This window comes from Anthonomus grandis, chromosome 2 (assembly GCF_022605725.1).
Source record: "Anthonomus grandis grandis chromosome 2, icAntGran1.3, whole genome shotgun sequence".
NCBI lineage: Eukaryota > Metazoa > Arthropoda > Insecta > Coleoptera > Curculionidae > Anthonomus > Anthonomus grandis.
The window spans coordinates 17,778,572-18,316,946 of NC_065547.1; the positions used below are offsets into that span (position 1 = coordinate 17,778,572).

General features: G+C 32.7%; 7 protein-coding genes and 7 long non-coding RNA genes across 20 annotated transcripts; 7 read left to right on the plus strand and 7 right to left on the minus strand.

Annotated features, from left to right (window-relative positions):
- The first annotated feature begins 13,288 nt into the window (after positions 1 to 13,288).
- Positions 13,289 to 89,195, plus strand: LOC126733559 (1-phosphatidylinositol 4,5-bisphosphate phosphodiesterase gamma-1). Of its 3 annotated transcripts, none has more exons than XM_050436897.1 (21): positions 13,289 to 13,494; positions 14,746 to 14,958; positions 15,150 to 15,305; positions 15,360 to 15,498; positions 15,556 to 15,718; positions 15,774 to 15,937; positions 15,989 to 16,138; positions 16,192 to 16,471; positions 19,757 to 19,932; positions 19,988 to 20,122; positions 20,177 to 20,328; positions 20,379 to 20,562; positions 52,753 to 52,956; positions 53,010 to 53,187; positions 75,872 to 76,153; positions 81,129 to 81,281; positions 81,331 to 81,588; positions 86,446 to 86,642; positions 86,733 to 86,825; positions 88,245 to 88,479; positions 88,539 to 89,195. In XM_050436897.1, exons 2-21 carry the CDS (start codon positions 14,754 to 14,756, stop codon positions 88,656 to 88,658), a joined length of 3,624 nt encoding a protein of 1,207 aa, XP_050292854.1. In that variant the 5' UTR covers positions 13,289 to 13,494; positions 14,746 to 14,753; the 3' UTR covers positions 88,659 to 89,195. The 3 variants fall into 3 exon arrangements, with proteins under 3 accessions (XP_050292854.1, XP_050292853.1, XP_050292852.1); XM_050436896.1 differs by lacking the exon at positions 13,289 to 13,494 and adding an exon at positions 14,135 to 14,226; XM_050436895.1 differs by lacking the exon at positions 13,289 to 13,494 and adding an exon at positions 14,555 to 14,689.
- LOC126733564 (uncharacterized) lies at positions 18,139 to 45,015 on the minus strand. The gene is made up of 2 exons (XR_007659761.1): positions 44,607 to 45,015; positions 18,139 to 18,413 (listed from the first exon to the last, which is right to left on the minus strand). It is a non-coding gene; the product is annotated as an uncharacterized LOC126733564 (long non-coding RNA).
- On the plus strand, positions 48,445 to 50,468 carry LOC126733565 (uncharacterized). The gene is made up of 3 exons (XR_007659762.1): positions 48,445 to 49,110; positions 49,183 to 49,284; positions 49,486 to 50,468. It is a non-coding gene; the product is annotated as an uncharacterized LOC126733565 (long non-coding RNA).
- On the minus strand, positions 53,182 to 64,447 carry LOC126733562 (uncharacterized). Of its 2 annotated transcripts, none has more exons than XM_050436902.1 (7): positions 64,305 to 64,447; positions 63,041 to 63,366; positions 62,874 to 62,986; positions 62,506 to 62,769; positions 62,268 to 62,443; positions 61,971 to 62,063; positions 53,182 to 55,727 (listed from the first exon to the last, which is right to left on the minus strand). In XM_050436902.1, the coding sequence occupies exons 1-7, from the start codon at positions 64,329 to 64,331 to the stop codon at positions 55,461 to 55,463; spliced, it is 1,266 nt and encodes a 421-aa protein (XP_050292859.1). In that variant the 5' UTR covers positions 64,332 to 64,447; the 3' UTR covers positions 53,182 to 55,460. The 2 variants fall into 2 exon arrangements, with proteins under 2 accessions (XP_050292859.1, XP_050292858.1); XM_050436901.1 differs by having other exon boundaries at positions 62,841 to 62,986.
- Positions 89,196 to 93,423: 4,228 nt separating the features above from the next.
- LOC126750199 (uncharacterized) lies at positions 93,424 to 98,928 on the plus strand. The gene is made up of 3 exons (XR_007665636.1): positions 93,424 to 93,564; positions 98,043 to 98,227; positions 98,740 to 98,928. It is a non-coding gene; the product is annotated as an uncharacterized LOC126750199 (long non-coding RNA).
- Positions 98,929 to 101,345: 2,417 nt separating this feature from the next.
- On the plus strand, positions 101,346 to 102,867 carry LOC126750240 (probable deoxyhypusine synthase). The gene is made up of 5 exons (XM_050459787.1): positions 101,346 to 101,513; positions 101,588 to 101,939; positions 102,011 to 102,422; positions 102,472 to 102,575; positions 102,625 to 102,867. The coding sequence occupies exons 2-5, from the start codon at positions 101,598 to 101,600 to the stop codon at positions 102,835 to 102,837; spliced, it is 1,071 nt and encodes a 356-aa protein (XP_050315744.1). The 5' UTR covers positions 101,346 to 101,513; positions 101,588 to 101,597; the 3' UTR covers positions 102,838 to 102,867.
- A 6,899-nt stretch (positions 102,868 to 109,766) lies between these two features.
- LOC126750237 (protein zer-1 homolog) lies at positions 109,767 to 120,678 on the minus strand. Of its 2 annotated transcripts, XM_050459785.1 has the most exons (10): positions 120,490 to 120,678; positions 119,359 to 120,390; positions 118,530 to 118,732; positions 118,303 to 118,477; positions 117,832 to 117,993; positions 117,617 to 117,778; positions 117,371 to 117,557; positions 116,889 to 116,970; positions 116,702 to 116,835; positions 109,767 to 110,461 (listed from the first exon to the last, which is right to left on the minus strand). In XM_050459785.1, exons 2-10 carry the CDS (start codon positions 120,388 to 120,390, stop codon positions 110,295 to 110,297), a joined length of 2,304 nt encoding a protein of 767 aa, XP_050315742.1. In that variant the 5' UTR covers positions 120,490 to 120,678; the 3' UTR covers positions 109,767 to 110,294. The 2 variants fall into 2 exon arrangements, with proteins under 2 accessions (XP_050315742.1, XP_050315743.1); XM_050459786.1 differs by lacking the exons at positions 118,303 to 118,477; positions 118,530 to 118,732 and having other exon boundaries at positions 120,490 to 120,677.
- A 43,133-nt stretch (positions 120,679 to 163,811) lies between these two features.
- Positions 163,812 to 165,160, minus strand: LOC126750439 (uncharacterized). The gene is made up of 3 exons (XR_007665726.1): positions 164,476 to 165,160; positions 164,275 to 164,417; positions 163,812 to 164,020 (listed from the first exon to the last, which is right to left on the minus strand). It is a non-coding gene; the product is annotated as an uncharacterized LOC126750439 (long non-coding RNA).
- Positions 165,161 to 186,674: 21,514 nt separating this feature from the next.
- On the plus strand, positions 186,675 to 342,596 carry LOC126750594 (beta-ureidopropionase). Of its 2 annotated transcripts, none has more exons than XM_050460243.1 (10): positions 186,675 to 186,870; positions 220,052 to 220,198; positions 240,771 to 240,900; positions 257,305 to 257,434; positions 309,105 to 309,199; positions 309,255 to 309,461; positions 328,509 to 328,619; positions 334,040 to 334,246; positions 339,603 to 339,689; positions 342,336 to 342,596. In XM_050460243.1, exons 2-10 carry the CDS (start codon positions 220,092 to 220,094, stop codon positions 342,423 to 342,425), a joined length of 1,164 nt encoding a protein of 387 aa, XP_050316200.1. In that variant the 5' UTR covers positions 186,675 to 186,870; positions 220,052 to 220,091; the 3' UTR covers positions 342,426 to 342,596. The 2 variants fall into 2 exon arrangements, with proteins under 2 accessions (XP_050316200.1, XP_050316201.1); XM_050460244.1 differs by lacking the exon at positions 186,675 to 186,870 and adding an exon at positions 195,694 to 195,807.
- On the plus strand, positions 257,457 to 260,339 carry LOC126750596 (uncharacterized). The gene is made up of 3 exons (XR_007665766.1): positions 257,457 to 259,371; positions 259,495 to 260,078; positions 260,186 to 260,339. It is a non-coding gene; the product is annotated as an uncharacterized LOC126750596 (long non-coding RNA).
- On the minus strand, positions 325,003 to 332,875 carry LOC126750597 (uncharacterized). Its single transcript, XR_007665767.1, has 3 exons — positions 331,780 to 332,875; positions 325,842 to 325,948; positions 325,003 to 325,779 (listed from the first exon to the last, which is right to left on the minus strand). It is a non-coding gene; the product is annotated as an uncharacterized LOC126750597 (long non-coding RNA).
- On the minus strand, positions 342,586 to 461,795 carry LOC126750593 (WD repeat-containing protein 18). 2 transcript variants are annotated; one of them, XM_050460242.1, is made up of 7 exons: positions 461,613 to 461,795; positions 461,390 to 461,548; positions 454,037 to 454,183; positions 386,099 to 386,328; positions 361,140 to 361,347; positions 354,463 to 354,589; positions 342,586 to 343,283 (listed from the first exon to the last, which is right to left on the minus strand). In XM_050460242.1, exons 4-7 carry the CDS (start codon positions 386,323 to 386,325, stop codon positions 342,604 to 342,606), a joined length of 1,242 nt encoding a protein of 413 aa, XP_050316199.1. In that variant the 5' UTR covers positions 386,326 to 386,328; positions 454,037 to 454,183; positions 461,390 to 461,548; positions 461,613 to 461,795; the 3' UTR covers positions 342,586 to 342,603. The 2 variants fall into 2 exon arrangements, with proteins under 2 accessions (XP_050316199.1, XP_050316197.1); XM_050460240.1 differs by lacking the exon at positions 461,390 to 461,548.
- LOC126750595 (uncharacterized) lies at positions 414,112 to 418,415 on the minus strand. Its single transcript, XM_050460245.1, has 2 exons — positions 418,042 to 418,415; positions 414,112 to 416,528 (listed from the first exon to the last, which is right to left on the minus strand). The coding sequence occupies exons 1-2, from the start codon at positions 418,184 to 418,186 to the stop codon at positions 415,648 to 415,650; spliced, it is 1,026 nt and encodes a 341-aa protein (XP_050316202.1). The 5' UTR covers positions 418,187 to 418,415; the 3' UTR covers positions 414,112 to 415,647.
- LOC126750598 (uncharacterized) lies at positions 459,440 to 461,217 on the plus strand. Its single transcript, XR_007665768.1, has 2 exons — positions 459,440 to 460,785; positions 460,837 to 461,217. It is a non-coding gene; the product is annotated as an uncharacterized LOC126750598 (long non-coding RNA).
- Positions 461,796 to 538,375: the final 76,580 nt, after the last annotated feature.

The following is a 538,375-nucleotide window of genomic DNA, read 5'->3' on the forward strand; positions in this document are numbered from 1 at the left end:
GTATGTTTGTTATTTCTATTAAAACAAAATGAGTTGTCCCGACTTCAAAATTGTTTTTTTTTTAGGTTAGTTAGGTTGTTTTTAATTAGTTGCAAAATAGAGCTATGCCCATAATATTAGGTATACCAAAATTAACCTCAATAAAAGACATGTTACAGTTGTCATGTTAGAGTATTAAAATTAGTCATGCTCCACAGTATCTGTAAAGTCACATTCTCTACCGAAATACATAATCATGACACGAGTTATGTGACGAGCCACTCTGTATAACCATAGAAACCACTAGCTACTGACCCTGCATTTTATTACAACAAAACTGTCTCATTGTTTATTATCGGGTTAGTCAATTGAAGTCGCTAAGACAATTAGCATGTAATTTTGTATTAATTAATTTTCAAATAAAATAATATTTTTTTTGGTTGTTAAGTTAGTTAAATCACGCCATCGAGAAATAATTTTGAAATACCAATAGTCGCTCAAGAACGTTCTCAATATTTATTATTTTTTAATAGTCTAACCAAATGAAAGTATTTACTGATAGTATAGTATTTATTAGTACTTATTTCTGAGCAATTTTTCATGTCGGTTTGTCTAATTTCTGTCTTGTATTTTTGTTTATATAATATACATATTATGTTTGTGGTAATTGTATAGTATAGTGTATATGAGGCGTTGCCGATAGTAAGGGCGAACTCAACAAAAGCAAATTTCGAGAAAATTGCGTTTAAAAAAAATTACAAAAGGCGAATTCAATAAAAAGTGGGCAACATTATAATTTTGTACTTTTTTCTTTTTTAATTCAATTACATAACTTTTTTATTTTTAATTAATTTTTTTCACACATTTAGTGTTACTCACAGAAATAAAATTTAAAAATTTAGGTATGGTTAAACAAAACTCTTAACGCCACATTCACTAAAAGGGTTTGAGTTTAAATTTAATTTATTGAATTGAAACACTTTTATTGAATATAAACGTGATTTTTTTAAAATGAAATTGAACTTTTTATTCTTACAAAATTTAAGTAACTTAGGTATTTATTGAAACAAATCACAAAACAGTGGAAACCTAGAGTAAAACTAACATAAGAAAAAACTAGAAGAAAGAAAGAAATAATAAGTAAAATTTAGTTGTATTCTATTTGGTCATCATCCTCAATGTCTGGATTTTCTGTATTTTTATCCGTGGCTGCGTCTTGTGTGTCTATGATTTTTGTAAAGTACCGACTCCAAGGTACATACGGCAATAAATCGAGAATATCCTTTATTTTTGGGGATGGTATTTTAATGGCGGTAAGTACAGTCTCGTCAATGCTTCATTGGCCAAATTAAAAGAATTAGGATTATAATTTTGTCCCTTGCCTTTTTGTAGTTTGACTGCAGTTTTAACTTCCAAATTATAACCAGAATGAATATAGAAACCTTGTTTGAACCTTGCTTTGTAAATTCAAAGATATTTCCATCTTTAAACTTAGCACAAAGCATCTGCACTTTAGTTATTTTCTTTTGAAGATTGGAAAAATTTAAAATCATATTCTGCGTAAGTTGAACAACGGTAAACCGATTCTTTCGGCGGCATCCTTCAATCATTAACTTGATCCATGGTATATACAGTGCTATTTCTTATTTCCAGCTCAATGTTCCCAAAATCCCTATCACAAGGAAGGTAGGAGTGCCCAGGTATCATGAAGTAGTGCTTAATTTCTGTGAACCGGTCTTTGTGTATAAAGTATAGATTTGACAAAACAAGATACAAATTTTTGTTTTGTCCAGAACAGTTATCACTGAACATAAAAACCTTCTTAAAGTTAACATCAACTTTAGACAAATAATCATACAAGCAGCTGGCAATCTCACATGATCCACGCGTTCATGTACTTTCATCCCAAAGATACATCGTTGAAGAACCGGTTTTGACATTGTGGATGCATATAGGTCCATAGTTTACTTTTGTAGAACTGAATCCCAGTAGTTAGTTTTGGGGTCGGCAAGGCTTGCTGTAGATCAAAAGCTATAACCAGAAGTGAGTCATCTGCATTACTCCTAAAATTCTTCAGAAGAGACTGTGCAGTTTTTGCACGAGTCAGATGTATCTGCTTCTCTTGTTTAAGATTCTCCATTTGAGTTGCACTTTCCGAATCGTTGACTTCGGGTGTTTTTTAGTTTTATGTCTATTTTATCGCAATAATTACAAGTGTCGCTTTTTGGAGGCTCAAAACCAATATTAAACTGCCTATTAAATGTATCGCGATAATAGTGCTCATTTACCGGGATGTAACCAGGGTAATTTTCGGTAAGCCATTCGCTGTAGAGAGAATAGAGCTTTTTAACCCTTTGCGGTCGTTGTCACGTCTGACATGACACCAGGCGTAGTCGTTCACGTTTACACAAAACTTTGCTTTGAGATCGTTTGTCATGCCCTACATGACAAGGCAAAAAGCCGATTCTACTCGTTGTCATGTCTCTCATGACACATTTTCAAAGTCGATTTACTCGTTATTCATTTATACCATGACAAAACCGATAACAAATTTGAATTCCGCGGGAAATTTTATTTAGGAATACACATGCTTTTTTTATGCAAGTCGTGACTTATTTGGCAACCTTGCGATTTTTTTGTTGAGTGCCGGTCGCGACAAATACACGTGCATTCTTATTTAGTCTTATTTGAGTATTTGAGAGAGTTAGGTATGCAGATTTTGTTTGTGTTTTTTTAATATTTTGTAAGATTCGGATGTTTGTTTATAGTTATAATTATGGCGAAAAGAGCATTAACGGACACGGAGTTAGAGGAACTATTATACGTAGACGAGGAGGAGTTTGACTTGGATCAGTTTAGTTCAGAGAGTGACGAATGGGAGGATATAGATCAAAATCTCAGTGAAAATGATTCTGACGAAGAGTCTGAGGAACGTGTTTATAATTTAAATTTATGGAGGCCATGGACAGCAAATGAACCAAGATTTAAAATATTCCATTTCTTAGAAGATGTTGGATACCATCCACCACGAAATAACCGGCCAGTGTCCGAACTAGATTTTTTTCAGTTATTTTTTACGGACGAACTTATACAAGCAATTGTGGATGAAACAAATAGGTATGTAATTAATTGTATTATATTTCAAGCAAAAGAAAAATGTGTAAATATATTTTTAGATATGCTGCAGAAAAAATTTTAATAAACACGCCGCTCACAAAAAGGTCAGTTTGGAAGTCTTGGAAACCAGTCACATTAGAAGAATTTATGGCATTTTTGGGCGTTTTACTTAATATGGCCTTAAATCCAAAGACCGAACTATCTGACTATTTTTCTAATAACTGGATCGACCATCAACCCTTTTTTAAAGATATTTTTTCGAGGGACAGATTCATGCAAATTTTTTGGAATCTTCACGTTTCTCCACCCGAAGAAGAGCAGATGGGAGTGAAGAGTCGTAGCGCCGAAGTGAAAAATGTGTTATGGTATCTGGAAACACAATTCAAGAAGTTTTATACTCCAGATAAGAATATTTCTGTAGACGAAAGTACTATTGGTTTTAAAGGCAAAGTATCCTTTAAAGTTTATAATAAAGCCAAACCTACAAAATGGGGAATAAAAGTATATGTGCTTGCAGATTCAAAAAATGGTTACATATTTACGATGGAGCCATATTTGGGAACTCAAACAACCCAGGGATTGATACGCCCAGATTTACCAGCAACCGCCCGCATAGTAGTTCATTTGGTGCAAAAACTTCTTAATTCTGGAACTGGTTCGGGAGGTTACCATATATTTATAGATAGATATTATTCAAGCCCTTTGTTAGCACGCGAGTTACATAAAATAAACATACATGTAACGGGTACTGTAATGGCTAATCGACAAGGAATTCCGACAGAATTAACTACCGCATATACAAGAAAATTTAAAAAAGGCGAGATATCTTCCAGGCATGACAATTCTATATCAGTACTGGCATGGAAAGATAAAAGAGTTGTTCTTATGTTATCTAGTGTATATGACAACTCAGTACAAAATATAACCAGGCGAACGAAGACCGCTGAAGGGCGTTGGATTGAAGAAGTCATAGAAAAACCTACAGTTATATAAGAGTATAACAAATTTATGGGAGGGGTTGACGTTGCTGATCATTATGCAGCAAGCTACCAATTTTTGCGAAAAACAAGTAAATGGTGGCGAAAAGTATTTTTCTGGTTATTAGATGGGTCGATAAATAATGCCTTTATATTACAAAAAATAGCAACAAATAATAAGCAACTTCGATCGAGGAATTTCAGGAAAAAATTAGTTATTCAATTAGTTGGAAACTACAGAAATACATCCAGACGTCGATCAGCTTATGGTGCCGAGGATATTTCTCGTCTAAATAATAGGTTCCATGCCATTTATGCAAGAAAAAATAATTCCGATTGCAAAGTTTGCAGTGATCGATCAAAAAAAGGTGGCCGAAAAACTACTACCTATTATTGCAAAACATGTCAAGACCACCCTGCTTTGCATCCCGGGGAGTGCTTTGAGAAATATCACACCGAGGAAAATTACAGATAAATACGTGTTCTTTTTTGTTTTTTTTTTAGAATAAATATCATGCTTTCCTATAAACTATAAAATGCGTTTTATTTTTAACTTTCTTGATAAAAAAAAATGTTCTAAAAGTATATTAAAAAGCTCTCCGATAAAAAAAGAAATTTGCTGCCATTTATTACATGATATATTACAAATATTTACTAAAACTTTATTTTTTTATTTTACTCAATATATCTTTTATACTTTCGCTAAATTTTAATATTGTAAGGCAATTAGAATAACAAATAACAATAAATAAACCTATCAAGTCCCATAAAATATATTCGTTGCAAATTAGCCTCCGAGCTGTACGGAGAATCGGCGGTAATTACCGAACGAGCGGGATGGTTGTCATGGTATAGATGACAACGATCTGTGCTCTTATCTGAAAGTTGCACTGCCGTCCGCAAAGGGTTAATGTTCAGTCCAACTGGTAAGTATTTTCGATGAGGACTTTTAGCGCGACTATAATGACTTGTGACAGTAGGTAGTGACATGTAGTGACATACACAGTAATGCGTTCCTTTACTTTAGAAAGATCTTCATTTTCTATTTTCTTCGCTGGTTCACTCTTGCCTCTTTGATCCGTGGTAACAGTGCCAGTCCGGTTGGTTTTCTCAAGTACAATTCGAACCCGCTGTTATAAAAAGCAATACGACAAACTGCATGGGCACCGTCTATAGATTACAATGTTGTAATCTATAGACGGTGGCATGGGTAACGTGATTAACAGTCACATTATACTGAATGCGTCTCAATATACGGCTAGGACGCCCCTTTACGTAGGACCTTTTTACGTCATTGCATTTTAACAACTTTGACAGGTAACTATTCTGTATATCCTAGTTTCCAATTTGCCAAAAGAACTCGAAAATATTGGATATCTGATCTGCGCCTATTTTCTCAAAACATCCACATTTACAAGGAAGTCCAATCTTGCGGGCAACAACTTCCCTTTTGGTATTTCTTGAAACGTAGAAATTCTCCGAATTTCGCTTCACTTTACACACTTTTTTCTGCGAATCATTCTCCCTAGCAGGTCTCTTTCGCGAATAACCCGGCACAACACTATTTTCGGAATGTTCTGCTATTAATTCACTGCCAGATTCCATCATAATTTTCTATAAGAAAATGAAAATGAACGAATCATAAACGTAAGCACAGTAAAATAAGCATGAACTTGACACGCGGCAAGCCTCAACCACAATAAATAATAAACAATATTCAGTAAGTATATTTGTGTTCTGTGGTAAACAGTACCACGGTGCCGGTCGATTGCTCCGCGCGAGATTGTTGAGTTCGCCCTTACTACCCGCTCGGCTATCGCTGGATTGAAACTCATTTATTTGATAGTGGGTTTATTTTGAAGGCGAAACAAGGGCGAATTCAAGATTTCGACCTTTCTATGAAGTAGAAAACGTAATTTAAAATGGTATGACGCAAAAAAAAATTTTTGACCCAATGTTGAGTTCGCCCTTACTATCGCAACTCCTCTTATGTGAAAAATGTTTTAACAAGTATAATTATATAGATATTTTGTATTAAGATTATTTATTATATTTTGATTAATGTAATATGGTACTTATTAACTAAGCTCATCATAACATAACTTGTATTAGTTTTTTTTTGACTAAATAATCGATTGAAACAAAACAAGACCTACATAACCTAAACCTCAGAAAAGAAATTTAAATCATATAATAATGATTTGAATTTCTTCTGCATCGAACGACTGGAATTTAAAGTTCTCTTTTTTTTTTGACTGTAGAATTATTAAATACTAATCTTAATCTGTTACCCTTAATAAACAATAACTCTGTTTCAACCTTTAGAACGAAATATAAATATTTGTTGTTTGCCAGTGATCAGTAATAAATACTAAATTTAAGTAGAAATGTATTTTCTTATAGTACAGACTTTTTAAAATTGGGGTGTTATTATTATTATTATTATTATTATAGATTTTTGCCTTGCGGCAATCACACTCCCGTTTTACGGGGAACATTCACTTCTCGCAGATATCTAAGATATCAAAAGGATTAAGCTCTGAGGGGACCCTTTCCAGGTTGTCGGGCCCTGGATGGTGTTCGGTCTTCTGTACCCATGAACTTTCTGACGACTCGTGCTGTCCCCAGTAGCACCGCTTTTTGCATGTTTTTGTAGTGGTGCCACCACTTAGTCCCAGTTGTTTGAGGTTCTCTACAAGGGTTTTTGGTATAAGTCCAGTTGATGAGATTCTTATCGGAATTGTTTGAACATGCTCCATCTCCCATTGCCGTCTGATTTGCCCTTCAAGATCTCGATATTTGATGATCTCTTCGTTGTATTTTCCTTAGAGGTTATTGTTATTAGGTATAGCAACGTCAATCAGCGTGGTTCTCGTTAGTCGCTTATCCACCAGGATAAGATCTGGTCTATTGTTGACAGTTCGGTCCCAGTACAATTTATACTCGCCATTTTCAAGAACTGGCTCTGGAGTATAATTGTAATATGGAACTTTGTCCGTCCTCAAGAGGTTCAGTTTAACTGCAAGTTCTTGGTGCAGTATTTTTCCCACGCAGTCATGACGTGCCTTATACTCAGTTTGGGCAAACGTTTGACATCCTCCCGTTATGTGTTGGATGGATTCTGTCATTATTATTATTATTATTATTATTGTTTACAGCCAGTTAAGGCTCGCACTCCCTCTAAGGGGGGGGGGGATCATTTACTTATCCCAGATACCTGCGATATCAAAAGGATTAAGCTCTGTGGTCTGTGGGGGCCTTTTCGGTGTCCTTAAGTGACCTGAAATGTAGAGTTATCCCCTAGAAATTTTCGGGTGCTGCGAGCAGTTGCCAGTAGTACTGCCTTTTGCATGTGCTTATATAGATGTTCGCCTGTTCCTAGTTGTTTAAGGTATTCCAGTAGACTTTTCGGTATTACACCCGTTGTCGATATAACAATTGGGATGGTCTGAACATTATCCATTCTCCATTGCCTTCCGATTTGAATTTCTAGATCTCTGTATTTGGCGATTTTCTCAGTGTGTTTCTCTTGCAGATTATTGTTGTTCGGTATGGCTACGTCAATTAGAGTTGTTTTCCTGGAAATTTTATCTATTAAAATAAGATCTGGTCTATTATGCCTTACATGTTGATCGGTAAGTACACTGCGGTCCCAATATAACTTATATCGGTCATTTTCCACTACGGGTTCTGGAGTATATTTATAATACGGAACCTTCTCTGCTGTAATAAGTTCCAACTTCATTGCCAACTCTTGATGTAAAATTTTCCCAACTGAGTCGTGCCGTTCTTTGTATTCTGTCGCTGCAAAGGCCTGACATCCTCCTATTATGTGCTGGATTGTCTCTGATGTTTGGCATCCATACCGGCATTTGTCGTTTTGTACGGACGGATCTCTGACGATGTGCTTGAGATAATTTCTTGTTGGTATAACCTGATCTTGGATGGCGAGTAGAAAGCCCTCGGTTTCTGGAAACATCTTGCCTGATACCAACCAATAGTTCGACGAAGCAGTGTCGACATAATTTTGGCTGATCTCATTAGGATGCCGCCCATGAAGGGGCTTCTCCATCCAGATGCGGAGTTTTTCCTGGTCCGTATGATGGTAGCTGCACGCTTCCTCGCTCTTAAGTTGTAGAGGAGTGGAATCGTCTATTTGATTTATTGCGCGATGCAGCGTGGAATTTTCTCCTTGCCTGTAAAAATAGGATCTTAAGTTAGTGATTTGTTTTTCAAGTTGTTTACCCAGATCTATTAATCCTCTTCCTCCAAGGTGGCGGGGAAGCATTGTTCTTTCAGTGGCACTTCGAGGGTGGTGGTTGTGCATTTTAGTAAGTAGGGTCCTCACTTTTCTTTGTAGCCTTTCTATGTCTGTCCTACTCCAATTAATTACCCCAAAAGAATAACTAAGAGCTGAACATGCGTAGGAGTTAAGTGCCTTAAACATATTTTTGCTGTTGAGATTGGTTCTCAAAACTTGTCTTACCCTTTTCACAAACTCGTTAGTCAGTTCGCATTTCATTGTTTGTTGTTCAATCGTTTGTGATTGTTTCATCCCCAAGTATTTGTAAATTTCGTGTTCGCCCATGGCCTCGATGGTCTGGACATTCTGCATCTGATATTCTCCTGGCTGAATTTTTCCTCGGATTATATTGAGAGTACGGCATTTATCTAGTCCAAATTGCATGCCGATGTCATTGGAGAACTCTTCTACTATATGCAGCATTTGGTTTAGTTGGTTCCTAGTTGCAGCCATTATTTTTAAATCATCCATATACAGTAAGTGATTTAACTTTGCAATCTCGGTGTTATTATCTCGGATGCTAAACCCATAGTTGGTAGAGTTAAGACGGTTCGAAAGAGGATTCATAGCAAGGCAGAACCATAATGGGCTCAGTGAGTCCCCTTGGAAGATTCCTGTTCGAATTGGAATGTTGTTTGTACTTACTGTGCTTTTACCCTGTACTTCGAGCTGGATCGTTGTTCTCCAACTTGTCATAGCGCTCTCTAGAAAAGACAAAGTATTACCATCAACTTTATACACTTTTAATATGTTTATAAGCCATTCGTGTGGTACTGAGTCGAAGGCTTTCTTATAGTCGACGTAGGCAGTAAAAATATTTCTCTTGTTGTGATATGCCTGGTTGTTGATGACAGAGTCGATAATAAGTTGTTCTTTACAGCCCATAGACCCTTTAGCGCATCCTTTTTGTTGTGCGGATATGATGTTGTTTTTCTCACAGTGTTGATAAATGCGCTGTGTTAAACATGAAGTGATAATTTTATACAAAGTAGGTAGGCACGTTACCGGTCGGTACTTAGACGGATCTTGTGTGTTGTTCTGGTCTTTAGGCAGTAGATAGGTTACTCCTTGCGTTAGGAACGCTGGCATTTCCTGTGGGTTAAGAATAACGTGGTTAATTAATTCTGAGAGTTAAGGATGCACACTCCATAGTTTCTTTAGCCAAAAGTTATGAACTCCATCTGGGCCAGGTGATTTCCAATTATGCAGTTTTTGGATAATCTGGTTGACTTCCTCGATAGTGAATGGTCGATGTTCCATCTGGTTATATTTATTACTATTTTGTTTCTCTTCAGTAACCCAGCTTGCGTTGATATTGCATGTTGTTTGAGTTGCAAGTTGTTTGGCCCAAAAATCTTGAATTTGTTCTTTCGTGGGGTATTGCTTATCTGGGTGATCTGATTTTGAATTTAGCTCTCTATAAAATTGTTTTTCGGCCTTTTCAAAACGAAGATTGTCACGTTTTCGGTTATTACTCGTCTTGTATCTTCGTAGGCGCCCTGAAAATAAGGAAAGTTTCTGTTTTAGAGTATCCAGGCATTGTTGAGCTGTATTATTTTCTGGTTCATGCAGAGTGTGGATGTTGTTTCTCTGCAAAATGTCATCAACTTTCTGTTTTAGTCTATTTGTTCGTGTACCCCTCAGATATTCTGTTAGTTGGCCGATATCTTTTCGAAACCTCTGAATTTTTCGTTGAAGTCTGGTCTCCCATGGCGGTATCGGGAGCTCGGTTTTTGCAGAGTCATTGTGGATCCTTATCTTAATCTTCATGGTTTTAGCAACGGCAGTTGCTGCGCTATAAACTAAAAGGTGAAGAGATTGCATGTTATTAATATTTAAAAGATAAGGTGGAAGAATTTTGGTGTTTAAAAGTTCCATAATTTGACCTAGTTTTTTTGAAGAGTTTACTTTTGGAAGTTTGGGTCTTATCAGTGGGTTGGTTCCCTCAAATTCTAGCATCGCACGTGCCATTTCTGCAGATAGTTCGTGATATAGCTCAGAATTGTCCTCTTGGGTGTTTTCGGTAGTGTTAAGTTCCTGTGTGTTATTTAATACGTTTTCTATTACAGGTTGCTCCTCAGCTGGTTCATTGTTAGCGGGGTCTTGTTCGTTATTAGTTTGCGCTTGTATTTCTTCTTTAATGGTATTGAGTCTTGTCTCTGGAATTAGGTGATTACGCATTATTACCCGATACTGGTCTGCTACTCTCTGTTCGGTAACTTGGAGATGTGGATAGATTTTCCTAAATTCGGCATGTAAAGGTTGTCTGTAGCCGATCATTTCTCGTCCCAGGTTGGTCACTTTATAAAAGCTGCGCATGACGGTTTCATTTATCGCAGATGTCCATTTCATGCGCTGTCTTTGTAGTCCCGCCTGGGTGAGCGCTGGCTGAATTTCCTGCGCAGCACCTTCAGCGAGGGGGGCTCGTGATGGTGTTGGGCCCTCCTGGTCGTTTTGTTGTTGAAGAGGAGGAGGTGTAGTTTCTTGAATGACAGGTTGCCGCCTCCTTAACTCCCTGCCACCGACGGTCCGCATACTGTCATGTCCAGCGCCGGCTCCAGACATGCCCTGGCGATCCCCAGGCAGCGACCTTTCTCCGAGGCATCTTCCGCTTCGTGTCTCCATTTCCATGGGTGTACCACCATTTAACCCTGGTGGTCCAGGTTGTTCTTTTAGTCGCCTTTTACGACAGGCAGAACGTACCAGGAGGCTATTCTACCCCGGCCCCCCACGGGGAAATTACTTATTATTATTATTATTATTATTATTATTATTATTATTATTATTATTATTATTATTATTATTATTATTATTATTATTATTATTATTATTATTATTATTATTATTATTATTATTATTATTATTATTATTATTATTATTATTATTATTATTATTATTATTAAAATTAAGTCTTCGAAAATGTGGTTTTTAATATTTTTTTTTCAAAACTACACAAAGTTGATAATATAGAAATTGAACGTAATTACCCAAAGTCGTTTGGATATTAAACATTTCGGAAAGATTTAAAGATTTCGGAAGTGGCACTACATTAACTTTCTATTTAAGAGCAAAATATGACTTTTCGATATAAAGGTTTCGGATGTGTGTAAACGGTCTCAGTGTTATTGGACAGGAGGGCAGGTAAATAATATTAAATTTATATTAAGTGTCTAGTATTTATATTATTTTATTCTTCATTATACTGCTTATGCTAGAAATAATTTTAATTACAAGATCTTCCATCACATTACGATGTTTTTCAGTGCAATCTTTGGAATTTAGTATTTGAATAGGTTTTCTTGATCGTATAGCCGATGTTGTAAAATTACGTTATTCCAGTCCGCCTGAGTTCTGGTTTGTCTATATTTATGTAGAGCATTGTTACGAAGCTTCTGCGTATATTGTCTGTAATCTACTGTTAATATGGTTTTTTTTGCCGAAAAAAAGTTTTAAGATATAACTAGTAAACAAATTCATCTTACTGTCAATATCCATCTTACTAAACATTACATCATATGTATTCCATGATATTTATATACTTCACCGTTGATTGAATATTTTGATCAAATCTTCAATCAACGGTATCACTACTAATCAATATCATGCATAAATGTCAATTTAATAATCGATACCTGAAGACATATCTACAGGCATCCCTACTATGAAGCGATTTTCAATGTATGTGCATGTTGCATGCATTTCAATGTAAGCTAGCATCCGATCGACATCCAGAAACCAAATCGAGAACGCAGCATATGTCGGTTGCTAGCGACCAATTTATAGTCCGCGCTCCCTGTTATTTAATCTATAAATGCCCGTATCTCCTGAAATTCCCAAGGGATTTTAATAATTTTTTGTCCAGATATTAACAATGAATACCTAAATCGACTTACGATGGTCTCAAACCCCTACAACCCAAGGTTTTGTTGTAAAAATTAATTAAAAAGTCAAAAGTTAAATCAATCAAACTCCCAAAATTCCCAAAGGATTTCGATAAAACTTTTTTCTATAAAAGATAATAAATATCTAAACTGATTTCAGATGGTTGCAAATCTCTACAAACGAAAGTTTTTTGGTAAAAAATTATTGAATATGTAGAAAAATATAAACGACTATAACTTCCAAAACTCCCAAAGTATTCGAATGAAACTTTTTTACGCAATTAATAATAAATATCGAAGTCGATCCTAAGTCGATTCATAAAAGAGTTTTATTCGAATCCTTTGGGAGTTTTGGAAGTTACAGCTTTTAATTTTTTTTGTACATCTATCATTTCAATAATTTTTTATCAAAAAACTTTCATTTGTAGAGGTTTGCAACCATCTAAAATTAGTTTAGATATTTATTATCTTTTATAGAAAAAAGTTTTATCGAAATCCTTTGAGAATTTTGGGAGTTAGAGCCTTTTTCATTCCTTTAACATTTGACTTTTTAATTAATTTTCACAACACTTAGGTTGTAGAGGTTTGAGACCATCGTACGTCGATTTAGGTATTCATTGTTAATATCTGGACAAAAAATTATTAAAATCCCTTGGGAATTTTAGGAGATACGGGGGCATTTATAGATTAAATAACAGGGAGCGCGGACTATAAATTGGTCGCTGGCAACCGACATATGCTGCGTTCTCGATTTGGTTGCTGGATAGGATTGGACGCTAGCTTCACACACATCGATTTTCAAGAGTCCCATGATGGCGAAGATTATGTCAAAGATTTTTCTACATAAAGATTCAAATAATTTTTATAATTATGATGTTAATTATTAAGGAGTACACTCAATGGATATTCCATTCTATTAATCTTTTCACAACCGATGAAAATTAAAAAATTCTCAAGAATTTACTTTCAAAATTGGCGCCTTGTGACGAGTTCCCACGCATGACAGCGTCTCTGCCAATTTGTCACAAACTGTCAAAATTTATACAAAAAAAAAACATTTTTGTTTTTGTTGTAAAATATTTATTTTTTTTTAATCATATTGACTGAAAACTATATTAAAGCAACAAATAATTTCCTTCCTAAGATGCCATACAAAAGCACCATGTATATTGTATATTGCACAGTTCATAAATAATTAATTTTTTTTGGTGCTTGGAATTCCTAAATCTCAAATAAGGTAAGGTGTTGAATGAACAAATAGCAGATAGCTACATCCTGTTTCTTTTGGTTTCAATAATATTCCTTATTTCGTCATTGATCTATTTTTTATAGGTGTAATAATGTACCATAGAAAGGTTATATTTCTAGTAAAGAGAAAAAACTTTCCAATTTGCTTTCCGGTTATGAACATGTTTTTGTTTCTTGTGCCCCAGAAAATCATGTCATAAACCAAAGCTTTACTATGTTTAAACCATAACTATGAGCATATGGCATGATGCCAAATTAATTATTCTATTAAATACCTATGCTATTACACTTACACTCAGTTGAGTTTGATAACACTTTACTCTAAGTATATGTAATGTTGAACACTTTAAAGAAATCATAATATGGAGTGTCACTTCAGACTAAAAAGGTCCAAACCCAAACTCACTTGTCATAAAAAGCACTAATAGCTGGACTACACAACAAAATGTGAATAATATTCACACACTTATATATATAAGCCAAATCATAAATATTTTCACCTAATATGGAATAATAGCTAAGGAATTTATTTTTTAATATTTGTGAACCAAAAATGAAAGATTTTAAGGTATTTGCAAATATTTGTTATCTCAATAGTATCCTCCAACAAGGCTCAGAAATTGTAAATTCAGTACTTCTCTTATGTGTATGTGTGTGTGTGTTTGTTGTTTAAGTAAGAGGGAAATTGTTATTATGATGGAGCCAGATTATTTGATTCCAAGTATGTCACAATGTTGATAATTGAATTATGTCCAATTGACGGTGACTAGGCTTTTATGAATTAAAATATAGCAGCTGAATTAAGAGGGTATTAAAATATGGCACAGTCACCACTCACTTCTTATCTTAATCATCCACAATTAACTTGCCAAACATTTGTTATATCAGGATCTAAATATTATTAAAACCAGATGTTGCATATTCATGAAACTCCCAAAAACTGTCACACTACAAGAGCCAAAAATGTTATATTAGCAAACTTATAAAAGATAACTTTGTTTGTTAATATCCAGATAGATAGGTTAATTCCAGGCTTTATCCTGTAAATTGTGGGAAAAGCAATATGTACTAATAAACATTTGATTATTGAGGGCATAACATGTCTCTTAAAAGTAAAATTTCTAGGCAATGGTCTTCTTATAAAGTCAATACACATAATTTAAGACCAAATAATTGTCATCATGGTACTAGAATACATTATATTTTTTCTCATTATTTTAAACATATGCCTCTTTTATAGCTTACGGAATGTTCCAACAACTACAATTAAGTAATGGCACAGGGTATATTCCTGAAATGGAGCAGATCATTAGCCTACTAGAAAGGGGAACTTTGGTTACTAAATTTTCATGGAGAAAGAAGCCAGAAAGTAAGACTTTAGCAATAAGAAGGGAAACTAGGCAACTTATTTGGACTAGGCCTACTACCAGCACATGTAAACCCAATTATGAAGGTAGGTTGATTTACTTTAATTGTGATCTCGAATAGAAATAATAAGTACAACTACACCATTGTGGAGATTTAAAAATATAAAAGCTATTTAATGATCTTTCTTTAATGAAGGCCACAAATCTACAAAAATAATGCCTAGCTACAAAAAATTTAGCAAATCATTATTTTTTATTGATTTGACTTTACTTTCAGGAACCATAGATCTAGCTGAGATCAAAGAGGTCCGCCTTGGAAAAAACTCCAAAGATTTTGAAAAGTGGCCAGACGAAGCAAAACTAAAAGAATCTAAAAAATGTTTTGTGGTTTTTTATGGATCTGAATTTAAATTAAGAGTCTTAAGTATAACAGGTAGCAACCCTACTCTACATCCCTATAACATTGGTTATACATTATTGATTTTAGCTTTGTCAGAAGAAGAGAGAAGACTGTGGGTCAAAGGACTTAATCATTTAGTCAAAGATGCTTTGACCTCTCCCTATTCTTTGCAGGTGCAAAGCTGGTTAAGAAGGGAGTTTTACGAGATGGAAGGAAGTAGAGAAACGTTAGTCAAACGACTCGTTGCCTCATTTTATTTGGAAATAAATTAATTTTGTTTTAGGGTGAACTTAAAAGACTTAAAGTCCTTCCTACCTAGGGTAAACTATAAGATTCCTACAAGTAAACTTAGGGAAGTATTTAATATTGTCGATACGAGCCGACGGGGTGAGATTGGCTTTGACGACTTTACCGTTCTGTATCAGAAGTTAATATTTGACGAAGATGTACATGTGTGATATTTTAATGTTTGTCCTTAAATTAATATTTGGATATTTTTAGAACATATCTGATATTTTTGATAAAATCAAAGAATATTCAAGCTCGAAACAAGTGAACTTTCAAGAGTTTCAAAAGTTTTTAAAAGAACAACAGGGAGATTCAATAGCATTCAATAAGGAAGCATTGAGAAATTTTATCTGTGATTTTTTAAAAGACCCTCAAAGGTGTGGTTTTTACACAACACAAGAATATTTCATGTTTTTATTGTATTTTAGGGAAGTGCAAGAGCCTTACTTGATGATACCAGAATTCTTGGATTTTTTATTCTCCAAACAAAACGACTTGTGGGACCCCAAAAAAGATTCGGTTTATCAAGATATGACCCGTCCGTTAAGCCATTATTGGATCGCATCTTCTCATAATACGTAATAAAGAACTATAATAAGATTTTATTCCATTAAACCTTAAAATCTTGTAGATATCTCACTGGAGATCAATTTTCTTCTGAATCTTCTGTTGAAGCATACGCGCGATGCCTTCGCATGGGCTGTAGGTGCATAGAATTAGATTGCTGGGACGGTCCGGATTGCACACCGTATATCTTCCACGGGCACACTTTAACTACAAAAATTAAGTTTATTGATGCTATCAGAGCCATTAAGGAGCATGCATTTATTACTTCGGAATATCCGGTGATTTTATCTATTGAGGATAACTGCTCATTGCCGCAGCAGAGGAAAATGGCTAATAATTTACAAGTAAGGAGTATCAAAGCTTTAATTTGTGTAAAAATATTTTGAATCCATATTTTGACCATTTAACTGTATTTTTTTTTAAGCAAAGGAAATATTTATTTATTTATTGAATTATTTAGTTGCAAATATCGAACTTTTTATCATTTTAAAAATACATGCCATCAGAGAAGAGTACACCCTGTTTTCTATATGTTCCCAAAGGAGAAACATACAATAAAATAAAAAAAAGATACTCAAATTATTCAAAACAAGACCATTAAAAAAGTTAAAGAAGAAACATATATACACTAATATTAATGTCTAATAAACCAAAATATAATAAGTAAGCAAAATAAAAATAATTAATATATTCTCAAATTAATTCATTTTTATACCAACACACATTATGACATCCCTCCTAACAACACAAAAAATATATAAGTCCAAGATTTGCACTGGTAAAAAAATCACTTGTATATGAAAGCAGAAATTTCTTAAAGATTTTTTAATACTTACTTCTTTCTATCTTACTATTTCATAAGTAATCTAATATAGCTTATTATAATATGGGAGAATTCACTTAAAAATTTGACTTCATTCTAATTTTATAGCGATATTTGTCTGTTAATGTAAGATTATATGTCATATCAATGTTTGTATTTTTTAATTCCTTATGTTTTGGTTATTATTTTAAATTATTTTATTCAATTTTTGTGATTTTGTTTAATGGTTTCTGTTTACTTGTATATCAGTCTTGCTTTGTGAACATTTTTAATTTTTTGATTAATCTGGAATAAGCGGTGTTTAGTTCACCGACGAAATATATAAGAAAGGGGGTGCTAGGTGACATCATCTTGAACATACTTGACCCTCTATAGTGTTATACCAAGTATTACGGTTTTTGAGATATCATCGTTTTTCTGATTTTTGATGTTTCATCGAGTTTGGTGATGGATCCATAAAAGTTATAATAAAACTTTTGTTAATTATTTTATCTAATTAATTATTTTTTTATTATAAACCTAAATGTGTATTTCATAGATATAAAACACGTACTGGGATCTACATGTGATAAAAAAAATTGTGAAACAATAGGATGTAGAAAATGAGTTTTCAAAATATCTAACTTGGAGTCTATAGACGAATAACTTGGAAGTGTGTAAATGAGATATTCGTTCGAAATAACTTCTGTTATCTTTATTCTTTTTATTGTTATATCAAATTCCAATAGAAAATGCTGTTTTTTTTTTATTGACCGCAGTTTAGAGATGTGGTTCAGTTTTTAAAATTTTATTTTTGTTGTTGTTGTTGCTCCTTAGTAGCTTTACGGTGACCCGTAACGGACTATAATATTATATATATATTATAACTCCTCTTTTATGATTTTTACACTTGTAAAAGAAACAAATTATTAAATATTACATTTTTAAACATGATTTTAATATGCATAATATTATTTTTTTTTGCGGAAAAAATAAAGGAAAAAGCATTTGTATGTATTGTAGTAAGAAATTAGTGTTTAAAGATCTTACCGATGATTACTTAGCACCGAGTAGTTCTAAACCAACAAAAAAATACTCAGGAAAATACGGAAAGAGAAATACAAATTGTATATATGAATGTAGGTTAATTAAAAAACGCGAATGTTCTCTAACAAAAAGTACATATGACGAATTAACAAAATGCACAGGCAAAAATTATTTTTATATATTTACAATGCTCGAAATGAGAACCACCGTTTCTAATATCACGCCGACATCTTCGTCCCTCTGTAGGGGATACGCCTAGAATCAGTTCCGCCTTCATTATTTCTGCTGCTGCGTTAATTTTTTGGATAAGGTGTTCTCGAGTTAGGATTTCTTCATTGTATACCAGTTCTTTCATTCTTCGCTAAACATGGTAGTCAAGGGGGGTCAACTCGGGAGATCTAGCTGGCCACAATACCGGTCCATTTTGGTCGATCCATCTATTACGAAAATTATTGTTAAGAAAATTTCTTACAGTTATCCGATAATGGGCGGGACATCCATCGTTTTGGAATATGACTTGATCTCTTATATATTATCCAAAATATCAGGTAAGTTATTTCTCAAAAAATCTAGATAATTTTTATCATTTAAATTGTCTGGCAAAAAATACGGACCGATTAATACTCTGCCTATACATTGTTGGAATTGAATTTTTGTTGAAATGAAACTTGTTTCTTCATATGAGGATTTTCGTCTGTCCAAATAGCGCAAAACCGAAGCAGCCATTATATCAAAATATTTAACAACAATATCACAAAATAAGCGGTATGAAATACTAAAGTTTAAACGAAACAACTATTAATAACTAATCAAATTCTAAAAGGTAAGTTTTTCCGTCGCGGGGCAATGGCAAAACTTACCGGTAAAACAAACCTACTAAGGAGCAATAACAAAAAAAAAATTAAATACTGACCACATTTTTCAACCGATCTGAGCAAAAGAAAATCAGCATTTTACATTTTTTTATCATATATAGAATTCAGTACGGGTTTTATATCATTGAAACACACATTCAAATTACGAAAAAAAAATTAATCGGTTAAAATAATTAACAAAAATTTTATTATATAACTTTTATAAATCTATCACCAAATTCGGTAAAATTCGGAAAAACGATGATATCTCGAAAACTGTAAAACTTGGTATAACACTATATAGGGTTGAATATGTTCAAAATGATCTCACCTTTCTGCACCCAAAAACTAACATACATCAAAAACGGAAAACGGGCATATAAATCTTTCTAAGTAAAACTTTTTTTTCCTAATAATATTTCTAATATTTATAGGAATTAAATTATACAATTTAGGAGCTAAGCAAGTAATAAAATGTAAATTTAAATCACATCTGGAACGCTCAAATTGTTAGGAAGGCTGCTTATGCTATATAATTATGTGATACAATATTTGATTTAATTTGCTCATTCCCATATACAAAACTATACACTGCTACAATGTACAAAATTTTAATATTATTAATTTCCAGAAAATAAAGTTGCTCTGAAGGATAGTCTTGGATTTTTGAGAATTATCCCTAGAATGTGGGTCAGTACTATATATAATTAGCTTAGATGGAACCATATGCATCTTTGTTGTTTATTTAGAAGGTTTTGTTTTTTGTTTTTATTTTATTCTGATATTGAGTTGAAAATAAATTTTCGAGTTGAATTTTTGGAATACGTGTAAAGATCCTAAAATTTATTCTAGAAAAAATCTTTGATACGTCAAAAAAACGTCACTTACTGGTTTATTTTACTCTATTAATTCCTATTTTTTTTCAGGATGTTTTTGGGGATATGCTTCTAACCAAACCCTTTGACAAAAACGAGACGGTGTTACCATCTCCGTTCAATCTCAGACACAAAATCATTCTAAAGCACAAAAAACTCCCTGAAGGGCAAGAGGTGGTGCCTTCTAATATGATAAGAATGGATTCGACTGAAAATATGGATCTAAGGCAGGCAATTACATTTCAATGAGAGGTTTTTATTAATTAGGGTTTTTTTTAACAGGAATGCAGTGAAAAGTGGTGAGATGTTCATAGAAGACCCAGTGGATAAGGAGTGGATGCCACATTTTTTCGTTTTAAATCATAATATGCTGTTTTATACCAGTCATTACAAACTGGATGGGGATAACTCTGAAAAGTAAAGTCTTATTATTTTTATTTGGATTTTTTTTTTCAAATCCATTGCCCTTAGGGAAGACGAAGACGATGATAACAACAGCTTTACTGGTCCTAATAAAAACATCCCAAACGAGGAGTTGCATTTCAGTGAAAAATGGTTTCATGGTCGTTTGGCTAAAGGAAGGGAAGAAGCTGAGCAGTTGTTGAAGACTTACTCATATCTGGGTAAGTTTTTATCATATTTTCATACACTTTTTTTTCTAAAATTCTTGTAGGAGATGGAACATTCTTAGTAAGAGCCAGCGTGACATTCGTGGGAGAATATTCATTATCATTTTGGAGAAATGGTCAAGTGAACCACTGCAGAATCAGATCAAAGCAGGACAAACAACAAACTAAATACTACCTTATTGAGGGAAAATATTACGACAGCTTGTATAGTCTTATCACCCATTACAGGTAATGTGGCTAAATATATAATTAAAATTCTTTTCGAAATATTTAAAATTCACTATCATTAATACGTCTTACATCGTTAAAACCTTGTATTTTATATTTCTTCTTATAGCGCTCATTCAGTATTACCTCAAGCAAGATCCTGAAATGATATTTCAATTAACTAATATAAGTAAATAATGCTTATTTGCAAATTGCATAAAAAATAATTAATAAAAAATTAAATTAATATGCACATTATAGAACTATTTAAATGTATAAAAACAATTATAACAAAATAATACTATATATATTTAATAATAGAATATTAACAGTAATTAAAAATGTATGGAGAAATAGTAACACATCCTAAAGAATTTGCTTAAGCTAAGTATTAGAAGTATTGGAACCCGAGGAACTGCACCTAAATTATTTATTTCGAAAATGGTTGCTCCTAGCGACGTTAATAAGGTATAAATTTTTTATGTAATATTAAAAAAGGAAATTATTTTGTTACTTTTCAAACCAATATACGGAGCTGCAAAAAAGTTAGGGGATTTAAAAAAGTAAAAACTAACGCAACGAGCGCCCGCTACCGAAAACGCGAAAACTGTATACGAAATTTTATTTTTCTTTTTAAAAGACTTATGTTCTAAATTTCATGTCAGTATGTCATTTGGTTCAGGACCTATGAATAAAAAATGATAAATCAAATAATACTTTGACACCCTGTATTTCAGTTATTATTAAAATTAGGATAAGGCAAGTTGACCTCAATCACATTATTTTCACGTAAGGAACCTACTGTTGTTCTATGTCCCGTTACTTTCTGGACACCCGGTATAGAACAAAAAATATTTAATAAACTACCACACGAATTAAAATATACCACAACAAAAGATAATGCAAATATCTGAATTGCATAAAGGATATAATAAAAAAATTATTAAAAAAAAATATTGGATACTTTTTCTATTTAGGATTATATGTTTCATTAAAGAAAACTTGGAACTGCAGTCAAATGTTTAACTTTGTGGATCTTATCCTTGCTCCAGTAAACAATCTGCATATTTATTTATACGAAATAAACTATTATCTATTATTATATTATTAATATTAGTACATTGTACATGTAAAAATAAATAAATGAATATAATTAAATACAAAACAACAGAACAAGAGAATAAACCTTAAAAGGGAAACTATGATAAAATATAGGGTTAAATTTCTGCCAAGAAAATTGATCTATATTGGCAACCTTTTAATACACATTAACTTTAAATGCTTTGATCTGTTAAATTTTTATCAGTTCTAGATATGTTTTTTGAATTTAGAATTGATACTATTAAAATATATTGTTGTAAAACTTAGATAGGTTTTAACGTTATACAATATTTTAGTTTAGGAATCCAAATAATCAGGTATTTTTAAGATAGAGATCATTCTCCATATATTAGGTTTTAAGTTAAAATCTTTAATTATATTTAACAACTCCCTTTTTAAAGGGATTTTGTCGGGAACAGGAATGTTCTTAATTTTTATTTTGTATATTTTGTCTTAGTATTTGATACTTTATTTAAAATTCTTGAATGGCAAGATGAGTTTCTAAGAATGTTTGGTAAGAGCTGATTAGAGAACCCTTTTTCATCATAACTTCATGGTAATCAGCCGAAAATTGAGAAATATATTTCAAATTCAAAGTATGCTTTATTGTTCTAAACATTTGTTGTTGTGCACAAAGCTGTATAAAATCAAATTAAAATGAAATAAAATAAAATGCTGGTAAAATCTAAAGTAAAAATCTAAAAAAAAACAATCAAACTTATACCAATAGGAACTAAATAAAAAAGAACTTAAAAAATATAATTATAACATTCTTTAATATCATAATAGGGTCTTACAATAAGCAATTTCCTGACTTCTTTTTTAAATCTATGAACCTGAACAATCTGTCTTATGCTGATGGCAAATGGTTAAAAAGTTGACGACTATTATACGCAACAGTCATGCACCAGGGCCAATCTGAGAATGGCAATGGCACCCTATGTGTCTACCTTGTGGAGCAAAAAGACAAATCCTGACTCAAACTGATGCCATATTTTTTGTGTATTAAAGAAACTGTTTCAAGTATAAAGAGACAGGGCAATGTTAAAATTTTGTCCACAACAAAAAGACTCTTACATGAATCTGTAACTTTGGCTTTATTCATGTACCTAATTGACCTTTTTTGCAACACAAATAATGTGTGCATCAAATGTTTAGAACAAGAAGCCCAGAAACATGCCATCGATTCAATTAATGCAAAATATGCCTGTTTAGTCGTACTTTTATCTCATTGGGGATTATCCTAATTGCAAAGCAGTTTGATGCAAGTTTTTTACCCAGTTGTTCAATATGTTGTTGAAATTTTAGTTTATTATCTATTTGAATGCCTAAGAATTTTATATCTGATGTAGAGCTTAACAATTGGCTTTCTAAGTAAACTGGTCCCAAGTCACATTTAAATGAGATAATATTGGTTTTTGAGACATTAAAACAAAGCTTATTTGAGTCGCACCAAGTTTTAATTAGAGGCAAGTCATTATTAACAATTTTTGCCAGCATATGCTCATCCATATCACTCCACAGGACAGTAGCATCATCCGCGAATAAAGTAAACATCCCCGAAATCTTTAGGCTTCTAAAATCGTTAACATAAAATAAAAATAAAATTGGGCCAAGAACCAAACATCAAAACACACAGACTGAGTTCTATCACTCAAATATGAACGGAACCATTCCACTGCCTTACCCCTGAAACCATAGGTATCAAATATTCTGCGACTAACACAATCGAATGCTTTCGTTAAGTCACAGAACAGTGCCGCTGCAACCTGTTGGCCATTTAATTTCAGATTAGGCCTTTCTAAAAAATTAAAAGTTGCATCACTTAAAATGTGTATCTTAACTACCTTTTCTATTATCTTTGAAAGAGTAGGCAGAAGTGCCACTGGTCTGCAGTTCGAGGAATTTGCATTATCCCCACTCTTGAATAATGGAAATATATTAGCAATCTTTAAACTATGGGGAAAACACTTGTGGCAAAATAAATATTTATAGCCTCTGTCAGCGCTAGAGACCCCTTACCCCTAACCTCATTAACAATCCGCCAGGTCTCTTTCTGCCTGTCAAAAGAAGTTCGAACCCTGCTACATTAATACTGCTGCTTAGCTGCTTTTAGAATTCTACAATAGATAGATCTATAAATATTAAAGTATTTGACAAAAAAGCTATTATGCATATTGAATTTTCCTATATGGTAAAGAGATCTTAAATTCATTCCAGAAACACCTATTTCCCTAGTTATCCAGGAAGGTTTTGCTTTTTGTTTAAGAAATTTTACAGGAAACGATATATTAAAAATACTACTCAAAATGGCATGAAAAGTTTTCAAGGGGTCACTCGAGTTTATAGTGTAGTTCCAATTTGCTGAGGCAAGAATCTACCATAATTATTTTTTGTAAACAATCTGCCATACCGCTTAACTTTCTCTCGCCCTTTTTTGTTTATTTTAAAACTACAGCACACGGTTTCATGATCCGATAAACCACTACTAGTTACTCTACAAATAGTTTCTTCTTGGTTATAATTTGAAATCACATCATCTATTAAAGTTGACGAGTGCGATGTTATGAATGTAAATTTAACTACATGAAGATGGGTTACATCTTAAAGTAAGAATTATTTAGATTGTGTAAAGCGAAATATTATTTAAATCTGTAGTGACGAAAGAGTCCAAATTAAAATCGCCACAAATAATTACATTAGATTTAGGAGGAATAGAAGAAAGAGCGGCCTCAAGTTTTAATAAGAAGTCAAGTACATTACTATAAGGAAAACGATATATAAATAGAACATAACACATACATATTTAAACTGCAGCTACACACTGCACACAATTAAAAAATGCGCTCTTCTTTGAGGTTAGCAAAACAAATGAACGACGCTAAACACCTATTTAAAATAATAAGTCTCATGAATTCAAATATATACACCTCTATAGCCTGATAAGCGACAAAATACATCTAAAACAATATAATTTACTAAGACGTAACTATTCATGTGGCTTTAAGCAGTGTTCACATATTAAAACCATTGTTGAATTATTTAATCTTTCCTCAAATCTTTTACTCAAATCATCGAATTTACCTCTACTAGACTGCATATTTAATAATGTTAAGGTAAAACTGTTATTGATATGTCTGACACTAAAAAAATTTGAAGCTTGAGTTGAGAGTTCGGATGAGAGAGACATATCTGTTAGATTAATTGTATCAGTATTTTCAGTTTCGTGTTTGTGACCCAATATACCCACTTCAATATTGCGGAGGGTTGTTGAATCCATTTCAGTGTCCTGAGGATGACTTAATATAAGTCGAAACGTCGACATTTAGGTAAACAGGTTTCTGTTTTATTTCTGAACCCACCCAACAACACTCCGCAATATTGTATCAGTATTGTCTTCTGATTGTTCGTTTGGTGCAAAAAAGTAACAAATTCTTTTCCGGTTATTATAGATACAAAAATTAAACTCTAATTCTTAAAATCGTTTGCTAATGAAAATAATTTGTTTTGGATAAGATCTGTTATTACTATACAGAGTTTATAGTACGTTTATTCTTTTGAACCTACTAAATAAAAAAAATATTTACCAGGGGCTTCAGAATCAGGGGAGTATTTGGTAAATTTGGGCCCATTTCTTTAAGACCTTAATTTCTGCCCGTTTGGGTATTAGATTATGATGTTCCTATGCTTTTTACATAAAAAAGGTGCTCTTAGTAAAAGTCGGTAAATGATAAATATCACCGTTTTTGTGAAAATTGACGAAAAGCAAGTTATGAGATACAAAAATGAATTATCTATTATTATTAATAAACAATAAAAAAAAAAATCTGGCGTAAATATAAAATAAATGTTTAAAAAAAGTTAAGGTAGCCACTTTATTAAATTGGTACTCAAATTAATTAACTGTCACTTTAATTACCTTGAGGCATAAAATGTTTAAATGATTTTAAGTGTACTAAAAAACCAACAAATTAACAATTTTAGAAACGTAAACAAATTTTATTAAAAATTGGTATTACAAAAATAAACTTAAAATATTAATTGCTCAAAATGCCGGCCGCCACGATCGATACATTTATTGTATCTACGCACCATATTAAGGTTGACGTGGTTAAAAATATCAGGCGTGGTTTGGATTACTTCAGCAGCTGCGGAAATTCTGGCCACCAGGTCTTCTTCTGACTCGACTGGAGTTTCATATACGAGACTTTTCATATGCCCCCAAAGAAAAAAATCTAAGGGTAAATCTGGTGAGCGCGCTGGCCAGGTGACAGGGCCTCCGCGGCCAATCCAGCGCCTTCCAAAATTTTCATTTATAAACTCGCGGACAATAAGTGGAAAATGAGCTGGCGCTCCATCGTGTTGTAGCCATAAGTTCTGTCGTATATTTAGGGGAGATCATCTAATAGTTCTGGCAGTACATTTCTTAAAAAAATTAAATAAATATTTCCCGTTAAACGAGGAGGTAACATAATTGGACCAATTAAGCGTTCTCCAACAATGCCGGCCCACAAATGACCGAAAACTTATGTTGATAGCTGCTAAAATGAATACCATGGGTATTCATCATCCACCAAGGGTTTTCCTCACTTCACACATAAGCCTCGTCAGTAAAAAGGACATATTTTGGAAATTGAGGTTCTTCTGTACACCGGTCAAGAAACCACTGGCAAAAATTCACGCGGGGCCTAAAATCATTGGGTCCTAATGATTCCACCTTTTGCAGGTGGTAGGGCCGAAGATGCTGTTCATTAACAACGTTCCATACCCTAACATGATTTACATGCATCGCATCAGCAACTGCTCGCGTATTTACTGATGGGTTATCTTCAAATCGCTGAAGCACTTCTTTCTCAAAATCCGGGATTCGGATGTTCCTTTGCACGCCATTATCTTGGCGTTTTATTTTAACAGAGCCAGTCTCCCTGAGCCGTTGATTGACCCTTTCAAAAAGTGTGTGAGCTGGGATTCGCCTTTCGGGAAACCACTCTTCATATAGTCCAGAAGCAGCTCTACCATTACATCGAGCTTCCCCATAAATTAAAAGCATATCGGCGTATTCAGCAAAAGTGTAATCCATTACTTAACCGTAATAAACAGGGAATTAATATCATGTATAAAAAAACTGACAGTGACAAATTTAAAAAATACTGACAGTGGCAATGAATTAGCATTTTATTATTATTAAAATAATTAATTCAAGATACAGCATCTTAGTTTGGTTTTAGTCAAACTTCCACAAAAACGGTGATATTTACCGACTTTTACTAAGAGCACCTTTTTTTATGTAAAAAGTATAGGAACATCATAATCTAATGTCCAAACCATGTTGGGGCAGAAATTAAAGTCTTAAAGAAATGGCTCCAAATTTACCAAATACTCTCCTGATTCTGAAGCCCCTGGTAAATATTTTTTTTATTTAGTAGGTTCAAAAGAATAAATGTACTAACAATAATTTACCTCCCAAAATTGGTTGCGGTAGCTAAAGTAGTTCCAGAGTTATAAAAAAAAACTAGTTTTTAAAGGTTATTTTCAAAGAGCTCTAGCTCCCTGAGGAAGCTTTTCCGGACCCATATTTATATGAACTTTTGTTTTTCTTTTGACGTTTTCTATCTGCCATAGAAGTTTGTAACATGATCAACGGAACACCCTGTATATGTTACTCACCTTTAGATTGACTTTTATGTTTTATAGGGTAAGTTTTTAGCTGAAAACTTTTAAATGTATTTTTTTTAAATCTAAAAATGTCTATTGTAGATTTGATAAAGATCAAGAATATGAAGACCGAACGTTATTAAAATTATATGTTAAAGCAAGATAAATTTTATGTTTTAACAATTACCAATACCCAAGAAAATAATTGATTTCAAAAATACATAAGCAGCATACATAACCCAAAAACAATCCAACCCTATATATCCAACCAAAGAAAATGGTAAAATTGGATTATTTTTGGGTTAATATTCTGGTTTGATAAATAGCATCATATTTCTTAAATTGCCCGGGCATTGGGCATTATGAATAATCGCCATGTAATTACATTGTTCATATTATACGAGCCCCGTCCCACTTCAGTTGGCCCAATTGAAAATTCTTAATAATTTCTGTTTAAACCCCCAAAAAAAAAGACAAATTTTATAGTGTTATATAGTTTTAAACAAATAATAAGCTTTACTTACTCTATAAACACAACAAAATGGGAAAGTAAACTCATTTATATTGAACATATATTTATTTTTTAAAACAGTCGCAATTCTTTGAGGCATGGGGTTTATTAAGTTCTGATACTACCCCTGATTAAAACTATCCCAAATTTCTTGCTAGTGGATTTCGGACTTAATGAATAGAACCCTTGTATATGCCTAAAGAGTTAAAATAAAATAAAAAATAGAAACAAGAAATTTATTTCTACTATTTAAAATATGATTCAAAAATTTCAAAATCAATCAACCAAAATCTAATTTTAAAAATAACACATAATGTTTATATGAGATACTTTTTGGTATTGTAATATTGTGGAATAAAGATTCGATAAAAGAATAATAAATTCATTTTTTACTAAGCGGGCCAACTGAAATAAGACGGGGCTCGTATATATTTTTAGCAGAAAATTTTACATAACGAAATAATCATAAATAAATGGTAGTAAAAGTATTTACATATAAAGATTATTTAAACAATCTTTATCATAATTTTTTATTTTATTTGTTTAAACATTGACTGAAGAGGCAAGATTTAATTTTCAATCATTGATTAGATACGATACGTATTTTGCTATGCGGCTTCTTAGAAGTTTGTTTTTCTCTCGTTTGCTGGTATTTTTCAGTTTCCCATTTAAAAAAACTAAAAGAATTTTCAAAAAACTAAGAGAATTGTTTTTTCTCTTCCTAGTATTAGTACATCCCCGATAAGCACACTCGTTAATTTTGCTTGAATTTGACATAATTCAAAACAATAATAATACAAAATAATACGCCAAACATGCAAAAACTCCCTTAGACGATGCTGGCGAGCTCCGCTAAACAATAATGAGACACAAACGGCAAAAAGATTTCCTCGCGCGTTTGAGCGTGGCGCCATCTACCCGCCGCGCGCTTTTTGGGTCACGTTTTTGCCCGTAAATATGCGTATCTTCTCGCCTCTTCAATCAACGGCATAACGTACTACTATACGCATGACGATACTATTAATACATACATCATTTATACTAGTAGATAAACGGTTGGTTTGATAATTCCACGAATTGTGCTTTGAATGCGCCATGCTAAAGAGCCAAACGAGTTATTATACTTCATGCCAGCAGTACAGAATGATTTGTTAAAAATGCGTTAATTTTGTTTGCTAAATCTTTTAAATGTAAAAGGTAAACAAACACTTAGATTGTTATAACAATACCTCCCAAAATTGGTTGCGGTAGCTAAAGTAGTTCCAGAGCTATTAAAAAAAAACTAGTTTTTAAAGGTTATTTTCAAAGAGCTCTACCTCCCTGAGGAAGCTTTTCCGGACCCATGTTTATATGAACTTTTGTTTTTCTTTTGAAGTTTTCTATCTGCCATAGAAGTTTGTAACATGATGAACGGAACACCCTGTATATGTTTTTAAGGTTAATTTTTTTTCAAGGTATTTTTTTTAAATTTATAAGCCGTAGGCCCAACAGCTTAAAACACTTTACCATATAACTCGACTCATCCATTATCCCAAAGATGCTGGTCATACACTTTTATAAAAGGTAAAAAACACGAAATCTACAGCATCACAAATAGTTTACCATAACTTTACCATGTGTATATTTTTGCACCTTGTATAAAAAATAACAGCCTCTGGTTCTGCCGAAATGTAGGCAAACTCTATAATATACTATACTTTTAAAACTAAGCAAAATTATATTACTTATATTACTTATTAGATTTTATACTTAAAAATTAGAAAAAAAACAAAATATGAAACTAAACCTTTCAATATTTTCTCCCAAATTTATACTATGGAATATGCGAATATGTCCTCAAACAGAAATAGCGCAATGCGAAAACTCCCATTTCTCTGCGATATTATGCCTGATAATTTTTAATACCAAGGCTGCCAAGCGAGTTTCATCATTCCTACGTATGGGGGCGCCACCTCTTAGCTTCTAAATTGCTAGATAAAGCAAAGAACGACTGGCTGCCGCGGTCACGAAATTTTATACAGTATTTGCGCATCTTTTCCCTTTTCAATCAACGGTTATGCGTATCAAACCACGTTTCTTCTAAATATGTTATATGTTTATCACGATATAACTTATAGGCGCGTTTAGACCTGATCACGCACGCCCTGATCCATTGTGAAGGCTCAGGTGGAAACGGTCTATGCGCGCACGCTCACCACGTGGCTGCTCGCGAATAAGTAGCACGCGATGTGCCTACTTATTGTCTCCGGGATGTGCTCAAAGGAATTCATTGGCTTGCGCACTGCTCAGTTTGTACGGGAATGCGGGGCAATGTTATTCGTGCGCGAGCGTTAATAAATTTATAATTATGAAGTGGAATAACGAGATTTCCTTATTACTTATACAAGAATTAGAGAAACTGCCGGTGTTATGGAATGTTCAACATCCAGGATAAAGACAAAAAAAATGAAGCCTAGCAACAACTGATAAACAATTTAAATATGGAAAATTTGGATATATTTTGTTAAATATCATTGCTTTCTCCCTCCTTAACTGACCGCTCTGGTTGTGATTACAGTCCCTGTGTGCCTGTGGCAATAATAGCCAAACTGATACTCCATATTTGGGGAATCCTGGCAATAAATGGTGTTGCCATTTCAAATTTGTCAAAGGGAAAAAGGTTGAGTCATTTAATTGTGAACTGTTACGATGGTAAAAACTTGTGCCGCACCATGAGAAAAAGGCGATTTAAGCCGATCTTTTCACAAGTAAATACCGATATTGTCATAACATCATATCAAGGGACAACCGTCGTCATACGTAGAATAATAAAAAAACTTACGAGGGTGGATCAAATATTAACCGACCTTTTTTCGTTTAATTTATTGCAAAAAGTTGTCAACAAAAAAGAAATGACATTATTTTTCTACATAGTCTTCTCCCTTTCGAATACATTTTTCCCGGCCCGAACCAGTAGAAATCACAGGGAGAGAGGTCCGGACTGTAGGGAGGGTGTTCCAAAGTAGTCCATCCCAATTTGAGTATCAATCAATCAATGCTTTATTGTCAAGAAATTGTTACAATTTGTAGACAGAGCTGTAAAACAAAAAAGACACAAAAATGCAAACAAAACACAATTAAAAAAAAGAAAAACAAAACAAAATTTAAAAAAAATATAAATAAATAAATAGAATAGATTATCTACAATATATACAGATTAATACAATTTAGGAATTGTAAGTAGTCAAAAATATTATTATAAAATATACAATTTAATGTATACAATGTCAAAAAAAAAGATCATTAAAAAATCTCTCTACGTTAAAAAAAATGTAAAAAATGTTTAAAAAAGTAAAAAATTATAAAAAATCCTAAAATAGCTACAAAAAGCAGTATACCTAAACATGTACAGATAGTAAAAATACATAATCTGCTAGTGCGAAATTTCAAATCAATGATTACAAAAAAAAATCGTTAACTGTGTAAAAAGCTCTCTCCAGTAAGAATGCTTTTAATGCTTTACGAAATGCAAAAAAAGATGTGATGGATTTAATTTCCAATGGCAGATGATTGTGCATTTTTTTTGCATTATATAATATGGAACTTTTGACCAACTCTGAATGTGGGGTAGGCAGGTATAGATCATGTTCCGTGTATCTAAGTAGATAACTATGGGAAGGCCTATCAGATGCTGAACCGTGTTTGCGTATTAGACAAAGGGACTCAAATATGAATTGTTCCAAATTGTGTTTTTTCCTTTGAAGGACCAGTCTGCAGCAGCGTTATAATAAACCTCGGGCAAATGACACAGTTTGTATTTTCATACATTTATTAAAAATACCCAAATAAAACACTACTACAAACACATTTTAAATGAACTGTAATAAATTTAATTCTGGTTCAAACAAAGACAAATTATAGATTGCTAGAAGCATTCGAAAAGAACCGGCCGTTATTATATAAATTACGCGTATGTAAAGGTGAATTTGTAAATTTGTATCATCACAGTTCGCAGGGATGTTAACCCGTTGAAAACCGCGCACTCTTTTCGACCCAGAAAACTCTACTACTTAAAACCTTAAAAACATAAAAATAAAAAATCTCTTCTCCTTAAAGGAAGTTTTTCAGAAACCTTCAAACCGGCCGCTTTCTCGGATTTTCTTTGGCGGTGCGCTATAGTACGCTTCACTTCTAAAATCTTGGGTTTTTAAATTAATATTCATATAATATAGTTCGATTCACTCATTACCTAACATCCTCCCCCCTTGAGGTAACATCCTCAACAAGTCTCAGATGGGAATGGACAAAGTTTAGTAATAGGCCTTACCAAAACACTGTTTTCGGTACGCATTTTAACTACTCGCACCTTACCATCTTTTCCGGGAAATATTTCTAAGACGCGAGCTAAAAGCCACTTTAAAGGAGGAACACCATCATCCTTTAACAGAACAATGTCATTCACTTTCAAATTCTCCTTAGCCGTGAACCATTTACTGCGGTTTTGAAGAGTGTTAAGGTATTCAACTGACCAACGCTTCCAAAAATATTGCCTGACCTTAGCGCACCTTTCATAAAAATTAAGTCGATTTTCCTGAATATTTAAAACATCTTTCTCCGGAAAACTGTTCATAGGTTCTCCGATAAGAAAGTGTGCCGGAGTCAAACACGAAAAGTCTGTAGCATCAGTCGAAATTGGACACAGTGGTCTGGAATTCAAAATTGACTCGATCTGTGCCAGGACGGTTGAAAGTTCTTCATACGTAAAGCAAGAATTCTTAATTGCCTTGTATAGCAGTGATTTTGTGCATTTAATTCCGGCTTCCCAAAGCCCTCCCCAATGTGGACTGTTTGGTGGAATGAAACGCCACTCAATCTCTTTTGTTGACAAAAAATCAATAATTACATTCTTATTGGAATTTGATTTAAAAAATTTATATACATCTTTAAGGAGATTGTTGGTTCCCTGAAAATTTGTAGCATTATCGCTGAAGATAATAGCAGGATTACCTCGACGTGCTATGAATCGTTTTAAAGTTAGCAAAAATGCCTCAGTTGATAAGCTAGTTACCAGTTCAATATGCATTGCCTTTGTGACCATGCAAATGAAAAGAGCTATATAAGCTTTTGATTTGGAAGAATTTCGAAGTCTGGATTGTTTTATTAATATCGGTCCACCGAAATCAACCCCAACTTTAAAAAATGGTCTCGCAACTGTAGTTCTGTCCGCCGGTATAGCACCCATAATCTGATTTGATGAACTAGCCCTAAATCGAAAACAAGTTGCACAAGCTTTCAAAACAGATTTTACTTGACTTAAACCATGAACTGGCCAAAATCTTGTTCTTAAATTGGCCAAAACCGTATGTGCTCCTGCATGATATAACTTTAGATGTTCCAACCTAATTAAAAGCTTAGTAACATAATGTCTTTCTGGGAGTATTATCGGAAATTTCTGATCATATGGAATATAAGAGTTTGCAAGGCGTCCATTGATCCTTAAGATTCCGTGCTTATCTAAAAAAGGATTTAACCTCTTAAGATGACTGCTTTTAAAAACCGATTGATAATTTGCATTCCCTGAATTTGCATTAACCGTTTGTTGTTTAAGATGCTCAATTTCTGAAAGAAAACATTCTTCCTGAACCAATTTAACAATTTTAAAAAGTGAATTTCTCAGCTCATTAACGGTGAGAGGTCCTCGAAGTTTAGAATTTTTTGGATTTGAATTATTTATGAAACGAATACAGAATGCAAATGACCTCTGTAACCGCGAAAAACTAGCATATCTTGTCCAATCTAGAAGAATATTTTTACTTTGAAGTTTAGTATTGACTAAAGTGACCTTTTTCTGTTCGGGTGGACTTTCCATTGTAGTATCAAATTCGAAAGTTGAAAAATCAAAACTAGGATTTTCCAAAAACTTTGACCCATGCCACCATAGATTATTTGATATGAGGTCTTTGGAAGAGGAACCGCGTGATATAATGTCAGCTGGGTTCAACTCTGACTTTACGTAGTTCCATTGAAACCCATGAGTAAGTTCTTGAATTTCGGAAACTCGGTTGGCTATGAACGTGTTCCAACGCGAGGGAGATGAGTTAAGCCAACAAATAACAATTTTTGAATCTGTCCAAAGCAAAACTCTTTTTATTTTAATCGAAAAAATTCTCATAAGTTTATGAACTAATTTGGACAAGAGCAGAGCTCCACAAAGTTCCAAACGTGGCAAAGATATTGTTTTGATTGGTGCCACACGTGATTTTGAACAGACCAGGTTAGAAGAAATGTGTCCATCTGCATGCAATCCCTTGATATATATACATGCACCATATGCAACCATAGATGCGTCGGAAAAACCATGAAGCTCAACCTCTGTTACTAAATTGGAAGAAAATAAGTATCTTGGAATTTTTAAATTCATTAAATTTGTAAGACCATCAAAAAGTAAATCCCATTTTTCCCTTAAGTCAGGTGGCAACGTTTCGTCCCAGTCTAACTTTCGCATCCAAATTTCTTGCATTAATAATTTACCAATGACAATGACTGGACCTATGAGACCCAGTGGGTCAAACATTTGTGAAATTTTCGAAAGAACCAGCCTTTTAGTGACTTGCTTTAGTTGATCATGCTGTGGAATTGATATTTTAAATATATCGCTACGTGGCTGCCAAACTAAACCCAAAACCTTATTTGACAAGGTTTCATCCTGAATTTGAACGCCATTTGAATTAGAACAAAAAGAATTTAATAAGGAAGTTTCGTTTGAGCACCATTTGTGAAGTACAAAACCTGCCGAACCTAACATTTCAGTTAATTGCCTAATTAACTCAACTAATTGGTCTCTATTATTTGCAGTCCCTAAAATGTCGTCCACGTAACATTGTTTTAAAATTGCTTCAGAAGCTAAAGGATATCTTTGAGCTTCATCCTGTGCTAAGTGCTTCAAACAACGAGTAGCAAGAAATGGCGCTGAATTCGTACCATAAGTAATAGTTTGAAGTTGCAAACATCTTAAATTCTCCTCAGGAGAGTCGCGCCAAATAATGTTTTGTAAGAAAAGTTGATCCGGATTAATTTGAATCATCCGATACATTTTTTGAATATCAGCTGTAACAACAAACAAAAATGAGCGAAATCTGATCAGAATATCGAATAGATCTGGTTGAACTTGTGGGCCCTTTAACATAATGCTATTAAGTGAAATTCCACTAGAAGTTTGTGCAGAAGCGTCGAATACCACGCGCAACTTGGTGGTTAAGCTAGCTTCCCTAATTATGCAGTGATGAGGAAGAAAAACCCTAAAGTCCCTGTTTGGATTTTTACAATCGAAATCTACATACTTTGCATGACCCAAATTGACATACTCGTCAATAAAATCTTTATATTGTTTGAATAAGTTCGAATCTTTGTGTAGTCTTCTTTCCAAATAAGTAAAACGTTTGGTTGCCATTGCAAACGAATCTCCCAATTTTTTGTAATCATCAACACTGGCAAAAGGTAAATCTACCTGAAATTGCCCATTTTGTAAACGCTGTACGGTCTTAGAAAATATCTGTTCACAATGTTTATCCTCGTAAGACAAAACCTTTTTTCCAGAAACTTCTTCTAACTGCCAAAACCTTAAAATACTTTCATCAAGCTCCCGAATTGAATGACAGACCGTTAATTCATTTATGTCATCAGAATATTTTCCACTGGAAACTTGTGGGCGCATTGCCACAAACCAACCAACCTAACCTGGAATTTTGTAGAACGGGCAAATCTTGACCCAATTTAATTATCCCAGAAAGAATGATGTCGAAATATAAGTCTGCTCCAATAAGCATGTCAATATTTGAAGTTTTAAAATAGCTGGGATCTGCTAACTTGATGTGATCTGGTATCTTAATTTTAGTAGTGTCTAGCAAAACATGTGGTAAAGGAGATGTGATTTTTTCTAAAACCGAAAATGTCCCTTCTATGTGAAAACTCCTGTCAAACTTCGACTGAAGTTTAAGATTAACTATTTTATTAACATGAGAAAAAGTATGTCCTATACCCCCAATTTTTATAGAATTAGTGAAAAATGGCACCTTTAATTTTGTAAGAATTTCCCCTGTTATAAAGCTTACTTGCGAACCTGAGTCTAATAAGGCTCGCACTGTGATTTCTTTTTTATCTTTTGTAACCAATGTGACCTTGGCTGTAGCTAATAAAACCTGTAATGTAGATAATTTACCCTGTGAAACTAAAACTGTCCGATTTGATGCCTCATCAGGCTCTGGAGTTTGATGTGTCCTTGCCTCATTACTTGAGGACCCTGTGTGTTCATTTTGTTGCTGTGAATAGCCTTGACCCCTTAAATTATTTTTCTCAGTATGTAAAAGTGTATGGTGTTTTTTGTTACAAATGTTGCACCCTCGAGACATGCATTCAGCAACAGAATGCTTTGACCCCAAGCAATTATAGCATAATTTATTGCTTTGAATAAAGTCCCTTTTTTTGTCAAGATTAATATTCTTAAATTTGAAACACCAATGTATTTTATGAGTTCCCTTACAAAATGAACATAACCCATTATTGTTAGTACCCTTGTCTTGAACCCCCAAAAGAGAACTTTTTGTTTTATTTTTAAAAGTCGAATTAAACACTGAAGATGTTGAGTTTCTAGGTAATTCTGGACCTGTGATATTTTCTAAAGCTGTGCAACGTTTTTCCAGAAATTCTAATAAATTCTCAAGTGTTGGCAACACTGTACCATCTTTTTCCAGCTCATAAGCCTTATGAGTCTGGAAATCTAATTTTTGTGACAAAATATAAACCAATAAAATATCCCATGTGTCAACTGGAACCTCCAGTGCCCGTAGTGAGTTTATGTGTTGCCTAACCGTGGTTAAAAATGTTCTTATTTGAAACCCATTACCCTTATTAACTGAGTTAATGTCTAGAATCCCTTTTATGTGTGTGTTTATGATGATTAAGTTATTATCATAACGTTTTTTGAGCAAATCTAAGGCAATTGTATAATTTGCTTCCGTAAGTGGCAAGTCTTTGACAATATTTAAGGCTTCATTGGAGAGACTACCTTTTAAATATAAAAATTTTTGTATATTTGTCAATAAAGAGCTGTTATCTATCATAGCTGTGAACAAATCGATAAATGTTTTCCAATCTTCATATTTTCCGGAAAAGGAAGGTGGGTTAATATTTGGCAATTTTATTTTACCGAGGGGATCATCTGAGGAAAATTGAGAAGCATTTTGTTCAACCCTAGAATTTTGTAAATTATGCGTACTTCGTTTTTCTATAGCCGATTTTATTTTAGCCCAAGTTTTAAAATATTGATTTTCCACCCCAATACGATCATTTTCTTCATTTAAATCATTACTTTCAATTTCATCTTGAACGGTGCAGTAGTTTTCGAAAGCTGTCTGTAACCTAACTTCCCTAACCGAAAACTCATTTATTTCTATAGACATGTTGTTTTCATTTTCATTAACAAAATTTTCTATCCTAGTGATAGACCCTTTCTTAGTAGTTCTTTTTCTTTTAAGCTCATCCATGTTAATTAGTAAAATTAATTAATTAAAATTAATCCAAAAAAAAATTACACTTTAAAATAATTACCTAGTTAATTAACAGTAACAGTACCTTAACTATGTAATATACTTAGCACAAAAATAATAGTGATAAAATCAAATTTTAATTACTACATTAAATTCAAAACCTTTGCATTAAATGTACCTCTTGCCCCAACTTAAAGAAATTAATTAAAAATGCCAAGTTACAATCTTACTACAAATATGCCAATCAGCACCAAACTGTAATATGTAATTGTATGAGAAATTATGTCTACTTTATGAATGTTTTCATAAAAAGTCCCTATTTAAACACCTTGTTTAATTATAAAACTTGAAATAATAAGTCCCTATATTAATTAAATCGATCTGACCTTCTCTTCCTGGTAGTCCCAATGGTATGCCCTGTTTGTCTGATGTACCTTGTGCGGTACGGCCTTGCGTCTCCCGTAAATCGTATCCCTGCGTATTGTGAGTACTCCTCCTAACAGCTTGGTTCCCTAGTGGATGTAGTGCGATGGAAATTCTGTAGAATTTAGTTCCAAATTTCCAGTAAAAACGTCAGCGCCTAGACGTCTGTGCTTCTTGTCCGTGACCCAGTAATCCAGCAACCCGTAACTGCCTCTTCTTACCAAAAGATGCGGCTCGAAATGGACCATAAATTATGTTCCAAATTGTGTTTTTTCCTTTGAAGGACCAGTCTGCAGCAGCGTTATAATAAACCTCGGGCAAATGACACAGTTTGTATTTTCATACATTTATTAAAAATACCCAAATAAAACACTACTACAAACACATTTTAAATGAACTGTAATAAATTTAATTCTGGTTCAAACAAAGACAAATTATAGATTGCTAGAAGCATTCGAAAAGAACCGGCCGTTATTATATAAATTACGCGTATGTAAAGGTGAATTTGTAAATTTGTATCATCACAGTTCGCAGGGATGTTAACCCGTTGAAAACCGCGCACTCTTTTCGACCCAGAAAACTCTACTACTTAAAACCTTAAAAACATAAAAATAAAAAATCTCTTCTCCTTAAAGGAAGTTTTTCAGAAACCTTCAAACCGGCCGCTTTCTCGGATTTTCTTTGGCGGTGCGCTATAGTACGCTTCACTTCTAAAATCTTGGGTTTTTAAATTAATATTCATATAATATAGTTCGATTCACTCATTACCTAACATGAATAAAGATGAAAAAGTTAATATTTGAAATTTTTTGAAGAAATGCTGGCAATGACTTCTGTATTTAAGTCTCAGTGTATAACGTAAAGCTCTCTTTTGTAGTCTAAAAATACGGTCAAATTGAGTTGCACTACATGTACCCCAGAATGGAAGGGCGTATCGAAGGTGCGATTCAAAAAGGGCAAAATAAACTGTTCTAGAAGTAGACAGGCTAAGCTCCTTAGAAATTGATCTTAACGCAAAACAAGCGGAACTTAATTTTCTTGATAAAAAGTCAATATGTGTGTTCCATTTTAACGAGTTGTCAACAGTTAGCCCTAAAAACTTTACAGAATCAACTTCGTCAATTGTTGCATTACCAAGTACAAAAGATTGCAAGGTATTTTTATAGGACAACATTTTAGTTTTGGAAATGTTGAGACAAAGGAGATTAGAGTCGCACCATGATTTGATAGTAGTTAAGTCACTTGATACGGTTCTATGAAGCTTAGAAATATCCGGATCACTCCAGGTAAAACTAGTATCATCAGCAAATAGACAGAGTTTACCGTTAATATTTAGATTAGCAATGTCATTGATGAAGATAAGAAACAAAATAGGGCCAAGTACGGAACCTTGAGGCACTCCACTTTGTATTGGCTTGCAAGAAGACATAGTCGAATCAATTCTCACAGCTTGACTTCTGTTACTGAGATACGACTTAAACCATTCAAAAGGCGCTCCTCTGAACCCGTAATATTGCAACTTTTTTAATAAGATGTCATGATTAACACAATCAAAGGCTTTAGAAAAATCACAGAAAATTGAAGTCTTTTTTTAACCAATCTTTCAATAATTTTTGAAAGTGTGGGAAGAAGAGCAATAGGGCGATAGTTGGAAGACTGATCTTTGTCTCCTCCTTTATGTAGTGGAATTATTATCGCCAACTTAAGGCAGTTAGGAAAAACACCTTTTTGAAAAGACTGATTAATTAGAGTAATAAGATGACATAATGTACATTCGGGCAGATTTGAAAACATTTTGAGAGTAATTCCATCAATTCCAGAAGAGCCTTTGTTTTTGATTTCCCTAATTGAACTGCAAAGCTCTGGTAACACTACGGGCGTAAAGAAGAAGCTGTGGAAATTCTCATTTGCAATGGGAAGATATGAAAGTGGATCATGGGAAGGAGTTATGGTACTCAATAAATTATTTGCCACATTTACAAAATAATCATTAAGGTTTTCAGATGAAGTGGAGATAGTATTCGACAAAGAAGGCTTATTTCTCAAAGCATTAACAATCGACCATGTTTCCTTAGCCACATTTTTAGATTTAGCCAGTCTCCTATTATAGTAAATATCCTTAGCGGCTTTTAAAGTTCTCTGATAAATCTTTTTGTAAAGTCTTACGTACTCATGAAAAAAAGCGCTGTCTGAAAATTTCTTAAGATGAGATAATAAGCGCATGTTCTTAGCAGATGTACGCAAGCCTTGGGTAGACCAGGGGTTATGTTGCTTCTTTTTAAGAGGTCTCAAAGGAAAGGACTTGTGAGAAAGACTAGATAGCGTTTTTACAAATCTAGAGAATTCTGAATCAACGTCGTCAGAGAGAATATTCCAGTCAGTTGATTGACAAAGGTGCCTAAAATGTAAAAAAATTTTATCCGAGAAAATACGGCCTAATTTGCGTGGAACATTTTTACTTTTAGATTTAGTTATGGAAAACTTTGTTAACATTGCTTCATGGTCTGAGAAACCTGGGCTTAAGACAGTACAATCGACGAAATCTGGCTCAAAGGAAGATACGACATAATCTATTGTACTAGAGCTGGTTTTAGTTATTCTAGTAGGTGATTTAATGTGCATGATTAAGCCAAAAGAGTCGAAAATGGACTGGAGAGATTCTTGAGCAGCACACACACTGGAAAAATCAATGTTTAGGTCGCCACATAAAATGAGTATGCTTTTTAATGGCAGAGACTCAAGCAAGCTTAGTAATTTTTGGAAAAAAACATTTACGTCAGCATCAGGTGTTCTGTAAATACAAACAACGTAAAGATCAAAATTATTATTGTAGACAATGGAAAACTCAAATATTTTTTCGGAAACTAAATTATCGAACCTGGTTACCATTGAAAAGTCGTTGCTAGTAGATAATATCACAGTACCTCCATGAGTTAGATTTGTTCTATCAAATCTGGCAACTGTAGTGTAATTATCCACCACCACAGGCTCACCAACATGCAACCAATGTTCAGTTATGGCAACGATTTCTGGAAAATGAAGCTCTTCCAGTAAAAGAAATAAATCATTAGTTTTATGTCTTAAGGACTGAATATTTAGAGAGAAAATACTAAGCTTGCCATTGTCCAGTATTTTAGAGGGTGCTTGATCCTCTGTTCGCGTCAAGTCATTTAAAAATTTTTATTCCTGGCGGGAGATCCACCAGAATAATAATTGCTATGACTCTCTCTGATTTTTTGAAGGCGTAGCAGCTTTTCTGATCAGAAGAAGGACCTGAAGGCTGACAGATCTGCTTCAACTTCAGTTGGACCAATACCATAGGCATCATGGTAGCGAAAGTAGAGCCTCCGCAAAGAGTCCACGTCACCAGGAAGTCCCTCTGATGCAAGTGCCAATCGGATGCTGGTGTTGGTATGTCCTTCAAAACACACACTGGAGGGTTGATCATGCAGATAGGCAAGGAATAGCCTAAGAGGTTTTAAGATGGAAGGGTCTCTCAGTCTGGCCAATAAATAGCGACCATCAGTCGCATCTGAGTCTCTTGATAACCGCACTATTGGTGGAGTCAACAGGTCCATATTATTTGCTGTTTTATTCGCCACTGAATTATTATCGATGACAAAATCAACCTCTAGTAATTCTGTTGCAAGGGACTTAGAGGCAGCAATGGCCTCCCTATCAGAACTAATTTTCAAAGATTGAACCTCTCTGGATATTGTAGCAGATGTTGATGAAACTGAGCGATATGGCAGGTTATGGCTGTCTGGAGAGTGAGGCTTAGACTTAGACTCGGAAGGCTTAGATTTGGGCGAGGTGGTACTATTTATTTGGACTGGCGCTTTAGAGGTTTCCAAACATGAATTTATGAGAGTGCCCGGTGGCCACATTCTAATATCCTTCAGCCGCTTTAATTGATTTAAGTTCTGCACACCAATTTTGAAGTCGGAATGTGCAGTGTCCTTGGTTTTTAGCATTGGGAAACATCGGATAAAGTCCGTTGTTCCCAGTTTTTCTTTGATAAAGTGTGCAAGCTGATTTCCGGTATACGGAAGTGGGATATTTGATACAACCACGTAATGCCATTCATCTTTGTTCATTGTGTTGTCCTTCGGTGACGTCGGAACCTCCGGGTCTGGTTTTTCTGTATGATCAGTCTGGCAGGCTATCCTCCTTTTAGTTACAGGTTGGTAACTTTTAACATTATATTTTTCCTTAGCTAATTGTTCTATGGTGCGAGCCATTTGTTTAACATCTTTCCTCAGATTCACTACTTCACTTTTTAACTCTTCATTGGAAGAATCATGGACCTGTACCTTTACCGTCTCACCATGGTTGTCCATAAGAATTGATGACAGGTTGAAAATTTCCTGTTTCATATCTCTGATTGAATGGAAAAGAGATTCTTGTCCATTTTCAGAGACAGTATGGAGGCGATGAATGTCATCAATTTTGTCATAGAGATTCTTCCATTTGGAGTCGTGAGAACTTAAAATCTCGTACATCTCTGAAAACACTGGAAGAAGGTCGTTATTCTTCTTTAGACAGGTTCCCAGAGCATTGACATTTTCTAGAGATATCTGAGAGTTTTGCAGCTGCGAAACTTTATCATGAAGATATTTTAATGTTGGTGAATCACAAACACTGCAGAAAAATCTAATGTTGTTGTATTTCTGCTGATGAAGGACCTTGTCCAGACCTGTGCAGCCCATACAGAAATTACGGCGGCATTCCCCACTGCAACGAAGTTTGTATTTCTCTTTATCCGAGACGATTTTTTGGCAGGAATCGCACTTGAATTCAGCCATTATTCTCAAGTGGACGGTAGATGTTTATACAGGAAAAACTCAAAAATAATTCAACAGACAGAGTTACACAGGAACTAAATAGTTAGCGGGAAATGTTTTTTAACTAGAAAGCACGCACAGCAATTAATGTTCAATATTAAAAGTTCAATAAATATCGAAAAAGTCAATGGTAGCTATACAAGGTCACGTTAAGTTACACCGGAAAAGTTTATACTAGCGGAACGTAAACAGTAGAATAGGAACTAGAATTTATCAGGAAGCGTATGTATATCGGAAAACACACCGTTGTAATTTTTAAACAAAAAAGTTTTTTAAAACACGCGGTCAAATCAAAACAAAACAAACATTCAATACTAACAGAGCCAACGAACGAAAACACGACCGTCTCGTACGACTGCTGCAAGTAGAATGAATATAATAGTATTTTTTGTTGTGTTATTTTGGCAGTGTGTCGTCTGGCGTTATCTTGGAGTAGGAGCACGTTTTTTACACTGCAACCACGTCTCTTTGATCGGAGAGACTGTCGCACTTTTTCAAGAAGGTCAGAATAGTAGGCTGCATTAATCTTTTTCCGATCGTGAAGGAAGTCGATATGGAGGATTCCTCTATAATCCCAAAAGACGGTCGCCCTTACCTTACCAGCCGAAGGTTGCGTTTTTGCTTTTACGGGACAAGGTTCATTTGTTCTTCGCCACTCCATACTCGCTCTTTTTGACTCTGGAGTGTAGTGATGGCACCAGGTTTCATCGACAGTCACTATGCATTGCAAAAAATCATCTTCATTTTTGTATCGAGCCAAAATACGCACACATACTTTACACATTGGGGTCGATAATTTTTCTGTTCCGCAGTAAACAACCTTGGAACCCACTTAGCACACATTTTTCGAAAACCCAAGGAATTTTTAATAATTGACTGGACGCTTCCATAGCTGATTCCAAGATTTTGACAGATTTCCTGCACTGTAGTTTATTTTGAAAAACAGCGGCTACGTTTACACTTGTGATGCTTGTCATGGGTGGGAACTGTTTTCAACGTTGACAAGGCCTTCCCGAAATTTTTTGTGCCACACTTTCACTTGAGTTTTTGAGAGAGTCGATTCCCCAAACTGTCTAATCCAAATCTATTCCAAAATTCGATGGGCCCGACATATTCTTTCGCAAGAAATTTGATAATAATGCGTTGCGCAACACGCGGATAGATAGATGAGAAGTAACAACCGTCGGTATTGCAGAAAAGTTCCTTAGGCTTCACACTCCACAAGATGGCATTTCAATCAATGACATACATAAATTACAGTGACATCCACCCTTATAATAAGAAATCTATAATATTTATAAAATATTTCCATAAAAATGCCTTTTATTAGATAAGTACCTTTACTCTAATGAAGTACGTTAAAAAAACTAGTAAAGAGTTGACAAACCGTAATATTGTTTATAATTTGAAGCATAATCTATTAATAATAAATATTTATCATGTAAATATTGTTTGACGACGTTCCTGGTAAAGATTTCTTGTGTCAGTGGAATCAACAATGCGATTGAGCGGCGTTGCGATGTTGTTGCCTTTTTCTCTAATATACATGATCTACATTTATTTCACTTTGAATGTTGACTTCTTTATAGAGTATCTTATAATATTTTATGAAAAAAATTGCTTCTTTTTAATTTAAGAGGAATAATATTATTTTGCGCCAGTCAAAATAAGAGAAAAAATGTTATATTATTAACTGTGTTTTTTTTTGCCATTTCTACTTAAGCATTTGGCATGAATGCATAAGAGATGTTGCAAGCAAACAAACTGCCCATAGTTCCACGGCAATGCTAATTCTTGCCGTTCAATGTTCTAAGCTCTTGCAATACTACCCAAATTGACGCTTATATAAATACGGACAATACCTACTTGCAGCTGTTTGGTGGCAACTAAGTTTATTTTGTTAACTGCTATTTTCATAACTGTGATTAAAATATATTTATTTGTTTTTATGTAACCTAATAAAAATTAAATTTGACAACGATGACAACAAATTTTAATGTTTCTTACCTTTATATATTTTCGTTCACGTAGTACTTCTACTATGGCTAACTTTAGGAACAATATAAGTTATGAAAGATTTAGAGACTTTAAACAGGTACTGGATACTGCTGTATGAATCTCCAGTTGCCAAAATGTTATTTCCTTGAGAGTTTGACAATACATTGAACGCCGTCATGTGACATATTAAAGCCGCGTATACACCTTAGATCATAATTATTAACTGACGAACTTTATTGAACGTGATGCCTTTAACGCCGTAAAAATGTCTGCGGAATACTACGTATCCGAGATTCGACATGTAAAACATACGTTGGTTATTTCCTTTCATGACGTGAAAAAGCCCATAAGTATAAAGCCCGTTGGGTATACGCCTCATCGGTATATGCCTAGAATCCCCGATATTCTGCTAAGTTTCCAGACATATTTACTTTTATTTTTTGAAAAATTGTCCGAAATAGACGGAATTCTCAATGACAATTTTTCTTCACGCAATAATATCTAAATCTAAGCATTTTATATTTTTTTATGAGAGCAAAAATGCCTCCCTAGCCTTTCATTAAAATTCTACATATTTCATTTAAAAATGGTTGTCTTAAATTTTTGAGAAATTAGTATACGATTTAGCATGACCCTATGTATGTGCATAACATACTAATTTGTCAATTTCAGGGCACAGCGTCTAATTTTTAACGATTTTTTGATCTTGTTTGTTAATCATTGTGTGATTGTGTTTTTTTGTAATAATTATTGGGAAACTATACATTTTGGTATAATGACAAACAATTAATTTGTATTGTGTGTGGTGCAGTGCAGTCTAGTGCCAGAAAACTACTTTCTTTGTTTAAAGGCAAGTTCATGTTACAATCTCACTTTTAAAATGACATTTTAATTTTATGATTTATTATTTGTCGTTCGACCCAATCTATACGTTGATGCACAAAAAATTAAAAAAGTTGTGTTATGTTTTCTTTTACATCAGTTAAAAGTCAAAAAAAGATAAAAAATAACTAAAAAAAACTGGTGAATGCGGCGGGTATTTCTATCTCCCAGCGCAGTCACCAATTCATTTATTTAACTTTGTTTAAAAAGATAAATACGAAGCGAGCTACGACAGTTCTTTAAAATGTCGTTTTCTTATGAAAATTTATTTATTTACACATTACAAGGCAAAAAAAGATTGAAACTGAAAAAATGGAGAATGCGCCGGGCATATCTATCTCCCATTCACCAATTTATTTACTTAGCTTTGTTTAAAAAAAAAAAATTTTTTACCTTTTAATCATACACCTAAATAATAAACGAAATGCAAAAAGAAAACTAATTATTGAAATAACGAAAAAGAAAATAAGGGATTGCTTAGAATGTACAAGAAGAAGTAGCTAAAGCGCTTGGAATTAGTTTAAGAATGGTGCAAAAGGTTGTATATGAGAACAAGAACAATCTTATTTCCAAGCAGGAAACAAAGTGTAAAAGGAAGAAGCCGAAGACTGAAGATTTAAGTGAATGTGTAAAAATGAATAACAAATTTGACTAAAAAAAGAAACTAATTATAACTATCATTATCACTAACAGAGTCGGAAAACTCTTCGTCATTTTCCGAATCTTCTTCAAATGGAGCAATGATCAATGGTTCAACTTGGATATCGAGTACTTTTTCTCTCTTCCACCAGGTTCTAATAATGTTTTCTGTGTGATCCACTGATTTCCGCCAATACTCCTTTGTGATGTGATTCAATGCCTCATTCCAAACTGCTTCAACCTGGTCAGATCTAAGCCCAGCACCCACATGCTTCTCATAATAAGATTTTGACCCTGCCCATATAAGCTCAATGGCATTAAACTGACAATGGTATGGTGACAATCTTAAAACTTCATGGCCATATTCACGTACTATTTCGTCAACAGCATATATTTTTGGTCTTTTCAGCGATTTTGCAATTGAAAGAAGTTCGGATTTTTGCATATATGACAAGGGATTCTGATTTTCTTTTACTAACCATTTATAAATGTCGCTTTTTCTCCAACTTCCATTTGGTTGTTTATTCAAAATTCTTGAATGATACGACGCATTGTCTAATACTATTAAGGAAGGTTCTTGTAAGTTCGGTATTAACTGTTCCTTTAACCATTTTTCAAACATTTCGCAATTCATATTGTCATGATAATCCATATTTTAAGACTTAGAAGAAAAAATTAAACTTGCACCTGGAACGAATCCCGTTGAAGGCCAGGCATGTAAAATAATAAATCGTTTTCCCTGACCACATCCTTTTTTTCTTTTCACGCTTTTCACAGATTCATCTTGCCAAGATTTTATTCCACTCCCGTTTGAAAATATCCAAGTTTCATCTAAGAATACCACTTTCCATAACTTTGATTTTTCATTTTGTGTATATTGTCTTAAAAATCCTATTCGTTGGCTCACAATATTTGGTAGTTCACACAAATATCTTCTATTGCAGTCTTTTTTATAGCGAAGCTTTTAATTAATTTTGATAAAGCAGAAAGTCCAATTTCCAAAGTGCCGCGTTGCTTTAAAACATCCCTCAGAAATGGCAGCGTTATATTTGTTTTTAGCCTATATAGTTCATAAATCTTATACCTTACTTCCATTTTTACACATTCACTTAAATCTTCAGTCTTCGGCTTCTTCCTTTTACACTTTTTTTCCTTCTTGGGAATAAGATTGTTCTTGTGTTCATATACAACCTTTTGCACCATTCTTTAACTAATTCCAAGCGCTTTAGCTACTTCTTCTTGTACATTCTTAGGCAACCCTTTATTTTCTTTTTCGTTCTCGAAGTAATTAATAACATTAAGTACCATTTTTTTGGCTTGAGGATTTAGAAATCCACAAAAAGGCTTTTTCTTTTCCATAATTTGAAATTTAAATTATCTTGTGACAAATAATATCATCCGTCAATCGAAACGAGACAGGCATGTTTGTTATGAAAGTAATTGTTTTAGAACCACTGACATTTATCATTTTATCTTCATTTGATACATAAACGCTGCATATATCTGTTTCGTTTATCTGACGCGTTGTAGTTAAAAAACGTTGTTGTGCAAATTGAAATGAAACGTAACTACAAAAGTTTGTCGTTGATAATCCGATACACGCGCACGATAAGAGCGATTTTGACTATATCCTAGTATCCCTCTAGGTATTGTTTGTATACTAGGTATCATAGGTATTCTTTTGATAATTTTTGGTTCTATCAACCTCAGAATTAACTCAAAATCGGCTTTGGTCATTCTATTAAATTTTTTTTAATTGATCATAACCATTTTTGGATGCCAAATGATTTAATACAATATTATTTATTCTATGACGAAAAAGTTTTGTTTGCCACCAACGACGGCGTTTACGTTTGTTTTTTCTACTGTTTTTTGAATTAACCTTTACATCACAATGCGGCCGCTACTGTTTCTTGGTCTTCCATTCTTGTCAACTCATCTTCCCGTGTATCCGCGAACAACTGGATCAGCCTATGTGTAACGAGCGTGTGTTTATATTTAAATAATTTTGGCAAGCACGCTCTAATGCTGTGAGCGGTTGTGCGCGGAGGCTCAGTGCGTACGTGCTCAGGTCTAAACGCGCCCTAATACTGCGCCACTGTTTTAAAATAATCTAAATATTAAAATATTAAAGGCATTTCTTTTATTGACGCGGCATTGGCATTGATCTGCTATTATTGAGGACCGATGCCGTTACACACCTGCATCGGGCGATTGCAAAGAGAGTTTTTCAAATCAGCCGCGGCATAGTCTCAAACTTTACAGAATAGAATACAAGTTGGGTCACTCCGGTCGGCCGTCACACCGCACTTCAAAATGCAAAATTCACCCCGCAGTTCCCCCTCTGCCCGGTGCTCCAGGTCTGGTGCACATTTATTTATCGATGTATACCGAGTGCGCCAAACTTATTTCAGTTTTACTCACGTTTCGGTGTATAGGGTGGAGTTAAAAGAAATAGTTGTTGATTTTATTGATTGTGTGGAGAATAAAATGTCTAATCGAAATATGTATTTGTTCAGTGGATAGTTGTGAAAGTCGAATGACAGATCAGATATCGTTTTTTAGGTGACCTAAAGATGAAGGAAGGTATGTACCAAATATAAGTTCTATTAAATAAGTTTTAATTATGAAAATGGAGTTTTATTATCTTTATATTACTTTAACTCAACCTTCTATTTAATCCTTTACAAGGGATTAATATTAGTAAATGAATATTGCAAATATAATAATTGTTTATTTAACCACTCAACTAACATTTAAAATAACTCGTATAAAAAAAAAATAATAAAAAATTATAAGCCAATGTGCCAAGCTTGGAAAAGTGCCCTAGGATTTATAGGATCCCATAGATACGCGGATAATACTCTAACGCAATGTTATAACCGTATTAGAATTTGTAGTTTGCATTTTAATGATGACAGTTTTACAAATTCCTCGAAAACCCGAATTCATTCGTATGCTATCCCATCGATTGGAGGACCTACCCAAACAGGTATGTTTTTTTTTTTATAAATTCAAACCGAATCAAATTATTTTTTATTGATTTTAAATTAAAATAATATAGGACATATTGTAAACGATGCACATTTTCCTAAAGCCAGTGTTGATGCCATTGTTCAGACAGAATCCTTCGAAGTAAATGAGCCAAAGCAGCCGTTACTAAAAGGTAAGATATTTATTTAAATCAAAATACCTATAATATACTAATACGTATAAATAGTCGTTATGTTTTTGTAACATACCAAAATAAAAATATTGCGTCTTAAAAATCCATCGTAGATTTGATTATAAACAGCATAAATTAGTTAAGTTTTCATATAAATTGAATACATAATATTGAATATATAATCTAAATTAGCAAAATTAGTTGCAGGAACCCAAACGTCAGTAAAACTTTCAGCAGATACGCCAAGAAAAGTTTTACTTAAGGAGCCAGTAAAAACACTAGAAAAAACTATTACTACCCACACTTGCAAAAGAAGCCTTGAAACAGAAGTTACCATGGATGAAATTTTTGGAATCAAATTTTTCTGAAGAAACATGTTCTTGCTGAATAAGGACTCAAAAGGACATAGGTATACTAATGAATTTTAACAGTTTGCTCTAAGTGTGTTTTTTCTGGGTCCAAAAGCTTACAAAAAAATGTCCACAGTTTATCCTCTACCATCAAAATCTACATTAAACCGTTTTACGCAACAATGGGTAAATAATCCAGGTTTTAACGATTTTTTTTTTTAAAGTAAATGAATGTAGAGTAAAATTGTTGCAGGAAAAATAAAGAGACTATATTTTATGCATGGACGAAATATCTTTAAAATCTCACCTTTTTTATGATATTTCTAAAGTTGCAAGCATTGAAGTGCATTAACGATAATGGCAAAGGGAATTGCTAGCAATTGGAAACAACCCATTGCCTATTTTTTTATAATACATCTGCACCTGTTAATCATTTAAAAGATATTTTATCAGAAACTGTCCGAAGGATACGCAAAACCGGTTTAAATACTTTTGGGGTTGTATCAGATCAGGGTACTAATTTTCAAAAACTAGCTAAAAGTTCTTTAAAAGTGACAATAGATAATCCCACATTGTTTGTTGACGATGAAAATTTAAAACTAGTTTATTTATTTGATGTTCCCAACGTACTCAAGTCGACAAGAAATAATTTGTTTCAACACATTCTTTGTTTAAATGAAGGATAAACAAGTAAAAAATATTTAGAAATGATGTATAATATTGACAAAAAGAAGCAGTTCAAAATGGCCCATAAATTAACAAACGACCACATTTATCCTAATAAATTTCAAAAAATGAAAGTAAAGTTAGCTTCGCAAGTATTTAGTCGCTCTGTAGCGGTAGCTATACATACTTATTTTGAATTTAACGCCTTGCCAAAAGAAGCGACAATTTTATATTTAAAATGAATAATCTATTATTTTGATTTATTAAACTCCAACAACTTACAAGATTTTCAAGCTTTCATGGGGACTGAAAAACAAAAAACGTTATTGCAAGATATGGAAACCCTTTTTAAAAATTTAAAAGTAAGAAGTTTTGAAGGAAAAAATATGACAAATAGGACAACATTTATTTCTGGGTGGCGGCTTACAATAAGATCAATTTTAATTCTTTGGGAAATGTTACAAAAAAAAAGGTTATAGATATTTATTTACACGTAATCTCAATCAAGATTGCCTCGAGCACTTCTTTGGTGAAATTAGAAATTGTTATGGAAATTCAAAGAATCCTAAAATCTCCTTTAAAAAATCCTTTAAAACCCTTTAAAAAGGTTTTTGCCTTAGGATATTTAGATAATGTCGAAACAGCTAATTGTATAGATGGCGCTAAAGCCTTATTAAATTTAAATCCCAATTTTATTAAGAGATGCAATAATATATGCAATTATTCTCCCACTAAATATATTCCTCTTTGAGTTTTTACCAACGATTATGTAAATTTAAAAAGCGTAGAAGGAAATGCTTTAGTATATGTAGCTGGATATTTATTTAAAAAATGTCTCTCACGTCACTCTTGTGATATATGCAATAATTTTGCAACTGAGTCAAATGCCCTGTTTAATAAAGAGTTATTTTATTGTAAATTAAAAGCATATAAAAATAATACCTTATTTGGTGGTCTAACCATACCTCCAAGAGACATTATTGAGTACATAATAAAATTAGAAAGTATTTTTATCGCTGAATTTAATAAATGATCAGCGCTAAAAGCAATTGGCTATACTCTTAAAAAACTATTTTCTAACATTACCTTTAAGCATCCCTTTAATGAATTTTCCATTGACTATTTTTTTAAGTTTATACATAAGGGTGCGTATTTATTATACATTAAAATTTATAAATGCCGATATTAAAAAAGAAAAATCTAAAAAAAAAGGCAAAGATGTTTATGTAGGCAAGCTTAACATATTAAAACATTTGTAAATACTCGTAGTACTTATTTAAGTTAATGTGTTTTGTATTTAGGTTAAAAAATATGTTTAGAATGGAGTTATTATATAAATAATATAGTCAGCCTCTCCGTCCATTTATAATGTACCTACTTATTTTAATAAAACTTTAACCAGTCTTTGTAATTATTATCTCTGTTTCATTTACAATAATAACCTATATACCTAATTTTATATCCTACAATCCCAAATATGTTCATGACCAAATAGGTACAAACACGTAACAAATTGATGCAAATAGGTACTCGTGTATTGGTATTAGGAGCCTATGGAATTTCCAGCGTTCTAGTTCCCTACACCTAGGTAAACACTATCAATGGCCAAGTTTTGGCTTTTATTGCCCCGGTCTCCACACTCGTTTTATAGCAGCTCACACCTGCAGAAGCGGCGCGTCTTTGTACGATGATTTTCAAAGAGCTGGCGCCGAGTGGCCCAACTTGTATTCTATTCTGTAAACTTTGATAGTAAGCTGCAATTATACTGCGATCTTGAGGTATTTCTGGGAAGTTCTGAAAAGTAGGTACTAAAACTTTCTTTCTTTCTTTTCGCCGGCACGCTTTCATCGTTTTTATCATTATTCAAGTAAGAATAAAACGAATATACTTATTTAAATTTTTCATAGAACCATTTTTATGTATTATAAAAGCTAAGTACATATTAAATATTGAAGTAAATAGTTTTCGATATTTCAGTTTTTATAAATTGTTATGTTAAAATAACCGACATTCCTGGTTTTGGCAGGTCATTATACAGATTTGATCAGAAGTCTATTCGAACTTAAATCAACATAAAGATTTGTCACTTCTTTTTACAAAATTCCAAACCAATGGTGGAAAATTATATCCCCAAGAATAAAAAAATTCAGTAAAGTTGTCGCAATATCACAGCTATGTCGTCGCATTATAGAGATGGATAATTTCCGGAAATCTTAAATATAATATTTAATTTATCTGAAAAAGAAAGATGAAGTCTTCAGCCAAACATTTACAAAAATTACAAGATCCTAGGAGGGGCATAGGTAGGGCATCACCTAATCCTTAAATAATATGGAAAAAGTATTCTATAAAAGTATGTAGAAATAACTGACAATTTTAACCTATGCACATGGACACCTATTTATTATCATCAACATAAAAAGAAATTGTCTTTTATCAAAATCCTTTTCAGGACATCCCCACTAGTCACAACCGAGTTCTCAATAACCCTGCGAGAACCAGTACCGCAACCGAACCTTCACGAAAACGAAGAGTGGTACCATAAACACACCACCAAACAGCAAGCCGAAGACGTGCTTAAAAAAATTAAAACGGATGGCGCCTTTTTAGTCAGGCCGAGCGAAAATGATGCTAATTGTTACACTATTAGCTTTAGGTAAATGAAAAGAGGTTTGGGCATACGGGAAATTAATGAAATGCAATTTTAAGGGCCGACAGAAAAATTAAACATTGCCGCATAAAACTGGAGGGCCGACTTTATACCATTGGAAGTGTTGAGTTCGAAAGTCTTGTCGAGCTGATCAACTATTACGAGGGCCACGCGCTGTACAAAAGAGTGAAATTGAGCCACCCCGTAACAGAAGAAACTATACGCTTAATGATTATGGTAAGTGATAAAACAAATTTTTATTGTAAACTTATAAATAATTTGTTTCTTTTGATATTATACAAAGAATTGCACCAATCCAGCCCGAGGTTTATACACATTAATCTTGACTTACACAACTACGGTTTAAATTCATATATAAAGGTTTTTTATAAATAATTTACAATGGGTCTTATATAGCTAAGTTCTAAATTAACTTATATTTAAATAATTCATCAGTCTTAAATATGAGGTAGATTGGTTAGAGATCAATCTTTATGGTACAGTATGTTCAAAGTTGCTGTTGCATGTGTCTTGGAAACTATTAGATTTAGAAAAATGCTTAAGTAACAATAGAATGGATAGATTAAAAAATCCTGTAATTTATTGTTTCCTGTAATTCGTTTTTTTTTAATATTTACGATATAAATAAATAAATACATCAAATTATAAGAAAATTAGTCCAAATCCCCGGAAAAAATTGACAAATTACTCCAAACCTCTAGAAGACATAAAAACTGACCTCGGAAGCTAGAAAAAAGTATCCAAGAGCTCTAAAAATAATTCAAATCCCTTGTCTAATTTAAAAACTTAAAATCCCAAATTCTGGAAAGGCATTTAAAAATTACCTCAAGTGCCTTGAAAACATAAATGGCCGTAAAAGCATGATAAAATTATGTGAAATACTCCGAATATAATAATTTTTAATCTCTAATATAATCATTTTAAAGATATCATTTTTAATGTATACCTCCTGGTGTACACTAAAAATGACGCATTCGTGGCATTTGGAAACGATCCTAAATACATGGAGTACAAAAAATTACCCCAAAAGCTTTATCAAAATACTAGTATATATACCCGGTGGTGCGTCGCCGAGCGGAACATAAGAAAACCCATGTAAATTTTAAGGGGGTCAATTGGTTTCCCTGTACATTTTATAGAAGAAATGTAAGATAACTTATATTACTTAAGAAGAGACCGATCTAGCAAACCCTCGTGCAAAGTTTCAAAAAATTTTAATAAGCGAATCTTGAATTATTCAATTAAATGTAATTGCAAAATTACCAAATTCCATCTACCATCCACCAGCAAACAATTTGTTATAAGGCTTTGTCAAATCTGACGTACAGCCGAATACAAGAAATGTTTTTTTTTCGTTTTATCAATCTCACAACCATTCAAAGACACGTTAACATTACTTTTTTATCTAAACTTTTATTTAATATAACGATGAAGTTATATTAAATATTTATATCTATTTTTTCGTCGATTGAATAATTCATACTTGTTTTCAAATATCGACTCTCACTGATTTATTGACCCTTTTCCTCACGTCAGTGACAATATTTATTTTACTGGTGCCCGTTTGGTTTTACCTGAACCGAAAATTTGCTAATTTTGCAATTACATTTAATTGAATAATTCAAGATTCGCTTATTAAAATTTTTTGAAACTTTGCACAAGGGTTTGCCAGATTGGTCTCTTCAAAAGGTTATCTTACATTTTTTCTATAAAATGTACAGGGAAGCCAATAATTGACCCCCTTAAAATTTACATGGGCTATGTTCCGCTCGGCGACGCACCGTATAATATATAGATTTTGTGTATAAAAAGTTGCCCAAAGTTTTTTTGCAAATTTGAAAAAAAAATTATTAAGGAAAAATTGCCATCATCAGACTCTAAAATATATTACAAACAGTTCAAAAACATATACGAACATATTTTTTTTCCTTGACAGGTGACATAAAAAATACAGAAAAAATTGTAAAATTGTAAAATACTTACTGAGTTACTTAACACATACACAAATTCTAAACAATAATAAACAATGTAAAATTGTTATACATTTAGAGTCTGATGATGGCAAGAACACTTTCCGAAATGCATCACTCCTGAAATTAGAGGATTAGCATTTTATTTGTGAAGAAAAGACTTCCCCTACTAACTTGTCAATATTGGAAAAAATTGATGAAGAAAAAAATTGGTGGTTTCCAAAATATCTCAAAAATTAAAAGAGATAATATTACATACTACATAGCCTCGAATTGCAAATAGATTTTTTAAACCGTTATTCCATCTCTTTACATGAGTTTCCAAAATCATATTACGTGAATCACCCATTTTTGATACCGCCTCTATACATTACATGCTACTAATACTAATGGAAATTCCAATACTGGTTTTTTCATGGAAACCATATACAATTAATATCGATTTAAAAATTGCTCAAAATATGAACCACTTTCTCTAGATAGCTATATCATATTTTCCATAAAATTAAAATTGAGTTTTCACAATCTACCATCAACATCCCTATTCATCTGCATGTTTCTCATATAATTCAGATAGTCCGGGTCATAAGGGCTTGCATACGGCCCTAAGCCGTAGCCCGCCCCGGTGTACCCCAGGGAGAATCTGGGGATGTGTTCAATTTTCGGTGGTGTTATTTCTTGTCTGGAAGGTAATTGCTGCCTGTATGACGTGTCTGGGGCATTTTGAGGAGCTCGGCTGGCGTCTATTGGGCCATAGCGAACTGGAACAATTATTTTTACTAGGGGCTATAACGAAAAAGAGAACAGAAATTAGTCAGTTTATAATGCCAGTCGTTGCATTTCTTCTGAAAGGTTTGCATGGGACTAAAAAACACTAGAAACTAAAAAAGAAAATTTTGGAAGCCTGACTTTTTTTACAAAACTATTCTACATAATTTACACTTGAAACTTTCGTCTTGAAACTTTGTATGAATGTTGTACAGTTCAAATTATTAGAATTATTGAATGATTTACAGGAATTTTTTTTTGGTTCTTGAAATTTTCTGACATTTTTAAATAAATTTATTTATTTAAGCACACAAAGGTATACCAAAGCTAAATAGTTCAGGTATTTTAATTTGAATTCAACTCATCCAATTGATTGATTACTACCAGATTAAAAAAAAGGATTCATAATGCTTACAACCAAAATCCAGGAAAAGGGGATAATGTAAACGGTGTCTGGGAAGAATGGAATATTGCAATTCTCTCGACCACCCTGTATATTTTTTTTTGAAAAAAGATATTAGACCTGTTGATAATTTTTTCTGAAAAAAATTTGTATATGGGGTAGCTAAAAAATTACTTATAACAACTAACTTTATTTCTTCAAATAGAACACCCTATTTTTTAAATTTCGATTCTACGTAAAATTCTAGACACATGTTATGTATAATTTCTTATACCTAAAATGAACCGCTTTTGGCGTATTAACTGTCGAAAAGTGATCAATTTGCACATTTATCATTCTATAAAATTGAAGATTTGTATAAAGCAACGGAGGAAGAATACCTTAAAAAGGAAAAGTGTCAACGTCTTTATCAACGAGTATTACCACAATAAAACGATTATTACTTAAACTCCGACTATTACTTCGTAATAAAAAATTATTTATTTAACGGAGCTGCAAGGAACTGATATTCTAATAATGGCTGGTTATAATGATATGAAAAGGAATCAGTGAGAGGTTTGCAGACTATTTAACGTAAAATATCTAAATATGAACATAACGCAATCAAAGGTAAGCAAAATTCCGAAAAAATGTCGAGAACATACCAATGTAAAAAATGTAAGGAAAGCTGGAAAAAAAAGACCATTCTTTCTGAAGAAGTTAAGTTAAATTAGCACTTCAAGAACATTCTTGTACGTCTTTACGTAATTTGACAAGAGATTAAAATTTTAATAAAAATTCCATATATATATTTAAACATATATATATATATATATATATATATATATATATATATATATATATATATATATATATATAGACGTAAAGACGTACAAGAATGTTACGTACAATATATATATATGTATGTATATATTTATATATACAGGGTGATTGACGGTTGATGGTACCTTAGACGTTTACGGAGAACGGAAAATATTTTTTTTTTGAAAATTTGGAAACATGGGTTTTAGCTGATGATCTAACGATTAAAAATATTTTTAGCGATGCAGCGTTGCCGCTTATACCAAAAAGTAGTAGCAACTTTGTTATTTTAAATGGAATACCCTGTATATTTTTTTATTTTCCGGTCCGCTATCACTTTATGATTGGTTTTGTATAAGGTATTCCTATACCTATCTTTAGTGGTTTTCGAGAAATTAATTATTTTCTTTATTTTTTGACGAAAACATAGATCCAAATAAATTTGTATTACTACGGCACTGGAACGCGCAGAACCTTGAAATTATAAACGTAATTTATGGAAGTATTGTACATTATTTTTCACTATGAAAATTTGTTCTACGTTATACAGGGTTGCTCAAAATTAGTGATTTTACCGCTAGATACAAAAATGGTAAAAAGTGCATTTTTTAAAATGGAACACCCTGTATATTATAACATATTCTAAAAGAAAATCCCTGTCTAAAGAGGTATTATGTTCCTATATCGTAGTAGTTCGGTTTCGGAAATAAAAGCAATTTTCTGTAAAAATCGGAATATTTTGACATATTTGCTTTAGTTGGCCATGAAAGGTCATGATGAAACAATGCTATGCTATTGATGTTTGACAGTGACATTTAGTTGATTAATAGTAAATACGCTTGGGTGTTTTTTTATAATAGTGACCTAAAAATTCATCAAAATGGAAAGAAATAGTTATTCAAATGAAGTTTGTATGAAGTATGTAATGTTCTTGCTACAATGTGACAAAATTGTAGCAAGAACATGCAGAAAGTTCAAAGAAATGTACCCGAATTAACAAAAAATGGATAAAACAATATTTGTGTGGATACAAAATAACTTTATACAATTTGGTTCACAACTTAAAAATGATACAAGTTTGCCCAAGCCTGTAACTTCTGATGAGGACAACATCGTGAATGTTTTAGCCTACTTTCACGCATATTCACAAGCTTCTATCCGAAGTGCAGCAGATGATTTTATGCCCAACTTATTATTCTGTGCAAAGAATTTTGAACGACAATAATATGCATCCCTTTAAATATTCAAAAGTTCATCAGCTGAAACCGTATGATTACCAACGTCGCATTCAATATTGTGAGATACTTCTGACACGAACTCAAGAGGATCCAAACTTTCTAAAAAAAATAATATGGACAGACGAAGCAAAGTTTTATAGAGAAGGTATTTTTAATAGAAGAAATCAACATTTTTGGGCTAATCAAAATCCACACGCGGTTATAAGGAAATGGGGTTTCAAGAATGTATATGTATGTATATATATATATATATATATATATATATATATATATATATATATATATATATATATATATATATTATATATATATATTTATTTTGTATATATTTAGATATTTTAAAAAAGAGCGTTATTAATCTTTTAAAGTTTCCTATGTACAAGAACTTCTTTAAATGATCCCGCCTGAATCGCCTGGGATTCTGTGAAAATATGATGACCCAATGTGACTAAATTTCAAATTTTTTAGACAATATAATATTAACAGATAGAGCTACATTTTTATTAGGCGGGCAAGTTCAAGAATCATCGTCACCATTCGTCACTGGATCTCCAGTGACAGTTCGCGACTCTGTCTCGGATTTTGTCAAGTAGTAAATGGTGGTCACTTCAAACATTTGCTGTAAATATGTATTTTTTTATTAAAGTTGGTTCACGAACGAATCTTCAAACCCTAAATAATCTTATAGAAAAATCTATTGAATACAATAAACCACTTGTCCTGATCTTCGTGGACTGCGAAAACCCATTTAAAGAAGTATCACATGTTAAAGTCACTTTGCGACTCCAGAATAGACCATCGATATACCTTAGCAATAGATTCTACATAAAAATACTACAGCTAACGTAAACCTGCAGGAACAATTAAAAATTAATAGGGGAGTTCGGCAGGAACGCTATACAGTCAAAACTATTTACGAACCTGCTTGAGTATGTGTTTTAACATAAACGATGAAAGCCTAAAGCTCGGCCATTCTATGAACATACAACTATAACAGGTAGACTCTCAGAACAGTTTCCAATAAGATTGGACTAAAAATTAATGTGGCCAAAACCCAACAAATGACTAACTTTCTACTCGGTAAAAAAAGTATACATACATCCAAGTAGACAAAACTATCTCATACAAATATATTGGCCACGAAATCCATATAAACAACTATATAGATAGAACTTGCAAGTTCAAGAACAAGTTCAAGAGCTAATAGAACTTGCAAATTGCTTAGACAAACAGAATTAACTTGCACTTGGGAACTTAAGGCACAAATTAAAGTCAGATTTACCGATTTGTCTCAAGAGAAAGTAATAATAGAAAGATATCATCCATTTTTTCTCCAAGCGACAAAACAAACAACAAAAGAAAAGTACGAAGTAAAAGTAAAAAATTCCAAGTCACGGTCTTATTAAACATATATATCATTATTAAACGCCACAGTTGTTTCGCTGCTATAGGAGCATCATCAGGTCTAGAAATAAATTAATAATTTACAAAAAGTTACTCTTACAAAATATTATAAAAAAACTTTTTACCTAGACCAACATCTACACAGATCCTATTATAACTAACAACAAATCAAAAGCTAGATTAGGTTAACAATATCCACCGTAAATAAAAATAAACATGTCAAAAACCAAAAAGTAAAAAACGTAAAATGTCACAAATGGGGAACGATCCAGCATCCTTAAGATTCACTGGCGCGCGTTTAACCTATAGTTTGCAAACGCCGATTTAGGTGAAATACGGGGATACTGACCTGATCGAAATAAAATTTTGAGCAAAACACGGAGAGCGTTTAATAATTATACAGGGTGTCCCAAAAGTAATGGGACATAGAACAACAGTAGATTTCTTACGTCAAAATAATGTGATTGAGGTCAACTTCCCTTATCGTAACTTTAATAGTAAAAAATATTATTTGATTTTTCAATTGTCAGATTCAATTGACAGACTGACATGAAATTTAAAATATACGAGTCTTTTAAAAAGAAAAATGAAATTTCGTATACAGTTTTTTTGTTTTCGGCAGAGGGCGCTCGTTGCGTTAGTTTTTACTTTTTTAGCACCCCTAACTTTTTTCAGCTCCGTATATCGTTTAAAAAGTATCAACATAAATTCCTTTTTTAATTCACAAAAAATGTATACCTTATTAAAGTCGCTAGGAGCAACCATTTTCGACATAATCACTATTTTTCAAAAAAATGTTTAAAATAATATTTATTTACTACTTTATTTAAATCGCACCTTTGGCAGTTGGCGTTGGAGACAAGTGCTGTATTATTTATGCAAACTTTTTGAATGTCAAACTTTTAAAACGAGTAAAAAAGTTTTCCTCTTAAGTTTAATCATTTTAAGTAATGCATAGGCACAATTTGGGGATGCGTGATATTCTTTGTTTTTACGCGCAAGTAAATTTTAATGGACGGCACGGCACGCAAGACTATCAGGAAATATTTCCAGATAGACAATAACCAAACCATCAATTATTCTGAAGAATTTATAGCCGACTAGGAGAAACTGGATCATTTCGGCCAAAAATGGCTTTTCGGCCTGTTTTGGGCCGCCCAAAAATATTCCCCAAGAACGGGAAGAAGAAATTTTAGTCCGCTTAGCAGAAAATCCCGGGTTAAGTACTAGGCGAATGGGCGTAAACAAATCATGTGTTGGTAAAGTACTTCAAAAAGAAGGTCTCTATCCATACCACTTTATACCAGTTCAGTGTTTGATCCCACCAGATTTGCCAGCCAGAATGCAGTTTTGTCGTCAATTTAAAAAATATGCAAAACGCAGATCCAATGCTTATTAGCAGAGTGTTATTCACAGACGAGGCTACATTTACTAGACGTGGCGTTAATTTAACTATAATAATTTAACTATAGAAATGCTCATATGTGGGATACTGAAAATCCCCATTCAATTGTCAGTCGTTATTTCCAGCATATATTTAAAACATTTGGTGTGGTATTATTGGAAACCATATAATAGGCCTATAAATCTTAAGTATTAATTTTATTTTATTTAGTATAACATTGCTAAAAATCTAGTAAATTTAAGTCATTCACATATTATGAAAACCTAAGAGTGCGATTATTTCGAAAATGGTTGGTCCTAGCGACTTTAATAAGGTATACATTTTTTATGTAATATTAAAAAAGGAATTCATTTTGTGACTTTTCAAACCAATATACGGAGCTGCAAAAAGGTTAGGGGATTTAAAAAAGCAAAAACTAACACAACGAGCGCCCTCTGCCGAAAACACGAAAACTGTATACGAATTTTTATTTTTTTTTTAAAAGACTATTTCATGTTAGTATGTCATTTTGTTCAGGACCTATGAGAAAAAAACGATAAATCAAATAATACTTTGACACCCTGTATTTCAGTTACTATTAAAGTTAGGATGAGGCAAATTAACCTCAATTACATTATTTTGACGTAAGAAATCTACTGTTATTCTATGTCCCATTACTTTCAGGACACCCTGTACGTATGTTTATTGAGACCGTGATTTTGAGTTTTTTCTTGTGTTTTGCTGAAGAGAAAGGTTTTCAGCCAATGTATTCTGCCTATCGTGCTGAGATTTTGACATTAACAAAAAAAGTAACGAAAATCAAAGTAGCACAGCGTGCAGTGCAAAGGCCAATGCTGGGACTGACCCTAAGAGATTACATCACAAGCGCTGTCATACTACGTCTGGTTCTTCTTTACGTAGAAGAACCAGACTGACTGACGCAGTAAAAAGAATAGCAATATAGTAATGAATAATAAATAAAAAGAATAGCAATAGGCCTAAAAAATGTTATTTTTAAAAATAAAACTTACTTCAGGGGTCGTTGTGATAGGCGTAGAAGTTTGGACTTTAGGCCTGAAAGTTGTTGAGATAGTTGTGGAGGGTTGAGATGTGGAACTTTCAGTCTGAAAAAAAAATAAATAAATAATAAAAGACAATTAAATGACGTTTACAGGAGCAGCATATTGTCAGAATATTCATAGACTGTCCAGTAATAGTTTATGAAGCAGTAAATAAAATAATGATGCACATTTTTTACAAAAAAAAAACAAACGTCCACAAACAATACTGCAAGAATTCGCATTAAAATATTTCTCTGTATAACTTACCGTTGTGGTTTCTTCCTTTTCCGGTATACCACCACCAAATAAACCAAAAGGATCAAACCAACTTGACCTTTTAGTGGTAGTGGTTGTAGTGTGCACCCCAGAGGGCGTTCTTTCGCTTATCTCCTCAGCCATCGGATTATATTCGAATTGAGGAGGGGACGATATCGGTGGTAATTCTAATAATAAATAATAAAGATATTTAATTGCAAATAATTTTATGCAAAACCGTTTTATTTACCAGCAAAGTCCACAGCTGTAGTAGGTAAACTCCTATACCAATTATAAATCACTCGTCCATCTGTTAATATGGTTTTTTGCAAAATGACCGGTTCGAACTTGGTGTATCTAATATTTATTTTTTTGGTTGGTAGTTCGGTTGTGTTTGGAGTTGTCGTGGATGTTATTATTTTATGTGTGCTGCTTTGCACTGCTGAAATTGCCACCCTGGGGTAAGCTTGTGTGCCAGTGGGCTTAGAAAGTGCTTTGGTGGTTGTTTCTTGCACTATAATAGGAAAAAAATTATAAAAATAGCTGTATGGGCTCTATGTTGATGTATTACTGACAACAAATTACCTGATGAAGCTGTAATAAAAAATCCTCCCTTACCCCTTGGTATAAAGGTACGATTAATCTCTGGCAGCTTTATCGGGGTTGTGATGTTTAAAGCTTCATCTTTTGCTGGCTTTTCTTCACTAGGTTCACCAAGATTCTCATACAATCTGCGATAAAATCATTGATACTCAAAAAATTCTAAAAAAAGGTATTGAGTTTACTTTGCCAAAAATTGACACTTAGCCCTAAGTTCCTCCAAAGTGGGAAATCCCGAATCCTCCACAGTAACCTGTATAGATTTCTCCTTTTTTGGTTTTTTATCCTTTTGTCTGCTTTTTTCAAGTTGTTCAAAATCGGCCGCGATAATTTCCCTTATGGTTTGCAATTGTTGTTTTGCCAACGTTTTTGTTTCATAGTCGGTTTTCCGGAGGTCGATTCTTTGTGGATTGGTGTATATCGGTGAGGGTAAGTCGATCGTGAAGTTTTGCTGTCTCACTGAGTCGAGGGAAATCGAGTTGGTTGGGCTGCATAACGATACTAATAGGGTCTGTAAGAACATACAGGATAGACTAAATGGTCATCATTTGAATTAGAGGGGTGGTTTTGTGATTAAGCCCCATATGGTAATCAAATATTTGTGGCTGTTTAATATTAAAGTAACCCATGTTTAAAAAATGTTCCCCCCCTTCAACGAAGAAAGCCAATACCGTTTTTGATTATAAAACTAATAAGTCCTCATTGGCTAAATTGTATTTTATTAGAGACCTTAGAATTACAATGGAACATTTACTCTCTTTTATTGAATACATTTACAAAATGGTATCCTACGTTGGTCGGATTTATGAAACGTCTCATTTTATCAATTCATATATTTTATTATCTGTGAGACGAATTTGTTTACAGCCTAATAGACTAATTCTGAAGTATAATTCTGCCTCTAATATTTACAAAAGTCAGAACGCCCAAAGAAATTTCTTACCCTACATTGCTTCTAAGTTCAATATTACACCATTAGATAGATTTCCACTAAAATTAAAATATATTTCAACGTTTTCTGGCTTTATTTCTCATTCTCTTATCAGTTTTCTGGAAAAATTACTGCTATCTAATTTTTGATTAAAATTTACCGTACTACGTTTTGCCTTCTGATTACCACCATCAGACTTAATCTTTCTTAGAGGCGTCCTATCTATTAGATTTATTAGTATCGTTGGAAATTTTTTTACGTATTGCTTATCAATTAAACATTTCATGTATTAACATTGTTGGTTCCCGGATTTTAGAATCTAAGAATAACATATTCAAGATTTAAAATTACCACCGTACCTGCACACGACATCCCAACGTTGTCAATAATTAAAAAATTTAAAATTAAAAAACTTCATTCTTAAAAGAACTCAAATTATTAATAAGGGTCTCAATAACCCTAAATCAGCAAAAGCCTTTTAAACCGGTCCCTTTAAAATTAAAAAAAAATATACTTACGATAACCCAAATGGCTTTTACCCACATACCGCTCTCTCGGGTTACACCTGTAATAACACACTGAACGTCGAACCACGAGCCCTTCGAAGTAGAAAACCTGTACCCTGCAACGCGTTTCAATCTATTCTATTATTTCAGAGGGCATTGCCTTTTTACCTTTTTGCTTTCGACCGTGTCCGCGTATATATACAATATCATCTACCTGTGCACCCGGAGCTGTTTGACTTTGTTTGAGCCGAGTTAGATGTGGTGCTCCTCCCATAAAAATCACGGCTCGGAACCCCCTTCTTCTACTAATTTTTTTCCTCTCTAACGTCGGGAGTTTTTTAACCCTTTGGATGGAATGCATCGGTGCATCGCGCGCTTTTCTGGGCGTACGTTCCCATTAAGTGGCCGGAATTTAAGTTTTAAGTGCTATTTTTAACAGTAGTTCAGCCTTATATAATCTTTATATGGATATAATCTTTTTATCGTTTTTTCTTACAAGTTTTGCGGTAAAACTATCGCACCACTAGCCAAAAAATGCTAAGAATTTTAAAATATATTTCAGGCTATTCATAAGATTTTGACTATGTATTGACTATGAAATGTATTGTCATTATTCATGGTTTTTTAAAAACAAATAAAAATAAATTAAAAAAATAAATTTTTACAGTATATAGTAATTTTTTTTCATTTTCCATCTTACATGTCATCTAAAATTAATGATACGTTGCCTCGCCTTTTAGCGACTAACATGCTTTTTTTTCTGAACGACGCAATATTATATTATAACATGTAAACTGTTAACTGGTTATCGAAGAAAATGACCTTCAAATGACCTTAAAAATGAGGTTTAACGTCAAATCCAAGGTCACCGTTGGGTTCCTCGTTAAGACTTACCTAGGGTATGACCTTTATTTGTTTTCTTTTACCAGTGAACTCGCGAGATTTTTAAGAAGTCATTATTTGACCTCTATTTGACCTCTCGGGATTACTTCAACCTCATACCTCAATACATACCCGTAAAATTTTCCGCTCTTTCAGAATCCGGTGTCAAAAATAGGGGGTTCCCATTTAAAAAAATCGCTTTGATCTTCAAATAACCTTGAAGGTCAAGCACAAGGTCAAGTTTAAGGTCACCATCAGATGCACCGATTGATTCCCCAAAACTTTTGTATTAAAAGATTTTTTCTAGCGCCCATATTTCCCAAGATTTTTGGGTGTGTCCATACTTTTGGGACACCCTGTATGCATATATATGCAGTATAATTTAAAGTTAACATTTGGTGTGCTATTATTGGAAACCATATATAATAGGTCCCCTTGAACTACCACCTAATTTGAACGGAGACTCGTACTTAAATTTCTTACGAAATGAACTTGGAGGTCTTTTAGAAGATATACCATTAAATGTTAGGCAGAACAGGTATTTTATGCAAAATAGGGCGCCAGCGCATTTTTCTCGACAGGTACGCAATTACCTTAATGAACAATATCCCGAACGTTGGATTGGCCGTGGAGAACCTTTGTTTTGGCTTGCGCGTAGTCCAGACTTAAACCCCATAAACTTCCCCTGTATTTGGGGATGTTTGAAATCAATTGTTTATGATAGTCCTATAAATAATTTAAATGAACTATAATAATAACTAAAATATAATATATAATTATAAATGTAAAAAATAAAAACTATAATATAATATATAATTTTTAATGTAAAAATTGTTCCGTAAATATGTTAAAAAATTATGAGGATCTTCTTTTTAAAATACGGCAGCATGTGTTTAACGTATTTTAAAACGCATTGAAGTTAATGAAGGGGATTTTGAACAGTTGTTATAGTAGCGTTATTTGTATGTTTCTTTGTTTATTATTGTTTTTGGCATATTTTTTTAAAAATAAAATATAAAAAAATAAATTTCTTTTACTTTGGTTATGATATGAAAATTAACAAAAAAGTCGTAATATTTTATTTTATTCAGTAACTATTCTGATTTTACATAAATATCAATAATCTTAGGTATTAATTTTATTTTATTTAGCATTGCTAAAAATCTAGTAAATTTAAGTCATTCATATATTATAAGAACCTAAAAGTGCGATTGATTCGAAAATGATTGCTATTAGCGAATTTAATAAGGTATACATTTTTTATGTAAAATTAAAAAAGGAATTTATTTTGATACTTTTCAAACCAATTAATAATTTAAAAAATTAAAAACTAACGTAACGAGCGCCCTCTACCGAAAACAGGAAAACTGTTTTATTTTTCTTTTTAAAAGACTCGTATGTTCTAAATTTAATGACAGTATGTTATTAAGTTCAAGACCTATGAGAAAAAATGATAAATCAAATAATACTTTGACACTCTGTATTTCAGTTACTATTAAAGTTAGGATAAGGCAAGTTGACCAATCACATTATTTTGACGTAAGGAATCTACTGTTGTTCTATGTTTCATTACTTTTAGGACACCCTGTATATGTCAATAACTGATACTAGAAATATAGTTTAAGGCTTAAGAATTAGAGTGTTGTTGCTTGATTGGGACATTTAATTAGTGTTTTCATATTTAATCTAATTTTTGTGTAATAATATTTTATTGAGTAAGCATAACAACAGGTTTTCAGTGTCACATCTAAAGTTGATAGATTATGTAGTCTAGTATTATGTTTTTAATATACAGCATTTCAGTTATGTTGCGTTTAAATAAGAATTTTGGTTAGTCGAGAATTTGTATGTTATTAAAGTCAAAAAAAAATGATCCAGTTCCCCTTAGAACATTAAAAGACTAGAATTAGTAAACAATAATACTATAATAAAAGTTTTAAAAAATAAGTTTGTTTAAGTTCCAGCGGGTTGTGTTGTTTACAAACATATTCACCGATTCTCTGTTGTTAAGTTTATATACATTTTCAAAAAAAGGGAAATTATTAGTTATATGTATATCAACACATATAATAATGTGAATTTAACTTATTGGTGTTAGATTTTGGATTAGAAGTAAAAATAGGTATATCTTATTTTAAGCGCAAAAATAACATCTTCCAAGCAAAAAAAAAATTATTAACATTATTATTTCCGAAATCGATTCTAAAAAAATTGAAATGTTAACACCGCAAGCAAAAGCTGCTGTCAGCTTCTTGTGTCATCTCGTCAAACGGCTTTGTGTTTACATTCGGCATTTGTGAATTTCTGTGTTTTTTCTTTAGTTTTTGGTTAACAAAGGAAGCATTTTAGTGTTTTTGTGAACTGTTACGATGGTAAAAACTTGTACCCCACCATGAAAAAAAGGCCATTCAAGCCGATCTTTTCACAAGCAAATATGATACTGTCATAACATGATATCAAGGGAGAAACGTCATTATAAACGTAGAATAATAAAAACTTATTAAGAAATCCATAATAATTATAAAATATTATTTATTTACTTAAAAGTAATTTTTATTAAATAGGTGCCTTTACTCTAATGGAGTACGTTAAAAAAACGCATAAAGAGTTCATAAACGGTAATATTGTTTATAATTTAAAGCATAATCTATTATAAATAAATATTTATCATGGAAATATTTTTTACGACGTCACTGGTAAAGATTTCTTGTGTCGGTGGAGTCAGCAATGCGATCGAGCAGCATTGCGATGTTGTTGCCTTTTTCTCACATATACGTAATCTGCATTCATTGTACTTTGAATATTCTTATTGACTTCTTTATAAGGTATTTTATCATATGTTATTAAAGAAAATGCTTCGTACTTTATTAAAAAGGAACAGTAGTATTGTTTTGTGCCTGTCAAAATAAGTGCCTAATTTTTATGATGTTAAAGAGTTTTTTTTTCATTTCTACATAAGCATTTGGCATCATTGCATCAGAGATGTTGCGAGCAAACAAACAGCACATAGTTCCATGGCAATGCTAATTCTAGCCTTACAATGTTATATGCAGTTCCCTAACATGTTCAAGTGGTGCTGTAGGGTGAATCACATTTTTTTTAGGTTATCTCTTTTGCATTGTTGAATACGTTCTTCGAGATATTTACCTACACAATTCTTGCCACACTTTTTACAAGGAATTGTGTATATTACACCTGACGGCAAGTGTAATGAAGTTTTACTTTTCTTTTTGCAAATCAACTTGCAGTTCTCTTCTATAGTGTTAATGTTAGGAAATGCGATTTTTATTTGCTCGTAGTTGATAGGATCTGCTAACAGTTCCCAGTTGTAGAGACCTGAAGATGAATTAAATATAATTCGAAACGTTCGCTAAAAACCGATAGTTTTCTCCTGCAATTGGCAAATTTTTCACGCGAAATTTTTTTTACTTTTTAAATGTCCGAAAGTTTTTATAATTAATTTATAATTAATTTAATTTTTAATCGACATTATAGGCATCAAATTACGCAACTTTGATACAATTTAAATGAATTTGTATCTGTTTCTAATGGTCACCCTCGAGTTTGAGACACGCTATGCATGTGGCTCATTATGGAAAGTAGATAGGGTCAACAAGATTTTAGTGTCTTGTTTCTTCAACTTCTTAATAAAACTTCATTTAATTTACTATATAACATATTGTAGAAGACATTGCCAAAACTTTAACGAGTCCTCAACTCGACTGGTCAAAAATGTGATATTGGAAATTCAGGGTGTGAAGTATTAATATTCTTAAATACCTCTAAAACCAAAATATTTTGATTTTTTTTACTGTTAAATAGTAAACCACACTCACTTCTATTTCTTGTTCCTTCATTTACATAATTTAACACTTTTCGATGGGATTCAAAAACATCTTATTGCATTTGGGACCACCCGTAAACAAACAATTAAACCCATCGGTATTTAAAATAACACCCTGAACCGGTTCTAACCCGCGTCTAACTATTTTTAACTCCACATACGCGATTCGATAAGGTGTAATCAAAATTTTTCCCATAAAAGCCTTTTAGGTCACTAGCCCCCCTGAGGAATGTAAATTGTATACTACGTGCTGTAATGGCTTAAGCATTAATCTCCTTTGGATCGACCTAAAAGGCCTTTATGATGGTATTATTATTATGTATTTGATTATTGCTTTCGAGACACTTTACATTATTGAAATTCTTTTATTAGTATGTATGTAAGAATTCATCTGATAAAAAAAACAATAATGTAATAAATACTACTACTTTACTTTATTGATACAAAAGAACAATAACCGATAATAGGTGTAGAATGTATCAAAATAAAATAAAATAAAATAAAGATTATAAACTAAATTAAAATTAGCATAAAACTTAGATTGCTTACACAGTATTTTAGTAATAAAATTTTCTAAAATAAAACTTACACTAATCTTAAATACAATACAATTAAAAAAAGCACATACACCCACACGACACAAGGGCAATTGAGGAACCAAGTATAATATCAATGTGGGTATTTATGCATTCAAGTAAAATTTAAATAAAAAGTAGTGTTATGTTATCTATCAGCTCAGACTCGGAAAAGTTGTATCATTAAGGAATTCATCAACTGAATAGTAGCATTTTTCAATTAGAGTTAATTTTAAAAATGTTTTACATTTTTTGCTTTTGAGTGCTCTTATCTCAATAGGTATTTTATTGAAAATTTTTATAAGATTATATTGAACATTTTTCTGAATAAAGCTAAAGCTACATTTTACATTTTTTAAATTGTCTTTATGCCTTGTTTTTCGGGGATGCTCCCTATTTGTTTCTGAAAAGAGGTCTGGATTATCTTTAACAAACAACGCTGCTTCCAAAATGTAAGTGCATATGAGTGTTAAGATTTTATTTTGTTTAAATTTTTCCCTGCAAGTCTCTATCACTTTTAGGCCATTTATATTTCTGATACAGCGTTTCTGAAGAAGAAAGATCCTAGCTTCCTCCGAGCTGTCACCCCAGAATATGACTCCATATAGACGAGAGTGTACATAAGCATGGTATGCTATTGTTGATGTTTCTATACTTACATGCAAGGGAATTATTTTTAATGCTCAGCAGTAAGAGGCTAATTTTGTCTGCAAGAAAGTCAATGTGATGTGTCCAATCCAACCTATGGTCTAACCTGATCCCTAGAAAAGTTACATAATCCAGAGTTTCAATTTGTTTGAGATCTACTTTATAGGTAGTTGAATAAGTCTTTTTTTATAGTTGAATTTAATAAATTGGGATTTATCCAAATTAAGCAGTAGGTTATTATTATTAAACCAATTTTCAAGTAGTGATAAGGTGATGAACGTTTTTTGGGATATATTTTCTTCATTCTCAGTGGACAAAGTAACATTCACATCATCTGCAAACTAAACAGCGTCGCTCACAACCTCTGGTAACTCATTGGTGTACATAATATAAAGTAGGGGATCAAGTATGGAGCCCTGTGGTACTTCCCGACATACGCCCTCCACCCCCGACCCATAGCCTGAATCAGCAATATACTGACTACGCCCAGTCAAGTAAAAGCGAAGCAGTTGCAGAGCAACCCTACGCACTCCACACCTCTCCAATTTTTCCTGCAGAAGGCTGTGATCGACACTGTCAAATGCCTTTTATAGGTCAAGCATCATAGCAACTGTTACCCGACATTTATTCAGTGAATTTAATCTCTTATATAAAGCCTGATATATCGCTCAAATTCTTGATTTTTTTACTAAATCCATTTTGAAAATCTGAGATCAAGTTTTCTGTTTCAAAGAAATGTAGTAATCGCTCATATATAACTTTTTCAATAACTTTACTAAAATTGTTTAACAAAGCAATGGGTCTGTAGTTTTTTATTTCTTTTTCATCCCCTTTCTTGTAAATTGGTATTATTTTTGTAATTTTAAGATCAGTTGGAAAAGTCCCGGTTTCTATGCTGAGATTCACTAAAAAGCTGAATGGATGTGCAATTTCTGCGGCAACTGATTTTATTAAATGCACAGGAATCTCGTCTCTTTCAGCTGATTTTTTACTTTTTAGGTCATTTATTGAAATTATTTCATTTGGACATGTTGGGTGAAAAAATAAGGACTTTTGTGAATTTTTTATGTTTTAAAGCCTCGTCCCGATTTATTTGAAGGTCTAGACAACTTGTTATGTAATGATTGTTTATTTCATCTAAGATCTCTAAATTACTTTTACTTTTACCACTCTTAATATTTTCAATAACAGACATTTTGTTTTTTGCTACCTGCCCTGTGCATTTTTTTACAAAATCATGAACCGGAAATGAACCGGAAACGATCAGGGAAAGGAAGCACCGAATCAGAAAATGAATGGGCTTTCCGAATCTGTGCATATCAATTGGGGAAATTGTGTATTGCGGCCAGGAAAATTCGGCAAACATTTTGACGTCTTCGAAAAATGCCGTTTTTTTGACAAGTCAGTGGTTTTATACCGGGGTGAGACGAAATGAAATTTGCCCTATTATTTTATTAAAATTATTTGAATATATACACGGGTCAGTCGTAATGATCTATTTAATTTAAAATAAAAATTTAGATATTTTGTGAGTTTTTACTATTTAGTTTATTATTAATATATGTTAATAATTCTTAAAGATTGCTTTTGGGTTATAAATAAAATTTTTTTGAAATTATTGATTTTTAAGGTTAGTCTAGTATCATAACTTTTTTGGTATTGGTGCGATTTGGTTGAAATTTGGTACCTAGTACCTATTTCGGATAAGATTAATAAATTTTTACAGATATTTGACATGACTATGTTTTAAGGTCACGTGACTACCTTAACTTTCTTCCTATTTGTCCGATTTGATTGAAATTTGGTATTTGGGGTTTATTTAGGATGCAATTATTAATTTTTGACAGATATTTGACATTTGACTTCCGGGTCACGTGACTATTGTAACTTTTTTGCTATGAGTCCAATTGGGTTCAAATTTGGTATTTGGGCTTTATTTAGGATGCAATTATTAATTTTTGACAGATATTTGACATTTGACTTCCGGGTCACGTGACTATTGTAACTTTTTGGCTATGAGTCCGATTGGGTTCAAATTTGGTATTTATGCTTTATTTAGGACACAATTCATAAATTTTGACAGATAATTGACAAATTATATTTTAAAGTCACGTGACTTTCATAATTCTTTTGCTATTGATCCGATTGGGTTGAAATTTAGTATTTGGGCTTTATTTAGGATGCAAGTAATAAATTTTGCCAGAAATTTGACATATTGAATTTTAAAGTCACGTGACTTCCATAACTTTTTTGCTATTGATCCGATTGGGTTCAAATTTGGAATTTAGAGTTTTATTAGGATGTCATTATTGAGTTTTTACAAATTTTTAAAATATTGCGTTTTTAAGTCACGTGACTATCAAAATTTCTTTCCTATTCGCCCGATTTGATTGAAATTTCCTATTAGATTATATGTATATATTTATAGATAATATTTTGTATTACCCTATTGCTTTTATCTTAATTAGTTAAATTGTTTCTTAGATTTGCCTTTGAAAAAAAAATTAAAAAATCATCGGTTCGGTATGCTTTAAAGGGAACTTATCTTCTTTCATAATATTGTAGCATTATTATAGATTTTGAAAAATTTTGTCATAAAGCTTTTGTATTACTTTTTGAATGGTCTTTAGCCAGAAAAAAGAAATTTTGAATTTGGAGCATGTTTTGAAAAAAATTTCATTTTTGGCCGGATTTTGTTCGAAAATCGATAAATGCAAATAAATAGGTTTTCTGTTCATTTTAGAGTCAAATCGATAATAACTTTTTTAAAAGGTATCCTGGAGTAGTACAAGATAGAAAAATAAAAAATTGAAATTTTTTAATAGGGCTCTTGATAATTCGATATTTATGATTAATAGTTTTTTACAATTTTCTCCGATTCTGTGATAGCTAGAAACAATTCGTTTTAACATTCGAATACCTCATAATATACCCGAAAACTTTTGTTTAAGACAAAAAGTTTTCAGAGTTATAGTTTATTTAAAAAAAAATAAAAACCATTTTTTTGAAATTTTTCATGGCTATACCCCTTTCGATTTTGGAGCAAAAAAAAATTCTTTTTTTCTTGGGTTTTTTTTAATGGATATTGCCAACTTAGGGCTTACATTATAATTTGTCGGTTATCATTTTAAGAAAAAAAATGCTACCGTGGGAAAAAACGAGTTTTCTTTTATTTTTTTTCACATTTTTACTAATATCTCGACTTCTATAGCTTCGATTCAATTCGTTGATGTTTTCTATTATTACTTATTCTCCTCCTGTTAATTCTTTTTATATTTAATTACAATTGCTTTTCGAAATAAAACTGAAAAATTAAAGAAATCGACGTAAAAACCCGGTTGTGTTATCCCTATACATAATCTCTTAAGGGACCTAATTTTTTCCTCTATATTATGGCACTCCTATAAATCGTGGAAAATTTTGTCATTAAGCTTTTTTGTTAGTATTTGAATGGTTTTCAACTAGAAAAAAGAAATTTTGAAATCGGAGCATATTTTGAAAAAATGCTCATTTTGAGCCCGGATTTTGCTTCAAAATCGAAAAATGCAAAGAAATAGGTTTTCCGTTTATTTTAGAGTCAAATCGATAAGAACCTTTTTGAAAGGTATCCTGAAGTAGTACAAGATAGAAAAATAAAAAATTGAAATTTTTCCATAGAGCTCTTGATATTTCGATATTTATGTTTAATAGTTTTTTACAATTTTCTCCGATTCTGTGATAGCTATAATCAATTCGTTTTAACAGTCGAATACCTCGTAATATTCCCTAGAACTTTTGTTTAAGACAAAAAGTTGTCAGAGTTATAGTTTAGTTAGAAAAAAATAAAAACCATTTTTTCACAATTTTTCATGGCTATACACCCCTTTCGATTTTGAAGCAAAAAAAAAATTTAACAAATTATGGTTCTTTGAAGCATGATACCCCAACCACTGGTCATCTCTTTCCTTGGCATATAAACGTTGGTACACTTGATAATTTTTGTTTTTTTTTAAGAATTCCTTTATAGCCATTCACAGACAAGACCTAAAGGTTCCAAACTGGTCCCCACGGACCAAAAGTATAGGAGCGAAGCGACTATACTTGTTTTCCCTCGCCTCTGAGGGGGCAGATCGGAGACTTGTAGAATCTGTCCCTCGTGATCAGATAGGGCTGTTGATTTTACTTCGCCTAAAAATGAATTATTAAAATTTATGTAAATATGATCCAAAAGTGTGGCACTGTTGTTTGTTATTCTAGTGGGCTATATAGATCTAGAACATTTCTTTCACTATTTGTTTTCATGCCTACTATCAAATAAATATATTTCATGTAAAATACAGAATCATGTAGGTAAGTCAAGTGTTGATCGTGTAAAATGTATTAAAAAAAACGTCCAAGTGCTGAAACCAAATGATGATTAATTCAAACTCTTTCAAGCCTTTCCGTTAAGACATTAAAAATTATGTAATTTCTGGAAAATTGACTCCAAAAGCGTAAAATACAAATTATTTAAAATTCATCTATTACCTGTAATAAAATGGAAAAATTACTTCAAATGATTACATGAAATAATATCTTCAATTCCTAGAAGATATGTCAAATGACTTTAAATTACTGTATTAGTTCACATTTCATGTCAGAGTCTGGAATATTGTATACTTTTATGCCACTGCACAATATTTATAGATTCGCCAGAGAAGATTCTGTGTGAGATAACATTTAGAATGTGTAAAACATCATTTTTTCGCTGACATGACCCAAACTAATTAGCTGTATAGACTGATTCGCAGGTTTTAGAAGTCATATCAAGTAAATGATTTTTTATATATAGAATATCATTTTTATATAGATAGAAGTATAAAAATGTGGTGCAGGTAATCGCTCTTGGTAACAAACGTGTTGGTGCTTGACCTTCACTCTTAAAGCCCTTGTCGGGTTTCCGCCAGTGCAGAAGACGTAATACTTATATGACGGAATATTTTGTTGTACATCCATTTGGTTTATTAGTACCAAGATCTTTTTTTTTTTATTTTCCACTTGGAATTTGTGCTAAGAAGAACATTCCTTGTCTTTACCGGGAAGGTTTCATTTAAGGGACTGAAAAAGGACAACGAATAATCAAGAACAAGGTGCTTGATGTACTTGATAAGCATTTTGTATCGAGTAAACTGGGAGAAATTATTACTTTTTTTTTCAATGCAGTTGAACTGTCCATCTTCCAGGAATAAAAAAAGTTTATTTCTTGAAATCCTTAATTTAAAAGCGTTCTGATAAGATATTAGGTAATATAATTAAAAAACAACCTACGGTGCTTCCATAGTTAATATTAAAGTATAGAATTGATTGTGGGCACCGCGTTTAGTGTCAATTAAATGCTGACACCATTCATGTATTGAAGTAAGTCAATGGAATATCTCAACTATTAGGTGTCAAAAAATGAATAAACGTGTATTTTTATTCTACTTGCCAAAACCACATTCAAATTTATAGCAATAAAAACTTAATAACTCTTAAATTTTTATTTAGTCTTACAGAAAGATACTCCAAAACTACCATAAAAGTGTCAAAATGATCTGTCGGAGATCTGTGTAAATAACGATTATATAAGTAACTATATTACCAAACACTTATAATTTAAATCATGTTTTCAGGAACAAGATGAATCGCCCCCATACAACCACACTACCCCATCATACATGGATCCTTCATCAGTATTCGTCCCAAAGATCACAGTGAAAGCCAAGTACGACTATAGAGCGCAAAGATCTGATGAATTATCTTTCTGTTGTCATGCAATTATCACCAACGTTACCAAACCATCAGACAGTCCCGATTGGTGGCGCGGTGATTATGGTGGGGCAATACAAAGATACTTTCCAGCTGCTTATGTGGAAGAAATCGAACGGACCAGCCCTAGTCAGGATGATTCTGGAGTAAGTAATGTCAAATTTAGTTCTTTAAGAGCGCCCTCCACCACGTTATCAAATCAGATTTGGAGTTGCGTCGTATTTCCGCATCGGATTCCGTGTTTGCTCGCAGTCGCAACGGTGTCGCAGTTTCCACCGTCCCACCCATTAGATCAACATCTGACGACGCCAGTTGACTAACATCCCCATTGGATGTTAATCAACTGGTCTCATTTATTCGTGTTAAGTTTTATAAACTTAAAAAAAAATCATTGTTTTCAACAGAAAACTCAATAAACACAATTTGAAATTATTTTATTAAATAAATATAAGTATTTATATGAAGTTTTATATTTTAAAAATGTTGAAGATTTTTGTTGTGTGGTTAAGGATACTAAAAGTGTCTCTAGTAGTTTTAATTTTTTTTCCTAAAAAAGTAAATAATATTGGTGTTTTAGGAGAATGGTTGGCCCCTATCTTTTTCAAATAAAAAAGTGAAATTCGGTTTAATAGGTATTTGTTATATTCAAATTGGGATTGAGTGATATATTCAACTGTGTATCTAACTTGTTTAGGATCACTTTCGGTTTGACCGTAAATTACCCTAGCTTTCTTATTTTAAATAGGTGCTTCAAATTTTTAAATATAAAAATATATACGATGCTAAAAAAGCATTTTTTTAGCTTTTAATCCTTAAAATTTATTAAAATATGTTAATTTTTCTTTTATGATGTTTGTGTTTATATTTCGTAAAGGGTTTCTTATTTTCAGTCCTCTGGTAAATCTAGGCGCTATAATCTTTAGTAGCAGGCATTTAAAATAAAATTCAGTAAGGAATGGTTCCATGTTATTCTCCCAAAATACGTCGTCTCTTTGAATCTAAAACATAAAATTGTTATTGAAATTTAAACATATATAAACATCCTAGCGATGACCAAACAATAAAGTAACAATTCTTCCTTCTTATTATATGCAGTTGTCCTTGTATTTGGTAGTAATAACTATGCGATATTTTTAGTTTTAATTTTCCATTAACAAGTGTGATAAATATAATTTTGTTTTGCTTAATTGCATCTTCTATTATGAGTTTTGTAGCTGTTGATGGACATTTTATTTCTATAATTCCTTCTTCTTTAATTAGCCCATCTGGACTTGCTGCCAAATATAGTAAATAGGAGTCTGCATAAAGCCCACATTTTGAAACTGTTGTGGCATACAATTTTGCAAATTACTTTATTTCAAATGGTTCCTCCCTTGTCATCCGGTTTTTTTCTCTAGCTGAGCAATTTGCTCAATATTTTTGAAAATTTATTGTAAAAATGTTTCCTTGCGAATTTCGAACTGCTCAGATAATAAATCAGGTTCAATTGAGGCCCCAGGACCATAATCTTTATTATCAAGAAGACTTTTTTTTGTATATTTTCTATTGAAATAGCCTTTTTGGTTTTACTCTCCTTTTTTTAATCATTTCAGCATATTTTTTCGTAAAGCTTCTTGAGATTTTTTTCTCTTCAGAAAGAATTGTTGAAATTGCTAAATGGTAATCTCCTCAGCTTAAATTAAATGAAATTGATGCAGTTTCTCAGCTGGCTTAGTCCGACCTACGATTTATTAGGCTTGATGTATTATGTATTAACCTATTAAAACATACTAGTAGGTCATCGAGTAAGCCAGAATCTTTCAAGGCTGAAATATAATTATATTCTTTGTCTCTCCTAGAGCATTTAAAATAGTCTAGTAGTTCACATTACATCTCCAAAAACGTCGTAGAATCACATTTTTACGTCTTTGGTTAAATTATTGATTTCGTCTTTGCTGAAAAATTGAAAATGTGGTTCCTTGTTTCACTCTATATCTAACTGCCATTGTAATGCAAATTCGTAATCATTTTATGTTGGATAATATTATTTTTCTTAGCGTAAGCCGAACTGGAGAATTAGTCGATGAGCTTCTTGTTTTACCTAAAAAAAATAAAAAAATAATTTTAGAGGGAAACAAAGAAATTATAATTTTTTATTTTATAAAGTCATCCTCAGGACGTTTTAATTAAAACGTCCTTTATTTTTTGAATATAAAAAATCTCATTGTATTGTCCTGAAGATTTTGAAACTGACTTTATGAAAGTCGAAAAGTCGACATCGAAATCATAAGAGCTTTGGTTTTATTTGGATCTCTTTCCAACAAATCACGCTAAAATAATTTATATTGGATCGCAAAACATTCGAAAAAAAAAAGTTTATATCTTGATGTGCAATGCGTAAATGAGATACCAGTAGAGCAAATTTTATTACCCACCTAAAATAAAAAATAAAAATTCTATAGGTATTTAGCCTAAAACTTAATTTGCCAAAGAGTTGATTTGGGTAACAGATAAGAATTACATTATTCTTTTTACATGATACAATAAAATTTTTAAGACTTGCATATAACACAAAATTTGCTACAAACATTTTTCAGCGATTTCTGCATTCAACTTTTTGAACTAATGTTACTCCATAGGGCCGTGTTTCTAGTAGCTTTTTGTAAACACTGCTGTCTCCATCACCAACTAATCTTAATCTTTAATCTTAATATATTAGGCCATACATTTCAATGCTCGTTTTAAAGCTTCCGCCAATTATTTCACTCTCCATGCTACTAGATGTGGCGTCCCAATTTGTGAATCATTTATGACCTGGATCTGGCAAAAGGTTTTTTGCAATTGCTCAAAACAAGCTTTCCGGTTCTTCCACGAACGACTGAACCAACTTATTTTTGGATATATCTCAGACAAAAAGAATTTGTAGAAAAGTTATATTCTGCTTTTTATATTTACTATATATAATACGTACCACACCAGATGCGCATCATAGTTTACATTGTAAGAGCGTTTGATCCAAGCACCATCAACGACAACAGTAATAAATAGCAGTTGAGTATTAGGGTCGATAGTTTTTCTCTCCCAAGCCATTTCTTGAATTACGTCTGCTACTATCTCATGATACTTTTGGTATGTCTTATTCGACATAAAGGGTATATTTAAAAGTGACATGCATTCTTCTGCAGCAGAATATCCAAGGCCTGTAGATATTGTTCCTAGTACAAGACTTTTGTTTATACCCACGGCCATCATCTTCATTTAATAAATTGAAAGTATTTAATTTCATTGCACATGTTACACTTTAATTTTAATGAAGTTTTAAGGTCTTGTTTCTCCAACTACATCCATATTTGAAAAAATGCATCCAAATGGACCATGTTTGCAGATTTTTTAAATTTCATTAAATGGGAATTCTATGTCAACTAGGCGTCGTCCAAGTGAAACTTTGCTCTCAGGACTACAAATAAATCCAATAAAAATATTAAACGAATAAAATTACAGTAAAATATGCCATATGTTACATAAAAATAATGTAATAATAAAACTTTCCTATTAATGCTCTCGCTTCGGATCCAATTATTATTTTCGCGAGCACTAGATCCTGCTAAAGGAGTTGTCTATACGGGCCTCTCATAAGTTTTTTTCTCTGAGTATATAGACAATCGTAATGAAATGATGTGTAATATTTCGATCGAAAACGATCCAAGGTGTAACAGAAAAGGTCCGTACATGAAAGAAATACTACATTGGCAATTTTAGATCTTGTATCCTATTGCAGACTTATTTAACAACTTGCAGTATGCAGGTACCATATTCTATGATTAGAGGTAAAGCCTTTAATTGTGGGACGCACACAGAGTATCGTTTTATACATGCAATTTTTAAATAAAATTATTTTACTTCTGTAAAATAGGACACAAGGTTTACTCAATTCAAGTAAAGGACAATCTTCGCGTGCGGCGTGAATGAATTATATACGTTCAATTTGGGGAGAAGTCTAGGTAGTAGAAGGGGAAGTACGCAATCGTTTTGTTTTTGTGGTAAGATCTGGTCATTGCAAGATTTTCACACCCAAGATGTTGGCCAGACCGGTATAGTTTTTTTTGTCCACAAATCACTATCCTATTTTAGATATTTAATTTTAGTTACATCTCTTAGAGCATTCGCTGGGAACGAAAGGTACGAAATTTAGCGGGATGGATAAAAAGCATCGTATTTTTTGTTTTTTCTGGATACGATTTTAATATTTATTTTTTAATCAGAACAGGCAACAAAAGGTTATAAATAATTTAATTATTTAAATGCAAATATCTCAAAACGTATTGGCAGTATCAAAAAAATGTGTTATTAAAACTGCTGCCCGTAAAATGCGCAACAAAAAAGGTCATTTGGGTTACTTGGTCACAGCTATGTACCAAAACGAAAGACCGACGTTTATTAAATCTTAGCGAATAAATTTTTACAGCGATGCAAAGTTACCACAAATATAAGCAGATATGCCGCTATTCTAAATTTTTTTAATCTCATATGCAAGTAGTAATTTATTTATTATAATAAGATTAAGATGAAATGAAATGAATAATTATGACTATGTTTTACTAAGCTGAATTAATTAAAATAATAAAAATAGAATTATATCACATAAAAACATTACAGTCGTACACTATAGACATCGCCACTACGCAGTTATTTGTTATTTATTATTGCACTCAAGCGCTTGAATTTTGAAATCCCTTGCGAATTTTGGTAAATACCTGCAACATTTTTTAAAAATAAATTTATTCGCTACGACCAATAACTCTTTTCGCCATATTTGCATTTAAACAATTTAATTATTTACAACATTTGTTGCCTGTTCTGATTTTAAAATAAAATCCAAATAATGTTCAGCATTGCAAAAAACATAAAATAAGTGACTTTAACCATTTTGTGCAATTTTGTATAGGCAAGGAGGAAAAAGGTACAAGGTTTATAAAAGTCCTTTGCTATAGGCATGTGTTTAGTTGTTGAAATATTTAAAGGCATGAAAAGGGCATTTTGAACGTTTGTTTTGTTGAGGTTTTATTGTTAAGACAGTAATAACAATGATTTCCTCAATTTAACCGTCTCTAAGCTAAACTTAATAAATTTCTCCAATTGCAGTCTGATTCAGTTATCCAGGGATCTCTAGACATGAAAGGAGCAGTGGTCGAACTGATAAATAGACCGGAAAGACCTGGTCTCGAATGGCTAATCAGAATCGCCCCGTCTACCGCCCTAGTGCCGTTTGATTGTGCCGTGCAATCTAGAGATTATGTAAGTTAGAAACTCCCTAAAAGTTACGGATATTAAACAGTTTATTCAGGCATTAGAATGGGTTTCGGCTATTAGAGAAGTAACACAAAAAGCGACTCAGCAAGAGATCCAGCATAGGGAAATGGAAAGGACTTATAGGATCGCCAAAGAGCTTTCGAATATCATCATTTATTGCCGTTCGATTTCTTTTAACATGGAGAGGGCCAAGTATGGTTTTGTATTTTATGAGATGTCAAGTTTTCCGGAGACTAAGGCAGAGAGATTGCTCTGTCAGTTAGAGAGACCATTTTTCTTAAAATATCATCAGGTAAGATATCATAAGTTAATAGAAGTGGTCGAAATCGATAAAAAATTAAATAACCCGTTTCCAATCCAAATAATCCGATCCAAAATCCGATCCCGAATCCAAATAAAAGGTCGTCCAAATGTTTTCCCTCGCGTTCACGACACACCTTCAATCTAACATTCTAATTTCTCATGACGGATTGGGAGGTGGTAGGCTCCGTGATGGCTTCCATTTCGTGGCGAATATTTGGTTCAACTGCGCCAGAAAAGTTGGTTAATTAATGTCGACTTTAGATTTGAGGTAACCCGCCACAGGAAAAAGTCCATAGGATTGAAAATCAGGACTGCCGGCCAATTTATGTCACCTCTTCTCAAAATTAATTTGCTTGGAAAAATTTGCGGCAGAAAGGCATTAGACGCATTTGACGTTACGCTCTCCTGGAACCATGTTCATTGGTTATAGGCAGGAACATTCTGTAGTTCAGGCATCAAAAACTCATCCAACATCCCTGTAGAACACTCTGAATTCCTGTGAGGGCACATCCCCTTTCAACTTCAAAAAAGTATGAACAGAAGAAAATAGAATTCCTCGGGATGTTTTGCTTATTTACGTACCCATTACGATGAAAATGAGCTTAATCCGAGAATAAGGTTTTGGTAAACGTTTGTAAGCGCTCAATTGCTTCGTTTACGAATTCTAGCATCTGATTGGCATCCTGGGGTTTTAATTCTTGCACCAATTGAATTTTATAGCGGTGCAGAATTAGGTCTTTGTGCAAACTAACTAATTACAAGTAACTATTTTTTAGTAAAGACTTGAATATAATAGACTTGATGTTATAAAGCAATTTCAGCAGTTTTTTAGTCGCAGCACCTCGGAGACACATACCCTACGTTAAAATTTTCTATATTAATAAAATTACATAATTCTTTTTTAAACTCCATCCTAATTTATAGAATTTTTATAATGGTTTTCTCATTTTACTGACAATCACAAGCATTACACTCTATACAGTTGGCATTGTGTATTTTCATATTATTTAGAGAAGTGTTTGGCATCTAGCTTTGTTCATAGAGAAACATAAATTTTTTATATTTGTTGGATATATCAATATTTAGGAAAAGTAAACTGCAATCAAGCAAATCGTTAAGAACGCTCAATCAATTAAAAATCATTTTTTTTGCCTTCCTGTCAGTGTTTGGAATAATAATTTCTAAGATCTATTGCATTTCTCACGTTGCAATTATGGCACTGATTTACTTGTGTTATTGTTATGTTTTATTTCAATCAATCAATCAATCAATCATATGCTTTATTGTCAAAAAATTACAAAATTTTGTAGACAAAGCTAATAACAAAAAACATATAAAAACAAAACAAAACACACAAAATAAAAATAAAATATATAAACAAAATAAATACATGCAAAACTGTACTAAAACAATGTACCTGGTCAATATACATCATGATGTATAAAATGTCAATAAAAATAAACACAATAGTCAATAACAGTAAATTAATTAAATACAAAATGAAAGTGCAATTCATTTACTAAAGAAAAAAAAACTAATATATTCTCTATTTTAAGACATAAAAAGAGCCAGTGTGTGTGTGATACCCAAAAAGGTATCCTAGAAAAAAATCCTCCACTACGTACTAGGCTTTTTCCAGAAAGTATGCCTTCAAAGCATTATGAAATCGAGGAAAAGAAGTAATTGATTTTAATTTCCAAAGGCAAATGATTATGCATCTTTTTGGCTCTGTATAGAATAGAGCTTTTTACTAACTCGGACCAAGGGGTTTGCAGATAAAGATCATGGCACTGCGTTGCGAAGTGAATAATTGTGAGACGGCCTACTTGGCATTTCTGACTTATGTTTGCGTACTAAGCAAATAGATTCCAATATGAATAAAGAGGGAAGAGTAAGTATCTTGTATTTTTTAAAGATTTCTTGACAGTGAGCTCTGCTATTAAGTCCAAGCAGATACCGAACTGCTCTCTTTGGAGTTTAAAGATGCGCTCAAATTGAGTCACACCGCATGTGCCCCAGAATGGAAGGGTGTAACGTAGATATGACTCAAAAAGGGCATAATAAACTGTTCTTGATGTTTGAAAACTTAATTCCCTGGAAACTGATCCTAAGGAAAAACATGCTGAACTTAATTTTTTATATAAGGCATCAATATGCAAGTCCCATTTTAGGGAGTAGTCAACATTAAGTCCCAAGAACTTCCAAGAACACAGATTCAACAACGTCCAAACTGGTGTTGTTAAGTACAAAGGGTTGAATAGTAGTTTTATATGATAAGACTTTAGTTGTTGAGACATTTAGGTACAGAAGATTAGAATCGCACCACGATTTAATGGTAATTAAGTCATTAGAAATAGTAGCATTTAGTGCCCTAGCATCCGGATTGCTCCATGTAAAGCTAGTATCGTCAGCAAAAAGACAGATTTTGCCACTGATTTTAAGATTGGCCATGTCATTTACAAAAATCATAAACAAAATAGGGCCCAGGACTGAACCTTGAGGTACCCCACATTCTATTGGTTTGCAAGAAGACTTCGTCGTATCAACCTTTAGAAGCTGATTTCTGTAACTGAGATACGATTTAAACCACTCGTTCAATTTGTCAATTAAGATAATATGGTTTACACAATCAAAAGCCTTGGAGAAATCCCAAAAAATTGTTGCTGTTGAATGATTATTATTTATACTGGTGTAAACACTATTAAAGAGAGAAAACATAGCATCATTTGTGCACTTGATACTCAAGAATCCAAATTGGTGAGGAGTAAGAATTTTATAATTAAACAGAAACGATAAGAGCCTTGTTTTAACCAATCGTTCAATGATCTTTGATAAAGTGGGAAGGAATGCGATTGGGCGATAGTTTGAAGCTTGCTGTTTATCTCCTCCCTTATGCAAAGGAATAATTATTGCAGTCTTAAGGCAGGTAGGAAAGACACCATTTTGGAATGACTTGTTAATTAAGTTTGTTAGATGGATTAGGGTGCAATTTGGCAGATTGGAAAACATTTTGAGAGTGAGCCCATCTGTACCAGATGATGATTTGTTTTTTATTTCATTAATTGTAGTTTGAAGCTCTGTTGATACAATGGGGGTAAAAAAGAAGCTGTGTAAATTTTCATTTCGAAGACATGAACGAGGATCGTGAGAAGGTGTTATGGTAGCCATTAGATTTTTAGCTACATTAACAAAGTAGTGATTAAGGCCCTCAGGTGAAGTAGGGATAGTGCTAGATGAAGAAGTGTTATTTCTTAATTAATTTACAATAGACCATGTTTCTTTGGCAACATTACTTGATTCGATCATCCTTTTATTATAATAAATATCTTTTGCAGCTTTTATAGTCTTATGGTATATTTTTCTATAAAGCTTGACATAGTAGAAAAAAATACGCTGTCTGTAAATTTTTTCAGGTGTGATAATGAGCCCGACGACTTTATAAAACTAGAAAATTCACTATCTATATCGTCAGAAAGAAAATCCCAATCAGCCGTTTGGCATAAGTTCTTGAATTGTAAGAAATTATTTTTGCCAAAAACACGGCCTAATTTACGTAACGCGTTTTTGCCTTTAGAATTTATGGAAAATTTAGTTAGTGCAGCTTCATGATCAGAAAATCCGGAATTAAAAACCGTACAATCTACGAGTTCAGGAGCAAAAGATGACACGACATAGTCGATGGTACTAGAACTATTTCTAGTTATTCTGGTAGGAAAGTTAATATGCATTACTATACCCATTGAGACGAAAATAGAGTGAAGAGATTCTTGAGCAGCACACACACTGGAAAAATCAATATTAAGGTCGCCACACAAAATTAATTTACCTTTTAAGGGCAAGGATTCTAGCAAGCTTAGTAGTTTTTGAAGGAAGTCAGCGTCAGGTGCTCTATATACACAAATAATAGAGAGGTTGTATGTATTATGGTAAACTATGGAAAATTCAAATACTTTTTCTGATAAAAAGTTATCAAGCTTAGTTACCGGTGAAAAATCGTTGTTTATAGACATAATCATAGTGCCCCCATGAGATAAATTAGTTCTGTTTTTCAGTAAATGGTTTTTTTTTATATCGGGTATGAAAATTTAGTTTGTTCATAAATTCTTAGTTTTTTGATGGTCCAAATCTGTGTTCGCTGTTACACTGTTAGAAATCTGAGTTCATTCTTAGAGTATAGTAGTTTATATGATATAATATTTGTATGGCCTCGTTTTGTCTTCTTTGTAATTTGTTTAATCTGTTTTTGGGCGGTTCTCCAGCAGCGAATAAAATAACTTAAATGAACAAACTCCAATTTAACTCATTGCGAATAATCCTAATAAAAGGAGTGTAGCTGGAAGTCGGCTTTTCAAACGATCATTTGCTCGAAAGATTCCAGTTACAAGAAACAAGGAATTTAGCAGATCTACAATTTTTACGTTAATTAATGAATCTTGCAGTCCTCAAGCCTTTTATCTTGTAAGACCTATAACCAACATCACCAAATTTTCGTCTTGATGTAGAGATTCTATTACGTACAACTCTATATAGGATCAGTGTGATATATTACAACTGTGGATTGGCCGATATTAAAAGAATTCGCTTAGTTTAGATATTTTTGCTTTCTTTTGTTCTTTTCAGCATTTAATAATTTGTTAGTCAATTTAAATTGTAATTCGATCTAAGCTATTCCCATTTTTAAAATATGAATTTTTTCACTCAATTGGAGTTTCTCTGTTGAGTAACGTAAATAAATAAATAAATAATGTATATACATATATAATATTACATAGGTTTGATGAGACTACGCATTGCCTAACATCTTACTTACCTTTATTTAACCACCCAAACTTCTCATGTTTTTCAGGTCCAATTTTCAAGAGTGTATCCAAATGGTCTTCGGATCGATTCCTCCAACTACAACCCCATAAATATGTGGAATTGCGGCTCTCAAATGGTGGCATTAAACTACCAAACAGGTGACAAACCGATGCAGTTAAATCAAGCTAAATTTAGGGACAACGGTGGTTGTGGATATTTGTTAAAGCCCGAATTTATGTGCTGGTAAGATTATTGTCTCTCCAGCAATGTTAGTTAAATGATATATTTAAATACAAATTATATTATTTATTTATATTATATTATTATTTGTAGGCCGAATTTTGATCCTTTTGACAAAGCTACTTTAACTGGCGTAGACCCGGTTACGGTTGAACTTAGGATTATTGCTGGACGTCATCTCTGCAGGTATTTATGGCTTAATATAAGTTTCGTATATGATCTTTAATTTTTAAATTAGTAAACATGTGCTATTGAAATTAAGTCAAGAATTTTCTACGATGATGGGATAAAAAAAACTGTATATTCTTCTAGTACCCATGACTTTTTTTTTGCTTTTAACCCAGATTCCCGACCCTAAGCTAAGATCAAAGGCTAAGTTATTATTACTTAAGATTTAACAGCTCAGGAGAAGATCGACAACATGTCAGCAGTTTTCTTAGCACTTCAAATTTTGTATTGGAGTTTCTGGTGAGGGTAATTTAAAAAGTTGGGAGTTTCTCTTCATGTCTAAAAATCTCCATGATTATTCCTATTTATAAACAGGGATATCATGAAGATTATAGCAGGTCAAACTTGGGTTTAAAACTTAGGCAGTTTATCACCTATTGATGATTTGCACTCCACCATAAATGATGCCTAGTATTTGCAGCTGTTTTCTCACACCTGTCAAAAGCATCAATATGGTGTTAAGAACTTATGGACTGCTTTTCCTAGAAATGTTCTCTAGGTATGTAATTGCTCGTTTTTCTCCAGAAGGCTGCTCTTAGACATATAGTACTCCTGACCGCAAAACAGCTAGATGAGTTTTTCACCAATATGAATCATGCGTCTCTTTACCATTTCATATATGAAAGATTGTTGTTCAAAGTTAGAATCGCATATATTTTTTCGTGCTGAAAATCCTTTAACATTATTGGATTAAGGTAACTTGTGTCCTCTGCCTGCTATAATATAGTGGCAAACTTGCCTTGAATTCAAAGGTTGGCAAAATAGTTTATGTAGGATAGTACAGAAAACAGAAAAACTTCATTCTTTAATGATTGCCAAAATGTGTGACCAAAATCAAAAACTTTTGCCACTTCTAAAAAGGTTGCTAGTGCCTCCAGGTACTTTTTTACTGTTTTTTTTTCTAAATAGAAATGGTTCATGTCAAATAGTCTGTTAGATTAGAAATTTGGAATAATTTAATTTTGTTGTTACTTTGGTCATTCATTTTTCATATGTTGAGCAACAAAAATATCGAGCAATAATTATTTCACACTGAAGTCAGGTCAAAGGTCACTGAAGCAACCCATATTTATAAAAAAGGCACCACTTTTGCTCTTTTGAATACCTTAAAAAAATTTGGACTCGATTTATTAAAGTTAATAACAGTTTAGTTACATATGTCATAATTTTTGTGTTAACGTCATTTTGATCTTTACTATTTTTTATTAGCCAAAGAGCTTAAGAGATATCAGTACCATCTTTACTGTATTGAAACTAAAGAATATTTTCCAATATGTTTTTTAAGTTAAGCAAAGTAAATATCAATAGTGAACGATTCCCTGTAATAAGTAACTTAATTTTATTTCATTGTTGCAAATAAAATAAACTCTAATTTAGGTCAAAAAAAGGCATAGCCAGTCCCTTTGTCGAGGTCGAAATAATCGGCGCCCCTTTCGATTCTGGAATAAAGCACACCACAAAACGAATAATGGATAACGGTTTCAGTCCAAAATGGACGGATGAAATATGCGAGTTTACCGTGTTTAATCCTAATTTTGCCCTTATTAGATTCATTGTTCAGAACGAGGACGTGTTTGGAGAGCCCAACTTTATCGGGCAAGCTACATATCCGGTAATTTAGTCCCTTTTGGTGTTTTAAAACGAAAATTAAATAATTTTGTTTTTTTTTAGCTTACTTGCATAAGAAAAGGTTATCGGAGTGTGTGGCTAAAAAACGCTTATAGCGAGGACTTAGAGCTAGCCTCCTTACTGGTACATATTAGTTTTAAAACAGAAACAACCCCTAGGTAATCAATACGGAATAAGAAACGGATGACAATATTTTAAATTTGGTCAATTGGAACTTTAACATATCAGTTCTATCTTGATCTAGTGATTGAAAAAATGATATTTTTGTAGCATTTACTTTGATTTTCAATTTGTTAGGAACAAAAGACAAGGAACCGGTTTATGTGCGCAAAGATAATAATATTTTCAAAAATTTTATATATTTTTTAAAGTGGTTTAAAATGGATATAAGATCTACTTAAGGGTTTCAAATCATAACATAGTTTTATATATAAATTGTTTGATGTTCTATAAAGATATATTTATTGTTGATGTATGTAATGTTGCTCTACTAGGACAGTAAATTTTATGCAATAAGTGAAACCCATTTGACATGGGGCAATAGAATGAGTCTCATAATAAATTTAAATGTCCTGTCATGTTGCACCCTCTATTGCCCTATGTACAAAGATCTTAATTAAGAGAACAGTGTTTTATGAGATTTATTGTCTTTTATTAATATTTTTTGTATTATTGTAAGTAAATAAGATGCAAAGAAAATATGTTTTTTTTTTCTTTATTTATATCAAAGCATTTTCTTGACATGTTTATAGTGTGTTACACTAGAATTGATAGTTAGAAATCAAAAACGTTTTTTTATCATGTTTAAAAATGTATAATTAATTTTATTGTATCTTTATTTATTTATATTCTTTTAAATTATTAAAAGAGTATTTTCTTTAAAAATTAAGAAAATATTTACAGTTAAATTACACCCTGATATATTCTCTAATTTAAAGATTAAATCAGTTTGCGAGTCTAACGATTTACCTCAGAAACATATCCAAATTGATTGATAATTTTGAAGTTTCAAGCATTTAAGTGATACATAATTCTCCATTCCAACTAAAAGTGTGTGAACTATACCCAGAACGGATTTCCACCAAGGTGTATAGTTCATAAAATAGAAAAACTGCAGAAATTATAAATAACATTAACAAAAGAAAAAAATACCGATTATATAATATTAATTTTATTACAATCGGACAAGTGATATAAAAATCTTCCAAAAGCAAACATGTATATTGTTACCAGATCTTATAATTTTTTTTCTTCAGTAGGAAGCGTTAATTCAGTAACTCCTAAAGTACATATGCTATTATTAACTAGAAAATTACTCTTCTTTATCCACGCACGTTTGTTCCCTAAAGGTAAACACACAAAGAAAGCAGGTCATCCAGCGCCTACTTTCGGCGCTCAATACCGGTGCCGGTTTTCCAGCTAGTATGTACATAAAGAAAGCTGGTTATCTGCCAGTATAAAGCAGACTTTGTAAAGGCAAGATGTCCAGTTCATCCTCTGATGAAGAATTGTTGCTTCTGGAAAATATTTTTTTACGAATGCGAAGACCAAGGCAAGGAATACATCCGTTAAATAAAGAACGTGTAGTTCGCTGACAATTCATGAAGAACGATTTTTTATTACACGAGAATGACATTAAGTATATTTAATTATATTTTGGAAAAAACTGAGCAACGCCTAACAAAAACATGATTCAACTGGCACAAACAGCCGATTCTTCCCGAAGAAGGACTTGTGATTACTATTGGTTGAGTAAAATATTCATTCTTATTAAAATACCATTTATTAAACCAACGCATAATTGTAACAAAACTTTCTTAAAAAAGTATAAACAATCATTGAAGACATTCTATCTATCTAAAGGTTAAGAAAATGGTGTTGAAAAATTCGTATTTTGTGCAAAAGGCTGCGTAGCTTGTGGAGTGTACGTGGATGAGGAAGAATATGAACTTCCAGCATACGGAGAAACTTGAGGTGTACAGAATATGATCCATGTGTTTATGTATATTCTTCAACAAGTTGTTGCACACGCCCTCTCAATTACAGAACTTTGTTTTCTGGAATTTGACATAGATAAGGAAGAAAACCAAAAAAAAAGTGTGATCATCATCCTTCTCCACCACTTGTGATTGCTTAGTCTTTTCATGTAAATATTGTGATTTTTGTTTTCAATTATTATGATTTGTTGATTCCAAGTTTTTAAAATTTTCCCTGACTGTTTTCTTTCCATCGTTATCGATTTCGGTCTCATTATTTTCGTTTATTTTTGGAATAGTATCATTTTCATTTGGCTCTCTAAATTATCATCTGCAACTTCGTCAATACTGTCATTTGTCTGACTATTTTCGTTTTCGACTTGTGTAGACTTTCTGCAGTTTGTGTATTGCAATTTCCAGTAGAAATTCTGGATTTAACTATGTCTTTCAAAAAGATAAGCGAATTAAAAAATGGCCATTTTGACGTGTAACAGGCTGGATCTCCCGATCGAGTTTTTGGAATTTTTCCTAACTCTACTGCAAACTGGTCCCGCAAATATTTCCATTTTTCTCGTAAGGCATTTTTTGAAAAAACAGTTTGCTTTAATTTTTTGTTAAAGGAGATTAAAGTTTATTATTTATTTCACATATTCAGCAACAGGCTGTTCATATAAGTCTAAGCTTTTTTTTCGAATGGGAGACTCAACTGTAGGAAGTATTACAGCTGAAACTGTAGTGGTAATATGGCATGAGTTGCAGCCCGAACATATGCCTATTTCAACAAAGGAAATTTTTAAAATGATCGCTGAAAACTTTTGTGGGTCTATGTTTTTTAACTGTAAAATATTTTCCTGTTGTACTTCAAGCGATTGCAGATGCCAATTACAAACTGATTGCTATAGACGTAGGTGCTTATGGAAAACAAAGTTACGGCGGAACTTTCCAGTCCTCAGATTTTTATAAATTATTAACCACAAAAGAAATATAAACAAAATACCACAAAATACCCGAACCTTCTAATCTTCCAGGCACAAATACGAAGATAACATTATTAAAAGAATTTGTATTATTTATAATACCATTCTTGATAGAGAAAATTTTCAAAGACACCTAACTGATGTAGACATTGAGCCGTAAAAGAAATCGTAAAAATCAAAGTGCCGGGAGACGGATTATTACTATATTTGTTTAATAAATTATACATATAAGTAAAATTGTAGTTTTCCTGAAAATATATACTATTATTATTAATGGAAACTTACCATTTATTTCCATTTCAGCTACTATTTTATTCCACAAACTTTAGCTGTTTATTCCACAGTGCAGGCCTTGTAAAAATAACAGAGATCAGACTTTCTACGTCCATTATCACAATTTATTTAAAAAAATAATATGCACTGAAAACGCACGCTCGCCTCGGCTCCGAAAACAAGCGACCAAGAATTAAAAATTCCTTCCGGTAAAAAAATCGGCGTCGATTGACGCTTGCAACAAGTTCCGACCGGCTTTGTCTAGGTGCCGGAACATTTAAAAGCGCACTTAATTATTGGCGTTTATAAGAGACTGCCAGTAAGCAGGACACCTGCTTTCTTAGTCTGTGTACCTTAATATTGGCAGAGCATTATATACCTTATTGCTCCCAAATAATGCACATGACTTTGGCAGATGCAGTGCTTGGGGTTCTGTGGCATTACATTGCTCTGTGCTGTACTTCTTGTGTTCCCATGCTTTATATGATTCTTATAGTTCTGTATTTTTAAACTACATCTTTTTATCGCCTGTACATGAAGTTGTATTGGTTACACATTAACAGTTCACTTTACTGATACACCAAACCTGATGGATATCGTTTATTTTTAAAGAGCATGATCCATTTTTATGCTATCTGCATTTTTCTGAGGACTGTTGATCCTGCACCGCCCAAGTTATGATCCCATAACTCAAATGACTCCCCCAAGGTAAAATATATCATTTTTAAGTTTCAGTGTTATGTACCTTTGAAAATCAGGTGAAGATCTAGAAGAGAAGGAAAAGGCTACATAATTTGTTTTATTTAATGCTACTTCAGCTTTACTGTTTACAATATGCCAGCCCATTATATTCATTGCTAAGTCATCTGCATGAGAAAAAATCATTACAAACTGCATAACAATGTCATTAGGTATTCCTCTATCTCCCATATTTGACAGTCAAGTAGGAGCATACCAATAACTTTTTTCCTTTATCCAGATCCTTCAGAATTATCTCCATTTTGATGGAAAACTCACAGCACACCACTCTTTGGAGCATTTTCAGTGTTGTGAGTTTTTCCTGAAAGCATATTGATTTTTATGCAGGTTATTTTCTTCAAGACATTTCAATAACTTGTCGCCATAATATTTTCAATAATTTTGCTTATGGTGCTTGTTAGAGCAATTTAATGTTAATTGCAAACTAAAATAATAGGCGAAGAGTCCTGTTTACTTCACAATCTTTATTTAAAAAATCCCGAGGGCCGACGCGTTTCGGTTGTTAAACCATTGTCAAGGGAAAACTATGTAAGTAAAAATATAAAAGGGTGTTATTAAACTAATAAATTAATTAGAAACATAGTAAAACTTACATGATATTATTACAAAATGTCCATAAAAAGGTTAAAAACAATGGCACACACATAAAATTACAATACATTAATCTAAAAACATCTCATCACATCCTATATTGACAAACAATAACTTTAGAACATTGATAGGCCTTTCAATGTTCTAAGACAATAACGGATTTTGGTTTTTAAAAGTTCCATATGGGTACTACATTATACAGAGATATTTAATACGTATAGAGACATCTAGGATTAAACGCGACTAACAGAACATTTTCAAAAACGATAAATTTACAGGAATGAGGTAAACTACTTAAATAAATTTACAATCTTGGCCGCTTCTCGGAAGTGGGCGTTAATAGGTTCGTTCAGACAATTAACTTGTGTATTTAATTCTAGTTTTGCTATTTCTAGATTTTCTAATAGATTTTTTAAAGATTGTGAAATAAACAGGACTCTTCGCCTATTATTTTACTTTGAATAAGGGTACTTCACCCTGGAGAAATCTATGGTAATTATTTGTCAAATTCTTTTTTTGTGTATAGGGCATATTTTTTATTTTTAAGTAAATTAAAGAAAACTTCCATGCTAAAAACAAAACTTACTATGTGCAGAAGTGGAAGCAGCAATTTGTTTTTCTATTGTTCGATTATATTTGAGCAGTTGCAGTTTTCCCTTTTACACCATTCTTTACTATTTTTACTGTCGACTTTTTATCTGTTTGCTCAGCTCCAAGTAGGCTTACCAAGAAAGAATGTATTCGGTTACTCTCTTCATTTTAATATACTTTCATAGAAATAAAAACCAGGTATACCAAATCTAATTTTACATTTAAAAATTCCATAAAAACTAAAAATTGATCAAAATACTCCCAATGTTTACAAGCATTAACCTTAATAATATAAGGAATCAAAAATTTATTCAACTAAATTTTTTCAACAATTTAATAAAATAACAAACACAGTCTTTAAATAGAACTTTAAATATAATTGTGCTATCAATACATGCTACCATCTTTTGTTCTTAACTTGAGGTCCTTCTTCATCCATACATTTCATCTTGCTCCCTACATCCTTTTGTATCCCCAACATAATATGCAAATCTGCTGGTCTCCTGAAATACTCATCTATCAATAAGAAGTGCCTACCACTCTCCTTGTCTTTATATAAGATGTCAACAAATGGCACCCAATTCTGCATCTGTTCTTCTGTAGGTGGCAGAAGATCACCTGGCTTTAGTTCTAAGGTTTTTATTTGCTTTGGTAACATGCCATAGTAATATACCAGGTATTTCTGCTTGTGAGGATGGAAATAGATACGAGCAGGTGCTCGTGATATTACAAAATGTAACATAGAATACATAAATGCGAAGGCAGTCATTATATACAATGTATTATCATATTTTCCAGCATTCATTAAAACATTTTCAAGACCTCCTTCTCCATCATCATCCTCCTCCTCGTCATCAGTTGCATTTTTCTCATATATACTTAATGGTTTTTTATGCTTACCTTCATCAATATCAAAACTGTTCCATATAAGCAACCCAGAAATGATAACTATTCCGTAAAATGACAGGTGCTGATATGCTGAAAAGTAGTTATCAGTGCCACTGCGGTAAATTAACTCATATTGTGCAGGTGGATTGTCAGCAAGTATTATTTCCTTTTTAGTACGTTTCCTAAAGATCCAAAAGTAATTCCTGTTTAAAGGAAGATTTAGTTGAGCTCTATTTATGCTGCAGAAGGTATTTTGTATTTTTGTTAATGTATGAAACTGCGGTATGTGTGGCATGGTTATTGTTAATATCTTAGAGCGTATTTGAGGTACATTTTGCCTTAATAAACTGTATAACATTTTTTTAGAGTAGAAACTAATAATTTAAATAGAACTTATTTGTGTTTTGAATGTAGATTTTAGGTTAGAGTAACACCGAAGGGTGAAAATCTGACAGTTCTCGCGCAAAACGGAAATGTGTGTGAAGTTAGCGTCCGATCGATGTTCAGCGACCATAATCGAGGACGCAGCATATGTCGGTTGCCAGCGACCAATTAGTCCGCGCTCCGTTATTTAATCAATATAATGCTCGTATCTCCTGAAAATCTCAAGGGATTTTAATAATTTCTTGTCCAGGTATTAACAATGAATAACTAAATCGGCTTGCAGTAGTCTCAAACCACTACAGACTAAGGTTTTGTTGTGATTCAACAAAACCTCAAAATTCTCAAAGGATTTAAATAAAACTTTTTTCTATAAAAGATAATAAATATCTAAGCTGATTTTAGATGGTTGCAAACCTCTAATTGTTAGATGTACAAAAACATAAACGGCTATAACTTCAGAGAGTCCCAAAGGATTTGAATGAAAGTTTTTAATGTAATTAATAATAAATGTCTTCACCGATTTTAGATGGTTGCAAACCTCTACAAACGAAAGTTTTTCGATAAAAAATTATTGAATTGTTTAGTGGGTAGTGGCTTCACCGAGCCCCACACTGTTCTGGAGGGCTTTGTGCGTCCCAGTTCATGCATTCCCCGTCCTGTAATAAAACAAAATTTAAAAAAAGTGCACCAAAGAGCGCAAAGAATTGTATTGTTGGGCAGTTCAGTGGGTAGAAATTTCTGCAGGGCCGCCGCAAGGGTGAGCGGCGCCCGCGTGTGGGACGTTGCTTTGGCGCCCTATCAATACCGCCTCGAGACATAGTAGGTATTTTGATATTTTGCTTTTATAAATTTTACATTTATTTTCTAGTTAATAAACTATTAAATAATAACAAAAAACCATCCGTCACTTAAAGCTAGAACTTTTATTAGGTTAAATGTTAAATATAGTTGTTTTTCTTGATTTAAACGGCAGCAAATTCTTTTATAACTTCATCAAAATCGATTTTGTCAACCATCTATAGCAAATATCGCTAGCCGAGATAGTCTCTCGTGATGCACAGTTGATCGAAGAATTTTTAATTTTGAAAATGACCTCTCCCCTCTTAACTTTACCAATATCAGAAGCCGCAGATATTGGTAAAGTTAAGAGTATTCTTAAGGAAATTGTAATATTTGGCAGAGATAGATTGTGTTCAAATATATATTGTAGTATATCCAGAGGATTTGAAGAATGAGGAATTGAAAATAACTTTAAAGTTTTAATCTCATTAAACAAAACATCTGCCTTAATATCAGGCTCCATCTTTACCGCATCAGTAAGCTTCTGTCGTAGAGCTTGGCAATTGTTTAGGAGATCATGGTCATCATCACATAATGTAAAAATATTAAAAAATTAACTAAAAAAACCAAACATTGTCATAATTAGAGATCATATCAAATCTACTATTTAGAGAACTTATAACTATAGAACTTGATCAATTATTCTCAAAAAGAATTTACTTCAAACGCGGTTTTGGGATTTTGAGGTGCTTCATCCCGATGTTCATAATCAAAAAACTTTGGTTTATATTTTCGTTTAGTAGTATTGATTGCGTTAAAATATTGCTCGATCTCAATATCAGGGGCTAATCTTGCCGCTTGAGCAATTATTGCCTCAAAGAAATTATCATTTCTATAATTTTTGAAATGATTAAACGACTAAATTCTTTAAATAATCTTGACATACTTTCATCTCAACTGTTACACTTTGCATCATTTTGCTTACAATCTTAATCTGAAATAAAACATCATATCAATTAATTACACTACAAATAAATTTAAATATTTAGATATTTATTTATATTTATTATTTTAAGTATCGTTATCCGCTATTTCTAGAAGACTCCCACAAATTTTAATTAAACTAAATTTTAATGACTTTATAGCATCTACCCTACTTGACCATCTAGTATCACTTAGGGGTCTTAGATTTAATGCATTTTTTTAATAATATCCCATTTTTTGTGGAGGAAGAGAAAAAAACGTAAAAAACGAGTTCTTTTACTATATTAAAAAAGTTTACTGTTTCATTTGATACTTTAGCAGCATCATTTACTGCTAAATATAAGCTATGTGCAGCGCATGGTACAAAAAAAGCTTTAGGATTAACGTCCAGTATACGTTTTTGTAAGCCAATATGCTTTCCACGCATATTGGCACCGTTATCATACCCTTGACCTCTCATGTCTTTAATATCTAAATTTAAATTTTGTAAAATGTCAACTACAAAATTAAATAGTCCCTTTTCTGTAGAATCGAATATTGAGCTTATAGTTAAAAAAACTCTCTTGTATCTGAACTTTTTTAAAATCTTGATTTAACACCACAACGCAAAACAAGGCTTATTTGTTCTGTGTGACTTGTATCTGGGGTACAGTCCATAATTATTGAACATTTGGAATTGCGTATTTAATCATATTTAAAATATTATTTTTTACTTTAGAAGACCTAATTCTACAATTTCGTTTTGAATTTGATAGCCTAAATGATGAGTTTTTTTAAAGAATTTTCCTGGTAGTTCTGCAATCTATACTAAGATGTTCTCTCATCACAGGGTCAAATGAGAAAATCATCTCGACAGCCTTCAGAAAACTTCCGTTATCAGTTTGAAAAAGTACTTTAGAAGAACCCTGAAATGCTAGACATTGTCGGGACAAAAATTTTACGACTGCAAGAATTCTTTTCAGAACATCATGCCAATATTTAGAATATAATTATAATATATTTTGACATTTTTTTTTTTTTGGTTTCTAAAACCCGTAAATGATGATCGTTTACAGTAATAGATAATTTTAACATTTTTTTCCAACTCATCCATGTATTCATATGAACATTATAGACTATTGATGTTTCATGTCTTTTTATAGCCGACGATAAGTGCGTTGCCAATCAGAAAAACCATTTGAATCAGAAAAAGTATTGATAGTTTTACCGAAAACCTTACAACAAAAGCAAAATATAGAGTTTTTTGAAACTGAATATACGCCAAATTCTCCCTGTTGTTTCACTATTCTTCAGTTTTCTGACAAAGTACTTACTTGAGAATTTTCTTTTGTCCTGATTTGTAGGAAATTGATAATTCCGCCCTATCAAAGGAGGTCCTCGCTCAACCAACCTTCTGACTTCCTCGTTGTTAATAGTTCTAGACCACATACCAGGATCCTCTGATAGAAGAATGGTACTTGTCATCTCAGGGCCCATTTCAGTCAAGGCTTCCGTTTCATCTTCACTTGTAGCCTCTGTTGTTAAGTTGGTAAGTTCGACCGATTCTACATTTTGACTGAGAGTGGATGTACTCGTACTTGGGTTAAGTGCAGGAACAGGTGAAGCAGCGACCGCTTGAGATGGTTGCAAGTTTCTACAAACGAAAGTTTTTTAATTTAAAAATTATTGCGTTAGATGTTATAAACGGCTAAAACTGCCAAAAGATATTGATATAACATATCCTCAAGAGTTGCATACCTAGCTCTTTATATTTTTTCATATATTTAACATCTAACAATTCAATAATTTTTTACCAAAAAACTTTTGTTTGTAGAGGTTTGCAACCATCTCAAATGCGCTTAGATATTTATTATAAATATATATTATAAAAGATTAAATCAAATTCTTTGGGACCCTTTTTCATTTCTTTGACATTCGACTTTTTAAGTTATTTTCACAAAAAACCTTTAGTTTGTAGAGATTTATAACCACTACAAATCGATTTTTATTGATTATTAATATCAGGACCAAAAAAATATTAAAATTCCTTGGGAATTTCAGGAGATACGGGCATTACATCGATTAAATAACAGAGGACGCGGACTATAATAGGTTGCTGGCAAACGACATATGCTGCGTTCTAGATTTTTGGTCGCTGGATATCGATCGGGCGCTAGCTTCACAGATATGAAAAAATATCTAGAACAACAACACAAGGTGACAACGTCGGATACGTGCATGATAAAGATACTTATGATATATATGATATATGATACTTATATATGATAAAGATGCTTAACTACGGAAGTTAAGCTGTTTTGTAGTTAAGCTGAGGTAGAGGTATTGTATGTTGTCAAGTTGCTTTTTTTTCACTAACTTGTTTGTCAGGAATATGTTTTATTCTGAAAAATTTGTTGATTACTCTGAATGTATATATGATTAGTCAGCAAATAAATGAAACTTTTGAAGAATACATTTTTTACCTGTTACAAAATATAACACATTAAAAAATATGTAGGTAGTGGATTAAGAAAATTATACAGATCGTGTTTTCGTTCATTACATATAGGAAACCGCATAGAGGCGAAATTTTGCAACGTCGCTGTGTACGAGTGCCTGCGACAGAGCACCGCCCCGGCCGGCCCGAGGACGGGATTAGTAAACATCTAACTTTCGTGGGAGCTGCGTCGTTTGGCGACAAAATGTCCCAAAATATTACGCGAAAATCCAGGCATTTTTAAAATATTTATTCTAATGCGGGTTTTACAGACATGACAATGTGTGAAACCCGCATAGAATTGTAATCTTAAAATGTTTAATATGCTGTGTTTTGCATAATGAAAATTAAAGCGTTATTCTAATAAAAAATAAAATATCAACTCTGATAAAAATATAATAAAAAATCAGAAATAAAACTCTAATAAACAAACTTAACAACACATAATTTTTTTAAATAAAAGGCTCAAATAAACCGCCTTCTTTCGCTAAACAAAAACTTAACCTATCGTAAAAGCTATTTCGCACCTCCAAAAGTGTTTCAGGTAAAATGGAATTGGCACCTTCGACAACTTTATTTCGCAACTCCTCTAAATTTGTTGGCCTACTAAATTCATGCTTGTAAATGGTCTGCTTAAGGTAACCACACTCTTCAAAAGTCATTCGGAGACAAATCTGAAAATCTAGGAGGCCATTTAATATCGCCAGTCCCACTAATAAGGCGGTTAGGAAAACTATTTGTTAAAAATTCTTTTACCCTAGCCGCGTTATGAGCAGGACAGCCATCTTGCTGAAAATAAACCGATCCCAGGTCTACATCAGGTAGGATTTGAATGGCAGGAAGAACTTGGTTTTGAAGCAACTCAAGGTACTTTTGGGCGTTTAAATACCTGCCCAAACATTTAATTTCTGAGGATACTGGGTCCGAAACTGAAAACTTCTGTGCTCGTTTTCCTGAGACCAATAACGAATAATGGAAGGATTGTGATTGCCCTGTAATGGAAAAGAAGATTCATCAGAAAACAAAATATTTTTTAAAAAATATTCGTTTTCATTTACCTTTTCCATCATGATTTCACAAAATTCTATTCTTCGCCACTGGTCTTCAGGAAATATTTCCTGAGTTTTTGAATACTTGAAACATTTTCCTCTCCAACACTTCTAGTGGACCGTGTCGAATCAAGTTCTAAGGTACTGCAAACCATTTCTTCCCGCCGTTCTATATCCTGGACAACTTCAACAGGTGGTTCTTGACCTTTTGTGTGGCATTTTTTACAATCTTGAAGACAAAAAGATGTCTCAAAATTTGTAACCACATTTAAAACCGTTTTTGCACAAGAAATCGGTCTATTCTCAAATGTCACTGAAAACAAATCTCTACATTGTACTGCCGAATTGCCTCCATAAAACCATTTAATTAGTTGAACTCTTTCGGAAGGGGTATAAACAGCCATAGTGAAAAAAACACAAAAATAACGCTCAAAAATTATTAATGCAACGTGCAGTAACACAGCAAAGTGAGGTCTGCTGACTCCCGGTTTAAAAAATAAAAACGAAAAATTCCGCCGCCTGCAAGCCGCAACCAAGCGGTGTTGCCATTATTTTGGGTAATACGTAGCTCACGATAACACGATCTGTATATTGAATGAAAAATTGGAAACTCGATTCAACATCATTGTCCGAGAGATGGTGAACTCAAACAACCTCGCCTATAGTTCGCAGCTGGCTTATTCTAGGGATTCAATGTTCTAAGGTTTTCACGTTTATAGACAAGCTTCGCGATTTACGAATACTGCATATTATTCGAATTTGGTTGAAAAAATGCAATTCTTTAATTACATGTTTTTTTAAATATTAACAAAAATTTAAAATAAGCGCTTAATTGTTAATAAACGATTTTATTTAAAAACTTTCGTTTGTAGAGATTTGCAACCATCTAAAATCGATATAGATATTTATTGTTAATTAACTTTTGATTTTTAATTAATTTTCACAACAAAACCTTAGTTTTTAGAGGTCTAAGACCAGCGTAAGTCGATTTGGGTATTTCTAATTGTTAAAATCTTTTGGGAGTTTCAGGAGATACGGGTATTATATTGATTAAATAACAAGGAGCGCGGACTATAAATTGGTTGGTGGCAAGCGACATATGCTGCGTTCTCGATTTTGTTTGCTTTGGTTGCTCGATCGGACGCTAGCTTCTCAGACATTAAAATATATGACTGACATATTATAAAAAAACCGCAGCTCTAACCTCAAAAAAAGAAAAACAGAAGTCCTCTTGGGGATCATTTCAATTGGTTGCTGATTTTTCACTTTCAAATAATTAATTAAAATAGGTAAGTACCTCTTAAAAATGACAATTACTTTTACCATTTCTTCATGTTAATTTCAATTTGATTCAAAATGTTAGGCGCCATACAATGAGTTCTCCAGAAGAAGTAGTTCTAGTAAAAACCAAAGATTCCTCACTCTTAAAAGAAAAAGTTTGTGGATACAACTGGTCCCAGGGTCTTGACTATGATAAAATTCTCCAAAGTTATTTGCACACTGGTTTTCAAGCCACCAATTTTGGTTTAGGTGTTGAGGAAATTAATAAGATGTTGGAGTGTAGGAAGTTGCCAATACCTGCAGACAAGTATATAGACAAGGAGGATGAGCATATCACTGTGAGGAGTAACTGTACTATATTCCTGGGGTATACTTCTAACTTGGTGTCAAGTGGATTGAGGGAAACTATTAAGTTTTTAGTACAACATAGTTTGGTAAGGATTAAATATACATCCCTAGGGACTTTTAAGGTAATTTTACTTACTTTTCTTACTGATTGTTTAAGGTAGATTGCTTAGTTACCACAGCAGGAGGCATAGAAGAAGACTTTATAAAATGCATGTGCCCAACTTACCTAGGTGACTTCACCCTAGCAGGTAAATCCCTTAGAGAAAAGGGCATAAATCGGATAGGAAACTTACTGGTTCCCAATGACAATTATTGCTCATTTGAAAACTGGATTATACCAATTTTTGATCAGATGCTTAAGGAGCAAAAAGAAGAAAAGGTATTGTGGACACCCAGTAGACTAATTGATAGGCTTGGGCAAGAGATCAACCATGAAGATAGTATTTATTATTGGGCTTATAAAAATAAGATTCCTGTATTCTGTCCTGGGTTAACAGATGGAAGTATTGGAGATATGATGTTTTTGCATTCTTTTAAGAATCCTGGCCTAGTAGTGGACATTATCCAAGGTACAGTAGCAAATTTAATTAAAAATTTTTGTAAACAGCTTAATTTCAGACCTTAGAAGAATAAACCTTATGGCTATGAAGGCTGTGAACAGTGGAGTGATTATTTTAGGAGGAGGATTAATCAAACACCATATTTGTAATGCCAATTTAATGGTAAATATGTTTATCAAGTTTAGCATTTTTTTGATACACTCAATTGTAGAGAAATGGGGCAGATTTTGCAGTTTATCTAAACACAGCTTCAGAATTTGATGGAAGTGACTCTGGAGCAAGACCGGATGAAGCAGTTTCATGGGGAAAGATAAAGAAGGAGGCCAAACCTGTTAAAATTTATGCAGAGGCTACACTGGTGTTCCCGTTATTGGTTGCCCAGACATTTGCTAAGGAGGTTTTCAATAGTTGTAGAAACACTTGATTTTAAATATAATATTTTTGGCATGTGTAAGTTATTTATTATTAATTTATTATTAAGTTATTTATATACAAATTTCATTTTTAATCAGTGGTGGCTCCCAATTTATAATTAATTTACTAATTATTTTGGTTGTCACACTCACAACAGTAATTTTAAGTGCTTCCTGTAAATGCCTGAAAGAAGTAAATGGTGACTGTCTGAGAAAAAAAACGTCTCCAAATACCAGGAACAGACATTTGGAATATGAGTTGAAATGTCTGGAAAATTGGAGAAATTATTGTAAATATAGACAATATTTACACAATATCTGTGTCAGGATAATATGCATAACACATCAAAAATACAAATATGCTTCAAATAGCAGGAGGTAACTTCAAATGGCATACTATAACTTTAAAGCAGAAAATCACAAATTTTAATAAGTGTTTATGGTCAATACTTTATAGTATGGAGAATTATTTTTGTTGGGATTGTGATCAGTGAAATTAATATATAATTGATTATTGCAAGGAATGAATAAAGTAACTTTAATATATCATTGCACCTGGTATCTTTGCGCGTTAGTAAAAAAAGATGGCCTATGCGCTATGCAGCAGTATCTCTCTTGTTTTGTTCATTGAAAGTACCACCATCTTTTCGGGTACCGCAAAAACCTTAATTCTACAAACTCAAAATTAGTGTAAACAGAGGCGCCTCAAATTCATGAGAACTATAAAGTGCACGAAGATCCAGCAACTAGATCCTCACAGGTAAGTCGTTAAGGCCCCTTTGTTTCGCTGCTCAATGGTGAACAATTTCTCTTTTTATACAGTCCACAGTTTTATCTCATTTATTAGCTAGGCATGCTGACCTACATGTTAGTTAAATGTATTATGCATTTCAGCTGTGTAAACAGCTATCATCAGATACAGAACATCACAAAAAACATATACGTTCAACAAATAAAACTCAAAAAACCACCCGTTTTTGGGAATAAAACAACAATAAATAAAAGAATTTAAAAAAATAAATAAATGTTTATTGTAAACATATTTAAAATAATAAGTATTCCAACAGTACTACTCTAGTGAAATTTGAGTCCTCGCAACTTTTTTTTAAAAATTTAGTGAGTGCCCAAATGGAATAAGAGATAAATACAAATTAGCATTGGTTCCAAAAGTGCTGGACAATCAATTAAATGAAGTAACGCATCTAATTCTGAGTTTTGACCAGCAAATCTGAAATTGCCAAATGTTAAAAATTGGTTCTGAACCTGTTTAATAGTATCAATATAGATTTTATACACAACTAAACTTACCTGGAATCACCCAGCAATGAAAAAGTACATGTGTTTACCAACGAGAATTATTAGCGACTTAAATAATTGTTGTCCTTGCAGTCCTGATTTTTACTGGCTCACTTGCAAGTCATATTGAGTTTTTAATTTCTTTATTTTCACACATTTAAATAACAAAGCTGTTATCAGTCCAAGGGGAAAGAATTATTGCTCTGGCAGAACAAGGCATGGCACAAAGCAGATCGCAAAAATGGTGGGAGTTTCACAAGGGGTTGTCTCAAAAAGCTATTCAAGGTTTCTGGAACCGGCACACCAAAGAATAACTACGGCCTATTCTTTAGTATTCGTGGAAGAGTCATTACAGAAGGATCTCGTTGCAGGTTAACTAACAAGAAGAAATCGTACAACTTTCGCAAGCTACAGGTATTGGTGTTTTTGTTTTCAGATAAAACCAGACTCGGTCTACGATCTGATGACCATCGAATTCGCATTTTAAGAAATGGAGGGAGACAAGCTAGACTCCAGGCTACCATACATATCCCGAAATACAAAGGAGGTACTGAAACATTACACTACCTCCCTGGGGTGAACTGTGAAATTCGTGAAAGAACTTCTTTAATTACATTTGACAAACACTGACTTGTAGTCAAGCTCTGGAGGGCTGGTTTTTCGATTTTTATGCGACTTATGGGGAAATATCAAAAGACCTGATAACACAGGACAAATTATAACATGCAGTTTTAGAGAGAGGACTTGGTTTGGAAAAACAGCACTTTACTCGTCAATAATTTTTTCAAATTAAACTGTATTCTTCTCAGAATTACCTAGTGATTCCATATAAGTTTGGTTGTGTGTATACAGGGTATTTACTAAACCTGCGGCAAAAATTTAAAATTATTCCTTGGACTATTCTAAGGATATTTTGTCCTTTAATTATTTTTGATAGGACGCTTTGTTTTGAAGATACGAGGCGAAAAAGAATTTTAACAATAACAATTATTTATTACCAAAAATTATATGTAATGTTTCTTAATCTATAAGAACTGTGCAAAATGAGTACCTCCCGCTCGTACGCAGGAATCCATCATCATCGACTCCCGAACTGTTTCAAAATCACCAGGATCGTTTCTGATTACGCATCTAAGTTAGATTTGTTATGAGTGCGACACCTTGTGTCGCTCCACTGCGACTCTAGGTCTATTGTTGCTCACTCCTAGGTTCGATAATTTGACTGGGAGAAGCATTCTTAATGTCTTCCGTCTAGGTAAGGCATTGCGGAAGATGATCTAGTGCCGGACATCTGCATAGGATATGCTGCAGTCTCATCTTTCTCCATCCGGAAAGCCTTCGCATTGTTGTGTCCTGGTAATCCCTCTAGAAGTACTTTGCTTTGTTGTGCACCAGGTTTGAGATTGTGCATTTTGCCGCATTGTAGGCAATGCCTAATGCTGGTACTGGACCTATTAGGTTTGATTCTGCTCGTTTTTTGGCAAGCTTGTCAGCCACCTCATTTCCTGCAAGCCCAGCATGTCGCGGAATCCATGTTAGGGTAATTTTGTTCCCGTCCGCAAGCAGTATGAACTCGTTTTTGCAGCTCCATATTGCTCTAGATGTGCAGTTAGGGGATTTTAGCGCATTTAGAGCCGCCTGACTGTCACTGTAGATTTTGAGGGCTCTCTATAAAGTTGCATTTGGTTGAGCATTCTTGCTTGATTTCAATGGCATGTACTTTCGCTTGAAAAATTGATTTGCAAGGCAGTTAGATCTTTCTGTCCTTAGGCTAGTGCACTATATTCCAGCTCGTACACTGTAAAATTGGTTTTGGAGCCGTCTGAATATACTCGGATGTCCGCTTTCTCTAGTTTCATCCGTTTCGGATCCCAGTCCCTAGGTCTGGTATGTTGACCGAGTATGAACTTTTGTTTAATGCTTTTCTTGGAATTAGGTCTGATGGCATACCAAGTGTGCACCTCTTCTAAACCAGTTCAGTTGATTTTATCCAGACTTTGTTTGCCGAGATGCCATTTAAGATTGATGAATTTTATTTGTGGGCAGGATTCCAAACCAGGTAAAAATATTTTATTTAGATCACAAGATTTACAAGATCCCATTTTTCGTTTAATATTTCTGTGATAAGATCCATCGGAATGTTTGTAAATAATAAAACCACAACACACGTCAAGGGAGATTAAAATCTGATCATTAGGTAACTGAAAACCGTTAATAGCATTTATATAAACTCATACATATACTCTTATACTCAGTAAATAGAGTATTACTCATTATATAGAGCATTGCTCAGTGTCTATATGTGAGATGTTAAACTGACTGTGTTGTAAGTTATATTTCTTGTCCTTTTATTTGCAATTTAATTAGCATATAAAGTAGGTAATTCTTCATTCGCCGTTTCATCATTTTGTTGTGTTTAATTCTTTTATATATTAACATACTTTTTTACTCTCTTGTAGTTTCTCCTGAAGAAGTCACTAAAATATAGGACGAAATATTGAGAATAAACAAATGAGTTTTTTGTCACAGACCGCTAACTCAGATTTTAGATGCACTTTGTCATCGGAATGTATAATCTTCCACTGATATAATGTTAAAATGCGCTGCACTATATACAAAATCTATACTAGAGAATCCGATATGGTATGAATAATGAATGTCTGTACAATAGGATTAAAATGTATAAACGCTTTGTTACTGGTTCTGTTTTTTAGTACAGTTTACGTACAGTAAATTTAGCTGATCATGATTCTTTATAGTTTTACCACAGTATATATAGTAAGTTCCTCTGTGAGGTCGATTTATATCCGACCCAGTCAGTAGTCAGTTACCTGTTATTTGGCTTGGGTTCTTTAGGTCCGCCCCCATTGGGCGCTAAACGAGGTGGTTGCTTTAGAGGGAAGCTGTTATAGCCCTGTGCGCCTCCACCCCTTTTGGGATTCGTTTTGCCCGGTGTGTTTGCCCTTTGCTAAAGGCAATTGCTGCTGCCTCAGGACATTCTTTTTTGGGTTGGAGCTAACCGTTTCTGTGGACGACTGTCCAAACGTTTGAGCTGCGGCCATGATGGACGTCTTATTGCCCAGGTCTTCAACTCTTCGCTCTTAGGACGCTTTACTCCTCGGACGAAACCGCACCTGACCGAAGGCAAAGAACGGTCTAAAGTCGCCTGACTTCAGCATCTCCATAGATGTGTCGTCGACAGCACCATTAGTCGACAGTAGTACGACCCATTCGCGAGTATCCAGACCTCAGTTCATCCGCCTCAGACGCGTTAGTACATCACCCGGACTTAGGCGGTGATCTTCGCCGTCGCCTGGAAGGTATGCCACGCAGTCATGAGGTCGTGAAAGGTCTGCCCCTCTCATGAACCTGAGCCTAGCTCCCTCCCAAGGTTGAAGTCTCTGCAGCCTCTTCAAGCCATTTGGCAGTTTCGTCGTCCGCACACGTGAGTTGTAGCCACCCGGGTTTGTGTGAGCACCCGTATATTCTCACTAGTGGGCCACCCTTAGGCAGTTACATCTAGCACTTATCATATTTCTCAAATATTCTACGTCTTCCACTGAAGTAGTAGAAACTAATGACTTTAGGAAATGGGAACACCTAAAGTCTGGGAACACCAGGGGGTTTAAGTCAAGCGATCGAGCAGGCTACGTGAGATCCACCTCGACCAATCCAGCGATCTCCATATGTTACTGTTAAAAACTGTCGAGCCAAAAATGCTAAAATGCGCTGGTGCATCTGGAAGCCATGTTCAAGCACCTCTTGTAGATTTTTTTCTGCAAACATGGTTATTATGAAAATTCCTTATTGTATTTCTTGAGATACTGGCTTTATCGGTAAAAAGAGTAAGAGTCAGTAGTCGAGGGATTTGAACCAATGTATGTACAATCCATTGACAGAATGCAATATGTGGAAGAAAATCTGTAGAGAGAAGTGCCTGAACGCGTTGTATGTGGTATGAGTACAACCAATTGTCTCTAAGAATCTTCCCAATTGTCCCGTTACTTACATTTAAAGTATTTGCAATTTTTCTCATAGAGGTACCTGGATATTCTTCTACCATGGCACATTTTCTTCTAGCCTTCCTGGTCCTCCAATTCGCTTCAATGATCCTGTTTCACAAAGTCGTTGTTGTATGTTTTGGAAGGTTTTTCTATTAGGCACATTACGAGTAGGAAATCGTTCACAGTACAACCGACTAGCTACTAATGCAATCCGCCAATCCATAAATGTAATTCATGTCAGCCATCTCGGCGTCCGTATAGCCATTTATGAGACGATTTCACTAACAAGACTTTAAAACACAGAAAATAGACGTCTACATTTTTCTAAAATTTTGACACCGATTAAACTAAGTTTTTTTCGGCTACGTTAATAGGAATGTTTTTAAAAGATACCAATGGAATTGGTAGATTTTGTTATTACTTGGTAGGACCAGTGTAGTATGCATTGGTATTCTATGATTGAAATGGACGGACAGTATTGGATGATTGAAATTTCTTTTCGCCCCGTTTCTTCGAAACAAAGCGTCCTATCAAATATCATAAAAGGACAAAATATCCATAGAATAGTCCAAGGAATAATCCCTAATTTTTTAGGGATTATTCCTTGGACCTTCCTAACATGCGGCAAAAATTCCTCTAAATTTTTGTCGCATGTTTAGTAAACACCCCGTATAAAAAGGGGATGAGAGTATAGATATGTATTCTGTTGGCATCCTACCAATAGGCATAAGAGAATCTTTTAAAGAAAAAAGCGCTAAACAATGAGTTAATGCCAAAACAAATTCCAGCATTTGCATTCCTTTACAAGTGAATAAATTATAATTATTTCGGTAATGCACATCAATCTTTCACTAAATTTAACATTTGTGATTCACCATTGATTTAATAATATTAACTGCCCTGATTTCTACAGAAACTAATGTTACGGATATTTGTGGTACCTACCTACCTGGATACAGTTATTATCTGTATGTTATGATTAGACCTATCAGATTAATATTAATAAAAGTATTAGTTTAGCTGTAATTGTAAAATTAATTAATATTTTATAGATTTTATACATGTACATACATTTAAAACATTCTGTAGATAATATTTCCGGTTCTATAAGTTCGATTATTTATGTTTAGTCTGGGAATGTTAAATCAAGGCAAAGTAAATAGCACTTGAATCGTAAAGAATGCAAACCGAGCTTTGGAATCAGGCCATGATTGTTTAGGTTATTAAAAAAGACCCTGCATTTTTTGACCACGAAATGTAGGAAGAGCAGAATAAATCGAACGTGAAGTAAAGCACAGTTTTTATTGAATTGGTGGTAATACTATGTATCTAATCTTCACTTGTGTAAACTATGTTATAAAGTATTAACACCTATAAACGACTTTGTCTTTGTCCAAAAACTAATAATAATTCGCATTAATCTCTATAAGAATAGACACATCAGTTAGGTGTAGTAGCAACGTAGCAACGTAGCAACAAAAGTAGCAACATTTAATAGCATTGGGAGTTAAAGAATTTATACTTTACCAATTGCAAAAATCCACGTTTTATGGAGCTGTAAAGCAACTACTCGGAATGCATATTTTTTTATAACTTCATGTCATTGTTTGATCAATGGTATATAAGTAAAATAAAACACATTTCTAAATATATACTATTTATTAAGTAGCGTAGGTAAAAATAGTGCTAACAATATATAAAAGCCGGTTTACTACCGTATGTGCAGAACAAAAAAACGTTGAACCTGAACTAAAGATTCAGCAAACAGAGGATTCATTTATTATTTTAACTTAAATATGTACAATAAAAATTAACTATCCTGTTTTCATAAAACAGTCCGAAACAGAATTGCTTTACTAAAGAGAAAGCATGCACTGAGCTTATTTTATTTTTTAACATGACTGGTAACAGGTTATGATAGCAAAAACACAATTGCTTCTTATTTTTTTCGATATATTTCACCAGTAAATAAAATTCTATTTTGTACTGAGCTTGATGTTCAGTTAATAAAGCTTAGTTAGAACCGAGATTTTCGTATAAGAAGAACGGGAAATCTTCTGGCTGTGCTTACTTAATATATCACACAATAAAATAAAGCCTTATAACTCAGTTCGCTTTGATGAGTATTCTCAATAAATTAACCAAACACGAATAAAATAATTCAATAATTATCCGTCTAGCTCCTGTCGCCACTCGTGGTTCTTGTATTTCCAACAGTTTTCTATAACTAAGGCGGCCAGCTGTTTTATATCAGCTGGTGGATCAGGGTGATTTAATACCTCTTGAAGAAGTTCTAAACCTCCTTCCCTTTCTAATAAATTGCAATACTTATCAGCTGAAAGGTATAAAACGAAATATTAAAAGCTTGTTAAAATGGAAATTAATAGCAGAACAATATTAAACAATAAAAAATTAAAATGATGCCTGTTTTGTCCAGTCATAAGATTCCTAGAAGGTGCTAGAGTTTATATTAAAGCAATTAGTTGGTAACTGTTAAAAACCGACACCCAAAGGATAACCGATCTTTTGCCACGACCGATTTTTACTGTTTAAAAACTCCATTGAACTAACCCAAAAACTAGAATCACTGCTTATCAATAACGAACTTATTAGTATCTTTTGATGTACCTAATTTGTTGACGATAATATAAACATCGAAAAGCGCAACTGCATTCTGACAATTCAAAAATTTTGCTTATCTCAAGATTTTTTCGTGTTTAATAATATTTTTTACTCACAAAAAACAGGGTTGGCAATGGGGAAACCTTTATCGCCTCTTTTGGCAGACCTCTTAATGGATCGGTTAAAAGACTATAATCCCCCACAGTAAAAGTGGTTCCCTTACGTGGATGACTGTCTTGCAATAATTAATACTAAAAACACTAGCCTCTACAATATTTTGGATTCTCTTAATAATTTATATCCCCTTATTAAATTCACTATTGAAATAGAACAAAAAAGTATTAATTTCCTTGATTAAAATGTTTTAAGAACAAAAAATAGATTAACACTCACAATTTTTCGAAAACCTACACCAACAGACCACATAATTCCTGCTAATTCTAATCACCCTGGACGTCATAATGGCAGCACTTAATTGTTATATAAGCAAAGTGCTAAAAACACCCTTAAGCCCCACAGACTTCGAAGATGAAATTAATATCATTAAAAAAATAGCTATTAACAATGCTTATAATGTTGAAACGATTAAAAAATTAACAAGTAAGCACAAAAACAATTTACTTAGTGCTTACCCCTAAATTAAAAATACACAACCAAAAAAAAACTCTGAAGACTTATCTGTCACTGTCGTATCTTAGCCCTCTTTCACAACGGGTTTCCAAAATATTAAGTAACAATGCCCCCAACATAAAAATTTCGTTCAAATCAGTCAATACTTGTCAACTTATTAATTATAATAATAAATAAAAAATCCTTCATACTAATAGAAGTGGGGTATATAAGCTAAATTGTCAAGACTGTGCTGCCACTTACATCGGTAAAACCACTAGAAAACTCAAGACAAGAATTAAAGAACACATTTCTAAATCCAATAAATCAGCCTTCTTAAACTTATTCACTCATTCATTTAAACTTTATCGCGTACAATCGTAATAACCCCATATACACACATTATCTTTAACTTTATTACTAATTTTCCTTCTTTTCGCTCTACCTACATTCTGGTCGTAACTGTTTTCTATCTTCTCTATGATAATACAGGTTTTTCATTCATTGTTTTCTAATTCAACTATGTAATTTTACTGAGTTTATTTTTACCTGACTGACTCACTACACCCTAAGCATTTGATTATAGTATAGTATTAATAACAATATAATAACATTTTTAGTTTCTATTTCCCTTCATTGCATAACCAATATTTGTTAATAAAATTCATGTCCACGCCGAACATCGACCTGTTTGTTTATTTTGAACACGGGATTAACAGACACTTTTTTTGCTTTAATACCGTCCATCAGGTAGAGGTTTACTTCGTTTAGTTTATTAACCTAATTAGTAAATAAATTTAAATAAAGTAATTAACCTAATAATTAATGTAACCTAATTAGTTTTATAAAATATTTTCTGGTGGTACTAGTTTGTTTCATTTATTATGCTAATTGCATCGCGCATCAGCGCCGTATAAGCTGCTGTTTTTTGGCAAATGTAAAATAAACTAATATTGGCCATAGAGCTTTTTATTGGCACAATGAAACAATTGTGTTCTTCTCTGTTTGGGGAAGAAGCCAGGCAGCAGATCTCCCTTAACTAATATAAGTAATAATGGCAATCTATAATAATTCAATGGTATTTGTTGAAAAAGCTGTAAAAAGAGAAAATACATATACACAAACACATTTATACAATTCTATTCAATGTAACACAAAACATACGTTAAATTGGATTCAATTTCAGAAATTAACATTTCTCGCCATTCCAAAATAAACCTCGGCTGCTACCGTAAGTGCACAACAATTTGCTGATATTTTTCGACATAACTGTGTTATATGACTTTAAATTTTAGTTTATTGTCAATAAATAAACCTAAAAATTTATTTTTGTCCAAGTTGATTTTAACGATATCTCTTTGACTGTGGTATTTAGAAATACTGCTATTGGATCAGGCCAAAAAATTTCTGCATCATCCACAAGCTGAATAAATTTTCCGAAGATTCTAAGATTGACCATGTCATTAATGAGGAGTAAAATTGTTTTTTGTTTTATTTATTTTTCATTGTTTTTGTGTATATTATTGATCATTAAAGTGCCAACTGGCGGTTTTGAACCCTGAGGGTACATAGATCGTTTTAACACTATAGTTGGTTACTCCATTTTTGGTGTTGACGAAATATTTATCTAAAATAAAATTCTAATCTCAAAATGTCTGGCACATGTGGTGGATGTACTCAAAAGTGTGTCTTTAAGGAGCCTAAGAATGCTGGGGAAATTTTTGCTTATCCCTGTGACTTCTGCAATAAGATTATGTGTAAGGGATCTATCTAATGTTAGTTCAACCGAAATTCGTCCTTTGATTATGTAGACCAGAGCAATTCCCTAAACCCTACATATGCAAGGAGTGTATTTCTTAAATAAGAAAAGCCATTCAATTAAGTGATCATGTTAGTGCTTCTAAGGAAGCTTAAAGTGAGATTAAAAGTGGTAATAGTCAGAAGCTCGATGAATTTGATAAACAAATTAGAGAACTGAACGAAGAAGTCAAGAGCATATGAACCAGCTTTTTATCCTCACTTGACATCATTAAGCAATACTTAAGTATAATTAAGAACAGTGCTTCAGGCAAAGGTAGCAGAGTGCAAGTGAACGTTATTGATAGCACAAACAGTGTACACATACTTAATAGTGGATTTTTTCCAAAATTTTGGAAATCATGTTTCATTTTTAGTGTTTAAGAGCCTAGTCTGTGATTTTCTGCCAACCAGTCTAAGAGGCTAATTTATCGACCAACTGTTTGTATTTCTTCCGAGCAAAGTTCAACTAAACTAAAATTACTCAATTCCTATTAAAATATCATTGGAAGAAGGTTGCCATGTACAGACCCTTTATACGGACTTGATCAAATAAACCATGTAATCTTATACTTGATTAGATTACATGGTTTATAGCAGTCATCAAATGTATGTACCTCACATATCCTTCATTATCACAAAGTCTCGTCAAATCTTACGTTTTATTAAGCGTTGTACAAGAGATTTCCTTAATGTAATATACATCAAATTATTGTTCTGCTGTCTGGAGCGCCCATACATTGATTATTAATCATGTGGTTGGAGCCTCCATTACAATATTCATATTCAAGCTATTAAAAGAGTGCACCATAAGTTTCTACGATATATTTCGTTTAAGAAACGAACGGGCTGTAGATGATATTAATTATCGCCAGGTAGAAGAATCTCTTAATATGAAAACATGATCTGGATTGTTTTATAATTTATTACACTCTTGAGTTTTAGTCCTGAGTGGAGGATTAATATTAATGTACCATTTCGACGTACAAGACCTAACCATTTGTTTTACGCTCCTACCCACCGAACTAACTTGCTGTCTGTAATATGTTACTGGTATATTGAGATTATTGTTTTGTTCATGATATGTAAGATGTCTAGTCCTGTGTTATATGGACATTTTTCTTTTTGTTTTATAAATACCTATTAAAGTATTGTTTCTTTAGCTAAGCAAATATGTAGTTGATAGTTAGGTCTATTTGAATTAATAAATTCTTAGATTTATAAAAAAATTATAATTGGCTTGACCCATGGATAAATAAATAGATAAGAAATCGGGCGAGATCTCTAACTCGATAGAAAGAAAATTTCTTTTTTCTTTCTATTATAGAAAAAAATGTCTAAACCCTACTCTACATCTCAACTGGTTCGGATCGGGTAGAGTTCGTGTTGCTATCGGCAGCCTTCGGAATAAAAAATATAGAAAGAGGTTTTATGGTTTTGCTATTGCTTTCGTCTCTTTTTAGTTCATTGAAAAAAGATATATTTATGTTTCTTGAAGGGAGGGGACGTTTTTGTAGCAGATTTGAAAATCAACAAATTCTCTTAGTTATTTTTTTCAAATTTAATTTGATCATTAAGTTTGTAAGGCATATAGTTTATCATCCACGCTTATGTACCCCCGAAATTGGGAAATTCTCAATGATTCCACTGAAGGGAATAAAATGGGTTGGGTTGGGTTTTATTACTCTATACAATTTTTTTTTTAAATACCCTATATATACCGGGTGGTGCGTCGCCGAGCGGAACATAGGAAATCCCATGTAAATTTTAAGTGGGTCAATTATTGGCTTCCCTGTACATTTTATAGAAAAAATGTAAGACTTTTTGAAGAGACCAATCTGGCAAACCCTCGTGCAAAGTTTCAAAAAATGTTAATACGCGAATCTTGAATTATTCAATTAAATGTAATTATTATTATGTAATTGTGGTATAATCGTCTTCTTTCTATTCTTAATTTAATCGTTTGTTCTTCGTCTTCCATTTCTAAGGCAAAATCTAAGAACTTATAATAATATTTATTATTAAAATATATTATATTTTCAGATTGCAAGGGATTCGTGACGCACATTGCAGGCAGAGAGGATAGGCAGCATTCCAACAGGCCTGCATGGCTAAACAGGGGGACCATCTGGTACACAGATAGGTCCAGAATGAATAATAGGTCTGGATCAGGGTTTTGTAGTGGGATCCTACATATCAGTAGGGCATACTCGCTGGGGTAGCACGCCACTGTCTTCCAGGCCGAGGTATTCGCTGTATTAACATGCGGACAGAAAATCCTAAGCCGCGGACACCGCAATACAGTCGTATCAATATGTTCGGACAGTAGAGCTGCCATTTAGGATATCACGGCCGTAAAGATAAGCACCAAGCTCGTACTAGAGTGCATAAAAGTCCTGGAGAAACTGGTGCAGGTTGGCTGCAGGGTTCAGCTTGTTTGGATACCTGGCCACGCAGGCCATGCGCTTTGTTGGGCCCTCTGCCTGTTTCACCAAAAATCTACTACGCCTAAAGAGGCGTGAAATTCGGCTAGTAACAGGTCTTTTAACCGGACACTGACACTTAAGAAGCCATCTCCATACCTGGCAGGAGAATGAAACCATTTTCCAAGTTCAAATACTTGGGTCACACCTTTAGTGCACCGAGCGACTCGTCCTTCAGACCAGAGAGCCTTATCGGTTTTTCTACGGCCATTGGGCTCTGGTAACCCTCGGTGGGACATGACGGGTCCATCAGAAGACCTATCATAACTGCTTCTGGCAGCCCCTTGTTAGACAAATTTCAATTTCAATAATAATATTTGAAAATAAATTTAATAGAAAATAATAAATTTATAGAAATTTAAATTAAAAATAAGAAAATATATTACGTTATAATAAATACACACTGGGAAAGGGATAAGGTAAAATTATCAGAATCCATCATCAAATTTGCCTTGATAACCTTTGTATGAAAATCCAGACAAGAAATCTTTTCCCTTCGTAAAACGTTGACATCGGATGAAAACAGAAACAATAACGAAGCATACTTAACTTAAAAGATGGATAATCTCGAATGACATTTCCGTAATTGACATTGTTGGCTGTGAAAAATCCCATTGTCCATAAAACTAGGCTAATGTTTGTAGATTAGGTAGTATAAGAATGTATAAAGCCGAACGATGCCAAATGACATATAAAGGTAGGATATTGAAAAAAAAGAAACGAGCTCAGAGATCAATAGATTAAACGTCAGCTCCTGGGCATTTAAAAAATCTATTATACCTCATGCAAATTATAGTATCTGAAACTTATTGAACTTAAATTAATTTAAATATAACGAAAGGTATCGTTAAAGATTTAAGTTCATATTTCTTTTAAACACCGTATATTTTCTTCTTCTTTTCAATATTTGAACATATGATAGAGTATTTTTCTAAATTATTTATTACTATTGACTAAGTGACGTAATACCCAACAATCTAAGTAACTAACTATATCTTTTTTCTTGTCTATTTCTATGTCTATCGAGTTAGAGAGTTCCGCTGCAGGAATATTTCAATACTTACGATACACTCTGGTAAGGTTCGCCACAGCCCACACAGCCCATCGTTGACACTCCGGGGTATGATATACTTTCACAAGATGCAATATAGGTTCTACTGACCTGTAATTTATATTTCTTGTAGCATTTAAGTTCCAACTAAAAAAAACATTGTTAGAAGTTTGATATTTATGTGTTATTTTTGCTTTTACCTCTCGATAGCCTTTGTCATTCTATTTAAAACGCTTTGCCGAGACGGTTCCTCTACGTTCCAAGCATCTGGACCATCTGAAGCTAAAAAGATAAAAGCAAATGATTTGATTTAAGTAAATTTGTCTTTCAAGCGGTTCGACCCTACATAAATCATTTTTTATTTTTTAGCAGCATACAGAATTTGGTATAAGTAGTTACAAGATAAATCTAGATTGAAATGCACATTTAGTTTTTGGTTTCTTCCAGTTTTACTTGAAATTACCATAAAGAAGTTATAGCGGACGAACTACTAGCTTGCAACATCCGGTTTATTATTACCAATATTATAGCTAATATGTATTACTAATTTGTCCTATTACAATATTAATCAGAAATATAGAATCTTAATATTATACTGGTCTTTCTCTAGAAATATTACATTCTATCAATGTGACGTATTACTGGCAAAGTGCTTAGAAATTTACCTAAAAGCAAGTCTTACCGATATGGGAAATCACACCAGCGGCATTATAACTGACTTCTATACCATCCCGGTTAGATTCCAGCAAATCCGAAAACACCGAGAGATATTTGGGAATAATAAGGTAACGCCGCAACTCTTTTACTTCAGCCACGTTACCCAACAGTCCCATCATGTTACGCAGCAAATCATCTTTATCAGGAAAGCTCTAAATAGAATTATTTATATATATATATTATATGCAGATCTAATTATGGTACATATTACTCTCAAGCAGGACAAAAAATACTCCATTCCGCTATTCTCTAAAAATTTCCGACAATTTGACGGGGTTTCGTCTGTAACGTTCCACATGGTCGACCAAGCAACTTCTAAAACGTCATCGCAATATCCATGCTCGAGTCTTTCTGATATTAACCAAATCATTTTCTAAAATATTGTTAGGCTTTGGTTCAGAAAATTGCAAAAATTATTCAACTTACATTTATTGCACCCAATTCTCCCAACCTAACCTTCTGCTGTCCATCTACTTGACAGGCCAACGAATTCAGTAAATATATTCCAATTCTTTGAACAAAACTTTCAGACCCGATTCCATGTACTGAGTAAAGCAATACATCCACAAGTCGTTCGTATTCAAAGAGCTAAAAAGTTAATCGCAAAATATTCTATTGATTTATATAAAATTTTATTAATTTTTTCAGTTGTGATTGTGACCAGACTGGAAATTACTAGTGGTTATAGACGTTTTGGTTAAAAAATTAAGAAAAACGACCATTTCTAGTCAACGTTTTAAATTTCAATTAATTCACACCCGGGCTCTGTAAAAATAAAAAGGTACGGCCTACATACAATTCAAATGTTATATCCATATTTAGAACATTGGCAAAAAATAATTGTTTTTTTTAGCCAAAATACCCACAACTTCAACATCTGTAATAATATTTATTTACCACATCCACAGGTATCTTAAACTGGCATAGAGTAAGACAACCATTACGCATCATGGTGTCATCATTCCTATGCACACTCATACCATTTAAAAGTGTTGAAATTATTTGCCGTTTTACATGTATTGCATCATGTAGTTCTCTATCAGTACCTTTGACAATATAAAATAAAGTAGCACTGAAATAGGACAATTTAAAGTTAAAAAAATTGATAGAATTAAGTCTGGTACCTTCCGGTAATCTGGATTTGTCTTTCGTGCTGATGCTTAGTCATTGCTTCTAACAGCACATTCAGTGCTTGGCCTACAAACTGACAACTGCCAAACCTGAATAAGTGAAATAGTTCATTGAGGACTTTTTGTAGGACTTCAGTTCTATCCATGTATGCCATTGCAGATATTAGGACTTGTTCCTCGTTGCCATTACCAGCAATCTGATAATGTAAAAGAATAGTCATTTAACCTACTTGTAATCTATGAGTGGTGTTACAGGAGAAAAGGACTTAAAATTGAAGTTATATAAAGGTTATGAAAAGCTATATTGCAAATTAAAAATCCAAACAGTTCCAACTTTTAAAATGGGTGTCATCTTGGGAAAAAGTGACATTTAAAATGTATCATAAGTCTATTCAAATTTTATTCCAAAATGCCATTTATTTACCACTTTGTAAGTTAGAACTGTAATTTTAACAGTCAACAATTACTAGGGAGAGCGCCTTTCTATAGGATGATCATTTTTCTGCAGAAGCTGTACAGATTTTGGGAATGTGGAAGGAAATCATTGTTCTAAGTATTTTGATAATATAGGAATATACAATTAATTTTGGTTATAATTGGAATCTACATTTTAATTGAACATATATTAAGAATATACCTCTACATCTGATACATAATCTAAAATAAATAAACCTTAATTTTAAAAATAATATCAATAAATGGATGATAAAAATCAAACCTCTCAAATCAATTTTTTTGTAATTTAAGGTTCACTCTTTATAAAAAAAAGTTAAAATTTAACAAAAAGTCTAAGGAAACAATACAAATCATCAGTCAAACTTACCAGCTTAGCAGGAATATCATGTCTCAAACATGCATCATGTAATGTTTCATATAACCCCAAAAAATTCAATGGGTTATTCACCCTAGAAATCAGTCCGGGTATATCACACTTCAAAGCCTTATCTGTCTCTGCGACTCCAGTTCCAGCTAAATTTGTCCCAGAAATATCCAAAGAGACCAAATGTGACAAACTATTCACCAGACAAGTCATAGTAGCTGTTGGCTCAGGAAATTTTTGGTTTTCCTCTTTAGTTTGAGATATATCTAGGTGCGTTAGGTTTTCAAGCCTACAAATGGCAGGCACCATTGAATGTATCCTACTAACATTAAATAATATTAAGCTGCGTAAGTTGACTAGATGTTCTGCACAGCTAAAGTTGCTGCCAAATGTGCCACAATTGCTCAGGTCTAAGTGAGTAAGATTTATCATTGGTTGCAGCAATACTTTAAAGAAATCACTAGTCATACTTCTGCAACTTTTTAATGTAAATCGGCGTAGGTTTGGTGTATTAAGAATATAACTCCTCTGCCAGTATTCCATAGATTCAAAAAGAGTAAAAGGGAAAAAATTTACATCTTCTCCTATTGACAAGGAGATCAAACTTGAGCCGTAATTGTTAAAATGTTTGATGGCATTGTGTGTCAACTTATTATTCTGTATCAGTTCTAGCTCTAACAAATGATGACTTAACAGAACTTCTAAGTCATGATCAAATATATTGCTATTCTTTATACATACTCTTTTTAATCTGGTGTTTTTTGTATCTTTAAATATATTAATAAAATTGGAATCTATATTGCATAAACTGTGTGAATGAACAGCTAGAAGTTTTTCACATATTTCTACAGGAAGGCAGATTCCATCTTTAAGCTTTAAATAACCTGAATAGCCACAGTATTGGCTAATTGAGTCTAGGTTGTTGTTGATAAATTTGAAACAGAGGTCAAGAAGTTTGGTGGGTCCAGAGGAGCAAAAACAACATGTTTCTATTGGTATTTTTGTTGAATGATGACATCTGGTTGGTTGGAGCATCTAAAAAAAATAATACTTAGGTCTTCATTAAATCATCTATAGCTTATATGGAATGTAATAATAAAGACTAGTGACTAAACTATTTAGAGAGGGGCTCACCTCTAAAGGATTAGACTGGTTGGTGCTGCAGTTGACATGACAATCACAAGCCTCACTTTTCTACAGTAAATCGGACTTTTTTTATAGGAAAATAAGGCGAATTTTTCGTTTGGCACACAAACGTTTTCCAGATGTTTTCAGGAAAATTATTGTTATGAAAAATCGAGAATCGGTGACAGTGACATCTGCTTCGGGTGACAAATTGTGACAGACATCAGCTGATTGCAGTAAAATTAAGCTTAAGCTACATTAACGTAACGGAATAAATTCAGATTTGGTCGGTCTTTTAGTAATTGTCAAAATAAATGAATAACATAACCTTAAAGCCATATTTTAGCGAGTAAGCGAATAATAAGGGTAATGTAATATATAAGGGGTTTAACTAGAATTGTTTTCAGTACTTTCTGTGTTTAGTGGATCTGAGTTAAGCCTGAATCCACATAGAAACGTAATTACGGATCTGTTGGGACCACGTGATCGCTATCAGCCAATAAGAGACCCGAAAGGTTTCACGTACCTACGTAAAGGTTAACACGGATAGAAGTTGGTTAATTCGAACTTCAGTCCTATTTTTGGTCCGTTGTACTATTCATTCTTTATTTTTATTTTTGAGTTTTAATTTTTTTTTTACTAATTGTTATTTTGTACCATTCTTTTTAGAATGTCGAGTTTGGGTTCAACCCCGGGTTCTACATATTTTAAATGTGACTATTGTGGCTTTTTAATTAATAGTCACTGTCAAAATTATTTGCAACACCAAGGTTTCCCAGTATATATGGAGGAGAATCAGGGTTTTACCTTCGAGCTTTGTGCCAATGAGGACGATATTTTAACTTTAGTGGCCAAAAACACAGCAAATTAGATGACGAAATGTTGGCTTCATTCATTATTTATGCCAGAAAACCTCTATGGGATCCGAGAAGTCCTTTACAATCAAGGCATAAAATCAGGTTGAAGCAATTGTGGGAGGTCAAAACACCAAAAACTCGAGTAAAAATATAACGTCATTTTACGGATACTCTTGTCATTAGTGGATGGGATAAAAGTTACGGATAGGCTTAAAAGCCTCACGTATCCGTAATTACGTACCAATGTGGATTTAGGCTAAGACGACCTCTATTAATAACCTATGAATACTAAGAATTTTCGCAGATGCAGAATTTAGCGTGCAGTATTTTTCTTTGGCGATAACGGTAATTTTATTGGTGCTTGTTTTCAGTTAGTTTAAATGAAACACAAGAATTATAGTATAAGGTATCATCGACGTTTATTTAACTTTTTTTAATTAAAAAGCTTCATTTGCATTTGCTTAGCATTCTGAAAGTAAATAGGACTATTGTTTAATAGAGGTTTTAAATTTTTCCCTTTTAAAATATTATTTAATTATTTTCTGTTATTAATAGTACTTCAGGTTTAACGCTTCTGTTGGGTTCCGTCATCCTAGTTTTTAAATAACCACCTTGTTTGAACTATATAGACACCTTGACATTCAGAACATGGGATTTTGTAAACAACGCCACTTTTTAGTTCTTTGGGTGTTGACGTTTTTTGTTTACTGTATAGTTGTTTTACTGTATTTGTGGTGGAATATAATATTCAACAATAATTATTTTTTTAACTTGCTTAAATAAACAGTCTATAAAAATATTAACATGTCCGTTCGAGCTCGCATTAAAAATCAGCTTGACCAAGTCGTAAATAATGATGAATCTGTTGTTAAAGTATAATGTTTTTCTTGCTGGAAAATAGAAATGATCTGTGTCAGCTATTCGAATATTCCCAGGAACATTTTATTGTAACGTTCATTCATTTGTTGCTATAGCATATGGATATTGCAACGGAAATGGCAGAGCAGCAGTGGTTAAATACCGCTACCGGCGCGGCATCCAAATCCAAAGTTATCTGATAAACGATAGCAACAGAATCATTTCTAAATGCTTCTCTATTATATCCATCAGCAGCTGCCACATATGTGTTACAAACACACGTTACAAAAAAACAAAATAAAATAAATAAACGAAAGAATCATTATTATAAGCATATTGGTGCGTGGGCATATTAAGGAAAAAACTACATATGATTAATATTAATTCGTTATCAATACAAATAGGCAAATACTTTTTTTTAACTATTAAGCATGTGACAAATAGGTACATATTTTAATGCTACTATGAGGTTACTCACTATGGTGCTAAATCATGCGCAGAACACGATGGGAGAACAAACAGGCTACAGAGTGGAAGTTAGCGCGGGGGTTACTGGAACCCCCGTAGCCTCGCAATCAGAATTTACGAAGCGACAGTATCATTGACGTATGAACCGGAATGGACCGAGGACATAAGTGACGCCACGAAGGATATAGGAAATCTCAGATGCAGCAAGTTACAAACGAACAAATGCTTTACAATAAATAGCATAAATGGATTAAATAAAGCATTCTTTAAAGAATTAATTCTACTTAAAGAACACTGGAGCATAGGACCATTGAGAAACAATGATCAGTCTAAGAAGACAAAAAGGTCTTTAGACTTTATAAGATTGGGATTATCTTGCTGTTGAGGAGTGGAAATTTTGCAGAAATTAAATATGGTCGAATACTCAAATTATGAGATCAGGAAAACGCTGGACATAATATCACAAGGACTGTCCGATGAGCGATGAAACTCCAAGCACTTTCAGGACTATGAGAAACTTGCAGCAATATTTGCGGACACGGAGCGAAGGATAAAGAGAACGAAGAAAAAAAGGGATAGAAGAAAATGGGTTTACTAAACAATTGGAAAACAAGGTGGCGGATATGACAAACGAACAAGAATTACTAATAACGACGTAATACGTAATAACGATAATGACGAACCTCTACAATGGGTATCTAAACCTAAAAAGAATGGTATTATTAGTAAGGGTTAACAAGCTATCCTTAATTTATGTAGACACCATAAAATAGCAGCGGAAATTGAAAACCCACAAGTTCTAAAATAGGATCTTAAGTATTTCCAGTCAAACCGCAAATTCAGTACAAGGACAAATGACAAGATGAAATGCCCATAGGCAATTGTTCCTTCACAAAATCAAGTTTATATGTTAACGTAAAAATTCCAATAATCAAGAAAAACAGAAATAGGCAACTACTAGAAGTAACCACCCTTCGCTTGGCACAACCTGACATACAATATACGTCATCAGCCTCTATGCATTTCACTGTCCAGAAATAAGGAATATTTAAGACAGGCCTACATGAATGCAAGCCATACCTGAATAAATTACGGTATCTACCAAGATTCTCAGCCGACAACCTACAAAGAACCTGAATGCGCAAAAATCCTATCTCAAGAAGCAGCAGTAAAAGAACTAAGGCGAATATTGCCCAATGGAATGCCACTCAGTCATATCAATGACAATATCCGAAATTAAAGAAGAAACTTACGTCATAATTCACGCAAAAAAAAAATACACTGTGACAAAAACGATCCTCAGAAATTGGACACAACATTAGCGCATCAAGGCTCTATCAGAATTCCCATGCTCAGAAAATGCTACTACCAGTGCAATCGCAACCCACACACCTGCAACCTGGTCAAATCTAAATTCATATATCCTCAACCCCAACAGTATCAGTACCCCCACCACTTTACAAAAATGTCTCCGAATGTCTAAATACAAAATGGACTGAGCATACCACACCTTAACCCAACTTCCAGCGATACAATTTAAAAAAATATTTTACAATCTGTGGAAAAACCTATCCAACTATAGTCACTTATGGCGACACACATAGCTTTCACGGAGATTCATTCTTCGTAATTTCGAATATAACCCTCTCAGTCTTAGTAGCATATCTACTAATCAAACAAAATATACTAGTAGTTATAACAGCTATTCCCCAAATACGTGGAGAAAGGGACGACCATTAAAAAAAACCCTTAACAAATTTTAATCACGATATTCTCTATGTAATAATTTGCACTTTATTTATACTTTTCCTACTATTCTTATTTATATATATTACATACATAATGCTCAGATATCTTAAAAACAAACCAAAAATTCATCCAAAACAAAAAGCCCTATATCCGATAAAAACGTAAAAACATTTGATCAAGAAGTATTTAACCCAATCCCTGACCTAGACAATGATCCCGAAACGAGTGTTGAACCGAACAACACGTCAAGTAAACTCGGGTAACGTCTTATCACTGTCCCCTGGTGAAGAAATAGATGCTAGTATAGAATGCATCGAAATAAAATGAATGTTTATAGTTGATTAAATAGCTGAATTTTACCATTATATTTACTTTTTATTCTATACTATTTCATTTTTGCAGTAAGACGTGACAACGCTTCAAAATTTCGCCCGCAGTCTTTTCGTAGACACAGATCCGATGGTCAAACTATAATTATGCGTTTCCTCTAATTGTTAACTATACGAAGAATGATGTTGTTGTTGTTTGTCTTGATTTTTCTTGTACATTGCCATCTTTTTCCCAAATGAAATCCTTGCTATCAATGGGTAGGATAACTAATGTAATTGTTTGTATTAAATGCGATTTGAATAAGTGCTCAAAAAGCAGATATTACAATACAATTCATTTTATGAATTCTTTCATCTGTAACCGTAACTTTTCTGTGAGAATATTTACTGATGTCAGACAAAATTTTAGGTACCGTCACTCTGCCAAATCTATGTGCAAACTTTTATCTTTATATGTTAAAAATACTTTTCTGTCATCCAAATTAGTATTAGCATCTTTAGGTATTAGCAATAGTGGGATAATCAGCGATACACCCTAGATCGAAGGTAGGTCTTCGGTTACGCCTCAACTAGACCAATCTATAGACACCCTTGCTATTGGATCTTCTTTTTTAATAGAAACTCCCACCATAATCAAGTTGCCCTAGCATTTCTTAATGTTCAATCTGTGCGTTCAAAAGTTAGCGAATTGGAACTATTTTTAGAATCGGTTAACTTTCCTAGTGTGTTAATTCTTGTTGAACACTGGTTGGGGTCTGACGAGCCTATTGATATCCCTGGTTATGTACTAATTTCCAAATTTTTACGCAAGCAATATACACATGGTGGTACTCTTATTATGTTAGAGAAAGCTTTTTTAACTAAATTTGTGTTTATTACTATTGACAGATTTGATCATCTATTGATTGAAAAGGTGTGCGAGTTTTCTATTGTATTTAGCAGTAAGTTAAATTTGTATATTTTAGGATTGTATCGATCTTCATGTGGTAATTTAGATTTGTTTTTAGAAAAGTTGGAGATCCTCTTAAGTGAAATTTCGGTTAATGCGATGTTGATTCTGACTGGCGATCTTAATGTAAATTTTTTAGACAAATCTAATGGATCAAATCGAATGCTTTTTAATCTGTTAAACTCATTTAATTACGACAATCAATGCCAGTTTGTCTGACCATGAGGCAATAGTGGGATTAGTAAAGCTTAATAGTGCAGCTAATGAGAATAAGTTTGGACGCAATAGACTTTATACTAGAGTTAATTTCCGCAAATTCTCTTTGCTTTGCAATATGTCAAGTTGGAATAATGTATTGACTACTCTTAACCCACTGTATAGCTTTTATCAAATAGTATTAAACAATTTTAACACTGCTTTTCCTGTTGTCAATATTAAAAAACGAAATAGAAAACCTTGGTATACTAAGAGTTTACGAGTATCTGGGAAAAATATGCGCTCCCTTTTTTACATTAGGAAACACGCTATGAACAATGCAACATTTTTAAATTATTATAACAGATACCGCAAGATTTACAGAAACTCAATCAAAATGGCTAAGTGGACCTACTTTAGCTAAGGGGCAAAAAAAATGTCTTGGTTATTCCAAGTACCTTACATTCCAATGTCCTCAATTCCTTCTACTGTGATATTGCTAGTAACCTTGCAGCCAATCTCTCACAAAAAATAGATCCCAGGAGCTATCTCAGCAATGTGGTAGTAGCCGAATCTTTCTTCTTTGGCCCCACAAGTGTAGAAGTGAAGAGCTTAAACAGTTAATGGTTAATATTAAGAATAAGAGTTCATCAGGTTGGGATGGGCTTTCTCTTAAAATATTTTCTCCTTTACCTCTTGTTGCTTTGCAAGTCTTGGCCGAGTCAATTAACTTTTATCATTTATGTCTGGAGTTTTCCCAGAGTGCTTAACAAGAGCAATGATTGTTCCTCTTTACAAGGGTGGAGATCGCGACTGTCCTTCTAACTTTAGACCTATAGCGTTATTGCCTACTTTAGCCAAGATAGTGGAACGGCTCGTTAAGGTGAGGATGGTTTCATTTTTAAATAGGTTTGGCCTATTGAGTCTTCAGCAGTTTGGCTTTCATGAGTCTGTGAGCACAAATGATGCTATCTTTAGCTTTCTAGACCACCTGTACAACCGACTGAATGTTGATGAAGTTGCAGCAGCGGTATTCTGTGACTTGTCCAAGGCATTTACTGCGTGAGTCACAGAGTTCTGCTGATGAAACTGGAGCTCTATGGTTTCAGAGGAACTGCCCTTGAGTGGTTTCGTTCCTTCTTTATCAAATCGTGTCCAGGCTGTCAAATTTAATGGTGGTATCTCTAAGCAACCTAATATAGATGTGGATGTTCCGCAAGGATCAGTACTTGGTCCTTTACTTTTTCTCATTTATGTGAACGATCTGTCACAACTGCAGGTAACTGGCAAATTTACATTGTTTGCTGATGATACCACCATCCTCTGGCACGACTCTGATGTTTCTCAAATGGAGGCGAATATACGTGCAGATAAAAAAGACTGTTAAAAATAAAAGACTGGTGTGATGCAAATTTTTTGACATTTAATGTTTCCAAAACAAATATCCTTAATTTTAAATGTAATACAAATGATATATGTTTTAATAATGAAGCCATCACCATGCCACCTTTCAGTAAGTTTTTGGGTCTTTCCATAGACAAGTTCCTTAAATTTGAAGACCATATTGTGAATGTATGTAGAAAAGCCTCATCAGGCTGCTACGCCCTAAGGGTTATTGCCACCAGTGTTAATTTCTCCATCGCCAGATCTGCATACTTCGCGATTATCGAGTCGCACCTTCGATATGGAATTTGCTTTTGGGGTTCATGTTCAAATTCACTTTTTAGTTCAGTGTTTGTACTCCAGAAAAGGGCCATTAGATATCTATGTGGGGCCAAGCCTCGTGTCATGTCGCCCGCTTTTTGTAAGTCATAATATTTTAACTCCACTTAGGAAGCCACTATAATACGCGACAAAATTATTTGTTGAGGCTACCCATTCCTCATTTTGAACTTATCCGTAGCTCTATCATATATGGAGGTAGAAAGCTGTTTAATAAACTTCCACTAGAAATAAGACAACTTAAGACTGAAAAAAGCCTACGTACAAGGACGAAATTATTCTTGCTAGTAAAGCGTACTATAGTTTAGGTGAATTTTTTAATGATTAGCATTTAAGTATTTTTCAAAGTTTTATATAATTTAATTTTATTTTAAATTAGTTTCTCGTTATATTGACATAAAGCATTTTTGAGTTTTGAGTTTGAGTTAAGTCAGTTATATTAGCTGGTTGCAATACTCTTACTGGTCCAGTTTTTTTTTTAAATTTATTTCGTCAAAGATAATATCACGTGCAGTTATAAACTTTTCCATTTCAACATTCCATATTTTATACCCATTTGGTTCATAGCCTACTAATATCCCTTTAAATGGTTTATCGTCAAATTTATGTTTTCTGACTTTATTGTGAGCAGAGCTTTTTCTGTAATTGTGCGATTCATCCTTTCAGTTACTCCATTTTGTTGGGGGTATAAGGAATAGTTAAATGGAAAAAGTGATATCCGTTTATGCCAAAGTTGATAATGTGAGGTATTAATCAAATTAATATATTTTAAATTAGGTATTTTAAAATCGATTCTGGGTCGATCGATTAACACAGACTAACTGGGACGAATACGTTTAATCAGCCATGTTAACATATAACACACACATTCATAAATCTACTAATTTTACTCCCTTTGAATTAGTGTTTGGTCACAAAGCAAATATTTCAAAATCACTCAGTGAATCCCCTGAATTTCGTTATTCTTATAATGATTATTATTCTAAATTTAAATTTAAACTGAACAAATCCCATAAAATTGCCAGAGAAAGTCTTATAAAATCTAAAGGAAAATCTAAACAGTATTATGACCATAATGTTAGGGAAGTTCAATTGAAAATCGATGACTTAGTTTATGTTCATAATAAGAATATTAAATCCGGTCTTGGCAAAAAACTTAAATCTATTCTTAGTCTATTTTAAAGGCCCTTATAAAATTATAAAAATAAATTCCAACAATGCCGTAGAACTTTAAATAAAAACAAACAAAAGGACAACTTATCACACCAACTTAATGAAACTTATTGTTTCAAGCGACTATGACCGTCATAAATTCACCACTCTTGTATTCACCACCTCTATTAATCCTTATAATTATTACTTCCATACTTTTCACTTCCTCCGACCAAATCTATAAAAACACCCCACTTAAAAATACAGCAGGTATATTTTACCACAATTTGGGTTATGCCAAAATTCATACGGAAGATTTCTCTTTACTATTATTTATACAAATATCCTTTTTCAATAAAAGATTAAAATTCATTCGGGCCGCCAACGAAAACACTCTACTCTTATGTTCTAAGCTACCTGAATCGAGTTCTTGTTAAGAACCATTAAATATTATCAGAGGTCAAATACCCTTATTAGAGTCAAAATTCGACACTATCGTAAATCTTGTGGGACACAATACTGCAAGTTAAAGAACTTTTACTTGCAGTAAACATAAAAGAATTTTTAATGTAGTATCCTATGCATTTAATTGGCTATTCGGGACCCTCGACGCTGATGATGCTAAATACTATTACAAATCAATCAAAAGCTTAGTTCAACAAAATCACGATATTCAATCCTTGATGAGACAACAAATTCATATTATCTCCAATGCTATTCACGCAATGCAAACTCCAATGCAAACTTTAACGTTATGCAATTTAACAATTTTATTTCAAAAACTAAAAATAAAGTTCAAAAATTAGAATTAAATTCAATTATTATAAAACATGTCAATCTTATCACAAATTATTTTAGGATTAAACAAAGAAGGTGATCTTCAAATATCTTCTATTTTATTTGCAAAACAAAAGATCATTTATCCAACGCCAAGTAATTTACGAAACGAAGTGCTAAAAGTTCAATTAAGTAACAAAATAGAACTTCCAATTCCTCTTTTGACATTAGTAATACATATAAATATTGTTCAATCTGCGACTTAATAGTTATTTATAATCATTAATTGCTTATCTATGCTATCAAAATTCCTTTTGCTCAGGAAGAGTTTTATAATTTATTTAACTTAATTCCTTTGCCTTATACAAGTCCTTATACAAATACTAGTATCTATTCATCGATCATCGATCCCACCTATCCTTTCCTACTACTCAGTGCCACTAGATCACATTATGATCGATTGAAGGATCTATCAACTTGCTCTTAAAGGTGATGAGGCTCCGATGAGGATTATCTGTGTTCACAAACAACTTGACTACTGAGAGGCCAGTCTGCGAAACAATTCTTCGCACAGGGTTACCTGAATCCATTCCAGATGATTGTCTAACTCGCACCATCACAGCAGATATGGAAATGTGGCATTCTATTTCTCCCAATATTTGGTTGTATGCAATTTCCCAGAAAACCAGCGCATCAATTAGTTACAGTAAACGAAATACTCATATCGTTCATGTGCAATTACAAGGAATTGGTACCTTTCCAATGCTTTCGGGATGCACATGTTTCACTTTCTCTACTGTGCTGTAGGCTACCTCGAACCGAACATCAAACTACACGAACTTCTCACTACCAGTAGACATCACCACGGACGATTGTTGTTAATATCATCGAGAATTCCTCAAGACCAAAGCCTCTAAGATCGAACTTATGAAGTTTTCTGACAACAACCTAGACGAGCTTCGCCATGCAAAGCATTAATTGGAACAATTCGACGAAATTCTACAAGAGAACATGAATCAATCTTACTTCAAAAGAAATATATCGTGGTTCTCCGCAACAACTGCAGTTATCATAATTACAGCACTCATAATCCTAAGCTTGTGCTGCTGTTGCAACTGCTCTTGCTTACCAATCATTGGCCCATTCTTCCTGAAATATCCCAACTACTGCGGACATCCGAATGTCCAATCATAACGAACGCTTCGAACTCAGTGATCGACAAGTGTCGCAACCACGACTACGACACCTCGAAGAACAGGACGAGAACAACAGCGCTTTAGCTCCCCTGTCGAAATTTAAAGAAAATTTACCGCCATCATATTCACTGACATATTCACGCGCTCCTTGCTTAAGGAAATCGATTAGTGAAAATCGTTTTCAAATATAGACATTATTTTGATAATTACTTATTGTCTATTATATTATATATATATTCACTTAATTAGCATTTACATATTCTAAATTTAAGCACTAGTTATGTTTAGTCTAGGTTCTAAGACCACTTGATTGCCTTTCTTTATTGTTTAAGTTAACTCTAATCTCTCGACGTCTCATGTTTATATTAATACTTTCTTATTTAGAGGTCCCACAAGTGGCCCTTTGATAAGGGTGTTAACTTACACGCTTTTAACTAAATATGAAACATGCGAGAATTAAAAGATTTAGTAATGAGTGTTTACTTTAGGATAAACCTAACGTGTGGGAAAGGACCACACTTTTTCAATACGTTCTTTAATTTTTAGTAGTTTAAATAGGGCTTGCGACCTTTTAATTAGTTTAGTTAATTCTTAGACGTGGAAGTGATCGAATCTCTGTGTTTTGTAACTTAATCCATTATTAAAGTAGTAATAAAAGAACTTCGGTGTGTTAATTGTCTTTTGCTGTGTCCTCTTCACCATTCCTGACAATTCGTGCAGGGAAGCACGTAGAAAATACATCCCTGGTATCAATAACCAAAGAGCACACAACGATTTATGAAAATGGAATACATAGCTTGCATTACCGTTGTAGCTGACGATGTTAGGTCGGAAAGCTCATATGTGAATTATGACGAGGGCAAAAACACTTTTTACACTTTTTACAGACTTTTTAGGAAAATTATAGTTGTAATTTGTTAAAAAACATATATTTTCCAATTATACTTTCAGTGGTATTTTTTTAAAATCATCAAATTTTTTGAATTTAGTAAGAAAACGAAGCAATTCCAAAAATTTACCAGTTTCACCAATGTTGAGAAAGTTATTGGCTGTTAATGCACACAGAATGCGTATAGCAAGACCAAAAACAGAGACCAAACCAGTTATTTTGTAATAGGAGAGATTGATAGGAACTATTGCATCAATTGGAATATTATGCAAACTAAGAAAAAATACTTCTTGCTTCAACATAATTAAAAAACTTATTATACTCCATTTTTTTTTTGGAAATAATTCCATCAAAGGATTCTGAGTGTGTTGATTCTTGATTGCGCTCCCGGCCACATCGGAAGTGGTATTCAATTGTTTGACATATCAAAATATAAGCATAAATCGTCACCAAATTTTCAAATTCAAATATATTTCTTGTCTAGCAGGAAACTAATCCTAATCACTAAGGCAAAATATGAAAATATAAGTAATAACAATGCATATGTAATGAAAAATAATAATAATCTATATACAGATATGCCCAAAATAATGGCAACACCGCTTGGTTGCGGCTTGCAGGCGGCGGAATTTTTCGTTTTTATTTTTTGAACCGGGAGTCAGCAGACCTCACTTTGCTGTGTTTGTGCACGTTGCATTAATAATTTTTGAGCGTTATTTTCGTGTTTTTTTCACTATGGCTGTTTATACCCCTTCCGAAAGAGTTCAACTAATTAAATGGTTTTATGGAGGCAATTCGGCAGTACAATGTAGAGATTTGTTTTCAGTGACATTTGAGAATAGACCGATTTCTTGTGCAAAAATGGTTTTAAATGTGGTTACAAATTTTGAGACATCTTTTTGTCTTCAAGATTTTAAAAAATGCCACACAAAACGTCAAGAACCACCTGTTGAAGTGGTCCAGGATATAGAACGGCGGGAAGAAATGGTTTGCAGTACCTTAGAACTTGATTCGACACGGTCCACTAGAAGTGTTGGACAGGAACTGGGAATGAGCAATAAAACTGTTGCTCCTATCTGGAAAAAATATGGATAAAAATGTTTCAAGTATTCAAAAACTCAGAAAATATTTGCTGAAGACCAGTGGCGAAGAATGGAATTTTGTGAAACGATGATGGAAAAGGCAAATGAAAACGAATATTTTTTAAAAAATATTTTGTTTTCTGATGAATCTTCTTTTCCATTACATGGCAAACACAATCCTTCCATTGCTCGTTATTGGTCAGGAAAACGAGCACAGAAGTTTTCAGTTTCGTACCCAGTATCCTCAGAAAATGAATGTTTGGGTAGATATTTTGGGCGACAATGTTATAGGGCCATTTTTTATTGATAAAACTTTAAACGCCCAAAAGTACCTTGAGTTGCTGCAAAATCAAGTTCTTCCTGCCATTCAAATCCTACCTGATGTAGACCTAGGATCGGTTTATTTTCAGCAAGAAGGCTGAAAATAAACCATTTTACCTGAAACTCTTTTGGAGGTGTGAAATAGCTTTTACGATAGGTTAAGTTTTTGTTTAGCGAAAGAAGGTTTATTTGAGCTTTTTATTTAAAAAATGATATATTGTTAAGTTTGTTTATTAGAGTTTTATTTCTGATTTTTTATTATATTTTTATCAGAGTTGATATTTTATTTTTTATTAGAATAACGCTTTCATTTACATTATGCAAAACACAGCATATTAAATATTTTAAGATTACAAATCTATGCGGGTTTTGCACATTGTCATGTCTGTAAAACTCGCATTAGAATAAATATGCGACGACAAGAAGAGGAAGAAGAAAAAGCGACCCACACCACAAAAATAGACACATTTTCTAAAGATCTCGAGCTCAAAGACAGGTTCATCGAAAGATTACGTCGTAATAGTGCCAATTATGACAGTCTAGTCACAGAGGCAGAAAATAAATTTGCTTCCGATTTGGAAAAACAAAGCCAAAGAACTATAACACTTCAGGATGAAATTAAAAAACTCCGATCTGAAGAGCTAACTCTAGAGAGAAACTATACAAAAGTATAAGGACTTGGAAACTGATCTAAATCAGCGCCTACAAGATCTTACAAGTACTAGCAAGAACATGATATCAACGATCCGTACACTAGAACTGGAAAATGCGGCGCAGCGTATGGAAGTTGAGAGTCTAAAATATGAGGCTACCCGAGTTCAATCCTGTCCTACATCCGCAGAAAATGTACCCAAACCCAGCAATACCTTTACCAATACCAAAGCAGAACGACGCTATCCCAGGAAGAACAAAATTTTGGTCATTGGATCGGATGTTAGAGGATATCTGTCACTCTTTAAAAAATCAATTGGTAGCAAGTATGATCTAAACTGCCAAAACACATCTAATTTGCTGACTAAAGACTTGCTTTAAGAGACTCTCCAATTCTCCGAACGGTTTACTAAATCGGACTTCGTTTTTGTGTTTCATGGTTCACTTGAATATTCGTAAAAGACTTAGAAACATGGATAATACAAACGTAGTTTTAATAGGACCTTCTCTGTTTAAAAATAGGCCCATACTTAATTCATTTATAACGTCACAACATCGCAAAATCTCAAAATGCATTGAATCCTTAAATGGAACTACGCTTGTACCCATGGTTGGCGATTACATAAATAAGGAGCGCATGGTACATTATCTCATTGATTTCTGTCAATTAAATAATATTAAATTGAATTTTCACCAAGACTGTCAACATCTCAGTCCAATGTAACATTTGGGAATAGTAAACTCTCTACTGTTGACATACAAGCTAGCAACAATCATGTAAATATAAAACACATTCAATCTAATGTTTTACCTAGCCAACTAACTCTAATGTTGTTAAATATTCAATCTCTGCGACATAACGTTGCTGCAACAGATCGTTGTTGTGCTCAATTTTGTTGCATCTGCGGCTCTCATCACATTCTCAATTTGAAGTGCAATTCCGTTTCGGACTTGTTCCTTTTCCAGTTGAAAAAAAGCCGATATATTTAAAATCATCAGTTGCGATTGTTCATTATACCTATTATATCTTTTTTTAGGCATTATCTAACACTTTTCGAAATAACTTTCAAGAACAAGTTGACAAACCAATATTTTTGATTGACAGTGACGGATATTTCACATAACCCAGTATATAAAAGATAAATAATCATCAGACACCAATTTTTTTCAAAAGTTTGTTGTCGCCGCTGTTTGGAATATGCTAACTGATTTAACAACGATAAACAAAAATGACGTCATTACAAATGGGTATAATTTCGACTTTAGTTCTTACAGGAGACTTTAATATCAACTTTAATGATAAAAATTCTGTCTTTAGTCTGCGCCTCGATCATCTAATGGGGGCATTTTATATACATATGCATGTAAAAGATTCTACTCGTATAACACAGTCAACAAGCTCCACTATTGACTATATTTGTTCTAATTTTCCATATGACTCCGTGGAGTGTACAGTCGCAAATTCTGCTTTATCAGACCATGAGTTTAAACTATGTAAAATAGCAAATATACAAAAGGAATGTAGTGTATCTGCACAGCGATATGATCGAATTTTTGGTATTAATAACTTTAATAAGTTTCGTCAACTTTCAGCTCTTGAGTCCTGGAATTCTATTTTCGATTTATCTTCCTTTCACACAAAAATTGTTAAGCTCTTTGATGCTTCCTTCCCAATGATTAAAATCAAACCGAAATCCAAACCTATAAAATCTTGGTTCACGAGGGGTTTGAAAGTATCTTCAAGAAATCTGAGATCTCTTCACACAATAAGAAAGTTCACTGACTCTCCAGTTTTTCATAACTATTTTAATTCTTACCGAGCCTTGTATCGTCGTCTGATAAGAATCTCTAAGCAAACTTACTACTCCAACCGTTTAAGTGTTTCATCTAACAAATATAAGGAGAGTTGGAAAGTTATTGATGATATTCGTCACGATTGTGGTAAACAGTCAAGACAATGCCCTGGAGTCTCTCCCAATGATTTTAACAATTTTTTTTCTAATATTGTTCTATAACTTCAGCAAAATTTGAACCCTTCAGAGGATCCTCTTTCCTTTATGCCAGCCATTCATGTTCCAATTTCCTTCTTCTTTATACCTACAAACCTAAATGAACTCAAGGATATTCTATATACTGAAAATAATAAAAATTCAACTGGAGAAGACAACCTTTCAGCTAAGATTTTTCTCAACCTTCCAGAAACGGCGCTAAAGGCACTGGTTAACGCAATTAATCTTTCTTGGAGCAAGGGGATATTTCCATCTTGCCTAAAATCAGCTAAAGTTAACCCGATTCACAAGGGTGGAGCTTTTGATAATCCTATAATCGATAATCCTTCCAACTTTTGTCCCATCTCTCTCTTGTCTACGCTATCAAAGGTAATCGAAAAACTGGTTAAAAATCGAATAATGTCCTTTTTAAAGTCCAGAAACATCCTCACCAGACTTCAATTTGGCTTCCGTGAAAATACCAGTACCAATGATGATATGTTTAATTTTTTTCATGAGCTTTACTCCCAGATAAATGATGGTGAAGTTTCGGCGGCTTTTTGTAATTTGTCGAAGGCTTTCGATTGTGTCTGCCATAGGATTCTGCTGCGGAAGCTTCATCATTATGGATTTCGGGGAGTTTCATCTTCTTGGTTTGCTTCCTATCTGCAAGATCGGCAACAATGAGTGCTTGTAGGATCTAAGTAGATTACCATCCTATCACCTTGGGAGTTCTTCAGGGTTCAGTTTTGGGACCTATACTTTTTCTCCTATACATAAATGATCTTACCAATCTTAATGTACGGAAGAAATTTACTCTATTTGCCGATAATACCACCCTTCTCTGGCACAGCCCAGATACAGATACTCTGCGAACTACATTAGCAACTGATCTTCAGGCAGTAAATCTCTGGTTTGAATCAAACTTGCTGTCACTAAATCCTCATAAAACCAAATTATTGTGTTTTAAGTGTGTTCTAGACCACGTGCCTTTTTCTAATTCAGTAGTTCAGCATTTTGGTAATACAAAATTTTTGGTTATATTCATTGACAGAGAACTCTGATTTGAAGAGCATATTCTCGGTACTTGCAAAAAGGCGTCTGCAGGTTGTTTTGCAGTCAGAGTGGCTACCCTGGAGCTTGGCATGGAGTTTGGAAGATCTGTATATTTTTCATTAATTGAATCCCACCTTAGGTATGCCATTTGCTTCTGGGGTAATGCAGCTGCCTACCTTCTAAAAATGCTGCTTGTTTTATAGAAGCGTGCTGTACGTTACATCTGTGGGGCTAAACCAAGAGATTCCTGTCACCCATTATTTGTTAGGCTGGGCATACACACTGTCTTCTCCCTCTACATTCAGGAAGTGGCCTGCTTACTTTTTGCAAATCGCTTTAAATTTATAACCCCAAATCCAAGATACTTAACGCGTCAAGTGAACGATCTAAATCTTCAAATCCCCTCCTCCACATTAACTAAAAAATCTATTTTCTACGAGAGAATCAAAATTTTCAATCGTTTACCAGGTGGAATCAGGGAGACAATTGACACTTTTAAACGTAAATAGAAAATACTTTTGGCCGAAAAATTTTACTATTCACTGGATGAATACTACGTCGACACATTCTAATTTTCCCTAAGTGTAAGTTTACAGTATTTGAATTTTATTTGATTTATTGGTATGGTTAGAATTCTTTGCTGTCTTATACTTGAGGGTATAATTATGGAATTTAATTTACTTTTTATGTATTTTTTTTCTGCTTTTCTTACGATTGTATTGTTTTCTGATGTATGTTTTAGAACTCGAGTGTGTATGGGGTGTGGTGGTTAAGTTTAGTGGTAGTAATTTAAGGTAGCTTTGTTTAGAACAATTTTTCTTTGTTAATAACAATAAAGCATGTTTTTTTTTTAAATGCCTGGATTTTCGCGTAACATTTTCGGACATTTTGTCGCCAAACGACGCAGCTCCCACGAAAGTCAGAGGTTTACTAAGATAGATCATAGATAAACAGTTTATAGGGGTTAATAGAATGGAAACTACCATATAAACGAACGTGCCAACAAAATTAAGACGAGACTAGCGGCATCTCTCGAGAGTGAAAAAAATAAAAGCATATGAACGCGTGTGAACAGTAGAAACCTCCTTAAAATTAAAGCTTCAACTGTTTAACTACTATTTCAATTTTTCGATACTAGATGGCGCACGACACCCATATTGGCGGGATTTTTAAAAGATTGATATCTTTTACACAAATTATATTACATTACATAAATAAAACGAAAATTATATTTTCCCGAATACATACTTTATTGCTTAAAAAATACAACATAATATTTATACATAAATATAGATATCAACAAGTAAATGGTAGTAGAGAGCGCTCAGATTTTCGTTCATGATAAAGCCATTTTAATTTTTTTGGAAAACATTTCTATAAAAAATAATAATTATGTTCCTAGCAAGTAAAATACATGTAATATTATGTATGAACAAAATTTTGCAAAATTAGATACTGCAAGCAACTAAAATTTTTTTAAAAGCAAAAATCAAAACCATATATTATAATATGTATAGTTGCCTCCATCGATATTTTATTTTGGTCACCTGTTAAAAAACTTGTAAAACAATGCGAATTATCTACTATAAAATTGTTTGACAAGTGAAAAACTGGTTTTTTGGGGTTGGGGAGGTGGTCTGGGCTCTAATCGGCTTAAGGCTGAACGGTCCCTAGCACACCTCTTGGGTAGTTTGTTGGACCTGCACGGAGACCTTTTTGTTTTTCTCCTTGGCTAGCACCTCCATAGTCATCAAACTACCAAGACTACAGGATACTCCCGTCAATGATCGGGAGTATGCAGGCCTAGCCTGCATCCTACACGCGGTAACCCTGTTGAAACTAAATCCTGTAGATCTAGACTGGACGTCGATAAACTCCCCGGCAATAACACTTGGGATTGTTGAACTAGAGTCACACCTTTCTTCCGCTATTCTTGGGTGTGCCTCTGCTTTCTCTTCTTTCTGCTTACTATCTGCCGCCCTCGGCCTGCTGTTCTTCTTTCTTAGTGTTCGTCTTTTTTTTTTTTTATTTTTTTTTTCCTGCGTGTCTTCTTCTCTACTTTAGCACAATCCAAGGTGTGTAGGCAACGTGCCGAGGGATGAATGGCCGTGGGGCAAAACACGGTCGTAGACGTTCCCTCTGGAATACCGGGCGACCTTCCAGAGTATCCAGCCTTACCCAGGTAAACGGCTCTGCCTGGGTGGACCGCTATTCCGTTATACTCGTGGGACCAACATGGACCATCAAAAAACCAAAAAAACTCTCTCTCCCCTTCGTTCCCCCTCCACTATGGCGGGCTCTGATACATCAGAGCCCACCTTTCCTTCAGCTCCTGTTGCGGGCCCTTCCTCTGATGGGCCCACACATTCTCCCACCCCCGAGGGCTCTGTCTCAGCAGGGAACCCGGTAATCCCCGACGTCAACATTGACGATCTAGCTGGAGCTCTCAACAGGGCACAGCTGAAAAGAAAGAACCTCTGCGGTTCTGAGAAAAGAAGGAGAAGGAAGGCTAGGGCTGCAGAAGAGGCCAAAGGCTCCCTGGGCTCGGCTTCCGCGGCGGCCCTGGCACCCACTCCCTCAGAGGCTTGCAAGCCTGGGGCTTCCACTAAAGAGGGACCAGGCACCAAAAGGCTCAGGACACCCGGGCCTACGCCTACCGAGCGCGCTGTCGGGGCTAAGAGACCGCGGACCGCTGAGTCCCGGCCTCAAGTCAGCTATGCGCGATCGGTCGGCAGCGCCAAGCTGCAGCTGGCAGTGTGCCGTACGGGACAACCCGAGGTCGGTTTCACTGGCGAACAGCTGCTACAATTCGTGGACTCGGTGACTGAGGCCATACTGCGGACTTCGTCCAGCAGTGAGGCACAGTCACTGCAATTCCATCCACCGCGGCTGATCAGGAACTACATTCTGTTAACGGCCGTGAACCAGGAAAGTCTGGAGTGGCTCCGTCGGGCACTCCCAAGTCTTTCCCCTTGGGAGGGGGTCACGCTGACAACAGTGGATCCCTCCACGCTTCGCTTACGCCAGGCCATCTTAAGGATCCCGGGTATTAGACATAGGTCTGACAAGGACACCTTGAGGCTTCTGGAGCTTCAAAATCCTGGCCTCCCGTGCTCCCAGTGGAGAGTGTGGGAGCGCAAGGAAGAGGCTAAGAACCTCAGGCTGGTGGTGGGGGTGGATGAGGGATCGGCCAAAACGATAAGGGAGAGACAGGGCTTGCTATTTTATAGCATCACCAGGGCCTCTATCTCCCTTATCGAGAGCAGGAAAGCGGCTGATGACACCAGGGTGGCTACTTCCACAGTGGCCCCTGGGCCCTCGGCCGCCGACTTAGAAAAGGCCACTACTGCTGACGCCGCAGCTTCCGAGGGGCCAGGGCTATCCGTAGACGATGGCCCTTCCAGCTCCAAGGACTAAGCGTACTGGCAGTCACCTATCCCCATACCATACAGCATGCCTTTAACATTTCTGCAGGCGAATCTACAGCATGGAAGAGCGTCCACCGCTGTTCTGTGCAAAAGGCTCACTGAGCTCCATATCGACGTCGCCTTGTTACAGGAGCCCTGGACTTACCAGGGCTCTGTTAAAGGCCTGGGTTTAACTGGCGGCACAATACATAAACTTGTACCTTGTGAGAATCCCCGCGCAATCATCCTTACTAGGAATGTGCGGTACTTTCTCCTCTCAGGTCTCTGTACAAGGGACCTAGTAGCCGTCAAACTGTCAATGGACACGGGGAAGGATCTGGTAGTCTGTTCTGCCTACTTTCCCATCGAAATTGAATCACCCCCCCGGCCGTCACTGCGGTGGTCAAATACTGTGAAGACTTGGGTCTCCCGCTTCTCATGGGCTGCGATTCGAATTCACATCACGGCCTTTGGGGATGCGGAGATGAGAACCCAAGGGGCTGCTCCCTGGTTGACTTCCTGTGCTCAAATGGCCTAGAACTACTCAACCGAGGCAGTGTCCCAACTTTCTACTGCAATAGGGGTCAATCAATTATTGACCTTACTATCTGTTCACCTAGTACTGTGAACCTTCTCAGCTCATGGATAGTGTCCCTTGAGGCCACAATGTCGGACCACAGGCACCTTCTTTTTGAAATAAAGAAGCAGGCTCGATACGATACCCCAGCCTACAGAAACCCAAGGTGCACTGACTGGGACCACTTTCGAGAGGAACTAGTCGGACATGCCGGCAAGGTACACACTTCCGGCCGACACAGAGATCGGGACTCTCAACCTGACTCGTGCGATAGTCGCGGCATTCGAGGGCAGCTGTCCCCTCAGACGGAGACCCGCCAATGCCAAGAATGCCTGGTGGAACAAGAACACGGAAAAGCACCGTGACAATACGCGTCGGCTCCTTCGCAGGCCTGAGCGCACTAAGCTTGCCAGTGACTGGGATGCGTTCCACGCAGCTCAAAGGCAATACAAAAAGACACTCAGGGACTCCAAAAGACAGTGCTGGAGGCGGTTCTGCGATGATGTTGAAAACACACCATCCGCAGCACGACTGTGCAAAGTACTGTCCAAGGAACCTGGAACTAAATTGGGGTCGCTGTCACTTCCAGATGGTGGCTTTACTACCAATGAGCGGGAGTCACTGGAGGTCATGCTGCGCACTCACTTCCCAGACTCCAACTCAACTCGCGATCCTCCTAGCTGTTCTCGGGCTCCAATTCGCTTAGAGTTCGAGACTGCTAGAAGAATAATTACCTACGAGAGGGTGAAATGGGCAATCAAGACATTCCCCCCCTTCAAATCTCCGGGCATGGATGGATTATATCCATGCCTTTTGCAAAACGGGTTAGAAATACTAACCCCATACATAGTCAGACTATTCAGGTCGTCCCTTGCTCAGGGCTACGTCCCAAAGTCATGGCGTCAAGTGAAAGTCGTCTTCATTCCGAAACCCGGAAAAAGCGATTTTACAGATCCCAAATCGTACCGACCTATCAGCCTTACCAGCTTTATGCTGAAGGCGATGGAGAAGCTGATTGATCAATACCTTAAGGAAAGCATCCTGGTCAACAAACCACTACATGTGCACCAATACGCCTATCAGGCGGGCAAATCCACGGATCTGGCCCTACACCACCTCGTTAGGAAGGTGGAGGGCGCTCTGGGTAGTGGCAAGGCCTGTCTGGGTGCGTTTTTAGACATTGAAGGGGCGTTCGACAACACCCCTTTTGCATTAATCTGCCAAGCACTCGAGAGCCGCGGCTCAGAACCCTGTTTGGTTAGCTGGATAGAGGCCATGCTCTCGAAATGTCATGTATCTGCCCAGCTCAACCACGAGATTGTCGAAACGTTGGCGGCGAGTATTGTCCCCTACCTTGTGGTGCCTTGTGGTCGACAGCCTGATAAATCTTTTAAACAATGCTGGCCTATACACAAAGGCCTACGCTGATGATCTGGTAATCCTTTGCCCAGGGAAAGACGCCGTCTCAATGCGGGGCCCTATGATGAGAGCCCTGCGTATGGTGGACACATGGTGCCTCTCGGGAGGTCTCAGGATTAACCCCAAAAAAGCAGAGCTCCTACTATTCACAAGGAGACGTAACTCTGGCACGCCCCCTGTTATATCTCTAGGTGGCGTGCAGCTGCATTACTCCAGGACAGTTCGATTTCTGGGAATCAAGTTGGATCCCAAACTCTCCTGGCACGATCATGCAGACACCAGAATGAAGAAGGCCACCTGCGCGCTATGGGCCTGCAGGCGGGCTTTCGGCAATACCTGGGGTCTGTCTCCTAAGATCCTCCACTGGATCTACTCTACATTGTGAGACCTCTTCTCACATACGGGGCTATCGTTTGGTGGCCATGTACTGAGAAAGCGAAAATTCGCGCACAACTGGACAGAGTCCAACGTCTTGCATGTCTCAGCATAACGGGTTCCATGCGGACGGCGCCAACTAGAGCGCTTGAGACTCTGCTGAGCCTTCCGCCTCTGGACCTCGTTGTGCAATTCGAGGCAATGAGGACTGCGTACAGGCTATACGTCCTCGGCGAACTACGTGCTGGTGAGACCGGTCACGCAAAAATTTGGTCACGGGCCATACAGGAATGTCCTCTCCTTCTGATGGGCAGTGACTGCATGGCTCCAGTGACTGTGGACTGCGAGGGATTCGTGACGCATATTGCAGGCAGAGAGGAGTGGCAGCATTCCAACAGACCTGCATTGCTAAACAGGGAGACCATCTGGTACACAGATGGCTCCAGAATGAATAACAGAGCTGGATCAGGGCTTATTGGTGGGATCCCACATACCAGTAGGGCATACTCGCTGGGGGAGCACGCCACAGTCTTCCAGGCCGAAGTATTCGCTGTATTAAAATGCGGACAGAAAATCCTAAGCTGCGGACACCGCAATACAGTCGTATCAATATGCTCGGACAGCAGAGCTGCCATTAAGGCTATCACGGCCGCAAAGGTAAGCTCCAAGCTTGTACTAGAGTGCATAAAAGTCCTGAAAAAACTGGTACAGGTTGGATGCAGGGTCTAGCTCGTCTGGATACCTGGCCATGCAGGCCATGCAGGTAATGAACAAGCGGACTCTCTTGCCAGACTGGGATCCGCGAATGTGCCGATGGGGCCGGAACCCATAGTTGGTATCGCCAAATGCGTTGCGGTCGCATCAATGAAGGGTCTGCTGGATAAGTGGACCCACCGAAGATAGACTGAGTCCCCTGGTATGAGACAGGCCAAAGCGCACATAGGTGGGCCCTCTGCCTTTCTCACCAAAAATCTACTACGCCTAAAAAGACGCGAAATTCGGCTAGTGACAGGTCTTTTAACCGGTCACTGGCACTTAAGAAGCCATCTCCATACTATCGGTATTGCGGACAACCCGGAATGCCGATGGTGCTGTGAGGAGGATGAAACCGTTGACCATGTAGTCGGGGAGTGCCCAGCACTCACGCGCGCCAGGTTCAAATACTTGGGTAACACTTTCAGTGTACCGAGCGACTTTAAGTCCTTCAGACCAGAGAGCCTTATAGGTTTCTTTAAGGCCGTTGGGCTCTGGTAACCCCCGGTGGAGCATGACGGGTCCATCAGGACTGCACAATATGCACAACTGCCTTGGCAACCCACTGTTTCGTCAATTCAATTCAATTCAACTGGTTTTTTGACAGGTGACCAAAATAAAATATCGATGGCGGCAACTATACATATTAGTTTTTAGATTAGGCAAAACCAGAGAAGTCTACATGGATTGATAGAGATAAAAAAACTAGTACATACTTACAAAATAGACAAGTTACAAATAAAACAGATATTATGTACATAAATATACAGGGTGTCTCGGAAAATGTGGCAAATCTCTCGAATTCAGGTAAAAAAAAACCAAAAAAAAATTTGAACTTTCCTATAAAAAAAATTCCCATAGGCCCTCCCTACGAAGATGGGGCCTAAGTTTTTTTAAATTCCCTTTAGAAAAGCCAGAAATACTCGCTGAGTGGATAAATAATTGTGGAAACCAGGAAATATATGTTATGGATGAGGTTTTACTAAAAAATAAACTTATTTGTGGAAAACATTTTAATAAAGACTACATTTATATAAGTGGCGGATCAACGATGCTGCATAAGGAGGCTATTCCCAAATTTTGGAAAGGTAAGTAATCTTTAATAAGAGGATATTTTAACATTCAATTATTTTCTGTGTGACGCTAACTTTCTTATTTTATATGAGACACTTGGTATGGTAGTACGTATTTCAATAGAAAATCATATTCACAAAAAAATGATACCCCATTTGCTACTTTTTTGTATTATCATAGAATTTTTTTTTTCTAATTTTAAATAGGGGAATGAGATAAAGTCTTAATTTTCAATTAAGTAATTACGCAAAAATAGATCTGTTATGAGTTACTTATTTTATTGGGTATTACGTCACTTATAGCAAAAATCAATTTAGAATATACCACACGCTCAAAAATTGAAAACAAGAAGAAAATAGACTTATTCACGTATTTAAAAGAAGTATGAACGTAAATCTTTAATGATATCTTTCGTTATACTTAATTTAATTTAAGTTCAATAAGTTATAAATACAATAATTTATTTAAGGTATAATAGATTTTTTTTATATACCTAGGAGCTGAGGTTTATTCTATTAATCTCTGAGTTCGTTTTTTTTTAATATCCTACCTAACTTTGTTATGAATATTAGAATTAAAAACGATAAAAACAACGAGAAGACCTACTTTTTAAATAAAAATACCTAATTTGAACCAACGTTTCGGTAGTTATATCTACTACCGTTATCAAGGTAAATAAAGTTAAATTAAATTGAATTAAAGGTATGAACAAAATTTTCTTTAAATTTCTTGTTAATACTTCCTTTACAACTCCTCCCTTTAAATACTTTTAATAATTACTTTAAATACTTTTTTATATAATTTCACGGTTGATTAAAAGCTTGACAAACTGTTTTGAAAGATAACAAAAAGTTTAAAGGTTATTTACTTCTTTTAAAATAAAAGGGATGTGGTCTTAATGTAATTTAATGATAGAAAATATATGAATATCATATATTTTAAATTATTAATTAATTTTGAGAATGTTCTGCCTCTCTTTTTAACAAAGGAATACATGTATTATTAAAATCAACCGAACAAGTAGCTAAGCATTTATCTTTATTTAACATTATAAATGCACTTTCCTATAGTTTACGTAATTTTGAAATTGGTTCCTTCGCTAAAATTGAGGAAGCATTCCAGTTTAATCTATGGCATGTTGCGTAATTTTGGATTTTTGAAAATCATTGTTTTTTAATCGAATAATTCAAATAAAACCGTTTTAAAGTTTGGCAAGCTGTTCTAATGTAATGTTTTTGGATATTTCGCAAAAATTTATTAATTTTATAGTCTTTAAGTAATAACTAGTCAGAATTCACCAAGAAAATGTTGATAAATTATTACTGTTATTTCAACACGCAAAATTTAATCATTGTGACGTGTTTATGTTTGCCGTGAGTAGTATTGAGTGTTTTCAATTAACATCTTTTAAATATTTTAATATTGAAGGTTACAGCACATACTATAATGGAGAGGATTTAATAGTAATGATTCGCTGATAATGTTTTTTGATGACAAATTGCAAAATAATATAGAAATCTTTACAGAGGATATAGATATTGACTTGAAAGACGTAAATAGCAGTACAGTAAATGAATATCTCAGTCCCATGTCAATTTGTGGTTTTCTGCTTTATATTAAACTAACAACTAGATATGACTCAGACTCCTGCTTACATCCATTTTTTATCAACACCAGCACAACAACCAAACAAATAAATTGCTATATATTATTTGTGTCATAGATCATTATCCAATTATGGTTGGAATTTAATTAAAAAATTAATGACTTGGAATTATTAACATTAAACTTCACAAACTATGACTGAAGGTTACAGAAATTCAGGACTCCAAAGACGCTACCATTATTTTTGTTAAAAAACTTCAAAAATTATAAAGGCATCTGAGAGAATAGAAGTATTTAAAAACACTAAAAAGAAAGTGAAGGAATGGATAACAAGAGGACTGATTGCCTCAATTAAACACGTACAGGGATAGACTGCACAAGAACTTACAAAAACATTACGATCATGAATTACAAACACTTACAAAGCTTATAGAAATCATTTAAGTAAACTAATAAATATAACAAAGTATACATTTTACAAAAACAAAATAGAAATAGAAACAAGAATGATATGAAAAAAGTACATAAAATCATAAATAAGATAACCGGTGGAGCCAAGGACAAAAAAGCAATACATTGGTTATTAAGGATGAACAAGACCAACTTTTTAACGACCCTCTGGGGATGTCAAACATTTGCAACAAATACTTTGTGGATATCTATACAGAACTAAAGCAAGAAGTGAAAGTGCCCGTTGAAACTTATTTATTCTCAAAAAAGCAATACACTAAAGTAAATAACAGCTTAGGTTCCCCAGAAATAAACTCCTGGACAAAATTATCGAACCACTTGATTTTTAGAGATTTTTTTAAATAAAGATAAAAAAAATGAATAATAAGCATTGTTAACTTATTAACAAAAAAAAATTATATTCTATTTAACAAAACGAAATGTAAGTAAGTTAATTCAATACAAGGAAAAAAAATCGATTTTCACTAACTTCAATTTTGATGCAAAAATAAAACAATAGACCCATATGAATTCTTAATATCGTGTATTGCCACCTCTAGCTGCATGACTGTGACTCAATGACCGCTTGAAGTCTTCGCGGCATTCCTCGTATCAAATTTTGAAAACTTTCCTGCGGAATGTTTTCCCACTCCTCACAAGCAGCATGTTCCATGATAGAACATAAACATAGTTTTTCTGTAGTTTTGCTTTTTGTATGAGAAAAGATATATATAATTGTTTTAACTGATATTTATTTTTATTTAAATTTTCTTGACAAAATATTCAGTGGTGCGATAATTTTGTACAGGAATTTATATAAAATCGGCGTTCCTTAAGGGAATATAATGGGACCTATTCTTTTCATTGCTTATATAAATTCATTCCTTGAACTTATTCTAACTTCTTGCAGTATTTGCAGTTTATAGAAATATAACCTATGAAATTTAAGTACCTTTCTGATTTATTCATGCCAGCATATTTGAATATATTATATATTATATATTAGATATTTGATTCCTTTTTCCAATTTTGAATATTTAATTAAATAATATTAAAAAAAGTGGTTTCCTTGATAAACAGAGAAGAATTTTCTAAAATGTGTTCTAAAAAATTTTTTAAGAGCTTCGAGATGATGCATCTTTGATTTGACTATGTATCTTTCTATTTAAGATTTTAGGGCTGTATCTCAGTCTGTCCAAAGGGGTCACCCTGTATACATTTTCCATTATAATAGTTGGTTTTTCTTATGGGCGCCGTATTGGAATTTTAAACAGCTCTTTATTTTAAAACTTTAAACAGCGTTAGAGAGATAGGTATATAATATTATAGGGGTGACCCTAAATCCTTATTCGAAATACAAGATACTAAGATAACTACTCATTAAAAAGGTAATTAAAAGGGCTATTCAAAACTGCAAATGGTCAATATAGCGCCGAAAAAGAAAAACAAAGTTGATGAGGCCCTTTAAAGACAGAACGTCGTATTTTAAATTTATCGTATAGGCAAGAAAAAGTGGTCACAATAATTTAATAAAATACTTTTATTATATATTTTTTAATAATAAAAAATTAAAATGATTTTCCCAAATTTCAGTTTTTTGCAAAATTTAGGAAGTATTTGGATTTTATTATAAAAGGAAACTATATTGCTCAACTTTCCTCTAATTATACCACCTCTATTGACGTCCTGTATAACCGTGATGCGGGGTCTTTAAACAAAATGTTTGTTTTTTTTGTTGTTATAAGGAGCGTTAGCGACTTATTATGCACGCCACGTCCGGCCCTAATTTGGGTGTTTTTTAGGAAATAAAAATTCATATCTTTGGCTGTATGGCTACCGAAACGATGAAATTTGGCATGTGGCCTCTCAATACATTGAGAATGATGGATCCGTAAACAATTTTTTTTTCGGTACCCACAAACGGAGCAGTACCGAGTTGAAGTCAAAAATTCGTAAAAAAATGGGTAAAATTCGAGTTTCCGACGAGATCTCAATTTTAAAGCATTCAATCGAGCTGAAATTTTCAGGATATACGGGTTCTTGGGGGTTACGTGTCTGTATACTTTTTGGGCCAGATCCATATACAGGGTAATTTTTTATAAGCGATCAAAGTTGAGTAAAAAAAAAATTCAAAATGGTCCAGAGGCTAAAAGAAAATTTTTATAAAAAAAGTTTTTCGGCGAAAAGACTAAGTTTTATGAAAGAAATAACATATTCAGAGGTTTTTTTTCAAAAAAATTTTTTTAACGAGTTCTGACATTTTTAGTTTTTTTGAATTTACTGCCAAACGGAACTTATTTCCGAAAAAAAAAAATTTTCAAAAAATAGCTTCATCTTTTATCTTTCAAATGCCATATAACCGAAATTTTTGTGGACCATACAGGGCGAGCAATAAAAATTTTTTTCCATGAAGGTCCAAAAACTTGACAAAAAAAAATCACATTTTATTTAATAACTTTTTAAGGGTGGCACTTGGAGATTTCAAACTTTCAACATTTATAATACTTTTTAAGAGCTTTTTTCTGATATACTCTACAGTCATCTACGTAGAGTAGTTTTTGCTCTACACCTTTTTTTAACTTTGACGCTTAATACTGGCATACCTATGCAACGTACGAAGACCAATTTTGCCTTCAGACACGCGGAATTTATCTGGCTATAATAAACTATATACCGTTTTGTTTCAAATAACACAATTTTCCAAAAAAATGCAATTTTCTAAAAAAAGTGCCAAAAATCGGTCAGTGGAATGCTGAACACCCCCGGTGCGGGGCTATCAGGGTACAATAAGTAAGTGGTCTAGCACCCAACAAGCCCGTCACCCAGGCAATGAAACCTGCGCTTTTCGACCGTTTCCGTTCGAAAATAAGACCCTTTTTATAATCGAAATTTGACTACTAAAACCACCTGGAATCGGTCCAGAATTGATGTTAAACTGTTCCTAAGGATTTATACTACTTTTCCATGTACAAATCATAAGGTAAAAACCTTTTTTTATACCCTAAAACATCGTCTGAAAATGGTCGATTTTGACGTCTACGGGCGATTTTAATACCGACTTTTACCGCAGTTTTGATGACATCAGTGACATGACGTCAACGTGGATGTAACGGCTCGGACTTGCTTCTTATTTTTATTGATAAAATGCTTAAATTAGCTCAGAATTTCCCGAAATCGGTATGGAATAATTCTAGAGACTCTGGAGAATCCGATTATGTGCATATCTTTTACCAAGTCGCCTTCCTTTAGCTGTGATCATTCGACAAAGTTGTAAAGTTTTAGAATTTACCGTGTTTTCATGCGACGGAAGAACTCATACATGGCATTTTGGGTGCGGGAGTGAAAGTTTAATTACTATTTATTTATTTTAACACAAAATCTAACTCTGGACTGTGGATCATTGTTATTATTTGAATTGTGAAGAAAACGCAAGCGTTAAAGGTAGGCCTTAATGTAATATGAGCTTCAATGACAACCTAACATCTACATGTATTATGTAAATAAATAACAAGACCAAAAAGCTTGAACTTATTAGTTAGAATAAGGTCCAAAATGTGAAAGATTGGCAAATTTCCGCTTAACTAAACGCTGTAAATGTTATATTACACCTTGCATATAAGCATATAATCAGTTTTCACCCAAGAGGTGTGTAACCTTAAAAGAGTAAGGAAATTCAACTACAGTTATGTGTCCCTAGTCAAATATGAATAACAAATAGATATCTGTATGGTCTAACAATTAGCGTCCATGCAAGGGTATCTTAATGGTTTTGCTCATGACTGGCAGCAGGCCACTTAGTTTGAATGCTCAGGTCAGCGAGATGGCAGGCTTTAAATATCTAAGAGGTTAACCGAAGTAGTTAATAGCATCCAGTTGTGGTACTAATGATGGATAGGAATGCAGATTCTGGCAGCAAGATGTTTCAAGTATTGAATTGATGATAAGCTGGAAGATGGGGGTGAAAAGAAGCAGAAAAAGCCAGTCTAAAACTGGAGAGACTTTTTATGTTATTGTTGTTGTTTAATATTCAATATTATTTAGGTACCTACCATAGATAGTTTCCTTACAGAGAAGTATTTATATATTATATAGTTTGGTACTTATTAAACAACATATTAGCGATTACTCCATAAAGAAAAATGTACATAATCATTTTACGAAAAATAGAGAACTTATTATATATACAGATTTTCACAGGATACACAAGGTTAAGTGTTGGGTTTCCTTCTATGCTCCCAAACTCTATAATGCTCTCCCTGCTACCATTAAACTGTTACCTACCAATTTTTTTACTGCAATATAAATTTACTATAAAACAATATCTATTAAAAAAATGTTTTTTCTCAATATGAGAATTTCTAAATGATGATTTTCATATATGTAATAATATAAAACTTTTAGGCTTTAAATCCTTTGATTATTAATAATATTAAGAAGTGTAAAGATTTTCTCTGTGACATATGTGAGCAACTTTGTGTATATGGCATTAACAAATTATGTTTATGTTTAAATTAGGTGTAAGAACAGCTGTTTTTGTTAAATCTCTCTTTTCTATCACATAAAGTGATATGTAAGTGTAATATAAGTTCATGAAATAAAGATGATTTTACTTAATTATTTAACTGTGTTCACCATTTATTTTTCTTACCTAAAAGATTGAAATAATATAGCGGGTTGGGTTGGGTTAGAAGGGCAGTTAAAAAAACTTATAAACTTACTGGTTTTTCATGTAAAATTACAGCTATGTGGTGTTAGAGTCTGGTAATGATGAGTGAACTCATCGAAACACATAAACTTGGAATATTTAAGAGAATTGGGTAAGTATTCATGTTCTTTTTCTACTGGAAAATAAAATTGTAAAATAGCTAATGTAACAAAAATATTATAATTGATTTAACATATTTATTTGACCGAGAGCATTATGAGAAACTAAAAGATAATTGTAAGTTTGCTTCAAGGGTTAGTCCTTGGATTTTTGTTGTCCTCCCTTTCCTCTAGCATACCAATTTGACAACCAGATATGTTTGCTGTTCTGCAAGACATTGTAACTTATTAATGACCTAAGTACATATCTTGAAAGACTTTCTAAATAAATTAAAAACTTTGATTTAACAAGATGTATTATAATTAAGCAAAAGAATAAACCAGTTCTTAAGTTCAGTATGTAAGGATATTCAGGTATAAATACTGTCTATGAAATATTTCAGATTAAGTGTATGTACAAATTTAAACTGCTCGCCACTTATAAACAGTAGCTCTTAGAAAACTGTGTCAATAATATCTGCTTTATATGAGAGTAAAGATTGTTTGCCTAAAAAGTGTAAATTTTAATTGTATGTTTTGAAATGTAAACTATTTATTATAGACATCTTGATGAAAATTAAAGATATGTATAAAATGGATAATAACTGTATGCTAATGACTGGAAAGTAATATAGAGCAAATTTGGTTTATGCCTTAAGGAATGGAATCTTGAATAAAACTCAACCTTTATTATAGATCATTTTTCTCTTTAATTATTAAAAGTAAATAACTGTATGACAAAAGTTGATAAAACAATAAACAGGTTATGGAATATAAACATAAAATAAGTTTTATTTTCTACCCAAAAATTGGGTTTTTAGGTCCAATTGAAAGATTCTTGTGCCTTTTTGCCTATTCAAGATTTGAAACAAATAAAGTATATATAATTACATATGTATATTTCATTCAAATAACAATAAGTATATAAATTATAAATGCATCCAACTTCTGGTGAAAAAATCCAGTATTAAGTAAAACTTCATTGAAATATTGCTCCGTTCCACAACAAAAAAGTTGATTGTCTACAGTTTGTGTCACAGTTCAGTTGTTATATTCCTGTTTACTTCTAATTTTTATTTCCTTCCTCATATGATTGCACCTACTCCATCAAACACATTTCTGGGGAATCCTAACATACTTCATGTAACTTATTTATTTCTGGTTGTGTAGTCTAATCAACAGTAAAGACTTCCTGGTTTCCCAATTTCATCAATATGGTAGAATCTCAATGATTTCTTGATGGATGTCCATAAGTACATGGTCTGAGCCCCATCAAACACATTTCATGATCTCTGCGGAATCCTAACATACTTCAATTAGCTTATTTATTCCTGGTTGTGTGGTATACTAATCAGCAGTTAAAACATGCAATTCCTCCTAGTTTACAACTAATGGGTCCCACAGCCGTTGAATTGTTGACCAGGATGAAAACAAATCATAGGATGTAATCATTCTAGGTACATAAAAGGCCACACAGGCAAAATATATATAAACTTGAATAAAGTTATGAAATTTTTATCAGTTTTATTTAGCAGTCATTTTGTTTTTCATACATATTTCCACACTATAAGCTGAATCTATATATTTATAAAAACAAGAACTGATAAAATACATATAGGTATGCTTTGTATGTTTATGAAGACAAAATCGAGAACGTAGCATATGTTGGTTGTCATGTTGGTTGTCAGCTACCCATTTTTATAGTCCACGCCCCCTGTTATTTAATCGATGTAAGGTCCGTATCTCCTAAAATCCCCAAGGTAATCATTTTTTGTCCAGATATTAACTATGAATACCTAAATCGACTTATGGTGGTCTCAAACCTCTACAAACTAAGGTTTCATTGTGAAATTAATTAAAAAGTCAAATTTTAAAGAAATGAAAAGGCTCTAACTCCCAAAATTCCCAAAGGATTTGAATAAAACTTTTTTTCTATAATAGATAATAAATATCTAAACCGAGTTTAGATAGTTGCAAATCTCTACAAGCTTTTTGGTAAAAAATTATTGAACTGTAAGATGTACAAAAATATAAACGGCTATGACTGTTAATACTCCCAAAGGATTCCAATGAAACTTTTTTATGTACTTAACAATAAATATTTAAATGGATTTTTCTTAAATCGACAAACGGTGTCGACTTTTTTGCTATTGATCCGATTGGTATAAAATTTGGTATTTCGAGCTTATTTAGGATGAAATGAATAAATTTTGACCAATATTTGACATTTAAGGGCCAAGTCATGTGACACCGTAACTCTTTTGCTATTGCTTTGATTGGGTTGAAATTTGGTATTTGGAGTTTATTTGGGATGCAATTAATATACGTTGACTGATATTTGACATATAACACATTATATTGACATACAACGCGACTATATAACACATTATGGTTCTTTGAAGCATGATACCCCAACAACTGGTCCTTTCTTTCCTTGGCATATAAACGTTGGACCCCCGACTGACCAGACTTAAGTACACCGGATAATTTGTGTTTTTTTTAATAATTCCTTTATGGCTCTTCATAGACAAGACCTTAAGGTTCCAAACTGGTCCCCACGGACCAGTTGTTGATTATGTTGATACATATAGTCAAGTGTAAGATGACATAACGTACGTACCTGGAAAAAATAAATGTGTTGAGCAACCAATTTCCTAATTATGTTATATTATTTATTATTTAGATATATTGATTATTAAAAGATTTAAACATTTATAACTAGTTATATAGGAGCGTCAGCGACTATATTATGCACGCCACCTAGAGCTCGCGCGACCGTGTTTTTTGGGATATAAAAATTCATAACTTTGGCTGTATGGCTAGTGAAACGATGAAATTTGGCATGTGGCCTCTCAATACATTGAGAATGATGGATCCGTAAACAGTTTTTTTTTTCGGTACCCACAAAGAGAGCGGTACCGAGTTGAAGTCAAAAATTCGTAAAAAAATGGGTACAAATCGAGTTGCTCACGTGATCTCAAGTTTAAAGCGTTCAATCGAGCTGAAATTTATAGGATATAGGGGTTCTTGGGGGTTACGGGTCTGTATACTTTTTGGACCAGATCCGTATACAGGGTGATTTACTATAAGCGATCAAAGTTGAGTAAAAAAAAAATTCAAAATGGTCCAGAGGCTAAAAGATAATTTTTATAAAAAAAGTTTTTCGGCGAAAAGACTTAGTTTTATGAGAGAAATAACATATTTAGAGCTTTTTTTTCAAAAAAATTTTTTTAACGAGTTCTGGCATTTTTAGTTTTTTTGAATTTACTACCAAACGGAACTTATTTTCGAAAAAAAAAAAATTTCAAAAAATAGGTTCATCTTTTATCTTTCAAATGCCATATAAACAAAATTTTTGTGAACCATACAGGGCGAGCAATAATAAATTTTCTCCATGAAGGTCCGAAAAATTGACAAAAAAAAATCACATTTTATTTAATAACTTTTTAAGGGTGGCACTTGGAAATTTCAAACTTTCAACATTTATAATACTTTTTAAGGGCTTTTTTCTTATGTAATCTACAGTCATCTACGTAGAGTAGTTTTTCCTCTACACGTTTTTTTAACTTTGACGGTTAATACTGGCATAACTATGTAACGTACGAAGACCATTTTTGCCTTCAGACACGCGGAATTTATCTGGCTATAATCCACTAAATACCGTTTTGTTTCAAATATCACCATTTTTTAAGAAAATGCAATTTTCCATAAAAAGTCCAAAAAATCGGTCAGCTGAATATTGGTACCCCCCCGGTACGGGCTTTCAAGGTACAATAATTCGGGTGGTCTAGCACCCAACAAGCCCGTCTCCCAGGCAATGAAACCTGCGCTGTTCGCCCGTGTCCGCTTAAAATAAGACCCTTTTTATAATCGAAATTTAACTACTAAAACCGATTGGAATCGGTCCAGAATTGATGTTAAACTGTTCCTAAGGCTTTATACTATTTTTCCATGTTCAAATCATAAGGTAAAAACTTTTTTTTATACCCTAAAACATCGTCTGAAAATGGTCGATTTTGACGTCTACGGGCGATTTTAATGCCGACTTTTACCGCAGTTTTGATGACATCAGTGACATGACGTCAACGTGAATGAATCGGCTCGGTCTTGCTTCTTATTTTCATTGATTAAATACTTAAATTAGCTCAGAATTTCCCCAAATCGGTATGGAATAATTCTAGAGACTCTGGAGAATCCGATTATGTGCATATCTTTTCCCAAGTCGCCTTCCTTTAGCTGTGATCATTCGACAAAGTTGTAAAGTTTTAGAATTTACCGTGTTTTCATGGGACGGAAGGACTCATACATGGCATTTTGGGTGCGGGAGTGTTGGTTTAATGTGGACTATTTATTTATTTTAACACAAAATCTAACTGTGGACTGTGGATCATTGTTATTATTTGAATTGTGAAGAAAACGCAAGCGTTAAAGGTAGGCCTTAATGTAATATGAGCTTCAATGACAACCTAACCTCTACATGTATTATGTAAATAAATAACAAGACCAAAAGGAGAAAATATTGAACTTATAAGTTGGAATAAGGTCCAAAATGTTTAAGATTGGCAAATTTCCGATTAACTAAACGCTGTAAATGTTATATTACACCTTGCATATAAGCATATAATCAGTTTTCACACAAAAGGTGTGTAACCTTAAAAGAGTAAGGAAATTCAACTACAGTTATGTGTCCCTAGTAAAATATGAATAACAAATAGATATCTGTATGGTCTAACAATTAGCGTCCATGCAAGGGTATCTTAATGGTTTTGCTCATGACTGGCAGCAGGCCACTTAGTCTGAATGCTCAGGTCAGCGAGATGCCAGGCTTTAAAACATCTAAGAGGATAATCGAAGCAGTAGATAGCATCCAGTTGTGGCACTATCGCAGGGGAGGAATGCAGATTCTGGCAGCTAGATGTTTCAAGTGTTGAGTTGATGATAAGGTGGAAGATGGTAGTGAAAAGAAGCAGAAAAAGCCAGTCCAAAACTGGAGAGACTTTTTTTTATCTTATTGTTGTTGTTCTATATTCTATATTATTTAGATACCAAAGATAGTTTCCTTACAGAGAAGTATTTATATATCATATAGTTTAGTACATATTAAACATCATATTAGTGATTACTCCACACACAAAATTGTACAATTTTCATTTTACGAGAAATAGAGAACATATATATACAAATTTTTATAGGATACACAAGGTTAAGTGTTGGGTTTCCTTCTTTGCTCCCAAACTCTATAATGCTCTCCCTGCTACCATTAAACTGTTACCTACCAAGTTTTTTACTGCAATATAAATTTACTATAAAACAATATCTATTGAAAAAATGTTTTTTCTCAATACAAGAATTTCTAAATGATGATTTCTCATATATGTAATTATAATCTAAAACTTTTAGGCTTTAAATTCTTTGATTAATAATAATATTAAGAAGTGTAAAGATTTTCTCTGCGACATATGTGAGCACCTTTGTGTATATGGCATTAACAATTTATGTTTATGTTTAAATTAGGTGTAAGAACAGCTGTTTTTGTTAAATCTCTCTTTTCTATCACATAAAGTGATATGTAAGTGTAACATAAGTTCATGAAATAAAGATGATTTTACTTAATTATTTAACTGTGTTCATTATTTATTTTTCCTACCTAAAAGATTGAAATAATATAGCGGGTTGGGTTGGGTTAGAAGGGCAGAAACACTTACAAACTTACTGGGTTTTCATGTAAACATTACAGCTGTGTGGTGTTAGAGTCTGATAATGATGAGTGAACTCATCGAAACACATAAACTTGGAATATTTAAGAGAATTGGGTAAGTATTCATGTTCTTTTTCTACTGAAAAGTAAAATTGTAAAATAGCTAATCTAACAAAAATATTATAAATGATTTAACATATTTATTTGACCGAGAGCATTATGAGAAATTAAAAGATAATTGTAAGTGTGCTTCAAGGGTTAGTCCTTGGATTTTTTGTCTTCCCTTTCAGCTAGCATACCAACTTGACAACCAGATATGTTTGCTGTTCTGTAAGACATTGTAACTTATTAATGACCTAAGTACATATCTTAAAAGACTTTCTAAATAAATTAAAAACATTGATTTAACAAGATGTATTAAAATTAAGCAAAAGAATAAACCAGTTCTTAAGTTAAGTATGTAAAAATATTCAGGTATAAATACTGTCTATGAAATATTTTTGATTAACTGTATGTACAAATTTAAACTGCTCGCCACATATAAACAGTAGCTCTTAGAAAACTGTTCTAATAATATCTGCTTTATATGAGAGTAAAGATTGTTTGCCTAAAAAGTGTAAATTTTAATTGTATGTTTTGAAATGTAAACTATTTATTATAGACATTTTGATGAAAATTAAAGATATGTATAAAATGGATAATAACTGTATGCTAATGACTGCAAAGTAATATAGAGCAAATTTGGTTTATGCCTTAAGGTATGGAATCTTGAATGAAACTCAACCTTTATTATAGATAATTTTTCTCTTTAATTATTAAAAGTAAATAACTGTATAACAAAACTTGATAAAACAATAAACAGGTTATGGAATATAAACATGAAATAAGTTTTATTTTCTACCCAACAATAGGGTTTTTAGCTCCAATTGAAAGATTCTTGTGCCTTTTTGCCTATTCAAGATTTGAAACAAATAAAGTATATATAATTACATATGTATATTTCATTCAAATAACATTAAGTATATAAATTATAAATGCATCCAACTTCTGGTGAAAAAATCCAGTATTAAGTGAAACTTCATTGAAATGTTGCTCCGTTCCACAACAAAAAAGTTGATTGTCTACTGTTTGTGTCACAGTTCAGTTGTTATATTCCTGTTTACTTCTAATTTTTATTTCCTTCCTCATATGATTGCACCTACTCCATCAAACACATTTCATGATCTCTGGGGAATCCTAACATACTTCATGTAACTTATTTATTTCTGGTTGTGTAGTCTAATAAACAGTAAAGACAGGCAGTTCTTCCTGGTTTCCCGATCTCATCAATATGGTAGAATCTCAATGATTTCTTGATGGATGTCCTTAAGTACATGGTCTGAGCCCCATCAAACACATTTCATGATATCTGCGGAATCCTAACATACTTCAATTAGCTTATTTATTCCTGGTTGTGTGGTATACTAATCAGCAGTTAAAACATGCAATTCCTCCTGGTTTACAACTAATGGGTCCCACAGCCCTTGAATTGTTGACCAGGATGAAAACAAATCATACTGTGTAATCATTCTAGGTACACAAAAGTTCACACAGGCAAAATATATGTAAACTTGAATGAAGTTATGAGATTTTTACCAGTCTTATTTAGCAAAGTTATGGTTTTTTTCATACTTATTTCCACAATACAAGCTGAATATACATATTTATATAAAACTTCTAAAATACATATAGGTTTGCATCTTCATTCTTCATACACATAAGCTACGTCCGATCGTGTTTAGCGACCGAAATCCAGAACGCAGCATATGCCGGTTGTCAACAACAACATTATAGTCCGCGCTCCATGTTATTTAATCAAAATAATGCCTGTTTCACACGCCTTTACTCAAGCTGCGTATCGGATGCGTTTTGGTAGATCCGTTTACGCTTTGAAAGGTTACGCTTGAGACGTTCTATTTTGATTTTGCTTTATTTACAAATGAGAATATTTTATTTATGTGATTGATTTATTGTTTAAAATATGTATAGACGCCGTTAATAATTATATAAATGCATTATTAGACTTTTCCCCCTATATTGTAGTTTTTTACTTATATAAATTTAATCAATTAATAAATTTCAAAACAACTTTCTCTGTCGGTGCCGAAGAAGTGGATACAATGTTTAAATAATTAGTGGTGTCATTAGCTTTATTTAAGTCAGAATTTGGTGACACTTCAAAGCTAGAAGAAAGATACTGTAGGTATATCTTGATGGGTAGATTAAAATAATCTTTAAACAATTCATATGCGCAAGGTGATATAATATATAATATAAAAGTCATTATTATAGTTGATGGGTAATAACGTTTTTGCTTTAAAATAAGTAAAGTTATTTGATCTATTAAAAGTATTACTCGATTACAAATGTTACTATCTTTTTCATCCTCCAAGTTGTGTGAAATCTGAATTTTGGTGAATGATAAAACTTTTCTAGAGATGAAGATTATGGTTTTTTAAGCTCACAATAATCAGAAGATATATAATTATACCTAGTTAATAGATTTTTGAGTGGAGACCCACCTACTTAATTTTAATTCGAAAGGTAAAATCCATTTTAGATCATTTTGGAACAACTCCATTTTTTTTAAAAAGACTTTAACATATAGGTCGCTATCTATTGATATTTGATTAATAATATTTTTACGAGCATCATTCAAGGTTAAAGTATAGAAATATAGTTTTGTATCTCCAAAAATGTTTACATTACACAGGTCAGATATTAGAATTTTGTGGGAATAATTACTCATAAGATCTTAAAAATTTCTTATGAAATTAAGTTGCCCAAAGGCTTCATTGGCAAGTTCATTACTTTTTTGTTCACTATTTCTTTCGTCTGGACTTTCTCTAGGAAGAGGCACTGTTTTTGTTAAATATGCAGGTAAATTTGGAAAAATTTGAGGCACTGCAGAGCAAACTAATTTTGCTTTAACTCTAATCTTAGTGAGTGTGCCATCAGGTAAAAGATAATCATCTTTACGGATAATATCATTCCGGTCAAGATACTTGGGACAAACCACAGAATATTGAGTAGGAGCCCAATTATCTCTAGGTATGGCTTTTAAACATTTAATTTTAAGTTGTTCATCTTTGGGGAAGCCAAAAACAGAAATACTTGCCGCCCCTGCTTTTAAACTACTTTTGTAATTAGATTTACATCCAGGAACAGAGCAGGGACTTGGCATGTTCAAAGGATTCGAATGAAATTTTTTTATGTATTTAACAACTTTTGTGCTATTGATCCGATTGGGATGAAATTTGGTATTTAGAGTTTATTTAGGATGCAAATAATAAATTTTGACAGATAATTGAAATTTGAGGTTCAGGTCACGTGACACCGTAACTCTTTTGCTATTGATCCGATTGCGTTGAAATTTGCTATTTAGAGTTTATTAAGGATGCAATTAATATACGTTGACAGATATTTGACATATAATAACACATTATATTGACACACAACGCGACTATATAACACATTATGGTTCTTTGAAGCATGATACCCCAACAACTGGTCCTCTCTTTCCTTGGCATAGAAACGTTGGCACTTTCGACTGACCAGACTTAAGTACACCTGACAATTTGTGATTTTTTTAAAGAAATCCTCTAAGGCCATCACTGACAGGACCTAAAGGTTCCAAACTGGTCCCCACGGACCAAAAGTATAGGAGCGAAGCGACTATACTTGTTACTAGGTATCTTTTTATAGTTTTAAGTATAGTTGTAACAAATGGTAATTGAGAAGTGTCGCTTAAAACTTAAGATGTGGCCTATTTTCTATTTCTATTAACATCCTCACTCAAAACCCCTTACTTTACAGATCTGACTACGCTGAACAATTTTTCAGATATTGAATCACATGACAAAATGGGTTACTTTTTACAAAAAATTATTGATCAAGTTATATTACCATAGGTATTAAGTCTTTTGAATTATTTCAATTAATCTTTATAATATTTACGTGAAACCTGCTTATATCTTAAAATTTGTTCCACATATTTTTTAAATATTAGTTTTTTGTTAATTAAGTGCAACAGGCTTTTTATTTAAAAACTTGATCCTCTTGAACACAAAATGGAGAAAACATGTTTGTTGTTGAAACTATAACTTGTATTAAACTTTGTTGGTAATTTTGTAAAAATAGCTTTTTATATATATTTTTGTATTAATTTTTGTCTCAAAAACTTATTTAAGTAAGTAATAATTTTTTTATAAAACTTAACTTAGAAATTTCAATGTCTTCACCCTTAAGTAGATCACTCATCACTTGACCCACCTAAATGACACTACTGTGTTGTATGTTAAAAAAAAATAATAAAAACATAGTTGGCGGCATCATCCCATGTCTTAAAGAAATATCCAACACGGCCGCGTAACCGGAGATTCCAGCGTCGCTGAAAACCTGTCTCAAAGAAGCCAAAAGCCAAGTCTACGCAGCTAAAATAAATCGTTCCTAGATTTGACGCTTCGCGGCAGCACCACACGGTGCACGAAACTGAACGGCAATTCGATAGCATACCTTAAAATACAAATATGCCCAGCCAATCAGAGAAATTGAGAGTGGAGCAGCACTGCTGATCCTTTCGTGAAAGTTCGTACGTCAAATTTCGTTGCCGATTAGCTACGGAAATTGAAAATCAAGGCATTGGTTTTGTTTAACTTAACCTATATTGCAGATTTTATTTGCTTTGCTTGCTTCCTAATAATTGATTTAATTATCAACAATTATATCAACTTTACGACTATTTGAGTGAAAATTCATAGTGTATAGTGTTGAGTGTTTACACCATTATCTATACAATCCATATCTGTGCTGGTTTTGGGCTCAAAAACAAACAATTTAGCGTTTGAGTTTCATTACCTTTCAATAAACTTGCCAGTGTTTCTTAGTGCATAATTTCCTTCCACTTAAACCAATATTTGCACTTATCTGTTGTCTGTTATAGACAATTATGGCCTCACTAAAACCGATTCCAAGCGATCTATCGGTTTTAACCGCGGTTAAGCCCTTGGTTCACCTTGAACAGTCCCTAGTCCCTTTATAACATATAACCAATCGTGTCCGCTTGGACGTGTTTGGTAATACCCCAGACGCCAATAATATTATATGTATTTAGTTCTTAAACATAAATATGAAAAAAGAAAATTTATTAGCCATAATAAATTTTGTGTCATTTTTAAAAAGGAAATAATTTGTTGTTTGTTTTTATTTTTTCCCGCACTTATTTCAATATCTTTGAGATTTGACGTTTAGAAAACAGCTCCGGACGTGGGTAATTACTGTTCCAAATTGATGACGTATAAAGGGCTAATTCTAATTGGTCACGTCACGTATCTCAAGCGGTTATACTGTCTAGTCTGTGTTTGGTTAATACCACTTAGGAACGAACGGTAATTACCGATAGTCCGCTTGGAATCGGTTTAAGGTAAGATACATATAATTTTTTTAGTTCTAATTTGAATAATTATTTATTTTGCAGTCAACAAAATGCAATCTGTGAAGTTTGTGATAAGGAATTTTCAAGCACATCTACCAGAAACAGGCATTGGAAAAAGTTTTACCCTGAATTTGTTGGGAAGGAACAAATAAAACACATTATATGTCCAATGTGTACTAATGATATCCAGACATTTTCATATTTTAACTGTTTAAACAAACATTTGCTTGATATTCACCATATAACTGTCAAAGAATCAATTTTAAATTTTAGGAATTTTGAAGAATTCACACCTTGGAGGGCACAAGATAATAGGGAAGTAGATTATGCTTGTCAGACCCGAAACAAGTTTAAGAATGGGGAAGAACACATATTTTACAATTGCAACAGGAGTGATATCAGAGGTTGTACAAAGTCTTAGTTATCATTATCAAACATACATAAGTATGTTTTGTTGTGTTTACTTTTAGGATCTTAGAACATTGAAAGGCTAGAAGTAGCATGCCGTGGAACTATGGACAGGTTTGTTTGCTTGTAACATCTCTGATGCAATGATGCCAAATGCTTATAGATAAATGGCAAAAATCACTTTATAATATCATAAAAATTTTCAGTTGTTTCCGAAGGCTCCAAACAATACTACTGCTCCCCTTTAATAAAATATCAAGCATTTTTTTAAAATAAATTTGATAAAATACTCTATATCGAAGTCAATATTAACTTTAATAAATGAAAATAAAGTACGAAAAAATGAGAAAACGGTAATGGCATCGCAACGTCGCTCGATCGCATTGTTGATGCCACTGATACAAGCACTCTCTACCAGTGACGTCGTCAACAAATATTTACCTGATAAATTTTTATTAATTAGTAAGTAATATTACCATTTATGAGCTATTTATGTGTTTTTTTAACGGACTTCGTTAGAGGAAGGTCCTAATAAAAGGCACCATTTTTGTCAAAGCATTTTTATGGAAATTAAATATTTTATTAATATAATATTATAGATTTCTTAATAAATCATGTTTTAAGACACAAATTATTAACATTTTGCAAAATTTTATTGTTATTATTATATGGGACAAAACTCAGTTTTACATCACTTACTTTATATCACATAATATATACTTCTATGGTGCTGACTTTTTCAAAGACAGTATTGATTCAGCGGAAAGAGTTAAAACTACAAGGATGGTAAAATTGTGAAGGAGTTGCAAGTTTTTTATAGGTTATAAGATTTTTATTATGAGTATTTAGCCTGTACAATGGTTTTGAGACATTTAACAGTGACCTATATAATACCCAATACCAAATATTATATCATATTAATTTATACTAAAAAACAAAGCTTACCTAAGAATAAAGACTATGTACAATAGATTAGATTAGTTTATTAGTAGTAATATACAAACAAGTACTTTTACAAGTCAAATAAAATATGTAGTATGTTGGGCTTTTTCGAAAATCATGTTATTATTTCTTAAGTATTTTAATAATGACTTGAGACATTTAATTTAATTTTTTTGGGGCAAATTTGTTTTTTGCAATCTTCGAATTTTAATTTTTTGTTCTTTATTTTTTTCCATAATTTTGTAACAAGTGATTTAGTTTTTGAAACGGTGGAATCATTAGTGCTTAGGTCCTCAGGATATCATTTTGATTTTACCCTAGAATAATATACATAAAAATATAGTACTACCAAAATTAAAAAGAAAAAATTAGAAAAATGTATTATAATAATCCAATTGATCAATAAAATGTATGTTATTATAAAGAATCTTTGTAATATCAGACATTTGATTAATTGCATTTAATTAAACAAATATAACACAATAAAATACTATATCACTTTTAAATAAGATATATAGAATAGGATGATACATGGCATAAAACTAGTAGTCTATTTTGAGTGTATTTTTACCTTTTCCTTGGCAGAGTCAGGGAATGTGTAGCAGTTAACAAAAACGGCTTGGATGAGAAATAGTAATTATTGACCTAGACCCCACAGTTACTGTAGAACTATTAATCTCAGATGCAGTTATTGTTGATGATGAATGATCAGATCTGTAATTATACAAAATTTGGTGTATCAAGAATATAAATCTATTTTAATTATCCATACTTGTCTATATTAGCTTCACTGTTTGTACTATATACCATTTTGGAAGCTAAAGAAGTTTTTGCACTCTTCAGGAAAGCTACCCCTGCAGCTTTGAAGGGTAAATCACTTGGTAAATTAACTGAATTATCGGCTGCTGTGTTTTTAACCAGTGCATCAGAAATCCTAGTAAAAAAATAGTTTTACATACATACCTAATTTAATAAGTATTAGGTATAAATAAAGCTTATATGAGTAACACTAATCCTTTTTGTGACGATTTTTTTATACTAGAAAAATATATTTAAAAAAAAATTACATTTGAGGTAGAGCTGATTTTGTTAATAAAGTCTGGCTACTGATAATATTATCTTCCTTATATAAGAAATCACTTCTAAGGATGTGATCTGAACAAACAAATATGTTCTGTTTAATTGTGTTGATTTCCATTAATGAAATCCATTGTTCCCTTTGGGCATATATTAGGCAATCTATGATAAGTATTTGATATTTAATCAAAAAGCAAAAAAAATTACAGTAATGAATTAATATGTGGTGCCAATTACTATATATATTATTGTAAGTTGCAATGTGGTAAAACAAAAAAAAAAATTATCGACCAAATTTTAGGGAAAGACAAAATTAACTTTATACGTAGATATCAATATCTAAATAAATTTCAAAATTCTTTAAAGGCAATAAAAAATTAGTAATTTCATCTATCTACCTAATGTCTATATTAAAAAAACATAACTATACATAGATAGGTACATGGGTATTAGGTATGCCTTATTTCTGCCAAAACAACAAAAAAAAACATAAAATCCTGTAATAAAACCAGGGACAAAATTCTAGTTTTATATTTTTTATAGCCTATTGATAGATTAATATGTTCAAAAAAATATTTAGATTTAAAAATATAAATATTTTGGTATTTTACGCACACTTTCACATTCAAGTTTTTATTAGGTTTATCTATAAGATCCCCTATTCTACGTTTATGATGATGGTTACCCCATGATGTGATGTTATGAAAGTATCGGTACTTACTTGTGAAAAGATCGGCTTAAATCACCTTTTTATCATGAAGCGGCACAAACGACACAAGTTTTTCCCATCCTAGCAATTTAAAAAAAACACTAAAATGTGGCCTTTTTCCTTTTGAAACCGAAAATTAAAGAAAATACACGAATCCCGAAAATAAACAAAAAGCCGTTTGACAGATGACACTACGCGTATGGCTCAGGCGCTTAAGCTCCGGTGTTGTCGCTCCAAATTTCTTAGAAGCAGTTTTAGGGATAAGAAAGTTAATAATTTTGTTTTTTTTTTTGCTTAAGGATATTATATTTATTCTTAAAATAGGTTAATTGTAGTATTTATACTTTTTATTATAAATTTTCCTATAAAATACAACACAAATAAGTTAAATTAACGTTATAATGGTTGTTAAAATATAGCTAAAAATTTCCTCCGTTGGAAATTTGCGTCGACTTGGCAACAGAGAATCGGCAAATATGTTTGTAAACAAAACACCCCTCTTGCCCCTGTGCACATGTTGGACTCAAACAAAGTTGTTGTTTACTAATTCTAGCCTTTCAATGTTCTAAGTTTAGGATTTAATAGCGCATGCAAAGTGTGAAGTCTGGGGGAAGCATTCGCATTTAAGGAACATGTCAACAAGACCAAACTCAAATAGCTATCAGCATAAAATTCTAATAGAAGCCCATAACAAAGCCGAAAAAATGAATGGTAAGGTAGAATTTGGAAAATTTAAAGTACAAAGTGTTTCGGTAAGTGGTAAGTTCTATGTTGTGTTTTGTCATGAACTATGTGAAGAGCAATGTCGCACTGGATACTGTAACATCTGTAAAATATGTTTTCATAAATACAGATGTGAGTGTCCACAAAATTCTGCCTAAACAGTACTTTGTAAACATATACATGCTGTAGCCATTTTTGAGCAGAGGAGGGAGTTTGTTGTAGGTTCCCCAACTGTGAGTGAAGAGGAAGAGGATAATGTTTTGTTTGTTGATCAAGCCACAACTAGCCAAATCAATTATCAGGAGGATGTAAACCATTTTATTCAGGAGAGTTTAAAAATGAAAGTCAATAGTTCTGCAATGGACTTCGAGAAAATCGAGAAGTAGTTTGAGTAAAATATAAGTTACATTTTTATTACATCGTTTATACTTATTTTAAGATTGCATTGCAAGAAATTTGTAGCTATGGTAGAAGTTTAGATAAAAATGCATTTGCCAGATTTATGGCTGTAATCAACAAATTTAAAAATAAAGATGTGGAGGAAGAAAATTCTCAGGGCATTGAAAAGAAAAGAAAAATTGAAAAACAAATGTACTATCCAAATAAAAAATAAGCTAGATTTCTTTGTGTATTTAATGGCTAAATAATATTTGAATTATAGCTATTTTTTTATGTTTATATTATAGCTGTGAAGTTAACAAAAATAGGATGTGATATTTTGTGTTATAATCAGTATAATATTACTAAGTATATTTTTTGTAAGGTTTTGGTGCAGGTTTCAAATTGTAAATACAAATTTTATGTAAGAGGTCATATACATAACTAGGTATAGTTTTTGTAAGGCTTAATTTGGTGTAGGTTTCAAATTGTAAAAACAAATTTTAAGACGTCATAGGTGTTGGTTTCTGTATAACTATTTTTATATCTTTTATTTTAAGACTAAAATGTTAGCTTATTTTGTATGTTAATATGCAACTAATCATTTTCTATTACATTTTGTTTGCTATGTTTTTAATATTTTTTAGGGTGCAGAAAAGCTAATTGGATTAATTTGAAATTGACATGGAACGAGGGGAAGATCCTCTGTGAGTATATATTTATTAATTAAAATGTATACAGAGCAGTAATTTTTTCCATGTTACTATTGTATGGAAGTTTGAATGGTTTGGGCTGTATATACATGACCAGCAGAGATGACAAATAAGCTAAAGAAGTGCGAGTCTACATACTATATACCAGATTAATACATTTAGCCTCTTTGCATTTAATTTTGAGGTTGTTGATATTAAAAATACCATAAATTATTATATTTAAATAACAAATAAATTTATAGATTTTTTATTATTTGAAATAAACAAAGTTAAAATATAATTTCTACGTTTTTTTTGTTTTCTGTTCTTATACTTTGACTTTTTAGTCATATTTACCCTTTATCCAGCTTTTCCAACCATATATATACTTTATATCAACCACAAAAGTATAATGTATAGAATATGTATAGTGGTAGTGGACAATTTAAAATAATATTATACTTTCAAATAACTATTGACAATTATTATATTACTGAGGTGCATATTAGAATTATGACACAGAGGTATGTAAAAATGCGAACTTTAAAATGTTCACCATATATTGTTAAAAAATTTAATTGCCTTTTATTTTCTAATTTTTTTATTTATCCACTCATCCACCTATTAACCAATTAATTTATAAGCGCTACACAACAATTCAATTTCGTATCACCCCATTTTTAATATTTAACTAACAATATTAATTAAATAATTCAAACATTGCGCTTACACGTACCGCTATACCAAATGATTAACAAATTTCGTCATTAAAAGAGATAATTTGCTATAAAAACCAAATTTGACAAGTATTTATAAAATATTTTTAAAATAATAATTGATCACACGCTGTAAATATTAAAAAAATCAATAATCCATTTACTAATAATAGCTAAAATATCTTTTTATTAAATGTTTTTAATGCATATTGCACTTTTCTTCATCTAAAATATATACGCATCATAAAAACCTAATTAAATATAAATATGAATAGAAAAACTCTACATACGTTAAAAATTTTCTATTTTGAATTTGGCGGTTCGCATACCACGCCCTCGCGGATGCCGAAGCGCTCTCATTGGCTAGGCATATTTGTATTTTAACGTATGCTCAATTCGATAGTCGACCGGGTACACACTCGGATTAAAAAGTGCACCAGCAACATTTCAGCGTGCGATGGATGAAATCTTAAAAAAACTACGTAAAATATGCATGGTTTATATTGATGATCTAATAATTTTTAGCACAAGCCTGCAAGAACATATTCAAAATCTAAAACTTGTATTTGCCAAATTGCGAGAAGCGGGATTAAAAATTCAACTAGACAAAAGTGAATTTTTAAGAAAAAAAGTCGATTTCTTAGGACACGTAGTAACACCCGAAGGCATTAAACCAAACCCAAAAAAAATCGAAGCTATTCAGAAATTTCCTATCCCTAAAACTCAAAAACAAATAAAATCTTTCCTAGGAATTTTAGGCTACTATAGGAAATTTATTAAAAATTTTGCCAAACTAACCAAACCCATGACTCATTGCTTAAAGAAAAACGAAAGGGTAATTCACACTAAAGAGTTCATAAATTGCTTCCAAACCTGTAACAACATATTAACCTCCGAACCTGTTTTAGCTTACCCCAATTTTAAAAAACCCTTTGAACTTATTGCAGATGCGTCTAATTATGCTATAGGTGCTATTTTATCACAAGATGGACATCCTGTAAGCTATGCATCACGAACGCTAAACCCTGCGGAAATTAATTACTCCACAATTGAAAAAGAGTTACTCGCAGTAGTTTGGGGATCCAAATACTTACAAATGCAGACCTTATTTATTTGGCAACTAATTTACGGTCATAACAGACCACAAATCGCTACAATGGATATTTTCTTTAAAAGAACCAAATAGTCGCTTAGTACGATGGCGCCTTAAACTTAAGGAATATGATTATTTCATTAAGTATAAAAAGGGCAAATCAAAAACTGCGGCAGATTTTCTCTCTAGAAACCCCGTTGACCTAAATGCTATAGAGGCAGCCTCAATCGATAATAATCCAGGCGATATTGACGAAATTATCGATGAACTTTTACAACACTCAAAAAACTTCCAGACCTAGATCCAGAAACTTTAGACGAAATTCTAGGAAGGCAGAAACCAAAAATAAAAATAATATCTGATTTTACTATTCCAAAAAGACCCATTCCAAAATCATCAACTCCACTGGAAGAATAAAAGAATTCAGATGATCTCGAAACTGTGCACACATCATTAGAAAACCCTATTTTTAATTTACCAATCTCAGAAAGGACACTCAATACCTATAAAAAACAAATAGTCATTACTGTAGGAGATATATCGAGCTTAACTTGTAAAGTAGAACAAATCTTTCAAAATGCTCGATATTATGTAACATTCCCAAAAATAGAACCTGTAGGAGACATTGTTAAATTCTTGAAAAATTACATAAATCCCAAAAACCTTTATGCCTTGTTTTTCAGAAATGAAGAATTTAGCAAACTTTTCACAGTAACCCTACAAAATTACTTTGTTAACACAGCCTATAAATTTGTACAATGTTCAACAAGGTTACAAGACATTGAAACGTCAGAAGAACAACAAATGAAACTCACTCTATATCACACCACAAAAACATGTCATCGAGGCATAACCGAAATGAAAAAAGCATTATGCCATAGATTTTATTGGCCTAGTATGATTATGGATATAGAAAGATACGTTAAAATGCCTCTGTAATAATATGCTCGTGTAATATTTGCCAAAAGAATAAATATGACAGAGATCCCCCTGTAATCAAATTTAATTTAACACCGAGTGCAACAAAACCGTTTGAGCAAATTCACATTGACACCTTCAAAATAGATAATCATAGTTTTCTTACTATCATCGACGCTTTTTCTCGCTATGCACAAGCTTACCATTTAAGTAGTGTTACAGGAACAGCTGTAATTGAAAACCTTTTATCATTTGTTACACATCTGTCATACGTAATTTGAAGTGGCAAGCCATCTTCAAATTACGTGTGACAGAGGAACAGAATTTAAAAATAAAGACCTTGAAGATTTCTGTTCTCTTTATAAAATCCAACTCCATTACACCACAGGGAAAAACAGCAACTCAAATTCACCTGTGGAACGCTTTCATTCCTATTTAATAGAACATTATCGTTGCCTTAAGGATTCAAATAAATTTACCCCAGAACAACTGGTAAAAAGAGCCTTACTAGGAATAACTCCATACATAGCGTTACAAAGTTCACTCCATTCGAGATTATTAAAGGTCATATAAATAATACTAATCCTTTTGACCTTAATGATCACATAATAATTTCTGATTACATACAGAATCACAAAGAAAACTGCAATAAACTTTATGCAAGAATTTCTGATTCAAATCAAGAAATAAAAGAAAATATTATAAACAAACGAAATGACAAGAAATGACCCTCCTGAACATCATATTAATGAACCAGCGTACATTAAAACCAAATTTCGTAGTAAAGCACTACCCAAATTAGTAAAAACAAATGTAAATGATCAAACACCTATAAAATTATTAACTACAAGAGGTGTTTACCATAAAGGGTCTGCAAGAAAACCAAAATCTAAACATGTTGTTCCTTTGCAGGAACATGATGACCTTAATAAAGACAATATTGACGTTGGGCCTTCTACTTCAGCTAATCAGCAGTGAAGATATCCAACTAACAACCATTAAGAATCCTATACTTCCTATTGAATTAGGACATGCACGAATTATATATAATAAACACGTATTTTTACACTATGTAGATTTAGATATTATACACGTACAATTAGAAAAACTAATTAGCTCCTTCAATATTTTAAGTTTTAACATATTACATAAAAACGATACTAACATACATATCTTATCTTATCAAGGTCTAACAGAAAGTCTACTTTCTAGAACCGAATATTTAATAGATATAATTAGGAATAAAATAAACAATCTTATTCCTCATAAAAGAGCTAAAAGACGTCTTTTTAATATTGTAGGCAGCGCAGAAAAATGGTTATTCGGGACATTAGATTCTGAAGACGGAAAAAGATTTGATAAAGCTATCACAGCTTTACAACAAAATCAGAAAAACATTATTCAACATCTAAATGTTTAAATCTCATTATCAAAACATCTTATCGAACACTTCAACAAATCTCTTTCTATAATCGAACAAAACCAAATAAAACTTCAAAAAGGAATTGAATTTGTCTGGAAAATTTTAAAAGACTCTTTAAAAGATGCGCATGACTACCTTATGATCGAAGGATTGCTTTCCCAAATCAATTTGGATTGTCAAAGCCTAATTAATTTTCTTGACAACCTAGAAGATGCCATCCTTTTTGCTAAGTTGAACTCTTTACATAACTCCATTATTTCTGTATCCGAGTTAAATGAAACATTAAGCTACCTGAGAGCGAATTATGATCAAGACACTGTACCAAACTTTAAAAATATTCTTTCATTCTACCAATTTATTGGAACACAAGTTTTATTCTCAAAGGATAGGACAATATTTTCAATTCAAATTGAAAAATTCGAAATTGAAGGAATATTCTACTGTAAAGAAGTCTTTAACGAAGAAGATAGTTTAGTATCTACACCTGAAACAACCTCTAGTTGAGCAAATAACTAGAACTGAATCTTGGTGATTCCCGAACAAGAGGTCCAAGCCTTTACAAAATGTGACTCAGACAAGTACCTATCAATTAACGCACCAACTCTCATTACAATTCCACACCCTTGTGAAGTCTCTATTGGAACCAGAAGGTCTATCAACGATATTCGTATAAACCAAGGAAAACCGTTAATTCTCCCAGAACTTCACCTTGACATTACCGCCCTACCGATGAAATACTCAGTAATCAATATCAACACCGTAGATTTCAAGAAAGTCTACCACCTAAAAGATTTCGCCAGTCACCCCAATCCAGGAAATCCATGAAGAATCTTCACCAACCTATATGATAATAAGCATTATAGTTACATGTCTTGTCATCATACTTTTAATATTGCTCTACAGAAGCCAATTGTTTTCCTATGCCAGAACACGATGCCAGAAGAAGAAGAAGCTACCTTCTGAAGCCATCCAGTCCAAAGCTGAGCTCCAAGACACCAAGCAAACTCATTCCATTATGTTTGCTTCTTAAGGAGGGAGGAGTTACATAGTCACATAGTACCTATCCAGCAGCGGCCCATCTTTATGCCAGCCTAGCTCTTTTTAGTTTATAAATATAAGTTAATCCTAGTATTTAATCATTCTTATTGTACCTAAGCTACTGTACTCTGTATCGTACTTTAATATACAGGGTGGCCATTTGAAAACGAAACAGAGCCTATTTTGGGTCCCTCAGAACATTTGCGCAAAAATCCTCGGACCCGTCAATTTTTGATTCAAGGAGGAAACATTTTTTTGCTAGTTTCGCCCCCCTGAGGGCAAAGCCCTAGCGGGGGTGACAAGGGCCCCCAAAATTTTAAATGGAACGGGGGGGGTCGAGTGATACCTTATTTTGAAGGTATTTTTATGTGGATTATAACCCTAAAGTTTTAAATCGTTACTATTTGCCTAGTCGATACAGGGGCTAATAAAAGTTACAAAAAAATGTTAAAAAGTATAATTTTAAATAAAGGGCTTAAAGATAAAATCAATCAAGTAAGTGTTCAAAATGTTGGCCTTCGACTTCCATACAATAATACAGGTTTTGTTCAAACCTTTTCCGTACATTTTGCAAAGTTTCTGGGGTGATTTGACGACATTCATCAATTATTCTTTGTCGCAAATGGTCTAGCGATGTTGGCTGACTAGCATATATTTTAGTTTTTAAATGGCCCCATAAAAAAATCTAACGGGCTTAAGTCCGGGGAACGAGGAGGCCATTCAAAAGCTCCTCTTCTTCCAATCCGTTGTCCTGGAAACGTTTGGTCCAAATATTGACGAACCCTTGCAGCATAGTGGGGTGGCGCCCCATCATGCTGAAATACTAGACGATTTTGCAAGTACTCGTTGTTATTTTCTACTATCTCCACTAATGCCGGATCAATTGTATTTTCTAATAACTCCAGGTACATCTCTCCTATTAAATTGCCAGGTAAAAAAAAGGGGCCTACGATATGTTTACCAAAAATGCCAGCCCAAATATTTAATTTTTCAGGATGTTGTGTATGCACCTCACGAAATATTCTGGGATTTGAATCAGCCCAATAGCGACAGTTGTGATGATTCACAGTACCGTTTAGGAAAAAAGAGCATTCGCCAGAAAAACATATATTAAATGGAAAGTGCGGATCATCAGCGGCTTGTTCAGATATAGTTTCACAAAATTGTACTCGCCTATCAAAATCGTCTTCGTTTAGTTCTTGTACGAGATGCATTTTGTACGGATGAAACTTGTTGTTTTTTAATATCTTCTGAATGCTGCTTCTCTTAATACCAGACACGGTTGATAACTTCCTTGTGCTCAGTGTAGGATCTTGCATAATATGGGCTAAAATAGCTACTTCTGAAGCTTCATTCACCACTGGATTATCCATTTCGCGCTTTTTATTAGCCACAGACCCAGTTTCCCTAAATTTTTGAACCAATTCCAAAATGTACTTGCGATGGACCTGTCGATTAGGGTGTTGTAGTGTGTTAAAGAGCTGGGCAGTTCAATTAGCATTTTCATTGTTCGCAAAGAAAAGAGAAATTATTTCAACTCTTTCAGCAAGTGAATAAACCATTTTCACACTTAATGTTGTAACTAACTAACTTTAAAGAGCTATTTGTTTGACACACTATGATCTGACAGCAGTAATTGACAACCACTATTAAACTTCAAAATGTTGCTATAATAACAGTCTCAACAATAACCTTGTTGTAACCAACAGTTCCCTTGCAGAACTGGCATAGATACCTACGGGTATTAAAAAAAAAACAACAGAAAGTACAATTCACAATGTAGGAGAACAAAATTTTTTGTATTTATTTAACTGCTAAATTTACAAGCATTTTTTTTCATAAAAAATTTTGACATGTTTTTGTTCAACTTTTATTAGCCCCTGTATCGACTAGGGAAATAGTAACGATTTAAAACTTTAGGGTTATAATCCACATAAAAATACCTTCAAAATAAGGTATCACTCGACCCCCCGTTCCATTTAAAATTTTGGGGGCCCTTGTCACCCACGCTAGGGCTTTGCCCTCAGGGGGGCGAAACTAGCAAAAAAATGGTTCCCCCTTGAATCAAAAATTGACGGGTCCGAGGATTTTTTAGCAAATGTTCTGAGGGACTCAAAATAGGCTCTGTTTCGTTTTCAAATGGCCACCCTGTATATATTGTTTTAAAAACAATCTTTCGCCACACAAATCTATAATTTGCATGACTCACGTTTTTTTCCAATATTTAATTTTTTTCATTTACGTTGTAAACACATTATGATATTGATGATCAATAAAAAAAATATTTGGATTATAATATTTTTTATGATTGCAAGGTACACCTTTCATCCTGAGGCCACGTTCACTAAATAAAAGGCGGCACACGGAAGGAAGCTTCTCATCTCTTTCTTTGAAGAATTTTTTGGTTTGTTTATTACAAGTCGCAGGGCCAGACTCAAAATAGCAGGGATTGATTTGAGACAGGATTGCTTTACGCATGGACAATTCTATGTAGCCTGTTCTAGAACAAGTTTACCAAAAAACTTAATTCTGGCACAAGAAGGCAAAACGAAAAATATTGTTTACAAAGAAGTTGTTCAGTAGAACTTTTCTTTTATTTTCAAATTTCACGCGAGCAACGCCGCAGGCATTCAGCTAGTCATATAATAAAGTCGATAGTATAAAAACATAACTAATAGGTAATCATAAAATATGTACGAAAAAAAGTACAAGAGATAACTAAATACTAACAATATTATTTGACAATAATTTTTTTAAATGACGAGAAGACATGTGAAAGAGATCAACATCCAGATTCAAGTGAACAAAGTTAAACGAAAAGCCGTGCCCTGTATAAAGGATCTTTCTTTGCTAAATTTGTACTATATTTTTTTAAGTAAAAATATTTGTTTTGCTTGCTTGTATTGAGTGTAGAGCTGCTGCCAATTCCGGGCAGTTAATATAATCATTACATAATTTGAAAAGAAAAAGCAAACCAACACAAATCGCTTTCTGATGAAGAGAAAGCATATTAAATCTATCTGCTGAGTAACGCGTTTAAAGCGATATATTTCAGAAATTTACGTTAAACAGATTTCTGATAATGTGAATAATATAGTTTGGATATCAGAGTGGAGCCGCATGAAGTAATCGCGATTTTATTAGGGAATTAAACAAGATGATTCTACTTGATATATTAGTTAAGTCTGAGGGAGTTCTTATAATAAAATCAAGAGATTTTTAAAGATGAATTAATGATGTTATCTATATTATTGCAAAAATGAAGCCTGTTATGCAATCTAAATAGTGACACCCAGATCACGAACATAATCACAGTGAAAAAGAATTGTATCATTTAATTTATAGTCGAAGCTAATTTCATTGTTCAGCAAAGAAATTAATATCTTTTTACACTTTTCAATATTAAGAGGAAGTCTATTAATGTTGCACCAGTTTTAGATTAAATTAAGATCGTTTTGGAGAAGCAAACAGTCTGTCAAATAGTTACAATGCGAAATAGCTTTAGATCGTCAGCAAATGGACTGCTATATGCTTTATAAACATATGACCTCAACCCATTATACTCTACAAACTGGTGTCTACCTACCAAATAGGAAGCATAAAATTGTACAAAATTAGAATGAAAACCAAGCCTGTTAAGTTTCTGAGCAAGAAGTCCGTGGTCCATCTTATTAAAGGCTTTAGCGAAATTCGCGTAAATGACGTCTAGTTAAAATTTGTTATTTATAGCCTCATATACAGTCTAAATAAATGAAGTTAAGTTAAATACTGTTGAACTGGACCGAAAAAAACCATTTTAAACTATCTATCTTTTTTGACCGAGATATCGCTTGGCTAGTAAGATCGTTGATACTCCGCGATATAATTCCTAATTTCGGTTTTTAGCGGATGGTCAAAAATGTGTAAAGCCCATTTTATAATATTTAATGCCAAACTTATTTTTAGCAGTATAAATAGAGTTTTTTATGCATTTACTCCATTTTGTGCTACGTAGTAATGTATATTTATATCTTTTCTATATCTATATCATAGCAAATGCCTACGCAGCCAAATAAATTCTTACATAAAATTATCGAATTAAGTGTTTTTAAATTTTTATTAATTAATTAATAGATATATAATAGAAAACATTTTGTTCAAAACTTGTGAAAACTACATTGTCACTTTAAAATTGTTGCTGTCCAAAAAGAATAACCTGAAAAAAGCCTATTTATATTAGCTGATAAGCTACGCCACTGTCTTTTGCTAGCACAATACGCTCGAGTTAATCTTTACGTCGGCAGGCCCCAGAACGGTCGGAAGGAGAACATCAGGAAATGTGTAAACGCGGGTCGCTCCCCTTTAGAGCGCTCCCCTTATGAGCCCAGACTCGAGCCAGTTCCACCAACCTGCAGGACCAAGATCCCTCCGATCGTTATAAGGGAAAAAACAAAATTCGAGGAAGTCGCCGCCGCCCTGAAGTCAAAAGGAGTACAACATGGCCATGTTGTTAATACTCACGACGGAATACAAATCCACCCTCAGACCATCACGGACTACAGAGTTACCCAGGATTATCGGGCCTCACAAAAGTGCCGTTCCACTCCTTCTCCCTGCCAGAGGAGAGAAGACAAGCACTGGTCAGCGGCACGGTACTTCAACAGGAACAGGCAGTCCACACCTCTGGTCCTGGTGCAGCTCCCGAGAGAAGAAAAGTCCATCTTCTCGCTCACGGAGCTGCGCGGCGTAAAGATAAGGGTAGAAGCCCAAAGAAACAAGTCCAGGAGAATACAGTGCCACAGGTGACAGTTCCATGGACACGCCCAGGCCAGGTGCATGGCGGCACACAAGTGCGTTAAGAGTGGCCAACTTCACGCCACCACCGAGTGCACCAAGCCACGCGACCAGCCGGCCACATGTGCCAACTGTGGAGCCCTCACACTGCCAACTACTTGGGATGCCCCCGAAATCCGAAGCAGATCCTGAAGGCAAAAGTCGCCAGACGGGATCGCCTGTTTACCTGGGGCGCCCAGGAAAACAGACAACAGCCGCCTCGCCGCACCACCCACACCACCGTAACAAGCCGCAGTGCCGTTCCCCCTCCACTAGATGCAAACCCGAACGCCATGCTACAAGCGTTCTTCGCCTCAATGCAGCAGCAGTTTCAAATGCTGCTGCAGAGCATACACCCCGCGGGAGCCTGAGAAAACCTACCACATTATACGCAAAGGCCACCTGCACTTTGCATAAAGTAGCCATTTCCTTAATTTTAAGAAATACTCTAGTTAGACAAATAGGCATGAATCTTTTAGATTAACCTGTACAAATATTAAATAAATGTCAGTTTCATAGTAAGGAAGGAAGCTTCTTACCTCTCTTTGAAGAATTTTTTGGTTTGTATATTACAAGTCGCAGGGCCAGACTGATAGATATCAGGGATTGATTTGAGACAGGATTGCTTTACGCATGGTTACGACAATTCTATGTAGTCTGTTCTAGAACAAGTTTACCAGAAAACTTAATAATTCTGGCACAAGAAGGCAAAACAAAAAATGTTGTTTACAAAGAAGTTCTTCAGTAGAACTTATTTTTTATTTTTAAATTCCACGCGAGCAACGCCGCGGGCATTCAGCTAGTCGTGATATATAGGGGAAAACCTATACATATAATTCTCTATAGTATATTTTGTATGTCATTGTAGTATATTGATACTAGTCAGTTATCAGTTCAGTGAAGTAAAGTCCGAATATTGCCGCGAGATTTAAATAGTTGTAAATAGATACAGTAAAAATAAATATCTCTAGTAGTCGTGAGTGATCGTCTTTACATAGTAAAGTGTGCAAATAAATTAGTTGACCATTTTTGATCGTTTTAAATTACACCTAACGAACGGGAAAACGCTACATTAGTATCAGGAATGGGGTGTGAATTGGACGTTAGTCATCTGGACATTGGTAAAAATAAATAATAGTGGACTAAACTAAATCGGACTCAAATGTGCGAAATGCCAAAGTTTTTGGATTTAAAAGTTACTGAGCTGAAAGGGAGCAGGGGAAAATAAATTTATTATATTTATTTATTTAAATATATTATTTCAAAAAACACGAACCAAATAGAAGGATACCTCTTACTAAACTCACAAAACAGTTTTAGCATTAATCAAAACTCTTTAATTTACTCTGACATGCTCACGATGTTAGGATCTTCGGGAAAAGATTAAAACTGTTTTAATCTTCGAAGATAAACCTGAAAATTAGATTATAGAAAAATTATAAAAAAGTAAAATATATAAAAAAGGGAAATTATATATGAATGCTAACGCATTATCACGTATCGAAATTCATATCAAAGAAACCCTCTAAAAAACTTCTAGAGTTAGGTCATGAAACACAAAAATACAGACAATAAAAACCTTGACATAGATGCGTTCATCTTTGCCCAACCAGGCAATTACATATACATATATACAGTTATACCTCCAGATGACGCAACCATGCTCATAAACGCGAGTAATATCTAATAACTAATATTTAACGCTGACATAGCAATAAGAGTATATATAAGTAACCGTAACCCATTAAACCGTAACATTAATATAGTTTTGCTGTTCATATTAATTGTTCCATAGATTTAAGTACGTTTTTGTAACAATAAAGTTTTTTTAAAGGAACTTCGCCAGCTGTGTTCTTATTTCGCGCTGCGAACAGGATAGTGTGATTCTGCTCTTTATCGATCTTTCGTTGTGCAGAAGTGGTTTTTAAATCTTCTTAGTACACTATCTGAATCTAAGGACCTTCGTGATCGATCGGAACCTCCGTTAAAATCTAGTAAGAGTCCTATTCAAAGAGTAAGAAGAAGCAAAAAGTCAGTGACAGTACGTTTAGTAATCGTGAGTGATCCTGTGGTAGTGGTGCCAGTGAGTGAATCGAGCGATCCTGTAGTACATCTACCACCAGCACATACGGCCACACCAAAGAAAACGACGTCATTTGCCGCCCTTCTTCCTCTAGCAGTTGGCGTTCCAGAAAACTATCCAGCGATTCCAGCTTTCCAGCCACACTCTATAGGAAGCCCTTTGTTCGTGAGCTGTTCTTCAGTTTAGCCTCTATGGATTCATCCTTGTCTATACTGTAAGTAGATTGCTGAATTGCCTTTTAATGTCCAGTCCCTCTAACCGTTTACAACAAATTTTGTTAAGGAATAGAGCCTTTTTAGGATTAAATTCAACTCCTAATTTAAATCTTAGCGAAAGTCTTCAGATTCACAAGAATAATTAGCAGACCTTTTAAAAAATTTAAGTTTAGATTCAGAAAATAATTCTTTAGGAGATAAGACAATTAGACCTGTAATTTATTCAGACATGGAAAAATTAAGATTTCATTCCTCACTTTTACCAGCTTTTTCGGGAGAACAAACTCACTTAGAGAGTTTTATTATCTCCATAAACGAATTTTTTTCTCTATACGATAACGATAATGATGATCAGAAAAAACTTGTCTTAGCGGCAATAAAGTCTAAGTTTACTGATAGAGCAAGAGATTTTTTACTCTCTAGGCCCGACTTAACATCTTGGCCCTTAATTAAGGATTCATTAAGACTAAAATTCTTCAACTTACCAAATCTTAATGCAACAACTCCAATATATTAAAATTTATAGGAACGAAAGGATATTACAATTTGTTGATAGGCTCAAAACTTTTGTACAAAGAATAATAGCAAAAATTAAATGTCAAGTAGATAATAATAGTGCAAAATTAACCCTGCTAAGCCAAATTGAAAAAACATCCGTATTAATTTTAACTGCTAATTCACCACACACCCTCAAAACTTTGCTTATGTTACAGCAGCCCAACACACTTGATGATACCTATACCCATGTACTCAATTACAATATGATTGAATCTCAAGTAAATTTCACTAATACCAATTCAACTTTGCGTCGCAATTTTAACCAATTTGCAACACATCCAAACCCTAATAATCAAGTTTTACAAAACAATAGATCTATTAATCAGCCTCAACAATTGAATCCACATTTAAGACCAATGTTATTCCCATCAGACCATAAATTCCCTAGCCAACCCGTCCCAATACAATCTAGACCCGTTCAGAGACATTATCCCACTAATGCCCAAGTCTTTGGAAAACCAAAGAATGTATTTGCTCCCACACACAAACCTGCCTCAGATCCCCAAACCCCAATGTCGATCTCTATAGCAGGACCATCCAGAATGTCCTATCAAAGGCAACCTCAACCTCAATGGCGATAACGATACCATTAACCTGGAAAATGGTATTGCTATTTTACAATCCTTAAACATAAAAGACCACATCATCCCTGGTCGAAGTTAAAAATGGATTCTGTAGAATTCCCAACCCAGCCCCTAAAAACAATAGATCTATTAATCAGCCTCAACAATTGAATCCACATTTAAGACCAATGTTATTCCCATCAGACCATAAATTCCCTAGCCAACCCGTCCCAATACAATCTAGACCCGTTCAGAGACATTATCCCACTAATGCCTAAGTCTTTGGAAAACCAAAGAATGTATTTGCTCCCACACACAAACCTGCCTCAGATCCCCAAACCCCAATGTCGATCTCTATAGCAGGACCATCCAGAATGTCCTATCAAAGGCAACCTCAACCTCAATGGCGATAACGATACCATTAACCTGGAAAATGGTATTGCTATTTTACAATCCTTAAACATAAAAGACCACATCATCCCTGGTCGAAGTTAAAAATGGATTCTGTAGAATTCCCAACCCAGCCCCTAAAACCCAAATAAACTTTCATCAAAGAATATAAGTCGTACCTGAAGACCACTTCGATTTAGTCGATCCCTCTAGTACAAATTCAAAAAGTATTGACCCCGAAAAAATGCTAAGATTCGATCTTTTAACCCTCACTTGAAAAATCCAAAATCATTCCCCTTTGTCATGAATTTAAACAGATAATGTATTACGAAAATTGTGACCTCTCATTTACCAGTCAAACGAAACACTGTATCCGAACAAAAACTGAAAGACCCATCTATGTCAAATCTTTCAGACATCCTCCTGCTATGAACTCCGAAATTCAGTCGCAAATCCAAAAACTATTAGATAATAAAATAATCCGACCGTCCATCTCTCCTTATTCAGCCCCCGTCTGGAGAGTGCCAAAGAAGCCAGATGCCTCTGGAAAAAAGAGATTCCGACTTGTTATTGATTATCGTCGTCTAAATGATGACACCCTAGAAGAAATTTGGCCTCTTCCTAGAATTGAAGAAATCTTGGACAATTTAGGAAAATGCACTTATTTTACAACATTAGATCTTGTTCAAAGGTTCCATCAGATCGAAATTGACCCAAAATCCATCGAAAAAACAGCTTTCACTGTAAATAACGGACACTATGAATATTTACGTATGCCGTTTGGCCTTAAAAACGCTCCAGCGACATTCCAACGCATGATGGACGAAATTTTTCGAGAATACTTGTACAAGTTTTGTTTTATTTACATGGACGATATAGTTAACTTTTCAACATCCTTGTCAGAACATATCGACCACATAAGAAAATTTTGTTTAAAATTAAAAGAAGTAAACCTTAAAGTCCAACCCAATAAGTAAGAATTTTTATGCAAAGAAGTAGCATTTCTTGGCCACATTATAACTCCTGAAGGAATAAGACCTAACCCTTCAAAAATTGACGCCATCCAGCGTTATCCCATACCGCAAAACCAAAAGGAAATCAAAGCATTCCTTGGACTCGTTGGATATTACCGGCGATTTATCAAAATTTTTTCTAAAATAACGTTCCCTCTTACAAAATGCCTGCGTAAAGGTTCCACAGTTAATCCTACCAATAACGAATACAAATACGCATTTCAGAAATGCAAAGAACTCATCTCCAACTCCCCAATTTTACAGTTTCCCGATTTTAGTAAACCCTTCAAGCTCACAACAGATGCCTCCTCTAACATCGCTATTGGCAGTGTACTCTCTCAAAACGACCACCCTATAGGTTATTACTCTCGTACCCTCAATTCAGCTGAGAGAAATTATTCCACAATTGAGAAAGAGTTACTGGCAATTGTAGATTCTACAAAGCATTTTCGCCCTGACCTCTATGGTCAACACTTTCTTATAGAGACTGATCACAACCCTTTAGTGTGGCTGTCAAAAATCAAAGAACTAAACTCTCGTTTAATCCGTTGGCGACTAAAACTTGAGGAATTCAATTTTGATATCAAATATAAACAAGGAAAAGAAAATCATGTTGCTGACGCTCTTTCAAGGATCGAGCTCAATACCCAAGAAACTAATGAAACCCGAGATACCGAATCAACTGCCCCTAATGCTGATATATCAGTTGCAAACCTCTCTGGCTTCGACCTTGCTGATTTTGTGCTTAATGAACGATGCAATGAATCAACAAATAATAATAATGTAGATCAACCCAACCCTGACCCTCTCAATCCCGCAGAACTTGATTTAAGTGATGATAATTCTGACATTACGGTTCACTCTAATAATGACACAACAGGAAAGCATATCCTAATTTCAGAGCTACCCTTTAACTATGCAAGTAATCGAGTTGTCATTGATTATGGAAACGAATACGTACGTATATACAAAACCATTTAAGAAAAACCACCATTTCATCAGAATCCCCAAAATAAATCCTGAAACATACATTTTAAAAATAATCAAGGAAATAATCAGACCAGACATGTCGTTTACCATATACATCCCCAATCAATAATTAAAAGTGGAATTTCAAAAACTTTTTCAAAAACTTTTGTTTTCGAATATCTATTTAAACGACGTCATCGACGTAAACCGACAAAAAGATATTATTTGCAACTATCACCGAAGCAACCACAATGGAATAACTGAAACCTACAACCACATTAAACAAAAATATTACTGGCCCAAACTAAAAGACTCCATAACATACATTATTAATAACTGCGAAATATGCCTGCAAAATAAGTACGAAAGGCATCCTTATAAAATCGCTTATGAAGGCCCCTTATTAGCTGAAAGGCCATTTAAAACTATACATATGGATATCTTTAAATTCTCAAATAGCCTTTTTCTAACCATTATTGACTCCTTTTCAAAATACGCTCAAGCATATTTCATCTCGGACAAAAACTCACCTCAAGCTTTAATGACTTCCGCTGTACTAATCTATAACCAAAGCATACATTCTACCACCGGCCACTCTCCATTCTCCATCTTATATGGCCCTTATCTTAACGAGCCCAACCTTGACAATGATCTTACAATATCCGAACAATACGACGAAAAAAGGAAACAAGAACTCGCTCCCTTTCATGATGCAGTATACAAAAAGGCGTATCAAAAACAAACCAAAAATACTCAGCGTTTAAACAAAAGCGTAGAACAAATCCCCCAACTAACTTTAAATCAAACCGTATACAAGAAAACCACCCATAGAAATAGGATAAATCCTCAATTCATACCTACAAAAGTCACAAAAATAACTGGTAACAAAATAACAGCTATTTCAAAGAAAAAACCAACAACGACGCATATCCGAAAGACCATAGAATAAGAAAAAATCCGATTACTTTCCAGCCTCCTGATCCTGACCCTTCGGAGCCAGATCAACCCTTGCCAGGCGCTTCAAACCCAAAAACTCCCTAACAACGGATATTACCTAGAAGATGTCTCACCCGCTCTAGTTGTAAGCTATTATCATACAACATACGTCCCTTTTAACATAAGTAATATTAAGTCGACCCTGTATCAATTATCTAAAAGCCGACGTAGCACATATTCTTTGATTAATGAGCATAGTAATATATCACATTCCCAACTGTTTTATATATCAAAAGCTTTACAAGACACCTATGATACCTTTGCAAAGTTAAATTTGTATAAAAACAACTCAATACCTAAAAATCGTAATAAACGCAGTTTAATGAACTTCCTGGGAAGTGGCATCAAATTCATAACTGGTAATCTAGACAATAATGACCTGGAGACTATTTCGCAAAATTTGCACATTTTAGAACAACATTAAATTAACACTATACAGAAAATCAATGACCTTAGTTCTCTTGCAGGAAACAGTAAACAATTTCGAGAAAAATTTTTTAATTATTAATGAAAACGCAGAAAAATTTAAAACCGAAATACAAAATCTTTATGGCGAAATTAATTTGCTATTATTACTGCAAAGACAATATACACAGATTGTAAGTGTTAAGGAGTTCTTAGAAAAATTATTACGAATAATTTCTTTTGCTCATCTAGGGACTCTAGATCTCAAAATATTGAGTTTTAAAGAAGTTGAAGAAATTTTGCAATATCTTGAAAAACACTATCCCGAAAATGCTCTATGGCCTCTAAAACACTTATCCGAATTAACACTAGTATGTAAGACTGGCCTTCTAGTTTTAAGCGATTTGGCAATTCTAGCAATCAAAATACCTGTTTTTGAACAAAAACTATGTGATTTAAAATATGTATAACCTATACCAAATAATAAAACAAAAATACTTGTTAGTCCTAGTAAATATTACTGTACTAAATTGTGGTATAGCCGATGCTTAGAAATCAGTTCCAATTGGATGTGCTCTGATCCCATTGCTAATAGCTTCACCACCAACAAACTGTCGTTACGCTAAAGCACAAAACAACTACCAAATACACACAGTGACTCATAACAAATCCTTACTTTTCTGTACAAAATCCCCAGAAATTGTATACGAGAATTATTTTCACTTCCAAAAAGTAACCCTAAAGGACTGTGCTCTAATTGTCAGCCAATGTGATGTTATCATAAATCAACAAAAATACTCCTTATCCTCAAATAATATTTCTTTTACTATCCCCAAAATTGAAAAACTCCAACCGATAAATCTGTCCCTCAACTTGCAAATTAGACATATGGAAAATCCTAGAAAAATCCAGGAAGACCTCATGGAAACTTGGCAACTCCAGACGTTTAATATCCTATGTAATACCACCCACACTGTATTCGTAATTACTTGTATTATATTTGTATGCATCTTAGGTTTAGTAATTTACTTTTGGCAAAAGCAAAAACACCTTAAGGCCATTCCAACAAAGGTTCTAGAAAAAATGATCAACGAGGACGTTGAATGTTCTAAGGGTGGAGGAGTAATATCTAATAACTAATATTTAACGCTGACATAGCAATAAGAGTATATATAAGTAACCGTAACCCATTAAACAGTAACATTAATATAGTGTAAAAGCCTAGTTGCTGTTAATAATAATTGTTGCATAGATTTAAGTACGTATTTGTAACAATAAAGTTTTTTTAAAAGGAACTTCGCCCAGCTGTGTTCTTATTTCGCGGATCAACATAGGGCATTCCCGTTATAGACACCGCTAATCATATTCTCAGTTTACATTTTCCAGCTAAACCAATTGTTAAAACTTTATTTAACAAAAAAATTGCAATAATTGTATAAATATAGAAAATTTAAAAAAAAAATTTAAAATTCATGAAAGAATTAAATGATTCTAAAACAATATCGTTTATATTTTTTAAACCCTGATATCTTTGAACCCTTCAGTGAAATACATTTTAGATTTACCTAACAAAAAAGATTTCATAAGAATAGCACGAAAGTAAGACCAATTATTGTGGTCTAGGACTAGGATCCCAATTTTATGAATAATTTGAAGAAACAGGATAAATGAAAATGAGGGAGTCATGTATATTTTTATACCATGAAAATATTTAAATCAGTTCGGGTTCCCAATTGTCCCTCTCTCCCCAATACATAATACTTGTGTTGTTTTTATGATCTGCTATGAATTTTATATTTGTTAAAATTGCAGAGTCTAATCACCAGTGAACCATTCATATATATATATTTTTAATATAGAATATACATGAATATTTTACAATCTATAATTTACCTATTCATATATTTTTTGACTGTTTGATAATGTGTTGATGTTTTTAAGTATCCTGTATTAATCATCAAAAAATAATTACCAACATTATTAACTAGCTTCCAGATACTTTAACCAATTTAATCACAACTATACTACTTAAAAAAATAAATAAGTAGAGTTTACAAAAATCTATTTTTCGAGAAAATGAAATTTCTAAACAATAAGCTACTAAAAAACATGACTTCGTTTTCTTGTCGCGCAGCTTATGTATAACCTAAATTCAGATTATGGCTATTTTTAGATGTAGATTAAATATTTGCTTCATTTCAGTTCGAAACATATTTATAAAGCGAGGTGACGTATTTTTCATATTTATTCAGTAAATCTAACAGCTTAACATTCATATAGATGATTTATTGAAAAGAAACTAGTTCGTCATTATTGCCATCTGTGTTAATAAAGTTTGGTCTGCAAAGTATTCCTGTTTCTCCAGATATTCCTTTATAGTGCTTTTAAAAGTCATAGTAAGTATTTAAAGTCTTTTTCGAATATGATGCATAAAAACTTACTAGAATGAATGCTTTCTACAATTAAAATTATCAAAATACTAATCTATAAAAATGATTCCGCTTAAATTATGTAGTGGGACAGACTATTTAGAACAAAAATTTTATAATTTATAGATAAAATGGTAACTACTTGTGGTACAAAATGGTACAACCTTAGAAAAATGGAATGATTTCATGAAAACCTAAGAGAATAAAAAGATATAAAGCTATACAAAAATAATATACAATTATGTCAGTGTCTACAAAATTATTATATTTTCACTAAGGTTTGTATGGCTATGTATAAAACCATTTTAATGTAGAAAAAGACTTATTAAAATAATTTAATAAAGTAATGTAGCCAAAAGCTGTTCAAATAATTCAAAATTAATTGGATCTTTAATTTCATTTAATTGTCCTCTTTGTTCTTAAAATACTCTAGAACACTTCATTATTACTTAATCATTCATTTTAATTATATGTGTTCAACTAGCGGAAGTTATAGTTACTGCTGCTTTTTCAGTTATATACAGAAATTTAATTAATTAATACTTAAATAAATGGAACAAAGTGTAATCCAAGATATTGATTACTATTTGTCTGATTGAGTGCTACTTTTTTAATCGTCGCTTCAAATTATAAGATTTGACTTTTTAAAATCTATTTATTCAAAGAAACATGATTAATTGAAACTTTGCATAATTTTGATTAAGGATACTAGTAATTAATAAAATAATTAAAACCAACTTTTATTGAAGAGCCAAGAGGGTTAGAAATACTGCGTTTTTTTTATTAATTTCGTCGATCTAAGATGAAGGTCTTAGTGCCCATCTGGTGACATACGCACAAACCTTTGAACTGAGAGCGGCCTAAATCTCTAACCTAACATTTAGGCGCCATAATTCCATTCAACGAATTTTTGCCGAAGTCTGCTATACTTAAAAATAAATAGGCATTTTGCGTCAGTCCCATATTTATAGAAAAAAACTGTAATCGTCCCTGGAAAACAAAATGTGGTTCGTATTTTAGGGCTTGAAAATCATAAGGTAAGTTAAAAATACATTGAAATATGTATTTAAATCAGTATTTTACCAAAATTTTATGAGTCAAACTATGTAATTAGCTTAAAGTAGATACCGTATATACCCCAAGTAATGTAATGACAAAGGCATGTAGAAAACTTGCTTATATAACCTTTATATGGGCTTTTACTTTTTATGAGGGATTGTATTTCTTTTAAGTATAAATTTATGACTATTTTTTTGTCATTAATTTTACCACTTTAAATTAAACTTTACCTTGAACTTATAATGTTCTATGATAGAAAAAAAAAATCTGGTTTTAAAATACACTTTTTTAATAAGGCTATAAATAAAGCACCTGTACATTATTAATTCCTCATAAATTATTTGTCAGTAGGTATCTTCTGGATATAAATTCTACTATTTACAGTTTTATGTTTACTATTTATAGTTTCTTACAAATCTTCGTCCCTTTTTGTTACTAGTACAACTGGAACTGTCCAAGGACTCTGATATTCTTGTATAACTCCTTGTGTCCTCATGTCTTGTAACATTGAGGAAACTTCACCTTGTTTAGCTATCGGAATTCTTTAACGTGCTTATTTTATCATAGCATTATTTATTAGTCTCTATTATGTTCAATTAGTATATCTTCTTCAGTAAGACCTTATCCACCCAGAAGAAATCTACTATTTTTATTCGAATGGCAAACTCAATCAAAACAGTTCATCCAACTTTTTTTTTCCCAAACTTTTTTCTCCCACTCAAAGAAGTGACGTTATCGAGGCATCTTTACTTTAGAAAGCAATTTTTACAAATATATATTCGGCGAAAATAAAAAACATGGAAACTTCTTAATTGTCGAGTTTTTAAGGATTTTGAGAATTTTGAAAGGTCAGTTGAACTTATTCGCTACTTTATCTGCGATTTGAGACTCTTTAATGTTTACTGTATTACCTTGAAATACAGGGTGGGGGAAATTTCTCGGATTCCGGTAGGAAATAAAAAAAATAATATGGACTTTCAAGGAACTTTCCTATAAAAAAATTTCCTCAAATCAAAATACTTAAAGACGCGCTGGAAATCGGTTTTTCTTGAATAACTTTTGAAGTAGGTACATAGGATAATTTAATAAACATTTAACGTGACCAACACTACTAAGGACCTCTTAAAATGGAGTCCTTATAACACATTTATCTCGAATGGGTAACTAAAATGCTTTGGTCATCCTCCACTAAATTTATGTAAAAATTATTAATCCTACATGTTTCGGACATATAACATGTCCATCATCAGGGATACAAATTGAGGGTTTTCGTCAATACATATAAAAGCTATAGTGCCTCTGGCAAGGTAAAAAGCTTATTGTTCTCAGTTCTTGTTTACATTTATGTGATTGTTATCTTACAACAATTATCGTACTATTGTAATCATGTGATTTTAATGTTTGTGTAGATCCAGTTTTAGTCCCTTTCTCATGCATCTTAATATGCCATTTTTATTCATTGTTAGTTGTTTTAACCTTTTGACCTTGCCAGAGGCAAAAACCCTCAATTTGTATCCCTGATGGTAGACATATGTCCGAAACATGTAGGATTAATAATTTGTAAATAAATTTAGTGAAGGGTGACCGAAGCAATTTAGTTACCCATTGACATATTAACTCCACTGCAAGTATGGACTACTTCTTCAATTCCACATTTATCTTGTTTATTTTTACCAGAAGCCGACTAGGTTGTACATTATGCTTACATTTTTATCACCCTGTATGATAAAGATCCTGAAATAATAAATATGGATAGCTTGAACATTAAACCAAAGAAAAGGTACTACTCTCGTTCATTATCGATAAAATGAACCGTTTTGGAGAAAACAAAATTATCCCTGTTTTATTTTAATTAAAAAGAACCAGGATGTGTTCCTTTTTTCAGCGATGCGACAGTTATTCAAACAACAGAGAAGTTCCATTTTAAGTTGTTTAATCTTAAAAAGTACATGTTTTTAAAAATGCAGTGTGGTTCTTAGAAAGGAACCTTAACGAAATTGTTTTGAAAAAATGTAAACCTATATTTTTCCCGAAACGAAAAAACAATCTGAAAAAAGAATGTAATAAATAAAGAACTTGGACCCCGTGACGTCTGATACACTCGCGGGTACGGCGAATCGTGAACTGCTGTACTCGCCACAACAACCCTGGATTCTTCCTTATCACATCACAATGAAACCTTGTTCTCTGTAAACGCTCCTTACGAGTATCGACAGGAATTGAATACATCAAGGTTTTGAGGTGACCCTATAGGTAAAAAGCCAATTGCGTTAGTTCGGGCGACCGAGGAGGCCAAGCAACGTATCCTCCTCTACCTATGCAACGGTTTGGAAAAACGTTATTCAGGTAGTTCCTTACAGCAACGCTGAAATGAGTTGAAAGCGGCAAATGCTCTATTAAATCCAGAAGATTGTTCTAAAGAAACTCCAAATAAAGTTCTTCATGCAATCGTGGCGGTAATGCGAATGGCCCAATCAAAAATTGCCAATGATTCGTGCTCAGATATTAATTGATTTGAACTGATGTTAATAATGAGAAGCAACAGCGGCATGAGGATTTTCATCAGCCCATACAGGCAAGTTATGTAAATTCACAATATCATTTTATGTAAACCCTTTATCGGTAAAGAGAATAATGCTAATGAAGTTTTGATTAAGGTAAAATGAAAATCCTTCATTCTCCCTCCACTTATTTATTAAACATTTACTTAGCTTAAAATTCCCTACATGTTTCGGACACAGTGGTGTTCAGCATCAGGGGGTAACAGGCACACGCCCCAGGGTTTGATTATATATCAAAAACCCTCTATTTATTACTATTGTTTTCAATTTTAATTTTTTATTTTTATTTGTTTACATTCTGTCGTTGACAAGTTTTGATTAGTTTGCTGCTGATCTATTAGGCGGTTTGCAAAGTGTATTCTACGAGGAAAATCTTCAGGAGTTAGTTCATGCACTTTTTGTTGATTATATTTTCCTGGCTAATTTCCAAGTAATCGTTAAAGGGTACAGCATCCAAAATATTAATCTCCAGTTCTACCATACGTACTATTCTTCTCTGACCAGCATTAGTACTTTTTTCCCAAAACTTCCTAAAATTATAATAAAGTCAAGAATATCACGTTAATAAGTGGAATCGCCTACCAGTTTCCCATAGACATTGGTCAATTCCTTAAAATGTCTTGATTTGGAATAGTGCAATTAGAAAATCTTTCTTCATACGAGCAAGTTCACGAAGAAATCCAAAAATCAATAAATTATTATCGAAATAAAGGTAAATGTATTAACAACGTGAAAGATAACAAGTTTTGAAAGATAGGTATTTTATTTGTTTATTGTGTAATATAGAAACCTTTGCAAGAATGGTGCGTTTAGAAAAACAAAAATGCCGATAAAAAGATGCAAAAATATTTTCGTTTACATTCTTTTTCAGGTTGTTTTTTTTTAAACATGTACTTTGCATTTTTAAATGAATTAAAAAAAAATGAAAAAGAGTGCCTTTTCTTTAGTTTAAAGTTCAAGCTATGCATATTTATCATTTCAGAGTCTTTATCATATAGGGTGTTCAAAATGTAAGCTTAATGTACAGGATTTAGAGGAGTTTAGTTTTAAATTATGATCATCAGAGAATTTTTTAAAATTATTTAAGTCTTTGTTAAATTTGTCAATATTTTCATTTACATAATCTAAAGGAAATGAAGTGTACATTTGAGAATCATCAGCAAATTGTTGAATTTTCGAGTTCTCAATAGAATTGCTCATATCTGCAACATATATGGAAAATAACAGAGAACTCAAAATTAAGCCTTGAGGCACACCTGTGGCAATTGGTACAAATTCAGATCGAACGCTATGAAAGTCTCTCACAATTTCCACAAAAAAGGATCTATCTATTAAGTATTGTCCGAAAACTTTTATAGAATTTTCAGAAAGTCCTTAGTAATGAAGTTTGGCTAATAGCATATTAGCTAATCGTATCGAATGCTTTGCTGAAAACGAGAAATCTCAGGCAACTTATAAGTTTCTCATCTTCTCTGTGACGAACATAATTTAAAAGATGAACTAAATAAGTATAGGCGCTGTAACTAGATCGGAATCCTGATTGACACGGTGGGATAAAATTTGACGTATTTAGGAAGTCGTACAATTGCATATTAATATGTTTTTCAAGAAGCTTAGAAACAACCGAAAGAATACTGATCGGTCTTAGATCCTTTACTTCTTTAGGATTCGTATTTTTAGCTAGCGGTTTTACCATTGTTTTTTTTTCCATGAAAATGGAAAATAACTTTCTAAAATACAGAAATTTATTATATTTGACAAGGGTGGAATGCAGTATGCTGTATGGCAAGCAAAGTTTAATATCCCTTACTGATATACCATCATCGCCAATTGCCCCAGTGGATATAGTATTCAGAATATATAACAGGGAATTCTCGTCTATATATAAGCGTAAAATTCAGTTTGATATTAACATTGGGAAGGACATTTGAACGATAGAAAAAGATTTTGTCATCTGACGCAGAGTTCTAAGTTAGCCAAGGCTTTGTTTTTTAAATATTTTTTGTGTGCCTTATCCCTTAAGCGCATTAAAAGTTTTATGTTATCAGTTATCCAAGGCATAATATTTTTTTCTTTAACTAATTTTTGTTAAAGTGGATATTAAAATTAGATATTTTTATTAAAAATTTCTAATTTTAATTACAAAATTAGATATTTTTATTATATATAAAATCCAACTCCCCCTCCAATGCCAACTCTATCCTCTCTCATGAAATTATAGCCCGGTATATAATAAACTATCACAATGTGAAAACAACCAAGTTTCCGAAAGGCCTAGAATATCAAATGCATAAGAAATACATAATTTTTAAATTCATCAAGGCCTGTATTTATGGACCTTACGTTCAAATGAGCAGCAACAAAATTATTTATCCCGATAAAATTATCATCAACCAGGGTGCTACGTGTGTCGTCATAACGCAAACAGTCGCGTTCATCCATCAGGAAGGAATCCCCATTAGCATCCCCCCGCACATCGCCACACACCCCAAAATCCACCACAGCGACTTATCCATCAACAATATGTATTATATAAAAATAGTAATAATGCACATCGATATCACAAGTAATAAAATATGTAGAATTAACAGAGAACGCATTATGCCCGTCACACTGCATCTGATTATAAACTTACTGGGTGCTTCAATTACATATAAAATATAAATTTTATTTTATGGTTCTTATTTTATCTTAAGTTCGAAAATGTCTTTCATAAGGTTTTTGTCAAATTCACGGCCATAATCTGCATGGATCCTTAGGGGAGGGTGCTATAATGTTGAAAGAATAGTAGAAGAGTGTTGATGACCCTTTTGGTGGTTTTGTCTGCTATAGGTATATATATGCCTGCGTGAATTTAGTGAATTTGTATTTCTCTTTTGTTGGACATCTAGTTTCGTTCATATTACGGCGTACATTTTATTAAGATAAACTTGAATTGGCCCAATTTTGGAGAGTCATAAGGTAGAATGAAACACCAAGAAATATTTTTTCGTAAATTTGAGCAGTCTTAAAAATAGTTCATTTTAATTCTATAAAGAGCGTTCAAAACTGCGAACGCTGTTTTAATTAACTTTTCTGGGTCAACTCGTCTTGATTGTCGTTTAATTGTTTCCAAGGTAAAAACTGACTAAACAATTAAAACTGAATAAAATGTCATGAAGCCCGTCCATTTTAAAGCCCGATGGAACAATTTCGAAATAGGTAACTAAAAGTATTTCGGTCATCCTCAACTAAATTTATTAAAAAAAATATTAAACCAATTTAACATATTTCGGACATATAACGTGTCCATCATCAGGGATAATATAAAAGAACCAAGGAAACTTATAAGGTGTAGATTAAAACTAATTTTTAAGTTGTTAAATTAAAAAATGTATTAAGACTACTTACACAAATTAAGACGTTCTGTCAATACATCTTATAGTTCTAGTGCCTCAGACACGGTTAAAACGACTAAAAATTAATAAAAATGACATCTACAATAATGATAAAATGCTTAATTAATTAACAAATAATTGTACTTTGAAGGCATAAAACTTATATTAAGATACATGAGAATGGGACAAAACATGGATTTACAAAAACTTTAGACTACATAATTAAGACAATATCAATAATAAAAAATAATACAACTATTATTTTGTAAATAAGAACAGAGAACAAAAGAACAATATAAACTTTCAAACGATAGGGTGCGCCTTACTCAAAGTATGGTACCTTTAATTTGCAAAAATAGATTTTAATATGTTGGCTACAGGTGGCGGTACTGGAACTGATACTTATAAATAAATTATAAATGTTTTAAGTCTTTAATATGAAAGAATGAAAAGGCATTATAAATTAGCAATAAAATTCAATTAATAAAAAAAGTGTGTCGATGAATGATTTATTTGATCATTGAGACATGTAATACCCTTATTCTGTATCGCTCTATTTACCTCTAAAATGTCTAGTAAATCTAGTTTATTACTTTTATGGCAGAAATGTAAATATTTGGTGTCTAAAAGAGAATCGATGTTATCGTTATTAAGATGTATATATCTATATATTTGGTAATCATGACAACGCGGACTGTAACTACTAAAGCCAACACCAACTGCCACAGTCAACTAAATTGAACGGATAATCTCAAGTATCATAATTTAAAACTAAATTTTTTAACATATTTAGAATAGGGTTCATCGGGTTTAACATAAATAATTACTAGCTTAATAAGCTTAAGCTTCTAGTTAATTAAATTTTAAATCACGAGAAAACGAATAAACATTTAAAAGTATTTAAGTTTTTAGCAATGAAAAAACTCAGATCCGCACTAAGGAAAAATTCCTGATGATGGTTATTAATACATTGAAACGTTGGAAAATATTTGAATGAGATACGTCATTTTAAAGGGAATAAAAAATGCTTTCAAAATAAGTTATAAAAAATGCAGGTCCGTATTAAAAAAAGTTAGAATAAGCTGCAAAATTGGCAACTTTTTTCGTATTCAAACGCCCTCGTATCTCCTATAGTTTCGGAAATAGCAATAGTCATACATAGCAAATAGGACACCCCGTACCTATAGTTAAAAACCTAAAATTTCTTTTGATTTGTTGTCGCCTAACGTTAAATCTACAAATTTTATGGTGCAATAAAAAGGTACTCCCCATATTAACCCTTTTTAAATATTCTTTTAAAGGGCAAATTTTATTTTTTTTGTTCGTTCGTTCTTGGTGGTGTCCACATACTGGTGGACCATGGTCTAAGCTTTTAGACTATTCAAATTAATTTCTGTGCCAGCCTCTAGCGTCATCACTTCAGTGGTGGCTTCTTTTTCTTTTCTAACCCTTCTTACGAAATGTGTACTGAGTAAGACTTAGATTCATTGTGTGGATATGGTAGTCCGCTCCACCTGGGATGGTCGAATCCGACATTATCCGGTCATAAGCTAACTACCGGCTACGGGTGTGAAGCGGTCTGGGAGGAAAGTAAAGTATAAAAAATAACCACACGTTGACTGAATAAAAAGTGACGCGAATGTTCTGAGATTTTTATCAACTGTTATAGTCAAATAGAAATACTAAGCTTTAAAACTAAAATTATATATTTTTTTATTATAAATACCAAAATAAATCTGTTTTTTACACGGAATACGTCTACGTGAAACTTTTACTTGATCGCATTGTAACATTATTTTACGACTTAATTATAAATTGACGGATATATTGACAATGTCTAGTGATTAAAGTTAGTTGATTGCAATCAGAATAGAATTTCCTGCTAGAAGCTTTTCAATCAGAGCAAGGTAGGTTTCTATATATCTGTTTTGGATAATTAAGCAATTAACGACGTGACTATTTTTAGATTTTTTCATATGTTTAGGATGCTTATCGTAAGTCGATCATATTACAACAAAAAATATTTGGATGAATAATTTTTTAACAGCAAAAAAAGAAAAACTGGCATCATGTTCAAAACATTACCATGCGAATAGTGAATATGTGAATTTTTTATTTTATTTTTTATTAGAAAATTTTTTTATTATCTGACAGTGTCGTCATACTACAAAGGGAAAGATAAATTTTGGTTCTTACTTACAATTTCTTTTACGTGAATTTTCTGTTATTTAAAGTTGGTATGACTAATTTTAAAAATATAGAAATAAATACTCGATTTTTAATACTCACTAATCTTTTATCTTTAATTGTTATATATATTTTTTAAATTAAAAAAAGTAACGATCCCACATATTGTATGCAAAATGTACATATTTAAGGTTTGTCACGTATTCAACCCAATGTTGCTTAATGCATGTTAAAATAGAGTCATTATGTCAATATGTTTATATTAGTAATCCGAACAATATAGGAAAATCACAAGAAATTCTAAGGGAATTTATCATTATTAGGCTTTATTAAAAACTGCCGATGTTTACTTATACTTTACAGAGGTTTTGTCAAGGATGGCAACCCTGCCAAATATCCTTATCAAAAATTTACATGTTGGAGAGTTTTGGCATTGCAATCCTTTGAAAATGATCTCATTTAGTGAAAACCTTTTTTAATTTTTAACTATGAAATATTCATTCAAATTTTATTTTAAAATGTTCTATAGAAAAAAAAAATTAAAAAATCGTTTGGTCTTAAATTGCTCAAGTATCTAGGTTTTGGGCAAATTATAGGTAAATATTGTAAATTATTAAATAAAAATATTATGGAGGTTTTTGGAATTTTGACGCGTCTATCATTACAGTTTTTTACATTTTTTTAATAGTTGTTAAGCTTTGTTCAGCCATGCTCTATTTGATTTTTCGCTTTGTTGGTTACATCTTTTGTAAGACCACTTGTAAGTAGTTTTAGTTTAGTTTTAATATACCCATATTCAATTAACTTAGAAAAAAGTATAAACAATTTATGGTTCACAAAAACCATTTATAGTTTGGGTTCTTTGTGTTTTTTTATAATAGAAAAATGAACTAAGCATGACAAATTAATAATATTACGTATACAACTAGAAAAGTAATACTAATTATGGGAACTAATATTAACTTATAAATGCTTTTTTTTGCGATACAATTGTCCGGTTATTCGCCTGGTTGCATCACATAACTCATTTTTTAACGGGTAAATCACTTCTTTTGCCCACATCGCGTTGTGCCTATCCAGGCTTTATAGATCTCCAGATTTAACTCCGCTCAATTACTTTTTACAGAAATACTTAAAAAGTAAAGGATATGTCACTAAACCAGCGGGTATAAAGATTTAAAGGTAGCACCGTAGGCAAAGCCCTCACGATGCAATCGTGTGGTCTCGGGTTCGAACCGGCATGGGCATGGTTGTTTGTGTTTCTCTTATAAAAACAAAACATTGTGGTTCGGAACCCACGTTGAACTGTAGGTCCATAAACAACAATATTGGGCGGCCGTCGAAATACGACCAGAGAAAAACAAACCACCGAGAAGCGACAAAACCCGCATTTACCGCTGATTTTCTGGGGGCCAATTTTGGTGCCCTTGAGCGGGCTTAAATGACTGGCGCTACATATTAAGTAACGGAGAAAAATCGTTTTGGCAATTTAATAGTTCCGTACACGGAGAGAAATACGACAATTAATAGATTAAAAATTTTATTGGGAATTTGAAATCAAAACTATTACATTATTTTACTGTTGGTATAGTTAAGTTATAAGTATACCTAAACTATACCGGGTGACACAGGAAAAAGGGAACATGCAACAACTTTTTTATTTTTCAAGATAAACAAATGTATGAAAAAATAAACTGGGTGTCCCATTTATAATAAGAAAGTTCGTGTCATTTCCGGTTCAACCGGAAGTGATCAAAAACAATTGAATACGTCAAAATATGCTTTTATAACCATTCTATTGACATACCAAATTTCATTTGTTTATCTTGAAAAATAAAAAAGTTATTGCGTGTTCCCTTTTTCCTGTGTCATCCGGTATAGTGCCAACTATAAAAATTACCATTTAGGATAAATAATGGAAAATAAAAAATCTTCTAAACAAACTTTTATTTTTTGAGAAAATAATATTGGCCCATTGTATAATGAAACACAAAAATACATTGGCAATAATTAAATTAAACCTAGGTACATTTATACATTCCGCAAAATTTTTAGTTTTCGAACATTTTTATCTTTATTTGTTTTTAAGACCCTATTATTATATTTAATGGTGTAAAATATTTTCAACCTCATAAATAATTTTAAGATAAAGGTTTTTGGAAAATGTGCACAAGGGTGTTCCACCTATAGTTTTCCACCTCCTGTCTTTGAATGACATCCACGAAAAGCACAGGTATAAGGCATATTATAAAAGTTTTTAATAAAATAAAGAGCACAATGACAACACACACAAAAAATAAAGACAGAGAAAAATTTAGGCAACACTTGACTAGACTCAACTAGGCGTCGAATATTACCAGACTAACCGACGGCTGGCAGGGGACCGGCAATAAGACAGGTATACCAAATAAGCTCGCCCATGCGCAAGAAAAATCGGTCCCGGCTTTGTCCCTTCTCGGTGGTTTGTTTTTCTCTGATACGACGCGAGTCCATTCATTGTATTTGAGGAAGAAGAATAAGGTTTAAAAGAACAAATACGCCAGGGAATTAGAAATATTAGTCCAGATGTCATTGACAACGATCAAAAAGAATTTTTAAATTGCCTTGGTTATTGTCAGGTTGTTAACGGTGCTCAATTCGAACATTCAATTTAGTTAGGTATTTTTTTAATTTTACATTTTATCATAATTTTTTGTTAAAAATTGCTTATGTAACGACTATTTATTTTTTTACCATATTCTTTGTAAAAAATTCGTTCTTTCTGATTCTGGATTAAAAAATGGTGGTTTCCATTTAAAAAAACATATTGATGAAGTCATATCTTTTTTTGAGTCACCCTGTATACTTAATTTCTACCTAGCAAAACCCTAAACCCAATATTAACTAATTAAAAATTTAATATATATGTATATATAGATATATATATATATATATATATATATATATATATATATATATGTATACATATATAGAGTGATTTTAAAATTTTAATAAATATAACCAATTAATGGATTTTTAAAATGTTTTAAGAAATAATACCTCTCTATTTTTTGCACGTCTATGCTTTATAAAGAAGTTGCCGCTTATTCATTGTGATTTAGTTTTTTTGCTGTTCGAATTCATTTTAAATAGACTATACCCATATATACCCATATACCCTATATGTATATATATAGATAGATATAGGGTGGTCCAGTTACGTCATTGATTACGTCATTAAACGAGTTTCATTATAAAATTTTTCTCAGAAATGTTTAATAACTTTTAAACTAATAGCTCAATTTTAATTAAATTTCGCATGCAGGTTACTGCAGTGAATTATCAATTACTGATTAAGCCAATTTAAAAAAAAATTGCCAGTGGCGTGAACGGAGGAGTTTGTCCTTTTTTGCCTCAAATCTGCGAGGTGATAAGATATTTTTTTATAAGAAGTTAGCTGTTAGATTCCCTATTTTTGGAAAAAAAAGTTACTCTTTAATAATTATGATTTAAAGCACTGTTTTTAAAAGATCTTAATTTAATTGTTTCTTTTTCATGGTTCTAAATCCATTCGTTCGTGGATTCAGGTAGAAAATAAAAAAATTATGTGATATATAATTAATTCCCATAAAAAAAATTGGCCCTCCCTGGTATAATTTTATAAAAATATTACGTTATCAATACTACTAAACGAACATATTTTTGCATCTTTTTATCGGCATTTTTTGTTTTGTTTTTTTGTTGCAAACCTTTCTATAGTATACTCAGTAAACAAATACCCATCTTTCAACAATTGCCATCTTCCACGTTGTTAATACATTGATCCTTTATTTATTGAGCATGCAGACATGCATGTATGGTCTTGAGGCTGGCAATGTATTAGAAGCAAAAATTTTGTATGAAGAAATATTTCCTAATCGCACTATTCCAAAACAAAAGACATACTGTAGCTGATACTTCTTTATTGAGTACTCGAAAATTAACCGCTCAGCTTAACACACCAAAAACAATAATACATAAAGTACTTCAAGAACAGCTGTTATAATAGTTATAGTATAGTAGTAGTTGTTATTAAAGCTGTTAAGAACAGCTATATCATCTACAAAAAAACGTGCATGAACTGACTCCTGAAAAATTTTCCTTGCAGAATACAGTTCCAGCTATTAGATCAGCAGAGAACTAATCCAAAAACATTAGCATTATTCCTAAAATGTTTACAAAAAAATGTGTATTCAAATAACTCGCATGTGGGGCTGATGAAAATCCTAATTCCGCTGTTGTTTCTTATCATCATCAGTTCCAATCAAGTAATATCTGGGCAGGAATCATTGGCAATTTTTTTATTGGGTTATTCGTACCACCGCCACGATTGAATGGAGAACTTTATTTGGAGTTGCCAAAAAATGCCTTCAATACAATCTTCTGGATTTAATAGAGCATTTGCCACTTGCGATCTGCCGAAATAAATAATTTCATTTCTGCGAATAACCTACTTATGAAGTTTTTATTTAATTGTTTTGAATTAATTGCTTTTTTATTTATTTCATTCTTTTTTCAAATTATTTTTTCTTTTCAAGAAAAACATAGGTTTATGTTTTTTTAAACAATTTTGTTAAGATGCGCGTCTGCTGCATTTTTAGAACAAGAACCACACTGCATTTTTAAAAATATGTACTTTTGGTGCTAAAAATTTAAGCATTATAATGTACAACTTAGTCCATCCTGGTAAAATAAACAAGGTAAATGTGTTTTAAGGACTCCGCTTTAAGAGGTCCTTAGTAGTGTCGATCAAGTAAAATTTGTATTAAATTATATTAAGTACTTGGGTTATTCAAGAAAAAACGATTTCCAGCGGCGTCTTTAATGGGCTGTATCTTCAGAGGAAGGGCCTATAGGAATTTTTTTATACGAATGTTCCATATTTTTTTAAATTTTCTACTTGAATCCGAGAGTTTTCCCATATTTCCTGGGACAGCCTGCATACTTTCAGACTAATCAACATATTTTTAGGAATAAAAAAGGATTCTTACCAAAAAAGATGAAAAAAGCAGTTTGGCAACGTAGAATACCTCATATGTTTACCGCACAGTATCCAATTTTGCCACTTGTGTTTTTTTTCTAAATATTTTTGCAAGTGAAGTTAGCGTCCGATCGATATCCAGCAACCAAAATCGAGAACGCAACATATTATGTCGTTTACAATCAGCTTTTTATAGCCCGCACCCGCTGTTATTCAATCGATATAATGTCCTTATCTCCTATAATTCTCCAGGAATTTTAATAATTATTTATCCACATATTAACGATGAATTACTTAATCGATGTATGGTGATGTATACAAACATCTACAAAATAAGGCTTTTTTGTAAAAATTTGTTAAAAAATCAAATGATAAATAAAATAAATTAAAAAAGGCTTTAATTCCCAAAGGTTGCGAATAAATTAACTTTTAAGGAAAAGTTTCATAAAATACATTATTTTTGCGTTGTTTACTGGTTTGAATAAGCGAGAAATTTGCCAGATTATAACAATATACTTAATTGCACATTTTTATTAATATTTAAAAAAAAAAAATGAAGGAAAAAATCTTAATTTTGGAATTCAACCAATCCAACTGCACAAATACATATGTCCTCCTTTATAATATTCTAGCCTATAAATATGACACCCAACTCGCCTGTGAAGGGAACGATTTGAATTTCCCTTTTCCCTCCTACTGAGTTTTCCCATCGTTTCCACTCCCATAAGAGCCAATAGAACACTGAACGCCGATCGACTGTTGCGCCCTCTGAATGTGAGGAGTAATATTAAGGGGAAATGAAATTGGGTTGTGTCGAATAGCGGGTAATTTAAAATTTAATTATGGTGCCAAATTTGAATTTGGCTCTACTATACCGTGAGCTTAAAATTAGTGGAGAATATGTGGTTCTTTCGGAACTACTTCTTGGGCAGATCGAGAAAGTGTTAAATCGGGTATCTTTTGCCATTTTTTCTATTTGCATCTATTTGCGGACTATAACTTCTGAAATACCCATACATGGGCCTTAGAAATTAAACAAGAAATATTCACAAAATGTATTACTATATTATAAGAAGAGATTATAGCAAAAAATTAACTCGCTTGTTAAAACATTTAATAAAATATAAAAATTCTTCCAAATTCCATAATTTATAAACTTATATCTTACTTTAATTAGGAACTTTGTTGTATAAAGAACAAACTTTGTAAATTATGGTTTATTGAGGGTGTTAGACAAGGATATAGGTAATTGTATAAAAGTCAATACAAATTTAATAAAATCACCAAGAAATTACTGCATACTCAATTCACCAATAATGTTCTTTAGTAAATATTATAGTTTTATTTATTTATTTATCCAGAGAGAACTGTACTCTTGATTTCCTCCAACTTTATTTATCAACAAAGTAGCAAAAAATACATCTTGAGTGACTTTAAATATAAGAGATTATAGAAAAAAAAATCACAATTTTAACAGTTGTTTGCTTGTTAAAATATCAAATAACATATAAAACTCTTCCAAATTCCATAATATATAAACTTACAACTTAATTTAATGAGAAACTTTATTGTGTGAAGAGCAAAGTTTGCAAAATAGAATTTATACAGGGTGTCACAAAAGATTATAGACAATGCATAAGGGCAATACATTTTTTATAAAAGCACCAAGGAATTACCCCCTACTCAATTCACTAGTAGTGTTCCTAGTAAATTTTATAAATTAAATAACTACCAACAAATTAGTAATGAAAGAGACATAAATAAAAAAGTTACTATGTTAAAAGGAAAATTTTTAGGAATTTTTCTATTTGCCTTTGAAAATTTTAGACAGCAAGGTTTGTATAGGATTTAAAATGGCTCATGCATTGAAACTGATGAAATTGCTTTTCTCTCAGGTTTGGTATCGCATTTTGAATAAGTTTTGACATTGCAGCTGTCAAAAAGTCCTTTTGGAATCCAATATCTAGAAATAGAAAGCATATTTTGAGGTATTAATTTTAGCACCATTCAAAAAAAAATTAATCTTATCTTATTTTGCCTTATTATCCATCTAGGATTCTATGGTATTACTGAGTGCAGTTTTTAACTTTCAATCCACCCGCATATTTTGTTGTTGGCTGCTGCTCTATGTGATCAAAAGTGGTCAGTTCTTTATAATCCTGATCTGAAAAAAATATTTTTAAATTGAATGTCCTATACATCTTCGACTCTAAGAAATAAAAATATATTATTTTATTGATTTCAAATATATTATACAAAATATCATTTGGTCGCATAATAGTGGTGTTAAAGTTAATTATATATTTTTTACTATGATAGAGCTAAACTATTAATTAAAAAGTTAGTTTATGTTAGGTTAAGTATGTTGTGAGTGGGACCCTTGTGTCCCTCCACTGCGACCCTAGGTCTATTGTGGCTCATTCCTAGGTGTTTATACTTCCCCAATCCCCAAAGTCCGCCCTCTTTATGAGTTCGATAATTTTACTAGGAGAGAGAAGCATTCTTAATGTCTTCCGTCTTAGGTAAGGCATTGCCTGTCTGATTCTCTCTAGTGCCGGACATGAATAAAATTGATTCGGTCCTATTCATGTGGTGACGCAGTCTGCAGGGGACGGTATACATTCCCATTAGGGCTTTTAGGTGCTTTCCTGAATTGAGTTGAGTTCCCTTATGGTATCTTCCTTTACCTTACATCCGGTATGAAAGCCTTTGCATGCTTCTGTCCTGGTAATCCCTCTCAGTAGCGTTTTGCTTTATTGTGCACCAGGTTTGAGATTCTTTTTTGCTGTATTGTAGGCAATGCCTAATGTTGATTCTGGACTTGTCAGGTTGGATTTTGGTCTTTTTTTGGCTAGCTTGCCAGCCGCCTCGTTTCTTCACGTAAGCCCAGCATGTCCCGGCATCCATGTTAGGGTAATTTTGTTCCCTTCCCCAAGCAGTATGAGCCCGTTTTTGCTCCATATTGCTCTACATGTGCAGATAGGGGATTCTAGCGCTTTTAGAGCCGCCAGAAGTAGTACTTCCAAGGCGGCTGTCGGAGTAGATCTGATCGCCCCCATAATTAGCAAGCAGGCCTTTTAAGGTTGTTAATTTTGTTTTGGTCAGTTGTTGTGTTGCTTTGCTGCTCCACACCACAGAGCCGTGGGATATCCTAGGTCTGATTACCTTTGATTAAGTTAGTTTAACCCAAGTAGCTTACCATTAAATTAAGCTTAACCTAACACCTTTGGTGGGTTGGTGTCACTTGTTATGAAGACAATTTTAACTTACCTGTCTATGTCCTCGGATAATGTTGATACACGTATGTTATATGCAAAAAATAATATTTCTTCAGTAATAATGTCTATTTAAATTACAAGTGATAAAACACAACTGTATGATTTTATCTACACAAAAATATATTAAGCATCTGGAAAATAAAAATACAAGATATCAGTTATTTTAATACAATATACTTAATTACCCCCCTCCCTCTTATCTTTTGAATGCGCTTCTATAAAAATTTCAAATTTGCAGAACTTGAAAAATAAAATTAAATAGAAAGAGGGGCCATGCAATACATCATTTGAGAGCTCCCACTGAATGCTTTATGGTCCTAAAATATTAAGATATTATTTCTACCCATAGCAAAATGGCAGTCTTTCAAAATCTTATTTTTCGCATCTTAACATCTTAATTACACCTGTTCTAATGTAATTTGTTTATATAGTTTGTATATTTTGTCAATGTGAATGTCACATTATTATCATAAAAGTTACTGTCTACACAAAACCTATTTGGTTTACCAATACCTTTAAAAGCGAATAATACTGATAGAAGAGAATATTTTTGCTATTTCGTTCAGGTCCCCTTACTGAAAAAATTGAATTTTTTTCATTTACAGTGGGAATCTTAATGTACATGAGACGAAAAGAATGTTTAATGTTAAACATTTTGAAAAATCCAGTAGAACCACTGATCTTTGAGATTATTGAAGACAATCCTCATGAATTTGAGTTGGAAACAGCTTTAATACTTACCCTAATCGGTGGATTGGTAGTCGAGGGCCTACCTAGTGGCCAGCCAGGTCGCCCGATCTTACACCTCTGGACTTTTTTTATATGGCTACTTGAAATAAAAAGTCTACGTCACCCAGCCACTTTCCAAAATGTTCGTGAAGAGTTCTCCAATAGATTATTTTACTATCTTGAAGCTAATGGTGTACATTTTCAACATCTTTTAAAGTGAAATAGTTACATTTCTGTGTTACCTAAAGTTTATTTATTTTAAATGAAAATAAAAATGCCATGGGCAGAAGTAATGACTTAATATTCTAGAACCATAAAGCATTCAGTTGGAGCTTTCAAATGATGTATCGCATGACCCTCCTTTCTATTTATTTTTATATTTCAAAATGGCGTCCCGCCACCATTTTAAAGTTTTGCAAAATGAGCTAGGGAGCAAAAAGTAGAATTTAGGTTGCTAATGATGTGTGCCAAATTTCAAATTTTTAGGGACAATTAGGAGTCCTAAAAACTAGAAAATTAACTTTAAAAAAAAAACAACTATAAATAAAAAACAAAAATCCAAGAGTCATATATAAATAGTCAGCATTATAAAGTTTAAATAACAATATTCTATAAGAATATAAATATACCGGATACGTTTGTCTTTTTTACCGACACATATGGTATAGACATATCTTTTTGCCTAGTTGTTATCTGAAAAAGTGAGAAATTTAATGTAATAATAAAGTTTTTTTTAATGTAATAATACAAATTTTTAAATACCACTGCTTGAAAAACTGGTATATGTACTTATGCAGGGTGTTATAAAAGAAATTTTTAAAACAATACAAAAAGTCTATAAAAAAGGTTCATAAAGGGATAGCGTTATTAGAAAATTAAAGTAAAATGGCTTTTAGACTCAACATATTAGACTAAAATACTTTACTTTAGTAATCATTATCAGATAATAATATTTATATAATTCCATAAACATAGTAATATTTAAAAAATTAGGATTCAGTATTAAGCATGAAAATAGACTTTAAACGATATTATTTAAAAATGTATATAGAAAAAAAAGATAAAAGTGGAAATTAACCTGATTATAATTTTAACTTTAACACCCTAAATAATAAGATATAAATTTCCCTGGATTTTTTATGGAATTTCATAATTCCATAATTACTGAAGATATAGAACATTAGATGATGCTACAAATAACAAGCCTAATCAAAAAACAATATGTTAATTGAAACCGTCAACATTTTTTATATTGTAATATGTTGTATATTTTGGTCACCTGATTTAAAGTCTCCATGGGCTCAACTCCCGAAAACCCATGGCTTCTAAGATAAGCCCTGAAAATCTTTATCAAGCCAGAAGCTGCGAAATCCACTGACCCCAAACCTATCAAACACATACAAACAACGCTTGCAAATTCAGAAGCAGGCTAATTAACTGACCTAACTTTGGGAACATAAATATTTTAATTCCACACTGCAAGTGAGCTTAATCACCTACACTTTGTTAGAGTATTCTATGGGATTACGTCATAATGCTGCCACCAGCAAATTCCATTTGTTTCCATCAAGTGTCGTTGATGACATAATCCCACAGGATATTCAAACAAAGTGCATGCCTTAGCATGATGCCTAAACCTCCTTTATTTCAAAACGACCCACCTAAACCATAAAAATACAGATATCCAAGTCGTTTTTCTTTAAAAATTAAACAAAAAAAAATCGGGAAACTCAAAAGTCCAAATGACAAATAACTTGTCGGAATCAAAAACAAAGCAAAGTCTGAAAACCATATAGGTTAACGAAAATAAATATTCACGAGCAAATAACTAAAAATATTAATTGTAATAAATATCAAAAAATCATATTGCTGACTCCTGGTTTAAGTTAAAGAAATAATTCATTTTATCTTCAAGATATAAGATTAGTAACGTAAAGGCAAGCGTTCTTTAAATCTACAGCATCATAAAGTTATACATAATTTATATTGTATATTAGGTCATATTCAGTATGTCCAAGAAGTCTGGAAAAATACCCTTTACAGATAAATGACCTGGTTGAAAAACGCTCAAACTCATCAAGAAGACTGGTCAGCTATCAACTTTATTATTTTAAATAGAATACTCCATTTTTGGATTCATTTCATGATACATTTCATGTATAACACCCTATACTAATCATGAACTGTTCTCGAAATATTAACAATTGAAAATCAAAATTTTTAGAAACTTACCCAGGCTCCAAAATCTAAATGATTTAACTTGAAGAAATACGGGTTGCCCTTTCCTATCTTAGTTTTTCATAAGCTATCGTTTAACAATAACTTTAGATTTAATTGAAGCCTAAATTAGAAAAAAACAAATTCCTAGTTTGAAATTGTCAAGCAAATACTGCCCTTTTTAATGAAGGTATTGGAATAGAAACTTTGGTACAAAGCAAAACCATTTATTTAAATGTTCAAAATACTTTCCTTGTACTGCCTGATAATACGGAAGATTGAAAAAACATTTGTCAATAGCATTTAGAATAATTTCTTGTGTAATTTGGCCAGCTGTATTTGGTTTGCTTTGCTCTATTTTCAAATGGCCCTAGAGTCAATTCCGTGAATTTCAAATATTGAATAATAATAATAATAATAATAATAATAATACACTGTATACAAAAAAAAAACAAAAGTCCATGCAATAAAAGGCAATTTCAGCTTCCGTTCTTTATACAAAGAAAGGGCTGTTGAGCTTTGAATTGACAAGATTCTATAAATAATGGTATATACATTGGCACTGCTGATCAAATATTGGTACAAGAAAAGGCTATAGAATATTTTATACTACTTTACGGAAGGAGCTAACTTCCGTATAAAATTTTAAACACTAGATACTATTAATATAAATTAATACATTTAGTAAGGACTAAAATTATAAAGAAAATAATAATCATAAATCTAAACTACTTCTCAGGGACCAGAGAGAAGGTTTTGTTTCATATAGTATTTAAAACACCATGCAGATCCAGTAAAATTATGTATTTTAAGTTTGTTTATGGTTGATGCGATCAAATATGAATAGGACTTCTTAAAAAGTTTTTTTTATGATTTGGCACTGCTAAAATATATATGGTCGTAGATTATGAACATCCGTCCGAAATCTAATCATATTATACAAGTAGGGCGGACTTTTAAATTTTATTATTTTACAAAATAGACACAAAAAATGCAAAAGGCGTCTTTTAACCATGCTGAGCCACTCCAATTATTTTAGCTTATAGGGGGCAGGTTGTCTTCGCCTTAATCCATATATAAGACGTAAGCAATATGTTTGCATTTTTTTAATACATCCAAAAAAAGGTTCATAGACCAAATCTGCAAAATTAAAATTTAATAGTATTAGAGATTCACATAATAAGGCTTTAGTCTGAAAAGTCAGTGAATGACGGTGTGCATAAATTAATTTTAGTTTTGAAAATGCTTTTTCTAAGCAGATACTCACATGTTCCTTAAATTTAAGTCAGTTATCTAAGATGAGCCTTAGGTTCCTCGCAGAATTCTTAAAAGATATACCTATAATCATCTCCTGACTTAATGCTCAGTCTATTTATGAGAATTGTGCGATAATTTGCAGGATAAAATAATATAGCCACGCATTTGCTAGCATTTATTTTAAGTTAATGATCATTTGACATAGTTAATAATTTGTTTAAATCATAATTGATATCAGCATTTGCATTAATAGAGTTACTAATCGGAAAAGACTTGTATATTTGCGTGTCATCAGCGTATAGGTGATACTGATAGTATTGCAGGGATTTTACGATATTTGAGCTAAAAATAACAACTGTTAACAAACAAAAATTGAACTATAAAACAAAGGTCCCAATATTAAACTCTGAGGAACGCCTACCGTTACCCGCTCTAAATCAGAAAATATATCTTCTACCCTTTGAAACCTATCAGTGAAATATGAGGAAACAAGATTATAAGCGGTTTCCTCAAAACCAACATATTTTAAAATCGCGAGTAGCAACATGTGATTTATCATATCGAACGCTTTAGTATAATCTAATAGAACTAAGGGAGTTGCTTGGTTTTGATCATGAGCACTGACTATATCATCTATTATGTCACAAAGAGTATTGCAGCTAAATCCCAATCTAAAACCAGATTGTTTCTCTGGAAGAATTTTATTTTGTTTAAACATAACTTTTTTTGATATTCCATTATTTTTTCTAATACTTTTGAGAGAACAGGCAAAATTGAAATGGATCGAAAATGGCTAAATTCAGTCGGATTAGCTACCTTGGGTAAAGAAAGCACATTTGAAAGCTTCCAAGTCTTGGGAAAATATGATTTGCTCAATCAGCAGTTCATGATATGGGTCACGAATGGAATAATAAAAGCACAGCAAAATAAAATTAATGTTATATTCGGATCATCCATTCCAAAAGCTTTTGATTTAATTTTTAGTATTATATTAGAAATCTGCTCTTATATAACATTGTTAAACGAAAGTTGATCATAAGTTAGTTTATTGTTAAGATAAAACTGAATTGTTTCTTGTTTTGGTATAGACGCATTCTTAGAGAGTTGAGTGAAATAATCATTAAGTTCGTTTGGTTTTTTTAAGTTATCAGGTATTTGATTAGTTTTGAAACTTAGCATATTTAATTTTTTTAACTCATTCCATTGTTCTTTAGCATTAGTATTTTAAAACTTTTTCAAAAAATTAGAAAAAAAAACTTAGTTATATCTAAGTTAGTAGTTAGATTTCTTAATTGGTTATAATAATTTCAATGCTCAGCTTGTTTAGTACGTCTATATCGATTTAGTGCCTGGTTTCGAAGTTTATTCATTAGTTTGACAATGTCAGTCATCCAAAAACTATAGTTTTTGTTATTTGATTGACCTATTTGATTGACCCTCAGGGGCGCATAAATATTAAAAATGTCATGAATAGATTTTGTAATGAAGTTTACTTTATCGTCTATATTATCTGTCGCATAGATATGATTCCAATTTATAAGTTCAAGATTTCTTTAAAAATTAATAAAATTTATTTTATTTAAAGGTCTATATTTAAAGCGCTTAGGAATCGAGATATCGCCATTAAAATCAAAGTTTGCATAAATCAACATATGATCGGAGATACCGATGTCTTCCGTGCCAAAATCTTGTAAATGGGGTAAGGTACTACACATTAAGTCAATCAAAGAAGAACTGGTTTGAATTATTCTTGTAGGTGTATCTACAACCTGCCTCAGAATAAAAACATTAAGAACATTCATCAAATTTTTTGTTGCGGTGTTCCATAATCTGAAAAATGTATATTAAAATCTCCAAAACTTAAAATATTACTATATTTGAGATCAAATTCCCGTAGAATGTCCTCAAATTTGATCAGAAATTCGTCGATATTTGTACGAGGTGGCCTATAGATATTTCCAATAATAATATTTTGATACTCATTTTGACACTCAGTAATATACTATATCTTAAATTTGATGTTATATAAATCCCTACCCCGCCGCTATGTCCAACCCTATCTTGCCTAATAAAATCATAGCTATCAATCCTTAAATCAGCATCTAGTATATTTGTTGTCAATCACCTCTCCAATATTCCAACAATGCCATAATTTTTTTGCAAGATATGGTTTTGAAATATATCTAAATTGTGCATTATTGATCCTACATTAATATGTGCCACTCTTAACATTTTTGCTTTAAATTTATGCCAATAGAAATCCCAAAAAACCAAAATATCGAAGCCTTAGCCTTAACCTATTATCATACCTTAATACTTATTATAATAATAAAAATAATAACAAAAACAGAGAAAAATGATGATATTGGTAATACACTATACTAACTAAATCACACACAAAAAAAACAATGGAATTCCCCTATTGTGTAATTACAGTAAAAATAATAATTTTTAATTCAACCTAATCTTGATTGTTTTGATCAGATTAAGTAGGTATTTGTTATTTTTTTGTAAAAGAAAAAAAAATGTTTAGAAATAGAATGCTATCATATTAAATTAATTAATCACTATAAAAATATTTATTTATAAGACTCACTGGCTTAGTTTATTAAGATCCATTTGATTATAGATGTTATGCACTCTATCACCCACTTTGACATAAGGTTAAGATGAGACATAAGGTAAGACAAGATTTCGTAAGATGTTTCTTTGATACTATCCGTCGATTTAAGGTTTTTTTGAATTTTTATCACGGCGGAGCTTTATCGGTTTTAAATTTGATGAGTACTGCCGGCGGTGAATTTTTGGTTGTTTGCTTTGATGGAATTCTGTGGCATTTTAGAATGTCCGCGCTGGTAACATCCTGTATTTTTAGCTTTTCCTTGAACGACTTGAACATTTTTGGCTTTAAATCTTCTTTTGTTTCTTTTAAGATACCAAATATTCTCAGGTTGAGACTTCAGGATTCCTATTCCGAACTGTCAAGGGTAGTGTGTAACTGAAAATTAGCCTGTTTTAAGTCCTTTTCTTGGTTTGGTTTGGTCCTTTAGCTTGCTTATGCGTTTCTGCTGTTCCTTGAGTTTAGCAGAAAAATTTTTGTCAAGGATATTTGATACCCTTTCGGCTATTGAGTTGAGAATCTGATCCCTGAATATGTTTTTAATTTTCTTGATGTCAGACTCAGAGAGCACCATTTTGTCTTAAAGTGCACCTTCACCAGTTCACAAGGACACCAAACAATTTTATCAAAATATTTGGAAATTAGGTCACTTATGCGTTGTACTTTACAAAAAACAGGTAATACACTGCGTCAAGTTTAACACATATTCATTTTCTTTTAATAATTAGGCTATTAATTAAGAGAAAATTTAGTAAATTACTGCAGCTAACATATGTTATTTTTACACAAGCAGCGCCATTTCGATTTTATGTCACAAAGCATAAACACAATTCTTCATCCAAAAACACAATGTTTAATAACTTTGATCTTGTTATAGTATTCCCATGATTGCTTCACAAAATTCCGTCCTGTCAAAATCATCTTCCAAAGCTGAAAGTTGATTCTGCATCAAGTAAAGGTGGCATTTTCTCAGCGTACCTTTGATTCTCAAGGAATGGAACTATATCACGATAGCGATGGTCAACTATGAAAATGTCTCCTTCTTGAAACCATTCATTAATATCTCAATAAAATTTTAGCAGAAGAATTTTGACGCAACTTTAATAAAAATATAAATAGATATTTTTGTTATATTGAGGTAAAAATCTCCTTCTAAAACAGGATTGCAATGACTGTATAAATCATCAAACTATACTTTTGTTAAAGTAGTAAGATATTTAAAATTGACTGGGTCGAGCGACATTTTTTGATATTTTCCAGCCATGTCTCTTAACTTGGTAAAGATTCTACTAATTTCTAACCCACTCAGGACCAAAGACCTGTTAAGAAAGCGCAACTCGTCGTAAGTAACATTGGGAAGAAACCCTATATCATTTAAATGATGTAAACATGCACGAGACGAATCAGGAATAAAAATATTTGTGTTTATATATGTATACCTGTACTATTGCATCTATATTACATTCCCACGTCTATTTACTATATTACGTTCCCACGTCCGGATCCACGTGGGAACAATATGTTAACATTCGAGCATTAACAACAGCTTAACAGTCATAAACCAAGGTTAATAATTGTTCCCAAAACCCACCCCACCACGCCGCTGTCGGGGGGTTAAACTTCCAAACGATACGTTGCACAATAAAATATAAAATATACACGTGAAATCGAGTCCCAATCAAGAGCCGATAAAGCGTTTTCCGCACCAACGAAATTACTCCCGTTGTCGCTATAAATCTTTTTAGGTCTACCGCGCCGAGCTACAAAACGACGAAACACTTGCAAAAACCCCGCGGTTGAAAGCGACGTGCATAACTCCAAATGAAACGCGTGGTACACCGCACATGTGAAAAGACACAATCACGCTTTTTGTCTAGTTCTTAGGAATAACGGGCCAGCAAAGTCCACGCCGGTGATCTCAAATGGAACTGCCAAACGCACTCGATACAAAGGTGACGGTGGTGATTGAACAACCAAGGGTTTTCCCTGCTGTGGTTTGCACACTACACATCTGGATATCACACTTCGAATACTACGTCTTCCTCCCAAAATCCAATATTTTTCTCGTAAGAGACTCAGTAGACCTTGAGTTCTAACATGGCAAGACTTCGTATGCTCGAACCAAATCAAACTCTGTACTAAAGGATGCTTGGCAGGCAAAATAACGGGAAATCGGAAATATTCAGTATCTTCCCTTTTAGACACTCTTGATTTCAATATAAGCACTCCTTCTTCATCATAAAATGGTTGAAGATTTCTAATATTTTTATCATCTCGGCAGCCGTAAATTCTTCAGCACTTAACTCACTACTTTTCTTATACTCTGAATGCGTGATGTTATAACAAAACCGGAGAATTCAACCAAGCATCCGTATTGTCTTGTGATAATTCGAAAAGTAGGATAAATTCCATTCACACTGGATATTTAAATCTGCAAGGGCCAATACCAGCTGTTTTCGTCGCTCCTGTAAAATCTCCTCTTCACTGTATTTTGGGCTTTCCAAAGGCCATTGGTCTGGTTCCTAATAGAGCCACGTAGGACCCTCCCACCATTTAGCTTTAAATAATTGCTTTGGAAAACAACCCCAGGAAGGCCTATCTGCGGGATTACAAGCCTCTGGTATATGTCTCCAATGTTTCGCAATGGTTAGCATTCGAATCTCCACAACCCTATTCCAGACGAATGTTCCCCATTGATCCTTTCTTTGTATCCACGATATAACCGTAGATAAATCGCTTCAAAAATAACAATTCGCGGTAGTATTGAGATTTTCTCTGACATTCTTAAAAAGCCTTGCACCTATTACTGCTGCCTAAACCTCGAGCCTTGGTATCGCCATTATCTTTAGTGGTGATACCCTAGCTTTACTTGCTAATAGAAAAGCATTGACTTTGTGGAGCACAATACTCTCAAATATATTGCACATGCATAGGAATCCTTGCTAGCTTCACAAAAGGTATGTATGCTGACATCTTGTATATTGCTCCCACCAGTCAAAGTCTTCCCAAGTCAGTTGCTTTACCCACAGTTTCTGCAATAATAATTTGGGAAGCAATACTGCTGCTGACGTAAATCCTATGGGATCAAACACTTTCTGAGTTAACGATAGAATTTCTCTCTTAGTGACCACTAAATTGTCAACATCAATTTCCAAAAAACCTGGATTAAGAGTTAGAACATCTTGGTAGGGATGCCAAATTAAACCAAGTACAGGGCAGGGAACAGATTCTTTTTCCAAATTCCCAATTCTCATATGCTCCCACCCTCTCAATTCGAATTGTCCTTCTGCCATGATTGCCACCGACTCCACACAGGAATACAGGAACACCACAGGAACCTTAAAAAATCACGATCATTTTCATGCACGCTGATTTGCAGGAAAGCTTAGGAAGCTTTTTTTCGGATGTCCGCTATAACTTCTAGTTTATATTCGCGAAATCTTAAAAGCAGCGACAGTATCAACTCCACAAGATTCAAACCCTTTTCTAGACAATCGTTAAGTGACGGTTTGTTCTTCTTAATGACCTTTATGAACCTGCACTGCCGGGTTAATCCTTTCGATAATTTTCTCTGCTTCCCATTCTTTAAGCACTTGGTCACACTGTTGAAAAAGTCCATCTCGTCTCAGTTTGGTAATATTGGACTTCAACCTCTTTTGAGCCAGACAGTAATTAGACGGGAGGGGAGGGTATCCATCAACCCACGGTAATCTAACCTCATATCGCCCTTCATCATTGATGCGAACTGTTTCAATAAATAGCTCCTTGGCTGCCATCGCTATTTCTTCTTTAGTTCTCTCCTTTGTTGGCTCCTCCAGAGAGTATACAGTTCACAAAATTGTTCTATAGAGGCATTCTTCACAAAGAGATTTATAGTTGTCATAGCAGCACCTATATTTCTCTTTCCATTAGTTACAACTTTTCCTATGAAAGTCCATCCCAACCTAGTCTCAATCGCCATCAGACCACAAGACAAAGACTTTTGGTTTCCCATATACAAAACACCAGCTACATCTGCTCCTTACAATAACTCTATAGGCCCGGCATCTTGGAAATCGGAAAGTTGAAAAACCTAGGTCTGCCAATTCATCTGACCATTAACCACTAAATATTGGAGGTATATTACTACATATAATAGGCTGATCCAGAGCCTCCATGGAAAACACAAAGTTTTCACCCCTTAACGTAATATCATAACCTGCCTCTCTACCTCCAAAGAAACAATAAATCACCTTTTCAGAGCGCTTGGATTTATATTCGAGCTGAGCAGCTTTCAAAATAACTCCTTAACTCCTCTGGGAACCACTAGCCACTAACACGCTCACTGACTTGTACCCATTTAAACCTTTTAGTTGAACTCGAAGGGTTTGAAAATACGTAGGTGTTAGTGTAATTCGCCAACGTCTGATCACGTACAACAGTTCTCTCTTCTCGAACGTCACTGCTTTAACCACCATTATAGCATTTTTTCCGGTTTGGAAGCGATTTGATTGACTCACAGACTAGGACACATCAAAACAAGGTGGGATTTTTCACAAAAAACACAATTGAAACGCCCTCTACACCTTCGAGATTGATGACCCACTTTCAAGCAATGGAAGCAAGCTTTCTTACTGGACAAAATATTTCTCTTTTCCTCTAGTGACATTTTATTTGCTTTGAAGCAAGAGGCACTTTCATGAGATCCGCCATAAAAAATACTACTGGCAGCATCGCAATTTACAAGACCCGGGGCAGTGGAAACTATGTCACATCTAACAGACTTTCTTTTCTTAAAATTATCGTAATAAGAACACAATCTGACACCTGACATACGTTCCGTCAAACCAAAACCGTCTGCGGCCACCTTACTACTGAGGAATTTCATTAGACCTTTTAACCTCAACTCTAACACAGAACCACCAGGATCATCAGGGATATCGCTTGGAACACTGGTTACTGAATTCTAAAATTTTGTTGCCCTAAAATGCGACGTTGTCTTGTTAATAATATTTAAAAGAAAATTTCCAGAAAATCAATGTTATCTCAACTATCTCTGTATCTAGTAACTCGTTTTGATAGAATATTCTTTTATTTTTAATTTGATACCAATAATTTTGCCATTTTTTCCAAATTTGTTCTTAAAGAAAAAAATACATATTTTTTCATATGCATTACAACGTTTAATTTTACTTGTGAATTATGAGAGCATACTGGAAGTATGCTGGAAGTAGAGTACAAAAAACAAACTAGAACAGAAACAGTTTTAAATGAAGAAATCAAATTGGAATTTACCAAGTCGATTGTAGAAAATCCGAAAATTAGAGTAAGACAAACACGGACTTACAAATACAGAAATCGTCCGAAGGAAAATACCAAGAGGAAAATAAATATCATTTCCATCGAGTTCAATTACATCAAGGATTCACCAAAAACATTAACTACATTAATTAAAAATGCTAGAAATAAGTTCTATCACAAAAATTACTCAAAATGTCTACCGTTTGCTTCAAACACAAATCAGCCGTACGTGCGAAAGATTTTCTAACTACACGAAGCGTGGAAGACGTAATATGGCTAAAAAACTCTTGTGTATGCTTCACCATATCATCCCTAGTAGATTTTTTACACTTCCCCACAAGAAGATATCCAGAAGCGTTAATTCCATACAGTGTGACCTATCCAAGTTTAATAAATATGTATACAAAATGTAATTTTAATAACTCACCTAGTCTTCCAATTGATCTATTACCAATTTGGTGTATGATATATTCCCTGAAATTTGCACTGAAGTGAACTGGTGCACCATTCAGCTGAAGCCACATCTAATGCCCTACAAAGTCGGGGAGCGCTGAAAACCCTCTCTTAAGAAATTTAGAAAAACTTCTCCTGTTACACGATTTTCAAAAAAGTATGGACTAATAAAAAAATCATGTACTTGCATCCTAAACATTGATGCTTCATCTGTGTTGAAAATTATTGATAAAAAAAAAACGATGGGGCTTTTCTGTGTCATAAAAATGAATGTTATGTCGGTTAATAAAATCATTTCTGGGAAACGCAAATTCATCATTTAAAGATACAAATTTTTAAAAAATCTCGTTTTCTGCTGCTTAATTTTGTACCTAATAAAAATTTATTCTTTTTTCAGAATTATTTTTGGCAAGTTCTTGATGTAACTGCGAAATTATACTTGTTTTTCTTGGGACATTTTTTCACGGACGATTTTGATATTTCTAAGTTCTCACTTAATTGTAATTTAAGAACTAATTTCCAGTGTTACAACGACCGATATGGTGATTACCAATTGGTTTTCTTCATTTAAAACTGTTTTCGTTCTAGTTTGCTTTTTGTACTACGTTTCCAGTACGCTCGAATCGTTCTTTTAATTTCTTCAACACTCATCATCAGGATGTCGGTTATTACGAATTTCTTCCTAATAAACCCTTGAAGCCAAAAAATAGTTCCTAAGGCGATAACGTAAATGATATTTACTAATCCGTCATAGTCCGTCGTAAGTGTCATAATGCCTATGAAAAATATGTGTCACTTTTCCTTTAACAACAAATTTTGAGAAAACGGTTAGAGATAAAGGCAAACTTGTTTGTATCAAATTGAAGAATAAAGAATACTCTATCAAATCGCGTTACTAGATACAGGGTGTTCTATTTAAAAAAGTAGTAAAAATATGATTGTAATTGAAAATGTCTATGATCAAATGTAAATGATCGTAAAATTTAACTGAAAATTTCATTATTTGAGTAACAATTTTGATCACACTGTATAAAAATTTTTTCTTTACAATTTCGAAAGGTGAAATTAACTTAGCCTAGGACTCTCTATATAGATTTTTGAAAAAGATAAAAAACTTCGGTGGTAAATATTAATATTTAAGTGAAACATTGATTTTTATTAAAAATTCTTTAAATTCTTTATAACTAGCCAACGTCGTATTTTAGGATAAAATTGCTTTAGGATTAAAGAGAGAGTCAAATGGGATGGGACTCTTGGGGAGTTTTAAACATCAGCTCCTAGGTATATAGAAAAATCATTACAGATTTGAGTTCATATTTCTTTTAAATACGTAATATAATCTTTTAATTCAGCTTGTTCCAGAACATCTGTTGTACTCTTGGAATCAAGAAAATGAGAGCTAGTGCATTACACCCGCAGTAAGATGGCATATCTAGACCTAATGAATAGGACCGGTATTTGGCCAAAGAAGTCTTCAGCCGCCAAAGCCGCCATTCTTTATTTGTTTAAAAGAAGTTATCACAAAGGTCATCCTATCAGGACGTTTCAGATGCTTTGTGCTCTCTAAAGGAGGCGTTACTTGCTGAGTATCTAAGAACCTTAGCAAATCCTAAACCTGCATGCGGATATCGATATGCACTATCTTGGGAATCATTTCGTAAGGAAATGAACTTAGGGAGGGAGCAGTATTGTAAAACGATAGGTAACGATATTGTAAAAACGAGAAACCAGCAGAAAAGTTTGCACTTTTGGCGTGAGATTTAAATAGTTGTAAATAGATGCAGTAAAAATAAATATTTCCCGTAGTCGTGCGAGTTATGTGAACATCTTCCATGGTCACTTCCAGCGAACCCATGGAACTGCCGATGTCAGCATTGTCCCACGACCATGAATATCTAAGTTTATGAATATATGTACTTTTGTGTTTTACCTCATTCTTACTTGTTCTGTCAATAGTTTAATATAAATCCGTATCTGTAATTTTTCTTGAATAAAATTTGTTTTTAAAAAGAAGTTGTGCCGATCCCTTTATCTAACTTGCGTAATAGCGTTTTCATGGTTTAAGTGTGTACATAAATTAGTTGACTATTTCCGATTGTTTTAATTTATACCTAATGAACGGGAAATGCTTCAGTATATAAATCTAGGCACTAAAATAGGAGTATATTGCAATAACACTAATGCACGTTAAAGTAATAAACATTGAAAATTTTGTAATCTACTTCTTTAAGCTTTAGATGACATACATTCAAATTCAAAAAGCATTTATTTGCCAACAACCTAGACACAATAATAAAAATTTGATAAGTAATTTTCTGACAAAAAGTACACTTCTCGATTGTAAAAAAACTGCATACATACTGCACCAGTAATAAAATGGTGCATATGCGAAGATGCCCTGCGAATAATGTAAAAGTAAATATAAATAACAAATACTAATAATATACAATACCTACTTACAATACCAAAAAAAAATAAATTATACACAGAGGTTTATAAAGATTGTCAAAGTCTTAATGCTAGTTATCTAATGGAACTAAAACTGCAGTAACGAGAGTAATGAGAGGCGGGAGGCAACAAAAAAAGTAACAAAAAGGACAGCGGGCGCATATTCATGAAGATAGCAAAGCTGATTCAAATTAGAAACTTGTTGCATGTTAAAACAAAGAAAAAAATGCAATACCCGATCATATATTAGAGACTATAAAACACATCTTTGCTAATTAACATTTAAAAATAATGATACTATGTGTGTTGCTCCAATAATCGTTTTAGTTTAACATGTTTTAAAAAAAGCCTCCGGAACACAAGAAATGCAAAAGATGAAGTCCGATGCTGGGGTAAAAGAAAATGTTCTATGATCCTTGTGTTATGAATATGCCTAGAGGTAGTGAAACTGCTTCTTAAATAACTTAGTCTCCATGTTTGATAATTCTATAAATAAAATTATACATGTGTTTTCTTCTTTATACATAACTTTTTTTTGGTTTTAGTATTTTTAATGTCAAATTTGGCCAATAATTGTTTATTAGCAAATATTTTTATAACTTTTCACCATCCTAAAACAAATTACAAGAAAGTTTTTTTGAAAGAACTAGTTGAAATGTTATTTTTAATGTTATTTCTTTTAGGTATAGAACATAATCTTAAAAAAAAAACACAAAAACAATAATGTCAGGAGTCAATGAATTTGAAAGCATCGAATATATTTTGGAAAAAGGATTGAGTAACGAAGATTATGAAAAAGTTAGGCAAGTTTTATATGGACGACCAGTTATGTAAGTATTACATTATATTATATATATTTTATATATTATTATATATTCAGAAATGTATTCCATAAAGAACCTGTCATCTGCTTTCTGTGATATAAAACAAAAGTTGTTCTTTTTCTTAACTGCCATTTTGGATGGATTTTCTGAATAATTATTATTAAAAATAATATAACAATATTTATCACTGTATTGTGGTTACCCACATTTCTTTAATTCATTCCATTTGTCTTTGATCTCTGGACAATCGCCACCTTGATACTTAGCCTGTCTAGTATCTTATATACTTAACCTATCGATACTTGCCTATCCTGCCATATGCTTACATCTGCGGTAACAACGAATGTGCACGCACAACAAAATAAATCCTCTTAAGGATCTGTCACGCAAAGTAAAATATTGGCCGACACCAACCCACAGTCCTCAAGTGGTAACCCGATATTTATTGAAAGCTAGGCTAGTTATTAATTTCGGTACTTAAGATGGGTTTCATGGAATCGTATTGATGTGCTGATGAAAGACTTTTAGTGTTATGATTTTGTTTGGAAACAGGCTGAGAAAATATATTGAGTTTTTAGTTTTAATAGACGAGTCTTAAGAAGCACATCCGTGTATTATTGAGTCATCCTGATAGATCTATCCAGTAGAAATTTTCTTAATTTTTCTTAGTATTACAAAAAAAATCCACAATTATCCAAGGACACGGAGTGAGGAAGAACTCGCCTTATCCTCGTAAGGCTCCGAGTTCAAACCTCAGCCTCGGTATGGTGCTCTGCCCACCTTTTTTTTTAGTACTTCAAAAAAATAAACATCTATAGTAAATACAGAGAGAAAAGGGAAGGTCTTATTATACAGAGTGTCCCGAAATTACATCGCAATATTTTACCAGCCGCATCTTTGTCTAAAATATCAAAAGAGTCAAAAAAGTTTTAATGTTACAGCGTGTTTAAACGCCTGGTCGTTATTTTTCGAAATGTTCTTGTTACTAACTGATTTTATAAAATTTTATGCTAAAATGTATACAGGGTGGATTAAAATGGGTTGTCAGCAAGGTTAAAATGTCTAAACTTTTTTCTAGCTACTTTCTAATAATTTTGGTAATAAAATTTTCTCTTACTTCGATAGGAGCGACCGTTTTTGAAATAATCAGACACAAATGTTTTGCAACCTACACTCATAAAGTATTTTTGATCACGTTTAATAAAATTAAAATGTATGTTACAAATCATCAGGTATACAACATAAGACTATTATACAAATACTTTTTTAGTTTTAATTAAAAACTGTTTTCTTTGTTTAAAATTTTATTTCTTTCAAAATTGTTAATAATGTGTAAATATTTGAGAAAAATTAACATAATGAACTTATTAGCTAAGAAAAAAACTGAAACAAATGATAGCAAATGTTCGAAGTGGTTGCCATTTTGTTGAAGACATATTCTTACCCTACGCCTTATTGCGCGAGTAGCCCTTATTTACAGGACCACCTCGACCAATCCAACTATTCAGCAAAATGGATATCCATCCACTGACGAACATTACATCCAAAATGAGCAGATGCTTCGTCGTGCTGAAATATTAAGTTCTGTCGTATGTTAAGAGGAACGTCTTTCAAAAGCTGCCCAAGACTATGTTTGAGCATTTTTAAATAGTTTTCAGAGGTAAGACGGTTGGGTAACTCTATCGGGCCAATAAGTTGGTCCTCGATTAATTCCGCCCACAAATTTATTGAAAACCTGCTCTGAAAGTTGGTACGTCGTATCCCTCTTGGATTATCATGTGCCCAAACATGCATATTAAAATAACATAAAATGGACTAAGTTTGGCTTGTTAAGAGCGAAGCTCTTATATGTGCTCGTGAAGAATTGACAGATTTTAGGACTCGCGTCACCTAAACGTTAATAACTTTGCTTCTATGGCGAATTTTTTTTTCTGGTTTTCACCGTTTTATGTGGGAAGGTTAAGGCTACGTGATAATGTAAATATTTTTGGGCCACGCCGCCCAAAGGGGCGGGCGTGGCAAAAAAAACCGCTTTTTTTCGCGAAAACAGTCGGTGCAGCAACTTGTGGAAAACTAACTGAGCCGAATTTTCTGAAACTCATTGACGTCAAAGGCCTTTATGCAAAGCAACTTCCAAAGGGCGCTTTTTAAGATAAACTCTTTAGAAGTCGGATTTTTCTGTGAATGAATTTTGAACTTTTTGCGCGGTACCTCGCGGACTTAAACGGTTGTGTGGCCTAAACGGTAATGTTCCCGACAATGCGAACAAAACAACCCTTTTTTACATAAATGTAGCTTTCTTTTTTATTAAAACTATTTTTTTCCAAAAGAAACTCCTTCCGAGATAAACGAGCTCAAACTTAAAATTTTTTTTTTCAAAAAAAAAAAAAGTGAATTTTTTGAGTAATAATTTTTTTTCTATTCCTAAAAAATTTTTTTAATTTTTTTTATTAACACTGTTTGAAAGCTTAATCCTTTAGGATTAAATAGAGGTATTATTCATGAGGCTACGTATTATACAGGGTGAGCTGTGTTATCAAATATAAACCCCTTTTTGAGCCTTTTTTTGACCGTTTTTTTCTACTTTTCTTAATAACTCTTTATTGGCAGCACGTAGAGACTTCAAACTTTCAGCGTTTTAGGAACTTTTTAAATCCTATTTTTTGACGTACTCTACAACCTTCTACGTAGAGTAGTTTTTGCTCTACACCTTTTTTTAACTTTGACGCTTTATACCGGCATACCTGTGATACTTACGACAACCATTTTTTTTTCTGAAATTACCGGACACTATCTGGCTATAATCCACTAAAAACCGTTTTTCTTTAAATGTTTCCGTTTTTCCGCAACGCGCTATTATTTAAGAAAAACCCCCAAAAAAAAGCCGTTCCAATCAACCAGTCATACCCTGGAGACACAGGGATCCAGCTCATGGTACAATAAAGTTGGCGGTCCAGCACCCAATGTAAAAGCATTAGGACGACGTCACTATCGAGCACATGGCCAGATGACGTAATCGCGGGGTTTTCGGTATCGCGGCGGCAAATTCGGCCCATTTGCGTTACGAGTTAGAGTAGGAAAAGCGGTTTTAGAGAAGGATGGAGGATGTCTGGCAACAATTATAAACGCGTCGTGTTCGTCTCGTGACGTCATGAGTTATTTTATTAATGAATTATTAATGTTATGGGGACACTTTTGAACGGTTTTTTGATAAATTACTATTACTAGGATAAATAAAATGAATATAAATATTAATAAATATATATTTGAAATATACAGGGTGGCCAGATAAAAATGCAAAGTGCTGTATTTTGAAAACTATTTGTCTGAGAGACTTGCGGTAAAAAATTTTATGACTAAAGTGGCCAAAAGAATACCGTGGAAAATATTTTTAGATTTCCAAGATGGTCGCCAGGGGGCGTAACCGCCATCTTAAACTTTTTAAGTGATTTTTTACTGAAATCTACTCAGTAAATGTTACGAAAAAATATATGCTTTTTAAAGCTCAGCTTTACGCGAGTAATTTTTGTTTAACACTTGTGACGTATCTATTAAAATAAAGTGGTGGGGGGTAATTCAATGTTTTTTTAAATAAACAGCTGTAACTCCTAAACGACTGAACGGATTTTAACAAACTTGGTCTCGTTGGAAAAAACATTTATTGTTCCATCAAATTCGTCTTATCTATGATATGTGTAGTTAATGCCGCTAGAGCGCGTTTTTTGATCTAATAACAGAAAATTGCAAAATTTTCTAAAAATTAAATGCAATAATATGACCTTTTTTTGATAAAAATGTAGTAAAATGATAGCTAAATAGGCCAGTGAAAATCGTATCTCGATATCTTATTCATAGCCTGAAATATCGAAAAAAAGAATATTTAATTATCATATAATTTTAATAAGACGATATTACACCGATATTTATTGTTATGTATTTGTCTTTTTTCAAGGTTCAATGATAAAATGTCTTAATTTAATAATTTTTAAATAATTAAAATATTCTTTGTTCAAAAAGTTTATAAAAAAACGCGTATGGGCATAATAGCAAAAATTACCGATCCGACTGTCTCCCATCAAACTTAATGCATTGTTGGAGCCCCTTATGCGTGGACATTACAGCAGCTTCAATTTCTGCTCTGCTTCAGGCTGTGAATGGCTTCTTGTATTCGTATTTTCATATCGTCTCTAGTTGTTGGTTGAATTTGGTAAACAATATCTTTCAACCGATCCCATAGGTAGAAGTCCAAACAGGTGAGGTCTGGGAATCGGGGTGGCCAAGGAAATAGACTTCCTCGCCCAATCCACCTCTGTTGAGATCTTAAATCTACATGTTCTCGCACATTTCTTGAGAAATGTGCTGGGCAACCGTCTAGTTGCAAAAACATATTTCATCGTAATTGCAGGGGTATATATTCTAATAAAAGAGGCAATTGGTTCACCAGAAAATCAAGAACCATTTAATTACGGCACCATTTAATGGTTGATCAAAGAAATAGAGACCTATAATGGTTTTGCCCGGAATGCCACACCACACATTGAGACTCCAATGGCCTTGATGTTGGACCTCCCACAACCAGTGAGGATTGTTGTCACAGCAATAATGCATATTATGCAAATTACAACATCCAATGACAATAATTTAACCCTCGGTCAAAGTCTCCATGATTCAATGTAAAACCATATGATATGGGCGCAGTCTAAAAATTTGAAAGAAACACATTGCGAAATATGTAAAGTAGTATTTTTTGTGACATAAAAATTTACCCGTGATACTTTAAAATGTTTAGAATAGTAGTACGTGATATACCCAACGCGCGAGACATTGCTCTCGTACTAGACTTTGTCTAGCTAAGGAAAGGTACAGCACGTGTTGTTCGGCTCGGTTGCGCAGTAAATTTGTTTATTTTTTTCCAAAGGTCAGGAAATGAATTTTTATGAATATACATATTTATTATATAAGAGTGTCCAAAAAGGCAAACACAATTTGAAATCCCTGATTGTTATACCATCCTCTCCACTTACCTGACTTTTAATTTATGTGGCGAAACTAGGCTCATCTAATAGGTAGATTAAAAGTCAGGGGTGGGGTTACAGTCTCATGCTGATTATGTGTGTTAAAACTTGAAAAACTCTTTTATATTTTTAAAAACAATATTTTTACTTTAACTTATATTTATTAAAAAATTAAACGGACAGAGTAACGTGCTTAAATTTATTATAATACTACTGTGCTTTTTATTGGAAAACATCCTATTTATATTTAAAATTGATTGCTTAATTGGCATATCTCACGGTAAATTCCATATTTCCAAATATGCTGAGTAAGTTCCGGCGGTCGGTGCTATTGCGACACCGTGGGATCGTGACCTGTTACATAAGGTCAATATAATCGCATATAACAACTCCCTCTTTTACTAAAAAGTTAATACCGTATATTAAGTTTTTCTTAAAATTAAATTATAAAATAAAGTCTAACTAACACTAGGTAAATACAAAATAAAAATAATAAAATAATAAGATTGATATTCTTAATATTAAAATGGAGTCTCTTCATTGCCTTCTTCGTCATCTTCGGGATGGATCGATGGTCTTCTTTTTGCTAAGATTCGACTTAGCTTTAGTCTGGTAGATACTTTGGATGCGGCCTCGACGGTGATGGGAAATCATCATCTGTTGGACCCATGGAAATGCTAGGTAACAGTCTCCTGCGTCGACGACACTTTATCAGGACATAAAGACCAATTAGGACTGAAATTAGAGTCATTAAAGAAATTATGAACCAAGATTGATGTTTCTCGATAAATGGTTTTCTCATCATTTTCTCTAATTCTTCTGAATACTGGTCTAGTTGATTCTGCGCTATGTTAAGGTCTTCTATGTCTAGGTTATATTTAGGTTATATTCTATATTTAGCTTTATCAGTTTCAGATCTGGAATCTTTATTTTCTCGGGAATGTTTTGACAGCATTTGTAAGGAACCATGACTTTGTGATTTTAGTAGGTAATATTTTGATCTCGATCTATGATCCGTTTTGCTTGGATTCTTTTGACTCCTACGAAACCATTACAGTAAGGTTGGAGTTTTAGGAGCGAGTTAATTTGGATTATAATCGTCTTTACTTCTTTTCCTTTCCACACTTTATCGTTATTGGTAACGGATTGGAAACTGTGATTAGCCAAAAATTTAGATCAATTTCTTTGACGTTATATCCTTGTGCCAAAAGTAGAGACACTTGACAGGTTTTTGGGAGGTGACTTGGTCCTTTGAGCAGCTGCGCTTCACAAATGGCTTCGCTATCTATTGGATAAGGCAGAACATCGGAACAGATTTTTTGATGGATGGCTAGTGGTTTGCAGTTTTTCATATTTGACAACGAGATGTAGAGCATCGAATCATCGTTCTGCGCGATATATTTTTGGTGTGTTGGTATTACGTGGTGAAGTTCTGTTCGATTATCAAAAATGGGGGTGGTATAAAGATGATATAAAGTGTAAGTTTCTGGTTCAACCAGAGGTATTTTTAGGATAAAAACTATTCGTGTGTCAGTTTGATAGGCTTCAAGACCTATTATGTTGATATACTGGGCAACAGAGGATGAGTAAGTAGGTAAAGGAAGATTATTTTTTCTTAATGTTTGTGAAATTTCTTGCAATGCATTGATTAAGTCTTTGGGTGTGATAATAGAGCTATGCAGCATTTTTAATCTCGCGAAAGCTATGGCGTTTAAGAGATCATTAAGTGAATTTTCTAAAAGGAATAACTTTCCATTAGTGACTCACAAATATCTAAAACTTTAACTTGAGCTTCGTAAAATGAAAAAGTATTGCTAATATTAAATATTGACGTATGGATTTCCTCGAGATCTCTATTAAATGTTTGTTCGTCTATTTGCAATATTTGTATTGTCGTATTAAAATATTTTATGACCGATGTAGTGACAGAGATTTGGTTTTTTAGTAAATTTTCTAGTTGATGTTCATCTTCAGTAACTTTATTTATGCAATTATTAAAATATTGGCGTCCAGATTTCCCATTATGGATTTCCCAACGGTGCCAAGGCCGTTGGCAAGTCCTCGTTTTTCCCTAAAAGCGTATTTTTTTGTACCCACAAAGATTTCTCTCTGCTTAATATTTACTGAATCAGAAATTTACTGAAAAGAAAAAAGAAGACTAACATGTGTTTGTATTTCCGCTCGAAATGCGATTAATCTGGGTTCTTGGACGTAAATGAATGAATCTTGCAATTCATTTAAAATCTTATCGTTATTTACAATGCATTGCTTAATTTCACTTAAGTCTTTGTACACTAGAAGTGTCCATTTTTCGTTAGATATTTTGATAGAACCTTCTTCGTGGAAAAATATCGTTTACGTTATGGTAAATTGGGCCAAGATAATCGACAGGAAGATGGATAGTCTGGAAAGAAGAAAGCCTTATTCAAAATAGGGTTTAAGTCTACCGAAGTTAACTTTAGAAATTTGTTTAGTACGGGGATTTAATAACATAGCGGAATTTCGGAAAACCTCGGTTATCTCAAACGGGCCAATAAATTTGTTTTCAGATTTACCTTTGATCTGAGATTCCCTAATATATACTCTTTCACCGACATTATACTCTTTGCTTGTTGTAGGAGCGGTTTGATCAAATCTAACTTTAGCTATTTCTTTTTGATGATTAGTTTTGGCATGTGCGATTTTATAATAATATTCCATTCGACTATTGAAATCTCCGACGTATTTTGAAATTAATTTTTCTTGGTTATATAGAGTTTCAGAGGGTCTACTTGAAGTATGACCAAAGATAAGTTCGTAAGGTGTAAAACCGTGCGTTTTATTTTTTGTGTTATTATAGCATATTACCGCCTAGGGTAGTACATTAAACGGATGTTCTGTAGGATTTTCAGCTGCATTTGCTCGAATCATTTCTGCTAATGTAGCATGAAATCGTTCCAAAGAACCATTAGATTGTGGTATATCGTACAGTTCACACAGGTCTTTTACCAAGTTGATGTCAAATTCACGTCCATAGTCACAATGTATGCGAAGTGGAGTTCCGTAGTGCTGGAAAAATACAAGTAGGGTATTCACGATGGTGGAGGCCTTTTTGTCGCTTATAGGGTAAGATTGCGTAAACTTAGTCAGTTCATCTCGAATCGTAAGTGCATGATGTCGCGTGGGGTGTTCGAAAATATCGATGTTGATACGCTCGAAAGGAGTTTTTGGGGTTTCTGTAATTACTAAGGGGCTACTAAGATTTTTCCTTTAAATTTTGACTTTCTGACAGATTTCACAACATTTGATTAGTTTTTCGACATCTTTAATTAGGTTGGGCCAGTTATACTTTTCTTTAATACGCCGTACCGTTTCGTTTATTCCTCGATGTAGATTACTTTTACCTACATGGTACTGGTCTAGAATTATTGGAATTTCATCTTCGGTTGGCGTTTTCACAATATTTTGGTAGATTTTAAGTTTTATTTCCTTGTCTGCAAAAATAAATGAAAACATCTCGAGAATTGGAAGATCGATGTTATTTTCTACACAATATTTTTTCGAGGTGTCGAATTCGTCCTGTCCTTAAAAGAGGCTATAGAAAAGGTGAGGTGCTACTCTTCCAGGATCGAACGGTAACAGTATGATTAGATAATTGCAATCTTTTACTGATTTACTGGGGACAATATTTATTTTGGTGTCGCTAAATTCGATGTCTTCTCCTAGTATGTCGTCTATGATTTGGTGGTGTATTTCTTCAAGTTTATTGTGCCTAAAGAATGTCACAATTTGTTTATGAGATTTATCCAAAAGTTGGGAGTTAGATATCTCAATTTTTGAATAGTCTATTAATGATTTTATTCCATACATAGTTGCAAATTTATTGTATTCGGTTGTCAAGACGTCATCGTCTATATCTAAGTTTTCAGGAGTAGGTGGGCTTTCGGGTTTGTCTTCGATTTCCGTCCACTCATTTGAAGCATAAATCGGAATTTTAGATTGAAAGTTAGCGCATTGTTGAACATGATTAATTTTTATTCTTGATAGCGCATCAGCGTTTTTGTTAATTTTCCCGGGTTTGTGTTCAATCTTATAATTGTACTCTTCCAGTTTGAGTCACCATCTGGCTAACCTGCTACCGGGATCTTTTATGGAGAATAACCATGTTAGGGGCCGATGATCGGTAATTAATACAAACTTTCTTCCAAACAAGTAGGGACGAAAATGTTTGACGGCCCATACAATCGCGAGTAATTCTCTCTCATATATGCATAAGAAATAAATTCAGATTATTATACATAAATGTGTTATAAATTTTACTTTAACAAAAGAAAATCTTGCAGAGGTTGCATAGTTTTGCATTCCTTATTAAAAGGATCGTCACTGTTTTGGGTATTATTGGCTTTGTTTTCTTGCTCACGTAGGATTTTTTATTTGAGTTCCTCTTTTTCAAATGTAATCTCGTTAGTTTAAGCTGCTCTAGTATAGTACTAAGCGCTGGAGCTCGGTTGTTGATAAACTTACAGTTTCTTCTGTTTCGGCTGCTAACAATTTTTGTTTTTTAGTTTTGTGGTCACTGGACACAGAAGAAATATATTTAGCATATTCTTTGCGTAAAAGGTGTATGGGAGGTAAAACACTTTTATTACCTGAATCTAGCCCAACTGTTACTCCTCCTGGTATTTTACTGTACACAGGATTTTCTTCAGCATTTAAAATTTCTAGAAAATCTTTTTCCCATTGCAGTAGCTTAATTGGTTTATTTCCTGTTGCTGACAAGTCAGTTTTCTTCTTTACAGAGCTTTTCATATTGTTAAGAAGTTTTTTCAACTTATCTATAGTTACGTTTTTTCCTGCATATTTAACAAACTCCTCCCTCATGCTAGTCCAGGCGTTCTCTTTTGCCGAAACCATTTTTGGTACCATGTACTTATTTAAAACAATTTTATTGTTTTCTTACTGTAGAATTCTGACCAACTAAGCTCGGTTATCAGAAACAAGCTTCGGTTCCTTTATGCTTTCTTCATCACTGGAAGACATCCTTGTTAAATATCTTGACTTTTTTTAATTATGTCCGATTTAAAAATAACTAATGCAAACAAACGTTTACCTAAATAGAACGTAAAGAGGTCTATATAACACGTGGTTTACAAAGTAAATAATCGTAGTAAATAATCGTAAATAAGACGATTCAAATATGTGAATAAGGATAAACAAGCTTGGACTCGCAAGTATTACTTCAATATTAACAAGTAAACCTTTTTGAGACATGAATTAAAATTCGATACTACGAATTTATGTTTTTAAAAAAACTGTTATTTCGTTAATAACTATAATACGAGTAAAATAATAATAATACATATATAATATGGTATGTTTAAAACAATGGCTTAGCTCTGACTGAATTCGTAAACTAAAAGCAAAAGCATAAAAAGTAAATGAAATTGCTTATACAGCTAAAAATAAACTTAACAATAATAATGATTTTATAGAGTGAAAGGGGTATGTAACTTCTCCCTCTTCAGATTCAACTACACGGTCTGGCGGGGTAGTTGAATGACGTCATCTTCGGGTAAGTGTCCTGCTGGGGTGCCTTCTGTATCAGGAAGGGCAGCTTTCGTCCTCAGCTTCAGCTTCTTGTACGCAAAGCAGCTAATGGCAGCTACTAGTGTCAGGTATATAAGGATTGTCCAAATACTGGGGTAGCGGACTGCGTCATGGAAGGACAACAGCTTCGGTTGGTTATGGAGAATCTGGCTACGCAGTTTGTTTAGGTCATCTAGTTTGATGTCATCAATGTGTGCGCTAAGGTTAAGTGTGGGTAAAATTGGTGCGTTTACATTAAAGTCAGGAAACAATATGGGTTGATAATTATTCCTATCGATTGATGGGTGAAGATTATAACTTCTTGATCAAGTGCGATTTGGCAGTTAATTGGTACTTCAAAGATTAAGGAGCCTTGAAGTTTGATGAATTCCTCTTGGTCGTAACATTCTAGATGGAGGGTTTCCTCGTTAGGAAGGGCTGCAGCATATTTATTAGAGAAGTCTAGTTGGTTAAATATTGGTTTGGAGACTTTAACTTCAACTGGTTGGCAGGTTGATTGACCTTGGTTTTCCAACGGCTGTACTGCACAGGGGCTGGTTGGTGATATCTCTTGTAGGTTTGTTTTGTCGCAGAAAAAGAATTTCTCTTTAATCTCTTGACATTCGATTGCCCGATATGAGAAATGCAACTCATTTTTTAGCAAAAATTTATTTTTTGGTATTATAACCTTAAACATGCTCTGTTTATAAACTGGTAAAGAGTAAAGGTGAAAATAATTAAAATCTTTTTGATTAGTTATTGGAATTCGAAGAAGAAATGTAATTTTATTATTTAGGACAAAACTATCTAGTTTAATTATTTGTTTATATAATAAGGTATTTTCTAATGAGACTTCTAAAGGCATATGCTTTACACCAAGTAACTTTTGAATTCGTTTTAATTCACTAAATAAATCTTCAGTCTTAATTATACTAGGAAGTAAAATTCTTAATTTCGAAAATGTTACAGCATTTTCGATATCCTGGAAATTGAATTTTCTTTTTGAATATTTAAACCTAGCGTTTTCTGATTCTCTTGTAAATCTTTTATTAATTTTTCATAACGTTCTCCATCGGAGGCGTCTAAATTACCCGTGATACTTTTAAATATTGAACCTATACCATTGATAAGTCCTCGCGCGATTCTGTGTGGGTGTGGTACTATTCCTTTTAGTTTCATTTCGACTTGGTCTTGTATTATCGTTAATATTTTCAAATAGTCAGCTGTTTCTGATTTATGTCCCGTGTTATTATTTAGGGTATTTGTTACGTTGGCTACCTTTCTTTGGAGTTTGTTGACTCCTGTTATTAAGGGGTTAAGTTCATAGTAATGTATAATAGTATTCGTGTATTCTTCAATTTTTGCTTGACCTAATTTAAGTGGTAATAGTCCAGGGTTATCTGTTATTTTTTCAAACTTGATTTGTTCTCCAAGTGTGTATGTTACTTGTAGAAATCTGAAATGGGATGAAAAAAGGACAAAATTAGTCGAAACTATATTTTGTTTTTAAAGGTCGTTTTAAATTAGATAAATGGATTTTCTCTTGGTTTTCTAATTTAGCGGTTTTTCTTTCTAAATTAATGTAGATTATTTTTGAGGGTTTGCCAAATTTAGCGCTGGTTTTTTGCCTAGTATGTTTTTTAGGATAAACCATTTGGTCTTCTACAAATATTTGGGGATCGTCTTTATTTACATTAACTTTTGCAGCAAGTTTTTCTTTTGTATTTATTAGTTGTTCATTAATATGAGAATACAACAGTTTACTTTTTTCTTTATGACTGGATACATAGTCGCTGAGAATTAATTGATCTAATTTGATGTCAAATACATCGTCAGATGTAATATGGCCATTTATTTTGTCTATATGTTTGAATTTGGTCACAGAATGGATAGTGTGATTGTAAGCTAAAATAGCATAGATCATTTTTTGATTTATCGGTGTGTCTTTAAATGTTTGATTATTAAGAAGTCTAATATGTTCGGATAAGGTGGAATGTAAGCGTTCAATTACACCATTGGATTCAGGGTGATGTGGTGAACAAAAATGAACTTTAATTTTGTGTAACGTTAATAGTTCTATTACAACAGTGTTTTTAAATTCTGTTCTGTTATCTACAATAATCTGTTTTGGAACTTCGTGGTGTGAAAAGTAACTTAACATATTGTTTACAATTTCTATCGCAGTTAGGGAATCCAGAGGATATGCTTGTGCATATTTTGAAAAACTATCTATAATTGTAAGAAATTTTGTTTGTTCTAGAGTGTACGTATCGAGGTGGATTATTTCGAAAGGTCTTGTTGCTGTAGGGGTAATATTCATGGGAATTTTAACGGAGTTTCTTTCGTATTTACTACGCGCACAAATTTCGCAATCGTTTATATACGTCTGAACAGAGCTTCTAAGTTCAGGCCAGTAATATTTGTCTCTAAGTTTTTTAGTTGTTTCTTCAATTCCTCGGTGATTACTCTTACTTTCATGATAATTTTGTATTAGTTCTTTTATATCGTTTTTATTAGTTACATCTATGAGTTTAATAAGACAACGTTTAAATTTTATTGAAGGCCATCTAAAATGAGTTCGAGTGACTTCACAAAAGGGTTCGTATATATTTGGATCAACAAAATTCAAATGGTATTGTTTATCGGGTACGATATGTTCTTTCATAAAATTTAATATATCTTGTTCGAAATTGTCATTTGATATTTGAACAGTAATTCTGCGTTTTTTATTAAATAAGATCTTAATAATAGGTTTTGCAGGGGAATGTAGAATATTCTGTATAAAGATCTGATTTGAACCGTAATTTACTGCGGTTTCAGAAATAGGTATGCCTACAATGGGATCTTGTTCGGCGTTTGTGTGGATTGTTGCGTCATCAGGGGGTATGTCTGGTTCATCGTCTGCTTGGGCGATAACAGAAATTCTATCTAGGTCAGGGTTTTCGTCATTGTTTTGGCTGGTGTTTTCGGACAGTTCTTGACCTAGTTCAAGCGATTTATTAAAAGCGTCTATGTATGTTTTTAAGTTTTCGAGGCCTGGTGTTACCTTTGTGTGAATTTCTATACGTGATAAGGCGTCAGCGTTGGTATTAAGTTTACCTTTTTTGTATATGATCGTATAATCATATTCCTTAAGTTTTATACGCCATCGAAGTAATTTTGAAGAAGGATCTTTAAGGGAAAAAAGCCACTGAAGAGGTTTGTGGTCAGTTATGATGTTAAATTTTCGACCAAAGAGATAGGGGCGGAAATATTTGGTTGCCCAGACAAGACATAAACATTCTTTTTCAATCGTCGAGTAATTCTGTTCTGAGTCATTAAGGGTGCGTGATGCATAAGCTATAGGGAGGTCTTACAGGTGTCAAAACAATTTTTAAATTCATCATTATGTTCGATTTTTGCGCCTTTCTTCAGACATTTAGTTAAAGGTTTCGTTAATTTAGCAAAATTATTTATGAATTTGCGGTAGTAACCTAAAAGTCCTAAAAATCCTTTAATTTGTTTTGTTGTTTTAGGAATGGGAAAATTTTTAATAGCCATGATTTTGTCAGGATTGGATTTGACTCCTTCGGGTGTTACTACATGTTTTAAGAATGCAACTTCGCGTCTCAAAAATGCACTTTTATCGAGTTGGATTTTAAAGTTTGATTTTCTTAGCCTTTTAAAAACGTTTCTTAAACCTGCCATATGTTCTTGAAGGGATGTTGAAAATATTATTATGTCATCTAAGTATACAAGACATTTTTCGTTTTGAATTCCGCGTAAAATTGAATCCATGACCCGTTGAAAAGTAGCGGGGGCGTTCTATAAGCCAAAGGGCATACGCAAAAATTCAAAATGCCCGTTTTCCGTATTAAACGCTGTTTTTTCGATATCGGATTTATTCATTTCAATTTGATGAAAACCAGATGCCAAGTCTAGGGTACTAAAATATTGGCATTTACCTAACTTGTCTAGTAAATCAGTGATATTAGGTAGTGGATATTTATCATTGATTGTTTTTTCGTTTAATTTCCTAAAGTCGACTAATACGCGCCATTTTTGTTTATTAGAAGCGTCCAATTTTTTTGGTACAACCCAAATGGGGGCGGACCAGGGTGAATTAGATGGTCTGATAATTTTTTGGTCTAACATTTTCTTTATTTGGGATTCAACCTCTTTTTTGTGAATGAAAGGGTATCGATATGATTTTGTATATACCGGAATTTCATCATTAGTCTTAATGTTATGTTTAATTTCGCTTGTAAAAGTGAGGGGTGTGCCTTCTTTATAGAAGATATCTGAAAATTCTTTACAAAGATTTAGGATACTTTTTCTTTCTTCTGAATTAAGATGGTCAATTCTAAGTTTTGAAAGGTCTAAATTTGATTGTTTTGGGGAATCATCAAAATTATTAAAATTAATTGTTTCAAGGAATTTTCTATAGAACTGCTCTATTTCTATTGGTTCGTTATATCATTACAAAAATCTAAAGTTATGGGATTGCAAGTATTATTTAAAATAGTTGTTATTGCTAACCCGTTTTTTGCTATTGGTAGACATTCAGGTATTTCGCAATTGTGAAATTTTTGGTGAGGAATAATTATTTCGCCATTTTTTTATTGTTGTTTTTATTTTAATTACTTGTTCTGATCTAGGTTTGATAGTGATACAGTTGACTTCTGGTTTAGTCTGATGGTAATGTAGTTTTACTCTTGCATAGGGGGTAACTAAATAACCGTGTTTAAAATCTAAGTTTGCTTGTAAATCTTTTAAGTTATCTAATCCTAAAAGTCCATTAAAAGTATTATGAAATTTAAATAAATAAAATTTAAGACTTTCTTTTTGGGGTAACTTAAATATTCTAAAAGCTGGTCAAATATTCTAGAAGCTGGGTCAATAAAAGATTTTGTAGATCCTGAGTCAATTAGGATTTTGATATTTTGTTCGGGGAAAACATGTAAGGTAGTTCGCTGATATTATTAGCAGTATTTATAGATAGAATTAGGGGTTTTTTGGTCAAAGTTGGGTATCTTCTGGGGCTAATTCTTGAAAATTTTGCTCTTCATCTTCGTAAGGAGCATTTTGTACGGTATAGTCACTTTCTGGGGGTTGATTCTCGAAGTAACCTTGTTCATCATAAGAAGTATATGGATATTCGTCTTCAGTAGAGTCAAGTTCAGTATTATAAACTTCTTCCGTAATGGGTTTAGGGCGGTTTTTGTTATTATTTTGGAAATAATTTCTCTGATTGGAAGTAGAAGGCTGATTTGTGTTATTTGTACAAATCGACATGGGGGTTGCTTTCGGCAATTGTCTGTTAGGGTTTGGTCAAAAAACATTATGTTGTTTGCCAATGACTTCAGAATTTGTCCTTAAACGGAGTGGTCTATAATTAGAGTTTTGTCTAATATTGACAGGGCCAGTTGGAAATGACCTGGTTTGATTATTGAAATGTGGTGGCGTTTGATAGTGCCTAGGGGTCATTTGTTGTTGGGGGTTTGTTCTATTGTTATTATTATTAAAGTTGTTACTGTTATGGGGTTGTGAGTTTCTAATAGAATTATTTACATAGTTATTTTGAAAATATTTTGTATTATTTTCTTGAAGCACAAACTGTATGGCTTCGTCTAAGTCTGTTGGTCTCATACATCTAATAGTGTTACCTAAGGGATCTCTTACTTCGGAGATCAAGGTGGTTAATGCTAATTTTTTATACATTTCTCTTTTAATAGGGGCTGTTTGAACAGGTTCTTGTGCATCTACGTAACTACATAATAAATTTAATATTTCTAAAACTCTATCATAGTAACTTTGTGGTGATTCATTGCCTTGTTGGCGTAGCATTACTAAATCTCTATTTAAACAAGTTTCATCGCGTCTGTCCGCAAAGTTTCTATATAAAGTATTTTTTTAGTTCATCCCAGGTGGAGACATTTTGTACATTAACAACTAGTTTTGCATTTCCTGATAATTTACCTATCAAGCTGTTTAATATGTATATATTTTGAAAATTTTCAACGTTGGTAGCATCTTAAAAATTATCAATAATCGATTTACAGATAGCAAGATATCGATTAAGCTCAGATGGGTTACCATCGAATTGTGGTACACAGTTTAAATATTCTGTTTTGAATTGTGCCATTTTATTTTCTAAAAATTGATTTTCTTATATATCTAAACCTCTAAAAATTAAACTTTGAGTATTTTTTATTTTTTTAAGATTTTCCTTAATTTGGAAATATCTAAGTTAAGTTCTAGATTATCTTGATTTTTTATTAATTTATTATCATTTAACACTTCACTAATTTGAGTAGAAGCGGAGCCAGAGCAAGCTGAAGGTTCGATTTTTAAATTCTTTAAATAGGAACTTAAATCCTCAATAGACATTTATTATCAATAAAAATTATTAATGGTTGCACTTACATAAATAAGGCGGCAACTGCCATTCTATGAGAAGAAAAGACTGGGTGGCGATGATGTCCAATTCCAAGTCCTAACCCTCGCGAAACTGGTCAATGTGGTACCAATCTCCAATCAATGCGTGGATGCCCAGGATGCACGATGCACTTTACCGGAATTATCACACACTTAACTTTTGGTCTTTAGCGAGAAGTCCAATTTTCGTTCGGAAAGCTCTCGACCGATGTTCGATTGCCAATTAATCGTAAACGAACAATCAATATACGATATATTGATTTTTGACAATCCTACCGACTGCGCCAATTAAAATTCGATACTACGAATTAATGTTTTTAAAAAAACTTTTATTTCGTTAATAACTATAATGCGAGTAAAATAATAATAATACATATTATATAAAATGGTATGTTTAAAACAATGGCTTAGCTCTGACTGAATTCGTAAACTAAAAGCGAAAGCATAAAAAGTAAATGAAATTGCTTATACAGCTAAAAATAGACTTAACAATAATAATGATTTTATAGAGTGAAAGGGGTATGTAACTCATGCCTTACTTTTTATTCACTCATTGACAAGCATTTGCTTCAACTTTCAAGGCAACACTTTTCTGATAAGTAAATGCTTATAAGCGCTTACTTGATTTTATTCACCTCACCCAATATAACCCGCTTACTACCTGCCCTACAAAACACGAAGAAAGATGTGCCCAAACAACAGTTTCAAAATAAAATAAAACGGAACGGGACGGAGCGATATCAATAGCAATCGATTCGATAAAGATCTTAATACGCGAGCTTGGAAGGGGCCGGTCAACTGCCAACAGGTGGCTCTTACCTAACCCGATTCACACTGTCAACACCAAGACAAAGTTTAACGTAAATATTAAAAATTTAAACGGTATTCAAATACGGAAAAAGTACTGGTATTTCGCTCGAAAGGTATGGTACGACCTTACTGCGACGAATGTGTCGGCTTGGTGGACCTGGAGCCTTTTTATACCCATGGCAGGAATTTGGATGGCGACGACTCACGAACATCCTCGGAATAAATCGTTGGATAAAAATGCGATTAGGAAAACTTAATGGAAATAGAGTTTTCCGTCATGAAAACGGTACGGATTTGTAGCCCATGACCTTATATTGTAAACAAACTTAGTTTTAGCACTCAAAACCGGGTATTACTAGGTAAAAACAGCGGGACAAAAGTTGGTCACATGTGTAGTGTACAAGAAAACCAGCTTTTTAGGAAAACCGCGGGTAATCGAATCATGATTTATATTATATTTGCCGAACAAGGCATGACCCTTCATTTAACAGGGCTTTCCGAGGTAGGTAAATCTTGAATCTTGCATAATGGAACATGTAAACATCACAACAGCATGACAGGAAACAAGTTAAAAATTATTGAAATTCATGGAAATAACTGGAAAACTGAAAGCATATTGATGAAAAACCTCTCAGTTTCAGGCATTTGTGGTTCTTTACTGTCCTAAGAACAACAAGGACTGAAAACAATGAAGGCAGGGACTTCAACATAGTCAACGGAGAATATTATATCATATTTTTAAGAAAATATTTGGACTTAATGAACTGTTTATTGCCATACAGTTTTCCTGGTAAATTGCTTCAACTTACATCAATATTTTTGGCGAAGTTAGATGGAAAATTGTCATTTAAAATAATATGTGACTCTATAAGGCAACCGTTGGACCTACTAAGTTGAAGTTGATAAAATGTCTTTTATTACCACCCATTTTTGTTTATTAATAGTTTATAGATCAACCGTTTCCCATTTGACATATCAAAGTGAGGTTAGCTGGAGGTGAGGAGGTGATTGACAGAACTTTGTCAAATATAAAATTAAATGCTCCCCTGTTCATCAAAATTGGCGGCAAGTTATTAAGGGTGGTTCGTTTTAAAATGAAAGCACTCTGTATCAATTAAGGCTTAATATGATATACAGATTGGCGAATGCATCACTACACATATAACGTTCCTAACAGGCGAGATATTGCAACGCCGCTGCCGCGACAGTACGCTGGTGTTCGAGGTTCGAGCCCGATTATTTTAAATTTTATTTTAGTCAGCCGACGTAAATTTTGCGGCAAAATTTTGGGAAATTAAAGCGTTATTCCTATTCAAATAAAATATAAACTCTTGAATGTAAACATTATAAAAAAATAGGAAATATTAAAACTATAATAATAAACCTAAATAATGCTTTAAAAAAGGCTTAAAAAGACCTCCTTTCGCTAAAATAAAGGTAGGTAGCCTATCGTAAAAGCTGTTTCTTACTTCCAAAAGAGTTTGAGGTAAACTGGAATTTGCAGATTCAACAGTTTTGTTTCTCAACTTCTTTGAATTCGTTGGCCTACTATTATGATGTTTATTACTAGTCTCCTTATGATAACCCCACCAATAAAAGTCATTTGGTGACAAATCAGGAGATCTTGTAGGTCATTTAATATTGCCAGTCCCACTAATAAGGGGGTTTGAAAAAGTATTTGTTAAATTTTTTTTTTACTCTTACCACATTATGAGCAGGACAGCCATGTTGTTGAAAATAAATTGATCTCAGTTCTATATCAGGAAAGAGTTGAACGGAACTTAAGGTGTTTTTCGGCATTCAAAGTACCATCGATGAAAATGGCCCAATAATATGACCGCCCAAAACAACAGCTTTTTACTTTTGAGGGTATTGAGTACGGAACTGAAAACTTCTGTGCTCGTTTCCCTGAGACCAGTAACGAATAACGGAAGGATTATGTTTAGTGAAAAGAGGATGCTCCTGAAACAAAATATTTTTTAAGAAATTTTCATTATCATTAGCCTTTTCCATCATGGTTTCGCAAAATACTATTCTTTGCCACTGGTCTTCAGGAAACATCTTCTCAGTTTTGGAATATTCAAGATATTTGTATCCATGTTTTTTCCAAATACTCGTTACAGTTTTATGGTGCATACCCAGCTCCTCTCCATCATTTCTGATCGTGTTGATTCCAAAACTAAAGCACTACAAACCATTTCTTCCCGCCGTTTTATCTCCTAGACTCTTTTAATAGGTGGTTCATGAGCTTTGATATGACAATTTCTATATTCATGCAGGCAAAAAAAGTCTCAAAATTTGACACGACATTTAAAATAGTTTTAGCATATGAAATCGGTCTATTTTTAAAATTTACTGAGAATAAATCTCTGCATTGTACTGCCGAATTGCTTCCATAAAACTATTTAATCAATTGAACTTTTTCAGAAGGCTAAGAAATAGCTATAATGATAAATATTTAAAAAAATTAAAATAGCGCTTTAAAACTCAACAGCTGTTCCTTCTTGAAACCTGCATTTCAGCCATGCGGTCACTTAACTCTTGCATATCAATATTAGCTCTTTAGAGGATTTTCTCGCCTTTATTAGTTCCCCAAGTCATTCCACTTCACTTAATGGCAAAAAGAAATAAAATTGAATTTTTAAAAATTTGGTATTTTTTTGAATAAGCTCAAAAATTCTCAACTTTGCTTACTCTCCTCTTATAGAATCAAAGATCCCCATGTTGAGGGTCGAATTTGAAATACCCTGTATATATTTTTTTTCTTTTAGCCCATTGGAAATATCATCATGTACTCAACATATTGCTGATAGCCAAGGCTTTGAAATAAAGGCATACCGAATACCATGCCCGGAAGAGCAATTACGAAGTCCGAGATTAATTAGAGTTGCAGCATTCCAGGTAAGGAATTGTTTTCTTAATACAAATTAATTCGAACATGAAAATGTTCATCCTCAAGGCTTCAGATTTCTATAGATAGAGTTCTATATTCAGGTTCTATAGACATTAGCTAGGATCTAGACTTAAATAACCTCTTCGATTCCATTTAAAGTTATTAAAATGTAATTAAAGAGGCAAAAAACTTAGAGTATTTAAATTTAAAGAAATTAATACCAACTTATGGTACATTAAGTGGTGAAATTTATCATATAGTCAGTCTAACTCATAGTATAGTGCCGAAAAAAAACTGGGACAGCAAAATCTACCAAATCTCTTGGTCTATTAGAATAATATATTTTAATATTGTCAAAGTTAATTTAATTTTGTGACAGCCGCATCAACAAAATCGCAACAAAAAGCGATAATATAAATTCGTCTGATGGATGGAGTTTTTATAAGAAGAATCGCAGAAGAATTGGGCTTTAGTAAAAATACCATTTTCTTAGCTAAGGCAAAAATTGCAGAATATGGAATTATTGTAAGAAATCCAGGTTCTGGTCGACCAAAAATTTTAAACGACATTCAAGATAGAGACTTAGTTGGCTTTCTAAGAAACAATCCGTTTGAAATAGCAATAAAGGTGAGAGAAGACATGCATTTGAAAACGTTTGAGGTAAAATGGCAAAATATATGTGTAAAGATAACTTGGGCCTAGAAATCAGAATTTATTACGCTTAAAGATAGATGAAGCGTGGGACCAAATAACTGAAGAATATACCAGAAACTTAATTTTAAGTATGCCACGACGTTTGCAAGCTGTAATTGATAACGACGGTGCGCTTACTAAGTATTAATAATTTTTTTATTCTACATTATCAAAAAAAGATATTATTAATATTATTAAGTCATATGAGAAGATATTATAAGTTAGTTTTGATTTATTTATAAATTGTGTCCCAAATAAAAATAAATATCGAAAAATAAAAATGTTTTGTATCAATATTATTATTTAAATATGTAATTACTACCTGAATGCTCGCGTGGTATTTGAAAATAATAGAAAAGTTCTACTGAAGAACTTCTTTGCAAACAACATTTTTCGTTTTGCCTTCTTCTAATATGTAAAAATATCTAAAATATATAAATATATTTTCAACGTTAAAAAAGTTAAAAGTTTAAAAAGAAAGAATTTTCGTAGAAGAAGTGTTCACCTCTTCAGGGTGACGAAATTTTCGAGAATCTGTTGTTTTCATTAAAATAAAATTAAATTGAAGTGTTTTACAGTTTTTTTCCGAAAAGCAATTAATTTAAAGATAAAAAGATGTTAAAACCTTAAAGGGTGGTTTTAACCCCTTAAAAAAAAAAACAAAAATTGGAAATTAAGTAAAAAAAAAATAAAAATTACGTGTTTCACCGGTTTTTTAAAAAGTACATAGTTTCGAAGCTATGATACATAAGGGGTGGCTTCAACCCCTTCCCGATGGAATTTCAAAAAATCCCTTTTTAGTGGACGCCTAGATGACCATAGGAATATTGTCCCCAAATTTCATATTTGCAGGTTTTACCGTTTGGGCTGTACGTTGATTATCAGTCAGGACAAGTCTTTTTATATATAATATTAATACTCCAAAAATTCATAATGCGTAAATATGCATACCATACCCAAGGAATGCGACTTACTATAATAGACCAGGAGACAATTCCCTACTTAAATTTTAAGATCCCATTTTTTTTTCGGCACGATATTACATATCACATCTAACTTATTATACGCGAATTATGTACACAAGCTGGCGAACTTCCTTTTAAAAAACTTTTATTATTTACTAAAATATACAGACGATATTTTTATATTAAAATCTTAAAATTACTTGAACGATTAGACGAACAGCAACTGGCGTAATGTGACCTGTAATTATTTCATATATCTATTTACACTATTAATATGATTCTTCGGCGTTATTTTTATGGTTTGTGGATATCACTCCTTCACTCTTAGAGTTTTTAACGTCCTCGTTAATGAACTTTTGTAAAAGTTTTACAGGAATTGTTTATCTAACCTATTTTTTGATACAAATAAATGCCTAAAACTAAAATACAAAATGTTAAAAATAAAACAATAATTATTATATACAATTTGCTTGATTTTGAAAAGTTGCTTAATTTCTATATCTTCAAAGCTTATATCTTCTAATAAATCTTCTTGAATTTTCTTAGGGTTCGTAAGATGTCAAAGTTGTATATTTATGGATAAGTTGGTATTAGGGACAGTTTTAATTTCTGGCAAAGCTATGGAAATATTGTTAATTGACAGAGAAAATGTATCATGGTTTATACGTCACATTGACTTTCAATAAAATGACATTAAGTTAAAGTGACCTTTTCGAATTGATAACAGTTTTCGTAAATTGTTTCTGTTTTTTTTTGTTTCAATTTTCGTAAATTGTAAATTGTAATTTTTTAAAATTTACTAGGTATAATTAGGATTTTAGATTCATTATTAGGATTTGATACACAAACTTAAGGCTACATTTATGTTCATTAAAGATAGGTTCCTTAACTACCAGAATTGCCATTTCTTCTAAAATTAAAAATCCTGATTTACAAATTAAACTTAATTCAGATATATGATTAAGGGACCATAGAGATTTTTTAGGATAGTACATTCTTAAATAGTCCCAGATTTAAATAATGTTTTTTAAGGTAAGTATTTCCAAATCTCGTGTTTCTAAATTTGCAAATGAGATCATACGAAGTAATTTTTTTAGGTAGTCATTTAAATTAGAAAGCTGTTTAAACTTATTTTGTAATAATAGAATAAATAATATATCGTTTTCTAAATTATAAAATTTAGTACGAATGCGATTGGAGTTTTCATTAGCAACCTTTACATTTTCCTGGAATTGTCTCATAATATTTTTTGCAAATGAACTGAGTTCATTAATCTTGTCCATGGATTTTATTTCATTTTGCATAGGTGTCATATGTCTTATTAAGTAGTTTTACTAGGTCATTAACTTATGTTTAAAACAAAGATTTATTACGATGATCTAAGAGATTACTTTACTTATTTTTGTAAAATTAAATGGGATATAGGTGGAGTGGTAATGACTTAGTACTAGGGATGGAGAGATTTCTTTCAAGTTATATCCATTGTTAGGTAGTTTTTGAACTTAAAGTGCTAGGCATGGGCTCTTCAGGATCAGGAGGATCAGAAGGCTGCAAAGAAATCGGTTTTTGTCTCATTCTTTTTATTTTTCTAATAAGAGTTGTGGTAGGTTTTTTCTTTGGCATGTCTGTTATTTTATTTTTGTTAATGTCTGTTACTTTTATGGAAATGTAGGTCGGGTTAATTTTATTTCTAAATTAGGTTTTCTGTAAACTGTTGCGTTCTCTGGAATGTTAAGAGGAGTTTCTGTGTTTCTGTTTTGTTTTTGTGTGTTATGTTATTGCTTTTGGAAAGTTTGATTCTTGGTATGTTCATGGAGTGGTAGAACTTTGCTTTTTCGTTTTGTGATATTGTGATGTTATTTATTATTCATATTATTATATTATTTATTATTCATGGTAAGTTCATTAAAGTAGTGGTGGAATGAATGCTTTGATTGTAAATTAATGTTGCAGATATCATCAGATTTTGGAGACTCTCGTCAGGATTTTCGACTTTTAAAGTTCTTAAGTTTTATAATAATGTTGAGTGCAATCATTCTACGGGACTTGGGACTGAGGAAGAGTTGCCGAGAGTTGTGTAATCTATATAGAAAAGCTGACAGAATTCTTTAAAGAGGCGGTTTTGAAATTCTCTACCTTGGTCAGCAACTATTCGTTTTGGAACATTATTATGATGTGCAAAATAATGTCTCAATTTATTTAAAATGGTGATGGCATTTTTGTCAGCTATGTAATATGCTTGGGCATATTTTGAAAATATTTTGACTGTTAAAAATTGGCAGTTTGAAAATTGAAATATGTCAATGTGTAAAGTTTTGAAAACTTTGAAAAACTTTTTTTGAAACTAGTTTAGAGGAGGCATTGCGTTGACATGCGTTGAAATTCGAATTTTAGTTCTTCATCTCCAGTGTTCCTGTCGATTTGTCTTATTTATTTTAATAAAGTGGTGGTTTTTTCTGAAGGGTCTTGAAGAATGAGTATACTTAAAATCATCACCATAGCTAATGATGACTCTGTTTGATGCATAGTTGACCGGTAGTTCTGAAATGCGTAGTAACTTTCCAAGAGTATCATTACTCGAGTGAACTGTTACATCGATATCGTTGTCGTTTATATCATTTTGGTCATTGTTTGAGTTAAAAAATTGATTTTCAGCTGGAAATTGGGTTGAAGGTAGACTATATCTTTATTAGACTATATCTAGATTAGCTATTGTGTTATCAACATTTGGGGCGATGGATTCTTGGTCATCTTTTTCATGGACATTAATCTCAATGCGAGAAAAAGCATCAGCTACAAATTTTTTTCCCTTTCTTGTATTTAATCTCTAAGTTAAATTCTTCTAATTTTAACCTCCATCGAATTAGTCAAGAATTGAGTTTTTTGATCTTAGAGAGCCAAACTAAAGGGTTGTGATGAGTGTGTGATCAGCAGTCAACAATGGCAAGAAGATTTTTCTATAGTAGAATAATTTGTTTCGGCCGAGTTAAGGGTTCTTGAGTAATATGCTTGGGTGATCGTTTTGTGATAATACACTTTCCAGCGCGATGTTGGAAGCATCGGTGGTTAGTTTAAATGGTTTTTTGAAGTCGGGATATTGTAAAATTGGAGAATTTGTGATAAGTTCTTTGCATTTTTAAAGGCATCAATGTATTCGTAATTACCTATAAATTTTTCGCTACTTTTTCTTAAATACCTAGTTATAAGAAAAATAATTCTTGAAAAAATTCTTATAAATCGGCGGTAGTAGCCAATAATAGGATCTAGAAAGGCTTTAATCTTTTTTTGAGTTTTTGGCATGGGGTAACGTTGGATGGCTTTGATTTTTAATGGATTTGGTTTGATGCCGTCTGATATTATGACATGGCCTAGAAATGATACTTCTTTGCAAAGGAATTCGGACATATTTGATTGAATTCTTAGGTTTACTTCTTTAAGCATTTTAAAAATTAATCTAATGTGATCTATATGTTTTCTTTGGCACAATCCAAACAGGGGGGAATAGAGAGCGATAGATGGCCTAATAATTTTATTGCCTATTAATTTTTGAATTTGGGATTTAATTTCAAGATTCATGGCGGTGGGTGTCAATAGGATTTTGCGTAGATAGGCCTATTATTATTGTTGCGTATCATGTGTTTGGTTTGACTCCTGAAAATTAAGTCACAGTCTTCGTGGTACATGATATCTCTAAATTCTTGACAAAGAGGAAAAATTTGTGATTTTTCTAGTGAAGATAGATGAAAGATAGGTAAAATTGCTATACCGTTTTCATAATTTACTGCAATTATTAGATAATTTTTACAGCTGTTCTCAATTGGTTTTTCTAGTCGTTTATTGAAAGCAAGAAAAAAAGGTTATGGTCTTATAATCTATAAGAGCATTTAAAATTTTAAGATCTTTTAATCCAATCAGAGCATCAAAACAGTTCATATAAGATATCTTCTTCAAAAAATTGTGCAATATTTGGGTTGATAATAGAGTCGGAGGCTCCGGAATCTATAAGTATCGTTGGGTCTATTTCAGGGAAGTAAATATATGATAATTCTATTTGCTGAGCTATATTATTTAGGTCAATTGTTATTCGTCCGCTGATATCCGAAAATTTTCTTCTTCAGAATAGCGATGGTTTGTTCAGTAATATTTTCAGGATGTGCTGGTTGTTAATACTCCTCTGTATAGTCTACTGAGGATGTATTTTCGTTAGTATAAGGACAGTTCTTATGTTGATATTCTGGAGGTGCATATATTAGATAAGGGTAGGTTTTTACATTTGTTAATTCTTAAGATATAAAGTTAGGAGGACCAGAAGGTCTAAAGAACTTTTGATTGTAAGGAGGATTTTGGCAAACTCTCGAAGGGCCAGCAGTGGATATAGTACACATTAGTGTTGGTCGTTCTAATATAGGTTTGTTAATGTCGAGGGGCGAAAACATTTATGGTCGCTTGAGAATTTTAAGGGGTTATTAAACTGTAAGGAGGTAGAGGGCCTGGTTTCTACCGGCATGGCATGATTATTTTAATTAAGGAGATTGGTCAGGAAATCTCATTGGTGGAATTCTTGGGTTAAGGTTCTTCACCATTGTTTGTAGTGGGTGACATAAATTATTAGAAGATTGTTTAAAATAGGATAAAGAATGGTTAGAATTCGTAAAATTAATTTGCGACTCTACTATATTATAATTCAATACATATTTTAAGGCCTCATCTAAAGGTAGGTCTTTGTAATATGAGCTGAGCATTGTTTGTAACGTTTGAGGTGAATTTGCAGTCAATATTAATACAGATGTGTTTTGAACTTAATCATTTAAAATTAATCTTCAATTTAAATCTGACACTTCGCATTGAATTTTAGCGGAGATTCTTTAAACAGAAGTTTTAAATCTTTCTACAAAATCTTATATATTTTTATTTTTATAAATTTTGAGATATTGAGAGTAATTGTTGTAAGAGAACATGATATGTTTTAGGGTCTCCAAATTTTCGTCTTAAAGCTTCTTTTAGATCTTGCTAACGTTGTAAATCTCGCCGAGTTAATAAAAAGTTGCCTGCTTCATCTACTGATTTACTTTTTACAGCTCCTAATACTACTTTATTTTGATCGTTATTTTCATTTTCATAAAGGCTATAAAATTCATCTATTGACATGATAAAGCTTTCTAAGTGATTTTGTATACCTGAGAAAGTTGGTAAAAGAGATATATGGAAACGAATGTCTTCCATATCTGATAGTGTTTCTTCTTGTGGTGAGTTTGAACTTAAAGCTTGATTTGCAAAAAGATTTTTTTAATACTTGATGAACTATGTGAATCAGTCAGCTAAGTGTTTGATCTTCACTTTCTTTAATAGTAGTTAATCCTAAAGAAAACCTATATTTCCTTAAAGCAGCAGTAGATGATTTCGTGGATTTAGGCATAAAATAGTAATATATAAAAGTAGAAAAAATATGGAAATTCAGTAGTTAGTTACAATACAATCAACGTATCCATAAAGCTTGTAGTGTACTGGTCTCTGGATTTGCCTCAGGAATGGTCGGCTTAAAGGTCTAGGTTTTAAGGAACTGGTAACGGAGAACGCCTCGACAGCTCGGTCGATGGTCTTAATCCTAAAGTCACTGGCCGTACGTCAGGATTTTTGGCTGTACCAATTTTTTCTGCCGACTCTGGAGATTTTCCAGAACTTTTTCACTGACACTCTACGAAGTTTGTATAGGTCGGATATAGGGCATTATCCTTTATTGCAGATTTAAAAATTATTTCTATTCAATGATATATATTATAGGGTAGAATTGCCCTATCCTGTTCGCAACGCCAATTATGTATACAAGCCGGCGAACTTAAAACTTTTATTATTTACTAAAAGATACACACGATATTCTTATATTAAAATCTTAAAATTAATTGAACGATTAGCCGAACAGCAACTAGCTTTGACACTGGTACGTTATCTGTAATTATTTCATATATCTATTTATACTATTAATATGATTATTCGGCGTTATTCTTATGGCTTGTGTATATCACTCGCGTATAACTATTTTAATTTTCATCACTCTTATTTTAATTTTAAAGTTAGAAGGTTAAATTTCGGATAATTAAGATAATTAAAAATTAGTTATGCAGGAAAATTTTAATATCCGAAGTATTAACAGACAAAAAATACCTAATTTTAAACTGATATAGCGAGAATACAAAGAATAGCATACCTACTGCGGATGCTATACAAATAATAAATAATTATTATATTGTTGCGAACGCGTCGTCGCAAATTATAATCTTAAACCAGCAGGGTTTAAAAATGTTGATTTAAAAAAGTTTTACCTAAAATAAAGTAAAAAACTATTATAATTCGTTACGACTCCACACTCGTATTGATGATTAAATTTTAATTGGATAAAACCTCTAGAAAAAAAATGCATATTCTACAAATTGATGCTGCGATGTGCTGCAATACGGATTGGTTTGTAGACATGGCTCCTCTTTTAAGTTTCTCCAATGTTCTCTTTAATAATATTCTGTAGGGCTTTAAAATATCCAAAATATTCCTGTTTTTCGCGACAAACAAATAAAAACTATAATGAATATTATTAGGAAATAATATACAGGGTATTCCGAAACTATTGTGCCAAAATGTAATGGTGGGCAGTTCTCCCCAAAACAAACGTTTCTTACTTCTTAGCGCATTAAGGTCTGCGCAGTGGTATCCAACCTCGGACATGGGGAAACGTGATTGTACCGGAAACCGTATTAGTAAATGACAAAAACACAAGGAAAATTTGGGAGAGAAAAAAATACGTGTTATATTTTAAAAGATGTTCAAAATTCTTACCAATCGCTTGAATTCGACTAAGAGCTGCCTTTTATAGAAGAGATCTTCCTAACTTCAAACAGTATGTAGGAGGTTGATGCAGGAAAAAAGATGTTTTACGCCCAAAGAAATAATTTGGATTGTTGAGGGATATTAGAAAGTTATTAGTTAACTCCTCAGAGTTATTAGAATTAACACTTTTAAGGTTAGTCACCTTTCTCAGAATGCAATTAAATCAAGAAGAGGTGTATAGTGTTCATAGTTAGAACAAAAGAAACCACTGGTCTTTTCGGAATATTGGTCTTGTAAATTTTACAAATACCATACAGGAGTGGAGTTGTAGGATTTATTAGATATAATGCGCGGAAAGTCCAGAAACATCTATCGTTCATCGTGCATCACAGCTGCATATTTCAAAGACCCACTACCCGTTCAATTCTCACAAACGATCTTCATTTCTTTATGCTTATAAGATTCAATTGAACCAAGATTAAAAACCATTGAACCATGCTGCACACCGTACACTTTCTTCTTGGATTTTGCAAAAACAAGAAATTAATGTTGATTTTTCGAAAAACATTTTATTTAGTGATAAAGCAGTATTTCCCATTCTAATAACAAAAAACAAAAGTTGCTCAGAGCAACCGTTTTTGGGATAATCTTTAATTCTGAATGCGGCCTAAATAAAAAATGTATGTTATTTAGAATGCAAATGTATGTTATTTAGAATGCATTTTTTTCTAGGAAAATTCAGTTTATCGAGGAATAAATAAATCAAAAACACATCCAGAGCTAAGTAGTACTAATCGAAACTGGGTTAGTTTCGATATAAAAAAAAATAAGAAAGCACCACAGTCACGGTTTCAATAATGCAGGATTATTGAAACCGTGACTTTTGGATACACGTAATTTTTCAATATCTTTCAGCAGGCTTTGATAGAAATAAAATCATGTAGGGGCCGCGTTATGGTGATATCAAATATTATTTCTGTCAAACTTATGTGCTGGATTTTGCTTAAAAAACTTCTAAGCAAAAATTTCGTCTGAAAATCGATAATGCCACGATACGACGTTTTTTCTAACCTAGAAATGCAGGACATGTTATGCGTATGTGCCTAGAAAATTTTAACGCATAAAGAACACCAAATTAGATATAGAGGGGGACGTTTAATTATGCATTTTCTGAAGTTCTGTCAATCACTTCCTCACCTCCAGCTAACCTCACTTTAATATGTCAAATGGGAACCCCCATCGTGTGATACATCATAGTAAGCAGCGTAAAATTCTCTATTCAACGGTACCAAAAAAAAATTAAATCGATAAATGTGTAAGCAAATAGTTAGCGAAAATCTCTAGAAATAATTAATATTTTATTTACGCCAAACTTTGGTATTTTAAATGAATACTTTTAGTGTGGTACCTACATCATTTTAAAATTCTTACATTTTTTATAATAGATCATCAAAACAAAAAAAAATACAAGCAATTTAGAAGTTAAAATGTGTGGTAACAAATAGTACATTTAGTTCAAGCAAATTATTTATTTTTTTAAGTAGAATGTGTACCGTTATTTGCGAGAAAAAAGTATCTTCAAATTTTTTGCAAAAATCTTTGCAGTTTTATAACTTTGTATGTGTATTTATTTCACTTGTATTTTTTGCGAAACCTACCTAATAGGTACAAGAAAACACTGCAATACCTTACATTTTTAAGGGGTTTAAAAAGCAGGCGATTTATTATTGCTAAAACTGTCAGTTTGACGCGTGCAATTTTTTAATTTTATTTAAAACAGTGAGTTAATAAAATGGTGTATACGCTAGCCGAAAGAATAGAAATAATTTTCCTTTATGGAGCTCAAGATCGGTGTGCTCGCAGAACCGCGAGAGCATTTAATGAAAGGTATCAAGATAAAAACGTGAGCCATAAATACGTATTAGAATTGATACGAAAATTTGAAGAGACGGGATCGATTTGCAATAAGAAAAAATATGAAAATAGAGCTGTCGATGAAGCATGCCAAGTTGAAGTACTAGGACAATTTGCTATGGATCCAACTTTGTCTATACCAAACGCCGCAAAACTAACAAATATTTCCACTGGTTCCGTACATAAAGTTTAAAAAAAAAAGTTCTTTCCTTATAAAACTGGCGAAATTTATTTAAACCTTTTAGAAAATGCAATATACCCTTCCATCATCCAATCTATGAAAAATCAAGTAGATCAACATGGTGCTATATTATTGAATGAAAATAATATACATTTTCAGCAGGATGGAGCTCCCGCGCACTACACTTTGGTAGTTCGAGAGTGGCTTGATGAAAATGTTCGAGAAAAGTGGATTGGCAGACGTGGTGCAATCGAATGGCCTGCGCGGTCTCCGGACCTAACCCCACTAGACTTTTTTCTTTGGGGCTACTTAAAAAGCAAAGTTTATAAAACCCAACCTGAGAGTATTGAGAATTTAAAAAATAGAATATTTCAAGAATGCAGAGAAATTAGCGGGCAGACCCTTGCCAATGTTCGATAGGAGTTTGAAAATAGGCTTTTTTATTGTCTTGCTAATAACGGCGCGCATTTTGAACATTTAATAAAATAAATTTGTTAAACTAATTAAATTTGTTTTTCTACCCTACCGATTTACACTTTAATTGCTTCTTGGTCAATCAATTTTATTTTTTTTTACAACCATTGATAGCATAATGAATGCCCTTTAAAATAATGTATCACACCATGGGGTAGCCATTAGACATACCAAAGTTTGGCGTAAATAAAATATTCATTATTTCTAGACATTTTCGCTAACTATTTGCTTACACATTTACCGATTTAATTTTTTTTGGTACCGTTGAATAGAGAATTTTACGCTCCTTACTATGATGTATCACACGATGGGGGTTCCCATTTGACATATTAAAGTGAGTTTAGCTGGAGGTGTGGAGGTGATTGACAGAACATCAGTAAATGCATAATTAAACGTCCCCCTGTATAACTAATTTGACGTGTTTTTTTTTTTTAAGATTTAGGCATTTAAAAAAATTTATACGGGATTTACATATCTAGTTTTTAAATTCAATTACTACACCTCAAACATTTGATGAAATGATCTCGATATCATAAATAGACGCATACGATATATCTTTTCATACACTTATATATTTTATAGTGTAATAATGGAATATCATACACAAGGAAATCTAGAAAAAGAACGAAATGCATTAACGTGTATCAACCACTACCATTATACCATATAAGATATAAAAGCTAAGAATATAAATTTGCTCAAAAATAAAGATAGCTTTAAAAAACAAAATTTATTTTAGAAAAATGCAGTGGTGTACTTTTTTTTACCACCTGATAAAATCTATGCGAATTAAAAAAAAATCTACATTGTTAGTAAAGATTAAAAAAAACTTATTCAACGATTAAAATAAAGGTTTTTGTACTGGTTTTCTATAACTACGAATTCAACTTTTTGTTCATAGGATATTTATTGAAAGTATATTTGCTAAGAAGCTCATTTTACTAAATGCATTTTGTAAACGTCATACTTAACTACATTTTAAATATATAAAATATACCATAGTTAAACGTTTAACTTTTATGAAATAATGATTGTATATGATTGCTGTGTAATAAATTTTCTTGCTAAACGTAATAAACATAAACCTCATATTAAATTCTTTCATCACGCGGACATTTTATTTGATATTCATCGATGAAGTTCAACCAAAAAATATACACCTGGTGCAAACCAAAATTAAATGTTTATTTAACTATCGTGTGTTGCTTGGGATGTTTCCAAATAAAAGGTATCCTAATTTTAAAACTTTTAAAAAGCTGTAGGACTTGGAGAAAGCGGTTCTTTTCATCCTTCACCAATCTCTGGACTATCCCTTAAAGAAAAAACTGCATCCTTGCCATTTCCCTCCTGTTTAAAATTTACAGATCGAACTTTTGAAACATCTTCCATTTACAGAGCATTTACGGAGACACATAATTTTCATGCAGGATGGTGCCCCTATTCAGTTTTCCAGACCTTTCAGAGAATATCTCGATCAAGTTTATCCTAACCGCTGGATCGGTGATCAGAGCCAAATGCCCTAGCCGGCTCAAAGCCCTGATTTTAACCCCCTCGACTTTGCCCTATGGGGGATACATGAAATCAGAATGCAGCAGAATTATTTCGAGACAACATATTGTTTAATATTAAGTAGTCTTTCGATAAACGGATAGCTAAGTGTATAGAAGTTAACGGAGAGCACCTTCAGCATTTGTTGTAAGATAAAAAAACATAAATTTCACGACGAACATAAATTTCATACGACTATGACATCTTATTTCTATACTATTCAACTTACTATTGAAACTACTACTTGAACAAAATCAAAAATTGAAGCATTCCAAATTCAATTATCTCAAAAACGGTTACTCTGAACCACTCGACAAAGGTATACCTTTCTTAAGTAATATTGATTGGAATTTTAAGATTTTTATAAAAAATCCATATACACTAAGGCCCGCAGTATAACAAAAGTTGTATACATTTTTATCGCCGATAGTGCCTTATAGGATTTACACAGAAATTCCAATTTCTCGACACCAAAAACCCTATATGACCAAATTTTGTGCCGATGTTTCTTGTTGTATGAATTGTTAAGATAAATTTAAAACTTTAATAACATCCTGTATCTCGGTTATTATCAATTTTCGGACTAGACAAATTTAGTCAAATCGTATCAAAGAATATGAATGTCTTCATTATGGGACACTCTGTATTTATTGATGTTAAATATTATATTTTAATAATCCTTATAATTAACTATGAATCCGCAAATAATGAACACATGAATAAAATAAATCAAATCAATGAATCGAATCGAACAAGTTTTTAAATGTATACCAGGAAATCATGGGAGTGGCAGCTAAAAAAAGAATAATTACCACCACAGAATTCCGGACCTCTCCAAAAGCCTCAGGCCTGGGGGAATTCCTCATCCTTCGTCCCTTCTCGGTGGGCTTGCAAATAGCTACATATAGTGTGATATATCATTTTAAAGGGCATACAATATACCACCCAACGGCGTATACAAAATGTAAATTTAATAGACTTTTAAACAGTAAGGTTTTAAAAAGGTTTTTAAAAATAAACAATTTAATTATTTCACAGAAATTATTTTATTAAGTCGCAATGTGCACCATTATTCGCGAGACAATAATAAAGCCTGTTTTGAAATTTTTCACGAACATTGGCAAGTGTTTGTCCAATTAAATTAAATATTTAAACGTATTAAAAATGCTAGTTAGTGCAGTGTTAGTTTTATAAGTTACTGCAAAATACTGGTAAAATAAATAAGTCAAATATACTGCATAAAAATGTTGGGAAGAATTTCAAAATAGCATTAGTTATTTTTTCGCAAATAATAAATGCATATTTAAAAAAAATATATTTGGATCCATCTATCTGTTTATTACTATACAGGGTGTCCCGTTGATCATGTTACAAAGTTCTAGGGCAGATAGAAAACGTCAAAAGAAAAACAAAAGTTCATATAAACATGGGTCCGGAAAAGCTTCCTCAGGGAGCTAGAGCTCTTTGAAAATAACCTTTAAAAACTAGTTTTTTTTTAATAGCTCCGGAACTACTTTAGCTACCGCAACCAATTTTGGGAGTTGTAAATTATTGTTAGTACGTTTATTCTTTTGAACCTACTAAATAAAAAAAAAAAATTACCAGGGGCTTCACAATCAGGGAGGTATTTGGTAAATTTAGGCCCATTTCTTAAAGACTTTCTGCCCGTTTGGGCATTAGATTATGATGTTCCTATGCTTTTTACATAAAAAGGGTGCTCTTAGTAAAAGTCGGTAAATATCACCGTTTTTGTGGAAATTGACTAAAACCAAACTAAGATACAGCACCTGATTAATTATTTTAATAATAATAATAATTCTAATTCATTGCCACTATCGGTATTTTTTAAATTTATCACTGTCAGTATTTTTTACATGATATTAATTCCCTTTTTATTACGGTTAAGTAATGGAAGATTACACTTTTGCTGAATACGCCGATATCCTTTTAATTTATGGGGAAATTCGATGTAAAGGTAGAGCTGCTTCTCGACTATATGAAGAGCGGTTTTCCAAAAGGCGAATCTCAGCTCACACACTTTCTGAAAAAGTCAATCAACGGCTCAGGGAGACTGGCTCCGTTAAAATAAAACGCCAAGATAATGGCGCGCAAAGGAACATCCGAATTCCGGATTTTAAGGAAGAAGTGCTTCAGAGATTTGAAGATCCATCAGTAAGTACTCGAGCAGTAGCTAATGCGATGCATGTAAATCATGTTAGGGTATGGAACGTTGTTAATGAACAGCTTCTTCGGCCCTACCACCTGCAAAAGGTGCAATCATTAGGACCCAATGATTTTATGTCCCGCGTGAATTTTTGCCAGTGGTTTCTTGACCGGTGAACAGAAGAACCTCAATTTCCAAAATATGTCCTTTTTACTGACGAGGCTTTATTTACAAAAGAAGGCATTTTTAATTCTAAGAATAATCATGTGTGGAGTGAGGAAAACCCTTATGGTATTCATTTTAGGAGCTATCAACATAAGTTTTCGGTCAATATGTGGGCCGGCATTGTTGGAGAACGCTTAATTGGTCCAATTATGTTGCCTCCTCGTTTAACGGGAAATATTTATTTAAATTTTTTAAGAAATGTACTGCCAGAACTATTAGATGATCTGCCCTTAAATATACGACAGAACTTATGGTATAACACGATGGAACGCCAGCTCATTTTTCACTTATTGTCTGCGAGTTTATAAATGAAAATTTTGGAAGGCGCTGAATTGGCCGCGGAGGCCCTGTCACCTGGCCAGCGCGCTCTCCAGATTTGACACCCTTAGATTTTTTTCTTTGGGGGCATATGAAAAGTCTCGTATATGAAACTCCAGTCGAGTCAGAAGAAGACCTGGTGGCCAGAATTTCCGCAGCTGCTGAAGTAATCCAAACCACGCCTGATATTTTCAAGCACGTCAACCTTAATATGGTGCGTAGATACAATAAATGTATCGATCTTAGCGGTCGGCATTTTGAGCAATTAATATTTTAAGTTTATTTTTGTAATACCAATCTTTAACAAAATTTGTTTACGTTTCTAAAATTGTTAATTTGTTGGTTATTATACTTAAAATCATTTAAGCATTTTATGCCTCAAGGTAATTAAAGTGACAGTTAATTAATTTGAGTACCAATTTAATAATGTGGCTACCTTAACTTTTTTTAAAAATTTATTTTTTATTTACTCCAGATTTTTTTTAAATTCTTTATTAATAATAATAGGTAATTCAACTGATGATGCCCCTGGTAAATTTTTTTTTATTTAGTAGGTTCAAAAGAATAAACGTACTAACAATAATTTACCTCCTAAAATTGGTTGCGGTAGCTAAAGTAGTTCCGGAGCTATTAAAAAAAAAACTAGTTTTTAAAGGTTATTTTCAAAGAGCCCTAGCTCTCTGAGGAAGCTTTTCCGGACCCATGTTTATATGAACTTTTGTTTTTCTTTTGACGTTTTCGATCTGCCCTAGAAGTTTGTAGCATGATCAACGGAACACCCTGTATACCATGTTTGGTAGCCATTTGAAATACAAAAGTTTGAGGTCGTTAAAATATTATATAACATGTTTATATTTTGATCCAACAATAAGTCAATAATAAATTAAGGTACATTTTAATTTAAAAAAGAAATAATTGCCGAAAAAAAACTTTCTTTATTTATTATTAGATTAAGTACCATTTAAAAAACTTACATTTCTCTTTTTAATAAATACGACCCTCTTTTATTTATCACATGATTCCAATTTTCGGATCAAATCGAATATTTGCTATTAACTATTTTTGTATTTTGTTGCAATTTTTTGTAAGTAATATAGTATTATTTGTTTAGAACCAAATTCCTTTGCCAACAACCACGAAAATTCAAGAAATGAAAGATGCAATGTTTAAAATGGCGAAAGAGGTGATAAAAGCAGCTGCTCAGATGGATGCTAAAATTTTTTGTTTTCAAGAAGCATGGAGTAAGTTATACTTTTCCTGGTAATAGAAATACAATGCATAAATAAAAAATATATTTTTATACAATTAATATATTTTCATATAATAAGTAATCGCATAAAAATAAAGCAATTCTTAAAATTTTAACTAAAAGCCTATCGCTTCTCTGGTGTTTATCGAGAAGAACGCCAACAATAATAATCAAAGTGACCTTTTCTTTAATTCTGCAAGCAGTTTTCCAAAACGAGTTTTTGCACCCTTGAGAAAAAGGAAACTGAACTATACTCTATTTCAGAAGTGTATAGAGCAATAAACTGGGGAATTCCGTTCTGTATGACAGTTCGTCAGATGACGAAGAGGACTACAATCTATTATAATTTAAAATTGTTATACACTGTTCAAAAAGTGCCAGATCCAAAAGTGACATTTTCAACTGTTTTACTCTACATATTATGTTCAATAAATTTGTGAAAAAAATATATTATTCCATTTAAACAAAAGTAACTTTCTAAAATAAAATAGCATTTAAGTACATTAAATATAAGGTAAAAAACAAGTCCCAGTTGCACGCCTTTGGCGAACCGTTTTCAATGTTTATCAGTGGGTAACAATGGGCAAAACTCATAAATTGACCCAAAACCGGGTGGCACTACCTGCAATCAACGAAAAGAAAGAATTTTACATTGAAACTAATACCCAACTAAGGTAGTGGCATAAAATATTGGTGGATCACCAGGTACCACTTTTGCATACCTAATGAGGTTTTATTGCTCTACACACTTCTGAAATAGAGTAATATAATTAAATTTCATATTATGGCACTAAATTTAAGTTATAAATATACAAAATGATTGGCGACCCACTGTAGCCTGTGTCCCATTTTGGACGAGATTTCACGGTATCTCTGTAATTTTTTAAGATATACCTTTGCGGTTTTCGCAACCCCGCAAACCACAAGCAGAAATATTTTAACTACTTTTGTTACTGAAATACAGGGCAAAAACGAAAATGTTCACTTTTCGAGATATTTTTCAGGCCCTGTATAAGATAGAAAAAAAATGAGAACTGCTTAATAATAGATATTTTGATATAAAAGTCGGTGGCGTATTTAAAAATTTTTTAGGGTACTGTTTTTAAGATTGGGCGCAAACTTGGTATTTTTTAAATGGAACACCCTATACAGGTGATTGATGGTTGATGGTACCTTAGACGTTTACGGAGAACGGAAAATGGATTTTTTTTGAAAATTTGGCATCATTTTTAAAATACGTCGGCTTTTATAAATGACATATATAGTATAGTCTGGCAAGTCGATCTGAAACAGCGGCAGGAATGTGGGCCAAAATATTCGACGTTGCCACCTCAAAACGTAATTGTGCGAGACTTACTTTCTAATAATATGCAATATAAGATTTTTTACAATCACAAGATATAGAGGGTAAAATGTTAAGAATTATAATCTAAATAGTTATTTCATTTTGGCTTTAATACGCAATTGATTTACCATTAAATATGGTACAATTAAATGTTTGTCCAAAAAATGGATCATGTTTAGTAAATCTGGCAACATTACGTTCCACCTTTACATTCCTACATCTACTTCTTGTATAATAGGGGTCAGCCATTATGAACCTGAACGCTTGTGATTGGTTTCCCTCGCCGCACGTGTTTTTGTTATGAATTATTTCGACAGTTCATTGGACAGCGTCTTTGTCACCTGTTTACAATCCTTTCTGCCGTTTCAAAACATTGATTACTATTGAAGGGTGGACAGTGGCGTACGTTTTATCGTTGATTTTTGGATTCCGTTTATTTTAATTATTATTCTAATATTTAATTTTTTAGTTTGTTTTATTATTGTCTACATATATACGAATAATAACATTTATTATAATGAATAAATTCACTGAGGGTAAGGTCCTTCATAGCAAACGAGGAAAGTGATAGCAAACGTTTACAGGTAAGTTATAATAATTTATTTAAAAAAAAGTGAAATACATTGTGCCTTTAAAAAAAACAGTAGTTTATATTATATTTTATTGCTTTTTGTATACCAACTATGCATTCAAAATGTTGTTATTAGGATTTGCGATGAAGAAGCTGCAACTAGTTCGATGAAATTGCCTCTTAAGCGTAAGTTTGATCGCGTTTCCCTTTATACCGGAGTCTCCGTATCATCCGTGAGAAAAATTCACAAGGAAGATGAAGAAAGGCGACAAAATAACCCTGATGAAATGTTAGCCAGTCCAGGGAAAAAACGGCCACGGAAAACTGTCGTCGAAAAAGATGACAGTTTTCATTTTCAAATAGTTAGGCATTGTATCACCAGATTTTACCTGGAATATAAAGTGGTTCCGACAACTAGAAAGTTGTTAAGAAAATTCAAAGAAGAGGCAAAATTTTCCTATTCCAGGGAAACGCTTCGGCTTTTATTAAAGTCAAATGGCTTTTTTTGGCGTAAGTGTCAAAATAAGAGGAAAATCTTAATGGAGAGGCCCACTATTCTTTCCTGGAGATACAAATATCTTCGCGAAATACGAAAATATCGTGAAGAAGGCCGAAACATTATTTACTTGGACGAAACTTGGGTGGATAACGATTTGACGTTGAAGAAATGTTGGCAGAGCGATACGGTTACTGGTGTTTTAAAAAATATTAGTTCAACGGGTAAGCATACAATACAAAATAGTGTATATAAGTTACAGTCATATATTTTTTCACGGGCAAGGACCCGTTAAATTTGAGAAATATATATATTTTAAATGATATTTTAGGTCGGCTAATAATTGTTCATGCAGGTTCCGACAAGGGTTTTGTGGACAATGCCTGTTTAAAATTTAAAGCCGGAAGGTGATTAACATGGCCAAATGAATAGGGTTTTAAAATTTTACTAGATTGCTCAAGGAAAAACTTCTCCCAAATATACCTGCCAATCGGTATAGGTAATAGTGGTAATATCGGTAATAGTGTTAGACAATGCTCCTTATCATTCGGTGCAGGAGGATAAAACCCCAACAAAATCCTCTTTAAAAAGAGATATAATCGCCTGGTTAACTAAGAAAGGTAACTATAACAACTTAATTAAGCCTTTTGAACTGATACATTTTAAATTTTAAATATATAAATGTACCTACATAATATGTACCGGGTGTACAACTAAGAGAGGTCGCCGGCCATATCTGAGTAACTACTCATCGCACAGCGTACGGAAAAAAATATTTTTAAAAGCGGCAAAGAGAAATTGCTGGAAATTATTTACAAGTTCGTACCGTGACCGCTAGGGGGCGTAATACAACATTGAAATAGAAAAAATTGGTTTTATTGAAAATATTCAAAGTAAATCCTAAAAAAGAATACTGCCATTTAAAAGTATTATAAATTCTAAACATTTTTTATTTTAAACTTTTTTTCTAATCTGTCAAATAATAGGTGGGGGAGGGGTTGAATATTTATATCTAAAATTCTTAATAACTTTGGATTGGCCCAACGAATTTTAACGAGCTTACTTTTGTTTTTGAAGGTGGTAGACAATGGTACAGTGAAAACATCTTGTGGAACTTGCATTGTCTTATTTATTTATTGTAACACGACGTTTCGGTTGGTAAGTATCTCCAACCGTTATCAAGTGTAAACTGACTTTTGACGTGGTCAGTTTACATTTAATAACGGTTGGAGATACTTACCAACCGAAACGTCGTGTTACATTAAATAAATAAGACAATGCAAGTTCGACAAAATGTTTTTGAGCTTACTTTTGTTTTAAAGGATAATTATTAGGCTTTTATGTGGTATAATTACTTAGCCGTTTTAGTTGTTTTGTTGAGCGCTAGAGAGCGGTTTGTTTTAATTTGTACTTTTTCAGCGACTTTCTGGCAAATATTAAATACAACAATGTAATTTTTTTCATTTAGGCTAAAAGAGCATGAAAAAACATAGAAACTGGTGCAAACCGCAACTCGATATCTCATTTTATTCCGAAATTACAAATTAAAATGTTTTTGAACCATGAAATCTGTCGCCGCCCTGGCATTATTGCGTCACATAGTCAATAGTAAGCTTTGGAAACAAATGAATTTGATAAATATATTCGGGGCCATGATAAAACGTTTATGGTCGATGTCAAATGTAACGTCGAAGACAGATTTTGAAATCATTTAAGTTTTTAAAAATGTACTAAACGTAGCTAGCAGTGTATTTTGAGTTAATGAAAAATGCACGCATGCCCGTATGTATGCCCAAAGATATCCTGACAGAAAACACTATAATCATAGAGTCTTTACCGGTTTAGCTACCAGGCTAAGAAATACTGAAATTATTCGCGGCAATATTCATCGAAGACGAAGGCGAGGGCGCATAGAGGCAAACGTTATAAATATTTTGGCATATATTGAAATAAACCCTCACATAAGCATCCGAAATATTTCTAGGGAATTGGGAGTGTCCCTCGACACAGTAGAAAATATTCTGAAAGAGCACAGGTACCTATTTTTATTTGTAGCAACACTAATAAGCATCCTATTATCTTATATTTATTGTTTTTTACTTAAACTTTATCCATATCACGTGGTTCTGCACCAGGCGCTTCTCGAAAAAGACTTTGATAACAGACTCAATTTCTGTTATTGGCTGTTGAACATGGTTAGAGAAGATACCCGATTTATCTCGAAGATATTATGGACGGACGAGGCATCATTTAGCAGTGATGGTGGTGTAAACCTGCATATTTTGCATTATTGGGCAGAACAAAATTCCTGTTGGATTCGCGAGACTTAACACCAAGGCAGATGGACTGTAAATGTGTGGTGCGGAATTATTGGCGGAAAAATTATTGGTCCTTTCTTTTTCAATCAAACACTTTCTGGAAATGTATATTTAATTTATTTGCAAAATGATCTCCCGGTTACTGGAAGATGTTGATTTGGAAACAAGAGGGCAAATAATTTTCCAACATGATGGTTGCCCTTCACATTTTGCAGTTCAAGTTCGTCAATACTTAACTAGACAGTATCGTTTGTGGATAGGAAAAGGAAGTATTTTTCCTTGGCCTGCTCGATCCCCAGATCTGACTGTTCTAGATTTTTATCTGTGGGGAAGGATTAAAGATGTAGTTTTTGTCACCCCACCCAAAACACACAACGACATGCAGGACCAAATACGCAATGCAATAAATTCCTTACCCACAGCATAAATCCAGACAGCGGTTCTGTCAACGACGCAACGACTTCGATTGTAATCATTGTGTATTAAAAATGAAGGAAAACAGTTTGAGCATCTAAGACACCATTAAAAATATAAAACAATTTATTTATTACAAAAATTTGAGTTCTGGAGTTTTATTTTTATTGTTCAAAAACAGTTTAATTAATAATTTCGGAATAAAATAAGATATCGAGTTGCGGTTTGCGTCAGTTTTTATGTTTTTTCATGCTCTTTTAGGTTAAGTAAAAAAAATTTTATGGTTGTATTTAATATTTGCCAGAAAATCGCTGAAAAAGTCGAAAATAACACAAACCGCCCTCTAGCGCTCAATAAAACAACTAAGTCGGCTAAGTAATTATACCATATAAAAGCTTGATAATTATTCTTGAAAACAAAAGTAAGCTCGTTAAAATTTGTTAGGCCAATCAAAAGTTATCAACAATTTTAGATATAAATATTCAACCCTTTCCCCACCTATTATTTGACAAATTAAAACAAAATTTTGAAATAAAAAATGTTTAGAATTTATCATGCTTTAAAATGGCATCATTCTTCTCTAGGATTCACTTTGAATATTTTCAATAAAACCAATTTTTTCTATTTCAATGTTATATTACGCCCCCTAGCGGTCATCGTACGAACTTATAAATAATTTCTAACGATTTCTCTTTGCCGCTTTTATAAGAAATATTTTTTTCCTCTGCTGTGGGATGACTAGTTACTGAGATATGGCCGGCGACCTCTCTTAGTTGTACACCCGGTACATACACGGTGAGCTAATGAAAACTTTCCACCCCAGTTTCTTCAGATATTTTCTTTTAAAAAAAATTTTTGATGATCGTTTTTTGACTTCAGGCGAACAAATTTATTTGGTATTTTCAATCCCTTAACTCTAACCCCCATGCGGGGATGACTATCAACTCCAAAATCTTAAATAGGAAGGGGTGTCGAGTGATACCCTTACCATTTAAGATTTTGGAGTTAATAGTAACCCCTGCGTGGGGTTAAAGTTAAGGGGTTAAAAATACCAAATAAATTTGTCCTTTGCAGCCTAATATCGATTTTTTTTTTAAGAAAATGGCTGAAAAAAATGGGGTGGAAGGTTTATCCTGTATATTATTATGTATTACATATACTATATGTTACACGATGCAAGTGCCAGAAAATTTGATCTTTTCGATTTGGTTTTACGCCACAAACCACCTGGTGACCAAAAAAATTATATAGTATTATAAGGTCCCATGGGCATACTCCATTAAAAACACCACCTTATTTATGCGAGTTAAACCCAATTGAATTAGCTTGGGCAAGACTCAAATTTTTAATAAGAAGTCGGAATACTACTGGCAATTTTAACATTACAACCTTAAAGGAGGTTACTGAGGATGCTATATCCTCGATTTCCGAAAATGATTGGCAGAAATTTTGCCAGCACGTCAGAACTGTGGAGGAAAAATTTCGGGAAACTGACCAAATCATGGAAGAAATCGAGCCCCTTGTCATCACAATAGGAAATGAGGTAGTAACACTAATGGCAGTAGTAGTGAAGACGATAGTGAATACGAGGCTGAAGGTAAAGAAGGCTCGCTTATTTCACCAGTGAAAATAAAAACATGTTTAAGTGTGTGAGACTTAAAAAAAACATTAATATAAATAACAGTAAACGAAAAATTAGGTAAGTTATTTACCTTATATTTTTCTCAAATTACCTTACTTTTTCGGAAATTCCAAAAAGAGTGAAAATTTCGCATAAAAAAACATAAAAATTCCCGTTCCTAGTTTAACCGAACTTTTATCATTGCCAAAACGCTTACGCTGTTCGTTTTTTATAATCTATACCAGGTGGCTCATTTTAGTCGACGTTTGACTTTTGTTTTGTTTTTTTTAATGACCTTTAAAATACACGTACTATTGCAGTGACGCAGCTCCCTGTGACCTTAGCAACTTTTGTTTAAACTTTGTTTTCAAAATTCGGCTTCGCAACAGAGATATTTGCGTGCGACCCTGTATACAGGGTGTTCCACAATCAACGTCACAGGCTATAACTTTTTTATTTTTAGGTATATGTTTTTTTAAATATATTTTTAATAGCTATAGGATCACTACTCAAAATTTCTTAAAAAAACTACCCCCGACAAATTCATTTTTGGCGGATGTATTTGTTGGGGGTAGTTTTTTTAAGTAATTTTGGGTAGTGGTCCTATAGCTATTAATTTTTTTTTTTAATTTTTATAGTTAAAAATAAAAAAGTTATTAATAAAAAGTTAAAAATGTAAAAGTTATGCCTGTGACGTTGATTATGGGACACCCTGTATACCAAAAAAAAAGAACGTATTTCTAAAACCATAAAACATACAAATGAATAATTAATTAGGAAAATTTATTTTGATAAATTTTAAAATTATTTTCCTTAAATCGAATTTAAATAGCTTCACATAATACCACACGCCACTGTCCATTTCATGAATGAAGTCGGCCATGTTGTCTCCACTACTGCATTCCCCTTACCTCAGGCCGAAGTGTTTCAGATCCGTCTGCCACACTGTAAGTATCTTTAGATACAGTATTATCATTCTTAAAAAAATCTTAATTTTTCACCCCCAGCAACGGCGTTGTTTTATCCTCCAATTGTCGAACATACCCAATTTCGTTTCTTCTTTTATCATGGTAAAAAAAAATCTAGTTTTTTAAAATACGTCAGCTTTTTCAAACGACATATATAGTAAGTATCTATAGACATAGTTTTATCATTCTCAAAAAAATCTTAATTGTTCACCCCTAGCAACGGTGTTTTCTTACCCTCCAATTGTCGAACATACCCAATATGGCCTGTTCTTTTATTATAGTAAAATAATTCTAGTTTTTTTTAATACGTCGTTTTTTTTTTAAATTCATATATAGTAAGTATTTATAGATATTGTATTATCATTCCTCAGAAAATCAAAAATTTTCACCCCTAGCAACGGTGTTTTTTACCTTCCAATTGTCGAATATACCGAATTTGGTCCCTTGTTTTATCATAGTAAAATAACTTTAGCTTTAATTTTATGATCGAACGGGAAAAGAGCGTTTTTAAAAAACAACACGTTTACAAATTATCACGACTTTAATTTCTACATGTACAGAGTCAAGAGAAGAATAAAGCTTACTGAAATGGGTTACAATAGTATTTATAATCTTAAAATAAATGCGCTTGCATATATTCTGGATGATCATGGGTTTCCACGGGAACTCGTGTGTGGGCGTAGTTCTCATAATGGTAATGTCTAAGGGTGTCTGCATATAACTCCTCCGCCCTTTAGAAAAGAATTCTGGGGTTGATGGCTGGTGGATTCTTTTGGTGATTGAATTTTTCTTTCTTCACTTGGGTTTTCCTGGTCTGGTTTCCTTTTCTTCTGGGTGTTTTGCTTTTTAGGCATCTGTTTCTGTTTACAATTTAGTTTATTCCTATAAAATTTTATGAAGAGGAATATAATTAAAAGTAAAATTAATATATACATAGTGATTATCCAGCCATTAACGTCTGTATACATATACGAATTAATAGAGTTAATTTTTTGTTTTTGATTTTCAATTGCACTTTTTACTATGCTTAGTTCGTTTAAATTAACGTTATCTAGTTTTATAGGCTTAAAATTAATTACATTATTAGAAGTAGAATAATTAGGATTAAGATTAAGCTTAGGTAATAAAATGTTTTTGAAATTAGTGTTCATTGTAACAAAGTTGCGCAAAATATTGTTCTTAATATGAACTTCACAATCGGGAGTTAGTTCCAGAAGGTAGGTTCTTCTGAGGAGGATGTTTTCGATATTGTTACTGCATCTTTGAACAGCTACCGTGTGATTAGGGAATATAACAATCCATTTGTTGTCTTCCAACTTCTGGAATTTTTCTTTTCCTATATGCGCTGAGACTGGTTGGCAATTGGACAGCTTTTGTGAAAACTTTAGGAGTTGAATTTCACATGGAGCATCGTCGTCCGATTCCATGGGACTGGTTTCGAAGCAAAGGAATTCCTCCGGAATGATTCCTTTACAAGATTTCTCAAAAATACATGATTTTGCTCATTTAATATTAAATATCTGGAAACTGGTATTATCATATTAAAAGAGTTATTACTCATTATGGGTAAAGGGTAAAGATGAAAATAGTTATATTTAGTTTTTTCAACTAGTGGTATATCAATAATAAATATAATTTGATTTCCCTTGCTATAGCTCTTAATTTCTAATATTTTTTAGAAAAGTAAAAGATTTTCAGCTTGTGGAACAAAAGGCAATTTACTTTGTGTTAAATATTTTGGAATTTGGCTAATTTCTTTCAAGAGCTCATTTGATTCTATCATAGAGTTGTGAAAGATATTTATTTTGGCAAAAGTGATGGCTATCTCTATCTTTTCAAAGATATCATATACCGATTGAAACTGTGCAATTATTTGGGAAAGTAAACTTTCTAAAAATAGATAATTATAGCTGTGTAAATTTAGAATTTCTTTAATCGTATCATTATTAAATTCTGATCCATTGTCGCTTATTAGTTTTTCTGGTATACCGCAATAAGAGAAATATTTAATTAGTGCGTTAGATATACTAATAGCATTTTTGCCGGGTATCTGAATTGCTTGCGCGAATTTTGAAAATGCGTCTACTAAAGTCAAATAGATTTTATCGTCATAATAAAATACAGCAAATATCACAAGCATTAATATAGTCGGTTACAGTGTTCTTAATTCCTATCCAATAATAATTACGTTTTAGATATTCTAGTGTTTCGTTTATACCTCTATGGTTTACTTTTCCTTCGTGGTGGTTTTTCGTTAATAAAATTTGTTCTTCTTTATCAGTTATAGTATTAAGTAATTTAGTACATCTTAAGAGTTTTGGGCCATTTTCTGCAAAATGATTTAAATAAACTTCATTAAATTTTTTATATAGATCATCTGTGTGAAAATAGATACAATATGTTTTGTTTAGGATAGTATAGTCCCTTAAAAACTCGATTAAATGTTAAATGTATTAAATGTTCGTTATTAGTTTGAGGAATATGAATTGTTAGAATTTTATGGTGTTCGTAGTTGTCTTGGTTGATTTTTAATTTAGGATAAATATGGGGAAAAACTAATATTTGATTAGTTTTGTTATTGATCATCTCATCGAGTATTTTTATTCCGTTATTGGTAGTTTCATTAATCGAAGAATGTTGCGTTTGTGAGTCGGTTTGGTCTAGTTCATTATTTATTATTTGAGTATCCGGTGGTCTTATTTGTATATCAGATAGAATTTTTATTTGTTTATTTTTCGGGATTTGATGACTAGATGAGGGTTCGTTTCTGTTCGCATTTATATTTGTTGTGTCTGGTAATTCATAAAGTGTAAAACTTTCTGCTACTCGTCGCAGGTATTCTAAGGTATCTAATTGGTCTTCGAAATTTCCTGGGTTGTTAATCATTGATTCATTTTCTATTGCATTAATTTGTATCCTAGAAAGAGCGTCGGCATTTTTGTTTAGATTGCCTTTTTTGTACATGATATCGTAATCAAATTCTTCTAATTTTAATCTCCAGCGTATTAATTTTGAATTTGGTTCTTTTAGTTTGGCTATCCATGCTAATGGTCGATGGTCGGTATATATTGTAAACTTTCTTCCGATTAAATACGGCCTAAAGTATTTACAATCCCAAACTATCGCTAATAACTCTTTTTCAATCGTGCTATATTTTGTCTCGCTTTCATTTAGAGTTCTTGAGGCGTAAGCTATGGGTTTATCTGAGCCCACGGTTCCTTGCGATAAGATGGCGCCAATAGCGAAGTTAGATGCGTCTGTTGTCAATATAAATTTTTTCGTAAAATCAGGGTATTCCAGTATAGGTGCGTTAATTAACAAATTTTTACATATATTAAAGGCAGAAATAAAATCTTGGTCGTGTATTACTTTGGATTCTTTCTTTAAGCAACGCGTTAAAGGTTTTGTTACACGTACGAAATCCTTGATGAATTTGCGATAATAGCCGACTAATCCTAGAAAGCTTTTTATGTCTTTTTGTGTTTTGGGTAAAGGGATTTTTTTTATTGCTTCTATTTTATCGGGATTCGGTTTAACTCCGTCTCTAGTAATAACATGTCCAAGGTAGTTAACTTCTTTTCGCAAGAATTCCGATTTATCAAGTTGAACCTTGAAGTTGGCATTTCTTAGTCTAGTGAAAATTCGTCTTAATCTATCTAGATGTTCTTGTAGAGAAGTGCTAGAGATGACAATGTCGTCCACGTAGACTAGGCATTCTTCGTTTTGTAGTCCTCGCAATATATTGTCCATTACCCGTTGAAACGTAGCGGGTGCATTTTTAAGCCAAACGGCATTCTTTTGAATTCGTAGTGTCCTCTTTCAGTGGAGAAAGCCGTTTTTTGTATATCCTTAGGGTTTATTTCTATTTGGTGAAATCCGTTAGCTAAATCTAAGGTCGAAAAATACTGACTTTTTCCTAATTTATTGAGTATCTCCGTGATGTTTGGTGTTTTGATGTTTGGTTTGGTTCTAAGGGATATTTGTCGTCTACCGTTCTTTCGTTTAGTTTTCTGTAGTCAATAACCAGTCTCCATTTTTGTTTTCCGGATGAGTCCATCTTTTTAGGTACGATCCAAATTGGACTTGACCATGGAGAAGCTGAGTCTTGAATTATACCTTGTTCGAGCATTTTTTGTACTTGGTTTCTGACTTCAGATTTATGAACTTCGGGGTATCTATACGTTTTGGTAAAAATTGGTGTTTCGTTTGTTAAGTTTATCTTATGTTGTACTTTGTTTGTAAAGGTTAAAGGAATCTGTTCACAATAAAAGATATCTCGAAATTCCTAACATAAGTTTCTAATTGCTTGTTTTTCTTCTTGATTACAGTGATCGACACGAATGTTTTTTAGGTTATTTTTTAATAAATTATCCTGGATAATGTATGACTTATTATCATGTATTTGTTCACTATTATCTAGGTTTTCTATTAAATTTAATTCATTGAGATTTAATAATTCTATATTAAAAGGTTTTAAAATGTTAATTGTTTTGGAAATTTCGTCACTATTAGTAATTACTGTTGTTATGAAGTAATTGTCAATTCGCACAATTGCTTCAGGTGTTTCAAGTTTGTCGTCGAATTTAATGTAATCAAAAATCGCTATGCCTTTTTCCTTATTGACAGGTAATTTAACAATTTGTTTTGTTCTACCGGGTATTTTGATTGAATATTTATTTGGACTTATATTTTCTTGGATATCAGATGTAAATTGGGTATTTTCTAGATCATAGACGATAGATATTTTAGCAAATGGTGTTTTAATTTGTTTGTTATTAATATCTAGGATTGCTTTTAGTTGACTAAGCAAATCAACACCTATTAGACCATCATATTTATTACTAAAATCGAAAATATAAAATTTATGATTTTCTTTAAAAAGTTTAAAAGCTGGAATGGAAATTACTTTGTCATGATAGGAAATCATGTGTGCAGTTTGGATTTGAAAGTCTTCATTAAAAATAAATTTCTTAAAATATTTATGTGCAATTTCTGTTGAGATTAAACTTTTGGTACTTCCTGTGTCTATTAAAAATTTGGCATTTATTTCAGGTATAATTATATATGGTAAGTCTGCCGATGTGTTATTTAAAAGTATTACGTCGCTTCCTTGTTGGTTGGGTCTATAGTAAAATTTGCTGAATCGTTGTCGTCGTTTTGAGAATGTTGATGCAGATGCGGATGCATATTTTCATTTTGTGTGGGTTGGTTAAAATTGCTTGCAATAGTATCATTTGATGATTCAGTATTATTTACATTGTTGTTGGGTTGATTATAATATGGTTCATATTGATAAGGTTCTTCGTAATTTCCTATATAGTTATTATAATCATAATCGAATTCATAATCATAATCGTATTCGTTGGAAATTTCCGTGTACCTCAATTGATTGGGTTTTTGTCTGGAATGGCCAGACGAAATGTCCATTGGTTCATGTAATTGTTGGACGTTGTTTTGATTCTGGTTATTATTGAATCTATTTGGATTGTAAGCTTGATTAGAGCTGGGTCTATTAAAATAATTGGGTCTTTGCATAGAATTATATTGAGGAACGTTGTTTCTCGAAAAGAAAGGGGATTGTCCAAAAACTGGTCTTTGAGCAAAATTATTCGATTCTGGAAGTGGTTGGGTTTAAAACTATTTTGTGAAAAATTATTTTGTGGTTGATTTATTCTGGGAATGACGTTATGGTTATTTGGGAAATTAGGGGATCTTGCGTTTCCATTATGTGAAAAGGGTATGATTCTTGGGGTCGGTCTAAAGTTATGGGTATTAAGTGTATTACTTCTTTGTTGACTATAAAGGAAGTTTTCTTCTTCAATTACAAGAGACATTGCTTTTTCTAAATTTTCGGGGTTCCTAATTCTAATATTATTTTGTAGAGTTCCGGTTAGACCTCTAATAAAAGTTTTTAAAGCTAGTTCGTCATAGTTTTTTGTTCTTAATTCTTTATCTGCTGTTGTTAGATTTAAAGTATTTAGTTTAGAAAATATTAAAGATCGTGCATCTTGACAACGCATACCAAAATTATACGGGGTTTCGCCCTTATTTGGAGATAATGTGATTAGATCCTGAACTAAACAATCAAGATTTCTTTGATCACCAAAACTTAATTCTAATGCGCTTTTTATATTTTCCCATGTTTCCGATTCATTTACTCTGGAACCAATCAAAGTTAGAGCTCTGCCAGTTAACTTTCCAATAATTGCCCTACTTATAAAATTGTTATGAATGTCACCACCTTCTTTATAGAAATTATTAATTAAACTTGTACAATTATTGATAAAAACAGCCAAAGTATGTGGATTTCCATCAAAATTAGGAATAGTATCCACATATAGTTTCAAAAGGGAATAGTTTACGTTAGTGTTATTGTTATTTCCACTAGTACTGGCATTTGTAATTTGTTCCATACTAGCTTGATTTGTTGCCATATTTCTTAAATTAAACGCGGGTTTAGTTTTATTCCTTAAATTTGGTAATTTATATTTTTTGATTAATTCCTGTAATGAGACGTCAGAATCGTCAGTATCGGACATTAAGGTGATTCGTTCAAGAAAATGAAAATTTATATTAGAACAAAAATTCCTAAATCCTAGCTAATTCAAAAATTAAACATTTCACTTGTCAAACGAGCAAAATAATGTATATCAAAACAAATTATTCTTTTAAAAATTACTTACAGTAAAATGAAGATTCGTATCATTCTTTTGGATTCTTGCTTAACCTAGTGCCAATAGGAGTGAAGCGATGCTGTCTTCTGTATCCCTGGTCTTCCTAATCTATGCGTCCAATAGGAAAGAAGCGATTTCGTCTTCTAATCCCTGGTCCTCTTAGCTATGCTGGCTTCCGCGATGTTTGTCTTCCACCAACGCTGATAACTGCAAGTGCGTTCTCTACTCTTCCCACAGCGATGCGTGTTCGATTTGCCAAATTAACCGTAGAAACGGAAACTATTCGCGATTTTTGTCGAAGCGTTTTAGCAAATCCTACCGACTGCGCCAATTTTATGATCGAACGGGAAAAGATCGTTTTTAAAAAACAACACGTTTTCAAGTTATCACGACTTTAATTTCTACATGTACAGAGTCAAGAGAAGAATAAAGCTTACTGAAATGGGTTACAATAGTATTTATAATCTTAAAATAAATGCGCTTGCATATATTCTGTATGATCATGGGTTTCCACGGGAACTCGTGTGTGGGCGTAGTTCTCATAATGGTAATGTCTAAGGGTGTCTGCATATAACTCTTTTTAAAATACATCGGCTTTTTAAAATGGAATATATAATAAGTAAGTATAGATATTGAGTTATGATCCCTAAAATATCGACTATAACAGCGGTGTAATTTAAATATTAAACGATATATCGATTTTAAAATAATGCTTAAAATGTTATTAAATAAATAGGTTTAAATCACATGGCATTTTAAAAAAGTAATAATTAAATGTATGTGTGAAATAATTCATAGCCTACTATTAAAAAAAAACAAACCTAAATATGGATTTTTATAATTTTTGAAGCTAACATTTAATTAAGATTAGGTTGTGATATATCAATGTATTCAGAAAATTGCAATAATTTGACTTTAAAATATACAGGGTATCCCGTTTAAAAAATACCAAGTTTGTGCTGAATCTGTGCTCAATCTCAAAAACAGTGCTCTAAAGATTTTTTTTAAATACGCCACTAACATAAGCAGTTTTAATTTTTTTTCTAACTTATACAGGGCCTGTATAAGTTAGAAAAAAAATTAAAAAATTTTCATTTTGGCCCTGTATTTTAGGAACAAAAGTAGTTGGAATATTTTTGTTTGTGGCTTTAAAATTTTTAGAAAAAAGTGATACGGAGTCGCGAAAACCGCAAAGCTATATCTTAAAAAATGACAGAGATACCTTGCAATCTCATCCAAAATGGGACACAATGCACAGGGTGTCCCATTTTGGGTACTTTTGCGGGATAGCTCCGTTATTTTTAGAGATAGAGAGTTGCGCTTTTCGCGACACTGTGCTACTTTTTCGTCAAACTAAAGATCCTGTTAACAAAATTTTCACAGCCCTCTTATTTTTTAAGATACAGGGCATTTTTGAAATTTTGGACCCCCGTCGTATCTCCGTTATCTGTAAAGTTTTTGTAAAAGTAAAAATTCATTCTTATAGATTTTTTTCCGTAGAATCCAGTGGTGTAGATATATATTTTTTTGATCAATAGTTTCTGAGTTATAACCCAAACTTATGTTTTTTTTAATGGAACACCCTGTATATTTATAGTTCATAATATTGACCTATTTTTACCTTTTTAAAAATGTATAACAGTATGGACTTATTTTTAAAAATACGCAAAAAAATTACAATTTTCTAAATTTAAATGAGCAAATTCATAATTTAATGGGAGGCCATGGCTAATTATAACAAGAAACAAAAACATGACAAATAAATTGTTTTTTATTAAATTAACATGTTTCTTTAAATTAATTGGTAACATTGATTTATGTTTTACTATTATCAAGCTTAAGTTGAATTAATATTAGTATCTTATATAATAAATAAATAATTTTATGGGGGTATATACAAGATCAAGTGTATAAAAGACAATGCAATAATCTCATAGAACTTCAAGATGCAATTCATTTTGTATAGACGTATCATGGACGCACATCATCTCTTGTAAAAATGTTGTTTTGTTATATAGTTGTCTTCTTATAGTGTTTATTGAATTTATATATTTGTTTTTTATGTTCCTTTATTACAAAAAAATTAAAATGATGCAATTCCTCATTCGTCGTTATTAATTTATTCATGGCCTACTATTAAATTATGCATTTAATTTAGATAATTCTTAGTTATTTGCGTTTTTTTGAAAATAAGTCCATACTGTTACATATTTTTGGAAAGGTAAAAAAAAGACCAATTTTATGAACTATAAATATATAGAGTGTTCCATTTAAAAAAACATAAGTTTGGGTTAAAACTCAAAAACTATTAATGAAAAAAATAGATATCTATACCACTAGAATGAGTTTTTACTTGAAAAAACTGTAAAAATAACGGAGATACAACGGGGGTCCCAAAATGCAAAAATTTCAAAAACGCCCTGTATCTTAAAAAATAAAAGGTCTATGAAAATTTCGTTAACAGCATCTTTAGTTTTACGAAAAAGTAGCACAGTGTCGCAAAAACCGCAAGTCTCTATCTCTAAAAATAACGGAGCTATCCCGCAAAAGTACCCAAAATGGGATAGAAATCATACAGAAAAGACAGTCTTTTGAATTTATTAGTATTAGAGATGCTTTTGATTTGTTTTATAATTCAAGCGTTAAATATTTATATTATTAGGTGTAACTTTAATCCACAAATCTCTAAAGATACCTGTGTACCATCTAAATATTTTTTTGTACATAACCTTTGGTGTGCGACTTAGCACAGTGGCATATTTTTCTTTAGAAATGTATGCAGTTACTAAAAAAAAGTCTCAATATATTAAAATGATTTTAAATATAATCCGGACTTTAAATTTCAAAAAAATAAATACTTAATTATTGGTTTATTTCTACATTATACTATTTTCTTTTTTATTAACGGTTCTTTTAGTAAAGGATAAAATAGTTAATATATTTTAATGTTATCGCTAGTATCGCTTTTATACAGGGTGTTAATTTAAAAACTTTCAATACTACGATAATGAACAAGAGTACCTCTTCTTTAGTTTAAGATCCAATCTATCCATATTTATTATTTTAGAGTCTTTATCATACAGGGTGCTAAAAGTATAAACATTATACTATACAACCTAGTCAGCCCCTGGTAAAATAAACAATTAAATGTGTTTTAAAAACTCCCCTTTAAGGTTTTCCACATTTCCCAAAACACCATGTATCGAGGGTCAAAGTAAGTTATAAATATTATTTTATTAGTAATTAGATGCTCAAAATGCATTTCCATGCATTTAGTTTATTTAGTTGGGCTAAACAAAAGAATAATCTATTTTCAAACTCCATCTTATTGAAAATGTAATAAATCTTCGTTTAGGTTACTACCCTCATGAGTATCCAACTAATTTTCTATTTCTTCAACAATTCAAAGGTTAAATGGCTGCTTTCAACATTTCCAAGTCGGCTTCGCCATTAAGGTTACCAATAATAAATAGATGTCCGACAATAGTATAACCAAATATTCCCACTCACACATTGTTTTTTTCTGAATACTCGATACTGTCATTGTTTTTCTCTGGATACTAATGAAGAATTTGCATATTGCATCATGACTTAATTAAAGTACCTAACATATAGATTCATGACAAATTCCTGCTATCGCTGAAGCTTGGTGTAGACAATGTAGGGATTCATAGTATTCACATGCTAATACTTCTCCTTGTGCCTCTTTATCACTTCGCAATACGGTCCCTATAATCTAATATCTATAATAGCACCAATTAATCTTGGTATGTTTTTTATTTTCCGGATAAGACTTTTTCATTGTATAAAGAGCAAAATGCTTAAAAAATTCGATTAGGTTCGCTCTATTATGAAAAACCAAACCGCCTTCAATCTTCTTCTTCTTGTACATATTTCACTCACAAACTCACAAGTATTAGGCATGTTTATTGCTTCAAAATTGGACTAATTAAAGAAAATTTTTAAAAAAGTAAAAAAAAAACACTTTTCACAAACCACGAACATTGATAAAATGAAGTAACTAGGAATGGATATACAATGTATCGATGCTATTTGGATATACAATGTATCGATGCTTATTCCCGTGTATTGAATAAAAGATGGAAATGATTTATGAAGAAAGTTTTGAATAATACAAATTTAAGTATCGGATACATATTATGTATTAAAATGGTTTCAAATGCTCAGGGTGTTATTATAACTCTGTATCGGTACTTACTATAGTCCACCCTGAAATTGCGTTTCTCTATCATCACCCCCTTACCCCCCAGAATCCCCATGTCAATTTTTTTTAAATACGAATAGGTGTCGATTGATACCTTGAAGGTAATGTTATTACTAGATAGCCCTATTTTTTTTATCAATTTTTTCTCAAGAAATATGAATAAACGTGGGTAAAAAAATAAACATTATTTTAAATGAAGAAATTATAAGTATATTCTACTATTACATATTTTATTAAATGTTGAAAATGATCTCCAACATCAATGATGTTGACCTTCATACAAAAATACAATTGTTGTTCAAAACGTCTGCGCACATTAGCGAACATTTCTGGCGTTACTAACTAACATTCGTTAACAATTCTTTTTGGAAAATCGTCAAGGGAGTCAGACTGTGGTAAAGATTCGTTTTTAGATGACCCCATAAAAAAATCCAAAGGGGTACGATCGGGAGACCTAGTGGCTAATTTACGGTACCTCTCCGGCCAATCCGTCGTCCAGGAAAAACGTCGTTCAAAAAATTACGAATGGCAGCAGCATAATACGTTGGTGCCTATCTTGATGCCCCATCTTGATGACCCATCAGTTCATATTCTGGAAGGTTATCCTAGGATACCAACCCAGTTTTTGAGGTCGCTGAGTATGTGTTTCTCGAAATAAATGAGAATTAGTGTCGTTTCAGTATCACACAGACAGTTAAGTCTATTGACTTCACCCTGTAAATAAAAAAGAGCATTTGTCAGCGAAACAGATATTTTATAGAAAATTTTTCTCACGATTAAACCTATCACTAAAGTACTCAGAATATTGTACACGATGATCAAAATCATCGACATTTAGCTCATCTACTAGATTTTGTAAGCATGAGATTTGTGTAATTTTAAAATTTTGTGAATGGTACTTTTAGACACGCCAGATGCGATTGTAATTTTTCGAAAAGATGCAATCTCTAATCCCAATTATTTCTTATAGCATATTGTTATCAATACTATCAATATCACCAGGACTAGATTAAAAAAATACTTCGTGCTACGGTTGCTATTGCTCACTTCAACAAAAAACAAATAGCCAAATACCAGACCAAAATAAAAATAGCCAAACCAACAAAAGCGTTAAATTAAAATTTAAAAAAAATTAAAAGCGTTAAGCAGTAAATAACTGCATATTTGTGTCGGCCACATTTATTTATATTTCTTCAGAACAAATGTATTTAATAAAAAACTAAAAATAGGGCTATGCAATGAATAAAATTACCTTTAGTTCAAGGTGTCACTCGACCACCATTTTAATTTTAAAAAGTTGACATGGGGTTTTGGGGAGTAAGGAGATAACCTTAGAACATTGAAAGGCTAGAAGTAGCATGCCGTGGAACTATGGATAGGTTTGTTTGCTTGTAACATCTCTGATGCAATGATGCCAAATGCTTATAGATAAATGGCAAAAATCACTTTATAATATCATAAAAATTTTCAGTTGTTTCCGAAGGCTCAAAACAATACTACTGCTCCCCTTTAATAAAATATTAAGCATTTTTTTAAAATAAATTTGATAAAATACTCTATATCGAAGTCAATATTAACTTTAATAAATGAAAATAAAGTACGAAAAAATGAGAAAACGGTAATGGCATCGCAACGTCGCTCGATCGCATTGTTGATGCCACTGATACAAGCACTCTCTACCAGTGACGTCATCAACAAATATTTACCTGATAAATTTTTATTAATTAGTATAAGTAATATTACCATTTATGAGCTATTTATGTGTTTTTTTAACGGACTTCGTTAGAGGAAGGTCCTAATAAAAGGCACCATTTTTATCAAAGCATTTTTATGGAAATTAAATATTTTATTAATATAATATTATAGATTTCTTAATAAATCATGTTTTAAGACACAAATTATTAACATTTTGCAAAATTTTATTGTTATTATTATATGGGACAAAACTCAGTTTTACATCACTTACTTTATATCACATAATATATACTTCTATGGTGCTGACTTTTTCAAAGGGACAGTATTGATTCAGCGGAAAGAGTTAAAACTACAAGGATGTTAAAATTGTGAAGGAGTTGCAGGTTTTTTATAGGTTATAAGATTTTTATTATGAGTATTTAGCCTGTACAATGGTTTTGAGACATTTAACAGTGACCTATATAATACCCAATACCAAATATTATATCATATTAATTTATACTAAAAAACAAAGCTTACCTAAGAATAAAGACTATGTACAATAGATTAGATTAGTTTATTAGTAGTAATATACAAACAAGTACTTTTACAAGTCAAATAAAATATGTAGTATGTTGAGCTTTTTCGAAAATCATGTTATTATTTTTTAAGTATTTTAATAATAACTTGAGACATTTAATTTAATTTTTTTGAGGCAAATTTGTTTATTGCAATCTTCGAATTTTAATTTTTTGTTCTTTATTTTTTTTCCATAATTTTGTAACAAATTATTTAGTTTTTGAAACAGTGGAATCATCAGTGCTTAGGTCCTCAGGATATCATTTTGATTTTACCCTAGAATAATATACATAAAAATATAGTACTACCAAAATTAAAAAGAAAAAATTAGAAAAATGTATTATAATAACCCAATTGATCAATAAAATGTATGTTATTATAAAGAATCTTTGTAATATCAGACATTTGATTAATTGCATTTAATTAAACAAATATAACACAATAAAATACTATATCACTTTTAAATAAGATATATAGAATAGGATGATACATGGCATAAAACTAGTAGTCTATTTTGAGTGTATTTTTACCTTTTCCTTGGCAGAGTCAGGGAATGTGTAGCAGTTAACAAAAACGGCTTGGATGAGAAATAGTAATTGTTGACCTAGACCCCACGGTTACTGTAGAACTATTAATCTCAGATGCAGTTATTGTTGATGATGAATGATCAGATCTGTAATTATACAAAATTTGGTGTATCAAGAATATAAATCTATTTTAATTATCCATACTTGTCTATATTAGCTTCACTGTTTGTACTATATACCATTTTGGAAGCTAAAGAAGTTTTTGCACTCTTCAGGAAAGCTACCCCTGCAGCTTTGAAGGGTAAATCACTTGGTAAATTAATTGAATTATCGGCTGCTGTGTTTTTAACCAGTGCATCAGAAATCCTAGTAAAAAAATAGTTTTACATACATACCTAATTTAATAAGTATTAGGTATAAATAAAGCTTATATGAGTAACACTAATCCTTTTTGTGACGATTTTTTTATACTAGAAAAATATATTTAAAATAAAATTACATTTGAGGTAGAGCTGATTTTGTTAATAAAGTCTGGCTACTGATAATATTATCTTCCTTCTATAAGAAATCACTTTTAAGGATGTGATCTAAACAAACAAATATGTTCTGTTTAATTGTGTTGATTTCCATTAATGAAATCCATTGTTCCCTTTGGGCATATATTAGGCAATCTATGATAAGTATTTGATATTTAATCAAAAAGCAAAAAAAATTACAGTAATGAATTAATATGTGGTGCCAATTACTATATATGTTAAATCAAAGCCAAAAAGTTTATAAAAACACCCGTTTTATTACTTTTAATAATAACAACTCAAAAAGAACGACTTAAACTTAGCCCACCCCATTCGAAGACTGCCTTCCGTCGTAGCTTCCTCGTAGTAGGTTGCGCGCCTCGTGTGCGCGCAATTGTATTTGCACACCACTCGGTCATTTGATAATCCTGACATAGCAGAATTATAATGGCATTTAACACGGCCATTCTGATCTCGAGGCGTCCTCGCATCGTTTTCTGAAATTAGAAAACCACAAACAGAACCTTTGTAATTCTCTATTTTTTTTAAATAATTTTATGTGCAAAAATTTCAATTTTCATACCTAATTTTAATAATGGGATTGCCATTATTATTACTTTTTTTTTTTTCTATAATGGGTTTGCCATTATACTTTACTTTTTTTTTTTTTTCTAATTATTTGTTACTTTCCATAATGGGATTGCCATTTTTTTTTTTTCTATTAATGGGGTTGCCACTATTAATCCTCTTTTTTTTTAGATAGGATTGCTATTATCAGTTAAAAGAAGTATTTGCATACTCTCATTATTTATAAAAATCACACACATTTTTTTTTTTTTTTTTTTTTTTTTTTTTTTTTTATTATTATTATCTATTAATGGGATTGCCATTAATAATACATCACTTTTTTTTTTTTTTTATCATAATGGGATTGCCATTATTAGTTTATTAAAGTATTGTAGATATTCTAACATACTTTACTACTATATATTGGGAATGCCAGGCATTTATAAAATTATTTTTACAATTAATGGGATCGCCATTATTAATTTATTAAAGTATTTTAGACATTCCAAAGTACTTTAATTAAAAATCACAGGTACCACTATTCATTGCTAAATGTGCGCACCACATTTGAATAGTATGACTACTCAAATACTTTATCAAAACATTTGTTTATGTAAAGTTACAATAAAATCAAGTTTACTCACTTTATTTACGTTGTTGAAGGCCATGGTCGTAGTTGTTCATGAGCGGCAACAGTCGTTCGCCGTCCTTGCTTATGCAGCACATATCTGTCATTAGGTAGTATAGTACGAACAGTATATGGCCCTCTATATTTCGGTTTCAGCTTTCCTCCGCCTGCCAGCTGAGAATCTTCCACAGCCACAAGATCCCCAATTGCAAACAATTTCGGCTTATAACGCAAGGCGTTAAAGTGCTGCGCTCGCTGTTTGGCGCTATTTTCCAGACGTACTTGAGCTTCGGCCACGGCCTTGTCGGGATCAACAAAATTCTCAGTCGACGGTGCGTCTGATAAAAACTGCTGCGTAGCCAATAGTCTCGGATTTATTCCGAAGTGTAGCACTTTAGGCGAATGACCGGTGATTAAATGAACAGTGGAATTTAAGTTATCTTCTATAGCAGAAATTACGGTGGTCCATGTTTTTTCTTTTTCGGCTGTAAGGGTCGCTCTCATTAGATTAGTTATTGTCCTCATGACACGCTCGACTTGACCATTGCCACGAGGAACACCTGTAGCAATGTGATGTAATTCAACATTTTGCTCACTCAGGAAATTTCGAAACGTGATCGAAGTGAATGCAGCTGCTCTGTCAGCGATTATTCGTTTTGGCGTACCAAGTTCATTGAAAATAGACATTAATGCACAGATGGAATTTTCTGAGTTTTTCTTTGGAATCGGCATTAAACGGCACAGCTTTGAAAATGCATCAATTACTACTAAAATTTGCGTACACCCATTTGATTTAATCAATGGACCGGCATGATCAATGTGCCATGTGTGTAAAATATCATCAGGTTTATTGCCATGTTGCCACAGTCCTGCCCTACGACCAGTATGAGATTTCCCTAGCACACAAGCCCTACAATTTTTGATGTATTTCTTCAAACATTGGCCCATTTTGGGCCAAAATAAATCTTCTCGCATCTTAGAAATGCATTTATTCCACCCTATATGTGACGATTCGTCGTGGTATAGACGCATTGTTAGAAGTCTTGCAGCAACGGGTACATAACACTTTGGAGCCTTTGTGTTAGTTACAACAAGATTATTTATGACAGTATAATAAGTATTAATATTCGGGTCATCATATATTTGGGAACAGAAAGCATCATTTAACTGAAATTGTCGTAAAGTGCTTACCTCTGATATTTTACTGGCCTTAAGGGTCTTTAATGCACACACTTTTAGGGTAGTTTCGTCGTCTATGGGATTCCGACTTAAATAATCCACGTGTCCCATTTTCTTTCCAGGGCGATATTCTAGTGAAAAATCGTAGTCTTGAAGTTTGACCCACCAACGTGCAACACGAGGATGTAAGTCTTTCTTTAAAGCGGTAGCACGAACTGCATTACAGTCAGTGTATATTGTAAAATGTACACCATACAAATACACTCTAAAGTGTTCAACAGCTTCAACAATCGCGAGCGTTTCTAGGTCATACGAATGATACCGGGCCTCGTAATCAGTCGTACGGCGACTAAAGTAAGCTACAGGGCGAACAACACCATTTTCGCTCTGCAAAAGAGCAGCTCCAAGTCCCACGGCACTAGCATCGGTATGCAACTCGCAATTTAAACTAGGATTATAAATTCGTAAAATAGGCGAACTGGTCAGTTTGTTTATTATGAATTGTCTTGCATTTTCACACTCAGGGGACCATATAAACACACTATTTTTCTTTAACAAAGCCGTTAAAGGAGCAGCTAGCTCTGCAAATCCTTTAATAAATCGGCGAAAGTAACTAGCAAGTCCTAGAAATTGTCGTACACTTTTAACGTCTGTTGGAATAGGCGCTTCAGTTAAAGCATTTATTTTACGTGAACTAGGACGCACTGATCCTGCACTTAAAATAACACCGAGATATTCAGTTTCTTTGGCAAAAAATTTACACTTTTCATAGTTTAAGGCAAACCCACAACTCGACAAAGCATTAAGTACCTCCTCCAGATTTTGTAATCCTTCCTCAATACTAGTTGATGGAACCAGTACGTCATCAATATACACAAAGGCCTTAGTTCCCTTTAAATTACCCAGGGCCTTGTCGATGGCGCGTTGGTATATTGCCGGTGCGTTAACATACCCAAAAGGCATTCGATTAAATTCGTAGTGTCCATCTGGTGTAATGAAAGCCATAATGTGCCGTAATTTTTCTTCAATTTGCATTTGATAAAAGCCAGCTTTCATATCCAGTGTAGTAAAAAATTTTGCATCGCAAAGAGAATTTATTTGGTCTTGAACATGGGGCAGCGGATACCTTTCTTTAACTACCTTTTTATTGATGTCACGTACATCCACGCACATTCTAACTTCACCATTCTTTTTTGACACTAGAACTATAGGGCTTGCATATTCTGATCGGCTTTCTCGAATTATATTGGCACTTAAAAGTTCATCATTTTTTTAACTTGCAATCGCTCTTGGTAAGCTAATCTTCTTGGACGGTATGCAACTAAACTATTGTCCTTTAAATTAATTGTCATTTCACCTGTAGTAATATGATCAGGTGTTTTATTGCCGTAAAACAGTAAAAGACTCTCGATCTGCAGCTTTAATTTTTCTTCCAAATCAGGCTGATTAATTCGAATACTGTTTACATTTCTTATACACATTATTTTAGACTCCCTAGGTAAAATACAATGTGATAATTCAAGCCCGTAAGCACTTTTCTCAATTTGTAAACACGGTCGACTCATAACGTCCCATCCAATAATAAGGTCAATGCCGTCTGGAATAACACTATCCGGCACGATTGCATACGTAATCTCTAAAGTCAAATTCGGTAAAACGGTTATTAGGTTACAAACACCGTCAGCATAAACAGTTTGGGCCCCAAACCCCGAAAACCCTCGAACTGTACCGTCTTTTTTAATTATCGCGTTTATTGTTTTTACCACTGAATGTTTTATTATCGATTCGTCGGCACCACTATCAATAAGATAAGAAAAAGAAGACACACTGTTTTTGCATAATAATGTCGCCATTGGTGTTGTATTCAGATGGCGTCATTTTTTAAGCAAAAAGGTTTTCTTAGGTTTTCCATTTTTATACCAGCAATTTATTTCGCTATGGCCAATTTTCTTGCAATGACTGCACGTTGGGATTTTAGATGAACCAGCCATATCATGCTGAATTTGCATTGACGATTCTTCTTTATTATTGCAAGCATCTTGATGGTGTCCCTGACGTCCACATTTAAAACAGGATCCTTTAAGTGCCCTGTTAAACTTTTCAGGCTTTTCCTCTATACGGAATTTTTTTCTGGGCAAATTTTCAGCTTCAAAGGACCGTTTGGTAGTCCGGCGTGCGTCGAAGTCACTAAAGATTGTCATGACTTCTCGGTCAGATTGCGGTAGCTGAATATGCAGCGCAGCACGTGCTTCTGCGTGGTCCAACCCATATTCAACCATACTCAAAATTGTGTTCCACGGTAACTGTTCATAAAATCTGCTTATACTTCGAATTTTCTTGTTTCCGTAATCACACAATGAATCACAATCACGGCTTCTTAGTGTAGCAGCTTTAAATGCCCGAACGCCAGGTGACTCTTTGTCTGGGAAAGCAGTGATGAGATCAGCGCAAAAATTTTCCCATGTTCGGCGAATGGGTCTCCAGTCGCAACAGTATCGATTACCACGATTTTTTAATGCTTCGCTGGCTTTTGCGATCATTAGATTATCGCTCACATTCAGCTCGTCCTTCAGCTTCGTAGCATCCTCTAACCACTTATGAACGCCATAGGCGCTATTATCCGGATCGTAGCTGGTCAATTTAAATGTCGTGTAGCCGGGTACTACGGCAGACGCCTGCGCATTCAATCCATCTGCTACGAAGTTGGGCGTTGACGATGATGGTGCCGATGACATCATTGCCAGTTTCGTTTGTTTCGCTAACTCGGCAATTTGTTGTTGTTGGGCGGCAATTAAATTTAATAATGTTTGTTGCCACTGCACTTCAGGAAGCTTATCAGTTGGTCCAATACTGCTTTGTGATGCAACATCTTGGTCTGAACCTTCCTCATTCTCCTGCGGAAGATTGATGGCTTGGGAATTTTCTTCCGACATGTTGGTTACACTTTACCGCGAATTGTTTTGTAAATTTAGTCTTAACTCTCACTAAAACTCCGCACTAACTGCACAAGGATCTAATCCCACTTCTGATGTTAAATCAAAGCCAAAAAGTTTATAAAAACACCCGTTTTATTACTTTTAATAATAACAACTCAAAAAGAACGACTTAAACTTATCCGACCCGATTCGAAGACTGCCTTCCGTCGTAGCTTCCTCGTAGTAGGTTGCGCGCCTCGTGTGCGCGCAATTGTATTTGCACACCACTCGGTCATTTGATAATCCTGACATAGCAGAATTATAATGGCATTTAACATATATATTATTGTAAGTTGCAATGTGGTAAAACAAAAAAAAAATTATCGACCAAATTTTAGGGAAAGACAAAATTAACTTTATACATAGATATCAATATCTAAATACATTTCAAAATTCTTTAAAGGCAATAAAAAATTAGTAATTTCATCTATCTACCTAATGTCTATATTAAAAAAACATAACTATACATAGATAGGTACATGGGTATTAGGTATGCCTTCTTTCTGCCAAAACAACAAAAAAAAACATAAAATCCTGTAATAAAACCAGGGACAAAATTCTAGTTTTATATTTTTTATAGCCTATTGATAGATTAATATGTTCAAAAAAATATTTAGATTTAAAAATATAAATATTTTGGTATTTTACGCACACTTTCACATTCAAGTTTTTATTAGGTTTATCTATAAGATCCCCTATTCTACGTTTATGATGATGGTTACCTCATGATGTGATGTTATGAAAGTATCGGTACTTACTTGTGAAAAGATCGGCTTGAATCACCTTTTTATCATGATGCGGCACAAACGACACAAGTTTTTCCTATCCTAGCAATTTAAAAAAAAACACTAAAATGTGGCCTTTTTCCTTTTGAAACCGAAAATTAAAGAAAATACACGAATCCCGAAAATAAACAAAAAGCCGTTTGACAGATGACACTACGCGTATGGCTCAGGCGCTTAAGCTCCGGTGTTGTCGCTTCAAATTTTTTAGAAGCAGTTTTAGGGATAAGAAAGTTAATAATTTTGTTTTTTTTTTGCTTAAGGATATTATATTTATTCTTAAAATAGGTTAATTGTAGTATTTATACTTTTTATTATAAATTTTCCTATAAAATACAACACAAATAAGTTAAATTAACGTTATAATGGTTGGTAAAATATAGCTAAAAATTTCCTCCGTTGGAAATTTGCGTCGACTTGACAACAGAGAATCGGCAAATATGTTTGTAAACAAAACACCCCTCTTGCCCCTGTGCACATGTTGGACTCAAACAAAGTTGTTGTTTACTAATTCTAGCCTTTCAATGTTCTAAATTCTTCTACAATGTTCTCCCTCAATATTAAATTTGACGCGTTCGGCCGGTTATTTTTCAAGATTTTCACGGTAGACTGTTTTGTCTCGGACACTTTGTTTTTTTTTTTAACAATTAAACGAGCTTGAGTTAAAAATACCAATTATACCAGGTATTGTATCGAAGCAGAAAATAACAACTATAAATTGCAACGTATCTACGTATTCAAACGCACATAAACCATTCACACCTAAAATAAATATTATAGGACAATAAATAATATAGAGGTAGTTTTAAATAAATCCTAGCCGTTTTTTATGTTCCCTCGCGAGCTCCGTTGTACCGCCGATTAACGAAACGCTGCATCATGATGTTTTCATTTTGGTCGTTAATTGCTCGTTTTGTTTAGATGAAATGTAATTTCGATAGAGGACACTCGATCCAGCTTACACTTTTTTCACCCCCACGCACTTTTTAATACGTATGTACATAAATTCTCTCACAAGTCGCCCTATTTATTTGTTATTTTGTTAAAGCTCTTTAATTAATAATATAGTGGATGAATTAAACTGTTTTAAAGTATCTTTCGTGTTTTGTTTTGATGCCGATTGAAATTAGTCAGCTGGTCCTTCATAGCCTAAAAAAAGTGAATTGGTGAGATTTTGCTGTAATCTGTAAATCCCAGACATGGTATGGATTATGGATCCACTGCTGCCCAAGAAAATAAGTTTGTTCCAATTATTTATGCACGTAAGCTCTAAACTTGTCGAGAGACGGTATATTTTTCTAAGGAACTGTTGATTTGCATTTGTTTCGCTGGCTAATTTTGCACTAGTGCGGTCAAATTATACTTTTTCGTATTGTTATTTTGTTTGCTTCTTAAAACATTGAATACACTCGAATAAACATTGGCTGCTTTGGATTGAGCGCAACATCTACAAAGGGGGCAGAGGGGATATTTTGTTGACAAACATGCTTAGTATTCCATGTTGCTAGCGATTTATCAAGTTTAACATAAGAAAATAAAGTGATATAATAAATTATTATAATTAGCAGAAACTGAGTTGCATTCTTTATTATAAAGCAAAAGAAAGAGTGAAACTCGTTTAATAACCAAAAATATTTTGTACTATATTTAAACTAATCATCAAATTTCCACACACAGCGGCAACGCTGTAGATTTTGCCCAAAAATATTCTCGCGATAAGGGTATTTGGCAACTGCGCTCGTTGTTTACTTTTGGATGGTGCACCTTTACAGTACTAGTATTAAATGGATGTTTTGAGTGGTTTCAGTGCATTTTTTTAATTAATATTAAGACTAAAAAACTACTTTTTTGCTGAAAAATGCTAAAGAAGTCTGAAGTTGCTCACATATATCGGAAAAAAGGAAATTCAAATGGTTTCTTTCACAGGCGAGTTAGGTGTCAATGGTGTCATCCTTCTAGATGTAATACAGGGTGTCCATTTATAAACTGACACATTTTAACTGCTTATAAGTCGAGAACGAAAAATGACAACAAGGTGCGGTTTTCACAGAACTTTATGAATATTTTTAAAGTTTTTTCTGACAGTGTTGCCGAGTTTTAAAATTTACCTGAAATAAGAGGAAAAAAATTGATGATTTTCAAAGGCCGATTTCTCAAGAATTTTAAATGTAACACCCTGTACTTTTTAATTTCACATGAAAGCCTGTTAAATCCCCTTTCCGAAAATGTATAAATTGTCTAAATTGTCAATTTTAGTAAATGACACCTTTTTGAAAATTTTCCTTGAATACATATTCGGTGATTGATGAACATTTTCTGATAATTGCCTATGTATCGCTTTAGCATGATCATAATTAAATTATTTGCGCTATTGCCATGTCTATAAAAAGTATTTATTCTATTATTAAATGACAACTATTTACAACAATTTTAACAACAAACAATTGAAGAAATTAATTTTAATTTATAACTAATAAATTAGCTGTTGAATATGACCCCCATTTTGATCGGAATACAAATGTAGACGGAGAAATAAGTTGTCGAAGGCGTTTTGTAGCATTCGCGGTGTAATTTGGTTGAAAACGTTTATTATGTTGTTGCGCAGTTCATCCAAATTTCTTGGGGCAACGTCTATGACATATTTCTATATACAAAAATCTGGAATGGTTAGATCGGGAGAATAAGGTGCCCACTCGATTGAACCTGCTCGCGCTATCCATCTGTTTCCAAAAGTAATATCTAAGGAATCCCTTGCGACCCTGGAGAAGTGTGGTCTTGCTGGAAGTAGACCGTGTCTAAAATTCCATCTTGCTGAAGTTGAGGATAAAAAAATGTTTCCAACATATCGGTGTAATTGTTTCCATTCACTGTTGATTCTTGAAAAAAAAAAATGGTCCATAAATTTTAGATTTCGATATTGCACACCAAACGTTCAGCTTAGGAGAATCTCTTTCAAATTCGTTATACACTCGAGGATTTTCATCTCCCCAAATTCGGCAGTTATGCTTATTTACTCGACCACTGATGTGAAATGTTGCCTCATCAGACATTAAGTTGGTATCCGGCTCATTTCTAAAAAGATCTAGTAGTGTTTCGCACATTAAATATCTTTTTTCAAGGGCGCGATTTTCTATTTTTTGGAAAGTTTGAATTCTGTAGGGTTTTAACTTAATTATTTTTAAAATTTTATGTACTTTACTTTTTGGTTATTGTTTAAGGACAACACTTCTTTTACCAGTAAAATATCATCCAACAGATTATCTTGTGCATATAGGTTTGTTCTAACTTTTCTTTTAACTGTTCCCTCCTGGGAAAATTGGCGTTCAATAAATAATAACACGCAACGTGCTTTTTCCCGGGTGGTAAACATATTAAAACCTTTCAATCTTAAAAAAATGCAAAAATACATATAGAAATCAAATTATTGTGACTGCCTAACGAATGACGTTAAAAAGATTTGACAGTAGTTGAAACCTACAAAACAAATTGTGCAACTCACAGCCTCCTTAACAAGCTATAATTGTTATTGTTGTAACTTGATACCGAGAATGTTATTTAATAGGTATTTATTGTAGGAAAATTTTCAAAAAGGTGTCATTTACTAAAATTGGCTCTGTAAAAAAAATAATGAATTTAAGACAATTTATACATTTTCGAAAAGGGGATTTAGCAGGCTTTCATATGAAATTAAAAAGTACAGGGTGATACATTTAAAACTTTTGAGAAATCGGCCTTTGAAAATCATTAATTTTTTTCCTCCTATTTCAGGTAAATTTTGAAACTCGGCAACACTGTCAAAAAAAACTTTTAAAATATTGATGAAGTTCTGTGAAAACCGCACGTTGTTGTCATTTTCCGTTTTCGACTTATAAGCAGTTAAAATGTGTCAGTTTATAAATGGACACCCTGTATTATAACAGACAGGAGTTACATAACATTTTAACGGAGAACATTTCAAAATACGACTGCCAATTTAAAATGTAACTATCAAATGGAGGTATATCAATTTCAGGTAAATTCAAATTTGAGTGAAAATTATTACTACTGACAGTATTAATAAGCAGGGGGATAAATCATTTTCTTTGGAGATTTAGATATAAATAAAAAAATTTCTAATTATTTTAATACAATTGTAATACTTATGTTCTAATTATTCACGTTTTTCTTCATCTTTTCCTTTTAAATCCTGAATTTTATCTTGGGCGTCTTATTAAAGTACAATTTAAGTCACTTCACAGGTTTGAAGATCGGGTACAACCTCTTGTTCGAACGTGATTTAGTTTCTTATTATCCAGTAAAATTGATTCAAGTAATCGTACCTTTCGCAGATTTACGGTCTTTTTGAAGTTCAAAACCAGTCATTGTGGTTTTTAATTCTAAAGCAAACCTTAGAACATTGAGTTCCTTCACCATCTCTCGGACAATAATATCAAATCAAAATTTTCTTAATCCACTACTTATTTTTTTAATGTGTTGTATTTGGAACAGGTAAAAAATTTACTCTTTAAAAGTTTCTTTTATTTGCTGACTAATAATATATACTTTGAGAGTCATCAACAAATTTTTCAGAATAAAAAAAGATTCCTGACAAAAAAGTTAATGAAAAAAAAGCAACTTGGAAACGTAGAATACCTCTATCTTTACAATACACGTATTCGCCGTTGTCACTTTGTGTTGTTTTTCTAGATGTTTTTTCATATCTGTCAAGCTTGCGCCCGGTCGATATTCAGCAATCAAAAATCTAGAACGCATATGTTGTTTATTAGAAACCTATTTATAGTCCGCGCCCGCTACTATTTAATCGATATATCAATTAAACCCTAGAATCCCCAGAAATTCACAAGGAATTTTAATATTTTTTTGTCCAGATATTAACAATCAGTAACTATAGTGGTTATAAACCTCAACAAGCCAACGTTTTTTTCTGAAAATTACTTAAAAACTCGAATGTTAAAAAAATAAAAGGATTTGAATTAATCTTTTTTGTATAATAAACATCCAAACGCAATTGAGATTGTTGCAAACCTCTACAAACGAACGTTTCTGGTTTAGAAGGTTTGGTTTTGGTTAGGAACGTTTGCTTTAGAATTAAAAACCACAATGACTGATTTTGTACTTCAAAATGACCGTAAATCCGCGAAAGATACGATTACTTGAATCAATTTTACTGGATAATAAGAAACTAAATCACGTTCGAACAAGAGGTTGTACCCGATCTTCAAGCCCGTGAAGTGACTTTTAAATTGTACTTTAATAAGTATTGTAACACGCAAGATGAAATTCAGGAATTAAAAGGAAAAGATAAAGGAAAATGTGAATAATTAGAAAATAAGTATTACAATTATATTAAAATAATTAGAAATGTTTTCATTTATATCTAAATCTCTGAAAATTTGAATTTACCCTTTATTTTAATTTACACTTGTTATTAACAACCCAATCTCACTAATGTTAAACGCTTATGTATATTACTAGTTTTCTATGTAGTTTAATTGATATAATGCCCATAAGTAAATTAACATCCCCCATGTTGAGAGAATTTGTTGTTACGATCAAGAGAATTTTAGAATGTTTAAAATTATTTTATATCTCTACACAAGAAATTTTTGACTATTTGCTAAATTATCTTTTTGAAAGAAATATAGATTTTAACATAAAACGAGCCTTTGAATAAGAAAGAAATTATAACACGTTGCCAAATTTACAAAAACTTTTAAATTTTCTTGAAAAAAAGGTGTATGATAGAAAATATGTGGTGCTGGCATATACCGGGTGGTGCGTCGCCGAGCGGAACATAGGAAATCCCATGTAAATTTTAAGGCGGTCAATTATTGGCTTCCCTGTACATTTTACAGAAAAAATGTAAGATAACTTTTTGAAAAGACCAATCCGGCAAACCCTCGTGCAAAGTTTCAAAAAATTTTAATAAGCGAATCTTGAATTATTCAATTAAATGTTGATATGGTTTTTGGTTTTACCTGAACCGAAAATTTGGTAATTTTGCAATTACATTTAATTGAATAATTCAAGATTCGCTTATTAAAATTTTTTGCACAAGAGTTTGCCGCATTGGTCTCTTCAAAAAGTTATCTTACATTTTTTCTATAAAATGTACTGGAAAGCCAATAATTGACCCCCTTAAAATTTACATGGGTTTTCTTATGTTCCGCTCGGCGACGCACCTCCCGGTATATCCGCACAATTTATGAGGACTCTGCATCTTGTTTCCTCAAAGTCCAAGGTAACTCCCATAAAAACATAAACAATTCCAAGACTCGAACTGTGTGCTATGTTGCTCTTAGCAAAACTCGCTTCCGTTTCCGAGTCCGCTTCCGAAATGTTGACATTTTTAAAGAAAAAATATCCTTTGAGTCAGTAAACCTTTGGTCAGATTCAGAAATTGCCCTTGCTTGGTGTAATAAAGAGCCAAGTATATGGTCTGTGTTCGTCTTAAATAGAGTTGCCCAAATACAGAATTTGACTTCGAATTTTAATTGGAGACACATAAAATCAAGTGAAAACGCCGCTGACATCGGTCCACATTTCTTACACGATTCAGGTGTGATTTTGGATACTAATACTATGAAAAACCCTAAAATCCCCCTCAGGGGGATCCAAATTAAAATTTTGGATCCCCCTGAGGAAAGAGCTTGTTCTAAAGAACTCCGTTGTGTAGTCACGGAGACTAAAAGTATTTGTCAGTATTGGAATGATATATTCCAGAAGTTCTCAAGCATCACCCGAATAAAGCGAACTTTAGATTATATTCTGAGATTTTTACGTAATATAAAAATTGGTAAAAATATGAAAGAAAAATTTAAAGGCTCTATATCCCTAAGCAAATTACAAAAAGCTCAAAACTTAATCTTTACAAATTTGCAAATTTAGTATGTTTCTAAAGAAATCTCAGAGCTTGAACGTTTTTAAATTCAACCCACAGATTATTCGCTTTTGATAGACGTAAGGGAATCTGGCATGCCTTGGAAGGATCATATTGCTGTCTAAATTTTTCAAAACGCGTTAAGTTCGCCTTAATTATACCCCTTTTTTTTCTTAATTCAGCCAAAGTACTCATTTTTGTTTAATAACCTTTCTTAAACCTTTTAATTTTTATTTAATCTACCTTATAATCTTGACCCAAAGTATTTCTTTATTAAAAATACAATTAAATTTAACCCTTGTAACCCAGGTGAAAGGTTGTTCGATTTTAGTGACCTTAGAAATTTTGTTATATAAAATACCTTACCTGAAAAATAACAGATCCTTGATCTAATCCATGATTTATCCAGGTAACCTTTAACAATTAAGTTCTATAGTACCGCCCTTATAACCCATTTCTATATTTTGCACATTATTTAAACATGAAACACTGTTATGCCTACCTAACCCTTATAAAATGCCTATCGCAAAATATAAAAATGAAAATTTAAAATAAAACTAACCTGCTCGATCCTTTACCCTACCTCTCACCATTTTTCTGTTTTGAAAATGTGTGATGTAAACTTAACAACAGAGAATCGGTAAATATGTTTGTAAACAGAATACCCCCTTAGCCCTGAACACATGTTGAACTTAAACAAAGTTGTACTTTACCAATTCTAATCTTTCAATATTCTAAGCCAAAAACATACTAAAGGCACAATGAATGACCTAGGAGATCCTAAGTTTTGTTTGACGCCACATCTTATTAACTTATGAAGAAGCACAAGTTTTCTAATTTTATTTTCCTCTCTATTTGGTCTCAGATTTTAAGTAAATCATAGTTGTTTGAAGGTATTAAAAATGTTAAAAGAATAAGGCAGCAGAAACATTTGTTGATTTTTTTACCTTTTTAAAATTTATTTCTGAAATTGGGTTAGACTCATAAAAATTAATTAAACTATATTTAATATCTTTTAGTTTTAGGACCTAATCTTCTCAAACCAAAAGGTCATCATGACGCTTTAGTAACTGCAAATTTAGCATTCCAAGCTCCCCTATTATTAGTACGAAATCTGAAGTTTTCCGAATTATCAAAAGATGCCCCGCATATGTTGTTTATATTAATCTATAAAATATCTATTATAAGTCATGACTCTCTGAAATATCGTAGGTGCTTTCTTGAGAGAAAATGGCTTTCTAATTCATTATCGGTGTTAAAAGAGTGTTGGGGTGTCTCTATCTCTTGGGATAATCCATTTCTATTTAATGAAAGCCGGACGCTACGTCTAACGTCGTGAATTACTGAAATGTACTCATATTGTTGATTGAATGAGTCTGTGATATTTTACAATGAAAACTTATTGTTTACTGTTGGTTGGAATCGTTGAACTCAATTAATTTTGACCAATAACGATTTTTAACGCGTGCATGTGCCAATTATTTATTTGGCGTTTCTCCTTCATATGAAGGACCTGTCTCAACCGATAACCATCAAAAGAAACGATTTTATGAGTTATAGAATAGCATATGTAAAAACTGGCCGGCTTAATCTGCAGTAAATAATACCTATAAGTAAGTCGTTATTGACGCCATACGGTTTATAATATTTAATTTTTCTTTGTGTATGAATACACAATGGTTCTTAACATTTAAACTAAACTAAATAAAAATTTAAACTAGAGCATAACATTTTGAAACCATTTTATTTGGTTCTTCGAGTCGGATAACGCGAATAGTCCTGAAATTTACAGTCTTATTTTTTTTAAGATCATAGGTATATTTCAAATATTTAATTTTAACATTTATCTAAAGTTCATAGCAAAACACTTTTATTTCGGGTTTTTTTTCCTACAAAAAACATTTGTTTACCTTTTTTGTATTTGCACCACTACTATTTGGCTATTTTCAAAAATGTTACATTTCTGAAGCCAACCTTTTTTGAATATAGGTATAGATTTTTGTGGCCCCATTAATATGTGGAAAACTCCAAAGCCTAAAATTTTTAAAGCATACTTATTCTTCTTATTCATTTGTGAGATTATAAATGTATCTAATTTAGAATGACGGTAGAATTTTTTTATTAAAGCTTTTAGCTTCATGGCCGTTTCGCGCCGTGCCAATTTTTAAACTTATTAACCCCCCCCCCCCTCCAACCCAGATGTGTTCGAGGCGTAGGTATTTTCCGTCATTATCAGGTTTTTTAGGAGGCGGTCTTAAAGGGGTCATATTTACCTCCCGTCTCACCACCACCTCTAAAATCCAGATAACTGTCGACCAATACATACATCTATTGGCATATATATAAACAACATCAAAAACAAGAAAACATAGAAAATACTCAGGGCAATAAAAAAATAAAAATTGGCACATCCCGCCCAACTTTTTCTTTGAACATCGATGCCTAAGCTAATTTTAAATATATTTGTGGACACTAAATGTTATATTAAAAATGTGTGTGTTATATTAAAAATGTTATATTAATAATGTGTCCAAATACCACAGATCTTCGTTATAACCATATTACATTTTTGATCTTTAGCTTATTTTTGAATTTGAATCCATCCAATTCTTAATATTTATAATTTTTTAAATTACTTAAAACATTTTTCTATCAAATTTGCAAATTCTTAGCACAATTGATTGATGGTACAATTAAAGACCATTCCATTATCTCCATAATTTGTATATAATATACAACAAAAACAATTGTGTTACGTCTGGATTATTGAGAATGCTATTATCGGTTCATTTACTGTTAGAATGTAAATATTTAAAAAAAAAAACAAAGTTATCCCAAACTTTTTTGAGAAGATATCCTGCATAGCAGGATGTTGAACATTTTTCTAGTGTGCTTTTTTTAGGTTTTTAAAATTTTAATGGTTGCGATAATTTAATATCAAAATTTTGCAATTCATTATTTAAATTGGAATCTAATTCTATACTATCCATGTTAGGCATATCTTTATCTGTAGTAGCGACATTTGAGAGTAATATGGTATTATCTGTATCCTCTTGGAAATTTAAAGCTGTGACGGTTTTAAAAGTCCAGGTATTGTTTGAACACGAAATGCAAACCGAAAACGACTTTTTATAATTCAAAAAACGTTTTATAATAATCCTGATTTAGGTACTTTGTCAAAATAAATACGTGTTATTATCTTTCTCAAATGAAGCAAATATAGCATTTATGGTCTGAATTATGCCATTAAAAGACGGTGATCGAGATTTTTTTTCACCATTTTACCACTAACAAGTTATTTCAATATTTAAAGCATTTATTATTACTGTCCTTGTCACATACGGTAAGTATAGGATTAAGGCGAATTCAATGAAATACTCTAAATTATGGTTTATTCAATGTTTAAGCTGGCTCTCTTTGATTGATCCATGTAAAAAAAAGATATTGGTAATTTCTAGCTTTTGTATAGTCCGCGTGCTGAAAATACTAAAGTATAAGTTGTTATTTTTGAGGTTTTACCGAATCCAGAATGATTGTATAATATATTTTATTATATTCAACGAGTTCTTTGATGCTCATTTTATCAAAAAAAGATATGAGACGTTGGTTTAGACAGAGCTGAATGGGCTTGGATAATATCGGTATTATTAATATGGGTCGATGATTTCCTGGATCATCCATATTACCCTTTTTAAATGTAGCAACAACTTTACTTATTTTAAGCTTTTGTGGAAATGTACCAGATGAAAAACATTTGTTTATTATTAGAGATAGTAGTAGGGCCAAACCATTTGCAAGTTGTTTCAATATTTTATTGCTCAAACCAAAGATGTCTTGAGCAGAACTATCACTTAAACTTTTTAAAAGATCAATGAACTCTATTTCGGTAACAGGTGAGAGAAATACTGTTGAATTGTTATGTACATATTTTGCTGTAAATTGTACAGGGTCATTAGATTTTTGCAGTGTGTTTGTAATTGAGTCAGCTATATTCACAAAGAATTTGTTAAACTCATCGGGAGTTACATTACATTTCGAATTACTAGGATCATTATTTTTTGTTTCTTTAATAATGTTCCAGGTGGTTTTAGATTTGTTATATCTATTTCTATTTTGTTTGTATAATACGAGTGTCTCGCTTCTTTTATTTTAGTTTTATATTCCTTTATACGAATTTTTAGCCATTCTGAGAGATCTAGAGTACTGTTATGTTCATTTAAGGTAGAAAAGAAGTTTAAGTTATCTCTCAATCTCTTCAGTTCAATATTAAACCATTTTTTTTCTTTATTTGTGGTGAGAATTGTTTTAGTTTTTTTGGGAATATAAAAGTCTATAATAGACATTAGAACATTGAGAAATATTTCAAAAGAATTGTCAACGTTACAATTATAATTATGTTGGTACTTATAATATAATTATAAGTTCTGATACACATATTATATCAACATTCTTGTTTTCAATCTGGATTTCCAACTCATCCAATTTTTTTGTCAAACTTCGGATGTTAAGAGACATCATTTTGAGATTGGAAGTCGGGTGTATGCGGGCAACTCCCTCTAATTCAGATTCTGGTTCAGATTTTTCTGTCCATCTAAAAAAATCCGTCCAAGTGAGAAGTTAAACCATTGCATTTGCAACATTCTTTGGCCAGAAGGAATTACTGTAAATGGTATCCTTTAGTTCTGGAGTCACTCCTACCATAAACTTTTTTTTGTCTGATTGGTTTTGTTTCGGGATACACTGTTTAACGTAGACATCAGTGCAATTGCTATGCTTGGTAACGTAATTTTTTATGTCCATTTCGGTGATAGTTTCATTAATTTTTGATAAGAAGACCCATATCCTTCTATTTTGTTGGGCAGACGTGGAACCAAATTGTCTTCATGATCTTCTCGACTTCCAATTTAAAGGTTTTTTTTCTTAAAGGATCGACGTTCTTGTCTTCCTTGGTGTTGTTCCAAGCTTCGCCTCTTTGATAGGGATTCTGTTTGAGAGTTTTGAATGTGTTGCTTACGAGATTTTTTGGCCTTTTGCAAGCACCCATGCATCACCACCGCCAGGCTCGAAACCTGGAGTATCATCGTGCGGATTTTCAGAAGATTGTAATGAAGAGGCGGCATTGGACAGTCTGGGGACCATACTCGAGCTACCGCTATCTTCACGTTGTTCAATGACTGATAACATTGAAGACAGTGACACTTCAGTTTGTTTTTGTCTATTTTGTTTTCCCGCCAATTTACTAGGATCTTGGGGCCCTGCTTGCGACTGAGGCAGAGGTCCCGTTCAGAGTTTTTTACTTCCTTAGGCACTTCCTGCTCTGTATTTTTGCAGAGTCTGTATTTTTTGGATCAGCAAAAGATTATTCTGCTGCAAAATAGTGTTTTTGCTTGACGATTCATCAAGCAGTTAACAACTTCTGTATTGAGTTTTTTCTCCATAATTTTTAAGTTTTCTTTTAATATTTCAATTTTCTGCTCACCTTGTTGGACCAGAGCTTCCAGATTACTTATTTTGAGTTCCTGACTTGCCGATTCTTTTGTGGGTTTTGAGGTTAGGTCTTGCACACAACAAATCATCCTTGAATCATCAAGAGGTGTTAATTTGGGAAAATCTCTTGATAGGCACGATTTGTGATAAGTTTTCCCACAAACTATACATATTGTGTAGGCACAAACTCGCGTTTTACAGCACTCAAACGTATTTTTTGCCGGAGCATTGTTTGTTGTTTCTTCGTTTGGCGGCGCCATCTTGCCATCTTATTATTTTTATTAATAAAACATTCTTACTACCTACCCTACAAAATACGAACGAAGATAGTGTCCAGGCACCAGTTAATTATCGAGGCTGTTGCTTGCCCCATAAAACACGAAGAAAGATGTGCCGAAACAACAGTTTCAAAATAAAATAAAACGGAACGATATTAATAGCAACGGATACGATAAAGTCGAAATTATACCCATTTGTAGTTACGTCATCCAGGTGAGAAAAAACGTATGGCGTAGATATTTTTGCCAATCAATATTAGGTTAGAAACTTTACCATCGTCTTCAGAAATTAATAGTCTGCTATGTATTTTTATACGTTCAGAAATTAACAAATGATTTATTTTAGCAGCATATTATTATATTTTTATATTCGTGTGTATACTTTCATTCCCAAAAAATTTAATAAAAAAATTTTTACAATTAATCATAAATAATGGGATATAAAAAACAAGTCCGAAAAATGGAATTGCACCTCAAATTGAGAATGTGATAGAGCGAGCCGCAGATGCAACAAAATTGAGCACAACGATCGCAAATATAAATAGAATAGGATAAAATCAGATCAGGATTACGCTGCTCATATATTTTCCAAGCAAAAGACCGCAAAAACCAAATCTACAACATATTTGAAAAGTAAAATTCGGCACGAGCAGTAGACGTAACAAAACTGAGCTTACAAAAATTGTGAATAATGGTATAAAATTATTTTAACTCACTGGGAAAAATTTAAACACTGACAATTTAATTTACTTGTTCATGAAAAAAAGGCTGCTTGAAGGAATATGTTAACACATTAAAATGAAAATACCATTCCAAACAATAAAACATACAAACATTACCAAGATCAAAAAAAACATTACCAAGTTAATGAAATTGCAACGATATGATTGAATACTTAAACGACGATCATAAAATAAAATTTGCTAGAACAAAAAAAGCTTAATCAATCTCGTCAGTGTTGTCAGAGTCAGAACTGAAATCCACAAGTGGCAGAATGTCATAGGCATCACACACTTGTATTGCCTCCCAAGCCTTTTCAATTAGCTTTTCTGTATGAAAAACATATTTTTGCCAATGATCTATAGAAATTTCGTTTATTACCCTTTCCCATGTAGTCAGAACTTCTGAAGGTGACCCCTTAAAATTGGAATTATATTGATCATATTTTCGTTTACATTCCGACCATACCATTTCAATTGCATTAAACTGGCAATAATATGGTGGCAGTCGCAAAATTTTGTGTCCTAAAGGTTTAACATATTTATCAAGGAAGTACTTTTTTTCACTAGGGCAATTTCTGCGTGCAATACTCCATATTTTATCTTTCATGACTTTTCCTGGAAAGCCAATATTCTTTTTCTTCAACCATTCGGTCAGTCTCTGCTTTGTTCAAGATTTTCTCGGGATTTCTTCTAATAAACCAGAATGGTAACTTGCATTGTCCATGATTATAAATGACTTTGGGGGAAGATTTGGAACCAGCTGAGTTTTAAACCAGTTTTCGAAGTTTTCCTGTTCATATTGTCATAATAATCTCCCGTCTTTAATCCACTCTTGAATATTAAATTTGCACCCTTGATGAAGCCATCTTTGTTTCCGGCGTGGACCACGATATAACGATGACCTTAAAAATAAAAGATAATTCAATTCTCTTCTTTTAGAAATCACTCTTCCAGAACATAAATTTAATATAATTAATAAGTAATGTTCGATGCACATACGAGTAGTGTATGAAGTTAAATTCCCTCATATTGTCTTAGAGAGAAATTATATGAAACAGATGAAATTATGAAGTTAGAGGGCCTTTACAAGGGCAATAGTTTTTATTCAAAAAAAATCTAAAAAAAATAACCAGATAATTTTTACCTTCACTGTTTTTCCTTGAATCCGTGTGCTTGGTGTCATCTTGCCAGCTACTACGAAATGATCCCTTGCTAAAAATCCACGTCTCGTCAATGAAAACTGGAGTAAAACCTTTCGGACCTACATTTCTATTTTTGATATACTCCCTTAAAAAAGGGTCCGTTAAAGTTAGAGTCCGTTAAAGAGTTCGAACATTTTATTGATAAAAAAGTGAGGATGAAGTAAAAAAATGCAAAATTTTAAAAATTATAAAGGATTTTCTACTTACGTACTTCTTTAGGTGATAAACACAAATTTCCACACGCAAATCAGGAATATCAAATATGTAAATACGGATTTATTCATAAATAAAAAAAACTGTCAAAATGCCACATATTTATTGGGAGTGGCTACTGTACTAGTACGATTATCGTAATTTTCTGTCCTGTCTCATAGGTAAGTATTTGTTTATTAATTATTTATATAATCATAAAATATGGGGATATATCACACGGGGCGGTAGCCCCGTGTGCGCATACAAGGTGGGCGCACATGTGGCGGCAGCCCCGTGTGCTCACATGGGACTGTGTGGTTGGCGCACATGTGGAGTTGGGATTGCAAAAAGGGATTGGATGGAACCTTGGGTTGGCGCTAAATAGTGGGTTAGGTAGTAGAAAATGGGAATTATATATGCCTTATTCCTATTCCTAATGCTTATAATGAATTTAAAGATATTTATTGTTTTGACTATAAGTTAATGTACATTAAACCTCATCGTTATTATTTACCTATTAATAATTAAATATCTTAAATTATGTTTTTTTTTCAAAATGTATATTTTTTATTATATATAAAATTACATAAAATATCTAATAATTTAAATAAATAATACCTATTTTTTAACACCTGATAAATGCGTTTTGTTCATGTAATGTAAAATCTAACTATATTATGCCTTTATTATCTAAAATTGAGTCCACAGCCAACCCATCCAACTAAAAAGTGTTCCAGGCAAAACCAAAAAATACTACTGGGGACGTAGTGAAGCCACTGCCATTTTTGTCAATAAGGTTGTTGTTTTATTTTTCTTGTGTGTAAATTACAAAATATGTAATTAAAAGGGGTACAAAGCGATAAAAAATTATATAAATTTAAAATAATAACACCCAAAAAGTTCCAAAATTGCCCCAATATATATATTTTTTAACTATAGCAAAATCAAGAGCTAAAAAACCTTGTGCAAGTTGGCAATAATTACGTATTTAACGTATGTAGAAAAACCTTTATAATTTCCAAAATTTTGTATTTTTTTCAGTCGTCCTCACTTTTTTTATCAATATTTTGACCACACTCAATATTCTATGTAAAAATTTTCAAAAAAAATTCGGGTTTTAGACGTCTCTTTAACTTTACCGGACCCACATATTTTTTTCTGTCGTATATAGAATAAATTGTGTCCCGAATTCTATGTTTCAAATATGTTGTAATTTTGGTTTTTGCTGTCTTTTGCTTGGAAGATATACAGGCTGCGTAATCCTGATCTGATTTTATCCCATTCTTCTTTATATTTGCTATCGTTGTTGTGCTCAATTTTGTTGCATCTGCGGCTCGCTGTGTCACATTCTCAATTTGAAGTGCAATTCCGTTTCGGACTTCCTTTTCCAGTTGAAAAAAAGCCAATATATTTAAAATCATCAGCTGCGATTGTTCATTATACCTATTATATCTTTTTTTAGGCATTATCTAACGCTTTTCGAAATAACTTTCAAGAACAAGTTGACAATATTTTTGATTGACAGTGACGGATATTTTACATAACCTAGTATATAAAAGATGAATAATCATCAGACACCAATTTTTTTCAAAAGTTTGTTGTCGCCGCTGTTTGTAATATGCTAAACAAAGATAAACAAAAATGACGTCATTACAAATGGGTATAATTTCGACTTTAGCAATCTTAATACGCGAGCTTGGAAGCGGCCAGTCAACTGTCAACAGGTGGCTCTTACCTAACCCAATTCACATTGTCAATGTTAAGACAAAGTTTAACATAAAAATAAAAATATGTATTTTAGTTTAACAACAAATATTGAAACTTTAAGATTCGTGCTGTAAAAACCGAGGTGGAAGCAGCATAGTTAGCAGACCGATAACGAGTTTTTTGCAAGCGGCGAGTTGTACACTAACATTTCAGAACCTGTACCCTGGTAAGATCTATCTGGTTTTTTTTCTTCTCTTTCTATTGCAGAATTAAACTAAAGCCAATAAAAAGAAGAAAAATCTCCCGATGGGTATACAAGGGGAAGGGGGAGGGGCTAATACCCTCCCGACAAACTTAATTTAACTCGAAATGAACTCGAAGATATACTCTGTATTCCAACTCAAGGTCAAATAGGTGAAACTAGTTCCTATGGCTTAAAAGCAACAATTTCCTAGAATTGTAAGCGCAAACACCAAATAAAAAAACCAAAAGCAGGTATCTAAGACACTATAATTTCTTATATAATTAACATTAAATCTGAAAATTTAAATGAAAATATAGGTAAATGGTCACATTTAACCATAGCTAGAGAAATATGTAACCTCAACTTGGCAGGTATTAATGAAATAAAGATAAAAGGTAGAAGTAGATTTGCAAAGGGATGATCAGAAACATAGACACTATTCTAGATACAGAAACACTAAAAAATAACAAAAGATCCCCCTTCGATACTTTTGATGTTGTAAGACTTGATGATGACATAGAAAACCCTAACCCCAGTGATATAACAAAAAAATACACATACACTCCAACAAATTATTAACAATATGGATAACAACAAATTATTATCCATATTAATCACATTTAAGGGAAGCCACCTACCCAAATATATTACAATATTCAAAAGTAAATATGAAGTCACACCATACATACCTACACCCACAAAATGTTATAATTGCCTCCGAAATGGCCACACTAAAACACAATGCAAAAGCAAACAAAAATGCCAAAAATGTCCTGAAACACTAGATGAAGAACACAACAAAAATACAAATAAATGCACCAAAAAGTGCTATTTCTGTAAAACAGACTACTACCCTACATAAAGAACATGCCCCGAACATCTACGCCAATAGGAAATAAAAAGACAAATGGTCTTTCAAAACATCTCATACTATGAAGCCTGCTAACAATGCCCACAGACAAAGAATACTGGAAACAACAATAGAAGAGAAAATTTTATACTACACTCACAAACAGTTCCACAACTAAATAACACAGCCAACGAAGAAATTATAATACCAATTACACAAAGAGAAGTAATCACAAAACAAAGGGAAAAGACCATACTCTCACGTATTAGATAACCCTAAAAAAAAGAAACATTTCTACGGAATACAATAAGGCAACACATAACAACATATTACTTTATCCAAATGGATGCCCAAACATTCTACAACTGGTAACAAAAAAGATCACAACACAGATAGACTAACTACATCAATATCACAATGCAGCCCAACTTAACAAAACGCAACATAATCCATCCTAACCGGAAGATATATTAAACAAAACCAGCCTACTGATGCAATAGAAACCCTAAATAACCTATCTAAAATAGAAACTGAATTATTACCAAAAAAAATCAACAATCTAGAAGTCAAGTCACAATCCTGTCATCAATGCCGAGGCAATGGAGACAGATGAGGAGTCAATATTCTAACAAAATAAAAATCACTATTACAGAGTAAAAACAAAGAGCAAAGAATTACAAAAAAAAAATGGCTAGCTTAACTATACTCCAATGAAATATACACTAAGCCATGGCCAACCGAACAAATCTTGTAATACTGATAAAAGACAATAACCCAGATGTAATGTTAATTAATGAAACATGACTTAAAGTAGAAAATAAATACCATATAAAAAACTGCAAAACAATTAGAAAAGATAGAAACGAGGGCTATGGGGGGATAGCCATCCTTATAAAGAAAAACATAAAATATACAGAAATAGATTTGGACAGTAATCCAGAAGAAAAAATTGAAGATCTAAATATACTAACTGCATATATTCCTAAGCAAATAACAAACAACCACCTACATAACATAAAAGACCAACTTCAGAGTCAATGATAACACATGTACAAGACCACACAATAATAATGGGGGACTTTAATGCCCACCACACACTATGGGGAAGCCAAAGAATTAACAGTAACGGTAAACAATTGGAATCTTTTTTACTAGAAAACCAACATTGTATACTTAATACCAACTCATCCACAAGAATCAAACCATACAGTCCTCTCGATTTGACCATGACCAGTAATGACATAGCCTTAGACTCTGAATGGAATCTACTCCAAGATTGTGGCTTCAGCGACCACTTCCCAACAATAGTAGAAATAAAAAACACAAATAGAATAAATTTAAATGAATACCGGGTTAACACAATACCCAAAAGAATCTTTCATAAAGTGGACTGGAACCTATCCCATGACATAATTTTAAATGAAAATGTCATCTTAGACAAGAACAACCCATATGAAGGAATACAACAAAGATTACACAAGGCTAAAGAAAGAGCAATACCATGAACACAAGGTACCAATAACCCCAAAACAAGAAACCCGTGGTGGGACTCAGAATGCACAGGGAGGATAAGGAAAGAAACGAAGCTGTAAAAAAATATCTAAATAACATATCACTAATAATCTATTAAACTTAAAAAAACAATTGCTAAAACACAAAGATTCTTAAGAAAAAAATAATTTTTTTGACTTCTGTGAATCCTTGAACAGAAACTCATGTTGATGTTTGGAAAAAAGTTAAAAAATTCTCGGGAAAATATAACAACGAAGGATCGGCGAATCCTACAAATGAAATAAGGAAAGAAATAATCTACAAAACGGCAAGCATAAATATAGAACCAACATTTCAAATAGATAAATGTACAAAATTTAAACCTTTCACCGTCTATGAACTGAACACAGCCATAAAAAAAAACAAAAAAACTCAGCTGTTGGCCTAGATGAAGTTTCATAAATATAAAAATGATAAAAAAATTACCACAAAGAACCAAATAAGAAATTTTAACATTATTCAACAATATCCTAACCGAGAAAACTCCAATACTGGAAAAGCTCAAAGATTATCTCATAATAATTATATGTAAGCCTGGACAAGACCCAAAAATTGCCAACAGTTACCGGCCAATAGTCCTCTCATCCTGTATATTAAAAATAATAAATAATGGAAATCAAGATTAAACAAAGAATTGAATGGCAGATGAAAAATTAAAAAAAATTACACATCTCCAAATAGGCTTCAGGAAAAGAATGGGAATAGAAGACAATATAGCATTCATAACATCACATATAAACCTAGCATTTACGCAGAACATAGTTATCACAGCTATGTATCTGGATATAAAAGCTTTCAACTCCAAAGATATACACAAACTTTACAACAAGATGATACAATTCAATATACTTATAGATTTATGTAACGCCACTTATAAAATACTGATAGACAGAAAATTATTCATAAGAGATCGGGTCAATAAATTAACAATTCTAAAATAACTACAAGGGGTCTCCTCTAAGCACTATATTGTTTAATATTTACCTGTCGGAACTATACACCATACTTCCAGGTGAAATCAAACTAATGGGATATGCAGACGACTTAGCAATTGCCGTTAAAGGAAAATCACCAACACAGAAAAATGTGAAGCAGTTATGTTTAGCAGGGGAAAGAGGGAAGACATTAGGGACACAAAATTTTTATCAGAAATCATCTAAATAAAAACCCACCCACTCGTTCCCATATTAAAATCAAAACTATTGGCGAAGAAAAGACATCTCATATCTGGTCACAGCGTTAAACTATTTTCTACCATATTCAAAGAAGATTCACAAATACGACACATTACCCTGCTTTACGATAGACATGGAATCACAAATTGAACCTATACTAGTAGTACAGCTAAACGGACTTACAGATATGACCTTATACGGTAAACAAACTTAATTTCAGCTCTCAAAACCGGGTAACTCTAGGTGAAAGCAGGGGGACAAATGTTGGTCACATGTATATAGGAAAACTGCGGGAAACTGAACCATAATTTATATTAATTTTTGCAACACAAGGCATGTCCCTTTATATTTAACAGGGCTGCCAAAAGTAGGTAAACCGTCTTGCTTAATAGGTTCTGTAAACATTGTAACAGCATGAACGGAAAATTCATGAAAATAATTGGAAAACCCGAAGCATGGTGATGAAAAACCTCTCAGTTTTTGGCATTTGTGGTTCTTTACTATCCTAAGAACCACCATGGCTAAAAACAATAAACCCCAGGGACTAAAACATTGTCAACGGAGAACTAGGTGTAGCCTATAAGAAATCAAACCTTTTCATGGTACTATCAGGCTAAAAACCTCTTTAAGTTGGTCTCTCTTTATGTATGTTTACCATTACAAGCCCCTCATGACTCAGGTAAAGCTTAAAATGCACCCTTTTGTTATGTAAATTATAAATTTAGAGGTTAAATGTTAATGGGGTGAAACCATCTAAGTTTTCTTATAAAATACTGCCTGGGATAATCCTTATTATTATAAAATAAAGAGAAAATTGTAATACACATTGTAACCTCGTTACAATGTAAAAAATTTTCTCTGATACCAGTAAATATGGCAGGATCAAGGAATTAATATTTTTGAGATGCTCATTAGCAATAACTCCTGAAGCTCTTAATTAAAACAATTTTTTCCTCTCAAATATTTAGTTAAGGCAATATTAGACTCCTCGACATCTCGAAAGGAGGCAAAACAATTTTACAGAAAGCACAGAGAAAAAGTTCGATTGGTAAAATGTAGTATTTTTTTAGCTTTTCTTAGTTCTTTTTCGCTGTTACAGAATTTAGGAAAATACTACGTCTTAACTTTTAAACAGTTTTGTGTACTTTCTGAAAAAATTATAGCTTCTTGCTATGAGGTACTGCCTCTAACCCATCGACATTCCGCGCGGGGCTGCAACACCTGTCTTAAGTGCATTTATTCCATGATCTATTTAAAAAAAATTTTAATAGCGATATTTCGTATATTTTAAATTTAAAATATTAAATGTTGTGAGTCTTTTTATACAGGTTTGTTTTTAAATAACGGCAGAGAAAAAGTCATAAGCCATTGTGAAAATTTCAAATATTTATTTTCAACCTAAGAATATTCCATTTTTTTTAATATAGTTTAGCTTTTATGATTTCTTTTATCTTTGCCTTTCATTATACAGTGCTTTCATTTCAAAACAATCCACCCTTAATAACTTTCTTACAAAAAAAAAAAAAAAAAAAAACGTCAAATTAGATATACAGGGGGACGTTTAATTATGCATTTACTGAAGTTCTGTCAATCACCTTCTCACCTTCAGCTAACCTCACTTTAATATGTCAAATGGGAACCCCCATCGTGTGATACATCATAGTAAGGAGCGTAAAATTCTCTATTCAACGGTACCAAAAAAAATGAAATCGGTAAATGTGTAAGCAAATAGTTAGCGAAAATGTCTAGAAATAATGAATATTTTATTTTATTTTTTTTTCAAGAAAGTTATTAAGGGTGGATCGTTTTGAAATGAAAGGACTGTATAGTATTCTTTATAACCCAATAGTTCATTAAAAGAAATTTTATAATCCCTAATAATAATTCAAAAATTAGGTTTTTTAAGGAAAGATTATCACTAATTAATTCAATAGAAAATTTTATGTTAATTGTAAAACCCCAAATCAGTCAAACTCGACGTTTTACATTTGATTAATCTGCCAATTAAATTAAAAATAGCCCCTGTTAAGTAAGAAATAAAATCCTCTATCCCCTAATTTTCCTGCTAAATGTCCTTATCATATTGCACTTTTTTATAATTTTTTAAAATTTTGCATTAAACAACTTGCACTCCTGTCTCTTATGTTAATGTGTTCCTCATAAAAACTGTTAAAAAACATTACATAGTTATAACAACAAACAAAAATCAAACAAATCCATTAATCCGGCAAATAGGCGCATTTCGTTTCGGCTGGGACCCAGCTTGATCAAGCCAGGTCCCAATCGGGGGGTCGAATTATTTGCATTACATAGGCTTTCTAAGTGTTAGTATAATTTTCTTCGATTGGGTGAAATTCCCTGGCATTAAATGTGGGTGAGTATGGTTTGTCCCCTCTATATTTAATTTTTGATTTCTGTTTTTTAAAAGTAAGATTTTTTTTTTATTAAGAGAAAGAATGTTCATACACTTAGTGTTTTTTGCCGTTAACTTTGGTACTTTACTTGAATATAATTTAATAATTTGGAGCTCAAGCAGTACCGGAATCTGCACCCTTACTTTTGAACGAAATTTAATCTTATATAAAACTATACAGTGCTTTCATTTTAAAACGAACTAGCCTTAATAATTTCTTCTTTAAATAAAAAAAACGTCGTCGTCGAAAATACGTCAATTTAGATATACAAGAGGGTATTTAGTTTTATTTTTAAAGTTTTGTCAATCATCTCCAGCTAACCCCAATTTGATTTCTCAAATGGGAACCCCCATCATGTGACACATCATTGGAAGTAATATTTAAATGTCTATTCGACAGTGCCAAAAAAATTAAATGCCGTACCACTACCACCCAACGGTGTATAAAAAGTATAAGTTCCTTTTTTCCCTGCGGTCTTTATATCCGGATAAATCTATTCTTTTGCTATTTAACTCTTCGTGCTAGCTTTCATTCTTTGAAGTTATACCGATTCGGGTTAAGGTTGTATCATACAGGTAAGCTATACTTCCTTACTGTAGAGTGTAGATGCTGTATTTTTTCTCTAAAACCCGAGTTAATAGAGCTGATTACATAAATTGGTTGTTTGTTCCTGTTAGTGATCCCTTTTTTTTCATGGAATACTTCGATCTAGCATTCTCTTAGATCCTTGTTGTTGGGCATAAGTAGGGAAATATCCAAACTACTTGCTACTGCTTTTTTTTATTTTCGTTTATTAGATTAAGCAAAATTAATATAATTTGCCATCATTAGGAATATCAGAAAATCATTTTTTTTTATATTAATCTACCTTGATATTGGTAACAAAATATTCTCCTTTTCAGTAATGCCATTTGCATTTTGTACGAGGGAAAAGTATCCTTGGTGTGAATACGCTGAATCTGCCCATGACGGCAGTATAACCAAATTTCTTCAACAAGTATGTAACTAAACATAATCTCTCTTCCTAATGAAAACATATTAATTTATTTTAGCTAGCCAAAAAATATAATATGGTTATTATATCCCCGATTTTGGAAAGAGATGAAAGACATTCAGATACTATTTGGAACACAGCTGTTGTCATCGATAACCATGGTGATTACTTAGGGAAGCATAGAAAAAATCACATACCGAGAGTTGGAGATTTTAATGAGTCTACATATTATTTCGAGGGAAATACTGGACATCCTGTATTTGAGGTAACAAAAATTGTTATGTATTTTTCTATCCATCAATAAAACTACGACATATTACTTACAAAATCTATTTAAATAGGGTGATCATTAAAATCCTGGTTACCTTAAAAATTGATATATTGAGGCAAAGTTGCGTATATTGTTACCCATACTAACTATTAATTTTATTTAAAATATAAATTTAAAAAGGATTTTTAATAAAAAAAATCTTTATTATTCTAAACGCAAAAGTAAGAAGTCAAAAAAGGATCAATTTAGGCCTAGAATGGCTGCAAGTATGGAGTAAGAATGCCACATTGCTTTTACTATTTATATATAAATGAAAATAAATAATAAATAAAATAGTCTGAAGTTTTTTTCATACAGAGTGTCTAATATAACTAACCAATTTACTCATAAAATATGCAATAACTCGATTTTTTTAAATGAAACACACTGTATTTTTCTTTACCATGAAGTTGGTATGTCCTATACACCGCTTTTTCGAGATATTTTACATTCTTTAAAAAACGATACCAATAAAAGCGCATAACTATGTATTTAAAAAAATCTATCAAGATTGCTTAGAAATCTTTGTTTGTATTGTTGACAGACTATCGGCAAAAATACTGATCTGACATTTAAATAGTTGCATTTGGTTTATTGTTTTTTTTTTTTGAACATCGTTAATAAAAAAATTTCGCATTAGAGCTGAAATAAGTTTTAAAGTTTAAATTATTGTATTACTTGCAAATCTTGTTACTTGCACCTATCGTTTTGGTTGGGCATATATCGTTTTATTTGGACATTGTTGCACTTTTCGGCTTAAAACTATATGAGAAGTGTAGAAATTAATAAATATATTAATTTTTTAATTAAATATTGGAATATTTCAAGGCAATTTAAAATATAATAATAGACTTCACACCATATTTTAAAGTAGTTTTACGCACCCAGCAAACCTTTTTCTGTAAGTTGGTACAAACAATAATTTAAAAAAAAATTATATTCGCAAAAAAAACGATACATCCTAAACCTTTCCATGTGCATTTTTAACCAAATTTAATTAATTTTATATCTTTTAATACGTCAAATAAATTCAAAATAGTCCAAAAAAAATAAAAATAAAAATAGAATAAACACCGTTTAAAACAACTGGGCGCTTGAGCGACTTCAAAGTAGAGCTGGTGACGTGTAGACCTGAAATAATAAAAGTAACCTGAGCACACTTATTTCCTTAATTTTAATTAATAAAAAAAAGTTAAGCAAAACTCATTAATTTGAAAAAAATTAATTAATATGTTTTAAACTTGCTCACTGATTTTACTTTTACGATAACCATTTAATTCATGTTCAGCAATATTTAACCACTTTACTTAAATATCCCAAAATTCATTATTGACCAATTTTTTACTTTTATCCGAATGTTAAATGTCCCAGTAATGACAACGTGCTGATATTGAATGATATACGATCGTTCAATATGCCAAAACGTGGGCAATACAATACTCACAAACCGTAGCCAAAATCAAAAACATCATAAAACATGAGATTGATACAGCAATCTCCGATCTAGACCACTTGACGATAACACACTTTGTACTAAGGGGTGCAATGGAAAAAGGCGAGGGTCCTCTCCAGATATAAAGCATTGTTAAATACAACCAGCTGTGCAATGACCCTAGACCAGCTCAGTATCTTAACAATAAACAATCGTCACAATACAAGCAAGACAAGCAACAATCGGTCATTAAAATATTTCATTAATCACATTTTAATTAAAAAGGTAAAATATCGGTATAATCAATAAGATAGAAATAAGCATATGTAAAATTTGGGTATTTTAAAATTAAACTTACGTGAGTATTCAGAATGCAATTCATTCAGCGAGCTCCACCATGTATACAGCAAGAGATTGAGAGTACCATGAAACAAAAATGTTTACGATTTATTGTACTGACCCATCTAATAAAGATTAAGTTTACTCACCGGGGCACCTCGGTCCCCTTGATTCAGTCATGCCAACAACCATCAATATAGTTACTTTATGTTACTTATAATTTACATATATATCTTCTTTCTTCGACGACTAGCTAGTGTCCCCTAAAATAGTTAAGGCTACCTCAGACGCTCCACTGCCGCTAAGCAGTAAGCATCTCAACACTCGGAAACTAAGATAACATATACCGAGATCTTAGAATCCAAATGTGTCAATCGAGAAGACAAGTGAGGGCCCTCTATAACTCGAAGGAACTGCGCGCTCAGAGGGCATCCCATGCTATCCCATTTGCTACACAATCGACCACAACCTGGTAATACCTCACTAAACAGCGACAAACTATATCCATATATACGTATACCATAAAATATATGTATACCATAAAACTCTAGCCATGGATTTATACAACAACAATATAAAATATTACTCACATGTCGACATGATTAACCTGTGCACAAAACAATCACAACCATTCTAATATCCACCTAGTGGACAAACACCACCACACCTGGTCAACTATGACCACTCTATACATGGCTTTTTATAAGCCGAAGTGCTAGCACTCACTGCCTCTTTTACTTTTCTGGACCCCTTTCAATCTCTGCTTATTATTTATGTTTAGGGTATAGATTTTCAAGGATGTAAGATAATTCTCGGGCGATTGAGACACTTTTAAACGAATACAGGGTGTTTATAAAATATACGTTTATTAAATATATTAAATTACTTTAGGATATTTTACACATATTCTGTGAGAACACTTACTCTTTCTTGAAGTAAAACACTACACCAAACCAACACAGCTTATTTCACGTTACAACACCCTTTATTGTTTTTATTAAATAACTTCAGTCTTTAGTGACCAAAACTCATATGAATTTTATAAACCAGATATTTATCTCAGACTCTTTTATCGAACCCATAAAAATAATTATCGAGGGGAAACGCTAAGTGTAAACCGTACTTGGTTACTTACGGTACCGCTGAGCTAGTTTTAGTTTTGTAAATAGATCCAATAACCAGACCAATAAATGTCGTCTTAATGACTAAGCAAGATATTTCAACTCCTTAGAAAATACGGTCAGAAAAAACAGTCTTACACAAGGTCAAATAATATCAATTGAAATATAAACAATTTCTTAAACAGAAATAATTATTTTTGTGAATATAAAGCATTTTACTAGTATGTATTTGATTCCATTTTTTTAAAATTTGATATAGGACTAATATAGTTATTCAAGGGTTCCCTATTGGCAATGGGGTTATAACAAACCCATCTAAAGTTTATTTCGTCACAATGGTTAAACCATAAAGTGCCACAGTAAAAATTACTAGGTATTATTAAGAATTTGGGTAGAACAAAAACACAAATTATAATAACTATTCTTTTATTTTTATTACTTAAGCAGCGAATGAAGCAAAAGTCGAAAAAGGAATGAATATTAAATATATCCCTTTTAATACAGACTAATACGGACCTAATGAATCGGTCTTTGTATTAGTAAAAACACTACGTCAGTTATTATACAAACGCATTTATATTACATTGCTTTCTGTTTTCATAAAGAAAGATGACGATGTGGATATTGGCTTAAACTAAATATAAACATCATAAACCTCTCCAATAATAGAAATATATTGAGTCATATTTGTTGACTATTAAATACATCTATTTCAATACACCCTCTCAAAAATGAATCAATTATATTTAAATAAAAATGTATAAGTTATAACCTAATTAAGTAATAACGTTCAAAGAATAGTCATATCTGGGGAAAATAATTTATATGGTCCAACATTCGTTGCTAGGATTTGGAAAAACCCCAAAAAGAAAAACCAAATCAAACCATTTAATTCCACTTAAAAGTATACTATCTTATTTATTCGATAGTTTTTGTAGCCTCAAATTGAATAGGACTTCGTGGAACTTTGGAGCTGGAAGTTGCTTCGTAAAAATGTCAGCCAACTGTTGACCTGTGGGAACATATTTTATTAATATGGTTTTATTTTGTACCTGCTCTCTAGTAAAATGATATTTAATATCTATATGCTTAGATCGTTTAAAATCAACAGGATTATTAGCAACCGAAATACAACCATTATTATCTTCAAATAAAATTATTGGCTTAAAAATATTTATTTCAATACTTGTTAATAAGGACTTAATCCAGAGAGCTTCTCGAACCCCTTCAAAAATTGACATATATTCTGCCTCCATCGAAGATGTAGCGACAGAATTTTGTTTTCTTGTGTTCCATGAAATTACACAAGTTTCAAATAATTTAAACAAAAATCCTGTCGTACTTTTTCGATCTATTTCATTACTACCCCAATCAGCATCTACATAGCCAATTAAAATGTCGGTATATTTATTTCTGGTATAAATTAGTTTAAAATCATAAGTACCCTTTATATATCTTAAAACCCTTTTTAGGCATTGCCATAACTCTTTATTATTTTTGTTTTGATAACGACTTAATAGATTAACGGCTGTACACAAATCTGGTCGAGTACAAAGAGCAACATACATTAAAGAACCTATTAAATTTCGGCATGGGGCATCATAACGTTCATCGGCATTTAATGCTAAATAATTTAATTTAGACGGCAGAGGTGTTTTTACGGGTTTGCAATCACTCATATTAAAATTATTAAGCACATTTTTTAAATAATTACTTTGATCTAAAGAAATTTGATTTTGATTTCTTTCAATTCTGATTCCTAAAAAATAATTTAAATCATTCATATCAACCATTTTAAATTTATTTTTTAAATAAGTTTTAAAACTCAACATTGTGTTAATATTACCAGTAGCTATTGCTAAATCATCTACATATAGAATTACATAAACATTTTCGGTGATATGGCCTTTATTTAAGAAATATAAACAGTGGTCAATGCTTGAATTTTGAAAATTGTGCTGTTTTAAAATTTTATCAAAATGCTCATACCAGCATCTTGCTGATTGCTTTAACCCATATAATGATTTATTTAATTTACATACATAGCCGTCTTTTGCATTAACACCTTCGGGAATTTTCATATATATTTCCTCTTTTAATATACTATTTAAATATGCCGTTTTAACATCCATTTGATGAATGTGCAAATTAAATTGGTTGGCAATTGCTAAAAATATTCTGAAAGTCGATATTCGGGCAACTGGGGCAAAAATTTCATTATAATCTAGGAGATATTGTTGGCTAAAACCTCTGGCTACTAATCGAGCTTTATACTTGGGTAAACTACCCTGTATATTGTTTTTAACAGTAAACACCCATTTACAGTCTACAATATTTTTATTTATTGGTTTAGGTACTAAAGACCAGGTGTCATTAATTAGCAAAGACTCGATTTCCTCATTAATAGCCTTTTCCCATTCATTTTTATCAGCTCGTTTATTTATATCTTGAAAACAAGAAGGGACTTTTAAGTGGGGTGTTTGTACACTCATAAAAGTACCAATTTCATTTTCGTTATATGAAATTTTAGGAAGATTTATGAGTCTTTCGCTCCGTCTGGGTTCCGTAACGGGTGTCCCAGATTTTTGGTCGGTATTTTGTTTACATAACTGATTTTTATCCTCGGTTTTATTGACAGCTTTATTATTAACTGTTTTAATTTCCGATTGTAAAGGGAAAACAATCGGTACCGGGTTTTTATCAGTTTTAGATATTTTAATACCTTCGGAGCTTTGTGTGTGAAACCTTTCATCAAGTTCAATTTGAGGTCTTGATGTGTTAAAAGTGGTTTCATCAAATATAACGTCCCGAGCTGTAATGAATTTATTATTTTGGGAATTAAAAATTTTATAACCATTCGGTTCATAGCCAACAAATATGCCCTTGACAGATTTTTGCTCGAATTTTGTTTTTCGAGATTTATTATGTACAAAAGCAGTAGAGCCAAAAACTTTTAAGTGATCTACTTTGGGCTTTTTATTATGCCATAATTCGTAAGGTGTTTCCTTTTTAAGTAGTGCATTTGTCGGGGTTAAATTTAAAATATATGTGGCACTTAAAATAGCTTCACCCCAAAAACGTGTATTTAAATTTGCACCATGTATCATGGCTCTAGCTTTTTCTGTAAGAGTTCTGTTCATTCTCTCCGCAACAGAATTTTGTTGAGGAGTATATGGAACGGTTAAATGAAAAGAAATACCTTTATCTTTACAAAATGATTTCATTTCGTTAGAGAGATACTCACGCCCATTATCACAATATAGAAATGCTACTTTTAAAGAAAAATGGGCCTCACTTTTTAGTACAAAATCTCGAAAAACATTATATGTTTCTGATTTATAGACTAATAAATATGTTACCGTATAGTGAGTAAATTCATCAATAAATGTTATAAAATAATTTTTATTGTCTATTGTAGGTGGAGAAATAGGTCCACAAATGTCTGAGTGAATAATATATAGTGGTCTTAGAATATGAGATTTATCTTTACTTTTAGCAAAAGGCAAACATGCTTGCTTTCCATAAATGCAAGCTTCACATAAACCAGTACTGGGATATACATTATTTAATTTTTCATAATATTTCTGCCTTTTTAGTTCTAAAAATTTATTCTTACTTATATGACCTAAGCGCTTATGCCACAATATATAATTATCATATGGCGCTTTGGTTTCATGCACATTTATTTGATTTGCAATATTTTGAATCAGACTTTTATTTATTTTAAAAATTATTGGTATTAAATTATTAATCACCTTACCAGTTATAATGGTTTTACTTTCATGGCTTATCATCACTTCTCCATTTGATGTAAAAAGTACATCCATATCTGCCTCTTGCATGCGTCTTACCGAGAGTAGGTTGTATGGAACTTCGGGAGTGAATAACACATTTTCCAACTTTCCATGGACACCCAAGTTGGTAATAATATTGATTTCTCCTCTTTGATAAGCCTTTACAGCAGTATTGTTTTTCGCAACTGATATGTCCACTGGTTTTGTTAATTCCGTAGAATGGGTAAAATATTGGTGCCGATTTATAATATGATCGGTGGCTCCAGAATCCAGAAGAAACTTAATAGTATTATTGCTTTGATGGTTAGCAGGTTTTGGCAAATTGCTACTAGACATCATAAATGCAAAACTTGATTCATCCTGATTGGTTTGAATCGTATGTAATGTCCTGGATTCCTGTTCTCGTTTGTAGTAGAAACAGTTTGATTTAAGGTGATTTGTCCTACCACAATAGTCGCACCTTGTAAAAGTATATCTCTTCTTCGGGTAGCTGTTACTATTGTTATTATACTTTGATTTTGTTTTAAAATTCCGTTTATTGACAAATTTATTTTTGCCTTTAAAAGAGTGGAATTTTTGGTTCTTAAACGGCCTTGCTATTTTTGGATCTGTTACCTGGACATGCAAAACTTTGCTAGTCGTGTCTCCACTTTCCTGCTGCAATTTTGTTTCCTGATCCAATAAACGTGTTTTTACAAAACCTAAATTGATGGTGTCTTCCGACAAAGTTTCAATCGCAGTCACTATCCCATCATATGAAGGCGGCAGAGTTAAGAGTAAGTGGGCTACTCTACTCATTTCGCTTAATACAGCTCCTGCGGATGTTAATTCAATAATCATTTCATCAAACTTGATGAAATGTTCGATTAAAGGTGTATCTTGCTTGAATTTAAAACTTAGCAATTTCTTTTGAACAGCAAGCTGGGTGGCCAAACTTTTTCTTTCATAAATGGTGTCCAGCTTTTGTAAAATTGCACGAGCAGTGTCCTCCTTGGTAATCATGCCCACCATTACATCGCTTAAGTATTCAATAATACAACCCTTAGCAATTAATTCCAATTGTTGCCAGTTGACAGGTAAGTCAATAGGTGGATTTTCTTGTAACACTTGTGATGCACCCTCTTCGGCAATAAGAGCTTTTATGCGGAACTTCCATATTGAATAATTAGTTCCATTAAACGAAGTAATATTACGTCGCACCTTTTTATTGTTTTCCATTGTCACTATTTTTTTTTTTTTTTTTTTTTTTTTTGTAAAAACACTACGTCAGTTATTATACAAACGCATTTATATTACATTGCTTTCTGTTTTCATAAAGAAAGATGACGATGTGGATATTGGCTTAAACTAAATATAAACATCATAAACCTCTCCAATAATAGAAATATATTGAGTCATATTTGTTGACTATTAAATACATCTATTTCAATAGGTATAATTAGGATTTTAGATTCCTTATTAGGTACTGGATACACAAACTTAAGGCTACATTTATGTTCAATAAAAATAGGTACCTTAACTACTGGAATTGCCGATTCTTCTAAAATTAAAAAATCCTGATTAACAAATTAAACTTAATTCAGATATATGATAAGGGACCTTTAAAGGGCTTTTTACGGATAGTGCATTTTTAAATAGTATCAGATTTGTATAATGTTTTTTAAGGTAAATATTTCCCAAATCTAGCATTTGTAAATGAGGTCATACGAAGTAATTTCTCTAGGTAGGCATTAAAATTAGAAAGCTGTTTAAACTTATTTTGTAATAATAGAATAAATTTTATATCGTTTTCTAAGTTATAAAATTCAGTACGAATGCGATTGTAGTTTTCATTTACAATCTTTACATGTTCTTCGAATTGTCTCATAATATTTCCTGCCAATGAACTGAGTTCGTTAATTTTGTGCATGGATTTTATTTCATTATTTTTAAGAATTTATAAATTATAGATAATGTTGTTAAGTTGGTTGTCCTCTAGATTTCCGGTGATAAATTTGATACCTGTTCCGATGTAATTTTCTAAGCCACGCGTTTTGCGGCAAAAAATTGTTGACATTATCAGGTTCGTAATGGCTAATTTTTCATAGGTGTCATATGTCTTATTAAGTAGTTTTATTAGGTCATTAACTTGTGTTTGAAACAGAGATTCATCGCGATGATCTAAGAGGTTACTTGAGATTAAAATATGAAACTTAGTACAAGGGATGGAGAGATTTCTTTTAAGTAATATTCATTGTTAGGTAGTTTTTGAACTTGAAGTGCTAGGCTTGAAGTGCTTGAAGTGCTCTTCAGGGTCAGGAGGATCAGGAGGAAGACAATCAAGGAATACAGCACGGTCGATGGTCTCATTCCTAAAGTCACTGGCAGTACGTCAGGACTTTTCCTGTAATTTCCAGGCAATTTTCCTGTCGACTCTGGAGATTTTCGTAGGTTTTTGAGAAAACTTTGTTTTTTACGGAATTTCCTTAGCACTTTTCACTGACACTACGAAGTTTGTTTAGGTCGGATATAGGGCATTAAGATTTGAAAATCACGTCTATTAACGATATAGGATAGAATTGCCCGATCCTGTTCGCAGCGCTAATTATGTACACAAGCCGGCGAACTTCCTGAAAAACTTTTATTATTTACTAAAAGATACACACGATATTCTTATATTAAAATCTTAAAATGAATTGAACGATTAGAGGAACAGCAACTAGCTTTGACACTGGCGTAATGTTACCTGTAATTATTGCTGTGTACTCTTTAGTTATTGACACCAGGCATGTATTTTCTACGTGCTTCCCTGCACGAATTGTCAGGAATGGCCAAGAGGATGCAGCAAAAGACAATTAACACACCGAAGTTTTTTTTATTACTACTTCAATAATGGTTTAAATTACAAAACACAGAGATTCGGTCACTTCCACGTCTAAGAATTAAGTAACTAATTAAAAGGGCGCAAGCCCCATTTATACTACTAAAAACGAAAGAACGCATTGAAAAGATGTAGTCCTTTCCCACACGTTAGGTTCATCTTAAAGTAAACACTAATTACTAAATCTTTCGATTTTCGCATGTTTCGTATTTAGTTAAAAGTGTGTAAGTCATATATAGTAACACCCTTATCAAAGGGTCATTTGTGTGGGATGTAAATAAGAAAGTAGTAATACAAACATGAGACGTCGAGAGATTAGAGTTAACCCAAACAATAATTAAACGCAATCAAGTGGTCTTAGAACCTAGACTAAACATACACACATGAAAATAAGATTATTGTACCATAATATGAGGCAGGTATCTAACATTATTTCATATGTCTATTTATACTATTAATATGGTTATTCTTATGGTTTGTGGATATCACTCGCGTGTGGATTTAAATCAACCCAAAAATAATTTTTTCTCATTTTTTCTATTGAAATGCCCTTCCTGAAAAATTTTGCTTTGTCGGTCAAAATTATTTTTCTTAAAAAGTCAGCATCTTCCTCAATATGGATCAAAATGTTTTCACAAAATTCTACCCTTTTCAAAGCCTGCACTTTCGTGAACTTATATGAATGCATTTTAGGATTGACTAATATTTTTTTAATTGAATAATAAAACAAACCTAAATCATCCTTAATACATCTAATTGAAGCTTGCGGATATGCAGTAAAATATGCCAATACATTCATAATATTATCTTATACATTGGTAACTGCCTTTGTTTTATTTAATTCAGGTTTTCATTTAGAGTCATAATAAACAAAATTATTTGGTAACCTTAGAAACTTTCGTCGATTTATCGATGGTAGATTATTTCATCATATTTACCATGGAAAATAAATAGTCTAATTGAAACCTCATTTGGGTAGTTAATATATTCTATTTTAGACTTTTTGATTAAGTTGATCATAAAACATAATGTTAATATTTTAATTTAATATGTCACTGTCATTTATTAAACCATTGTGCCATTTTCATGGTTAATTAAGCAATTTACAAAATAAAAATGTTTAAATAAATTACCAATTTCATGAAAATGAGTATTTATTTCTAAAACGCTAAACTACTTAGGTGCTAAACTACTTATATTCATAGGCATATGAATATAAAATAAAATATAGGGGTTTCTATTTAAAAAAATGGAATTTTTGCCATTTAGTAAATGAAAGATATTAGTTATGCCTTGGTTTTTAACGAAAAATACACAAAATTATTTTATTTCTTGAAAACCGCTAGATATAGATATAGGAAAGTATGATTAAAAAATATTCAAAACTCTTGAGTTTAGGCCAATAAAAATTCTTCACACTATACATTTATTTTAATGCGATGTTTTTAATATCCATACTTCTAGATTTTCGAGAATCCACAACTTCAAGTAAATACTTCATAAAAAATTGGCCAACTGATCTTTTATTTTGTCGCAAAATACTTAATTTTTTTTATTATTTCTTTTTTACACCGAACGGCGTCCAAACCCAAAACGGCAATTTACTTGTACTTGGTAAAACCATTTGTGGTTCTGATTAATTTCTTTTCTTCCTTAGGAATGAGGTTTCTGGCACTAAATAAAAATAATAATAAACGAATTTTTATTAAACTCGGCGAGCATACAGAAATCAGCAATACATAATATTATAAATTACATGGTATAAACAGTCCTAATTAGTAACAATAATTATGACAATGAGAAATTCACAAAATTCAATCCAAATATATTTACTCAGAATAAACCCTTTTATGTTTTTCTTAAAACTTGACAAACTACAATTTTGAAGTTTATTATGCAACAAATTCTTATATACTTTTGAAGCAAGAAACGAAAATCTACGTCCAAACATAGCTGTGCGATGCTTTTGTATATTTAAAAGGGTATTTTGATGTGTGATACGATCATAAGTTTAGAATCTAAAAGTTAAGAGAATATTTGGGTGTCACCGCGTATCGTTGAATTATACAATTATGACAATAGAATCCATGTCCCACGTATAAATAGCAAAGGGCAAGGGTCCCAAAATTGATCCCTGTGGCACGCCTTTAGTCAAAGGCCTCAAAGATGATTTCCCATCCTCAAAACGCACTGACTGAGTTCTAGCTAATAGATAGCTCTCAAAAAAACGAATGGACGAAAGAGAAAATCCAAAAGAACTCAACTTAGTGCACAGAAGCTTGTGTGCTCTATCGTGTCATCTATCAATCTATCGTGTCAAAAGCCTTGCTGTAATCAATCAGAACCAGTGCTGTAGTATTACCCTTATCAGCTGCTTCATATATGTCGTCTAGTACGCGCAATAAAATAGATATTGTACAGAGTGTCCCATTTTGGGTACTTTTGCGGGATATCTCTGTTATTTTTAAAGATAAAGAGTTGCGGTTTTCGCGACACTGTGCATTTTGAACATTTTGGGACCCCCATCATATCTTTGTTATCTTTAAAGTTTTTGTAAAAGTAAATACTCATTCTTATAGATTTTTTTCCATAGAATCCAGTGGTGTACATATATACACTATATACACTATATGTATATACAGGGTGTCAATTTGAAAACTTCCCACCCCTATTATCTCGAAACGGGTAAGGTTTTTATAAAATCGCTAGGACACGTCGATTTTATTATCGAGGGGGAACAATTTTTATGCAGAAATCACTTCGCCTCTTTCAACCCCCTACCCCCCAGAACCTCCCTCTCAAAAATCTTAAATGGCAATAGGGGTTGAGTGATATCTCATTTGAAAGAACTTTTTATTCTCTACATTTTGGCACCTTATTTTTTAAATTTGAGTGCTGCGTTGCCAAGTTAGGGTTATTTAAACATTGTTAAATTACTTATTATTAAACATTATTCCTGTAAGTGTTTTAAATACGTTGAAGCTATGATTTCTATTGGAACGTGTTTGACCATAAAGCGAACCGGTGCATTTCTCACTGAAAGTGTTTATCAATACGACAAATTCTTTTGGTCATGAAAGATAAACATTTAATTTTTTTTCTTTTTTGTTTATTTTCGTTTGCAATGGAATTCGTCTCAATACAGTTCGATGATATGATCCGAAATTTAAAATAGTATTTAGTGAACTTTCCTACCAGTCAATGTCACTAGGTATTTAAATCAGTTAAAATTTATTTCGATAATTTGTGTGTTATTGTTAGTTACTATGGTATACACGCTTAGGCAAAGAATTGAAATGATTTTTATTTATGGCGAGCAAGGAAGATGCGCAAGAAGAACGGCAGAAGTTTTTAATAATAGAAATCCTAATTGTAATGTAAGTCACAGATACATTTTGGACGTAGTAGCTAAATTTAATGAAACGGGTTCAGTTGGAAACAAAAAAAGGGCAAGTCGGCGTGTTTTAAACGAAGATGCTCAAGTAGAGATTTTGGGAACATTCGTTGCAGAACCCACCAATTCTCTCCGTACAGTAGCACGTCTAACTGGAATGTCACATGAAACTGTACGACGAGCATTACAGTTCATAAATATCATCCGTACAAGATGCAAATTTTACAGGAACTTCATGAGGACGATTTTGATAGGAGAATAGAGTTTTGCGAAATTATGTCCAACTTAATAAACACTCGTGCAATTGTGGTAAGCAACATTTGCTTCAGTGATGAATGTACCTTTTTCCTAAACGGCCATGTCAATAGACAGAATTGTCGATACTGGAGTGAGGACAATCCCCACATTTTCAGAGAGGGTGCTACACAGCGGCCACAAAAAATTAATGTTTGGGCCGGTATTCTTGGAAATGCTGTTATAGAACCGTTGTTTATTGAACAAAACTTAACTGGAGAGCTCTACTTACACCTACTTGAAGATGTAATTGATCCTTTGATAACAACTGAACTGGAAAATCAAGTTGGTAACATTTTGCAAGAAAACGAACTACACTTTCAGCAAGATGGAGCTACGCCGCATTATTTTCGGCCAGTGCGGGAGTGGTTGAATAACAGATTCCCTAACCAATGGATTGGTAGAAGGGGACCGATTGAATGGCCTGCTAGGTCACCAGACTTAACGCCGTTAGATTTTTTTTTTATGGGGGCACATAAAATCGGTTGTTTACAAAACTTAGCCTGATGATATCGAAGATTTAAAAAGAAGAATTACAGAGGCAAGTAGGGCTATTCCAGAAGAGGTATTTCAGAATGTTCGGGAAGAATTTGAGAATAGACTTTATTTTTGTTTGGAGAACAATGGAGAACACTTTGAACACCTCTTAAAGTAGATGTGTTAATAAAATAAATTTTAGGCGTGCTTTTGTAAAGACCATAATTGTAACGGCTATGCAAATGTTTAGTAAAAATAATATTAACCTAAATAACATGTTTCAATGCAAATGATAGCTTTAACGTATTTAAAACACTTACAGGAATAATGTTTAATAATAAGTAATTTAACAATGTTTAAATAACCCTAACTTGGCAACGCAGCACTCAAATTTAAAAAATAAGGTGCCAAAATGTAGAGAATAAAAAGTTCTTTCAAATGAGGTATCACTCAATCCCTATTGCCATTTAAGATTTTTGAGAGGGAGGTTCTGGGGGGTAGGGGGTTGAAAGAGGCGAAGTGATTTCTGCATAAAAATTGTTCCCCCTCGATAATAAAATCGACATGTCCTAGCGATTTTATAAAAACCTAACCCGTTTCGAGATAATAGGGGTGGGAAGTTTTCAAATTGACACCCTGTATATATATATATATATATATATATATATATATATATATATATATATATATATATATATATATATATATATATATATATATATATATATATATATATATATATATATATATATATATATGTATATATATGTATATATATGTATATATATATGTATATGTATATATATATATATATATATACAGGGTGTCAATTTGAAAACTTCCCACCCCTATTATCTCGAAATAATTAACAAATAATAGATAACAAAGATACGATGGGGGTCCCAAAATGTTCAAAATGCCCTGTATCTTAAAAACTAAAAGGGCTATGAAAATTTTGTTAACGGCATCTCTAGTTTACGGAAAAGTAGCACAGTGTCGCGAAAACCGCAACTCTTTATCTCTAAAAATAACGGAGATATCCCGCAAAAATACCCAAAATGGAACACCCTGTACTATATATAGCCTTTACGAAAGCCTGATTGATTAGAACTAAGCAGAGAGTAGTGCTTTAGATAAGTAGTCATTTGGGCGTAAATTAGTTTTTTCAGAATCTGAGAGCACACACATAAAAAACTTATAGGTCGTATATCAGCAAACATTACTAGTTGATTATTTTTGGGCAAAGGAAGAACCACAGATGATTTCCACAGATCAGGGAATTGGCCAGACAGAAGGCATTCATTTAAAAGATGTGTAAGAAAAGGGACTATAACCGGGCAGCAAAGTTTAATCATTTGGATCGTTATACTATCAGACTCACAGGCATTTGATTTAATAGTAGATATTGCATTTAATACATCAATTTCTAAACACGGTGTAAACTGAAAACTGCTTGTCGGATGTACCTTTTTATATTTATTTATACAAACGTCAGTGATATCTATTGCTCAAGCATCAACTGATTCTATAAAAAAATTATATATATCTTTGGGATTCCTTAAATGATTTGATATTGTTATATTGTGTTTTTGTTTCCCATAAATATTAAGATCATCTAGAGCTTTCCATGTATCTTTACTATTATTTCGCGCGACAAATTGTAAATAGGCCTTTTTCTCTTTTCGAACAGCATTTGTAAAATAGTTCCTGTTTTCTTTATAGGCTTGCCAATCCTCTAGTTTTTTTGTTCGCTTATATTTAGATAATATTTTATTTCGCTCCTTTTTCATAATTTTTAATACATCCGTAAACCATGGTGCCTTTGGTTTTGTCACACATACCTTTTGAATAGGTGCGTGAAAATTAAATAACGTCAATATTTTGTCTGTCATAAACTGTGCTTTTTCATTTATACAAGCAAGATCGAAAAATCTGTCCCCAGCCAGTGTTAATCAAGTCAGAGTTAAACGCCTCAAAATCAAAATATTTAAAACTCCTTGGTCCGTCCACATTTAGTTTGTGAACGTCCAAATAGTTTAAATTTTTTCTTTTTATAATATTTCTTTGTTTTTCTCTCCAAATTAAAACTACCATTTCATTTAATTTAATTTTCTCCTTTTATTATAACCAATTTAATTAATATTTTTATATTAAGTCTTAACAACCACAAATCTGCGCGTGTACGATAGCCTTTAAATTTCTAAATTCCTTTGGTTTGTCTGAACGGACACCAGAGAGAAGACGATTTCCTTGTTAGCATTTTATCATCGCGCATTGATTCCAGTGTCGTGATCTATACGTTTATTTCCGCAACTGTTGTCTTAATCTTACCGCATCACAGATCGTGATTTACTTATCAAACCCGCAACCACTCTTAGTGATTCAATCCGAATTAGAAGACCCAATAAGTCCAAAGCAGGCCTGCTGAAGCTGGATACAGACACCTTAAGGTAAGGATCTTTAAAGGCTGGTTTTTCGACCTTTCCCCATTTACTTTTAATCATACAAATACAGTCCACTTTAAATCTCTCACTGAATTGTCTAAATCCACTTTGTGCTTAACTAAAAAGATAAGTAACAACTTTACAAAAGAGAAACAAAAGAAAAAGTTCTTTTTTTCTTACCAGACCAACCACTCCTAAATACAACAAATTTAGGCTTCCTGCTAGGTATGCTACATAAGAGTTCACATGGACATTTTATTCCCAATTTTTCCATAATAAGGCATCTGCTGTCAAATATAGAAAGCTATAATTAATATACAGACTACAGGGTTATACGTTTTTAACGATAATTTTTTCTAATATATCAATTGCGCATTTCCCATTCTGCCTACCCCAATTAGCGGTATTTGAATACAATATTTTCGGATAGAGTAGTTGCTTGACAAACTTGGCATGTCCATTACTCCGAGTGCTGAACGTTGTGCAAATTACTTTAAAATTAGATGCAGTAAGGGGCTTTCGGCGTTCTAAGAACCATAAATCCGAGTTATGTTATTGCCTGGTGACAAATCAGGGTTTTCACACTGATCGCCACAACTTGAGTCAAGTGCTATATTTTCTTTTCCGCTATAAAGTTTGAAGTATTTTGCACTATAATAAAGAGTTTTATTATACGTGAGCATTTATTTCACCAAGTTTTCATTAATCAAAAATCACAAGTTATTTTTTCTCAAAACCGGTTACAGATATAAGCCCATGATTAAAAAAACTTATAAAAAAGGTGATATAGAGGAGGCCTTAGCATTTGGCCTTACAAATTCTCCAGCAGTATTTCAAAGGTTGATGAGTAATTTATTAGGCAACCTAAAATACACAGTAGCTTTTCCATACATTGACGATATAATTATTCCTTCAAACACTTTTTAGGATTGGCTAGGTTTAGACACTGATTGCATTCACTAAGAACTACACTATCTTAGAAGGATTTAATTCCACGAGTTGCAAGATAGTGGTTAGAAGTTCAGGACTTTACGTTCAACATAAAATATCGACCGATAAAATATCGATTCAGTTGAGCTAAAATAATTAAGACCAAATTTACACAAAAAAAATTATATCTGAATTCTTAAAAATCTTTAACTACCTTAATTGACTGGAATAAGTATAATTAATTTTTTATAAAACTACGTCTGAGGTACTGATCTCAATTAGATGGTTTTAAATTTGCTTTTGTAAACCTATATTTTTTATATATTTTTTTAAATCAAATTAGATCAGAAATAAGCTACCTAAAAAATAATACCTAAATGATATTCCGATTTTCAAAAATCCTTTTTTTTTAACTAATTAAACGAACGGCACTGCTCTGTAAAGTATCTAAAAGAAAAATTGAAACAAAATAGCTTGTATTAATTGGTTAAATTTAATTTAATATTTATAGCAACATATTTGGGGAAAATTTTATAGAAAATGAACCTCTCTATTTAGCGAGCAAAAAAATGAATTATATATAAACCTTTTCAAGATACCTTATTTCCGTACATTTCCTCTTAGTAGTTTTGTTTGGTATGTTATTAGGTAAATATAAATCTTCAAACAATCCCCATCAACCGTTTGAGTGGCTTTGAATCCACTCAAACGGTATTTGATTTAGAACCTGAGATTTAAAGTAACTTACATTATTGTTTTTGTTTTTTTATTATGAAGTCCTACAACAATTAACTGTGTGTATTATGCAAGCGAAGCAGGTTTTAACTACGAAACTTAAAACGAAAATAAATTAATGTTTATCACCCAAAATGTCCACAAAAAAATTAAATAATCTTTCGAAGTAGACCTGTCGAAAACATTAATAGATATCAGCTTAAAGCGCGAGTTTTTAGGGCCGATGATGCAAAGCAGGGAGACAGTGACTGTCGGCATACGCGTTTGGCAAAATTCTCGGGTTCACTTCGACCGACGCGACCGTGTCGCCATCCTATTGTCGGGTACATTTTCGTCCATAAGGTTGCGGCATCTTCTCAAATATTCAATCAACGGGGGTAGTCTCCAACAGCGTGGAGACTCAAAGGGATTGAGCCCGTGATCGGATTTTCGCATTCGCTTTGTTATGCATAGATTTATTGCGCCGTTTTTTATTTGGCGACAAACGCGGACTTTTCTTTTGAATCGTAATGTGACATGAAAAAACTTGTTTTTGGCAACTTAACTTTAGAAGCAAAAGTGGAAATTAAGAATAACGGACGTCCTACGCCGTTATTAAATATAAATCAAACTTAAAAAGGGTGTAAAAGCAGACTTTTAAGCGTAAATATAGTAGTACTAGTAGTACCTAAAAATGTACATTAAAAAAATGTGTGCTTTATAAAATTATAAAATAATATTAAAATTAACTATATTCTTAGCCTAAAATAGAAAAAAATGGGTATAATAGGTACATTTTAAATTTCAACATTTATGTTGTATATCAAAATTCTTGCGCCCCTCTAAAACCAAACTCACGAGCCGCTACTGGTATATAATATATTTTTGTTGTTTGTGTATTTATAAATCTATAAATGGCATTCATTAAAATTGTGAGGGTAAAGATGTACTTCATTTTCTTTTCCTTTATATTTACTGAATTACGTTTTAATTTAGTCAAGGTTACATACTGTGAATATTATATATTCTTGGTACCAGTTCATTTGTACTGTTTTAAGTATTTTTGCTATTGTAAATGTATAAAATAATTTAAAAAAGAAGATAATAAGGAATATCGTTAAAAAAAATCAAATGTGATAATTTTATTAGATAATTCGTGAAACAAACTTTTAAAATTTTATATTCCGTATTCTTTTTTTTCAGACGGAATATGGAAAGATAGCAGTCAACATTTGTTATGGAAGACATCATCCCTTAAACTGGTTAGCATTTGCGTTAAATGGAGCGGAAATAGTTTTTAATCCATCAGCAACAGTAAGTATAGTTTTATATTTTAAAATGTATTGAGTTAATGAAATTAGTTTAAGCTTCCTGAAACCTTTTTAACATGATTTGTATTCAACTATTTAAAAAAATATTTCATTCGTCATATGCCAACGCTTATTAATAAAACTTATTACAGTCTGGGAGGCAGCCACCAATTTATTACGTTCTCTACAGTACATCACGCTATTATTACGCTTATTATTTTTCTTATTAGAGATTGAAAACTTTTTTCAACAGAACGCTCTATATACATATATATGTTTAAATGTTTCTGATCCTAGTAATTACGAATATACAGGGTGTCCATTTAATACCGCGGTGCTCGATTGCGGCTAAATATTGAAACGGAAATAAACTTTAATAGAAGAAATGTTAATTATGTTAAAGAGGTTACTTTTTAAAATTAGTTTGGCTGATACAGGTTGTCCCAAAAAAGCGTGGCACATAATTTGATTTTTTTTTATAAAACTACCTATATTATTTTTTCCGAAATGAGAGTCTCATTTTACTCTCTTTAACCCTAAAATAGTTTTTCCCTAAAATACTACGTTGCCTTATTATTAACCATTTAAAGAAGATTTAATAATGTTTTAATGACATTATTTTCAAAAATCTTTGTAGGGTCCTTGGCTAAGTTCATTTTACCTTTCAAAATTCCAAAATTAATTTATACAGGGTGCTCAAAATCGTTACTCAAATAATGATATTTTCAATTCAATTTTGCGCTGATTTTTTAAATAGAACACCCTGTACGTAGTAACGCGTTTTGATAGAGCATTCTTTTATCTTCAACTTAATACCAATAAGTTTGCATTTATCTCTAACCGTTTTCTTAAAATTTGTTAAGAGAAAAGAATGTTTAGAGCATACTGGAAGCGTAAAGTATATATTGTGGGTGCAATACGATCAACTTCGGATTTAACACTTTTCCACAAGAAGAAATCCAGAGACATTAATTCCGGTGTCCTAGGATGCCATCCAGTGGGACCTATCCAGTACAAAGTTTAATAAGTATGTATACAAAACTTAATTTTAACAACTAACATAGCTTTCCAATCCATATATTACCAAATTGGTGTATGTTCCCTGACATTTGCACTGAAGTGAGCTGGTGCACCGTTCAACTGTAGCCACATTTGATGCCTTACAAAGTCGGGAAGATCTTGGGTCAAGCGTGGAAAGTCCTCTCTTTAGAAAAACTTCTCCTATTACACAATCTTCAAAAAAATATGAACCAATAACAAAATCATGTACTATCACATTACAAAATCATTCATTAGCGAAGACCACAAATTTTAAAAAATTCTCGTTGTCTGCTGCTTGATTTTGTGCCCATTGACAAAAAGTTATTCGTTTTTCAAAATCATTTTCGGGGAGTTCTTGATGTAACTGAGCATGGTAGGGATGATATTTGTTTTTTTACACATTTTCCCACGGACGATTTCGATATTTCTAAGTTCTTACTTATTTGTCTTCACTAATTTGCGGTGTTTCTACAACCGACATATTGCCATGTGTTTACTTAAACAAATTTACCTAAACATTATGGCTAATTTACTTAACATAAATGATAAGTAAATATTATAATTAGCATAGAATTGTTTGAAATAGGATTGAACAGAGTGACAAGCACTCTGTGTGACATCAAATCAAATGACATGAATCAAAGTGACAAAGTGCTTGTCACTCTGATTCCATAAAAAATCTATTAAGTGTGTAAGAAGTGTAGTAATGCCTAAAATGAAATGAAAAAATATGCAATTTTTCCTTTAAGAATAAACTTTGAGAAAACGGTTAGAGATAAAGGTTTTTATAAAAATTAATTATGTATTACGCTTTTTTAGGATACCCTGTATCAACCAAACTAATTTGAAAAAGTAGCCTCTCTAACATAATTAATATTCCCCCTATTTAAGGTTTTTTCCATTTCAAGCTTTAGCCGCAATCAAGCACCGCGATATTAAATGAACACTCTGTATATAATACTAATTTTTATCTTTCATATTAATTATTAAATTTTTAGGTAAAAATACAAAATAAAAAAACCGAAATAAATATATGTTATTTGTTGCTATTTTTAAAGCTACACCGGTTCTACTTAGGAGTTAGGAAAAGAAGTTAAAAAATTCTTACCGCATCAATCTTCTAACCGCATTATGAACCGAACAGTCGTTTTGCTCTGCTAAGTGTAGCAATTCCAAATATACATGTGGAGAATTTCAATGGCAGGAAGAATTTAGCTGTAGTAGGTGTAGATATTTGAAGAGCCATCAATAGAAAGAAAATGGTCTTTCAGATTACCTATCAAACATGTAGTTTTTGAGGATACTGATACGATATTCAAAAAAATTTCTTTACCTATATTGAATTAAGAATTTTTGATCGCAATATTCTTAAGTTTAGATCTTACGTTGATCATTGATTATTATTGTATATAACATGATTTACTCGAAATTATCAGACCTTAAAAAATTAAATTATTTATTATCTCCTTTAAAGAGCCCTGGATTGCAATTAGTAGAAATTGTACCCCTGACATCAGTAAATTATCCACTTGCTTGCCACACGTTATTTAAAAGTTGGAATATTCGCATCATTGTAACGTTTTATTGGTTCGCTATCTTGGCTATCAACAATGGTTTTTAGATGATTTCCGAAAATCCACGAGAAATCTTGGAATTGCCACAAATTAGTGGTATTGAATTTTGGTTTATTTACTTTTAGAGAAGTTTGACATGCAAATAGCAACGCGTTTTAAGCTACAATATAATTCATCCGAAGTGCTCAGTTTTAAAATCCTATTCGAGTTTCTTTCAAAGCGATGCGATGTACCCCTGTCGATAATTTTAATATTTTACAATAAATAGAACCTGTGCGTCAGCAAACGCCTGTTACACCTTACTTGTACAGACTGTTAATAGTTTAAATAAGGTCAACAAAGGTGTGATATGTTCAGGTGACCAGTTAATTTAAAAATGCCAAAAATTTTCTAAGACTTACTTCTTTCGATCGTTTTCAGGTTATTAAATCTCAAGAAGCCTAAATTAATTGCAAAGATTTACTCATTCAACAAAAAGGTTTTAAAGCTCTTAAGACTATCACAAATATGGAAAAAAACATCACACACATTTATATTTTTGTAACTCACCTGCATATTGCCAACTTATTCCTAATAGCATTACATCTAGCGATCGTGCTTCATCTTTGGTTTCCTCTGTTCCATCCCCATTAGCCAAGTATTATCGACGATGGTGGTTCTTAATAACTTAGCATCTCTCTCCTCTGCTCGTTGACCATGCTTGCAGTCCTCTGGATAGAGTATCCGCATTTTCATAAATTTGCCGTCCTCGATATTCAGTGTTAAAGTCAAATTCCTGTAACCTCTCTATCCATCTTGATAATACAATATTTATTGATTACTGACGTATTTTATTCGAATACAATTTTTTTATTAACTGGTATTGTGAACAGGGTATCCCAAAATTAATTAAACATAAATTTTTGTTACGTGACGTTATAATAATCTTTAATAGAGCTTAACTTGTGTCTTAACAAAATGTTATTGGTTTTCTCTTTACATTAAAATCTTTGTTTAAAAATGACCGGTCTCAATTATTATTCTAATGCTCAGTATGACTTATTTCCTCCAAAAAACATAAATGCGGAAAGAACAAAGGCAATTGAATCACTTATGGATTATGAAAACCTGCTTAGCCCGCTTTTTAGTGCAGCTACTGGAGAAACTGCATCACTTTACTCTAGTCCAGAATCTTCTTCCTCGAGATTGCAGTAACTTTTTTAGAGTGCCATTTAAATAATCTATTTTTTGAATAAAATTTTATTTACGTATAAAGGCACGATTCAATCCATAGACCAATCACCAAGAATGCCAACATGAATTTTTAATCAACGATAGGAATTTTGCTTTGAGGCATCGTTTGAAGAACACTAGCTAGGGTTATAGAAAATTATTAAAATTCTTGTGAAATGATCTAGCAATTCTCTTAAAATTCCATGAAGAAGTTCAATATTATATATAAACCTCCAAGTCAAGGTATATATCACTCGGAATTTAATTTTTGATTACATACTTGTGACCGAAACTTTTGTTACAACTCGTGTAAGATGGTTTAAGCTAATTTCACATATTTCGTCCAACATTAACATTTCGTCCAGATAACGCTACCTGAGCTATACAAGTAACTTAAATTATTAAGTTATTTGTATAGTATATATTAAGATATAACATTTCCCATCCAATTAAAACTTAAAATGTGGTAATAATTTAAAACATACATTATCGAAATAAAACTAAGTAACTGAGGGTAAGTTGGATTGGAACATTGGTTGGACATGATGGAATTAAAAACGAAAACAAAAGGCCCATCAAATCTAAGAGTATCTAAGCGAATACATTTTATATCAAACGGATTCACTTAGATTTACATCAAGAATGTTAGATGGAATAGACATTGTTAGTTGTACGCTGTAATTGATTTTTGGGAAACTGAAACTAAAATAAACCACTATTAACAAGTATACTAATAATATCTATAGGCCATCATTAGGGCTATGACTTACAAAAAAAGTGTACAGGTTAAAATACTTTCTTTACAATAATACAAAGGGCTTCATAAAGATACAAAAATTATAAAATAAAATAACAGGTTGCTTAGTTGTAAAAATTGTAAGTTATTGTTACATAAAAGTATTAAAATGAGAGCTTTTTCTAACTTGAACCGTTGGTAAATAAATTTAAATTAGTGTTGGGCATTAGCATTTTCACTGTTCGCAAGAAATTATTTCAACTCTTTCAGCAAGTGAATAAACCATTATCACACTCAATGTTGTAACTAACTAACTTTAAAGAGCTATTTGTTTGACACACTATGATCTGACAGCAGTAATTGACAACCACTATTAAACTTCAAAATGTTGCTATAATAACAGTCTCAACAATAACCAAGAGTTCCCTTGCAGAATTGGCATAGATACCTACGGGTATTAAAAAAAAACAACAGAAAGTACAACTCACAATGTAGGAGAACAAAATTTTTTGTATTTATTAAACTGCTAAATTTACAAGCATTTTTTTTCATCGGGCGAAACTAGCAAAAAAATGGTTCCCCCTTGAATCAAAAATTGACGGGTCCGAGGATTTTTTCGAGAATGTTCTGAGGGACCCAAAATAGGCTCTGTTTCGTTTTCAAATGGACACCCTGTATAAGAACTACATAAGTGCATAATACGCTGCCAAAGCACATAAGATGCCAATCAGTAAATATACAAATAAAAAACTTTCGAATTGATTATTAAGAAGGGTCTTTGCCATTTAAAAATGTTTTCCACGTGTTTAAGCATATTTAAAGTCTTATGTTCCCTTTTTTATATTATTCTTTTTGATTTAGGTAGGCGGCTTGAGCGAGCCACTTTGGGGAATTGAAGCAAGAAATGCAGCAATAGCAAATACCTACTTCACATGCGCAATTAACAGAGTAGGTACTGAGGTTTTTGAACACGAATTTACATCTGGGAATGGTAAACCTGCTCATAAAGAGTTTGGTTATTTTTATGGATCTAGTTACGTGGCAGCCCCTAATGGTTCTAGAACTCCAGTAAGTATGTGCTTATGCACTATAAGTATTGTAACGTAATTCAGGAAAACACTCCTTTCTGAAATACTTACTCTTAATACTTTGTTGCGTCACGAACACACATTTTATTGACAACGTCAAAAACATTAAGATGAGTCGCATTGACTGTCGCCTAACTGTTTCCAAGGTAAAAAAACTGCTTAAATTATTTCTTTTTGTTACTTTCTAGGTGAAGTTTATCCTGTGTTTGTTCGTAGATCATTTGCAAACGTTCTTGCAAATGTACTTCTCAATAGTTTCAGTCTTATAGTTTGGGGTCCAATGACGTGCATAGAAGAACGATATGGCAATAGAAATGGTTATACATACGTTGGTTTGCTTACCACAATTCTCAAATAGGTTTCTAATATGCGATTAAATATTCCAACGATTCCATCTGACTGAGGGTTTAGGAGGGTTCTGCGGGACTTACTGATTCCCAGCAACTGGCATACTTATTGGAATACTTGTGACCCAAAGTTCTTTTCTTGGTATGAATGTATCTCTTTGGGGATAGCAAATCGGCCATTTACAAAAGAGCACATCGATTTCCAGAAATGCTAGTAGGAACAGGTTCTTCTACGTGCATGGCAATTCGTTGAAAGGTTGCGCCGACAAGATACTGCATAATTTTTTCTCTGGTTCGGGTTTTTGGACCGTTGTTTGACGAACATTACACTGACATCAGCGTCTTCATGGCTGTTCCGCCAGTTAAACCTTTCTCTCACTTTTGCCAAAGTCTTATTAACTCAAGAAATCTATTTTTCGAATCCGTTTTCGAGGAAAGACTGTCAGATATGTCTTTTATTTTCCATCTAGGCTCTCCCACACTCTTTGTAACGATAAATCTTGTATAATCAACAAACTCCATTGACACCACTAAGCTTTTAGTTTATAAATAACTAGCTAAATGCCCGCGGCGTTGTTCGCGTGGATTTTGAAAATAAAATAATAGTATATTCTATAACAAGTGTATTGTTGCGAAATCAAGCCATTTCTTTACCAAAAACTATATCGAAATGTACCTATTTCGTAATAGTCGTAGAAAAAAGTTCTACTGAAGTAGTTTTTTATAAACAACATTTTTTGTTTTGCCTTCTTGTAATATGTAAAAATATTAATTTTCAACGCTTTAAGTTTAAAATAAAAGAATTTTCGTAGAAGTTTTAACCCCATTTCACCCCTTCAGGGTGGCGGAATATTCGAGAATCTGTTGTTTTCATTAAGATTAAATTAAATTGAAGTGTTTTGGAATTTTTTTCCGAAAAGCAATGAATGATAAAAAAAGATGTTAAAATCTTAAAGGGTGGTTTTAACCCTTTTAAAAAAGACAAAAAAATGGAAATTAGGTAAAAAAATTAAATAAAAATGACGTTTTACCGTTATTTAAAAAAGTACATAGCCTTGAAGCTATGATTCATAAGGGGTTGTTTTAAACCCTTCCCGATGGAATTTCCAAAAAATCCCTTCTTAGTGGACACCTATATATTTATAGGAATGTTGTCTCCAAATTTCATATTTCTAGGTTTTACCAGGTATCCACTCTTCAAAACGAGCTTTCAAATCATTGTGAACCTGACAAATTTCGAAAGTCGTAAATTCTTGGTATATATATATTGGTAATGTCATTTAGTCGCCGATAGTCCACACAAACTCTGGTAGATGCGTTCTTTTTCTTTACTAGTACAACTGGAGATGTCCAACTGGAGGATGTCCCTGCGAGAGGGTTCTATCCGTCATTGTGTCGCTTAATTATTCAAAGACTGAGGAACCTTCATCTCCTTTAGTCCTTTAGCTATCGGAATCCTTCGAGGTACTTGTTTTATTGCAGAATTATATCCAGTGTTAATTCGGTGCTGCATCAAACCAGTACTTCCCAGGTTAATATCATGCAAGGGAAACACAACTTCATCTTCTTCCGAAATACGTCGCAATTTACTATACTGGTCCATTGCAAAAGATATTTCAAACAGGTTTTGTAAACATATAGGGAATGTTTTAATTGAATGACGAATTTTATCAGCGTTTTTCATGACTGCCACTACTTCAGAGCATGTCAATGTTCAATGAAAATGTTCTCTCCTTGTTTCAGGTATTTATTTATCATATCCTTTTAAGTTTGAATCAAAACAGTGGATTTCTTCTGCGTAGATAACCTCTATGCTGAAAAAATTCCTTTAGTTTACAGCTTTCCATAGGGTGAATCGAAATATGTCAACCTCTAAATTTGCTGGTATAATAATATCCTTAGATGACTTAAGGACTCTGGTATATCTTTTATCCTCATGTAGGCGGTGTATAAATCCTTCAGTTCTCTTCCATATCCGGTTATATACATCTCTCCTTGTTTCAGGTATTTATTTATCATATCCTTTTAAGTTTGAATCAAAACAGTGGATTTCTTCTGCGTAGATAACCTCTATGCTGAAAAAATTCCTTTAGTTTACAGCTTTCCATAGGGTGAATCGAAATATGTCAACCTCTAAATTTGCTGGTATAATAATATCCTTAGATGACTTAAGGACTCTGGTATATCTTTTATCCTCATGTAGGCGGTGTATAAATCCTTCAGTTCTCTTCCATATCCGGTTATATACATCCATTTTAAACTGCTGGGCATTCATAACATTTAATCCAAATATGAAATCATCCAAGATTTCTGTCACTAGCTCTTCGAATGTTCTTAAGTGAATGGTAATCTTAGCTCTATGTAGTCCAAGAACCAACATCCTTTTAAACTTCGCTAACGCCAGAATTATATTTGGTAGTGGTGAAATCCTACAGTGAGCTACGATGTTCGGTCTCACGATGATATGACTTGATCCTGTATCTATATACCATATACCAAGCTCTCTTCAGGACATGATGGCAGCTGGTTTATTCTTATAAAAAAAATAATATAAATTAATATGGATTTCCTTCTATACCTGTATTTTCTCATCAGATTTTCCTTAAACTCCTTGTGTTCTACTGGCAATTTTGCACATTTATTTCTTCTTCTTATTCTCCTTAATCTATAGTATAGCATTAAAGACACAATAATATAGACAATATTAAAATTGTAGGACCCTACCGTTCAGCAATTTTTTTTGTGATATATCGCGTTTTATCATGAAAAAACTGCAGTACATTTTCTCTGATGTAAGATTCATTACTAAATTTTAAAACATTTAAACAAATCGTTTTAGGGTTTTACTAACAATTTTATATCATTGCGTGGTGCTTGGCAATTTTTGAACTTCATCTATAATTTACCATTCACGACTTTAGAATTAGTTTATACAACACCATAACTTTTAACTAACCTAAGCATATACAACATGATTACTTTTTTATCACTTTACTTACATAGTGATAACTAAGTTTTTATTACAGTTTTTAGAGTTTTACGGTTTTTTTAGCATACATTTTTAATATGTCGAAATATTTTAGTATAATTTGATAAAGATGCCAAAACCACAAATTAAAAATATAAAACAAGCATGGTTTAGGCTTATAAGGAAAAGTAATATCCGTAGAAAAAATCATAATTTTATAAGTTTTATTGTAAATATATTTAAATAAGCAAGAGTCTAAAATATACATATAAATAGATAGCATCTTTTGTTTTATAACGTTAACTAATTCTTGAGAGAAAAATTCATATTAAAACATAATCTGGACTAATTTGATAGTGTTAGTACCTTGATGGTCCATTGTAGGGTTTTGCAGATGCCCAAGTTATTTGGTTTGCCTTGTGTGTGCAAAACTGAATTCGCTTTATTTTTATTCTAGATAAGGTGTCATTAGTTTTAATTTTAATAAAATTAACTGTCAAACCTAAAAACTTACTTCTTAAGTTTTATTGCGGCTGAAATATCAATGATCTTAGTTAGTAGATGCTATGGATTGTCTATGTTTGTTATAAGATTCCAGGGTTGACAGATACATACAGAAAATCAACTGGCGGGGAAGCCATTTCGGCCGATTTAGGTTAATGGCTCATTTTCACCTGCGAATTGAAGATCTCGGACATTTTCGCTTTAAGAAGATTCTTAAAGGAAAACCTTATTGATTGTTTTGTCAGCTTAATTTATTTAAAAAAAAATTAAAAATCTCTAGACTACGGAGAAACATAAATTCCTGTACCTGATGACCCAGTAAGACTGTTGCGCGGTCATATCTCCGGAACCGTTCCTCGTATGTGTTAATGGAGTTAACTTAGAGAAGTAAAAAAAAAATAAGTAAATAGGTCATGAAGAATAGGTGAAAAGTAATTCTAAGTTCTAAAAATCTTAAATTTTAAAACTGCATGTATAGAAAAAAAAATCTTAAATTTTAAAACTGCTTTAAATACACGTATATTAGCCAAAAGAGAGCAATTAGAACGATATTAAAGGTTAATTTTAGGAAGTCCTGGGAAAAAATTTCAAGACTTGATATATCATAGTGTTTAAAAATCAAACTAAATGAACTTGGTAAACATATACCTACATCATTCACCAGCAGCTAAAGCGATTGTGATGGATGAAATTAGTAGCTGTGGTCCATATTCTGATGTATGGCAGTCTAATAGTTGCTATAAGCTACCTAGTCTATAAAAAAATTTATCGAAAATCTGTCTCTTCCCATAGGACTATTTCTGAAGTAAGCCATCCCACTGACACTACCAATTGATGCTATTGCATTGGTACTATTTTACTACCACATCAAGCCATGGACTGGAATCTATGAGGGGAGGGGTTATACACCACTTTACCCTCTTTATCATGCTTGAATAATATTTCACTGTTCGTGTTTTTTGAAAATTTTTATTGTTTTAAGTATGCTTTTCACAGCCAGTCAGTGTATATCCCTGTTTGTTATTAAATAATCGGATAATTGGGATTGAAATGAAACGATACACGGTTCAGATAAGATCATGACAACAACTACTTTATTTTAAATTAATACTTACAGTTTATGTTACAAGCGGTTAGGCAACACGACATATTGAACACGGCACTTTACTCAAACTACCAGTGGATAGCGTTAATAGATTTAGATATCTAATATTAATATTTGTATTCTAATCATTTGAGATGTACCTATTATTTATGCATTGTCGACTTTTATATTTGAAAGATTGTTAATTAAAAAAAAAAAAAACGAGTGAATGTTTCTTGCTGACATATGATTACGTATAAATATTTAGTTACTTCTTTATTGATTATTATTTTACGAAAACTGTATAGCTTGTTAATTAAATATTAAATCTTTATTTAATACTCAAAATTGCAAGATAAAACTACGCTTTGCAAGGATAGCAATTTTATAAATAATTATTTTTTATAACTATTATAGTTTTATTATATTTTAGGGTTTATCTCGAACGAAAAATGGGCTTCTTATAACTGAAATTGATTTAAACATGTGCAGACAAGTAAAGGACCACTGGGGCTTTCAGGTAAGGATGTTTTTTAATTAAGTTACTTTTGTAATAATATGATAGGAATCGTATTATATAGGCTGCATTTAGGTTTTAGGACATTTATAAAAAAATAATAGTAAAAATTATATAAACCTTATTGTTATGAAAATGTAAATAAGTTAATTATTCTCTTAGTTTTTGTACTATTTTACTCTTATTTTGTACTTACGTTGGTCAGAAAATTTTATTTAGATTTTGATCTGTTAAAAGCTGTTGGTATATATGGCTTTTAGTTCGTTTAGTTTAATATTTTCATCTATATAGGGGCCGTTTCACTTTGCATTTTTAGCAATTCATTTTGTTTGAGGACCCCAATTTAGGTTGTTTTATTGTAAATCCTGATAGTTTAAATTTTGTAAAATTTGTATACTTGCTTGCATTGACTGAGACTGCCAGTAGTTTCTTAAAATTATTGGTCTTTATTGGTAGACACAATGTAGAAAATTTCGTTCATATTATGGCCTTTAGGGGATCATTAAGGGACCGTGTTTTCATGGCATTTTAATCAGTTTTGTTGTTTACCTTAAAAATAATTAAACGGAAGTCCACGGTGATTAAGATTAAGGTGAAAGTTTTGAGGTTCTAAACAAAAAGTATGTTCCAGACATAAATGTGCATTCCTGGTGTAACTGTCTTCCAGAAGTATGTTCTCAAATTACGTTACAATATATTTACTACTATTAGTATCATGATTTGCCATAAATGCCCTCAAACCACTATTATAACTATTATATTCATTATAAATCACTCTCGCTTAACCTGCCTGTTAAAGGCCTGCACGAGTAGGTTTTTAGCGTTTCGGGTTTTCTGGAGCGCATTTTTTTAGAAAAAGCGTCCGACTCATTGAATGACTCGAAAACAGAACTTTAGAACAAAATTGCACCCACTCTTTACACAGATTCTCAATCTAAAGTTGCGGGAAATGTAGCAGAAGACGAACTGACCATATTTCACCTGAATAGGCAGAGTATTAAAAATAAATTATTAGAAGTGGAAGTTTTGCTACCACAACTATCTCATTTTTTGTATTACCAAACACTACTGACTGACTGATCCCAAGTATGATTGCTATTATAATATATTTTTTCACCAGCTTGATACAGCTTTTCCCAGTCGGACTTGTAGGCTTAAGGATACACTGGAAAACTGGGTAAATAGGGATATTAAAAATATTTATTTTACTTAAGGATCTTTACGTTTGGTGCAAGTATACCAACACTCAATAAGTCTGTTTACAATGCAAAGAAGAAAGAAAAGCCTATAAGAAATACCCATTTTATTATAAAAGAGCTTTAAACCAAAGTAAAATTTAAAAAAAAACTTTTTAGTAACATTAACTACAAAAAACCCCAAAATAATATGACAATTCCATTAAAAAAATTAATTTTACACCCAGTAGACACCATGAAATTTTTCGGCTTTTGATGAACCTGCCAAATAAGTATGCACGTGGTTCCTATGAATCCTATTAATTGTGAATCCACTTAAATCTGTAGGTGAGTTTATTTGTCGACCCTTAAACAATATTATAAATAAAATCTTTTCTACAGGTGTCTTTCCAAACAGGCTTAAAAAGCAAAAATTCTCCCTATCTACAAGGGTAATGTAAATAATTCAGAAAACTACAGAGCTATATCCCCGTTATCTTCTTTATGAAAAATCTTTGAGAGCTCTATATTAAAATTTTTGATTTTCTAAAGACACATCAGGTCTTGTCTGAACATCAGTATGGCTTTATTAAACAAATCAATACCAACCATAAAGTTGCAGGCGCATATTTTGATCTGTCAAAAGCTGCTGATATGATAACTGTTGCTCAGTAAGCGTAACTCGGCTTGAGGAGAGCATGCCTGTCTTGATAATTTTTTTTGTCATTGATAATGCACAAAAATTACACCTAATCAGGTGTCTGAGGCGTCAGAACCTATTAATTTTACTTGTACAATTTAACTTTCTTATTATTATATGTAGGTTTATAAATTTTGTCAATCTATATCTTTTTCTCATAAGCACGAAAATGGCGCACTGCATTCGACTGTGATTGTAATATCATTTTGTTGGCAAAGTTATTGTGATTACTATCAATATCAGACATAAATAAGGTAGTATTAAACGAAAATCACTTCAAGGAACAATGGAAAGCGGGAATACTAAAAAAATTTTATGCGCTCCGCAACGCACGAGAAAAGGAGGGTCAAAAAATCTCCAAAAAGTGCGTCACGTATTATTTGAATGCCTTCAAAGGCAGAAACAGATATCGACATTTACCACCTTAACTTCTTTTGCTTCCCCTCCTTACGAAGAATCTCGATAAACCTAAACCTTACTTTACAATTATTAAATTAATTATATAATTTTACACTTTTTATATTACTATGACCTTACCTAGATCTATTATCTGCAGCGACTACACTGGTATATGTAAAATTTTGTTAATTATATAATAATAACTTACCATATATAAATAATATCCGTCTCACAACATTTACGATTGCTTCCACTTTAAGTTAGATCTATTTTAAAATAAAATAAACAAGTTTAGATCTTTCTTCAAAGTTTTATTTTACTTTTTTTTTATTTTTATTTAACGTTTTGAATTAGTTAACACGTCTTTTATTCTAGATGACTCAAAGGTTGGAAATGTATGCTGAGCTACTACGAAAGACGATTGACCATGATTTTAAACCTCAGATCGTTAGAAAACACATATAAAATATAATTAAAATAAAAGTAGGATAACACAAAAAAAAATCAAATTATTAATAATGTTCCAGGCATGCATTATTATCTATGATTACATTTTGTTGGCGTGTTTATATTTCTATTTAATAGTTTCAACGCATAACTCATAAAAACTGAAATAAAAGAAATATTTAAATCAAACCGTATTTTATTTCACCTCACTTAAAACTCCATACTTTTTACTAATCTCTAATGCAGTTTTATACAATTGAGCATTTGCAATCCTTAATCGTTCATTTTCTTGTTTTAAGTTAGACGTATCCTTTTCAGAACAGGTATCATCATCAAGTATATCGATATTATCTTTTTGAAGTAATGATACCAAGAAATCATTTAGCTCAGACACAATACTTCGTTCTAAGAAACCTAACTTTAGATTTGGCTTCAAATTCTGATCAGTAAAATGAGAAAAGTTCGGTACAAAATAAATATTAGTTAACGGCGCCTTGTGATCAAATTTATGCAGAATTTGGCGACTTAAGACATCCCACGTATAGACAAACATATCGTCAGCACCCGAAGCGAGTATACTGCCACTAAAATTTAACGCAATTTGTACAATTTTGCCTGTATGTCCTTTAAAATGATTACAAGTTTCTTCTTCAACATGATAGTTTAACGTTCTTTGATATTTTCTTAAATCTAACTGCTTAACTAGGCCTGTTCCTGTGCCAACAAAAAGTTTCCAATAAGAAAGGTCAAAAAGAAGAGTAGTAATAGTTTCATCAAATACAATAGTGATGAGAAGATCTCCAGTCGAAAGAGTATAGATTTTAGTAGTATTATCAGTTGAGCAGGTTGCTATCCTGGAGTTTTTACCAAATGAGCCTAAAATAAAAAGAGCATTTTTTACTTAATTTGTAATATACTTAGACTATTGTTGACGAGTTGGGTTTGCTTCAAAAAATTTAAGCCGTATTCAGATTTAATTATGCAATAACAATTTATAAAAAAAAGAAACGATTTATTTTGTATTAAATATTCTTTCGATTTACACCATTTAATTTACATACGTACATTTATAGATAGGTTATAGTAGAAACCGAAACAGGCAGAAAACAAGCGATTATATCTCAACACTTACATGATTCGTATTCGGTTATTCAAACGCTATAACAAGAATTGTGTCAATTGAGAAATCAATGTCAAGATATGTCTTGTAGCTACTAGCGAGTGGCTTCAAAATTGTAGTAACTAATATTGACTTGTAAAATGGCAAAATAGGACAGCATAAACAGAATATAATCAATCTATTCCTGGTATATACTAGTAACGTTTATATTTATATTTTAAACATTAGTTTTATAATACTACTACTCAATAATTTAAGTTGATTTTTAATATTATAAATATTGATCTATGGTCTATTAGAAAGGACGGGAAGACGTTTCTCCACAAATGACAAAGCCAATCTTCTGTGAAAAGTAATAATAAGTAATGCAATTTGTTGTTTACATGTAAACATCGCAGCTACGTGAGACTCTGCTGATAATGTGGGAACAAACCGAAATGCATTACTCTTGACAAAAGATTGGCATTTTCATCTGTGGAGAAAAGTCTTCCCGCTCTTCGCTATATTGTAGCAACTCCACTTCAAAAATAGACTCCTACTTACAAATATTTATCTATTATAATTTTTAAAATAACTTACTTTTGATTTTCATAGATATGAGTTCCTGAAACATATTCAATAAACTAAACAGTGAGCTTTATGAATAAAAATTAAGCAATTACTAAAATCAATTGCGTATTAGCAAAAGCAAAAGCTTAAAAATCCACCGCTTTAAGAAGAAGTAATTGTTTTTAGATGCTATGTATAAAAACCTTAAGCATTGCTAGCCTTCTGGAATTTATAATCAATTGCTTTATTTGTCAAAACGCTAAATGCTTATGGACCCTGACTATACGTAATTTTTGCTTATTATGTATAATTTAATGCCTTATTGTTTTCTATATATATATTTCTTTATAGATTATAAATAAGAGTAAAAGCCTTATTGTAAAAAGAAAGATTTAGATTTTAGCTTTAGTTAAGTTAACATAAGATTTGTTTGTAACGTTCTTGAATAAAATTTTTAAAAAGCTTTTCTCGAGGTTCCGTATCATAACCGGCGCAGTCGTCCTGAGTTTAGTTGAACGATATCCGACAAACATCGCGGAATCGGTCCATTTCAACGGTTTATCGACTAGTGAACCGCATTTTTAAATACGAATCTACGAGAGGCAACACCCAGGAGGAAGCCAAACTTCGACCAAATTTATTGGGAAACCCAGGAACGTAGAAAGATAAACCGTATCGAATTCAGAACCTCATTCTTCATCTAGTTTAACAGTTCATAATTTATTATCAATATTTATATAATATTTTATCTGAAACCGCTAATACGAATACAACATTTAATTTACCTCCATTAACAGAGAAACCCTCTGAAAACTTAGTAGTATCAGGTTCAAGATTAATGACTTATATCAACCTTTTAAGAAATCAAGCGGATAACATCCCTCATTTTGATGGAAATTCCAAACTTCTACAAAGATTCATACCATCATGTGAAAACGAAAGAAATATTAAAACAGCTCATTATGATGATTTTGTGCTAAAAACATTTTTAGGGAGACTTAAATACCACATGCAGTTAATATACCGCATGAGTTACAAATCCAATCAATTTAGAGCAAGCGTTATCGTTTGCTGCAGAAGAAGAAAATTTTATAACTTTTAGCAGAAATCAACATATGAACACCGTTTCTAATCTACCACCTACTAAACAAACCAACCACAAAATACAACACAGACAAATAACACTCAGCAAAAAGACCCGCCTTATCGACCAGCCCCAGGTTTTAATAATCCATTTTTGCAGCTACCAATAAATACTCAATTTTCCCCATCGAATAACAGTTACCGCCATACACCCCCACCTAATATGTTTTTGTATCAACTCCTCAACAGAGTTCACAAACAACATTTTCACCCCAAGACCTCCCCAACCACAAAATTTTCCACCCCAACTTGTTGGACAAAAATCATTTGTTCCAAACCCAAGCTTAAGATTTCCAATGAACCCTAATAATAATAATAGACCTAACCCTGATCAAACTTCTTCTATTCGAAGTGGCAGCGTTCGCAGTAATTTAGATAGGCCCACGCCAATGGACACAAGTTCTGACACAGCTATTATTCACAAGGCCCCATAGACTAAATTACCAAGAATTTACTGAACATAATAATTATCAAAGCAAAATAAACGATTATTTAAATTTCACAGAAAATCCATACGAACACAATACTTACTATGACGACTATCAAGATTATGTAAGTAACGTATATCCTTACTATAGCGGGATGCATACTCTGCAAAGGCAACAAACTCTTATCAATGCAACTCTCAAGTACCCGATTGTTATAATTCGCACGACGACACGAAACCGGATGAACATTTTCAGCCTACACAGCCGACACAGAACCCGACATAACCATTTCTCTGAATAATATTAAGTCAGAACTCCCATACGTTTTTCCTGAAATTTTTGCGTATTTTTTAATTGATACAGGCCGTTCTAAAAGTATAATGAAACCTGCTCTAGCATATAAATTTTACAGGCAGTTTATTAATAAGGAAACTTTTAACGTCCAAACAGCATGCAATGACATTTCATGATGAAGTTGCAAATATACCAATTTTTAATATGTTTAACACTAATGGCTATCACAAATTTTATCTTTTTGATTTTTCAAAAAAATATGATGGTTTAATTGGTGCAGATTTATTGAGCCAATTCAATACCAGCATTAATATTAACACTAGAAATATAAAAGCACCTTTTGCAGAAATTCCAATAATCTATGAAAAGCAAGAAACTTTAATTTTAAATGATCCTGATGACTTTCAACAATCTTTTAATTATTCGATTACTATTTCTCCTAGATCGCAACAGATAGTTAAAGTACCAGTAACAATTAAAACTGGAACTGGATTTTTAGAATACCATAAATTTGAAAATAATTTGGAAATACCGAATTGTTTAGTAAATAAATTTTATTATATAGATTAGTAAATAATCTCTGAATATTTTGCCACTACTACAATGACCAACCCACAAGAAATTCCAATAACACTTAACTTTACAGAACCCTTAGAAGTAGAATCAATTAATCCTTCTGAAATAAATGTTGTAGAAAAAAATGGACGCTAAAACGACGAATCTCCTTCGTTTGACCAAAATAACTTTCTTAAAGAAAACCTCAAAAATATCCGTTTAGAACATTGTAATCTAGAAGAAAAACACTTGATTAAAAATCTATGTTTTGAATATATATCTTATATATAATATATCTTCTATTGTGAAAAAATTCCTCTAACTTTTACAAACCAAATTAAACACCAAATAAAATTAGACAATCATGCACCAATTTTTACCAAGAGTTATCGCTATATGTGAACGAGGCATTTTTTCAAAATGACATAGGAATAAATTTGTAATGGCCATTGTCTACTGAGAAAGCCGTTTTGAAAATATCATTTGGATCTATCTCGATCTGATGGGAACCAGATTAAGGTTAAGGGTGGAGAAATATTGGCTTCTTCCTAATTGATCCAATGCTCTATTGATCAGATATGTTCAATAGAGGGTATTCGTCGTATGCTAATTTTAATTTCCTGAAATTGATGACACGCCATTTTTGTTTTCTTGACACATCCAAATTCTTAGGTACAACCCAAACAGGTGAAGACCAGTGTGCAGTAGAACGTCGCTATGATGCTCTAACATGTTTCGTACCTGTGTTTTCACTTAGTCTTTATGGATACCTATAGGATTTGGTAAAAATCGGTCTTGGTTTGGTGTCGATTATATTTTTAACTTCGTTGGAAAATTTTAAGGTAGAAAATATCTTCAAATTTCAAGCAGATTTCTATTATCGCTTCTTCCTTCGGGTTAAAATGTTCAGTTCTTAATTGGTCTTTTAAAATGTGCCATCTGTTTATTGGTTCTGTTATAACTCTGTCTTGCGAATTAGGGCTCATGGTCCGATTTGACGAAAGTTTCTACGGTTACATCGGAGAAATTATCGGCGTATATTAGCGAATGAGGAAGTCTAACCTTTTCTTTTTCTTATCCTAACAAAACAGCATCAACATTTAAAAGTCAATTAAAATCGTATTTGAAGAAGATTTAGTTTCGGATGGAAAAGTATTGAAAGGGTATCGTCTTCAAAGTTCTAAGAAATGGTTTTGTATTTAAATCAATCGTGTATTCATAATGTTATAGAAAATCAAGACCTTAAATTCCATCGAATTTTATATCTAGGTTAAAAATGAAAAGTTTATTTGGGTCTTTTGTATTAAAAGGAACTAGGGTAGATAACCAACCCAACCCAACCAATAATTTGCAATTTTTGGTTGGTAATGCCATGAATGGTAATATTTTCTTTGAAAATGGATATGCCAGGTCCCGTGTTTATTAAATGTTTAAAGGTATTAGAAGCATCTTTAATGTAATACAAATTGTTTGCATCGAAGGTAAGAAGTGAATTTAGAGACATTTTTTGTTCGGGAAGTTCAGGTATGGGATCGGGGATTAAAATCAAAATTTAAATGAAGATAGATTAGTTATGCAACTTTGAACTAATCTTATAGAACTAATTTAAAATTATTAGGTATGCTGAATTAATACAAAATAGTGCAGCAGTTCCTATGGACAATATATCATATACATATATCAGGCGTAGGCAATGGTAGATTTCATCCTATTTACCAAAGTTCTGCAGTAGATGAGCCCAGTTTTTCTGACATAAGTTAAATATTAAATGTTTAGAATTAAAAGAATAATCTAGTAATAATACATATTTATCATGTAAATATATTTTTACGACGTCACTGGTAAAGATCACTCACTTGTGTCGACAGACACAATAAATAGGGTACGGTAAATACGATCGAGCGACGGTGCGATGTTGTCATTTTCTCTAATATACGTTATCTACATTCATTTAACATTGAATGTTGACTTCTTTATAGAGTATCTTATAATATTTTATGAAAAAAATGCTTCTAAATATTTTATTAAAGTGGAATAGTATTGTTTTGCGCTGTCAAAATAAGTATAATTAGAATTATATTATAATTTAAATTATAATATAAAGTCTGTTTTTTGGCGTTTCTACATAAGCATTTGGCATCCTTGCATCAGAGATGTTGCAAGTAAACAAACCGCCCATAGTTCCACGGCAATGCTAATTCTAGCCTTTCAATATTCTAAGGAGCACATTGAAAGGCTACTATTGAACAAATTCACCTCTTTGTACAAAATACGAAGCATCATGGCACATATTTTGTGTTTCCAATGGGGCGGACAGTCACAGAGAAAGAAATTTTCATTCGTTTTGCAGAAGTACAAAATTCACTTTTGGTTTTAGTAAAATGTGTTCATCATATTTTCCTTATAAGACAGGTATTGCCCAAATCTTCTCAAAAACTAGCTCTCTTCATCGCGGACGATGGTTGCCTCAAGATGGGTGGTAGGATCAGAAACTTGAATTTGTCCTACAACGAAAAATATTCTTTACTTTTGAGTAAATAAATCTCATAGACTTGCTGAACTGATAATTGGGCAATTTCACAGAGAGAATTTTCATCCTGGATTCAGGACCCTGCAGTATTTGCTACTTTAGAAATTTGGGATTCTATTGCCTCCCGTTGCTATATCCAGATCTATCACACGCTGTATAAAGTACTTTCGTTCTTGAGCTTACAACCAAGAAGTCAGATTTACCTACACTTCATTATCATAGGTCAAACTGTTCTCAACTGTTTGTCTTCATTTTATTGGACCCGTAATGATTACCATAAGTAGCATGTATATTATCTTATATTTTTATAGGTAGTGCTATGGTTGGAACCTTTGGTGTGACATTCAAATTAAAACTGTTTGAAACCAGTTGTACTCTTCTCCCGAAGATCCTAACATCATTGGTGAAACACGTGTCGACAGTAAAATACAGAGTTTTGGTGAGTGGTAAAATTGTTTTGTAATTTGATATCTTTCCGGTTAAATATTCTAATTTATGAATATAATAAAATCTATTTACCAAATCTCCTTAAATGTAGTCTTTATTAGTTCGTGCGATTGTGCAAATATCATAGATTTAAAGGATCAAAAAGATTTACTGACACTATTTATAAAAAATAAATTTAAGTAATCCACAATCGTATTCAGAAATAAAGCAACTTCTTAATCTTGGAAATTCTTGAGATTTGCCGTCTCTTATAAAATACCTACAACGACTTAGGCATCTTCTAAATGAATATTATCTTACTTTTTTTAATCGATTGGAAATTCTAAACTCCTATACAAAAATCTTTTACTAAATACTTCTTACTGATTTCGAACTCCGACCAGGCCAAATCATTCGCGCTGGAAATCCAAGAGATCTTTTAGATGTTCCAAAACCTCAGCAATAACCTATTACAAGATCTTAACTTAAAGCACTGAAATTAAATTGTTGCCGTATAGGATACTATGCCAATGACTGTCGCTTTTCACAAACACAGCGATCTAGTTACTTTTATAACCATAATAATATTCATAACCAGAATATGCGACATAGACCAAATATACATCAGCCACAAGCTCAACACTTTCCCCCAACGTAGACTCATTACAATTGACCCCCAACCTAGCTCAACTTACTATCTCTTCCATTCCTCTTAGCTTAGAAGAATGCTACTAGAAGAGAAGCAGGATTATCATTCTTATAATAACCAATACGAAGAAGATAGATACAAGGTCAAGACATCGTAATCCCTGAAAGCGACTACCAATATTTTTTGGCACTACCAGACCAAAACTACCCTTCGGAAGACAATCTGTTAAATGTCCAGAATACTACTCAAACGCTAAACGGAGACGATTTAAATTCAAACCTGAATTTCCCCGAACAAAACTTTCTCTAAATCCACTTCTTACTATCAATGCAAAAAATTACATTAAAGATGGTTCCAATACCTTTAAACTTTTAATAGACATAGAAGCAGGAATATTAATTTTCAAGAAAAATATTGCAAAATAATTTTCCGATAGATCTAAAGAAAATATTACCATTCAAGGCTGAACCAACCAAAAATTTCAAATTATTAGTTCTACCCAAGTTTCTTCTAATGCAAAAGACTCACATACAATTCAATGGAATTTTAGGTCTTGATTTTCTAGAACATAATCAATGCACAATTGATATAAATAGAAAACAACTTCTTTCAATTTTTTTAAAACAATTCCTTTGCATAAAGAAGCTTCCAATATCTTTCCATGCGAAACTAAGCCTTGTTTAAATACCATTTCAGTGAACGCGGGCACCGAACAAATTTTAAAATTAAAATGTTAACTTTTAAATACCAATGCTGTCTAGTTAGAAATACAAAAAGAAAAGTTTACTCGTACCCTAATACATGTCGATGAAGAAGGTGAATTTTTAGCAACAATTATTAATGTAAATGCAATCCCTAAGAAATAGATTTCAATGATCTAACCGTAGAAATTTTAGAGTCGTCGAATCCAATCATAAGCCTTAATGCACAGTTATACCCGAATCAATAGACAAAAGTCATGTTACAGAGATGAGTAGAACAGAACAAAACGATTTTTACCAAATTCTATATATACCCACAAATCCACAAAAAAGTGAAAACAAAGATAAGAAAAAATATTGGACTACGGCATCATACGACATTGTACATCACCCTGGTCTTCACCTGTTTGGGTTGGACCTATAAGAAATTGAAATAGCGTGTCGTCATTTACATTTTGATAAAATGTAGACGCAAGAGGCTACGAGAAGAATGATGATTGAAGTAATAGTAAGCCAGGGGATACGTGAATTTATTGAAGGTTGTTGTATGAATTTGTTCCAAATGTTCCGAATATTTCTTTGTGTAATATTACTTGATCCATATATCGATCTTACTTAGTTTTAAGGGTTGAAGATCAGGGATATTAGTCGTTAGTTGGTAAGTGCGCGCAACTTTTGTAGGGAATAAGTACAGGCTGGTTTTTGCAGCTGGTATTTTGATGGGGTTCAACATTATATTTTGCGTGAAATCCATTGAAGGCTGTACAAGAAGGTTGAAGTTGCAGGATACTATTTACATTAATTGATAGTGAAATCAACATAAGTTTTGATGTATTTTTGGATGTTATAACTTTTAGCTAGGAGAACATTAACTTGGAAGGTTTGTGGTAGAAGTTGGCGATCTGCTTCCAAAGTTGCTTTTCACAAATTGTATCTCTATTGATTGGATGAGGTGACGTGTCCAGGCAGAGTCTCTGGCTTCATCCTAAACTTTCTGATGTATGTATCGGATCAACATGACAGAAGGTATAAGTTTGTATTGTGCAGAATCTTAATTCATGCAAAGGTAATGGCATTTAGAGCATTATTTTGTCTTCAATATTTTCGCAGCTTAATAAGCCGTAGTATCAGTAAGATTCACGATATAATCTTTAATATTTAATTTCTTCGTCGCTTCGCAACTTTTTATTGTTGAATACAAGTTCTTAACTAGAGAATATTTGAATAATACCGATCTTTGATTTTTCATCAGGGATTTGCATTTCGTCACGCGCAATATTTTCGATAAAACTATTGACAGAACTTCAGAAAGATCCAGCTAAACATCAGAAAGCCTGAAAGCAGATCAACATCAGAAGCAACCAGCAATGGATTTCCAGATAATTTAAAAAATAGTAATTCTAGTCATTATTGTTTTATGTTTCCTTGTTTATGGTGAAAGATTCCTTTGGTGTGGTTCAAAGGGGTAAGGTATGTTTTGGATAAGGACATTGCAAATAGGCCGCAGAATGTGAAAAGAAGAAAGTTCATTTAGAGTAGGATTTAACCTGTCAATATGGATTTTTCGAAATTGGTTTGTGTCGAGGTTTAATAGTTTTGTAGGATGTTGTTTTGATACATGTCCATCGTGTCTCGCCTTTGCTATTTTTCTTTTTTGTATCAGTTCTTTAGCATACTTGTTTATAGTAAAACTGCATTCGATTATTAAGATCTCTAACGTATTTAGATATTAGTTCCTTTTGATTGTATACAATTTTAGAAGACCGACTTGAAGTATGTCCGAAAATGAGCTAATTTGGAGTAAATCCGTGCGTTTTAATACGAGAATTGTTGTAACAGATTACCGCATAGGGTAGTGCTTCAACAAAATGTTCACCATTGCCATCGGCGTAGTTAGCGCGAATCATATCAGAAAGGGTTGCATGAAATCGTTCAATAGATCCGATTGATTGAAGGTGACGAATACTAGAGGATGTTAATTTAATGTTAAATAGCGATAAAGATTTTTAAACAACGTTTAGTTAAATTCAGAACCTTAATGCAATGTGTTCTCAAAGGTGCACCATAGTGTTGAAAGAATACTAACGGTCTATTCCCTATTGGTTCTATTTCGATCTGATGGAAACCAGAAGCAATGTCGAGGGTGGAGAAATATTGGCATTTTCCTAATGAATCCAATAGGTCAGATATGTACGGTAGAGGGTATTTGTCATCTATGATGCATTTATTTGCTGTAATCCATAACCACATGCCATTTTTGTTTTCCTAACGAATTCAATTTCTTAGGTCCAATTCACCCAAACAGGTGAAGACCAGGGTGATGTAGAATGTGACCATGCATGGTCATAACGATGCAATGGTCTAACATTTTTTCCTATCTGTTTTTTCACTTCTTCTTTGTGGATTTGTAGGTATCTATAGAATTTCGTAAAAATCGATCTGGTGTTTTTGGTGTCGATTATGAGTTTAACTTCGTTGGTAAATGTTATGTGTCTCCTTCGACGTAGAAAATATCTTCGAGTTCAAAGCAGATTTCTATTATGGCTTCTTGTTTTTCTTATTCCGTTCTACTCATCTTTTATACCATGCCTTTTGTCTATTGATTCGGGTATAACTTAGTATTGTGCATTAAGGCTTATATTTGGATTCGACGACTCTAAAATATCTACGGTTCGATCATTGACATCTTTTTCCTAGGAAATGCTTTTGCATTAATCATCGACATGTATTAGGGCATGAGAAAGCTTAACCTTTTCTTTTTCTATTCTTAACTAGACCGTATTGGTATTTAAAAGTTAACATTTCAATTTCAAAAATTGTTCAGTGCGTGCGTCAATTAGAATGGTATTTGAAGAAGGCTTAGTATAGATAGGCTTAGAATAGATTAATTAAAGCTATTTGGAATTCGGAATTGGCAGCTTTTATCACCGCCTTGCGTTTGCAAGTCGAAGGAGATGGTCATTTTAAACACCTAAATCATCGACACTTAAGAAACAATACCTCCTATCTTTATTTTTGCTGAGTTTAAGTTTTTTGTTTTAAAGCTATCTACAGTTCAACTGTTCTGAATAGCTCTCCTATATTAATAAAAGCTTTTAAAATCCTTAAATTTAAAAATACTTCCTATAACGCGGAACAACAAAATTACTCGTATCTCCATGACATTCAGAAATTGTGGAGATACGTGCTATTTTGGCGCAAATATGTTGCACATGAACGGGACATAAAAGTTACTTCCAGTGGCCAATCTGAATCCAAAAGACATAGACTTAACACGTTTGCATTGTTTGTTTTTAAGTATCAATAACAGTGCCAAAAATTGATCAAGAAAGCGATGATTTAATATTTGATGATGACGAAATCATGGAGGCTTGTAGGACAAATGAATATAGACTTATTTTACAAGGTAATATTTTACATTATTATATATTAAGACCATGTCGGACAGGCATAAGCCTGTTCGCAGATGGCCTATTTAGGTGTATTCCTGTTTAATGGTTCCACAACATTTGCCACAATCCACATAGTAAAGATTTTAAAAATATTTACCTATTTAAATTTTATTAAGACGTTATCTCTCAACTCATTAACTGCCTGAAGTACCTACCTAAATTATGTGCTAAAAATCCTTAAACTATGTATAAGAAAATAATGTTTTACCTATATGCAAATCTACAATAGATCCACTATGATCATGTTTCATGTATACTGGTTCAACTTGACCTACAGTTCTTTGGCTGAGTAAGCTATGATGAAGGACTACCAAATCAGCTAGAAAATAGACAACCTAAAAAAAATATATATAAATAATTGTTAGAAACCGAAATACCTGAACTACGTGCAATAAGTCCCGAAGCTCCGTAATAATTCGCCAGTTTATTAAAAAGTGTCCCAAATTAAGTTCAAAAGATATCTAATCTTTTATATCTATTTAACACAAATATTTGTACACGTTCAGGAGACACATTAGCACAAAAAAGACACAGGTTAGGTTTTTTTTTTTAATAGAACGATATAATTTTCAAACTAGTTACTGGTGGCACTTTTTGAAAAAAAAGTAATGCTTCTTATAATCATAAGGGATTGGAGATTGCGAGCGGTCTTACCAAAAAACCCGATATCTTTCTAATATTACCATTCCAGATCATATACGAATCTCAAAACAAGAAATTGCAAAAAAAATCAACCCATTGAAAAGTCAAAGACAGTACACACTCTCTTACTTTGTAATGCTGTTAAAAGGCTTATAAAAATTGTGTTGCGTGAAATGACTTGGGAATTATGCTTAGTTTATCTGGATGACGTCATTGTACTGGGAAAATATTAGAAAATCGTTGAAAGAACGTTTAAGAGAAACGGAGGCACAAAATTGTATTTAGTTGTTCAGCAGACTATTTCAAGGGCTTAAAACAGCAAGTGCACATCTCTGCAATTTTAACGCATGCAATTCCTGAAAAAAACGTTTAATTTAGATACAGATGCCAGGAATGTTGGAATTGGAGCCATCTTTTCACTAAAACATGAAGATGGTAAAACACTAGAAAATCCAGAAAGAAACTATTATATGACCAGACGAAAACTATAGGCAGCAGTAAAAGCTACATATTTCCACAAATATTTGTATTGTGTAGTATAAATTCATTCTTAGAAAGTGAATATGCTTCTCTATTTAAAAATGGAGATAAAAAACAGATTCTTAATCTGTCTCAAGTTGAAAAACATAAGGACAAATAGCAAGATGGCGTCAATGGCTACAAGAGTATCACTTAACAATAAACACAGAAAAGGCAAATATCACCAAAATACCAATTCTTTATTCAGGAGATCTTACAAACATGTCAACATTATCTTAAAAAGGAACAACAGCCAGATATATGTACTTATTATCCTATTGGCATTGGAGACGAATTGATAAAACCACCTGCATATATATATATATATATATATATATATATATATATATATATAGGGTGTCCCGGAAAATGTAGGAAATCTCTCTGTAGAGAATAAAAAATAATAATATGTCTCCCTATAAAAAAATTTCCTATAGGCCTTCCCTACGAAGATACAGCCCCTTAAAGACGCCGCTGGAAATCGGTTTATCTTGAATAACTTTTAAAGTACTTGGTACAAATTTTACGTGATCAATACTCCTAAAGACCTCTTAAAACAGAGTCCTTAAAACAGATTTACCTTGTTTACTAGGAACGGACTAGGTTGTACATTAAAATGCTTGAATTTTTAACACCCTGTATGATAAAGACTCTGAAATAATAAATATGAAAATACCAATAGGCCATTAATAGTCAGAAAAAACAGCGGCATGAGAATTTTCGTCAGCATATATATCCGAGTTATGTAAATTCACGATATCATTTTTGGTAAACTCTGCTTCATCGGTAAAAAGAATAATGCTAAGTTTGGATTAGTTCTCTGCTCATATAATAGCCATTTCGCGAATTGTATTCTACAAGGAAAATCTTTGTGCACTTTTTGTAGATGATATGGGTATAACAGGTGTTCTTAAAGTACTTTATACAGGGTGTTCCATTGATCATGTTACAAACTTCTAGGGCAGATAGAAAACGTCAAAAGAAAAACAAAAGTTCATATAAACATGGGTCCGGAAAAGCTTCCTCAGGGAGCTAGAGCTCTTTGAAAATAACCTTTAAAAACTAGTTTTTTTTTTAATAGCTCCGGAACTACTTTAGCTAAAGCAACCAATTTTGGGAGGTAAATTATTGTTAGTACGTTTATTCCTTTGAACCTACTAAATAAAAAAAAAATTACCAGGGGCTTCAGAATCAGGGGAGTATTTGGTAAATTTAAGCCCATTTCTTTAAGACTTTAATTTCTGCCCCTTCGGGCATTAGATTATGATGTTCCTATGCTTTTTACATAAAAAAGGTGCTCTTAGTAAAAGTCGGTAAATATCACCGTTTTTGTGGAAATTGACTAAAACTAAACTAAGATACAGCACCTGAATTAATTATTTTAATAATAATAATAATGCTAATTCATTCCCACTGTCAGTATTTTTTAAATTTGTCACTGTCAGTATTTTTTACATGATATTAATTCCCTTTTTATTACGGTTAAGTAATGGAAGGTTACACTTTTGTTGAATACGCCGATATGCTTTTAATTTATGGGGAAGTTCGATATAATGGTAGAGCTGCTTCTCGACTATATGAAGAGCGGTTTCCCAAAAGGCGAATCTCAGCTCACACACTTTTTGAAAAAGTCAATCAACGGCTCAGGGAGACTGGCTCCGTTAAAATAAAATGCCAAGATAATGGTATAAGTTAATAATAAAGGAACATCCGAATCCCGGATTTTGAGGAAGAAGTGCTTCAGCGATTTGAAGATAACCCATCAGTAAGTACTCGAGCAGTAGCTGATGCGATGCATGTAAATCATAATAGCATAAAAATGTTAGTGTATGGAACGTTGTTAATGAACAGCTTCTTCGGACCTACCACCTGCAAAAGGTGCAATCATTAGGATCCAATGATTTTATGCCCCGCGTGAATTTTTGCCAGTGGTTTCTTGACCGGTGTACAGAAGTACCTCAATTTCCAAAATATGTCCTTTTTACTGACGAGGCTTTATTTACAAAAGAAGGCATTTTTAATTATAAGAATAATCATGTGTGGAGTGAGGAAAACTCTTATGGTATTCATTTTAGGAGCTATCAACATAAGTTTTCGGTCAATATGTGGGCCGGCATTGTTGAAGAAAGCTTAATTGGTCCAATTATGTTGCCTCCTCGTTTAACGGGAAATTTTTATTAAAATTTTTATTTAAATAATTATTTATGAAAAATTTAAATTTATGAAATATTTATTTAAATTTTTTAAGAAATGTACTGCCAGAATTATTAGATGATCTGCCCCTAAATATACGACAGAACTTATGGCTACAACACGATGTAGCGCCAGCTCATTTTTCACTTATTGTCCGCGAGTTTATAAATGAAAAGTTTGGAAGGCGCTAGATTGGCCGCGGAGGCCCTGTCACCTGGCCAGCGCGCTCTTGACGCCCTTAGATTTTTTTTTTGGGGCATATGAAAAGTCTCGTATATAAAACTCCAGTCGAGTCAGAGGAAGACCTGGTGGCCAGAATTTCCGCAGCTGCTGAAGTAATCCAAACCACGCCTGATATTTTTAACCACGTCAACCTTAATATGGTGCGTAGATACAATAAATGTATCGATCGTGGCGGCCGGCATTTTGAGCAATTAATATTTTAAGTTTAATTTTGTAATACCAATCTTTAATAAAATTTGTTTACGTTTCTAAAATTGTTAATTTGTTGGTTTTTTATTACACTTAAAATCATTTAAACATTTTATGCCCAAGGTAATTAAAGTTACAGTTAATTAATTTGAGTACCAATTTAATAAAGTGGCTACCTTAACTTTTTTTAAACCTTTATTTTTTATTTACGCCAGATTTTTTTTTAATTGTTTATTAATAATAATAGGTAATTTTCATTTTTGTATCTCATAACTTGCTTTTCATCAATTTTCACAAAAACGGTGATATTTACCGACTTTTACTAAGAGCACCTTTTTTATGTAAAAAGCATAGGAACATCATAATCTAATGCCCAAACGGGCAGAAATTAAAGTCTTAAAGAAATGGGCTTAAATTTATTAAATACCCCCCTGACTCTGAAGCCCCTGGTAAATTTTTATTTTTATTTAGTAGGTTCAAAAGAATAAACGTACTAACAATAATTTACCTCCCAAAATTGGTTGCGGTAGCTAAAGTAGTTCCGGAGCTATTAAAAAAAAACTAGTTTTTAAAGGTTATTTTCAAAGAGCTCTAGCTCCCTGAGGAAGCTTTTCCGGACCCATGTTTATATGAACTTTTGTTTTTCTTTTGACGTTTTCTATCTGCCCTAGAAGTTTGTAACATGATCAACGGAACACCCTGTATATTATTGTTCTTGGCGTATTAAGCTACAGCATTAAAAATATTTTCCTCCAATTGCACCGTACGTACTGTTCTTGTTCTTCTCTGACAATAATAAAGACAATATCACCTCAATAAGTGCAATGGCCAACCAGTTTCCCTTAGACGTTGGTCAATTCGTTAAAATGTTTTTTGATTTGGAGTAGTGCAATTAGAAAATCTTTATTTATTACACTTTTTGCTCTGTATACTCAATAAACGTGAATTCCAAATTTCGACTTAATCCCAATTAAATTCACCAAGAAATCCAAAAATTAATAAATTATTATCGAAATAAAGGATCAATGTATTAATAACGTGAAAGATGGCAAGTTTTAACACTAAGTTTTTAAAAACATGTACTTTTTCATATTAAACGACTTAAAATGGAACTTCTCTGTTTGGATAACTGTTGCGTCGCCGTTCTTTTTAATTAAAATAAAACAGTGATTCCTTAATAACTTTTTTCCTCTAAAGCGAGAGTGCCTTTTCGTTAGTTTAAGGTTCAAGCTATTCATATTTATTATATCAGAGTTTTTATCATACCGGGTGGTAAAAATTATTTAAGCATTATAATGTACAAACTAGTCCGCTCCTGGTAAAATAAAAAAGGTAAACGTGTTTTAAGGACTCCGTTTTAAGAGGACTTTAAAAGTTTATCAAGAAAAACCGATTTCTAGCGGCGTCTTTAAAAAGCCATATCTTCATAGGGAGGGCCTATAGAAATTTTTTTATAGGAAATTTCAATATATTTTTTTAAATTTTCTGCCTGAATCCAAGACATTTCCCACATTTTCTGAGACATCCTGTATATACGGTGTTAAAAAATTCGGTGCAAATATTTTAAGCGAATATTGTTGGAGTCATAATAAGACTTTTTTTCCCTATAAACATGTGTTCTAAAATGCACTCCCTCAGAGCTACAGCCCACGCAAATTGCTTGAAGAAAATAGATTATTTGGAATAGTAACTATAGTTATGCATTAAACCTCTTGAAACGTTGCTTGAAAGTTTCCGTTTTTTTTTTCGGTTCTCTTAATATTTTCCGTCCCAAAAATGATGTAAACCCAGATTCCGTAGGGCTTATCCTTATGACGGCCACTATCTTATGTTTCCGATAAGAATTTTGAAAGTCCAAAATATCATCTAGTTAGCTTATAAAAAAAATCTAAAATTATCATTTCTTGCATTTTTTCGATAGAATTAATTTGATTTGACAAAAATTACAGTAGTCAAGGACTACTTCGTTTTTTCTAATTTGCTCGATGAGTTTAATCGGGTTTACTAATGCCCCCCTTTAGTTTATGAACGATTTCCTCGAAAACGGTTAAATGTATCGAAAACATGCAAAGGACAAAAATTTAAGACTTTTTTCTGGCCAACGAGATAGTGTTGCTACTATTGGATTTACACCATTTTTCGGACGCAAAATGAAAAGAGCAATCGAAAAACTGGGACTGGCAAATTTTCAGGAAATTTGACGCGGTCGATCAACGATTCAATAAACGATTTTCCTCAAGCAATTTGCGCGGACTGTAGCTCTGAGGAGGTGCATTTTAAGACACATGTTTATAGGGAAAAGAACTCTTATTTTGACTCAAACAATACTCTCTTACAATATTTGCGCCGAATTGTGTAATACCCTGTATAACTGCCCCAAATGTTTGTTACTGCTATTTTTAAAAATTTCTATTGCACGTTGCAACTATACCCTTTGTATATATATTACACTACTACGTCCAATAGATCCAAAATTTACAATTCAACTTTAACCCCCCTTGAAAATATACCAGAACATACTCAATAATTTTAAACCTGTATCAAGCGAAAAAAAGCCATGTGCAAACTTCCTTTATGCTTTATGCTTTATCGCTTGTGTATGCCTAATTTAAGGAGCCTAGGAATCAGTACTGCATGATTTCGCCTAGTCGTAAATCATGCGTACATAGTCGCCATATGCTGGGCAGTTGGTGTTTACCAAAGTCATAAAATACTCACACACATATCAGTGCGACTATAGAATAGCCTCAATCAAATATTTCCAGGGAATATTTTGCAAATGTACGTAATTTTAAAGATAACTGTTATTATCTTAAAAACAATGAAAATCATTTTGATTATTTCTAAAATGAACAATAAAAAATATAATTATCATTTAGTTAAGTAATGTTTTACCTAATAATCGCCAAAAACTACTACATCGAAGCTTAGCTGCTATATTATTTTGTTTCCAACATGTTTAAATATTTAAAAAAATACTTTATAAATTATTTGAAATAAAGGACATATCGTATTCAAAATTATTTTAGTTCTGATTTTGGTTTGAGTATATATTAAACTTGCATCTCTGTTTTTCAAGTAAACTTATTCATTTCTTACCAAAATTCCATCTTTACCACCTACAGCTACATAGAGGCTGTCACTGGAATATTTAATACTAGTTATTGGCTGGTAGTGTCTCTGCTGTACAGAAAGTAGCTTGCCTGAGCATATCTGCCAAATATACAACTTAGCATCTATAGCAACTGCCAAATATGTCTGTCTTGGACATACAGATAAACAATTAACGGATCCTGGCAATATTAATCTAAAATTGAAAAGAATATTTTAATGAAATGACTGAGAAATAATTTATTAATCGATATTAAACAAGCTTAAATTTAGGTTATTTCCAAATTTGCCTAAATATGTATTTTTTTTAAAGGAAAGAGCGCTCTCAAAATGCTCATAATTCCGAGATTTTTAAAGGATGTTTTATAAAGACAAAAATTTGAATTTCGCGGCATATTTGACAGTTATAATGTCACATGATCATGACGTCACAGATCGAAAGTTGACCGATGTTAGTAAACATGGGGCATTAAACCGTAGAGCAACGCATCCTGATTGTCAACAATTATTATCAAAATGGTGAAAGTTTAACTGCCACTACGTAACGTGCGTCCAATGTTCGGTCGAAATAGTGTTCCTAATTCATCTATTGCGGAAAGAATCATCAAAAAATTCGAAAGTACTGGTTCGGTTAGTGATGTAAAACACACGATATAAGCTCATAGAAGTCGTTTAGAATAAAACGTTACAGAAGTTCGTGAAAGTGAGACAGCAAACCCGGAGACGTCAATTCGTCATCGAGCACAAGAATTGGACATTTCAACAGGCACTCTTCAGCGAATTTTCCCTAAAGATTTATAGCTGTATGCTTACAAAATCAATCCAACTAACTCAACAACTTCTGCCAGCAGAGGATGAAAAGCAAAGAGAATTCAACAACTGAAATTTTGAAAAATGCTGCTGATTTTGCAAACAAACCCATTTTTAATGATGAAGACCGTTTTTATTTAGATGGCTTCGCTAATAAGCCAAACTGAATTCGGGGCTTAGAAAATCCACGAAAGATTCATCAGAAAGCAATGCATCAACAACGTGTCACTGCATGGTGTGCATTATAGTCTGGAGGAATAATTGGACCATTTTTTTTTCAAGAACGAAGAAGGTAATGCAGCAACGGTGAATAGTAAACATTATCGTGCTATGTATGATAACACACTTTTTTGTGCCTCATTTGAAAGCTATTGATCTTTACGATCTAGGATGTCAACAGGATGGTGCCACATGTCATACCGCCCGTGAAATATTTCTATAAAGATTTTATACTAATTCGCTCCTGGTCGTGTCATTTTCCGATTTGCCGACCAGAAGTGGCTTCTACGGTCTTGCGATTTAACGCCTTTATATTTCGGGCTGTGGGGTTATCTTAAGTCACAGGTTTATGCCAATAAGTCTGCAGACATCGCATCAGTTAAAGCCGAACACATATATACAATAATATTAGTGAAAATTTCCTCAAAAAGTACGCATATACCAGCATTTCCGTGGCGGCGGTTTACGAGATATTTTGTATCATACATTTCAACTTCCAAATGTGTTATTTCTAAATCAATAATTATTTCAATATTTTGCTACAGAAAAACCATATTTTCTGAAAACTAAAATCTTGCGTTCTTATTGAAATACCCTTTATCAATTCGCATGAACATGACTAGGTATTAATCAATAGAAAAACAAATAAATGATTAAATAAATAATTGCAAGTAAAATATACAAGTAAAAATTTTAGAGATATTTTAAGAGTAATTTGAAGATGTTTTTGTTATACTGTAAGAGCATATATCTCAAAAAACAGAAAAAAAAACCAAATATATCTTTTTTTAAAGGTCTATAATATGATAAAGATCGATGACATGGATATATACTTAGTGACGTAGCTAATTTGTGAGAATCACCGGCAGTATGGTAATAGATCATTAGGTTAAATGGAACAAGATCGAGGCAGTTGTCTTAAAAAGTAGCAACGAATACAGTATTTTGAGAGTCAAAACCTAGAAGAAAGAGTCCCAGAAGTGAACCAGATTACAAAAAAATGATAATAATATATATATTTTTCCATGTTCGAGGGTAATTTATAATGCCTCTTGCTAAGTTAATTGGATATGATTTCATGTGATGACATTTCGGCCTATAGTAAGAAATCCTCAGCGCCTTTGGATGGATACAAATGATGGTAATTAAAGTTATAAAATTATTAGTCTTTTTAATTTTGAAATAATATGAACTAAAATTTACTATTAGATTAACTCATCTATTTTCCAATACATCATTTGTGTAACGATGGTCTGGGGTTTTCTTTTTTCCCTGTTTTTGTTACAATAGAGTCGTCCTACGGCCAAAAGCGCCAGGCACTTATTAGTATATTATTTCGTACGATGTAATCTATTACTTTTATTACTTCTCAAACGAGGAGAATAAAAAGCAATCGTATAATCGTGTTTTAGAATATAATTAAATCAAAATTAAATTATAACCTATAATCTACACATTAACCATATAGAATAAGTTCAAGATCAGTTCTGTAAATTTTTACTTTGTAAAAACAGGTTCACTTCTAAAACACGATATTATATCGCTGCAACAATTATTTCCCGCGTCTAAAGTTACATTTTTACATTTATACATTGGCAATACTTGGTTGGCACCTGGATGCGCAGACGACTTAGCAGTCTTGCGATTGAAGCGCCACCAGTCGTCTCTCTCTCTCTCCAAGCATATTAAAAAAAGTAATTCTTTTTTTAATAAGGTAGTTCTTCGCAAGTTCTTTTTCGCAAGAGTCTACATTGTTTTTAAGAAAATCTAATCTGAGTGAATGCTTTGAAACAAGCAGTATGCAGTCAAGTTCTCCAGAGGAAATCAGGGATCCCTGCGACACTCACATCCAGTAATTCCAAAGGTAAGGTGCCATTCATAATTTTTATTGCCGAATTATACCCTTTTCGCGTCGAATCTCAACAAAAAATTTGTCTTTTTATAGGAACCACCTTTTCGCGACGTTTTCTGATCCTTCTTCCGGATTTTCATTTGCATAAAAATTGAAATATTCATGTAATAATTCCTGATTAATCCATTTGACTTTTCATATTCCACCATAACAGCCATTTTTTAAATCATTCGTGTCCGTCGGCTCTCATCGTATTTAAAAACGTGTAAGCCGTTCAATTTTCGCTATATATATTAAAAAATCGACCATCTGACCGTCTTTACACAGGTCAACAGTATTTGACCCATCACCTTGAAAATCTATTTTTGGTAATTTGAAATTTTTATGAATAATAAAGAATAAAGCCTAATACGGCTGAGACGTTGACGGCGCGACGGGTTTGTTTATATTTCTTGAACCTAAAAGTATATCGTTCGGTTGTGGTTCGCGTAATATTAGGATGCATAAATATTTTAATTAAGAAAGAAGTCAATAGAAAAAAGAAAGAATACAGTCCATTTTCTAACGTTTTTGAAATTGGTGTATTTGTGCTGGTTTGTTCGCAAGGGATGTAGTTTTATAGTTTATCAAGTGTAAGTGTTCAACGTGGATTTCTTCTAAGGATAATATCGAATGTTGTAAGTTTTTTTTTTAATTCTTTTCTCGCACTAATTAATTAATTTCGCTATACCTCTTCGCTAGTATACTTATTTGAATATCATATCGCTAATGTTTTATCTTTTCGCTGATATTTAATCTCTAATTAAAAATCTTTTGCTAATTTTAAGCAATTTAAACCTAAAAATAATTAAGGGCTGATCAGATTGTAGCTAATTATTTAAAAAGAAAAATGTCTTCAACACGTAAAGTTGCTCAAAAACGAAATGTTGCTGTTAAACGTATAACCGACATTTATATTTTTGCCGAAAAAACTGTAAATAATCGTCACGATATTCCATTATTTAAATCTATGTATGAAAGTTTAGATGACGTTTATACTGAGTTTAAAAAATTTCATAATGATGTTGTTGGTTTCTTATAGAATGATGAAGAATTCGTGGTCGAAGATGTTATTAGACAGCAAGTAAATTTAAATTATTTTAAAGTCAAAACAATTTATTCACAAGTGTGTCCACCCGAAGAAAATAGTTTTTCGCTAAGCACTAATGTACCTCCCATAGTACCAAATCACACTGATTTAAATGCTAAGTTACCAACATTAACCGTACCTAGTTTTGATGGTAATTTGAAGTCATGGCCTGTTTTTTTTTATATGTTTAAGTCAATAGTTCACGAAAATGATTCTGATGACTCTGACCAATATACAAAAATTTCAATATTTGATTTCTCTTCTAAAAGGTGAACCATTAAATCTGATAAGTCCATACCCACTATTAAAGCAAACTATGAAATTGCGTTTCAAACACTGTTAGATCGCTACCAAAATAAAAGAATTTTAGCAACCACATATTGGAACGCTTTAAATACTGCTCCGTTTTTAAAATCAAATTTTCTTAAGGACCTACGCAATTTGTTAGACTGTTTTAATGAAAATACTGCAGCTTTCCAACTGACCAGTGGTGTTTTGTTTTATTCAATATGTTGCTTCAAAGGCTCGATAATCAAACCAGGACTACTTTTGAAATGGAGTATAGTAAGGTAGAATTACCCACTTACAAAAATTTAGTTGAATTTCTGCATAATCAGTGTAAAGCCTTAGAATCTGTTCAGATTATGCCTTCCCCTCGATACCAAAAAATACCTGCGTCATCCTCGAATAATTTCAAAAGTCAAAATGGTTCATTTCATAGTCCCAAAAATTATTCTCAAACTTTTGTCGCAAATATTCCTAGTAACAATCTTAACCCTTCAGCATTAGCTAGTTCTTCAAATAATATAGGTTCAAGAGTTTCTTTATTCCCTGAAATATTGCAAAAGTGTTGTCTTTGCAATCAATCTACACATAATTTGTCGCAATGATCATTTTGCTTATATTAAACAGAATAATGCCTGTATAAACTGCTTAAGGTTTACGCATATGTTAAAGAAGTGTCCTTCGACATTTAACTGTCGATCTCGCCATCATACCTTGGTTAATTTTTCGCCAAATTCCAGACATAATAATTCAGTGCAATCCAACGTTCCCGGACCTTCTACTTTAATAATTCATGAGCCCCCGATTTCATCTCATCTCGATAATATTTCGCAATCACACTCGAATCAACAATTGTGAAATCAATCTGAAGAAGTGACACAGGTTAATTGCGCATGTGCCTGTCTAAAATCTGTTATGCCTAAAAGCACAGTACTTCTATCTACCACTTATGTGGACGTTATCGATGTACGAGGAAACATTCAAAAGGTTCGCGTACTCCTAGATTCTGCTAGTCAAGCTAATTTCATAACAGAGTCTTGCCTAAACCGATTGGCCCTTCCAAAAAAGAACTACGTTATCCCTATTGTGGGAATTAGTCAATCAGCGGGTACTACTAGTGGGATTTCCACTTGTACAATTAAACCTGTTGATGGGTCATCACCATTGTTTACCATTGAGGTTTTTGTTTTACCAAAGATTTGCTCAGATATACCCTTTTTTAAGATTATGTCTTGCCACATTGGAACGATATTTCAAATTTGAAGCTTGGTGATAGAGATTTTAATATTCCTGCTCCAGTCGATATATTACTTAGAGCAGATCTGTTTTCGCAAGTATTGAAGTCAGGTCGAATTCCTGGAGCCAGTGGTAGCCCTACAGCCATTGAGACTGAATTTGGATGGGTACTTCGGAAAAATCTCCAATTTTCCTCAATCATTTCAAGTAGAATCTTATGTTTCTTTAGCGAAACCATCCCTTCATCAGACTCTTAATAAGTTCTGGGAATTGGAATTAGTCCCGGTAAAAATATATAGCTCTCCCGATGATAAGAGGGCTGAAAAGATATATATCAAGATACTGTCATACCAAGACACTGTCTCTAGACACAAGTCAGGTCGTTTTATTGTATCTCTTCCTTTTCGCAACTCAGAGCCCGATCTAGGTGATACCTATTCTATGGCGAGACGATGCTTTCATTCTCTTGAAAATCGCCTTTTAAGAAACCCCGATTTGTATCGTCAATATTCGGATTTTATGAGACAATATCTTGATAATTGTCATATGAGTTTAGTTTCGCAAGACGAAAAAACCCCTAATTTTGTCGCATATCTCCCTCACCATTGTGTGCTTAAGCCCGAAAAATCTATTACAAAACTTCGAGTCGTTTTCAATGCGTTTGCTAAAGGATCAAAGGGTATAAGTTTGAATGAAAGTCTTCTTCCCGGTCCTAAACTTCAACCTGATATCAATAGTATTCTCCTAAAATTTCGCTTTTATGCTGTGGTATTTTCGGCTGATATAAAACAAATGTATTTACAAATTCTATTGACTCCTAAAGATAGAGATTTTCAATGGTTGCTTTGGCGTTTTGATTCCCAAGGCCCTCTTCAGGAATATCGCTTGAACACCGTTACTTTTGGCGTAAGTTCCAGTCCATTTTTGGCCATACGTACTGTTCAAGAGCTAGCTTGTCAGGAGTCTCATAGATATCCAAATGCCTGTGAAATTTTACGCAAACAAATGTTTATCGACGACATCTGTGCCAGGGCTTGCTCTATACATGAGGCTGTTTCTCTTCAGAAAGATCTTATTGGAATTTTGAAGTCAGGAGGATTCGAATTAAGAAAATGGGGGAGCAATTGTCCCACCCTCTTTCGCAAAGGAGAAGTCCTTTTCGCAAGAGGAATGTCAGATTCCCATAACCTTTGACAAAGAAAATTGTTCACCCATAAAGGTTCTTGGCCTCCAATGGAACCCTTCAACTGATACTTTTTCATATACATGTCAACCATCCGACAAAAGTTGCACCAAAAGACACATTTTGTCAGAGATTGCCAGAATTTTCGACCTCTTGGGTTTTCTTTCTCCGGTTACTTTTTTCGCTAAGTGTTTGATGCAAAAGCTATGGTTGTCTAATTCAGGGTGGGATGATATCCCTGATTCTCGTATCATCAATTCTTGGATGCGATTCAAGCTAGAGTTACCTGCTATATCAAACATTGTCTTGCCTAGACAGATTTTCGCTCAACATAGTGTATGCTGTGAAATTCATGGATTTTCTGATGCCTCTGAAGCGGGATATGCCGCTGCTGTGTATCTGCGCACCGAGTTATGTAATAATAAAATTGAAACATTCTTAATAACTGGAAAATCGCGAGTCGCACCTCTTAAATCACAAAGCCTACCTCGATTGGAGCTTTTAGGAGCTACTATTCTATCAGATCTTCTCGCTTTCGTAATAGGAACTTACTCATCTTTAAATTCGATAAATGCTATTTTTGCATATACCGATTCCGCCGTAGTCCTCGCCTGGGTTTCGAGTTCTCCTCATCGAAGACTTTTGTCGCCAATCGCGTAGACCATATTCAAGAAAATATCCCTAATATTTCGTGGTTTCACGTTTCATCAGATGACAATCCTGTAGATTGCGCAAGTAGAGGCTTAACGCCAAATAATTTAGTTAATCATCCATTGTGGTTTAGTGGTCCCACATGGCTTAAACTACCCAAATCAAACTGGAAATTAAATTCAAATTTTGTCAAGTCTCTTGATTTTACCCAACAGATATCTTGCGAGGAAAAACCCCTTGTTCTCTTAGTTGTAACCGAAGCCAACATTTTAAACGTACTTCTAGAAAACAAATCCAATTTACTTCAAATTCAGCGTATAATAGGCTATTGCAACCGATTTATTTTCAATTGTCGCAATAAATCGATTCGAATTTGTGCCTCTAAACTATCATCTGACGAAATGCAAGACGCTCTGCTTACTTTAGTAAAAAGATGTCAGGAGTCTTCTTTCGATCAATTAATATCGAATATATACGACAATCAACTTTTACTAAAGCCATATCGCAAACTTGCCCCTTTTTTAGACCAAAAAGGTTATCTCAGGGTGGGCGGACGTTTACGTCATGCCAATATCCCGTTTCAGACAAAGTATCCTCTTATACTTCCCCGTACTCGACTTACTGACCTTTTAATTGAAATTATTCATAAAGAACATTTTCACCCTGGATTTAATACTGTTTTGTATTTACTTCGTCAACAGTATTGGAGACTTTCAGCTCGCAGGGCCATCCAGTCTGTTTTATCAAAATGCATTCCCCTTAAACCAAAATCGTATACCCCCTATATGGGAGATCTACCCTATTTTCGTATTTCACAATGGAAGTGTTTTTCGCATGTTACGTTAGACTATGCAGGTCCCATTACCATCTTTAGGAAGATATCGTGGCTCCAAGTTGTCTAAGGCCTATATTTGCCTTTTTGTCTGCTGTGCTGTAAAAGCAGTAGGTACACATTGAGTTAGTATCCGACACGTCTTCTGATGCTTTTATAGCGGCTTTTCGGCGTTTTGTCGCTGGACGTGGTCGTTGCTCCGATATCTACAGCGATTGCAGTACCAATTTCATTGGTGCTAATACCCAATTGCATGACTTGTCCAAACAAGCATCTGAGCAATTAAAAATCACTTGGCATTTCAATCCCCCCGCTGCACCTATTTTAATGGACTGAGTGAAGCTGCAGTAAAATCTATAAAGTATCATTTTTTCCGTGTTGTTGGAGATCAATCCTATGGAGATCTTCCCTAGGAGATCTTAACCTATGAGGAGTTAAATACTTTGCTTATACAAATCGAATCGCTCTTAAATTCTCGTCTGCTTTTTTCTCAAAGTTCAGACCCCAAAGATCCTTAGAACCCCTTACTACTTGTCCCAGTCCAGACATGTCTTCTCTTAAATTGAACCGTCTCTCTAGATGGCGGCTAATTCAGGGTATGAATATCGATTTCTGGGTTCGGTGGAAGGACGAGTATTTGCATACATTACAATAGCGTTCTTAGTGGGTCCAAAAACCAAGTAAAATTAAAATAAATGGTTCGGTTCTCATAAAAAATGAAACCAATAATCCAATAAATTGGTTACTTGGTAGAATGTAACTTGGAAACTTGGAAGAAGTAAATCCCAGTAATGGCCAGATGGCCATATACGAGTAGTTACGGTGCGAACACAGAACGGATTGTTCAAACGGCCCATCGTAAAGTTGTGTCCCTTGCCGATAGATTAGATTAATACACTCATACATTTAAATACCACTTTTGGTTTATGGTTTTGGGTTTAGAAATTAGTATCAAAATTGTTAATTTGGGATTTTTTTTTCTCGCTCTATTTAATTTTTTAAGTGGTAAATAAATTATTAATTTTCGCAATTTTTGTTTTAAATATTTAAAATTTTTTGTAATATAAAGAAAAACGTCCGTTTTGGTGGGCGGAAAATGTCGCTGCAATAATTATTTCCCGTGTCTAAAGTTACATTTTTATATTTATACATTGGCAATACTTGCTTGATTGTTTGCTACATTGGCACCTGGATGCGCAGAAGACTTAGCAGTCTTGCGATTGAAGCGCCACCAGAGAGACGCTCTCTCTCTCTCCAAGCATATTAAAAAAAGTAATGCTCAAAAGGTAGTTCTTCGCAAGTTCTTTTTCGCAAAAGTCTACATTGTTTGTTTTCTGTTTTTCTACAAGAAAATCTAGTCTAAGTGAATGCTGTGAAACGAGCAGAATCCATTCAAGTTCTCCAGAGGAAATCAGGGATCCCTGCGACAGTCACATCCAGAACTTCCAAAGGTAAGGTGCCATTCATAATTTTTATTGCCAAAGTATACCCTTTTCGCGTCGAATCTCAACAAAAAATTTGTCTTTTAATAGGTACCACCTTTTCGCGACAGGTATCATGTCAAATGGATTAATAATAAATGGGGTATTCAGTTTAAAACTATAAAGTTGACACCTGCCCAGTCTTCTTGACGCACCCTGTATATTTTCCATAAATCTGAAAAGATTAAAAAAATTAAGGAGAATTAGAATTAAGAAAAACGCTCGCACACGTCAAAGCGTTTTTCAACCAGGTAATTCGTTTACTTCTAAAAGATATTTTTCCAGAATTTTTGGACACACGGTGTTACTTGGACGGACTTACGTTGGACACAATATGTTATATTATGTAACTATAATATACAGCGTGATTGTCGTCCAATGGTACGTTAAGGTGTATAAGAAAAACGGAAGCTTGCCGCGTATATAAAAAAATGACAACACCTTTGATTTTTTAAATGGAACACCCTATGTTTTTAGATATTTTGATTCCCTCCATCATTTTGAGTCTTTTTTAAACATACTTCTCTATACGCAATCCAGCGGTTTTCGAGAAAAAATAATTTTGCGTGGTTTTGGTTAAAAACAAAGGGTAATTAATATTTATTTATACATAACTAATTGTTTATTTCTGAGCTATTAAGTTCCTAAAACGCTCAAGTTTTGAACATGACGTTAAGAGACCATCTTAATTAAGCTTCCATAGCCTGATTTAATCAGCATTATACAGGGTTTTCAAAAATGAAATAAATATATTTTCTTTACTAAAATGGCGAAAGGTCCATTTTTAAATGGAACACCCTATACTTCCTTTTATATTCTAATGGACAATCAAAATACCTTTAATTTAATATACCATATTCCTATACCTAAGTAGCCGCGTTTTAGAAATAAATACTTATTTTCATGAAATTTGATAATTTTAAACATTTTTGATTCACAAATCGCTTAATGGCTAACGCCCCTCGCTCTAAAGCTTCGCTATTAAAAATCGCCTCTGTCAATATTAACAGTATTAGCAGAAAAAAAAAACGAAAATCCTTCCCCAGCAGGGAAGTAACTCGGGTTCAAATTGCAAACCTCTTTTCCCCTGACAGCCCCGTCCTAGTAGGAGACGACTTGAACGCCAAGCACCTTGGTTGGGGATGTATGTGCCAGAGTCCTACGGATCTCCTTATATAGGCAATGGTAGAAGCCATTCCAATGAATGTATACCCGCGTCCCAAGTCTCGCGTCCTCTCCAGTCCCAGAGACTTTACAAACTGGGCTGCATACAGGAATCATCTTCAATCTTGCTCCCATACTTCTCGCAGAATTTAATTCCGAGAGGTGGGAGCAGAAACTCGACGATATTGAATATCCTTCAGAGCTCGTCCGCCTCGGCAAATACGGTTAAAGGGGACAGGAAACGTCCGGTTTAAAGATTAACCGTTTTATTATTACCGCCCTTTATTAACTACAATAACGCCAAGGTGTCCGACCCGCAACAAAAGGTTGAGGTCTTTGCAATCTCGCTTGAATCCTAACGCTCCAAATATCTTTGCTACGGTCTAAGTCCGCTGATGTCATCCTTATCCCTAAAATGGGAAAATCAGCAACAAATCCCTCGAGCTACAGCCTAATAAGTATTCTCTCAATGAAAAAAATCGCCGAAAGAGTTATTCTTAACCACGTTCACCATGTTCTGCAACAGGCACGAGATAATCCCTGATGGTCAATTTAATTTCACCGAAACGTAAGATTTGAAAACTTGTTTAATGAAAAAAAGTTTTCAACCAAACACTCCACTCATCAAATAACCCGGTTTGCTTTCCTCTTTCTCTCCACAGCTAACCGAGAAATGCACACCGGGGCTGTATTACTAGCTATTTAAAGCTTTCGAACAGATTTGCCACGACGGTTTATTGCATAGACTAGTCAGCTCATTTTCCCGATTCTCTTGTAAAACTAATCCACCCTTTTTTGACTAATCGGTCATTTCGTGTCTGCGCCGAAAGTTTTGTTTCCACTCACCGCCCAGTAAGAGTAGGACTTTCCCAAGGTTCTCCTCTTCCCCCTGTTGTTCAACATTTTTATTCGTGATAACCCGTGATAAATAATAATAATAATAATAATAATACGTCCCAACATATTACAATACTGAAGTACGTCGATGACACCGCAATCCTCACAACCTGTCCCAAAAAAAGGCACATTAAAATAAGATTGTAAAAACCTTGATCTTGATTCACTTCACTCCTGGATGGACCACTGGAGATTGGAAGTCAACCAGGAAGTCCAAGTTGGAGTTCTTTTCCAAAAAGAGGAGAGCACCGGCTGGCCATCTGAATTGGCGAGCCACCAATCTCGGATGGTCGGCCCAGGCCCGTTATCTAGGAATTTTCTTCGACCGGAAGCTAACCTGGGAAAAAATACGCCAAGACTCCAGCTGGGAAGGCCAAAGTCTAGCTCGATTTCGTCTCTCTACTCCCTCCTTTACCCCAAGAACAAACTGTCACGCAGGACCAAGATCCGGATCTACCAAACTTTAATCTACCCAATAATCTCTTAGGCTTCCCCACATGGGCAGACATCCAGCCCCGTCACATGCAGAGGCTCCAAGCAGTGGAAAACAGGGCTTTCCGGATTATGTCAGGTGCACCATGGTAAGTGCCCAGAACCCAAAACATCAACAGATCATAGAAACCTCACCAAATTACTTGAAGTAAAGAAAAAATAATTTCATGCATATTGTTAACTTTTAAGGGTTAAGTTTAAGGTTAAGGTTGGATAAGAAGTCAGTTAAAATCCAAGCTTTTAAATTTTCTTTTCCTTTGCGACAGAGCACCGCCGCGGCCGGCCCGAGGACGGGATTAGTAAACATCTGACTTTCGTGGGAGCTGCGTCATATAAAATATTACGCGAATATATATATAATATAATATAATATTACGTGGGTTTTACAGACATGACAATGTGTAAAACCCGCATAGAATTGTAATTTAAAAATGTTTAATATGCTGTGTTTGGCATAATGAAAATTAAAGCGTTAATCTAATAAAAAATAAAATATCAGCTCTGATAAAAATATCTTAAAAAATTAGAAAAAACTCTAATAAATAATCTTAACAACATATCATTTTTAATTATATTATTCAAATAAAAAGCTCAAATAAACCGCCTTCTTTCGCTAAACAAAAACTTAACCTATCATAAAAGCTATTTCGCACCTCCAAAAGAGTTTCAGGTAAAATGGAATTGGCACCTTCGACAATTTTATTTCGCAACTCCTCTAAATTTGTTGGCCTACTAAATTCATTGCTGCTTGTAAATGGTCTGCTTAAGGTAACCCCACAGATAAAAGTCATTTGGAGACAAATGTGGAGATCTAGGAGGCCATTTAATATCGCCAGCCCCACTAATAAGGCGGTTAGGAAAAGTATTTGTTAAAAATTCTTTTACCCTAACCGCGTTATGAGCAGGAGAGCCATCTTGCTGAAAATAAACCGATCCCAGGTCTACATCAGGTAGGATTTGAATGGCAGGAAGAACTTGGTTTTGCAGCAACTCAAGGTACTTTTGGGCGTTTAAAGTTCCATCAATAAAAAAATGGCCCTATAACATTGTCTCCCAAAATACCTGCCCAAACATTCAATTTCTGAGGATACTGGGTACGAAACTGAAAACTTCTGTGCTCGTTTTCCTGAGACCAATAACGAACAATGGAAGGATTGTGTTTGCCATGTAATGGAAAAGAAGATTCAGCAGAAAACAAAATATTTTTAAAAAAATAATCGTTTTTATTTGCATTTTCCATCATGGTTTCACAAAATTTCATTCTTCGCCACTGGTCTTCTGAAAATATTTCCTGAGTTTTTGAATACTTGAAACATTTGTACTTATATTTTTTCCAGATACGAGCAACAGTTTTATTGCTCATTCCCAGTTCCTCTCCAACACTTCTAGTGGACCGTGTCGAATCAAGTTCTAGGGTACTGCAAACCATTTCTTCCCGCCGTTCTATATCCTGGACCACTTCAACAAGTGTTTTTTGACGTTTTGTGTGGCATTTTTTAAAATCTTGAAGACAAAAAGATGTCAAAAATTTGTAACCACATTTAAAACCGTTTTTGCACAAGGAATCGGTCTATTCTCAAATGTCACTGAAAAAAAAACTTTACATTGTACTGCCGAATTTAATTAGTTGAACTCTCGGAAGGGGTATAAACAGCCATAGTGAAAAAAACACGAAAATAACGCTCAATAATTATTAATGCAACGTTCAGTAACACAGCAAAGTGAGGTCTGCTGACTCCCGGTTTAAAAAATAAAAACGAAAAATTCCGCCGCCTGCAAGCCGCAACCAAGCGCTGTTGCCATTATTTTGGGTAATACGTAGCTCACGATAACACGATCTGTATAAGGCCTTCTTCAGGGCGATACAAAATTGACAAAAATTGAGTTAACAAAATTAAACTGGGACACTAGAACAACACACAAAATCCACACATGTTTTTTAGCAAAAGAAAGTAAACTTAACGTAATAATTAGAAGATTAAATTAATTTATTTATTTAGAAAACATCCAAGAAAACGTAAAAAAACAAAAGTTTTTATCCTCAAGAAGTTGATTAGTTCAAAGTAAGACCAGCCAGCAACAAAAGAGAAACTTCTTTGGTGGGTATGCTAATCCCAAACGACCAATTTAAAATTTACGAACACAAACACATTTGGAACAACATGGTAAAAATTAAACAGTTAAAATAGCAATAATAAAATTTCTACAATTGCCAATAATGGGGCTACTCCCTCTCAAACTGCTTATCAAATCCCAGATATCTCAAATGCAAAGATAAACACTTCTATAAAGATTATCCAAAAAAAGATCGCGACACACTAGCAATTTGTTGTACCTGTTTGCAGAATGTCCACTACCACAGACATTCTACAAATTATAGCAAATGTCAAAAAACCCAATATCAAAAACAAAACAAACACTCACAAACAACAATCATTTTAGAACCGATGCTTTGCTGATGGCCTCCTCATAAAACACGACTCAAACAAAACCATTACCACCCCCACAAAACAAACACAACTTATCAATATCCCGATAACACGAATACCTCAGCGATCAACTCTGCAACAACCATCAAATCTCGAAAAAATAAATCCCATTCTAACACAAGGTGAAAACCAAATTTAACAAAACTCGATAACAGTTTAACAAACATAACACGAAGACTAAATCAAACCCCCTAATAACAATCAACCTATTAACAACAATAGGTAATGTATAATCAAACCGCAACAACTACAAAATTATAAGTATTAATGGGTTATTTAAGTTTTTCAGTAAAAAAATATTTAAACTACACCCCAAAATTTAAAAAAATAAAAAGATAATTTTATTTCTTCGTATTATAAAAAAAATACATAATAAAAACAAAATGAAAGAACTGCCAGAACTAGTTCATCAATGTCCACTACCTTTCTCTCTCATCCAATTTTATCAAAAAACCCTCCTTAAAGAAAAAAAAATCCTTGGAAATAACGATTGGCTGATGTTTCTTGCATTTGCATAGGAATTTTTTTTTACCAGGTACCTTCTATTAGTTCTATTATAAAACCAAAATATATTTTTATCTGTGATTATTAATTATTAATTCAATATCTTTTTATCCCCTTGCCATTCCTCTTTAATTTTATGTAGAACTTATCTTTCCGACTTCATAAAAAAGATTATGATTCCTTAAGAAACCATTACATATTATAAAACTTCATTGTTTTATGAAACCAAATAATTTGAAATTTCTAGGCGACTAAATTATTATAAATAAATTCCGCTAGTCTAAAAGGGCGGCTGATCGGATCCATTAATACATATTCAGGCATATTAATTACTCTATGTATTCGCCCGTAGCCGATCGAGAGTTCTAGCCGTGACACTGGTTTCGTGGCGTCAAAATTGAAGCCGAGATTTGGTGGCGCACGCCGTACAGTGGAACGACTAAGTGGAGATACCGCGGGACCTAATATTTTACATTTTACAAGATAATATTTTTTTTTATTATTACGTATTTTTAGGTATATGATAAATGTTTTAACTATTTTTTATTACTTATTTTATTGGAAAAATATACATAAACGGTGTTTCAAATTCGTCTACCCTCAAAATACGAAAATGGATAATTTACCCCAAAGTTGCACATTATTTACTTGTAAAAGAATATGTCATATAAAAAATATATATATTATATTTTATGTGGTTTTGAAGATTATTGAAAAAAAAAACAAATTTTCAAAAACTTATTCTTGACACTTTTGTGGGTTATCTTGGTTGCTATGGGAAAGTTTTGCATTGCTGTATTACTTTTTCGTAAAAATGTTAATGCCGAAAACAAAACTAGGTAGGTACCTACGCCAAATTTATGTTGCTTATTTAAAAAATCGAAAATTTTAATGATTCCGAAGATAATCAAAAAAACCAAAAAAAAAATTAAAATCCATTTTAATTTTTTCTGAGCTTAAACAGGAATGCAGTAAGAGGTAGGCATTATTCTAAATAAAATTAAGATTGTAAAATGTAAGTTAAAAATAAAATTGTTAATTTACCCACCTAATTTAAATACCGAATTTTTATTATTTTTAAAACTCAAAGCGAGTATCAAAATATACCAAACTATTTTGATACTCGCTTTGTTTAAAATTTTAAATGCGTAATCTTACTATAAACTACAATAATAACTGCAGTAAAATATTATTTCGAATCAACGCAAAATATGTGCCCTAGCGCGGAATTTTTGCCATCGCGATGCGGTCGTCGCGTCGCATGATTTTGGCTTCTGTTGTGAGGTATCGATGGAAGCGGGGATAAGTGTCCAGGCTAGAACTATCGATCGGCTACGATTCGCCGCGACGAATATAGCAAAGTTTATAAAATATACTATATAGTATATTCTGTAAACTTTGACTATAGTGATCCTGTTTTCGACATAAAATGGCTAGCATGCATCACATAAAATGGCTTCTTGGTGCATCCTTTGGTCTTATTTCCTCTAAGTAATAACAGATTTATTAAATACAAAATTAGAACAATTGCTAGAGCCAGTAATTATGACGATAGGATTATTGATAAGCTAATTAAAAGACATAACTTTATTGACAATGACTAATAAGACATAACTGAACATGTTTTAAATACAGGTCACTTGGTAGGGATAGACAACTGAAAACTACTTAATAACCAGTTAATAACAATGGAATATTCAATGCATAAGAAAGTAAAGCAATATTCAAAAATCAGAAAACCATTCTTAACGGGGATACAGGTCCAATCCCTTACAATCAATTATATAGTTTAATTAATGTTTAAACTTTGTTCAGCCAGTGGATTTTTCGCTCTATTAGTTACATTTTTAGTATAGGTCATTTATAAGTAGTTTTAGTTTCACCTTCTTTCGAAGATGTTAATATCGTTAGCGGGTGCCGAGTAAAATAAAGAGTTTTAGTCAGTGGTAAAACTGTTGTGATTTGAACATATTATACAGGGTGGCCATTTAAAAACGAAACAGAGCCTATTTTGGGGCCCTCAGAACATTTGCGAAAAAATCCTCGGACCCGTCAATTTTTGATTCAAGGGGGAACCATTTTTTTGTTAGTTTCGCTCTAGGAAGGAAAGCCCTAGCGGGGGTGACAAGGGCCCCCAAAATTTTAAACGGGGGTTCGAGTGATACCTTATTTTGAAGGTATTTTTATGTGGATTATAACCCTAAAGTTTTAAATCGTTACTATTTGCCTAGTCGATACAGGGGCTAATAAAAGTTACAAAAACATGTCAACATTTTTTATGAAAAAAAATGCTTGTAAATTTAGCAGTTAAATAAATACAAAAAATTTTGTTCTCCTACATTGTGAACCGTACTTTCTGTTATTTTTTTTTTAATACCCGTAGGTAACTATGCCAATTCTGCAAGGGAACTCTTGGTTATTGTTAAGACTGTTTTAGTTACAACATTGAGTGTGATAATGGTTTATTCACTTGCTGAAAGAGTTGAAATAATTTCTCTTTTCTTTGCGAACAATGAAAATGCTAATAGAACTGCCCAGCTCTTTAACACACTACAACACCCCAATCGACAGGTCCATCGCAAGTACATTTTGGAATTGGTTCAAAAATGTAGGGAAACTGGGTCTGTGGCTAATAAAAAGCGCGAAATGAATAATCCAGTGGTGAATGAAGCTTCAGAAGTAGCTATTTTAGGCCATATTGTGCAAGATCCTACACTGAGCACAAGGAAGTTATCAACCGTGTCTGGTATTAAGAGAAGCAGCATTCAGAAGATATTAATATCTTCTGTCTAAAAAAACAAGTTTCATCCGTACAAAATACATCTCGTACAAGAACTGAACGAAGACGATTTTGATAGGCGAGTACAATTTTGTGAAATTATATCTGAACAAGCCGCCAAATCCACACTTTCTATTTAATGTATGTTTTTCTGACGAATGCTCCTTTTTCCTAAACGGTACTGTAAATCGTCACAACTGTCGCTATTGGGCTGATTCAAATCCCAGAATATTTCCTGAGGTGCATACACAACATCCTGAAAAATTAAATGTTTGGGCTGGCATTTTTGGTAAACATATCGTAGGCCCCTTTTTTTTACCTGGCAATTTAACAGGAGAGATGTACCTGGAGTTATTAGAAAATACAATTCATCCAGCATTAGTGGAGATACTAGAAAATAACAACGAGTACTTGGAAAATCGTCTAGTATTTCAGCAAGATGGGGCGCCACCCCACTATACTGCAAGGGTTCGTCAATATTTGGACCAAACGTTTCCAGGACAATGGATTGGAAGAAGAGGAGCTATTGAATGGCCTCCTCGTTCCCCGGACTTAAGCCCGTTAGATTTTTTTTTATAGGACCATTTAAAAACTAAAATTTATGCTAGTCAGCCAACATCGCTAGACCATTTGCGACAAAGAATAAATTGATGAATGTCGTCAAATCACCCCAGAAATTTTGCAAAATGTACGGTAAAGGTTTGAATAAAACCTGTATTATTGTATGGAAGTCGAAGGCCAACATTTTGAACATTTACTTGATTGATTTTATCTTTAAGCCCTTTATTTAAAATTATACTTTTTAAAATTTTTTTTGTAACTTTTATTAGCCCCTGTATCGACTAGCTAGACGCTAGGGCTTTGCCCTCAGGGGGGCGAAACTAGCAAAAAAATATTTCCCCCTTGAATCAAAAATTGACGGGTCCGAGGATTTTTTCGCAAATGTTCTGAGGAATCCAAAATAGGCTCTGTTTCGTTTTCAAATGGCCACCCTGTATATCAAATAAAAGTAGTGGAAAACCATCATATATTAACAAAAATTCAACCGTTGACTGGAATGCACACATGACTTCAACATAAACTAAATAATCGGTGTTTTATTATATTATCAGAAAAGTGCTTATTCAAAATCTTTTACAGATATTGAGATCAAAATATCGAATGATTCACTGCAAGAAATATTACATTTAATGAAACTGAATGAAAAAAAGATTTACATTTAATGAAATTTATAACATTAGTAAAATCCATTAAAAACAGCTATTGGATAGACAACTTAGGCAAGCCCTACAATGATTATAGAGCTGATATTAATATGAAATATCTATAAAAAAATATTTATTACCCCCTCGATGTTGCCCTGATTTTTTTTATTGTTCTGCTCTATTCGGTTTCTTTCATTCTCACCTGCTTGTAATGTTTTAAATAGTCTGGCAAGACTAACCGATTTACAGGGGATATTTCTAGGGAGTTGAGTTTGTTGGACAGCCTTGATTTTAAAGTTTTAAACAACAAGAACAACTCCCAAAGAAAGAAGAAAAATAAACCTCATCAGGCCAGCTTCGTGGGTTCTCTGTATGGTCAGTTGTCCCAGTCATACTCACTTACTGAGATGTAAAATACATGAAATCTAAGAATTAACAATTAAGAAGTTAAACACAGAAAATTTGGTAAGAAAACACCATGAAGTCATGAAATTTACCTGGCAAAATATATATATATATATGTAAATGTATGTAAAGCTATTAAAATTTAAGACTAGAAAGAAAAGATATATATGTAAGTATAACGTGATAACGTCAAAAGAATTACATGCTATAAAAGTTTAAAAATTAATTGTTGACAAAACGTTAATATAATTTAGATTTGCAAAATAATTTATACCATATAATTAATACGATGAGGCGATAAGGTAATAATTATCATATGATATGACCGAGTAATAACAGTGAAGTACGAGTAATATGGTAATAAGTTAATCATGATAAGTAAAAATATATAAATAAAGCAACTCTTTTTCTCCTCTTGGGGTTCGTTCATTATGTCCGAATACACATCAGCCTATTACAGGCTTATTGTGCTCGCCCCAGAAACAGACAGATAAATCTCAAAAGGTATATCTCAGAATCAGTGATTCAGATTAAAGATATATCTCAGAATTATTGTTTCACATCCATATTGGAGTGGCGCCAATATGGATCCCTGTGGTACTCCTGCATTCGTAGGTAAAAAGTTGGATTTGATGCCAAATTCTGTTTTTAAACAAGTCCAACGCATGTTATTTCGTTTTTATCCAGATTAAGTCTAACATCGTTTATGAATTTTACAAGACATGTGGTAGTACTGAAATTTTTTCGAAAACCAGACTGACAATCAGGAATTACGCTCATTGATTTAAAAAAAATGGTTAATTGGTATGGGTTTTTGTAATATTTCCGAGAATTATGATGATATTTAGTAGATGATAATGATAATGATTGATGAATATTTAGTAGAAATTTCATCTTCACCGGCTGCATTTATTTTTATAGAATTTACAATTTTTAACAGGCATTGTTTCGTCTAATTACGATATAAAAAAATTATTTGTTACTTTTTCGTATATATTTTGTCGGAAAAATTTAATTTCATCGTGAGAAGAAATATCAGTTCCATTGTTACAATTCGAAAAATAGTTATTAATTCTAGTTACATCAGCCAAGTGAATAGGAACATCAAGTTTTGAGTCTTGAGTAATGTGAAGTCTTTTTGCGGTTGGCCAGAAATCCTTCCCATTTTTTAAACTGACTAAATTACAATATACAATTTTTTCCTGCACAATGGCATGTTTGGTATGGTTTCGCACTTCTATAATAACGTCAACGTGAGTCTCTAAGTCTATAAGGTTTTTCCCGCAATTTCATTAAAAATTTTAGTATTAGGAGTAATCCATGGTCTATATTCTCTTTCAGTAGTTTTTTTCCCAATAATAGGAGCATGTTTATTAATTAAATTTTAAATGCTTGAGTTAAATAATTTTAATTTCATATTAACATCTCTCATGTGATAAATATCGTCCCATAAAAAGCAATATGCATCTAATTCAAGGACGTTATAATGGAGATCCGTAAAGTTTCTATATTTCATATATACTTTTCCCTTACTTCAACAATTAGGTCAAAAATACTGTAAACTAGGCAGTGATCAGATAAATATTTTGAGATTGGTATTGCTTTACTGGTTTTGGGAAAAAAGTTACTGTTTGATATAATTACATATAGAAGAGTGTTGGTTTGAGCATTAATATTTATCCGAGTGAGGTCTGGAATGTGCTGATTAAATTAGTAAAGTGTAAAATCTTGATCTAGAATTACTCTGCTGTAGTAAATTAATATTTAGATCTCCTGTGAGAATTACGTGATCATAAAAGGGTACTGCCAAATTTAAAAGATCTTCTAAACTATCCATGTCTCTCTCCATGTTTTTTTTTTTGCTGAATCTTAACACTAAAAATTTCACAAGCATTATTTATATTGTCGAGTTCTATTTTCTGAAATTTAATATGTTTTTTATTTAATATAAATCCAAACAACTTCCCCTCTTCTCACGCGATCATTTCTCAATAATGTATACCCACTGATCTAAAATGTGTTAGTCATGTTGGGGTGTCAACCACGTTTCTGATAAGCCCAACAAATGAACGTTATACTTTGAAATATAAGTAACAAGTTCATCAAACCCGGTACTCAGGGATCGAACATTAAGATGTGCTATGCACAGATGATCTTTTGTAAAGGTTTGGTTGTTGTCTATCTGGAAATATTTCCCGATACCTGCATGCCGTCCATTAAAATTTACTTGTGCGTAAACACAAAGCATATCACGCATCTCCAAATTGGTAAACAAATTACGCCTAGGCATTACTTAAAATGAAAAACTTTTTTACTCGTTTTAAAAGTTTTATATGGCATTCAAAAAGTTTGACATAAATAATACAAATACTTGTCTTCAACGCCAACTGCCAAAGATGGCATTTAAATAAAGTAGTAAATAAATATTGTTTTAAACATTTTTTGAAAAATGGTGATTATGTCGAAAATGGTTGCTCCTAGAGACTTTAATAAGGTATACATTTTTTATGTAAAATAAAAAAGGAATTTATTTTGATACTATTTAAACCGATATACGGGGGAAAAGTTATAAAAAAAAGTTATGGGTTCGAAAAAAATAAAAACTAACGCAACGAAAACACGAAAACTGTATACGAAATTTTATTTTTCTTTTTAAAAGACTCTTATATTTTAAATTTAATGTCAGTATGTCAGTTAATTCAGGACCTATGAGAAAAAAACGATAAATCAAATAATAGTTTGTCACCCTGTATTTCAGTTACTATGTCCCATTACTTTCGGGGCACCCTGTATATTACTTAGGCATTTCAAACTAAATGCTTTGAATTGTTTATTTTTTCAGCAGATAAGATGGTATGTATTTTTTATTTATTATTTTTTTAGAAAGTCAACAAAAAGCTTTGCCTAGAAAAACTCAAGGATTCAGCAGTAGCTTCGCATTTTCGTAGCGAAATTAGGGAAAATCTTCATGCCGATAATTTCCCACAAGATCTAGAAGAACACTGGGCTTTAGTTAAACAAAATCTAATGGACATTAGCAGCTCAATTCTGAGAATGCCATGCCGCGCAATCATCAGCCAGACTAGTTCAAAGAGAATGAACTCCTGATAAAACCTCTATTGGAACGTAAGTACGTAGCTCAGGAAAACGCTCTTAGCAATCCTCAGAACATAGCTGCGCAAACAAAGCTTAGAGATACTAAAAACGAACTCAGAAAGGAAACGCGAATGCTAAAGAACAACTGGTGGGCAAACAAGGCGCGCGAAATACAGCAGTTCGCAGATAACCGAGACTACAAAAAGTTTTTTCAAGCTCTAAAAGAAGTGTACGGTCCTTCTCGCCGAAATATATGCCCAGTAAAAGACATACACGGCAATACTCTTAAGGACATAAAAGATATCATGCTAAGATGGAGGGAACACTATTGCACAGTACTTAATCAATCAAACGAATGACCTCAAAGTGATAGACATGATTCCACAATATGAAACGGCACACGAACTGGATGGTCCAATATCTGTGGAAGAAATTCGATCAGCTATCAAAAAATTAAAAAATATTAAAGCTGCGGGGCCCGACGGCTTACCAGCTGAGATCTACAAGGCGGCCGGTGACGATATTATTGTACCGTTGAAATCTATCTTAGACAAAATCTGGCTCAGCGAAAAAACCCCGCAAGACTTTAAAAACGCCAATATCATAAACATTTACAAGCATAAAGGCTTCGCGTATGACTGTAACAACTATCGCGGCATTTTATTACTGTCGATAGCGGGAAAGATTCTATCAAAGATCTTAGCGGATAGATTACAACCAGTAGTGGAAAAACTTATTCTAGAAACCCAGAGCGGCTTTCGGCCAAACAGAGGAACCAACGATCTGATCTTTGTTAACTTCAAGAAAAGGCGAGAGAACATCAGACTCAATTACATGTCGCATTCATAGATCTGGCGAAGGCCTTTGATTCGGTTAACAGAAACGCCCTCTGGGGCATTTTAAAACGTTTCGGAATCCCAAATAAATTCGTCTCAGTGGTCGAAAATTTACATACAAGTAATCAAGCACAAGTGCTAGTAAACGGTGAGCTTTCCGAACCGTGCTCCACTGAGACGGGAGTTAGGCAGGGCTGCGTCCTGGCTCCTATTTTGTTCAATGTTTTCCTTGCGGCGCTATCGATCATTGTTGACAGAAATCTAACTGCTAGAGGGATTGGAATCAGATATAGATATGATGGAGGGCTTTTCAATTTAAAACGTCTTAGAGCTAGAACAAGAGTGCGTTTTAGAGCTAGAACACGTCAAAAACCAAGCTTCTTATAACTCCTGCACCAGATAATCCTCAGCTCATACAGGTCAATGGCGAGACTTTGGAGCAAGTTGAACGCTTTAACTACCTAGGTAGCGTATTTAGTACAAAACTAAACATAGACGACGAAATAGCAAACAGAATTAGCTCTGCATCAAAAGCGTATTGGAGTCTTAAGGATCGAGTGTTTTACAATCATAATCTGAGTCTTCAAACGAAAACGGCAGTATATAGAGCAATAATTGTGCCAACGCTATTATATGGCTGCGAATCATGGATCCCATACAGACGACATATAAAGGCTCTTGAACAATTTCAGCAACGGCAACTGCGACAAATGATGAGAATCAGATGGTTTCATAAAGTTTCTAAGAATGAGGTTCTGCAAATATTAAAACTGTATAAATATAACGAAGGGCAAGAATGAGATGGCTGGGTCATGTATACAGAATGGACGAACGGCGTTTACCAAAATCTCTTTTGTATGGAGAACTAACTGAAGGTGCAAGGAGGCCGGGAGGCCAATACAAACGCTTCAAAGATGTCGTCCACGATGATTTAAAGCTATTGGGAATTGAAAACAACTGGGAAGAGATAGTCAACAATCGTGCCCAATGGAGAAGAGCGACGTCCGTTGCTCCTCAACCGACTAGAAGAACTCAAAGACCGGCTCTGCAGGAATTTCCGTGTGATGTTTGTGGCCGGATTTGCAAATCTCGCATAGGATTGTTTAGCCATAGTAAAACTCACCCAAGACTGTAGCTTTGTCTTTAGTTTATATTTATCTTTTATAATGTAATAATTTTTTTTTTACTCGGTAATCGAGCTCGGCAATATATGTATTTTTTACCTGTTAATTGTTTTTTTTTTCTAAGAGTGGCCACGTAGGAACATTAATAAATCCTATTTAAAAAATACAAATTCTTTTTAACAGTGTAGAGAAAAAATGTAATTTTTTTCTCATATGCTCCATAAAAGAGAAATATCAATATATTTCTTATATTTATTAATTCTAAGGGCTAACCATACCTGATATTTTTGTCAGTTTCTTGACTGTTTAACGGCCATGCATGCAGCACTGGTTTATTTAATTCTGCAGCTATAATATAATCTTCTAAAACTGATAAGGTCCTTGGTGGAATAGCACCTCCATTTTTATACAACCCAATAACATTTTTATTGTTGTAGTCCCAAAGGCAAACAGAAAATTGCTGGGATAATTGACATGTGGTTATAAGTAGATCCTGATTCTCCATCCTCTGAAATTAAATTAATTGACAAAGATTAGCAAACATGAAAAACCTTAATAAAGTCGATTTCTTACTTAGATGTATAGAGCGTAATTAGTGGGAACTATTAGTATCTTTGCTAATATTTAAGTTACAGTGTCAGTTAAATTAGCAAACTAATAGGATTGTTTCTGTTCATTGAAATGGTAAAAACATAAAAAAATTGAACATCGCGTTTTCGAGAAAATGTTAAAAATAATTTATACTTATAGTAATTCATACCAATACAATAAAAGTCGAAAGGCGATGTTTTGTTGACCTATGCGGCCAACGAATCGGGGTACGGGTTGCAATCCATTGATCGTTAAACAGTCTATTAAATAATATTTTACACAATGTGGTTGATGGAGAGATGTTCCATCCTATCCATCCTATCCTTGGAAACAGATAACTTCTTTCAAGTTAAGAACAAAGTGCCATCATAAAACGCCCTATTATTTAGATCCTATTATTTAGATTCCTATTAAGCCATCCCAACGTTTATACAAAATTAACTTTTGAGGGTTTTTAGTATCACTAAGTAAAAGATTTTCTTGTCAAAATAAAAATTAGCTTTGCCGCTTCAAATTAAACAGTTTAAAATATTACCACTTGCTTCATGTGCATTACGTAACCAGTTGTAAAAGCAAGTCTTCTTTCGTTATCGCTAGACTGTGTTTGTACTGGTCAATGGGTATGGTATATGGCAAAAATTTGTCTTTCGTTAAGACCCAACATATTGTTACTAAGCTTATACGAAAGGTCTTGTTAAATCACTGGTTGCATTCTTCATGTAGCTGCAAAATATGCCAGAATCAACATTTCTTTTAGTTCTTTTAAACACGCTTTCGTTACTTCTAAATTCTCTGTTGATAATTAAAAAGCATCTTCGTTTTGGCAAGTTTGAATTTTCTGCCAGTATTCTTTTAGCGCTCTGTCACTATTTTTGCGGTATATAACGTAACATTCTAAAAAATTTTACAAAAATCACAAATTTTGCTAGTATGTAACTGTCAATATTTATTTATTTTATTAACTCTCTATGGCTACCGTAATTTTATTATTCAAACAAGGATTTATTAGTAAAACAAACAAATCATAAAGTTCAAAGCCAACTTGCCTAAATTTGGCAAAATTATTAATATCTCTATAACTTTGTTATTGTTAGTGTAAATAATTTCTTAAAGGTAAAAAAAAGGTATAGTAGTCTATGCTTGCAGTGGAGTTAACAGGTGGTCAATGGGTAAGTAAAGATACTTTAGTCATTTAAATTTTTTTAGTTATAAACTTATTTTCTTTAATTTTAACATTAACGTAATATACAATATATTTATACAGAGGATTCTATTTAACAAAAGCAGTTTTCACATTATCTCAAAAGTGCGAAGTTCAATTTTTTTCCTGTTTTTACCATTGTAATCAGCAGAAAAAATCCTACTAGTTTGCTAATTTAACCGACCTTGTATCTTAAATATTAACCAAGATGCCAATAGTGACGACTAATCGGAAGCACCCTTAGAACATTGAAAGGCTAGAATTAGTAAACAACAACGAATTTGTTTGAGTTCGAAGAATTACAATAACTGCTTATAGATGTTCAAAGATTAAGATCTAGAATTTTCTCCAAAAATATATTTGTAACAAAATATAAATATAATATGAAGAATTTACTATATTAAAGGAACAACAAAATATAAACACTTAAGTACCTAAATCTACTATTTAGAATGCACTATAACGAAGATCCCTTTAACAAATGCTGGAAGATCTTCTGACAGGGGTCTATTGTAAAATCTCGCAAACGTGTTAAAATTTGTGTGTCCAACCCGCTCTAGATCTAATAAACTCAATAGAAACTCCTGCCCTATAGGCTGCCGAAGTGGCTGCATGACGAATAATACAACCCGGAAATTGAGTGGCATTAATGCCACTAGCTGCAAGAGTAAGCTTAATCCACTTGCTTAATCTCTATGCTGACACTGGATGAAAGGGTTTATTAACTGTTAGTATTTAGAAATCAGTCTGGGGGACGCAGATCCCTGGTTACCGATATATATTGATCAATCACAGTGGCCAAGCCGAGAGAAGCATTTTCCTTCAAATATGGGATTATCAATACTGGTTGAAATCTTTTATAAGATGAAGTTTTAAGTCTGAAATTCTTATTTCTAATCGATCTGGAAATTTAATAATATTTTGTAAACGTATATATTCCAAAGTTTGAAGCCTATGGCCTGTAATTAATGCTAATAGTGTGGCCAGCTTGGATGTTAATGGAAGCCTAGAAATGTCAGACAAAGGATATAAACTAAATAGATGTAAAAGAATGTCTTGGTCCCACGTAGTCTCGTATTTTGGCCTAGATGGTATTTGGTTATAGATGCCTTTTAAAAAACGTTTTATATTTTTGTCTGATGCGCCACTTTAAAATTGGGTGCTTAGAAAGTAAAAAACCAAATTTAATTAATATTGAAAAGGATTGTTTTCTTGTGCTGCAAAAATCCCACCATTTTCTTAAGTATGCAGCATACTGCTTTAAAGTAGATGTGCTGATTGAATATTTAATAGTATTTAAAGTCCTATTGCTGGGACACCTTGCCTATGAAAAGCCTCCGGATAAAATTCCAACCTCCAGGGAAAGGGTCCTTTATTTTTTATTATCCCTATTCCCTGGGCTCATTCAGCAATGATCTTTTGTAACCATTTTAATACAAGGCTAAATGGTGGGAAGATATAGAAAAATTGACCTTTCCAAGAAACAGTGAAAGCATCTACAGTGATAGAACTAGGATCTGGTTTCCATAAGATATATCAAGTACACTTTGCATTTAATGGACATTATCTTTAGTATTAACATATGAGGCAACTAGGAAAATATTTCTAGTTTCACACCACAGCCAAATTTGCCTTGTGATTCAATTAAGTTTTTTAAACCTTACACTACCTATACGATTTATACAGGCTATGGCTGTCATATTATCTACTCTAAGTAGAATGGAATAATTTGATAAATCTGAAGCAAACGAACGAAGTGCGTTAAATATTGCTAGCAATTCCAAATAATTAATATGTTTTACTAATAATGAGAATGTCATTCCTCTAATAGGAACAGATAACCAAAGAGGTAGGTAAGAAAAGTAATGTTAAATAATATACGATAACAATGTCGGATTAAAATAAAATATTAAAAAAAAAAAATAAATAAAATAAGGATTTTTAAAAAAAATTGAGTTTTTTGTTTGCTTAGTTTCTTGTCATTCTGTTAATTTTTTTTAAATCAGTATTTTAAAACAATAGGTGTTTCAATTTAAAAAAAAAAAAAATTCCAACAGCTTTTGTTCAGCAAAGGTAAGAGTAAGAATATCAAATTTAGAATCTAATAATATTACAAAATACCCAAACCAATGCACGAAATCTTTAATATTTGCAACATTAAAAGCAGCCGCAACAATTTTCCCTAACAAAACTTAAATATTATACTAAAATGTTTATTAAATATAATTAAGAAAATTTTCATATGTGTGCACAACAAATCTGAATAGGAATAACTGGACAATTGACATGTTTATTATATATATCATTAAACCAAAAATCATTAATATATTGTAATAAACTTATTTTGTTAAATAATAAAAATACCGCATGAATTTCTGCTAAAGAAAAATTAGTTAAAACCGTATAAAAAATTGCCCATTTTCCGCTATATTTATCCAAAAAAAATGTAAATTATTAAGCCAGTTTCAATTGTTATATAATCACGCTGGGATCAAATCATTTCAAAAACTGGAGATACGCATTCATTTCCCTCTTTAGCAAACCTTACTCTTACACCTACCATATAATACAAAATTCTGTTTTCACAAAAAATCGCTTTGTTATCTGAAACATGATAGGGTGGACAATACTACCAGTGGCACCTAAATGTAAAATGACCTTTCTATTATTGGATTTTCGAATAGAGGATATTAAGAAGTCATTTTAAAAAATCATATTTTTTCCCCCCTAGCAACTATGTTTTTTACCTTTCAAATGTCTAAAATCCCAAATTTGGTCTATTCTTTTATCACAGTAAAAAAATTATAGTTTTTTAAAATTATTCGACTTTCTCAAACGGTATATCCAGGAAGTTAGTAGAGATATTGAGTTTTCATCCCTAAAAAAATCTTAAATTGCGACCATAACAACGGTGTTTTTTTTGCTTTTTAAACGACTTATATCGAGTTTAAAATAATTTTTTTCCCATTAAATTTTACATAATTTTTTTAATTGTATAATTGTAAAAGAGGAATTTTTTGCGTTGAGAAAATGCATCTAACGGAAGTTATAATGCATCTAAAGTTTTGCATGTGTTAAGTAAAATATCAATTTTCATAAGCGCCACTTTGACATCGCGCGCGACTCCTGAGCCGGCAACCGCCGCGCCGTTGCTTTCCGCAATTCCGTTTGATTTTTGATTTCCGCATTACTCCGGTTTGACACTGCTCCTATCTGTAATAATTGAGTAATAGCATTCTCTAATTTAGATACCTTTGTTACTGTAAAACTGGATTTTGGTAAATAAGTTTGCACTGGTTTCTTTTTAAATGGAATCTTTTATCCAGAAACCAAAGACAGAACAGTTGTTATGTACTCTTTGGTTATTGACACCAGGGATGTATTTTCTAAGTGCTTTCCTGCACGAATTGTCAGGAATGGTCAAGAGGACGCAGCAAAAGACAATTAACACACTGAAGTTTTTTATTAGTACTTTAATAATGGTTTAAGTTACAAAACACAGAGATTCGGTGACTTCGACGTCTAAGAATTAACTAACTAATTAAAAGGGCACAAGCCCTATTTATACAACTAAAAATGAAAGAACGCATTGAAAACATGTGGTCCTTTGCCACACGTTAGTTTTATCCTAAAGTAAACATTTATTACTAAATCTTTGGATTCTCGCATGTTTCGTATTTAGTTAAAATTGTGTAAGTTAACACACTTATCAAAGGGCCATTTGTGTGGGATGTAAATAAGTAAGTATTAATACAAACATGAGACGTCGAGAGATTAGAGTTAATCCAAACAATAAATAAAGGCAATCAAGTGGTCTTAGAACCTAGACTAAACATACACACATGAAAATATTATTGTACCGTAATATGAGGCAGGTATCTAAGACAATATGATCATTAGTGATAAGAGCCCATTTATCTAAATATTTAGAAAGGTGGCCAGCGTAATTCTTATTTACCTGGCTAGTTTATAACTGATCTGGTTCTTCTCTTAACGTGGAGGATATGCTCTCCTGGAATAGCGGGTCCTGCTACTCTCCTCCTTTTTCAAACGAGTCCGGGGCTGTGAGCGCCGATAGTTTAAAGATGTTGATATGCCTGAAGGGCCGGCTTTAGGTTGATTGGTTTTTTGTACAACCGGAGCTTTGGAAGTAGTATATTGTGGAACCCTAGCTTTCTTCCTAATACTGGAACTTCATTCAAGTGCTTCATTAGACCTTGTTAGTTGGTCCGGAAAAGATTTTCCAAACAAAAAGTCGTCTATCGGGCTATCATCCAAAATTTTCTTCACCCCACTGTCCAAAAAAGGAACAATACCATGACGTCGATGTAAAGACAGGGCGTGGAAAACATCCAAAAATATTTTAACAGGATCACATTTTTTTTCTAATTCTTTCCTTGTCTCTTCAGTTTCGGTTTTCTTGGCTATTTCGTATTGTTGGTCAAGCAGAATCGCTATTGCACTTAACCAGCCGCCAGCCGAATAATAGAAAATTACAGGAATTCATATGAATCCTGTAGTAAATATACAGTTTAAGCATATCACAAAATTATGTAAACACTACTGTAAATCACGCGGTCATTTGTTTGTTTTTCCTAAAAATTATAAGGGAACCTAAGAGAAATAATAAATAAATAGAATAGCAATATTTTACTTACTTGAGCTGTCCAATAATTCAAGTAACTTCTTTAGCTTCCTTTTCTTATGTTTGATCGACACTTGAAATTTTTCCCATTTTTCACAATTAAATGGAATAATAAGTGACAAAATAAGTGACAAACTTTTATGATATTTTAAAGTGTGTTTTTTGGCATTTCTACATAAGTTGGCATAATTGCATCATGAGATGTTACAAGCAAACAAACTGCCCATATTTCCACGGCAATGCTAATGTTCTAAGGCAGCACCCTGTATACAAAGACTTAAGAGGCCTCCGGACACCCGCAAAATGCGTTCTCATTTGGAAGGTTTATTTAAAATATGTTAAGTTATTCAAAAAAAAGTCTATACAGGGTGTCCAAGATAAGGATCCTAAGCATGGGGATCTCGGTACCTGTTGGAGATACAGCTTCGGTTAAATTAGGAAAAAGTTGTGCACTTTGACGCGTATTTACATGCCGTTGAGAAACTTCAAAAATTTCCATGGCCTGCTGAGATATTTGGAAAAACGGAAATTTGCCAATATCGATTTTATTTTTTCCTGGCTTTATTTTAAAAGATATCAAAAAACTATTGACACTTTTGATGTAGTACGTGATGGCGCTTTTAAATTTTATATCCGACGTTTCGTTTCCGAGAAACCACCATCAACTTTATTTTTTTATATGGCGCGAAAAGAAAGTACACCCTGTATCTGATTCCATTTTTATTACAAATTCAACGATGTATCACAAGTCACATTTTTTTTGTTAGTTGAAAGGAAAAATGCAAATTTTCTATTTTTTTAGCAAGCTTTGGAAACAAATGCTTTGACACTTTGACGTAAATACCTTTTACCCTGTCACATATTTTTTTATTAAATATTAATTGCCGTTGTTGTTACCGTGATTGTCGAGGTGTTGTTTGTTGAGTAATTATTGTTATTATTATTTACTGTTGTCGTTATTATTGCTAAAATTGTGTTATTATCTTCAAATATGCCTGGTGGTCATTATAGTCATGAAGAGAAGTTTGACATGCTGTCGTGCTACATTTTGTGCTACAAAAATACTGTAAATACAGCAGCAATGTATCTTAATAAATTTCCAGATAGAAAGCAACCATGTAAATCCATTTTCTTAGAGTTGGCTCGAAATTTAAAAGAATATGGTTCGTTTAAAAAGCCTGTTTTATCTCGAAAAAAGGAATCTCTTAAAGAAACTCAAAATAATGTTTTACAAGCAGTTATTAAAAACCCCGAGATATCAACCAGGCAAATTGAAAAAAATATAGGAGTGGCCAAATCTACAGCTCAGTTTATTTTACGTAAAAACAGATATCACCCCTACAAATTTAGAATTTGCCAAGGACTTAAACCTGGGGATTTCGAACGACGTCGGCATTTTTGTGAGTGGTATACACGTGCCTGTGAAGAGGATTATAATTTTCCATCAAAAATAATATGGTCCGACGAAAGTATGGTCACTAATAATGGTATCTTTAACCGCCGCAATAGTCATTACTGGGTCCAACAAAATCCGCGTGTTAAGAAAATATCTAGACATCAACAACGTTTTGGGTTTAATATGTGGTGTGGAATTTTAGGAACCAAAATACTAGGTCCATTTATTTACCATTATTCATTAACAGCAGAACGATATCTTAATTTATTGCAAAATAATTTAGAAGACTGCTTAGATGATTTACCTCTGGCACAAGTCAATAGCTGTTGGTTTCAACAAGACGGGGCTCCTGCACATAATTCTGGGCAAGTTCGACAGTACCTTTCGCAGCGTTTTCCTGAAAAGTGGATTGGAACCTCCAGTGAAGTGTCTTGGCCAGCGCGATCCCCGGACTTAACCCCTTTGGACTTCTTCCTTTGGGGATTTATTAAAAGCCGAGTCTATCAACATTCTTTTGGAACTGAGCAGGAGTTACGAGAATGTGTGACGGCCGCTTTTCAAAGTATTACGCCAGAGATATTGCGTGATGTTTTAATTGCTACTGTAAGAAGATCATACTTATGTCTAGAAAATAACGGAAACCTGTTTGAACACCTGTTTTAAATTAAATTTATAAAATGCGTTAATTTATTTGCTTTTTTCGTTATTTTTAAAATGTATTCATTATTTGTTGCATATCGTTAGAAAAATCATAAAACATTTATCTATTACTGGTTACATTTTTTTATTTATAAGTAGTACAATGTACAATGCAAATCAATGCTTCATTTAGCTTCATCACTCTCTAAATAGATATTAAGAAAAATGTGACAGACTCGGTAACAGGTATTTACATACGCCAAAGCATTTGTTTCCAAAGCTTACTCGGAAACGAAACGTCGGATATAAAATTTAAAAGCGCCATCACGTACTACATCAAAAGTGTCAATGAGAAAGTGTCAATAGTTTTTTGATATCTTTTAAAATAAAGCCAGGAAAAAATAAAATCGATATTGGCAAATACCCGTTTTTTTCCAAATATCTCAGCAGGCCATGGAAATTTTTGAAGTTTCTCAACGGCTATAAATACGCTTCAAAGTGCACAACTTTTATTCAAACAAAACTTCAAATATTTTTTAACAAAATTTAAAATTTTGCAACAAAAATCCTTCCTATTCGTTTAAAAAATTGAAATATGAGATTTTCGCTAAAAAATCGAACGAATTTATACCCATCTCGCTTCATAACCAGCGATCCTTCTCCGTAAAGTAAGTTATATAAAATTGTTAATAGTGGCAAGATAAAGTGTACCTCAAAAAGACGAAAGAGCAGAAGATGTGAGTAAAATCTATTTTTTTAAGATGTGGTCAATTGCAATCAAGATAAGTAAATATTAAATAATTTTTACTTTATAATAGAATTATAGCTTTATTAAAGTTATTGTTTAATATTTACCTAATCATACATCAGAGTTACAATAAATAAATACTACAGTCCCCAGAAATATCTGAAAAAAAAAGCTCGTAGAGGTAATTTTTTATTTTGAGGGATACTTTTTCTGCAACCGAATTTTACTTTTGTAGCTTTAAATAAATCAAACATCCTACCCCTAAATATTAGGAAAATTGTAGAAAAAGGGGTAGTGTCATGTGATATAATTTTAAGGATTTTTTATTTCGTATACCGGGTGACACAAGAAAAAAGCCACACTTAATATTTTGTTTAATTTTCAAGATAAACAAAATGAAAATTGGTATATCGATAGAATGGTTATAAAAGCATCTTTTGACATATTCTCTTATTTTTTGTCACTTGCGGTTTAACAGGAAGTGATACCAACTTTTTTATTTTAAATAGGACTTTGCTATATTATTACGTATTTTGATAGAAAATAATATTCTGGGAACAATGATACTACATTTGCCACTTTTTGGCTGATACTCATAAAAAAAATAATCTTTTAAATTTTAAAATAGGGTTGAATGTTTTTATTGTTAATTGTTTAAGCAAAAAATAATATTCATTGTGTTTTATTACTTGAATCTTTTACACGCCTATTTAAAATTTCCAAAAACCAGAATTTTTGGCATTTACTTTATTTTTTAAATAGCACGTTATCATGAGGAACCACTTTTGAAATGCAGTTTTTCAGAAATACAGTCAGTAAACATTTTCAAAGAACTGCGGAAAATTTATTTCAATGACAAATAATAATTAAACTTGACAAGATGTCATGCATTTTGTCAACTGAAAAATAATTGAAGAACGCGTCAAAACAAGCCTTCTCTGCAAGTTCTATTAATTAAATGCGTTAATTTTTATGACTTTATTATTTTCTTCTTATGGGCTTATTTATCAACCGATTTAAAAAACAATCATATCAAATTATTTGGATAAAAAGCTTATTTCAAAATTGGTTGTTGCCAATAACATGCTATTTAAAAAACTAAAGTAAATGTCAAAATTACTGATTTGGATATTTTAAATAGGTGTGTAAAAGATTTAAGTCATAAAATGAAATGAAAACTATTTTTCCGTGTTTACTTGATTAAAAATTGAAACTTTCAACGCATTCATGGCAGCCTATTGTAAAATGTAAAAAAATATTTTTTTTTCTATAAGTATAAAACAAATACTAGCAAGTATATTATTCTTCTCAGAATATTATTTTCTATCAAAACGCGTAATAATATACCAAGTGTCTCACTTAAAAATAAGAAAGTTGCTGTCACTTTCGGTTAAACAGGAAGAGACGGAAAACAACTGTATGTCCAAAGATGCTCTTATAACAATTTAATATGCCAAATTCATTAGTTTATCTTAAAAAGTAAGAAAGTTATTAAGTGTTCCTTTTTTCCTGTCACCCGGTATATTATAAGAAAGTATAGTAGTCTTGTATACTAAAATTTACAAGTGTCATTAAAAAAAGATTTATACCAATGTTTTTTTTTTAATCTTTGTGCATAGAGTGGCAATCTGTATATATTTATATATTATATACAGTTAGGACGCGAATGTTGGAACAAATTCATTTAAAATTTAGGGGTGTGTTCGAAAAAAAAACGCTCGAACAGGTCGATTTCTATTTTTTGTCGTTTCGAGTTTTCACTATATAATTTGTATACAAGGTGAACCAAAATAAGCAACGACCATCAACTTCAATTTTTTAAATGGAAACACCTATTTTTTATTCCATTTTTGAATTCTGCATAGAATTTTAAGTATATTTTGTATACCACGTCTTATACCTAATGCTAACATAAATTTGCAACTGTTTGGGTCATTTGAGCATATTCAAACATGTTTTTTTAATAGTTTTTTATATATAATAGGTATATTTGATTGTTGACACCTTGTCACCATTTAATCGCATGAAAACATTATGTATTACTTTACGTAAATATCAGTAAGTGTCAAGCGCAGTTGCAAAGTTTAAAAGTATGACGCGTTTAACTGAAAAACAAAGAATTAAAATGTTGATGGTGGTAGGATATGGCGACAAAACTCGAACACAGGCCGAAGTTTGCAATCTGTTTAACAAAAGTACCCGGAGAGGCCTATTACACGTTTGGTAGTAAGCAAAATTGAAAAAAATTTTAGAGATTTTGGTCATGTTAGAGACAAATATGAGCTGGGCCGTCCCACGCTTCCAGAAAACAGACAATAAGCAATTATTGCACTGTTCGCGAACAGTACGAGATTACCTTACCAACATTTTCCCAAATTGATGGATTGGAAGGGCGCCAGATTTAACCCCATTGGATTTTTATCTAAGGGGTTATCTAAAATCTAAAGTTTATTTTGATAAACTTAAAAGTAGAATTAAATAAAGAATTAGAGCCGAAATACAACAAATCCAGCCTCAAACAATAAATAAAGTATTACAAGAATTTGAATATCGACTTGGTTAATGTCAGGAAGTTAATGGTCAACAATTTAGACATTTATTTTAATTTTTTGTTTTGTTTTTTTTTATAAACTGTTCCAAAAATGTATGGTAATATTATATACAAATTTTTAATAAATATTGAGGTTAGGTATAGGACATGGTATACGAAATATACTTACAATTTTATACAGAATTAAAAAATAAAATAAAAAATGGACGATCAAAAATAAAAATTAACATTTCCAAGTGTTTTTTTGTTCAAACACACCCCTTTTTCTCACAAACTCACAATTTTTAATGAGTTTGTTCCAACTTGCGCGTACTCACTATAGATATAATAATTTAAAATGAGTCACCAACCATTTTTTTTAATAAAAATATTTCTATTCTTACGCAGGATATTTTACAAAGAACTACTACTTGCTTAAAAATGTGTTAAGATTTTATTGTTAATGTAGGTTAAGAGTTAATATTATTAAGTCATAGTTTTATATGGCTATTTTTATGAACATACTTTTTTTATAATGTTGTAATATTAAGGATATTACACATTCTTTATACCTTCATATAAATACATAAAGAGGTTTTTTTAATTTATATATTTTTGATGAGTCTTCCTTGTTTTATACTCATAAGCATGATACTATTAGAAGTATGTCACCTGATATATTGTGGAACATATCACATTTGGTAACAAAATTCTCAATAGAAAAGGTATAATTTTAAAAACTATGCCTTGTTTCTTCATAAAAAAATCTTTTTAGCAATTAAAGTCAGAATATATCATTTTAGAAAGAAGAATATCTGACGCTTTACACTTGTTCTCTTAAACATTAAGATAATAAATATCTTTCTTTTGAATGCTCGATAGCGGATACGGAAGTTGTAAAAGAGAAACGAATAGGATTAGTTACCATTTTTATATTTAAGTGTAAAACGTGTGGATTGACTTGGGAGTCCTCTGAAAAGACTAATAATATTTAAAAATTTACATAAATCCTGATATATTATTCGGGGTCGTATTATCAGGAATAGGATATTCATAATTGGCTCAAATTAGTGCAGCAATTAAGATACCCGCGATAATTTGTGAAAGTCCATGGAAGTCAATAGAGGCTGCAGCGGATGAAGAAGCCAAAATTGTCATAAGGAAGGGGAATATTGATAAAAATGGAAAATATACCCTGCATTACCGTTGTAGCTCACGATGTTTGGTCGAAACGCTCATACAATGTGAATTATGACAAGAGGGCAAAAACACCTTTTTAAGAAAATTATAGTTGTAATTTGTTATAAAACATACGACTTCCAATTTATACTTTCAGTGGTATTTTCTTAAAATCATCGTATTTTTTAAATTTAGGAAGAAAACGGAAGCAATTTCAAAAATTTACCAGTTTTACCAATGTTGAGGACGTTATTAGCTGCTAATGCACACATAATGCGTATAGCGATAAACAAAATAGTCATACACAGAAGAAATGAAGTTAACGGTTCCTTAGAAGAAAAGTGCATGAGAGTGATGAAACATAAGAAATATGACATCTCATATATTTGGAGAACATGAGATATGCACATCATTGGGACACTTCATATGTGCGATAAAGGACATTGAAGAAAAGTGTATTCATGAAATCAAGAAATGTGGCTTATTTCAGGATATTGAGATTTGTCTTGAACGAGTCGCAACAAGTACTTAATTTTAAATATAGATAATAATTTGGCGGAGCACTAGAATTCTATAATTTGTAAGTTTGTTGGTGGAAAATGCATAAATTATTCCCTTACAGGATCCTATCCGACCGGTTGTAATGCTGCTGTATTTTCTTTAAATTCACCTAAATGATGATCATTATGATAATGCTCATACAGCTGTCGTACAGAAAAGTCCAAAATTTTAGAAAAAAAATCAAAATATAAAAACTAAGCGCAGGATCTTAAAAAAACTATTTTTTCAACAAAGGCGCTCAAAACTAGCAGTTCTGTCTGATGAAGATAGCCTAATAAAACCTAACGAAATAAACCCAATGGACAGAAACGAATATAAAAATAGAACTAACAAGTAATCATAAAATATGTATGAAAAATGTACAAAAGATACAACTAAATACTAAGACTATTATTTGACAATACTTTTTTTTAAATGGCGAGGAGACATGTGAAAGAGGTCAACATCCAGATTCAAGTGGACAAAGTTAAACGAAGAGCCATGCTCTGTATAAAGGCCCTTTCTTTGCTAAATTTGTACTATATGTTTGTAAGTAAAAATGTTTTGTCTTGTAGTATTAATGTAAGGCACAAGAAAGTGTAGTTACTGTTGATCTGGACTGAAAGAAACCAATTTAAAATTATCCATCTCTTTCTGACCGAGATATCGCTTGGCTTGTAATATAGTTGACACTCCGCGGTATAATTACTAATTTCGGTAAGCAGAAGGTCAAAAATGTGTGAAGCTCATTTTATGCTAAACTTATTTTTAGTAGTTTTAATAAAGTTTTTTATGCATTTACTCCACTTTGTGTATGTAATGACGCATAGTTATATCTTTCCTATATCTATAGCATAAATATTGTTCTAATAATTTAGGTGAAAAAAAATATTTTAAAAATTTGCTTATAGAGGGAGGTAAGGGGTAGTAAACAACCATACTCAACGGTCAAAAAATAGGAAAGGTTAGATATGAAGAGCCACTCTATAAAAGAAGTTATTAAAAAAAATATTGTACAACATTATCTCTATATACAGGGTGTCCGGAAAAAGGAGGCCAATCCACCGGCCACATATAGGGTGGACCAAAATAATGCGACTTTCATTAGGCCATTTTTTAATTGGGCGCTCGGTATTCAATATACAGGGCGTCAAAATGAGGAATATAAAATCGTTTTTTTGAAGTAAGTCGAGTGTTTCATAAGATATTAAATTAAAATTTGGTGTGAGGGGGTTTTTTGGATCGAGAAATTGAAATCCGTAGAATCTCCGTCCGAGTTTTTGTATTTTTAACACATGCATTATACCGCAAGTGGCGCCCTCTACACGGTATAGCGAATCCGTGAACGGAAGGGATGAAAAGAAGTGAAAACTTCTACGAAAATTCTCTCTTTTTAAACTTATAGCATTGAAAATTGATATTTTTACACATTACAAGAAGGCAAAACAAAAAATGTTGTTTACAAAGAAGTCCTTCAGTAGAACTTTTCTTTTATTTTCAAATTCCACGCGAGCAACGCCGCGGGCATTCAGTTAGTAGTTGATATTAACTTTATAAAACTTATTATTTAAACGTCTTAAATTATTTCATAATTAATAAAGATAAAATTTTCTTGTTTACTTTTTGACCGACTTCAACCCGTAAAGCAGCAAACTTTTGTTTTACTTCTTTTTACTTCAGAAGTTCATTACAAATTAAGACCCAATAAACTTGTTAAAAATTGTTTAAAACAGATTTAAAATAGTAGCAAGTAATACAATAAAGTATTAAGGTATACTCTGTGAGAAACACTCACAAATTAATGGATTTTAGGAAAACACAAAGTTTTTCACAAAATAAGACAGGAATCAACTAACCACTTTCAAGACTTTTTCACTAATGAATATATATACTCAAGATATTTTCTTGTAAAAATTGGGTATTTTAAAATTAAACTTACGTGAGTATTGACAATACAATTCATTCAGCAGGCTCCACCATGTATACAGCAAGAGATTGAGATTACCATGAAACAAAAATATTTACGATGGCCCCTAAAATAGTTAAGGCTACCCCAGACGCTCCACTACCGCTAAGCAGTCAGCATCTTAAGACTCGGGAACTAAGATAATATATACCGAGATCTTAGAATCCAAATGTTTCAACCGAGAAGACAAGTGAGGGCCCTCTATACCCTTACGGTATACCAGCGACAAACTCTGATATACCGTAAAACTCTAGCCATGGACTTATATATTAACAACATAAAATATTACTCACATGTCGACATGATTTACCTGTGCACAAAACAATTACAACCATTCTAGTATCCACCTAGTGGACAAACACCACCACACATGGTAAACAATGATACATAGTTCTTTATAAGCCGAAGTGCGAACACTCACTGCCTCTTTTACTTGTTGGGTCTCTCTCAATCTCTGCTTTTATTATTATTTATGTTTAGGGCATAAATTTTCAAGGATGTAAGATAACTCTTACGCGGTGAAGAGACTTCTAAACGAATACAGGTTGTTCATAAAATATACGTTTATTAAATATTTTAAATAACCTTAGGATATTTTACTTTATGTTAAATAAAAAATTAATTTCTTAAAGTTGTCATAAAGAAAATAGTTATTTATGTAACAAGTGTGTAAAATGATTCTTTTTTGATGAATGGGAAACTTGTCGACGATCCCCATGAATAAAAAAAGGGGATTTTACACACGCGTAACGTACAAAATTTTTTCTACTACCGAAAAAAACATCAAAAAAATCAAAAATATAAAATTACTGTAGGCTCTTAAACGATTTTACGGTAAAAAAAACATCAAATTTTTTTTTGAAAACCATAAATTTTTTGTCAAATAAACTTCAAATTAGTCTGTAAAGTCCGTAAAAAGACTTTTTTAGGCACTAGTACGTAAAAAGTGAAACTTTACAAACTCTTGGAAGCGCGCAAAGTGAGCACTTTACGCACGGTAGTAAAAAATAGTTATTTATGTAATAAGTGTGTAAAATTATCGTTTTATTATGAATGAAAAAAAAGGGTTTTACACACGTGTAATATACAATTTTTTTTCTACTTCCGAAGAAAACATTAAAGAAACTAAAAATACCAAATTACTTTACGCATTTGTGCGTAAGAAAACGTCAAAAAAATTTTGACAAATTATAAAATGATTGTCAATAAATGTCAAATTACTTTTTCCGCTTTAGTGCCTAAAAAGTTAAACTTTATAAACCCTGGGAAGTTTGTAGAGGAAGTACTTTAATTGCTCAAATTGAAAGAGAACCTTTTAATTCAGTTAAAATCTTACAAGTTCTAATTCATCAAACATCTCAGACATCAACTTTGACAGACCTTGACACTGTTAATCTGCATAGTACGCCAATATCCTCCAACTATGATTTCTCTGGTTTAAAAACTAACACAGGTCATAGAGTTCTATACTTACTGGAGGCTTGTGACATCTTTACGCTATTGTAACTAACCAAAACCACCCTCTGAGAATTTAGCAATATATTATATCGAGAATTAGGTTTAAGTTTTTGAATAGAATTTACATTTTGTTTTTCTTTGTTTACGTTCAAAGAAGAAAAAACGTATTTTTAACACATATGGAAACGAAAAAAGGCAGAAATTATTAAAATTTAAATTATAACAATTAATACGAGAAAATTATGCTTTATACCTGCAACACTCCATATTCATACCTAAAAGGTATTTTACAGTGATTAATTTACATACAGTTTACAATATTTAATCTAACTTAATAAAGTATCTGTATTGTAACTATTTTTATGCGTTTTAAAGTTCTTTGTCAATGTTATGTCAATTCATATTAAAGAAAAATTAGTCTTGTGTTTTTATTTAAAATTTTCTGCCATACCTATGGTACTCATTTATAATTATTGGTAAGTATCTATATATAAATGTCTCCAAAGGCCAGACTTGAATGTTCTAAATAAGCAATTTCTTGAGAATTAAAATTAAATCAAATAATATTTTAGTTGGTGAATTAATTCTTGAAGAAAGTGATGCGGGATGTCTGAGATATGCACTTAACATTTATTTAAATTTTTTAATTTAATATTAACATTTATTTATTTTTCTTTCGTACCTCTTAAATTCAAAATTAATTCCCATTTACGGAACGCTAAAAAAGCTTCTACTCCTCGACATATAAACGGCGGTAAGAAAGCGAAATTAGCCCTCCAATCTAACCTCCTCGAGACTACACGGACTGTCAAGCATCTGATACGTATGTTAAAGCAGCAACCAGGTGTAAATGAAACAATTTTATTAATTTTACAGATTTTCTCGGAGCACTATATGCTTTTAATGAAGATATCAAGGTAATAACCTCTGCCTCTATCACAGGACTCAAAAACTAGAGCAGCTCAAACCATCGGTCGACTGAAAAGGTTTTTCTGGCGCTACAATTCGTTTTTCAAACTCTGTTCTCGCATTCTAATAATTATTACAAAAGTTTGCCATTTCGATCTCTGTTTCAAATTCTCCGTCATTCATATTTGTAATTTTCAGTTTTTTCCATTTTCTCTTTTTCTGGAAATTTTTGGATTGTTTTATATATTTTTTTTCATGTTCCCACTATAAATATTTGGCTCTTTTTAGAATAATCTCTTTTTTAGAATAATCATGCTTGTTTTTTTAAATTAATTTATTGAGACTATTGCGGTAGGCTTTCAATTCTGTTTCAAACACTTGGCTAGGGTTTGTCACCAAATATCTTGTTAGGTCTAGTCTTACTTCTACAAAGCGAAGGGATTCGCTTTGTAGAAGTAATTAGCCCTTTTGTAATCCACAGATGGAGTGTTTCATTAGCCTTGGAATCCTTGATTCTCATTGATTGATCAACTGAATTTATTAAGCATGATATAAAGGCTGCCATTGCTTGGTTGGGGCTACTAGCTGGTTTCATAGATATGAGCCCATGTTTCACAGTTTTGCCTTTAGAGTTTCACATTAAATGTCAACATTTCCCTTTATTTCCCTCCCCTATTTGTTCTGCTTTTTCCACCATGTGATGGATTATATAAATTCATTATAGTATATTGATGTAATATAGGTGTCTAAATGAATTACTGGGAAAAGGTTTGACTTTTGTTATTAATAAAAAAAATGGTTTATGGATGTTTCTGTATGATATCTCGTACTATTCTTGATAAATGGTATATAGTGAAATCTTCCTAGGAGGCAGGGATATTTATGTACAGGGTCTTTCCCCATATATTGATCCCCCCTCTACAGGGGTTAAGTGAAAAGTAAACAAAAAAACTTTATACAAAACTTTTGGGGTTTGACTTTTATTATACTAAATTTTTTAATCCGATGTCAACATTTTTTTTTCCTTTATAAATGTCAAATTTTGACAGATGGTCAGTGTTTTTTAGTAGAATACTCTATATATGATCTCATAGTTAAAAAGAGTCGAATTTTCTGATTTCACATATAGATTACTACTTTTAATTAAACCGTTTTACAAAATATCGAGCTCCAATCTTAAAAAAATAACATATTGAAGATCCTATTTAATATTTTTTAAGCGATATTTATTTATTTTTCTGACATAGTACATTATTTTAATAATTGCTTAACTTTAAATAAATTAAATCCAAATAATTATAACTGTTCTATATGACCACCATCATTATTAATACAATTTATACACTACGACTCTTAATTGTTCATCATTAGCATCATTAGCAACCTAAATACTACTATTCAACTACAAAAAACGTTTGTTAAAAATGTGCACATTTTGGAAAGTTGCAACATCAATTGACGTAGATCGAAGATAGATTCTGCCTGGGTGACGTAACCTTTTGTTTCAAGTAGCCCCATAACAAAAAGTCCAGGACACCTGGCTGACCGCTTGGAAGGCCCTCAACGACCAATCCACCGATTAGGGATTAGTCAAATATTCTTTAACATTTCTGCTAAAGTGACCCCATCTTGTTGAAAAACTGTTTCCAACTCAAATTCATGACGATTGTCTTCAATAATCTCAAGGATCAGTATAAATAGTTAGTTATAGTTCTACTGCATTTTCCATGTTTAAGTAAAGCCCCCCTGTCAAATTTTGGTCTATTTTTAGATAGGCCCAATAATGTGATCTCTTACCATAGCTGCTATAATATCCACCTGTTTTTCACTTATAACATCAACACTACCCGTCTAGGTAAATTTCTGAATTAGCTCGTGAATATACTTTCGACACACTCGACAGTCAGAAAAGCGAGCATTAAAAATTCTTTAAATCACATATACGTATATTGTTACAATAGATTGTAAACAGTTGGTGTAAACAGTTTACACTTGATAACGGTTGGAGATACTTACCAACCGAAACGTCGTGTTACATTAAATAAATAAGACAATGCAAGTCCGACAAGATGTATTCACTGTACCATTGTCTACCACCTTCAAAAACAGATCCACCGTAAATGAAAATAAGTTTCAATTTTTCGGGATGTAGATCAGGCATTCGATTAAAGGCTGCCATTTTGCTATGAGTAGAAGTAATGACTTAAGATTCTAGGACCATAAAGCATTCAGTGGGAGCTTTCAAACGATGTATCGCATAACCCCTCCTTCTATTTAATTTTATTTTTCAAAATGGCGTCCCGTCGCCATTTTGAAGTTTTGCAAAATGAGCTGGGAACCAAAAAGTAGTATTTAGGTTGCTAATGATGTATGCCAAATTTCAAATTTTTATATGAACGGTTTCAAAAGATAAGAGGGGCGGACAATTAAGAACCGTACTGTGTAATCTTGGGTCAATTTTTTGTATCGTATGATTTATAATTTGTCTATGATTTTGGTAAATATAATTTATAATAGAATTATTTGTTTCCTAGTAAATGTCAGACAATAACAATGCACCTACCAAGATCTTCAATATTTAATTTTTTTTAAGTTTGGAGCCCAAAACGGTTTAATTAAAAGTAGTTAAATCATATATATATTTGAAATCAGGAAATTCCTCTCTTTTTAACTGTGAAGTCATATACAGCGTGTTTCATAAGAAGAAACTGACTCTCTGTCAAAATTTGACATTTCTAAAAAAAATTTCTTGACATCGGATTCTAAAATTTCAAGTAAAACCCAAGAAGTTTTCTATATATATTTTTTTTTACTTTTCACCTAACGCCTGTAGAGGGGGGTCAAAGGAGAAAGACCCTGTACAATTGGATCATTTGTATGTTATAAATTAATGTTAAGTATGTCACCTGTAAACATTTCAAAAGTCCCAACCGCTGAAAAATATTCAAACAAATTAGCAATAAAATGATTACCATAGGCTTGAGGGAGGATACTCATAAATATCTGTAGTTCCAAACGAGACACCACATATGTCAAGGGTGATGCTACTAACCATAAGGTATTTTTGCTCTTTCTAATTTAGAATGACTGACTGTTTCAGGGTTTAGTATTGACCTAATCAATATGAGAACCTCATCACTGCGATTAAAATCACCTTGATGATTAACAATAATTCGTTTTGTCTCTTAGGTGGTGTAGATGATATTGGTATATGGGAAAATTAGGATTATTGGCTGCATAATTAATGTTATACTTAGTTAAGAGTAAAATTGTTGGCATTAATACAGTTTTTACATTTTTAAAAACACTTTGAGATATCATGTTCTCCACTACACTCCACACACACACACACACACAGTGGGTCTTTCACAATGGACATTCTTGTGGAAAAATCCTTGGCACCTCTCGCATCTTGGTACACGTACGCAGTATTCGGTACAAAAAATTGGAGTATTTTTGTTCCTTGGCAAGTTTCTTGTAACGAAAGTCACTTTTAAGACATCTTCATCAGATTTTTGACTTTTAGAGTTAACTTTTTTAGTTTTTATTTTAATAGGAAATTACCGAATTTTCCCAATATTATTAATTGGCAACTAGATTTGATATTATTATTATATGGATGTATGAAGCTTCTTTACGATTTCTCTATTCTTATGTGTGGCTCGCAGGCAAGTGCAAGATAAATATTTATTTTGTGTGTTTTACAGCCAATTTTTTAATTGATCGAGTTCTGATTAGTTTTATAATATAGTATATTAGCTTTAATGTTCGTTTTCTTGGGTAAGAATTTTCTTTTAGTATTAATTTTAGTGTTAGTGTTTAAATTTATAAATATTCGTTGTTACAATAGGAAAATATTGCGAACGTGGCAATAAGCAAAACATAAAAGTGCATCTTATAAACGGCCAAATAGAAGGAAAAATCAATTAAGTTAAGTAATGTTGAATAAGTTAGTTTAAAAGTTACTTTAATTAGTTCTCAAATATTTTTGAAAACTTAAAATTATATTTATTAAAAGCAAATTTAAAAAAGTAAGTAAACAAGTTTAATAGACGACTTATTAATAAACGAGATTAAGCGTAAGATACATTTGAAAAAAAAAAGAGACAGCATTACCCTTAATTTACAATCAAAGATTATGTTATTTTATTTTAAAAAAAATCGAGTATGTTAAGGTTTCTGTTATATATTTAGTAAACACAGTAGGTATAGCAAAATCATTTTAAGCTGTATTTTTTAACATTGAAGTAAGTAGAATATTCTAGTAAATATACCATATAAAAAATATTTCTAGTCGAAACAGTTCCATGAACATTCAAACCGAGGAATCAAATTCTATTGAACCTGCAAGCTCCAAAAGTTGCAAAGATAAGTTTGTATTTTTTCGATATTTTTTTGAAAGTCGCACGAGTATTTTTCATTTAAAGAACTTAAAACTATTAAGTCTGTTAGTCTAGATAGTTAGTCTGATATGTTTATAGATTATATTTTTTGTAGTCAGCATGATACTCCCAGGAATATTTCACATGATATTATAGAGATGGATGTGAAGTCTACTGATGGTAATTTCTTTTCCGTATATTCGTATTAACATTTATGTAGTAATTCTTACATACATAGAATATAGAACACACGCAACACAACTAAAAAAATAAAAGAAGAAAAAAAAAAGAAAAAGTAGTAAGAAGTCACATCACGCTACGCAAATTTCCTCACTGTCAAAAAGTTGTATTTGAATAGTCGTCCAGAGAATAACACGTCAAATTAGATATACAGGTGGACGTTTAACTGAAGTTCTGTCAATCACCTCCAGCTAACCTCACTTTAATATGTCAAATGGGAACCCCCATCGTGTGATACATCATACATACATCATAGTAAGCAGCGTAAAATACTCTATTCAACGGTACCAAAAAAAATGAAATCGGTAAATGTGTAAGCAAATAGTTAGCGAAAATGTCTAGAAATAATGAATATTTTTTTTTTAGTTCGGAGATTGTAACCCGAGGAGGGGGAGGCAAGCTGATGGCGACATTTTTTGAGGTTAAGACAAACAGTCTTTAAAATAAACCGGCATGGCAATGTCAGGATAGAGTGTTTTAAAAGTAATGGCCTACAGGGGCTACCAAAAGGAGCTACACACAAGCAGCGTATGGCTCTTTTTTGCAAAATAAATAGAGAACTGAACAAATACTGAGATCACAACACACCACACCCCAAAACACAATACCATATCTCAGATGAGACTCAATAAGAGCATGGTAGGCAATTTTAGCCACATCAAGTCCCAGAGAATGTGTATTACTCTAATAGCATAACAGTTGGATGATAGCTTCCCCATTAAAGAGGAGATATGATTTTCAAATTTTAATTGCTTATCAATTGTCAGACCCAAAAATTATGGATGTTTCAGAAGAATTATTGTCTCATTTTGCAAAGTATTAAGAAAGAATATTTTGCAAAATGAAACAAGAAAATATTTTACAAAGATAGAATTTTAGAAAGTGATAATAAATCCAAGACTGTTTGGAATGTTATAAACGAGCTACAAGGCAAAACAAAAAATAAAAAGGATGATGTTAAGCTACAATGGGATGGTAAGCGAATTGCGGAGCAGTTTAATCAACATTTACAATCTTCTGTAGAGCAACTAAGACAAAACCTGCCCATTACACAATACTCGATTCAAATTTTGTTTAATAATAATAGTTTTTATAGTACACCAGTTTCAATAAAGTAATAGAAATAATTCAGGGCATGAAAAACATAGTTCTGGTTTGAACGAGGTTTTAAATAATCTTATACAATGTTGTGCATTTGAACTGCCATTTAGAGTTCGCCAAGGGGAAAGATTATGTATACTATATATGAATAAAGACAGGCAACTCAATATTCAATATGCCTATTTAATTTTTACTCCAGTCCATAGATGGCGGCAGTATATTTAAGAATGTAACAGGGCCGGTTTTTGCTCCAAAGTTACCCCTATGGTTTTCTCTTAATGTAAATAATAAAATGTTGAAGAGACCTTATATTAACGTTTTTAATTATTATTATTGCCTCTACAACATCTTTATATTTATCTTCAGAATAATTATATCATCAAAAAATCTTTGTCAGGTAAAAAGGGAAAATAAAAAAGACAAAAAATATAGTTCATTTACTATTTTATTTCTTTTATGCCGATTTTCCAATTGCGGGTTACTTTAAATCGGCGATTTAACACGGCGATCAATTAATGAGTTATTTGCGGGGTCATTTGAGTCCTCAACTTAAGGTAATTTGAAAGTCCCTGGAATTGGAAAGCCGCAAGTTAGATAACAACATAAATAATTTTCTAATTTTGTTTAAAAAACAGAATATACTTAGATGGTATTTTGTACCGCTAACTTTAAATTTGGTTTTAATAGTGATTCAAAATTTGAAATAAGAAGTTGGTTAACTGTATTCTGTATTATATCATAGATCGCCCCAACTATACTGAGTTAAGTATCTGTTGCAAACTTAAAGACAATGTCAGTGACAATGAAAGATATCTTTCTGCAGAATTTTTCATATCAACATCTTAGTTCTAATTAGTGTATCTCTCAAAAAGTAAATTTTATAGAAGCCATATAACAGCTTAATGAAAAAGAATATCAACTACTCAAAATTTTTCACATTTTTAATGTCTTAGGTACCATCTTAATTCTTGCAATAAACATCTAAGAGGTTGTTTGTGTTTTATTTTATTTTACTAAAATAAATATCAATAAACAGAAATAATGTTATTATAACTATTAGGCTATTCAAAACAGGTGCAACAGCTAGTAAATAGGGAACACACTAGAAATTGCTGAAAATAGGGGACTTATAAATGTGTCCAAAGTTTACATTTATTATTTAAGAAACATTTATTATCTCTGTCAGTGGCTCGTCAGGGGAGGCTTAGCCTCCCCATCAAATTGTAATAAAATAATAAAAATATTTAACAAAAATAAAACAAGAAAATTTTTTTTTTCAAATAATAGGTACCGACTCTATAACTTCTAATACACCAATATAGCGCGATCCAGCCATACGTCATACTGTTAATTCGCCGCGACTCGCATCCTTTTTTAAACAGTTGTAAGAAAAGAGAGAAAGCTAACCAGCTTCATCCACATCGACACAGAAAGTGTGCGAGATCGCGATACATTACGAAATAAGAAAAGCCATACGTAGCAAGGGAGGCAAGCCTCCTCCAGCGGTCAAAATTCAACGGGCCGTGCACTCGATTTGGAGCCGACAAACGCCGTTTTCATCGCGCGAAATAAGGCGCCAAGGAAGGTTAGCCTCCGATCATCTGATTAACCTGATTTTTGTTTTGTTTTGAATTAGTTTTCAGTCGTTTTGATTTCGGTGATTGTCGTGTCTTTTGCCCGCGAATTTTGACAAGGTAGGTGGCTTTGGCTAACGGTTTTATTGATTAGTTTTGATTTTGTCGATTCATCGATTTAATTGTGCGGCCGGATTTCCCTCTATGTTAATGTTTGGTACTTAATTTAAGGTATTTATCGTGTTTATTAATTTATTATTATGTGTATTTGAGTGATGCAAGGTAAGATATTTTTCTTTAATGGCTTCGTTTATTAATCATCATATCATTTCTAATGTTTGTTTGCTGAAAGATGGACAAATTAAATGAAACCAAACAAGCTGAAGATTTAATAGACTGGCTGCTATTAAACAATTTTAGTTCATTGAGCTTTGATGCCAAATATTATGTTATTAAGACTTTGGGCAGGCCTCAGCCCCATTTAATTTCATTGCGATCTGCAGACAATCGACAAAATCGCGGGTTTAATTTGACTTGGTACAGCAAATATGATTGGTTGACCGGATCGGTTAAAAGAGAAAATCTTTTTTGCTGGGCTTGTCTGTTATTTTCTGTCCAAACTGATTATTCTACGTGGTCGAAAACTGGATATTCTGATTTAAAAAATTTGCCTCGGTCCATTGAAAGACATTTAAAATCAAAGGAGCACTTCTTCGTCTTGTAAATTAAGGCTTTTTGGAAAACAAAATATTGCTTCTGCTTTAGATAATGCTCAAAAAGAAGCCATTATTTCTTTTAACAATCAAGTACGTGAAAACCGGTCAAATTTAAAGCGGCTTGTTGACATTACTCTTTATTTAGCTTCACAAGAGTCAAGAACTAGCTTTTCGCGGACATGATGAGACCGAAGAGTTGATTAATCGTGGCAACTATAAAGAACTTTTGACGTTGTGGGGTAAATACGATTCAAAATGAAATCATTGAAAGTTTGTCACATGTCGTCGATGAGCATATTTTCCAAGAAATTCAAGTAGTCCCTTTTTTTGCATGGGAAATAGACGAGACTACGGATATTACTTGTAATTCCCAACTTTCGATTGTTTTTAGGTATGTCAAAGACGACAAGGTAGTAGAACGGTTTATGGGGTTTCATGATGTTTCATCTGGGCGGACTGCAGACGATTTATTTAATCTCCTGGTTAATAAATGCGACAAATTTGATTTTAGGCCTAAGCTAATTGCGCAAACATATGATGGGGAGGCAGTCATGGCGGGACATTTAAATGGCTTGCAAGCTAAAATTAAATCGATAGCGCCCTATGCACATTACGCATTGCCATGCCCATGCACTAAACTTAGTTTTAAGCAAGGCATGCAATAATATTAAAGACTGTCGTATTTTTTTCTCCAACTTGTCAGGATTTTCTGCCTTTTTCTCCAAGTCCACCAAGAGAAGTCACATCCTAAATGAAATTTGCGGTAGCCGAATGCCTACTTTTGCTGCTACATGGTGGAATTCTACATCAAGATCTATGTTTTCAGTGCATACACATAAGGAAAAATTAATAGATGTTTTTGATTTTATTCTAAACAGTGAGGATTTTAAAAATGACGACCAAAGTATCAGGGAGGCAAAGGGTTTCAAGTATATTTTAACAGACCATAAATTTTCTTTTTTGCTTGAAACATTTAAACTAGTTTTTGAGCAAACTGACGTGGTTTTCTCAATTCTTCAAAATAAATCTTCAGACATTAATTTTTCAAAAAACCGATTAAATAATTTGACTGAAACTTTGCAAAAGTTTAGAAATGATGAGCAGTATTTTAATAGCATTTTTGAAAAACTTGATGTTAAGTTGTTGAGTTGTTGAGTCGCCAGTAAAAAAACGAAAATCTAATTTTGACTTACCCGATTTGCGACAAAATTCAAATCTATATTGAAATAATGGACACAATAACTGAACAAATTAAGGTTAGATTCAGCGATCTTAGTAAATTAAATTACTTTGATCTATTAATGTTCGAAAAATTTCCATACTACTCCAAAGATTTTCCCCAAAAATTACTGGATAATTTAGTAAACCAGTATCCGTTTTTTGATCCCATTCAATTAAAAAATGAATTAATTGTAACCTACAGTGACCCTCAGATGTTTCAGACTTGTAAGTCTCCATCTGAATTATTAAGTTTTATGTTTGAAAATAATTTAAATGAGTGCATGCCAGAGCTGTATAAATTTATTAACATTGCTGTGACTATACCCATAACATCGGCATCTGTAGAAAGAAAATTTTCAGCACTCAAAATAATTAAAAGTTATAGCCGTAATTCCATGACCCAAATGCGACTAAATAATATATCTCTTCTTTCAATCGAAAAAGAGTATATAAAAGAAATGACAAAAAATGACAAATTTTATGACGAAGTTATAGACTTCTTTGCTAATATGAAAAACCGAAGAATTCCCTTAATTTTCAAACCAGAGTAGAGTCCACAGAAAAAAAATTTAAAAAAAACAACAAAAAAATAACTGATGTATAATGACTATAATGTATACATATATGTATGTACATTGTACATAATAAAGTATTATCTTATTCGCTTGGACATAAACATGTATATTATATTTTTATTTTAGAGTTTTAAAACCTATTCCTACTAAGTATTTGTTTGTGATATAAAGCAATAATAACCAAAGTTTTTTCCAAAGAGAAAATATGTTTTCCTTTTGTTCTATTCAGCATATAAAACCATAACATGGTTTTGGCTAGAACAGATTTTTTTATTTATAAAATATTTTTTGTACATAAATATGTATGTATGTATGTATGTATATAATATATTATTTTAAAGCTTATTTATACTATTTACATTATAAGCTACTTAACCAAAGTTTTTAACAAGGAAAATATTTTTACGTTTTTGTTATATTTTGTATATAAAACCATTACATGGTTTTGCTAGAGTCGAGTTTTTTTTTTATTTATAGAATAATTTTGTAAATATGTAAATATTATTTTTTATAAACTTTTAGAGCACATTCTGCTATCTGCAATATAAGCAACTACCCAAAGTTTTTACCAAGGCAAATATTTTTACGTTTTGTTTTATTATTGTATATAAAACCACTAATGGTTTCAGTTGTTGATAAAATTCTTCTTTTTATTTATTATCCTATTTTTCTAGTCCCATATAATATATACCTTATTTTTGTTTATTTCATAAACCATAGCCCTATTTCCTTATCCCTTCCTATTCCTGGGAAGAATTAACTCTCACCTCCGCGCTGCTTCTTGCTGGACAATAAAATATACTTTTAGGTCCAATATTAAATATAACTATTTTTTTGAAATCTGCTAATTTTGTATGAGCCAAAAAAAGTATGAATTGTTGACTGAGAAGAGTTTATTATATTTCTTGTTTTTAAAAAAAATATTTCAAAAATAATATATAAAAAGTACCTAATAATTAAATATTTAACAATATTAATTATGTATATATAATTATTATTACATTAGGATACCTAAAATAGGCAATATTAAAAGTAAAATCGAACACGACTTGTAAAACGATTTTCAAGACTAACTTTTAATGAGAATTGGATATAAAGTGGGCGTGGCCTTTTTTGGCGGCCTTTCTATCTGCACTTATCCTTTAGCCTCCCCTTTCCAAAAACTCACAAGCCGCCACTGATCTCTGTACATAAAACTACATTTTAAGTTATGTTACTTTTCCTTTCCTGTGAATCCTGAGGGAATCCGTGAAATGGTTTGTTCTTAAAAGAATAGTTTGGAACGCAGCAAGCATACATTGCTAAGCAATAAAAAAATTGGGCAAAAAAAAACACACAACACAAAGAATAATGTACGCCGGAACTCGGAACCGTAAACAATAAACAATCTCTTCATCTTCAAACACGAGATACATAAATAATAAATTATAGTCGGTCTCGTCTCGTAAATAATTGTCATGTACTATCTACGCGAAGCACTGATATCCACCACTAAATTCAAAGCAAACAAAAAAGTCTCCCTCTTCCCGGATGCCATATGCACAGCTTAACTACAAAACAGCTCTACAACTTTCTTATGAGAAAAGGTTTGCGTCGATCTAGTCGCGCAGCGTTTATGCCCCGCCTCTTGGGGTAAAAGAATTCTTTGGCGTCCGATCGGGTTGTCGGTTTTACCAATAAGCCGGGAACACATTGCTCTGACGTGTTGTGTTGCGATGTGTTGTGATGCATTATGATGTGACGGGTTGTAAACAGATTGTTCTGATGCATCATATTAGGTCTGACCAATGTCAGACGTTAATATTTTATATTTAATTGATGCAGTGACAGTATAGCGGTGTGTTGTTTGCGTTTGTTCACCATGAATTCAAGCTCATCAGATGAATTTGATGAAGAAATTGAAGAATGTGCTGTTGCTATTATTTGTTCTACAAAACCTAAGAAAAAAAAAATTTGGATTCACGAAATAAACGAAAATAGAGAATCATTTGGCGAATATCATACTTTAGTGAATCTACTTATTAAAGATGCAAATCGCTTCCATATGTACTTTAGGATGTCCAGGGATCAATTTGAAAGTTTACATGGAAAAATTGAAGAAAGAATAAAAAAAATTGATACCACTTTTCGAAGAGCGATCTGTACAAGAGAAAGATTAGCTGTATTTTTAAGGTAAATAACTTTTATTTCTAAATAAGTAATATTTTAGTAATATTTTACATAAATGGGGTAAATCCGTGTTCATACAGCGATGGAGAGTAGGAAGTACTCGTACCAGATTGTGGACAGCTGCTCTGAGTTGATAAATTAGTTGGATTTCGCAAAGGAGTAAGTTGCACGTAGGAAGTACTCGTACCAGATGACGGACAGTTGTTGTATTGAGTTGATAAATCAGTTGGACTATGCAAAGGAGTGGATTGCAGAGATGATGTTGACGTTGACTGATTATCTGTGGAGATTGTCACCGAGACGGGAAGGCTTTTTGCATCCAAATTCCTGATTTCTGCTTCAGATACCATTCGGCAAAACTCCATTCTAATATATGCCTGTTCCCTTTGTGGTAAGCGTTTCACTGTTTTGGCCATACTAAGGTAAAACATGTCTACCTCATCCAAATTAGAGGAAGGAGAATCTGAATTTATCTTATTGCGTCTCTCATTTCGTGCCTCGGCGTTTTGTTTCATGATACGCACCATTTCCTCTGTTGGATTCAGAGATATATCTTTGCTGGATAAACGGGCTTTTTTTTGCGAATATTTTGGATGGATCGGGGTACTGATAACTGGTGTGTCAGTGCTTGAATGTTGTGTCTGTGTCAAATTGTCTGCATTCAAGGTGATACTTTCTTGGAGCGTATTATTAATAACATCGTCACTGCCAGTGCTCTCGTCATCAATTACATTTGGTTGATCTTTTTGTGATTCTAGATTGCTTTTAGTTTGGCGACACTCTAGATGTGGTATTAAAAACGACATTTCTTGTTCATACTTCCAGGGAACCACTTTTGTTGTCTCTTGTCCACTCTTGGTCTGCCTTCGCTTTTTTGCGTTTAGGAATGCGTTTCTCAATTTAGTCCAAGTCTCTCGAACCGATGGCACTAAAAGAAAATACAAATTTAAATTAATTAAAAAGTTAAATTATTTATACATATACATACTATTAGGTGTATTTTTTCAAGGCGCACATAGGGATTTCCCAGTTAACTTTTCAACTATTTTATGCCCTGATCTAATAGAAGTAAATAACTGATGCTTGACATAGATACATTTTAGAGTCTCAAAATGCCATAAGCTATCAGTCATGCAAAAAAACAGAACAAAATTAGTGTTTTCTTACATCTCGGTATCTATATAAAAATGTTAAAAATTGATAGACGTCTGCAAATACGTGTGATAAAAAATTAATTGTTTTTAGAGAAATAATGCATTTTTAAGTCTTTTGTCATACTTTTTTGGTACCACAAACAAACTAAAGTAATTTGAAAGTAATTTATCTACTCCAAATTTTAGCAATGTCCTTCTATTACAACAGGGCCAAAATCGGGTCGAAAAATTAATATGGAAATCTCTATATAAAATGCAAATGTGATCATTTTGCTAACAGCAGGTTTTCTTTTCAGATTCTTAGCCACTGGCAATTCATTTCGATCTCTTGGCTTCAGTTATAAAATGGGATTTAGCACAGTTCGTGAAATTATCAAAGAAGTAGAAAAAGCCATAAAGGAACTTCTAGCATCAGAATTTTTACCAATACCCACAGAGCAACGATGGGAAGAAATAAGTGCAAGATATCAGTCTATGTGGAACTTTCCTAACTGTATAGGCGCTTTAGACGGAAAGCATATAAATATTCGCTGTCCTATTAATGGCGGATCAAATTATTATAACTACAAAGGTTGTAACTCAATTGTTCTGCTGGTGCTGGTAGATGCTAATTACCGATTCATAGCGATTGATGTGGGCTCATATCGTCGCAACAGCGATGGAGGAATTTTTGCCAAGTCTTCTCTGGGAATTTCGTTAGCTAATAATACACTGAATCTTCTAGCTGATAAGCCGCTTACACAAAACGGTGAAGCTTTACCTCATGTTATTGTGGGAGACGAAGCTTTCCCACTAAAATCGTATTTATTACGCCCCTATAGCCGGCGTTATGTAGCAGGAAATGAGCCAAATAAAATTTTTAACTATAGGCTTTCGCGGGCTAGGAGAGTAGTGGAAAATAGTTTTGGAATTCTTGCAGCACGATGGCGAATTTTTCTTAAGCACATGGAAATACAACCAGATTTTGTTGATGACATAGTATATGCCGCAATTTGTCTTCATAATATGTTATGCTGCAATAATGATTTTGAGCCAGAAGAAATATATCGTAACACCCTCGAATCGTGTTTTACATTAGTGCCACCCTTGGGTCAAAATTCTACTCAAGATGCTTTTCGCGTTCGGGACAAATTTAGAGATTATTTTCTATCAGATATTGGTAGTGTACCATGGCAATTAGAAACTGTACGACGTGGGCGTAACGTAATAATAAATTTAAAAAAATACAGTACCTATGTAACTATGTATGTATATAAAAATAAATAAAATAAATTAAAATAAGCTTACATGGGCTATTAATTTCCTTTGCTATCTCCTCCCATGCTTCTTGTCTCATACTTTGATTTCGGTAGTGTCTTGACTTGACGTTAAATAAACATTCATGATTTCTTACATTTTCAATTAGTTCAATTTCGTTCACCATCGCGGCCATCGCGCTACAACCTACGGCCGAAAACGTTCTGACGCTCTGACGGTGTCAAACAAAAATCTGGTTCACCCGCATTTTATCGCGACACGACAGGTCAGAACGCGTCAGAACGAACCGCATCAGATGAATGTGCACACTGCTCATTTAAATACACGCAAAATAAGCAGTATGATTCACATCATAACGCATCACAACACATCGCAACACAACACGTCAGAGCAATGTGTTCCCGGTTTTATTCGTTCAGTAGCAGTAGCGTGCGCTGATATTCTTATGTATTTTTGTTCGTTTTGTTTGATTTGATGATTTGCAGATGCTTTGTTACTTTGATTGCGAAATGAGTGATAGAAAATCGGGACACGTGTGTGCAGTGCCAAACTGTTCTATTAAAGGGTACAACTCAAAAAAGAAATTCTATCGTTTTCCCAAGGATCCTAATCGGTAAGTAAAGCCACCTACCAATTATTATACCTAAGAGCCGTTTTAAGACGAAAATTATCACAAAAATGTCGGAACATAATTTTATAAAGTACCTACAGAATATTCGATTGAGAAGGTATGGGCGAAAAAATTAGGCGTGAAAATATACGTACAATGGAAAACCTTTTGGCCCAAATCCTGACCCCAGTTTTTGATAGAGTTTAATAAATTCTTTTTTGTTGGAATATTCAAACATCCAAGAATTAAATGTTATTGATTTAAAATTCTTTCTTTTAATAAAAATAAGTTTCTGACATTGACAGGGATTTATGGTCGTATTCTATTAGCTAGAACGGATTTTACATTTCATATTATATATTCATGTTGTTTCAATAATAGAATAGACGCAAAGCGCTTTTAATTAAAAGAGGTTATGTACTGATTCGCAGATTAGACTTGCAAGCTGCGTAGAATTTTTATTATCTTATTTAGTTTTCTTTTTGTAATTCAGGCCAAAAAAATCCCTCTTAAATCCTGTTATGGCTATCTCGTCTCGTCTGTAGACGGCGCCGGTCATATTATGACATCTATAAAATTTGTCTACCTGATATTTAGAAGTTACCTTTATGGTACCTATTACGGACAAAATTGCCTATAATATTATATTTTCGGTATAACGGTCTACACAAAATTAATCAGCCCTCCCTAAAATTGTATCTAAAGAATATTTCGGAGTAATTTTTGATCCAACAAAAGATGTCGGTTTTTTGGATTTATTATGATAGTAAATAGGTTTTCATGAGGAATTGAAATCATACATATTGAGTAATTTAGAAATTAAAAACTTGGATAATAATAGGCATTTACAAAAATCTGTTTTATTAGCTATTTCGCGTCGAAATTTACAAGATGATATATTTATTGTAAACTTATATTTATTAATATTAATATAAAGCACCTAGGTACTTTTTACATGTTGAAAAATTAAAATTTGGCAACGAAACAACTATTGTTAGACAAAACGCAAAATTTATAGGATCTTTATTCATTCATTCTATTTTTACAGAGTCAGGATATGGGCAATGAAACCCAATCGTGAGGACCTATTGGAAAAACTTTCGGACTTATATAAAAGCTATCGGTTATGCGAAAATCATTTTGAAGAGAATATGTTTACAAATCACCTTCACATTCGATTGATAGCTACTGCAACGCCAACTCTATTTCCGTCTATTGAAGGCAGTTCTAAAACTGCAGTACATGATCATTCCTATAGTGCACCCCCCTTACTTTCTGCAAAAATACGAATTCTTGATGATAGAATAATAGTTCCAGCTGTTGCAGAAGATAAGGGGTCATTAATTCCAGCTGTTGCAGGAACTGACTCAGGTATTTACACTATTATTTTATAATATAGGTTTAATATACAGGGGTGCAGTGGCATGTCGTGAGGTTTGTGTTTGGAGGGGCGCCCTAGAAGTAAAACAGCAAATAGAAAAATAGGTAAAATTCCGCCGCAGGTGGCACGCCCAAAAACGTATATTTTTAACCTCCAAAAAAATTATTTATTGCTTATTTTTTATTCCAAAGTTTTGTTTTGTTTTATTATAAAATTTAAAACGAAATGAACGAATTTTTTTTGTTTCGATATTTATTTTTGGTGAAGTGGTACCTACTACACCTGAATAGACGGCACTAGTAGGTACCATCAAAAAATTATGTAAAAATTGGCTTTTTAAGATATTATGCGAATGAAATTTCAAATTTGGGTAAAACAAAAAAAATAGTGAACAGTTAAAAAAGGGGGTATGCACTCTTTTCCCCTCATCCCTTTTTTCTTGCAACGCCTATGCATATGAAATCTATTTTTTAGGATAAACTCATCAATTATCTAATTTTTCTGTCTCTTAAAAAAAAATTCAATTCATATTTTTGCTGCATTTAATTTATGGGAGCAAAATAAAGGGTATATTACTAACTGCCTTTCTCCACAATTCTCCACCCCAGAGATAAAAACGACTAATGTTTACATTATTCAAATTTCATATTATTATCGTATTCATCATCACCAATCGATAAAGAAACCTCTTTGTTGGGCTTTAAAAATTAATTTTTTGATATTATATTATAATTTCACAAAAATATGATAGGGTGTTTTTAATTTAACACTACATACAGTTTGTTTTAAGTTGAACAATAATAATTGATTTTTGTTTACTTGTTAAACTTTCTCTTCACTTTTTAATAAATAAATATGATATAAAACGGTATCATTTTGTTACTTCTCCTGGTGCATGTAAAAAAATCATTTAATACATTATACTAAAATTTACAAATTTAAGTATAATGTATTTTTTCAGCTAATCAAACAATTACAGTTAACACCGAGTTCGAAGCCGATGTTTCAATTGGTAGCAATCTTCCAAATGTTATTAGTCCTCCTCTGATGTCTCCAACATCTACCCAAACATCGATCAGTTTGAGTTCAGATACTCCGAGGAAGGTAAAATATAGGCATACTATTAAGTCATTAACGGCAGAAAATAAATATTTGCGACAAAGGGTTCAGGTACTTGAAAATCAATTGGAAAATAACTTAGATAATATATCTCTAGACCAATATATGTCTCTTATTTCTTGACATTTAAATTTTGCAAGTCGGAAGACACTGCTAAGTGTATTAATATGTAAGTAGCACAAGGGAATAAGAAAGCAAAGGGTAGACGTTATAGTATAAGATTTAACTTGAATGCTTGCCTATATATTTTTCTGGAGTTTACAAAAAATATTTAATGAAGAAATATTGTCTTCCCTCACCAAACACATTGCTACAGGAAATGAGAGCAGTTAAAATAGAACCAGGATTAGATAACCCTCAATTTTATAAATTATTGAAAGCAAAGATTGACAGTTTTCAAAAACAAAAGAAATATTGCATATTATGTTTCAACAAAATGTCCATTAAAGCTAATTTATTTTATGACGCAATCAAGACTATGTAATTGGGTTAGTCATAGATGACAAAATTGTCAGTGTAAATATTAAATAAATAGTGATTAGGTTTAAATTATAAATATTTCTATAACTAGTTAAGCTTATTGTTTTCTTAAAAAAGATAGAGACATCTGTAAAGATCTTTAAGCATGATTTAAAATAGGCAATAAAATGTATTAAAACTCTAAACTACGTAATTTTATTATGTACCTAACCTTATTCACACCTTTTTTTTATTAAATTCATTTGCGATATTGATTTAATCGAACATCGATATTACTGTTCTATTATTATGATCATTAATCATTCGGAAATAAAAGCAATCAAATATCTCGTTTATCCAGGTAAAACATTTATTTTCCTACCTATTGGATAGCTAATTTTATTGTAATATCTGTATTAGATAGTCTAGTATTAAAATAAAGCTCAAAAATTACCTACTACGGTACTGTCGGGCCGAAGCGAAACATTTTGCTCAAGTTCCAGGTTCCACCGGCTAAGAGAATCCGAATTAAATCGTCCGGACAAATAACCCGGCAATCGGCAATATCGTCGCGGGGCCTTGTGTAAATATTACTTTATCTATCCTTATTGTACTCATTTAGAAACATAAGAGACAATACAAGAACGCCCAAACTTTTTGTATTGCATTTTCGTATTGATATTTTGCATCGTTTAAAATACACTTGATTTATTACATACATAATTAGCTATTTTAGTTTTAACATCATGTAGAAATCCGTAAAAACGAAATGTCTAATGGGTTGCATAATGCATACCTTATATTCAAAAAACAGCTATAAAAAACGTTTATCGGACGGTCGAGCATCGATCCCGAAACATGGCATAATTTGCCGAACGGGCGAGACATCGAGCGGATGAAAAAACCGAATTTTCAATTCATCCGAATCAATATTGTCCGGATATTGAATTAATCCGGATTTTTACAACACTATGTTCCGCATGATACTAATACTCGAGAAGATAAACCCACGCGCATGAGATGAGCCTATCTCTCTCGTACGCCTGACGTCAGTCGATGACAAATTTCCCCAGGAACAGCTTTTAATACATGAACAGAGTTTTAATACATTTTAATATGACGTTTCGTTTTTGCTTTAGATGTTTGATGAAATTTAGGGTTAGGGCATGGTTTATTTCTTTTGTGTGTATTTTGTGTGACAAATATGGCAGAGTTTATTAAATTATAATAATTAAATTTTTTTTATCATGGTGTACTGTGCAGTTGTGGGTTGTTAAAGCGACAACAACAAAAAAAGTAAGGTAGTTTCGGATTGCCGATTCTTTAGATTTCCAAAGGACAAACAAGTTTGCCGACAATGGATTACAAAACCATTTTAATAACACGTCTACCCATAAGCAATTTAAAAAAATATAGATTATAGATACTTAAGAAAGTGAAATTAATTGGTTGTATGTCATCAATGGCATCATGCATTTTCTTTTGGCATTTACTGGTAACACTATTATTACCAACAACCAATGGGTACTCATATGTATACTTAGCGCACACAATTTTATGAAAGTTAATTGTCACAATAGGCTGTATATCAATCCTCTATTTTTGATTATTTTTTTTACAACATAATAAAATATGTACATATTATATCACTGATATTTTTCTGCAGAGGCATTCGTCTAAAGTAAAAAAAAGTTAAATAAAAACCACAAATCCTTTGTTTTGGCTATAAAGTATTATTAATTTATTATTAATTAACAAGCCTTCAGACGTTTCATATTGTGTATATTTATTTTCAAATTTAAATACCTTAAATAATAAAAATCGTTTTTTAAACCTTATCCAAAACCAAAATAGGCATTTATATTATATAAGGCTTTACTATCCTTGCACGTATCCACGAATCCTACATACTATTAAGGAAATATTTTACATACTATTATAATAATCATAGCATATTTCATATGACAAAATATAATAATACTTAATAAGTAATGTTAAATAAAAAAGGCTTTAAAATACTGCTTTTCCAACCGACAAACAGAATTTTTGTCATCGAGTGACGTCATGCGCAAAGTCACACGAAATTGCATCGCCAAGTGGGTTTATCTTGCCAGTAATAGTATCATGGCTGTTCCGTAGTTAAGCTGTGCCATATGCATCTCTACCTATCGATCAGTTCCTCAGTCTATTTCTTAGTGCCGGTGTACCCACGTCGCCGTTTTATGCGCTTAAATCGAATTCGGTGGTGTGCGTATTAAATTGGTTTTTTCAACTCCCAAAATGTCGTCTCCATTACGGAAGCGTTCCCGTGTGTCTTCTTCGGATCGGGGTATGCTTTCTGAGATTCTAAAATCGGTGAAATCTTTGGATGAAAGATTAAAAAGTGTCGAAAATGAAAGACGTTCAAGTTGTCGCAACCGTCGTTCCATGTCAAGGCGGCGTGATCGATCCCGGAGACTATCGCGTTTGAGTTCCAGTTCACGTGACAGCGGTAGTGGTTCGTTTTTCGAGATCGAGGAAAAGAAAGACGCATCGCGTCCGCCGACCTATTTTGCCTTCTTCTTCAGATTGGTCCCAATCGCAAGGTAGTTGTGAAAGGGAAAGGGAGGAGGGGAGAGGGGTGGCACAGCCTTCAAGTGCAAGGCAGGGAGAGAACGGTATTGGTGGTAGATGTACTTATTATTTACTTTTATTTTACAGATATTTATATGTAATGCTCTCATATCTTTGGGTCTCCAATGTTGGGGTTGCGTTTTTGTCAGTGAAGATCTTTGTCGCAAGCGATAACATACTCCTAACATAAAAATGTGTTTTAATACCTGGTCAGAGCCGTGCCCCAGTGACGGGGCGGTGATAAGGGCAGTGAGTTCTTTATCACCTAGGCAGTTGCATTTATGAATGCAAGCCTCAGTGACGGGGCAGAGTTGTTTTTATGACAGTGAGTCATTTGGAGTTTGAGGGAGATCCTTTAGCGCCTTTTTTATTAAAACAAAAAAAAATCGCCTTATTGAGGCGGGAACAGAAATCCAGTTGTTTTATTTGCATTTTTTCCAATTAGTCTATATTTCTTTTCAGATGTAGACTTTGTATCGGCGCGCGATTTGCAGCCTATTGCTGTAGATATAGAACAGGACAGTGACGCCCAGGTGTCTATTAACAAAGAGTTTCAAGCCTTGCTAGGAGATGAACATGTTTCTCCAACGCTGTTCCCGCCCTCGTTGCATGGTGATATCGCTAGTCGCTGGGATGTGATCCTGCGAAAAGGGATGGATTTAGAAAATCGTAAAACATTAATAGCAAAATATGCTCCGCCGCAAAATTGCCAAAATATTCTTCCTCCCAATCTTAAGACTGCGGTCCACCACGTGACAAAATCGGTTTCGAAGCGCGACAGTAGTTTCGTGGCCGGTGCAGTTTTCGCTGAAAGTAGCAACACTGGCTGCCATAATTACCCACTCCACCGTTCCCTTCTCCCTGATATATCGAATCTCGATTACCAGGGACGCAAGTCAACTGGTCTTACTTCTTGTTAGGTTTATTAACTACTTTTTATGTTATAAAGTTTTACATATGTACATACAGGGTGTTTCGGGAGGAAAAGGAAATATTTTGGGAACATGTTCAGAAGGTCAAAATAAGATAAATTAACTCATATGTTCTAATCCGATTCTCGACCGTTTCAGAAATAATCGGTTCTGAAGTTTATTTGTAAGATTGTTGGCCGTTTTGTTCAAACGTGGCATGAGGATTTTCATCTGACTACCGATGTTCATTGTGTCGGTTATTAATTCCATTGCGGGTAAAATAAGCTTCATCGCTAAATAAAATGTAATTATGTAGGTCTCGATTTTGTGGGATCCATTCACAAAATTGAACCCCTAAGCCAAAATCACCTTCTTGAAGATGTTGAACCGGTTGAATATGGATAGGCTTAAAACCGTTTTTCCTAAGTGTCTTCCAAACATCTACATGTGATACTAATCGAAGTTCTTTTGTAATCCGCCTCGTACTAACACTCGGGTTCTCTTCAGCCATATCCGCCTCTCGTTCAGAATTAATTCTTATGCTTGGAAACATTCCTGTTTCCTGAGCGTTTGCAAAAACTGTCTGAAAAACTTTTCGATTAGGAATTCTTCGATTTGGAAAACCACGTCGGTATTCATCAACAGAACGTAATGCGCTACCAATACAGAAACCATACACAAATAATACTCCCTATGGGTGAATGTGTGAGACATTACATAATGGAACCGTTTGCAACGAGGTTTCAGGCTAATCACGCGCAACTGGGATATACACTAAACTAGTTTCAAACCATTCCAAATATTGTGCTAGAACAAACCTAATGATTATATTGTATTATAATAATATGTTTGATTCTTCTGCTTTGTCTCTAAGTGGTATTCCTTTTGGATAAAGTGGATCAACTTCCGGTAAAAGGTAATGTTCATAAAAATATTTTAGTTTGGGCAACATTTTAACTCTCCAAAATGCTTCATTACGAGGAATCTTCAAGAAAAACGACTATTAAAAATTATAAGGCATAGCTATAATGAATAATGGTGATGTTTCATATTTTAAAAATCATAATACATTTTTCAAAAAAGAAATACATTATGTAGTATGTAGTTAAAGTAAGAGTTAAAATTATACCTTTATCGCAATATTATTGATCTTATAACATTTTTTTGAAATGTCCTCAACGAAAGTTAAATTTTAATACTGTTAAAATTACGGATTATCGGTTGAATGAGAACTTATTAATACAATGATTTACCTTCTATACAATTAATCCAAGAGGGCTTTATACTACAAAGAAACAGAATTTTCTTTTTGTAACTTGCAACTGTCCCTGAATTTGATAGTAATAGTTGTGGTTCCTTTTTAGATGTAAGGAACCATTTTCAATGATAGCAAATGTAAGTTTTTTTCTCTAATTCCCATTTCAGTACTAATTTTTGAAATTACAAATGGGCATTTAATTTTAATAATTTGAACGGAGACTCGTACTTAGAGATAAACCATTAAATGTTAAGCAGAACATGTATTTTATGTAAGATACATGTTCGCGCATTTTTCTCGACAGGTACGCAATTATCTTGACGAATAATATCCCGAACGCTGGATTGGCCGTGGAGGACCTTTGCTTTGGCCTGCGCGTGGTCCAGACTTAAACCCCATGGACTTCTGTATTTGGGGATATTTGAAATCAATTGTTTATGATAGTCCTATAATTAATAATCTAAATGAACTAAATATAAAAATTGTAAAATCTGTAAATATGTTAAAAATAATGAGGATCTTCTTTTTAAAATACGGCAGATATAAGAATTAACAAAAGTCGTAATATTTTTTTAAAAATAATCTTAGGTATTAATTTTATTTTATTTAGGATTGCATTGCTAAAAATCTAGTAAATTTAAGTCATTCACATATTATGAAAACCTAAAAGTGCGATTATGTTCTAAAAAAGTAAAAACTAACGCGACGAACGCCCTCTACCAAAAACGCGGAAACTGTATAAAACTCCAAGTCACCGGTCTCAAATAACTTTAAAATTGTATAATAAATAAAATCGGTTACATATTTCGCTCTTATTACGAGCATCTCTAGACCATATACTGGGACACCTTGTACACTTATTAATTACAAAAAAAGCATTATATTTATAGTTTAGGTGAAGTTACTTGGACAAGTATAAAAAGTAAAAAAGTTTAGCACGCGGCGGTTTCTTTATAGGGCATTGGCGTGCATATAACGTGTTGTTCTCTGGCTTAATATATATAGTAAAAATTTAGTTAAAAGTTATTTTACAACCAACAAAAACATTTATCAAGTCACGCAAAAGTCGTGGTTAGATTTAATGAAATATACACAGTTTTTTTTTAATTATTAAAAAAATTGTCAAAAGGTTGGGTGGTTTGTTGTTACATAGGTATAAAATAATGTCGTGGCCGTGCTGCAATAGAATATTGTTATACTTGCCTCCGCTGATATTTGTTTCGATAAGCCCAAAAATTTCCGCTGAACAATGAATTTTCATTGAAATGAAATTGAAAATGAAATTTTTGGGCTTATCGAAATCAAATATAAGTGAAGTTAACTATGTATTCATAATTTTGCACCCACACTTTTTTACGTCCAAAAATGCTTATCTATTTAGCATCACTATCCATCTCTTCAGAACTGGATTCGTCATTGGCATGAATTATAATTGGATTCATTCGCGGTATCTATTATATCTATTTAAATTATTGTATTTAAGACTTATTGAACTTACATTAAAGTAAATATAACGAAAGGTTTTGTTAAAAATTTAAATTCAAATATATTTTAAATATGTGAATAAGTCTATTTTCTTCTTCTTTTCATTATTTGAGCGTATGAGATAGTATTTTCTAAATTGATATTTAATATAAGTGACATAATACCCAAAATAAGTGACTCGTTAATTTTAATGTCAAAAATTTAATTTAACCTTGAATTTTTATCTTAAAAAAACAGTACTGTATTTTTTTTGTTAAGCAAATATTAATGATATTTTTTAAAGTACATTATGTTTAAAAATTATAATTCAGGTTTAAAATATATTCAGGTGAAAAATGACACGTGTTAAAAAATTGATGCTCTCTTAAAATTTGATCGGTAAAGCGATCATAAACTAAGAGATTATGAAATGCCTAAAAATACCTATTTACCACAACTATTCGATTCATTATCACTAGTATTAAAAGGCCGCAAAAATTTCATTTTTATTGTTCAAAAGTTGAGACGAAAGTAAATAAAAGAAAACATCAACAGTATATAACAAATAGAATAACAACAAGAACTACAGTATAATATAAACGCGAAACCGATTTTAGGGTGAGCCAAGTCTTCACCATGCTAATTTTAACACACTTACAAAATTCAAAATTGTTTTAATTATTACCATATACAGACCTATATATTATGGCAGGCATCTTAAGAAATGGTTGATTCTTCGCAACATTATTTCCACGTACAAAAGGGGTGGTCCAATAGCGCCCCAACAAGAAATATAAATTTAAATATTTTTTAAACAAATTTTCAAATGGCACATTTTTAGGCTCAAAAATGCGAAACTTCGTCCTAAATTTAACCATCTTCGTAACTCTTATATTTACCGAGATCCCAATAGTGAGCTAGGAATTTGTAACACGTCGTATAATATATAATATCTAATAAAAAATTACGTTTATAAATAATGGAACACAATAAAAGTTAATATTTTGCTTATATTTGTTTAGTTGAAGAAAACTGTAAAATAAAAATAATGAAACGTATAAAACAATTGCATTTCCTATTTTTGAGCGCGCGACTGTGTTTCCTATTTCCGGCCCGTCCACAATTCAATCCCAGCAGCATCGAGAGAATCTCGTATCTTCGTCTGTTTACGTTATCCGTGCCGAACTTGCCTATCTTTATCTGACAAATATTGATTGTTGAACGGGCCGCCGCGCCGGAGGCTGTGCTGGAAAGACTCGAATCCACCGTAAATATATACGGGAATCGATCACTAAATATCGTAATATATTTTGCAGTTTATTTTAATGCGTATATGTAGTATGTTGATTGTATTTTGTACATACTCAATTTTGGAGCTTGACCAAGTCACTTCACCTAAACTATACCAGACGTTTTTTGAAATACGTTTTTTACTTTTACGAAAAGTAGCTAAACCTAAATGTTTTTTATCCACAACGTTTCATTTATTACGACCCATAACGAAAATTTTTAAACAACGACGAAAGTACACAATCACGAAAGTACAAAACACAATGCACTAATAAAATAAAGGAAAATAATAATTGCGAATATCACTTAGAATAAAATCAAGACTACTTAGCACTACCCGTTTATCAAAACCGTTTCGACCAATGAAAGCTGACCGGCAAATATTGTGCGTCCTAAGAAACAAGAACGGTGTTGCCAGATCTGCCTAAATATCCTATGGAGACCCAATTTTTAGCCAAAATTATTAATATTTTTTGGGTTAGGTTTTAAAAGAAACCAAAAATGTTTACAACATATATATTTCGTGTGTTATGTTTAATTAGATTTAAGGAACAGGGGATGGTCAATTTTACATTGTTTTAATAAAAAATAAAAATTTTCAACATTGTTTTTTTTGATTTTCAAAATTTTAAATAGCATCCCGTCTAGATAATCCAATAAACAATCCCTACACAAAATTTGAGCTTTCTAACTTTTTTTGTCTTGGTACAGGAGCTAACCCCGTTTTACGCAGGTAGACCTCCCTCTTAACCCACATGCTAAAGCAGCTTTCAAATGTATGAATCAAATGTAAGGAGAGACGCTTGCCTTGTCAGTCTACAAAAGCAGGTGGGGGCGGGTATTACAGCTGTGGGCAAAGTTCTTTCAATCCTTTACGAGAGAGGTGAGGAGGCGGATAAGGAGAATATCCAAGCCCTTGACGATGCAGGACGTCTCCTAGCTGATGTCCATTTCCAAGAAACCATGTCCCGTCGAGATTTGATTTTATTAAATATTAACAAAGATTTAAAAGATACTCTTTCTAACTCGCCGCCAGACGAGTGGCTTTTTAGGGGTAACCTAGAGGAGGTCATTAAGGCAAAAAAGGCAATTGATGTTTCGAGTCAACAGCTAAAATCGAAGAAAGTGGTTAGGAAACTTCTTCAACCTTTGAGGACCCAGCATTTAAACTCTGTCCGTCCACTCAGATCGTCGATCAGGGGAACATATCGGAGTGGACTGCAGCCTCGATAAGCTCCCCGTCAAAAAGTCCAATCCCAGTTTAGGAGGAAACCAGATCAGTGGCAGAGCAGGGACAGGCGCCTGTAGAGGTAAATAAATATGCTGGCCGTTTGAAATTTTTCATAAATAGATGGCGGCATATTACTAATGATAAAGTGATTTTATCATGGTTGAAGGGTTATTCAATCCCATTTCTTAGTATACTCAAACAAGTTTTTTCTGGTACTGAGCATCAGTGGTCTAGTTCTGAAAAGCTCTTAATTAAAAAATCTGTTGAATTAAAAGTTTAATTAAAAAACCTTTTGTTATCGGGAGCAATAAGTTGCGTATCCCCACGTGTGGGTCAATATTTATAAAAAAATTTTCTGGTTCCAAAGCCGGATGGGTCTTATAGGCTTGTGTTAAATTTGAAGAAATTTAATTATTTTGTAAAAACAAAAGATTTTAAAATTTAGGACAGAAAAACTGTCGCTAGTTTGATCCAGCCTAATTGTTTTTTAGCTACGGTAGACCTTAAGGACGCATACTTACTTGTGCCAATAAAAGAAGGCCATAGAAAATATTTAAGATTTTTCTTTGATGGTTGTCTATCCCAGTAATGCCTTCGGACTAAGTTCTGCTCCTTTCGTGTTTACCAAGTTAATGAAACCGATTTTATCAGTTTTAAGAGCAAATGGATATAGCTCTGTCATCTATTTGAATGAATTTTTATTGTTGGGTAATACCTTTGAGGAATGTGTTAATAATGTTCGAGCTACTATTAAATTATTGGAGCATATCGGTTTTATTATAAATTATAAAAAATGCTCGTTTACGCCATCCCAACAATGTAGTTATTTGGGTTTTTATTATAATTCCTGTTCTATGTCTTTGTGCCCTATAGATAAAAAACCAAAAATTTTAATGAAATATATAAAGAAGTTTATTAAGAAAAAGTCTTGTAAGCTAAGGGAGTTTTCCCAACTAATAGGAAAATTGGTCGCAGTTTGTCCGGGGGTTAAATACGAGTTTCTTTATACAAAGGTGTTAGAACGTGTTAAGTTTTTGGCCCTTAAAAAATCAAGGGGTAATTATAACTCTTATATGATTATTCCTGGTTCTAGGATAAAAGAGTTAGATTGGTGGTTAATTCACTTACCAAAGGCGTCTAACTCTATCCGCGTCAATTCTTTCTGTTTAGAAATTTTCTCTGACGCATCCTTGACAGGTTGGGGCATTTGTCAAAAGGGGGCTTTAAGCAGCTATGGCCTTTGGTCGGAGTCTGAAGTCCACTTCCACATAAACTATTTAGAGTTGTTGGCGTTATTTTTTGGATTAAGATGTTACGCGAAACATCTTAAAAATTGTAATATTTTACGTAGGGTGGATAATACTACGGCCTTGGCTTATGTTAATCGTATGGAAAGTGTTCAGCACCCTAAGTTAAATGCTCTGGCTAGGCAAATATGGCAATGGTGTGAGCAGAGGAATATTTTTATTCGTGCGGCATACATCCCTTTACGTGATAATGTCGAGGCCGATATGGCCTCTCGAAAATTAAAAATAAAAACTGAATGGAGCCTGTCTGATATCGCTTTTCGAAAAATTGGGGAAACTTTTGGTTTTCCATCAATCGACCTTTTCGCTAGTAGGATAAATAGAAAATGCAAAAAGTTCGTTTCTTGGTTGAGAGATCCAGAGGCTATCATTATAGATGCCTTCACAATTTGTTGGCATGACCTTAATTTTTATGCGTTCCCGACTTTTTCATTGCTGCCAAAGGTCTTGCAAAAGATTGTTTGTGATAAGGCGGAAGGTATTGTTGTCGCACCCCTCTGGATTTCTCAGCCATGGTATCCTCTATTTTTAACCTTGCTAGTTGGAAAACCCTTACTTTTAAACCTTCTTTTACACTTCTACTTTTTACACCTTCTAACAAGTTGTTGTCTTTTAACAGAATTCCCCACCCAAATCCTCTAAGTAAGTCCCACCCTACCCAATAGATGTTTTTCCCGGGGATTTGCAACGGGTAAGAAGCTTTCAAAATGACTGAGGAACTGATCGATAGGTAGAGATGCATATGGCATGCGGGAAGAGGGGGAGTTTTTTGTTTGCCTGGAATTTAGTGGTGGATATCGGTGCTTCGCGTAGATACTACATGACAATTATTTACTTCGACGAGACCTTCCTATAATCAAGATCAAACATCACTTAGGTAAGTTCGTTTAATCTTCTGATTATGGCCGCATCGCGCATTTCATAACCCGGCCAGAGTAGAAGAAAACTGCAAATTTGCCTTCATGTCGACATCTTGAGACCGGAGTAAGAACTAGGAAGCAGGAGTGCCCCTCACCCCATGGCCCAGTGAATAGTGGTGGACGACGCATGAGACGCGAGAGGAGAAATTCGGTTGGAATTGTGCTGTATGCTGTGTGCAGAAAACTGTAAAAATTTGATTTTTTTTACATATTTTTTTAATAATTCTAGTCTCTCTACTCATACCATACACATCCCATGCCCATGGAATTCATTATTTAAAGACTTAACTGCAGTTGACACAATTATCCATAGGGGTCACAAGTCAGGGTGGGAGGTACTTATTTACTTCACGACGACTTCATATAATTCGATAATCGAACTTCATTACAGGTGAGTTCATTTGATTTGGTAATTATATTTCATCCTTGTTCCGTAAATAAGATAACAACGTAGATATTTAACAATATTTAATTGTGCAACTGAAAATAAAAAACCTTTAAAACAAAGATATTAAAATACAAAACATTAAATTAATGTTTGTGTTATATACATCTATAAGAATTATTTTATGAAGACAATATTAAACACTTAGTAATAACAATGATATTGTTATATTTCTGAACATTAGAATACAAATTAATTTATTTATTTTCAAAAAATGCCCTTGCATTAATATCAGCATTGCAACAGTTATTTTGCAAAAATTAGCAAAGCTGTTAGCAAGCTAAAATTGTTTTTGTTGTGACATAGAGATTTTCATACAGATTTTGTCGTTTCTGTAGTTTCATCTTCTTTTTTAAAATGGCGACCTAAGATTTGGCTGTATTTTACCTAGACCAAAAGTTTTACAACTTTGAATAATAATTTTAATGATTTAAAGTCTTCAATCTTAAAAGGGAAAAAACCTAAATTCCTCTAAGCAGAGGCAAAGCCTAATAACATGCGGATTTATAAGAAATCTGCTCTAATATACTGATGCCATAACCAATGTTTGCAAATAATTCAACCTGATCACATGATCCCTTCCAAGAATTCTTAATTCTTTAATCTAATTAATAAATAATAATTTAATTTTTAATTTTCGCAAAACAGTCATAAGAACTAAAACTTTAGCAACTTTAAAAAGTTGTTTTCATTCTAAGGTATCCTGCTAATAAAGGCTTATAATTCTGAGCTATAATCGAAAGAAATTAAGGAAATCATGATGGTCTTAATCTCTTTGATCTCTTTTTAAAGATCTCCCATTCAAATTAACAAACTCTTGAAGAGGGCGGACTTGATTGGGGAAGTATAAACACCAAGGAGTGAGGCACAATAGACCTAGGGTCGCAGTGGAGGGAGTGAACAATAAAGGTGCCCCACCCACAATAAACCTAATAATCTAATAACCTATTTTATTCTTGATGAAGAAACTCTAAATTGGTTGAAGATAATGCAGAAAAGCAGTCTTCCTGCACTGAACAGCGAAACTGATTCCACAGCTTTAAACCAGAATTATACCGATTGACAGTAAATGTTGTAACCCGTTGTTTCCCGAGACACCTCTTTTACTCAAGGCCACGCTGAATAAATCTCTTTTACTTGTGACTGAATGAATGTTTTAATTAATATAAAAAGGAAATATATACATTTTTATTTTCAGGTCACTGTAAAACTTCATAACAAAGGAAGCATAATTATGTTATACTAAATGAATGGGAGATCCATTCCACTTAGAGATGCAATGGCTGTGATGTTATTAATTCGCAAGAAAATACAACTTTAGTGAGAAGATTGGTTGTAATTTACTATGTAAAAGGGAATTTCTGTTAGACTGTTTCAAAGCTACAGTGTTTTAAAAGTATGTAGATGAACTATTGGAACATATTGTATGAATTTGGAACACTGCCCATCCTGGTGACAACCATGATCTTGTTCCAAGGACCCGACAATTTGGCAGGAGCTCTGCTGGAGCGACTAAGAGGGAATTGAATTTTACCGAATATAATAGGTGGGTTAAGCATGCATTAAAAATCAAACCAGACTTCTTATAATATCTCCTGCCATTTTTCAAGGATGTTCCAAAACAACCATTTATCTGCAGACACATTTGCTACAGTCTCTTTCAATTCTTTGCGGAAATCCAATATGAATATATCTATAATTATGTATTACGGAGTATATATAATGAAAGTCCAAAAGCAGGCTGCTAACATTACCCAATAATTCCACATAAGATTATCCTCCCCCCCCCCCCTTTCTTTCTTTCTTTCTTCAGAGTTATTGTTAATTGATACAAAGCATCTGGGTTTGTAATGCCATAAAATGTGAGTATCCTATGAATTTTAAGAAGATATTATTGAGCATATATTATAAGTAAGAAAGGCATTTTTTAAATAATTGGAGATTTTGCAAAATTATACCATAATAATTCTCAAAATTTCAAGATCCTTATCAATCATTAATATTAGTTATCCCATTGAAAATTTAAGAAGAGGTCCTTATCAATCACTTGCATTAATGATTTTTAAGTAACAAGGGGCATTTAATGGCAGTGGATCTAAAATATGCCATAACATTTCAGAAAACCAACAACAAATCTCGTAAAATATACCATCATAAATTACAAAATTTAGTATGCCATTTTTCTTTTTTTTATGTAAAATATGTCATATTTTACAGTATTATTATGTCATTTGTAGCAGGAAAATTGTAATATTTATTTATGTTATGAATATATTCTGTGCTTTATGGGGCATTCAGTGGTTGTAGATCTAATATAAAAACCAATTAAACATTTAAATATTTTACGACAATCAAAGGTCCTCCCGACCCCTTTTTCAACTTAACCCTTAAAAGCAAAATCAAACAGACAAAATCAATTAATTTCTGGATCACCTGACAAAAGGACTACACAGGATGGGATTTCTCCAGGATATTAGAAGCTCTTCAATACTTAAAACTCACAACATCTTGAAAACATATATGCTAAGTGCTCTGAAGAAGGCGTAATATAGGCCGAAACATTGGCAATAAAGGAAAGAAAGTTTTGAAGAGCTTGGATTATAATTGACTCCTTATCCCAAACAAAAATCTATTGTAACCTATTTCTATGTAAACATGCTGCAATATTTTAAAAACTTTTTTAAATCATTAACCATTAATATGGTCATAAAATTTTAGAACAAACAACAAATGTAAAATATACCATAATAATTTACAATTGTTCAATATGTTGCTTTCATCGTTCTTAAGTATATTATTTTGACTAAAGAGAACCATTTTTACTAATTAAAAAGAAAATGGAAAATATTAATTCTATGTAAAATATGTTATATATATTTTACAAAAGTAATCAATATCATAATTTGGAATCAAAAAATAAATAAATTTGCCTACCATTGACGGCAACGCCGGTTGCACATCCGCAACATTGGTCGTATGCAGACCTCACCGTCATCATCTCTTGTTAAAACAACATTCGGTTGTTCCTGTGTCGACCTTGAAATGGACCATGTGCGAAATCGTGATAAGGCACGCAGCTCTTCACTTTATTATATTTTTTATACTTCTATTTTTTAAGTAATAAGATTTTCTGGATATAGTCATCACTATCAGGGTCTACACTAGGATAATGTATTTTTTGATTCTTTGACTATGAGCGTAAGCGAGAGGAGACATATGGAGCCCGCATGAGTCAGACAGAGGGCGCAATACATGCCGTTTCCAATACGCTACAAATTAATACGTTTGGCAACACTGATATTTCTGCCGCACGGCTCTCCGCTCGTTCATCGAAAAACGAGACAATTCTTATCCCCACCACACTGCACCGCCAATATGAGATTGTATTTTAAACGTTTAACTTAACGTTATTTTTATTCCTAGCTTCCTGCTTAATCAGCAAAGATTAAATTTAAAACCGCTCGCTATTTTCTTGTTAGAATGTGTTCTCTTGAGGAAAAAAAGCAAATTATTAAGTGGTATTATGCCGGCAGTTCTGTCGACGAAATATTAGGCAGAATTGCATTCACGTTCGAAAATCGACCCATTCCCGTACGCAGCACAATTTTTGCAATTATCCATAGATTTGAGACCTTTATGGGTACTTGCACAATTACAGGAAATGCTACGCAAATGAGCAACCACCTGTTGTTAGACCGCTAGGCGAAGAAAGGGAGCTTCGAGAGGTTAATGTTTGTGCTGTTGCTGAAATGAACTTTCCTTGCAATAGTACAACCATTGCCAAAGAAACGGGTATTGAGCCTTTAAGGGTTAGAAGAATTTTAAAAAGAAATAAGTACAAGTGCTATACGTTGCAAAAAACCCAAGAAATTTTCCTACAGGACCATAAGAGACGGATGGAATTTTGCCATGAAGTATTGGAAAGGGCAAATCGGGACGAAATGTTTATTAGTAACATTTTGTTTTCAGATGAGTCCTCTTTCTCTATTTCTGGTAAACATAATCCGTCTATTACAGTGGGTTATTCGAGGGAAAAGAAGCACATAAGCATACCAACACGTACACAATACCCTCAAAAGGTTAATGTATGGGCTGGCATTTGAGATGATTTAATTATAGGCCTTTTTTTATCGATGGAAACCTTAATGCCAACAAATACCTTAATCTTTTGAGGGATGAAGTTCTTCCTGCTATTCGAGGGCTCAATATCAATTTAGAACAAGTTTGGTTTCAACAAAATTGTTGTCCCGCTCATAACGCATTAGTGGTACGTCAATTTCTCGAAACGTCTTTCCCTGATCGAACAATCAGTGGAAACGGTACTATTAAATGGCCCGTCAGAAGCCCCGATTTAGCCCCAATGATTTTTTTCTTTGGGGATACCTAAAAGAACAAATTTATAGGCACGAAAATGAACGGGCTACTAATTTAGAAGAGCTTTGTGTTAAAATTAGGCAAGCATTTAATAGTATCTCCATTGAAATGTTGTCGAACACGAGAAGGTCGTTTTATGATCAATTGACGTACTGCACTGCTAAACAAGGTGGCCTTTTTAAACCTAACATAAGATAATTTTAATTTTTATTTAATATTATCAAATTAACTTAATTTTTTGCTTTATTTTGAATTAATTTTTTTATTTCCTGTCCAATATTTACTTAATTTATGTTTACAACATTATTGCAGTCGGTTTTTAGTTTATTTTTTGCTGTTAGGACAGGCAGCAGCAAAGACTCAAACGAAACAATTTTTTTTTTTTTAATTAAGCAAGTATCTGTTACTGCTACCTTGCGTAGTAAAACTCCTTCAATTTAATTAAGCGCGTCAACAAATAATATTATGGTTACAATAATAAAGTAAATTTATGTTTAAAATAATTTTTTATCTAAATTGGTTTCTTGTGATAATAAATATGGGGACGAGATATTAGATTACAGGAACAAGATATTTTGCAGGACTTTCAGGAGACGGGAGAAAATCCACGATGTGGTAAGTTTTTAGTTTTAAGACTTACATTAGATTTTTTATGTAAAAAAAAAAATGAAAAAAAATGGAATGCCTGCACCCTCACCTTTAAAAGGACCATGTGAAGTGTCATTTGAAAAACGAGAAAGTATTCTCAAAAATTTAAGTTCTGTTCTTCCAAAAAATAGACAAAAATTTTGGGAAGAATTGGCAATAAACACTCCTCCGTAGTGGACAATATTTTCAGGCAAGGTTAAGTTTTTATTTTGTTTAGATTTTTTTTGTTTTTGTTAAAAATAATTCAAGATACTTTTACGATAAGATCTGCAAAAAGAATTTCAATTAGTCTTTAATGCATTACTAGGCATATATGCAGCGAGTGAAGCTAGCTTAATAAAAAAGCCGTATGTGCGCGCATAAACGGCATTTTTGCTTAGTAATGTTAATGCCTTGTTTGCTGTATATACATTTATTAGTAGAAATAATTATTTTATATTAAAACTGATTATGGGAAAGTATTCACAATAAAAAATTTGCATATAAAACATGTGTTTCATTTCCTAATTGTGAGCAGGGTTTTTGGTAACCATCAAATGAAAAAAGGCTCGATATCTCAAAATGGCAATTTTGCACTTACGGCACTTTCATTTAGCATGGCAGAATACGTATTAGAATTGATACGAAAATTTGAAGAGACGGGATCGATTTGCAATAAGAAAAAATATGAAAAGAGAGCTTTTCTTATAAAATTCATATTCTTCATGAACTCGGAGAAGATGATTTTGATAGGAGAATTAAATTTTATGAAGTGATGTGCCAGCGAATTGACGACGATCCCCATTTATTGAAGAACATTTGCTTCAGTGACGAATCGAGCTTTTTTTAAATGTTTTTCGGGAAGGCCATACCCAATATCCCCAAAAAATTAATGTTTGGGCAGAAATTTATGGGAATGAAATAATCGGGCCATTTTTTTGGAAGAATATTTGACTGGCGAAATTTATTTAAACCTTTTAGAAAATGCAATATACCCTTCCATCATCCAATCTATGGAAAATCAAGTAGATCAACATGGTGCTATATTATTGAATGAAAATAATATACATTTTCAGCAGGATGGAGCTCCCGCGCACTACACTTTGGTAGTTGAGTGGCTTGATGAAAATGTTCGAGAAAAGTGGATTGGCAGACGTGGTGCAATCGAATGGTCTCCGGACCTAACCCCACTAGACTTTTTTCTTTGGGGCTACTTAAAAAGCAATGTTTATAAAACCCCACCTAAGAGTATTGAGAATTTAAAAAATAGAATATTTCAAGAATGCAGAGAAATTAGCGGGCAGACCCTTGCCAATGTTCGTAAGGAGTTTGAAAATAGGCTTTTTTATTGTCTTGCTAATAACGGCGCGCATTTTGAACATTTAATAAAATAAATTTGTTAAACTAATTAAATTTGTTTTTCTACCCTACCGATTTACACATTAATTGCTTATTGGTCAATCAATTTTATTTTTTTTACAACCATTGATAGCATAATGAATGCCCTTTAAAATAATGTATCACACCATGGGGTAGACATTACAAAAGTTTAGCGTAAATAAAATATTCATTATTTCTAGACATTTTCGCTAACTATTTGCTTACACATTTACCGATTTCATTTTTTTTTTGATACCGTTGAATAGAGAATTTTACGCTCCTTACTATGCTGTATCACACGATGGGGTTCCCATTTGACATATTAAAGTGAGGTTAGCTGGAGGTGAGGAGGTGATTGACAGAACTTCAGTAAATGCATAATTAAATGTCCCCCTGTATATCTAATTTGACGTATTTTTTTTTTTTTTTTTAAGAAAGTTATTAAGGGTGGATCGTTTTGAAATGAAATGTATATTATATATATATATATATATATATATATATATATATATATATATATAGAGAGAGGATTTGAAAGAGGAGCAGTTAGTCATCATAGCGCCGTCATAAGTAAGCTTTGCAACATTCTGTGAACATCTGTGAACATCGTCGTCGAGTACAGATACGAATAGTCGTAACGCGATTACGTAAGTGAGTGGTCCCTAGCCATAGGCGTGGATACAGTGCTTAGTGTCTGGAAAGTGCGGATTACCAGTAGTTCACTCTTCTGTTTTAACAGTTTATAAAGGATCAAGAATTTAGTTGCTGAGCAAACTGAGACGAGCTGAGTGATCCTGGCCAACAACCCTCGAAAAGTGATACTCCATTGCGAGTAGCCAGTAGGAAGAATTAGCATAGCTAGCTTCCATGACAGGTAGTGCCTTCACTACAGTATAGCTGTTGTTGCAGAGACATCATTTGATATCACAGGTCAAAAACTAGAAACTTTTTATTGTACTGTACAGAATTGTTTCTGTTAGTTGGAAAACCTGTTAATTACGGAAATATTTCGAAAGTTTTATATTTCATTTTTGAAATTCTATTTTATTTTTCTTTTTGAAGTTTAGTATGAACTCTAATAAAAAAAAACTTAACAATAGAGTTAGTGCCATAACTTACCCTAGAGTAAAGCATTTAGAGGCTACTTCAAACGGTAATTCTTCTTTAGATTTTGGCGTAAACGAGCTTTATTCCAAAATAGTAAATAATACTTTATCATCCCTTAATTTAGATAGTAATAGTTTAGGTATAAATTTAAATTTGGACAATAGTAATTTAGTAAACAATAATAAAATGGCTGATCCATTAAAATCAACCGTTGCACTTCTCAAAAGCTTTGATGGTCAACCATCCAGATTAGAGACATTTTTAAACCAGATTGATACCTTTTATGCAAAAAACTTAAATGCAGACCCATCGCAACAAGAATATGTATATTTAGCCATTAAAAATCATAGGAGAGCCTGAAGACTTTTTGTTAACAAGATCTGACTTAAACTCTTGGGCAGAAATAAAAATTGCATTACAACAGAAATTTAATGATCCAATTGCTAGGGCTAATTTACAGAAACAATTAATTTTCTTAAGCAGAAAAAACGAATCTATTAATGATTGTATTCAACGCTTAGTTAAAAAAAAGTCATTAGTTAATAAGATTAATAATAAGATTTGTTCCGAAATTAATAATATCGAAGCCAAAACAATTCTCATTAATCAAAATGAACTAACAGCTACACAAAATCTTTTAGCGAACGTCCCTAATGAACTTTAATGATATTTTAACAAGTCAAAACCAGTTCAAAAATAACTACCTTCATAATCAAAATGGTGCAAGACAAACTTCACAAAAACCACCAAACCAACCACAAATAAATCAACAGAGGCAATAATCAATTAAGACCACAAAATCAATTTAATAAACATAAACAAAATCATTTTAATCAACAAAGACAAAACCAATCAAATAAATTTAAACAAAATGAACCAAATCAATCTAGATCATATAACCAACCATTCAATAAACTACAAAACCACCAGTTTATACAAAGAAACCCGCAACGAACACCTCAATATCCCCAACCAATGTCCGGAATACAATACACTAACACAAAACCTTACTATATCCTCAACCCATGTCTGGAGTAAGTGTACAAAGGGTAGAAGAGAAATGCCTCATCATACACAACCTAAACATAAGCTGACATACTTAGAAATTCTAAACGAAGTCCCATATTTTGATAGCTATAACCTGAAGTAATTATAATCCTGAAGTAAATTCTGAAGATTCACTAGTAGAACAACTAGAAAATTTTCATTTAGAAGCCTCAGAGAAAACAAAACCTGTTTAAGTTTAAATAGTTTCCAAGTTAATCAACTACCCTTCATACACATTCCTGTTTTAAATATTTGATTACTCATAGATACAGGTTCACATGCATCACTTCTTAGACCCTTATTAGCAGAGACTTATTACCCTACAAACTTGTACTGGTTCACAAAAAGCCACAAGTAGAGTCTTTATTCCCTTGTTCCTAAATTTTGGTATAACAAGATCAGTAGAGTTTATTTTATGCTCATTTTATGAATATTTTGATGGTATTTTAGGAATTAAAGATTTATGCAAACTTGGCTTAAACATTGACATTAAAGAAACATTGATTTTGACAAGAAAATCAAAATTAGGTAAATCAATATTTAAAAATTCCTTTCCACTATAGAGAAAATTTCGAAGAATTCGTAATCGAAATACCCCCAGAAACTATTCAAAAATGTATAATAATGTAAATAAAAACCGATCTACCCAACAACACAACTTGGTTAGTCCCCTATTTTCATAATGAAGAATTAATAATTCATCCTACATTAGTAACGATCAAAAATAATTCTTATGTAATAGATATTCTTAATCATTCTAAAAGATCAATTGCGTTAGAAGGTCATATATCTAATGGATTACCCTTGGAACCGACTGAACTTAATAATTATGAAATATTAGATAAAATCCCTTCTTGCGACAACTTTAAATCAAAACACTTTAGTGAAAATATTTCTTGTAACGATTTAAACTTTGACTCTGAGCAATGGCAGCCTGATTTTCCTTGCTGAATCCAGTAATTGCATCGTTTGTTTGAACAATTCGTATTTGCTCTCGTATTTCAAGTCTGTGCTGGTTTTGGTAATTTAGTCATTAATGATGTACACCTCTTACACCAATATGACTGACAAACTTAATCTAAATAAAGAGAATTATTAGCAAAAAGGAAAAAATGCAAATACGTAGCATCCACCAGGAAATTCTAACCAGGAAAAATCAAAAACTTAATGAGTGTCGGAAGTTCTACTGTGTCATATTTTTGGAGTTAGTGAACGCAATCGATTGAATAATTCATATAAATGTAAATACCGACATAACATGACGCTCTGTTTAATGACTGTCTTATCTGTGACATATCAGCCCAGCTATTTGTTGATCCTTCTTATCGCAATGAAGAGTCTCAAGGACAGCTTCCGAACAAAACCAATAAAGTCAATATTCCTTCTTCCCTCTGATCCCTGAAGAAGATTCAGATTTATCCTTTAGTCATTATAGAATATCAGCAACATGTAGGAGTGAGTTACTGATGAGGAGGTATTAAGTGCAAATCTGATATCTATAGAAAACGAATTTTGAATAACACTAAGTTTAAGACAGAAATGGCTTCAGCTTCATATCTTAATATACGAAATTTTGTGGATCTTTTATTGAATGACCCCTGATTAGACACGAACATTTAAACAAAGAGGAACGTAGAGCTAACGTTTTAAGCTAATAAGAAAGTTTGATAAAGTCTAAAACAACCCGGAGATAAATTAACGTTTTCAAATCAAGTAAAATATAAAATAAACACTACCGATGAAATCCCAGTCTATACTAAAAGCTATAGATATCTGCATATCCTTAGACAAGAAATCGACAACCAAATTGAACAGATACTAGATGATGAAATCATTAGACCTTCAAATTCCCCATGGAGTTCACCTGCATGGATAGTACCGAAGAAAGCCGATTTAACAGGAAAAAAGAAATGGAGAATCCTCATTGATTATAGGAAATTGAACGAAAAAACTATAGGCGATAGATACCCAGATTCCTAACATCACGGACATATTGGAGGCCGATGTAACTACTTTACAACCATAGACCTCGCTAGCGGATTTCACCAGATAGAAATAGATCCAGAAAGCATACCAAAGACAGCATTTAATGTAGAACATGGTCATTACGAGTACATACGTACGCATGCCATTTAGACTCAAGAATGCACCTCCGACATCTCAGAGAGCAATGGATAATGTGTTACGAGGTTTGCTAGGCAAAATATACAGTGCGAACGTAAAGGTTGGAATAAATTCATTTAAAATTCAGGGGTATGTTAAAAAAAAAACGCTCGGACATGTCGATTTTTATTTTTAACTGCGGGTTTTCTTACTATAATTTTATGTATACAGGGTGGCCCAAAAATAAGTTACGGTCATCAACGTAATTTTTTTAAATGTAAACACCTATTTTTTATTTTAGATTTAGGTTCTACATCAAATTCTAAGTACATTTCATGTACCATGTCCTATACCTAAACTCGACCGTTGACGATTGAACACAATAAAAGGCTATTTTTGGAAGAGTTATTTATATCAAGCAAGAATACATAACAATATTTTAATTAATTTATTAAGTGTTGAAAATGGCTGCCACGAACCTCTTGGCAATATCCCAGTCGATGCTGAAATTCTTGTAAAACGTTATCGATAACAGAAGGTTCTATCAATCTTATTTCTTCCGTTATTCTAATTTTTAAGTCTTCAATGTTGTTTAGCCGTATAACATAAACTTTGATAAACTTAAGATACCCCCACAAAAAAAAATCTAAAGGAGTCAGATCCGGCGATCTGGCCGGCCATTCAATTGCACCCCTCCGACCAATCCAACGTCCAGGGAAAACGGTATCCAGGTACTGGCGCACGGGACGAGTGTAATGGGCTGGAGCTCCATCTTGCTGATACCACAAGGAATTATCTAATATATCCGGGTCTTCTGGATCGGGGTATAAAATGGCAAGGCATGGAACCAAGTCATTTTCTAAAAACTCTAAATACCTCTCACCATTCAAGTATCCTTCAAAGAAAAAGGGCCCTACAACCCTGTTTTCAATCACCCCCGCCCAAACATTTACTTTTTGAGGGACTTGGCTGTGGCACTCCATCATCCAGTGCGGATTTTCAGTAGCCTAATATCAGCAGTTTTGCCGGTTTACACTACCATGAAGACAAAACGTTGCCTCATCAGAAAATACAATTTTTTTTGAAAATTGTGGATTAGCATGGCACAAGTCCATAAGTCTCTCACAAAATTCTAAACGCCTATCTGGGTCATCTTCATTTAGTTCATGAACCAATTGAACTTTGTAAGGGTGCCATTTATTTATACCTAAATACGACGGATGTCTGGGATATCTGATTTTCTAACGCAATATTGCGAGTCGTTTTATGGCAATCTTCTTCAACTGCCAGCAACACATTTAGTTGCTTCTCTTCTGATATACTTGACCGACCTTTCGTATAATTATCCCTGACATGACCCAAATCCCAATATTTCTGTTCTATTTTACTGACAGTACTTTGAGATATACGTGGCCTATCAGGATACTTGGCATGATAAATTTCACAGACTTCCATCTGAGTGCGCATCCTGTTTCCATAACCAATCATCATCAAAATCTCTATTCGCTCTCGCTCACTAAGACGTACCATTTTTTGAAATTTTAATTTTATCTTTTGATAAACTTAACACAAGCAAAACTTTGCTTAGGCATCTAAATCAAACTAAATTCACTCAAAATTATTTGATGTCAACAAATTGTGACAAGTTAACAATCAAAAACACCAACCACAAATGTAAATAACCAAACAATAACTGATAGGTTGCTTGATATAAATAACTCTTCCAAAAATAGCCTTTTATTGTGTTCAATCGTCAACGGTCGAGTTTAGGTATAGGACATGGTACATGAAATGTACTTAGAATTTGATGTAGAACCTAAATCTAAAATAAAAAATAGGTGTTTACATTTAAAAAAATTACGTTGATGACCGTAACTTATTTTTGGGCCACCCTGTATACATAAAATTATAGTAACCCGCAGTTAAAAATAAAAATCGACATGTCCGAGCGTTTTTTTTTTTGAACATACCCCTGAATTTTAAATGAATTTATTCCAACCTTTACGTTCGCACTGTATTTAGTCTACATGGACAACATCGTTATATTTTCAACCAGCCTGCAAGAACATCTTAATAATCTTAAATTAGTCTTCGAAAGACTTATGTCCTTTAACATGAAAATACAGTTAGACAAACGTGAATTTATGAAAAAAGACTTAGAATTCCTAGAACATATCATAACAGCTGAAGGAGTTAAACCAAACCCACGGAAAATCGAAGCAATAAAAAATTTTAAAATTCCAAGTACCCCTAAAGAAATCAAATCCTTTTTAGGCCTCGTCGGATATTACAGAAAATTCATCAAAGATTTCGCAATGACCGAAACCTCTTACTAATTGTCTTAAGAAAAATTTTAAAATTATTCACGATAAAGCCTTCTGTACAGTATTTAATCTCTGTAAAAACATTTTAACTAACGACCCAATTCTCCAATACCCTGATTTTCATAAACCCTTTGTACTGACAACATACGCATCAGAATACGCGATTGGAGCTATATATCTCAAGGACCCATCGGATTTGATTTACCCATTTCATATGCTAGCCGTACATTAAATTCCACTGAATGTAACTACTCTACAATTGAAAAGGAACTTTTGGCAATAGTATGGGCTACAAAATATTTTTATCCCTACCTTTTTGGCCGAAAATTTACAAATTATAACGGATCATAGACCACTTCAATGGTTATTTTCGATTAAAGAGCCCAACTCAAAATTAATAAGATGGCGACTTAAACTTCAAGAGTATGAATATATATACTTTTATTTAGAGTAATATTTTAAAAACGACTAAAGATAGCTAATATGTTTACATAATAAAAAATGTTCATGTATTAAATATTCATTAAATGGATAAAAAATATACAGGATGTTCCATTTAAAAAAAGCGAGAAATGGAGCTTTGAAATTCGTAAAATATGATTGCTAACTACGAACACCCTGTATATGACAGAAGGAAACAATTTAAGTCAAAGTAATTCTCCATTCTTCTAGAATCCCAATTAAGTCCAATATTGACATTGAATTAACATTTCTAGTATTAAGATGAAATTAAATGATGTAATGATTTTTAGATTTTTTTTATAAAAAAAATTATTGCAGTCAAACTGCGCATGACAAAGCAGCCATATTTAGCGCGTATACTAGGTAGCCTAAGGCGGTCTTAAAAATAAAATAAAAAGAATGGCATTCCATTTAAAAAAAATGCTGCTTATATCGCCCTACTTTTTTGAAGCACCCTGTATACTTCAAAATATTTTCCAGATATGCGCTATCAGGTCCCAAAATTTTTTTAAGAGGTTAGAAAATTTTAACCTAATTTTTTTAGGCTTTATGGAAGACCGACGCACTGTTGCAGGACCCTGTATATGGACATATATTCAAGTTCAAGTCAAAAGTATTTAACCTTGATAGAAAATTTCTCAAAATTTGCTACTGCCTACCCTGTACATGAAACCTCAATAGAAATCTGTCAGAATTTGATTAAATTCTTTTCTCATCACGGTACACCTTCCAAGATTACTACCGACAATGCTAAATCTTTTAAAACTAATTTAGTACAAGACCTCTGTAAAGCCGACCAAATAGAATTACATTTTATAACCCCATACAACTCAAATTCAAATTCTCCAATAGAAAGATTTCATTCAACTCTTCAAGAAAGCCTTATTGCTCTTAGAAACGATCATCGTAGTAAAACTATTCAAGAATTAATAGACATAGCTATTTTAAAGTATAATAACAGTATTCACTCCTCACATGAATATACCCCATTTCAAATTTTAAAAGGCAATTTAAATTACCAATTAAATTTTGAAAAAAATCTAAATCAAATACAAACTGACTATGTTTATGAACTAGCACAAATATTTAAAGAACTCAATGAAAATATCACATCAAAATTAAACGCAAAAAAGGCAAATATTTTAGCGAAGCTAAATAAAAAACAAGAAAATGACCCCGAAATATCTGAAGCTACTACACAACTTATAAGTACACCGCGAAAACTAGCCTCAAAACTATATACAACCTAACTATAAGAAAACTAAGTTTAGAAATCAGTGACATCTCAAGAATATTAAAAGACTTTCAAAAAGAAATTTCAGGTACAAAATCATGAAGCTAATCATTTTTCTACTTCCGCTAATAGTCAATGCGCAGTATAAGATTGAAGAATTAACGAATCCTTTGCTACCAGTATACCAAGGAATTAGGTATATCGTAACAAATGACCATCTTGTATATTATCGTGTCAATTTAACCAACATAAAACATTGTTTAAACATTACAAAAAGAACCCTTTTACAAACAAATATCTCCCTAGGAAAAACTAACGTTACCCCTTACTTTCCCAATATATAAGCTCTTGATAACAAGTAATCCATTTGAACAAGTAAAATCCATGTAATCTTTTATTGAAGATTATTCTACCCCTCAAAATTGAGCCAGAATAGGATTATTTGCCAGAAGAGGAGATATTTAATTTCATAGGTAAAACTCAAAGGTTTTTATTTGGCACTTTAGACGATAGCGATCAAGAACGAGAAACGAATTGACGAGAGACATAGACACCCAATTAACCAAAATTAAAAATAACCAAGAAGTATTATTGACCCAGATCACCGACTTAAAACAAATGACCCAGTCTATAACCATAACTTCTTATTTTATTTTGCTACTTGACAATTTAGAGAATAACCTTCGTGTGCTACATGAAATCTATACGAACGTGCAAACCGCAAATAATTTCGCTGAGATAAATATAATGCATCACAGCATTTTTAAATATCAAGAGCTTAAAACGATTATCTTGAACATTGACCCTAAAAACCGGATACCTTTTGACAATATAATCAAATATTATGAAATTGCACATGCAGACCTAACAATTAAAGATAATTTAATCATATTCTACGTAGCCATTCCACTAATATCGGAAAAATCAATTAATCATCATTAATAACCCCTATTTGTTAAAATCTTATAATTTCTATAATTTAAGAAAAACCTGCTTTAAAATAGAAGGCATGTTTTTATGTCCTAATAATATGCTCAATCAAAACGAACCTTGCATTGTTCAAACTATTAATCTAACCAATCATTGTCCTATGATACCTATAAAATATAAAGAGACGTCTGCTACACAGTTAAATGATAATTCAATCATAGTAATTCCGAGTTCTGGGAAAAACATCTATTTTGAATGTCTCAGTCAATACAGTATTGAAACTATAAGTAAACCAACCCTACTTATACCCTCAGATTGTAAACTAAAAATAGATGATAAAATTTTTGACTCGCAAAGCCCAGACACAATCAATCTAAGATTAAAACTTCCTTCAATTAATATCGATGAGCACACAAAATATCGAACCTCTAGACTTAAAAGAAATAAATCTTGAAAACATTAAAGAAGATTTGGACACCGCTCAAAAATTGGTAGTTTATCCTTTACAGCAGTTTGATAGTATAAATTCTGGATTATCGATTACTCTGTTAATTATTATTCTTATTATCCTTGTATTAATCATAAGTATATATTTCTATAAAAAAATACAAAACAGATAATGTAAAAGATGGACATAGAGTTGAAACCCCTCGATAATCCCCAATTTTCTAAGACTTACGGAAGGGAGGAATTATATGGCCACTTATGCTTAATATAAGTTTAGTTTACGATAATAATTGTCACACCTTATTCAGCTATAAGTATATATAAGTATATATATATATATATATGTATATACTTATAGCTGAATAAGGATATATATATATATATATATATATATATATATACTTATAGCTGAATAAGGATATATATATATATATATATATATGTGTGAAAGGGGAGCAGTTAGTGCAAAATAGTGCAGTCATAAGTAAGCTTTGCAACATTGTATTCTTGCGTTTTTAAAAAACAATTTATTAAACACGAGTTACGATTTATTAAATAAAATTGTATGAGTAGAGAGAGACTACGTTATTATCTTATTTACGGAACGAGGACGAAATATTATTATATGTCATCATCAGTCATCAATTACAGTGCATCATGACAATGTACAATAATATGATGTATTTATAAATATGTAATGGGATGATGTAAAAGTCTCGGTTGCTATGGGAGATGAGGCTTTTCGTTTGTGATTACTTTTTTATAATTTGTAATAAAAAGTACGCCGTCGTGAAAATGTGAAACCTGTCCTAATTTTTAATCTACAGTGTGATTTTCAAAATCTATGATTTTGGACTCTTTTTTTGTATCTCTATTACTATTTTAAATTTTTAAAAAGTAAAAAACAGTTTTTATTGGGTTTTTTTTCCACATAACACGGAGATATTTTATTATTTATGTATATGTTTTATTGTAGTGTTTTAGAATTTTGAGAAACAAAACTTTGAATTCCCTTTTGAGCAATGTAACACACTCCATGTCAGTTAAGTGAGTCGTATAGAGTAAGAGAGTAGTATACTATCCAGGACCCACCTATCTAATGTGGAATACTTTCTATCAGAATTATATAAGAGAAAAATAATCTCATTTACAAGGAGAACATCTCTCTTTCCATAAGTTTTTATGGGAAATACACGAACCCCAGCCATATCTGGCAATCTATCACTAAATGCTTGTGTGATATATCATTAAACAAAGAATTAATTAGTATATCTACTATAGTGCTAAAATATATAGTTTTCTATTAAAAAAAACATATGCTTTTATCTCAAAATCCCACATATCTACAATAATATAGATAACATAATCGTGTTATACAAAAAAAACATATCAAGATAAGTTTTACTTTTTTATACATGTTTGTATAATAATGGAGATATAATTAAATATAATAACAGGAAAATTATAAATAAATAAAATCACTCTGTAGGATAAAAACTATGAAAGCTGTGTAATTCCACAATATTGTATATTAGTGCCCACTGAAATAATTGAAAATATTAACAAAACAATTTCACCAACATAATATACCACAAGAAAAAAGTACTAATAAAGTCAACGAAACAAGAAAAATAAAAAAACGCAATACGAATATCCGACCAGACAGTGCCAAAAACTATAAATTATATTGTACGCCTATAGATCACACCTGTTGTGAAATTCTCAAAAAAAGTGAAGTAATGAAATGGTTAAAAGTAAAGTGGTTCCAGTACCGCAAAAACGAGCCTCTAACTATCTATTATAAGTATCGATTAAGCGACAATGACTTTAAGTCACTGAATATTCAACGTAGAAATACATCTGCCATTATAGAAGTACCAAGATTGTACTGCTCCCAACCAAAAATAGAGCAAACTAAACTAAGGGACCTATTAAACCTTTGTCAGGATGGTAGCATTCCATCAACGCATTATATAAAAATTTATTTATTATATTATTATCACGAATTTGATAAAAATTTGACCCCTGTAGATAATGTTCAAGAAAACTGTAGTTCGGACAGTGAATTAGATATCCCAGACTAATATAAAATTATAATTAAAATTGGTGGTGGTTTACCTATTTGTTTTGTAAAATTTCCAAAAATTTTTTGCTATTAAACTCCATTAAAAACTATTATTTTTTAATTTTTGTATTTGCTTGTAAAATGATAATTCACTTTCACTAAGTACTAAGTATAACTTAGGTGAGACTGAAGGTTTAAAAACACAAAGAATGAACGTACTGTACCCAATTAGCATTGTGCTGGGTTGTATAAAGTTAGGGTAAGACAAGTTTGCCTAATAAGGTAATGTTTTATGGATACAATAAACTGATACTTCGTTATTGTTGGAATATGGTTTTGTGGTCTAATAACCACATTTACAGCATTTAGCAGAGTGGCTTGACGCTTTTGGAAATCCCGCACGTGTTGTAAACTTCGCTTCAATATTTAGCGGTCAAAAGGTTTAACACACATTTTAACTCAAATAGTAAATTATTTCATAATTTGTTAAAACCAACTACAAAAAAATATCTTAAACTACCTATGTCCAAAATTTTAATATTCTGACAGTAAAAATAAAAAAGTTATGGATATAAGATATTTTTGTGGAATGAAAACTTTACGCGCTATTTTCTCGAAATTATAATTATGTGGACTAACTTTCTTGACCTCTAAGGCGACGCTTTAACCACTGTAACTCATGTATACAGTGACCGCCTAAAGTTCCGCATAAATTCGATAAAAATTAGGGACATGATTTTTTGAGAAAACGCTCGGACCCGTCGATTTTTATTTTAAGTTGTGCATTATTTCACATACATTTTTGTATATAGGGTGGAACAAGAAAAAAAGATATGACGTCATCGGTAATTTTTTTAAATGGAATGCTATATTTTTTATTGCATTTGTGAAATATAGGCGAAATTCCAAGCAAGTTTCGTATAACACAGCTTATCTCAAAACTCAACTATTTCAGAAATATTGACATTTAACCAACAAGAAAGCAAGTACTTACGTGTATTTACAAATTAAGATAAAATGGAGGATAAAATGTTATAAACTTTGAAAACTCTTATTAATGTATCAAGTATTCAAACTGATCCCCATTTACTTCTTGGCAGAAAGCAAGACGGTTTACAAAGTCATATGTAAAACACTATCAATTATTTCGGGTGATATACGTCTAATTTCATATCTAATTCTATTTTTCAATTATTCTACATTGTTTGGCTTCTAAATATAAACTTTACTTTTCAGATATCCCCATAGAAAATAGTCGCAGGGATTTAGGGCCGGCCACTCTATTGGCCCTCTTCGTCCTATTCACCTTCCTGGGAACACTGTCTGGTCTTGTTCGTCTGGATATAGGGCAGCCAAAGCAGGGATAAGATCTTCTTGAAGAAAATTCAAATAGCGTTGACCTGTTAAGTTTTCTTCGAAAAAGTATGGCCTTATTACTTTATTTTCCACGATACCAGCCCAAACATTAATAGATTTACGGTACTGTGTATGAGCCTCAGTTGACCAGTGTGGATTTGACACTGACCAGTACCGACAATTTTGCCAATTTACGACACCGTTTAAACAAAAAATTGCTTCATTCGAAAACAAAACTCGTAACACAAACTGACTATTATTATTGCAGATGTTCATCATTTCCTCGCAAAATTGGTTTCTTCGATCAGGATCTCTTTTTCTATGAGTCTAATTTTATAAGGGTGGTATTCATTTGCTTTTAAGATGCGTCTTACTGACGTTCCGGCTATATTATTATCAACTGAAATGTGTGAAGTTGCATTGTTTGGATTTTCTTCGACGGAGAGCAAAACGTTTAATTTTGTTTCTTCATAAATTTTTGGACGACCTGATCTTGGCAAATCCCTAACATGACCTGAAGTTATGAATTTGTGCCCTATTCTACTAACTGTTGACTGAGAAATAAGATGGTTTGGGTATTTGGCATTAAACAATTCACTTATTTCTTTTTGCGTGCGCACTCGATCCCCGTACCCTAGCATCATCAAAATTTCAATTCGTTGGGTTAAATTAGCCATAATTTATTCTGATAAAAACTATAAATTTTCGGACTGACAGTGACATTCGAAAATGGAGATTCTTAACAAGTGCAACCATGGAAATAGAGACAATTGGCAGTGTTTATAACATTATTTTTATCCTTGATTTTACCTTAATTTGTAAATAGACGTACTTATTTGTTTTCTTGTTATTTAAATGTAAATATTTCGGAAACAGTTGAGTTTTGAGATAAGGTGTGTTATACGAAACTTGCTTGAAATTTCGCCTATATTTCATAAATGCAATAAAATAAATCCATTAAAAAAAATGACCGATGACGTCATATCTTTTTTTTTTGTTCCACCCTGTATACAAAAATTTATGTGAAATAATGCGCAACTTAAAATAAAAATCGACGGATCCGAGCGTTTTCTTAAAAAATCATGTCTCTAATTTTTATCGAATTTAGACGGTCACTGTATAAATAAAAGATATTTATTAATATTATTATTAAATGATTAAAAACCTACACCACCAAGTAGTTTTGTAACTTACCTGGTTTTTAGAGGACCCCATATACAGTAGCATAAGGATGTGCAAGATGTTTGTAAGATTTTATACCTTTCAAGGTTATTGGATTTAATGTGCACAAACTTTATGCACAATAGGGAAACATAAAATTGACATTGGCAAATTTATTGCTAATTTTTGAATAACATTTCAATTTTATTTTATTTCATTAAAGGCTGTATAAAGGTGTCACATACAAGCCTGTGACCTCTTGTTCAGCTTTATGTATTTAAATAAATACTTTAATGGGTTACTTACGCCAGAAACCGATAGCCTATACTATAAGTGACAACACTACACTACTACTTTCAAACAACCTAACACAACTTTAGTAGTAAAAAAAAAAACTCACCAACAACACAATGAAGAATGGCTTGGCTTGGCTTGCTGTATTAATGACTTTGCTGGTTGACAATCGCCAGCTCGCTTCGTCCGAGACCCCCAGCCGCCTGGTTCTGGACCATGTAGGGACCTCTGGCTTCTTCCTTAATCTATGTAGCTTAAGACAGACTTTAATTTACACTATAACTATTATATATACCGGGTGACACAGAAAAAAGGATACCCTAAATAACTTTTCAAAATAAAGAAATGAAATTTGGTATATAGAATAGAATAGTTATAAGAGCATCTTTTTACATATTCTATTGTTTTTCATCACTTCCGGTTTAACAGGAAATTACACTAACTTTCTTATTTTAAATGGGACACTTGGTATATTATTGCGTATTTCGATAAAAAATAATATTCTAAAAACAATGATACTGTATGTTGTACTTTTTCTTTTATACTCATAGAAAACATATTTTTTTTAAATTTTAAAATAGGGTGCCATGAATGCATTGAAAGTTTCAATTTCATTTTATGACTTAAATCTTTTACACGCCTATTTAAAATGTCGCAATCATTAATTTTGGAATTTACTTTATTTTTTAAATAGCACATTATTGGGAACAACCACTTTTAAAATGTGGTTTCAATTTCCCAATAATTGGATATGATTATTTTTGAAATCGTTGGATAAATAAGCCATAAGGAGAAAAAAACTAAGTCATGTAAATAAATGCATTTAATTAATAAAAATAGCATAGAAGGCTTTGATTTCTTAAATGGCTGGGTTTTGATGCGTTAAGTATAAAACAAAAAGCTCTTACAACTATTCTACCGATATACCAAATTTCATTTGTTTATCTTGAAAAGTAAAAAAGTTATTAAGTGTTCCCTCTTTTATGTGTCACCCGGTATATTAATTTATAGAGGCAAATTTGTTAGTAGCAAAACATATGGAAGTGGGATACATAAAAGCACTCTAGACAACATGGGAAATATATTGGGAATAAAAAAGGTTGGTAGATAGTTGGGCTTTTATAGTTTTAATTTATTTACGTTGATAAAGTGCATGATTATTTCAATCGTTTCATCATCAGGAACAGACAGAACGTCGGCCATCGAAATAGGAGAATTTTTTTTTAACCAAAGTTTTATATAGATCTACATTTGAGTTTTAATTTATAGGACATTTAAAGAAAATATGATTTAAGTCTCTTTAAGATTATCCTTCACTTTAATTTTGTAGAGATGAGAATTAGTCAGACAACGAGCAGTTCGCTAATTTAGAAAACCATTTTTTGTTAGGAAAGATTAACTGTATTTTAGCATAGCTATGCTTTTTTCGACCAATTACCAAATTCCATGCTTCTTTAAAACTTCTCATAATTCAAGTTTCTTTTAAAAAATTGAAAACATCATGTATGTCTATGAGCACCTTTCTTGGAACGTTTAGACTGGTACCAATTTTAGGCAATGTGTCCGCCTCCATATTGCCCGGGATGTCTGCATGGCCCGGAATACATGCAAGACGAATGTGATGTCCGTTTTTGTTAGTTATATGTATAAGGTGCCGCGTAGTTAGAATCCAGTGTTCTGTTTTGGCCAAAAAAAAGGTTACCACTAAGCTTGGATATAGGACTTTTCGAATCGGAATAAACAATAGCGTTATTTATATTTTTTTTAATTACAGTTTTAACAGCATTGTGTACTGCGACTACTTCTGCTTTGTAAATACTTAGACAGTCAGACAGCCTGGATAAAATTTATTATCTAATTCTGGGATAGCAATTCCATAGCCCACCTTGTTACCTTTTTTGGCATCAGAAAACATGAAAACACATTGATTTCTCAAGGCTTTGGTTTCTGCTACAAATCTTTGTTTTACCATCATATCTCCTTTTTTCCAGATTTACCAAGTTTTATGGTTTTAGGAGGATCATTTAAAGTATTAAAAGGAAATTCATGGCAAGAAAAAACAAAACCTCTATAGAGCAACTTAATGTGAGGCCTAAATTGTTGATATGCAAGTACTAAATATGGGATACATCTGTCATGCCAGAATTCTGGCCTAAGTATGATTTTCATATGTATATTATTTAACAATTGAGTAATAGGATGATTAAAAGTTTAGAGACCTTTTTAAGGGCTAGACCACCGCTTAACCACCACTGTAATGCAGCCCTTGGTGTAGACCTCATGCACCCCAAACAGATGTGTAATCCCTCATAAAACACTACATCCAATTTAATAAGTGCTTTAGCACTACATGGATCCAATTGAGACCTAACAAACGCGAAAAATACTGTTTATAAAGCGTTGGATCAGCTCCCCATTAAATTCTGCATAAAGCCCTGAGAACATTGAGGGATTTTTATTCATTGTGGATTCTATGTGTATATCTCATTTTAAATTTTCCTGTAGGCTAATGCCTAGGTATTTAGATTGCCTTTTAAAGGGAATGGTTGTATTGTTCATTACAATGGGTGGGGGGTATCTCTCCTCCTACCTCTGGTGAACCAAATTGCCTCACATTTATCAATTGAAATAACTAGATTATTAACTTTAAGAAATTCATTTATTTTTTTTAATGAAAAGTTAATTCTGTTCACCATAGTAACAACAGAGCTTCCTTTGATAAAGAGTGCAAGATCATCCACATATCCTATTAGAATAACATTTCCCAGATCCAACTAAAAAATATCAGAAATGTACATATTAAACAGCATTGTACTCAAAGGTGAACCCTGTGGGGATCCTTGTGTAGCCAAGATTGGACCCAAAAAAGATCCCTCTTTACTCCTACTGTATAACAGCCTATTTTTTAATAAGTTAAAGATGGTATTGCAAAATTGTTTGGATGTCTCTAAATCTAGTAGTTTATTATATAATCTGTAAATATCCACATTATCATATGCTGATTTAATGCCTAGAAAAACTGTAATAACAGACTGAAATGATTGAAAAGCCTCAAAAATAAACGAAGTTAAAAAGGCAATGTTGTCATAAATACCTCTGCCTTTTCAAAATCCTAGTTGATTATTTGAAAATCTAAGTGTATTTTCCATTTGCCAATCTAATCGATTTTTAATCATATTCTCCAAAATTTTAGCACCACCTGATGACAAAACAATAGGCCTAAAATTTCTGATAATGACGGATCTATATTAGGCTTTAACAAACCCACTATATTGAATTTTTTCCAAGCAAAAGGAATTTTTCTCTTCCCCCATCAAGATTTTATTATATATGTTTAGCAGAATTATTTTAGCTTTAGTTGGTAAGTATTTGAACATAAAATATGATATATCATCCATACCTGGAGAAGATTTTTTTTTAAATTTAATGCATTGTTTAGTTCATTCATACTAACAAGGGAAATTTTCATTTTCATTTAGGGGTAAGATCACAAAATTTGGAACAATATTAATGACAGAAGATAAGAAGTATTTATAATTAATAATTTTAGATCTTTACATATTGTCTGATTAAATCTATTATGTTTTGAATTCTTATTGAACTTTTTAATTTTTTTGCCATACATAGTTTATGTTTGAATTTCAATTTAGGGATTCACAAAATTTTATAATTTTTTTTTTTAATCTTAATTTTTTCCTAGTATTTGCTATATTTTTTTTTGCTAAAATGAAAGTGAAGATGAAGTTTTTGATTGTGGGATGTTCATTGAATTTTTTAAATCTAGTTTCCTATCTTTTATCCGTAATGAGCATTCACTGTCAGGGATTTCCTTTTTTTATCATTTTTCCACACTGCTTTAAAGGTATAACCTGCTCAGCGACAAAGCTTATAGTATTTAAAAATTCATCATAGCTTAAATTATGAGAATCAGATATATTAATCAAAATCTTATCATAGTAAGCTCCCCAGTCACCTTTTTTAAAATTTTTTATTTCATATAAACTGATGAAATTGTTATCCAATTTATTGCTATATATGTGTTTAAAGGAAAGACATGTAGGAAAATAGTCACTCTTGAATTGTAAACCACCAAGTCTTTACAGTCAGGACTCCACTCACAATTGACAGATCTACAGCACTAGAAACATTACCCAATTGCAGTAAAGTTGGAGAGCCATCATTCATAATAATTAAATCATTATTAAAAATTAAGTCATTAATTAATTTACCAGCCTTATTGGGAGTTGAACTATCCCATAATGGGTGATGTGCATTTATATCACCCATAATAATTAAATTTTTTGGATTGAGTGATATAAGTTCATTTGCTTTCACATGTCAATGCTCAAATTATTACCAGAGTTACAATAAATATTAATATATTGTATATCATCTATTTCTATATTTATGTATTGAATATTTTCAGATGAAAACATCTTTAAAATTATAAATACTATATTTATTTTGTTACATGTCATCCATCACACCCCCATAACCATCATTTCGATCCTTTCTAACTAAATTGTATCCATTCAAGTTAAAAAATGTATCTGGCTTTAACAACTTTAACTGGCAAGTTTCATTAATAAATATAAGATTTAATTAGTATTAAAATTCATCTGATTGTGAGTCAGGATCATTGATCGATCGATTGATGTCATAATTGAAACTGTCATTAAATAAAATGTCTTAATTGGTGTTTTTATTTCTTTCAGATGTATTTTGAAATGCACTTATAATGCATTTCATTGATCTCATTGGTATGTAGGGAACTTTTTAGAGTATTAAATCTTTGCATGGCACTATTGCTAGGCAATTGTGAACTACTCTGGGCTTTATTTTGCTGCAAATATTGGAAGAAATTTTGTGAATTATCAAGTGAATTATTGTCATTTTGGGGTCTTGAAATAGGATAAAGTAGATTTTCATTATGAGCTTTTTGGTCATAGCCTTTGTGAATAATTCTTCTTTTCTTAGCATTTTCAGATAATGCTTGTTGATAAGATCTTTTAATGGTGTGACTTTTAAACTGCTGTACACATCTTTAAGAAGGTTGAATAGAATTTTCTTTAAATTCAGATTGATTTGAGAATTTATGGTTTTTTTAAGTTAGGAAAGTCATTATGTTAGTAAAAAAATTTATCCTGAGGAATATAAGATTTCTTTACCATTGCACTTGCATCAAAAAAGGTAAAATTTTCAAGGGCCATAAGCTCTTTAATTATTTTTTTTGACGAGTATATTCTGAAAAATTTTTTGTCTGTGGATTTATGGTCATTTTTACAAAATAAACATCAAGTCAAACAAGATGTATGTTCTGCTTCATCTTGATCCTTTAATTCTGAACAATTAATACAATGTTCTTTACCTTTACAATTGTTTTTAATATGTCCAAAGAGGAGGCTTCAGCTGCCTTGTGTAACTGGATAAATATATAAAGATACTGGCTTTTCCAGTTTATAGAAATGGATATATTTATGTAGATCAATACCCTCAAATGTAAAAAGAACTGTGCCTGTCGGTTCATAAGAGATAGAATTATTTTTGATAACCTTACGATTAAGCCTTTTGGCATCTAAAATTTTAATATTGTCTGTTCTACAACATTCCAACAATTCTTTATCTTTAATTTCAAGATCTATTTGTCTAACTAATCCCTTGCTAAGGAAACATAAAAAAAATTCTAAATTTAAAGATCAAAAAGTATGGATATTGACCAAATAAGTTATAATCTTGTTCTTTTTAGGATTGAGCTTATTGCTCCATTTCTGACAAAGGTGTTTAATTTATCTCTACACAAAGGAGAATGTCCACAAATATCAAAAACTTTCATTATCAAGTCCCTACCAAAGCCAAATAGAATTGAAAATCTTTCAAAGCTAAGACCAATTTTTCTTTTACCCATCTTTGCAAAATGTTTGAATTAATAGTGTTGGATATGTTGCTTGAATTTGTAAATATGCATAAAATTATACCCCCAGGACAGTCTGGTTTTCGGAAAAATCATGGAACAGCTACAGCCCTGGCAAAAGTAACTGCCAAGATATCAACCAATATAGACTCCTCTTGTGTTTCTTGCCTGAGAGATTTCAGTAAGGCCTTTGACCTGAGAAAATGAAATCATGAGATGCTGTTGGCTAAAATGAGCTTCTTCGATGTTTCAGTGAGTGTTTGCAAATGGTTCCAAAGTTATCTTCAACTGAGGACACAGATTGTGGAGCTGGATGGAGCAAGATCTAAATCTGCTGTCACTGGTTATGGAGTGCCCTAGGGTAGTATCCTCGGTGCTTTATTATTTAGCATCTAACCTAGCTGCTATCCGGATTTTCTCCTCATAATGCATGTCAATGTATGCAGCAAATTAATGAGGACTTACACTCAATATTTAAATGGTCAAGACTAACAAGAGCGTATACTTACTCATAGGTTCTAACACATTAAAAAATAATTTCTTCAATCTAAATTCACTACTTTGCATATCAATAACAGTGTCGTTCCTTGTTCACCATCAGCAAAAATTCTTGGTGTCATTTTTGATCAGGTCCTAATTTTTCAGGTACATGTCAATAAAAAATTATCATGCATGTACACTTTACTTAAAAGTTTGTATCAATTTAAATATTATTTGCCCAAAAATATCAAATTAATGCTTGTGGAGGCTCGTTTGGTCACAGCTAGATTACTGCAATGTTGTTTTTTACAATTACCTCACTCTTGAAATGAAGAACAAAATTCAGTTAGCTCAAAATGCCTCTATGAGATTTGTTTTCAACATACAAAAATTTGATCACATAACACCAACATATGTTGACAATAAAATACTAAAATATGAAAGGAGAGCAGGTTTACATTTTGGTCAGTTTGTTTATAGAATTTACAAGTCAAGGTACCCTAAATATCTTTCAGATTATTTCACAGCAAGACAAAATTTACATAGTCACCGCCTAAGAAACATATAAGGCTTCAAATATCAGTGCATAGAACTGAAGGTTTTAAAAACTCATTTGCCTACCAGGGTATATTTTTGTTAAACTCTGAAGTATACAACTTAATAAGATCATGCTCACTTCCCACTTTCGAGAAGAATTACAAGGCTTTTCTGTTAGATTCACATATACCTTTATTGTAATGTTAAGTAATTTTAAGAAATGAGCTTAGTATAAAGTAGTATTGTATTGAAACAGCCCACTAATACTGTAGTTTTTAGGTAGCATAGAAGAACACATTATGTGAATGTTACCTTTTATGTAATATTTTGTTGTTGCATAATAAATGTTTATTTATTTATGTATTATTTAATAAATTCATCAGATATTCTATTAAGACCTTTATTCTTTATTTACTTTTATTACATCAGTAAGATTTAATCTAAAGATTAAATTTACTAAATTTACCAATGGACCTCTATGCGAATTAGCATAAAAAACTGGTTGTTTGTCAAGTTTTTGTAAATTGTTACCTTTGTTAGCAGAATGTTCTATGTCTTTATCACAATTATTTATATCAATGGATGAGCATGTTGAATGGGGAGGCCGCCCCCCGTATCACACTGTATCACTCATGTCTCTTCAAAAAGCAAAGGAATGCTAGAAGCATGCACAGAAGCCAGAAAAAAAGGCTAAAATAAAGTCAAGAAAGCCAAATTTCAAGCAAAAAGCAACAAGAATTCAAGCTCAACTTACCTAGTTATCTCAATTAACAAAGATTTTTAGCAGGAAGCAGTTAAAACAGCCTCTAGAAAAATTCGATGCGTTTAACGACAAAGTCAAACATGAAACTGAAAAAAGCAGTGAAGAATATTTCTGTTTTAATTTTTATTCTCAGGTTATGGTCGTCTTCGACCTTCGCCACCGAACATAAAGTAAAGATTATTAGTAATTAGATAGGAAACTCCCTAAGAGCGAATATATCACTAAAATGTCGATAAATGTTGCGCCCTCTGAACTTCGAGGAGTAATACTAACAGGAAACAGAAAATAAATTTGTGAGATCATAATGGTGGGAAAAAATATTTGATTATAACGCCAAAATTGAATTTTGCCCTATTACACCGTGCACTTAAAATTAATGGTTCTTTCGGAAATTATAATAGGCAGATTGAAAAAGTGTCAAATTGGGACTTTTTTTTCTCCATATTAAACAAAGTTCTCCTTTTATCACTTTTTCTATCTGCGTTCTGAAAGACCCATGAATTTCCTACTAGATACATATCTGGGTATATACGTCTGGGTTTCAGAAATTAAACAAAAAATACTCACCAAATATATTAATTTATTATAAACAGTGATTATAGCAAACAATTCACAAGTTATTCAATAAAAAATTATTTAAGCATAAAATAAGAAACTGTTAAACAATTAATAAAATTAAAAAATTCGTCCAAATTTAACAATGATTAAACTTACAACTTCATTAGGAACTTTGTTGTATGAAGAAGAAAGTCTGTACAAAAAAAAATTAAGGAATTTATCAAGGAATTACTCCCTACAAAATTCAGAAGTAATTCCTATAGTAAATATTATAAAATAAATAACTCTTAATAAATTACAAATAAAAGAGGCAAGAAGCAAAAATTACAGTATCAGAAACTAGACGGCAAATCGAATGAAGTAGAATTTATAAAGAGTGTTACGGTACACTGTGTGTTACAAGGTCAATAAAAATGCAATAGACTCACCAAGAAATTATTCCTTACTTAATTAAGAAGTAATTTTTATGGTAAATATTATAAAATAAATAACTGTCGACAGATTACAAATGAAACAGGCAATAAGGAAAAATTACAGCAGCAGAAAGAAAAAAGCAAAGTGTATGAAGTAGAATTCCTAAAGAGTGTTACGAAAGGTTCCGGTAAATGTATAAAGGTTAAAAAAAAATCATAAATTTACCAAGAAATTACCCTCTATTCAATTCAGAAGTAATTCCTATGGTAAATATTATAAAATAAATAGCTGTCAATAAATTACAAATGAAAAAGCCAATAACGAAAAATTACAGCACCAGAAAGAAGAGAGCAAAGTGTATGAAGTAGAATTTATAAAGTGTTACAAAAGGTTATGGTAAATTTAAAAAGATTGCTTATAATATTATTATGAAAATGTAAATACGTAAATTATTTTTCTAGTTTTTGTACTATTATATTAATATTTTGTAGTTAAAAGTCGATTCGTAGAGTTTATTTCATGTTCTACTTACGTTTGGTTCAATATTTTCATTATAGTATCTAGTTTTTAATTAGTTTATCTTGTTTGAAGGCCCCATTTTGGCCCCAATTTAGGTTATATTATTGGATTGACAATATATGTATAATGAGCTTAGAAACGACAATTCGATTATTTTTTAGTAAAAAAGAGCAGGCTCCAACTTAAATTTAGCAATTTATTTCAGTTCTCTAGAATTTATAGTTACTTCACAATTAATTTTCAAAGTTCGAATAAATACGTCATGTTTCATTTTTTCCTTGTACCAACGCGGCCGGAATGATACGTCACAGGCGCCCAAGTGGACGCGACGACCGACGCTAGTATGTCGACCGCGCACGCTGCTTTGTTAATATTATTATGCACGTTTTTGCTGTTGTTTGTGTTTTTCAAAATGTCTGCTCCACATACCTGCTATAAATATTGTATTTTATTTTAATAAGTTCATATGTACATATGTTCTATGTCGAAAAACGCCTTAGACAAGGAACATGGTTGGACCGGTCTTAGCCTATATGACGTAGCGCGTAATTGGGACGGAATCTCGGGAGGTATAAAAAACCCCAGACTAGCAGCCTTATAACTTTGCAAATACCTACCCTAACAACTTGAAATAAACGTTATTGTTCTTATAAACTTATGTTGTACTTATTTTTAGGAAAATATATATATATTTTTTAAAATTTTCCAAGCCCATTATGTATAAATAAAATTTTCTAGAATTTTGTATACTTGCTTGCTTTGACTGTGAGTAATCCCTTAAAACTATTGGTCTCTTTTGGTAAAAATAATGAAGAAATTCTAAATATTTTGAAACTGTTCCATCGGTCTTTTAAAAGGACGCGCTTCATGACACTTAATTGTTTAGTCAGTTTTTTTTTTACCTTGGAAACAATTAAACGACAGTCAAGGCGAGTTAGGTTAGAGTTTTAACGTTGACAATAGAAGTGTGTTCCCGAATTTCGTTACAATTGGTGTCAGAAGCAGTGGCGAAGCGTGAACTTTTCTTTCGGGTAGACAAACATTGTTAATTTGAAAAAAATGTGTATTCAATATTATTCACTTTAATGAAATAGAGAATGAAAGCGCATGGAATATTAACTCAAAGAGAAAAATATGTAGTGATATAAAAAAGAAAAAAATAATTACTACTAGCATAAAAAGATAGATAGATAAAAATAAATACTACTTACAAAAAAAACACAACATATGTATAACCATAACTTATAAATCCATAATATCCATTATTTTAAAATTAATTAAAGACAAATAAAAACACAACTAAAATACAATTGCCAATATCAAACAGTCGTTCATAAATAACCCCTAAAATATCCACTAAAAAAATCTTTTCTATACACCCAAAATTAAAAATACTAATTATTAAATTACAATAGCACGCGCCCGCACCAAATGCCAAATGCAGATTCATCAAAAAACAAAACTGAAGATGTATTGCGGCCGACGAGATCAAGCGTTTCCAAGTGTCCATAAACAATAACCCTCAAGAGCATAATAAAATAGCTGGCACAGAACACAAATATATAGAGAAGTGGTGGTTGCATACAAACTGAAAGAAATTCTTCTGACAAATCAGCTAGCGGCCTCTCGCTTGGCAGCGGAAACTGTTGTAACTAACTTGACAGTTTGACGTGTCTAATTGGACCAATCGAAATGGTAGAAAGGCGTGGCCAAATTAAGGCGGGAAATCACATTTTATTTAATCTGACAATCTTATCATTTAATCGTAATATCTAAAGCAAACGCCTAATCAAAAAGGTTACTCATAGAGAAAAGAACCTTTTTGTTTAGGTGTTAGCATCAGATATTGATCTGAACAAAAATAAAACTTTTCAGCTTTAATTTACATATCTTAAATAGGTTAATTTACTGCAATAATCTACGAAAGTGTACTAACAATAGTGTACGACATATCACCAATTGGACAAATGGAAATAAAATAATGTTTTTTTTGCTTTAATACATTTATTAGGTATTTAATTTTCCTGGAAAAAAAAATTACTTAAAATGATATACATAATATTCAATAATTCATTATAACAGACATTATATAAATTATAATTTATCTAAAAATGTTTAAAATTATTTTGTTAGCACTGAACTACCCTAATTTTATACAGATTAGAAAAGGTTGTCAACATTTTTGGGCTATTTTCTCATAATACATCTAAACGCATTCCCATTATAAGGTTATAGGTTAATAATCACCGCCCAACAGCATGTATGTTGCATGGAATATTTTTATGATTCTAGGCTTATTTTTAATGCTGATATTAAATAATGTCATCAGTTTATATGTGTCAGCTCTAATTTTTGAGTTAAAAGGAGGGAGTATTTTTTGGGAATTAAAAATACACTCAACGTACAAATATTTTTAATTACAAGAACTATACACTCAGGAATTTCCTTTTATATGATTTTCTACTAGTTTTGAATAAACTGCTACTCTGAATACTCCAGCAAAAATCGGCCAACATATGTGCATCCCAGCGACCCTGAAATCGTTCCTCCATGGTTCGAAGATCTTGGTGGAATCGTTCACCCTGTTCTTCACTCATGTCACCGAGATTTTCGGAAAAATGGTGTAAATGGCTGTGTAGGAAGCGCACTTTGATGCTCATGTTACATCCAAGTCGCTGGAAGTGTGACAACATCTCTTCGACGTGCGCAATGTAATCATCACCCTTCCTATTACCTAAGAAATTTTGGATAACCCAAACAAAGGAATCCCATGCATTCTTCTCAATTTCTGACATTGAGCTGGTGAAATTAGGATCGTTTACCAACTTGCGAATTTGTGGACCATCAAATATACCTGCCTTGAGTTTTTCTGAACTTAGACTTGGAAATTTCCTTGAAATATATTTGAAACATTCACCATCTTTATTTAATGCCTTAACATATTGCTTCATTAAACCTAGTTTAATGTGCAGGGGTGGCAATATGATACGATCTCGTGGCACTAGAGGTTCATTTATAACATTAAGACTACCTGGAAGTAGTGCTTCCCTAGAGGGCCATTCTTTTTTTGCCCAATGTTCTGATTTTGCTCTACTATCCCATAAACACATAAAACAAGGATATTTAGTGTAGCCTTCTTGTTGTCCTAAAAGGAAGTTCACCATCTTAAGATCAACGCAAATCACCCATTTATGATTGTTATTTTTGATTTTGTTCATGACCAGTGCTATTGTGGGGTATTCTTCCTTAACTTTAGTTGAATGTGCTATTGGTATGGAGCCTAGTTTATTTCCGTTGTGCAATAGTACACACTTCAAACTCCGTTTTGACGAGTCAATAAATAAACATCAATCGATTGGTTCATATTTCTGCAAGCCCATGGCAGTCATTAAACCAGAAATATTAGTACAAAATACAAAATTATCCTCCTCAGCGAAAAAGGGAAGTAGTAGTCTTTTTCTCGAGTGCGGTAATAAGAAACTTTAGTTTCTTTAGTTAAAAGATTTCTCTCTTTTAATCTGGAGGCCAATAATTCAGACGAAGTTTTGGATAGTCCAAGGTCTCTAATTAAATCATCAAGTGCACTTTGATCGAATGGTTTTGGTTCAAAGAGATTTTCTGGTCTCGCTCATCGCTCATGATACTCAGTTCATTCAATTCATCAGAACTTTCTGTAGATGTAGATGGTAATGGTAAAGATGTATCTTTTGAGCTCCTTACATGCCTCACAGCTGATGTTGATGTGGGGTAAATCCATTTGGAGCGGTTCGTCTTGTTGATTCCTTTTATATTTATTAACAAATAACAACGCAAAAATAGCAGTCATCGTGATGATTTAAAGGTTCACGCCAAATCATTGGGGATTGGAATTTAAAAGAGAGTCTCTTCTTAGTGGCCCATAAACGTAATTCTTCAACACAAATTTTGCACACAATATTGGGCACCCAGCACTTGTTATCTGTTTCCAAAGGAAAACCAAAACACTCTAAATACGCTCGTTTCACAAAGTCTGACATATTCAATCGAAATTTTTGAAAAACATATTCACCACAAATATAACAAAAACAATTCGGATCGTTAATGCAGACCCTTCTTAGCGAAGTCATGATGAAAATTACAATAATTTATCTAAAACGCGACTATAATAGATAAAAAACCAAAAATAAAGATAAATGAGAAGAACGTAGCTATATCTAAACAACTCGAGATGTTAGAGTAAAACTGACGACAGATTCGAAATCTGATGCCTGGAATTAGTAAACAACAATAAAAATATTTCAGTCAACATAAAATAACCTTCGATTTGTTGTGCAGTGTAATTAATAGTAGGCATTATAGGTTAATAATATCCTCATTTTATTAACACATAGAGTCAATAGAGGATGAATTATTCTTATTTAATATTTACTTGTATCTGTTTCCTAAAGAAAAATTAAACAGATTTTAAAAATTTAAATTATAATCTATATTATCGAAAGAAGCAATATATCCATGGACAAAACAAAATAAACTCTTTGAAAATAAAAACAACTTTTTAGTATAAACATATATCACTTACGAGTACATAGTATATATTTGTTGGTCTCTTATAATACTAACAACATATCTTGGAACTATAATATTACTAAAAACTTAATTCAAGGATAGATGTTTACATAAAATAAAAAGAAACTCTTAAAAAAACAAGTTGTAAGAAAAACATTAATTCTGATCCATTCCTGGTGCTCAGGTCTCTTAGCCGCTATACCTATGTCTTGTCTCAGTGAACACAGGAAGTGGTATGATACAAGCAGGAAATAAAATAAAAAAATAGACAGTGCAAACCTTATAAATCAATTTACTAAATGATTCATGTAAAAAAAATACAAAATAAATGTTTAAATAAATATGTATTGTAGTGTAAAGCCAGGGGTATCAGCATTATTAAAATTTGTGGAGAACCGATCAGAAGAAATTCTATAGCTCAAAGTGTTAATAATATTTCCATTGCATATCCCTCTCCATGTTTTTCTTGTAATATGAACTGAAGGAAATTAAAAAAATCTTTTATTACTGTTTCTCAGAAACATTTAAAATATACATACTCTTACATCAAGGTCAGGAAAATTTCAATCAGTTTTTAATTGTTGAATAGAAAATGAGAGGCCAGACATTTTGTAATATGTATTTATAATAATCAAGTTAAAAATTAAATACTTGAAAAGTGAAACTTCTTCATTGAAATCAACTGAATTTGATTTTATTAAAGACTAAAGAATGACAATACAAAAACATAATAGTAATAAATAAAATCAGATTTTCTTACCAGAAACCTGGAATTGCTTGCCGCAAATTAATTAAAACACTACTCCCAATATTGAAAGAGAACTTTTTAGAAAAAAAGTCATAAATTTAAAATAACATCCAAATAGCATATTAAAATAAATTAATTTTAACATATTAAAATAAATAATTTTAAATAAATAAATTAATTTTAACAAATAGCAAACTCAACACACGCTGGCATTCATTGAAAATATTGAAATGAAAAACAAACTCAAATGGTATGACAATGACAAATGATGTTCTATCAGTCAATGTCAACAACTGTCTGTCAGCTCCCTGTCAATTTTGCCAAGCAAGATGGCCGATATACGATTCCGATTTTCACCATACAAATTTCGGAAGACAAATATCAATGTGTCTTCCTGAGGCTCGTATACATTAATTGGGTGTCAGCCCTGCATTTTTATTTTAATTGGTGCGTCAGGCGGGGCGCGTCTTAGATATTATAGATAGATAGATATTATAGCCGTTTAGATACTATATAATAATAGTAAGGAGAGCGACTACATTCTGTGTTTTTTTTTTTTTTAATTTGAATTCAACAATTACATGAAATAATTACGTAATAAATTAATGAGAAATAACTGGATAATTTTGGGTAGATAGTGTCTACCTTGTCTACTCGTACGCTTCGCCACTGGTCAGAAGTAAGGGATATTTGGAAGCCCATTTTAGTGGATGTCTTTAACAAGAAGTCAGACCCAGATGGAGACCGAGAAATTGATGGAGCTGCTATTAAAAAAGTTTGACGAGAAAAAAGCAGAACAAAAAGAACGAGACCGTAAACAGAGAGAAGAACGAGACGGTAAATAGAGAGAAAAACAAGAAGAACGAGACCGTTAACAATGGGAAAAACAAAAAGAACTGGTACACAGATGGCTCCAGAATGAATAACAGAGCTAGATTAGGGCTTTGTGGTGGAATCCCACATACCAGTAGGGCATATTCGCTGGGGGAGCACGCTACTGTCTTCCAGGCCGAAGTATTCGCTGTATTAAAATGCGGACAGAAAATCCTAGGCTGCGGACATCGCAATACAGTCGTATCAATATGCTCGGACAGCAGAGCTGCCATTAAGGCTATCACGGCCGCAAAGATAAGCTCCAAGCTTGTACTAGAGTGCATAAAAATCCTGAAAAAATTGGCACAGGTTGGCTGCAGGGTCCAGCTCGCCTGGATACCTGGCTATGCAGGCCATGCAGGTAATGAGGAAGCGGACTCTCTTGCCAGACTGGGATCCGCGAATGTGCCGATAGGGCCGGAACCCATAATTGGTATCGTCAAATGCGTAGCGGTCGCCTTAATGAAAGGTCTGCTGGACAAGTAGACCGAAGATGGACTCCCCTGGTATGAGAGAGGCCAAAGCGAGTTATCAAATCCCTACTATAGCTCATGCCAGCACAATTTACCACTACTTCTCTATTAGAGAAGAATAATCGTTATAAATATAGGTGAGATGCATTGTATTACGCTTCTTTATTTTCAGTTCAAACCGTTACTATAATTTTTGTCTGTATTTGTCTAACTTCCAAAAATATAAATTTGTTACATTATACGAGGTATTTCAAATAAAGTTTGTTGTTTTAAAAAACTTTGATGCCCTCGGCCCAAACGTAACTGGCGCAGTCGGGTAGGATTTTGAGACGTTTTACGACGCGGTATACGTGAAAAAACGGGTTCTTTCAAGAATTTACTCAAAAAGGGACCTAAGACGATTTCAAGGTGAAGCCTAGGAGTGAGATAGTGCCGATCTATGGCGGCTTCTGGGACATTTGGAATACATAAGGAGAGAAAGTGCCGATCTAAGGCGGCCTTTTGATCAACCAATCACCGGACAACGAGGTAGAATAAAGTGTCGATCTAAGACATCTATCCAGTCATCCAGAACATCGTTGGACGCCCTTGGGCCGAAAAGGCAACAGACAGAAAATAAGGATCTTGAGCTTTAATAAGGAAGTCACCTTAACTATGAAACTATTAATTCTTACCATACTGTAAGTTTTAAAAAATTTTTGTTATAAATATCCACTTTGCACGAACAATTTCGATTGTATTTTTAACTTGGTTCCTGCAAATTGAATATTTTAATTTTATTAATTTTAATTGAAAATATTTCTGTAATTAACGCAACAAATTATCAAAGGCATATTGATAGCGGTATTATATAAATATTTTTGACATTGTATTCACATATTTTATATTTTAAAATTTATATCTATCGTATATCTATATCTATATATTTTATCTATATTCGTATCTATTTTGTACACCTAACGTATAATTTTTCTTTAAATATTTTATTTGCAAATTTTCGTATGTTTCTTATATACTTTTATTTATTTTTGGTATTTGCACTTCTAAATATTTTTCGAAGTTATCTTATTTCAAAACTTTTTAAAAATTGAGGGACAAAATATTTTCGAATTTGACGTAGATTAGTCGAATATTTAAACGTTTTACAACTAAAAGAACAAAAAATGGCTCCACCAGACTTTCAATTATTAAGATATCAATCTGATAATATTCCTAAATTTGATGGAAATCCAAAATTATTAAACAGATTTATAAGCGCTGTGGAAAATTTACTAAAAGCTTTTCAGGATATTAATAATCCAAATGCATCAATTAATACCTGTCTTTTTGACACAATTTTAAGTAAATTTACAGGCAGAGCAGCCGAATTAATTGTCTCACGTAGTGAATTAAATAGATGGTCACTAATAGAGGAAGTTTTATTAACCACATTTTCTGATCAAAGATCAATCGATTGCCTAATACAAGATTTGATGAATTTAAAATCAAATAAAAATGAAAATCCTATTAATTTTGGCATGAGAATTCAAGACTCTCGAAGCTTGCTTTTTTTCAAAATTAAACTCTAGTAATGATAATGCAGACACAAAATTAATTAAAATAAACCATTATGATGAATTTGCATTGAAAACATTTTTAAATGGCCTTCCGTACAATTTACAATTAGTAACTAGATTAAAAAACCATGATTCACTAGAACAAGCTATGGCATTTGTTAGAGAAAAGAGAATTTTATTTATTTTAAAAATGTTCAACAACATAATTTTAATCCTAACAGAGATACAAATAATACACAACAAAACAATAAACATCAAAAACAACCCTTTTTACATAACAGACCCAATTATCAACAAAACATGCCACAATACACCAACCAAAACAGGGCTATCATAACCACTTTACTCAAAACTTTACTCAAAATTTTAATAATCAACAAAGATTTCCTAGACCAAATAATATTCCTTTTTAAACTTATCAAAGATTTGGTACAAACTCCCATCAATTAGAAAGAACAAATTTTAATAAAAAAACCAGAACCTATGGACACTAGTTCTGGAAATACTGTACTAAATAATTTTAACAAATGAAAAATTGTTTCTCAACAATTATATAATCAAGAGGTATTACAATCAAACCCCGAACAGTTTGTTGACGATAACCAACAACAAAACGACTCTAATTATGACTTTGATTTAAATTTAGAGATAAATAATCATAATTTTTCCTACTTTTAATACACCAGGTACACATAAATTTTATCTCTTTAATTTTTCGGAAAAATTGATAGGATTAGACCTTATTACTCAATTGAATGCTAATCTAGATTTTGGTTCTTGTATTTTAAAATTACCTAATACAAAAATACCAATTTCTTACAAAATTCGAAATAATTTAAATCCAACTTTAGCAAATTGTAGTTATATAATAGAGCCTAGATGTATTCAACAAATTAAAATCCCAGTAAAAACAACATACCCACCAACCAACATACCAACTCAATATGGTATCTTACCTTATCAAAAAACAGATCATGTAGAAATTCCAGAATGCATTATTAAAATTGAAAATAATTACTCTTATACAACAGCTTTAAACCCAAAAAACGACCCTGTAAGTTTTAGATTATATCGGTATCGAGCCTATTGACTTAACTGAGGTAAACTTTATTGACTACCCTATATATGAAGACAAATATGACCGTGAAACTAATAACAAGTTAAAAGCCAATTTAAAAAACATAAATTTAGAGCATTGTAACATTGAAGAAAAAAATCAAATTCGTAAAGTTTGTTTAGAATTTAAAGATATTTTCCACTGTGAAGATATTCCCCTATCATTTACTAATGCTACTAAACATGACATAAAGTTATCAGACAAAACCCCTATCCACCGTCTATAGATTACAACATTGTAATACATTGTAATCTATAGACGGTGCCCTATCTTTACAAAAACCTATAGATACCCGGAAATCCACCGTGAGGAAGTTGAAAATTCAAGCCTTTTAAAACAAAATATTATTTTCTGATTCATCTTGGTCATCCCCTATTTGGATTGTACCCAAAAAATTAGATTAATCTAGAAAAACTAAATGGCGCATGCATGAAGACGATATTCCAAAAACCGCGTTTAGCACAGACCTAGGACATTACGAATTTTTAAGAATGTCCTTTGGACTTAAAAATACCCCCGCAACTTTCCAGCGTGTCATGAATAATATATTGCGTGGATTTCAAAATGAAATATGTTTGTCGATCTTGATGACGTCATAATATTCAGTACGAGTCTCCAAGAACACATTTTAAAATTAAGAAAAGTCTTTACACGATTACGTGTATCAAAATTTAAAATTCAGTTAGATAAATCTCAATTTTTAAGAAAAGAAGTTCAATATTTAGGACACATCGTAAAGATGGTGTAAAACCTAACCCCGTAAAATAAAAGCAGTAAAACATTTTCCAATTCCTAAGACCACTAAAGACATAAAATCCTTTTTAGGCTTAGTAGGCTATTATAGAAGATTCATCAAAGATTTCGCAAAAATAACAGAACCAATGAATAAATGTCTCAAAAAAGACTCAAAAATAGAGCATACGCCTGAATTTAAAAATTCTTTTGAGCACTTAAAATCACTTTTAATTAATGCCCCAATTTTACAGTACCCTGATTTTTCTAAACCCTTTTTATTAACTACTGACGCAAGTAATTTTGCAATTGGTGCCGTTTTGCCACAAGGAACAATTCCTAATGATAAACCTATTGCCGATGCATCAAGGACTTTAAGTACTTCTGAAACCAGATATTCCACCATAGAAAAAGAATTATTGGCAATCGTGTGGTCATGTAAATACTTTCGACCTTATTTATACGGACGTAAATTCTTTATCTATACTGATCATAGACCTTTAGTATGGCTATTTAATTTGAAAGAGCCAAATTCAAAATTGGTTAGATGGCGTTTACGTTTAGAAGAATTTGATTACCAAATTATCTATAAAAAAGGTTCCCAAAATTCTAATGCCGATGCCTTATCCCGAATTCAATTAAATATTTACGAAAATGAGTCCTTAATCAATAATCCAGGTGACAACAATGAAAATATTTTAGACTATTTAAAAAGTCTTGCTGAAAATCCAGTAGATAACGAAAACAATAGAGACACTGAAAATATACCCAGTTCTAGTCCTCAAAAAATTAATGTAATCTCTGACGTGCGAATTCAGCCACCCGTGGTAACCTCTGACTCAACAGCACATAGTAATCAAGCTGATATGGAAAACAATAGTCTAAGCATTGTTGACGACATAATAAACAATAAACCTTTACAATATCTTATAAAAAAATCTTTTCATCTAGATTTAAACGTAACGATACAAAACCTTGAGAAACAGATAGAACATATAATATTTATTTTTATGATCAAGATCTTATACCTTTATACCAATATATATATATATAATAATATAAATAATAATAATAAGCTCAATATACCAAATTGGTTGGCAAATATGGACAAGCATATCCATATGACAAAAATGCAAAAGCGGTATGTGATAAATTTTTTTCTCATTTTTCGGATGCCCCGAAACAATAACTTGCGATAATGGCGGAAAATTTAAAAACGAACTTCTACAAGAATTACTAAAAACTCAAAAAATAAAAAATCATTTTGGCACACCAGGACACCATGGATCGAATTCCCCTGTAGAAAGATTTCATTCAACATTAATAGAACATCTCCGTATATTAAAACAAAAAGATAAAGATAAGTCAGTTAGTGAATTAATGCCTTACGCAATAATTGCATATAATAGTACGTGGCATAGTACTACAAATTTTACTCCACATGAACTCGTGTTAGGTCATACAAATTCTCGTGATCCACTTGATTTAATATCAACGACGTTTTACTCTGATCGTCACATAAAGAAAAAGTTGATGCCGTATACAAAAACGTAATATCTAACACTGATAAAGAAAAGGAGAGAGTTTTAGCCAAAACCAATGTAAAAGGTGACGAAACTTTTGAATTTAAATTAAATCAAACGGTCTATAAAACGTTATATCCCAGAAATAAAAATAAACCAAAATTTTTAGGTCCTTTTACAATAATTGAAATTCTAGATCACAATCGTGTTAAAATAAAAAATGTAAAAAAACCAGATAAGATGGAAATAATACATATTAAAGAACTAAAAAGACCTCTTGTTACAAATGGTCCTTCGTCTTCGGCGAATCCCCAAAATACCACAACTTAAATAATAACCCTGGAATTTTACCCTACAAGATAGGAAACGCTTAAAACCACTGGACATTTATTCAAATCTTTGACTTGACAAACTTAACACAAGAATATTTTGACATTTGTAGTAAGTATAATCAATTAAGAAAATACATTTATACCTATCCAACTTATAAAAATGAACTAATTAATTCATTTATAATAACAGATACTTTAAAACAAAAACTTACTTTAAATTCTGAAAAACTACCCTTCGAGCCTTTAACAGAAACTATATTATTAATAGAAAATACATTAAACATCAGAAGCTATGTCAAGAAAACAGAAGTAAAATTCATCATAATAGGAATTTGACTAGTCGAACAAAATAATTACAATTTATACCATCTATTTCCTTTACCCACAAGAAATAGCAATAACCACTTTCAAATAATTATGCGTAATTTTGAATACTTATTACTAAATGCTAACCATTTTGGATATTCTAATCAACGCTGCAAAAGAATTTGATGACAAGGAGTATTTATTTAGCCACATTCATTCTGAGTCATTTTATAAGGATACACCCTGTGAAGTACAATTACTTAAGTATAATCATAACATTTCAAATTGTAAACCCATATCAATAGATATCGAAAATACGCAAATTCAAAATATCGACGATAATTCTTGGATTATTATAACTACTAACGATATTGTAGGAATTGAATTGTGCAAAATCTCGCAAAATAATATTATGCTTAATGGAATATATTTAGTAGAATTAAGTGCTTTATGTATGCTTAGAATAAATGATATAATTATTAAGGCTTATAAAACCTCGAAAACTTTTAAGACAATCCCATTACCTATTATATCTTATAATTTTTCTGGAAATGCATTGTATAAAAAAGTAAAACTGGTCAATTTAAATAATATAAATTTTAATAAATTTGATCAATTACAAAATGTCATTAATTTACAAAAAAGCGAAAATTATAAATTACTGAAAAATCCTATATATGCTGTATATTATAATAGGGCAAGCATTTGGACAGTTTTACTCTATATTGTAATATTTATATTATTTGCATTATTTTTATGGAAGTCCAATTCGGGTCCTACCACAGGTGCCACCTAGCACTACTACATCCATCGAGATTTTTCGCCAGTTGAAACGGCAGCCCTCTACGCTGGCTAGGCAAGGGTGAGCTCCTATACAAACTGACGGCTTAAGGAAGCCCTTGGGTCGTCAGTACTTGGTTGTTACGTTGCTACCTCTCCGGATGACTCCACAGCTTGCGCTAAGTGGATCTCTATACAACGCTTGACTAGGCGGAGTTCTGTAGGAGATAAGTCACGAGATAGCATGTCAGCTAAATTTAGTTCTGATTTTCTGTGATTCCATTGAAGCTCATTAGTAAGTTCGTGGATCTCAGAAATGCGGTTTGCTACAAATGTAGCTCAACGTGATGGAGATGAGTTTTTCCACCAAGTATTTCAAATTTTCAAAGAAAATATCCTATTTTTCTTTTAAGTCAGGGGGTCACATTACCGGATCATTAACAATTATTGGACCTACAAGACCCAATGGATTAAACATTTAAAAAATTCTTGAAAGGACTTGCCCTTTAGAAACCTGTTCTAGTTATGTCAGAGGTGGAACCAAAATGTAAAAACATCTCTTGAAGAGTGATAAGCCAACTCTAAAACCTTATTTGAAGAGTTTTCCTCTTTAATTTTCACCTGGTCCCAGTTATTGTCTACTGGATTGAGTAAAAGATTCATTCGAGCACCATTTGTGAAGTTTAAAACCTGCCGAATTTAAGATGTTTTTTAACTAGTCGATTAGCAGAACTAGCTGCTCCCTTTTACTAGTACCATCAAGAATATGATCCACTTAACATTGCATCAGAATGGCTTCAGGAACTAAAGGATATTTTAAAACTTCATTCTGAGGAAATTGATTTAGGCAACGAGTTGCAAGAAATGGCGCCGAATTCGTACCGTGAGTTACGGTTTGTAATTCCAGATATTTAAATTCACTACTCGGAGAATAACGCTAAATAATATTTTGTAAAAACCTCTGAGTGGATCTTACTGTGACTATTCTGTAAATTTTGTGTTCAATCAAATCAGCCGTCACAACAAAAGAAAATGTACGAAATCTAATCAAGATGACAAATAAGTCTGGCTGAACGGGTTCCCCCTTTAACACTATATTGTTAAGTGACAATCCACTAGAAGTTTGTGTAGATGCGTCAAATACTACACGTAATTTTTTTTTCCCATTGTAACTACCTTTCTGAATTACGCAGTGGTGTGGGAGAAAAACCTTAAGGTCCTAATGAGGATTGTTGGAGTCAAAATCAACTTATTTTGCATGATAACAAACTCGTCAATAAAATCCTGGTATTGAGTAAATAAATTCAAATTCTTATGTAACCTTTTTTTTAATGAAGCGTCTAATTGCCATGGTAACCGAGTATCCTAGCTTCCATTACATCTCCTAGCTTGCATCAGCATTACAAAAAGATAAATCTACCTGAAACGTACATTTTGACTACTGTTTAACACATTCACAAAACCGTTTTTTACATAGTTTTTAATCATTAGACCTAATCCCTTTGCTAGAAACCTCTTCTAACTGCCAAAACCTAGAAATACTCTCATCAAGCTCTTGTATTGAAATATATACCTCTTAATGGGAGCACATCCACAGACCAACCAACCAAACCTAGAATTCTAGAGTACTAGAAAACCTTGACCTAAATTAATTATTTCCGAAAGAATAATGTCAAAATAGAGGTCTGCCCCAATAAGCATGTCAATATCAAAAACCCTAAAATACCCTGGAAGTGCCATTACAATATAACATGGTAAGTGAATCCTGGTAGTATCCATTAAAGCATGTGGTAATGCAAGCGTTATTTTTTCCAAAACTAAAAATGACCCTCTACGTCAAAACTTCTAGTTTTGGAATAAAGTTGGAGATCAACCTTATCAACCTTTTTGGTAACTTGAGAAATAGTTTTTCCAATACCCCTAATTTTTATTGTATTACTGTAGGCTGATAATTTTAATTTTTCAAGTGTTTCAGCTATTATAAAGCTTACTTGTGACCCTGAGTTTAGTAACGCGCGAACCGTTATTTCTCGTTTATCTTTAGTGAAAAAAGTTACACTTGCTGTAGCTAATAAAACCTGTAAAGTAGAAATTTGACCTTGCGAGACTAACACGGACTGTGATACTGTTTGAAATAACTCTTGTTGTACCTCTGAAGTCGACTGTTCCCGAACTTCATTCTCTGAAGATTCTCTTTTATCTCATTATTGATGAGGAACACCAAAAACCTGAGAATTATTGCCATGTAAAAAAATAAGATGTTTCCTATAGCACGTTTTACACCCTATAGATAGACATTGAGCAACAGTGGGCCTTATCCCCAAATAGTTATAGCATAACCTATTATTACAAATAAAATTGCGTTTGTCGTCAATGGCTTATCCCTTTAAATTGAAAACACCATTGTAATTTATGCTCCCCATTGCAAATTGAACAGGAATTGAACTATTAGTGAATTTTTGTATTTATTTTTAAACCTGAATTAAACCCAGATGTATTTAGATTTTTTGACGATTCTGACCTTGAGACGTTTTCTAAGGCTGTACAGCGCCTTTCTAGAAATTGAAGTAAATCCTCCAAATTTGGCAATACTGTACAATCTTTTTCTAGTTTCTTGTGAGTTTGAAGGTTTAATTTTTGTAATAAAATATATACTTGTAAAATATCCCAGGAGTCCACTGTAACCTCAAGTGCCCTAAATCAATTAATAATTTGTCGAACAGTGTTTAAAAAAAAAGCTGTTGACCGCTACCCTTATTTACAAAATTTATGTTTAAAATGTCCCTAATGTGAGTATTTAATATGATTACATTATTATGATACCGTTTTTTCAGAAGATCTAGTGCAACCGTATAGTTAGATTATGTAAGAAGTAAAACTTTAATGATATTCAATGCCTCATTTGATAAACAGCCCTTTAAATACATACATTTTTGTACATTAGTTAAATTAGAACTGCTGTCTTACATTGATCATAGCATTGAATAAATCTATGAGCTTTCCATTCCTCACATTTTCCAGAGAATGAGGGTGGGTTAATATTTGTTAACTTAATTTTACCTAAAGGGTCCTCTGTAGGAGGATGCGCTAAGCCACGCTGTACTACATTAACCATATTAGGATGTTGCAAATGGGCTGCATTTCATTTTTTAATAAGCGATTTTATTTTTGCTTAAATGCTAAAGTGATTTTCAACCGCGATACGATCATCCTCTTCGTTTGAGGTGGATTCTCCTAATTCTGTCGCGATTTTTTTTCAATTTCATCTTGAATCGAATGTATGCCTGTAATCTTAGTTCCCTTACCATAAATTTATTTAAATCTACTACTATAATTAACAAATCGTTTTCATTTTTTGTGACAAAATTCTCTATCCTAGAAATACATCTCTTTTATGATGCCCTTTTCTTTTTAGCTTGTGACAATAAATTATTTTGTAACTTAAGTAAGTAAACAAATTTTATGGTTTGACAACGATATCTAAAAATTGCAACCTTTAAACCAACCTTAATGAACACCTTTAAAATTGAAAGTAAAAACTGACATTGTAAAAACGTTTTAAAGAATTTCATTTTAGCTCTAGCTCTAATTTATTACTAAAAATACAAGCTACTTTAAGTAAAATTTCATTGAAATGTCCATAGATTCTCTTGTGCGCTTAATTCTTTTCTTGAAACTTCAACCGGCACCAAATTCCCAAGTTATGTGTAAAAATCCCAAAAACCCAGAAACGTTAGCACCTAGACGTTTGGACATGAGCGAAGACTCCAATAAACTACCCTTATCCTGCTATTTTCAACCCAATGTGGCTCGAATCGGACCAACAATATGGCCGTGTGTATGTTAAAGTGTTTAAATAAAACCCATATATCTTCGAAGGACCAGATTTATTCAGTGGAATAAATCACTGTATCAATGAACTATATATAGTCTATATTACTGGTTTTATTGAAATATAACAAGACTAAAGACAGCGTGTGTAGTTAGATGGTAAAAGATAAAAAAATCAATGTTATTACGTTGATGACACGCGAAAGAAGAGAGGACTCAAACATGAATAAAATTATATAAAAATAGTATATAAACATAAAAATAGTATATCAGTAACAGTCGCAACACGCAGCACTTTTCTCGTCAAAGAAGCCGACACCGATGCGTCCGAAAATGACCAGAGTAATGTTAGCAACGTAATACCGCAACGATTGCCGGCCCACGAGGACGCGCGCGTTGTCGGAGCGACCCTCATGAAAATTGACAGTTCACTCAACACATACAAAAATTTACGTGCATTATAACTTTTATTAGATGCATTTGTTCAACGCAAAAAAATCATCCACTGATTTTGTTATGTCGGCGCAATTAAAAAAATTATGTGAAATTTATTCAGAAAAAGTTTATTTTAATATCGATATAAGACGTTCAATATTTAAAGAGCAAAAAAAACACAGTTGTTATGGTCGAAATTAGAAGATTTTTTTAGGGATGATAATATTATATACTAATTTACTATATATACCGTTTAAAAAAACCAAACTATTTTAAAAAACTACAATTATTTTACTCTGATAAAAGAAAAAACTAAATTCGGTATGTTCAACAATTGGAGGGTAAAAAACCCCGTTGCTAGGGGTAAATATTTAAGATTTTTTAAGGGATGATACAATATCTATAGAGACTTGCTATATATGCCTTTTGAAAAAGCCGACGTATTTTAAATAACTAGAATTATTTTACTATGATAAAAGAATGGACCAAATTCGGTATATTCGACAAGTAGAGGGTAAAAAACACCGTTGCTAGGAGTGAAAAATTAATATTTTTTGAGGGATAATATTACAATGTCTGTGGATGGTTACTATACAGATATAATCATTCAAACCTCGCCTATAGGAAATAGTCTTTTTTTTTAATGGTAAACACAAGCACAAGAGGAAAGTCCTATGTCACTCTTGGAGTGGTGCTTGCGCGAAGATATTTGTGGGCATTTATCTTGAATCGCTGCAGGTTGTATGCGTCGGGAAATATGTTAGGTGGAAGCCCGTTCCACAAAAAAGATGTTCTCCAGATGAATGAGTCCCGATACAGCGATGTCCTTGGGGTAGGCAGGTGGACTCGATGTTGATGAGCCGCAACTGCTAGTCGCGTCCTTCTTGGCGGAACAGCCCTGGGTGGGATCAGGCCTGCCAGCTCAGAGGAGCACTTACCGTGATAATAACGGTAGAATAAACAGAGATCAGCCACCTTTCTCCTGTGCTCCAGACTATCCAGACTATTTGTCAGTTCTGGTTTGTCGATAAGACGAATAGCTCTCTTTTGTATAGAATCTAGCAGCTTTAAACTATGCTTGGGTGCAGAGCTCTAGACATGCGAGCAATACTCGAGGGAAGGGCGTATTTGAGCCTTATAAAGAGTCAGCAGCTGTTCTGGTGTATACAGTTTTTTCGTTTTGAAAAGCACTCCGAGTTTTTTGGAAGCTGCCCTGGCGATCTCTGCAACGTGGTCATGCCAGGACACACTGTTGGTGACTTCGACTCCTAGAAGATGTAAAGATGATTTCATTGGCAATGTTTTCCCTGCCATAACCAGCTCCGGGCCACCAAGGTTAGTCTTCATCGTAAATACTGCAGCCTGCATTTTTTTAGCGTTAAAATTAGCCAGATTGTTATCGCCCCACTCCAAGATTGCTCTAATATCGTTGTTGGTTGAAGCTACTTGTTGCTGCCTAAGATTCTGAGAAGTTGCGGCTGTCGTTGGTTTGGTGGACTTAAATGTGGAAATAAGTGCGCTATCGTCCGCAAAGCTGTAGATTGGATTGACAGTGGTTCCTAGCAAATCGTTGATATGTATCAAGCAAAGGGTAGGGGGATAGAATGCATCCTTGAGGGACTCCAGCGTTAATGTTAAAAAGTCTATGAGCGAGAGGGGACATATGAAGTCCGCATGAGACAGACAGAGGGCACAATACATGCCGTTTCCAACTTAATACGTTTGGCAACACTGATATTTCTGCCGCACGGCTCTCCGCTCGTTCATCGAAAAACGAGACAATTCTTATCCCCACCACACTGCACCGCCAATATGAGATTGCATTTTGAATGTTTAACGTTATTTTTATTGCTAACTTCCCTTTCTGCTTAATCAGCAAAGAATAAATTTAAAACCGCTCGCTATTTTCTTGTTAAAATGTGTTCTCTTCAGGAAAAAAAGCAAATTATTTAGTGGTATTATGCCGGCAGTTCTGTCGATGAAATATCAGGCAGAATTGCATTCACGTTCGAAAATCGGCCCATTTTTGTACGCAGCACAATTTTTGCAATTATCCATAGGTTTGACACCTTTGGGTGCTTGCAAAATTGCAGGAAATGCTACGCAAATGAGCTTCGAGAGGTTAGTGTTTGTGCTGTTGCTGAAATGAACATTTCTTGCAATAGTACAACCCTTGCCGAAGAAACGGGTATTGAGCCTTTAAGGGTTAGAAGAATTTTAAAAAGAAATAAGTAGTGCTATAAGTTGCAAAAAACCCAAGAAATTTTCCCACAGAACCATGAGAGACGGATGGAATTTTGCCATGAAGTATTGGAAAGGGCAAATCGGGATGAAATGTTTATTAGTAACATTTTGTTTTCAGATAAGTCCTCTTTCTCTATTTGTGGTAAACATAATCCGTAAACCCTCAAAAGGTTAATGTATGGGTTGGCATTTTAGGTGATTCAATTATGGGCTCTTTTTATATCGATGGAAACCTTAATGCCAACAAATACCTTAATCTTTTTAGGGATGAAGTTCTTCCTGCTATTCAAGGGCTCAATATCAATTTAGAACAAGTTTGGTTTCAACAGGATGGTTGTCCCGCTCAATTTCTCGAAACGTCTTTCCCTGATCGAACAATCAGTGGAAACGGTACTATTAAATGGCCCGCCAGAAGCCCCGATTTAGCCCTCAATGATTTTTTTCTTTGGGGATACCTAAAAGAACAAATTTATAGGCACGAAAATGAACGGGCTACTAATTTAAAAGAGCTTTGTGTTAAAATTTGGCAAGCATTTAATAGTATCTCCATTGAAATGTTGTCGAACACGAGAAGGTCGTTTTATGATGGATTAACGTACTGCACTGCTAAACAGGGTGGGCTTTTTAAACCTGACATAAGATAATTTTAATTTTTATTTAATATTATCAAATTAACTTAATTTTTTACTTTATTTTGAATTAATTTTTTTCTTTCCTGTCTAATATTCAGTTAATTTATATTTACAACATTATTGCAGTCGGTTTTTAGTTTATTTTTTGCTGTTAAGATAGACAGCAGCAAAGACTCAAACGAAACAATTTTTTTTTAATTTGTTACAGAGCAGTGCATCCCCGCTCGAACGCCTTAAGAATACTGAAAGGTTTCGGTTTCGGGCTTCGGCGGGGTTCGCTGCTTCGAGTATGTTATCACAACATTGCCAGACCTACCGCGATATATAATTCCTATAGGCGAAGTTAGAATGATCATATCTGTATATGTCTTTTAAAAAAGCCGATGTATTTTAAAAAAAGTAGAATTATTATACTATGATAAAAGAATGGACCAAATACGATACACTCGACTATTAGAGGGTAAAAAAACCTGTTGCTAGGGGTGAAAAATTAAGATTCTTTTAAGAATAATAATACAGTATCTATAGATACTTAATATAAATGTCGTTTGAAAAAGGCAGCGTATTTTAAATAATTAGAATTTTTTTACTATGATAAAAGAAGAGACCAAAGTCGATATATTCGACAATTGGAGAGTAAAAAAACACCGTTCCTAGGGATGAAAAATTAGGCTTTTTTGAGGGATGATATTACAATGTCTGCGAATACTTACTATATATGTCTTTTGAAAAAGCCGATGTATTTTAAAAAACTAGAATTATTTTACTATGATAAAAGAACACACCAAATTCGGTATATTCCACAATTGGAGGGTAAAAAAACACCATTGCTAGAGGTAAAAAATTAAGATTAAAAAAAAAATAATAATACAGTATCTATAGATACTTACTATATATGTCGTAATTTGTTTTTTAGTATCTTTCAGACTTTTAGGCAAATTTGAATAGACGAATCATTATTTTGCGGATAAATTGTTGTGCTTCCATACCAAGATGAAACTGAAACTCTATTGCCTCTTATTTGTGCAATTTTTTTATTAACTAGAATGAAAACAATGAAATTACGACGAATTTGAGGTATTATTGCCCCCTTAACCTACTATTAGAAAATTTAGTCACCATAAATTTATTATTATGATTTTGAAGTTTTGATTATAATAGTCAGTCTGATCAACAAACCAATTACAAAAAAAATGACAAATGTGTAAAATTCATGTTGGTATGTGAGAACTGTTTACACCTTAGTATTTTTGTACTTCCTAATGCTTTATAGTATGAATCTTCCCTTCGAACTCGCTTGCACCATCAGATATTCCAATTGTTCTTTTATTTACAGCGCAAGATTTTTTATTTATTCCTAACATTATAGTCTGATGGCAGAACAATACATATTCTCTAACATTTCTATAGAATCTACTTGGTTTTTTTTGAAGCTCTTCATGCAAGAGATAATTTTTTATGTAGTTAAAATAATTTTTCCTTAGGCATTGCTAGAACGACCTCTAATAGGAAAAGATAACCAACGAGGTAGGTAAGAAAAGTAATGTTAAATAATATACAGGGTGACAATTTCAAGAGTAGCCATGGCTTATAATTTTTAAACCGTAAAAGATACTTCTATTTTTTAACCGTAAAATGCTTAAAACCGTTTCTATAGTAACAAGGGGGAACCAAAATGATGAATTTTTTAGGGATATACTATCATCCCCCTAACCCCCAGAGCCACCCCCTTAAAAATTTTAAATTGGAAGGGTAGTCGAGTGATACCTTGTTTGAAAGGTCTATTAATTCCCTATATTTTGCCGTCTTACTCATTAAAATCAATGCAACCATTTTCGAGATATGTATGTCCTTTTAAATGTTAGTCAATTCATTTTACTATCAGAATAAAAATATTTATTATGATACTAAAATGAATTGTTAAAAGCCAAAACAAAACTCCAATAAATAGTACACTTATACTGAAATTATTGAATTGTCGGAATGGTATTTGGCGATGTAAAAAAAAGGAAAATTTTCGATGCCTGCCATTCTCGAAATATTTGTTGTTTTTTGTTTATTTAAATTTTGCCTTAAAATGTTCAATTTTTGGTTTGGTTAGTAATATCGTGGTTCTTTTTGTGATTTAAAGTTCTCTCACTGCTCTAGTTTTATTTTTACAATGGTTTATACGATCGCCGAAAGAGTTGAAATGATATTTATTTATGGTTCTCAAAATCTCTGTTTTCGTAGAAGTGCCACAATATTTAATGAGAGGCACCCAGATAAGCAGGTTGGGCATTATTACATCCAGAAGTTGGTAAGAAAATTTGAAGAAACTGGGTTTGTAGGTGATATAAAGAAAAATCAGCCAAGAATACTGGATGAAGCAACTCAGATTGAGGTTCTTGGGCATTTTGCTATGGATCCTGGTATGTCGACTCGTCAAGCAGCAGCTGCCACAGGAGTGTCTCGTGAATCAGTACGAAAGATATTAAAAATTAATAAATTCCATCCTTACAAGCTACAGATTGTTCAAGAACTTGGTGATGACGATCCAGACAGGCGGATCGAATTTTGTGAATTAATGACCCAAAAAATAATAAATGAGCCAGGTTTTATAAAAAACATTTGTTTCAGTGACGAGTGCACTTTTTATTTAAACGGTAACGTTAATAAGCAAAACTGCCGTTACTGGAGTGATGAGAATCCCCATATTTTTAGGGAAGGGCACACCCAATATCCCCAAAAAATAAATGTGTGGGCCGGAATTCTAGGGAATAATATAATTGGGCCATTGTTTATTGATGATAATCTAAATGGAGAAATTTATGCTGAAATGTTAGAAACAACTGTTGAGCCTTTAGTAATAACGGAATTGGAAAACCAAAGGGATGAAAATGGAGATCTTGTTCTTGATGAAAATTTATTGCATTTTCAACAAGATGGAGCCCCACCACATTATGTATTGCCTGTTAGAGAGTGGCTAGATAATCATTATCCAGACCAATGGATTGGTAGAAGAGGACCTATTGAGTGGCCGCCAAGATCGCCAGATCTCACCCCTCTCGATTTTTTTCTTTGGGGTCACCTAAAATCGGTCGTTTTCAAAACGCAGCCTGCCACCATTGAGGAGCTAAAACAAAGAATTACACAAGAGTGCCGATTATTAACAACTGAAGTTTTTAGAAATGTTCGTCAAGAGTTTGAAAACAGATTGTACTTTTGCTTGCAAAATAATGGAAGCCACTTAATATTTTATGACATTTTCAAAATATGTTAATTTTATAAGAAATTAAAAAACACTTAAATAACCTTTAATAAAATATTAAAATTGGCATAACTCTAAAATAAATGCATTGATTATTATAAGTAGGGTCGCATAATATAGGGAATTAATAGACCTTTCAAACAAGGTATCACTCGACTACCCTTCCAATTTAAAATTTTTAAGGGGGTGGCTCTGGGGGTTAGGGGGATGATAGTATATCCCTAAAAAATTGATCATTTTGGTTCCCCCTTGTTACTATAAAAACAGTTTTAAGCATTTTTTTATATCTTTTACGGTTTAAAAATTATAAGCCATGGGTACTCTTGAAATTGTCACCCTGTATGATAACAATGTCGGATTAAAAAAATTATTTAAATTACTAACACCGCCATTGCATGTTTGTAGATTTTAGGGTACATGGGATATAGTTTTTATTTTGTTGAATTAAAATATTCTAAGGTTACCAAGGTCATGTCTAAGACTGAGGTAGAGCTTAGAAATTTCCATAATTATGTCAACTCTCTTCACTCTAAAATTTATTTCACAATCGAATGGTAATAGAACAACACCTTACCATTCTTAGATTTATTACTTAAGAGGAAAAAAATAAGATATCCTTTAAAATATTCCGTACAACAAGCAGCAGCAGATAATATTATACAATATAATTCAACATCACCATCCTCACATAAATTTGCTGCTTTCCATTCCTTGTTTTACAGACTTTTTAACATCCCACTTTCTCGTGAAGCTTTTTAAAAAGAATTTCTTACCATTAAACAATTAGCAGTCAGTAACTTTTCCCTCTTAAACCTATATATAAAATGTATTTTCAGTATGTAGACAAGTATAAATTATCATTTAATTGAATTCAACAACAAGCAAACTATAATAATACTTTAAGGTCGTTTACTTATTTTGGACCAATCTCGTCCCAACTATCCCGCTTTTTTCTAACTTTGGCATAACCCCAACTTTTAAAAAGACATAAATAATAAAAAGAACAGTTCATTGTTTTCCTCCAGGACCACCCGGCCCTCCAGGACTACCCAGGTTTCCAGAACCAGCGGTCCTCCAGGACTAACGGACCTCCAGGACCGCCCGGCCCTCCAGGACCAACGGACCTCCAGGACACCAGCCCTCTAGGACCACCCGGCCCTCCAGGACCACCCGGCTCTCCAGGACCAACCGGCCCCCCAGACCTGACGCCCCGTCCAGGACAACACGCGACAGAGAACTCCGAAGAACAGCACAAGGATAACAGTAAGCCATTACGCTAACGAGAAATATGTTCTTCTTCCTTTTCAGGATGAGACGACCCAAGCCCCGCTTAATGCGTATAGCGGGGTGCAGAGCGAAAGTGACGTCCCTCCACGTCGGGCGGGGGTAGCGATGGCAAAATAAGAAAATATATCGATATATCAAATCATATGATATATCGAAAGAGTATATCGATACATTCGATATATCATAACAAAAACATCGATATATCCAATATATCGATTTTTTTTTAAATTGCTGAATGTCACAAGTCGCAAAGCATTTATATATGTTGGAAATATTACAAATTAAAAAACAACCACATTCTTTACAAAAAATAATTATTTATTTCCAAAAATAAATTTATTACGTAACAAAAAAAATTTCTTGAAAACTAAACCGTACATTTATTAGTATCGAAACTCGAAAACTACATTATGCGAAAAGTCTCTGGAAGGGAACTTAGAAATAATAACTTGGATAATCTTTTGCCAGTCAAACGGTTTCTACTTTTTGTTACTGTCAAACCAGCCTTTGAAAATAACCGTTCACTTGGTACAGAAGTTGCCACTGCAGAGAAGTATTTGATTGCCACCTTAAATAAGTTTGGATAAACACCCTTCATTTCCCCCCACAATTCCAGAGGATCTTCCTTTAAGCTTCTGACTGGAACACTAAGATATTGTGTTACTTCATCGGACCCAACATCAAAGGTCGTAGTTTTTTTCTTTGAGTGGGCAATTTTTTTGTGATGTGCCCATATCTCAAAAGTTTCTTCCTCGTGATTTGAAACAAGCTCTGACTCTGATGATGAGGAAAATGATCCCCGGAGGAAATGATTGAGTGGCCTGAGCAATTTCAGATTTTAAGTGCCTTATGGCATTTGATATGGCAATTGGATCCTTAAAATGAAGATTTTTGAAGTCACTACGTAACCAGGTAAACCGTTACGGTCTGTCTCAAGCACCTCAAAAGTGACAGCGGAAAACGATGAGAGTCGCACAAATTGAAATTAAATTATTAGTTAAGTTTTTTATATATCGAAATAAATATATCGATATTTTTGCGATATATCTGTTGCAAAATATCGATATAAATATATCGATATATACAAAACATCGATAAATCGTTGCCATCCCTAGGCGGGGGACCGAACTGGTTCTGTAGTCTCACGTCGAGATGTCTGGAGGCACATGGATGAAACTTGTATGGTGAAAATCGGAATCGTATATCGGCCATCTTGCTTGGCAAAATTGACAGGGAGCTGACAGACAGTTGTTGACATTGACTGATAGAACATCATTTGTCATTGTCATACCATTTGAGTTTGTTTTTCATTTTAATATTTTCAATGAATGCCAGCGTGTGTTGAGTTTGCTATTTGTTAAAATTAATTTATTTTAATATGCTATTTGGATGTTATTTTAAATTTATGACTTTTTTTCTAAAAAGTTCTCTTTCAATATTGGGAGTAGTGTTTTAATTAATTTGCGGCAAGCAATTCCAGGTTTCTGGTAAGAAAATCTGATTTTATTTATTACTATTATGTTTTTGTATTGTCATTCTTTAGTCTTTAATAAAATCAAATTCAGTTGATTTCAATGAAGAAGTTTCACTTTTCAAGTATTTAATTTTTAACTTGATTATTATAAATACATATTACAAAATGTCTGGCCTTTCATTTTCTATTCAACAATTAAAAACTGATTGAAATTTTCCTGACCTTGATGTAAGAGTATGTATATTTTAAATGTTTCTGAGAAACAGTAATAAAAGATTTTTTTAATTTCCTTCAGTTCATATTACAAGAAAAACATGGAGAGGGATATGCAATGGAAATATTATTAACACTTTGAGCTATAGAATTTCTTCTGATCAGTTCTCCACAAATTTTAATAATGCTGATACCCCTGGCTTTACACTACAATACATATTTATTTAAACATTTATTTTGTCTTTTTTTTTACATGAATCATTTAGTAAATTGATTTATAAGGTTTGCACTGTCTATTTTTTTATTTTATTTCCTGCTTGTATCATACCACTTCCTGTGTTCACTGAGACAAGACATAGGTATAGCGGCTAAGAGACCTGAGCACCAGGAATTGATCAGAATTAATGTTTTTCTTACAACTTGTTTTTTTAAGAGTTTCTTTTTATTTTATGTAAACATCTATCCTTGAATTAAGTTTTTAGTAATATTATAGTTCCAAGATATGTTGTATAGATTATAATTTAAATTATTTTGAAATCTGTTTAATTTTTCTTTAGGAAACAGATACAAGTAAATATTAAATAAGAATAATTCATCCTCTATTGACTCTATGTGTTAATAAAATGAGGATATTATTAACCTATAATGCCTACTATTAATTATTAACCTATAACCTTATAATGGGAATGCGTTTAGATGTATTATGAGAAAATAGCACAAAAATGTTGACAACCTTTTCTAATCTGTATAAAATTAGGGTAGTTCAGTGCTAACAAAATAATTTTAAACATTTTTAGATAAATTATAATTTATATAATGTCTGTTATAATGAATTATTGAATATTATGTATATCATTTTAAGTAATTTTTTTTTTCCAGGAAAATTAAATACCTAATAAATGTATTAAAGCAAAAAAAAACATTATTTTATTTCCATTTGTCCAATTGGTGATATGTCGTACACTATTGTTAGTACACTTTCGTAGATTATTGCAGTAAATTAACCTATTTAAGATATGTAAATTAAAGCTGAAAAGTTTTATTTTTATTCAGATCAATATCTGATGCTAACACCTAAACAAAAAGGCTCTTTTCTCTATGAGTAACCTTTTTGATTAGGCGTTTGCTTTAGATATTACGATTAAATGATAAGATTGTCAGATTAAATAAAATATGATTTCCCGCCTTAATTTGGCCACGCTTTTCTACCATTTCGATTGGTCCAATTAGACACGTCAAACTGTCAAATTAGTTACAACAGTTTCCGCTGCCAAGCGAGAGGCCGCTAGCTGATTTGTCAGAAGAATTTCTTTCAGTTTGTATGCAACCACCACTTCTCTATATATTTGTGTTCTGTGTCTGGAGGGTTTATTAGTAGGGGTGGTAAGATCAGTTCCTTTTTGGGATTAGGTGCACCTGCTCCAGTTCCGGCTGTGAACCTAGCTCTGTTAATCAGGTGCAGGTGCACGGGGCTGAACCAAGATTCGAACTATGCTTTTTATTTATATGACCCTCTCCTATTTACTGTTTCCACCTTTTAGTGTTATAGTTAAAATTTATAAAAATAAAAGATTTTTAAATAATATTCACATGAGTTAGGTATTATTATTGTTAACAAAAATTTTACATTCTAAATTCTAGGTCTATGATTTCTATGTTCAATTATAACTAATCATCCTAAATTTGTCTCGTTAAATCTGTGGTAATATGTATGAATTTATGAAAGCAAATAGTTCAAATCAAATACCCCTTTTAAGAATTTAAATGAATATTATTACTATGATACTATGTACTTATACTTATTATACTGTAATAACTTATATATTTCTGCTTGGCTTTGGTATTGATATCCCGATTCCTGAGAGGATCAAACCATTGAAATTGTATGTTTGGCTGTTTCGCTGTTCTGTTTGACAATCTGCGATTAGATGGCGGCAACTGCACTGTAATCTTTTATGTAGGTGCCCGCCAGATTCGTTTCGAACCGGTTCAAGATCTGACATTACACTAACAAATCCGTAGTGCACCTACACCTGGGTATTATAGGTTTTGGGATCAGGTGCACCGCTCCGAAATGGCGAACTAGGTCTAAAAGAGCAGGTGCAGGTCTTTTATACCATCACTATTTATTAGTCCTCTGGCCCGGAAACCAGTGTTCATAGGGTGCCAGGTAAAAGCGCCGGGGGAGGTGGTGGGCTCTCACATCGCGTCGCGTTTTTTTTCCATTGTTTTCTGGAGAGCGGACGAACAGGCTTAGGAGTTTTCGCACCCACCTAAATTAATAAATTTGGATTTCGTTTATTTTGCTTGTTTTTAAATAAAACTTAATAGTTAATGTCGTCACTTAAAATGAATATTTGCGTTTTTCGTGGTTGCAGTAACGTGAAGAAAGGGATAAACAATATTATAGGTTTTTTTAAGTTCCCTTTAAAAAAGCCAGAAATACTCGCTGAGTGGATAAATAATTGTGGAAACCAGGAAATATATGTTATGGATGAGGTTTAAAACATTTTAATAAAGACTACTTTATGTAAGTGGCGGACGAACGATGCTGCATAAAACGGCTGTTCCCAAATTTTGGAAAGGTAAGTAATCTTTAATAAAAGCATATTTTAACATTCAGTTGTTTTCTGTGTGACACTAATTTCCTTATTTTATATGGGACACTTGGTATAGTAGTACGTATTTCAATAGAAAATCATATTCAAAAAAAAAGATACCCACATTTGCTAGTTTTTTGTATTATAATCATAAATTTTTTTTTTAATTTTAAATAGGGTGTCATGAATGAGATAAAGTCTTAATTTTCAATTAAGTAATCACGCAAAAATAGTTTTCACTGTATTTTTTTACTTTCTGTTATGAGTTATTTTATTGGGTATTACCAAAGTTTACTGAATAAAATACAAGTTGCTTCACTCGGCTCCACGCGCCGAATTACCTATTCACCGCCCCTCACTTCATTTGCCGGGCGACGCTCCTACAATCGAATCTGTTGGGTTACACAGTGAGTAGAGTTTAAATCGTTTTGATGTGCGAGCGTTTTATTACTAGTTGTACCGGGTGGACTCAGTGGACTGGCAAATTATTATAATCTATTATATTAAAATGTCGACTTATTGTTCGGTAGACAGTTGTTTTACAAAGCGTGGAAGTGGTGTAATGTTTTTTAGATGTCCGAAAAATGAAAATATTTATATAAAATATATATTTATATATATAATAAAATAACAAATAAGAAATAAGGGTAACCAATTACATGCCAGGTTATAGTACCTCTCTGTCTTGAGAGGGTGTGTTGTGACCAAAATAACGTGCGCAGTTTCGTTTTCACATAAAATAAAATATGAAAGTTGGATTTTGGTCAACTTCTTATTTTATTCTTATATTATTTTGCTATATAAATGCGTTATGGAACTTTTGTACATTTAACTCTTATTTTATTTTTATTTTATTTCTTGTTTTACTTTATTTGTCTGTATAAATCCAGCTTAAGAGACTGCATTGTTTACATTTTAAAATGGCAAAATATATTTTCCTCTCAATATTTTGTCCTTCTTTTACAATATTGCACTTTTGCCAGAGCTATTTATCCGCTTTTTAAGTATTAAAAAATGTAATACCTTTTAAAGGTTATTTGAGTCGGAAACATAACTGAGCTTATAATGAAAAAAAACTAATCGAAAATTAATAAAATTCATAGAAAAATCGACTTAATTTAAAAGCAAAAATATTAATAAAAGCAGCAGTCCAAACAAAAATATCTTGGGGCATTAAAAAATTTAGTCACTTCGGCAACGTTGCGCTACAGTCTTACCCACGTTTTACTATTTTTCGAGTTCTGTCAAAAATTATGAATGAATGAATCGCGAGCGATGTTGCCAAGGAATTAAAACAAATAAACGCTTTAAAATATTGAGTCTAAGGGCGTGTTTTGTGTTTAGAGTGTGTTTTATCAGTTTTTTGTTTTCATACTTTTTTGGAGAAAATTAATGCCAAAATAAACGATCATGGTGCATTCTGGTGTAGTAAAGAGAGTAGAGCATTAAAATCCAAATTTCATCGGTAAGTTTATTTGTTTACGTTAAAACAGCAAAAGACTTTTGTATTTTTACCACCAGCGTCGTCACACGAAAAATATTACGGTTAATTAATTATGTAATGACATTTTTCGCCTCTATTTAAAATTGCACAAGAGCGACGAAAACAACACGTATAGATATAGAAAATTATTTGTACACTACACAATCCTTTCTCCATCCTTTTTTCTCTCACTACTAATTTTAAGACAATAAAATTCCACATTATTGGGCTGGTTATGAATGAAACATTACGTTTATTACTTATAATGTCTTTGGTAATGCTATTATTAGTCTGACAAAATAACAAAAACGTCAAAAAGTGTAGTAATCAATCATTTAAAATTCAAACATGTCATTACTTAGTAGTTATGTCTATCTTTAGTTGTTAAGTTTAGTAACAGTAATATATGCATTTTTTCACACAAACTTTTGACTTTGATTTAAAAATAAATCCTAATGAAACCAATCGTACCAAAACAACCTTTAATAATATACCTAAGTACCTAATTATTAACAAAAAAAAATTAACCATTTAGTTCTTGAATTACGTAAACTTTGATAATGTAAAATTTATTTAGTTTGGTGGTTATAAAAACGAATAATTTATAGTATTATCAATTTACATATTTTTCCCAAGTAGGTACATTAAATAATAATTTTATTCCAGATAATAAAGTTATTATAAAATCGTGCTCCGTCTTCCCCTACAGTTCGAATTAGACGAAACTCGTAAAATAATAGGTATCTTTTACCAGAATTCCCCTTTACATTTTGCTAGTTCCCCGTCGGCGAGGAGCTCGGCGGCCTGCCTTTGAGATCGAAAGATAAAAGGTTTTTCGCCGAGTGAAGCAACTTGTATTTTATTCAGTAAACTTTGGTATTACGTGACTTATAGAAAAAATCAATTTAGAATTGAAAAGAAGAAGAAAATAGACTTATTCACGTATTTAAAAGAAATATGAACGTAAATCTTTAATGATATTTTTCGTTATACTTAATTTAATTTAAGTTCAATAAGTTCTAAATACAATAATTTACTTAAGTTATAATAGATTTTTTTTATATATCTAGGAGCTGAGGTTTAATCTATTAATCTTTAAGCTCGTTTTTTCTTTTCAATATCCTACCTAACTTTGTTATGAATATTAAACTTAAAAACGATAAAAACAACAAGAAGCTCTACTTTTTAAATAAAAATACCGAATTTGAACCGTTATCAAGGTAAATAAAGTTAAATTAAATTAAATTAAAGATATGAACAAAATATACCCATCTTTTAAATTTCTCGTTAATACTTTCTTTACAACTCCTTCCCAACTCGACAATATTTTAAAATACTTTTAATAATTACTTTATTAATTAATTTTGAGAATGCCCTGTTCTACCTCTCTTTTTAACAAAGGAATCTTGAAAAGTTCCTTTGCTAAAATTGAGGAAACATTCCAGTTTATTCATGGTTATTCGAAGGTTATATGATATATAGGTTCGATTATATGATATAGGTCGAATGCATGTTAGGTAATTTTGAATTTTTGAAAATCATTGTTTTTTATGTAAGATTTATTTTCATTAATTCTTTTTGGTAATGGTCTACAGGTTTCACCTATGTAAAATTTACCACAAGTACAAAGAATTTTATATATTAGATTTTTATTAAGTGTTAAGTTTTTGTTAATAAATATAGTAATGTGTTTTGTGATTTAAAAATAGTTCTTACGTTTAATTTTTTAGCAATTCTTTTTATATTATCAGAAAAACCTGGAATAAATGGTAAAATAAGATTTGTCGTAAAAATGGATTGATTCAATTTTATACGTGGATTATCATTATCATATATTAGATATTATATAGATTATATATTATCATATTATTGTTACAAATAATGTATTTTTAATAGTATTTTCTAAATTGATTTTTGCTATAAGTGACGTAATACCCAATAAAATAAGTAACTTATAACAGATCTAAGTAATAAAATACAGTGAAAACTATTTTTGGGTGATTGCTTTTCAATTTTCAATTAGATACTTTAGCCTTTGAAGGTGTTTCTAAAATCGTAATATTATTATACATATTTGTAATAATCCTAATATTTTTTTAAATAATTAGGTATAAACAGTTTTTAGATACCTTATTTCCAAACTAATTAGATTTTACAAAATATATAGGTTTACAAAAGTAAATTTAAAACTATTAAATCGAGTAGTTCATGGTGCACCATTCATTTAATATAAATCTTAATTTCTCATCAATTTTAAAGAGAATCAAATAACACACGTTTTTGAAAAACTGAGAACTTAAATTTTCAATGACTATTATATTTTTATTTTGTCAAGTTCAGAGGTAATTTTGTAAAGAATGTATTATACCTCAAGTGAAATAATGTATTTAGAGGTTGATTGGATCTTGGTCAATCAATTTTAAATATCGTTTATTAAAAGCAATTTTAGTTCCTATTACTAATAATAAAGAAAACACTGAATAAATTGATCAATTTTTAAAAAAATTTAAATTTACCTGATTGTGTAATACAGGTCTTTAGAAAAAGTTTTTATTTGTAGATACAAATGTAATGCCTGGCACCTCGCAAATTCGAGTTGATATTTTGCAGCATAGTCCAAAAAATGGTAAGTGTTTGGTAAATTTTTCCAAATTTGCTTTTGTTTGCAATAAAATCTAAATGAGAAATAAATTACTTAAATTTTTAGAGGATATATTTTCTTCAAAAATTGGTAAAATTGGTAATACCAAAGTTTACTGAATAAAATACAAGTTGCTTCACTCGGCGAAAAACCTTTTATCTTTCGATATCAAAGGCAGGCCGCCGAGCTCCTCGCCGACGGCACAGATTTAACTAGCTAACTTGCGTTAGCTAGTTAAATCTGTGCCGACGGGGAACTAGCAAAAAATGTAAAGGGGAATTCTGGTAAAAGATACCTATTATTTTACGAGTTTCGTCTAATTCGAACTGTAGGGGAAGACGGAGCACGATTTTATAATAACTTTATTATCTGGAATAAAATTATTATTTAATGTACCTACTTGGGAAAAATATGTAAATTGATAATACTATAAATTATTCGTTTTTATAACCACCAAACTAAATAAATTTTACATTATCAAAGTTTACGTAATTCAAGAACTAAATGGTTAATTTTTTTTTGTTAATAATTAGGTACTTAGGTATATTATTAAAGGTTGTTTTGGTACGACTGGTTTCATTAGGATTTATTTTTAAATCAAAGTCAAAAGTTTGTGTGAAAAAATGCATATATTACTGTTACTAAACTTAACAACTAAAGATAGACATAACTACTAAGTAATGACATGTTTGAATTTTAAATGATTGATTACTACACTTTTTGACGTTTTTGTTATTTTGTCAGACTAATAATAGCATTACCAAAGACATTATAAGTAATAAACGTAATGTTTCATTCATAACCAGCCCAATAATGTGGAATTTTATTGTTTTAAAATTAGTAGTGAGAGAAAAAAGGATGGAGAAAGGATTGTGTAGTGTACAAATAATTTTCTATATCTATACGTGTTGTTTTCGTCGCTCTTGTGCAATTTTAAATAGAGGCGAAAAATGTCATTACATAATTAATTAACCGTAATATTTTTCGTGTGACGACGCTGGTGGTAAAAATACAAAAGTCTTTTGCTGTTTTAACGTAAACAAATAAACTTACCGATGAAATTTGGATTTTAATGCTCTACTCTCTTTACTACACCAGAATGCACCATGATCGTTTATTTTGGCATTAATTTTCTCCAAAAAAGTATGAAAACAAAAAACTGATAAAACACACTCTAAACACAAAACACGCCCTTAGACTCAATATTTTAAAGCGTTTATTTGTTTTAATTCCTTGGCAACATCGCTCGCGATTCATTCATTCATAATTTTTGACAGAACTCGAAAAATAGTAAAACGTGGGTAAGACTGTAGCGCAACGTTGCCGAAGTGACTAAATTTTTTAATGCCCCAAGATATTTTTGTTTGGACTGCTGCTTTTATTAATATTTTTGCTTTTAAATTAAGTCGATTTTTCTATGAATTTTATTAATTTTCGATTAGTTTTTTTTCATTATAAGCTCAGTTATGTTTCCGACTCAAATAACCTTTAAAAGGTATTACATTTTTTAATACTTAAAAAGCGGATAAATAGCTCTGGCAAAAGTGCAATATTGTAAAAGAAGGACAAAATATTGAGAGGAAAATATATTTTGCCATTTTAAAATGTAAACAATGCAGTCTCTTAAGCTGGATTTATACAGACAAATAAAGTAAAACAAGAAATAAAATAAAAATAAAATAAGAGTTAAATGTACAAAAGTTCCATAACGCATTTATATAGCAAAATAATATAAGAATAAAATAAGAAGTTGACCAAAATCCAACTTTCATATTTTATTTTATGTGAAAACGAAACTGCGCACGTTATTTTGGTCACAACACACCCTCTCAAGACAGAGAGGTACTATAACCTGGCATGTAATTGGTTACCCTTATTTCTTATTTGTTATTTTATTATATATATAAATATATATTTTATATAAATATTTTCATTTTTCGGACATCTAAAAAACATTACACCACTTCCACGCTTTGTAAAACAACTGTCTACCGAACAATAAGTCGACATTTTAATATAATAGATTATAATAATTTGCCAGTCCACTGAGTCCACCCGGTACAACTAGTAATAAAACGCTCGCACATCAAAACGATTTAAACTCTACTCACTGTGTAACCCAACAGATTCGATTGTAGGAGCGTCGCCCGGCAAATGAAGTGAGGGGCGGTGAATAGGTAATTCGGCGCGTGGAGCCGAGTGAAGCAACTTGTATTTTATTCAGTAAACTTTGGTAATACTTGATCTATTCTGGTCTTCGAATAGATAAAGCATATGTCAACGAGTGAGCATATGTGAGATTTATGATCAACCATAAACCATATGTTTCTAAAATTTTCTTTTAAACTTTAGTGTTTTTAAAGAATTTGAATATTCTTCAGCAATTGTCCAAAAATAATTCTCGACCTGTTATTTTTAGTGATATCGAACAAATCAAATCAAACAAAATCGAACGTCCTCCTGTATATCTAAATTGACGTATTTTTTTTAAGAAGTTTTTTTTTGAGAACTTATTAAGAATGGTTCGTTTTGAAATGAAAGCACTGTATAACTAACTTTTTTGAATGAATCCTTAATGTTTTAGAAGATGGATAAATTGTTTTATATTTCAGATAAACCATTAAAAACTTATTCTCGTAAGCGGCTTCACTAAGATGAGATTGTCGTTGACCAACCTAATGAAACAGTTAAACTTGTACGTTACAGTCCCAGTCCTCAAAGCACACAGACAGTTCCAAAGTTCACTGTAGATTATCCAGATACCCCATCTTCCACAAAATCTAATATTAAAAAAAAATCAAGAGTTTTAAGTGTTAAGTTAACTTTAAGTTAGTAGTAGTTAAGTTAGTAAGTAACATTAAAAAATTAAAGTTCAAAAAAATCAGTATTTACGCCTTAAAAAGAAAGCAAATCTCGTGTCTAAAAACTTTTGGGGCAATTTACTTAAAGGAAAAAGTACTGCTGTAAAAACACTAATTAACATGCAGTTATCTCCAACAAGGAAAAAAGTTTGGACAACCAATGAACAACATTTGGCACTTTCTCTTTATTATAAGTCGCCTGGATGTTACAAGTTTTTAAGAGAAAAATTGTTGTTTTTTTTTTGCCATCGGTTCATATGATTCGTTATGGCTTCGAGTTATAAATTTAAAAACTGGTTTGGAAAATATCTTTTGTTTGGACAAAAAAATTGAAAAAAAAGGTCGAAACCATGACTAGAAGTGAACGAGCGTGTGTAGTCCTTTTTGATGAAATTCATTTAGAGCCTAAGTTAAAATATAATAAATATTATGATTTTATTGCATGCAATTGACAGTGATACTGCCGAAAATACTGCAAACTGTTTAAACAACATTAACACCATATTTGACTCTCTCAATAGTAAAATTTTATTTGATTCAAATCCTGATAGATGACCCAAATCTGCTTAACACCCCACGTCGTTAAATAACTTAAGATTTGGTCTGAAATATTTTAGCTCAATTAAATTATATGAAAGTAATAAAAAAAGAAATAATATTCACTGCCTTGACGGATTTATTTGGACCCTTAATTTAGTCCTTATTTTATTTGAATATTTAACAAACTCTTTTGATTGCAAATATGTTTTAACTAGGCATCTTAATCAGGATCCTCTAGAAAACTAATTTTCTGTTATAAGAAATAGGTGTGGATACAAGCCAAGTATGCAGCAGTTTCGAATTGCTTTGCAATTCAACATTAATATTAGGTTGCAAAAATCATTAGACAGTGGAAATTGTGAAGAAGATGTCCAAGATTTTTTAAAATTGGACGATAGTCAGACTAGTGAAGAAGTTTTCATTTCAGATATTGAATCCCATAAAAATGTTAATCATTATTATTCCGAAGTTGCATCTACAAGTAGCTCCATTTCTTCTGATCTAAAAATTTCAAATTATTTAAATAAAACAGTAAGTTTGGAAACGTGCTCTAATGTTTATCTCTATGCATATTTCGCAAAAATGTTAATAGAGAAAACAAATTGTGAAAACAATTGTGAATATTTTTAAAAAAAAGATAAATCAGAAATAAGTGATAAGAAAGAAATATTTTTAATTAATAAAAGCTTTGCTAAATCAAATAATTGAACTTTTCTAATAAACCCATCAGAGGATTTTTTTAATTTATATCAAAACACAATAAAATCCTTTAATGAACTTTATCATACTCTAAAAGTAAATAATAATATATGCAAGTCAATTATTAACATATTACTAGATAAAATAAATATAAATAAACCAAACCTATGTCCACAGCATATTGATAAATTTTTTGATTTATTAATTAAGACTTTGATTTATAACAACCTAAAATAGGAATCTCAAAATCTTGTAATTATAAAAACAATATAAAAAAATGTAATTATAAACCTCACAGAAAATGATGTATTTTTTTCTACAAAAATCAATCTAAGATCTTGAGATAGATAGAAAAAGATATTGTCTCTTCATGTCTATAAGAGGCAATTTCTCTTTTCCTTTCTTTTACTTGAAGAAAATTTTAATTTAATTTATTATGTTTATGGTCTTTAGTGTTTTAAGTATTTTCAATAATTGTTTTCTCATGAAAAAGATAAAAATTAAGTCTAAAAAGCCTTTAAAGTTATTGAGAAACTGGTTCTAGTAAGAATGGTAGCTGTCCTAACTAAAAAAAAAAATAACATTAAATGAACGTCAATTTGGTTTTCGAGAGCGCACTAGCACGAGTAATGTTTTAATGATCATAAACCTAAGTTTTATGGAGATATTTCAGGAGGCAAAAACTGGCTAGACGATGTTATGCTGTTAAAGTGGTTTTAAATGAACTGAGATTGAAATCTGCAAAAACCGTCTATTTTTTTTTGGTTGAAAGTCACCTACGGTATGGAATAGCATTTTGGAGTTGCATTAGTAAACGGCTTTTTGACTTGATGTTTGTTTTTAAAAAACGAGCTAAGAATTCTCTTATTTACTTAAGCATAAAAATTTTTAATCATTTTTCAAATGTCATAAAAGTCTCTAGATGTTCCCCTCGATTTAAAAAGTCCTTAACGAAACTTCTTAAAAGCAAGTATTTTTATACCCTTAGAATTTTTTTGAAGATAGTTAGGAATAGGCCAATAGTATATAATTAGTTTTTAGTAAAGATGTAAAAGTTAGAATTTGTGATGTTACTCTAAAAAAATTTCAAGTCTTACACATTTAAAAAAAATCAACAAGTCGTCTTGCTTTGAAATTGAAATTAAATTTTGTGTTATTGTTGTTTATACTAGTATGTTGAATCCACTATTGTGTATTGTTTTTAAATTATGTGTTAGTAATATGTCGATTAATGTGCCTCTTTTATATCATAGAAGTACCATGTCAACAAGTAAGTAGGTACCATGTATTTATGAATAAAGCATGTTTTGAATTGTTTGAAATTCGAAATTGTTTTTAAAAGAGAGAGAGATATATAATATTTTATAGCACTACTCACTAGAAATTTAAGCTACCTCATTGAAAAAGTAATTAAAAGGGTTATTCAAAACTGCAAGTGGCCAACATGGCGTCGACAAGGAGAAACAAAGTTGATTATGACTCTCTAAAGACGGAACGTCTTATTTAAAAGTTAAAGATGTTAACTTGTAAAGGAGAGAAAGTGCTTACAATAATGTATAAATAATATTATTTTATATTTTCAAATAACGCCATAAAAAAATAAAAAACGATTTTGCCAAATTTCACTTTTTTCCTGAATATTAGGAAGTATTTGACATTTTTCAAATTTTTAGATTGCAGTTATTCAACCATTATATTGCGCAACTTTCGCCTAATTAAACCATCTACTGCTCATCCTTATTTTGGACATCCTGTATAATCGCGATGAGACCCTTCATACTGTTAAACAAAATATTTGTTTTTTTTTCTTATTAACTTTTTCTAGTTTTAAGTATGGTTATAAGAATTAGTAATTAAGTGTTTGCCTGTATTGCAAATTAAAATGTGGCCTATTTTCTATATTTTATAGTGTTGTTACACCCTTATTCAAAACCTTTTAAATTTTGCGATTTTAATTTTATATTAATTTCAGTTAAAGGTATCTATCTATCTCTTTTTCAATATTTTTGTCCAAAAGAAGTGTACTTCACAGATCTCACTACCCTACACACTTTTTGAGATATTGGCTGCTTTCACAAACCCGTTTTGTCAAAAATCACATGACATTACGGGCTACTTTTTTCAAAAAATTATTGACTAAAAAACTATAGTTCCGTATACCGGGTGGTGGTACAAGATTCGCTTACTAAAATATTTTGAAATTTTGCACGAGGGTTTGCTAGATTGGTCTCTTCAAAAAGTTATCTTACATTTTTTCTATAAAATGTACAGGGAAGCCAATAATTGACCCCCTTAAAATTTACATGGGTTTTCCTATGTTCCGCTCGGCGACGCACCACCCGGTATAGATATTAAATCTTTAATTATTTAATTTACTCTTTATATTTACGTGAAACCTACCTATATCCTAAAAATCTGCCCCATATATTTTGTGCATATTAGTTTTAAGTAAATTTAAAAACGTTGCACTCTTGGACACAGAATGAAGAAAGCATAATGTTGGAATTGTAACATTGTAACATTTTATTTAATATTTTTGTTAATTTTCTAATTAATAAATAAAAGCTTATTGAATTTTTGTTTTGTTTTTATTTATTTATTTATTTTTGTCTCAAATAGGATTTTGGTAAGTAATTTATTATTTGTTAATAAAATTTAAGTTGTAGGAGATTTCAGCACCTTCCAATACATTACTTGACCACCTAAATTACCCCATTATATAGTGTTGTTATCCGATTTCTCTAGTTATTTATGCGAGATCACAGCGCATTTAAATATCGGCTATAACAAAATAAATAAAAGCGCTGTTATCATCATCGCCCTTGTCTTAAAAAAATAACAATACGGCCGGGCGCCTAAAGATTCCCGCGTCGTTAAAAACCTGACTCAAAGCACCCAAAAGCCAAGTCCATGGGGCTTATTAATATAAATAAGTGGTTCCTAGATTTGCGGCAGCACCACACAGTGAACGAAACTGAAGCGTTATCGATAGTCGACCGGGTACAATTTTAACACAGGATGGCGTATCTTCCAAAATATTCAATTAACGCTGAAACTAAAGATAAACTACCCCCGCTATCTTCTCCGGGAGTTTATGAGATTAAAAGTGCCTTGCAATTTACGTCGGCCAGTCTAGTAGGAAGATTTCTACTAGAATTAGTGAACACAAGGCTCAATATAATAAATTAAAAAAATGCCGATATCACAGTCACCAGATCGGCTTTTGCTAATCACCTCGACTCCAAACATAATTTTCCTGACATCCAAAATATAAAAATACTTCATCAGTGCAATAAAAGTACAAAACTAGACTTGGCTGGAGACAATGGAAATTAGTAAAGCTTTTAAAAGCCCAGATCTGTCTTGTGTTAATGAAAGGTTCGAATTTAATGGCCACCTAGTTTTTAACAACCTTAAATAATTCTAGGTTCTCTAATGATTGTTAGATTTCCAAAATGTATAGGGTGATTTGATTGTTTAGTTAAGTTCTTTGCACATAGATAGTGCCACTTTATTGTAAGCTTTGTTTATTTATATGTTAGGTGTTTTGTGAATGTCATGGTAAGTTTTTGTTGAATTTTCCTTTCTTCGGGTTACATCATCTTAATTATTATAGGTCTGATGATGCTCTAGTCGAGCGAAACATGTAACCTTTATCATTTTATTAAATGTTTCTGTGATGCTGTAGATTTTCAGTTTTTACCTTTTATCATCTTGTGATTCTGTTGAATTCTTTTCCAAATCAGTATTTTGAAGCAATAGGTTATATATTATACAATTTAAATAAGAATTAAACTCTAACAGCTTTTGTTCAGCAAAGGTAAGAGTAAGAATATCAAATTTAGAATCTAATAATATTATGAAATATATAAATACATTTAAGCACATTTTCATAATATGTGCACAATAAATCTGAATAGGAGTAACAGGACTATTGTTCAAACCATTTCAAAAACTGGAGATACCATATAATACAAAATTCTGTTTTCCAAAATAATTGCTTTGCTATCTGAAATATGATAGGTAGAATAATACTACTTCTTCTACTACTACTTCTTTATAATTCCTATTTATAAGGAAGTCCTATCCCTAAAATGAATCCCTAATAAAGTTCTTTCAGTTTCTTACTTGTCTAGTTAAATATTCAGCATGTTTAAAATTAAAATCAGAACTAAACACATTATAAATATAATTCGAGCATTCTTCGTTATAATTTCTTAAATGACAAAAACGTTTCACAATAATAATGGCCACAATAACCATAAACTGATATTGCGTTTATTTTTCTAATGCGCTACGACTTTACATAAAACAAACAAAAATTATTAACTTCTTTTAATTCTTTCTTTTAAGTAATATGTATACTGACGCTCTATAAATGTAATAATATTAGTTCCAAAATCATAATTTAGCTTTAAATTGTGTTATTGTGAACTCAAAAGAACCTTTAAAATTATTACACTTATTATATACAAATTTTCTTTTTTTCTGTAGGACACAGCAACATTATTTGAACCACTAGGTAATAAGATATTAAGACACGTTTTATGCTTTATTAAATAAACTACCAAAGGTATCTGAAATGTGTAATTCATTAAAAGAATTAGTAAGAGAAGCAAATAGAAATTAAAGTAAATAAAAATATATTAAATTGATAATTAGTAGGTAAACAATAATAGAGTAAATAGTAAAACAAAGGAAAATAAAACAAATTTACGCAAATTAAAAATAAAAGTAATAAATATAATAAAGCGTTAGTTATAGAATGAACCCAACGAACACCCGAGTTATGTATTCACATTCTTAGTTTTAGCTCTGTGTATCGAGCACACAGTTTTAACGTTGATTGAATAATAATAACCTATTATTCAATCAACGGTTTTAATCTTAGCTCTGTGTATCGACCACACAAATTTAGATATACTGCTATGTATTATTCACACTTAAATTTTAGTTTTTTTCTACAAAAGCACAGAAACTATTTTTTTTTTATTAATTACTAAATTTATGGTTGAATAAAAGTATCTACTGAACAGCTTTTAAATAGCCTACTTGGTATTGATAATTCAGAGCAGAGTACATCAAATTACGTAACAATGCCTGATTTTAAATTGGATATGTTTAAGTCTCGGGTTGCAAGTATTAAACCTTTTAATGGCGATGCCAATAACCTTAATAAATTTGTTTCAAGATGTCATGATCTAATAAGTAGTTATAGATCATTAAATGATGCTGAGTTAAATAAGCATATTTTTGAATGTATTCAAGAGAAACTTTGTGGAAAAGCCGAAATAATGGTAGGGAGAAGGGTAGAATTAGATAATTAGGATACAATAAAAAATGCCTTGTTTGGTACAAGAATTAACTAGAGTCCGTCTCTACAAAAATAAAATAGTTTTGACCTTATTTCGAAAAACGTAAATTTTTCAAATCCGAGCCTCGAAAACACAAATGAATGAGAAATCAATTATTCTTTTTGTAATTCTTTACCTTACATTGAATATCAAAACCCTAAAATGAAAATATTAATAGACAAAGGTCAATTTTGGACCCTGCATTAGCAGAAAAGTTTTGTCCACACTGTGTATATCACACCAATAATGTTATTAAAACAGCCGTCGGAAGCCAAGAAACTAAATTTCAAGCCTCTATGCCGCTATTTGTAGAACTTGGTCTAAAAAATAAAATTGACTTTGTGTTGTGTAACTAGTTCTAAATATTGATTTATCAAGGCAAAAACTAATCGGATCAACACTAGAAATTCCCTTTAAATACAGACAACCTAATGATTCGAAATTCTCATTTTCAGTTAACCCTTATGAAAAAATTGTAAAAAATATTCCAATTGTAAAAATATTCATGGAGAAATTCTGTCAAAATCTGTAACATGTAATATTGATGATAATTGATAATAATGATTGATAATCTGTAAATTTCTATTTTTCTCAAATTTTGAGCTTTTCCGAAAATGGTTTCGCCCCTGCCCAAATTCAAAACCATACTGATCAAACAATCTCTTTGACTATGTCTAGGCCATTACCTGTAGAATTATTTGAAGAAAATCAGTTTGAAACATTTTCTATCGACCATTTCAAGAAATCGGCCTCAAATTTTCAAAACCCAGGAAAAATTGATGCTTTGATAAGAACTTCCCATTTGAACCAAGAAGAAAAGCATCTATTATTCAGCTTATGTAACGAATTCTCATATTTATTCATAAAACCGGGAGATCGCTTTCATTTACTTCGAAAGTACGGAATGAAATAAAAACATCTGATGATATTCCCGTTCATACGAAATCTTATCGTTATACGTGCATAAAGAGGAAGTGCAACGTCAAATAAATGAGATGCTAGACAAAGGTATTATTCGATCATCAAGTAGTCCCTGGTCAAGCCCTATATGGATTCTACCTAAAAAACAGGACGCCTCTGGAAAAACCAAGCGGCTTACTGTTTGCGATTATAGAAACCTAAACTCTAAAACGATAGATGATAGATACCCGATATCAACATTAACGACATTCTAGACCGATTAGGTAGAGCTCAATATTTTTCCACTCTCGCTAGCGGCTTCCATCAAATTGAAATAGAGAAACATTCAATTCAAAAAACAGCGTTTACCGTGAATAACGGGCATTATGAGTACTTAAGAATGCTTTTTGGTTTAAAAAACGCGCCCGTAACATTTCAGAGGGTTATGGATGAGGTCCTAAAAGATCTGCAAAACAAAATTTGTATGGTTTACATGGACGACATAATCATCTTCAGTGCAGGATTACAAAAACATATTCAAAATTTAAAATTAGTTTTTTCAAAATTACGGACGCTAATCTCAAAATTCAAGTAGATAAGTGCGAATTTTTAAGTAAAGAAGTAGAATTTTTAGGCCAGGTTGTTACCCAAGAAGGAATCAAAGCTAATAATAAAAAGATTGCAGCTATCCTATATAAAATTCCCTATTCCTAAAACTCAGAGGGAAATAAAATCCTTCCTAGGCTTAGTGGAATACTACCGAAAATTCATAAAAAAATTTGCAAAACTTACTAAGCCTTTAACCAAATGTCTAAAGAAAAATGAAAGAGTAGAACATTGAAAAGAATTTCTAGAACGTTTCAATACCTATAAAAATATTTTAACATCAGCACCTGTCTTAGCATACCCTGATTTTTCCAAACCTTTCGAAGTAACTACAGATGCCTCAAACTATGCAATTGGAGCCATCCTATCTCAAGAAAATCATCCTATTTGCTATGCCTCTAGAGTACTAGAGGCATAGCAAACCCCGCAGAAGTTAACTACTCAACGATTGAAAAAGAATTACTTGCAATTGTTTGGAGCTGTAAATATTTCCGCCCATACCTATTCGGATATAAGTTTACCATTTTAACTGACCACAAACCCCTTCAGTGGTTGTTTTCTCTTAAAGAACCCAACTCACGACTTGTAAGATGGCGATTAAAACTAGGAGAGTTTGATTATACCATTCAGTATAAAAAAAGAAAATCGAATCAAGCAGCTGATGCTTTTTCTCGAAATCCAGTTAGTTTAAATACTGCGGAAACTGAATCTAATTTAAACAACCTGCTCAAAACCAACTATTATTTCAACCTATAAGATATTCCCGAATTTACAGTCACTCCCATAGAATCGAAAACTCTGATACAATCTGACGAAATTGAAACTGCCCACACATCAGCAGAAAACCCACTGTTAAATTTACCCAAATTCGAAAAATCTTTAAACACCTTTAAGAATCAAATTTATAGTACAACTGGCGTCGTACAAAATATTCAATGTAAAACTAAAAAAATACTTAAAAATAAACATATGTACGTAACAGTTTCGGAAAAAGCTCAGACGCCCCATTTTATTTCTTTATTAAAAGAATACATTAACCCTAAAAATACATATACTATTTATTTTAGAAATGAAGAATTAGGTAAATATTTCGTTGTAACACTACAAAACTTATTCAAAAATTCCTCATTTAAAATTGTTCTATGTTCTAAAGTTTTAGAAGATCTTGTGAGATCAGATGAACAAAAAGAAAAACTCGAAATGTATCATACCACTAAAACATGCGATCGAGGCATAAATGAAATGAAAACCGCTCTTTCATTCAAATGTTATTAGCCAAAAATGCTCGATGATATCGAAAATTATGTCAATAATTGTGAAATCTGCTTAAAAAACAAATCATGATTTACCCCAAAAAAAAACCGTAGATTCAGGAACAGAATTTAAAAATAAAGAAGTCGAAGACTTCTGTAAACTTAAATTACATTTTACAACTATAAAAAACAGTAACTCAAATTCCCCTGTAGAAAGATTTCACTCTACTTTAATTGAGCATTTTAGATGCTTGAACGAACAGCATCATACCCTTATAGCTGACCAACTGATAAAACGTTCCGTCTTAGGTTACAATAAATCGGTCCATTGTGTTACAAAATTTACACCATTCGAAATAGTAAAGGGCCACATAAACAATACAGAACCATTCGACTTAAATGACACGTAATTATATCTAATTATATACAGTCTAATAAAGATAATGCAAAACTATTATATAATTCAAGAAAGGAATGTAATGATTAAAGAAAAAGTAATTGCTAAGCGTAATAAGAATAGGTCAGAGCCCCCTGATTTTACCGAACAAAAAAGTGCATTTATTAAAACCAAAGCTAGGAATAAAAATATGCCTACATTTTAAAAAATTCCTTTAAAATCTCAAAGTAACATCAAAATATTTACGAAAAAAGGCATTTATCATAAAAATATTGCTAGAATCCCAAACGTTAAGAAACAAATGTCTTTACAGAACGATCAAGATTTAGATAATCCTACTTCTACTTTACCTATACCAAATCCTGTCCGTAAGTAATTGCTCTAATATCCAAATAACTCCTATAAAAAACCCTGTACTTCCTATTCACCTGGGAAACGCAAAGATTTTTTATTCTAAGCATACATTTCTTCTTTACGTGATTTATTACCTATAATTAAACAAGTGACAAATATTCAAAATTATTTTAGTATTATAAAAAATCATATAAAAAAGGAAGATAATGGTAATCTTTCAAATATAAACACAATATGTTACCATGTATTATCTGTAAACTCTCTTCTTAAAACTGAATACTTTATTGATAATGCAAAAACCAAAGTTCTTAATCTATACCCTCATATTAGAAATAAAAGAGGCTTAATGTATATTATTGGGAAGGGCTAAAAATGGTTACTTGGGACTTTAGATGCTGATGACGGAAAACGCTACGACCAAATAATTGATAAGCTTCTACAGAACCAGAAAAACGTTGTAAAACAGTTTAAAAAGAAATATTGAAAATTGAAAAATAACGGTAGAAAATAAAATCACCAACATAACCTTGAAAAATAACTTTATTATTTTTCAAGGAATATTGTTTCAAATCAATTTAGATTGTCAAAATATTATTAATTTTGTTGATAATTTAGAGGACGCTATGATGTTTGCAAAATTAAATGCTTTGCATAACAGTATAATACCCACAGCTGAATTAGAAAATATGATAGGTTATTTAAAAGAAATATATGATAAAGATCAAGTGCCAACATTTATCAATCCGATTAACTACTATCAATTTTGGGTACTCAGATTACTTTTGCCGAAAAAAGAATAATATTCGCTATTCATGTACCAATACTGAAGCCTCAAACATTTGCTTTCTATCACCTTCTCCCTATAATTCAAAATTCATAATTGATTATTCCAGTTCAACTGTTCCCACAGAAACCATCTAATCAGCAGATAATACGTAATTACACCGAATCTATAAATATATGTAAATCCCTTATCTTAAGCATTCTTACTTGTTCATCGTTTCTGTTAGTAGTAAAATAGTTCTTCTTTAAATAAAATATATTTTTTTAAAAAGAAGTTGTATCGGTCAGTAAACGTATTTCCCGCGTTGGCATCGTTTAGTATACCGACAAACGTATTTTCTTAACATTACGCAACCTTAAACATTACGCAAATGTATCAGCTGTCTCCTTTTCGCACACACGCTTGGAATCACTTTTTAGCAGGATCTGAACGATCCGCGCAAAATACAATGTGGTCAAATTAAAATTCTGGACAAGGTGGATGTAGAAAAAGAAATTCTACTGCGTACATACTTAAGCAAGATTTGAAAAAAGGACTTAAAATAGAAATTTTAATTTTCTATTTAGAAAATTATACCTGGAGCAAAGGTGTTACCTTTATGTGCTAAATCTAGCAAAATTATTTCGTTCTTTTATCGGTAGAAATTAATTCTAGTTTTTCAAAAAACGTTGTGTTACTTTTATAACATACAATAGGTAAATACTAAATTATCAGCCCTAAAACGCTTAATTTTCACTCACAGTAAAAGTGTTTCTTTACCCTCTTCTCGATGAAACATACCGAAATTAGTTTCTCCTTTTTATCAGAATAAAATAATTCTAGTTTTTTAAATTATGTCGGGTTACTAAAATGTCCTATAAAGTACCCAAGTATACATATTGAATTATAATCCTTAAAAATATTTTAATCCTACACCCACAGCAACGGTGTTTTTTACCCTCTAATTGACAAATATACCGAATTTGGTCTGTTCTTTTATCATAGTAAAAAAAATCACATTTTTTAAAAAGCGTCGGTTTTTTCAAATGACATATGTACTAAGTATCTATAGGTACTGTATTATCTTTCTTAAAAAAAATCTTAATTTTTCACCCCTAGCAACGCTGTTGCACCCCTCCAATTCGAATATACCGAATTTGGTATATTGGTACATCATAGTAAAATAATTGTAGTTATTTAAAATACGTCGGCTTTTTCAAATGGTATATACAGGGTGTCCGGAAAAAGGAGGCCAATCCGCTGGCCACATATAGGGTGGACCAAAATAATGGCTTTTGTTATGCAATTTTTTAATTGGGCGCTGGGTATTCAATATACTGGGCGTCAAAATGAGAAATATAAAATCGTTTTTTTGAAGTCGAATGTTTCATAAGATATTAAATTAAAATTTGGTGTGAAGGGGTTTTTTAGAACGAAAAATTGAAATTTGGTGTGAAGGGGTTTTTTGGAACAAAAAATTGAAATCCGTTCACGGATTCGCTCTACCTTGAAGAGGGCGCCACCTGCGGTATAAACTTTTTTGTATCCCTTTACCTGAAATAAAGTTCTAGTAAAAAATTATCCAATCTTTTCTTTTAAAAAAGGTATTCTTAGTAAATGTCGACCTGAGAATCCGTTTATTAGATATGTTCATTTTAAAATCTAGATAAATTTTCACAAGTTAACAAAATAAACGTAAATTATTTTTTCTAAATTAATGCTGAATTGCTTATTATAATAAAAATCATAGAATAATGACCCTACATTATTTGTTTTACGTGACCTCCATTCATTTGTATACACATCGAGCCCTCTTTATTAAAGAAAATCTAAGGCTTTCAAAAATATTTGGATTTAACCTAAAATACTCTCCAGCTGCCATTATTATTATGAGTCAAAGGTGATACCACCTAACGTCCTACCTTAACCTACATTCGTTCCACACTTCAACAACATAGTCAAGTCAGCCCTGAGAAGGCTTGGGTTCAAAATTAGAAGTTCTCAGAGTTTTACTTTGGAATCTACATTAAGACTGCTTTTCTGTTGTTTTGTGAGATCAAAACTACAGTTTGGCAGCATTATATTGATCAGAATCATGTTGGTCTTCTTGAATCTCTTTCTGAATTCAGCTTAGATTTGCTAAGTTATCCAGTTAGAGGGTTTGATCATCGGCAACTATTGGAACGCTTCAATCTACCTCCATTACATCTCAGAAGAATGATCTTCTCTGTAAAATTCCTGCATGGGTTACTGAATGGATTAATTTGATAGTCCTGTACTTCTTTCTGGTGTACGTTTCATGGTGCCTAGGCTTAATGCTAGACATTCCCTAACATTCTTTCTGCCAAGGCCTCATACTAACATCCTGTTGAAATCGTCACTAGATACAATGTGCGATATAAATTTCTCTCCGGTTCATGTGATTGTCGATATCTTGGTGGATCATTACTCTTGGGATTAAGACCCATGTGTTTAAGTTATAGTTAGTAGGTATATTGCAGTTAATTTAATTTAATTTTGTTGAATATGTGATTATCTTGTCAAACTTTTATAATTGGGTTTTTATATCATATTAATAGTTATTTGTTCTAATGTTTTGGATAACTTTTGAGATCATGACTTTACTTTTTTCTTTTCATTCTTTTAGGTTTTTTTTGTGTTTTTTTCTTTAAACTATATTTTTCATTGTTTTGCAATTGTTTCCTGTTATTTGGCAAGTTGCCTGTTAGAAATAAAGGCTTATTATTATTATTATTATTATTGCCCTTAAATGATCTTCGTTTAAAATTGGAGCCATATACACAAAATCTTTCATACATCCCCAGACTGAAAAATCTAAAGGTGTAAGGTCGGGTGAACGGCGTGACCACGGAATAGACAGCATCTCGACCCGACCAATCCAGCGATTAGAAAATACTTGATGTAAATAGTTCCTAACATTTATAGCAAAATGAGCCAGAGCACCGTCCAGTTGAGACCAAAGATTTTGTAAAATTTAGAGGCAAATCATCAATCAAATCGGGCAGTATTTCTTGAAGAAACAACAGAAATGACTCCATTCAAATTACCTGATAAAATGACAGTTCCTAAAAGAAAGTTATCCACAACACCTTAACATTAAAATTTACTTGATGATGTGTCTTAACTATGGCCTTACGATTCTCTTCAGCCCATATATGCGTTATAGATATTTGTCATGCCGTTTCTCGTGAACGTCGCCTGGCTAGTAAACAGAATCGCCCTTATAAAATCCACATTTCTATTATTCATTTCACATAACCATCTACAAAAGTCTTGCCTCGGGATCGTAGCATCTGGGATTAGAAGGAATTGTTCCTAAAAATTTCGGTATTTTAAAATGGGATCTGAAATTAATGCATTTTTGAGCTCGTCAAAAGCATGTCTACAATCTGCATATAGTCAAAAGGTACATCGTTTTGGAGTAATCTCGTTAGTGATTTAGAAATGTTGGCAAAGTTTGGGATAAACCGCCGATAATAATCAGTGAGTCCAAGAAAGAACTTGAAGTCCTTTGGAGATTTTAATTATGGAAAATTTGTAATGCATTTAATTTTTCAGGATTGAATTTTACTCCATCTTATGTTATCAAGTGCCCAAGGTAAGCTACTTCCTTTCTGAGGAATTCGCACTTGTCTGGTTATATTTTAGAATAAGATTTCCTTAGGCGTTTGAAAACATCTGTTATTCAATTAATATCGGGTATTTCCGAGTTTTAGCAATTTTTCGTACGTTTTATTTGCATTAAAACACCAACATTTTATAAAAACCAATTTATTTACGGAAGAGAACATGCCATTTTTTTTGTTACTCCCCCACGTCCTGGCGAGAGTAACTTCTTAAAGCGGCGCGGCGTGGCGGTAGCGGCGGCACAGAGTTGCCGCGACAAGAGTTCCGTACTGGTTTCGCAGTCAAAGTTGCCAGATTGATATAATAATGGTGATTATACAGATAAAAAATCTAATGATATTTTACATATACCCCCCACCTTGAAAGGTTCTACCTTTCAAACAAATTTATAAGGTAAAGTCTTATATGCTAAGCTTAAACCTAACCTACAGTTACCAAAATAGCATGTAACACACTTTTAAAGTTAGTTATCTGATAAGGGCAAAGCACAAAGTTTGGTAATAGCCCTTTTCATTACACCCTTATTTGTTTTAAGTGACACAACACGACATTTTCCATCAAGTCCGGGATGCAACGTTAATACGCGACCCAGCTTCCAATTTAGAGGGGGAAGATTGTCATCGCGCACAAGCACCAACTCACCAACCTTTTCTGGATTCTTCCATTTCCACCTTTGCTGCAGTAGGACGACGTACTCCTTAGACCATCTGGCCCAAAACTGTTGATGGAGCCTTTGTAGGTGTTGAAACTTAGATAGTCGGTTTTCATTCAAGTCCAAAAGACTTGGATCAGGTAGCGCAGGCAAACGTCTCCCGATCAAAAAATGTCCGGGCGTAAGCACATCAAAATCACTGGGATCTGAGGAAATAGGCACTAATGGGCGAGAGTTTAGGGTGGCCTCAATTTGGGTTATTAAAGTATACAAATCTTCAAACGTGAGGGATGCATTTCCCATAATTCTTTTAAGATGGTATTTGCAAGACTTCACTCCTGCTTCCCAAATGCCACCAAAATTGGGAGACCTAGGGGGTGAACTGCCAGCGTATTCCATCATTTTCAAATACTTCTTTTAAATAAGAAGCTTGATTCTGTAAAAGATTACCAAGTTCTTTAAGTTCAGACTTGGCACCAACAAAATTTGATCCATTATCAGACCGTACAATAGATGGCTTGCCTCTTCGTGAAACAAACCTTCTAAAAGTTGCAGTGAATGCAGATGTGGTTAGCTCTGACACAATTTCTAAATGAATCGCGCGGGTGGAAAGGCATATAAAAACACATATATATGACTTAATTATTTTTGCACCTCTGCCTTTTTTGTTTTAAGATTTATGGGTCCCGCATAATCCACACCGGTTGCATAAAAGGGAGGTGAAGGGGTTACACGATCTTGTGGGAGATCACCCATAATTTGACATGGTGATCTAGGTTTTACCCTAAAGCATCTAATACAATTACGCACTACTTGCCTTGCAAGGTTCCGTCCACCAAGTGGCCAATAATGCTCACGTAAGAAGGCTAATAACTGCTGAGGCCCAGCATGTAAGAGATATTTATGCTCATTTTGAAAAAGCAACTTGGCAAAAAGGTGCTTACAGGATATTACAGCAGGATGTTTTTTAGCAAAGTCCAGTTGAGATAATTTTAGCCTTCCTCCCACCCTGAGAATACCTTGGGAGTCGATAAAGGGGTTTAAGGTGCTAAGAGGTCCCTACGTATGTATTCATTTTTCGACAAAACTGAATACTCCGTGGCAAATGATTGTTTTTGCGAAATTTTAAGCAAAGTTTCAGCTGAATTATGTAACTCTTCAGCTGTAAGAGGACCATTGCTGCGCAGACCTTTAGCCACTTTGCAATTAGAATAAAAACGCCAAATATATGCCATGGAACGTTGCAGACGACAAAAATTCGAAAATCTGTCCATGGGAAAAATATCGGGAACTGTCTGACTAGTATTAACCTGCTTTTTCATTTCAGGTAAGATATCCATCTGAAAAGATGACTTTGGCCCTTCAGATGAATCTGAAACTAGCCATTTTCGCCCATGCCACCAATTCTCGCACTTTAATAAAGATTCAGGATACATACCCCTGGATAAAATATCAGCAGGGTTGTAAATAGAGTTAACGTGATGCCAATCACCTTCTGAGGTCAATGATTGGATCTTGGACACTCTATTTCCTACAAAAGTTTGCATGTTATGAGGGGATTGTGACAACCAACCAATCACCACGGATGAATCAGTCCATAGATAGGTTTTGTTGATCTGTATATCAATAGATTGTTTAAAAATATCCACTAGCTGTGCCAAAACAAAAGCGCCACATAATTCCAACCTGGGAATACTTACTACCTTTAAAGGGGCCACCTTGGATTTAGCACATACTAGGGAAACTTGAAAAATGCCATCAGAATTAGCTGACCTTAAGTAAAGGCAGGCGCCATATGCTTCTATTGAACTGTCACAGAAGCCATGCAATTCAACTAAGACAGGGTCATGACAAACCATTTTTCTGGGTATTAAAAGCTCGTTAAGATAAACCAATTGATTACTTAATCTTCGCCATAAAGAATGAATATTAAGAGGGAGGGAATCGTCCCATCCTATTTTTTCACACCATAGCTTTTGCAAAATTATTTTTGCCAGGGTCGTACAAGGGGATACCAGACCTAAGGGGTCATAAATTCTGGCAACAGTTGAAAGTATTGCTCTTTTGGTAATTTTATCGTTCAAAGGTAAACATATGTACAAAAATGTATCGTAATACATAAGATTATCTTCCTGGACAGACCAAAACAGCCCAAGAGTTTTATTTACTGTCTTATCCCCGAACGAAAAGTCATCATTAACAGGCACTGGAGTTGCATCTTCAATAAGATTCAATACCTCAGGGGCATTGGACAACCATTTTCTCAACTCAAAACAGCCAGTTTTCAAAATAGAACAAATTTGGTTGCTGAGCAGAGCAGCCTTTTCAACAGTGTCGGCTCCAAAAAGCAAATCATCCACAAAAAAATTATGAAATATGATGTTCGAAGACTCGAGATATTAATCCCCTAAATCGTCAGTAGTGTCTGAGCGCCAATAAATTTTTTGCAGAGATGTTTGCTCAGGTTCTACCAATATCATGCGATACATTTTCGCAACATCTGCACAAACAACAACTTTTGGAATTCTAAAACGAAGAAGTATGGCTAAAGGGTCATCCTGCAAATTAGGATCAGTATATTGCAACTCGTTTAGAGAAACACTATTATCTGTGGGTGAAGACCCATTAAAAACCACTCTCAACCTTGTAGTTGAGCTGTTCTCGTTCAACACACCATGGTGTGGTAGAAAATAGGAGGGTTCAGATGAGTCATTACTCTCATCCAATGACATATGTCCCATACTTATATACTCCGACATAAAATCTACATAAAGTTTTTTCATTTTTTGATCTTTGTGCAATTGCCTTTCAACGGAAAAAAATTGTTTCTTAGCCATGAATGATGAGTCACGAAGTAAGGATGGAGATTTTTTAAAGGGTATTTGAACGATAAATCTCCCAAGCTCATCTCTTGTTACGGTTTTAGCAAAAATCGATTCACATTCCTTATCATCATTAGATAGGATAGGTTTTAGAGTGCTTGGAGGTTCCTCTATTAACCAAAACTTTTCCAACTGATTGTGCACTTCAGAATTTATATTTAAGTTACAATGAGTAATATTGGAGGCCAAGAAAGGTGAAAAAGGCCCAGATATTACCCAACCAAACCTAGTCTTTTGTAAAGTAGGTTGACGAGGACCAAGAGTAAATTGACCAATACACAACAGTTGGTAAAAAAGTTCTGCCCCCAATAGTATGTCAATTGAACCTGGAGTTGCATAACTAGGGTCAGCCAACCTTATGTGCTTTGGAATGTTCATACTACTAGTGTTTAAGGGCAAACTAAGAGTACTACTACTTATTTTTGGCACGACCAAACAAGATATCTTTCTGGAAAATTGATTATGTAATGATTGAATTTCAAATTCACATCGATAATTGATGCAAGATGTTGTTTGATTTATTCCAATGACTGATATGTTCGTTCTTTCCATTTTAATTTTCAAGTCATGACATAACTTCTCAGTCATAAAATTTGACTGGGACCCTGAGTCCAGAAGTACTCGACAGGTACGTATAATTCCAGTAGGACCAACAACTTGTATTAGAGCAGTTGACAGTAAAATATCAATGTGTGAACTGGTACATGACGACATACTGACATCATTTTGTTCAGTTGGAGCAGTTTCTTGGTTAGTTTCTAAAGTAGGCTTTGCGCCAACAGTGTTGCTTTGATAAGGCATGTGAGACGATGGGTCTTTCTTTGGATAATGTAGCAACGTATGATGCCTTAGCTGAAATTTCTGACAAACACATTGACTTACAATCCTTGATGGTATGATTGGCCTTCAAACAATTTAAACACAAACGCAAAACTTTTGTCTTTTCATACCTTGCATGGATTGAAAGTCTTAAAAACGAATCACAGTTTGTAATGTTATGATTTGACATGCATACAGGGCAAGATGAAGAAAAACCACCAAAATATACCTTTTTCTTCTTTGAACTTCCACTCTCCAGGGTCTCTAACAGCTCCGCTTTTGTTTTAAGGAATTCTTTAAACTCCTCCAAAGTTGGCAAGTCATTCTTATTTTTACGTTCCTGCCACTCACGAGCTGTTAAAGAGTCAAGTTTATTAACCATAAAATAAATAATGATGATGTCCCACGCATTTACATCAATTGATAATGCTTTAAGGGACCTCATACCTTTAATAATTCCATCCAACAACCTTCTAATATCACCTGCACTCTCTTTCGACATGTTGGGAATACAAAACAAAGACTTCAAATAATTGTTAACCCAAATGGATTTGTTATCAAACCGCTCACATAACAATTCCCAAGCAATGTTGTAATTTGCCGAGCTAATTTCCAAACTCTGCAATATGCTTTTCGCCTTACCCTCCAAAGAACCCCTTAAAAAGTGAACATTTTCAATGTTCGAGATGTTATCATTACAATGAACTAATGATTTGAAGGTATCTCGAAACTCAAGCCAATTGTTAGGGTTTCCAGAAAATGTGGGAATGGGTATAGATGGAAGTCGTGGACCCGAGTGCAAAACAGGTTGACGTGTGGATTGTGCTGAACCACCAGAGTGCAAACTTTCATTATCACTCCTTTGCGAAAAATTATTTTGACAATCTGGTTTACGATACTTGTCCAGAAGATCTTTTCCAGAGGCAAGCAATCTAAAATATGAATTTTCAAAAACCTCCCGCTCTAAAATTTGCTCATCAAAATTTTCGTGATTTACCTCTATATAAATCTGATAGGTATCGAATTCAGAATAAATTTCTGGCAATTTATCCAACCTAGATCTCAATTCAGTAAGCTAAGAACTCTCAAAGGGATTTAATTCTGGATTACTATTTAATTTTTCCAATAAACCATTTAAAAACTTGCTAAACATTGTGAGCTTAGCCTTGCAAACTCCACGCTTTCTTATATTCAATTTAACCTCAGCTTCGTCAGCCATGTTACAAATTTTGTTATAATATTGTTAAAAGAACAATTTTTATTCAAAATACCAATTTAAAACAGAATTATAAATGTGTGCTTGAACTAGTACCTACATTTTAGAAAACATAAAAACAAACCAGTGCAACAAAGATATATGCAAAATTACACACATAAGCTCGAATATAATACTTAAAATTTAACCTTAGTAACTACAACCAATGCTGTATTTTTATCTGACCAAAGCAAAATGTATACTCAAATACACCGATAAATTACAACAAAATGTACCAAAACTAAATATAAACACAAGGGATTTATTTATTTTACCAATACAAAACCAAAATCTAGGTTATAGGCGATAAACCCAAACTGAAGCCACAAAACTTACCAATTTGCAGCCCAAAATTACCACAAAATAAGAATTATTTATTTAAAAGGATACGAGTGCCTATTTTTTCCCAGTACTGCTTCCAAACCATACAGCATGAAAATCTCCAATTTTTTCAGTCCAAATCCAATAGGACTACCCCAGAAAACATCCAAGTTTGAATTCTTTATACCATACCATAATTCATATTATTTTCTACGCTTCAAGCAAGCCGCCATAACCAAACCAAACGGCAAACCAAAGCAGAAAAGGCTCTCCCGTAACGACCAAAAACAGCAGGCCTTTTTCACAATTTTATACCATTTTCACCGGCTTTTTCCATTATCGGGCATCGAAGGACCATATTATATCGGGTATTTCCGAGTTTTAGCAATTTTTCGTACGTTTTATTTGAGTTAAAACACCAACATTCTATAAAAACCAATTTATTTACGGAAGAGAACACGCCATTTTTTTTTGTTACTCCCCCACGTCCTGGCGAGAGTAACTTCTTAAAGCGGCGCGGCGTGGCGGTAGCGGCGACACAGAGTTGCCGCGACAAGAGTTACGTACTGGTTTCGCAGTCAAAGTTGCCAGATTGATATAACAATGGTGATTATACAGATAAAAAACCTAATGATATTTTACAATTAATATGATCGTGAATGGTGGAAGAGTAAACTATTATATCGTCCATGTAGACAAGACAGCGTTCATTTTTAAAATGCCAAGAAGAATGTTATCCATAGCGCGCTGTAAGCAAACGGCATTCTGATGAATTCATAATCGCCGTTTTCAACGGAAAATGCTGTTTTTGGGATGTCTTTTGGGTCGATTTCTATTTAGTGGAAACCAGATGTGAGGTTAAGTGTGGTGAAGTAATGACACTTTCCAAGCTGATCGAGTAAATTGGAGATATTGGGTAGTGGGTATTTGTCTTCCACAGTAGTCTCACTGAGTTTTCTATAGTCGATGACTACTCTCCACTTCTGTTTTCCGGAAGAATCCATTTCTTTTGGAACACCCAAACAGGGGAGGTCCATGGAGAAACAGAGGGCCTAATAATTCCTTGATCTAACATTTTATTAACTCGGCTTTTTACTTCCTCTTTATGGATGTGAGGGTATTTATAGGATTTAGTGAAAATGGACCTGACATTATTTGTGTGTGAATGAAATTTTGTCGCCTTTATGATAAAATATATCTTCATATTCAAGACAAAGATCGGTAATGAGCTCAGTTTCTTTTTCGTTTAGATGTTCTGTGCGAAATTGGTTTTTGATATTGTCAATTCGATTGCTGGAAAAATTGGATTGATTTTCAGAAGTATTGTAATTTAATAGGTTATGTAAAACAAAGGGTTCAATTTAAATGTCGGAAAATTCTATGCTTTTGGGGATGGCATTAGCATTGACTATTGACGTATAAAATTCACCATTTTTGTTTATGTGAACCAAAGCATTAGGGACGTGGACTTTTTCGATTTCCTGTCTAGATAAAATAGCGTCTGTATCTGAGAGATTGCATTTAACATTGAATATTTGTTCTGTTCTGGCGGGAATATTAATTTTTTTTTGATTTATTTTTTCTATGGAGCATCAATCAATCAATCTGCACCTATATCAACTAATAGTTTTAAAGTATTTGTAGCATCTGTAATGTAGTATACATTTTTAAGGTTAACTGTTAAGAGCAGATTTATACAAAATTATGTTCCCGGAAATTTAGGGATGGGTCGAAATCATCTAGATTCAATATCTGAATTTGGTTTTGAATCTCTGACCATTTTCGGCTAGTTTTCAGCTTTGAATTACTGATGGACGCGACCGAAAATTATTGTGGGTTAGCAGATGAAAAATGAGGTCTTTATTCTTTGGGTCTATTTTATTGATTAGGATTAGGTTGATTGTTATTAAGAATGGGTTCTTGGAAATTGTTGTTACCATTTTGAAAATAATTTGATCGTTGCTGTATTTGTTGGCATAATGACCGATGTGCCCGCATGAATGACATTTGGGTGCTTGAAGATTGGGTCTTCTTATTGGTTGATTAGAAATTGGTTTTAGAAAGGTTCGGCTTTATGGCTTTTTGATTCTCAAAGTAAGACAGTTAAAGTTTACGTCTTATGCGAACCTGGGCTTCTAAAAGATCTCTCGGATTACTTGCCTGAATGATATGACCAATTTTTGGTTCTAATCCTGTTAGTAAAGTGCTGAGTGCCATTGATTCAATTAGGGTTAATTGTGCCTGTTTTTCATTAATGAACATGTTAGTTTTCTGAATATTTGCATGCATTTTTGCATTCAAGGTTTGGACACGGCTTAGGAATGTTAAAGGAGATTCGTTTGCTGATTGTTTAACGCGTTGCAAGTCCTAAATAAGCGAAGATAGGTCTCTAGTATCGCCAAAATGAGAGTTAAGTAGTTGTTTTATTTCTAAATATGACCAGAGCATATTAGGTGCGCTGCTCATCCGCGTAATTTATTTTTTATGTGAATTACTAATAGATGTTTCTGATTTGTAGTGGACATGTTATAAGCATAATCACAAGTGTTAAGAAATGTTTAAAGAAAAATTTGATCTTCTTTAAACTCAAGGTTCTCAAACTTCAAGGGATTATTCAGAAGATTTCTGATAATTTATATGGTTCTACTTCTGCATCATTATGTGCAGTAATGTTTGTTTCGTTGTCTGTCAATTTAATTAATAATAAATTTGCAAGCAAATAGTAAATTTTTAGTTGCATTAATACTTATTATAAGATTCGATTCGATTCGATTCGATTGGATTCGGTGAACACAGGTATTTGTTACTTCGGCGTATGCATGCCGTTAATTCATCGTGTGGCAGCTCGAAGTACTGTTGATTGTTGTAGTCCACTGCCAGAACGTCATTAGGTATTTCCAGAGACCAGTTAGGAATTGTTTTCAACATGAAGGGCTGTTAGATATGCTTTCATGATGTTGAAATTATAAATATCTTTAATGGCAAAATGTGTTTGTCAAAAATCTTGTAGCAACATTCTTATGGGTATCTGCCTTATTTTCAAATGGGATGGTAACTTCGTGTTGGCTTTCTGAAGGATATTGTGAACATGGGCTGGTGACAGGATGTTAAATAATGATCCTTTTGACTTGACGGCTCGAAGGACCATGAAAAGATCTAGGGCTTTTCCTTAAACCTTTTTTTCCCTACTACCCTATAGCAGCCTCACTATAGGTTTAAGACAAGGTGGCTTGGCCGTAGTAGGTTGAGCAATGAGAGACTACTTGGAGTAGAACCATACTGGTTTATTCACAAAAATTAACAACTATTTATATTAATCTAAAAATAATAATTCGAGGTAATTATACAAATCAAGGTGAGCATCGTAATGATAATTTTAACTATTTACTTATTACGACCTTGCGAACTTATAGCAAATGTGAGCTTAAAATCCATCGCAAACACCTTGATCGGCTAACATAAACAATTTTATATAATTATGTATGAATACTTAAAGCTACCAAAAAATGTAAAATATTTAAAAAACATGTCGTTTAGACATAAAAAGCTTTGGATAGAGTGGAATGTACTGAGGCATAATAAAAGCTTTTAAGTGTATATGCATCTACTTAGTCTCGAAGCTGTAAGATAGCATAATTGATGCGGGACAATCTATTGCACGCAGATTCTACCTGAGGATCCCATGATAGATGTCTATCAATGACAATTCCCAAGAACTTGAGGCGGAGTTTTATTGATTGACGTTACTTGATGACTGCTCACTAAGGAGTTCTGTCCTGAATAGCACTAATCGGAGTGAAAACAATGAAATTGGTTTCCCAACTATTTAAACAATGACCATTTTTTGACACCACTTCGCAATATCAGCTATACACTTGGTGGCTTTTGAGTGGGTAGACAGTCAGTACCCGAGACAACTGCCAATGTATCGTGTATTAACCTGGAGAGACAATTGTTTCGGGATTTTATAGGTGGTTGAATAATTTCTCGATTGAGTAAATCCTGACATTTTGTATTTTAATAGTTTATATTCGGCTTTCTGTTGGTCGCTAATAAAAAAGAAAAACAAATTTAATGATAAACTACTTGGGTTAAACTAAGCTCTCTAATTAATAATTTATTTTTTTCATAGTCGAAAAATATTATACCTAACTTAGTAATGTGTCTCTTAAACTGACAATACTGTTGTGTGGCCAAATGATATTTTGTATGATATATTTGAAATCCATAAAATAATATCTTTTTATTTATAAGGCGAAGATGTATAGGATATTTCATTTAAAATGCCCCTTTTCAGATGAGGATTAAAACTAACTGACCACCTTTAATCACATAGAGCAGCAGCCGAAAATAGAATATGCTGATCGATTAAAAGTTAAAAAGTGGATACTTTAGTAATACCATAGGGTCCTACTAGTAGGAAAAGGTCCTGCAACGTCTATGGCAATTCGTTTCAAGGGCGCACCAACAAGATACTGCATCATTTTTCCTCTGATCCGGGTTCTTGGGCCCTTGTTTGACGAATACTGCTCACACTGTCGGTACCAGCGTTCAACATCTTCATGCCTGTTCAGCGAGTAAAACCGTTCTCTCACGTTTGCCAAGATCTTACTAACTCCAAAATGTCCTCCGCCAACACCGCCATAGACAGCTTTAACATCTTCTGGAATCCGCTTTCGAGGAAGGACTGTCAGATATGTCTTTTCTTTTCCATCTACGCTCTCCCAGACACTTTTTAACATTCCATCTTCTATAACCAACGAATTCCATTGAGACCATTAAGCTTTTAGTTCTGAAGATTTGTCAGAAATAACTTTCCATTCTGGTTTTGAAATTTCCTGAGACTTCAGTTCGTAAATAATACCAAATACTGGATCATCACACTGATCCTGGATTAAACTAGCTGCGTCCCATTCTTCAGGATACTTTTAAGGCCAATACGATTACAAGTAAGTATCTCTAGATGCTGTTTTGATTCCTTTTTAACATACTATTGATATGTTTCAACGCAAGATTACTGATATGAACATGATTCCTAAGTCATTCCACGTAACATAGGTTCCATGAGCCTCTCAAAGATGGCTGGAGCAATGCAGAGTCCAAAGGGCATGACTGTAAACTGCTAAAGTCCTGTTGCAGTCGAGAATGCGGTCTTTTCCTTATCTTCTGAGTGCATCTTTACCTGCCAGACACTCATTAGATCGAGCGTTGAGAACCATTGCAAACCTGATAGCGTATCCAGGGTGTCATTAATTCTTGGTAGGGGATAACTGTCTTTCTTAGTAATGTCATTCAGTCGCCAATATTCTACACAAAATCTGGTAGATCCGTCCTAATTACTAATAGCCTAAAAACTTAAAACTAATACAACTGAAGATGTCCAAGGAATCTGGGAAGGTTCTATCACTCCTTGTGTTCTCATTTCTTGACGCAATGAGGAAACGTCACATTGTTTAGCTATCGAAATCCATCGAGGTGCTTGTTTTATTGGAGCATCGTCTGCAGTGTTAATTCGATGCTGCACCAAACTTATACTTCCCAGATCATTATCGTGCAAGGAAAATACATCTTGATTTTCTGTAAGAAGACGTCGCAATTTACTACGCTGGTCCATAATTAAATTGGTAGAAGATTCTTCTAAAAGGTTTTGTAAACATGTAGAAAAAGATCTGCTTCAATGACGACATCTATAAGCATCACACGCAATGTTCTGTCCTTTTTTAAATGTGAATCATATCCTTCCAAGTTTACCATTCGAACCATTACAGTAGATTCCTTCTGGGTGGATAACGTTTCTGCTGGAAGAATTCCTTGACAGTATACTTTGAAGTTATTTATCTATGGACTCAATTAAAGCAGTTTCTCAATCTTTTCCTCCAGTTATGGCATTACCCACCATCTCTGATGTGGTAAAATATCTTGAGAACTGAACAGCTCGGGCATTTCCAATATCTTCATGTAGATAGGATCTTTTCAGTTTTCCTGATTAATATATTATATTCATCCATTTTAAACTGCTGAGCATTCATAACATCTAATCCCAAAATAACATCATCCATAATTTCTGCTACTGATACTTGCTGCTGGAATATTGTTTAGGCAATTTTAATTTTAGCTTCATGTAATCCAATTATCAGGATCCTTTTTCTATTGGCTGACTCCAGGATTAAATTTGGTGGTGGTGAAATTCTACAGTGAGCTACGATGTTTGGCTTCACGATAGTATGATTGGATTCTGTAGCCATCATAATACGTTGAGCTTGGTAGCACCCAGCTAGCTTACACCTCATAAAGTTTTCCTGGTTCCTTGGGTCTGTCAACAGCTTGGGGCATTGATGTTGAAGGTGTCCTTTCTTTTTACAGTTCCAACAGTACAACAAGCGGAATGGTCTCTTAGGTCTTCTAGCCAAAAATGACTCAATCTTCTTCTTTAGGCGGTCTTCGAGATAACTTCCTGAAGTTCTGCCTTATCCGTGTCTGCCTTCTAGTTGTTTGAAAAGCCGCCCCATACTCTAGTCTATGGGCCAAAGCTTCCGAAATCCTTTCATGATGAGCCATTCTTAGAGCATGGTTAGTATCTGGATCTCGAACCCCGTCAATAAAACAATTTATAGAAATTTGTTCTCGAAACTCTGTTGGGGCTGAAGAACTGGCCAGATTTCTAATCGCAACATCGGCCTAAAACTGTTGGATCTTTCCTCGGGTTGTTGTCTTTTAGATTTCAATTGAGCCTGGTACACTTGTTGTAGATGGGCTCCACCGTATCTCATCTCTAAGGTACGCACCAGTATGTCGAAAATCAGCTGATCCTCAGATGGCACTATTCTTAATATTTCTGTAGCTTCTCCTCTCAGGCATAGCTTAAGATTGATTGCCTTCTTCGATTTTTTAGCGATTTCCCCTAGCTTCGGCCTCAAACTGATTCAAGTAGGTACTCCATGCTTCTTTGCCGTCGAATTTTGGTGGTTTCACTTTCATCATTGTTTACATTCCAGAATCGGGATGAAGAGGAGTCCGCTTTACTTTCATCTCTGATTCTTGGATCTTTTTGTGTACATTCCCCAATTCTTCTTTCACTGTTGCTTCAAAGTTAGTCATTAATTGTTTCTGATTGATCTCTGAAAACTAAAACTTTTTAGGTCATCTCTCATGATCCTTACCAGGTCTTCATTTTCCTTCTTGAAGTAGGATTTAATTGTCTTACGTAAATCTTCGTTTCTTGTCTCGTTCTTCTTGTTCTTCCATCTGTTTACGGTCTCGGTCTTCTTGTTGAAAATTGAAATTGTCGAAACTCGAAAGTGGGCTGCCAAGGCAGTTGTGCATATAGGTCTCCTGATGAACCCATCATGCCCCACCGGGGTTTACCAGAGCCCAACGGCCTTAGAAAAACCGATAAGGCTCTCTGGTCTAAAGGACTTAAAGTCACTCGGTGCACTGAAAGTGTTACCCAAGTATTTGAACCTGTCGCGCGTGAGTGCTGGGCACTCCCCGACCACATGGTCAACGGTTTCATCCTCCTCACAGCATCACCGGCATTCCGGGTTGTCTGTAATACCGATGGTATAGAGATGGCTTCTTAAGTACCAGTCCGTTAAAAAGTCCGGTTAAAAGACCTGTCACTAGCTGAATTTCGCATCTTTTTAGGCGTAGTAGATTTTTGGTGAGGCAGGCAGAGGGCCTACCTATGTGCGCTGGTTACGTTTGGGCCGAGGGCATCAAAGTTTTTTAAAAAAACAAACTTTATTTGAAATACCTCGTATAATGTAACAAATTTTTATTTTTGGAAGTTAGACAAATACAGACAAAAATTACAGTAACGGTTTGAACTGAAAATAAAGAAGCGTAATACAATGCATCTCACCTATATTTATAACAATTATTCTTATCTAATAGAGAAGTAGTGGTAAATTGTGCTGGCATAAGCTATAGTAGGGATGTAACTCCTCCGTCCTTAGAAAGGAATATAAACTTTTATTAAAGTTTCTATGACTAAAAGAAAAATGAATTAAATAATTATATCATCATTCTTATTAGTGTTTTTAATTTTTAATTTTGCTTGAAAATTAGGCCATAGAGACTTCCATAAAAATAATTCAAATAATATAAATATTACAATATAGAGTAAAAATGTCCAAATGCTTGTTCTATTATAATATATAGTATTTTTCAGTAATTTATTATTTTCGCTTCTTTGTAAATTAATGTCATTTTGTAATTCATCAAATTTATTAAAATTTATATTATTTAAATTGACCAGTTTTACTTTTTTATACAATGCATTTCCAGAAAAGTTATAAGATATAATAGGTAATAGAATTTTCTTAAAAGTTTATCTCGAGTTTTTATAAGCCTTAATAATTATATCATTTATTTTAATCATACATAAAGCACTTAATTCTACTAAATATGTTCCATTAGGCATAATAAACTCCTTGACAAAATTATCGCACCACTTGATTTTTAGAGATTTTTTTTAATAAAGATAAAAAAATAAGCAAACTTATAAGCATTGTTAACTATGCATTATTAATTAACAAAAACAATTATCTTCTATTTAACAAAAAAATTAAAAAAAAAAAAAACAAAAGATTTAAGTAACTAAATTCAATACAAGGAAAAGCATCGATTTTCACTAACTTCAACTTTGATACAAAAATAAAACAATAGACCCATAATGAATTCTTAATAACGTGTATTGCCACCTCTAGCTGCAATGACCGCTTGAAGTCTTCGCAGCATTCCTCGTATCAAAGTATGAAAACTTTCCTGCGGATGTATTCCCACTCCTCACGAGCAGCATGTTCCATGATAAATCATAAACATAGTTTTTGTCCAGTTCTGCTTTTTATACGAGAAAAGATATTATAACTGTTTTAACTGATATTTATTTTTATTTAAATTTTCTTGACAAAATAATTAGTGGTGCGATAATTTTGTCCAGGAGTTTATTATTTTGCGAGGTTTCGCACAATTTAATTCCTACAATATCGTTAGTAGTTATAATAATCCAAGAATTATCGTCGAATTTTGAATTTGCATATTTTCGATATCTATTGATATGGGTTTACAATTTGAAATGTTATGATTATACTTAAGTAATTGTACTGCACAGGGTGTATCCTTATAAAATGACTCAGAATGAATGTGACTACATAAATTCTCCTTGTCAGCAATACTTTTGCAGGGTTGATTAGAATATCCATAATGGTTATCATTTAGTAATAAGTATTCAAAATTAGGCATAATTATTTGAAAGTGGTTATTGCTATTTCTTGTGGGTAAAGGAAATAGATGGTATAAATTGTAATTATTTTGTTCGACTAGTGGAATTCCTATTTTGAATATTACTTCTGTTTTCTTGACATAGCTTCTAATGTTTAATGTATTTTCTATTAATAATATAGTTTCTGTTAAAGGCTCGAAGGGTAGTTTTTTTCAGAATTTAAGTGATTTTTCACTAATTGTAATTCAGACAAAAAATCATTAATGTTTAAGATTGCATTATGAAATACATTTAATTTGGCAAAACTTATGGCAACTTAAATTTTTTCAAAGATATTATAAATATTTTGAAAAAGTGTATTTATTTGTGAGAGTGTCGTGTGTATACGCATAAGGTCAGAAAGAAAAGCGCTTTCTGCTTCATAGTGTTCCATTGTCTCGAGTATTAAATTAATATGTGTAGATAATGTTTCCTGGTTATGGAAAATATTTTTTGTAGATTCCTGAAAAGTATTTATTGATTTGCTTAAAATTGTCATTTGTTGGTTTAGAGATTCTTGAAGATTATTTTGATTTTGCTATAGGATTCGAATATTTTTATCGATTTTTTCAGCATCGTCATTATCTAGGTTTCCTGTTAGACTTTTTATTATACCGCCTAATCCGTTTATTAGACCTCGTTTTTCACGTTTTTTATCAGTGATAATTTGGTCAATTTGTTCTTTAATTTTTTGTTTTAAATTATAAATGTTATTATAAATTAATTAATTAAGTTTGTCAAGTCAAAGATTTGAATAAATGTCCAGTGGTTGGTTACCTTTTGAGCGTTTCCTATCTTGTAGGGTAAAATTCCAGGGTTATTATTTAAGTTGTGGTATTTTGGGGATTCGCCGAAGCGAAGAGATCTTTTTAGTTCTTTAATATGTATTATTTCCGTCTTATCTGGTTTTTTCACATTTTTTATTTTAACACGATTGTGATCTAGAATTTCAATTATTGTAAAAGGACCTGAAAATTTTGGTTTATTTTTATTTCTGGGATACAATTTTTATAGACCTTTTGATTTAATTTAAATTCAAAAGTTTCGTCACCTTTTACGTTGGTTTTCGCTAAGACCCTCTCCTTTTCTTTATCAGTGTTAGATATTATGTTTTTGTATACGGCATCAACTTTTTCTTTATGTGACGTGACATAATCAGAGTAAAACGTCGTTGATATTAAATCAAGTGGATCACGAGAATTTGTATGACTTAATACGAGTTCATGTGGAGTAAAATTTGTAGTACTATGCCTCGTACTATTATATGCAATTATTGCGTAAGGCCTTAATTCACTAACTGACTTATCTTTATCTTTTTGTTTTAATATACGGAGATATTCTATTAATGTTGAATGAAATCTTTCTACAGGGGAATTCGATTCATGTGTCCTGGTGTGCCAAAATGAAATTTTATTTTTTGAGTTTTTAGTAATTCTTGTAGAAGTTCGTTTTTAAATTTTCCGCCATTATCGCAAGTTATTGTTTCGGGGCATCCGAAAAATGAGAAAAAGTTAACTAATTTGTCACATACCGCTTTTGCATTTTTGTCATATGGATATGCTTGTCCATATTTTGAGAATTTATCAAAAATTGTTAAAAAATGTTGCCCTTCAAATATAAAGGTATCAATATGTAACATTTGAAATGGTTTACTCGGTGTGTCAGTTTTAATTAAAGGAAAATAAGATTTAAATCTGCTGTATTTTTGAGTTTGACATATATGACAATCATTGATATATTGGGTAACGTCTTTTTTCAAATTAAACCAATAATAAAGATCTTTAAGTCTAGAATAAGTCTCTTCTATTCCACGGTGGTTTGTTTTACTTTCATGTTGTTGTTTAATAAGCATAAGTTTTTCTTCTTTTTCTAAGATATTATTGACCAATTTGGTATATTGAGTAATTTTAAAGCCTCGAAAATGTGTTAAATAAACGTCGTTAAATAAAGGTATAAGATCTTGATCATAAAAATAAATATTACATGTTCTATCTGATGTCATGTAGTCTCGAATAAAATTTTTAATTTTTTCTGGGTTTGTTGGTAATTCAACATGACATATTTTATTTTTCCCAAGGTTTTGTATCGTTACGTTTAAATCTGGATGAAAAGATTTTTTTATAAGATATTGTAAAGGTTTATTGTTTATTATGTCGTCAACAATGCTTAGACTATTGTTTTCCATATCAGCTTGATTACTATGTGCTGTTGAGTCAGAGGTTACCACGGGTGGCTGAATTCGCACGTCAGAGATTACATTAATTTTTTGATGACTAGAACTGCGTATATTTTTAGTGTCTCTATTGTTTTCGTTATCTACTGGATTTTCAGCAAGACTTCTTAAATAGTCTAAAATATTTTCATTGTTGTCGCCTGGACTATTGATTGATTAATGACCCATTTTCGTAAATATTTAATTGAATTCGGGATTTTTCAAGGCATCGGCATTAGAATTTTGGGAAACTTTTTTATAGATAATTTGGTAATCAAATTCTTCTAAACGTAAACGCCATCTAACCAATTTTGAATTTGGCTCTTTCAAATTAAATAGCCATACTAAAGGTCTATGATCAGTATAGATAAAGAATTTACGTCCGTATAAATAAGGTCGAAAGTATTTACATGACCACACGATTGCAAATAATTCTTTTTCTATAGTGGAATATCTGGTTTCAGAAGTACTTAAAGTTCATGATGCATAGGCAATAGATTTATCATTAGGAATTGTTCCTTGTGACAAAACGGCACCAATTGCAAAATTACTTGCATCAGTAGTTAATAAAATAGGTTTAGAAAAATCAGGGTACTGTAAAATTGGGGCATTAATTCAAAGTGATTTTAAGTGTTCAAAAGAATTTTTAAATTCAGGCGTATGCTCTATTTTTGAGTCTTTTTTGAGACATTTATTCATTGGTTTTGTTATTTTTGCGAAATCTTTGATGAATCTTCTATAATAGCCTACTAAGCCTAAAAAGGATTTTATGTCTTTAGTGGTCTTAGGAATTGGAAAATGTTTTACTGCTTTTGTTTTATCGGGGTTAGGTTTTACACCATCTTTACGATGTGTCCTAAATATTGAACTTCTTTTCTTAAAAATTGAGATTTATCTAACTGAATTTTAAATTTTGATACAGGTAATTGTGTTAAGACTTTTCTTAATTTTAAAATGTGTTCTTGGAGACTCGTACTGAATATTATGACGTCATCAAGATAGACAAAACATATTTCATTTTGGAATCCACGCAATATATTATTCATGACACGCTGGAAAGTTGCGAGGGCATTTTTAAGTCCAAAGGGCATTCTTAAAAATTTGTAACGTCCTAGGTCTGTCCTAACCGCAGTTTTTGGAATATCGTACATGCGCCATTTTGTTTTTCTAGATTGATCTAATTTTTTGGGTAGAATCCAAATAGGAGATGACCAAGATGAATCAGAATCGCAAATAATATTTTGTTTTAAAAGGCTTGAATTTTTAACTTTTTCACGGTGGATTTCCGGGTATCTACAGGTTTTTGTAAAGATAGGGCACCGTCTATAGATTACAATGTATTACAATGTTGTAATCTATAAACGGTGGATAGGGGTTTCGTCTGATAACTGTATGTCATGTTTAGTAGCATAAGTAAATGATAGGGGAATATCTTCACAGTGGAAAATATCTTTAAATTCTAAACAAAGTTTACGAATTTGATTTTTTTCTTCAATGTTACAATGCTCTAAATTTATGTTTTTTAAATTGGCTTTTAACTTGTTATTAGTTTCACGGTCATATTTGTCATCATATACAGGTTAGTCAATAAAGTTTACCTCAGTTAAGTCAATAGGCTCGATATCGATATAATCTAAAAATTTTTAACTTACAGGGTCATTTTTTGGGTTTAAAGCTGTTGTATAAGCGTAATTATTTTCAATTTTAATAATGCATTCTGGAAATTCTACATGATCTGTTTTTTGATAAGGTAAGATACCATATTGAGAGGGGTATGTTGTTTTTACTGGGATTTTAATTTGTTGAATACATCTAGGCTCTATTATATAACTACAATTTGCTAAAGTTGGATTTAAATTATTTCCAATTTTGTAAGAAATTGGTATTTTTGTATTAGGTAATTTTAAAATACATGAACCAAAATCTATATTAGCATTCAATTGAGTAATAAGGTCTAATCCTATTAGTCCATCAAATTTTTCCGAAAAATTAAAGAGATAAAATTTATGTGTACCTGGTGTATTAAAAGTAGGAAAAATTGGAATTGTAGCGACTTCATTATGAAATGAGGTAGCATGAGGTGTTTGACCTTTGGAGGAGAAAAGAAAAAATTTCCTCGTGTATTGAATTTGAAAACAGGAATAAGCAATATCTGATTTTATAAAACTTTTTGTGCTACCTGTATCTAGGAGAAAATTAGAGTTGATTTCTGATATAAAGATATATGGTAACTGAGTCTTATAGTTTTTTAGGGTTATTACGTCACATTCGGTGTTTGGCTCGTCATAGGAAAATTTTTATTATGACAAAGATAATCAGACAAAATAAAAGTTTGTTGATAGTCAAAATCTGAGTTAACTGAATAACTTTGAGCACTATTGATATTATTTGGGTCATATGGCTCTTGATAATATTCTTCATTATGATTATTTATCTCTAAATTTAAATCAAAGTCATAATTAGGGTCGTTTTGTTGTTGGTTATCGTTAACAAACTGTTCGGAGTTTGATTGTAATACCTCTTGATTATATAATTGTTGAGAAACAATTTTTGATTTGTTAAAATTATTTAATACAGTATTTCCAGAACTAGTGTCCATAGGTTCTGTTTTTTTATTAAAATTTGATGGCTAATTGATGGGAGTTTGTACCAAATCTTTGAATAGTTTGAAAAGGAATATTATTTGGTCTAGGAAATCTTTGTTGATTATATATTAAAATTTTAAGTAAAATTTTTGTTATGATATAATATTGTTGTTGTTATGATGTAATATTGTTATGATATAATATTGTGGCATGTTTTGTTGATAATTTAAAAATGTTTTCAATGCAAATTCATTATATTAGTTTATTTTAATTAATTTTGTGTCTGCATTATCATTACTAGAGTTTAATTTTGAAAAAAGCAAGCGTCGAGAGTCTTGAATTCTCATGCCAAAATTAATTGGGTTTTCATTTTTATTTGGTTTTAAATTAATCAAATCTTGGATTAGACAATCGATTGATCTTTGATCAGAAAATGTGGTTAATAGAACTTCTTTTATTAGTGACCATCTATTTAATTCACTACGTGAGATAATTAATTCGGCTGCTCTGTCTGTAAATTTACTTAAAATTGTGTCAAAAAGACAGGTATTAATTGATGCATTTGGATTATTAATATCCTGAAAAGCTTTTAGTAAATTTTCCACAGCGCTTATAAATCTGTTTAATAATTTTGGATTTCCATCAAATTTAGGAATATTATCAGATTGATATCTTAATAATTGATAGTCTGGTGGAGTCCTTTTCGGACAAGAGCGTCCAACGATGTTCCGGATGACTGGATCGATGTCTTAGATCGACACTCTTTTCTACCTCGTCGTCCGGTTATTGGTTGATGAAAAGGCCGCCTTAGATCGGCAATTTCTCTCCTTATGTCTTCCAAATGTCCCACAAGCCGCCTTAGATCGGCACTATCTCACTCCTAGGCTTCACCTTGAAATCGTCTTAGGACCTTTTTTGAGTAAATTCTTGAAAGAACTTTTCCACGTATACGGCGTTGTAAAACGTCTCAAAATCCTACCCGACTGCGCCAGTTACGTTTGGGCCGAGGGCATCATAGTTTTAAAAAAACAAACTTTATTTGAAATACCTCGTATAATGTAACAAATTTATATTTTTGGAAGTTAGACAAATACAGACAAAAATTATAGTAACGGTTTGAGCTGAAAATAAAGAAGCGTAATACAATGCATCTCACCTATATTTATAACAATTATTCTTATCTAATAGAGTAGTGGTACATTGAACGTAGTTAAGCATAACGCGACCAAGCGCCTGAATAACAATTGTGGGAAAACACAATAAGTTTTGAATGCCCTTAAAAACCGATAAAATCTAATACAGATCTAATTTTTGCAAGCTATATCCAAGACACTGTTTTAAATTATACTATGTAAGCTTTTAGCAAAAAATAATACATTTTAGAAGTTATGATAAAACATGTCACCTAGTCTGGTTATGCTTTTTTACTTATTATTAGGTTTTTTATTTTATAAAATTGAACCACACGCCAAACTTGTCGCATAGCGCGTTTATGCAATGCCATGTATTTTCTTTTTAGACTATATATTTCGACTGACAGCCCTATTTTTCATTAAGGTAGTTTATGAACAGCTGAAAATTTTGTTAGAAACACCAACTTAAAATGAAAAGTGACTATTTAAAACCCTTACAGATCTTTTAGAAAATCCTGTAAAAGCACTTTTTATTTTAAAGTAAAAGAAACAACAAAATTACAGTAAAACTAAACCACTTTATTTACTAACATAATAAGCTAAGCAAATTACAACTGCATAGGTATATCATACCTTGAAAAACTTTCTATTACTATTCTAATTCTATTACTGTCCCATTTCATAGTGGCACTAGATAGTTTGGTATCTACTTACCTCTAAATTTATTTCATATGCGCGATTTAATAAAATAGCAGTCCGCTTCAGCATTTTTTTAAAATTTAAATTAAATCACTCAAAAACGTCAGTTGATATTTCCTAGCCGTAAAGTTCCGTAAATGCATCTACGAGAAAAATGATTAAAATTTGACAAGTATCACGTGATACATTACCTATTTTTCGGTATCACATCACGTGACCGAACTTAACTGCTATTTGCATTACTAAGCCAAGCGCCCAGTATCATGGCCTTTAATTGGACTATGCAATTTCGTGGTATTTAGTCGTTGTATGCAAAATTCAACTAGTATTATCAACCGTTTGGCGCTTAGCTTAATTTAAAATATATCCTTAACTATAGATTTCTAACGCTCGAGATTTTTTTCGTAGATAAACATGGTATTTGGCCGTCAGATGACACAATAATACCAAAAAAACGAATTTGATGTCCAATTGTGCTGGCATAAGCTATAGTAGGGATGTAACTCGCGAGGGGTACGGTATTATTAGAATATGTAGTATCGGAAAACCTTGACGTAACAAACGTAAATACGGAACCGACTTTTGTCAATAGAGTTAGACAAGAGGTTATCGACATTACGCTGGTAACACGGTCATTTGTGGATAGGGTTGAGAACTGGAGGATATCACAGGACATAACGATGTCCGACCATAGAATGATCCGATTCGAAATCGGTTCAGATAAGGAGGAAGAGCCCCTCAAGAGAAACCCGAGGGCTACCGACTGGACCAAATTTAAAGAGGGCTGAACAAGGCCCTCTTTAAATTTATTGTCCATGGGTACTAAATTCAAAAACGAAGTCCGACGATGCAAAAGAGACTCCTGGCGCAAGTTCTGTAGATGGAATCTCGCTCAGACACAGTCCATATTTTGAAGCTACTGGGCTCTGACTGGAAAATCGAGATAGGATGCCTGATGAAAGGTGAACTATGGACCTTAAAGAAAGAAGAGACCAATACGCCTCGAAATCACACTGCCTTACTTAAAGAGAGTTTTTGAGGCCAGCATTGCAATGGGGTATGTTCCACTAACATGGAGGGCAGCAAATGTGGTCTTTATCCCAAAACCGGGCAAGAAAGACTACTGCCAACCACAGTCCTTTAGGGCAATAAGCCTGACTTTATTTCCACTAAAGACTTTAGAAAGGCTTATAGACAGGTATATAACAGAGGAGATTCTAATTGAATCGCCACTACATAGGAATCAGCATGCCTACATGAAAGGGAAGTCGACGGAAACGACACTCTGTAGTGAGCAAAGCTGAAAAGCCATAAAGAACAAGGAAATAGAACTTGCTCTTTTCTTCGACGTGGAAGGCATTTGATAAGGCAAAAACAGATACTATCTGTTAAGCCCTCCTGACCAGGAGCACTCCGGCTCATCTTGTCAGGTGGGTTAAAACGGCGTTGGAAGACCAGAAGATCAGTGCTACACTGAACTGGAAGACTGTCGTGTCGTGAAAGGCGGCTACTGATTCTATGCACAGGCATATGCGGACAACGGACTAGTGATGGTCACGGGTAAATTCGTGAACACACTCTGTCAGCGGATCCAAGTCGCGTGCAGGATAGTGGAACAGTGGTGTCAGGAGACAGGGCTGTTGGTCAACCCTGAAAAGACCGATCTCATGCTCTTTACTAAGAGGCGGAATTTGACAGGCTTTAAACCTCCCATCAGACTCGCCTAACTTTGAGGCTGCAGGTCAAATACTTGGAAGTCATTTTAGACAGCAAGCTCAGGTTTAAAACTCACTTAAAGCAGGCAGTAATTAAGAAACAAAGACCTACATGTTAAAGTCTTTTTAAAAAACAATGAGTTGTCCCAAAATGACCTAAATTGGATTTTACCTTTCGAATTGAAATTAAGTAGGTGGTCTCAACTCGAAAATCTATTAACTATGTTTAACTCTTATGATTATTGTGAGCTGAATAAACCATACTCTTATATCTCTAGAGAAGTTTCATGACTTCATTAACCAAAATTCATATTTCTTAAAATAGGCGTTAAATTTATTGGAAAGTTCTGATTCACACAGCTTAGAAGATTTGTAATCGAGTAATATTTTTAATAGACCAAATAACTTTACTTGTTTTAAAGCAAAAGCGTTATTGCCCATCAACTATAGTAATGTCTTTTACGTTAAATATTATATCCCATTGCGCATATGAATTGCTTAAAGATTATTTTAATTTACCCACCAAGAGGTACCTACAGTTTCTTTCTTCTAGCTTTGATGTGTCACCAAATTCTGACTTTAATAAAACTAACGACACCACTAATTATTTAAACATTGTATCCACTTCTTTGGCACCGACTAAGAAAGTTGTTAATTTATTAATTGATGAAATTTATTAATTGATGAAAACCAAAACGGATCCGAATCTCCCACGTGGTGCGACATGGCTGTGGAATTATTTTATATTATTTTTTAGGGTTCTATGTAACTAATCCGCAATTTTTTTTCCAGAAATTATAAGGATTTTTAATTAAAAAATGATTTATACCTCCGACAATCCTGTTTCTTACATAAATTATTTTAATAATACCATACTTAGAGTTTACAGTATTTAATTTAGAATCTATTGTAACTATTTTTATACGTTTTAAAACCTTTTGTTAAATTGATTTTAATTGATCTTAAAATAAAATATTTAAAAGATTAAAGAAAAAGAAATATTTTGTTTTGTTTTCTTTTATTTAAAATTTGCTGTTATACCTGTGGTGCCAATTCATAATTCTTGGTAAGTATCTATTTCTAAATATCTTTAAACTCCAGACTTAAAAGTCCTAAAAAAGCAATATCTTAACTAAATTTAAACAAAATAATATTTTAGATGATGTGGTAAATGTTGAATAAAGTCATGAGGGATGTCTGATCTGCAATATTAACATTTATTTCTTTTCGCAACTTTTAAATTGAAACTTAACAAGTTTAATAAAATAAGCGTATTTT

Coding starts and splice junctions, on each gene's coding strand:
- LOC126750594 (XM_050460243.1), top strand. CDS start 220,092: ATGTCAGGAGTCAATGAATTTGAAAGCATCGAATATATTTTGGAAAAA. Junction 240,901..257,304: donor TTAGAGTTGCAGCATTCCAG/GTAAGGAATTGT, acceptor TTATTTGTTTAG/AACCAAATTCCTTTGCCAAC. Junction 257,435..309,104: donor TTGTTTTCAAGAAGCATGGA/GTAAGTTATACT, acceptor TCTCCTTTTCAG/TAATGCCATTTGCATTTTGT.
- LOC126750240 (XM_050459787.1), top strand. CDS start 101,598: ATGAGTTCTCCAGAAGAAGTAGTTCTAGTAAAAACCAAAGATTCCTCA. Junction 102,423..102,471: donor AGTAGTGGACATTATCCAAG/GTACAGTAGCAA, acceptor GCTTAATTTCAG/ACCTTAGAAGAATAAACCTT. Junction 102,576..102,624: donor TTTGTAATGCCAATTTAATG/GTAAATATGTTT, acceptor ACTCAATTGTAG/AGAAATGGGGCAGATTTTGC.
- LOC126733562 (XM_050436901.1), bottom strand. CDS start 64,331: ATGTGGGTAAAAGCCATTTGGGTTATC. Junction 62,987..63,040: donor AAGTGTCAATTTTTGGCAAA/GTAAACTCAATA, acceptor ATTTTATCGCAG/ATTGTATGAGAATCTTGGTG. Junction 62,064..62,267: donor AAAAGGAAGAAACCACAACG/GTAAGTTATACA, acceptor TTTTTTTTTCAG/ACTGAAAGTTCCACATCTCA.
- LOC126733559 (XM_050436895.1), top strand. CDS start 14,605: ATGTCTCTTAAAAGTAAAATTTCTAGGCAATGGTCTTCTTATAAAGTC. Junction 76,154..81,128: donor CTAGTCAGGATGATTCTGGA/GTAAGTAATGTC, acceptor CTCCAATTGCAG/TCTGATTCAGTTATCCAGGG. Junction 86,826..88,244: donor GCTGGACGTCATCTCTGCAG/GTATTTATGGCT, acceptor ACTCTAATTTAG/GTCAAAAAAAGGCATAGCCA.
- LOC126750595 (XM_050460245.1), bottom strand. CDS start 418,186: ATGGCCGCGATGGTGAACGAAATTGAACTAATTGAAAATGTAAGAAAT. Junction 416,529..418,041: donor AAAGGAAATTAATAGCCCAT/GTAAGCTTATTT, acceptor ATTTTCTTTTAG/TGCCATCGGTTCGAGAGACT.
- LOC126750593 (XM_050460240.1), bottom strand. CDS start 386,325: ATGGAGAATCAGGATCTACTTATAACCACATGTCAATTATCCCAGCAA. Junction 361,348..386,098: donor GAAACTGACAAAAATATCAG/GTATGGTTAGCC, acceptor TTTCAATTTTAG/ATTAATATTGCCAGGATCCG. Junction 343,284..354,462: donor TATTGTAGATTTGCATATAG/GTAAAACATTAT, acceptor TTTTTATTTTAG/GCTCATTTGGTAAAAACTCC.
- LOC126750237 (XM_050459785.1), bottom strand. CDS start 120,390: ATGCTCCAACCAACCAGATGTCATCATTCAACAAAAATACCAATAGAA. Junction 118,478..118,529: donor CAAATCCAGATTACCGGAAG/GTACCAGACTTA, acceptor GTCCTATTTCAG/TGCTACTTTATTTTATATTG. Junction 116,836..116,888: donor ATGACAAAGGCTATCGAGAG/GTAAAAGCAAAA, acceptor TGTTTTTTTTAG/TTGGAACTTAAATGCTACAA.